Consider the following 566,132-nt stretch of genomic DNA (forward strand, 5'->3'; position numbering starts at 1 on the left):
TGAGACCTCACCTCCAATCCTGCCTCCAGTTCTGGTGTCCCCAGCAGAAGAAGGACACAGAGCTGCTGGAGTGAGGCCAGAGGAGGCCACAATGATCCATGGGCTGGAGCAGCTCTGCTGTGAGGATAGGCTGAGGGAGCTGGGGGTGTTCAGCCTGGGGAAGAAAAGAATCCGGGGGGACCTTAGAGCTGCCTTCCAATACCTGAAGAGATCCTCCAGGAAGGCTGCAGAGGGACTTCTCATGAGAGTGATTAGAAAAAGGACAAGAGGGAATGGTTTGAAGCTGAGGGAGAGTAGGGTTAGACTGGAGCTTAGGAAGAAGTACTTCAGTCTGAGGGTGCTGAAACTCTGGAATAGGTTGCCCGGAGAGGTTGTGAATAACCCCACACTCTGCTCCCTGGAGATGTTCAAGGCCAGGCTGGATGAGCCCTTGAGCAACCAAGTCTAATTGAGAGGTGTCCTTGCCCATTGCAGGGAGGTTGGAGCAGAGAACCTCTGAGGTCCCTTCCAACCTAAATTATTCCCTGCTCTATGATAAGATTCTGACATCATTAAGAACTGCTGCTTTATATAAGATTTTAAATAATATAAGTGAAAGGAGCTTTTTTCTTTGATGAAGTCCAGGGTTCTACATTTTGTGAATGAGCTTGAAGAAAGCTAATTCTACATTTCTATCCTGGCAATCCATTTCTTATACTTTTCTTTCAATCTGATAGTCATTCCTGTCCTCATTCCTCCATCAACATCCCATACAATCACTCCAGGCATAACCAGTACAGCTGACTGCAGGACTGCAGGGTTACCTCAGTGAGTTCTCTTCATTTGGAATAAATGCCAATCAACCTAAGGCAAGATGATGGATAAATGAGATAATAAATGGAGAATAAATCTTATGGAGAGTGACTGAAGGAGCTGGGGATGGTTAGCTTGAAAAAGAGGAGACTGAGCGGAGACCTCCTGGCTGTCTACAACTACCTGACAGGAGGTTGTGGAGAGGTTGGTGCTGGTCTCTTCTCCCAGGTAATTAGTGACAGAACAAGAGGGAATGTCCTCAAGCTGTCACTGGGGAGGTTTAGACTGGACAGTAGGAAAAAATTTTCCCAGCCAGAGTGGTCAGGCATTGGAATGTGCTGCCCAGGGAGGTGGTGGAGTCCCCAACCCTGGACATGTTTAAAGGTGGTTTGGATGTGGTGCTTGGGGCTATGGTTTAGGGGTGAACTTTGTAGAGCAGGGTTATGGGTTGGATTTGGTGATCCCAAGGGTCTTTTCCAACCTGAATGTTTCTGTGATTCTGTGAACTCCATCTGACTAATCTTCATGAAAGAATAATTCTCGTGCGACATCTTTCTCTTTTTAATCAGGGAATTTCCTCTTTGCAGATCTTTAAATATAGAACTTTTCTGACTTACTGCTCTGCAAGAATGCATCCACATGAAAGTTGATGCTTTTTATGTAAATCACATTAACCAAAGCCTTCTCCCCCCTTTCTGTCTGAAGCCTTGCTGCCCAGTTGCCAGGCTGTATGAAGTGCCCTTCCTTCACAGGCTGTACAGATTAACAGTGCTCTACAAGCTCTATTTTATAGCTGCACTTTCAGTAAATACCTTACAGATGTTTTCAGCCAGAGACTCTCCTCTGTCTCTCTGAGTCTGCATCATTCCTTGGGTTTATTTCTCAGTGTCTGCAGGACTCAAAGTTCACATCAGACAAACAGATATTGGCTCCTTCACAGCTCTCTGGGTGTTCAGCCCAGACTGAGCCAGGGGCTGAGCTGCCCTCCAGAGCTCCCTCTTTTCATGGATACCTACTTCTGGGTTTATCAAGAAAGGCAGAGCATTGCAGACAGATCTTCAAATCTCGAGCCTCATATCAACTCCCAGAGTTGGACTCTTTGCTTTTAGCAAGCATCATGCAGCCAGGGCTGAGGCACAGGTACCCAGGTCAGGTTCTCACCATCCCTGGCTGTACAACCTCAAGTAACTTGCATTTATTTCCTTACCCAGACATTAAGAAAAGTCTCTCCCTGTTGTTCCTCAACTGGGAGGAGTTTTTTTGACCAATGTCACATCATCCATTCCTAAGGATATGTTAAGCTTTATTTTGGGGGTCTCTGGTTACTGTCCCCTAGTAAGGAGTACTTGGGTTAACTTTACTGAGCCCAGACTGAAACTACTCCTATCAGCCAAGAAGTTCCTCACTTCAATGATTCCTTTGCATGTTAAAAAGCTCAGCATAATATTTATTTTGAAGTCATGCACGAAGCTTTAGGCATGGGGTAGAAAATCTGCACCAAACACTGGAGTCTGCTTCAGAAAGACATTTCCCTCAAAAGCTGGAGTCTCGCTCAAGCCTCCAGCCAGAACGCCACAAACCAGAACTAAGTAAAGGATACCAGGCTAAGCCCACAGTGCCAGCTCAGTCCTTGCAAATTCAGGTTTGCAGAGGGATTGTGTTAGGAACAAGTTGGTTTCAGTGGTACTATTTCAGCCACCAAGATAACTGATTGAACACGCACGCAACGGAAAGGGGAAAACAAATCAACTCCTTGCTGCGCCAAACTCCGTACAACCTCCTTCCTCTGCTCTGCTTGTAACGTTTTTCCTCACTTGGTAATCTCTCAAGGAGTATCAAATGTCTCTCCTTGGTCAGAATACTTAAATGGTAGAGCTCAGCTTTCATGTTCAAGTGCTTAAAGACTAATTCCTTTTCGTTTTTAGGGTCAAACAAGAGAAAAAAAACAAGAAGGGATAAAAAAAAGTGTCAGAAGTTAAGGAACTGCAGTTCCACCATCAGTAGTCCCAGTTCAGTTTATTGAAAACTGCAATATGGCCAATCTTTGCTACATCTGCACTGTTCAGGCATCTCCTGTAGCTCACCACTCTGGGCAGAGCAAGACTTACAGAGGCAAGTGTGTCTGAGACAGCAGCTCTCGATTCTTGGGGAACAGAAACACACACACAAATGCAGCTCATGGGGAGAGATGGGAGGGAACAGAGATATTAAGCTTGTCCCCTAGGAGAGGCTGATAACAAAGCAGTGATGTCCTGTTTGTGGTCCCTGGCTGCTCTGGGAAGAGATCAGGAATCACTGAAGGGCATATTAGGAAACCTTTGTGAGTCTTGGCAAGGCACAGTGGCAGCCTTTGGGGTGGTAATGCTGTTGCTAGATGTGATGAGAAGATCTCTGCAATGTTCAGCATTTCCTGCCAATTGTCCTTCACAAAATAACTGCCCAGGCAGGACTGTGCTCATCCCATGAGCACCATCCTGCTTGGTGATGGCTGAGCACTGTGGTGGCACTAACAACCCGCCCCGCTCTGGGCTATGTTGCCAGGATGGCTTCCAGGCTGCCTCTCTCCCCCTCCCTCCTTTTTGTTGAAGTTTCTTCTTAGGCCACTTCATGAAATCAGTACCAGCCATTGTCCAGTTATGGAAATGTAGGAGACCAGGAGAGATAAAGCTTTGACATGTAGGAGGCTGGGAGAGCTCAGTACATTCTGATCTTGGAGCTGAGCTAGCTGGGCAGCCCCCTCCCCTACTGTATTCATTACTCCTGAATCTCCTGGAATGGTATCCACAGAACACCATAGTTCCCTCTCAAAGAAGAGCCAAACTCACCTGATGAGATTAATAGCCACAGTGGGACAATAGTGGTATTAACCAGTTCCCTCAGCTGCTCCTCACCAGCTCTGTTCTCCAGACCCTTCAGCAGCTGCTTTGCCTTTCCCTGGACCTGCTCCAGCACCCCAGTGTCTTTCTTGTAGAGAGGGACCCAAAGCTGCTGCTATACCTTTAAAATGCTGCTGCTTCAAGTTCATGTAAGTGCTGCTATCCCTTAAAACCTGCTACTACTTGAAGTTCACATAAAACACTTAAATCCCAATATCCAAATCCTCTAAGACATAAAGAGGTCCAAGGTCTGGGACTAAGAGAAGATCTAACCTTAATCTTTGAAGAAGTTCAGAGGGCAAGAGGGTCTATTCTGAACCTCATGACCAAACAGGAGGGCACTTCTTTTTCTCATTGAGCATTCCCTATCCCATTCCCTCTAAGTCATAAACAGGTGATCATGGCTAAGATTTGATCTAGCTGCACCTTGACTCTTCCATGAGTTCAGAAAACCAGTGGGTCCATCCTGAAACCTGGTATCTAAATGCGAGAACCATCCTTGCTCCTCCTTTCTCTTTAGTTGCAATGGGGGAGGTTTAGGTTGGATATCAGGAGAAGTTTCTTCACCAGAAGAATTATCAGGTGCTGCAACAGGCTCCCCAGGGAAGTGGTGGAGTCACCATCCCTGGAGGTGTTTGAAGGACATTTGGATGAGGTGCTTAGGGATGTGGTCTAACAGTTGTGTACAGGGAGAAGTTAGATTATGGTTGGAATCTTAAGGTTTTTTTCTGACCAGGCAATTCCATGATTAAAAAAGGAGCTTTACCATAGCTGAAACCCTTTCCCCTGACCAGATGAACCACCCTGGTTTGGTTTGGAAGAGACCTTAAAGATCATCCAGTTCCAACCCCCCTGCCATGGGCAGGGACTCCTTCCACTAGCCCAGGTTGCTCAAGGCCTCACCCAACCTGGCCTTGAACACCACCAGGGAGGGGACATCCACAACCTCCCTGGGCAACCTGTTCCAGTGTCTCACCACCTTCACTGGAATGAATTTCTTTCTAATATCCAATCTCAATCTCCCTTCCTCAAGCTTCAATCCATTGCCCCTCCAAACGCTAAGGCAAATGTCAGCCCAAGCAGACAGCAGATGGCTGAGTTATAAACAATGGGGAACTAAGCCTTGTAGTAGAAACTAGCAGGAAACCTCAGTAAGAGGCCCTGCTAATGTGGCTGCTCAGAAAACTTCACTGTTCCATGCCATGAAAACTTAGCATGCAGTTATCTACTTTCCTAACTTCATGGTTCTCATCACCTATATCAAGACCTCTGAGATAATCCATGCAATGTTTTCACATGCTATGAGCTTGTGAAAATAATGATAGAATCTCCTGCTGTAAATCATCTGCAAAGGAAAGGAAGCTGAGGGTTTTTTTAATAGAAAAGACTTTATAGACTGTGCACACTCATTTGGGTTATTTAAGTATATATAAATGTTTACCTTGGCCTTTAGTATTAAAATGTTTGAGTGAGGCCACATCTGGAACACTGCATCCAGTTCTGGGCTCCTCAGCTCAAGAAGGATGAGGAATTACTGGAGAGAGTCCAGCAGAAAGCCACTAAGATGCTGAGGGGACTGAAACATCTGCCCTAGGAGGAGAGGCTGAGAGAGCTGGGACTGTTTAGCCTGGAGAAGAGCAGACTGAGAGGGGATCTCATCAATGCTGATCAATAGCTAAAGGGCAAGTGTCAGGAGGATGAAGCCAGACTCTTCTCAGTGGTGTCCAGTGGCAGAACAAGGGGCAACAGACACAAACTGGAACACAGGAGGTTCCATGTACACACAGGGGGAAAAAATCTTCCCTTTGAGGGTGCTAGAGCACTGGACTGGGCTGCCCAGACTGTGGATTCTCCTCCAGAGGTATTCAAAACCCTCTTGGACATGTTCCTGTGTGATTTATTGTGGCTGATCCTGCTCTAGCAGGGGAGTTGGACTAGATGATCCTCAGAGGTCCCATCCAACCCCTACCCTTCTGTGTTCTGCAACTCTGTAATTACTTAAAATGTGAAAGTACATTGATGGGGGGAATTCAAGAGAGCATCTTTCAAGGAAGCACTGCCAAGGGCACACTCTGGCTGTGGGGGACAGGAAGTGAAGGCTACCATCCCAAGCAGAGAAATTCTGTGTGCACAGTGTAACTCCACAACCAGCTGTGGGCTAAAGCTGCCCTTCCAGCACAGCCACTTTCTTGCCTTGAAAGCACTATAAAAGTCACCTTCTGTCTGTCATGGATGTGAGGCATCATTTTTGATCCTGTAGCACCCAGGGCAGATCAACAGGTCTCAGGATCCTCATGGTACGGACAATCACGCGTCCAAGCTGGACGTAACCTGGGGTATTACAATATCACAGTATCACCAAGGTTGGAAGAGACCTTGAGGCTCATCGAGTCCAACCTGTCTCCACAGGCCTCATGACTACACCATGGCACCAAGTGCCACATCCAATCCCCTCTTGAACACCTCCAGGGATGGTGACTCCACCACCTCCCTGGGCAGCACATTCCAATGACAAATTACTCGCTCGGTGAAGAACTTTCTCCTCACCTTGAGTCCAAACCTCCCCTGGAGCAGCTTGAGGCTGTGTCCTCTTGTTCTGGAGCTGGTTGCCTGGGAGAAGAGACCAACCCCTACCTGGCTACGACCTCCCCTCAGGTAGTTGTAGAGGGCAATTAGGTCACCCCTGAACCTCCTCTTCTCCAGGCTAAACAATCCCAGCTCCCTCAGCCTCTCCTCACAGGGCTGTGCTCAAGGCCTCTCCCCAGCCTCGTGCTGCAGTCTCCCCCAGCTCCAAGGTGAGGCTCAACAAAGCTCTGTGCCACCTGATCTATGGAGGATGCTCCTTCTTACTGCAGAGGGGGTTGGACTAGATGACCTTTGGCGGTCCCTTCCAACCCAAACCATTCTATGATTCTATGATAGGCAAGGACAGTTCCCCTGTTAGTAACAAGGAGAGCATTTCTGACAAGCATTTGAGATCCTACCAGGCAAACAGCAATGGCCTGAGGGGGAGAAGCTTCCAAAGCTCTGAAACATGATTTTCTGAAAAAGATGGGGGTTTTGTTTAACATTTCTGAACTGTGGCTTGTTGCCCAGCACACAAAATGTTAACAAGATAAACTTGTAATTTAAATTACTAGTACTTCCAGGATACTTAGAAATGTATATTCTTTTCATCTAGCCTGATGATTAAAAATGCCTTTGGGATCATGCCTAGAATAATGTTTTACAGTATGAGGGCCAATAAAAGAGTCTTTTGCTACAAACTTGGATCAGGTACACTGTTACTGTTCCCACCTCTTAATCAATTAAAAATATATATCTCAACAGCATATACCTTGTAAGAAAGAAAACACAGAGGTTATTCTCCTCTCTGAGAACACACATAGCTGCTACTCAGTTTAATGGGACATCTATGTGTGCACCAAGTGAAAAATACCTTCCAGAACGTGAAGGATTTGGATGTATCTGTAAATTATTACATGGTTAGGTGCAGCCTGGCCTTCTGCCATGCTAGTCTCAATGCACCCAGTTTTGCCTAGGCTTAGAAGCTGAACAGTTCCAGGCCTGGCCAGCATTTCAAGAAAGCTGGGGAGGGAGTTTTTAGGGTGTCAGGGAGTGATAGAACTAGGGGGGATGGAACAAAAATAGAAATGGGGAGATTCAGTTTGGATGTTAGGAAGAAGTTCTTCACCATTAGGGTAGTAAGACACTGGAAGAGGTTGCCCAGGGAGGTGGTAGAAGCCTCATCCCTAGAGGTTTTTAAGGCCAAGCTGGAGGTGGCTGTGAGCAGCCTGATGTAGTGTGACGTGTCCCTGCCCATGGCAGGGGGGTTGGGACTGGCTGATCCTTGAGGTCCCTTCCAACCCTAACAATTCTATGATTGTATGATTCAATGCAGAGACCATCTGGGAATTTGCTGTGCCATGGGCACAAGCCAAGGAGTCACAGGGTGGTAGGCATTGGGCCATAGAAACTGAATGAGTGGAAAGATTTCATTCAGCTCCATCAGCACTGCTGATCCAGTGAGTAGGAATCTCCCTATTGCTCTCTTGCCTTGCTCTCCTTTTCCCCACTGAGGAAACATTCAGATTGATTTTGTTGGCAAGGATGCTGGAAGCACCCAAAGTGAAGGATAGGGTGCAAAAAAGTCCAGAATCATAGAATTATTTTGGTTGGAAAAGACCCTCTGAGATCATCGAGTCCAGCTGTCAACCCACCACCACCACAGCCATTTAGCCATGTCCCAAAGGACCATGCCCACACCTTTCATGAACACCTCCAGGGATGGGGCCTCCACCACTTCCCTGAGCATCCTATTCCAATGTCTGACCAAAGTTAGCAGAGTGTAACACAGAATTAGAAAGACAATGAAGAAAAACTCAACAATGTAAGTGGGGTTTGAACACTCAAGAGTCAAGGGGATGAAACCCACAGAGATCTGCGTCATTATTATTATGTCCAGTTCTGGGCTCCTCAGTTTAGGAAGGAGGTTGACTTGCTGGAGCATGTCCAGAGAAGGGCAACAAAGTTGGTGAGGGGCTTGGAACACAAGCCCTATGAGGAGAGGCTGAGGGAGCTGGGGTTGCTTAGCCTGGAGAGGAGGAGACTCAGGGGTGACCTTATTGCTGTCTACAACTACCTGAAGGGAGGCTGTAGCCAGGTGGGGGTTGGTCGCTTCTCCCAGGCAACCAGTACCAGAACAAGAGGACACAGTCTCAGGCTGCACCAGGGGAGGTTTAGGCTGGAGGTTAGGAGGAAGTTTTACACAGAGAGAGTGATTGCCCATTGGAATGGGCTGCCTGGGGAGGTGGTGGAGTCACCATCACTGGAGGTGTTCAGGAGGAGACTTGATAGGGTGCTTGGTGCCATGGTCTAGTTGGTTGGGTGGTGTTGGATGATAGGTTGGACTCGATGATCTTGAAGGTCTCTTCCAACCTGGTCTTTTCTATTCTATTCTATTCTATTCTATTCTATTCTATTCTTTTTAACTGAGTCACCTGAGGCTGGTGGGAGATCTTTTCTTGAACACAGAGAGCTATTTTTGTGAGCAAAGCCAACAGCCCTGTGGCTGTGCACATCAAAGCTGCAGGTCTTATACGCACTGTGACTGGTACCAAACCAAATGGAAAGATACTTTTGATTTGCAAGGATGTATGCATCTGTGTCAGACCTCACAGCCATATTACAAATGACAGGGATGCTTCTGACAGACAAAACATTTAACATCATGCTCTGCTTCTAATTGAAAGATCTAACTAATGCCCAAGGCTACTGCACAAAGCGCTGCAGAGATCTCAAAAGCATTTTGAGTTTTTGCAGAAGACAGGAGGAGGGAAATCCAGCAAGTCCATTTCCTTGTCTGAGATCTGAGCACCCCAAATAAGACCTCCTGCAGACATCAGGAACATAGAATAGAATAGAATAGAATAGAATAGAATAGAATAGAATAGAATAGAATAGAATAGAATAGAATAGAATAGAATAGACCAGGTTGGAAGAGACCTTCAAGATCATCGTGTCCAACCTATCAACTAATCCAACACCACCTAAACAACTAACCCACGGCACCAAGCACCCTATCAAGTCTCCTCCTGAACACCTCCAGTGATGGTGACTCCACCACCTCCCCGGGCAGCCCATTCCAATGGGCAATCACCCTCCCTGGGTAGAACTTCCTCCTAACCTCCAGCCTAAACCTCCCCTGGTGCAGCCTGAGACTGTGTCCTCTTGTTCGGATGCTGGCTGCCTGGGAGAAGAGACCAACCTCTGCCTGTCTACAACCTCCCTTCAGGTAGTTGTAGAGAGCAATAAGGTCACCCCTGAGCCTCCTCTTCTCCAGGCTAAGCAACCCCAGCTCCCTCAGCCTCTCCTCATAGGGCTGTGCTCCAAACCCCTCCCCAGCTTTGTTGCCCTTCTCTGGACATGCTCCAGCAAGTCAACCTCCTTCCTAAATTGAGGGGCCCAGAACTGGACACAGGACTCGAGGTGTGGCCTAACCAGTGCAGTGTACAGGGGCAGAATGACCTCCCTGCTCCTGCTGGCCACACTGTTCCTGATGCAGACCAGGATGCCATTGGCCTTCTTGACCACCTGTGCACACTGCTGGCTCATGTTCAGCCTACCATCGACCAGCACCCCCAGGTCTCTCTCTGCCTGGCTGCTCTCCAGCCACTCTGACCCCAGCCTGTAGCACTGCCTGGGGTTGCTGTGGCCAATGTGCAGAACCTGGCACTTGGATGTGTTCAATCTCCTGCCCTTGGACTCTGCCCATCTGTCCAGCCTGTCGAGGTCCCTCTGCAGAGCCTCTCTACCCTCCAGCAGATCAACTCCTGCCCCCAGCTTGGTGTTGCCTGCAGATTTACTGATGATGGACTCAATGCCCTCGTCCAGATCATCAACAAAGATGTTAAAGAGGATAGGGCCCAGCACTGATCCCTGGGGCACACCACTGGTGCCTGGCTGCCAGCTGGCTGTGGCACCATTCACCACCACTCTCTGGGCTCAGCCTCCAGCCAGTTCCTAACCCAGCGCAGTGTGCTCCCATCCAAGCCATGGGCTGACAGCTTGGCCAGGAGTTTGCTGTGGGGGACAGTGTCAAAGGCCTTGCTGAAGTCTGGGTAGACTGCACCCACAGGCCTCTCCACATCCACCAGCTGAGACATGGTGTTGGGAAATCAGATCTTTGGGCCCTCGAGTTTCTTTTTTGCTTTGCTGTCTCTTCATTCCACCAGGAACCGCAGAATATTTTACCCACAAGCACTGAAATAAGATTAAATGGCCAGAAACTGTGCCAGGGGAGGTTTAGGTTGGAGATAAGGAAAAAATTCTTTGTGGAAAGAGTGGTCAGGGATTGGAAGAGGCTGCCCAAGGAGGTGGTGGAGTCACCATTCCTGGAGGTGTTCAAGAAACCTGTGCCCATGGCACTTTGGGATATGGTTTAATGGCCATGGTGGTGTTGGGCTGAGAGTTGGACTCGATCTTGGAGGTCTTTTCCAACTGAAATGGTTCTACAATTCTATCAAAGAAAGGCTATTGGCACTTCTGAAGAAACCTTTTGATAGCTTAATGATTCTCAGAGATTCTTTTACATGCACTTGAGCAACTTTCAAGTCCTTCTTTCTTCTAAGGAAAAACAAAAAAGGAAAGGGACTTTCTCAGTGTCACAGGCGTAAGCACGGGGGGAAAGGGAAAGGAGGCCTTATGAGGAACAGATGTTTTGTAAATAAAACAAGCCATTGATGGCAAATTACTAGTCATCATCATGCTAATTATTCTTTCCTGGGCTGCCAGCATCTATAAAAATATTCCAATATACATCTAGCCAGAACTGGAAGGGGGAAAGGCACCTGAACCACTGACACGGCAACAGCGCTGGAACCAGGGGTCCCAGCTCTCCTCCCCACACTTCTCCTCCCCACGTCGTACCATGCCCACTCAGTTACAGCTATGCAAAACAATCCTGTGGGTTGCTCAACCAGAGCAGAAGCATTTGACAACGATTTGCAGGGGTTTAAAATGTCTGTGATGTGTTCTAGGCAACAAAGAATCACAGGAACTCAAATCTGTTATCTGAACCTTCGCTATCTGCAGTCGCAGGCAGATAGGAGCAAATCCTTCACTGCAAACAGCATCAAGCTTGCTGTCATTAATCACTACAAGGAGGCTATTGAAGACAGGCTCTGGGATGGGTTTCAGTGGCAGCCTGCAACTTTATTAGCTTAACAGATACAAGGATTTAAGTGGATCCAGTGTAGGAGTTACAGGACTCCTGCCATACAACTTATGATTCATGGTTGACTGTCCTCAGCCTATCTACAGAAACCAGTTTCAGACATCTGGTATCTTCTCACCTTAAAGAGAGGAGCACAGAGAGGGGGTCTCAACTTGCAGAGGCTTTGGGTCTCCTTTTTCAGTAGTCTACCAGCTAAAGCCCAGCTCATCATTTCTGGGAGATCATACTTCAGCTTCCTGTCCATGCTGGATACCAGCTTCAGGTTTCAAAGTGATTATTCCACTAGATATTACAAAGGTATAAAATGTACTTCACATTTATACCCATGTCCTGTGCCAGATTTATTGCCATGGTGACAGGTAGGTGGGAAAACAGACAAACAAGGCATAAAAATGCCTGTCCTTCCCCAGTTTCATCCTAATAGTAAAAAGTGTTGATCTGATATCAAAACCTATTAAACCTGCAACCTCCTGAAAACATGGTTCCTCAATGTCAAGAATGCAGATACAGCTTAAATGAATTGGAGTTCCTGATTCCACATTACATAACCTCAGGAAGTACCATCAGGCCTCCAAACCAATGTCCTTCTGACAGCAGGAAACCTTCTTCTAATTTCTACCCAAGAATTTACTCATTGACAGACCATGCCCCACTTGCCTCAACATTGCCTGCTGGCTTAAGTAGCTCTTCTTTCCTGACATTTGGCTCCAACCAGTTCATGGATCTTCCCAGAAAGGGTTCTCAATTACTGGCACAGGCTGCCCAGGGAGGTGGTTGAATCCCCCTTCCTGGAGGTGTTTCAGAGAGGCAGAGATGTAGTGCTGAGGGACATGGTTTAGCCCCAGAGTAGAGTTAGAAAATGGCTGGGCATGAAGATCTTACAGAGCTTTTCCAACCATAACAATTCTGTGATTCTATGACTCTGTGGATGTTATCCATGATAATGAAAGAGGGAGAGCAAGCTCCTTTGCCATCTCCTGGGCCAGAAAAAGGAAAGGAAACCCTTTTTCTGTCCTGTCTTGAACTCACCGCTCTCAGAATCACAGAATCACCCAGGGTGGAAGAGACCTCAAAGATCATCAAATCCAGCCTTTCACCACAGACCTCATGACTAGACCATGGCACCAAGTGTCACATCCAATCCTTTCTTGAACACCTCCAGGGATGGGATGCCCACCTCCCTGGGCAGCACATTCCAATGGCTAACAACTCTCTCTGTGAGGACCTTTCTCCTCCCCTCCAGCCTAAACTTCCCCTGGTGCATCTTGAGACTGTGTGCTCTTGTTCTGCTGCTGATTGCCTGGGAGAAGAGACCAACCCCCACCTGGCTACAACCTCCCTTCAGAGAGTTGGAGAGAGCAAGAAGGTCTCCCCTGAGCCTCCTCTTCTCCAGGCTAAGCAACCCCAGCTCCCTCAGCCTCTCCTCACAGGGCTGTGCTCAAGGCCTCTCCCCAGCCTCGTTGCCCTTCTCTGGACACCTTCAAGAGTCTCAATGTCCTTCTTAAACTGAGGGGCCCAGAGCTGGACACAGGACTCAAGGTGTGGCCTAACCAGTGCTGAGTACAGGGGCACAATGACTTCCCTGCTCCTGCTGGCCACACTATTCTTGATGCAGGCCAGGATGCCATTGACCTTCTTGGCCACTTCTCTCTCTCTCTCCTTGCTCTCTCCCTGCTCCTTCTGCAAGCTGTTCACCACCCAGCAGCTAACCAAGGCTCTGTTGACATTTGTCATTTCTTCACTGGGCAAAACCCCAGAAGAACATGGTTACTGGGCATGAAACAAGGGGGTGGAAAAAAAACACCCTCTAGGAGTTAACAGGATTTGATAGTCAATAAAACCTGCTGAATAGACCTGAAGTGATAGTTAAGATAAAGAGTTTTGGAAAGCTGAAGTAAAATGGGGAAAGGGAAGAAGGGAATTTTGAGAGCCCTGAGCTGTGAGGAAAATATTGGTATGATTTTGTGGCTCTGGATGAGGACAAATCTTCCTCTTCCCTGCTATCAGCAGGTGGGGTTTGTGCCTTTCAACACGGTGATGTGACCTGGAGAAGCACAGGCTCTCAAATCAGCCATGCTCCCATCACATCCAGGAGGGTCAGCCACGGGCGGAGTGGCGGGAAGTCATTATCCCCTGGTGCAGAGGCTGCAATTTCTTCTCACCCAGGAAACACAGTAAAAGTAGTCTCTGAAACACAAGGAGAAAGAGGAGTCACCCAAAATGGAAAAGAAATGCAAAGATGTTTTGAACTGCTGGCTGAAAATTGTGTCTGCAGGCACAGACACCTTCTTCAGAGCCAGGAGAGCTGGAAACACAAGAGAGGGCCAGAAACTCACTGAAGGTTTGACCTGGCATTTGTCTCTACAGATTCACAGATGCAACGAATGCTCTGCCTAAAATATCCACCCAGCTGGTTTTTGTCAGCTTCAGACCATTTAGCACCCAGCAGTGTCCCTCAGAGGTGACAAAGAGGGGCTGGTCCCTGCCGGGTGACAAAGAATGACGCATTAGCAGCAACAAGTAGGACCCCTAGGTGGCATCAAGAGGCAGAGAGGGGCTAGAAGGAGGTAGGTTGGCCTCCAGGGTCGAGGAGGTGAACCGAAGGGTCTACATCGCCCCCAGCAGAGGAGGAGAGGGAGGCAGTGTGCTGAGCAGGTCACAGCCAGCTCAGAGCTCACCAAAGGGAGGTGACAACTCAGCCTGTCCTCTGGCAACAAGGGGCCCAGCTCAGCTGAGCAAGGATCCAGCTGCAACAAGAGGCTACTAGAAAGGAGCAGAGCTGACTGGAGCAGCCAGGAGAAGAGCCCAGCTCTGGGCTGGCTGCTCTGCCAATGCCTCCCAGCCAAGGAGGGGGAGCAACAGGGCTGCTGCCAAGGGATGCCACCCTGCTCTGGGCTGTGCCAGCCTGATTGCCCTCAGCAGCAACCATCCTGGCCTGCCTGCCTCTTGGCACAAGCAAAGCCAGACCATTCTGCAAGTCTCCAGCAGTTTAGTACCCCCAGCAACTGGATGCAGCACAGGTCCTGGGCCAGGTTACTGCTGGAGAGTTAGAGTTGTAAAAATAGAAGTGCAGTTTCTTCAGGGATGTTGGCTGTTCATTCTCTGCCAGAGGAGGGCTCCTTCCTCAAACCTTTATGCACTTGAAGAAATAGTGGCTAGTGGAACAAGTACCCCATCAGAGAGGGCAATGGGCCAGAAACTCAGCCTGCAAGAAACTTTTGCCCCATTTGATACCAGCCCAGGTGATGCCCACAGGCCCACACTAGGCAGGCAACAGCACAGAGCACGGGCTATCCAGAGGGAACCCATATGCAAGGGAATAAAGCTGCTGGCAGGTACGAGCCACTGCCACCAGCTGCTGATAGGATCCATGAAAAGAGCTGCATGAGCACCTTTGGACTTGAGGACATCAGTAGCCAGAACACCAGAGTGGTGGCCCAGAGATCTGAAATCCATGGGACAGCAATGTGCCCCTGTGGCCAAGAGGGACAATGGGATCCTGGGGGGCATTCAGAGGAGTGTGTCCAGCAGAGCCAGGGAGGTTCTCCTCCCCCTCTACTCTGCCCTGCTGAGACCTCACCTGGAATACTGCATCCAGTTCTGGGCTCCCCAGTTCAGAAGGGACAGGGATCTGCTGGAGGGAGTCCAATGGAGGGCTATGAGAATGCTGAAGGGAATGGAGCACTGCCTGGTGAGGAGAGGCTGAGAGCCCTGGGGCTGTTTATTCTGCAGAAGAGAAGACTGGGAGAGGATTTAATAAATGTTCATAAATATCTGAGGGCTGGGGGTCAAGAGGGAGGGGACAGGCTCTGCTCAGTTGCACCCTGGGATAGGAAAAAGGGCAATGGATATAATCTACAGCAGAGGAGGTTCCACCTCAACATGAGGAGGAACTTCTTTACTGTGAGGGTGACAGAGCACTGGAACAGGCTGCCCAGGGAGGTTGTGGAGTCTCCTTCTCTGGAGACTTTCAAGACCCATCTGGATGTGTTCCTGTGCTGGATTCCATGGTCCTGCTCTGGCAGGGGAGTTGGACTCAATGATCTCCAGAGGTCACCCCTAATATCCTGTGATCTGTGATCCTGTGTGAAATCACTCCTGTGATCTCTGATCCTGTGTGAAATCACTCCAGACCTTGGACAGCCCAATGTGCTGGAAGGAAAGCAAGTGTGGCCCACAGCAATTAAAATATTGTCTATGGCTGAGCACATACTGCAGGCAGAAGTGGAAATGAGCCTGACAAGATCCATGTTCTTATGCAGGAGTAAGATTGCTGCTCACCAGGAAAGTGTTACAGGCTGAACCCAGGGATGAGCTGTGCATGGGACACATCACTAACGCTGAGCACAAGGTGCAGTGAGTGATAAATCAAGCTGGGGAGACAAGCATGTCAAAGCCCTTGACAGCAGCAGAGGTGAAAAGTGGTGGGGCAGCCTGGCAGGGACAAGGTAGGGATTGACTTAACAGAAGCCCTGGTGGAAGGCAGTGAAAGGAAGCAATTAGCACAGCTGCAGCAGTGCATCCTCCAGGAATAAAGGGGAGTTTGTCAAGATGTGAGCAAGTGCAACATCAGATGGTACTGAAACTAAGGAGTGTTCCCAGCAGGCAGTTTCCAGCTTGAGTTCCCTGAATATCAGGCAATGTTGCAGAGAAGTGATCTTCTGGAGGTTAGCCTGCCTAGACAAGGTGCCTAACCCTGGACATCACCACCTGCACACCCTCAAAAGCCCAAAGGAAACATAAAACCATGCCTGGGCTGGGTGAGACAGAATGCACAGGCAGGTCAAAGACAGGGATTAAACTCCAGGAGCAAGACATTGCAGCAGTTTAGATTTGGATCATCCCAAGTAACGATGGGAGCAAAGGATCAAGCAAATAAACTGCAGACTTAAGATTGCTTCAGCCCTTCAGGGTGCCTTCAAACCTGGAACAAATCAGGTACAATTTAGAAGACTCTGAAGGACCCATGGAGCTTTTTTAAACTAAACTAAATAAATAAACACACAAAGAGGTATTTTAGTGTGGGTTCAAAATGTTGTTTCTGAGAGCAGAAGAAGCCTGCACATATTTCATAAGACACATTAAGAGTGGCAAGAGGTTTAAAGCTTTCAAAGGCTTAAACCTCAAGAAACAAATAGCAGCCTGTAAGGAGCTGCCTCCTGAGCATATGAGAAGAGGCTGAGAGCTTCAGACCACTACCAGAAACCACACAAAATAAGAAACTGCTGGCAAAATCACAGGCCAGCTGCACAGAAAACACCACACCTACAGAAGTCCTCCATGGGGACAGGGTGCAAGACTTGGAGCTGTTCAGCCTGGAGAAAAGAAGGCTCCATGGAGATCTTATAGTAGCCTTCCAGTACCTGAAGGGGTCTACACGAAATCTAGGGAGGGACTTTCTTACAAGGGCTTGTAGTGATAGGATGAGATGGAATGGACTGAAGCTGGCAAAGGGCAGACTTAAACTGGAGATGAGGAAGAAATTCTTTCCGGTGAGGGTGGTGAGACACTGGAACTGGCTACCCAGGGAAGTTGTGGATGCCACCTCCCTGGAAGGGTTCAAGGCCTTGTCTATTGAATCATAGAGTTGTTTCAATTAGAAGAGACCTCTAAGATCACCCAGTCCAACTGTTGACCTAACACAGGTTCACAGATCTCATGGGGTTGGAAAGGACCCTCAAAGGTCATCTTGTCCATACCCCTGCAGGCAGCAAGGACACCTCCAGCTAGATCAGGCTGCCCAGGGCCACAGCAAGTCTGACCTTGAATGTCTCCAGGGACAGAGCCTCTACCACATCCCTGGGCAGCCTGTTCTTGTATTTTACTGGAACCACCATGGCCATTAAGCCATGTCCCCAGGGGCCATGTCCACACATCTCTTGAACACCTCCAGGGATGGTGACTCCAGCACCTCCCTGGGCAGCCTGTTCCAGTGCCTGACCACTCACGAAAGAAATTTTTTTGTAATATCCAAACTAAACCTCCTCTGGGGCAACATAATGCAATTTCCTCTCATTTTATCACTTGTTACTGAGGAGAAGAAACCAATCCCCACCTGGCTCCAACCTCCTTTCAGGCAGTTGTAGAGAGTGAAAAGGCCAAGGAGAGTAATCACCTGGGGTTCATACAGCTTGATTTCAAGGACTGAAAAATGCCAGTTGGAAGTGGGAGCTTTCTGGTTGTGTATGACACGTCTTGGAGCATGGAACAGCAGAGCTGCTGAAGCATGAAAAGGAGCTTGAGACTGTTAGAGGCACTGTGAAGCACCCATAATGCTGTGGTTCAGCCTGTGGGGTGATAGAGAGGAGGGACCTGAAGTGCTCGTGCCAAAAGCTTGAGGCCATCTTATCACCACATCCTACACAGCATAATGGAAGCATGTTAGAAGGTGATTTGTGCAAGGAATCCTGCTGCTGGCTTCACCTTCACATTTCTCATCCAAGAACAACAGGACCACAGCTGGCAGATTGCCTGTGGTTATTCATCATGCATGGGAAGCTGGGAAGATACCTTCAGCCAGTTACAGTGAATGAGTCAGGGCTCAGCTATCTCTCTGTCTCCCAGTGGAACTATTCTTACCTGCACACACCCCAGACGTGGTGGCTTCTTGTCTCCCTACAGGTGTGTGGGTGGAAAGGGACCTGTGTCAGTGACTGCAGGGCATCATAGTGCCAGGAGGTGGAAGAGAGATGGCTCAAGAGTGGAGAGGAGTGGTGAGAGCAGGCATAGGTGCCCATCCTGCTGTGGGGCTAAGCAGCAGGAGAATCCCTGGAGGAGAAAATCTCAGGTGCACATTTCTTCAAAGGGAACTTTACCATCTGGGGAGCTGAGAATCTGTGCCTGCTGGTACAAAATGCCAGTGCCACTTGTCCTGCCCCTGGGGGGATAACCCCCTGCACCAGGACAGGTTGGCCTGCTGCTGGGACCAGGCTCTGGAATGGAGCTCAGGCAACCTTGATGGGGTTCACTGGAAAGTGCCTCTTGTCCCCTGTGGTCACACCACAGCTTCCAAAACCTTCTGTGGGAGCCTCACTTCTGGACCAGCACCCATAGGGAAGGGGTTCTCCATGGAGAAGGGTTTTTCCAGGGAGAAGGAGGTGACCATGGGGAAGGGTGACCATGGAATGGAGGAGATCCATGAAATCCCCGGAGGCATTCGAGGTCAGCCTTGATGGCTCTCGGAACAACCTGATCTAGTTGGGGATGTCCCTGCTGACTGCGAGAGTCTTGAGTTAGATGACCTCTGGAGCTCCCTTCCAACCCAATACCATTCCATAATCCCTGATTCCTTGGTGCCATTTCTGAGATGAGCTGTTATTCCATGGTTCCATGATTCTATGTTGCACCCCAGCTTCCAGAGGCCACCATGCCCAGCACCTGGAACCATCAATTCTGCGGCATCAGCCCTGGAGCCACAGACACCATGACACTGCTGCAGAGAGGGGACACGTGTGAGACCCTGAGGCCATATCTCAGGGAGGTTGGTCTCCATCTGTGGGGCTGGGGATGGTGGAGACACTTGGTGTCCAGAGGGTTGAGGGTTGGTGCACAAGAAGTGTGACCTGTTACTCATTCACTTCATAGAGAGAATAGCTGTCCAGGAGGAGGGGGCCAGATGCATCCACCAACAGCTTCTGCTGCACAAGGTAGATGATGATGATGATGATGATGATGATGATGATGATGATGATGATGATGAAGACATCATCCTCCTTTTCTTCTTCTTATTCTTCCTCAGCAGCAGCAGGTTCTTTGTCATCATCATTGCCATCTATTATTCTTCTATTGCATTGTTTTGTTGCTGTTCTTTTCTTCTTCTTTCTTCTTCCTTCTTTTACTTTCTCTTTCTTCTTCTTTCTTCTTTTTCTTTCTTCTTCTTTATTATTATTATTATTATTTCTTCTTCTTCTTCTTCTTCTTCTTTCTTCTTTTTCCTCTTCTTCCTCTTCTTTTTCATCTTCTTCTTTCTTCATCTATCTCCTCCTCTTCTTTTTCTTTTTCATCTTCATCTCCTACTTAACTTCCATTTCTTCTATGGCATTCTTTTCACTATCCTCTTCTGCATCACCCTCTTCTATGTCATCTTTTTTCTGCACCATCATCTTTCTTCCACATCATTGTTTTCTGCATCCTCCTTTCCCTCTGCATTGTCCTCTTCTTCTGTTAGGTTGAAGGCTGGACTTGTTAATCTTGGAACTCTTTTCCAACCCAAACAATTACATGATTCTATGATTTGATTAAACTTCAGGGAGGGGAGCATAAAACATTTAGTTTCTCTACAAAGGCTTAGATTTTAGATTTAGAACCCCATCTTCTAAGGTGTGTAGCTGACCTCTGGGTTTGTATCTGTTACATCCCCAAAAGCTCTCTGTTCTCTATGGACAGTTGTAAAAATGTGTTGCTTAAATGCTAGAAGCCAAGTGTCAGAAGTGAGCCAGTATCAGAGAATCACAGAATCATATGGTAGAGGTTGGAAAGGACCTCTGAAGGTCATCAAATCCAACTCCCCTGCCAAAGAAGAGGCACCTAAATCCAGTTGCACAGGAACATGTCCAGGTGGGTTTTGAAAGTCTCCAGAGAAGGAGATTCCACAACCTCTCTAGGCAGCCTGCTCCAGGGCTCTGTCATGCTTAGAGTACAGAACTGAGGTGGAACTTTCTGGGTTCCACTTGGTATCCGTTGCCCCTCGTCCTGTCACAAGACACCACTGAAAGGAGTTGGGCCCTTCTTCTTGACACTCAACCCTCAGATATTTATAAACATTAATAAGATCTCCTCTCAATCTTCTCCAGGCTAAACAGCCCCAGGTGTCTCAGCCTTTCCTCATCAGACACATGTTCCAGTCCCTTCATCATCCTCATAGCCTCTGTTGGACTCTCTCCAGCATATCCCTGTCCCTCTTGAACTGGGGAGCCCAGAACTGGACACAATAGTCCAGCTGTAGCCTCACCAGGGGTAGGAGAACCTCCCTTGACAGTATGGAAGTAGGAACTTCAGCACTGCTGTTATATCTTCCTTACTGAGACTTCTTTGTTTCTGGAAGCAGGTACATCTTGTACCCAACACAATCAGGGTCTGCTCTGCTTTGCTATGCTTCATTTATGTATGTGCAGGCAATAATGGAGCAGGAATGCACCGAATGCCTGGTTTTAATTTGAGACAAAACCTGCCAAGGATGTACAATAGGAAGATCTGGGGAGTCATTTGTCTCTGTAACCTCATTTGTGCAAGCTTCAGGCAAGGACGTTTATCGCTTTGCTTTCCACCTCCTCCAGGAAACAGGCAGGGGAAGGCAGAGCAGCCAGTAACGCCTTGCAGAGCACGCCGTCGGTTGGGCAGGAAGAGGCATCCTTCCTTCCTTCCTCTTTGGGGCAACCTGGACCGCTCTGATTCAGCCAGCACTGGTTTGTTCGGCTGAATACTGATCTCCTGGCTGCAACGTTAAGGACCCAGAACGGTCACAAACGACATGACAGCAACCAACAAAAGGAAAGGAGGGGAGACGACAGCTCTGATAGATCCAATTCACCTACGATGTCAAGCTCCCTAAGGGTCCCCAGGATGTTCACTTTCAACAGCATCAACAATTGATGAAAAAACACACTTTGCACAAGAAAAAGAAAGAAACATCCATTTTTACTTTGCAATGGGCACAGGCATCAAGCTGTTGCTGCTAATGAATTTTAAAGCAAATACTTCACTATGACAAGAAAAGAAAGACCTTTGAGGAGCAAGCTGTGAAAACAGTTTGAGCACTCAGCAGTTGCATCATAACGGCCACACCGTAGGGGCACTAAGAGGGAAGGCGGCACAGGAAACATCACTCTGGCATTTCCTGCTCCCTGAGCACTTGACTGCAGAACCTCTGCTTATTTTTGTACATCATTTCCTAATGGAAGTTTCCTTCATGGAAAGAATGGAGAGGCAGCACCCCACAGCCCCCCTCCCCACGGCACACCTGGCCCAAAAGCATGGGATGCTCTGGGGTGCTGCCCTGGCCCCTCCGGTGAGATCAGCCCCACTGCAGCCTCCTGCCGACTGGGAGAAACAAAGGCTTCAGTGGGGTCGAATTCTTGGGGCATTCAAACACAAAAGCCCAGATGTGCTCAAACTGCAACTGCCATGAGGGTCATGGCTCAACCAAAAGCCCACATTTTCCCAGGAGCAGCTAGAAGAGCCATAGAATCACAGAATGTTCAGGGCTGGAAGGGACTTAGGAAGATCGAGTCCAATCCCCCCTGCCAAAGCAGAATCACCTAGATCAAGTCACACAGGAACACAGCCAGACAGGTCTTAAAAGTCTCCAGAGAAGGAGACTCCACAAACTCTCTGGGCAGCCTGCTCCAGGGCTTTGTCATGCTTACAGTACAGAAGTTTTCCCTCATGTTGAGGTGGAACTTCCTGGGTTCCAGTTTGTATCCATCGCCCCTGGTCCTATCACAGGACACCACTGAAAAGAGCCTGGCATGTTCTTCTGGACACCCACCCTTCAGGTATTTATAAACATTCATAAGCTCCCCTCTCAGCCTTCTCTTCTCCAGGCTAAACAGGCCCAGGTGTCAGCCTCTCCTCACCAGACAGCTGTTCCAGTGCCTTCATCACTCTCATAGCCTCTGTTGGACACTCCCAGTATATCCCTGTCCCTCTTGAACTGGAGAGCCCAGAACTGGACACAATACTCCAGCTGTGGTCTCACCAGGGCACAGTAAATGGGGAGGAGAACCTCCCTTGCCTTTCCAAAGACTGTTGTTCCCCTAAACACTGGACGGTGATTACAGTACAGAAACCACTTGGTAAGGCTGGGGATTTTTTTCATTATGGTTATTTTGTTAACATGAGCCAAAGAAAGTTTTTAGAGGAAATCTGAAGTCTTTTAGCTGTTGGTTGTTTTTTTTCCATTGCAAGCTCTGCCTCAGGCTCAGTGTTTCTTTGGAAAGTTTCGGTCCCAGTCCCAGTGAAGTTTGGCTGAGCAACAAGGCTGGTGAGAGGCCTTGAGCACAAGCCCTATGAGGAGAGGCTGAGGGAGCTGGGATTGTGTAGCCTGGAGAAGAGAAGGATCAGGGGTGACCTAATTGCCCTCTACAACTACCTGAAAGGTGGTTGTAGACAGGAAGGGGTTGGTCTCTTCTCCCAGGCAACCAGCACCAGAACAAGGGGACACAGTCTCAAGCTGTGCCAGGGGAGGTTTGGATTCAAGGTGAGGAAAAAGTTCTTCACTGAGCAAGTCATTAGTCATTGGGATGTGCTGCCCAGGGAGGTGGTGGAGTCGCCGTCCCTGGAGGTGTTCAAGGGGAGATTGGACGTGGCACTTGGTGCCATGGTCTAGTTGTGAGGTCTGTTGGGACAGGTTGGACTTGATGATCCTTGGGGTCTCTTCCAACCTTAGTTATACTGTGAGACTGTGATACTGTGATAAGCAAGGCCACAGAATGGAAAGGGCCAGAAGGCTTTAGTTATGGCAAGGTAACAATCCCAACCACCATTAACACATGCAAACACTCATGGATCCAGTGGGCTTCCTCAAATTATGGGAAGATACACAGCTAATGACTGGATTGAGGATGTTAGAGCAGGTCCAGAGGAGGGCACAAAAATGATCAGAAGGTTGGAGCACCTCTGCTACAAAGAAAGGCTTAGAGGCCTGGAGAAGTGAAGGCTCTAGGGAGACCTTAAAGCAGCCTTCCAGTACCTGCAGGATAGCTGGGAAGGGGCTGTTTACAAAGACATGGAGTGACAGGATGAGAGGTAATGAGAGGTGTTCAGGAGGAGACTTGATGGGGTGCTTGGTGCCATGGGTTAGTTGTTTAGGTAGGTTGGATTGGTTGATGGGTTGGACGCGATGATCTTGAAGGTCTCTTCCAACCTGGTTTATTCTATGTATTCTATGTAATTGCTTCAAACTGGAACAAGTTGGATTTAGGTTAGACCTTAGGAGGAAATTCTTCCCCATGAGGGTAGTTTTCCAGAGAATTTATGGAAGTGTTGAAAGCCATGTTGGATGGGGGCTTGAGCAACTTGATCTACTGGGAGGTATCCCTGCCCATGGCAGGGGGTTTAGAACCAAATGATTTCTGAGGTCCCTCCCAACCCAAACCGTTCCATGATTCCATGAACTTCCAGATATAACACATGATGTCCCAGGCTTATGAGAGTAGCTTCTTTATGGTTACCTATGTCCATGCAGACCAGTATATCTAAAGCCTAATTCTAAGTGGGGGAAAAGGGTTCTGCCTACTTACCTGATGAATACAGCTGACAGATGAGAGTGCAGGGAGGTAGCAGAACATCACAGCACACTGTCATCTCATCCTGCAAGAGCAGAGGTTTTTTCTCACACTGCCACTTTTCTGCACCTATAAATACCACCAGGCATGGAATAACAAGGTATAAATGAAGGCATGAGCTGCTGTCGGCTCTAGCTCTGTTAGCAATGCCAGAACTACACCAGCAATAAGCCATGGACTCACACAGCTCCCCCACAATGGGCAGAAGCTGAACCTCCAGCTCGTGCTGGCTGCACCCATAAGCTTTTCAGTGACAGCCTGAGCCCCACTGGAAACCAGCATTTTTTCCTCCCAACACTGAGGCCTTTTGGTTTAGTTTTTTGCTCTTACTCTGCTCAAAAGGAAACCTCTGTTGGCACTTCCACTGCATTCCCCCACAAACCTTCATCCTCCTCCCTCAGCCAGGACAATCCCTGATCAATATGGCAGGCAGAGCCAGGACAAGTGCAACAAGAGGACATACCCAGGTGGATAGATGATGGCAGAGCAGTGGATGTGGTTCATCTTGATCTCAGGAAAGTATTTGACACAGTCTCCCACAGCATCTTTGCAGCTAAACTGAGGAAGCATGGTCTGGACGATCAGGTAGCAAGGCGGATCTGAACTGGTTGAAGGAAAGAAGTCAGAGGGTTGTGGTCAATGGGACAGAGTCTAGGTGCAGGCCTGTATCCCTCAGGGGTTGGTACTGGGACCAGTATTACTCAATATATTCATCAATGCCCTGAAGGAGGGAACAGAGGGCACTGTCAGTAAGTCTGCTGATGACAGCAAACTGGGAACAGCAGCTCACACACCTGAAGGCTGTGCTGCCGTTCAGCAAGACCTAGACAGGCTGGAGAGCTGAGGGAGGAGAAATGGAATGAAATTCAAGAAGGATAAGTGTAGAGTCCTGCATCTGGGAAAAAACCAAACCTATGGACCTGTGTAGGTTGGGGACTGACCTGTTGGAGAGCAGGTCTAGGGAAAAAGACCTGTCCTGGCTGACAACACGATGACCATGAGCCAGCAATATGCTCTTGTGGACAAGAAGGCCAATGGCATCCTGGAGCAGATTAGAGGAGGTGTGGCTAGGAGGAGGAGGAGAGGTTCTCCTGCCCCGCTACCCCACCCTGGTGAGGCCACATGTGGAATATTGTGTCCACTTCTGGGCCTCTCAGTTCAAGAAGGACCTCAGAGAACTGCTTGAAAGAGTCCAGTGCAGAGCCACAAAGATGCTGAAGCAAAAAGAACATCTCCCTCTGAGGACAGGCTGAAGGAGCTGGGGCTCTTTAGAGGAAACTGACCTCATTCACGTTTATAAAGGCAGTGTGGGGAGGATGGAGCCAGGCTCTGCTCAGTGATGACCTGCTCTAGGTGATCCTGCTCTGGCAGTGGGGTTGGACTCAGAGATTTCCTGAGGTCTCTTCCAACTCCCAATACTCTGTGATTCTGTGAAAGACAATTTACCACAGTGGAGTGCAACCTCTGGGATGAAGTGATGTGGCTTTGGATGCAGCTCCACCTCCACTGAAATCAGTTTTTTCTGCTGTGCTGGTGGGGAAACAGCCCCACTGTAAAACAGCACTATTCCAGCTGTATCTGCTTGTCATTCTTGTTGTTCTCAAATTGACCTAGACAGGTCAGCATTACAGCTCAACTTGTAGATGGATTTTCCTGCAGATCCCACTGTGATCAAGTATAGTCAGCTTGATTTCCAACAACCCTGTCAGATGGAAACTTACAGCTTGCCTCAAAACAAAGCTGAATGAGATGATCTTTGATGTTACAAGCCCAGTAGGGGGGGAAGCAGATAACAGGTGTTTATGAGCCCTCTTCTCCTGTTAAAATAATGAACAATGCAAAGTCAAAACCAGCAGCGCAGTTGCAGCAAAATCAGCAGTGGCCTGCAGCAATATGACAGGAATAAGCAGACCTCTTGCAAAGAGAGCAAAGGAGCAGCCTTCCCCTTGTACTACTCTGAAGAAAAATGTCCATCTGGTGGTAGACTTTCCTGGGTAAACACAGACAACAGCGACAAAATCATCTCTTTGGCATGACAGAGGCATCAAAGAGCTTAAAACGAGGGTGGAGCTCAGCAGTAGTGAACACCTTGGAATCTACACAGCTGAACTGAAATATTGGCAAAGTAAGCAGTTCAGATGTGCTGCAAAACACCTCCCTTTCCAAAACCCTTTGGGAACATATTAGGGAATTTATAACACCCTCAACTTGCTTTTGAAAGCTCTTTGAACTTTAGCAAGAGGAAGGACCCCGCACCAGAAAAGAGCCTCTTCCCTGTCCCATGGCTTTATGTTACAGTTTGGCCAAGATGTCAACCTACCAACGTTCTTTTCAGTCTCATTCCCAACAGAAACAGTGGTGACACCAAAAAAAATAACTGAGCAGCTAATTTCAACTGCAGGTCAGGCCCAGGTAGGACTGTGGGAGCTGCTGTAGCATGGGAGGCTGAAGGCAAGCGGTGAGAATGACAGCAAGGAGCAGAGTGGTACACAGCCCACTGCCTGCTCCTGGTGTCACTCCAGGAACCCACCCTCCTCACCCAAAATAACCCAAAATAACCATCCTAGATGGGACCAGTGCAGTTAATCCTGTAACCCAAGCTGTGGTGCTCATCTGGAGGCTCAGGTTTCAGATCCTGCTAACAAGGAATGCTGCTGGGAATTCCACACTGGGGAGGTGGAGAGATTGTTTTCACCTTTAGAAGAGCCAGCCAACAAAGAAAGGTACCAAAGAGTTAGGATGCTGGCATATAGCTGCTTGGGTGGGTTTAATTTAGTCCCTCCTGTGCATCTTTAACTACACAATCCTGTATTATTAGGATTTGATGGTTTATTGTTTGGTTTCATTTGGGTTGGTTTTTTTCCAGAAGGCTTGAATCAGTGGTCAACAAACAGCTACAGATACAAAGCATGCATCAGGTTTCTGTAATGAATTAGGTTATTTGTAGGGAAATAATTAGCTCCTTGAAACTCAGTGTTAAACACATTTCACTGTCTGTAACTCTGAAGGAGAATCTGGCTGCAGATAGGTAACTCTGAGTGGTTTATCAGCCTTAGTTCCAAAACAAAACTACTTTTATTCCTGAGGAATACTGAAACATAGGCATTCCTGATTTGTGTGCTCCACTCCGGAGAGGGAGAGGGAGAGGGAGAGGGAGAGGGAGAGGGAGAGGGAGAGGGAGAGGGAGAGGGAGAGGGAGAGGGAGAGGGAGAGGGAGAGGGAGAGGGAGAGGGAGAGGGAGAGGGAGAGGGAGAGGGAGAGGGAGAGGGAGAGGGAGAGGGAGAGGGAGAGGGAGAGGGAGAGGGAGAGGGAGAGGGAGAGGGCACACCCTCGGGAGGTTTGACCCACATCAGCTCCTGCAGGAAAGCCCAACTGAGCCCAAGCTGCCATTTAGGAAACGCTGGCTGCTCAGGGACAGACGGGGGATGGGGCGGAAAGCCTCGGCTTGTGTATTTTTAAGTCCGTGGGTCAAACCGACGGCGTGCCCCCACTCCCTCCCCGGAGCAAAAGATACTCCCGGGACGCCGCAGCCTCCCCGGCCTTTGAACCCTGCGGTTGAGCTTCGAGCCCTGTTTTCCGCAGGAAACGAGACAAGCTCACCCGCTGCTGCCCGTCCCTGCCCGCGGCTGCCCGCCCCCTCCGGTAAAACGGTGCCAGCCACCGCACGGGCGCGAAGGTCCCGCAGGAGCCGGGCGACAGCTGGAGCCGGGCTGCCCTGGGGTAGGGGGAGCGGTGCCCCCATCCCGAGGCTGAGCAGGGACTGGAGGGAGGCAGGGATGCCGCAGGACAGGCTGGGAGGGAGCTGGAGAGAGAAAATGTGTTGAGTGGGGAGCGGGGGGCCTAATGGGACAACTTGCGGTCCCCAAGAACAGATACCAGACAGTATCCCTGCCTGCTCTGTGTCAGCCTACCCCGGAGAGGTATTCCCCCGGAGCATCGCCCTGGAGCGCCGGGCTCTCTCGCAGCCCGCCGAGATCCCCGCCCGCCCGGGAAGCTCCCAAATCTCTTGCAGGCCCTTCCCTTAGGGCACGGTTCTTGCCATCCGAAGTGACACCGAGCAAAGCTTTTCCCCTTGCCCAAACAGCCGGCACAGGTCGCGGCTTGCCCTGCGCACCCCTCGCCCCTTTCTCCAAACCTCCCCCCGCCGCAGAACGGTCTGGGGGAAGGCGAGGCACCGCGGCTTAACCCTTCCCTACCTCCTCTACCTCACTCGAAACTGAGTTCTGTTGCCGAAGGAGGGGGGTAAATCGTCCACCCTTTGGGGAAGGATCTTCTGCACAGACGGCAAATTTCGTGCTGTGAGTTCGTGCTTATTTGTAACACACCTTCTTCATACCTGAAAGGCCACATAACAGGGCTCACACCTTGCATGCTTCTGAACACTCTTATTTACAGGATCCCCGTTTTCCCAGGACTTCTTAATTTTTGTCCTGGGAACCAAGGGGGGCGGAAAAAAAAAAATCAGGGAAAGCAACCTCAGTGAAAAACCAAAGAATAATTGGGTAAGTTCATAGATCTCCCCCCTCGTGGCAGCTAATAGGGTTAGACCTTTGTGTAAACAGCTGGGAATCCAACTGGGGGGGGGGGGGGAATGTTTTCACAGGGGAAAAAAATAATAATAAAAGGATCTCAAGAAGGTAGCAAATGCAAAGCAGGAGAGGAGCACTTCCCCCTGTAATGCTCATTCATAGCCCTGCCTGGTTTGTTTTGTTTAGAAAAGAAAAGGACAATGTCCATTGCTCTGAGCCCAAGCCATGAGCAGTGAGCTCTAGGGTAGCATTTTTAAACCAGAAGAGATATTTTTTTTTAAGACTGACAAATTGGGGTTTTTTTACATTTATCATTGCTACCTGGGAAAACATTGCCTAGATCTAGTGAATGGCTTCTAAGTGCTGTACGAGTGGTACGACCCAGTTTCATTTCACCACACCTGTAATGTAAAACACCTCTGCATACACAGAATCACAGAATCAACCAAGTTGGCAAAGACCTCAGAGATCATCAAGTTCAATCTATTACCTAATACCTAACACCTCCTGACAACTAAACCACGGCTCCAAGTGCCACATCCAATCCTCTCTTGAACACTTCCAGGGACGGTGACTCCACCACCTCCCTGGGCAGCACATTGCAATGGCCAATTACTCCTTCGGTGAAGAACTTTCTCCTCACCTCCAGCCTAATGCTCCAAACAGAACCGTTTCCAGAGTGGGGGTGGGGTGGGGTGGGGGGGATGTTCCCATGGTTAATTTTGTCCAGAAGGCAACAAGTTATTGTGCTTTTGTTTTCTTTCACTGAGAAAGTATTAATGAGACTGGGACTACTCCTCCCCCAGGGAAGTGGTGGAGTCACCATCCCTGGAGGGATTTCAAAGATGTGTAGATGTACTGCTGAGGGAAGTGGCTCAGTGGTGACTTGGCAGTGCTGTGTGCATGGTTGGACTTGATGATCTTAAAGGTCTCTTCCAACCAAAACAATTCTGATTGTATGGTCAAAATCCCTGTATCTGTCTAGCACCAGTACTCAAATTTCACAAGGTTATTTTCATTTCATTTCATTCCATTTCAGTGCAAAGTGCACCAATGTCTTTCCCTCTCTGTAAACCCCCTGCTTTGTATCCCTTGGCAGAGCACTTTCTAAAGTCTAATTAGTATTTAGATTTTTTCTTTCCCAAGCGCTGTCAGGAGCTGTTTTCATTTACATTTTTTGTTTGACTAGGCTGAAAAAGGGTTAAAAGTAACTAGAGTTTCACAGCCAACAGCAAGCTATTGAAATGTATGATGATCCCTGCAGCAAAGGGAAGAGGATAGCAATACAACAGCAGCCTCTCTTGGGGTAAAGGCAGGATTTAATAACCTGGGACCGCAGCAATTGTTCCAATCAAGCAAAAGGCACTGCAAAATATTTTCAAGTCCAATCTATTTCCTCGTGTTTATTTTGATCGAGATGCCCTCAGATAAATAGCCCTTTTCCACAGAAGGCAATAGAAATGTCACCACTGACTCCAGGGAGATCAGGATTGATGCCCGGACATCATGTGGGAACATTAATTTAATATTCCACCAAACAGAGCGGTCAGAGAGTCAACATTCCCTGTCCATCCTATCCCTGCTTTGTCACATGTTTTCTCCTTTTCCTTTTTTCAGTTGTTTTGTTTGTTTGTTATTATTATTCAATCAAATCATTGTCCTAGAATTCCAAGACAGAAAAGATCTAGTGGATCGAGCCATCCCTCTCCCTTTGAAAGCAACGTTTCTCGGGGTTGGTTTTTTTCCACTGATGCCTCACAGAGGGCAGTTTTTAAGTGTCCCAGGTGATAAAGACTCCTCAAAGAGCCTTGCTGCACGCTGTAATGGATCCCTGGCCATGATCAAATCCTGCTGTTTCTTGCTATGCAGGAAGTCTTTCCAAATTAGTCTAACACCAGGACAGAGCACTGTGACTAATAGGCATAACTGCACTGCTCAGGCTCTCTGCAAGCAGGTTCTGCAGGGAAAAAATCAGCACCGACTGTGCTTGGTGTTCCATGGAGCAAGGGGCAACATCTCAGAGGGGAAAAAAAATAGAATAGTATGGATCTGAGTGTTCAGTGGTATGGATTTGAGAGTTTCAACCTGAAGAATACTGAATTACACAGAGACGCTTCGCTCTGGAAGTACTTTGCCCATAACATCTCCAGAGAAGCTGAAAGAAAACGAAAATCTACCAGAGAGAAGCCTCAGGAGAAGCACTTCAGGATCTTCACATAATTTCCACCAATCCCACTGAGTTTGGGCTAAGCAGAGTTTGGACAAAGTTTGGCCCTGGGTGTTAAATTCTATGAATCTGCAAACAAAACAACAAAACAAAACAGCCCAGAGGAGCAGAGACATTTTGTTCAACATTGACCATTCAGTCTTACCCACTTCACCCAGGGCTGCATCCAGTAACTTGTGTCTGACATAAAGCATCATTTTCAGGAAGCCTTAAAAGCAGCAGTGAATTAGCCACTTGCTTGGCATTATCCTACAGATCAGTGCTTTCCCTCACATGTGAATTTGTCTGGCTCTACTTCCCAGCTCCTCATGCATGCTGTTCCTTTCCCCACTAGGTTAAGAAGACCTCCTACACCTACCTCACATTTCCATATCTTGAGGGTATTTCATGTTGTAATCCAGATCCCTAAGAAAGGATACATTCCCGGAGCACCTTATAGGATGCTTTTACGTTTCAAAACATAATGGTGGGAGGAGAGGGACTCTTCCCTGTGCTCTTCAGAATGTCAAGATCCCTTCAAAAGAAACCAGACAGCAGGACAGGACATCATTAGCCTGCCTGGATATGAAGAGGGAATGGCTTGTAAAGGGAAGAATGGAAGTAAAAGTATAAACTGAGTAGTTGTGGGAGAGAAAGATCCAAGAAGCTGCATTTTGGTGTGAGTTGCATTTGGTGTTAGGTGCTCACACAGAAATTCCTGTTACTTAAGTGATTAAATATGTCTGTGAAGCTTTCCCTTTTTCTTCCTAATATTAGCTGTTTGCCTTCAAGAGCAGAGAAAGAAAGGGAAGAAGGAAAAGGAAAGAAAGGAAAGAAAGGAAAGAAAGGAAAGAAAGGAAAGAAAGAAAGAAAGAAAGAAAGAAAGAAAGAAAGAAAGAAAGAAAGAAAGAAAGAGAGAAAGAAAGAAAGAAAGAAAGAAAAAGAAAGAAAGAAAGAAAGAAAGAAAGAAAGAAAGAAAGAAAGAAAGAGAGAAAGAAAGAAAGAAAGAAAGAAAGAAAAAGAAAGAAAGAAAGAAAGAAAGAAAGAAAGAAAGAAAGAAAGAAAGAAAGAAAGAAAGAAAGAAAGAAAGGAAAGAAAAGAAAAGAAAGAAAGAAAGAAAGAAAGAAAGAAAGAAAGAAAGAAAGAAAGAAAGAAAGAAAGAAAAAGAAAGAAAGAAAGAAAAAGAAAGAAAGAAAGAAAGAAAGAAAGAAAGAAAGAAAGAAAGAAAGAAAGAAAGAAAGAAAGAAAGAAAGAAAGAAAGAAAGAAAGAAAGGAAAGAAAAGAAAAGAAAGAAAGAAAGAAAGAAAGAAAGAAAGAAAGAAAGAAAGAGAAAGAAAAAGAAAGAAAGGAAATAAAATGTTTTAAAGGAACATAGAAAACATCTGAAATTCCTCTGCAATAAAAAGTCAGGATTGTCCTATCCTTTAGTGAAACCCAAAGGAAACTTCTTGTGGTCCCTTCTCCGTGATGCCTTGTGGAGAGCTGTACCCTGTAGATCAGCCTGCCTGAGGACCCATGGCCAAAGTTGTGTTCAGGGAAGTTCCAAGGGCCACCAGAGAGGTTCCCAGGGCTGGAGGGGCCCTGGAGGTCCTGGTGACAGGCCCTGTGGGTTACCCGAGTTCCAGGTGACTGCAGCTACATATCCTTGGAATATCAGATCCTTGGAAATGAAACCTCCTTCCCAGTTTAAAACACACACCGGTTGCCAGCTTAGGGTTCTGACTCAGATTTCACTGTTGGGAAACTTAATCGCTACAGTCAAGTTCATTACTGTGAACTTGTTTGAGTCCTGGACAAAGAATGTGTTTGGTGTTGTCAGAGCCACACAGCATCGGTCGCGGCAGGGACCGGCTTCTGCCGCAGCCAAATTCCCTGCCAGTGGCCCTGCAGTCACCTGCGATGTGTCTGCTTTGGGGAGGAAAATGTGTCCCGTCCTGGCAAGGGGAAGAGAATGCTTGGGATGTTGAGGGAGCCTTTGTCAAGGGGAGAGAGAATATTCAAATGCTTTGGCTAAAAAGGGAAGATGAGGCGCCTGATCCTCTGCTGCTGCTGCTATCACGATCATCCTGGCGTATCATGACACGCTCCGCTGGACTCTCTGGGATTGCTGCTTTCTCATGGCACAGCTCGCCTCCTCGGGATTTTCCAGCCTTTCCCTCAAACGTCAGATTAACCAATACATCTCCATGCGCTGGTTTAATTCTCTTCGGCAAGAACCCAGGGTGAGACATAGCCTCCCTCCCCCTGCCCTCCGCGTTTGTGTCTCAGGGGTAAATGCACAGGAGGCAAACTTTTGTCTGCGTTCATAAGCACCCAGACGGATCGCCCACGGAACCCTGTCGGGGAAGGTTTCCACATCTCGGGATCTTTTCCAGCCGGGACAGGCCCAGCTCTAATTTCTTGGTACTTCGCGGAAACTTCCAGCGGAAAACAAAAGCTCAGGCGACAGTACGCGGATGTGATCCGTTCTTGCTTCAGAGCTGCGCTGGGCCGTTTCACTTAACACAACCGGCGGAGACGGTCGGGGACTGCTCCGCGCAGAGCCGCGAAGCGCCGCGCAGAACCGTTCAGAGTCGCGCAGAACCACGCAGAGCCGCGGACCCGCGCCATCCGTCATCACTCAGCTCTGCGGAGCTGCGCGGAGCTGCGCGGAAGGGCTGCCTGGTAGCTAACACCATAGGCGGGAGCCCACAAATCACAGTTTAAAAAACACGAGGGGAGAAGCTGGTCGTGCTTAATGGCCTGTGTGGAGCAGCAGCTCTGCCGCAGATTTGTCTTCATTAGCTCCCACCCGCCCCCCAACCCCGTACCCCCGGCTAGAGACGAGCGAAACTCGGCATTTTCAGAACAACCGCGTCTTTGCGCAGTCCAGAGGCACTCCTAGCTGCCTTCTAGGTTCCAGTTCGGAGGATGAAAGCGGGGAGGACGTGAGTGTCCCGGTGGGATTTGCTGGTGCCCATCGTCCCATCGCACCGGCAGCCCCCTGACAGACACTCCGTGCTGTCATCGCACCTAAACCAACACACAGAGTTTTAAAACCTTACATTTATAAAATGAAACCTCATGGAGGTGAGGCCGACGGAGGCGGCGGACACCGCGGAGGAGCGCGCACGGCGGCGCATCCCACACCCTGCTGGGGCGGGGAGGGTGGAAGGGGCAGCACCGACTTTCTCCAAAACCTGTCTTTCCGCCCTCGTATTTTTTTGGTCTTAACTAATTATTTTGGTTTGATCCAGGGCCAACAGGAGCAGAGCAGGGGAGAATACTCCGCACCCATAGCGTCTCTGGGAACATCCCATTCCGCAGCCACGGAGGCTTGGCCCGCAGACTCGACATCCCGCGGAGCTCCCGGGCTGACGCCTCCCGAAACGGAGTTGTCACCGTGCCTGTGTGCGCGGGAGGGAGACGGAGACGTGGGAGAGCAACTGCCCGAGCTGCCGGCCCGGACCCCGCGTTTAAACTGCCCGGGACTTTGCGCGGTGCCGGCTCCGCTCGGGGGTGCTCTCTGCTCTTCCCGTTTTTCTTTTTCCTTTTTTCACCCTCCACCCAGAGCCAACGCCCCTAGCAGGGCGAGGGGACCCTGTACGGCGGACAGTCCGGGGGGCACTGGGTGGGTGGAAGGGGCTGCCGGTATCTCGGGGACGAGCGGAGTGGTCCCCACCATGAGGTGACCGAGTCCTGTGACCGAGGGTCGGACCCCGTTAGCAGCACGGCGGTCATGGGAGGGGCAGGCTCGGCCCGGGCAGTCCCACTGACTGGCCCCTCGGTGAATGCCGCGCCACACGGCGCGGCCGTGGTTGTCCCGCCACCTCTGCCCCGACCGATTCACCCGGCGCTGTGTAGGCCCCGGATCCCGCGTGGGAATTCACGCTGAGAGGAGCACTCCGCGATTCTCTGACATGCACTGCAAAGCCAGCAATGCCTTCACGGGAAGGAGGGACCCACGGAGGGAGACGGCAGCAGCACCGACGGTGTTTCGGGAGGGGATCCGCGGGAGGGGATCCGCGGCAGTGCCGCGGCCGCCGCTCACCTCCCGTTCCACCTTAAGAGATCCTGCTCCTTTAAGGGGTGGTGCCGCCGCCGAGCCGCTGCCGAGCTGCCGCCGCCCTGCAGGGGGCGCTGCCGGCCCGCATTTGGCGCCGCCAGCGGCGAGTGGGGGCCGCAGCCACGGATAGAGCCCTGGGCGGGCGGCTCATCGAGCTCTCCCCAGCGGCTTCTCCCGACCAGGCGGTTTCCCCTAGCCCCAGCGGCTTCTCCCGGCACAGCATCCGCCGCTGCGGACGAGCAAGCTCCCCCCTAACCGCTGCCTTTGTTTCCCCGGTGGCCGAGAGCACTGTCCTCCCCTGGGAAGTCCCAGCGGGGGCCACTCGCAGGTGCGGGGCTAGGGCCCGCCACCGCCTCCCGGTGTAGCGGAGTGTTCCCCTGCTGCTCCCCCTGTTTCCTTCACGTTCCCGGGAGTGACGAGCTGTCTCTGCTGCCGTGCTCGGGGCTGGGCAGGCGGGCGGGAGCGCCGCAGATTTAACTTCGGCAGCTCGAGTCCGGCTGCCGACTGGTCACCGGCAATGTGCGGAGCTCCGCCGCGGCCCGGGCTGCGGGGCCGGCGGGCGACGGGTGCGGGGTCGCCTGAGCACATCGTTTGCGCATCCCCCGGGACGGCACCCAAAACGAACGCGGGGAGCAATGGTGCCGCTCCCACCCTGCCCCGAGCTCGGCAGCACACGTTACCGGGTGCCCTGCCTTTGTTTCAACTCCCCGGCGAGTTAAATCGTCTCTCCCTCCTAAATCGAAACATAATCAGACTGATTTTTGCTTAAGAGCCTAGATAAATTAAAACAATCTTAATTTTGATGTGACGTGACCCTTATTTTTCTTGAGAATAGCGAGAATAAAGCAATCATTAATTAAAACCAAGATGTCTCCGTATAAGGATGGTATCGAGATGTGCGGAGGCCGTATTAGTAAATGTGTAATTGAACATTTAGATAATCATCGGGTTGGTTTGTGGGCCTGTCTTTTAACCTGAAAGCACTGCATTTCTTTGGCAGCATTGCCAGGTTCCTAATTATTTGTATTTCTAGTCGCCGTATAAATGAACCCGTCCTTGTTTCTATTGTGCGAGGCAATGACTCTTGAGCAGTCCCCAGCCCTGATAACTGATCGAAAATTTTATAACAGGGCACCCTTCTCTCCCAGCCACACTCCCTGCTTAAGCGCTTCGTCCTGCACCAGGAACCTCGGGAGTGTTTCTGTCCCCAAAGAGAGGAAGGATCGAACACAACTACATCTCTAACACGCCGGCCCTGCGCTGGTTCCTGGGAGCTGCGCTTTCGTCTTCAGCATCCGGAGGTAGTTTTGAAGATGAGCAAATGATGAGGGGGAAGGGGGCTCAGCGCCTCTCAGGGATCTAGCCCTTCCCTGAAACACACCCTTATCTTCCTTCTTTGTTGGTGGTGTTTTTTTCCTTCCAAATTCGTCAGAAACAGACTTTATTCAGAGACAGCCGGTGTCCCAAATGGAATCCCATGGCAGCCTTCGTGATCGCCTCTCCTGATTTTCCAGGCTGTTTTGGTCACTTTTTTCCTCACCCCTTTATTTTCCTCTCATGATTTTTTGTTTTCCTCTTGTGATTACTTATTTTTTTGGGGGGGGGGAGGGGTTAGTGTTTTCTTCCTTTCATTTCTTTTCTTCCTTTTTTTTTTTTTTCCTGAGGATTTGTGATATAAAATGTGTAGCAAAGGAAAATTGAATCATATCTAATTAGTTATTGATATCAATCCGTCAAATAGGCTGCTTATGAAGTTATTCCTCCACTGTGCTCCTATTCCCATTTCAGCCCGGAGCAAGACCTGCAGCTCCCAGAAGTATGTTTTACCTTGTGTTCAGCGCTCTGTCGGCGGCAAGATTTTGAGTTTATAAAGTTAATTTCCTCTTTTTAAACGCTGCCTGAAATCTTCACGCTATTTCTTGCTCTATTTGGGGGTTTTGAGCAATTAAAGGAGTATAAAGGAATAATTTCTTCCCTCTTTTTTTTTTTTTCCCCTTTCCTTCCTCCCCTCTTTTCTCAGAATTGGTATTTTCCCACTATCATTTAGAATGAAATAGGATTTTTAAAAGATCCAGAGTTCTAATCTCGGTTGATGTTTTGGTGTATTCACGGTAATGAGTCCTATTCCCTCGGGTCATGAAGCCCCCAAATGTCAATCAAGCAAACTGATTCAGAAATGCCATTGTTCGACTCCCACGTCACTCGCCTTCCTCTCATTTTACTTAACAATACCGGAGTTCTCTGATCACTCACTCGGAATATGGGCATTATCTGTGGAAAATGCACAAAGTGTCTTGATCTTTGGCTGGCAGCTCCTGTTGGAGGCTTTCCGCCGAGCAGACGCTCTGTGTTTATGCTTCTGCGCCCTGCACTTTATTACAGCTCGGAGGAGCCAATGAATATCTTGAAAGCAAACCGTGCCATAAATCCGTCAAAAATTAATTTGTCTGCAGAGATGTTACATTTCTATTTCCGCGGCACGGGCTGCGGCCCCGCTCCGCGCAGACCCAACCGGGAAGGGGTGGGGGGGGTCCGTCCCACCGCCGCGGGGCCGGTGCATGGACACGCGTGGGAGATGCCCCCCCACACACACCACCATCCGCGCAGCACACAACTCATGGGCATCGGGATGGGGAGTCCCGGGGGAAGCGAACGGCACCCGGGTCTCAAAGAAGGGTGGAACAACCTTCCCGGAGCGGGTGGTGGAAATGCCATTTGGGATGCTTCTGCGGGGCAGTGCCTAGGGACACCCACCTCCCGCCAGTCTCGGGGGGCGGGGGGAGTCCCCCAAGTCACTTCTTTGTCCTCGCCGGGTCAGAGTTGGGGGGGCAGCTCAGTCGCGGCTCCCTAGGTGCTGGATCCCCACGGTGCGTCCCTGGAGGGGGCGGGGGGCGGCCAGCCCTGCCCAGGGGCTTGCTGCGAGCCCGGGGAGGGGAATTAGTGCTATCCTCCCGGCCGGAGCACGGGCTCTCCTCTGGCTGCCAGGCATGAACGTCGTCTTCATTTAAAATTAGTGGCATAAGCTCCCCAGCCCCCAGCCTCAGCATTTAAAGTGCCTTTTGTCTCTTCATTTCACTTAAGCAAGGTTTTTGTCGCCGGTTGCCAAGTTCTATTAATGCAGAATTTAATCGGGAAGCGCTGTGCCCTGGTCCCAGCAAGACGGGAGCAGCAGATTCTGAGGCCTGAGACGGCAGAAAACAGATCCCTCGGTGGTTGTGGCTAATAACCTACCATTTAATGTCGCCTTCAGTTTAAAAAAACAAACAAACAAACAACAACAACCAAAAAAAAAACAACCTTACGTGGCAGCAACTTTTTTTTTCTTTTCTTCCTTTTTTCCCCCCCCTTTTCTCTCGAGAACGCAGCAATCACGCCCGACTCTGGAATACGAAACCGAAAAGGTTTTCTCTAAAGAGAAGGGCCTTAATTACTGGATTCCGTGTACAAGTAATCCAAAGGCACACTTAAAAGGAAATTTAATAGCGCCAGTTTCTATTTCATCCTGACTCGCATGTGTCCTCTGACTGGATGCTCCCAGCCGCCTCTCCCAGCAGAGCCCGAGCACTTCCCGCTCCATTTTGTTCGGGATCTGTTGGCAATATCCCCTTCTCCCTGCAGTGGGAATAAATGGAAAGGCTTCCCCGGGATTAAAACCTTAGATTTTCCCCTTTGCTAACCAGTAAAGAGGGAAAGAGGGACGAGAGGAAATGAAATTGTTATGGAGATTACAGTGTGTGTCACCGCGCTTTGGCCAGTCCGCGGGTTTTGTCGCGGAACGGTTAAGTGCAAACTTGTATTTCCCTTCACAAGAATGGACAATTTTTCTCGCTTGTTTGCAGTTTTCCAAAGTTCTACACACAAATCAGTGAACCTTAAGAGACCCTTTCACTCTTTTATTGTGAATATTTGTCAGTGCTCGGGGCCAGTGATTGCAGTGACAGGTGAATCCAGGGGCCCAGCGATGGCATCCCAACTTCATAGGTTTGGGAATGCAAAAGACTACCGGCCTTTTCACTCGGGATGTGGCAGTCAACAGGTTCACATTTTCTGGGCTGTAATTCCTTCTGCCCTGCAGCCGAGCGCTAGCAGAGTAAACCCCAGCCAGGGAGGAGGAGGGAGATGGCCTGCAGGGTTTGGGGAGCCCAACTTCAGCCCCATCCCCAGCGCCCAGGAGGGCTCCCGGAGAAACGCCTCTCTCCTCCTCTCCCCCCTCTTTAATTGTCATCCCGTCCTTTAATTATTAATTAAAGCCGAGAAGTAGAGTAGGTTTGAGGGGGTGGGTGCAGATAAGGAAGAGAAGAGAGGGCTTGCGGCAGTGGGGGGAACGCAGGGAGGGCTGGGGCGCAGAGCTTTGTTTGCCGCTTTAATTGGCCTGGATACAAAGGGGCTACAGGGGTGGGGGTGGCCCGGTGCCGCTCCCTTCCAGATGCAGTGCAGGGACGCGCTCCAGCCGCCGGCGGCCCGGAGACCGAGGCAAGACCGGCCCCGTCACCCTGCCCGGGATCCCGGCTGCGGGAAAGCCGCGTTGCTCTCCGGCCCGGCGTGCTGCCCTGCCCCGGCTGGTGGCTGCTCCGCTGCTGGGGGGGCTGCCCCTGTCCCGAGCACCGGAGACGGGATGGATATTTAATCCGTCTCTCGCTGGACAAAGACCCATCTTTTTTTTTTACCGCGGAGAAACTCCATTGAAATGCGGCTAACCTTTAGGGTTATACCCTAAACCAGAACCCGAGTGCTTGAAAGATGCTTGCCCGGCCCTCTCCTAACCTGAATAAAAAGGATCCGGGGCGGGGGGGAGGAGGGTGGGAAATATAACTTTTTTTTTTCCCCCTTATTTTTCTTTTTCCTCCTCTCAACAAATAATTCCAAATCATTTCATCTTGGGGGTGAATTTTTATTCCCGTGTCCACTCAGGGTATTGAAATCGATCGCTGCAATATTTAATATATTAGTGTCTTGGAGTCTTCTGTCTGTAAAGACGGGGTTATTTCTCGTCTGGTTACGTCCCTTCCTCTAACAGCTCATTCTGTACGTTTGTCTGCTGTATCAAATTATTATAGTCTGCATTAAAAACACAGTCATTAAAGGCTGCAGTCGGTTTTCTATGTGTGAAAAAAATCCAACGCCGGTCAAATAAAAGTCTGTTAAGAGCACAGACTCCCAAATAAATTCACAGATAGCCGATCAACAAAATCGACAGATATCTGAGGGCATAACTACAACATTGAAACTATTTTTTTCATTACGTGAGGTTTATATAATGCACCCTTCATTTTTTGTTTAACTTTCCTATAGTGACCTGTCCCATAACCTTGTAATCCACTGTGGGATATATCTTTCTGGCCTCTTTCCTTTTGTTATGCCCCTACAGGTTTCCAGCTTAGATGCCCTTCTTTCTTTCTTTCTTTTTCTTTCTTTCTTTCCTTTCTTTCTTTTCTTTCTTTCTTTCTTTCTCTTTCTTTCTTTCTTTCTTTCTTTCTTTCTTTCTTTCTTTCTTTCTTTCTTTCTTTCTTTCTTTCTTTCTTTCTTTCTTTCTTTCTTTCTTTCTTTCTTTCTTTCTTTCTTTCTTTCTTTCTTTCTTTCTTTCTTTCTCTTTCTTTCTTTCTTTCTTTCTTTCTTTCTTTCTTTCTTTCTTTCTTTCTTTCTTTCTTTCTTTCTTTCTTTCCTTTCTTTCTTTCTTTTCTTTCTTTCTTTCTTTCTTTCTTTCTTTCTTTCTTTCTTTCTTTCTTTCTTTCTTTCTTTCTTTCTTTTCTTTCTTTCTCTTTCTTGCTTTCTTGCTTGCTTGCTTGCTTGCTTTCTTTCTTTCTTTCTTTCTTTTTTCCCCTTCTCTTTCTTGGTAAATCCATGTTTAAAAATATTTGACCTATTTGACTTAGAGACGTTGGGTTAGGCTTAGACTTCCTACGTGATTTCATGATCTTCCTAACGCAGCACCTGAAAATTAAAAATAATCGCCCTTCAATGTTGGGGGAAATTGCTGCATTAGCAGCGTTTGCAAATGTCGGTGACTCCTGCATGTGAGGGGGGTTTTCATATACACAAATAGATGTTTTGGCGATCTCTTTGAGGGCACACGCTCAATTCTAGAAAATGTCCCGACACAACCGAGTTTTTGCCACCTCCTCTCGCTGGACATCCCTTGGGAAAAGCAGTGAGTAGGCTAAAGGATCTGCAGCACCTCGGTGGAAAGCGTGAGGTAGGCAGCAGGCTAGGTAGCTTCGCATTTTCCACCTCCCCGGGAGCTAGGGAGGCTCTTGGAAAACGCTGTCATCCCAGCCGGAGTCAGGGGAACCAGGTTCAGCTTTGAACCACAGCCCAGCTCTTCTCGCGGGCAGAAGGTTGTGGTTGCAGGTACTACTGAGCAAAGGCGCTGCGAAATAAAAATGAAAAGGCAGCAAAGGTGCTTCTGCTTCTTTAGCATTTACAGAGCGGGTCCTGCTCGACTCGGCGGTGCCTATGAGGAGTCTCTTGAGCACCTCTGCGGGCAGAGCCAGCTAATCTGCACAGGAACCCCCCTTTTCTTTCATCAGTTATCTTCAGGAACCTTGGGCCGGTGTAGATGCAGAAATGTTAATCGCTATCATGTCTATGCAAAGCTATTAAGGCTATTGATTCTTAACTTTCTCAGCGAAGACAAATTTGCCATATGTCGATGTGTAAACACTTCGGAATAAAATTAAAACCAGCTCTGTGCAATTGTCACTGCGCTTGATTCTAACACAAGCTATCAGATGTTTGTGCAGCTCGTCATTCCAAATGATCAGACGTTGCTAAACCCAAATACGAGCAGTACATTTTCTCTGTAAGGCAGCTTGAGTCTGCAGGTTTGGGGAAGCCAGAGCAGCTCGCACTAAGCCGCAGCGAAAAAAAGATCTTGCAGTTTGTGCCAGCTGGGAGCCGCCGAGCTCCCCGATGAACTCCCGGAGGTTTTCCCAAACTGATGTCACCCAAATCCTGCGCACAACGGGAAGAAGAAAGGCAGCAGCACAGCAGCCGCCGGTGGAGGAGCTGGGCTCCGGGCTGGGATTTTCCCGGGATATATTCACTCGAGGCATCCGTGCACTGGTGTTTGCAGTCAGGGAGGCAGAGAGGCCTCAGGAAAGGCAGGAGCCTCATTGCAGTCGCTATGAGGAATTGCTGCCGGCTGTCCTCCTTTTTGCCCCACGAGCAATGCAAACACGTATAAAGGTTCCCAACTTTCAGGTGTGTTTTCCAAAGTTCACCTCCTTTCAAGGCTTGGGCTTTTCCGGGGACGGAACAAATACCACCAAGTGCTCTGCGTGGAGGACGAGAGATATCAGCGATTATCTGGAGAGCCTTTCTATTTATCGCAGTTAGATAGGGCAATACAAACCTTCGTGGACTTGATGAATGGCAGGGCTTGTGTAGAATTAATACATTTTACAGGCCCCTTTATGGGAGAAGGATACAGAAATCATAATGGAATTAATTGGATTTTACTAGCAAAATTTGTAAACCCCAGGTAACCATTTATAAACTTCCCTTAAACTGTAAGAGAGACTGCGAGATCACAGTCAGGGAGAGCTGACATTATTTTATAGCGTGTATTAAACGCCATTCCCTCTTTTCTTCTCCCACAGCATTTAGCATGAACATCTTTTTCCCTCCGGCGAACTTAGCAAGATTTTGAGGAGGGCGATTATGTCATAGCGGGAAACAACCTGAAAATCTTTCTCCTGCTTATAATGTGCTACTTCAAACCTCCACAGCAGACACAGGCAAGGGGTTTTTTTCAAAAGGTCTGGAAAACTGCAGGCGGAATAGCACGTTATCGCGATTTACCCTCATGCAGATTGCCGTGTCCACCCAAACAGAAATGATCACTTCCAAAAGCGAACAACCTTTCTATTTCTCCCTCCCCCCCGCCCCGTACTAGATGATATTTCTGGGGTTGCTATTGTCTCGTGCAGTTTACTCCTGAATCCCGGAACACAAAAGCATGGCGGGTAAATATAAAACATCTGTTGGCACAGGTTATGTGGCGGTTTTAACACTCGCAGCCCCCTTCACACGCATCTCCACAAAGGCACAAAGCCCCTGGAACCCCCAGCAAATGCGCTGCGCCGGGAGGTGCTCGGGGAGAGCGGGGGGGTGGGGGGGAGGCCGCTCCGGGAGCAGCACCGAGCTGAACCGAGAGAGGCCGGGGCCGGTGTTCGCTGAGCTTCGCCATCAGCAAGGGCTTTTCCAAGGCTCTGTTTGTTTGTTAGTTTGTTTATTTTTGCTCGGGAAGGCAGAGAAAGGGGAATGACAGGATGAAATATAATACAAAGATGTGAAGTGACCCGAGTGGCAGCTGAAGGCGAGGGTTTAGCCAGGACGTGTTTCCCAGCTAAAGTCTCCTCTGCTCTTCGGGGAAAACCAAATGCAGGTTGATGGAAACATCCTGTTTTGAGGGAAATGGACTGTACAGCCCCTATCTAGCTGTTCCGACACCACTAATCAGCCTGGAAAAGCACTGCGGGCACAAGTCCCGGGGAAGAGGGAGCTGTGCATCCGACACGTTTGCAATTCAATCCCGATCCTGGAAAGGCTGTTTGGAAAACCGCTGGGCTCCGAAGGGCAGGGCTGGGTCTGCGGCGGGCTCTCCGCGGCTCGGCCCCTCCGGGAGAGCCACGACGTCCGCTGCCTCCGTGAAGGGGCGAGGGGAAGTCAACAGATGTGGGCTGTATAGAAATCCGTGGAACAAGTGCTTTAAACCCAAGGGGATTTCTCCTAATAGCGAAATCAGAGGGAGAGAGATTTCGGGAAAGAGAATAGCCCGATATAAGTTTCTGGAGTGGAATTCACATTTCATCGCGATTTGTATTTTATAAATACGCAGCCACGTGCGTTCCGGTGGAACCGCGTTTCTGCTCCCGTAGCAGGGGAGTGAGTCCCCGCAATCCGGCAGCTGGACTCCCCCAGCATAGGGGACCTCGGTGAGGCCTCCGGGCCATGGGGAGAAGAGAACCAAGGTGCTGGCTGCTGTTTATTTGTCTAAGGGGAATGGCGGCAAGGGATGCCGAGGGCCGCATTGGAGCAGCGTGATGCCGGGCACCCTACACCCGCCTCGCCGGGTACCTGTGTTCCTCGGGGTGGGGGAACGGGCACCCCGAATGCCAGCTGAGCGGCAGGCGGGCAGCGCGGCCGCTAACAAAGGCGGGAAGCGGCCCCTCCACGTGCATATTGCCACGGCAGGACTGGCAGGGTCAGCCCTGCGCCGGGAGAACCGGCTGGGCCCACCACGGGGCCGTTCCGCGCCGCTGCTTCCCGTGCGGCTGGGACGGGAGAAGGGGAGTCAGCCCCGTGTCGAGATCCTGGCGCTTCCCCGCTCCGAGGGAGTGAAGCTGCAGCCATGCCCGGCGGCGGGGCTGCTGCGGGGCGCGCCAGTGCCTGCGTGGTCGCAGCCAATGGGCCATCCCGCTCGGTCCCGGCCCGACCGCGTACCCACGGCCCGGCCACTCCGCGTATCCTGTCCCCGCCGCCCAAAGGTCACTGTGGCTGGTGCCGTCCTCTCGCTACAGGCCACATTAGGGGAGCGGCCATTTACTGCCCCTGGATTGCACCGGAGACCGGGTTAGCCCATAAAGCCATTCACACTCAACAATGGGGATTTTCTCAACAATTAACAAGAAACAACATAATAAAGCCATTTACAAAGCCCTCGCTATTTACTATAAATTAGCCGCTCTTTAAGAGACCAGTGCGTAATTTCACACGCTTTACAGCCCCGACTGCATTTTCGACGCAAGAGCAAATAGCCCTGTTGCACTTTCCGCGCTGACCTCTCTCCCAGTCCCCTCCCCAGGCCGGCTCCGCGGAGGCGGAGGGCACACAGCCTCCCCGGCCCCTCCAAGCCTCCTCCGAAGACCCCAAGGCTCCCTCGGCGTCGGGCCGTGCCGGCAGCTCCCTGGCCGCAGCCGGGGGCCGCCTGGGCCAGCCCCTCGCTCGGCATCAGCCCCGAGGACCCCGCGGAACCACTGCGGGCTTCCCCCGTGGCTTTTCACCGGCCGCAGCCCCTCGCGCACGGAGAGGGGTAGGGCAGGAGACGGCGGAGCCGGGGCCGCGCCACAGGAGAGCCCGGGAAGATGGACGCCCCAGTGGAGGACCCGGAGGGGGGAGCCTGGTGGGTTCCGTGGCCCCGCCGAGAAACCGCTTTGAAGTGCGGGAGCCCCCGGGGGCACAGCAGGCAACCGCGCCGCCGCCCCGTTTGGCCGCGGGGAGCCGCTCCGGGAGCAGCGGAGCCGGGCCACACTGCCAGGGAGAAGCTTGTGGCGCCGGGCAAGATGGCGGCCCGAGGCGCGCTGTCCCCCGGGCCCGCCGCGCAGGGGCCGCCCCGCCGCCGAGCAGGCCCGAGGGCCGACTCGCCTCCCGCGCCCCGGCCCTGCGCCCTATTTTTTTTTTTTTTTTCCCCCAAATGCCCCTTTTCACCCTTTTCTCTCGCATTTTTTCCCCTTTTTTTTCTTTTTTTTTTTTTGGTTTAATCTCTCGCTCTTCTCCTCCCCCCCCCATTTGTAGTCTCCAGACGGTGGCTGTTGAGGCAGCAGAGCGGCGACCAGCGCAGGCAGCGCGCTGCGCGGAGCAGGGCCGGCGGCACTTCTGCCGGCCTCCCCCCTGTTTACAAACACAGCTGTTGCCGTATATTTGCAATGCTAAGGATAAAGCCACCAGCAGCGAGGAGCAAACGAGAGATGGTGCGGGAGAGGGGTCCTCGGCATCTGGAAAGGACAGGGCGCCTTGTTTTTAAAACTGTCAATTCTCTCAACCCCTATTGTGAGCGCTTCATGCAAAACATCTCGGGCCTTTTAAAGCGGGGGCTTGTGAGGCCGCCTCGGAGTGAAAGGAAGAGGGGGGGAGAGAGGGGCCTAGGGCACGGCAAATAATTATATCAGCGCAGTGAAAAAATGCAACGTGGAAGGCCGAAGGCCGGCTAGCTGTCCCTTCTCCAAGGGTTTCCGAGCAGGCCGCAGCACTCGCCGCCCAGCTCCAGCCTCCCCGGCAGCCTCAAGCCCGTGCTCAGCCCAGGCTGGTGAACCCTGCTTTCTTCGTCCGTGGTTGCAGGGCTAAATATCGGGGAAATGGGCAACGTCTGCAAGCATGACTGTAGCGACGTAGATCCCCATGGCTCCCTCCTTATTTTGCTAGCCAGGGCTCTCCAGGCGCTTGCCCGCCTTTTGTACCTCCAAGCTGACCAAATGGATCCCAGGATGAGCCATTACATATTTTTTCCAGCAAGCCTCTTAACCATAAAAACCACAATTAACGACGTTATCCATGTTTTGTGATTCGTAACATACTGCATACATAGAATATTTTCCTGCGGATCACCATGGCCTGTCGAAAATGCCAGTTTTTTCACCCCTCTCTGTTTCAACCACTCGCATGTGCAAACAGTGACAAACAGAAACGTGATAGCATCGAGCTCATTTCTGCAGAAACTTTAATTTATTGGCAACTAAATTCTGTTAGAGGAAAAAGGATCAGAGACCATGTGGGTAAAAAAAAAAAAAATCACCGAGTGAATGGATTGAACAGCAAACTTCATACAACAGCTACCACTATTTTGCATTATTGCTAGTAGTGGTGTTTTAAATAAACAACCAGTAACCAGATTATCTCACTGTAGTCAGGTCACCGTAGATTATAGAACAATCACTTCTTAAACTGCTGTAAACGGCAAGTTACATCTTTTAAGGCAATATACCTCGTCGCTGAAGGCATTACACGTGTTCCCTTTTTAATGCTCTAGAGAATTAAACAGAGTCCAAAACTTTCTTTTGTCTTCCATCTGGCAGCAGAAATCTTCCCAATAAATTTACCATTGAACTCTCCTTGTGGCAAATACCTATGGGGTGCAGTCTATAAAGCACACGCGCTTCCCCCGATTGCTGTTTCCCCTGGAAAACGCTGTGGATTTGCGTGGACACCAGGAATTGGAAAACGGTGGTGAGTCATTACCAACACATTTTACATTTTAATCTCCTGTAAACACTCCAACAAAATGGTAACCTGGCTCCTTTGAAAAACCTGTTTTTCCTCGTTATTACAACTTACCTTTATGTGAGAAAATGGATTGGTTTTGTGTAACTCAATGATACGACTTTATCTTATCATGCTATTACCTTCAATTATTATGATGTGACTTTATATTATTAAGGCTGCAATTATAATGAATTCTGCTCACAATAATAATAATTACAATGCCATCACAAACAGTTACCAAACTACCAGAACTGGAAAGAATGCCCCCTTTTTTTTTTTTTTTCTTCCTTTCTTTCTTTCTTTTTTTTTCCCCCCAGTGAGTTATTGTACCTGGCAAATTTCTCCAGCGGTAGTAAAAACATGAATGTCCTTGTTAGTGGCTTGCACTAAACTGAGGTGTACACGTGTGAAAATTATTTGGCTGTTTAACTTCTTGCCTTTTGATGTGGCCTGCACGGTGGGGACCCAGTGGAGCGGCCTGCTGGTGGGTGCTGGACCTGGGGAGCTCCCCACACTGCTCCCAGGCCTGGAGCTCCGGGCCACTGACGGGGCTGGGCGCCATATTTCACGTCCTCAACTCTGCAGAGCCTATTTGGTATAAATTTATGCTTATTCCTCCCCCCTCCCCATCCCCTCCCCGGATTATTTCAGGAACCTGAAGAGGCACCTCAGTCATTTACAATTCCTGGCCGAATCAGCATATCTCTAATTGGAAGTAAACAGGGTCAGGGGAGGGAGTTACTTTGAAAGTGATATGTTGTATAATTGACAAGGTGAAATTTTAGGTTTAAAGTTTGTATATTGCACCTTTGTAGCTTTTGGGTTTTGGCTTTTTTTTTTCTTTTCCCCTCTCTCTTTCCCCCCCCCCCCCCCCCCCCCCCCTTTGTTTTTGGTCAAGAGAAGACCTTTGTCAAGCAGACAGAGCAAGTGGGGAGGAGGGGCGGGCTTTCCTGAGCAGTACTTTTAATACATATTTACAGTTTTCTGGAAATAAGGCTGTAATCTGTGCGGCTCTAAGCATACGAATGTAAACATTCATCTCAGAACAACTTCAGTAAGCAGATTTTTCACGACCATCGTAATTTCAGCAGAGCGGTTCAGTATGCAATGCACCTTTTGCAACTGGCAGTTTAAAGGGATGTGTGTGTGTGTGTGTGTGTCTGTGCGCGCAGGGGGAAGGGTAACTCCACTGAAAGGCAGTTGTTTACTCTTTCTAAATATATTTGGCTGCAGGTATTCTCAGACTAGGCCTTTTACAATGAGAGGAAAAGGACACTGTGGATGCAGTAAAGGGAGCTGAAATCACTTAAGTGACTGCTTGGAATATTTAGAGACACGAAGGTTGGGGAGGGGGGCATCACAAAAGGCAGGAGTTAAAAAAAAAATTGAAACCCAGTCAGCGGATTGCCAGCAGAAATGTTGACTTTGAGTCACACAGTAAACACTACATTGTTGCTTTGTTTTCCTTTTTTTTTTTTTTCTTCTTTCTTTTTTTTTTTTTTGGGGGGGGTGTGATTTACAATAAATTATTCTCTTGGGATTGATCGATGAGTGGAATCCTTAAAATTTAATTTGGGAATGATCTAGTATAAATAAAATGCTAATCCAAAGAAAGAAACCAGCAATTATTCATCCCAAACTCTGCTGATTCAGCAACTCAATTAGAACTGCCTTTCTCAAGCTGCAAACTTTTCAGGCCGTTTTCAGAGTTGCTCTACCCGTCCTCCCCCTACAAGTGAGACCTTCCCTCGGCCTCAGCTTGGCCTCCACCTCGGCTTCCAGCCTTTCTCCTTTTTTTTTTCCCCCTCTTCCCTTTCTTTTCGAGGGGCTGGGGGGGCGGGGAGGGAGTGGAGGGAAGGAGGGAGGGAAACGGTTAACCTCTTGAAGCGTATTTCCTCCAAATAAAAACAGTGGACTTACAAATGGAGAGGAAACAACGGGTAACTGCAATAATTCAAAGTGGATGGAATCAGGATTATATTTTTTTTAACAGTGTTTTTAATTGAAAATAAAGCTAAAGCATGCTTTTCAACAGTGCAAATTTCCATAATTTTGATTTACTGCTTCCATCATCACAATATATTATACCAGCATGTGTCACCGAGGGACAGACTCTAGAAGTCTGCCTGTTCGACTATTTTGATATTAAGTGCAAATATAGATCATTGCCTCTGATTGTCATGTGCAGTAGAAATGTTCCTGCTACAGAGAGAGGATGGCACAGCAAAAAATAAACCAAACCCCACCACAACAGATTTCAAGAGCTGAGGATCAGAACTGGGGAGGGTAACAAGGTCGAAACGCCTGAGTTTTGGTGCCAAAAAGCTACGAATAACGTGGTCTTCTCGTTTTGTGTATTCTTCCCACTCACGGCCTGTCGTTTCACTTTCTGTGTTGTATTTACTGCTTCGCTATTTCCTCCAGCCAGCGTGAGGGGCTGGGCCATAAATTGTACGGCTGGCCGGGCAAATATTTTAGTTGCTTTGCAAGTTTTTAAGGGGCATGTTCAGACCACAACTTAAGTATGACATTAGTGGGTAACAGTAACCTTATTTAAGACCTCTGGGTGAAACAAAACAACAACAAAAAGGCTTCCCAATTGCAAAGAGTGGCTGTACAAGTAAAAAGACACCCTTTTACCAAAAATAGAATTCCACATTTATTTACTGGTTTCAGATGAGGCAGCTTTTCCCAGCACTGGGGTCGCTGGTGAACCCCAGCTTTTCCAAACCAGAGAAAAAAGGAGTAAGTGCAACTGCTCTTGGAAAAAGACACCCCTGCACCCGAAAACAAAGCTCCCGAAAAGCAGGCTGCTGCCACATTGAATTATAGTGAACCCTTACTGTGCAGCCATGTAACTTAACAAACTTTAACTGAATTAACAGTTAGACTTCCATTTTCGAAATCTAGTGCATAAATTTAATGGCTCATTCTAATATTTATTATTCAACCTTTTGACATTTATTTGCAGCAGTTGAATTGAGGTACTGGTGCATTATTAGCATTTAAACAGTAAAGTGTTCCAGCTCTACCATAATAACTGAGTTTAAGTTGAGTCTTTAGCCTGAAGTACTCTGTGGAATGTAATATTAAAAAAAAAAAAATATTAAAAATTAAAAACAACAACCCAAATGCAACAGAAAAAAAGGCAAAAAAAAAAAAAAAGGCAAACAAACAGACCAAAAAAAAAAACCAAACCCGCACTGTTGTAATGGTAAAGAAAATAGTAATCCAGTTTCTGTCTTCACAATGTGATAAAGCAGGATCCCAAAAGTGAGCATGGCATTAATGGGCTTGTACAAACCATCCTGCAGAGGTTAAAAAACGTTCAGAAAGTTAAAAGGTGGTTTGAGAAAATATTTTCCAAACTATTTTATTAATTAAATTTCCTGAATTTGTGGCTAGGTGGAAGAGGTATTGCAGAACCGCCCAGCTGCCATTTCCATACAGGATGGGCCTTGTGAGGTGGTTGGGAATCCTTAGTGGTGTTTAAGGAATAAGCTGGCAACAAATCCCCATCATTGCCAATAATTAGTGATGGTGGACAGGGAAAATTTGCCATGAAATTAAATGGCCTTTTCACTGCTGATGCTACATTGCTGGCTACCCTTTTGCGTCTATTGTTAACTGTAAAATCATCCAGTGTTCCTTCATGTGTCTCGGTTTTACCTGTAGGACGTGGGCTTCGAGCTGATTTCAAATTTGGTTTGACTGGAGGAGTCTGCAGTACAGGTCGCTTTCCCAAAACCAGTGTCCTGTAATTTTTTCTCACCCTTGCTCCAAATTTATACTCCCCATCCTCAGGTTTTGGGGTACCTAAAGTGCATGAGAGGACCTGACTCTGAGTCAGCGGGTTTAAGGAAGTGGTTTCTTTCTCAGTGCATGCAGAATCTTCCTTGGCTGTTAATAAAGCGTCCTGGTGATTACTCTCAGTCACACCGTAAAACTCATCCTTAGTATCATTGCACTCACACTTTAGCTTATGTGTTGTAAGGTCGGGCTCATACTCGTCGTTGGCACTGCTGTCCTCTGTTTTGATGTGAACGCTGTGCAGGAATGGCAGAGCCTCGCTGCCTGGATCAGTGCACTGGAGCTCAGCTGCTGCTGCTGCGCCTGCAGAAGCAGCATCCTCTTCAGGAGCAGTTTGTAAAGAGGGCAAATCCGTGGCAAATTCAATACAATGAGGGATTTTGGAATCTTTCTCTGAATTTGCTGCCGCTGATGAAGAATCATTATTTAAGAACCTAGCAGCTATTGTATTATTATCTGCACGGTGTGTAGCAGTTGCTTGAAGGCATTTCCTTGCCTCTCTGAGTATTCTTTGTTGTGGAAATGCATTGTTTGTCTTTGGGCTAGGTGAAGAGGCCCCCTTTGCAACACAGTTAATTGTTAGGTCAGTACTCTTGGCATTACTGGAAAATTCAGAGTGTGGGAATGTGATCTCGGACCCCCTATCATCTCTGATCTCCGCGAAGCAGCTCCCCAGGCCGCCGGAGCAGCGCAGCGCCGGGGCGGCGGGAGCCCAGCCGGGCCGGCCCCACTCCTCCGGCAGCTCCGGCTTGACTCCGCTGGCAGCGCCACGGAGCGCGGGCAGCCCACCGGGCTCCGCCGGGGCTGGGGCTGGGGCCGGGGCCGGGGGCCGGGGGGCGGCAGCGGCGGCTGCGGCTGCCAGATGGTACAAGAAGTTGGCGTGGACCACGCCGGGCGGGCTGCAGAAGCTGGTGCGCCTGAAGCGGATGCTCTGCACCGAGACCTGGCTGGAGACCGAGCTGGAGTCAGAGTCCGAGGTGCTGTCCTCCTCCTCCTCTTCCTCCTCTTCTTCCTCCTCCTCCTCCTCCTCCGAGCTGCCCTCGCTGGAGTCTGAGGCGCCGCTGCCCTCCTCGTCCTCGTCCTCCTCTTCCTCGTCCTCCTCTTCCGAGCTGCCCTCGCTGGAGCTGGAGAGGCTGGAGCCGCAGTCCGAGTCGTGGGCGGCGCGGCCCGAGCAGCAGCTGGACTCCGAGTCGCTGCTCCCGCTCTCGGGGAAGGCGGGCGACGGCGGCCCGAAGCCGCGGGGCAGCGGCAGCCGGGAGGCGCCGCGGGGCCGGCAGGGCCTTGGCGCAGGCAGGGGCCGGCGGGCGCCGCCGTGGGGGCCCAGCGCGGCGGCGGCGGCCCCGTGTCGTCGTCGTCGGCAGCGGGCGGGCAGGGGCGGGGGGGCAGCGGGCAGGAGCCGCGGCCGCGGCGCGGCGACGGGCGGGGGGCGGGCGGCGGGCGGGCGGCGGAGGCGGAGGGGAGCGCGGCCGTGCGCCGCCGGCGCTGTTTCATAGTTGGCGGGGGGCTTGCAGGGGGCCCGAGCGATCTCCGGGAAGCTGTGGCCAGTGTATTTACTAAAAATGTGAGGTAGATGTGCGGCCGGCAGCAGGGCGGCGGCCCCCGGGCGCAGGGCTCTCCTCCGGATGGGCAGCAGCGGCCGGGGGGAACCGTTCAGCCCCAGCCAAAGTTTGTTCTCCTTCCAGAAGCCGGAGAAGGGGTCGGCGGGTGCGAGCTCCGGGCGGAGGTCGGTGGCTGACAGCACCCGGCTCACTTTCCTCCGCTTCGTCCTAAGCACCCGTTCGGTTTTGCAGGAGGTGTAAAGGGCTTCCACGTCCTCTCTGGAGATAAGGGTGCATTTGGCGGCGTGGAAGGCGATGGAGTTGATGGCTTTGAGTTTCCTCAGCTCCTCCAGGTCGCAGTGATGCTTTTTTACTTTTAAATGATCCATTCGCTTGTGCACGGTAGTTCGCGGGATGTTTTTGAGCAGGTCTGTAAAAACCTGGGAGAGTGCAAACATTTGCTTTCCTTTAATGATGAGGTAGCCGAGCCTCACGCCATCCACCTCTTCAAAACCCGACTTCAGGTCTCCCATTTCGTGAATTAAATTATTCCCAGCATTTGCAGAGAGAGAGAGAGAGAGATGGAGGAAAAAAAAAAAAAAAAAAAAAAAAAAGGAAAAAGCCACACACACACAATCCTCAGCCAGATGCTGTATTTGTCTCAAGGCATCCTGCTAATAAAATATAACAAAGGCTGTTATTCCCGGTGAATGAAGTGCCAAACTTTAGACACAATTGAAAAAAAAAATAATATATATACCGTGAGGCTTACAATCAAATATATAATCTTAAAAAAATCAGGTTTGCCAAAGTGTTTCTCTAAGTTGCTGCTGAAGATCAGTACCTGTTCCCTTTCATTCCCTGCTTTTCCATTGGAAACTATGATAATGGAATGTGAAGGGAGGAAGAGAAAAGAAATGCAGCTGCTATTCCCGCCGCTGCTTTAGCTACAAATAAAATGACAGAGTGAAGTGAGCTCGTCCGGAGACACCTTCATCAATTAATTCCCCTAAAGCCAACGCTGATTGGACACTCCTGACAGGTGATGCAATAAAAATTGATATTCCACCCCTTCCCCCCAAAAATCTCCCACTAATTAGCATACCCTTATACTGCCACCTCCCCTCCCAAAGTAAATAATACAGTTAGTATATAAATCTTTCTATTAAACAATCCGAGCTCAAACACGCTCAGACCTCTCAGACTTCCTCGCCGCTAGCTTCCGAGGAAGGATTTGTATGCATTTCCCCCCCCCCTTCCCCCGACGTTTCGTATATTTTTAGCCGGTTTTTTTGACAAACGTCGCTCTTTTGTGCATGCCGTGAGTTTAAAGGACATAAGTCCGGTCGTAGCGGTGGAAAATCCTTGGGTAACGTGGCCGCTTTAAACTAGCATTTTATCCTGCATTGTGTGGAAATGCAGCTGAGCGAGGACGTGCGGATCCGCCTGCTTTTTCCCTTCCTCAGGCTCCGAAGTTAAATGCTCGGTCGTTAGCGAGAGGGAATACTTACATGTTCGAGTTGCTCTTGATTTTCCTCTTCTGCTTAATTAGCTTTTTACAGCCGGGGACTAAGGTTATTTTGCTGAATATCACGGGTTCCCGCACCGCGGTACTGTAACACTTTTAGCTGAAATTCTGCCTGTAATACTGCGGGAGGTGGGGAGGAGGACGTGGGCTCACGTCAGACCCATAACAAAGCATAGATAAGCCAGAAATGTATACACTTTTCACCATTAACCGTGCTGGATCACGAGATGGAATGTCCTATAGTCCCAGAGCCCACGTCAGGATTCCTACGTGCTGATTGCTTCCAGCAGAGAAAATAGAATGTAAAATATCCAAGGTGTTTCCAAGAGCCTTTACGTAATAACACAAAAAAGTGCTGGCACACACAATGTAGGGTATTGCAGCGGGCTAGGATGCTTCTGGCTCCCAGTTTGCATATTCTGTTCAGACTGGCCCCACCGCAGCTTTTTGATGTTCCATTGATAGCAGCCCCTTCAAATCAATTGGAAGAAGCGGCGTGAAGCTTTAACATCTTCCCGGGAAGGTGAAATGGTGCGGGTGTCAGGAGCGAGGGTTCCGCACACGTTGCGCTAGCTGCATGCCTCTCCCTTGTCACGTTCAGAGTGATGCTGCTAGCGCTGAGCGCCGCAAAAAAAATAAATCACGAGTCTCAGCCGTGCATCCAGTGCTCGGCTGGGTCCAGACCCCAGCACTTCCCCGTGTCCCTGCGCAGTCAGGGCTACAGAGAACCGCCAGCTTCGGGGGACATCGCATATTTCTGGGACTTAGCAAAAAAAAAAAAAAAACGACGGAGGGGGGAGGGGAAAGAAAATAAATTTTAAAAAATCTTCAGTCCCAAAGGTCAATATCCGCTCCGGGTATTGGCAAGATGGTGCTTGGGGGTCCTGTTACCCCGTCAGGTACGGCCAGCAAAAAACGCCGAAATGGCTGGAGAAAGGCAGCCCTGGGTGCCAGGGAGGAATGCAGGCGAGCCTCCGGGTTCGCAGGAATTCTAGAAAGAAATGGGAATTTGGAGGAGCGCATCCGGGAATGGAGGAAGTCTGTTGAAGGGAGCCTGCAAGTCGGCGGGCTGAGATTTGAAAAGTCAACCCTGGACCTACTGTTGCTCTCGGCGCAGATGCGATCGCCGCTCCTCAACTTCATCCATGTGTGCGGCGCCTGCTGCTGCCCCCGGGAACCCGCCGAGAGCCTTCCCCTCCGAGAGAGCAGAGCTGCAGCAAATTACATTTTGTCCCTCGAATTAGAAAAGGCTCATCGAGTGGCTCTCGTGATATTTCAGCCTTTAAACGCAACCGAGAGGCAGCGGCGAACAATGCCTGGGCGAAGCGCAGACCATCCGCCGAGTTCGGCTTCCCCGGGTCCCCCCGCTTTGCCTTCCTCCTCTTCGCCCCTGCGAGAGGCACCCCCGCTATCTGCTGGGGCTGCAAGCAAAGTTGCGAGAGAAAACAGCTGCTGACGCTAAAAAAGAAATCATCGGACTCTTTCTAGAGCTAGAGACAATAAGGTCGTTTAAAAATTCCTCCTGATGTACTTATATGCTGCCAACACCCCCACCCCCTCCCCACTGCTCTCCTCCCCCTGCTTTAAGGTTAAGGCTATGGAGTCAACACTGAAGGAACAGTAAACTCTCGAGAAAGCTGCTCAGGAGACGTTACCAGCACACATACACACACACTCCACCATGGGCGGCAAGGTCCTTTATTTGCCAGGTAGTTCAGCTGTGGGGGTGGGTGATGGTGTTTCCCGTGGACATCCACGCAGGGAGCAGGTGACAGCCTGGCAGCGGCAGCCCTGCACAAAATGCATCGCTTCTGTTCACATCATTCCACCACTGCCAAACACTGTAAACCAGTGGTGGCTCTTCAGCAAACCTCCATGGCCCCAAGAAGTGCGAGGCAGAGCCAAATGTGTCAGGGAGAAGCCCCCCACAAGTCTGGGAACACGTCAGGCGCCCAACATACACATGCCCAGTGCCTCCTCGCACACCTCTCGGTTGCACCTCACGCCGAGAGCTCTGCTCTTCCACCTCTCCACCCTGTGTGTGCTCTCCCCTGGCCAGCAGTACACGTTGTGTATCCGGGATCGTCTTCAGGCAGGCTGGGGGCAGATCCTGACATCGAGCCTCCGGAGGCCCCTTGCACACACACATTAAAGGCAGGGGACTTGAAAGTGGGTTTGCACGCACACAGGGGATTGCGATCAATAGCCACCAACATTTAAGGCTTGGATTGTTCATGTGAAAGCTGGCCAAAAGGATGAAAATTAAAAATTAAAGGTGTCTTTTGTCAATTCCATGAAAAAGTTGGGCAATAATTCATTCACTGTGTGTGCCTGCATGTTTGTGTGTACTCATGCAGGTCGTGCATGCATGTGCAGACCCAGATTTGTATGTAGCCCTGTCTCAAAAGCCAGGGAGTTTCTTTGTTAATTTTGTGAACTGTGTCACCCTTGCTGGTGATCAAAGATGAACATGATTAAAGGCATGGATGTTTGTCTCACATTTCTTAAGATAAGGGCGCCCAGAGATGCCCGGTTTTGCCAGATACACACACATGCAGCTAGAGAGTTGTGTGCATAGGGCGCACACACACACGGACTATCAATCAAACCTGCTCCTTTTCACGTTGAGTAGCATGCAATCTGCTACTCACACTCCATAGTCAGTGGTGTTTCAGTCTTGAAGCTGCCTGGCCAAAGGATAAACCTCATTAGACAAGAAAGAGCAAAATAATATTGATAATGCCTTGCTGCAGACCTATTCCCACTGATTGCAAACAGTGTGCTTTCATTTTTGCAAACTCCTGTTAAAATATATATGCTGGCGGGGAAGTGCCTAACCGCCTTGTTGCAGCGAGCAAATGTGTGTAACGTTTAAAATACTCTTTTTACGTGGTGTTTTGGTTTATTTTCATAGTGTGATTATGTTTAAATACTAGTGCAATTCAGCCTGACCTCTTCCTTCTGCAGTGAAGTAACGCACACACCGTTTACAGTCTCTTAAACGTTGCGCTGGGAAATGCGGCAGTGATGTCCAGCAGTGGTTGTACCAACGGGGGCAATCCTTCTGGAAATCTTGGGGAAAAAACAGGAGATCGTCTGCATTTCCACACCAGGATTGCCACGCTATTGGTGTATTACTATTTATTAGTATTTGTTACGTGCTGGACCCTGTCTTCAGGTACTCACAAGCACTAAATAAAGGTTTTGCTTTTGTGACGCTGGGCAGAAACGCGTATTTCAAGTGAGAACTTGTTTTCTGTCCCTCTCCTCTGCTTTTAGATATTGCTGGGCGTATTTTGCTCAAGGAGGACACAGAGAGAAAGCAGCCAGAGGCTATCACAAAGAGTCCAGTAACATAAATATAATAGGGTCGAAGAACAGTATAATAGGATCCTTCTGCTATTTTAAAGTCAGCCAAATGTAACTGTAGTACCTAAAAATTGCCATAAATTCCAGTGTGACAACAAATGAGAGCACACAACTAAAACTCCTAAATGTGCAGGACAAAAAAAATGCCAGCCATCAGGCTGAAAAATAAAAGAACCCTAACCTAGCTCACACTCCCATGCCTAGCAGTTTCAGGATTGCTTTTTTTCCCCCCTTATTTTTCTCCCCCCCTTTTTTTTTTTTGTTTAATTCATTTTAATAAACAAATCAGCAATGCAGAGTTCTACTGAGTGCTTCTCAAAATATATGAGGTTTTTATTTCTCTTTTCTGTAAGGGCTGGGGTGTCACTCTCACACCAGAACGCTGTGCAATTTCTAATCAGCACGGGTTAAGACTATTTCTTGAATTTGATGCTCGTGGTAGTTTTAAAATACTTTTTAGCAGGAGTTTCTGGACACATACTACATGCCATGTTGTTTACTGACCCATAATCAAAATGCAGTGACCTTCTACCCTTTTTTTGCCCCTTGACCCATGCTGAATTCAATGCAGCCTTTATAAATTTGCAAATCCTTGGACGTAAAGGGGATTTGGGGAGGCTTTGTTCTGAAAGGATCCTAAAAGTTTGCATTTTTAATTAGACAAAGGTAAAGCAACAAACACTGGGAAATAAGATCCTTTCCCGCACGTAGGTTATTGCTCTGAATTTCCACGCTGGGGAACAACATCTTCACAAACCTACCCTGCAAACCGGAGAGCAGTTGGAAGCGCGGGAGATCAGGGGGTTATGAATCGCACCAAATTAGCAATGTGGTACAAATCACTTTCGTGACGTAAGGGATGGCCAGGCCACAATTTTCTGGCGCTCCTCATCTCCAAGGACTGTGTGGATCCTGGTGACCCGGGGAGAGGGGAGAGACAGCGATTTGATCTGGAGCTACAGGCGCATTCCCTTATCTTCTTCACTATCAGTCAGTTTAAAGGACACTGTAATTATGATGGCAATAAAACAATGCCAGCTTATGTGTACTGAATAAATAAAGAATGTTTACAGCCCCAGAATGTTTCAATTCCAATTAAAGGCTATCAAAGAAAAGTCCCTCTCCCTCCTTCCCTCCCTCCATTTACCCCATTTACCTTGCTGGTTGCAATGAAATAAACCGGCCTTCCAATTTGCTTTTAAGGCCACATCTGGGGGGGAGGGAGAGGAGGAGGGGGGTGAGACAACACACACTCGCAATCCCACCATCACTTGGGTTGCTTGCATCTCTCCTTTTTTTTTTTTTTTGCCCCCTAATTGCATTTTATTTGTTTATTTGTCACTCAGCGAAGGCATGATGCTGCAGAGGGCAAAGGCACCTCAGGACCCTGCTGCAGCCACCGCCTGGGACAGTTGAGCTGAATGAATCTGGTGCCTTTGGGCGTTGAAGGAGGGGGATGACTCTCCCCCCCCCCCCCCCCAGGGGAGCCCGGTCTTCCCACAGCTCCTTCTTCCCTCTGTGATGGGAAGCCTTGGAAATGGGAGCCTGAAAATGCATCCCACTCGCTAAGACACAAGGATCATTTCAAATATTCATTGTATTGGCAAATCTCATCGTAATCAGATTAAAGCAAGGTTTGGGGGGAATTGCCGGGTGCCAAACACCGACCTGACTACAAAGGAAGCAGAAAACGGGTTCCTGTCCCCTGCCTAGGTCACGCGGGGGGGGTGCGATGGGGATGAAAAGCCGTATTTTTTTTTGCAAGAAAGAGACACTTAGAAAAGCTGTGCTTCTCCAGTCCTCCCCCCCCTACCCCGGGCAGCACGTTCCCCTCAGAGGTTGTTCCCTTTTAAACTTTCACGTTTAATATTTCTAGATGATGCTCGTATTTATTTGTTTGTTTCAAACTCCAGACACAAACGGTTCTCAATGCAGAATCTGCCGAGGTAGATCTTGTTCCCTTCGATTTGCTTTGAGCTCAGGGCACAGTTTTTCTACATTTGCGCTTTAAAATGTGTATTTCCTCGAGTAGTCTGGGGTGAAATGTTTATATCCATTCTGTGGCAGTGAGGGAGGAACTGAGAGCGGTTTGGGGGCTGCTGGATAGACGCAGGCCCTGCTCCTTTTCAAAGTTTAGACCTCCAATACCTTCAGTTCTACTGGCAGAATTAGGATGGACTTGGAGGGTCCTAAACGTGACCACTCACCAAGGCGGGGGGCTACAGCTTGCAGCAACGTGCTCGGCAACTTAATCTTACGGCAAAAAGAGCAGAGAGCGAAAAAAATCGGAATACCAACTCTCCTGACATTTGCAGTCGCTTCCAGGGCGGACGGTGCACGTTGGAGCTGATGGGAAGGTGTGTGTTTGGGAGCAGAAAGGCGAGAAGGTGAGTGTTTGTCCTTGTCTGCGCCAGCTCGGGTAGAAACAATGAAGGAACAAAGGGAACCACTGCTCCCTGTGAACATTTCACATTTTCCTCTTCGGTCCGAGGCTCGCTGCGAAGGGCTGGCGGGGGGGGATTCGCTTCAAACTTTGCTTTCCGAGGCCGGTGCGGCGCCGACGGGGTTGCGAGTGCCGGTGAGAAAGTTGCGGCGCGATTTAAACAAAACCCCGGTTACCGCCCGCCGCAGCAACGGTGCCCGCTGCGAGCAGAAGTTGCTGATTTCATGGCTCTGAACTCACCGGAGAGTCCCTGCGACGGCGAGCAGCGGGAGAGGGGCCGCGGCCGTCCCGGGAGCCCTCACCGAACCCGAGCCGAGACCTTGGTGCGCAGGGGTCTTCCCCCGAACCGCGGCGGGAGCCGTGACCCGCGCTGCCGGGAAGGACGGATTTCCCTGGTAACTGCCGAGGTGGCGAGAACGGAAACCGGAGGTTAGGAGGCGGAGGGGGCTCGGGGCTGTAGAATCAGCAATTATTTGCAAATCAAATAAATCGCATCAAAGAGCGGGTGGGGTTGTGTGCCAACAAACATCACTCGGGGCGCGCAGCCTCGCCGCGAACCGTTACAAAAGGGCGACGAACAGGACCGGGGCCTCGTCCCGTCGGTCTCCCGGGAGAACCGGGCCGAGCCGGGACACGCACGCTTCGGTGTTTACAGCCGGGTCCAGCAGCCGCCTCACCTCACTGAGAGGGAAACGAGGGGCACTATCGGGCCGGGCCGGGCCGGGCCTTGCGAAGGGACTACAGAGCCCGCCTGCCCGTAAAACACCGCCCGCCATTGGCGCGGGGGCTCTCGGCCGCTGACCTTTCACCCCCGGCCCCCGCCCGCCGCTTCCTCCGCCGCCCGGCCGCTCATACCCACAATTCCCCGCGCCGGCCGTGCTTCCCTCTTCTTTCCCTCCCCCCCACCTCCCATCCGTCATCCCGGGAGCGGCGGCGCCACGAGGAGTGTCCGGGGGGGTGTGGTGGGAGTTTGGGTGACCCTCTGTCGGTAGCAGTAATGGCTGGGGGGGGTGGGGGTGGAGGGAGAGGAGAAGAGAGGGAGAGTTCGAGGTTGAGGTGGGCCCCGCTGCATTTGAACCCGCGCGTTGGAACGCTGGCTGAACCCCAGGCGGGATGGCGGGGTGCCAGGAGGAGGGAGCCTGCGGGGAATTCCCTGAGGGAGTCACCTGCAGGGAGGGCACACCGAGACCCGCAGTACGCGAGTGGGAACGGGGAAGGGCCTTTGCGGAGCCACCGTGCCGGGGGGACTGGCGGAGGGTTGTGGGTGTGGGGGAGCCCTTTCCAGGTGGGGAGCGTGAGGTCCCTACCTGCCTCGAATCGGGGGGAAGGGGGGGGGACACAGGGCGCCGGGAAGAGGATTTGCCTGTTGAATATTACTGTTAGACGTTAATCTCGTGTTTTAAACCACCTTGTCGGTGGCTTTAGGGAAATCAAACGTGACATTAATCAAATCACACAAATGTAAACATTTATAAGTTAAATCCTAATATTATGCAATTATTTAAATCAAGATGTGGTTCTCCCCCATAGTTGTAACTCCCGTGCTCGTCCTCACGTGCGCCGAGTTGTCTGCTGGATCCCGGTGTTCGGTTTTCCGCTCTCTGCTGCTTTTAACGTGGCCAGACCCACGTCTTGCCGCTGACTTCGGGTGGCAGGCGGCAGCGCTGTAGTTTAAACACTGCTCGGTCTGCGAACCGAGCCCCTCAGGATTCAAAACCGGTACGCTGTGCGTAAATTTGAGGGAAAAAAAAAACCTCAAACAATACCTTGCGTCGGTCGGTATTTTGTTTTGTTTTGTTTGTTTGTTTTCCCTGTGGGTGTGTGAAGTGTGTGAACCCGTGTGGAAACCCGAGAAGGAGGCTCTGGTGCCCGAAACACGGAGCGGTGCCTTTGCAGCCCCGCGGGGTTTTCAGGAGGGGTGACACGTACAAGAAACGCTAACTACGAGCAGGGGACGAGGGAGAGAAGGCAGGCGGGAGCGCTGTGCCTGGAGCTGCGGCTCGGTGGGATGGAGGGCCCCGGGCGTCCTCGGCGAGGTTCTCTGGCCGCAGGTCGAGGGAGCTCAGGCAGATGGCGGGGAGGGAGCGGGGCTCACACATACGGCCGGCTGCCGCAGCAAGGTAGGCTGCAGCCACGCTACGATTTCAAGTGGAGGGAGAGGAGGTGCAGGCGAGAGACCCTGCGAAGCGACAGTCGGCCTCTCCCCTTCTTCGGCCTTCCTCCCGGCCCTTCCCCGCTGCCGGCGGCTTCTGCGGTGGCGAGGAAGGGGATTTGGGGGTCAGGGGGGAGAACAATGCTGAGGCGGCTTTTGTGTGCAGCACCGTCCCCTGAAGGGAAGAGGCGCGCATTGCAGCCCCGCCGGGGCGCGTCTGTAGTGCTGTCTGCTCTCCGGCGGGTAGTGCTCACGGCATGCAAGGGGCCGGTGGCGGGAGGTCGGGGGCATCCGGCGGAGGGGTGAGGGCTCCCATAGGCCGACCTGCCCGCTCCGCCGACCCCGGGATAGGCTCGGGAGCCGGGCTGGCGGCGGGCCAGGCGGGCAGCCCCACTTGCCCTCCAACACGCTTGGCGCCGTGGGCGGGAGAGTTTGGGGGTGAGCGGCTGAGCGAGTAAAGCCGAGGGTGCCGTCGGCAGCGCGGCGCTGAAGCGGCGGGCTCGCCAAGGGTGAGCGAGGGTCTCCCGTCAACGGGGCGGGCTGCCGTAGGTAACATGGAAGGGGACGCTTCGGCCCGGCAGTGAGTGGGGCGGGAGCTCCCCGGCAGAACGGCGAGCGAGGCCGCAGGAAGCGGCGGGAGCGGGGCCGGCGGCAGAGTAGCCGGGGCTCCTTGTGCTCCAGGCGCTCCCCATTGTTCCCCAGCCGTCGCTTTTCGCGCCGCTTTCCGACGGCGGGGCTCGCCAGGCCGCAGCGGGGGAAGGAGAGAAGAGCCCCCGCCGAGCGGCTGTGCTCGCCCCGCTGCCCCCCCAGCACGCACACCGTGCTGGCGGGCAGCAGCTCGGGGGGCCCGGCAAGAAACGGGGTAAATAAGTAGAGAGGAGTCTTTAGAAGTGCCATCCTCTGAGGGAGCTCCTGTGAGGCTGTAGCTCACGTGTTACTTGAAAGGTAAAAAAACCCAACCCCACTACTACAGTGGGTTTGTGCATAAAGTAACATCTGTTTGGGGGTGGATTTTAGAACAGGTCTTTTGAAGGAAATCGGGAGAAACTACTCCAAACCACTGGATTTTGGAATAATAAACGTAGCCAAAGAGAATTTTGGAAGGAACTCGTCTTAATGGTCTGTTGATAAAAATGAAGATTAATCTTACCCTGTTTTTCATATAAGCACCATGATGTCTGGATTTTTTTTCCCCACCAAGTGATCATTCTATGTTGGTTTGAGATTACGATTTGTTTTATAGGAAAAATGTTTTATTTATTTACTTATCACAACCCCCCACGCCCCTCCCCCTTCCCCCGAAAATAACTAGAAATGAAATTGTTTTGATAGGCTATTTCAGACCTGAACTTTCTCTTGTATCTGCACAGAGAAAGAATTTACTAACTCGATGTTCAAAGGAAATTTCTAACTTGATGTTGAGGAGATTTCCAACAAGTGCCCTTGATCATCGGAGGGGGGGGAGGGGGGGAAATACGATTTTGCTCGTTGTTTTCTGGAAGATTCAATTAAATCGGGTAGGGGCTCATATTTGTGACGAAAGAATTTCTAGAGAAGTAGTTATTTTAAGAAAATCCTTCCTGGGAGAACTGTGATTATTTTTAGCAAGTTATCTCTCGAGAGCATGAGAATTTCTTTTAAAAGACTGGAATCGATGTCTAAATTTATTTCTATTTTTTAAAAATTAAATATATCGCCAAGAAATGAACGTTTTGGATTGATGGTGAGCAGCGAGTAAAAGAAGTTAAACCGTGATGTCTGTGGTTATCACCTAACTGAAAATAATTATGAAGTGACTTTCCTCCCCCACGCACACTTGGGAAGTTGCATGCTTGCAGGCATTGTTTCAGATAATGCAGTTTGGGACTTCTCTTTCACTCTTTGTAAACTCGCTGGCTTTTGTGAGTCTGCTCCAAAAGAAAAGCTCAGTTCAGTTTAGATGGTAAAAAGCATGAAAATGCAAGTAATAGTTTATAAGGAAACACCACCCTGGTAATATGTGAAGTCGTTAGCTTTAAGATGGAGGAGAGAAAGATTTTTGTTTTGTTTTACTTCACTGTTCCAGAGATAAATTTGCTCTTGATTGCTGCTTGGCAAATGTCGAGAGGTAACTACAAATTCAGAAAGCATCTTGCAGAAGGAGATTTGGTGTTCTTATATTTGCTAAAACAATATGTCGCTGTTTGAAAAATACCTAATTGAAAGGGAAGATAAAAAGAACAGAAATTAGTCAGGGAGAGACTGTTTGTTGCCATTTTTGGCTGCTCTTTATTTTGTATTTGTGCAGAATGTGTTGACATATTTCATATTTTATCCCACTCCTCCCTCTCCCCACCCCCTCCCCCCCCCCCAAAGGAGCATTGTTGTTACTTTTAATTGGGAAGTACCACGATATAAAAATTGCCCACATTCCCTACTCCGAAGTACCACAGTGAGATTGACAAAAAGTGATCCGAGGCTTGCGCGCTTAATTCGCCAGGAATGTTAAGCTTCCCAGATACACCCTATGTGGTCAAGTTAGACTTTCTTTCTTCGACAGCTTTTAATGGTTAAAGTCGTACTCAGAGGAAATGTATCTCTGTCTATATATGTGGAATTGAAATTAGATGGTAGCTAGCAGTGGGAACGGACCTCGCTGATCGAAAGACTTTTTTTTTTTCCCCTTTCTTTTTTCTTTCTTCCTTTTTTTTTTTTTTTTTTATTGCATTTGGCAACCTCTTTCTTTCAGAGACACAATACAATTAATTAACATATTCTGGGGCGTGTTTTTTTGAGATTGGGAAGTGGTGGCCCCTTGTTGAGAAGAAAACACTTTAAATAAAAAAGTAACATTGCTTTGTCCAAACGGTACTGGGAAAAGCAGAGTAGTCTTGCTTATCCAGCCCACGGATGCGGTTGATTTACTCCAATTTGCTTTAGCATATAACAAACCAGCTTTTCTTTTCCCGTGCCCGTAGCAGATATATGTGTTTTGTTTATACAAATCCATCTGAAATAAGTCTGTATTTCAGATATTTGATGGGAAACTCAGCGTGATGTTTCTTGTGTTTAATCTGCAGTCCAGATTTCATTCCTGTATTGAAATCAAATCGATGTGACCTGTGACACAACGCAGTATCACACTGCTGATCGTAACATAACAAACAGGAAAAGCAGCCATTAATTTAGAAGAAATGTTAATTTAGCAAATCCTAGGCAGAGGTATTCCTAGAGAGGAAAAGTAACCTGGGCTTTGGAAAAATAAGCTGGGGTTTGGAGTGATGCTATGCCTGTGTGTTTAATAAAAATCCAATGAATTAATACCTACCTCGTAAAAATCCCAACTTTGAAATGAAGTATTCTTCTTGGAGGAAAAACCCTGAGTTACATTTAAGTCACATATACATTCCAGAGTTTGTTAACCCTGCTTTTCAGTGCTTAATCCAGCACTTATATCCAATTTGGTTTGCTAGAAGTTTATTTCAGGTTCTTTTGTATCATACTGTAATTATCATTACTTTGATTTGACTCATATAAAACTGTGGTTAACATTTAAATGTCTTTTTAAGATAGAGAATTATAAATTAATTGTCACATTTAAATCTTTTGACTTCTATCACTTAGGGAATATTAAATCTTTAAAAGGAAATAATCACTGTGCTTAAAAATGTCCTGTGCTAGGATTCTTGTATTTGGAATTTTGAGATTGTTCATTCAAAGAAAATCCCTTGGTTTATGTTTACTGTAAACCTCAGTCTGAAATTAACATCTAAATGCCAACATTAGTAACAGAAGCAGTACTTGAAAACCACCAATTTTATCCACTGCTGCTAGTTAAGTGGAATTTACCAAAGTCTCCAAAGGTGATAATTCAATTAAAAGCAATAAAATGAATACAATAGTTGGTGGAATTACTTCCCCCTTTCTTTGCGGTCTAAAGAATTACAAAATTTGTAATTACACTGGCACAAAAGCGAAGAGCACAACATCTGAAGAGGCATGGTGTCCAGGAGATGCACTGGCATGACCTTTAATGCCGCTACCTGCACTTGCAGAACATGTAAATACGTAACGTGCAAAGTCTCCATCAAGAAGTGACTGCATGTGAGATGTTGCCGCTTGTTAATTATTCAGTACCTTGCCTTTGGAGAGGTGTTAAATACAGATTTGAGCAGTATATCGAAGGTCTGGAGGAAAGAAAACTTTCCCAGCACAATTTAAGAGTGAGCATGTGGGGAGACCTCAGCATTTTTAATATGGGTTCCGTAGATGTGCTGCATGCTTTATAACTGAGCAAGGCTAGAAGTAATTTGCTGTATCTAAGGCAGGCTGCCATTTAAAGCACGCTGCCTGCAAAGGTCAGCACGCGAGAGTTGCGTTTTATTTTGTGTTAAGTGACCATTTTGCTGCTGCCTTCCCAGAAATGAAGCCCACGATTAGGATGTGTTTCAGTGAAGCAAATACCCCCGGTCAGAATGCGTTTCAGTCAAGACTTGTTAATGCTTAAAAAACACATAAAGCAAAGGCAGACGAGCTTCAATGTATCTCAGATGGGTAATGAGGAGATGTGTTACTCTGCTTGTCGAGTAGCACACAGTTCCTGTGATTTTCCTGTTTTCTGTTGCATCTGTTCAGCTGCAGCATGTATCCTTTTGCATCTAGGTGAAGCTCCAAGCTCGCTCAACAAAGGCCCAGCCTGAAAACAGTAAAAATTGTTGTGAAACATTTGCTTTCTGGGAAGAAATGATTTCCCCTCTGTACTGTTTCAAGTCCCAGTATCAATCCATATTTTCTCATACCTTGTGCATTTTAGATATCTATAAAGTCTATCATTTTATTTATTTTTTTTTTCTGTTATTCCTGGAGGACTCTTCTGGTGATTATATTCAACTGGTAATGTGGTTTTGTGAATGAAAGACTTTCTTGTTCAGTGCTTTGTTTTGTTCACTAAACAATATGATTTTGCATGTTTTAGGGGAAAAAGGAAGAGGGGGGGGGAAAAAAAAAAAAGAAGAAAAATAAAAAAAAGAAAGGGTGAGGTTTAAAGCAGGCACTCCAAAATCTTGGTGTTGGAACTGATTAATTTGCAGTACAAATTTAAGGTGAACACCTCCTTATTTGCTGCTGAAGCTAGCTAAAGCAAAGCACTGATGTATGCTAGCATTTTCCTGAGGAATTCCCTCAACTCCTAAAAGCCATTTGCGTTTGGAGAGTGCAGTTTTCTTCCGCTCGCGCCTTCACTCGATTTGCAAAAGTAGCTGAAATCTAAAACAACCATGATCCCATATAATCTTCTTGTATGCTCCTTAGAATCTAACTTGTTCAGCTCCTAGGTTTTGTAGGCTTCTTTTTAAGAGAATTGGATTTCCCCCTTGCATTTAGATCAACAATGAAATTATTCATTCTTGGGCGCTGAATTATATTCCTCTCTAATTATTTTAATCTCTTGTACATCACTGTAAGAAGGACAGGCTTTTTTTTTTTTTTAAGAAAGAAAATTGGCCTTCTGTGTCATGTCAGTGCTTATTAAATACTACAATCATAAGAACATATATGCTACAAGATTTTCTGTTCTGATTCCATAGCTGTTCCGGGCTTAGTGTTTGCAGTATTTATTTAGTGGCAGTGCGTTTCTTTTCCTATTTTGCATTTCAAAGGTCTTTTCTAAATGATTGCTTTACAGAACTATCAGGAGGTTATCGAAATTTTCCCATCAAATATTGCACAATACCATAAGGTGGTAGGCAGGGAGTTCCTTTCAGGCCATGTACATTCTAGCTACAGAAAGAATCAAGCAGGAATCCAGAGAAAGACAAATGTTTCATTAAATAATTGAATGGATTAGGCTTGACTGAATTTTGGCCAGAGCAAAATTTCAGGCTGTTCAGTCCTGGGCTGGTGTGAGATTAAAACGCTTTCTATTTGAAAACTATACAGAAGGTTTGTCAAAAAATAACACTCGTGTTACCACAGTGCATCTTTAATCAAGTTGTTGCAAAGTGATTAAATGTTTTTCTTTCCTTTGATGATGCTTATTTCTAAAACAGAAGTCGACCCTTCAAATAGCTCACATTGGGGGGGGGGGGGGGAGGGAAAAAAAAGAAGAGTGGGGAGTTGTACTAGTTGCTTTTCAAAGAAGAAATTACAGGAAGAGCTTCTCAAAAAGGGAAAATAATAATAATAATAATAATAAAAAAAAGCTATGGCAAAAATTGACAGTAGTTTGTTACAAGTTTTACTAAAGGTCTCGATTCATCCAACAAATTAAAATGCATTTAATACCTTTTTGGTTTAAAAAGATATTTAATTTTCCTGTCAGGGAAATAAGGGACTGATTTGCTGTTGTACCAGGATTTCTCCCCTCCCCCCATCCCCCTATCCCCCATCCTCCTCCCCTCCTTTTTTTTTTCTCCCCCCCCCTTTTTTTTTTTCTGGTCAGGGTTAAGAGAATAATTGAGAATGCTTTTTAAATTAGATGTCATTTTCTTGACAAGAATGAGGAAGGGCTGAGACACTGGATCTACCAGCTTCAAATTATTTGTGTGTTTTGTTTTTACACCCCCCCCCCCCAAAAAACACCGGGATATATCCATTGCTTTATTTCCTTACAAAGTAATTGCTGGCACCTGCAATTTTCAGGGTATTTTTACAAGCTGTAAAAGCAATAAAAATAGCATTGTAAGTGTGTTTTAGAATGTAAATAGTTTTATGTTCGGGTTTGTATTTTTTTGGGGGTGGAGAATAGGGCATTTGGGTGTGGGGGGTGTGTGGGTTTTTGGATTTCTTTTTTTTGGATTTCTTTTTTTTGTATACTCAATCTCTGTGTCATTTTACACAAAACTGAAATGTACAACATCCCAGTCCTCCCCACCTCCATTTTTTACATCTGTCTTAAAAATGTCTAAACTTTCCAAGGATATTGGAACATACATGTACAGAGAAATGTTTAGAATGTCTCTTGACTGCTGTGTTAATTGTGTGTTTGGCTGGGCCTTCCTTTTTCTAGGAAGCTACCTTCACCGTGCCTTTTTTTTTGGTCCCTGCTCTTCCTTCACCCTCAGTCTAAATAATTTCACTCCAAACTTTCAAGGAGAGAAATGAGCTTAAGATATCCTGCACACAAACTACAAACTGGGATGTCTCTACAGGGTAAGGAGTTGTGCACATCCCACCTCTCCCTTCCACGAAGCAGTTCCTCATCCTCCTGTACACAAGTGCAGATGTTTTATTAGTTAACAATGTATGAAATACAACCTGCATATATATAGAGAGAGGTCTAGGTAGTGACATGTCCAGGAATGTACATAATTCAGTAGTGATTTGTGCAGATACCAGATCAACACAGCTGGCCTTGCAAAATCGTCATGAAAAATATAGTCCACGAACAAATTCTGCTTCCCCGCCTTTTAGCATGATAATGAAGATAAATCAGTTGTATCTTCCTTGCCCAACGCTAAATAAATAAATAAATACATACATAAATGAGTGCTGGCCCTGGGGCGAGCGAGTGAGCAGAATTTTGCAAGGCTGCATTTAATTTCTCTGAGCTCCTAGCAATCGCCACAATTAGTTCCTTCTGCTACAGGCATACCTGCTTACAATGGAGAATTGAATAGCCTGAGATTTCTCTTTCTGCTGACCACCTCAGCTCCCTCTCCCCCCACTTTTAAAAATGTTTACCCTCCCTTCCCTCTAATTACAAGAGATAGCAGAATTGTTTTACTAAGAACCCCTAAACGCCTAGCTCCTAGAAAGGCGTATCCACCTTCCAGCAAAGGTAGGGAAAGCGGTGCTGAGAAGCACGCTGGGTTTTGTCTGCCTGTGGCCTCCCAGGGCTCTCCATTTGTCAGCTCTCCCCTCAGCATCCCTCCGGCAGCGGTGGCCGCGTTGTGCCGCGTCCCCACCGAGAGTTTTGGGAAGCGGGGCGGGGGGTGGGGGATGGAGGGAGGGAAAGGAGAAAGAGCGGGATTAATAATGCATTAGTTTTGCAGCCCCCATTGAAGGGAAAATAAACAAAATAGTAAAAGTTGAGGTGAGGGCAGGGAAGCGGCGTAATGGCGAGAATGCATTAGTGCTGCAGGCACGCCGAGGGGATATAAACAGGATCATAAAAGTTGGGCGCGGGAATGCATTAGTCCTGCGGCCACATCAGGGGGAAAATAAACAAGATAGTAAAAATGATTTCTGCGGGGAGGGAGCAGGGCGGGAACGGGCGAGCCCAGCAGCCTTCCTGAAGGGGGCACGAGCAGAGTGACAGCGCGGGCGGGAGCGGGGCGCATGTCCGCCGCCTCCCCCCGCTGCCCGAGGGGAGGGGGGGCAGCAACCAGCCCGGCCACAGCTCTCCGGTGCTGGGGTGGGGAGGCGATTTCACACGGGCTGTGCTCCTCGACACGGAGCGCCTTGGGGTTAGGCCGGCCGAGGGCCCTCTGTGTGTGGGGGGCAGGCGGGGGGGTGTGTGTGACATGTCTCGCCCAGGGGCCGGAGAGCAGCAACAGCTCGAGGTGGGTGCCCGAGCGGGGGCTGGGGCGCGGCTGGGGCGCGCCATCAGGTGCCCGGCAGCTCTTCCGGGCCGCGCGGGGGCGAGGCGAGGGGGGCTGGCGGGGGCCGCGCGCTCGCGCACGCTCTCTGGGCGCGGCCATTGGGGCCGTTGGGAGAAGGAGGAGGAGGAGGGGAGAGGGTAGCGGCGCGCGCGCTTAGCCGGCGCGCGCGTTCCGTGGGGCGGCTCTTGAAGCATCGCGAGGAGGCCCAGGCCCGGGCCTGCCCCGCGGGGGCGCGCACTGCGCCTGCGCGCCGGCCCCACTCCCCTCGCCTGTCTGCCTCTGCTTGCGGGGTGTCTTCCTCAGTGTGCTGCCGCCGGGCCGCCCCTGCCTGCTTGCCTGCTTTGCGTGACTTGAAACGGCCTGGCCGGTTGGTCGGGCGGGGGCGAGCAGAGGCTTTCAGCCAGCGGTCATGGGCCCTAAATCATTGCCGTGGCGGCAGTGGCGGCGGCGGCGGCTGAGTGACTGAGGGGAGACACCGCCGGGGGAGGGGGGCAGGCAGGGGGTAGAGCGTGCGGTGTGCGTGGGTGGTGTTGACGACGGTGTTTTTAACCCTTAGATGGTCTCTAGCGAGCCGTTGCTGCTGCCTGTGTCACTGGAGGGCGAGTTCTCCAATAGCATGAAGGAGATGATCGGCGGCTGCTGCGTGTGCTCCGACGAGAGGGGCTGGGCCGAGAACCCGCTTGTCTACTGCGACGGGCATGGCTGCAATGTCGCAGTGCATCAAGGTGAGTAGGCAGGCGAGTGCCAGCTCACCTGCTCAAGTCCCTCACATCGCTACTTCCTTCTTAGCGTTCCCTATCCTCCTCTCTTGGGCCTTCCCCCCTCCTCCCTGGCCTTCTTGGCTATTCCACCCCCCTTCTCTGGCTTCCCGCGTCCAACTCCTTGTCACCCATGAAGCCTGTTTCCCTGTTTCTAGGGCCACGTGCTTTCTGGTCTGCCCTGTCCTGCCCTGTCATCCCATCCTCTAGCCTATTAATCTGTCTTTTCCTCCATTTGAGACTTGCTGTGTTATGACTTACAATATAATGGCTACGAGAAAGAGGAAAAAAAAAACCTTCTGTTTTTTATTTTCCCCTTCTCTTTTCCTGCTTTTTCTGTGTCTGTGCTTCCCAGTCTGCCATTGTACACTGTTAACAGCCTCAACGGCAGCAGCCCAAAGACTAATAAAACCCCTTTTCCTTATTTGCTGAACTTCTTGTTAATCTCTGTTGTGGCAGTTGTTGCTGCATTTTTTTCTTCCTCTACTCGATCCATATTGTCCATGCCTTTCCCAAGTTAGAATTTGAGGGGTAGCCGGTGGGCCAGGGGAGTTTAGGATTGCAAGAGAGCAGTGTGTAGGAAAGACTTAGTTGTCATGTGATTTCTCCTTCTGCCTGCCTTTCCTTGAATGTCATTTGGTTTACGTTTCCTGGTAGATGAAGAGACTTCCTGTTGTGGTTCTGCAGGGGGAGGGTGTTAGGTCGGGATGGCTGATGCTGGATTTGTTAGGATTAGTGGAGGATGGTTGGTTGGTTTCCAGCTCAGCTCAGGAGCTGTCGTATTCCCTCTCCGTGTGACTGTTTTGTTTCTGTCAGTGCGTTGACTATTGTGAAGAGCAGAGGGAGAGACTGGATTCTGCTGCTTACACTGTAAGAAAGGAAGTTGTGATGACTCTTGCTTTATGGTGGCAGCAATAAGGAATAGGATGGTAGCTTTTCTGTTCCAACTCCTGAGCAGCCGTATGAACTCCGTGGCTGGCTCATTGACTCATTCTAGATGGTGAGGAGACCAAAAATCCTAAATCCAGTTCATCAGTCTGAATGCTTAATGCATGTGAAAATACTACTAGTGTGTGTCTGAGACACACTTGCTCTTAAATTGTCTAGAAGATGATAGAGGAACTGTGTTTCAGGTATATACTCCTTTGTAAGCTAACAAGAAGTCATGAGAAGTAATATTAGTTTAAGGAGATCTGAGAAAGAATTCAGTTATTGTTGGATTGAATGCAGAAGAGAGATGACAAGATCTGTGAAATTAGTCTGGTTTTGAGTAATTTTCATGTTGTCTTAAGAGCTGAGTGATGTTAACCAGCAAGTTAACTCTGCTTTTGTGGAATCATAGGATCATGGGAAAGAACACTAAAATGTGATTACTTTTAGAAGTAGTACCTGAAGCAGCTATTACTTTTGCATTGTCTTGGGCATTTCCCTTTTCATCTAGAGCTATGCTAGTATTTCAGTGAGAGAATTTAACCATAGCAGCAGCTGGAGCTGAAATAATGGACCAAAGTCTGGCTTAGGAAGTATTCCTGATACAGAGATAGACTTCAGTACATTGGATACAAGAATATTGAACCTTTTTTTTAAGGTCAAGTCTGGCAGGAAGTGTTCAGATGCTAAATCCAGATGCTGTGTGGATGTCCTGAGAAGAGAGGAACTGTATGTTTTGACTTACTGTCACTAATGCTTGATGTTTTCCATTTTATTCTTCTTATGCTTGAAGGTGGTAGAGGAAGCACGTGTACTCTTTTTGTAGGCTTTCTGTAGTAAAAGTCGCAGTCTTTATGGTTAAAGTCACTAGTTTGAAGTTCAGACAGTGGTATTTCTTGTGAGACACTATTAACTGCATTTTTTTTGTTGTTATTATAATGATTTTTACTTCAGAGGAAAGCTCTTTTTAAGAGTTTAGTCATTGCCAAGTTGTGGAGGACGGAATCTCCATGTGTTTAAAGCAGCTTTGCATAGTAGTGGAAATATAAAGCAAAGGAAGTCGTGGAACTGAAAAAATATCCCAGTGTGTCAGAGCACAGAGCTGTGGTGGATTCTTAGGGTCTAGTTGTACTCTGCTATGTTTCCAAAGACGAAAGTTCTCTTTGGTCTTTACCCAACTTCTGTTGCCTTCGGATCTCATTGCCAGCCCTGCCCCTGAGTTGCATTCTGCAATTAGTTCCTTAGTCTGCCCTAGCTCTTGCTAATCTGAAGGTGTGATTGCACATTTAAATTTCCCTTCTTAATTGCTAAAGAGGCAGTCCAAGTCCCCATTATCTGTGGTTAATGGAAACAAGATGCTTTTTCATGGAATCATAGAATGGCTTAGGTTGGAAGGGACCTTAAAGATCATCTAGTTCCACCCCCCTTCTTTAGGCAGGGAGACCACCTGCAAGACCAGGTTGCACAAGGCCAATCCAGCCTGGCTTTGAACACTTCCATGCCTGGAGCCTCCACAACTTCTCTGGGCGATAGCATCTTTCTCATGTTAAGAAACTATTGTACAGCAGAAAGGGCTTTGGTCTGTCAGTACTTGTCAGCATGTAGTCTTAGTATGACTACTTGTATGTGTATAATAGAAAATGATTTCATTGACTTTCCTTCACAGAGGAAAGGTGTATTAGCCAGATGTTTGTTATAATACTGTTGCATTACTGTATTTATTTATTTCAAGCTAACACAAACTCACTCCTTTCTGTATATATACTATTTATAGTTCCCTTTATTTTTGGTTACACACTAACCCCAGATTTTCCTATTTAAATAATGTGTGTTTGTTGGAAGTTGAGACACTAAGATAGGATGTCAAATTCAAGATTATATCCCAGTATCACATTGGACCTTTTGACTGTTACTAGTTGTTAAACCCATACTGATACTAGGATGTACTCCCAGCACTTATGTTCTTGTATTTGTCTTCCCTCAGCAGTTCTTAGTTTCCATACCTGTGCATTTCAAACAGGAAAAAATAATGACAAATAAGTAAACTCTTTTTCTGGGGAGTTTCTTACCACACTCTTGTTCAATATATATGAAAAAAATACAGATGAGAGCCTTACAGAGAAATCTGCATGTCTCAAAACCTTTTTCCTCAGATAGCTGCAGCTAACCTAGCCCTGATCTTCAGTTAGCATTTACAGCTCCAGATGAATTTTCAGGGGGGCCAAAGCAAAAGGGCCAAAGTAAACTTTGATAGCTTTATTCATTTTGTTTGCTACTTAAGACCATGAAGAGAACTTGGTACTAGCTAAGTGTATGAATGTTTTGTGACCAACTCAAATTTGTTGGTTGCTTCCATTTTTCTCTTAAGAAAGGCTTTACTGCAAATGGTGAGTGTGTGTTGTTATGAAGTTGTACCTGTTTCACTGGTAAAGAAACAGCAAAATGGATCAACTATGAATCATTCCTGCTTCTAAGTGGTTATATTACTTCCTAATAAGTATTTATTTATCAGATTTTACATAAATTCTGAAGTGGAAGCTGCTTGTACTTAATTTCTATTGCCATTGCAATAGGACTTGATGTGCAATGTAGAGATGTCCATTTGACTTACTAAAATGATATTTGATTAACTAATACTAAGCTTTTTTTGGTATTGTATTGTAATAGTCATATTGGTAGTACTGTAGTGCTGCTTATGTTTGCTGAAATGTTTTGTCTTGTTCCAAACAGCTTGCTATGGAATTGTTCAAGTACCCACTGGACCTTGGTTTTGCAGGAAGTGTGAATCTCAGGAAAGAGCAGCCAGAGTGGTATGTGCTTTGTTTATTAAGTAATGACAGTTACAGTGCTTGTGTGGGTAATGTTTACTCAGGTATTTCAGTAATAGGAGAAAATAGCTTGCCTTTTTGTCCTAATTCCATCTAAATGCCATTTAGAGAGAATATGGTTCATCTTTTTTAAGTGGAAATATGTCACTGTCTCTGAGTATTCTGGTAATTTCTGCAGGGTGTGTGTTGGAATAATTTTTTAGTTCCCCTCCCAGCTGTTTCAAAGATTATTTTGTTTTACCTGTGACACAGGTTTTGTGTAACTTTGTCAGTTTAACACTTGCATACTTAGGTAGGGGGAGAAAATAAAATCTGGGTCAAATTAGCAGCAACTTTAGATTGTCAGTTGAAAGCTTCAGTCTAGGAACACTTCACACTTCACCAATAAGTACTGTTCTTAATTTCAGAATCACAATATTTTTTCTCTTTTAATTTTTTTTTATGTTAGGGGATTCAGATAATCATTCAGAACAACAACAGGAAACTCCAGTGCTTTTTTTTTTCACCCCCCTTTCTTGAATCTGTGACGTTATTTTTGGTCAGACTTGTATGTTACTAGATCAGGCTGCGTGATAGCAGGCATTTTTAGGAAAAGAGAACTGTGACTCTCACTACTTGGCACTTTTCAGTTTGTCTTCCAGGAAAAGATGAAGTGAGAGTATTTAGACAAAACTGTTCCTTTGCCTCTGAAAACATTTTTCATATGAGAGTTGGAGGAGAAGGTGGTGCAGCATCGTAGGGCAGTGATGAAATTGTTACTAGCAACAAGTGGAAAAGCCTCAGGCCAAATTTTCAGTTACTATCAGTGAGTGGCAGAGTGTTTACATGAGCTGTTTGCTGCACCTATTTCCTTTCCTAATACAAAGTACTAGAGAAATGGTAGGTGTGAATTTTGGCACAGGGCTGAAGAATCGTGTTCCTCTACTTTGTCCCAACTTGCCGCTAACGTTTTCATTTGTAACTCTGACTTTGTTACTCCTCCCAAAGCAGACTTGCTGGTGGGAGGGAGAAGAAATTGATTTCCCTGTGCTCTCCAAGTACTTGACAACAGAACAACAAACCCACCACACTTTCTAGAGAAAGGCTGGGTTCTTTCTGTGCTGGGAAGACCGTCAGCGATAGCAAGTTTTGAGAGCAGCGAGTTTTAATGTTGCTGAGTTTGAGATACACAGTTTGACAGCAAAGTTCAAAATACAGAGGGATGTGAAAAGAGATGGTGGCTAGGAGGTGGGTTCTTCTGGTGTGTGATAGGCAGTTCTCATCAGGATTTAAGATATAGTTATTCCTGAGCTAATACAAGATGTCTTGCTGCCTTCTAATAGCTTCTTGAGTTTACCAGAGGGAATAGCTTCGATAGGTGTTATAGTGCTTTTCTGTGCTGTTTGAAGAAGAAATAGTGATGAACTGTATGTTCTGTTGATGTTTACACCTCACAGAGTCTGTTTATGGTACAGTTCAACAAGCTGCTAAGTGGTCTTGTTTTGAAAATGAAAATCTTTCCTGTGTGTAATGCAGTGTAGCTTTAAGTGGTTCTTGAGTCTAACTGCACGTGAGAGAGAACAGGTTGCTGACAGTTGAAGTTTAGTGAGTTAGAAACACAGTGACTGTCTCTCAGGTGTCTTGAGGCAGCCCTGAAGATTCAGAACCTAAAATGAAGCTCTGGCTTCAGTGTGAGAACTGGTTTACCAGACAGAAGTTTTAATGCACGTATTTGCAAAAGCAAACCTCTTTATCATCACTGTAGGAGACCAAAGCTTAGGTTTTGTGTTAGACTTTAGGAAAAAACCATCAGAATTAAATAACCATATTACATGTTTCTACTGACTTATTTTTGCTCTTTAAAAATGCCTGAGTCTTGCACTCAAGGTGTATTTTTCCCTGCTGCTGCTGTCTGCATTGTGTGGGTTTTGTTGGTTTGTGTTTTCTTTTTTTAAGCTGCAGTTACTGGACAAATCAACCCATTCTGATAAGAGACAAGGGTTAATTGCTTGCCCTAACGTTAGTCTTGCTTTCACAACTGAAAGAAATAGAGCATGGAGCTCATAACCCAGGAGCAATAACTCAACAGTGTGTAACTCATGTAGTTGGGTGAGCAGAGAACTTTGCTTCACAGCAGGTTAGAGCAGTTGCTTCGAACTGCTGCACCCTAACATTTGCTGTGCTGCTTGCCAGTGAAAGCAGTGGCTGATGTTTTGCAGCCACACAAACCTCCTGACTGGTTGACATTGTTGATAGGGAGGTGGGAGCCAGTAGCTTGGATTTTGAATGGTCAACTTCTAGTTGGAAAGCACTGTCCTGTGCCTGACAAATCATGAGTCTTGACTCTAGCAGGGTCATGGTTTTGTGTGTGTGAGCAAAACTGTGATTTAATTTGTTTTTAACCTGGAGTGTGAATAGTGGACATATTGAGGTGTCTGATGGTAATTGGACTTTTTACTATCAGTGTGTATGTTTTTAGCTAGCGCTTGAAAAGCCTTAGCTTGCCCTAAATTGCCTAATTTGTTTTAGCTGACTTGTGGTGAGCTTGCAAAGTGAAGCTCTTCTAGGTGGGTAGCAACAGCTCCCAGTTTTTCCTCTGTCAGTACCAGCTGCTATTCCCCTGCCCTTTTGATGTCTTCAGGTGTACCTGAACTTCTCTGTCAGAAAGCAGAGCAGATATATGTTGATGTAAGAAGAAGTAATACTTGAGTCTGTGTGAGGATGTACACATGGAATAGTGTGTAAGGGACTTTGGGTCCTATATTGGGAAGTTAGATGGTGTATTTTGGACTAGTAGTGCTGGTATCCAAAGAGAGACCAGAGATGCTAAGTTTAGGAATTGTAGCACAACTGTTGCTCCAAAAACCTTTTCTTCCCCCTCATCCCATTATGTGCCAAACATCTTTCTTGATGATCTTATTTTAAGAATGGTTTAATTATGTATGTAGCAGGGTATAAATAGACAATGTGCTTATGGTTTACTGCAAGCTTTTAGTATTCAAGTTTATCATGAAGGAGCTGGCTTAATCCATGTGATGGAGATAGCAGGCAGCTCAGAGGCATACAGGATTTCCACAAACAGCTTGATCACACTTAAAGACTGGTCCTAGTGAATTCAACTCAGTTCAGAGGGACCAGGAGATCTCAGTACTGAATGTCAGTGTTGCAAATCCTAGGAATTTTTACTGCCTGAAGCACACCTCAGCTTGTACATGTGAAGTTAGATGGCTTACATTGCAAGGGTAACATGCTGTTGATCTGCTTCATTGGAGTATGGCTATTACCAGCTTGTCATTGCTTCTGGAAGATTCAGTCTGGTCTTAGTGCAGATTCCTCTAACCTCATAAGGCTGGTAGGTTTTCCCCTTGGCATTTTTTATGTTTGTTTTTGACAGGGTGGCTTAGGAAGTTGTATGGAGCACTGGCCCAGGAATGAGCTGGCACATTCATGCAACACTGTGGCTTGTCTAGTAAAGACACTTGGATTTTAGTCCCAGGGAATGTCTTGAGGGAGCTGTGACTCTATGTGGGGTCAGCCACATAAGATTAGCGATAGCATTCACCAGGATCTCAGCTGAATCTAGTGTAAGTGGCGTCTCTGAACATGTGTGTGTGTGTTTCATAGAATGGTTTGGGCTGGAAGGGACCTTAAAGATCATCTAGTTCCAACCCCTACCATGGGCAGGGACACCTCCTGCTAGACCAGGTATTTCAAAGCCTCATCCAGCCTGGTTTTGAACATTTACAGGGTTTGGAGCCTTCACGACCTCACTGAGCAATTTGTTCCAGTGTCTCACCACTCTTATAGGGAAGAACTTCTTCCTTATGTTTAATCTAAATCAAGCTTCTTCCAGTTTGAAGCCATTACCCCTTGTCCTGTCACTACCAACCTTTGTAAAAAGTGCCTCTCCAGTTGTCCTGTAGTCCCTTTCAAATACTGGAAGGCTGTTCTGAGGTCTTCGTGGAAGTCCTCTCTTCTCCAGACTGAACAACCCCAACTCTCTCAGCCTGTCTTCATAGCAGAGATGCTCCAGCACTGTGGTTATCATCGTGGCCCTCCATAGCCTTCTCATAGTCTTCTAATGCTTTTCGTTAACGATTGTGTGTGCTGATAACTTGGAACTCTGCAACATCTAGCAGGGCTTGCTAGTCCTAAATATACAGTGGGAGATTTGTGGCTTTGAATTTGTGAAGCTGGAGTGGCTGGGGTTTGACACCTGCTGTGTGTCATCACGATGTTGCATTGTGCACTCTGCCTTCTCTCTCTAGTTGCCGTGCATGTACTGAGTAAAAGTATGACTAAATGTCACCTGTAGTACTTACTGGATGGCCTTGGAAGAATGCTGATTTGCACGTTGAGTGCCTCTAATCTTCTTGTCATAGTCTGTAAATTTATTATCTGTAGTAGATTTTTTTGACAGAGCTAACTGAATCTGCATATATTTTCATCTGATGCCTTGATAAGGAGAACTAGGTCGAATGTCTTTAATTTATCCAGGTATAAAACCCAAAATGCTTCAGGTAGTCAGTCTGTTTTTCTTTTACTTGTCAACTGTCTGCTTTAAAAAAACTTTTCTCCTTCTCCTGGGACAGCTGACTGAATAGAGATGGGGCAGGGATTTGGCAAATTTGTCAGCATCAAGAAATGATTATTTGAAGATGGAGATGACTTAATTCCTTAAGTTGTCAAGTTGCAGAACATAGCACTTTCCGAGAGAAGTACTGACAGCCTGCGTTCGTTTGCTCTATTAGTGGTGTCAGCCAGTTGGGGATTCTGGAAAGTGGCAGAAGATCTCATAAATACTGGAGTCTGGTGCAAATCTGAGTTTGAAAACACTGGAACTTTAGTTTGCCTCTCTTCAGATACCTTGGTTGAAAAATGGTGTACTTAGCTAATCACTGACTTCTTCAAATACTTGCATGGTTGCAGGCTATCTTGGAAGGCATTGAGGGGCTGGAGCAGGTCCAGAGAATGGCAACAAAGCTGGTGAAGGGTTTGGAGAGCAGGTGTGGTGAACAGCAGCTGAGAGAACTGGGGTTGTTTAGTGCTGAGAAGAGGTGGCTGAGGGGAAACATCATTGCTCTCTACAACTCCCTGAAAACAGGAGGTTTGAACCAGGTGGGGTTGGTCTCTTCTCCCCAGTGACAGGTGATAGGATGAGAGGAAATGGCTTCAGGCTGCACCAGGGAAGATTTTAGGTTGGAGATTAGAGGAAACTTTTTGACTGAAAGGGTTCTCAGCCACTGGCACAGGCTGCCCAGGGAGGTGGTTGAATCCCCATCCCTGGAGCTGTTTTAAAGAGGCAGAGATGTGGTACTGAGGGACATGCCTTAGCCCCAGCCTTGGAAGAGTTAGAGAATGGTTGGACCTGGTGATCTTACTGGTCTTTTCCAACTGAAATGATTCTGTGATTCTAAGATGGTTTGAAAGGGTGAATGGAAAGATGAGATGTCACTGGCTACTGGGGGCTGGACTAAGTTATTGCCACCAGATGTAGACACGGTCAGTCTGGTACGCATCCTGTTGCTGGGCTACTTTCTGTGCTAACAGCCTCTGAGTTCTTGTCTACTGTTAGAGTTGATGCCAAAATCTATATTTCCAGTGTGCTGATTTGCTCCACTCTGCAAATATATTTGGGTTTTTCTCTTTCTGGTGGTTTGGTCTTGAAAAACTTGCCTTGTAGGCTCCAAGGCATTTGTTTGTCCTTCTGTAGATGCTCACTAGGTGAATTTGAGTTAGATTTTCTGTTAAATGTCATCTAATTGTCTGTGGTGTAAGTAATGTTTTTTCTGTAAGTGTCTTTGTAGTATCGTGCTATGTTTACACAGATTGTTTGGGATCATATTTATCTGGATCTGACCCAAATTGACCCCTAAAATGACCTTATTTTTTCCCCAGGTTCAGTAAAGGGAAAGCAGAGTTTTTCTTATTTTCAGTAGTATCATTCCAGTGTTTATGTGATGGGCTTTTAAGAGCACTTTTTTCCCCCACCCCTCAAAAAAAGAGGCCAAAATACCGGGGGAAAGTGGGCCATGGAAAGAAAAGTATAAAAGGAAGATGAGAAAATGTAAGACTTCTCTCTGGAGGAGATGGAATACTAATTTGACACCCGTTGGAGGAGAAGGAAGATAAATGGTGTAGGGGTAGTGTTAGTTTGATGGTTGGACTTAGTGATCTTAGAGGTCTTTTCCAACTGCAATAATTCTGTCGTTCTATGAAATAGCAAAAAGTCTTTTGAGCTTAGGAAGAGAGTGTTTTCATCCAAAAGTGAGTCAAGAACCTCGACTAGATAGGTGTAGTGAGGATGATGCATGTGCAGCATTGGTGTGACTGAAACTCCAGACATGATTTGTGATGAGCTTTGTATCCAGGCCCCTTTTCTAGATAGCCTTTTTTCCCCCTTTTCCTCCCCATTATTATTATTTTTTGACAGCAATGGATGTGTGCCTGACAGCATTAAATTATTTGACATGAAATAACTACTCATGTGGATGTCTTTACCCTTCTAAACCATTTTTAACCCAGTAATCTGAAGTAGTAGGATATAAGACTTTCTAGCAGGTTCAGAGTCTACAGGATGGGGAAGTACATCTATTTGGAAGGAAATTCAGAAGTAAAGCAATGACATGACTTCTGCTTGGCAATTCTCTCCTCCTAGGTTAATTTTAAAGTAACAGGGATTTGATGGAGTGTGTGCAGGGTTTATTTTTGCTCAAATGTGAACAAAAACTCGCAACAAACCCAGACAGATTTAACCACTTTGCTGTTGGGTTAATGGTTAACAGAAGCAGCAGAATAAAACGTTTTGTCTGTCAGGTTTAAACTCCTGTTGATGAAAGGATTGAAGGCGCTGGAGTGTCAGGTTTCAAGAAGCGTGATGCTCATTTTGTGTAACTTGCTGGTTTGTTATTTGTAACTTCCAGGGCCGTGTATTGCAGTCTCTTAAAGTTATGCCCTTTCAGTTAAATGCTGCTGTGTGTTTTGGTTTTGTTGTTTTCTTTTTTTTTCCCCCCCTCTCTTGTCAAGCAATATGAAACAAATTCTGTCATCAGAGTGTACTTTGGATAAAACATTACCCCTGCTCTGGAAGCGTAGATGTCGTGCTGGAGTATAGTACAGCTTGGGAGGGAAGAGCAACTTGTGAACTAAACAGTTTGTGTGTGTGACTGATGCTGGTTAAAAAATACGTTGTCTAGAGGAATGTCAGCTGGCCTAACGTGCTTGACTCTGGGCCCAAGAAGAATGTCTCATTTACTGCTGAGTTGCACGTAGCTTCTTTCAGGCGTGGGGTGTGGTTTGTTTTGGTTTGCTTTGGTTTGCTTTTTTTTTCTGGTGTGTGGGAGCGTGTGGGGGTTAGTTGTGTGTTGGGTATTTATTGTTTTGTTAGGCCCTTGGTTGTAATTCCATCCTCAGTCGTAGGCAGCAGAGCTGCTGCCACCTCCTGAGCAGAGTGGTTGTATCCTTGCCTTACTCCCTGTCTGTGCTCCCGTGAGGTTTTTTTCATCTGGCACTGTTGTTTCTACAGTCTTCTGAAAGATGGCATTAAGAAGCAATTCTGGCTGAGAAGAAAGTGTTTAATTTGTAGTTTGATTAGGATTTCTATGGGGTCACATGAATGCCCTTTCCAGAGCAAGGGCAGCAGTAGAAAGTACACAGCAGGGGATGGCCAGTGACGATTTTCTGGCAGCAGTGCGCACTTATGTTAGCGTAAAGTGAGCCTGAAGGCAGGTCAGCTGGAACTGCAGCCTGGCTTCTCAGCTAACTTGGGGGAACTGTGGTCTATTTAATCTGCTGTGGATCTTGTGGTAGTTAGATTAACAGGTCATACTGAGTTGCAGAGTTTATTGCCTCATTGCAATGCTGGGAATTCAGTCCTGCAGGACTTCACTTGGCTGACAGTTGTTATTCAGGTGAATGGTTTTGCTGGCCCAGCTTGGAGCAGAATTGGGTAAATCACTTGCACAAGAGCTCTTTGACCTTTGTTTGCTTTACAAGAGATAGCATATAATGTATGTCTGCAGATGATGCAGTATGAAACTTGCTCCAAATTCATGGAACCCTGAGGGAAAAACAGTGCTATATTCCAACTGCTATCTTTTTTTACTCCTTTTTGACTTGTATAGTCTTGTTCTTGTTTATCTTCCCTACCTACTACATGTCTTGTGCTCATTCTCTTCATTTCAACATGAGTAAGGTAGTCTGTTGGATTAAATCAGCTTCTTTATGCCTTTCCCAGAATAACAGAGTGGTGGGGGTTGGAAGGGACCTCTGGAGATGATGTAGTCCAGCTCCCCTGCTAAAACAGGGTCACCTCTCCAGAGAAGGAGACTTCATGACCTCTATGGGCAGCCTGCTCCAGGGCTTTGGCACTCTCAAGGTAAAGAAATTTCTCCTTAAGTTCAAGGAACCTCTTGGCTCCACTGTTTAGATAATGATCAGCATTGAGAAGATCCCCTCTAAGACTGCTCTTATGCAGGCTAAACAGCCCCAGGTCTCAGCCTCTTAGGAGAACCTAAGAGAGATGCAGCAGTCCTGTTATTTTTTTGTAGCCTCTGCAGGACTCCAGTAGTTCCATGTCTCTTTTGAACTGGGGAGCCCAGAACTAAACCCAGTACTCCAGATGTGGCCTCAGCAGGGCAGAGCTGAGGGGTAGGAGGACCTGCTGAATGACAGCACAGCCTTCTGGTGTGTCAGCCACTCCTCCCATTTTTGTATCATCAGTAAACTTGCTGGGGATACGTTTTGTCCCTCCTTACCCATAAGCTCTCCAGTTGTTCTTCATCTCCCCTAGGCAGAGCTCAAGATGCTGTCTTACGTAAGGGACAACTCCACCACCTTGCCTTGCTGTCCTGTCTTTCCTAAGCAGTCTGTAGCCACCCATGACAGCATTGCAGTCACACAAGCATCCCACCATGTGTCTGTAACTGCAGTGAGATCATGGCCCTGTGCCCACACACAGATCTCCAGTTTATCCCCCATGCTGCCTGCACTGGTGTTGCAGGCATTTCAGAGAGGCAGTTGAGCTTGCAGGTCTCCTGGGGAGGTGCGAGAGCATCCATCCACCACAACCATCCACACCTTTGAGGTGGTCTGACTTTCATCTGGGAAAGCAGCTGAGGAACATTTATCCCTGGCCTTTCCTTTACTTCCAGTTGAAAAATTGTTAGAGTTAGGTTAAGCAAAAAGACTGGGGGAATTAGATTTGTCTGATGTTACCTTCTGCTAGTTAAGGTCGCTCTTAGTCCTGGCTGAAAGAGGCATTTAGTTAAACTGAGGGAGAAAACTTGGTGCCACAATGCAATAGAGCCAAACTGGACTGTGACTAATTCCATGTAGGAAGGTGGATTTACTTACTTCCTACTTTACTTTCCTTATTTTGGTCTTCTGCTCTTGGAACTTCTTTCTGTTGGATATCTGTAGTGGACACTTCCACTCTTTTTTAATCTCCATCTTGCTGTTCTTTATTTCTGTTTAGTTATTTCTACTCTCTTTATTAATGACAGAAAACAGTGTTTCATTCTCCTTCTGCATGGGCCTCTCCTGCTTTTTGACCACTTCCAGTCTCTGCTGGGTGACCATCAGAGGAGTAATGAGGGAGGACCTAATGGACCTGAGTCCTAATAGACATGCAAGGCAAAACAAAATGAGTTGAAACTGAGCTCTTCTAACCGAAGTGTGCTTAACTGTACTGCGTAAAGGGCTGGGTCAGCTCCTTGCAGCTTAGTCTCCTGTCATCATTTGCATTTTTTTCAGTTTCATGGTACATTTGCTGAAGAAGTTTGCTGGTTCTTTGCTTGTTAGGCTGCAGTGCTGTGCCTCGATGCCTTTGGTGCCTCTAATGCAGCTGATTCTGGGATTATGCTGAAATTGCATTAGTGATACGACAGGAATAAAAAACATCAGGGAGAAAAAGTTGATTTCACTCCACTGATTGGTTTAAGGGTCAGCCTTACAGATAGCTGGATCAGCAGCTGAGGGAGTGGTGGAAGGAGAAGTTGGTAAGGGAGGGGTGAAGGGAAGAAGAGAACCTCCTAAACTGGTTTTGTGACTAGTGAAAATGTATGCCAAACTTTCACAGGCTTGGGGAAGGTGGGGCAAGGTAGGCTTGTGTTAACAGCCTGCCTTGTCTCAGTGGTAGGTATGTCATCTCTGCTGCCAGTTTGTAGCTCTGGGGTGGGGATAAACTTTATTGTACTGTCATCATCAATATACAGCAGGCTTCTCACTTGAGAATCTGGTTCAGTGCATGGAGATTTTACTGCAATGAGCCTGCTGCTGGCTGCCTCCCAGCACCTAGTGTTCAGTGCTTAGATGCAGCTCACATACATGCTGCATGTACAGGGTTTGTTTAAAATGATCAGTTCAGTGGTGAGGAAGTCCTTATAATCCTGACTTTAAAAAAGTGGTGTAATGCTCCCCATCTGCAGGCAGATTGCAGGGTGGTTCAGAAGCTTCTCACAACTTTTCTCTCTTAATTTCACCTTAGACTTAATGATATCTTACAGTAAATTGCTGCTTGTTTCAGTGAGTGAAGGTGAGGAAGGGATGAGTGAAGCAAAAGACAAAAAGCAGCAGTCCTAAAAGTGGTTCTTCCTGTGTGCAACTGTCTGCTATACACTGAGCAGAAATAATTGATGACCTTTTCTGCCCTTTATGAAAGCCTGATTTCTGCTAATACAAAGTATCTTAGAATAGAATCATGGAGTGGTTTGAGCTGGAAGGGACCTTAAAGATCATCTAATTACAACCCTTCTGCCATGAGCCAGGGACATCTCCTGCTAGACTGGATTGCCCAAGGCCCCCTCCAACCTGGTATTGAATGTTTCCATGTTTGGAGCCTCTGCAGTTGCTCTGGCCAACCTATTCCAGTGTCTCACTCTCCTTGGGAAAAATATCTTCCTGGTGTCTAATAGATAGTCCTTCAACCATATGAATTTCAGGAATAGAATTTCTTATTCCTCAAATAAGTTTGGGCATCCTGTTTCTGAGCTACTGCAAGCATCATAGGCTCCTTTATCTAGTGACTTACCAGCTGGTAACAGAGCACAGTACTGTTCAGGTAACACAGAGCCGATCTGTACTGATGCTGGACGTCCCTCTCCATTTGAAGGAGGTGGTGTTAAGATTGCATTTGATGATCAGACTGTTGGTCAGTTTCTTAAAAGGCTTGTTAGATTGGTGTGCTCTGAGCTGTCCTTGATCTGTGAGCACATAGAGGTTTTAATAAGGTGATACTTAGGTACAGGACCTCCTGTAATGGTGTTCCTTTGCATGTCATTTGGAGCAATTAAAGTGGAATGTATGTCAAACCTGTTCCATTTCTGTCATGTCTGAACTGGTATGGCATTGGTCCACACTGCTCTAGGACACTTAGAGATAAATTTGCCATTAGGAACTTGATAAAGGCAGTGATAGCAGAAAGAAGGTACTGATGTGATCCTGGCCTATGTCAGAAGAATGTGATGTCAAACTGCACCTTTCCAGACTTGCAGTCTTGGGGAATTTCAAGGATGTGTCACCTTCTGACCTCTTTTTTCCAGGACAGAAAATGAGATTGGTTTTTTGGGCCGAGAGTCAGCAGAGACTGTGAAGTCAGCCATGGTGTGTGCAGTCTGATGGGGATATCTCTGGCACATCTTTGTGGCTGACCACCTTGGTGAATGCAGAGATCCTAGGCCAAGGGGACAAAGCAGGGAGTCTTTGGACTGCACCCACATTCCTTTCCAAGCTAGTCTATGCCATGCTGTAGCTTTTGCAGGCTTGTCTTCAGAATTCCAGGGTCTGAAATTGTAGAATCATAGAATGGCTTAAGTTGGAAGGGACCTTAGAGATCATCTGCTCCAACCTTGGTGCCTCTCAACTAGGCTTGATTACTCAAATCCTCATCCAACCTGGCCTTGAACACCTCCGGGGGGGGCATTCACAACCTCTCTGGGCAACCTGTTCCAGTGTTTCACCACCCTCCTACTGAAGAACTTCCTAAAATCCAGTCTAATCCTACCCTCCCTCAGCTTAAAACCATTCCCCCTTGTCCTGTTGCTAGACATCCTTATGAAAAGTCCCTCTCCAGCCCTTCTGTCGATGCCTTTCAGTTACTGGACTTAGAGGCAGAACTGCAAGTAGCTTAAACATTTGTATCTCATAGCTTCAAGACCTTTGGGAGGAAACCCCATGCCAAGCTACAGGCTGGGGTTGGAGTGGCTGGAGAGCTGCCAAACAGAGAGGGACCTGGGGGTGCTGGTTGACAGCCACCTAAACATGAGCCAGCAGTGTGCCCAGGTGGCCAGGAAGGCCAATGGCATCCTGGCCTGCATCAGGAATAGTGTGGCCAGCAGAAGCAGGGAAGTCATTGTGCCCCTATACTCTGCATTGGTTAGGCCACACCTTGAGTCCTGTGTCCAGTTCTGGGCCCCTCAGTTTAGGAAGGACATTGAGACACTTGAAGGTGTCCAGAGAAGGGCAACAAGGCTGTGGAGAGGCCTTGAGCACAGCCCTATGAGGAGAGGCTGATGGAGCTGGGATTCTTTAGCCTGCAGAAGAGGAGGCTCAGGGGAGACCTCATTGCTCTCTACAACTCCCTGAAGGGTGGTTGTAGCCAGGTGGGGGTTGGTCTCTCAGGCAACCAGCATCAGAACAAGGGGACACAGTCTCAAGCTGCGCCAGGGGAAGTTTAGGCTGGAGGTGAGAGAAAGTTCTTCCCAGAGAGAGTCCTTGGTCATTGGAATGTGCTGCCCAGGGAGGTGGTGGAGTCACCATCCCTGGAGGTGTTCAGGAGGGGACTGGACATGGCACTTGGTGCCATGGTCTAGTCATGAGGTCTGTGGTGACAGGTTGGCCTCAATGATCCTTGGGGTCTCTTCCAACCTTGGTGATACTGTGACACTGTGAAACTTGGTGGCAAACTCCCATTAATGTTCCAGTAAAGGTTAAGGGAGGACACACTCATTAGCTTCTATAGAATGGTTGCTCCTTAATGTCAGCTAACAGTTTTGATGTGTGTGGTTTCTTTCTCAATGCTCATGTGATCATTCCATTTTTTTTATTTTATTTTTGCCTTTTTTTTTTCCCTAGAGATGTGAATTATGCCCTCATAAGGATGGTGCTTTAAAGAGAACAGATAATGGGGGTAAGTTTTATTCTTACTTTGTTTTTTTTGGTTTTTTATTTTTCCCCAATTTTTTTTTTCCTTTTGGTGTGACCTCTCTTATTTTTCTGTAGGGGAAATAAGTCTCTGAAGGAAAAAAAAAATATTTATAGGGACCTTACAGGTAAATGATAAAGAGTGGCTGATCTGGATAGGGAGAGCTGTTTAGCAGTTGCAGTAACTTTAATTTGTCTAGTTCTAGTTTGGGAACAGAAGTCATTATTCCTTAATTTTATTTTTGAGGGGGAAAAGAAAGTGGCAGTGAAGGAGTAAATCTTTTAAGACAAGATTTTTAATGACCAAAAAGGATAAGTTTAGTGGGAGGTGGAAATTTGCAAGTTTATAGAAAACTGTTGAAAGTGCCCCTTTCAAGGAGAAAAGTGGAATTTTGCTGCCTGTGGCCCTGACTGAATGCACCAGTGCACGTTCAGAGGGCAGCTCTTTCCTGCCTTATTTGCTAATAGCTTCTGTAACAAAGAAGTTGAAGCCTAAAAGTTGCTGTAGTGATTACCTGTCCTTTGCATCTTTCTGATTTCATCATTTCAAGTTCTCATCACTCCTGCTCAGCAGAACTGCTCTAGAAAGTCTCCATTAAATCTCCTGTCCTGATTATGTTTATACTAATAGCTGGGTGATAGGAGGGGAAAATTCCAATTAACTTCTCAATCACTTCTGGAATTCCTTCTCTCTTTACTAGGTACTTTGAAATTCCTGTCCATCATCTACCTGTAAATAGCCTGGTCATTTTGATACTGAGCCCTTTCTCTTGTGAGAGGAGAAAGTATGATCAGGATTCTGGATTTCATTTGGACAGTCTATGTCAGTTGTATTCTGGAGGTTTTATTCTGTGTGGGTGATACTCGAACTCATTTCTGTCTTGGCTTAGTATTGATTCAGCTTTGCTATTTCTCTTGCAGTTGAGGTGTGGGAGCACAGAGCCTTCTTGTGTCTGAGCTGAGCTACCTTTCCCTTGTCTGCACTTGGACTGCAGTGTCCACCCTTCCAGTGTCTGCTATCTCAAACCTGCTAGTGAATCTAGTGTCCCCTGGGAGTGTTGTTTTACCCCCTGAGCTTTTTCTGTAGGGTTCCACAGTTCTGCTAACCTGCATTAAAGCACTGTTACTGCAGGGAAAATCCTTGCTATACATTGCTTACTCTTCCTATGTGATGCTGCTAGCATTTAAAACTCATATTTTCTGCTATGGGTTCATTTTCAGCCGAATGAAATCAGTTCCCTGCCCCAGCTGAGGATGCTGATGGTGATTCTGTTCCTTTAGCAGCAGCCTGTGTATCAGCTGTCTTAGGTCAGTTGCACAGCTGTGACTGAGAGCAACCTGATCTTCCAGCTCTTCTGTGATGGTGTTTTCTTGCCTTTAAGAGTTCTGGGGCACTATGAGGCATATTTGACAAGCTAGTCTGGGAATCAAACTTGTGTTGTTTTGAAGTGTGGCTAACTAGAAAATCACAGAACTTGGGAGGCTTGGGAGGGACCTCTAGAGATTGAGACTGACCCTGCACCAGGGCAGGTTCAGCCAGTGCACAGAATGGCATGACTCCAGAGAGGGAGACTCCACCACCTCTCTGAGCAGAGCAGTGATGGTGCTGTATGGTGTGATTGTGTTGATGTGTTGTGTCCTTTTTTCAATCCCTCCCCTGCTACCCCCAAGCGATGTCAAGCTCTTTTGTGTGCAGTCTTTCTCCTCCCTTTCCTTTTCCTGCTCTGCTCCTGTTTATCTGGCTTTCTGGAGATCAGCACTTCCTTAGATTTGTTTTTAGGTTTTGTATTTCTGCTTGGAGACATCTCAGTACCTTAGCCCTGCTTTGTCAGTACACTTGCTGTGCCTTGACGCTGGGTTCTTCAGTAGCAGCTGTGGCAAATATGGAAGTGGAGTTTTCAGTGATACCATGAACACAGTATCCTTGGAGCAGTACTGTCGTGGCTCTTAGAACTTGAAAGTGCCAGCCAGATGTAGTAAGAGGAGAGGAGCATATCATGGAGGCCAAACAGCATTTGGCCTGCTCTCTTTATCAGTACCAACTAGATTCTTGGGAAGATTCTTCTGTGCCTTCTCAGAATACTTTGCTGGTCTACAAGTATTTATGCTTTGGGATTTCTTGAGCCAGGGATGATGGTATTTCTGTGTTCAACAGAGGAAGAGTCCACCACACCATGAATGACTCCACTTCTGTGTCAAGGTCTAGTGCCCATAGTGTTGTGTGGCAAGGCATTTTGTAGACAAGATGATGCTGGTTTGTTTTGGACCTGTTAACTCGTGGTTTTGTTTGCTGCCACGTGGCACTTGCTGAGCGACAGGAAGTGACAAACAGTAGTAGTTACTCTGTGTTCACCTTTCAGTACCTCTTCTGGCTTTGTAGGCCTCTGTCATATTCTTTTGTCTCGTTTTGGAATGAGGGAGCCCAGACTGATGGGGCATTCCTTCTACAGGGAAACAATTGTTGCTTTTCCCCTTCTCTGTGTCTCTTCCAAATAATACTTAATCCAGAGCTGAATGGGACATTTTAGACAAGGCAAATCTACTGGATGGGTTTCCATGGACTCTCCAGACTGCAGAATGCTTACAGTGTGTTTTTGTGTTCCCCATCACTGACTACAGGTGTAATGATGGGTCACCTTTTTTTTTGGTACAGCGTTTTGTCACTCAACACAGAATATTTTCACTAGCCTGAACAATCAAACTGAACAAAACTAGGATCTTGAAACTGGAGCAAACATACTGATGTTAGCAAGGCCTTTGCATGAAGAATGTTCTGTAAATTGAATCCACTGTTTGCTACCTTTCCTTTGAGAATAGAAGAGAATCATGAAATCACAGAATTGTTTTGGTTAGAAAGGACCTTTAAAATGATCAAGTCCAGCTACTACTGAACTTTACAAGAGGCTGGTGCTAAACCATGTCCCCCAGCACCACATCTCTGCCTCATTTCAACACCTTCAGGGATGGGAATTCAACCACCTTCCTGGGGAGCCCATTCTAGTGGCTGAGAACTCTTACAGTGAATAATTTTCTTCTACTCTCCAATCTAAGCCTGCTTTTGGGCAACTTGTGACTATTTTTGCTTGTCCTATCACTTGTTACTAGGAAGAAGGGACCAACCCCCACCTGGCTCTAATCTCCTTTTTTCAGGGAGTTGTAGAAAGCAATGAGGTCTCCCCCCAGCCTCCTCTTCTCAGCACTAAACAACCCTAGTTCCCTTAGCTGTTCCTCACCAGACCTGCTCTCCAAACCCTTCACCAGCTTTGTTTCCATTCTCTGGACCTACTGCAGCTCCTCAATGTCTTTCTTGGAGTAAGGGACCCAATACTGAACCCAGGACTCAAGGTGTGGCCTCGCCAGTGCTGAGTACAGGGGAACAATCACTTTCCTACTTGTGCTGGTCACACTAGTCTCGATCCCAGCCAGGATGCTGGTGGCCTTGTTGGCTGCCTGAACACAAAGTGGCTCATCTTCAGCTGACTCTGGACAGGGGTAATTCACATTTTTGAGGCATTAACTATTTTTACAGCTGTAGGTGAATCATGAGTATTTGGGTTGTTGGAATTGGAGTGTGATAGGGGAAGTTCAGTTAATCTGGATAATAGTGACTTTGTTAGCAAAGTGTTTCCTAGACAATGTTGTGGTAACATTCCACTTAGTGTTGGAAACTCATGCAGATGATTCTACACCAAATTGCTAGTGTGTCTGGATCTGGATGGACTAAAGAGTTCATGTGAAGGGCCAAGTGGAAATGTAATTTTTCTGTTATTCATGGCTTTTTTTTTGGTACTTGGAGAGTACACAGTGCCTGGTTTTGGCTTGGTGATGGCTGCTGTTACAATTAGAACCTGCAGTGAGCCCAATGAGAGAATTTTGTCTGGATTTGAGCAGAATGCATCCTAGTGTGCTTCAGTGTCCCTCCTGTGCTTTCCCTTGTCAGAGACTGGTGCAGTTTAGCTGTCAGAGGGGTATCTGTGCTAAGGATTATGAAAAGTTGACTGTATTTAGCTGCACATTTGATTAACTAATTTGAGTGGTGAGACATTGCTTAGTAATGGTCAGAATGATAGAAATTTTAGGAATGTGCTTTGAATGTATTTTGGTGCACAGATAGCTGCAAGATGCAGCTATGGTTAAGGACCAAAAATAGTCTTCCCTATATGTGGACTTTGTGGAATTAATTTGTACAGAAACCTTAGGACTTGTTCAGTGTTCAGAGACAGCAGCTCTAGAAATTCTGTTGGATTATTTACTGCTTAGGTTCTTCTTTCCCCTTTTCCCCTTTTTTCCCCTTTATTTTCCTTTTTCCTTATCTTTTTTGTCTGCTTTTTCCTTCCCCCCCCCTCCATCTTTTTTCCCCCCCTTCCTTTTTTCTCTCCTTCCTTTTTTCTTTGTCCCCATTTTTTCTGCCCCCCCTTTTCTCCCTTCTACCCCTTTTCCATTCCTCCTCTCTTTTCTTTTCTCCTTTTTTTTTCTTTAGGTTTTTGTTCCATGTTTTTCCTTTTCTTATTGATGCTAGAAGTAGAAGAGTAGGCCTAAGCTGAAAAAAGAACTTGTCTCTCTTGAGTATATTTATTGACAATTCCTTGCTCAGTTTGGTATATGTGTTCATTTAGGGGCACCACTGTGGTGCTAAACACAGGACTGAGTCTAAAATGAGAACCCCCTGATCTATGTACAAGACTTGCTTATTGATTTGGATTGTTGGCACTCAGTGAGGAGGAAACAAAACCCTGAGCATGCAAACTGGTTTTTTGAATCCCACTTCTCACCATGTGGAGGATGCAGTCTGTTTGGTAAGCAGATTGATCAGCTGTATCCAACATTGTGCATCTCCCATTCAAATAGTTTTCTTGCAGTAACTTTTGTCCACAATTTTCCTAGGCCTAACAGGCTCATTTCTGCTGCACAAGTTGGCACTTTGAAATCTGACTCCAGCGGATGATGATCAGGAATGCTGTCTGACAGCATTCTTTGTGTGACTTCCCAAGAAGACTTCTTTCATGCAGCTGCTTGGGAAGAGGCCAGCTAACAATGCAGTGGTTTTATGTCCTCTGGTCCAGGCCCTCTTCTCAGCCCTGGGGTAGTGTCAGGATCTCCCAAGTCTATAAAAACACTGTGCTGGGATTTCCTATTGCTGTTGTTACTGGAGTCAGCAGCTCTCACCCTCAGATTTACTGTTCTGGTGAGTTTTCTTGGTATTAACATCTGAGAATGTGGATGGTGTGATCTCATATGGGACATGGCTTAGCATCAGCCTTGGGAGAGTTAGATAATGGTTGGACACAATGATCTTAAAGATCTTTTCCAACCAAAACAATTCTATGATTCTGTGATTCTGAGATGGTGATGATATTCCCAGAGCTCTCCTGTGGGAGCAGACTGGCACTGTGATTTGATCTTGGTGTGACTTGGTGCAGTTTGCTACTGCTTTGCAGCACAGCGTCAAAACTGATTCTGTGACACAGAGGTGAGGTAGTTCCTGTTACTTCAAACTGTAATCATGGAATTACAGAACTGTTGAGGTTGGAAGAGACCTTTGATGTCAAGTCTAACCACTTGCTTAGAGCTCACAATCGTACCACTGCTGCGAAGCCACTTCTGCTACATGGAGTCTGAGAAAGTATGGTAGATTTTAAAATAAATGATGTTTTCTTGCAAGATAAGCAGCATTTCCCAAAGTTCTTGGACTGGAATGTGCACTTTAAGTAGGTATTTTTCATACTAATTGGGCACTCACCAGGAGGTTGTTTCTGATAAGTAATTATGGCATCGTGGAATATCTTTGGTTGGAAAATCCCTTTAAGATCATTGAGTCCAACTGTTCTCTAACTCTGCCAAGGTTAAGCCATGCCCCTCACCACATCTTTGCCTCTTTGAAACACCTCCAGGGATGGGGATTCAACCACCTCCCTGGGCAGCCTGTGCCAGCAATTGAGAACTCCTTCACGGAAGAAGTTTCTTCTATATCCAATCTCTCCAATAACCAAGTCACACTATCACAAAGGTTGGAAGAGACCTCAAAGATCATCAAGTCCAACCTGTCACCACAGACCTCATGACTAGACCATGGCACCAAGTGCCACGTCCAGTCCCCTCCTAAACACCTCCAGGGATAGTGACTCCACCACCTCCCTGGGCAGCATGTTCCAGTGGTGAACGACTCTCAGTGAAGAACTTTCTCCTCACTTCCAGCCTAAACTTCCCCTGGTGCAGCTTGAGACTGTGTCCTCTTGTTCTGGTGCTGCTTGCCTGGGAGAAGAGACCAACTCCCTCCTGGCTACAATCCCCCTTCAGGGAGTTGTAGAGAGCAATGAGGTCTCCCCTGAGCCTCCTCTTCTCCAGGCTAAACAACCCCAGCTCCCTCAGCCTCTCCTCATAGGGGTCTCAATGTCCTTCTTAAATTGAGGGGCCCAGAGCTGGACACAGGACTCAAGGTGTGGCCTGACCAGTGCAGAGTACAGGGGCACAATGACTTCCCTGCTCCTGCTGGCCACTCTATTCTTGATACAGGCCAGGATGCCATTGGCTTTCCTGGCCACCTGGGCACACTACTGGCTCATGTTTAGGCAGCTGTCAATCAGCACCCCCAGGTCCCTTTGTGTTTGGCAGCTCCAGACTTCGAATAACCAAAACCTGATGATATTTTACAGTTTCTGTATGGGAGGCATTGATTGTTGTTGCATATTGTATTGTTTACAGCAGAAGAGGTGTTCAGTGTGCTGATTCATGGTGGCCTCCAGGCTGGACAAGGCCTTGTCCAGCCTGGTCTAGTGGAAGATGTCCCTGCCCATGGCAGGGGCTTGGAATTAGATGAGCTTAAAAAAATCCTTAAAGTACCTTTAGGCAACCAGTCCTTAGAAGAAACATCTTTATTCTTTCTTCACAGAGGGTTGCTGAGCCTCTGCCTCTCTGGGCTCATCCTGGTGAGCTGAGTCTTGCTCTCTGTATTCTGTTTCTGCATTGGTGAAACTTTGGACTAAAGAACATTCAAGCAGTTGTGTGTGGAGGTCTGAGCCCTAGTGGGAGCTGGTGCTGGAGTTAGGCTTCTTCTAGGATGTAAGAATTTGGCAGGGGCAATAGAAGTGTGCTGTATATTTTTGTGTATTACATAATAATTTTTCATTATAAATGAGCATAGCTCAGACTTAATTACACCTGAAGTAAAAGCCTTTGGTACCTCTTTATGTGTAACTAACTGAAGAGGGCTTGTTTGCAAAATGTCAATGTCACTTTTCTACTGCTTTAATGATTTTATTAGCTGAGTGGTGTTCCTATGGGAGTTAAGTTTTGAGAGGAGTGTGGAAGAGAAATACTCACCATCAACCCATCTTAACATTTAGTTATCTGTCTTTAGGAGGGTGACTCTGGTTTAGGGCAACTTGCAAGTCTTAGAAAAGCCTTAAAAGCACTTACTCCTTGAAGATATTTTGAGTAGAGGAGAGAATAAAAAAAGCCTGTGGTTTTCATAGTATTTTTCTTTCCAATCTGTTAATGATAGCTTTAAAATGGTCTGTTGGAGCTATTTTTAAAAGGAGCTCAAGCTGGCAGATTCCTCTTTCTTTTCCCTACTCTTTTATTAGTCTCAAACTTTTTCTGTGTGGAATAATTCTCCAAACTCTTTGTGAAGAAAGTGCTGAAGCAGCACAGAATACTGTATTTAGCTGCAGAGGAAGTACTAAAATGACAGTCTTATGCTGATTCTGTGTGTGCTTTTTCTTTGTCTACACAATTTGTAACTACTCATTTAGTAAGTGGGGAGGGGACACAACCAAGGGGTTGGAAGCAGCCAGAAAAGATTTGTGCTTTAACAAAAGAATAAAAAGTCCAGAGACTAAATATCATTCCAGAGTCTTAGTAGTAGTGGAAGTAAATTACACTTACTGTAAGTAAGCACAACTTTATTTTAGCTTAAGAGTCAAAGTATAATTGGATGAAGAAATTACTGAATCTGAAGGATCTTGGAGTCATTAAACAGGGAAAATCCTAGAGGAAAAAAACAAACTGAAAAAGGCCTTCAGCATGGTGGGTGTTGTGGGGGGTGGTGGTTGTTATTCATTATAGGATGCATTTGCACAGATACAATTTATTTACCTAATCTAATAATCTGCCAGAGTATCTAATTGTGCACGTCTGTAATATTTGTTGTCCTTAATATTTGTGTACAAGTAAGCCTGGGTAGGAGGAAAGCACAGTTATTTTCAAGGTGCTCTGAAGGTCTTGTGACAAAGGACTTCAGTTTTTCCTCCTGGGGAAGAACAGAGGTCATGCTGAATGGTCAGCAAACCAAATTCACTTTCAAATGAGGTAGCTCTGTACTATGTGATAGTCCTCTGGTAATCCTGTTACTGGTGTCACTATATTAATGTGTTGGGTTAGGTCTGCAGCAGCTTCTGCTGAGTGTACAGCTATGGAAAACTGAACTGAGACAAACCAACAGCTCTCAGTTTCTTACTATTGAAAACAGCCTAAAAGGAGTAGATCTCTTTCTGAACTGGCTTTTCCCCCCACCCCCTTCCAACATAATGCCAGCCAGTTAGGAATGTTTATTCCTTGAAATGTTGTTAAAGCACCATGTGGTAACTAACTAAGCTATTATTGATACCCCCAGGATAATGAGTTAAGACTGGGTATGGGAGTTGACATTCCTATGAGAGAATGAGTTTGCCACACCTTTCAAGAAGGAAAAGGAGAGGCTTGACAGAGAGGATGTGTGTGTGTGTGTACATGTGTGTGTTGGAATTTCTTTCTCAAGAAAGCAAACAGGAGTCTAGTCAAATTAGAATGACTTTGTTAAAATTGCAGACAGAGGTCTTACTGATGGTAACGCTTGCATGAGTACTGGTTTGTTCAGATAATGTTTCTCTCCTTCAGGAGTTTTCATAGCTTCGACATGATGACTGTGTTAATCCAAGGAATGCAAAGAAAGAACCTGGTTTTGTGCTTCTGTGTCGCTGTATAAATCATTTGAGCATTGCTCATATAAATTATCCACTGAATGAGGTTAAAAATGTGTTACAGCTCCTCCAGACTTGGGACAATAGGAAGTGAAGTACGAACATGGCTGAAGTCACTTCTGTCTGTAATACTCTAAACAAAATAGCCTGGGGAGGAAAGCATTGTGGAAGAGTCTTGGTGCTAGAACTGAAATGTCCTTTGAGCTTTTAGCAAACATCCCAATTAAATCCAGTTATAACTTTCTTTGTAGGGTGGGCTCACGTGGTTTGTGCTCTGTACATTCCCGAGGTGCAGTTCGCAAACGTTGCTACGATGGAGCCTATCGTGTTGCAGTCTGTTCCTCACGATCGTTACAACAAGGTAGAGTTATCTGTCCTCTCATCTGTGTCTGGTGTGTTTGCTTTACAACTCCTGGGCTTCCATAATCTAAGCCTACACTTCTTGGCATGCTCTTTGGTTCACACATGTATGCAGTAACGCTGTGTGTTTTCTGCTGTGACTTTCTGATAAACCCAAAGGTTAAGAAAGCTGGAGCATGAAGTGAAGCTGTAAGGTTATCTGCCTTGACTCATTATTCTCTTACAGATTTGGGACTGTTTTGTTAATTAAAAATATGGTGGTCTTGGCATAAGAGTTTATTTTGAAAGCAATGTGAAATATTTCCCATAGGTTAAAATATTACTGCAGCTTATTTGCAATGTTGCTATTAATTACCACTAAGCCCTCCTGGTTTAAGTATTGATATGAACATAAATGCATTCATAAACATCTCTTTTGGGAAGAAAAGCTGTGCTAATACATTAGCTTGTAGACTTTTGCCTTTGTAAACAGTATGCACTTCAGTGGGATTTGCATCTGGAAGAGCTGTCTCTAAATGAGGGCCAGGGAGATGGAATGTTTTGTAGAGTGTGGTGAGACTTCATTTAAAACAGCCAAGAATATAGTAGCAATTTATGAATATTCTGCATTGATAATGACATTAGCCTCCTTGTTTCACTTGTGCTACCTCTTCTCACCAGACCTGACTGCATCCTCCTTTGGATTTTCCCTTCTGTAGGCAGCAAACTGTTAGAATTTTTATTACTGTTACTACATATTTTTCTTGTGGGGTTGGGGTGTGGGGTTGTTTTTTAACCTCTGGTTTATTTCTTTTATGTGACTTGATGATGGCTTGTGGCTACTGGGTTGAAAGAGGAATACACTGTTGTGAGGGGAAAGTAGAAGGGGGGAAAAAGTGTATGTCATCTCTTCTGTTCTTCATGTCTCTGTGACCTCTCATTTTTGTTTTATTTTCCCCCCAGTTTACATCTCTGATTTTCATGGTTTACCCACCAATCCCTCTCCCCTCTCCCCTCTCCCCTCTCCCCTCTCCCCTCTCCCCTCTCCCCTCTCCCCTCTCCCCTCTCCCCTCTCCCCTCTCCCCTCTCCCCTCTCCCCTCTCCCCTCTCCCCTCTCCCCTCTCCCCTCTCCCCTCTCCCCTCTCCCCTCTCCCCTCTCCCCTCTCCCCTCTCCCCTCTCCCCTCTCCCCTCTCCCCTCTCCCCTCTCCCCTCTCCCCTCTCCCCTCTCCCCTCTCCCCTCTCCCCTCTCCCCTCTCCCCTCTCCCCTCTCCCCTCTCCCCTCTCCCCTCTCCCCTCTCCCCTCTCCCCTCTCCCCTCTCCCCTCTCCCCTCTCCCCTCTCCCCTCTCCCCTCTCCCCTCTCCCCTCTCCCCTCTCCCCTCTCCCCGTTTTGGTCTTTTCCTTGTCTGTTTCAGATTCTCACAGTTGCTGTCAGTATGTTTTCCCTGTCTTACTCACCAGTGTATCTGCAAAAGCCAGAAGTTCACCTCTCAGTCCTTCTCATGCTTTCTCATTACGTGCTACCTGAGCATCTATATTGGCTCCTCACTGTTGGCTTCCTTTTGCCTTGGCAAGAACATGCAACAATTGGATTAAGTGCAGAACTAATAAAATCTTTGTGCTTGGACACAAAGCAGCACAGATTTGCTGCAGCAGATGAGTTTATTTTCTCTCCTCAACTTTGGGCCAACAGCACATCTGTTTTCTCAGTTTTCTTCAAGCAGTAGTCATGGTGGTGTTTTTTTATTGGTAGTGGTTCTTTCCTTAGACACTTTAAAAGTGTCATAGAACACTTTGGATTGTGGTTTATCTTGCACCACTTCCACTGATGGTGATTGATACTGGATGAGTAAATCCCTCAGAAAGAGCTTCTTGTGTCTTTTAACATTACTTGTTCACAAAGGCCCTTGTTGGTCTCTGTCTTTAGTCTTTAATTATGCTTTGTTACAGCTGAAGTGACTTCTGTCTTGAACTGTTTGTGTTCCAAGTACATGATCTACAGTGTTTTTTACTGTTACAATTCCAATTTGCCTTGTGTTGGTCTGTAGTTACCATGATTTGTGTTTTTTTCCTGCTTGCTAGATAATCACTGGTGCCATACAGATCATGTAAACAGAGTTCCTGATGTTGGCTAGCTCATAGTTTTCTATGGTTTTAGCTCTGATTCGAGCTTATTTTCCATCTTAACAGGCTAAAACTACGTTCCTAGAGCCCATTACAGTGTATTGTAGAATATAATGAGACATTTTGTTTCCTCCTACAGAGCTTCTCTCTTGCTGTCTTTATTTGGTCTGGTTGGTTCAGGGAGATGGCACTCGTGAATTTCAGGGGAACCAAAGAAATGCCTATAGTGCAGTTGCTGCAGCAAACCTGAGGCCAATGTCACTTGGCTGCCAAAAGCAGCTAGTAACAGAGAATTTAAGAGGCAATCACTGACAGGGGACTCTGCAAATGTTCTTGATCAATCTGTACCCAGTGCTAAGTTTGGTTCTGTTGTGGCTAAACTGCCACCAGTTCCAGAATAAGCTACTTCTGAGCAGTACCCCTAAACCAGTACAACTGTTAATGCCCTTTTTTAGGTAGACTGCAACAATTTAATACATTCACAGATTCACAGAATGGTTTGGGTTGGAAGGGACCTTAAAGATCTCATCCAGTTCCAACCCCCTGCCATAGGCAGGGACACCTTCCACTACACCAGGTGTTCAAGGCCTCATCCAGCCTGGCCTTGAACACCCTGGAGGGAGCATGCACAGCTTCTGCCTGGGCAGCCTGTTCCAGTGTCTCACCACCATCACTGGAAAGAATTTCATTGTAATCTCCAGCCTAAATCAGCCCTCTTCAAGCTTCAATCTATTCCCCCTTGTCTTTAAGAAGTCCCTCCCCAGCTGTCTTGTAAGCTCCTTTCAGATACTGGAAGGTTGCTGTAAGGTGTCCCCCTCCCCCACCTGCTTTTCTATTCAATATAAATCATGTTTACTGAGATGATCCATCTTTTCAATGAGAAACTTCCTAAAGTGTTTGACTTCATCAGTTTGAGAGGCAATGGGAAGAAAAGCTGGCTTTTTGAGAAGCAGATGTGACAAACATGCCTAAAAACATTTGTTTATGTGTTGTGAACAAATGTAACCATGTAATTGGGAAAAATGGAGTCAGGTCATCTTTTTAGAGAGGCTCAGTGCTGATTTCATTCTGTCTGTCATCTTGGCCTAGAATTGGGATGACTTTAAGAAAGATTTTATTTTTTGATTTCCTATGAAGTCCTAAATAAATAATTCTGTGTGACTGGATGCATGTAGTATGAATTGTGGGGGAAAATATAGGGCAAGGAGAATGACCATCAAGCAGAGTTTATGCAAACATCAGTAGTTTCCTGTCTAAAGAGAAGGTAGAAGTATAAGAAGCTCAGCTTAAGAGAGAATTTTCTGTCTGTGTTGGAACAGGAGGGTGAACCTTCTTTGGTGCTGTTTCATGTGGAAGAGAAGGAATCAGGTTTAATACTTCTCACTACTATTGCAGGAGGGATAGAAGCTCACTGAGCTTGTGAAAGTGGGTAGGCAGTCCACCGTGTTGTGCTTCAACTTGTTCCTAATATAGCTGGTCATTTGCTATTTACAGTTATTTTAGTGTCAATTGGTTTAAAGGGCCCTGAAACACAGCCCCTAAGTGCAGTATGTGGTGTTGAAAACCAGGGCCCACAACCTTACTAAAGGGAACTGTAGAATGGGTTGGAAGGGACCTCAGAGATCGTTTATTCCAATCTCCTTGCCTTGGGCAGGGACATCTCTCAGCTAGACTTGGTTGAGCAAGGCCACATCTAGCCTGGCCTTGAACACCTCCAGGGAGGGGGCATCCACAACCTCTCTAGGCAACCTGTTCCAGAGTCTTACCACCCTCATATGGAAGGACTTCTTCCTCAGATCCAGTCTAACCCTGCTCTCCCTCAGCTTAAAACCATTCCTCCTTGTCCCATCACTAGACACCCTTATGAAAAGTCCCTCTCCAGCTTTTCTGTAGGATCCCTTCAGGTATTGGAAGGCAGCTCTTGGGTTCCCCCAGAGTCTTCTCTGGGTTAACCCCAGCTCTCTCAGCCTATCCTCATTTTCCTGAGCTTCAGTGAGGAAAACTCTGAAAAACAGTGCAGCAACTGGAGCTTGAGATTCATGGGGTCTGTTGCGCTCTTCATAGAGGTACCTTACATATGTAGTTAACCTACCCTTGATGTAGTTACTCAGTTGAGGTTGGGAGGTCATGACCTTGTTTGTTTCTAAAACCTAAATGTGTCAAATCATGGTATGGAAAGCTAAAGAGCAGCCAGTGTCAGGCCCTGTCAAACAACTGAATTATCTGTATGCACTGCCTTGATGTACAAAGGGAGCAAGGGAAGGAATTAAGTAGGATTATCCCCTCTCTGATCCTTCAAATGTTAGGATATAGGGTATGATTTTAGGATCTATTAGTTATTGGGTTTAGTGCTTTTTAAATGTCTCATGGAAACTGTACAAGAGTGACTCACCTGCCCTGGAGTCTCATGTGTTAAGTGCTTTGGTTAGCTGATGTCTTAAATGTTGTTCTGAACGCCCCTGTAAAAGGCTGCTCTGATCTCAGGCTTTCTAAGTAATGCTGAGCTTGCATTACATCCTTTCAATTTTTATTTCAGTAGTGTTTTGGTCCATTTTTCTTATACTACTTTCTACTACCCATGGTTGATGTTCTTTATTATTCTACTCATTCTCTGCCTCACTGCAGGGAGGTTGTGATACAGTTGCAGTCAGTCAGTTACAGTTTAAATCTAGACTTTTTTTGTTTTTTGGAGGGGAATAATAAGTTTCTCCTTTCTCATCTAAAGTCTTACAATGAGATTTTTACAGAGGTAGAAGTGTGCTTGATGTTTGTTACCTCACCAAGATCCCCTCTCCTTTGAGAATCATAAAATCATAGCATTGTTTTGGTTGGGAAAGACCCCTGAGATCAGAGAGTCCAGTCATCAGCCAAACACTGCCATGGCCATTAAACCATGTCCCAAAGTGCCATGGCCACACATTTCTTGAACATCTCCAGAAACAGTGACTCCACCACCTCCCTGGACAGCCTGTTCCAATGCCTGACAACTCCTCTCAGCAAAGAAATTTTCCCTCATCTCCAACATAAACCTCCCTTGGCACAATTTCAGGCTACTTTCTCTTTCTATTGCCTGATACGAGAGAGAAGAGACCAACCCCCACCTGGCTCCAGCCTACTTTCAGGGAATTGTAGAGAGCAATGAGGTCTCCCCTCAGCCTCCTTTTCTCCAGGCTAAACATCCCCAGTTTTCTCAGCTGCTCCTCACCAGCCCTGTTCTCCAGACTTTGTTGTCCTTCTCTGGGCATGCTTCAGCAACTCAATGTCCTTCTTGTAGTGATGGAGTATACCTTCATTAAGAATCTATTGTTAAAGAAATCTGATATGATAGAATCTCTCTACACAGCATTACAGTGATTAGGGCCTGAAAAAAAAAGCAGGTAGTGATTTAGTTTTGCTTGCTGTTTCTTCCCTGAAGTGCTGGTGAGAGATCGTAGTGATGTCTAGTGTAACAGTGAGCTTTCATGCTACAGAGACCTGCTGGACAGAATCCAACGCAGAGCCACGAGGATGATTAGGGGACTTGAGCATCTCCCCTGCAAAGAGAGACTGAGAGCCCTGGGGCTGGTCAGTGTTGAGAAGACTGAGAGGGGATCTCATTAATGTGTATAAATATGTGAGGGGTGGGTGTCACGTGGAGGGGGCCAATCCTGTTTAGTGTGCACTGATAGTGGTGTGCACTGAAAAGACAAGAAACAGCAGGTTCAAGCTTGAACATAGAAGATTTCACCTCAACATGAGGAGAAGCTTCTTTACAGCGAGGGTGATGGAGCACTTGAACAGGCTGCCCAGAGAGACTGTGGAGTCTCCTCTGGAGACTTTCAAAACCCACCTGGATGCATTCCTGTGCAGACTACCCTAAGTGATGCTGCCTTGGCAGGGGGGTTGGACTCAATGATTTCTTGAGGTCCCTTCCAACCTCTAATGTACTGTGATACTGTGATGTTGGCTTGTTGGCCACAGGCTTGAAAAAAAAACAACCAACAAACAACTATTGCCTAATGAGAGAGGTTTTGATTTCTTTGTCATAATTTCTTTTCTCCCCCTTCTACTTCACTGAGACTGTTTTACTGGGATATTGTGGCAATTTGGATTATTTCCAAATGCAGAGACATTAGCAGAAGTGCTGTGAAGAGATTTTTGAGGGACTAGACAAGTTGTTTTGATTCTAGCTTGTTTTGGAGGTTGAAATGGGTCTAATTGAAGCTTTGTTTACAAAAGATTCTTGCTTGATTGGTTTCTAAGATGTTTATTGGCCTGTCCAAGGCATGCTGAAATTCAAACAGAGTTCTGTTTATAAACACCGTATTTAATTAAAGGTGACTGAGCAGCATAGGAGTATTGAAGCATTCTAGGAGCCTTCTGATAATTCTTTACACCAAATGTACAATTAACACTCTTAAGTTTGCAGTGTTCCTCTGTGTCATTTGTAGTTGCAAGCACATTGTGCCATTGGGCACTCAATGTGAGTTGGTGTTTGAGTGCCCCCAGTACAGGTAATGTGAAATGAATGTGACAGTGACAGACACCTGAAAGGACATCGACACAAACTTGAAAGCAGGGAAAAGGTGGAAGCCTAATGCTGTTACCTTTTGACTGTTTAACTGTTTGGCTAGTTGGACAGCTGTATACAATTTAGCATCTGTGCTGCTTTAAGCTTGGTGGGGTGTCAGACAGGTGGCAGGAGTCTGCCAGGTGATCTGCGTTTGCAAACAAACATCATTAGACTTTTGTAAAGAAGTTGTAGAAGCTTAGCTGCAAAATCCTGTAGTTCTCACCCTCGAGTCTCCTGTGAGTAACAGAGAGTTTGTTTGTATGCTCTTTATCATGTTAAGTATTTTCTCTTTGCTAGACGTGCTATATTTGTGATGAGCAAGGCAGAGAGAGTAAAGCAGCCACTGGCGCTTGTATGACATGTAATAAACACGGATGTCGACAAGCTTTCCATGTAACATGGTAAGTACCTCTTCTTATTTAACAGGGCTGGTGGTGCAGAAAGAATTGATGCACACAATGTAATGAATAAACTCTTTATTAAGTATATTTCTGAGTAAAGAAATGCAGCAAAGTGGTTTCTGTAGACCTATCTCACTTGATTGCAGTGGAGTTTCCTAATGCTTATGGCAGTGGCAGCAGAGCTGCAAAAGCTATCTGATAATAATCCCTTGGGTTGTGTTAAATATTGTGTTCCTGTGAATAGGGTTTAGTGTTTTCTTTTTGTCTTGTATTATTTTTCTTAGATTTTTATATTGTAGAATATTGTTTATTTACCTGCTAAGGGATTTGAAGTTTACTTCTGGTAAATCGAGGGGAAAAATTACTGAGCTCCAGACTCACCCCTTCTGGTACAGATTTCCAAGTGTTTGGAGGTAATTCACCTCACTGGTTTTATCTGAATGATGCACATCTATTCTGAGCTGTTCATTTGAGTTTCATGTATAGCTCTTGGAGGAAAACCAGCTGTGTCCGCCACCTAATTCATTCCACTTTAAGATATTTAGCTTTGCTTGCACTCAGGAGTGGACATTATGGACTTGAAAAGAGGCTGGATAATAAAATTGTCCCACATGTCAACAGGTAAAAGGAGGCAAAAGGAGTTCTACCCCCAAATTTACAGGCATTATTTGTTCTTTTCCAAGAGCTAGCTGAAGCTAGTTAACAATAGATAGATTTACACAGACTGTCTAGCTGCATAACCTCTGTTTTGTGAGTGCCCCAGTGTGCTGCTTCCTGACCAGCTCAGTCAGTGAAATGGTATTTGCAGATCTAATTAAAAAACTTAAATGTATTTTCTTCAGTTAATTAAGTGATACTTTGTCTTGTGCAGATCTTAAAGGATATAATTCAGTAGCTTAGGTGCTGATTTTTGGTAACTCTCTTTTTAATTCCTTGACTATCTGGCAGCTTTTACTCTTTGATAAGCATCTAATTTTTCATGTGATTAATGTCAAGGTTCTTTTATGGTGAAAAAGGGATTGTGTTCCTCAAAGCATGCATAGCAAGTTAAAGGGGTCACTTCAGACTGTGGAAAAATTGCCATCCAAGTGTTTGGATGAAGAGGGCTCTTTTTCTTTCTTGGATGCTTTCAAGAGTCCTTTTTATCTTTTTTAATTTCTTCCCAAATCCCACTTTCAGTCAATGCCATAAAGAACATTGGAGTTAGGCTCAAAATTAAGTTATTTATCTTGCCAAGTTTCACAATTTAATTCTAAAGCCCCCAGGTATGTACTATAAAACAGCACTTAGAGAGTACTGTAACTGGGAATATTGAGAGGCTTATGTAATACTTGAAAAATGGGAAGACAATGGAAGGCAGAGGTCCAAGATGAGTTGTATCAGGTTGGGGTTAACACATCTAGTGTCTGAGAATGAGCTTGGGTCCATCTCTTTTTGTATGGCAAGTTAAGAATAACGAAGCTCTGCTTGTGGAAAGCCTCTTGAATGTTTTGTGGAGTTGGCAGCTGCTGTAGGTGTGCCTGTGTTTAGGCAGCAGCAGTTCTGGGTTGCTCAAGAACATAAGGGGTAAATGAAGGGAAATTGATTTTAAAGAAGCAATGAACATCAGCAGCCCTCTAGATTCATTTAAATAATCCCGTGCATCACTTTGACTGTAACATTGCCTTATTATGCTAATGAAAACGATATGGAAAATGAAACTGAACATTTGGTTTTTTCAATGTCTAAGTTGGTTTTGATAAGGAAAATGAATCAATGTTAGAAATGGTGAAAAGCAAATTTGATTTGGAAAAAAATGTAGCAGAATAAGGTAATAATTAGCCTAGGTGAGGAAACTTGTTCTTTGTAAGAGAAATTAACCTGCCACAGTCTTTTAAGCCAATAAATATGGTTTGATTTATTGTGTCATTGAAGTTCTATTAAAAAAAAAAAAAAAAAGAAGTAATTTTCCTGGCAAAGCAGAGAAGGATGTATGCAACCTCAGAAAAATGTCTGCTTTGGATCTGCACTATGGCTTTGTTAAAGGCTGTGCTTTCCATAGATGATTTTTTGGCTTGAATTTGAGCTAAGGATGAGTGTAAATTGCTTGCTTCATTTATTTGTGGGAGTGGCTGCCTAATAAATGTAACTTTTTCAAGCTCTGAGCTTGTGTGAGTGGTTTCAAGACTGTGAAAAAGGCATGAGACCAAAGTATAAGCTGTGCCACATGTCCATTAACTGGTCTCCAAAGGTCGGTTATGTGCTTGCATGCCATCAGAAGTCCCTTTGTGTGGAAATGTATTGAATGCAGATATTAGTATCCATGCATTCTCAGCTGTGATGTTGTGGTACAAGCTGATGTAAAATCACTTCGCTTCAATGTTGTTTGGTTTGTTTTCAGTGCACAGTTTGCAGGACTTCTGTGTGAGGAAGAAGGCAATGGAGCAGATAACGTCCAGTACTGCGGCTACTGCAAATACCATTTTAGCAAACTGGTGAGTATTTGTTAAATTCTATAAAGAAATATCACTGGCTTCCCCCCCCCCACTCTGAGTTGCTATTAACACCAGAAATAATATTTTCACTTAGCTCAGAAAGCAGATTAAGCTTCATTGAAACAATGTTAATCATAGTTAGAGAAGTACTAGCTGAAAATATTATTCGAAGTGGTTTCTTTCTGGACGTGTGGGTTTGGCCCCTCTGCCAGAAGTAGCATGCACCTTTTGTGTGATTTTCATTAAGTTCCTGTGCTGTTTTCTTTTGCTATTTGATTAGTTGGCTTCTAGGAATTTAGTCCATTTTGGAATAATCTAGAAAAGATGATTTCTTACCCTGCATACTAGAGGATAAAGCACCCCCCCCCAATTTCTTCTGTTTCTAGTATGCTTTTTTTGAAGACATTTTCCTTTTTGTCTGTCTCTCACCATGTAGCCAGTGGATATTCCCTGCCTGTACATTCTCTGAAACACAACCTTAAGGTTTGAAAAAATAAACAAGCAAGAAAACCCCACTTTGCTATTTCTCAGTTATTTCAATAGGTTTTGGATCAGACCTCTGGGGTCTTTCCTACCACTTCTTACCAGTTACCTGTTTCTGGGTATGTGTCTGTCTGGAGTTGAAGGGCTTACTGATGTTTAAAAATGTTGTTTATGAATATTGAATTGTGAAAATACATAGGCTTAAGCTCAGATATTGCTGTGAATATAGGTGAATTTGCTGATTACTTGTTTTCACTGCTGCAAAAGGTGACTGCCTGCTTGTGTGACATTTGGGTAGGTTGGAATGGGGGGAAAAACCCAGGGTCTATGAACCATTTTAGCTTTCTAGAAGATAAGCTTGGTGAGGTTAAATCTGTGCTCCTGTGAATATTGATGAGCTTGTTTCCTAGTGAAGTCAGGGCTTTCAAGGCCCTCACTAAGCTAAGATTATTTTTGAAATTAGTGTCTTGAGCTAAGCATGCAAAAAGAGCAAAACCGATCTGTTACATAATGGTTAAGGCAAGCTCTTACAACTGGCCTGAACTGATTACATTGATTTGAATATTCCAGTGCTGCAATACTTGAACATGCATGTTTATTAAAAAAAAACAAGTTTAATGAGAAAGACACAACTCTAACCTGTAATTAGTTGGTTTCCCTTTCTGAAACTGTAGCAGTAAGAGCAGTTAAGACTTTGAAGATGATTTAAGGTCTTAGTGTTTCTTTAGGATTATTTTGACTGATGATACCTGGTAAATACAGGGGTTTAGTATTTGCTACTGCAGGTGGTGGGTGGCCTGTATCTCCTGTACCACTGATGAAGTTTGGTTGGCAAAGCACTGACCTGAAGTGTGTTTGTTAAGCCACCTCGATGACAATGAACGTTTTGAACTCTGGCACACCATAAAGTATTTGCAGTCCTGAATTGAGCACTCAAACATTACAGAAACACAGGCAGCTATGTCTGCTGCCTTCAAATGCACACATGACAATAGCATTGCACTGTAATGAAAATATCATAGAGGTGAAGCCATAAAGAAGCCACCTTCCAGTGCATTTCAGGTGTGTGGCGGTGCTCGCTCCGTGGCTTCGTGCGAAACTCCTTTGAGCAGCATCTTTTCTGGTGGGTGTTATGAACAGTTGAAAATGTCTGGCATCTTTTAACCTTTACAAAGTGTCATGTCATTTCATTTGTGGAAATTTATGGAAGGTGTAAAGTCAGTATAAGGATAGGCCTTTTTTTTTTCTGCTACAGGTTGACTAGTCTTGTTATTTTTATTAGTGTTAGCAATTGGTCAGATTTTCAGTAACTGAAGGGTGTGGGTTTTTTTTTTTTCTTCAAGCAGTAAGGTATCTTATCCATTGAAATGTTTTATACTTTTTATTTATTCCAGTGATTCCTTTCCTCTCTCCATAAATATATTTTCTCTTTTTAGAAAAAGAGCAAACGGGGATCTAATAGGTCATATGATCAAAGTTTAAGTGATTCTTCCTCTCACTCTCAGGATAAACATCATGAGAAGGAGAAAAAAGTAAGTGGATTTGTCCTTGCTAATTATGTGGCACATCTGCTTAATAGTAGCACTTGCTGATAAACTTAATTTTTGCTGAAAAACATGAAGGAAACTGGTTCTAAAGCACTGAAAAATGGACACAGGTGGTAAACTAGAGGTACTAGAGTGCAACGAGGCAACACCTTCAGGTGCATTTCTACGTGCATCTTCCTATTCTTGTTTATCACCAGGTTTGGGATACACACTGAAACATCCTTTGGGAATGCCGTTTCCATGCTGCTTCCTTTGCTTTAGTTTTCCATTGGAGATTTCTTTGTGTGGGCTTTGTGACTGGGCAGGAAAGAAAACTGAGCAGGCATTTTAGTGGGTGTGCTGCTAAACAGGTGCAGCTAGTTTCTGTGGTTCAACCTGTGCTTTCTCTCCTGGTCAAAGAACTGACCTCTCTTGTTACATTTTACTGGTGGTGGTGGTCAGGCCATTGTGATGGCAGAATACCTTGTCACTCACCTGGAAATCTTTCTGTGAGGGCAAAAAGAACATAACTACTGATGACTGATTTCTATCATTGGCATAGTCTGGTAACAATTTAACTTCACATGCTTTTAAAAAAAGAATTTAAAGTCTACAATGATGATTACTTTCTGTCTTTGTTACTGCTAGATTAATAGCTGTCTGTGGAAGAGTTGTCATCTAAATTCAAAACACAGGGTGCTAACAAACACTGGCACAATGATGCAAATCTGCTTTGGCTTTTTGCAAGGCTGCGTGCGGAGGTGCTCAGCTGCACGTGTTCTGCACAGCTATCACGACAGATTTTGTGCAGGTGTGGGTATGCTTAGCTTTGCACTGCTCAGAATCATTGCATGAAAATGGAAATCAAAGAATGTATTGATCAGATGTGTGTTAGATGAAGGAGCTGTGTTTACAGAGACAGGAAATGAAATAATAACTATTAGTCTTCAGACCCTTCGTCTCTTTAATATTTGATTTGATTTTGAAGCTCATTTCCACTTTGGATGGATGTTGATCTCCATTGTTCTTGGGTAATCTAAAAAGCATCTTTAGGTCTGGTTAATGTGAATAGTTAAAGTGAATGGTTCTTCCCCCATCTGGCAATGCAGAAGAGTGTGTCCATTGTGATGCAGTTGTACCTCAAAATCTAACTATGGCTAAAACAATAAAGTATGGGAGGTGGCAGATCTTTCTTTTTCCTCAGTAACACATTGAAAGGAAAAACCCAAGTTTGAGTTACAGATTACAGAACTGCCTGCAGGCTAGAAATTAACAATATTTGCTACTTTTTTTTTTTTTTTTAATTTGCTTGGGTTTTTTTACCACTACCATGTTTCAGATCCTGAAGGATGGCCAAGGGCTCGGGTCCAGCCAACACGGATTTAGGAAGGGCAGGTCCTGCCTCTCCAACCTGATCTCCTTCTATGATCAGGTGACCCGTCTGGTGGATGTGAGGGGGGGCCTGTGGATGTGGTCTACCTGGACTTCAGCAAGGCCTTTGACACCGTCCCCCACAGCAAACTGCTGTCAGCTCGTGGCTTGGACAGCAACACTTTGTGCTGGGTTAGGAACTGGCTGGAGGGCCGAGCCCAGAGAGTGGTGGTGAATGGTGCCACATCCAGCTGGCAGCCAGGCACCAGTGGTGTCCCCCAGGGATCAGTGCTGGGCCCCATCCTCTTTAACATCTTCACTGATGATCTGGATGAGGGGATTGAGTCAGTCATCAGCAAATTTGCAGATGACACCAAGTTGGGAGCAGATGTTGGTCAGTTAGAGGGTAGAAAGGCTCTTGCAGAAGGACCTCGACCGACTGGAGAGCTGGGCAGAGTCCAATGGCATGGCATTTAACAAGTCCAAGTGCCAGGTGCTGCACTTTGGCCGCAACAACCCCATGCAGAGCTGCAGGCTGGGGTCAGAGTGGCTGAGAGCTGCCAAACAGAGGGACCTGGGGGTGCTGACTGACAGCTGCCTAAACATGAGCCAGCAGTGTGCCCAGGTGGCTAAGAAGGCAAATGGCATCCTGGCTTGCATTAGGAATAGTGTGGCCAGCAGGAGCAGGGAAGTCATTGTGCCCCTGTACTCTGCATTGGTTAGGCCACACCTTGAGTCCTGTGTCCAGCTCTGGGCCCCTCAGTTTAAGAAGGACATTGAGAGACTTGAAGGTGTCCAGAGAATGGCAACGAGGCTGTGGAGAGGCCTTGAGCACAGCCCTGTGAGGAGAGGCTGAGGGAGCTGGGGTTATTTAGCCTGGAGAAGAGGAGGCTTAGGGGTGACCTCATTGCCCTCTACAACTCCCTGAAGGGAGGTTGTAGCCAGGAAGGGGTTGGTCTCTTCTCCCAGGCAACCAGCTCCAGAGAAGGGGACACAGTCTCAAGCTGTGCCAGGGGAAGTTTAGACTCGAGGTGAGGAGAAAGTTCTTCACCGAGAGAGTCATTTGCCATTGGAATGTGCTGCCCAGGGAGGTGGTGGAGTCCCCATCCCTGAAGGTGTTCAGGAGGGGATTGGATGTGGCACTTGGTGCCATGGTCTAGTCATGAGGTCTGTGGAGACAGGTGGGACTCGATGATCCTCGAGGTCTCTTCCAACCTTGGTGGTGATACCGTGATACCAGTACTGTTTTGGCAAAAGGCATGAGTGGATTTGGTTTTGGTGGTGGTTTTCTTGGTTGTTGTTGGTTTTGTTTTTGTTTTTTACTCACAGTGCTAAAACTTTGAAGCTGAATTCGAAGAAACTTTTTGAGGTGTAAGCATGAGGCACAGTTTCAGTGTTGTATGTTTGGGTAGTTAAACCCTGTTGCTGTTGTGTTTCTGTGGTGCCTATTCCCCTCCCCCCCCCCCAAGTTTCTATTTTAAAAGTGTCTTTTACTGGAACTACTCTGCTTCTTCAGGTAAAATACTTGCAAAATCTCCAGAGAGACTTGGAGGGAATTTCTGATGTTCAGCCAATTGTTCAACATGTTTTAATGTTCAGCATTGTTCAGCCAATGTATCAGCTGGGGTTTTTTTCTGCTAGCTGCTCAGCTACTCCTGCTCTGCAAGTGTTTTGATGTGGATCTCCTAGACATGGCTAATGCTGTGGCTTGCCTCTGCAAGTCCTGCCCTTTCTTCTGTGACTTGAAGTTTGCTAGAAATATGATATTAAAATTTCTTCTGCCTTTGGTAATCCAGAAGACCTCATAATCTGCAGCAGCAAGTGAAGCAATGAAATTTGAAGCACTAACTTCTTCTTTGACATTCAGTGGTTCTCCTGGCATGTTGCAGCACGTTCACCCACCAAGTTTAATTTGCTTTGCATGTTGTGTTATAACACTGTTCTAGTTTAAACCAAAAGGAAAGTTGTCATTTCCTAGAGCTATTTGTCACCTAATCTTTTGTGGCTACAGGGTTTTTTTTGGTTTAAGTTTGCATGTTCTGTAGTTAAGAGGTGACCTGTGCTTTGCAAACCCCTAATCTTCCATCTGTCAGCTGTATGTGGTGTGAAGCTCATTCTCTTGATAAATTTGATTACCTTCTGCATGTGATGTCTTATTAAATAAAGTATATCAAATGTACATGGTGTATTGGGAGGAGTAAAGTAATTTTTTTTTTAGGGTGACTCTCCTTATTTCTGTCTTCTGTAAATCTCTTTGGAATCTAGATTGCTGTCATATTACAGTAAATATGTAGCTCTTCCCAGATGTGGTTGTATCTCCCCTCCCATTCCTTCCCAGCAAAGGCACTCTAGTTTCTATTTAATATTTCATCTTTGGAAATTTGGATAATCTGATCCTGAGGCATCCTTAAAGCTTTAATTTTGCAAAGCAGAAGCCATGTAAGTTGAGGATTGGAACTGTGGCACTTAAAATACTATTCTGCAATAAGAAGTTAGTCTGAAAATGGTGATCATAGAATGACAGGGGTTGGAAGCGACCCCCGGAGATCACTGAGTTCAAACCCCCCCCTGCTAAAGCAGGATCACTTAGGGCAGGCCACACAGGAACACATCCAGGTGGGTTTTAGAAGTCTCCAGAGAAAGAGACTCCACAGCCTTTCTGGGCAGCCTCCTACAGGGCTCCAGCACCCTCACAGAGGTTTCTCTTCATGTTGAGGTGGAACCTCCTGTGTTCCCACTTAGACCTGTTTTCCTTTGTCCTTTCACTGGGCAGCATTGAAAAGAGCCTGGCACTTTCATCTTGACACCCACCCCTTGGGTATTTACAGACATTGGTAAGATCCCTTCTGGGCCTTCTATTCTCCAGGCTGAAGGACCCCAGGTCTCTCAGCCTTTCTTGGTAGGAGAGGTGTTCTAGTCCCTTTGTCATCCTTGTGATATGGGTAGCTGTTTTAGTCACGAGACACCAAGTTGAAAATGTTTTCATTCATAGTTTGTATTTAGTCTCATCTGAGCACTGTGCTTACAGAGCTCATAGCAAATGCATAACCAGAAACATACCAAACCTTTGGTATGATGCAACTCTAATGGGGAATTTGAAGCTACATAATAAATAGTTCAGTTTTATTCTGATTGCTGCCACATTAAGTATTGTTAGCTTCTGTGGCAGAGATGTTAGAAAGGATCAGAGGTGAGCCTGTGTGCCTCAGGAGATGAGTTTGTGTCTTGTTGCTTGACATCCCATTACAATACCTCTTTTGTCAGGGCTCAGGTGTTTGCCTCAAACTGTTGGGGGAAAAACTTAGGCCACCATGAGGCTGTGGAAGAATACCTTGCCTGGCTGATCTTAGTGGCAGCCTTCTCTTTGGAAGGGACTTAAGAGGGACTAATCTGTATCTGTGACTGACCTTTGTGTAACAGAAGTGCCTTAATCATGTGAGTGAAAAGTTTCGTAACATGATGTTCACAACTTCTGAAAACTGTGAATTTATTACATAATAACTACTATACAGTTGTAAGGTACAAGGAATTGCAGAAATTCCCTCTCTAGAAGTTCTTTATTCTGAGCTGGGTCTGAGTTGAAGGAGCTCCTCCCAGCTGGCAGGAAGTCATCACATGGCCTCCTGTCGCTGCTGCCCCTGCTCCGGTGGAGTGGGGAGGAGAATATATGACAAAAGGCTTGAGGGTCAGGACAGAGGACAGGTCATGGGCAGAAGACAGACTAGAATTGGGAAACAAGACCAATTTGATTTCAGTAACAAACGCACCACCAATTCCCCAATTGACTCAAGAGTAGGACAGTGAGAAATACAACTGGACCTTAACAAGGTGCCTTCCTCACAGCCCTCCCCTCTTCCCAACCCAGCTCTGCTCCTGCTACTCCAGTTCCTCCCCACCAGCAGCCCAGGGAACGGGGGTTGTGGTCAGCTCATCACAACATGCCTCTGCCACTTCTTCCTTCTTATACAGTCCTCCCTTGCTGCAAGGTGATGTCCTGCTCATGGGAGAGAGCCTTCTGTAAACTTCTCCTACCAGTTGGGATCCCTTGTCCCTTCTGCAGGCTGCATGGAGTGCTCCAGCACAAGCTTCCCTCACTTAGGGGCTCCTTGAGGTGCATTCACATCTTGGATGTTCCATGGACCTGAAGTGGGAGGTCTGCTCCACCATTTATCTCCGTGGTCAGTAGGGGCACAGCCTGCTGTCTCACCACAGCAGGCTCCCTCCCTCCCCTTTCACCTTTGTCTCCACACCATTGTCTGTCTCACATCCCCACTCCTCTCCCAAACAAAAGAACCCCTAAACCAAAAGAACCTGTCGAACAGGTTTTCCCCCTCTTAAATACCTTGTAGTAGAGGCACTTCCACTGTCACTGATTAGCTTGGCCTTGGCCAGAGGTGGGTCTGACTTGGAGCTGTGGGAGCTTCTCAAAGCTCTTTACAGGATCCATGCAGCAGCCTCTCCTCTGTTGAGACACAAACCCAGTGCCGCAGGAAGGGGAGATTTCATACTCTTTGCTGCTGTGGCTCATAGGATACAAGTTAAACAAAAATGGGCTTGTGAGTGAAGTCTGCTGTGCTAGTTTTGGCTGGGAGACAGTTTATTTTCCTCACAGAAGTCAGTATGGGGCTGTGTTTTGGGTTTGTGCTGAAAACAGCCTCCATGAGGCAGGGTGTTTGCCTTACTGCTGAGTAGAGCTTGCAGAGAGTCAAAGCCTTCTCTGCTCCTTGCCCCATCCCACCAGCAGTCAGGCTGGGAGTGCACAAGAAGCTGGGAAGGGGACAGGGCTGGGACAGCTGACCCCAACTGGCCAAAGGGATGTTTCATGCCATATGATGCCATGCTCAGCATGGGAAGAGGGAAGTTGGGGAGATTGGGAGTGCTGGCGTTTGTCTTCCCAAGTAACTGGTACATGTGATGGAGCCCTGCTCTCCTGAGGGTGGCTCCACATCTGCTTGCCATGGGAAGTGGGCAACCAATTCCTTGATTTCTTTGCTTTTGCTTTGCCTGCTAAACTGCCTTTACCTCAACCTGCAGGCTTTCTCACTTTTGAGATTCTCCTTCTGATTCTCTGCCCCATCCCAGTGGGGTGGGGAGTGGGTGAGCTTTGTGGTGCTTAGTTGCCAGCTGGGGTTAAACCACAGCAACTGTGAACGTGTGAAAAATGGTGATTGAAGAGGCAGAACAAAATAGTGAGGAGGAGCCCAAGGGCACTGTTGCAGAAGCTGAAAGGTGTCAGAGGAGAACCTAAAATGCAGGGGCTGTGACAGGTGTTCTGACCACTGAGCCAAAGGGGATTCCTTAGGAGCATTTTGCTGCTTCTCCTGTTCTTAAAGAAATATTACACCTTCTCTGATTTTTGAGGAGAGAACCTTGAACGTGTAAGAAGTGTTTGAGGCAGTTCATGACATCCAGTGTGTTCTGCTGCAGCTGTGAGTTTGGTTGTTAGGCCCATGGGAAGGGAGAATTTCAAACACACTCATACCCAGCGGAAGCTTCAGTAGCCTGGCTGGCTGTTGGCTTGTGAAGTGCACCCTGAAGTGGCCAGACTGCCCTGGTGTTGTTAAGGAGCCTACATTCACGTGTCAGGGCTGTGAATTTCATTTGGTAGGAAGGCCACTTGATGCTTTTGTAATGCATTTCAATGTTCTGTGTGAGCTGGTACAAATCCAGTCCTAAATGTTCATTATGGATTCCTCACTGCCTGAATGCTGACTGTGAGAAGGTAAAATTGACCTGCTAGGCAAAAAGAGGCTGAAGTTCTTTGGATTAGCACTCAGCTGCATAAGCAAGGGTTTGTTTTGTCTCTCTTAAACAAACAAACAAAAAGTAATCCTAAATTCCGCTATAATCTGGAAGAACCAATTTATAATGTTGTATAAAGCAGAGGGTTGCAAAGGCAATCCTGGCATCCCTTGGTTAATTTCATAATCTTAACATTACTGAAACACTGGGGGGGTTGTGTAGCCTTTTAAAGAAGAAAGCTGCAGGCTCATCTCAGCAGTGCAGTACCCCACTGCATTGTTGGGCAGTTGGTAAAATCTTGGTTAGTTCCATAGATTTGACTGTTTAATCCTCTTAGCTGTTCTTGACTGGCAGAATTGTTGAATGAGGAGCATAACCAGGACAAAAATGTTTTGCAACCACTTTGAAATTACTTTGACTTTCATTACTGTAGTAGAATTGTAGAATGGTTTGGCTTAGAAGGGACCTCCAAAAGTCACCTACTCAAACCCCCCTGCAGTGAGCAGGGACATCCTCCACTAGAGCTGGTTGCCCAGAACCCTGTCAAGCTTGACTTTGAATATCTCCAGGGATGAGGCCTCAACTACCTCCCTGGGCAACCTGTTCCAGTGTTCCAGCAGCTTCACTGTAAAGAACTTGTTCCTAAATTTGCCCTTGTCTACTTTCAAACCATTGTCCCTTGTCCTATCACTGCAGGTCTTTGGAAACAGTCCCTCTGCAGCCTCCTTGCAGTTCCCCCTTCACGTACTGGAAGGCTGCTATTAGGTCTCCCTGAGTTTCTCTTCTCCAAGCTCCTTCTCTTCTCCAGTGCTAAATAAACATTACTCAGATGAGAATCGTGTGGTGTGGATGGTAATGGTGATGCTTATTCATGTTGACTTCCTCCAAATGTGAGATCAGAGGGAAAGAAGACTGCTTCTGCAGTCTAACACCTCTGAAAACTTGCCAATGAGTATGCATCAGCCTGGTGTAAAGATGGTGTTTAATATCCATCTGTGAGCTACAGAACCTGTTTCCCAAGAGTGAGTTTCTGTGTGGTTTCCCTGGCATGAGGGATGAATTGGTGCTGCAATAAGATCTCAGGGGAGGCCTTACTGCTCTCTATAGCTCCCTGAAAGGAGGTTGTAGCCAGGTGGGGGTTGGTCTCTTCTCCCAGGCACCCAGCACCAAAACAAGAGGACACAGTCTCAAGCTGCAGCAGGGGAAGTTTGGGCTGGATGTTAAGGAGAAATTCTTCACAGCAAGAGAGATTGGCCATTGGAATGTGCTGCCTGGGGAGATGGTGGAGTCGCTGTTCCTGGAAGTGTTTAAAAAGGGATTGGATGAGGCACTTAGTGCCAGGGTTTAGTTGATTAGATGGTGTTAAGTGATAGGTTGGACTTGATGATCTTGAAGGTCTTTTGCAACCTGTTTGATTCTGTGACTCTGCAGTCAGTTACTGAGCTGCTGCTGAACGGTGGTTATGTTTCTGGGCACCTTTTCCTTGCTGACTTTGTAGTAATGCAGTTTTTGGGACGTTTCTCAGGGTTTCTCTCCATGTCAAACTGAATTGCAGGTCTGGTTATTTAGGAAGGCTGACAGTGTGACTGTGTAAATAGAATTTTATTAGGAGCTTCCTCTGTCTGAGGATATTCAGTAATATTTATCTTTGAAGTCTGCAGGATGAAGAGCAAAGGTGGCATCTTGTTATTTGTTCTGTTGCCTGCTAAAGTTGTATTAGGTTGTGGTGTGTTCTGTGTCAGCCTGACAGTCAACTGCATGTAATCTACTGGAACTGGCACCAGTTGGTACAAACCACACAGCAAAACGACTTCTTGTGGAGGTCAGGAAGACCTATAGGAGCAGATAAGGTTGTTTTTGTTTCAGTGCTCTTCTGTTTTAGTAAGAGGGAAAGTAGGAACTTCTCTTTGGATGGTCATCTTTATCATGGAAGTGCTGATGTGGCTCCCTGATGTTTTTCTAACCTTACAGTAACACATCATAACAATGGTGGGAGTAAGAGGAATGGCACAACACCTCGGGACAGTTGTTTTGGGGTTTGTGGCTCCTGCCATTTCGATACTGGGGGAGGGGCTGCTGCTGTAGCTCCAGTGAGAAGCTTTGAGAAGCTCCCCCAGCTCCAGGTCAGACCCACCTCTGGCCAAGGCTGAGCCAATCAGTGCCTCTGTGATAACATATTGAAGAGGGGAAAAACCTGTTTGGCAGGTTCCTTTGTTTTAGGGGTTCTTTTGTTTGGGAGAGGAGGGGGATGTGAGACAGACAACGGTGTGGACACCAAGGTGAGTGAGACAGGAGGGAGGCATGCTGGAGTAAACATTCCCTTCCAGTATCTGAAAGGAACCTAGGTGAAGGCTGGAGAGGGGCTCTTTGTAAGGGTGTGTAGTGATAGGACAAGGGGGGGTTGGTTTGGAGCTGAGGGGGAATGGGTTCATACTGGATCTTAGGAGAAAGGCTGTCAGTGTGAAGGTGGTAAGACTCTGGAATAGGTTGCCTAGGGAGGTTGTAGAGGCCCCCTTCCTGGAGGTGTTCAAGGCCAGGTTGGATGAGGCCTTGAGCAACACAGTTTAGTTCAGAAGTGTCCCTGCAGGTGGCAGGGGGGTTGGATTAGATGATCTCCTAGTTCCCTTCCAACCTAAGCCATTCTGTGGTGACTCAGCAGCCTGTGCCCCTGCAGACCATGGAGGTTAAAGACTCCCACTTGTGGCCCATGGAACATCCAAGATGAATGCACCCAAAGAAGGCCCTAAGTCAGGAAAGCTTGTGCTGGAGCAGTCCATGCAGCCTGCAGAAAGGACCCAAAGCTAGTAGGAGAAGTTTACAGAAGGCTGTCCTCTATGGAAGGGTCATGACCATGCAGCAAGGGAGGATGATGAGGAGTTTTCCCCCTGAAGAGGAGGGAGTGGCAGAGGCATGTTGTGATGAGCTGACCACAACCCCCCTTCCCTGCTCCCTGTGCTGCTGGTGGGGAGGAACTAGAGTAGGAGGAGCAGAGCTAGGTTGGGAGGAAGGGAGGGCTGTGAGGAAGACACCTTGTTAAGGTCCAGTTGTATTTCTCACTGCCCTACTCTTGGTTCAGTTGGGGAATTGATGGTGCTTTTGTTATTGAAATCAAATCTGTTTTGTTTCCCAAGTCAAGTCTGTCTTCTGCCCATGATCCACCCATAATTGGTGAGTGTGTCCTCCCTGTCCTCTCTCATGACCCTCCAGCCTTTTGTTGCATTTTGTTGTCCCCCTCCCATCAGAGCATGGCAGAGGAGTGAGGAGTGGCTTTGTGGTGCTTTCCTGCCAGCTGGGTGGGTTTAAACCATGACAGTACTGGGCCTGGCACATGGGATTAGTTAATTTCTGTAAAATCAAAATTACAAACACAGTATCTCATGAAGATTTCAAAACTGCCCTGTAAGATGTAGAATTCTGTGAGGCTGCATAGTTGCAGCTGTTGGTTTCCCCATGAAGTACACAGCAGAGCCCTTGCATGGAATAATGATTAGTAACAGTGCTAACTGTAGGCTGTAGACCTGGAATTCCACAGGGGATGAATTCCTCAAACATTTATCTGAAGAAATTCAGGTTCTTTCTTTCTTTTGTGGAGCTACTACTTCACTGTGGTTTTTAGAGGTGTCTGTAGAGGAATGCTGGGGGAATCCAAATGTGGAGTAGTTCTCTGCTGTGAAAAGTTCTTACTGTGTTCATCAAACAAAGTTGGGGTGTGTTTTTAAAGGCAGATCACACTGCTAGCCTGGATGTCCTCCTTGGGCTGCAGGGATCAACCCAAAGGCTTCCTCTTTGGCTGAAAAATTGTCAGGATATACTTGGGGCATTGTTAGGTGTGCCTTTTTATGCTGTCATTGCTTCAGTGTCATCAATGTCTTCACAGAATTTTAGGGTGAGACTTTGACTACCGTTTTGATCTTTCTACCAGCTCAGTGTGTTTGTGGCATCATTTGCTGAGCTCCTCATTGTTTTCACTCTGCTGCTTTCTAAGAGTCACTTTTGACCAACTGGGATAAAAGATAAGCTGAACTTCACAGAAAAGGAAACAGTTCTTGCTTGAGGGAATGAGGCATAGGCTTAGCGGAGACCTTGTTGCTGTCTGCAACTACCTGAAGGGAAGTTGTAGCCAGGTGGGGGTTAGTCTCTTCTCCCAGGCACCCAGCACCAAAACAAGAGGACACAGTCTCAAGCTGTGCCAGGGGAAGTTTGGGCTGGATGTTAGGGAGAAATTCTTCACAGCAAGAGAGATTGGCCATTGGAATGTGCTGCCTGGGGAGGTGGTGGAGTCACTGTTCCTGAAAGTGTTTAAAAAGAGGCTGGATGAGGCACTTAGTGCCAGGGTTTAGTTGATTAGATGGTGTTAAGTGATAGGTTGGATTTGATGATCTTGAAGGTCTTTTGCACCCTGTTTGATTCTGTGATTCTGCAGTCAGTTACTGAGCTGCTGCTTAATAGGTTGGACTCGATGATCTCAAAGGTCTCTTCCAACCTGGTTAATTCTGTTCTATTCAATGCTGCTGTTTGTCTTAATGTGAAAACTAGATGATACCTGGACATTAAAAATTGGTCATTAGAGTTACTACTTGGTTTTTGTTCCTGTTTGAGCAATGGATCTTCCTACACTTCAATTCTGTAGCTACAAGTGTAAGAGATGTGGTAGCAAACGCTGCTTTCAGGTAGCCTTTTTGCTTTTGATCCTTAATACCAGATGATCGGTGCCTTATGTCAACTTTGTAACAATTTCTAGAAGGATGAGCTTGATATTGTTTAATAAAGTAGTACTTATGTGCTGGGAGACCATGTGCAGTGAAAGGAGATCTGCGATGTGAAGCAGACTGGGCCAGGAAAATAAAATCATAGAACTGCAGAATGGTTTGGATTGGGAGAGACCTTGAAGCTCATCTAGTTCCAATAACCCTGCCATGGGCAGGGACACCTCCTACTTCACCAGGTTGCTCAAGGCCCCATCCAGCCTCCACAGTTCCAGGCTTGAAGCCTCCACTTCTCTGGGCAACCTGTTCCAGTGTCTCACCACCCTAATGGGGAAGAGTATCTTCCTAATGTCTAATCTACTTCTGCCCTCTTCAAGTCTGAAGCTATTACCACTAGTCCAGTCACTCCATGTCTTTGTCAACAGTCTCTTTCCAGCTGTCCTGTAGCCCCCTTCAGGTACTGGAAGGCTTCTCTAAGGTGTCCCCTGAGCCTTGTCTTCTCCAGGCTGAACAGCCCCAACTCTTGCAGCCTATCTTCACAGGGAGGTGCTTCAGCTCTCTGATCATCTTTGTGGTCTCCTGTGTACCAGCTCTAACAGTTCCATGTCCTGCTTGTGTTGAGGGCTGGAGAGCTGGACACAGGACCCCAAGTTGGGTCTCACCAGAGTGGAGCAGATGAGGAGAGTCCCTTCCCTTAACCCATACTGCTTTTGATACAGGACAGAGCTGATTCCTGGGCTGCAAGTGCACATTGCTGGCTCATGATGAGCTTCTCCTCAGCAATGCTGTCCAGCCATTCCCTGCCCAGCCTGGATTTGTGCTTGGGATTGTGCTTGCCTTCCTTTGCTTGCCGTTGTAGTCATGGATTTCTTGAGACATATTTGATAGGCATCTTTAACTCGCCTTGCAGACAGTAGAGCGTTTCACAGTGTGCAACACCATAGATGTTTTTTGAAGTATTAAATATGTGCAGTTTTTACAGGAATAGAGGAAGGGGAGCATGGACAATAAACAATTGAGTTAATCTTGCACCATTTTTGAGGTTCTGAAGTGCTACTCAAGTGTTTAGGACTCAGTCACTAACCATTAGTTTTCCACTCTGTACAGAATAGCAGCAGTGTGTTTTAATGTGAAATATCAAAAGAAGAACAGCTTAGTCTGAGTAAGAGTTGATAGTACTGGGTGGTCTCTTACCTAAGAGAAGTTTTGTCTGGCATTTTTATCCTGAGTCTTCTTACCACTGACAGTTGCAATTCTGACCATAGCACCTGTACTGAAGTGAGGTTTTTGAGTCTCTTAAGTAATTGTGTCAAGGGCTGGTGCTTAAGAACAAGTTTGGTGCTTAGAGCTGTAAATGTGTGCTTTTGAATATGCTGGCAGTGGTGTTCCACCTCTCCTAGAAACCATCCCCTGCCTGAAGCCTTTGATTGCTGTGACTGCAGTAGTGCTGCCACTGCATTTAATTTTCATGCTATGTTTTATGCCACATAAAATGATAGATAGATGAATGCCTGAGCTAGGGCTGTTCCTGTCAAAACAAGATAAATTAGGATTTGAATTTGAAACTTGTGGACTGTAAGCATCTTTCATCCTGGAATTGTTATGGTTATTACTAATAGCTACTAGGCACAAATAAGAGGCCAGGCAGGTCTTGTGTTGGAGATTAGCAAGAACTGTGTGTAGCTTTCTATTAAAGACATTAGTTGTGACGGTGACAGCTCTGAATTTACAAGCTTCAGCCTGGGAAGATAGCGCAGGAAACCCACACGTGACAAAAGCACCAACCTGAGTGCTAATGGAATGTTCTGATACCTTGCAATTGTTTAAGGGAATTGAAAAAAGCAGCTGGAAAATGAGTGATTTAGCCACTCAGATGATTTTTGCCTCCAAAAAGTCATTAAGGCAAATAGATTTGAAACGGTTTTTAAGCTTTGAAAACTCGGGGCAACCGAAGGGGGTGGAGGGTTAGGGTTTGTGTAATAGAGAAGGGGATAAAAGTGCAATAGACTTGTCTTGCAAACCAGAAGTTAGTTGCTTGTTCCCTGGGCAGGTGATCTCTTGCTCCTCTCTTTTTTTGTCTAGCTCTTGTCCGTGTTGCTGTCCGTCTGTCGTGCTTTTTCACGGAAGGAACCTAGCTCACTGAAACAGCAGCTAACTACCCACTTCCTTTTTGTTGTGGCTGTTGTAGCAATTTGAAATGGTATGCAGAAGAGCTGACAAGCTAAGCAGTGTGGGAAAGGTGAGAGAGAGGTCAGGAAACTCCCCTCCTCCTCCTTTGTCAGGAGGAATTGTTAAATGGTAAACTTCAGAAGGAAGTTTAATGAAATGAAGCGCTCTGGAAGCCTCTTTGGGGAAGTTTCTGTGTTTCTGAGAGGAAAAATGAATTGCAAATAAGTGTAAATACCTTCAGCAAGTTAAACGATACTTCCACACAGAAGTGTTATGAATTAATAATGCCATTAAGATAAGCTGAACTCATCCATTCCATCTGGACTTGAAAAATTAGCATCCACTTGCATTATTCAGTCTTCTCAGACATGAAGGTCCAAACTCTTGAGAGCTTTGGTAGCATTCATTCTGTTGGTAACAGAGCTAAGATAAAATGATACAGCTTTCCTTGATCTGGTGTTTTGATCAGATGTCTTAACTCAGTGTTTTCTCTGCAAAGTGCATTGAAACAAATGAGCAAGTGCTGATCTTCATAGAGTGATCTAGGTGTAAACAAGTTAAAAACTCAAGGAGTTGGAGCTAAACTGTGAAATTCGATTATGTAGGAGTTGTGTGTATTGAATCCTTTGGGAAGAAATAGAAGCGATCAGTTCTTCTCCCCTTCTCCACCCCTCTGCCCCACAAGAGGGTAATGTGCAGGAGGTGTTATGAGATCCTACACCATATCTGTTTTCTTAGCTTTGTAGCATGCAGCTGTTAGAAGTTACTACATCATTTTTTAGCTAAGAAACAAAACCCCAAAATGAGATCCCTGGTGATGGATAAACCTTTCTGATTGAACATAGAATATTTGAGTTTGGAAAAGACCTTTAAGATCATTGAGCCCAACCGTAACTGGAACTGGATGCCAGGAGAGGTTGTGGAGGCTCCAAGCCCTGGAAGTGTTCAAAGCCAGGTTGGATGGGGCCTTGAGCAACCTGATGAAGTAGGAGGTGTCCCTGCCTATGGCTGGGGAGTTGGAACTAGATGATCTTTGAGGTCCAGTTCAACCTGAACCATTCTGTGATTCTCTACTTCTACCAAGGCTGGTGCTAAACTGTGTCCCTCAGCACCACATCTCTGCCTCTTCGAAACACCTCCAGGGATGGGGATTCAACCACTTCCATGGGCAGCCTGTGCCAGCAGTTGAGAACATTGGACACTTCTTGACATGTCATATGACATAGGAACTCTAGGTGTTTTGTGTTGTATTTTAGCTACATTATGAATCAGGGCTCTTCCAGTTGTAGGGTGAGTAATGGTACAGTTGTGTACTCAGTGGCTGTTAGGCCATCACCCTTTGCTTTTCTTACAGTAAGGAAGGTTTCAGAAGCTGTCTGACTGGTTTGTTGAGCTGCCTTACTTGTGAACCAAGGCTTAAGTCTGAAGTTTCCTGTGTCAGTTTTGCAGCTGGCCCTGTGTATTCTTCCTTGGAATGTTTCTTCTGCTGAACCCTGTTTTTCCAGAACATTAACATTGTTTTTAATCAGCTCTGCAGCTATCCTAAAATAGAGGGGTTTGGGACATTGGAGCTCATGCCTGTGGGAAAACCTGAGTATGAAAAGTGGTACATGGGTTCTGCTTACCCTCAGGCCTCCCTTAGGCCTCCATTACTAGCAATATTCTTTGCAGTCCTTGCTAAAAATTAATTTCTGCCCTTTTAATTTCTCCTTCCAGCACAGCTTGCAAAAGGGCAGACATTTGATACCGTTGACTTTGCCAGAATGGTGGCTTTCCCTGTGGCTTTCTGCATGGGTGTTTATCTTAGGGAGCTGCTGCTATGTAATTTTTGGTTGGGTTTTTTTTTTTTTGAGTTGTGGCTGATCAGAGGAGGGCATGCAGTGAGCTGTCTGTGAAGGGCCAACTGCTTGTCCTTTTTCTGGCAGTAGGATGGCTGATTTGTTTGTCCTTTGAGACAGACTGAATTGAAAGCTGGCATATTTGTTAAATATTGTGGGAATTTGTGTCCCTCTGCTACTCCCTTTTCAGGATCCAAAAGAGGCTATTTCAGAACTCTCTATTGTGCTTTGTATGCATCTTTATGGTGAGAAGAGGGTGCAACTGCAATGAGTCATTTTGTGGGAGCTAAGTCTCTTCATCTCAGCAGGCCGTCACTAAGATTTTTATTCTTATCAATATAAAACCTGAGCATTCCTTTCAAAGGTTTTTCTGCAGTGAAGTGTTCTCCAATGCTTTGATGTTATTTGCATCTAGAGTCAATTCACATTCAGAAGTAGGACTTCTGAACTTTCCTTAGGAAGAAAATAGAGAATGGGGGAAAAAAAAAAAGGAGAGATTGTTAGAAGAGTTGTAACCTAAAAGGAGGAGGGAATGTAGAGGTAAGGACAGCAGATCTGCTGCTGCTGAGATCTTTGGGTGGGGGCTGGAGTGTGAGCTGTCCTGGCAAACTGTGTGGTGATGGTTTGGATTTGGGAGAGGAATTTGATGTGGTTGCTGACACATCACTTTACAGAATTTGAAGCATATTCTTTCCAGGCTCTTAGTCTTTTATGCTCCCTCCCTTCCTCCTCTTCTTGTTCCCCTTCTTTCCTTTTTGACACATCCTTCTCTGCTGAGACTGCTGTCACAGTGCTTGCAGTATGTTACAGAGTGTCACAGTCTGAAATCTCACCAGCCAACAGTAATGTAGGAAGTAAAAAAACCCTGGGAAGTCAACAGAAAAAGAGACTAAAACATGGTTGTTGAAATGTTTCCTGTTGTTTGCTGAGACTGCTGTGAGGTTTCAGCTTCAAACACATTAAAGATGCTGCCTCTTGGCTCCCAAGATTAGAGATGAAGACAATTCTTTAGGGTGATTCAGATCTCCTAGTAAAAATGATGAAGGATAAAGAAACTTGGGCAGTGGCTGAAGTTTCCATGTCATAGCTTCCTTCTTGAGGCTTGTTGAGACTTCAGTGAAGTTGTGACTCAGGTTTATCTAAACCTGTTCACTGATGGTACAGTGAGCTGGGTAGAGAGCACTGATGAAGGGCTTTGAGATCATCAGGTTTCATGGGTAACACTGGCAGCCTTGCTGTTGGTGCTTTGGTTGTCTTTTGATCTCTGCTTGTTTTCTAGCAAAAAGAGTAGTAACACTTTGGGGATTGCTATATTTAAGAAATCTGAGCAGTGCAGTGCATTTGAATATCTCCTTTTTGTTTTCCTTTCAAGTGTGTGTTTTCCAGATCTAAACTGACCCAAAGAAATAATTCCTTCTCTAAAAAAACCAACCTCAACCAACCAAACCAAAACCACCAAAAAGAGACCAAAAACACACACACACACACAAAACCAAACCAAAAAACCCCACAAGACAGCAAAAGCATCCTCCCTGATCTAAAACTCCCTCAACAAGCCTGCATTAGGTTTTAAACAACTGAAATCCTACCTTATGGTCTACATTACTTAGTTACATAGTTGTGACATCTGCACACTTTATGAAAGGGAAAACTCCCTATTTCTATTTAAGCAGCATGCTGGGAAGAAAAACCTGTTGAAGAATTATGGTTTGATTGAATTAGCCAGCAGGTCAAGGGAGGTTCCCCTTACCCCTCTGGTGAGACCACATCTGGAGTATTGTGTCCAATTCTGGGATCCCCAGTTCAAGAGGGACAGGGATATACTACAGAGTGTCCAATGGAGGCTGTGAGGATGATGAAGGGCCTGGAACATCTGTCTGATGATGTAAGGCTGAGACACCCTGGGGGTGTTTAGTCTGGAGAAGAGCAGACTGAGAGGGGATCTTATTAATGTTCCTAAATATCTGAAGGATGGGTGTCAAGAAGAAGAGGCCAGTCTCTCCTCAGTGGTGCCCTGTGATAGGACAAGAGGTAATGGATGCAAACTGAGACACAGGATGTTCCTCCTCAACATGAGGAAAAACTTTACTGTGAGGGTGCTGGAGCCCTGGAGCAGGCTGCCCAGAGAGGTTGTGGAGTCTCCTCCTCTGGAGACTTTAAAGACCCATCTGGATGTGTTCCTGTGTGGCCTGCCCTAGGTGATCCTGCTTTGGCAAGAAGGCTGGATTTGATGATCTCTGGAGGTGTCTTCCAACCCCTGGCATTCTGTGATTCTATGATCAGTACCAAACCCAGTGTATGAAAAAGCAAGCCTACGAATCCCCATGGACTTCTTAAAGAATCCTCTTGGACCTTCCTTTGAGTTTAGGAAACGTACAGGAATGAAAAGGACACTCTAGCAAGTACATTCTTGCATGATATTTTGGTACAGATAGCTTTGGTACTTTATTTATGAACTTTCTTGTCTAAGCTGTATTTCCTTCCTGGCAAAACTGGGTTGTAACTTTAGTTAAATGAATTTGGGGCTGATCAGAGATAGGGTGCTGTAAGTCAGCTGGTGTTTAGAGTTTGTAGAGGTAGAGATAAATGTTTTGCTTGTAGCTTTCACAGAATTGCAGAATGCCAGGCTGGAAGGGACCCCAAGGATCATCTGCTCCAACCTTTCTTAGGTGACAGCAGAGTTGAAATGAGCTGGCCCAGCACCCTGTCAAAGTGAGTCCAATGGAAGGGAGTCCACCACTTCCCTTGTGAGCTGATTCCAAGACTGTTCCCATGGGGAGACATTTACTTCTGGAATTCAATGGGAATCTCCCCAGTAATTTGTTCCCATCAACCCTTGCCTTTTCCATGGGACTCCTGGTAAAAAGGGAGTCTCCATCCTCCTGGCAGTCGCCCATTGGAATGTGCTGCCTAGGGAGGTGGTGGAGTCACTGTTCCTGGAAGTGGTTAAAAGGAGACTGGCTGAGGCACTTGGTGCCATGGTTTAGTTGATTAGATGGTGTTGGGGGATAGGTTGGACTTGATAATCTTGAAGGTCTTCTGCACCCTGTTTGATTCTGTGATTCTGCAGTCAGTTACTGAGCTGCTGCTGAATAGGTTGGAGTCAATGATCTCAAAGGCCTCTTCCAACTTGGTTAATTCTATTCTATTCTATTCTTTATGTACTGTTCCATGGTAACAAGGTCTCCCCTCAGCCTTCTCTTCTCCAGGCTGAACAACTCCAACTCAGGGCTGCCAGGCCTCTGATCATTCTTGTGGCCCTTTTGAGGACACTTTGTGTCTCAATTCTCAATTAACTGATTCTACTTTATTGGACAATTTGAAGACCCATAGTTTTATTCACTGTTTGATTCCATGGAACAAAGTTTCTGATATTTCTTCTATTGTGACTGAAACAGAGAGCTGATACTTGCTGATACCTTGGAGTATACATGTAAATACATCTCATCCTGGCGCCTGGTGAGAGTGGTTGTGTGGGCACTGTTGAGCAAGCTGTGTTTTCTTGTGAGGTTCTGGATAGAGTCATTTTCATAGAGGAAGATCAGCATGGCTCATTGTTAGGATTCAAAGCAGCTGCTGAATTGTCCTGTGGTTGTTCAGGCTTGCACATTTTAAGTTGTCTTCCTCATCTGTTCAAGGTGCTCAGTGGGAACTGTAAGCTCCATGTTGCCTTCCATATGTATGCATTTTTGGTAGCTTTTTATTGAGCTGATAGCCAGAGATTTGGCTGTTCCCCTGAGTTTTGTGTGAGTACACAAAATTTTCACAAATGAGTTAAAGAAGCAAGGGCAACAAGGCTGGTAAGAGGCCTTGAGCACAAGCCCTATGAGGAGAGGCTGAGGGAGCTGGGGTTGCTTAGCCTGGAGAAGAGGAGGCTCAGGGGTGACCTCATTGCCCTCTACAACTACCTGAAAGGTGGTTGTAGCCTGGAAGGGGTTGGTCTATTCTCCCAGGCAACCAGCACCAGAACAAGAGGACACAGTCTCAAGCTGCACCAGGGGAAGTTTAGGCTGGAGGTGAGGGGAAAGTTCTTCCCAGAGGGAGTCGTTCGTCATTGGAATGTGCTGCCCAGGGAGGTGGTGGAGTCCCCATCCCTGGAGGTGTTCAAGAGGGGATTGGATGTGGCACTTGGTGCCATGGTCTAGTCATGATGTCTGTGGTGACAGGTTGGACTTGATGGTCTTCGAGGTCTCTTCCATCTTGGTGATACTGTGATGCTGTGATTTCATTCACACTGCCAACAGTTCATGTGTTTATAAAACCAACAAAACAGAGCTAACAAAATTCTCAGCCTCTTGATTTCTAAAGCTGTTGATATGTTGTTCAGTTTAATATGGAAGGTACTTACCTAGTAAATAAACTGTATGCACCCTTGGGGGAGTGAAATTGAAATAAAATTTCACTTTGAGGTATTGGTAAGAGAGCCACAGCTCAAACCTTGCATTGATTTACAGTGGTATCCCAACAAAAAAGTACTGTGCAGAAGTGTAGGGAGGTAGAACTCTTTGGTGAGAAATGCAGGACACCTCTGAAGCAAAACCCATGTTTCTGTTTTTAATCCAGTTTCCTTTGCTGATGGGAGGATGGATAATATTGATTAAAAATGGATTCATAAATGATGGCTGTGCTTGAAGGTTGTCACTGTGCATTTTGAAAGCAAATGCAACTACTTGAGTTGCTTTTATGAAATTGTAGTCTGAAAACTGCAGCACAGAACATGATTACCTTCTCTCTTCTCTTTTGACAACACTTGATGCAATGTAAAATGGGGTGTGTTAAAGATGAAGCTGAACTTAGGTTCTGTTCTCTTTTGTGACTTCTAGAAGTATAAAGAGAAAGATAAACACAAGCAAAAATATAAGAAGCAGTCGGAGTCCTCACCATCCCTGGTTCCATCTCTTACTGTAACTACAGAGAAAGTAAGTCAAAGTGTTTCCTCTGCTCTGCCACTTCAACTACTTCTGTCAAACTTCATGATGCAATCATTCCACTGTATCTGCAAGAGCTTTGTAATGGCAGAGGTTCTGTGATTCTCAAGCATGCTTGGTATTTATTCCTGTAATATAAAATCATTAAATGGTTTGGGTTGGTGCTGGGACCAGGGCTGTTTAACATCTTTGTCAGTGACATGGACTGTGGGATTGAGTGCAGCCTCAGCAAGTCCGAGGTGACACCAAGCTGTGTGGTCTGGTTGACACTCTGGAGGGAAGGGATGCTGTCCAGAGGGTCTTGGACAGGCTGCAGAGGTGGGCACAAGCCAACCTCATGAAGTTCAGCAAGGCCAAGTACAAGGTCCTGCACCTGGGCTGGGGCAATCCAATGCACAAATATAAGCTGGGTGAGCAGTCTCAAAAAGGGCTTGGGGGTGTCAGCTGATGAAAAAAATCAGCATGAGCCAGCAATGGCTGCTGGCAGCCCAGCAGGCAGCTGTGTGCTGGGCTGCATCAAAGCAGTGAGAACAGCATGGTGAGGGAGGTGATTCTGCCCCTCTGCTTTAGTGAGACCACACCTGCAGCGCTCTGTTCAGTTCTGGTGCCCCTGGCATAAGAAGGACATGGAATTGCTGGAGCAGGTCCAGAGGAGGCCATGAAGATGATCAGAGGGCTGGAGAGCCTCTGCTATGTGGACAGGCTGAGAGAGTTGGAGCTGCTCAGCCTGAAAAGGGCACTGGGAAGACCTTACAGAGGCCAGGAAGGGAATTTTTACAAGGGCTTGTGACAGGACAAGGGCCAATGGCTTTGAGCTTGAGGAGGGCAGATGTATCCTGGATATAAGGAAGAAATTCTTCAGAGTGAGGGTGGTGAGACACTGGAATAGGTTGTTGAGGGAGGTTGTGGATACCCCTCCCTGGAGGTGTTCAGGGCTAGGCTGGCTGAGGCCTTGAGCAGCCTGGGCTAGTGGAAGGTGTCCCTGCCCATGGCAGGGGGTTGTAACTGGATGATTTTTAATGTCCCTTCCAGCCCAAGCCATTCTCTGAACCTATGAATTAATGTTACTTCTCTCTGTGCTTTTACATAGAGTTGTCAGAAGTGATTTGGACCTGATGCCTTTTGCACAGCAGCCTTGTTGCGGTGATGAATGCATTATTTTATCCTGATATATAATCACTTCCACTACCACATTCTTCCACTGGGGGAAATTGGGATTTGGAATGAATTTTGGCTTTCCTTTTTGAAAAAGTTAACTCCTTTGTGATACAGTGCTAGCAACCACCTGTGCAGGTGATGTCTTGACAGCAGGTTTTTATCTGGATGAACGGCTTCCTATGGCAGCTTCCTGAAAGGCTGCAGAATAAGCAGTGGATTTACATGATGGGAATTAGTTTATTTGGCTTGCTTGTTTCTTCTGCAAAACTGAACTCCCAAGAAGTTGGCAGTGAGGTTTTTCCAGTCCAAATGCTGTGTTGAGATATGAGTATGCTATGTGAGAGGCCCCTTTGTGATGTCTCAGCAAGGTGGTGGAACACTGGAACAGGTTGCCCAGGAAGGTAGTTGCGGCTCCATCCCCAGAGATACTCAAGGTCAGGCTTGACAGGGCTCTGGGCAGCCTGATCTAGTTGAGGATGTCCCTGCTGAGTGCAGCAGGGGCTTGACTAGATGACCTTTGGAGGTCCCTTCCCATCTAGACCATTCTATGATTCTATCTAACAAACTTAACAAACCTCATTCTGAAGTCTCTAACAAATATAAGCTTTGGCACTTAAGTTTAAAATAAGAAATTCTTGCTGAGTCCTTCATTAATGTACTGAAAAGATTTTGGCTTTTAGTGCAGATGCAGAATGTTTTAAGAAGGACACAGAGTAACCTAGGAATTTGAATTCTTTCTGCCTTTTCTTCTGGTCTTCCTCTGAGTTGGAAAGGACTGTCAGCCATGTGTTTAGTCCTGATAAGAGCTTTTGTCTTGGTTTTTGAGCTTTGGCTTTTATCAGGACTTTTCAAAGGTGTGTGGTTTAACAGATCCACAAAACCACAGGTGTCCTGGTTTGGTGGTGGGTGTGGGGGTTTGGTTTGGTTTGGTTTTTGGTGTGTGTTTGGTTTTGGGTTTTTTTGTTTGGGGGGTGTGGAGAGGGGAGAAGGGCACAGGGGATGTTAGTAACTAAAACAAGACTTCAAAATGATGTACACAAAGATGCACAGGGCAGCGTGTCTGTGTTCACACTGTACTCAGTACCTAAAGAAAAGATACACTAAACAAGGTACAGCTGCCTGACTTCAATTGCAGAGGTGACAACGATGACCCCCTGATTCTGAAGGGAGGTGCTCAGATCCTACTGCAGTGGGGCTCAGAGGAGAGTGGAAAAGCTTTCCTTTATGTGACTGACCATCACTGTGCTGTAGCAGCCTGCTGTTCGTGGGCTGTGGATTATGTGTGTGTGTTGAATGTTTTTGGTCATTCATGTTTTGCTCGGACCATGCTCTTGCCCTCTAGCACTTTGGTGCCAATTAGATCTCAAGTGTCCTCCTGAGCATGCTTATGGAACTGGCTGGATGGGGTAGTTAGGTGGCAGGGAATCCTAGTGTGATGGTGGGAAGGGAAGACATAAGGGGAAGCTGGGCTTGGTGGAGACGGTTTTGATTCAACGTTGAGGCCATAAAGTCTTACAATGCAAGTTCTTGGGCTCTGAAGCCTTCATCACTTCTGCTGGTGGAACAAGATTTCCAGTTTGACAAAGCAAACTGCATAAACACTGTATTTCAGAAAAGCAGTAGTCTCATTTTTTCCTTTGTATTTTTTAATGTGACTAGTAAAATGACACTAGAATACAAAGACTGTGTAAGGTTCCAGGTGAATCCATCGATCTCAGTGCAGTAAAACTTCAGCCAAAGTTAACATTGTAGTGCATCCTTTTCCCCACCAAACTAAGTTTTATGAGCTTCAGGTGTTTGACAGTCTTAAGAATTCAGTTGTCAGCTACCTTAGTGTTAGAGCACTTCTTACTTTATTTAGAAGAATGGGTTCTCTGAAGCACTTTTAAAGCAGATTTTTTGGTGTGACCTAACTGTTGCTCTTCTTTCTTCTGCCTTCCCCGAACGCCAGTCGTACACAAGCACTAGCAACAACTCCATGTCGGGCTCCTTGAAGCGGCTGGAAGATACCACAGCCCGATTCACAAATGCAAACTTCCAGGAAGTCTCTACACATGTTTCGAGTGGAAAAGATTCTTCAGAGGCCAGAGGGTCAGAGAGCAAAGGGAAGAAATCTGCAGGTCACAGCTCAGGTCAGAGGGGAAGAAAGCCTGGTGCTGGAAGAAACCCAGGAACAACTGTGAGCACAGCGAGCCCTTTTCAGCAAGGTATTAATTGTTAGGCTGTAAGGCAGCTTCTGCTTTGGCATGAGTTAGAAATCTTACATATGGAAACCTTAAAAAGCACTTCATCCTTTATCCTCAGTAATACTTTGGGGCAAAAATAACTTTTTTCAGTGAAAAGGTGTTAATTGTCATAGCATGAAAAAACCACCATTGTGCATCTTCAAAGGGCAAACCTGATGCTTTTGCTTAGACTGTTGAGGTATTCTCTTTAACTGCTAAACCCAGAAGTTTATGTGCTGAAAAGTTAGTCTGGGGGAAAATCCACCAGATGAATTTGAGCCTAGGGGGTCTTTTTGACCTCCTTAAGGGAATAATGCTAATATTTTTCTTTTAGTTAGTGCATATTAGAATGAAACTGCACTACCTAAGGTACAGGATGCAGTGTGGCCCCTATGTAATGTTTCAAGATGCAGACATTTAAAATACAGCATTTTCTTCAAAGGTAAAGGCCCATTTATTTCCCCCCCCTTTAAAGTCCATAAACAGAGCATGATTATGTGACAAGTATAAGCAGTTTATTTACTTTGTGTAATGCAAAAAGGTTGATGTTGGGTTTAGTGGGTTTGATCAGCATGCTGAAACTCATTAAAGGCGCTGCTGAGACTGGGATTCAAAGCCTTCACAGATGAAGGTTTGGTAAGATCTGGGGTGGAAAAGTGGAGAAAAAAAGTACGGATGCAAAAATTGCTCTGCTACAATGACAAATTAGGTCATTTTGTTTGAAGCCTTTGATCATCATTTTCAGTTGTGCCCAGGATGGGAAAACGAGCAACAGGCACAGCCTGGAACCCAGGAGGTTCCACCTTAGCAGGAGGAGGAACTTCAGAACACAAGGGATGCCAGAGTTGCCAAAGCTGCAAAGTTGTTCTCCTTCTATTCATTTTCACCTTGTTCGTGCCCCAAATTCAAATGTGAATGTTGGACAGCAATCTAAGAATCAGGTGCAGTAGAGTGAAGCTCAGCAGGAGCAGCAGTGACTTACCTTACAAATAAATTCTCTAGCCCTTGGTAACACTTTCTATAAAATCCTTGCCCATGAAAATGATGTATTTTAAGACAGGAATATTGCCCATCGGTTTTCATCAACTACAGGGAGAAACAAAACAATCAACCAACCACTTCTCTCTTCTATTTCTTAGGAAGCTTTTTGGGCACTCCTGGGAGCATAAAGTCATCTTCTGGAAGTTCAGTCCAGTCTCCCCAGGATTTCTTGAGTTTTACAGACACAGATCTGCGAAGTGACAGCTTCACCCATTCTCAACAGGCTTCCTCAACCAAAGATGTACATAAAGGAGAGGCCGGGAGTCAAGAGGGGAGTGTCAGCTGTTTCACTTCTTTAATTGGTCTCCCTTCATCATCATCTGTTTCCCAGTCTAAAAACTTTGACAGTTCACCTGGAGACATAGGTAATTCAAGCCTTACTTCTACAGCATACAAACGAGCTCAAACTTCTGGAATAGAAGAAGAAACTGTAACAGAGAAGAAACGGAAAGGAAATAAGCAAAGTAAACATGGGCCTGGTAGACCCAAAGGAAATAAAAGTCAAGAAAGCATTTCCCATCTTTCAGTTTCTTCTGCTTCCCCAACTTCGTCTGTGGCATCTGCTGCAGGAAGTGTGACAAGCTCTGGCCTTCAAAAATCGCCAACTTTGCTCAGGAATGGAAGTTTACAAAGTCTTAGTGTTGGCTCATCTCCAGTGGGTTCAGGTAGGCATTTGCTGGATTTGTTTTCCTGCCTCAAACTGTCTTTATTATTTTACCTGTAATTCTGAGTATGCTTGTCAAGAACAGTGCCACTTAGAGTATTTTTTTTAAGTCACTCTGGGGGGAAAAAAAAGGTAATGATTAGAATATGACTGTTGGCAGAGTAAGTTTTGTTCCATGTGTAGGTGCCGTGGTGCTTACGGTGACCTGTGCATTGATCTATATGCTACGGAAATGCAGGTTTGGAGGCTCCAGGGGGAAAAATAAGTTTCAGGGACAAAGGGAGGTTTTTTGAGATAACAGATTTAGCTGCAATAAGTGCTAGTTCACACAGGCTATATTGTCTGTGTGTTCTGTCACATAAACCAATCCGTACTCTGGCATCTCAAGCGGTCCTGAGCTTGTCCCTCAATTATTTTGTGCCAGTTTAGCTTTAATAAAAATCAGAATGGCTGCATGGAGAATTGATGCTTCCAAAAGGATATTCTGAATCCAGACCCTTGTGCAGCTGGATGGCATTTTCATACTCTGGTGTGCTTTTTTGAGCAACTGGAACTGGCTGGTTTGTTCTTCCTCTGTTCTAAGTGTTACCTGCATCTGGGGCTGTGAGAGGCTTTTGGTTCCCAGTAAACCTGTGTGTGGAATGACACTGCAGAACACCCTCCCTGCCAAAGGCTTTCTTGCTTTGAAGTTTCTTTGGAGGCCTTTTTGTTTGGATTGAAGGGGAAAAAAAAAGGCAAACTACCTGATAAATCCTTTTTCAAACCTTGAAATTTTGTCTTTTTTATTGTTGTTGTTGTTCTGGTTGATTGTTTGCCTTTGTTTTTTTTTTGAGAGGAAAAAGAAATGGAACTTGATTATTTACTTGTGGGCAGGGTTTTCTGCTTTCATAGTGTATGTGTCTCACTGTATGAGAAAGAGATGCTCTTTGAAACATGCATGCTTCAGGAAGCAAAAAAAACCTTATTTCAGGACAAGGCAGGTACTTCAAAACTGGATTTCAAACACAGATTGGTTTAAATCTTCATTAGACAGGCAAATGATGTTTTCTGTTATGGGTAATAATGGCAGTGGCAGCTATTAAAAATAGGATTGCTGCATTGAAATCCATAGGAAGAAGCAGCATGGGGCAGAACTTCCTAGTTCACTGCCCATCTTTTTGATCAGAATGCAAATTGAAGAACAGCTTAACTTTGTGCCTGTTAAAGACAGAGGTCATCCAACAGGTTAAGATCAGTGTTCTGGTTATTTTAGTAGGAACTTTCTTAATTCTTTATGATCTCTCGGAGGTGGATTGCGTATTGGTGTAGTCAGGGTGACAGAAGTACAAGATCTTGGTTTGAAGTGAATGACCTGTGTTCCCCCCCACCCCCCTTAGATTTGTCCTAGAATATTCCACTCTTGTCAGCTCCTTCCTTGTTTTGTCCTCTATTACATCTCATTCTTCCATCTATAAAAGTCCAGTGATAGTGTTAATAAACTGCCTTTGCAAAAATCTCTGTGCTACATGGAAATGCAGGGTAGGTTTTATTATCTTCAGCATGACATTGGGCCCAGAATTTCACCTCTCTTAAGCATACTTAGATTCTCACTGGCTGCTGTTAGACCTGGCTTCTAAAGCAGTGGTATTTTCTGAAGGTGCCAAGGAGTATGAAGGAAAGACAAACAAAATCCAGAAACAAAATCACCCCAAGACGACTCAGAAACCTCAGAGGAACAAAACCAGATGGGATGGCTTTGCCATAGGACACGGGCTCTAAATTTATCCAGGAACTTCTCTGGGGGTCTGAGGGATCTGTTTTAATGTGGTCTCCTCTCTGATTGCCTCTTTTTCTTGTGGTTGTGGTGCTGCTTTCCTCACTTCATCATGAGTGTTTTCTGGGCTTAGCAATCCATTTACAACTTTGTTACAACAGGGAAGGGCATGTGAGCGCTAGCAGCATCACCAGAAACACACGTTTCTCTTTGAAATGTCTCTGCATCGGCCTGTGACAACATCTGATAAGTGAATCTAATTGATTTGACACAAAACACCCAATCAGAGTTTGTGCATGCAAATGTAGTGAGAGAAAACGCAGAGGAAGGCCAGCCAACAAGTTTTTGCTGGCTCTCACTTGGAGTTGCCCTGTTACTTCAAAGCAGCAGAATCAGGAATGAGTTAAACCACGCTGAGCAAAGCTTTTGAGGCACTTCCTCAAGAATCTCCTTCTCACCTTAACTGCAGCTATCACAAGCTGACATTCTTCTTCCATTTTCTTAAAAGTGCTTGTTGAGATCTATAAAAATTAGGAAAGCCAGTACTTCACAGATGTCTGATCATCCTGTTCACAGCTAATGTTCAAATTAGACGAACTGTGAAGGAAAGCTTGTTTTAAAAGGTGATGCAGATCCATCATGTGCTATTTATAAGTCATTAAATACCTTCCATAAAACCTGTATTCAGAACAAGCACATTCAGCTCATTCTGTGAAATTATTTGTCCTCTCCAAACTATACTGTGAAATTGTAGGAGACTGGTGGGTAGTTAATGCTGTGCAATTAGAACATGACTGGTACAAGAAAGATGTTGGGGTGTGGAGTGTGATGATGATCGCTGGTGATTATTGTAGGGTATGGGAAATCAGTTATTTGACTTCAGTTTTCTGTTGGTATTCATTTAATGCAAGATGCCCACATTTCAACTGACAGAATGTGGTATTTTAAACCAAGACCTGGAGTGACAGGAAATGGGCAAACTTTCTCATTCAACGTAGTTAATGGATAACAATTTAATCAGAGAATGATTAAATCAAGGTGTTTACTTTTGTGCTATTTCCTTCTGCATCAGTTATCAACCTTCTGCTATTGATTGGAAAGTTCTGCAGTTTCTGAAAACATGTGGGTGTGAGGACAGGGCAAAATAGGTCCTGGAAAGGTTGGACTTAGCACCTAAAAGGTTGGATCCTTGGGGTCCCTTCCAGCTTGGCATTCTGCGATTGCTCTCGGTAAGCAATACAAACTAAGAATTGTGTTGGTAGAGCTAAAGTAAAAGGTTATAGCTAAGAAAGATGGATGTGTATTTGAAGGATGAGGATGGCCTTCTGTGGAAGGGCTGAACAGAAGGGTGAAGGTTAATAATCAGCTCTGTCTGAGCTTCCAGCATCAACAGCCAACTATTGAGAAAAGTGGCTTTGTGTTCAGCAGAGTGCATCTGGGCTTCAAATACTGTGTCTACCTCTACCTCTGCTCTTTGCTTTGTGTAAAGAAGGGCCGTGAGAAGGATTCCAGGATTGGAAAAAGCTTAGGGAGCGAACTCATTTGGCTGTGAACATCATATGGGGAACTGAAAACTGATGCTATAATGATCCTTTGCCTAGCAAAGAAGTTAAAACATGATCAAGTGAGAGGATGTAATAGTTGAATGGTGCTGAAGATTAGAGGTCTTCTGAAGATAGAATTGAGTGGAGCATATTTATTGTATCTGCAGGTACTCTAGAGCTAGGAATCAAATAATGTGAGATTTTTGTTTGGCTCTGATCTATGAACCTCAATCTGTGCTGCATTATCCCTTTGATCTCCAAAAGGAAAACTAGCATGCTGCAGCACTTTGGCACATGAAATACCATAACTGGGTAAATAATGCATTTCAAAGTATGGTAGTTAGGAGGGAATTGTTAGGCAATATGGCTCTGCAGAAACTCGTTCCCAATGTGATGTATTCCATGCTTGTATCAAAGATTGGGGGGAAAAATATCCTTGCTGTGAGGTTACATGGTGCTTTCTTAACAGTCACAAAATGGTTTGGGTTGGAAGGGACTTTTAAGATCAGCCAGTTCCAACCCCCCTGCCATGGGCAGGGACACCTTACACTAGCCCAGGTTGCTCAGGACCTCATCCAACCTGGCCTTGAACATCTTTTCTCTTACCTTTGGTTTGTTACTTCTGTGAAGAACATCCAGAAGCTGCTGGTGAAATCCCTGCAGCTGAGACAGCCCAATGCTGGGTACTAGATCTCATAAGTGAATAGCACAGCTTGCAGGAGACCTTTAGAGATCATCTACTCCAACCTCTCTGCCATGAGCAGGGACACTTCTCAACTAGTTTCGGTGAAGGAAAGTTTTCAAAGATGCCTATGAGCTTTTTGTAAACTCTTTGCTTTTAGATTCTATTTGATGGGTAACCCTACAAAGTGTATGTACTTGGTGCTAGGCCTGAATTCCCAATAAAAACCTCAGTTATTTTAGGTCTGGGTAATCAACACTGCACGGCCGAGATGTAGCTGACAGCTTTGCCTGCACAGTGAACAAAATAAATGGCCTGCTTTATCAGGGGTTGATTATCTTTGCAGATACATGGCATTATCATAATTAGATTTTAAAACAAATACGTACCAAATAGAAAGAGAAAAAATGTGCCCAAACTTCCAGTTTTCTGCTCAGATTAGGTTAGTTCTTCAGCTCTTTTTATAAAACTAAGAATTCGATTTTAAACTAGAGCAGGGGAATTGGAGACACCCTGAAGCAGTCAAGATTTCTGTCCCATCAGATGTCTTGGTTGCAAAACTCTATATATGCTTTAGAGGTGTATCCCCTTTCTGAAGATCAAGGAAGTATTCCTTCAGTGAAATTTTCTCGTTGAAAATGAAGTGAGGTGCAGGTGCTGTTTACTTACTTGCAGTTGTTTAGTTCTCAGGATCTCTTTTAAAAATCAGTCTTGAAAAAGACCCCCTGTATTTGGTGTCATTTTATATATAAAGATATTTTAAATCTACATCTTTCTGAGTGTGAGCATCTTTCAGCATCTGGAGTCAATTACTAGAGTAAGGCATTCTTTGTAAGTCAAATGGGAGATAGCAATCAGTCCTTTAACTCCATAAAATCTGTTAAAGGTGACAAGGGAACGTTAAAAAAGGGGGGTTGGGGATGGGAAGCAAAGAAGCAGCTTGATTATAAAAGGAGCCAGTAAGGTTTGTATCCCTCCTTTTTCAGACCTTACCAACTTTCAAGCCTTTCAGAAATCAAATACAGGGAAGAAAGAGGTGATTTGTGTTGGTAGTATTTGCAACACTGTAGTCCCTCTGAAGGCTGTCCAGTTCACATGGTAAGATTCTTCTCTTGCTGTCAGGCAGAGGGGGTAGCACTAGAGGCAGGATTTTAAAATCAGAAGGAAGTGCAGTTTGCATTTAAATTTTCTGTTCATGTGATGTGAAGATTCAGCTGCAACACCAGAAGGTCACCTGGAACACTGTATCCTGTTCTGGGCTCCCCAATTCAAGAGAGACAAATCTGTTGGAGTCCAACAGAGAGCTATGAAGATGATGAGGGGACTGGAACATCTCTCCTGTGAAGAAAGACTGAGATCATAGTATCAGTCAGGGTTGGAAGGGACCACAAGGAGCATCTAGTTCCAACACCACTGCCATGGGCAGGGACACCCCACACTAGATCAGTCTGGCCACAGCCTCATTCAGCCTGGTCTTAAACATCTCCAGGGACAGGGCCTGAACCACCTCCCTGGACAACCCATTCCAGGGCTTCACCACTCTCCTGGTGAAGAACTTCCTCCTCCCCTCCAGCCTGAATCTCCCCACCTCCAGCTTCATTCCATTCCCCCTAGTCCTGTCACTCCCTGAGATCCTGAGAAGTCCCTGGGGCTGTTTAGTCTGGAGAAGTGGAGGCTGAGAGGGGATATTACTAATGTCTATAAATATCTGGGGGGTGGTTTTCAAAAAGAAGGTGCCAGTCTCTTTGGTGGTGCCCAGTGATAGGACAAGGAACAACAGGTATCAGCTGGTATAGGAATAGTTCTCCTGTTCTGCACTGAGGCTTGGGAGAGTCTAGAATTAGTTCTGTCAGTTACGAGGAGGCTTGGTCTAGTGTTGGCCCTTTATCATGTACATCTCTTCTGTGAACTGGTCTCTTCTGTGAATTGATGTAATTGCTTTTGAAACCATTTAGGCTGTTAGTGTCTGAACTGAGTTGCGAGTTTGATGTCTTGATGCATTATAAAAGGATGTACTTTGTTTGCAGCTGTTGCTGATCATGTTTTGAAACCACTCCTCTAAAAACAGTGACTAGTCATTAACAATATTGAGCAACTGTACAAGATTCATAATTGATGAATTTCTCTCATCTCTCCCCTCCTTACCTTGTTTAGACCTAGAGATCTTAATACTGGGGCTTCAAAAAAAGGAGGCTTCCAAAGCAAGAATCAAAGATGTGAATCCTTTCCTCACTTATTTATTTCTTTGTGGCAACCTTCATTCAGATAAGCACATCAGCAGACTCTTAAAGTGTAATTTGTGTGTCCTGGCATTGGCACTGCTCTCTTCAGGATTGTTTACTATGAATGTTAGAAAGACTTTCCCCCCACATTTAGTAGCTGCAGTTGAAAGGGGTTCTGTTGCAGTTTGTTTCTGCCATCCTGTTTCCACGTGTGCTCCTGAGTTGCCATACAACTGCTTGATTTAACTCCCTGTAGCTGACAAGGTCTGTGGAATTGTTCTGTCAGCTCTTTACCTGCATCTCTTCCTCATCTGTCTACAAAGTGTGTATTTTAGAATCATAGAATAACAGAACACTAGGGGTTGGAAGGGACCTCTAGAGATAAAGTCCAACCCCCCTGCTAGAGCAAGATCACCTAGGGCAGCCCACACAGGAACACATCCAGGGAGGTTTGGAAATTCTCCAGAGGAGGAGACTCCACAACCTCTCTGGGAAGTCTGCTTCAGGGCTCCAGAAGCCTCACAGCAAAGTTTCTCCTCATGTTGAGGTGAAACCTCCGGTGTTCCAGCTTGTACCTGTTGTTCAATCACTGGGCACCCCCAAACAGAGCCTGGCACCTTCATCTTTACACCCACCACTCAGTTCTGTATAGACATTGATAAGATCTTCTCTCAGACTTTCCCAGACTGAGGAGCCCCAGGTCTCTCAGTCTTTCTTCATAGGAGAGACCTTCCAATCCCTTCATCATCCTTGTAGCTCTCTGTTGGACTCTGTCTCCGGTAGATCCCTATCTTGCAGAAGACTTAACTGGGGTATATCTAGTGTATTCTGTTGGAAAACTTCCTGAAAGCTCAGAGTGCTGCTCGGCAATGCAATAATACATGGGGGTGGTTTGGGTTAATGGTACCTCCAGCGTGGGGCATTTTTAAGGAAACAAAAGCAAAAGTTGTAGCCTCAGGCACTCTCACTCTGAGCTTGTATATAAACCAGAGAAACATCCCCATCCAAAGTCCCTGCAAAACACCTACCTAACTGTTCCTTAGCTATGAAAGGGACTGCCCTTAGTGTGGAAGCAGTGGGGGATGAAAACGGCTGCCATTTCTTGTGCACAAACCCACAACTGGTACAAACTGGTACCATCAGTTTGCTGTGGAGAGTAGATGTGGAAAGCTGCCCAGCAGAGAAAGACCATGGCAGCCTGCTGAAGATGAGCCAGTGTGTGCCCAGGTGGCCAAGAAGGCCACCAGCATCCTGGCCTGGATCAGGAGCAGGGTGACCAGCAGGACCACAGCAGTGACTGTCCCTCTGTACTGGCACTGATGAGGCCACACCCTGAGTCCTGGGTTACGTTTGGGGGCCCTCACTCCACGAAAGACATTGAGGGACTGGAGTGTGTCCAGAGGACAATAAAGCTGGGGAAGGGTCTGGAGAACAGGGCTGGGGAGGAGCAGCTGAGGGAACTGGGGCTGGTTAGTCTAGAGAAGGAGCTTGGGGCACGGAGATTATCTGGCTTTCTACAATTGCCTGAAAAAAGGTGGGAATGAGGTGGGGGTTGGTGTGTTCTCCCTAGTAACAAGTGATAGAAGAGGAGGAAATGGCTCGAAGTTGCCCCGGGGGAGGTTTAGCTTGGAGATAGAAGAAACTTCTTCCCTGAAAGGTTTCTCAACTGCTGGCACAGGCTGTCCAGGGAGGTGGTTGAATCCCCATGCCTGGTGGTGTTTCCAAGAGGCAGAGATGTGGTGCTGAGGGCCATGGTTTAGCCCCAGCTTTAGAAGAGTTAAAGAATGGTTGGATGATCTTAAAGGTCTTTTCCAACTGCAACATTTCTGTGACTGTGTGACATGGTTCTGCTCTGAGGGGTGGCAGACAGCCTCGGCACCTGGGGCCGAGTTTGTCCCAGTGTAGATGATCCCAGCCACATTCACTCTCTGCATTTCAGCAACTTCTAATATCTTTTAATCTGATTTTTGCAGTTTAAAGGAGTGTTTTTGCTCAGGAGTGTGGTTTTATACATTGTTGTTAGCTCTCTGAAAGAATGAAAATTACAACTTGAATCAGATGAATCCACTTTTGTCAAGCAGCATCCAGGATTTTGTGTATTAAGTTATTGGTTCTTCCCCCCTCCCCAAATAAATAAAAAGTACTAACTTCCCCTCCCCAGTACAGATATGGTTTATAATTAAAGTATTTTATCAAACTATTAGTTAATATTACTATTAAATTTCAATATTAATCTTTACTAAACTGGCATGTGTTTTGAAAAAGAAATTGTGGTTCATTTTGGAAGTTGATTGTCAAGGAAGTAACTTTAGCTGGTTGTGCAAATTTAGGCATTAGTATCACTAAGGTTGGAAGAGACCTCAAAGATCATTGAGTCCAACCTGTCACTACAGACCTCATGACTAGACCATGGCACCAAGTGCCACGTCCAATCCCCTCTTGAACACCTCCAGGGATGGGGACTCCACCAACTCCCTGGGCAGCACATTCCAATGGCGAACGACTCTCTCAGTGAAGAACTTTCCCCTCATCTCCAGCCTAAACTTCCCCTGGTGCAGCTTGTGACTGTGTTCCCTTGCTCTGGTGCTGGCTGCCTGGGAGAAGAGACCAACCCCTTCCTGGCTACAACCTCCTTTCAGGTAGTTGTAGAGAGCTATGAGGTCTCCCCTGAGCCTCCTCTTTTCCAGGCTAAACAATCCCAGCTCCCTCAGCCTCTCCTCACAGGGCTGTGCTCAAGGCCTCTCCCCAGCCTCATTGCCCTTCTCTGGACACATTCAAGTCTCTCAATGTCCTTCCTAAACTGAGGGGCCCAGAACTGGACACAGGACTCAGGGTGTGGCCTAACCAGTGCAGAGTACAGGGGCACAATGACTTCCCTGCTCCTGCTGGCCACACTATTCTTGATACAGGCCAGGATGCCATTGGCCTTCTTGGCCACCTGGGCACACTGCTGGCTCATGTTTAGGCAGCTGTCAATCAGCACCCCCAGGTCCGTCTCTGTTTGGCAGCTCTCAGCCACTCTGCCCCCAGCCTGTAGCTCTGCATGGGGTTGCTGTGGCCAAAGTGCAGCCCCTGGCACTTGGACTTGTTGAATGCCATCCTGTTGGCCTCTGCCCATCTGTCCAGTCGGTCGAGGTCCCTCTGCAGCGCCCTTCTGCCCTCTTAACTGACCAACATCTGCTCCCAACTTGGTGTCATCTGCACATTTGCTGATGACTGTCTCAGTGCCCTCATCCAGATCATCAGTGAAGATACTAAAGAGGATGGGGCCCAGCAGTGATCCCTGGGGGACGCCACTGGTGCCTGGCCGCCAGCTGGATGTGGCACCATTCCCTAGCTTAAAGGGAAGAATTAAAAAGTTGTTTGTTTGTTTTTTCCCTTAATGATCTAAACTGGTTTTGTACTATTTTGGCAGCAGTGACAAGATATTAAACAGACTTTGCTGTTAATGATTTTTTTTGGGGGGGAATCCTGATGTTTGAAATTGCCTGGCACTTAAAAATGGCTTATGGCAGCAGGCTTTAGTAGTTGCCAGTTGTGGGGAGAGTAAAGAAGAGAAAAATAAAGCATGAAAGACAATGACCCAGTTGGAACAGGAGGAGTTACTGCAGTCAGAGCTCTGAGGCTGCTGCAGGTGGAAAATCCATCCGTGGATGTCTGTCTGACACAGAGGGGTCCACCATCCATTTGAGCAGCTTGTCAGACCAGACCTGTAAGCTGAGGCCTTTGTTCATCAGTAATGTGAAAGAGTGAACTAATAAATTGAAACTAAAATAGCTGTCATGAGGTCATGATACTAAGTATGAATAAATTGGTGGTGTAAGTGGAAGAGGTGATCAGCTGCATAGAATATACATAGAACAAGTCCGAGCATAATACATAGAATACATAGAATAAACCAGGTTGGAAGAGACCTTCAAGATCATCGCGTCCAACCCATCAACCAATCCAACTCCGCCCAAGCAACTAACCCACAGCACCAAGTACCCCGTCAAGTCTTCTCCTAAAAACCTCCAGTGATGGTGACTCCACCACCTCCCCAGGCAGCCCATTCCAATGTGCAATCACTCTTTCTGTATAGAACTTTTTTCTAACATCCAGCCTGTATCTCCCCTGGCGCAGCCTGAGACTGTGTCCTCTTGTTCTGGTACTGCTTGCCTGGGAGAAGAGACCAACATCCGTCTGTCTACAACCTCCCTTCAGGTAGTTGTAGAGAGTAATAAGGTCACCCCTCAGTCTCCTCTTCTCCAGGCTAAGCAACCCCAGCTCCCTCAGCCTCTCCTCGTAGGGCTTATGTTCCAAACCCCTCACCAACTTTGTTGCTCTTCTCTGGACTCGTTCCAGCAAGTCAACATCCTTCCTAAACTGAGGGGCCCAGTACTGTGACTGCCACCACTCTGCAACTGGGCATTCAAGTGTTGTGGTGGTGTGGAGGCTCTACACAGCAGAGGATGTCAGTGAATTCTGGCACTTCATGGTCAGAGATCAAGATTCTCTAGAAACCCTTACTCTTGAAGAAAAGGGAGCTGATGTAAGCATCTCCTTTGGTGCACCACTACTTGGATGTTCGTTCTTTGTACACATTTGAGTTCTTCAGCTGAGCTCCCTCAAGTCCAGGAGACTGGGCTGTTGTCTGCTAGACATCTTATTGCTTGAATTAGTCTCAATCAGTGACACACAAAAACAGCCCTGGGATTAAAATGAGCAAGTGGCTTCGGTTTAGGTTTCTTCATTTGTTTTAGGCAATGAAATGCAAATCAATCTTTTGTTGAGCCTGTTGATTGTTGCTGCAAAGTGTTGGAATTTGTAACAGTCGCTTTGGAATGCAGTTTAAGTGGCCTGTGCTGGAATATTCTTCTCCTACTTGACATTCAAAAGCTAACAAACACTGATAAAAGAAATGTAAGTAAAAATTTATAGCAGGTAGGAATAAATCCATTCTACAATTTGAGCTGCTGTAAATGATCAGAGCTCCAACAAGAAAGCTGTATTCAGCTATATTATTGTTCCCTGAAATTCCTATCTATACATATATTCTTTTGTGTCTGTTAAACATGATCTTAACATGAAGCCCTTTTTCTCCTAACTCAAAAGCCTTCTCCAAGTTGATGAATACCATACATAATGGTAAGTTATATTAGAATCTTTTTTCAGAGGTTCATTTATCACAAAGGGTAGCCTTTTGTGGAGAAGCCTGATTGAAGGTCTGCATATTCTATGGATTGGGTGAAATACAGGTCTGCAGTGAGTCAATTGTTCAGTACTTGAGTGAAAACTTTGTAGATTGTCTGCAGGAGCCTGATAGGTCAATAGTGCTCAGTTCTCTTTTTATGATCTTTTTGTATGTGCGCAGTAAAACGATAACAGTTTTATTCCAGTTCTGAGATTCCTTTCTTTAATTTTGTGAATAGTGTTTCTAGTTGTTCTTCTGTGCTCCATTCATAGGTGTGTCATAGTGGTGTCTACCTCAGGCATTCTCCCACTTGCCTTCCTGAGTACTTAAATTACTACAAGCAATGCATGTGAAGGTAGCCTTGTTTTGTCCAGTCTTTGTGTCGCTGATAACAGCGCTATCGGTTTCAGAGGGAGCAATATTGAATCCTTAATGTGTCTAATTGCCGTTTCTCTTCAGTATTCGGCCTTGGCTTTGTACCCCTAGCTCTGTCTTCACTCACAGGCAGTGGAAATGAAACATGTCTTATTAAATTAGAACTTGATTTACTTTTTCAAGGCTTTTGTTCGTTCGTAGGGAACAATCATAGCTGTGTTCACAACTTACTGAAAGATTTAGGGGGGAATATTTACGGCTAAAGCCCTCTCACGAGGCTGGTTTTGGAGATGCTCAAGTTTATTTCTCAATGTGGTATTTCACTGGTGTCAGGTGATCTGTTAACAAAACGTGGAGTTATTTTTACCCATCGATGTCAGCCAAACAAATGGTTTTCTTATTGCTCTGTATGTATGTTGGGAGAGCAGCGCTGTGTGCGTTGCAAATTGTGTAGGCTTGGAATTCAGCATATGCAAGAGAGTTTAAACTTTGCATGATGAAGTCCTTGGCACTTTAAGCTAGCACTCATTAAGTTCTATAGGACTTCTGCTTTTCCAGTGTCAGAGCCACAAGCTACATCTGTTAGGCAGATGTTTATAGTAATGCAATGACAACAACAAAAAGGTGACATTACATTTCTGTTTCCTAGTTTACATGTGGTGAGAAACACTGAAATTCCTCTGGGTTTGCTTTGCTTTAGTAAAATAGGTTTAGCTTTTTTCCTTTTGATATAGGGTTTCCCTCTCACTCTCCCAGGTATACAGTGCTCTGAAGCAGCTTTGAGATGAAGGAAAGCAAGCTCACCATTTTTCTGAACAAAAGTAAAACACCTGAAGGGTCTCTGACCAAGTGTGCTGAATTTGGACTTGGTGAGTTTCTGCTGTTTTCTAAGCAGAGCTTTTTTGCTGTTTCATGTTGAAGAGGCATAGGTTCACAAACGAGTGCAGAGCAGAGCCTAATGGCAAGCCATTTGTCATGACCTCTTTCCACACTGGCATTTCTTTTTGCTTTTTAAACTGATTGCATATTCCCAGCTCCAGCACAGAAGTTGGAAGGGCATAGAGGAAAGTGGTTTCTTAATGTGTGCTTTCTTGTCAAGCAATAACAGTGCTTTGGACGGCTCCTGGTTGTGGGGCAGCATCATGTTACCTGCATGTTTGATGTTTGGTTTGGAACAGTGTTTGGACAGGATTTATCATCTAATCCACCTTCCCTGCCTCTCCCCCCCCCCCCCCCCCCCCCCCCCCCCCCCCCCCCCCTTCTTCTTGGATGGGTGTGTATTTTATCTGCTTTCCTGTGTTTCTCTAAGATTTTAAAGTTGGTTACTTGCCCCTCCCCAGTCTTGCAGCGTTTGTGTTTTGAGTACTTTTGTTTTGACAGGATGTGTGTAGGTGAAATCAATGAGAGTAGGTAGAAATGTTGATGAACAGCAAGGAAGCGTCTTGCCATGTGTGTTTAGGATGAAAAGAAAGCAGTCAAACTTGAGATAAATATTTAACTATGAGAAGACTGTTGACTCCCACAGCATATTCAGATGATGAGTCAGATAATGGTGAGGATTGCAAGAGCCCTTGTCTGTGAGTTTTGAGGGAGATTTCTATCAGGAGCTTGTTTTTTTTTTTCATTGCCCTGAGGTTAAAGTTGGCTGCACATTGGCAAGAAAGTACCAAAAAGAAACAAAATCTGGGAGTTTTGGTTTGAGTGGAGGCAAGTACAAGTTGGGAGGTGTAAGGCTGGTGGAAAGGTGTGGTCAGAGCCTGTCAGTTGAATGATGTGCTGGCAGTGTAGAGGAGGAAAGATGGTAGCTGAAGTCTTTAACACATTTGAAAAGTTCAGTTAAAAAGGAGGAGGAGAACAATGGAGTCATTCAAGAGAAGGCTCTGGGGAGACCTTAAAGTGGCCTTCCAGGCCTTGAAGAGGCCTACAAGAAAGCCAGGAAGGGACTTGTTACAAGGGTTTGTAGTGACAGGACAAGGGGCAATGGCTTTGAGCTGGAAGAGGGGAGATTTAGATTGGAAATTAGGAAGAAATTCTTTCCAGTGAGGGTGGTGAGACACTGAAACAGGTTGCCCAGGCAAGTTGTGGATGTCCCCTCCCTGCATGTGTTCAAGGCCAGGCTGGACAGGACCTTGAGCAACTGGTTTAGTGGAAGGTGTCCCTGCCTATGGCAAGGGCTTGGAACTAGATGATCTTTAAGGTCCCTTCAACCCAAAGCATTCTGTGATTGTATGGTGGTGGTTGGTGGTGTGTGGATTGTTGGGGGGTGTGGGTTTTTGGTGGGTTTGGGTTTTTTTCTTTTCTTTTTTTTTCCATGATAACATAAACTGGACAGAATCTGTACTGAGTGTGAAAGAGTTAATTTTTTTGTATCTAGCCCAACTTGGGCAGTATGGCTGAAAAGCCATCTGCCTGTAGTGAGGCCTGGGGACAGTAGTGCTTGGGTAAACCATATAAATTTAAAAAAATGAAGAGAAGGGCAAGTTACAAATGGATGTTCCAGAATATCGAGTAATAGAATGCTCTTGTTCACTTGTCAAACATTGCAACTTTAACTACCTGTCCATGAGTTTCCAGAACACAGCTCTAAAGCCTTAGCTCTTCCTGAGGACAGCTGTGTGTGGTCTTTCAGCAGTTCAGGCAACAGCTGTTCCCCACCACCAGGCCTAACTAATCACAAGGGAATTGCCATTGTTACTGGCCAGCCTCTCTTAATGGCCCACTTTTGGGTAATTCTGCCTCAAATCAAGCAGCTTGCAGCATGCATTCTAAGACACCAGCTTCAGATCGCTGCAATCCAAAGGAGAGGGAGCTTTGGAAATAGAAACTACCATAGAAGACTTTTATATTAAGAGTGGAGAGAAATCTATGCTGCCAGTGACTCACTGAGTGCTGAGAGAGACTGCGGCCAGAATGGTTTGAAGCTGTGGTACATTGGTCGAGCTCTGAAGCAAATGCATTTAGTTCTCCCTGGAGATCATCAGGAAATGTGGCTCACAAGTGTCATGCTCCTATCCAGGGGTACATGTTTAGTGAGCCTGAAATGGCTTTGGTTTGAGTGTATCACACTGAAGTAATTTAGGCTTGTCTTGGCTCACCAAGACAAAAGTCATCAGCTCAATAAAAGTTGAGATTGTTGTATAGGACAGGGGCTGATGGCTTCAAACTGGTAGAAGCTAGGTTTAGATTAGACACTAGGAAGAAATTCTTCCCAATGAGGGCATCAAGGCACTGGAACAGGTTGCCCAGAGAAGCCTGGAATTGTTGAAAGCTAGGTTGGATGGAGCATCGAGCAACCTGGTTTAGTAGGAGATGTCTCTGCCCATGGCAGGTATTAGAATTAGATGATCTTTAAGGTCCCTTTGAACCCAAACCATTCTGTGATGCATCAGTTATTCTTCCATATCTGTCTAAAATGTTCTTCTTGCATAGATCTTTCTGTGTTGTGATACACTTGAGCTGTAGGCTTTTCCTGTAGTTCTGAGCATGTCTCAGATATGGTCATGGAGCTCTTTATCTTAGTGCTCTTAGTCTAGAAAAGTACTTCAAAACTTCTGGAATAGGGCTAGAATAAGTTCTTCACGTGTCTTATTTTGTAAGTCTGAATTAAGGTGAACCTTAAACAGGCAGTTACAAAGCAGATCAAAAATTTCTTGTGGGAAATCAGAACCACCAGAGGAACCAAATGAAAGGAAGTTTGTCCCCCTGTTGTCCCTGCCCTTTGCTCCCACTCCTCAAAAAAAATCCCCCAAACCCAAACCCACACATTTTAACTGAGGTACAACTTTGCTGTGGGACATGATATGAAATGTTATAATTGCTCAGAAAGGAGTGGAAAAACTCATTTTGGTGAGGTTGGGAGCAAAGTTAAGGCTGATAATTACGAAGACTGTTCCTCAGACTCAAAATCTGTATGTTACAGGCTTCTGGAGGCTGGGAAAGTATTTCAGGAAAGTATCACTTCATGTTTGCCCTTTCGCTGGGCTTTTCCTCTAACAGTTGGTCACAGTTAGAGGTGGATGTACTGGGCCAGGAACACGACCCCGTTCTCCCTGTCTTCCTAGCCCAGCCCGTCCTTCATCTGTCTCCTTGTGTCATGTTCAGATCTCTCCTTTCAGAGAGCAAATCCACCTGGGCTGGGCTTCTGCATGGAGGGCTGTAGTGTAAGACCTGTGGCAGCCTGGATGAATTGAGATGAGGAGCAGACACACTGCAGCAGGGAGCTGTAACCTTGCTGATAGTGGCTTGGGCGGTTCTGAAATCTTGTAGTTCAAAGACTACCTGTGGTAATCTGAGTGGAATAGAGGAGTGTAGGCTGACTGAGCTGGTTTAGTCAACTCACCTGTGGTTCCATGTCAGTTAGCTGCTCTGTGTGTTTCTCACTGTTAGAGGTTACTGAAGAGTGAGGTCTGTAAGGCTGCTGATGTGTGCTGTTAATGAAGGTGGCATAAGTACAAAGTAACTTTCACTGCAGCAGGTGGGACTGGCTGAAGAGTAGAATACTTCCGTACTTACATAGATCAGTTCTTGTTCTTCACCCTCATCCCATTGCTGACTACATTTCTGAATGACTGTAGATAGCAGTACAGTCAGGATCATGAACAGGGAAGGGGAAGTAGGCAGAAGAGTGACTCAACATCTTCTGCTAGCTGAGCTGTCAAGGATTTGGGGTTAATTTTACTGGAAGTGGATCACAGACATAGGTCTTTGCTGTATAGGAAGATGGTATGACCTTGTTCTTAGATCATTTATTCATCATTGCCATGCTGAATTGTCTTCCTTGGTTGTCTGAAGATTCTTGTTGAGTATTTAGGTCTTTGACTATCAGTCCTCTCTAAAGAACATTTTCCTGCAGTCTGCCTTCTGTCAGGAGGTGTGAAACCAGAGTAGCTGTTCCATTATGACAGTGTGTGCATCTGTATTTGGAGTCTTCCCTCTACCCTCAGCAGTTTGTGTTCTTTGGGCACTTGAAGTCTGGAGGCTTTTCCTTCTCCCTCATCATGGAGAGGACACAGAATGGGCGTTGACAATTGACCTGTGACAGAAGCTGCTGGGCTCCATCAAAACAGGACCCCCCCAGTTACTGAGAGGGAGGGAAATACTGGCTTGTTACCAGCTGCAGAACAACACCTGTCATTTCCATGCACTTCTGGAACTGGTACTTCAGATCTTGCCTGTCTGAAAGGGAACTCTACCACTTTGTTCAGCAGCAACAGCAGAACAGCCTGCTTGATTCTTTGGTTTCAGATTACTTCCTTAGCATCCAAGCTATGGCTTCATTTTCTCAGATGAATTCAAAGGGAATATTGTTGCTAGCTCAGCAGTTTCAAGCACAACTTTCTTCTCTTTGTAGACAACTGTATCACAGTAACCTGGTTTTATTTTCTTGTGTTTATCATTAGATTCACTTTAGCTGGTGTCCATAGAGCAAAATAACACAGTGGGATATTTCTTCCACTATGAATATTCTGCTGGAACAGAAGAGGCTCTTTTTTATGTCATTGAACTTAAATTCCTCTGCATGTTTAGCTTTCTACATGCTTCATTCAAAGGCACTTTTTCACTTTGCTCTGTGTGGGAAGTTGTGGTGGTTTTAGGGGAGACTTTCTGAGATGAGCATAGGAAGTGAAGCTGTACAGCTTCAGGGTTTGTAAAGAACTTCTTGGTCTTATAGCTCAATCTCTTGATTTCTGTGAGTCCCTTTGAGGTTTTTGTTCCCACCTCCCTCTCCTGTGTCTGTTGGTCCTGCTCTGAGCGGGAAAGTTCAGCAGTTCTGCACTACTTGTGTGGGGGTCACAAGTTTACATCTTAAAAAAAAGCAAAAGTAGTCATTCTTTGCCCATATTCTCCTTGTTCCTTAAGTTTCACCAAAATGCTAGGATCAGCAACCTGTGACTGACAGCTCCAAGAACTTCCTCTTTTCACAACTGTTGCAAGTTTCAAGTGAGAGACTTTAAAACTAAAATACTTCTCAATGGTGGGGGAACATTTTCCTGGCTTCTTAAGGAAGCAGCTTGCATGTTTTCTCTCTTGATTTTGGTCCACAGTTAGCTTTGAGCCTGTTGTCCGATTTCAAATCAGCTGGATAAAGGAGTCTAAAATCTGTAGGATGCTGCAGTAGGGAAGGGCAGAGTATGGCTATGGTACTGCTACAGGAGCAACTGCTGCCTGGTTTTGTCTGTGGCTGAACTAGGCAAGCACCAGCAGGGGAGGGGAAAGTGAGTGAGCTGAGTCATATAGTACTAGAAAATAAATAGAACTGAAGATTTCCTGGCTAGATACAGAAATCACGTTTGGAAATTGTAGCGTGTCGATGTCCTCTGAGAGGTGCAACACTCCTGAAGGCCAGAATTTAATCTGCTTTGTTAACTCTTCTGCTCATGGAACTGCTTATTTTTCAGCTTTTGAGTAAAATCACTAGATTTGTTGATTATGCTGCTGCAGGGTTATCTCTGACTTGAGGCTGTTGTGGGGTTTTTTTGTGTGTGTGTGGTTTTTTTTCTGTTCTTGAAACTCTCATTTCCTTTTATTTTGTCATTGTGTCAGCAAAAAGAATGCATTTTCCCCCTCTGCATACTCTTACGTGTCCCCTGCTCTGCAGTACTGCCCTTCTATGCTAACCAGGCAGCTGTTTGTTCTCCAGAGATGCCTTTATTTTTTTCCCCCTGTGCTTCCCTTTTTTGTTAAGCCTTTCAGTCCAGCAAGACAGGCTGTACATGCATTGTAGCTGCCAGAGCCTGAAGCCATGTTTTGCAGGGCTTAGTGGTGTTAAGCGCAGTCAGACTTCACCCAGCGGTGTTAGGCATCCGTTTCCACCTGCAGCTGAACAACTTTCACCACCCTCACTGTAGACACTGGAAAAGGTTGTTGAGAGAGGTTGTGGATGCCCTCTCCCTGAAGGTGTTCAAGGTCAGGTTGGATGAGGCTTTGAGCAACCTGGGCTAGTGGAGGGTGTCCCTACCTATGGGCTGGAACTGGATGATGTTTAAGATCCCTTCTAACCCAAACCGTTCTATGAATGGTGTTGCGGTTTAAAATGCTGAAGGTTGTATTTAACCCTGCTGTTTATGCCTCTGGCAAGTGACACCATGCCATTCATCACAAGCTGTAGCTATTTGGCTTTTCAGCATATGGGAAGGACCTCAAGGTGATTTGTTTGTTTTAAACATTCATGTGGTTTATAGCGATTTGTTCAGGCTTTCATTATTCTTCCTTCCTGCTCCACAAAATGATTTATCTCTTCCCAAACTCCAACAGGACAGCATGATGTGTTTTGAGACATTATAAGCATGTGCTTTCTTGACTTTCTAATGTGATGTGCACATAGGTTTTTTTATCCAGACATGTTTGAGACAGTGTGAAAATCAAGGATTTATTTGTGTGCTCAGCGTACACTTCAGATGCTTGCATGGGGCAATCTCTCGGCTGCACGACTAACTCCTGAAGGTGCATGTACTTTATATGCTGAGTAAGGTATTGCTAAATGGAAACACTTCACCCCAACAGAGTGTGCACATAAGTCATGTGTGTCCTGCAATTTGCAGCAACAAAGAGTGTTTTTAATACTACTACTACTACAGCTGCTAGTGCTAGCAACAAACAACAGCTTAGCCCATTCCACTGAAAAACTACTTTACTGCTTGTCTTTCTTTTGAAATCAGTTTTATGCCTGTGATTTGGTCTCTGCTTGTATTCCAGAGTTTTGTTTTTAAGAGGAAGAATAAACCTTAGCATTCAAATCAAGTCAGCAGAAACTCTCCAGTTACTCAATATGTCAGATTTTGAAAAATTAAGGGGAAAAGAGTTTCTGTTTCTGGCAAAGCCTCTTTCTTTTATACTAACTGGACTCTTACCAAAATGTTTGGCTTCTCCACTCATTGTCATTGATGCATTATGACAGTGACAGCATTCCTGATGGTCAGCTCTTAAGATTTAATCCTCAGTGTTGTGATGTTTCATTATTTTTACCCTCAAAATGAACAGTTCCTGAAGCCAGATGAGGGCATGAGAATCTCAGCTTTTCCATGAATGTGTGTACATTTAGTTGTTTTAATACCTTGAAGATACAAATGGTCAAAAAATGTCATTTTGAAATCTCTGATTGAAATCAGGTTTTAAAAAAAATAAATGCTTTGAGGGCCTGGGGTATATTTCAGGGTTTGTGGTTGTAATTATATCACACTTAAGAGAAGACTCAGTAGCAGGGGTCTAGTGGTTAATCATGTTTGGTTTGGTGCTGTGTAGGATCTACACCGTAGACTTCATTGTCCAGTTAGGTGAGGCAGATCTAACTGGGGAAAGGTGATAACAAAGTGAACACATTAAGAAACTTTTAGCTGTTAGTCATGCCATCACTGTTGACTTGGGGGTTGGTGACCAAAAACCAAACCAAACTGGAAGGGGAAGATGACCCCAGAAGGTGCTAAATGGAAAAAGATACAGAGGTCAGTAGAAGAGTGGAGCAGGTATGGAACTGTGCTGTGACCAAGAGGTTGGGGACAAGATGAGATGACAAGAAGTCACTAACCTAGGCAAGAAGAAAAACCTGTTGTCAGAATGTGTCTTCAGCTGTTTGTTCATATTTCCTTTCTCTTCTGGGTCTGGCTGGTTTTCTCTCAGGTTTTGCTGGGCAGTTAGCAGAGGCAGGGAATTGAAGATGCATCGGTGTTTGCTTATTCTGTGTGGGTTTGTATGATGGTCTCCCTTGACTGCCTGTGCTCAGAGGGACTGCTGGGTGGCGAGTGGTGTTTGAACATTGCCTATCTTCTTACTGTCACTGCCCTCTCCAGATCATTATTTGTATGAGTGACAAACTAGCTCCACCCTTTGCCTTCTAACTGGCATTTCAGTTCTGTTGCTTTTTTTGATCTAACCATGTTCATTCTACTTCTGTTTACTCCCTGTGGCACTCTTCCTCTAACTGCAGTTCAGTGCTGCCATGCTTGATATTCCCTGGCCAGCTGACAGCTCACTTATCTAATGCACGTGGAGCCTAACAGTTTCATAGACAGGTACTACTTCTTGTCCTGGGCTTCTGGTCAGTAGGGTTTTTTATCCCCAACCTATATACTGAACTTTACCCTGCATGTAGATGAACAGAAGTAATGGCTTCACAGAGGGGTATGAACTCTTCCTGTTTAAATTGCTACCATACAAGTGTGACTAATGCTAACTTGTGTAGTCCCTTTCCTTGTTGGCTGCTCTAGCAGAAATGTGCCAGGCATTCCTAGATCACGGATGGAGTTTTAGTTTGCGAATCAATGAAATCCCACCCGGTTCTACCAGCAAATCTGAGAACTCTGTCCTCAGGCTTGCTGTCAGTATCTTTCTGAAAACACACAGGCAATCCTTAGCTGCCAAAATTAACACTTTTGGACCAACCTATGCTGTTTAGAAACGCTGTGCTTTAAAGTTAAAAAGTACTTCCCCCCCACCCCTTTCTCTCGTGTCTACGATTACACAGCCCCAGTACTTCATTCCGCAGCATTTCACTGAAAGAACAAACTCTGGTAGCAGACTCAGCTGAAGGCAGGCATTTTAGCCAAAAATTCTGCTACTGTTAAATACTTGAGCAGTTTGCAATGCACGTGGTTTACAAAAACCTCAAACTGAATCAATCTGTGATCCCTGAACCGTAGGATGTCAGGTGACGAGAACGCTTTGAACCGTCAGCATGGTTAGAATGTCCACACAGGAGCTTTTCTGCATTATGTATTAAGTGATCTTGTTTGTCTTGATTAATTTTCTACTGCATATTTACATGGCTACTAAAAAAAAAATATAAAAACAACAGAGGGGAGGGGGAGAGAGAGAGATGCATGTAATTGTTTTTGTAATTTTTTTCAGGTATTTTTAGCAGCAATGATGTAGCAGTATCATTTCCAAATGCAGTATCTGGCTCAGGATCTAGCACTCCCGTTTCCAGCTCTCATTTACCTCAGCAGGCTTCAGGCCACTTGCAGCAAGTGGGAGCTCTGTCACCTTCAACTGCGCCTTCTATAACTACTGTTGTTGCTGCAACTCAGGTAAACTATCACAAGAGTTTAAGATAGCAAACAGTCTTCTTGCCCTGCTTATTCTCGATGTTAAACGGTGATGTGTTTGGAAAACAGGCTAAGAAATGCTGTGTTTGTGATGCAAATGGTAGAGTGGCTGCAAGTTCCTCCTGGTATTGCACAGTCCCGCATCCAAAATGATCCGTGAAAGTGTGTGGTAATAATGACTCTGTTATGACTGCTAGCATAAATGCTGGCTACAGTTCCTCAGTGCTCTAGGCAATGTCTGTTATCAACCATGTTTTAAGAAAGGGTTTAAAGGAGGAAAACAGAGAGCTTTGCACATTTCTTGCAAAAAATGCTGGTAGCAGTTGTAAAGCCGGGGGGTTTATCTGGGAGGCTTGACAAATGGATGACTAAGACTAACCCTGGCAAAGAGGTGGCCAAGGCTGACATCTTGCTAGCAAATGAAAGCTGATTTATATGCCATAGTTTTGTGTTGGAAAGAGCATGCAAATTCAGCCCTTTCTTGAAAGGGGCCTACCAGGAGGCCGGGAAGGGACTTTTCACAAGAGCTTGTAGTGATAGGATGAGGGGAAATGGGTCAGAGCTGGAAGAGGGGGATTTTAGATAGGATATTGGGAAGAAATTCATTACAGTGAGGGTGGGGAGACACTGGAACAGGTTGCCCAGGGAGGCTGTGGATGCCCCATCCCTGGAGGTGTTCAAGGCCAGGTTGGATGAAGTACTTGAGCAACCTGGGCTGGTGGAAGGTGTCCCTGCCCATGGCAGGCGTGTTGGAACTAGGTGAACTTTAAGGTCCCTTCTAACTCTAACCATTCTATGAACTTGTAGTTTGTGTTTGGTGATGAAGGGATAAGGGAGGCACTGGAGCAGTGCAGAAGGGTGACAGTTGAATTAATGAACCAGAAAAATACAGTGAACTCTTATATTAACCTGAGTCGGGTAAGGCTGCATTTATCAAGGCAACAAAGTGCCAAGTTACAGGTGTGGAGAGCCACAATGATCAGAGTGTAACCATGAAGGAATGCTCTACTGGTGATGGTGGGTTTATACTTTGTGTTTCTTGTGGTTTTCATTTTCTGATGGGAATCTTTAGTATGTGCATATAAGCTATCAACTTCTAATTTATAGAGGGTATAATGATTAAAGACAGTGGATATAAACCTGAAGAATCAAAATCATAGAATGTTTGTTAGGTGTTGGAAGGGACCTCAGAAGATCTAGTCCAACCTCCCTGCCTAGACCAGGGCCACCCAGGGCAGGTCACACAGGAACACATCCATATGGGTCTTGAAAGTCTCCAGGGAAGGAGACTCCACAACCTCTCTGAGCAGCCTGTTCTGGGGCTCCAGCACCCTCACAGCAAAGAAGTTTCTCCTCATGTTGAGGTGGAACCTCCTGTGTTCCAGCTCATACTTCTTGTTCCTGTTGTATCAGTGGACACAGCCAAAAAGAGACTGGTACATTTACCTTCAGATATTTACAGACGATGATCAGATCCCCTCTCAGCCTTCTCCAGATTAAACAACCCCAGGAGAGATGTTCAAGTCCCTTCACCATCCTCATAGCTCTCAGTTAGACTACCTCCAGTAGATCCATGTCTCTCTTGAACTGGGGAGTGCAAAACTGGACACAGTATTGCAGGGGTGGTCTCAGCAGGGCAGAGCAGAGGGGGAGAGGAACCTCCCTAGCCCTGCTGGCCACACTTTTCTTGCTGCACCCCAGGACACCGTTGGAGCTCCATGGAGCTGCTTCCAGCAGAATGATGCCCAGTCTGTACTGGTGCCTGGTGTTGTTCCTCCCCAAGTGCAGGATTCTACACTTACTGAGGTTCCTGAAGTTGAAATCAAGCTTAGTACGTACACACTTCTGTGTGTACAGTACAGATAGAGCAGCAATGCCATGTGCAGGCCAACACAATACATTTCAGTATCAAATAACACTCTGATGTTACAGGTAGCAACCTACTGGGCAATTTCACCTCAAATTGGATGAATAAGTAATTAACCCCATGATGCTTTGGCAAAGAGCCAGTATAGCTTTTGTGAAGGGAAAACACCACCCCTTGGAGTTCGTTATTTTAGTTAATTCCCAAGGAGTGTTGCACACCATAACTCACTGAAGACACTTAAATTGAGTGGGCTGGAGATAAGGGGAGAGGTTGTGTCATAGTTCAGTAGCAGATTGTAAGATTTCAGATATCCCAGACAAGGAGATGTTCAGTTTTCACAGGTTTACCATCAGAGACTTGGAAAGATCAGCCTTGTACAGCTCAACCCATTCCTAAATGATCTGGGAAGAGGAGGAAGAACAGAAGCCAAGTTTACTGATGATGCTGGGTTATGCAATGAGCTGTTATCATAGACTGCTCTGGGTTGGAAGGGACCTCCAAAGGTCTAGTCCAACCCTCAGTGAGCATCAGCTATCACTGCTGAAAGACCTCACCAGCCTGTGTTGACAAGGTGGTCAGAGGACACATGAAATTAGTGTTAAAAGGAGAAGTCAGTTTCTATTCCAAACAGATACATGAGATGTCAAAAGAGGTGCAAGAAGAGCCATGGTAGTGAACAGTGGCAAGGAACAGCATCTTTATATGGAATGAGTAAACAGTGGCCTGAAAAGGACACTGAGATTGGATGAGACACAAATGATGTGGGAAAGTTAAATGAGTGAGACTTGTGCAGCATCACTTCTGTTTGTCAGACCCTGTCAGAAGATAAACATGGGGCTTGTTTGGTTTCAAGAGAAATGCACAGTATGGGCCTTGTGATCACCTTGTGAGTCTCCTGTCACTCAGTTTTTCTTCCAATCTAATAAATCCAGAAAAGATTATTAGCTTGTGTTGCATGCTGTGCCATAACTGAATTTAGATGCTGGTGTTCCTCATGAGGTGGTAATCAGTTGTCTAGTAAAATGCTACTTGCTGGACATAGAGATTTGGGTTTTCTCCATCCTGTTCCTCCTTTGTTTTCCTGTGTCTGGGTATGGCCTTAGGTTACACTGCTTAGTTCAGTGAGGCTTCATTAGTGCAGATGACTCTTGCAAGATTCTAGGGGGAGAAAAGGGATACAGGAGGGAAGGTACAGCCCACACAAATCCCTGCTCCTGATTTGCTGTGACTGATCCTCTTGACATGTTTGTTGGTACTTTTGTTTTTGCATGTAACAGCAAATTACTCTTTCCCAAACATATCTTTTCACTCAGAAGCATGTCTTTAACTTCTGTGTGAGCATTGGTGTGCTCTTGTTGAGAAGTCATTTTGGTTATGGTGTTAATTTTGTCCCTATTTCCCAATTTGCACCACGCTGAGGTCTTATGCTCAGTTTATCTCAAAGACTTCCTGTAATGACAGCTAAAACTTGGTCAGCCTTTCATGTTGTTCTGTACCAGTTTGCTGTATTGCTCTTTCTGAGAAATTATCCTTAGTGATTCATTAAAGAAAGGTGGTGATCTGTGTGTCTTTTGGTGTCATACAGCAGGATTTGTACTCTGCTCATCAGGAAATGGTGGTTGTTTTTTAAAAGCATGGTTTCAATAGCTTCAGTGTTTCATAATGAAATGTTTGATGCTTTGGTCAAGACAGATTGAAACTGGCTGAGCTGTCTGTTCTTTTTGATGACTTCAATGAGTGCCTAGTACCCTCCCCAGGGCTCTGTGGCTGTTTGGTTCTCCATGTTGGAAATACAGGCTCAGACTGCAGAAGTGGAAGTGAAGATTTGGACTGGATTTTCTTCCAGTCATTGATTAAAGCCATGTCCCAGGCTGTGTTACTTTTATGAAAAAACCCTGCATTCAAGGCTTGTGTCACCTCATTAAAGTATCTTGTCACCTGGAGTACTGTGTCCAGTTCTGGTGCCACCAGGACAAGGACATTGAACTGCTGGAGAGAGTCTAGAGGAGGCCATGAAGATGATCAGAGGGCTGGAGACTGAGAGAGCTGGGGCTGTTCAGCCTGGAGAAGAGAAGACTCTGGGAACATCTTATAGTGGCCTTCCAGTACCTAAGGGGGGCTACAAGAAAGCTGGGAAGGAACATTTTGCAAGGGGCATTGGATTGAAACTTGAAGAAGTGGAGATGTAGGCTGGGGATTAGAAAGAAATTCTAGTGAGGGTGGCAAAGCACTGGAACAGGTTGCCCTAGGGAGGTTGTGGATGCCCCTTCCAGAGGTGTTGAAGGCCAGGCTGCACTGGAACAGGTTGCCCTAGGGAGGTTGTGGATGCCCCTTCCAGAGGTGTTGAAGGCCAGGCTGGAAGATTGAAGGCCTTGAGCAACCTGGTCTAGTGGGAGGTCTTCCTGCCCATGGCAGGGGGTTGGAACTGGATGATATCTAAGGTCCCTTCCAACCCAAACCATTCTATGGATCTCTGAGTCTCATTTCAATAGTGTTGTAGTGGCTGTGGGAATGGCAGGCAGGGCTGTCTTGAACAGGCGCAGCCATTTCTTTTAAACATTTGTGGCTCATTGACTCCTTGGTGTGTGATTCAGTACTCTATGAGCTTCACATTTCTGAATAAACAGAGATTAATGTTCAGGTTTTAGTCTTACTCTAGAAATGTAATGGGATCACATCGTGACTTTGTGGGTGGGGGTTTTTCCCCCGGTTTTTTTTCTTCTCCTTTGTGCTGGTATCTGTGCTTAGCGACTGCAATAGGCACATCAGTGAGGCAATCTCAAGCAATGGTGCCTGTATTTGTCGCTAACATGGTCCCACCTCTTACTGCACTTCTTTTTGCCACACAAGCAGCTCATAAAGAGAAAGAAAAGGCCAAGAAGTATCTTTGACTGCCGTCCTTGTGGCTGGCCCGGAGATAGGGGAAGGGAATAGTTGTTAGTTACCTTGTAGTCCAGGAGGCATTTGTGATGGCTGATAGGACCTCATCAACATAGTGTAATGATCTGCTGCCTCCATGGTGGAGATGTGCTAATTGGGAAAGTTGGTGCTGCTACTCAGTTGCAATTCTAAGTGAAAGAAGTTTGCTTTAATCACTTCATTATCCCTTCTGAAGTTTGCTTGGCTTTACTCCCTTTAGGAGCAGTGGGAAACCAGCAGGGTTTTCTTTGGCATTCCTGCAGTGCTAGTTATCCTCCTTTGTCTGATCCAGCTTTTAGAGGGAGATAAGGCTTATTTATTTCCCTCCCCCCCCCCAATTCATTTGGAGTTATTTGTTGACAATAGAGGAATGTGAAAGCTCAGATCTTTTCAGATTCTGAATGTAGGGCACCTGATGTTTCAGAAGCTTCTATCCTATGGTTTTCATTTTCTCACTTTCTGAATTAGCCTAGCCACTAATTTTGGGTTTCTGTAGTGCCCTGCTCTTTCTCCACATCACTAGTTTACACTGGTTTGGGTTTCCTGTTGTAGTGCTTTTCTTCTTGTCTTAATTTAACTTTGCTCATCGTCTTGCATGCTATCAAGAGAATTTTCTCCTCCTTTTTCTACTCTGACACTCATGGAAAAATAAGTGAAAACACAGGAAGAAAGGAACTTTGTTCCTAAGTCTTCTCCCCATCAACAGATTGGTTAGGAGTAGTTTTGGGGGTAGTTTTGTACCTTCCAAAACAGTGATGGAATTATGAGGGGATTGAAGAGCACATCTTCCAGAAGCAGTCTTTGCTGAAAATTTGAGAGGTTGTTTTTCCAAGTCTTCAGAAGGGAAAACTGAGCATTTTCCTGGGACAGTAACATGCACATACCTGATAGAGAGTGCTCTCCAGTTTGTAGCTGTAGCCTTAAATTATGGATATCATAGTCTCAAACTGAGTATGGCTAAGGAAGGTACTCTTCCATCCACTTCTGTTCCCGAGTCTTGCTCAAAGAAACATACCTTGTTTCTGGCTTGCTTATTTATTTAATTGAAATAATTAAATATGTAGCTCAAAGTAAACCTGAGGAAGGGGGGAAAGTTTCAAGTAAGCATCTGAAGTTTGCTAGAGCTGGGCAGGAGAAAATCCAAGTCAGTTTAAGGGAAATTTCTGGGCTGTCCTCTCTGTGGGCTCTAGCAACTGGCAGGTCTATTAGCTGTCAGTGTTTAAGGAACTTTTCTCTGGGGACTGGAATGATTACATGTTCAAAACCCAAACTGCCCTCAGTCCTAGGACATTGGGATGTAACAGATGTGACCATCTCAGACTTCACTGGGTGGTTGACTGCCTAAGTGAGCTTTCTGCTTTGTGTACCCAGAGGTACACATCACAACCACGTGTAATGGCCAAGTGAAGAATTTAGGGTAACACTCTTGCAGACACCTTTGAATCAGAACAACTTAAAGCTAGTGACTTCAAAACAGTCTCAATAAACTTAAGCAGTAATCATTTCTTGCAACGCAAAGGATCTAATTAGGGTAAATTACATTAGACATGTAACCAGAGATGATTTTCATAACTTAGGAAGACCCTTGCATTTGCTACATTTTTGGGGCCACTTCCTGAAGTCTGTATTTTAGTGCAGAAGTCATTGACTTGTTGAATGCCAGAACAGCTTTCCTGAAGTCCAGTGTGCAGAACGCAGAGATACCTACTGCTTATCTCCAGAGCCAGTAATAGGTGTCTTGTGGTAGAACCTTACAGATATTTCTGTAAAGCATAGATGGTTGTTTTGACAATATGTATTGCTGAAATTCTCCAAAATATGCTGTTTCTGGTGATCATGACACTGGTCATACCAGTCTTTCCCTGTCACTGCTGCTGATTCATTTGGTGTAATTAAACACAAGAGACACGTAACTGCAGAAGCAGGCCCAGAGGAGGGCCACAGAGATGATCAGAGGGCTGGAGCACCTCTCCTATGAAGACAGGCTGAAAGAATTTAGTGTGTTCAGCCTGGAAAAGAGAAGGCTCTGGGGAGACCTTAGAGCTTTACAGATACTGCATTACAGTATCTGAAGGGCACCTAAAGAAGGGGTGGGGAGGGACTCTACAGAAGGGCCTGTGGGGATAGGACAAAGGGCAGTGTTTTGAAACTGGAGCGGGATAGATTTAGGATGGACCATCAGGAAGAAGTTCTTCACAATGAAGATGGTGAAATACTGGAACAGGCTCCCCAGGGATGTGGTTGAGGCCCCTTCCCTGGAGATATTCAAGATCAGATTCAATGTAGCCCTGGGCAGCCTGATCTAGTTGGAGATTTCCCTGCTGACCTCAGGGGTGTTGTGCAAGATGACCTTTGAGGATCCCTTCCAACCCCATGCAATCTCCGAGTCTGTAATCTAGAGTTACGGGATCTTTCCTGCAGATGAGCAGGGTGTTTCATAAGTTCTCTTAGTTACTTAAGTTCAGTGTGTACATTGCCATACAATGTGTGGTGGTTCTGTTATTGTTTGCTGCTTTTTTTGTGTGCTTTTAAGTACCAAAATGAAAGTAGCAGGTTTTACAAATTTGTGGTGGCCTTGGTTGTATTCCCCTCATCTACCTAAAGAGGATTTATATCACCATTAATATGAGTGCTAATTAAAATAAACAAGAAGGCATCTGGAGATGATGACAGTGCATGGGTTAAGCAGCTTGCTTAACCCATATCATGTCCCTACTGTGGCACTAGAATTCTTTAATCTGTGGAAACAGTGGACACCTGAAAACAAATTAACACATTTTATGTAACTATGTTGGACTTGATGATCCTTGAGGTCTCTTCCAACCTTGGTGATACTGTATCAAAACAGCTCTTGGTGATAAAATCTCTCCAAAGAGGTTCCTACCCACTGGGTCAAAGGTAAAATCTTAACTATGGATCACAGACTGCTTGGGTGCTGAAATTACTCTGTTCTGTTCATCTCATCGTTTAATAGAATAGAATAGACCAGGTTGGAATACATAGAATACATAGAATAAACCAGGTTGGAAGAGACCTTCAAGCTCATTGAGTCCAGTCTATCATCCAACACCACCTAATCAACTAACCCATGGCACCAAGCACCCTATCAAGTCTCCTCCTGAACACCTCCAGTGATGGTGACTCCACCACCTCCAATGGGCAATCACTCTCTCTGTATAGAACTTCCTCCTAACCTCCAGCCTAAACCTCCCCTGGCACAGCTTGAGACTGTGTCCCCTTGTTCTGGTGCTGGTTGCCTGGGAGAAGAGACCAACCCCCACCTGGCTACAAGGCTACAACCTCCTTTCAGGTAGTTGTAGAGAGCAATAAGGTCTCCCCTGAGCCTCCTCTTCTCCAGGCTAAGCAACCCCAGCTCCCTCAGCCTCTCCTCACAGGGCTGTGTTCCAAACCCCTCACCAACTTTGTTGCCCTTCTCTGGACACGTTCCAGCAAGTCAACCTCCTTCCTAAACTGAGGGGCCCAGAACTGGACACAGGACTCGAGGTGTAGCCTAACCAGTGCAGTGTACAGGGGCAGAATGACCTCCCTGCTCCTGCTGGCCACACTGTGCCTGATGCAGGCCAGGATGCCATTGGCCCTCCTGGCCGCCTGGGCACACTGCAGGCTCATGTTCAGCCTACCATCGACCAGCACCCCCAGGTCCCTCTCTGCCTGAGAAAAAGATATGAAAGGAAAAGTCAGCACATCCAGAGCTAAAAGAAATAAATTATTGTGAAAGAAATGTGTTGCTCATCTTTGGGACTCGTTGCCACCGGTAGACGTAGGAGGTGTGCTAAATACACCCCTCGGTGTGCTGCAGGCGGAGTGGAGGTCACTGCGGCGTGTGTCAGACGGCAGTGCACAACAGGGACTTGCCTTCCAAAACCACTGCGCTCTGCTTGTGTCACAGCCACTTAAATTCATGAGTCTTGCAAAATTAAAACTGTGAAAGAATCATGCTACTAAAGGTTTTCCCCAGCTAAATTTTCTTGTTTGGCACTTAAAAGCCGTTTTAATTCCTTGTTACTCCTAGGCAAAATGGCTAAAAATCCAATTTTCTTCTCATTCAATCTGAGGCTTTTTGGGGTGGGGGTGGAGGAGAGTGGCAAGGAGGAAGAATTTACAGCCAGAGGGAAAATTCCTTCTTAACATGTGACTCAACTGGAAGAACAAAGGAATCATAGTTGCAAGTAATCTAGTCTTTAGCCCAATTAAAAATCTTTTACTTTTTCTATTTTCCTCTTGCTTCAGTGAGAATGTCTGTGGCTGGCCTTACACCATGCTCAGGTAGTCAGAAAGGCAGTTGCAGGGTTTTGTGCAGTGCTGCATGCTGAGACAACTGCATCGATGTTTCGCTCTAGCAATAAATGTTTTCTGCCTTCAAGCTGAAGCTTATTTAGCTTGGCTTATCTGGTGCTGCTGTAGCAACCATCAGTCTCCAGGCAACTGAGGCACATTGACCTCTTCGTTGAACTGAGTGTAGCACTACTTCAATTTAGCTGCCTGAGACAATAGTAATGGTGTTGGGTGTGAGAAGTGTGAAATTTTTCTACTCTGTATGCAGTGTGAAGAATAAATACAAATATTTAGGTGAAGCTGAATGTTTAGGTTTGGCTTGAAAACGATTTCAGATTTACCTGGTGTGTGCTTTGTTAGGAGCTGCCAAGTTCCTTGCTGAGGCAGGGCCCTGTGTCAGATGTTGAGGGTCTTGCAGGCATTGGCAATGCTGCTGCTTTAGGTGGGTTTGTCCCTCAAGTAGCAAAGACTGTTGAGGTTTAATGGAAGGTTAAAGTGTCAGTGATTGTGAACAAATTTATTATCACTGTTTTGAAGTTATAGGTTATCTAGAAAGTAGTTCCTTTGCTCTTCAATCCACGATTTGCCATGCCACAAGTGTCTGGCTTCCTTTGGAATGCTCCCATGAAGCAAACAGATTACAATATGGGTATACTGGGTTTATTTCCTAATCAAGTCATTCTTCCTGCTAGGCAATAGGAGAGTGGAATTGTGATTCCTGATTTACAGGTAAATGGTCTTGAGGCAAACAGATTCTTGGGTGCAGTACTGCTCCCATTGTCTGTGGAGAGCACGTGCAGGTTAAGTGCTAAGAAGCCAGAGGTAGATAGAAAGAATGGAGGAACGAACTTGAGGTAAAAGAGGTTTGTGTTGATGTGGTAGCTGTGTTTTCAGATTGATCTGTGGGGGAGGTGGAGGAATCCCAGGCTCTGGTGTCTGTAAAGCCTCCTTTTTAAACAGACACACACAACAACCAGCAGCTAGACAAAAACAGCTCTTAATGAGGTAGCATTTTAGCAAGGTTTTGTACAACTATCTTTGTGTGTGCATCTAGTTTGTGACTAAATAGATTTGAATTGGTTAAAATGTTACCTGATTTCCAGGTTAGTTAATGTGGAAGGGATGAGTAAACTGGTAGTACAGTTGGGGGTATAGCTTTTTTTTCCACATTATTGGAAGATAGACCATCTACCCATGTGGTTTTTAATGACTTGGTGTGCCCTTGTTGTACACTGGGCAGAGGTATAAATTAGTTTCTGTAGGTGTGCCATTAATTTTTCATTCTGCCTTTCAAATCCCACTGTGCTTCCCAGTTGCATTCATTCATGCTCCTCTTGGAAAATACTTGAGTGCTGCTGTTTGAAGGTTAGATATTTTGGTCTAATTGAAGGGATTTATTTGTACATTTGATCAAACCAACTGATTCTCAAAGACAGTGTTTATCTACTTGTTCATGAGCAAGAGTCTTCATTACAGCTAGAGGCTGAAAGTGATATTTTGGTTAGTACCATAAAAAGTACTAATGATGTGAATAATGTATCCATAGGCTGATTTTTGTGTGTGTCATGGATACAGATTTTAATTACAATAATTTGTATGTTTGTAATTAATGCTCTTTTTGATGGAGAAGTTGCCTTTTTTGTTTTTCCTCTAACACATCACAAACACTTTTTCTGATTTAAACTTTTCCAGCCTCCTAATTAAACTTTTAAATGAATGCTTTTATTTCAGCCAGGTAGTGAAAACATTTATTGTAAAATTGCACCTTGGTTATCTGTGTTAAGAAAAAACCCCAAACTTTAAGGACTTGATTGACAGCCAGCTGAAGATGAGCCGACAGTGTGCTCAGGTGGGCAAGAAAGTCAACAGTGTCTTGGCCCGTATCAGGAGTAGTGTGACCCCCAGGTCCAGGGCAGTGGTTGTACTCGGCACTGGTGAGGCCACACTTTGAGTCCTGGGTTCAATTTGGGTCCCTCCCTCCAAGAAAGACATTGAGGTGTTGGAGCAGGTCCAGAGAAGGACAACAAAGCTGAGGAAGGGCCTGGAGAACAGGTTTGGTGAGGAGCAGCTGAGGGAACTGGGGGTGTTTAGCCTGGAGAAAAACATGCAGAGGAGAAACCTTCTGGCTCTCTACAACTCCCTGAAAAAAGGTTGGAGCCAGATGGGGGTAGGGCTCTTCTCCCTATCATCAATTTGTAGGCCAAGAGGAAATGGTCTCAAGTTGCCCTGGGGGAGGTTTAGGTTGGAGATTAGAAGCAACTTCTAATTGCCCAGGGTTTTCAGCCACTGAAACAGGCAGGTGGTTGATTCATCATCCCTGGAGGTGTTTCCAAGAGGCATAGATGTGGTGCTGAGGGACATTGTTTAGCCTCAGCATTGGTAGAACTAAAGAATGGTTGGACACAATGATCTTAAAGATCTTTTTTAATCAAAAGGATTCTGTGACTTCCAAGTGCTTGGATAGTTCTGGTGTCAGTATGGGTTGGGTTATGTTGTATTGTTTCTGTAGGATGAACAAGTGAAAGACTACAGTGGGTATTAGAGGTTGGTTCACCTTGGTGATGAATGTGTGCTAGCAGGTGAGTTGAGGTTAGCTGTAAAAAGCAGACTTTCCACATGCAGTCATCAATAGTGCTGCAGGCTGATTCAGTCAAGAAGTCAATACATTTGCTTGGAAATTAATTGTGTTTAGCTTACAACTACAGAAGAGAAAGCATAAAATTAAAAATAAGTAACTAGAAGTATCTGGTTAGTTAAAACATAGAGGGGTGTTTACCCTGCTGCATTTTAATGTCACTTTGGATTGTGCTAGTTGACTTGAGAAGCGACATGAAGAAATGTGGAAACAGCATTTTATTCAGGATTTTCTGTGGTGTCCTCAATTCCACCTGCATTTTTGGGCACCTGGAAAAATGAACAGGAAGTTAGATTTTTGGTGTTGCTGTTCAATTTGTCTAATTGGAAACTTTTAAAAGTGGAAATTCCAAGCACATTTCCTATTTGTGGTGAAAGCATTCAAGAGTTGTGTTGAAGCAAGTGCTGCATGAAGAGCTCTCGATTGGACAGAACATCCTTTTTGGCTTCCTAGAAATTCGGTTGTATTGCTGCAGTTAGCTGCAGCCTGCCCAGCTGTGCTGCCATCCCTGATCAACAGCCAACAGAATTCAGAGGAGAGTGGCTCCCCCATACAAAGTTAAAGGTGGTAACAAAAGTTGTGCTGTTGAATAGAATAGAACAGAATAGGTTGCTCCCTTTTATTCTTGCACTTTCTTCCTGTTGCACTGGATACCCAAGAAAAGCCAACTGTTACCTCTCCCTGTAGTGTAACCGGCCTTAAAAATTCCAGGGGTAAAAGCTAAGCTAGGAAGCATAAGGCCAGGTTTCTTTTACTGCTGTCACTTGATAGGCAGCTTGTTCCACCTCTCAAGAAAAGCAATGAATTTATATAGCTGTGTGTTATCCATCTTTGCCATTATGCAGATAGCATTGGGATGGGGTGGATGGCATTAATGCCTTTGACTATTTAATCTCACTTAATTGTAATGGAGATTTCCATTTCAACACCATTTTCAGTAGTACTTTGTTCAGAGATATGTTACTTGCCAGTGACCAAAACCCATCAGCTTGAGAAGACTTCTAGATGAAGTAAGGTGATGTTAATATTTGGTTTAGTGCTTGAATTCTCTTCTGTATTCATGACGCTGGACAAATGCATGGAAAGCATTAGTGACATCTCAAAAGTGTAGTAGAAAGCTCAAACAAAATTGAGCTTTCAACTTCATCTGCATTGGTTTGGGTGGTGTTTTTAAATACTATTTACAGTAGTAGCTGGCCATAAGTGATAGTTACTGGAAATAGTTACTGGTAATATCTAGTGCTCTTGATTTCGTTACTTAGTGTTAAGGAGCAGTTTTGTGTTTCTATCACAGTATTGTGCTGTGATGAATAACCTAGGAGGACTGGTAAATGGGATGACCCCAACCATATCAATCTGGCACTCATACTTCAAGGATATAGACAGTGCAGTGGTGTGTTTGTATTTTAAACAAGAAGTAAAGATCACTTTTAAAATTACTATTGACAAATAGGTCTTGGCTCAAGTAGGTAATTAGGTGATCTGTCACTAACTGTAAAGCAGAATCAAAATATAAGGCACAGCTACAACACAGCAGTGACTGTTTTTGAAGCAGAGGGGAAAAGGGTTGGTGATTGGATAAAAACTGATGAAGAAGCTGTCTTGGTATTGGCTGTCCTAGCCATCCCTGTTGTCCTATCCTGAAAGGAGGAGAGTTCAGTAATGGTTTAACTACTATTAAAATCCCTCCCCTTTCTTTATGGAAACTCAACTGCAGGCATTTCAGCATTAGCCTAAACAATAGGTTTGAATATGTTAAGCCCCTAACAATTAGGGAGCAGTTTGGGGCATTGAATAATGTGGAATGATGCAATTGAACCTGACAGCTTCAACAGTCAGCCTACTCATGGGACCCAAAAGTTGTTCACACTTGGTTTCATCTCTCATCACACACCCAGTACTAAAACCTTACTGGTGTGAAGCTGAGGCAGAAATGAGGCCTGTTATCAGAAAATATTTCATAGCTTAAAACCTGCCTGGAGCAGTGGAATAGCCACTCTCAAAGGCTTTTGAGACCTAGTCCAATTGCATACAGCTAAGTATGGTCTTATTTTTCTCCATTTAGTTTTTATTTCCTTAAAGAACCTGTAACTTCTGAAATGAAGAAACTGTTTTCCCTAGAAACTTAAGTGGACTTCCAGTTATGAACGGAAACAAGTGTCAGCTTGGGAATCTTTGTAGTCATCCTGTCCAGTAAAGTACCAGACAGAAAACTGTTCTCAGTATTTCAGAGGTCATTTATATGTACAAGCTAAGTTTAGTTAACTTGCAAGTCTTGCTCTTTATTTAGAGGAATATATTTGCCCTGTCTTTCATGCTGTAGAGGAAATGTTTTTAAGCATCAATCAAATATCAATCATTTATTCTTATTACACTGGGGCATCCCATGAATTACAGGGTATCGTCCTTCTGTGCTGCTCTGCTGCTTATTGCTTTACTGATTTATTGAACATGCCATAAATGAAAGCAGTGTATTCCAGTCCTCTACGTGGGCTTAAACCCTTGTGCTCAAATCGTTTCAGGAACATTTGCTGCCTTTTCAAAACAAATACTTAGCAGTCTCTTTATTTTACGAGTTCCTGCGTTTTGATGATGTATTGTGGCGACCATTTAGACGGAATCAGCTGAAATAAAGAGTCCTACAGCTTTAAAAGTTCTGCATTTTGGAACATGACCTTAATCTGTATTGACAGGATGATTGTGCATTTTTAATACATGCTTGCTACAGCTTGTTTCGCCTGGGAGTGAAACACGAAGCTCCCGTTTCACCTTTAAATAAATGCAGTACCCCCTCCACCTCTTCTTCCCTGTCAGGTGAAGCTGTCACCTGCATAAGGAAGCTTCACAAATTGTTACTCTTGTCATTGTGCATTGCCATTTAAAAATGGGAATTTGGGGAAGCTTTTTGCTCACCTCCAGCTTACTTGAGCAGCTTTATTAAGGTGACTTCTCCCAGTGAGAGTCGCATAGGATAAGCGATGGCACTGGAGCTCTTGTAGTTCGAACTTGTTGGAGGACACCTTTACCATGATTCTAAATGGTTTAAGTCTAGGGTGAAAAAAGTTCTTAGATATTGTTTAAGTCATGCTAAGTCTTTTGATCTGTGATACCAAGCCACTTAGCAAACTTGGTTTAATTCCTTTGATGTCTGTTATTTCGTGTTGTGATGGTTACTCAGCAGACTCTAGCAACTCCTTTCAAGACACTTGGATACTTTCAGAAAGTTCTTAAAACTCAGTCAAATAAACACGCGTTCTCCTTGCTGACTGTAGCTGCCCTGTCATCACAAAGTGGTAGCTGGTTGCTATTGCACAGTTTCAAGCAGCCTTGCAGTGAATTCCTTGAAGTGTAGCAGTTTATAACATAAGCAGTGCGCTTCCTTTAATTAAGAGAAGTCTTCTCCAGAAAGAGGACCTGGTGCTTGTTGTTGGCTGTGGTTTTGTTTCTTTTAAAGCCCAAACTGTGTTAATGCTTAACCTCAGTTTATTTAAATGGAGTGGATATGTATTTTCACATTGCTGGTCTCACCTCTTAGACGTGAAGGCAAATAAAGGATAAGGAATATTTCATTCTGTAAGGTTTCTTCAGCTAATACATCTGACAACAAACTATCTTGGTTTGTTGAAGTTTGGTTTGTTTTCTGAGAGGAGAACAGCAGAAGGTTGCTGGTGAATGGTGTAGCTGAATGGGAATCGTGCTGCAGAAGTTCACGAAGGGAGAAAGCAGAAGCTGCGCACTATTGCTGCCTTCATTGGTGTCACAGCACTCACAGCCCGTATGAGCTGTTACGCCTGGGTAGCTGGACGTGCCTGCATCGTTTTTAAGACTTACAAATAGTTCAGATTAATTCTATTAAACAAGTACAATGCTTTAGAGGAAAGAGAGAGAAAAAAAGGCCTAACAGCCAGACGAGATGTGAAAGTGTGGTTCTGTGTCTCGCAGTCCTACACAGGCCTGCAGAAAAAGTGAGAGGATCGATCATTGTAAGTCGTCACTTGTGGCTTTTCCTAACTTTGTGACAGTAGAGAAAAGTTGAGTTTCAAGCACAATTTCTCATCAGTGTGTAGTAAATAAAGCATCATTGAAAACAGTTGTGTGAATTCATAAAAGTCCATTCATCAAGTTTAATATGTTGGCGGAAAGCCAGAACTTAATGGTAGTGTGTGATTCTTTCCAGAGACATAGTTTATACTCTGTAATATTTTGCTGTAATAACCAGCATGTTTTCCCCCGTCTCCTGTGTGCAGTTACACATGTCAAAATGTCCCACAAATTGAGTTCCTCGCTCTTCACCTTTTTTCCCCCCACCCCTTCCTTTTCATTTTTTTTTCAGAAGTTTCCTCTGTTTAGATTTTCCTAAAAGATGCATTTTTAAACCCCTGATCACCCAAGTTGTGTATCTTGAGTTTCCCCCTCCCCCCTCCCACACTGCAGCCTTTTCTTTGCATCAGGTAGGAGGATGCCTTTTTCAATAAGCAGCCATACTTGGTTTGTTTTGCTTTTGGTTTTTTTGCTCTCGTGGCCTGTCTCTGCGACTCACCATTTTGCACAACTCTTTTCTTCGAAAGAGGAAAGAGCATAAGCAGCCAAGGAAGAAGGTATTTTTATTGCCTTGGATTATGCAAGATTTTGGCCAGTCTCCTTAGCTTCATCTGTTTAAGGGTTCATTTTCGCTTGTTTGGCACAAGTCCCAGCAGAGACCTTCAGAATTGTGGTTAGCAACATGAATGAACACAAACTTTGGGAGCTCTTCAATAAGTAGAGCTGGCCAACTGCCAAAAATACAGTTCCTTATATGGGGGTCAGGGCAAAGCTGTGATTCGGTGAGCCCCCTATTGTATAGAAAACATACTTGTAATGGCTGTTTGCCTTCTTTAAAATAAAAACAAAACAAAACAAAAAACCACCAGGCTCCCAAGTCTATCAAAATAGGAAGTAACAAAATAGTGTGCAGGTTTTACTAATGACGGAGCAGAGCAAAGGAAATATGGCTCTGTGTAGTTAAACTGTAGAGCTGAAAGTTGGACCTTTTGACCTCCACAGCCGGCTTGTGATGTAAGGAACCCCAAGCATTTGTGAGACATCTGTTGTCTACCTGCCCTTATTTTGTAAATGGTTTAATAAGATTAAATAATTAGGAGGATAACCACATGGTCGCCGTGCTCCGAAGTCCCAGCACTGAGCGCATACTTCAGGGCTGCAAGGGAGCTCTGCCCATCCTGCTCTGCTGTGCTGCTTTTGAAATGCAGCTTAGGTATTTTTAATATTTGCTACAGTCCTATCATTTTTTTTTTTTTTAAGTAGAAGATTTTTTTACTATTATTAAGAGCTCTTGCTGACAACAAGTAAAACACGCTTTAAAGCCTGGTGTATTTTCCAAGAGCTGCAGTTCTGTTTCTGTACTCAAATGGAAGATCCATTCCCTCCCCCCCCCCCTTTTTAAATACATAAAGTCTTAAACCATCAGTCAACTTAAAAAGAAGTTTGTGCACTGGGAAGGCTTCTTTAAAAATGTATTTAGCGTTTCTCCCCCTTATTAAAAAAGGATTCAAGTTGTAACTGATTTCTTGCAGGCAAACACCCTCCCTGGATCTTCGCTCAGTCTGCCTCCATCCCACATGTACGGCAATAGGCTGAATCCCAGTTCAGCGATGGCAGCACTTATAGCTCAGTCTGAGAACAGCCAAGCAGGTAAGCTCCCCCTGCTGCTCACAGCCAACAGGCGACTTGAAACGCCCCAAGCTTTTTGAAACGATTGCTAAATTTCGGGTTTGAACTCCGCCCGGCATTTGGTTATTAAACATCCACGAGAAGTTGGTGCGTTGGAAGCAGCTTCTGGGCTGTGCCGCCGAAGGGCGCGGGGTGTTCTGCCTTTTTCTCTTCTTCTTCTTCTTTCCTTTTTTTTTTTTTTCCCCCAGTGTCTGAAATGTAAATGTTTAAGCAGAGCCATCAGCAGGCAGGAATGCAACAATGTCTCCTGTGACTTCTGTGATTGATGTGTTCAGTTCCCAGCTCTTTTGCAAGGAGAGTGAGGCAGCTCTGGGTTCTGCCGTGGATAGTTTAAACCTCGATTTGCATAATTCATGAAATTGCGTTGCATAGGAGCGCGTGTGAAAGAGATCCTGCCAGGGAACTTGGGCACGTTTCATAATCCTGTGAATATTTACCGCTTGGCAGTTTGTACCCTGGCTCTCCTCGGCGGCCTTAATGAGCCTCTGGCTTTGCTTTGTTTCATTCCCTCCGTAAGGATTTGTTGACATGTCGTAGTAGTCATGCCTGTTTGGGGGAAGGGAATGAGTTTAGCAGTTTACCAAGAATGGATCAGTCATGTCTTTGCCCTCCAAGAGGTCGGAGGTCGCTTGACTCAGAATAGGGGGAGGGCAACCTTGAAGGGGGCAGATAGGGTTATTTTATTGAGAGGCCATAGGGAAAATAACCCTTTTGAGTCCTTCCAAGCAAAACGTTTTCGTATATTTAATGAGGCCTTTTTTTGTTTGTTTTACTACCTTTTTAGCGAGGGACTTTCCTCTGCTTCTGCTTATAAATAGGAATTAGTGAATTACACGCCTTCATAAAGTTTTCAGTGAATCTGCAGAATAATGTGGGCTTGTTAGGCTGCAGCGGCAAGTTTAATGCCTTCTGCGTTTTATGAGCGGGCTTGGGATGCAAAGCGTTAAAAAAACACAGAGCATCAGGATTTGCTGTGATAAGCATACAGATTAGCTGTCCACAGCTGTGATTCATTACTTTCACCGTACAAATTAAAAGTGGCTGAGGGGAGGGCACTGCAAATGCAAACCACGCTTCTGTGCTGTAAAACTGAAAGGAATGAAAGAAGTGAACATAATCCATGGCCTGGTACAGCCTCAGAAATGTGTAAGGACAACACCTTACACGCTACAGTTCAGCAATCTTAAACGAGTTGCGCATTCAGACCTCGGCGGTAACCTGCAGATGGGAGTTGAGATTTGAAGGCATTTTCCAAATATCTGCATCAGCTTTAAAACTGTTACCTAAGAAGAGTCGATTTATCAGCTGTGAAATATTTACACTGCAGATCAAGATCTCGGAGATAACAGCCGAAGCCTTGCTGGCAGAGGAGGCTCACCCAGAGGAAGTCTCTCGCCACGGTAAGCGTTATTTACATTGGAGAGGGCAGGCAGAGGAAATGTTTTAAGATCTGGAAACTTCACTGTCTTTTGTTCTAGCAATACATAAGTGCTTTAAAAGCATAGCTACATGTGTGTGTGTATGCACACGTTGATTTTTATAGAGATCTATCAGTCTGAAAACCCCCAAACTTCCTATGTCCAGAGAGCTAAAAATGTGCTGAAATTTACCTTTGTATTAACTGAAATCAGGTTTACAAATGAAGGACTTTGCTTGAGACACGGAGAGTTGCTTTAGAGGGATTTATCTGTCACTGAATATCTATCATTTAATCCTGTCCTCTCACATGTATGACCATTGTCATATTTTTATTCCTATCTGCAAAAAAATTCCCCAATTCCAAAGACTTAAGCTCCGGTGATTCCAGGGACAGGATGGTCTGACGTTAAATATCAGTAAAAACGTCAAACAAATAATTTTTCTTCCCTTTCCTTCACAACTTCAAAATGTGCAACAAACCTGCTCTTTTTTTTTTTTTTTTCCCCCTTTTGTCCTGCTGCAATTCACCTCTGCTACAGAAGGGTGACATAAAAATTCTGCTGGAATGGTATCACATGGTTTTATTTTCAAATGCATGCTGCTAAAATTTCAACCTCGTGTTTAAAATCCTTACAGGAATATTTCCTGTGTTTGTAAAGTGACCCCCAGTTTTTAAAGGGCTTTATTTTTCCTACTGGATCCCACATGAATTACATTATTTTTTCCTAGTGTTAGGACTTGATTTTGTTGTTGTTGTTTAATTTGGGGTCTAACCATGGGGATTTTATATTGTGAAGGATTTTAGGGTAGCTGACAATGCAGTAGTTACACAGAGCGTTGTAACAATGGATTTGATTGTTGTAGCGTGTGTGTGCCACAGTAATTTATAACAAGTATTGCCAAACTAGATAATTCAATGTACGTGCCTGGTGGTGTTGATCTTGTATTATGTTCCTTAATTAATCAGAAGACTTCTTGTTGAATGGGCTGAGATTATCCATTATAATTGTTAGGTATTATTACCTAGTCATGAGCTGGCTTTTTAGCTGTCCAATACGTGTTGTTACTGAAGCAATAAATCTACAAATGGGTTTAGACTGTGTTCACAGTATCCCTGGATGTACATTAGCATCCCACTCTCTATATAAATAAGGGACATGTCTATATACATACAGACAAGTAAGGGAAGAGAATTTTGGAAAAGAAAATGCTCAACAATTAGGAAGTGACAGTTTCATTGTATATTAAGTAGGCTTCTTATGCATGCACTTTATGGCAATTTTGTTATTGCCACCTAGGTTAATAAGCGAAGGCCTGGTCTGTGCTGGCTTTGCCAGTAGGCCTGGTCTGTGCTGGCTTTGCAGTGGGCCTGGTCTGTGCTGGCTTTGCCAGTAGGCCTGGTCTGTGCTGGGTTTGCAGTGGGCCTGGTCTGTGCTGGCTTTGCCAGTAGGCCTGGTCTGTGCTGGCTTTGCAGTGGGCCTGGTTCGTGCTGGATTGCAGCAGGCCTGGGCTGGTTTAGACTTAGAATACTTGAGAAGCTGAGCTTCTAAAGTGTGGTGCTTCTGTGGAGTGTATGTTCAGGGTATGTACAGTTCAGTATTTATAACCTGGCCAAAATGAATCTGGTTTTGATGGGAGTGGCAAAGGAGAGCTGTGTGATACAAAGGCCACCTCAGTCCACAATTGCAGAGCTTGCTTCAGTGTGTGGAAGTTGTAGCACTGTGCAGAGAGTAGATGGCTTCTGCACGGCAGAAAGGTTGTTCAAAAAGAAGTCAGCAAAAGGAGGGGGAGAAATCACTGCTGCAGTTCCAGCACTGAAAGAAGGAAAAAATTAGTCTGAAATACCTGGGATGTTAAAAACAAAATAATTCAGAAAGCTTACCCATTCAGCTAAGTTCAGCAGTCTGGTTTGTGTGATGGGGAAGATCACACATATGTTGACATGCATGTGGTGACTGCCCACATTGCCCAGTTCAATAAGTAACTTGGGATAGTTAAAGTGCAGATTCTAGTGAAGAAAAAGCTCACTTTAAAAACCTGCTGTCGGAAAACTTTGTGACTCTGAATGTTACCTGCTTTATCTGTTGCTATTGCAGGTCCTGACTATTCCCTTTGAAGCTTATGAGATATATAAATAACACACTTCTCTGAAAGAGCCATATACCTCTCCAAGAGCTGCTTAAAATAAAAACACTTGCAGAAACCATTGTTGGCTGTGCATGCTGCAGTCTCTTCAGAGAAGGACATATGTGACTCATGAGCTGCAGGGTCATTTCTAATTCAGACTGTTACATCTTTGTACCCCTATATAGCCATAGTGTTTGATGTTTAAAGCTGTCATCTTAAAAATGTTCATATATACGAGAAACACAAACATACCTGGTGACGTGAGCTGGTTCTGTTTTGCAAAGGAATTGCTGCTTTTCCCAAGGTAGCACTTAAACTTCTTTTACCCCTCCATGCTTCACCTTAGATTTAAAACTGTGTTATGTAATACCTGAACTGAAAGTGACATGTGTGCTTATATCTATGTGTGCAGTATTGCTTGCAATTAATACTCTTAAGAATGTGAATAACTCCACCCCAAATTTAAACAAAAAACGTCTGCGAAAGTAAGCAAGGTATGAAACACGAGACAAGGGATTCCCACTTCAGTGACAGCATCAGACTTGTGCATTCAGCACACTTACAATCCTGTTGGAAACTCTGATCGGCTACTATTTGGAACAGGGATTCAGTCTTGGTATGCAGGCACTGTGTCACGTCTAATGGCTGAGGTGGGCGTTCAGCTGGAAGAGGATGAGAGGACGGGTTGACTAATACTGCGAGACAGGAAAATCTAGATGATGGTTTTCTTTCCCCTCCTTCTGTTTGGGTTTCCAGTGCGGGATTGCAGAGGTTACACACTGGTGTGTTGCTTTGTTTCTGCCTTCACGAAACGGATAGGACACAGTCCTAAGCCCAGCGAGAGTTTTCTCGGCGCAAGCTGTTAAAAATCGCATTAGGCACCCTCCAGAAGCACGCAGGGGAGGGAGGCTGTGGGGGGTTTCTCTGTTTGTTTTCTGGTTTGGGTTTGGGGGGGATTTTTTATGTTTTTTTTTTTTTTAAATTTAATTTTTTCTTTTTTAAAGTGTATGGTTTTGTGGCATGTAGTACATCTGTTCAGAATGTTTCTGCATAAGCCTCTTCCTTATCACTTTAGCACATCATATAAACAACTAGTTTTAAGGCTGGTTTTGCCATGCCTGCGCTGAGCTGTTCAAGGCTGCCGAGTTGTCATCTCTTGTCAAAAAACACTACCTTGGTTACCCATTCACCAGGGCTTTTTGTTTTAACAAGTGGTTTTCTCCTTTCATCCTGTATGCAAAGGAGGAATTATTTATAAATACTTACACAGCTCTTAAGTCACCTACTTAAAACCTTTCCTCATAAAAGTCGCTTTGCTCTGGTGCCTGCAAAATGCTTGACAGTCATTAGGTAGCTAATGTGCTGTGACCACTGCTTATTACACTAATCATAATTAACACACTGATTTCCTGAGCTCTTTATGTTGTCCAGTACTGGGACCATGGTGGTCTTGCTGGTAAGTTTACACTACGTGTAGAACAGTACAGCTGTGATCCTATGATGGCACCATTAGTACCAATACATAAGAACCTGAGTCTCAGCTTACTGGAGTCGATTTAAAACCCCCAAACAACAGCAAAGCAAAGTCACCAACCAGCCTTTAATGGGCTTTGGTCCTGTGTGAGGAATGGGACCGTGCATACATGAGGCCAGAGTCGTCAGACAGAAATACACCAAACATCTGGTTTTGCTCACAGGTTAGATTTTGCCCCATCCAAATGCAGAACCTGAAGGTTTAATTTGCTCCTGAATGAGCAAAGATGTGGCAGAGGGATTACTCGTTGAACTACCTGTGATCCTGACTGAGAAAGGAAGCATGACAGAGGATAGCTTCACCTTTCCTTGCATCCCTTGTAAAATACTTTCAGAGTCCCACAAAAACCTACTCTTGCATGATTCTTTGTGGAAGTTGGGCAGTGGAATTACATTTGGCCTTTTTACATGGGAGTCTCATTGCTAAGCTCACTTTTGGAGATTGTTTTTATCTTCCTGGTTGTCTCTGGACAAGCTTTGAAGTCTTTATTTATTTATTGTTATGAAGCCAGGTGCTGTAAGTATCCATGCACACTGGTTTCCTGCTGTATAATGGAATGGAGTGCTGTTTGTCAGTCAGGTATGATGCTAGGTTGTGTGCAAGGAAAGGTTATTGTGTGCCTTCTCAGTGTAAATTCTCATGCTGTGAAATATTACATCTTTATTAAAGCCTTGGCAGTGGCAACCAGGAGATCTTAGTGATTTTGATGAATTAACTTTGTCTTGGAAGTGTGAGGTATGTAGGTGCTAAGGGCTGATAAAAGGTAAGAAACTGCAACAGCCTTGTGCTAAGACATTTCCTTCCCTCCTTTTCTTTAACCAATAAACTGCAATGTTTTCCACAGATCCCCTGTAAGCAGCTTGCAGATTCGCTATGATCAATCAGGGAACAGTTGCGGGGAGAACTTGCCCCCGGTAGCAGCCAGCATCGAACAGCTTCTGGAGAGGCAATGGAGTGAAGGACAACAGTTTTTATTAGAGCAAGGCACCCCTAGTGACAGTAAGTACTCACACTCTCTTTATTACTGCTTTTGTTAACTCTTTTATTCAGAACTGCTGTTCAGTGCTTGCCCAAGAATTCAAAAAGAATGTGTGTGCCGCTGGTAACAGAGCGGGGACTGCAGTGCTCACTTGTGACATAGCTTTCAATGCAGCACGTGGCTTCAGGAGGCTGCCAGAGAGTCCTCTACAATCTTCTGCATTTTTATGGATGGGGGCAGATTGTGCCATGCAAGAGGAGGTCCCTTGCAGATCCAGCTGGTCGGTGGCACAGTTTGGAAACGAGTGCTGGGCTCTCAGATCCACTGCTGTAAACAGCAAAGCACAGCCCCTCAGACTGCTGTGGATGGTGGGACACAAATGGGCAGGACAATTGTTTGTCATTCTGTTTTACCTTTTTTCTTTTCTTCCCCTCCCCCCCCCAATCTAAACTGCCTACTTCAGTTGCTGTTTGTAAGAAAACATTCACAAACGTAAGGCAGGTGTCCTGCTGGGCTTTCCCATCTTGATTTTGTTCTGTGTTGCTCCAAGTTGTGTTTAATAGAGTGGAATAGTCCGAAAATGAGTATGTTAAAAGCAGAAGGGCTGAGTAGAACACTTGGCTCTCCATATTCAACAATATAGCAGTATCAAAGACAGAGACTGAATAAATTAAAACAAGTCAGTGTGGTGTGTTTTGGGGTTGTTTTTAATACCAGGCTGGGGTTTGTGTTCCATTTTATTGAGCACACAGCTCTTGTTGGTAGTGTAAAGTGGTATCTCGTTGGTATTTTTATGAATGGTATCCTGACAAAAATGCTAATTGTGAGGAAATTCATGCAGGGATAATCCTTTAAACATGATAGCTGGAGGACAGGTTTAGCTAAGTCTTATTGCATCTCATTTGGGCTCACTGAGGGTTCCTTTGTATGTTCTTGAAGAGGAGGGATAAAAGCTAAATCCTTGGGAAATGACCAGATGTGCCTATACCAGTAGACTTATGTCTGTAGTAGGCCCAGAGGTCATGTTAAACAAATACAATTTAGAATTAAAAAAAAAAGAAAGAGGCTATCCCTGTGGCTTTACAGTTGCACTCTGCTACTAGCTGGGAAATAACGAGTTCTGAAATCAACCCGGAGTTTGGGAAGCCCCTGCGTGGTAAAAGCCAGGTTTGTGTGGGAGATGCTGCCCCCTTCTTCTGCAGAAAGAGGGGTGGCAACTGCAGTGCTCGCACAGTGCTCCCTGCTGGGGGATCTGCAGATCGCTGCCCGGAGCAGAGGAGGGCTGCTGCTCTTACCAGCCCTGTCCGGGGAGCTTCAGCTGGGAGATGTGCCGTCCGGGTGCCTGCAAGTTCGTCTGCTGTACAAGGCAGTAAAGCACAAGCGGGTGGCTCTTGCGCAAACGTTGTCGGCTCTGTTGTTAGTTGAATTCGTATTTGCCAACCTTCCTCTGTTCTGGTAGTGCTAAAAGCTGGCTCAGAGTGCAGCTGCAGAGTTGGGAAAAATCTATTTCAATTAACCTGTGCTACTAAAACAATACTGGGTTTGTGTTCTGGCATGGGGCTAAGTCATCCCGTGCTGCTCTTTGCTTAAAATGAATGTCAGCCCTGATGGGACTTCATTCAAGCCAGGGTGTAGATACATTGCAAAATTACTGTCACATGCTGCATACTTTCCCCCTGCACTTTAAATTACACAAAATTGATCCCAAACCTTTCCACTTGCAGTCAGATTCCTTTTTGCTCTATCTTTCAGTAATGATTTTATTTCTATTTTCACATATGACTTAGTGCTAGTTTTAAATTGCAGTACAGGAATGGAAACCCCCCCAAAGATGGTACTGGTTCCTGGAATGTGGCTGTGAAATATAACCCAGGTGTTTCTACCTCAGTTCTAGGAATGCTGAAATCCTTACACCAGCTTCAGGTTGAGAACAGGAGGTTAGAGGAGCAGATCAAGAATCTGACTGCTAAGAAGGAGCGGCTTCAGCTGCTCAATGCACAGCTTTCAGTGCCCTTTCCAACAATCACTTCAAACCCCAGCCCTTCCCATCAAGTGCACCCCTTTCCAGTGCAAGCAGGTAAGGAGAGTATCAAAGTATCAGAGACATTTGAGCATGTATTGATACGAAATGCCTGTTCCATCCACCTGTGCCGCCGATGGGAGATGCATTTGCCTGTAGGATGAACACAAACTTTGTATTCGTGGATGTGTTTAAACCCCAGCTGGAACCATTATGACTTGGTTCAGTGCAGTTTCTCTTTCACTTCTGCCTGGAGCACATCTGTTTGAATCCCCAGTTAGCTAAAATGTTAACTCTTCAGCAGTTGCTTGAAGGTTGACTTTACATTTTCTGTGTTGAACTTCGGCATGATTTTGAAATAATTATTCTGAGTCTTTTCACATGTTACAGGAGTTTAACCACTGTGTTGTTGTTGTTTTAAACACTCACTCTAGCACCTAGCACTGATTCCTTGAACAGCAGTAAAAGCCCTCATCTGGGAAACAGTTTTTTACCGGACAATTCTCTCCCTGTATTAAATCAGGTAATTTTGATTCCTTTCTTCTACACTTCAACTTGTTAGGAGTTAACTCATCATAGGCCTTGCCTTGTGCTGTTAGGTGAAATTTTATGCAGCTGAGGGGGTTTTGTTGTTTGTTTTTACACCAGGAGATAACCTCCAGCGGACAAAGCACCAGCAGTTCATCAGCTCTTTCCACTCCACCACCTGCTGGGCAGAGTCCAGCTCAGCAAGGCTCAGGAGTCACGGGAGTTCAACAGGTCAATGGTGTGACAGTGGGGGCACTAGCTAGTGGTATGCAGACTGTAACCTCCACCATTCCTGCAGTGCCTGGTGTGGGTGGAATAATTGGAGCGCTGCCAGCCAGCCAGCTGGCAATCAATGGGATTGTAGGAGCTTTAAATGGGGTCATTCAGACCCCAGCAACAATATCGCAGAACCCTTCTCCTCTGGCTCACGCAGCGGTGCCACCCAACGCAGCGCATCCCCTGCCAACCACCTTAAATAACAGGTAAGGCTTTGCTGATGGAATGGTGTTCCTGGCAGTGCCTGCTGCTCTTCAGCTCAGCTCTTATTTTTTCACCCCTCTTACTCAGAAGGTGCTGGGTTTCCTTCCTTAGCCTGTAACTCTCCAAATAGCTTCTGCTCCTCATCTGGGAATGAAAAGAAGAAAGCATTTAATGGAAGCACAAACAGTCAAGTTTAAAGGAAAGAGGTTTTGTCTTTAGCTTTGGGGAATCCTGGTGTCCATTTATTCATGGTTTTTCATCAGGTCACATTCCCAAACAAATGGAATTATGTAAATGTGCTTCAGCTCGTGTTGCAGCTCGAAAACAATATTCTCTGTCCTGCCAATTGTTCTTCCAGGATTAAAGGAGCCTTGGCAAAGCTACCATTTGTTGCAGTAAGAAGGGGGAGGGGGAGAAGAACAATATATGGTCATGGAATTAAAGGTGTAATAGGCATAACTAACCAGGGTGGTAATACACTGGCATGGTGTCTGCTGTTTCTGCCTTTGACTCCAAAGAAATGAGTTTGTCAAGTGGTGTTCCTAAGGAAGTTTTACAGGGATAAAAAGATCCATGCTTGAGGATTGCTAACAGCCCTTCCCCAAACCCAGGTATCCTCAGCAGCATAAACTGCTGCTGCTGGAGCTGCAAGGCAAATGGGTAACAAAAGGAGACAGCTGCTTCCCGGGAAGGGGAGTGGGCTGCTTGGGCTGGAAGGGTGCTGGGACAAGAGCGGAGCCTGGGCTAACTCATGCTCCTGGCTCCCCTTCCCCCCACCCCTTGTACTGCCCTTCCCTTAGGAAGGAGAGCTGGGGTTCTGTGCAGAAACAAGTACCTGCAAATAGGGGGAGTGGATTCTTGCCTTTGAAGTCGAGTTTATTTGTGGAGGTGATGGTGGATCGCCCATGGCAAAAGGCCGATGTGGTTGGAGTGATGCAGGGGATCCCTGGTTTTGTAGGTTGTCTTTCTAGTGTCTTGCCTTGCAGTTGCTTTGGTAGCTCCCGAATGGTTGGGTCCCTGTTGTGTGGCATTGCTCCAACAGGCTCACCCAAGCTGCTGCTTTCAGGCATGTCCTCTTGGTTTGATGTGCTGCTGTGTTTTAACTCGGGAGGTGATGTTTTTCCTAGTTTATAAGCTAGGTGATCCTACCACTTCATTGGTCATGTTTCATGTTTTAATGAGAAGTTATCTCCTTTAGCAGAGGTCCTTCTCCTGAAAACACAAGAATTTTGTGTTGCTCTCCCCAAAAGTGTGAGGAGGAATGAGACACACCAGACACAGTCAATTACATTGGCCTGGTGTGTGATGCTTTCCCCTTGGAAGTGAAGCCAGAATCCCCTGGTCGTGCTGCTGCTTTCTCAGATGATTTTGTTAAGATTATTTATTCCTGACTCTCTATACTGCAGAAGGTAACCCTGGAGTGTGTATCCTAGAAGTAGACTACTCCAGTTCACACAGGATACTGCAGCTAGTACCCTGTTCAGTAGGCTCTCATCCTGACTTCTAGCACAGGCTGGAGTATTCAAGTGATTCACAGCGTTCTGCTGCAACAAGCTTACGATGTACAACTCCACCAGCATTCCCACTCCTCTCTCTGTTCTTGTGTGATCTGTTTGTATTCAATTTAAGAGAGTACAATTCTCTGCTTTCCTGAGCAAACCCAGAGGATTTGCTGGGCCTCCTTCCATTTGAGTTGTTTCACAATCGTCCTCACTTTGTGTGGTTTCAGTATTTCAGTTGTGTATTTAGAGGGAACACGTGCAGGCAGAGAAAGCTCTAATGCTAGTTGGTGCCAAGATGATGTTAATGATGACTTGGACATTCCTCATCCCTGTTCCTTCCATTACAAACGCCTCAGTGAAAACCAGGAAAAAGCTTTTCTGTTCCTGGAACTGAGTTGTGAGGAGGCTCTGGGATGACTGAAGAGGGGGAAAAGCAGTATGTTCTGCTAGTTGAGATTGTTGGTTCTGGAACTCCATGGAACACCATTTGTCTATGTCACTCTTGAGTTCAGTGGCAACTAGGTGACTCTTTAATGTCACCTGGCCTGGGTCTCACTGCTCTGTGGGAAAGTTTCATGGTAGCAAGCAGAGGCAGGCACAGGGCTTTGCAGCCAGCTTTGCTCTCCAGGGCTTGTGGGACTGCCTGGTGCTGATCGACTGTGGTGATGGTTACAATCAGTGTTGGCAAGGTGATGGAAAGCCCTGAGTGCTCAGCCCTGCTTGCTACCTCTTGTGTGTTGTTCTGGCAGTAAAAGACTTACCAGATGTTCCTGCAAGTTGCTACTTAGAGCAAGCTTCAGAAGCTGCTCATTTTCATGTGAAAACCAGCCAGGTTCTATACCAAACCATGAAGTCATCTTTGTGCAGATTGACCTTATTTATGTGAGCTCTTCAGCACAGGGAGGTGAGAAAACACCGATTTGTGCTTTGCTGTTTGGGAGAGTTTCAGGTTGTAGGTAAAAGAGAGACTCCATTGATCTGGCAGAGAAAAACACTCAGCCCTGCTCTGGGAAAAAGGTGGCTTAGTACAGATGGCTGGTGATTGGAGGAGAAGGACAGGATTGTTTCTTTACACCCTGGCAACCAGAGAAGACTGTAGGCTGGAGAGTTTCATATACCTTTTAATGAGGAGCTAAAAAGGATTAGATTTACATTCCAAGCTGATCTGGTTTAGAGAAAGCTCTACGGTGAAATCCAGTCAGCTGCCTCTTCTGGGCAGCTTGGGAGCTGCAGCCTTTGCTCTTCTGCAGTTAGGTTTTGTTTCAGATCTCAGCTGCTGGCTGAGGAGATTTTTCTTTCTTTCAAGGGCCAGTGCAGAGCAAGGCAGAAATGCAGAGAAAGGATAAAGAGAAGGGACAACAAGAGCAGAAAAAAAGTGGAAGTGCAAAGATAAAACATGATCCAGGAAAAGAGGAAGTGGGATAAAAGAATAAGAAAGCAGTGGAGAAAAGTGATTTGAGTATAGAAGAATACAGCAAAAGTGAGGTGAAAAGAGGTGGAAATAATGTTAATATGAGTAAAAGTGATGGCTCCTGTTGCAGTGGTTACAAATATGTCTGATGTAACTGGATTTGAAGCTGTTTGGATTTCAGAATTTGTTAAATGTAAGACTGCTGAGTGTCATTGAGAGTCAAACAGATGCACACAGTTCCAGCCTGTGTTAAACCCCAGTACTGCCCTCTCAAACCCTACAGTGCCTCGGGACTCGGACTGCTTCCTGACCAGCAGAGACAGCTTCTGCTCCATCAGCAGCACCAGCAATTCCAGCAGTTACTGAGCACCCAGCAGCTCACATCAGTAAGTGTGCTGTGAATCTCTCCTCTCTCGTGTTCTGAGGCATGGATGAACTGCTATCAGTCCTAGGAATGGGTTTTGTCAGTTGCTTCAGCTTTTTTGGCGGGCCGTGCTGATTCACTGCAGAGCATTCCTGGGCTGGGTGCGTTGCTAAGAATCCTTCAGTCCCAGCCTCTCCCCTGTGAACATGGAGGCTTGTCTCTCTCGGCATCAGCTGTGGACACCATACCTTGGGACCATGTGTGGACTCTAACCATGTCCCAAGCTGTTCTCAGACTCCACCAGAGCTCTAACAAGAGATTTTGGGGTATCATCATCAGCTGTCTTTGCCCTGCCTGGCAGTTGTCACACAGCCCATTAGTAACTGGGGTAACTAGTTGTGGTGCATTGACAAACAGGGGTTGGTGTTCTTCTGAGAGAGGCCTGAGAGTCAGCAGGCTTTGCTGAACTTCTGCTGAGCTGCTGATCTCATTCTCTTCCCCTTCCCACAGCCTCATGGAACTTCAAGTCCATGGGACTCGATGGGATACACCCACGGGTGCTGAGGGAGCTGGGGAGGAGGTAGCTGAACTCCTCTGCCACATATTCCACAAGTGCTGGCAGCCCAGGGAGGTCCCCACGGACTGGAAAAGGGGAAACAAAACTCCCATTTTCAAGAAGGGATGACCCAGGGAACTATAGGCCAGGCACTCTCACCTCTGTGCCTAGTAAGATCATGGAGCAGATCCTCCTGGAGGCACTGCTGAGGCAAAAGAATAACAAAGAGGTGATTTGGAGCAGTCAGCAGGGCTTCACCAAGGAGCAAATCCTGCCTGAAAGACCTGGTGGCCTTCTATGACAAGGTCACAGCATTAATAGATGAAGGCCAAGCAACTGATGTCATTTACCTGGACCTGAGCAAAGCCTTTGACACTGTCCTGCATCACGTCCTGGTCTCTAAGCTATGGATGGACCATTCAGTGGATACAGAACTGGCTCGAGGGCTGCACCCAGAGTGGCTGTCAACGGGCCCATGTCCAAGTGGAGGCCCTCAGGGATCAGCACTGGGACCAGGCTTGTTTAACATCTTTGTTGGTGCCATGGACAGTGGCATTGAGTGCAGCCTCAGCAGGGTTGCTGATGACACCAAGCTGTGTGGTGCAGCAGACAGCTGGAGGGAAGGGATCCATCCAGAGGGACCTGGACAGGCTGTCCTGGGCCCAGCTCTGCAACCTCATAATGTTCAACAAGACCAAATGCAAGGTCCTGCATGTGGGTTGGGGCAGTCCCAGGCACTGATACAGGCTGGGCAGGGACTGGCTTGAGAGCAGCCCTGAAGAAAAGGATTTGGGGGTGCTGGTGGATGAGAAGCTCAACAGGAGCCAGCAGGGAGCACTTGCAGCCCAAAGAGCCAAGCAGAGCCTGGGCTGCAGCAAGAGAAGCAGAGCCAGCAGGGCCAGGGAGGTGAGTCTCCCCCTCTACTCCACTCTGGTGAGACCCCACCTGGAGCACTGTGTCCAGTTCTGGAGCCTCTATTACAGGAAGGATCTGGAGGTGCTGGAAGGTGTCCAGAGAAGGGCCACAAGAATGATTAGAGGGCTGACTGTTCTCCTGTGAGGATAGACTGAGGGAGCTGGGGTGGTTAAGTCTGGAGAAGAGAAGGCTCTGAGGAGAACCTAATTGTGGCCTTCCAGTATCTGAAGGGGGCTACAAGAAAGCTGGGGAGGGACTTTTGAGGGTGTCAGGGAGTGATAGGACTGGGGGAATGGAACAAAACTAGAAGTGGGTAGATTCAGATTGGATGTTAGGGAGAAGTTCTTCCCTGTGAGGGTGGTGAGAGCCTGGCACAGGTTGCCCAGGGAGGTGGTGGAAGCCTCCTGCCTGGAGGTGTTTGCAGCCAGGCTGGATGTGGCTGTGAGCAACCTGCTGTAGTGTGAGGTGTCCCTGGCCATGGCAGGGGGGTTGGAACTGGCTGAGCCTTGGGGTCCTTCCAACCCTAACAATTGTGTAATTCCATGAACTTCATGAGTGTAACCTAAGTTAGCTGGGGTTAGGTCCAGAATTGCACTGACTGAGGACAGGGATGAGCAAGAAGCCAGGGAGGAGCTATTTTTGAGTAACTAATTCTTGACTCATTTTGATTTCCTCATTACTCAAGGAACAACATCAGGCCCTTTTGTATCAGTTAGTACAGCAGCAGCATCACCACCACCAGCACCACCAGTCTGAAGTACAGCAGTTGCAGATTACTGGAGGAGCACAGATACCCATGAACAATTTGCTGTCAGGCACCCAGGCCTCACCACTCAATGCAGCTACCACCAACCCGTTCCTTACACTCCACGGGGATAATGCAGCTCAGAAGGTGACAGTAAGTATACTTCTCACCTCGTTTTCAGTGCAGTACCTCCATCAGGTAGCTAAAAGATAGAGTAAGAAAGCCTTTCCTAGGCAGGTAAGGAAACAAGACACATTGTTTTCTGGCAAGGATGATCCACTGTGTTCAGCACTGGCCTGTGGCCTCCATCCCCAAGGCAGGAATTCCTTCTGGAAGGAGTTAGGGAACAGACTGCATTCTCTCAGGCCATGAAATTAAGAGAGAATGAAGTGAGGTAGCTTGTAGAACTTGTCAAAACAAAGGAAGACAAAGTTCCTGTGCTCCTTGGAGAAGACACAGTAGTGAGAGGAGGGAAGCTCATCCACAAGAGCAGGCAGGACTTTGGAGCTAGGTGTTGGTCCCCTCTCCACTGCCCACTCCCAAAGCCGCTGGTTAATTTGGGGGCACAGTGTTGGGGAAGGATTCAGGCAGCTGGGCTCTTATGGTACTTCCCAAACAAAAGGGGAGACACCAAACATAAGCAATGACATTTCAAGCTGCTTTTCCTGGGAACAGCTCCCCTCTCTCCAAACCCAGGAGTGGTTATTTGCCTTCAGCTTCGTGCAGGGTCGATGTCACTTTCCAGGTGGCTCTGTTGCGGTGTTGGAATTGCCCAGTGCAGGACTGGGTGAGACAATGTTCCTCTGGCCACCGTCAGGGCAGGGGGGGCCTGTCACAGGGCTTTGCTCAGGGCCTTGCCTTTGGTTAGAAATCTTCCCCATTTGTTCAAGCTCTGTCTGTAACCCCTCACTGCCTATGACCAGGAGTGAATGGAATGGAGACCCTGTGCCTGATTTGCATCAGAACAAACCCTTCCACATGCCACCTCCTTCTGACTTTAAGGTCTGCACAGTGAGACCTGGCAGCACTGGGGAGTGACAAACACCATTTGACACTTCCAGGTTTTGTACCTAACAGGGAGCTGTAAACCATTCCAGGAGTCTCAGACCATCTTTGGAACAAACCCCTTAGAAACCATTTTATTTTGAAATGGCTTTCTTCTTAATTTTAACTAAAGGTTAGAGCCAAGCCAGCCTGCAGTGGGCTGCTGAACTGCTGCACTCCACAAGGACTTCAAACCAAATCCTCTGCTGCCAGAAGCTGGGATGTTTTAATCTCATTTCCAGTTGGCACTGAATGCCCAGCAGATGAGCTGAGGCTTTTGCTGAGCCCTGTTCAGTACTTGCAGGAAGTGTTTTTGCAGCAGTTTATGGCCGAAAGCTGATGGTGGCAGAGGCAAAACAGAAACCAGGTTTCCATTCTGAGGGAGCAGGGTAGAGTTCAGCCCTCACCAGCAGGTGAAATGCAGCAGAGGTCACCAGCAGGTACTTGTCTTGACCATCATGAGGTTCTAAGGAGAGGGCAACAGCAAGTCTTGGTGGAATGAAAGCAGAGGCACCATTGGTGTGTTCTGATGTGGTGACCTTAGTATGAGCTGCTCCCATACAGAGTTACTCCTTCAGCGGTTCCTTCCCACTTGTTTACCACACTGGTGGTTTGCACTGCAGAAGCTAGGCTGTAGAAGCCCCAGTAAATGCACCTCACCTGCTCTGTCACTTGCATGAATTTGACTTAACTCTGTCTTTTATAATCTGATTTTTAGAAGTATTTTCTCTTGCACAGAGGCTCAACGATAAAACTGGACCAGTTGCGTCAGAGAAGAGCTGACCTTTGAAGGAGGCTTGAGACCTGCAGGGCCTGCTGCTCTAAGCACTTCCTCTGACTGCAGGCTGCAGCTTTCCTCTCTGCAGGCTGAAGAAATGCAACAAGGAACTTACTGCACAGCGAAGGGTTAATCTGAGGAGCTCGTTGGTAGGCTTTCATTTGCTCTCTTGTTGCACTAAACTGGATGTACTTAATGTCTCTGACTGTGAAGCAGATCAGCCTCTGCAAGCCCTGATTGTTTTGTCACTAGGATGGTACCAAGTACAAATTCCACCCCAGGAGAACACAGCCTTGACTCTTCAGTCTAGTCCTGTATGTGCCAGGCTGTGAAGCTGCCTGCAGTCAGGCTTTGCTTTGGTTTCAGAGCAGCAGTTGAAGAACAGAGCAGCCCCAGCCCTTCTGCTGCAGCTGCAATGTCATCTCAGACCCAGCTGGGAGCAGGGCTTGCTCTCTGCTGGTTCCTTTTCACACAACTATTTTGAAACCCAACATGTAAGGGAATCCACTCCTGAACTTTTTATTCCTTTCAGCTTCCTGTTGTTATATAGTGGGAGTTTCTCCAGAGTAAGAATTGCAGTATGGAATCCAAAGTTTATTACTTCTGGTGTAGGTTTTAGAGCCCTGAGGTTATTTTAGAGGAGCCAGTGTGGTTCCAGTGACAGTTTCCTTACCAGCTGAGCAGGCCAGCCTGGCAGAAGCAGGTATAGTGTCTGGCCTAACCCAAGTGCCTGTTGCTACCTCCATTTGTGAAATGGCTGCAAGCAGCTGACCATGCACTAGCCCTGTCCTTGTTAGCAGCGGGAGTAGTCTGTGTTGCACCAGCAGCCACCTTGTTCTGCCTTTCCTAGAGGTGTCTGTACCACTGTAGAGAGCTCAGGCAGAGTGGTACCTGGGTCCCTTTTCACTGATCAATTACCAAAAACGTGAGCATTTCTTTCCCACTGACCCTTCTCGGTGGTTGAAACGGGTGAAGGCGAGTTAGTGACAGCACTTCCCCCAGTGGCTGAGCCCCTGGCTGCTGAGCCTGGGGCGGCGTGGAGAAGGGGGCCGGGAGGGGCAGCAACCACTGATCAGCACTGAGGTGGGAATTGGTAGGCAAAAGCCCCAGCTGTAGTTAGACCTCCACTGTGTACTGACCTGGAAGAACACGTGAATTGATCCTGCAATATGTTTCTGAGTTGAACATTGCACAGTTCTTACCTCATTGCTGTAAATAAGGTTTTGTGAAGCTGTTTTTTTGTATTGTGAAGAATTCCTAAGAAAACATGGCTATTTTGGTTTGTAAGATTTCTAAGTAGTAGATTTAATTGAAAAAGTAAAGGGGGAGGGGGGGAGAAAATAATTTATTTTTCTATGTTCTGGGGGAAAAGGTTTTTTTAAAAGGAAAAAAAAAACAAACAAACAGAAAACTCACAAATGACTTTTGTAGATCCTTTCCAAAAGGACACCACCAGTGGCTTATTTTCCTGCTCAGCCCCCACTGGTGGAGACTCTGTATCAATTTGTACAAAAGGGCAGAGGGAAACGTGCTGTTATTTTGCCTAGGTGTAAAATTCCCGGTGTCTGAAGAGGTGTACAAAGCTTTTGTTAATAAACTTTTAATGATGCTTTGAGTGGTGTGCTGCTTTGTCTGCCTGGAGGGGGACGGAGCAGGGAGGATGGCAACGGCACCTGCCCACCAGCATCGCTCCTGGGAATGTTTGCTGCAGCTGCAGTGCTCTCCGGGGACATTTGCACTTGCTGGGCAGCCCTGTCCAGTTGCAGCCTGTGCCACAGCCTCGGTGGTTTGCTTACAGCCTTCCAGGAGGAGGGGCAGGGAGCTGGCAGGAGCAGTAGCCCAGTAGGCAGCTGTTGCTGTACCAGCCTCAGGGAGAGTGCTGCCATGGTTGGGGTTGGTTCTTTGCTCACCCAGTGCTTGTGCTGAGGTGACTGAGGCCTGTGGCTGGGCTTTCTGTGCTGTTTTCTGTCAGAGCAGCTCCTGCAGGAACTTTGCCTGTTGTCCATGGAGGGTTGGTGAACACACAGCTGAATCCTGGGCTGTAACTTGCCAGGCAGCAAGGAGGAAGTCAAGCTGTTACCTGCTGTCACCTGAGGATATGATGTGAGGCAGGGCAGTACAGATTTGGGCAGACAAGGGCTGTGTTGGGGCTTCCTCGCTACTGTAGCCTCAGGAGCAAGTAGCAGGATGACCACCTTGCCCTAGCATAGACCATGAGGATATTGTCCCAGCTGCTCCAGTCCTGAGGACTATATTATCTCTTGCCAAATGGTGACAATTTTTCAGTCCAGAGGGAGAGAAAGAGGCAAGCTCAGAAGTAACACCAGGGAACTGTGGGGCATCACAGCTGGGGGCATCACTAACCCTCACCAATCCATCCCGGTCAACAGCTTCTTGGCCATTAGGGCTAGAAAGAATTCCCTGCATGCTGGAGGTAACTGACAAATGTTTTGTGCTACCCAAAGAGGCTCAGAGGACTGAGCATGTGTCTGCTGGCTAAACCCAGGCACCTTTAGGACAAGCTCTAGAGCTGCTGCCAGCTCAGCAGGGTGGCTCTGCTGAGCATTGACTGTCAGTCAGGGTGAAGAAGGAAGTGTCCACAGCACCTGTGCTGGGCACCCAGCCATACACCTCAAACTGCTAAACATGAGAGGTGAGAAAAACCCAGTCTGCCACCATTAGTCCTGCGTGTCCCTTCAGCTGGAGTCCTGGGCTGGGGGGCTGCAGGACTGCTGCTTTACTTGTGGACCTAAGCTAAAGGCACAAAGTGCCTGGTGCACAGCACATAGCAGGAAGTCTCCTCCTTCCAACCTGAGCAGTAGCACAGCAACCAGCAACAGTGGAAGGGCTCATGGCTGGGCAGTTCTTTATCTGAGAGGGGCTGAACACTGGTGTCCAGCTCCTGGTAAGATGGAGAGAAGCAAAGTTGGAAATGTTAGTGAGACTGTCAAATTCAGGGCATGCTTAAAATCCTGACTTGTTAGGGATTGGTGCCAGAAACCCAGGACAGCAGCGGCCCTGATGGAGCAACAGTCAGCAGCAGGGCAATAATGAGGAGGGCAGTTCTGACACCCAGACACAAAGCCAACTCACCAGCCCTTTGCAGACCACATCAAAGCAAGTTCACATGAGGGGCAGATGCAGTCAAACCCAACCTTGCTGCAGTGCCTGTGCAGATCCTGACATCAAAGACGATGCTCTGTGGCCCATCTGGCACCGCTCCAGCAGAAGCTGGCGCTGCTGTCCCTGGGGAATGCCTCTGATGCCAAACCATCCACACAGGGCCCTGGCAGCTAAGTCCCTGGCTGCTGTGCTGCCCTCAGCTGTGTCTGGGCACAGTGTCACCAGAGCAGCACAGCACAGCCACGCTGCACTTTCAGTCACAGGCCTTTGAACTTTCTGCTCCTTTTGTCACCAGAGTCCAGCTATAGTGACAGCAGTGACAACACAGCTCGTGGCTTACAGGAGCCAGCTGATTCTGGGTAGCCTGTGACACTTCCAGTCCTGCTTCATCAGCCTCAGCCCTTCAGGCTGTGCTAGCAGGAGCTGCTCTTTCAGCAGCATCCCTGGGTGACATTTAACTGACAGGTTCTCTGGTGCCTGTTTTTCATAAGCTGCACTAAGATCTCACTGTTGGACCTACCTGAGGAGAGCTCTTTTAGAGTCAGACACTCAATGTTTCCATTGTTCTCAGACCCTCTCATCTCACAACGAGGTCACATTACAAAATCTCCCCTGAAACTTTAATGAATTCATACACTGACAGCTGTGAAGTTGAGAATCACAGAGAGCTCCAGGACCTTACAGCACCTGTTTGCCTTTCATCTAGCCCTAACCTCACCTATATCAGAGCACCACCGACCTTTGTAGGATCTCAGTCACATTCTCCTCACTTGTGCCTGCCTGTCAGGCTCCAGTTTTACCAAATCCTTGGCACTTTGGGCTGTGCCCTCAGCATGGTCCAGCAACGCTGCCCTCTCTGGTCAGGCTGCCACAAGTGCCCCTTCCCATAGTGTTCTGCCTGTCCCATCAACACGGACATGCAAAGAGGCTCCAAACAGACTCAGATCTGACTGAGGTAGGTGCAAGTCATGGGAGAGAAGCTCCAGCACAGACCCTCTGGGACTGAAAGCTTTTCATGCACAAAGTCATAACAAAAAGGCACTGGGAACTACAGCTCACAACTGCCCAGGGAAGGAGAAAAAGAACAATCCTTTGCTGGCAGACAAACATTAACATCACTTAAAGGCAGTCTGCATTCTGTGCTCAAATGGAAGGTGGGGGAAGTTTAAATGCCAAGCCTGGAGTGACCACAACACTTCCATGGCCACAAAGTTTCATAGCAAACAGTTCTGGTGGTGGACACCAGCACCACAAGAAAACAAAGCTGGGTCATGGTTTACCACTTCTCCAGTGAGCATCAGCTCTGACCTCAGCACAGACTCGATCCACTGCTAAAGGGGCCAGCTGTCTCATCACAGAGAAAACTCCTTGCAACCCCAGGAGAGGACCCTGGGAGGCCCTGGAGGTCTTGACTCTTGCTCATACCACCTTCAGACCACAGCCAAACACAAAAGCTGAAGCTTTGGCTGGGCAAATTCCTTTGGCCCTTGAGGAACCAAACATGAAACACCACTGAATGGGGCCTGGCTGAAGCTTTCAGTACTTCACTACAAGAAGGATTCCTCCTAGACAGGGATCTCTGAGCATCTGGTGGCAGAAATTAGATCCACTGATGCTGGACACTGACTCACATTCCTCATCCCCTCACACCAGCAGCCTACTCATTGTGAACCACCCTTCCAGTTCCAAACCACCAACTAATACATTTCCAAGCCTTTCCATGAGGAACGAGAAGGCAATAGGGAGAGAATCCATCACTTCACTTCCATCCAGGCCTGAGCAGCACCTGTGATTAGGCACTGACAGCCAGCACTGCAGGTACTCAACCTGAGCAGTGTGCCAGGATGGCCACAGGCAGTCTGCCCAGCCTTTAGGATTGCCCTTCAGATAAAGTGTTTGTCAGAGCACTAAGGCTCTAAGCCTCTCAGTGTGAAAGTTCTTAAAAACACACAAAAATTTCTTACCTGGTGCTCATCCTTCTGCCTTAGGCCCCATCTGAAGTCTGGGACAGAGAAAAGCTGAAGCAGCTGGGCAGGCAGAGTGTAATTCCTGCCACGCACAGTGGTGGTAGAGCAGCTCTTACACATCAGGTGTTAAAGATTTCCTGTGCTGAAGGTCTCAGAGTTCTCCCAAGTCCTTTTCACATTTGCCACTGGATTTCCCCCACCAATAACTAAACTGCTTCTCACTCCAACAGGGCCTGTTGTTATTCACAGCCCCAAGCAGACTGTAGCAGCTCTGCACTCACTGCCTTGGGGAGACACAGATCACCCAAGTGCAAAGCTCCCTTCTTACATGCTTGAAGATTTCTCTCTCTAGGGTATAGCAAATACCAACAACTCCTTCTGCCCTTCCCAGCAAATCAGGCTTTGCAGACTCTGGATCATTCCTTTGTTCTCTTCTGGATGGTCTGCATCTTCCCAGACTGATCTACTGAACTGGGCACAGCATTCCAGGTGAAGCCTTCCAAACCCTGAGTGCAAATGAAAGGTGACTTTTATCCTCACAGGCTCCACTCCCTTTGGAAGAGCAGAGAGAGTCCTGCTGCCAGGCATATTTTAAGGAACAACATGTCTCCATTTGCTCGTGGTCCTCTACCCCAGTCCTATCTGCTCCACCACCGAGTCAGCATTCACCCAACCATGGCAGCAGCTTCTCACTGCAGCCATTTCAATCACCTTGCTTTACGGTTCCCTCACCTCTCTCTGAGGGCTCTTACAGCTCTCTGAAGTTAAGATTTCCTGGCATCTCTTGCAAACACCTCATTTGATCTCACTCAAGACTCCTTCCTAGGTGCATCAGTGGCACAGAACCAGAGTCATGGATCCATTAGCACACAGAGATCCAGAGCACAGCTTCTGAACAGGTTTAGTTTCCAGCGCAGTTAACCGGAGAAGCTCTGGAACAGAATTGAGATTGGTTATTTTGTGTCTAGCACACCCCATGCTGCCATTGCTGTTACCAACTACCATCTAGGTGCAACCAGAACCAGCATCAAAGTGTTCCCGTGGGCAAAGGGGCACACATGGAACTCTGACCTTCCCTGGATTTTGATGGGAACGGGATGAAGTGTTGTGAAAGGCTGATCGGTCGAAACCAAGACAATTGGCCAACAGTTCCTGGGGGCTTCCACAGGAAGTTAGCAGATCTTCAGCCACCAGCCTCTGATTTTTCATTTTAACTTTGAGTTAAAGCTCAAAACCTTACTAGAATCCTGGCATTCACTCTGAACTGGAGTGGTAGATAATACTGTCAAGACGCCCTTCATGTTTCTGGCAAAAGACACCACTCACTGAGCAGATTTATTGCCCTCCCTTACAGCCCCACCCCCCACCTTCCTTCCAGCATTTTAAGTTTTGCAAGGATTTTCCCCCAACTATGAGAAGCAGAGGAACAAGTAAGGATTATTCACTTTTCTTCAGATACAAAAATCAAACTGTATTTAGTGCAAGGTATACAAAAAGCCCTAAATAGAACTCTTGGCCCAATAAAGGCAGCTTTTAAGCCTTATTCTGTACTTAAAACTTGCTCATGAAGTCTATGCCTTCTATATCTTAATGCCTTTAGTGTTCTTACCTATTTTGACTTTGGCAAAGTCACTGCACTATCAGTATCCCTGTGGGGCTGGTAAGGAGCCTGCAGGGCTGGTAACAAAGGTCTGGTACTGCAGGGCACACAACCTTAGGTGGAAGTTAAGGTCAGAATTACTGCTGCTCTCTAACTACAGCCACAGCGACATTCCCAGTAGCAGCAGATGTGCTCAGATGGGTATGGTCTTGGAGTTAGAGCTGCAAGAAAGCAAAACTGGAGTGCAGAGCTCCATTAATCTCATGCTGAAACAGTTTCTGATCAGTTCTCTTTTCCAGAACAAACTCCTCACATTCTGTGCATTCATTGTATCCAGCGTGGGTTTTCCTGGAGGTCCACCCGTGTTTAAATACCTTGCTGCCACTGTCAGACCTCGGCTGGGGCAACTCTCCAGCACACAAACACTCCTCCATCCTTCAACACACAAAATCAGCATGACAGTAGAAGATTTATTAACACTTTCTTTTCCTAAGGCACATGATGTATAGAAATACTGAGGTACAAAAATGCAGCGGCCTGCACGTGAGCTTGAAACCCCAATCTGGCAAAGGAGGGCTCCAGGTCTTCTGCTCAGCACATTCAGCTTCTAGCCATTTTTCTCTTCTGTACCAGTTCAACAAGCAGCTTGTATCTCGCTATGCAGTCCTCCTGAAAGGGAAAACAAAAGTGTTCCTTCAAGGCTGGCATTTTAGTGCTGCTTTAACTCTACATGTGCTGCCTCGCTCCAGCAGAGGAGTTGGGTGCCAGGGGTTGGGGGTGTTTGGGATGTCTTTCTGGCTCAGGGGTTTGCTTTATTTGGTGGGGTCCTTTTGTTGCTGCTTTGGGGGTTTGTGATTTTGTTTGTGGAGATTGGCTTGGGTTTGGTTTGTTAAGTTGTGACTGAATTTCAGGAGGAGAATCTAAGTGAGGAGCAGATTAGAAAAATGAACTTGGCAAATTCTGTTTCTTAATGGGTAATTAGAGTGCAGAACCCCCAGCAAGCAGCTGTTTCTTGCCAATGCCTGTGAAAGCAGTGGTTGAACAGCTGTGCTGCAACATCCATTTCAGAACAGTTACTCTGGTGTGAGCCATGCTGCAGATGGGTTCAGAGAAACCTTTATGGTGACCAACACAGCCCCTAACTGACACCAGAGACTGCTGAACGGCTTCAGAGAAACACTCCAAGCCCCCAGCCACATTTCCTGCTCCCTCAACACTGTCTGGCACAAACAAAACAAGGGTTTTTCTGAGCTACAAGGACGAGGAAGCACAACTAAGCTATCACAACTCTAAGGAGATCTAGCACAGGACCTACTCTAGCAGTGCCAACACTACTGAAATAGATGATACTTACAAAAAGAGCATGGGACAGAGTACTGAGCATGTAAGACTTGCAGGTGGGTTACTCATTTTGTTTGTTCATTGAGATGGGTTGAGAAAGGTATTGCAAAAGTGCAAGCAAAGCGGCTCACCAACATTTGGTTACTAACTTTGAATCAAAATTTGGCTTAGGATCTAATTTGTCCTGCAACTGAAGATCTGAAAGGCAGAGGAGAGGTAGGTGTTTTAAATGAGACAGGAGGTAGTTCAGCAACTTCTGCAACAGACAAACTAATGAAATGAAAATGTATTTCAGATGAACCCAACAAACATGACAGTAACACTCCCTAGGCTGCTGATGCCTGGGCTGGGAGGCTAAGTGAAGACCTCACCTTCCTGCACAGCCCTCATTTCTAAAGGTAAATCAGACACTGGCAGCAGATGCATTTCCCCTCTCTTCATGCCTCAGCTCACAGAGGGAAGCATACCTTACTTTTTCCAGGAACACATTTGGCTATCTTATCCCAGCGATCTACCGTGCCCTTTGGGTACTGCTGCAAGGCCATTTCCAGAAGTTTCTGCTGATTCTGAGTCCACAGTTCTTCTGGGGCACGGCTCTTCTCCCTTTTCCTGCTCTCACCATCACTCTCTTCCTCCTGCTCCGTGTTATCAAAATCCCTCTGGCGTCTTCCCCTGCCCTTCTCTTCCGGCGCCTCTTTCGTTGTCGGCAGACCCATTTCAGGCGCTCTGGCAGCCTTCCGTTTCCGATGTCTGCTTTCGCTTGCGGTGGTCTCCTTGTGCTCTGTCTGGACATTCATCTGCTCTGAGATATGATCATAGCTCTCCATCTCCTCCTCTTCCTCCCTTTCTCGCTGGGTGATGATGTGGTCTGGCAAACTCACATTGGCTTTGATGTTCTTGGAATTCTGGGCCAGCGTTTTAAGCTCGGAGAGCCTGATGACACCTGTGGGAAGCGTTGTTGTTACACCTGGGAAAAAGGACAACCACAGACAGGCAGGGGACTGCCTGCAAACAAGGGGCAAAGAGGAGAAAAGGCTCTTCTGGATTAAGAGCTGAAGGGGAAGGTTCATTAAGAAATCACAGAATGGCAAAGGTTGGAAGGAACCTCTGGAGATCTAGTCTCACTCCCTGCTATAAAGCAGGTTCACCTAGAGCAGGTTGCACAGGAACGTGTCCAGGTGGGTTCCGAGTCTCCAGAGGAGGAGACTCCACCACCTCTCTGGGCAGCCTGCTCCAGGGCTCCAGCACCCATGGCATTTTCATGAAGCAATGAACTTTGCCAACTAGGAGCTTTCCTGGCCTCAGTACCAGTAAATTACCACACCAATAAAACACCGTAAGAGCCTGAACAAGTGAACGAAGCCACAGTAAAGCCATAGTAAAGGCTTGAGTAGAGAAGCCTGTGAGGGTGTAGCTAACTGGAAGCAGTCCCTCAGGACAGCCAGCAGTCCTCTCTTTGCTCAAAATGAGGCAAGGCCGCAGAAGTCTCTCTGCAAAGCCTGCCTTAAACATGCCCAGTGCACTGTGTTTGGGTGGCTGCAATCCAACCACTGCTTTGTGTAAGCGTCAGTGAGGATCTAGAGGCACCCACCTGGAGAACACGTCACAGAATCCTTCAGTTGCTTGGCTTTCATGGTAACCTGCATGGAAACAACAACAACTCTTAAAGGACTGTTAAAAATGACATTGTTTGGGCTACTGAAGGATCCAGTAGCAGCTTGCTGCGAAACACTGAACACAGATTAAACACAACGAGGCTGATGTTCTCTTGCTGTGATACTGGTTGTATCACTATAACCAGAATACATCACAGGTGATACTCAAGTTTCATTTTCTTGCACCCTGATTCCATAAGCTAAAATAAATAAATAAATATCACAGAATCATAGAACCTTTCCAGCTGGAAAAGACTTCTAAGCTCATCAAGTTCAACTGTTGCTGCACACAAGGAGAGGGAAAAGAAGGCACCACATTCTCTATGAGAGTTTCTCAGTTCTGAGCAAAAGAACAATGTAACCCAGGCAGGTCATTCAGTCCCCAAATCAAACAGAACAGTCTGACTGCCAAAGATCTCCCCAAACCCCCCTTCTCCCCCTTCCTCCTTTTTTCCTGAAAAGGGTTAGAGAGAAAAGCAATTATTAAGGGAAATTCTGTTAGTGCAAAACATATGTTAAGGGAAGAAAAGAATTCGTTTCTTATCTCATTAGCAGTCAGTCTCAGTGACCCAAAGCAAACTTCAAATGTGAACACAAGCCAGTACTACCTGCCCCCAACACAGGAACATCATGGAACTGTTGGAGTGGGTCCAGAGGAGGCCATGAAGATGATTAGTGGGCTGGACAACCTCTGCTATGGGGACAGGCTGAGAGAGTTGAGGCTGGTCAGCCTGGAGAAGAGAAAGGTCTAGGGAGACCTTTTAGAGCAGCCTTCTAGTACCTGAAGGAAAACTGGGGAGAGACTTTTGACAAGAGCTTGTAATGATAGGACAGGAGGTTATGGATTGAAGCTGGAAGAGGGCAGATTTAGACTGGAAATTAAGAAGAAATTCTTTCCAGTGAAGGTGGTGAGACACTGGAACAGGTTTTTGAGGGAGGTTGTGTTTACCTGCTCCCTGGAATTGTTCAAGGCCAGGCTGGATGAGACCTTCAGCAACCTGGGCTAGTGGAAGGTGTCCCTGCCCATGGCAGTGGGGTGTAACTGGATGAGCTTCCATGTCCCTTGCAACCCAAACCATTGTATGATTCTATACCTGGGATGCATAACCTTTGATTGCTGCCATTTGAGGTGTTAAGCCTTGTTCAGTGTGAGGCACTTGGGAGTGTGCTGCCCATAAGAAAAACAAGTCAGATCCCATGTGGGATCATGCTTACCCACAATATGAATAATTGAAGCCCTTAGAGCCACAGATTAGACCTCTGCTGTTTTAGCCAGCTAGTGCTAACAGCAAGTTATCCTTCACTCAGAGCAGCACAAGAGAGCAAAGCTGCCAGGGGGTTCTGTGGCTGTTTGCTGGAAAAAGAAGAAAACAAAGATCCAGGAGTTTTGTTCTACAACAAGATTCAATAGTTAAAACACTTGGGTACCATCTGCTGCTCGTCTGGGTGGCTCCTCCCCCCCACCTTTCTGCCCATGAAATTGCAGGGTTTGGCTTTCAAGAGAGGCAAGTGCTGGATCTCTTTAAGGAAATGACAGCAAGACTTACAGTGAAGTGGTTTGTTTCTCCTACAAAGTAAACCTCATTTTTTGGGATGATCAAGTTGACATGAAAACTCCATGAACAAAAAACCTCCCAGCTCCAATGAAATCCTTTATCCAAAGCTGGACATCTGGCCTAGAAAACTCCCATTGCTACAACTGCAGCATGATAAAGTTTGAAACCTTCAAAAGACATCTCAGAACACTGATTGTGAAGAGAAGGTTTTACATGGCACTAACGCTCCTGTGATCCTGATTTGGAACTAACAGGATGGATTCTCCTTCAAACAGGAGAAATTGCCTTCCTTGAGAAGTTTATACTCTAAACCAATCCAAATGAAGAATGCTTGTGCACCATTTTCACCAATAAGCAGACTGTCTCAGTAGGGCAAACACTTGAGAAGGCTGAGTGCAGAGGAATCTGTTCTTGACTGCTGGACACAATGGATTCTTAGAGCTGCCTCGCCAAAATCTTTCAGATAAAACTTGAGTTGCAGAAACTGGATTTTGAAAAGAGATTAGTTTTAGAAGAGTGAGAAGAACCTGGTGAGACACTGGCACAGGTTGCCCAGGGAGGTGGTAGAAGCCTCATCCCTGGTGGTTTTTAAGGCCAGGCTGGATGTGGCTCTAGGCAACCCGATCTACTGTGAGGTGTCCCTGCCTGTGGCAGGGGGGTTTGAACTAGATGATCCTTGAGGTCCCTTCCAACACTAACAATTCTATGATTCTATGATTCTATAACCTGGCAAGCAAGCAAGCAGGTGATGCAATGGTGCAGCAGGAGACTCCCTGCAAATACATTAGTTGTGGTCATATAATCCAGAAAACTGCTTCTAAACCATTTTGCACTTTTTCAAGTGCTGCTTTAAAAGGTTCACAGCCTACTTGTAAAGCCAAGAAGGCAGGAAAGGAAGAGAAGAAAGGGGTGGCTGAACAAACTAGAGCAGAGTAAATGGCAGGCATAGACAAAGACAGGTACACTGAGTTGCTATCTCTCCCCCAGAACAAGACAAGGTTTTCACAGAGTATCTTTGGTTGGAAGAGACTTTCAAGATCATCCAGTCCAACCTTCAGCCCAGCACTGCAAGCCCACCACTAAACCATGTCCCTAAGCACCAAGTCCACACACCCTGTTAACACCTCTCCAGGGATGGTGACTGCCAATACCCTGGTTTATTCTAGACCCTAATGACATTGCATATTTCCTCCCACATGCAAAAAGCTTAGAATAGAATAAACCAGGTTGGAAGAGACCTTCAAGATCATCATGTCCAACCTATCATCCAACCCCACCTAATAAACTAAACCATGGCACCAAGCACCCCATCAAGTCTCCTCCTGAACACCTCCAGTGATGGTGACTCCACCACCTCCCCAGACAGCCCATTCCAATGGGCAATCACTCTCTCTGTATAAAACTTCCTCCCAACCTCCAGTCTAAACCTCCCCTGGTGCAGCCTGAGACTGTGTCCTCTTGTTCTGGTGCTGGTTACCTGGGAGAAGAGACCAACCTCTGCCTGTCTACAACTTCCCTTCAGGTAGTTGTAGAGAGCAATAAGGTCACCCCTGAGTCTCCTCCTCTCCAGGCTAAGCAACCCCAGCTCCCTCAGCCTCTCCTCACAGGGCTGTGTTCCAAGCCCCTCACCAACTTTGTTACCCTTCTCTGCACACGTTCCAGCAAGTCAACATCAGCAACAGTCCTGCCATGAGTTCTCTTACTGGATAACTTCAGCCATAGTAACTTGGTGAACCCAGGTATCACATGCACTGTTTCCAAGACATCCTCTTTTGGAGGCATCCTGATACCTGCACACAGTCTGATGGACTTTCAATTGGAACATTCACCAGGCAAGCTGGAAATAAAGCTGTGTGCATGCTTCAGAGCCTGGAAATCTACACTTTCAAAGACTGAACAAGCACCTTCCCTTGATGTACCTTTGACAACTCATCAAGCTTCTTACTCACTACTTTACTATCACCACTCACAGCTTACATCAGGAGGTTATTTGTCTGGTATTCATTGTCTTTTTTCTTTCAGGTCAGCTTTCTTCTTCACAGGGAAGATTCTGCAGGTCCTTGTGCAGGTGCTATGCACAGTTCCTGTTTACTCCAGCTCTTTTCACTCAGAGTTCAGGTATCACTTACTCAGACTTATTTGACCACTTGCTTCAGCTGTCACTGCCATTGACAGAGGGCAAGACTCACCACATGTCAGCAATAAACTACTGAGGATTATTAGAAATCCAACCTATGGAACACGTGAAACTGTATTTCAGTTTGATCTGTTTGAGTTTAATCATTGCTCTTGCCACTGAGAGAGCTGGGGCTGTTCAGTCTGGAGAAGAGAAGGCTCTGAGGAGACCTTCTTGTGGCCTTCCAGTATCTGAAGGGGACTACAAGAAAGCTGGGGAGGGACTTTTTAGGGTGTCAGGGAGTGACAGGACTGGGGGGAACACAGCAAAACTAGAAGTGGGTAGATTCAGATTGGATTTTAGGAAGAAGTTGTTCCCCATGAGGGTGGTGAGAGCCTGGCACAGGTTGCCCAAGGAGGTGGTAAAAGCCTCAGCCCTGGAGGTTTTTAAGGCCAGTCTGGATGTGGCTGTGAGGCATCCCTGCCCATGGCAGGGGGTTTGGAACTGGATCATCCTTGAGATCCCTTCCAACCCTAACAATTCTATGATTGTACTCAGATTTGCAGACTCCTCTGCTGCCAGTTCCTCCATACTTTCTGACACCCTTGATACCCATTTAAATTCCCACTGTGAGCAGTGTTATCTCCTAGCTAGTTCTTATCAGTGATTTTTAAAAAGAAATCACTAAGTTATGCAACATTGCTCCTTCTACTCCATTTCTTATCATAACTTGCTCATATTATTACTTTTCCATTAGCTAACAGGTGCCATGCTTGGAAATACTGTTATTCAAAGCATGAAGCAGTTGTAGAATCGCTCTTCTAGTCATTATTGCTGCCTGTTCTGGCATAATACTTTCAAATTACAGTTTTCATGTCCATTAAATTATGAGTTTTATCATGGCTGTGAAGAGTTATGCTAGAAGCCTGCTGTTACTGGCAACAGCTTTCACCAGAGCATTAGCCAGCCCTTAAGAAATCCTGGGGATGGAGATACCTCAAATAATAGGGATCAAGAGTGTGAAATTGATTTAAAATAGAGAAGGGTAGATCTCCTATTCCTGCAAGTATCAGTACTGCTGAACAGACACACTGCATTATGTATAGGAATCCACTTCAGATGTTGCTGTTTCTATGGCCAAATCACCTAAGCATGCCTGTAGCCCACCAGGGGTAACAGGAGCCGCACACACAGCCAGGTAAGCACATGAATGGTGAAACAGGTTCTCTCAGATGACCAAAAGGAAGATGCTGGATGCAAGCAGTGAAACCAGCTTACTGTGGGACCTGCAGAAAGAAGCCACAGGAACAGTTGACTTCTGAGAACTCCTTTCTGAATTCAGTTTCAATAGCTCTTTAGCTACAAAAAAAGACTTCATTGAAAGCAAGTGGGATTAGTGGGCTGATTTGATTCAATGAAAGCCAGACAGAGCAGGTCTCCTCATGTACTGCTGACAATTAGTCCAGATCACAAGGCTAGCTTGCTACTCAGAAAGACACCTAGCACTAAAAACATTCCTCATTGTGACCATCCAGATGTTAAATCTCTTGTTACCCTGGACACCTGCCATCTCTTTCAGATGGGACAATCAATGCTTCAGAGATATACATGAGGGGGGGAAAAGAAATTATTCAGAGTCAGCTGAAAAGACTCTCAGTAGCACAGGCAAAAGTAAATTTTGCTGTCAGAGGAATGAGAGGCTACCTTTCACCCTGCAGGGAAGGCAGGCATGAAGAACACAGAATTGTGACAGATCTAGAGGGAAACCCCTGTAAAGTCAGGTACAGTGAGCTTCCTGATGCCATCAGCCCATCACTTCAGCTGACCCCTCCAGCCCAGCTCTACAGGATAATACCAACAGGGCTTTGAAGCCTTTGCCATTTGGCTGTCTCCTATCAATCTTCTCTGAGCAACAATCCACTCTCTTTCCCAGAATAGGACAGTACTTTGATTAGGATTGCAGCAGATAATGGAGAAGAGGTGGCTACCTCAACAGAAACCTTTCAATTTGTGAGTTTAATTAGGGGGCAGTTTAAGATGTAGCCTGCCAAAAAAAGGGCAAACTTGGGCTAAATCACCAGCTGAAGAACACTCTCCAGGTTAAAGCAGCAGCAGAATTGCTCCTGTTTTCAGGAGAGAGGGAGAAGATGATCTTGGCAACTAGAGCTCTCATGAAGTTGGGGACTTCATACTATGGTGGGGTTTTTTGTTGTTTTGTCAGTTAAAATCCATGTTTGAGAGTCTTTAGCTCAATACTACAGGCACTCATGTAACAGAGGAGCTTGGCTCCAACATTGAAACAACTGCTTGGACGTTGTTTCTTGAACTGCTGATGCAAAATCCATTACCCTTCCTGGGAGTAAGAAGATTAATTCTGCAATGGCATTCTAACCCATCTCACCAGGATGTATATGGGACATGACACGAATCCAAGTCACTCTAAAAAGTTGCAGTAGCACTGCTTGACCACCCTACAAGCAACCTATTTGGAATTAGTTGTTCCACTGTCCTCTGTAAAACCTTGCTTTACCTGAGATGCATTGTTCTGCAAAAACTGTAGGACTGCACAAAGGGAAAGTGTACAAGGAGGGAACTGCAAAATAATTTTCTCCTCCTCTCCAAGTATCAACAGAGGCATTCTGGTGTGCCTGTGGGATTTGACACATGTTTTGAAGACTTCACTCTTAGATTGAGGGATCTACATGACCTGCACATGATCTAAACCCCATCCTGGATATTCATAACCTCTTTTAGGCCTTGATCCAGAGCTATATTTTATACTTCAATAAGCAACTGAACAGCTACTGATTACATAAATATATGCAAGCTGCTAAGGGTGACTGTTTCAGAACATCCACAGTATAACTGAGTTAATTCAGACAGAGAACACAAAATGAAATGTCAAACAGACTTAAGGAAACAATCTCCAGAAGCAAAAACCCCTAATAAATTAACAAACTTCTACACATTGATCACTTCTCACATAGATGTTTTCTTGCTGGCAAGGTAACAAGCTTGCATGTCTCAAAAATAAGAAACCTGTGACAGAATGGCACATAAAGTACAAGTGCCAACTCCCAGAGTCAAGAATTAAAGACTCAAAATGTTGCTTGGCCACACAAGAGATACTGCAAAAAGACAGCTTGGAAAGCTGCCTGGCAGAAAGGGACTTGGGGCTTCTAATGGACAAGCAGCTGAAAATGAGCCAGCAGTGCCCAGGTGGCCAAGAAAGGAAATGGCATCCTGGCTGGGATTAGAAATGCTGTGTCCAGCGGGAGTAGGGAGGTGATTGTCCCCTGGGACTCGGCTGTGGTGAGGCCACACCTTGAGTACTATGTTCAGTTTTGGGCACCTCAATACAGGAGAGATGTGGAGGTGCTGGAGCCAGTGCAGAGGAGGGCAAGGAAGCTGGGAAGGGCCTGAAGAATAAATTGATGAAGAGCAACTGAAGGAGCTGGGGCTTAATTTGAAACAGAGGAGGCTGAGGGGAGACCTCATGGTTCTCTGCAATGACCTGAAAATGGTGGTGGAGAGGTTGGTGCTGGTCTCTTCTCCCAGGTAATTAGTGATAGAAGAAGAGGGAAAAGCCTCAAGCTGTCACTGGGCAGGTTTAGACTGGACATTAGGAACAATTTTTTCACTGCAGGAACGGTCTGGCATTGGAATGTGGTGCCCAGAAAGGTGGTGGAGTCACCAACCCTGGATGTGCTTTTAAAGGTGTTTTGGATGTGGTACTTGGGGATATGGTTTAGGGGTGACCCTTGCAGAGTAGGGCTATCAGTTGGACTTGGTGATCCCGAGGGTCTTTTCCAATGCGAACGTTTCTCTGTGTGCGATTCTGTGTGAAATAAGCACTGCTCCTCCCCCAGCCTTGTGCCCTTGGGGTTTGGAATAATTCAGACTGTGTGTTCAGGTGCAGCCACCTGCCTATTGTCCTGCTGCCTGCCTTACTGGTTTTCTGTACAGGAAGCAAATCCCCATCAGCCCACTTCTGCAGCACCGGCGCAGGAGATCAGCAACTGCAGCAGCAGACAGCAATCAGTTTAAAGCCTGTAAGACAAGTGACTCTAATATTACTTCACAAGTATGAAATCTGAGCTCTCTTTGCCTTTAATTTAAAAAACCTGTACCTAATAATCACATTAAAGTCTGTTTGGCATGCCAGACAGATTTTACTTCCTCTGTTGTTTTTTACAATTTGAACATCCTTTGTAGTTACTGAAATTCATTTCTGCCTCTCAGCAAATATTGGTTTTCAACTTATCTATAGAAGGTAGCTATTGTCAAGTACAATCTATTTCTAGGATTTCACATCTAAGTGCTTTTTCTCTCTCTTTTTTTCAATTCAGTAAAAGCTGACAATCATTAGTATAAAGCTTCATAAGGCTTAGCATTTGTCAAATCAATATAATCCCCCCCCCCGAAATAGTAGTTTTGAAGCATTAATTATTTGTGCTATGTGATAGGGTGTTCACAGCACTGAGGATATTCAAACATGACTTTTTGGTTTCACAATGTCAATTATTTCCTTAAGTACTGGAGGACAGGAATGAAGAACTAACCCTGGAGCAACAAATTCAGCAAGGAAAATGGGTCAGAGAACAGATGTTCAGAGGATGACAGAGCAGTGGCACAGGTAACCAGGTCAGCAGGCAGGAATCCTGATCAGAGTTAACTGAACTCTGTTTCCCTTTTAGGATCAAAATACATGACAATCTAATTTATAACACCAAGCAACTGCAATTAAAAAAAATCACTTTAGAAACTGTGGAAGCAGTCAGTTGTGAGAGCAGTAAAAAAAGTATTCTACTAAAGCAGCTGGAAACCATTTTTAGGGGAAAAGACTGCTGAAGTCACAACACACATGTATTAAAATGACAATAAGCCATTTAGATAATTAAACATACTGATCAGATGAGCACAACTAACCTTATCTATTTCATGCTGATTATCCATTGGCTGTTAAAAGATGCTTTCCTGAAGGAGAGGCCAGATAAACTTGCCCTAGATTTAACATGACAAAAGTTAAGGCAATAAGCCCTCTTGCAGCACTTCTGCACTAGGCTGCAAAGCACAGGGGGGAGCTTGCAAAGACCTTTCTGCTGGTATCACATGAGGCAGCATAAACAAACAGCAGAACAGAATGAGCTCAGGACCCTGCAGCATGGGCATAGCTGGTTATAGTTGGACTATTGGCTGGCACTTCCCCAGGGGCCTCTGTCACGTTGTGTGGACATGCCTGGTGGGATGGCGAATCCGGTGGGCACACCCACATGGTAATCCTTACTTGTGTGGCATTTGGGGAACTGCAAACTCAAACTTCTACAACACTCTTAATTTGAGTAGCAGGGAAAGGAAAAAGAAAATCTGAAAGAAGACTTTGTTAGGAATTACTAGATTTAAGATCAGTCAAGCTAAGGTACATGCAGGGATTACTGGCCAGCTACGGGGACTGTCTGGCTTTAATTTTCCAGTTTTAAAACCGAGTTCACACATGCTTCCAATTGCAAGGAAGGGTTGGTTTCCTTCCCCTTTCCTCCTAGATAGCTTGTACTTGCTAGTCTAATCACAGACCATATGAAAAGAAGGACCTAACCTCAGGCAGAATCACTACATTAATGTTGTTTCTCCCAGATGTTTGTGCAACCTGTTCTTAAAGGCTCGTAAGTAGGGAGACTCCACAGCAGCTTATGCCACTGCCTCACCATCTCCTCTGCATTCTTTGCCCCTCGATGTCTGACTCTGCATCCTGTGATAAACTCTGGAGTAATTACTTTTTGGCTATAAAGCTAACAGTGCACAAGCCACTTCTTTACAGTTCTCTTTTTATGTAGTGGAATACTTTCCATCATCAGTTCATAGCTTGTCTCAGTTCAACAACAGGAAGTCCTTCAATCTTTCCTTGCAGGTCCCACTTCAGAGACCCATTCTCTTCATTCTCACCTGGACTCTCTGCACTGAATCACGTGTTTAAGGGCAATACTGAAAACTAGACACAAACTAAGGGTGCAGATGCAGGGTCACCATCCTTCTGTGTGTATATTCCCAGTAAGACGCTTCTTCACAAGGGCTTGCTAATTGTCAATGTGTGCCTAGCTCATTACCTCTAATACCCAAGGTTCCTCCTGCTTTTCAAGAGCCACCCCTGGCCAGTTTGAGAGAGGTTCTCCTCCCCCTCTACTCTGCCCTGGTGAGACCTCACCTGGAATACTGCATCCAGTTCTGGGCTCCCCAGTCCAAGAGGGACAGGGATCTGCTGGAGAGAGTCCAGCGGAGGGCTACCAGGATGATTAAGGGACTGAAGCACTGCCTGATGAGGAGAGGCTGAGAGACCTGGGGCTGTTTACTCTGGAGAAGAGAAGACTGAGGGGGGATTTGATAACTGTCTATAAATATCTCAGGGCTGGGGGGTCAAGAGGGAGGGTACAGGCTCTGCTCAATTGCACCCTGGGACAGGACAAGGGCCAGTGGATAGAAACCACAGCACAGGAGGTGCGCCAGCCTGAGGAGGAACTTCTTCACTGTGAGGGTCACAGAGCACTGGAACAGGTTGCCCAGGGAGGCTGTGGAGTCTCCTTCTCTGGAGACTTTCAAGACCCATCTGGATGTGTTCCTGTGTGACCTGCACTGGATTCTATGGTCCTGCTCTGGCAGTGGGGTTGGACTTGAGGACCTTTGGAGGTCCCTTCCAACTCCTAACATCTTGTGATCTTTTATTGGTGAACATGGACTTGATGATCTTTGAGGTCTCTTCCAACCTTATTGATTCTATGATCATCCTGCTGTGTGTCCTTGCCTATATTCCTATGTTAACTTTACCCTAATTTTGACATCTTATTTTTCCAGTTTCAGGGAATTTGGCCTTTTTGAGTTCTACTGAGTTGCCAAAAAATTTTGAGCTCCTCTTTGCTTTGTAAGATTTACGTGAGCTCACCAGATTCTGGGGTATCAACGTCTCATTCTAGAAAAAACAAGGAAGAATTTTCCAAGCTGAACAAATCTCTCTGGAAATGAGCTAGACACAAACTTTGGGGGCTTTCTTTGTACGTGAAAAAGCAGTGCTAAAGCTCCAAGCATTAGAAACTTCACTTCGTGCTGCTCCAAAACTTATTAACGTAACGGCAGGAGGAAAACTCGGAAATGTAGTTTTAAAACCTCCAAACCAACCCAACCCCCAGAACCAAGTTAAAATAACCCCAGAAAGCTGAAAAGTTCACAGAAGCCAAAACCCCCATTCTTCTCAATCACTTCATCCTGCTAAAAAGTGGCCAGTGGAAACGAAGGTAGTTTGATGTAGGAATTTGGTTTTTTTAAAGGGTAGGAGTTAAGACAATTTCAAATGGAATCTCCTTGGAGTGGTTAGGAGTAAAGGTGACCAGTGCCTTTCTGGCATGTAGGAATGGTTTCAGCTTATTCTTTAAAAAGTATTGAACCATTTTCTAATACTGGTATGTTTTTTCCTAACTTTTTTTATTTCTGCTGAGGAGGAAAGCTTTGAGACAGGAGCAACGAGAGAAAGATCAATGTGGACCGGATTTACTTTGAGCTGCTTTTCTGTTAACACCTATTTAGCTAATCTACTGTTGAAAAGGGTTTCAAGACTTAAAAGTCACATGGAAACAACCAGTCTACCTTCTCAGTCTTTTGCACTGTAATTCTCTAATTGTGAAAGGAAAGGGAAGCCCAAGCCTTCCTGCCCTTGATACTTCATAGGAGGAGAAACAAGCAGACAGCGGTCTCACATAGGTGGTGTTGGATGATAGGTTGGACACGATGATCTTGAAGGTCTCTTCCAACCTGGTCTAGTCTATTCTACTCCTACTCTATTCCTGTGCCACACAAAATGTTGGAAAAGCAAATTCAAATCTGTCCTTGAACTTTCCTCTTAAGACCCAGTGCATTTGCCAGATAATACACACTTCAAACTCCCTCTGACCTGTTAAGTTAGCTGTAAGCAAGGGATTCCTAAACTCCACCAGACAAGCTGTGTCAAAACAGGACCTCATACACCCAAACTCCCTGCACCTCTCCCAGTGGAGGCAGGGAACAGTTGTTTGGGCCACCCTGCCTGTGCACACAAACACCTCTTTTTCTGTGCACAAAGTTTAGCAAACCCACAAGTTTCCCCTGCAGGTTTAGCATAACATTTCTTATTCAGTCCTGCTGATGTCCAAGCAAAGTAAGAATCTTTGCTGTAAACTTAGATGTTATTCTATGTCACCTTCAACAAATCTAAAGGCTAAGCTCTACATTCTGTGTAGAACAGGCTGCCCAGAGAGGTTGTGGAGTCTCCTTCTCTGGAAACTTTCCAAACCCACCTGAATGCTTTCCTGTGTGGGCTACCCTAAGTGATCCTGCTTCTGGCAGGGTGTTGGACTCAATCTCTGTTAGAGGTTGAAAGGGACCTCCATTCTGTAATTCTGTGATCTTGTTCAATAGAGGAGTGGATCATAGAATTGTTAGGGTTGGAAGGGACCTCAAGGATCAGCCAGTTCCAACCCCCCTGCCATGGCCAGGGATGCCTCACACTACAGCAGATTGCTCACAGCCACATTCAGCCTGGCTGCAAAAACCTTCAGGCATGAGGCTTCCACCACCTCCCTGGGCAACCTGTGCCAGTCTCTCACCACCCTCATGGGGAACAACTTCTTCCTAACATCCAATCCAAATCTCCCCACTTCTAGTTTTGCTCCATTTCCCCCAGTCCTATCACTTCCTTACACCCTCGAAAGTCCCTCCCCAGCTTTCTTGTAGCCCCCTTCACATACTGGAAGGCCACAATTAGGTCTCCTCAGAGCCTTCTCTTCTCCAGACTGAACAGCCCCAACTCTCTCAGTCTGTCTCCGTAGCAGAGGAGCTCCAGCCCTCTGCTCATCCTCGTGGCCCTTCTCTGGACACTTTCCAGCACATCCAAAGAAGGATATGCATCTGAAGCAGTTCTACTTTCAACAGTTCTGATACTGATGAAATAACAGTTTGACACCCAGAGAAGTTTCCAGGAAGCTTTTAAGTGTTTCTTAAAACCCAATAGCTGCAGCTCTATGCAACAGGATGATAAAGGCAGCAGAAACTCCAATAAGCAGTCTGTGTCAGGAAAGCTGAGCTAGAACTACCAGCAGCTGCAAATTTAGAGAAATAAAAACTTGTGGAGAGTGCTTACATTTATCATATGGTTGGAGGCCACTGGAAGTAAAAAGGATTATACTCAGAGGTAAGTTCTCCATACCTTAAAATCCCTGAGAATTCCTTTTTTTATACAAGCAAAATCCCTTTAGAACACACACCTTGCTTCCATTTATCTTTTCAATTCACTAAAAAGAAGAGCACACTGCTCAAGACTTCTCACTTAATGGAGGACACAAGCAGCTTTGTTTTGTCTTTGCTGTACTGGATGGGTGCAGGTATGGTGGCCAAAATGGAACAGATTCTGGTTAAAGAATGTTTTGACACCAGCCTTGAGGAACAAAGCAGACAATGGGTGCAAAAGCCAATCTCAACACAATGCGAGTTCAGTGATGCTTCCAGAACCATTCTGTACTATCATGTCTGTACTATCACTATGGAGCAAATGGATCATTTTTTTCCCCAAAGCAACCTCCAAAGGTCTTCCTCATGCACACCACATGCTACCAGGCCACGTGAAAGAGTTTTGCTGCTAGTATCTGGTCTGTAAAATGCAGCATCTTTTTGAGAAAGTCACTGCACCTTAGGGTTCAGGTGCTTCAAGGAGCATGATAAGCAACACTAAACAGAATAATTTCATCATGGTTAGTAGCTGCTTGCTTTCATCCACTTATTTGCAAATATGTGTAGTTCTGAAACAACAAGAGCACAAATGGCTTGTTTTCTAGCATGGGTGAATAACAGAACTGTACAGATGCATTAAGTCCTTAAAAATAACTTCTAAACCCATCTTTTTGTGGTTATATAAAGGGAGGGGGGGGGGGGGGGGAGGGAAATCCACTTAAGTAATATGTAAATTGTCCAGAAGGCTCTAATGGGTCACATTTTACTCTAGCCATTATTTAAGATAACTCCTGAAATATAATGAAGAACATCTCATCTCAAAATGTACAGCAACAGATTTAAACATTATTCTCATTAACCCCTCCAGAGCCTATAAAATAGAGTCAGCTGAAAGGGCTTTCAAATGGTCCTCAGCAGACACTACATCATGTCCTGGTGATCTATTGCTTGCAAAGGGAAAGTCTTTTACAGGCTGCCCCCTAAGGGTTTTAAGATCGTAACACTTCAAATCCGCCAGTATAAGCTTTCTTTGATACCTGCTACAATACCATAAAATATGAATTAACAGGGTATTAATCATTTTACACCATATCATTATTACCCCTGCTACAATCCAGAAAAGGGACTGAAATAGTATCCAGTGTAGCTGGTTTTAAAGTTTGCAGAGATATCCCAGTTTAATTAATGGAAACCACCTGTCCAAACACTTTGGGCTCATCTCCTAAGGACAGCCCTGACACAGAGATGTAATCTTTAATCAAGTCACAAACACTGGCCTGCAGGGAAAGGAGGCTGCTACAGTCCCCAAAGCTCCTTGTTTTGCTGTTGTTGGGTTACAGTAGCTCAAGTTGTAAGCACCAGAATCCCCCATCCAGCTGATCAGTTACAGCTGTTAATTGTGGAGGGAGAAACTGGCTGACATCTGCTTCTTGCGTGGTTAGTTAATGGTTCACTTCCAGGTCCTAAAAGGATTGTAGCCTCTCTCAGCAGACAATGTCTGCCCCATGCACGTCTGCCTTCCACACTGCCTGTCTTGTTCTGGTTTGTCACTCTCTACACAATGCAAATCCGAGTGAACTCACATCTGCCACTGATCGACCCAATTCGTGAGCAATCTTTTCCCATCGACCTGGGGTCCCCCCTGGGAACTTAACCATACTTCTTGTCAGCTGGCTGAGGTCCTCCTCTGTCCATTCAGGTGCCTGTAAAACATTTGTAAAACATTCATTACACAGGGATATTGGACACATTTTTGTGAGGTAATACACTTAAAAAATCCCTTTCAAACCAATTAATCAAATCATGTAAAAAAAATAACCCTTTCAGTTAACTGTGTAGGACCTCCCTGTGCTACTGCCAAACCCACAGCGAACCAGCAGACCAAGAGTAAGATATTAAAATCCTTTACACCCCCCAAAAATGCATTTTGTACATCGTACACACTGAGACATTTAATTTCTATCACCATTTATACAGTAGAGATAACAGTACAGGCAAAAAGCAACAGTAGTTCAATTGAAGATTAAATCACGGTCTGAGATGCAACATTTTAGGTGTCTGTTGCATGGCACATGTAAGACTACTCAAAGACAAAGGAAATGTGCTCAATTATTCCATTTTAAAAGAAGCCTCTACACAGAACAGTCATTGCAGCTGTTGGTCACTCTAATCATCCCCCATTTTAACATTCTGGGATGACTCAGGAATGAAATCTGTTGATTCTAATATTCCATTAAGACTACTAAGCGACACCCCACGGCCGTCCAGACATGGCTGTGCCACAACACCAAACCAGAAGCTTCCACTGCCCAGTGCCCAAGAGCTACAGGAATGTTTTGCTCGAGCACCTAAGACGGTCTGTTAAAGAAAAGAAGCTGTCTCCATCAAGGCCAAATAAAAGTGAACAAGCAAGGAACAGACACTTACAGCAGTTTAAGGCATGAAATCCAGCTTGCCTCAGAAGGCAAGATGCAGTAACCACCTCTGACATTTGCAGCATCTCTGGCAAGGAGCGTGCAGGCGAATCTTTGTCCCCATCAGCACTTTGCCGGTTTATTCCTTTTTAAGGAAGGCTTTATGACATACCTCTCCTAATCAGCATTTCCGATAATGAACAGGCACATATCAAGCAGTTTGCATTACAGAGCCATCAGCACAGAACAACAGTCAGAGGTGAGTGACCCCAGGGACCATCTCCACAACTACAGCAAAGCTTCTCCCTGACACTAATCCTGCCTGTCATTCTCCCACTGTGCTCTAACCACGCTGACATCCGCCTGCCGCACTGCAAGCTTAACGGGGCCCTTCCTGACTTTTTACTGTCTCCCCCAATCAATGGTTCAAGCGTGCTCTTTTCACCATGTCCAAATGGCAGCTTCACTCATAATCAAAGTGCATTGCTCCTGTTAAAGGGCTTCCCGAAAGGCTCCACCATTTGCATTCATTTGCAAAGCAAACTACTTTTATTCACTTTGTTCTGCTATCAAGAGTGTTCCCTGAAGCAGATAAATTGGCATAAATACAACCTGCCACTTAAAAGACAGTAAATAATAGCCAATAGTAGCAAGGATTTCATCAATCGTCCTAGTTTGGATCCATGTAGTCCTTTATTCACCGCTGAAAGCCTCGGACATTCATATTCGGATCGTTTCTAATACAAGGATAAAATGAATTATCTATGATGGGATGCTTAAGTAACCTGGGTGTGGGAGAGATCTCACACATACATTACAGGCATTATCATACAATCATACTCTGGCCTACAGAAGTAGTGATAAATACACAGAAGAATCTCTACATTAACACAATAAAAGTAATAAAGTCCAAACAAGCTAATAGAATCCACAGACTTATTCATTACACTTTACACCACGGGTGTATTTCATGCTAGAATATTCCTCAGGAGATTCTAGAAGGGAAGATTTGGGGTAATGTTCTTACAAAAGTTTTCAGCACTGCCATTTAAACAATTCCTTCTTCCCAGATCTTTGGTTAAAGGCCATTCTGTTCAAAATAAATCAGTCAAAATTCATGCCTCAAAATTGGCCTTAATATGCTGCGAGCTGTTAATGTTCTATTTAATTGCTATCAAAAACTTTGTAAGGGGGGGTTGTTTTGGTTTGGTTTTGTTGTTGAGGTTTTGTTTGTTTGTGGCTTGTTTGTTTGTTTTCTTTTAAAGTAAATTCAGAGCTATTCTCTTACCATACCCCAAGGCATACCTAAGCAATTACACATGGAAATCAAGATGATCTTTTCAGCTGGAAGTTTTCCACTAAGTTTTATTTTCAGGCTTTTTCAGTAAGCTTTGAGTTTTTCCTGTGTGCTCACAACTTTCCAAACTATTTGTAAATACTGCAGAACTCAGGTGGTTATCTTCATAGAGTCAATAATTCTCTTCCTAACAGCCAAAAGTCCAGTCAGCCCTGTAGATCTAATTACACAGCTAATTCACAGCACAAGAATTCATCAGCTACGTTAAACTATCAACTTGTTCAGTTCATTTCAGGATGCCTGATTTTAGGATGTGAAGATCTAAAATATGTCTGCATTTGGGGGAAAAAAAAATAATCTTTGCAAAAGCCTTCAGGAAACCCACTCTCAAGGGCTAAAGCTGTAAAAGAGCTTTTGTGAATTTGCAGCTCCTCAGCAACAGTTAATTGTGTCTTTAGATGCAACAGCGCCTACTGTGATCCAACTACTACAAGCAGCTATGAGGGTGGTCATGGTGTGAATGTATTCTCCCCGTTCTAATCTGTAGCCAACTGTAACTGTGAGAGTCAAATGAATGCATAAACATACTGCTTTGTCACCTAAAACCATGTGTGTCCAATATTACTGAAACACTGGGCCAAAATTCATCTCTACAGTAAAGCAATGGAAGATACCACATGGTGAGGGGACAGCTGTTGTTACTGCACAAGCATTCAGATTTTGCATCAAAAAAGCCCCATTCTGGGATTAACTCCTCATACTGAATGCAAAATTAAAAGTACAGAGTTATGGTTCTCCAGCCTTTAAAATAAAAAGGAGCCACAAGTGCAGATACAAAAAAAATTCATGGCATTCCCATAAATAATAATCCTTTACCATGGTTTAGCAACCAGAGCTGGCAGCACTGAAGGATTAGCTCACGCAAACCACTAGGCACCTTCCAGAGAAAAGAAACAGGAATGTGGTTTATTGTTTAGCATCACCCTCACACGTGCATCTGCACTTAGCACTTCCACACTCCCTCCTGCACAACAGAGTTGGACACTGTTAAGATTTTTTTGGGGTAAATCTCAGTCCTGTTTTCAGTAAGATCCAAAGGAAATGTGCAGACAGCAAAGCACTTCTTGCCAAGGAAAGAGATCGACTCGTTCAGAGCTCTTAACATTCATAAGCATAAAACTTTAGCCCCTTTTATTGATAAAATTAGAAAGTGGCTAGTATGTTTCACAGTTTACACAGAAACTTTCAGTATGTATAGTTTATATGTAAGCTATACAGCTTATAAAGAAACTTTTACAGTCATTTATATTGACTTGCCAACGTGAGCTAATTGGATTTTTTGAGAGTGATTTAAGCTAGATCATTTCTTGCTGCAGATTCCATTAAAATCACTGCTGTATGGAAATTTGGATAATGTTTTCATTCTGGCTAGGACTTTGTGCTAGGCTTCATCTAATTTTGGTGATTCACTGATTTGAGCATGCCTGGGCCATGACCTTGCAAATAGGCAGCATCTATTTAAAAATACCTGTGCATGCATTTGTAGAACAAGGGTCCCAGTAAAATCCCAGAGGTCAGGGAACATTTAACCTACAAGGTGGTGGTGTTTGCATCCAGTTACTCTGAGCAGAATGTGAAGGTTTTCCTCATTAAATTTCTTGCCCATAAGGTCCTATTTTTCTTCTAATATACTTCTATATTCTCACAATTTCTTGCTTTACCTGCAAGAAGTCTGAAGTCAGTCTCACCACCTCTAGCACACACCTGGCACCACAATCTAGCTGAACACTGGGGATCAGCTACAGCTCAATAGATCTCTTGCGAAGCTCTAAAGATCTGCTACAAGGTATTAATGACCTGAACTCACAGTATCACAATGGTTGGAAGAGACTTCAAAGATCAAGTCCAACCTGTCACCACAGAACTCATGACTAGACCATGGCACCGAGTGCCACGTCCAATCCCCTCTTGAACACCTCCAGGGATGGGGACTCCACCACCTCCCTGGGCAGCACATTCCAATGGCTAACAACTCTCTCTGGGAAGAACTTTCTCCTCGCCTTGAGCCTAACCTTCCCCTGGCACAGCTTGAGACTGTGTCCTCTTGTTCTGGTGCTGGTTGCTTGGGAGAAGAGACCAACCCCCTCCTGGCTACAACCACCCTTCAGGTAGTTGTAGAGAGCAATGAGGTCTCCCCTGAGCCTCCTCTTCTCCAGGCTAAGCAACCCCAGCTCCCTCAGCCTCTCCTCACAGGGCTGTGCTCAAGGCCTCTCCCCAGCCTCCTTGCCCTTCTCTGGACACCTTCAAGTGTCTCAAAGTCCTTCTTAAACTGAGGGGCCCAGAACTGGACACAGTATATTCAAAGCCACACACACACAGAGCCCTTTGCTCCTACAAAGCTCTAACTCAAATCTGGGTTCCACCAGCATGGTTTGTATTAAGGAAGCCAACAAAAACAAAGGCAGCTCTAACTGTTTCAGGGCAATGGTCATGGTAGGCCAGGAAGCTCATAGTTTGTGCTCAATGTGTGCAGCTGCAGAAACTTTACAACATTGTGATAACAAAGAAAAATATTAATTTTATTGTTCACCCTTTCCAGTCCCACTCTGCTCTGGAAAAACAGGGACCATATAATAGGCTCCAGCAGTAAGAGGATGGCAAGCATATAGTTTTCTCATGCTTCTTCTCAGACTCCAATTATTTTCAGCTCAAGGAATTCCTCTAGGCTGATGTATTTTACTTAGTAACTCTCAACTAATCTTTTCAGTATTTTGTTTCCAGTCTCCCCTGATACTATGCAAACTTTCTGGATTTGCAAGACCAATTTATGAGTTGCACACATCTGCTACCCCATTACACAAGGAACCATCTAATTTTGCCTTGTTTGAACATGGCTCCTGCTAGCTTTGATGGCACATTGCCCTTTGCTTTGAGTGAACCAGCAAATAAGACCACACCTACTGACTTCATGTTTTTGAACAAGGTTTTGTTTCCCCCCCCCAAACTGTCTCTTCCTGGCTAAAGAGTCCTAACTGGCTCAGCTGGCTCCTCATGTAAAAGCCATTTTATGCATAATACAGCCCAGGAAGCCTTTTTCTAACCCACCTGCCATTCCCTACCAACCAGCCTCTTTGAAATGAGGCACCAAACTGCATGCAGCAGGAGCAAGCACAAGTTTACACAGTGGAATAAGGATTCTCCTGCTTTGCTCTCTATTCCTTTCTTAACTGCCAGCATTTGCATCAGTTTTTGGAATGAGCCTAAGATGATGTTTTCTACTAAGCCAGCACTGGTAACTCCTAAGATCTGACTCCTCAAGGGTCATGGCTAGTTCTGAGCTCATCTTGTGCATGGTTAGGAGAATCACTCACTATATCAGCATTTGCATCACTGTATATTTACATGCTGGGGAATTTTTCTGCCATTTATTGCCCAAGCAGTCTAACTCACAGGATGACTCTGCAGTTCTCATCTTTGCTGTTCCAAATACTGCTGTCATTGATAAGCTCATTCAACTCAAGGCTCAGCTTTTAACCTTATTATCATGCTTGCTATACTATATGAATACACTCAGCAGCATAATTGCTAGCAGAAACTCAGCTGAACTCCACCGCTAACCTTGCTCTACTCAAAGAGGTATTTATTTCTACCCTCCATTTCCCATCTTTTATCTAATTACTCATCTGGGAAAATACCCTTCCTCTTATCCCAGGACTGCTTTCTTTCCTTAAAAGCCTACAGGCCTTGTTAAACTCTTCTGGGAGAATCAGGAAGAGTTTCCAGATCAACTTCTCCCTGAGCATTTGTTAATCCTTCTATGAAGCCCAGAGGACTTAAGGCAGGACTTCTCTTTATAGGAGCAATATTCAGGCCTCAAAGCAGGTCTCATTAGCCTGGTGTTCACCAATTCTGTTCCTTATTTCAGTTTTTGATAGTTTTTCCTAAATAGATGTCAAATGTACAGGCCTGTCAACGTTCCTGAATTCCACTGACAACAAACAGAATGATATATTTGCTATCTCAATCCTGAGACACCCAAGAAAATCAGCAATTAATTTAGTTAGTAAATCCTTATTTTTTTTTCCCCTTTGAACACTTGATTGCATATCCTCTGCTCCCAGTAACTTAAACAATTTAAACAATGTATCACATAGGTCTAAAGGACCATTAGAGATTAATTTTAGACTTTTCCAAAGCAACTACATGTAAATATGAAGATAAACCCAATTATCTTCAGTTATATCATAAGCTTGTCAAGATAACAACCTAACCATAATGACTGGGGCTCATACTGATCCTCACACAGGAAGCCTTCAGCCTTAAAATCTTAAGCAATATACATAATGCAAAGAGATAAAAGCTTTGAGAGAAGAGTGAGAACCTAAGAAGAGCAGCATGAAGTTTCAGCTGCCTCAGTATCAGGTCTTCTGCTATGTGCAGCAGCAAATGTTTTAGGATGGAGATTCTTTCCCTCAGCTCCTCAGACCAGATTAGGGATTTTCTAAGCACAAAGTTCAACCAGTTCCTGTTACAAAGCCAGTGATGATGATGTCTGCTCTCCTCATCCCATTTTTGCTCAACACTGTAAGTGGCTTTCTACACACATTCAGTCTGCTCACCACTCCTGCTGCCCTGTCATCTCTCTGGTCAATGTATTTCTGTGCTGCTTTACAGCTCTACACATAACACAGGAGGGAGAAAGCAAGAACAAAACAGAACACTTCCAGTAATCAGTGCTGTTTTCATTTCTGAACACACACTTGAAGACAATTTTGCTGCAGTAGGAGAATCTATAGGAAGAGACAGGACTCATGAGGAAAGATTTTTCTAGACCTTGCCTGTTTTACAGATGCTCTGATTAGTGCTGCCCTGCAAGTCATAGAATCAGAATAGGTTGGGTTTGAAAGGACCTCAAAGATCATCTAGTTACAATCTCCCTGCAGCTCCTACTAGACCAGGTGTTTCATCCCACCTGCCTTTGAACAGTTCCAGGGCTGAAGCCTCTACAACTTCTCCAGACAGCCTGTTGCAATGCCTCATCACCACCATGGGGAGGAACTTCTTCCTAATATCTCATATAAATCCAGCTTCTTACAGTTTGAGGCCACCACCTCTCATCCTGTCACTCCATGCCTTTGTCAGAAGTTCCTTCCCAGCTCTCCTGTAGTCTCTTCAGGTACTGGAAGGCCACTCTCAGGTCTCCCTGGAGCTGTCTCGTCTCCAGGCTGGACAAACCCAACTCTCTCAGCCTGCCTTCCATAGAAGAGGAGCTCCAGCTCTCTGATAAACTTTGTGGCCTCCCTGGACTTGCTCTAACAGTTCCATGTCCTTCTTGTGTTCAGGGCTGCAATGTTGGACACAGCACTCCAGGTGGGGTCTCACCAGAGTGGAGTAGAGAGGGAAAAATCACCTCTCAACCCGTTGGCCACCAGCAGAGAGGGTCACCACGCTATAGACCATTTCAGTACTGAACACATCTTTGGGGATGTCCAGGAAACTCCTCCAGGAACACTTTGCAATCATGTTTTTATTTCCTGTTCTTTAACTAAGCATTGAAGATCTTCCTTTTCATCATACCATTACTCTGTCTCTACAAGAAGTCTTGCTGACAGAACCTGTGAAAAGCTCTACAAAATTGAAGCAGACTGTAAAGCTCTAATAATGGAACACAAACTTTTCTGCTAATTCACAGTGGCTTTCTACTATTATTTTTAAATTGGCCCATCTAATAGTATCACTTGCTTCATAATTTAAACAAAAAATAAATTACCCACTATGGGCTTCATGCTAACCAGGCTGTTGTGCCCAGAATCCCCAATGAGGCTCAGAAACTGGTGTCCTATTTCCAGCTCTCATTTCAGGGCTCATTTAAGTAATTGCTACAATATTAACAGCAGTATTAAATAGATTTAATATTAAGAGTTCTTTTTAGGTCAACTAATGGTGAAGACAATTGTTCCAAGCAGTTTCTTGTTCATCAGCTTCAGGTGAATGCTTCAGTTGGAAGTGCTCCCTCCCCATTTGCCTTCAATATGTGACATCGGCCTCTTCTCCGAACTCCACTGTAGCAAGCATGAGGGAAAAGGATTTTTAGCCCCAGCATCTTCTTGAAACTGCTTTATACTATCTCTCTCATCCACTACTTCAACAAAATCCTAGGTAATGTTCCTTCACCTATTTTCCTTTCAAAAAAAAAGGTAGAAGTGTTTGTTCCTGGGTTTACCTGCTTTTGGATTTGCTTTTGACTTGCAAATCTTACCCTCTGTTAAGCCTTTCCCTTTCTGAAGCTCTGCCCCCCCCATAATTAAGCAGCTATCTTCACTTCTTGGTCTGAAACAAGAGTAGCTTAATTCCATTGAAATGGGTGTACCTGAGATTCTTCTATTGGCTGCCCCAGTGATTATTCACAAATTTGACAGCATGTTTTTAAACCCTCAAGCAGTCTGTTAACCCATCTGACCTGCATGCTAACAGATTATTTTTAAACACTGAAAAAACCCAACAAACCTAAGTTCCCTTTGAGACCTTAAGTAGATTACAAACCAAAATGCAAGTGTGTCCCCACATTTCCTTGAAAACAAAGCCAGTTGCCATCTACTCAGAAACATCAACTACAATCTTTATTTACATGCCACAGCTAATGCAAGTCAAAAAGGAATTATTATTGAGCTTTCTCATCCCTAAGCTGTGCATCTCTATGTACCTACATATATATATATTGCTTCCTTCACCTCAACAGGAAGCCTGAGTGAGCAATAGATTGTCCCCCCATCACCTTCAGCAGTATCACAATGTGCTGCCAGGTTACTAATAGATTTCTAATAAGCTACACCTTAACACTGAAAGATTTGTGTCCTGAGAGAGAGACAAGAAGCAGGGGAGGGGGATGAAAAGTAAATACAAATATAAAATAGAAATATAAATGAGACCCAGCTATGTGAAACAGTAAGGCAATTCTTTTTTTAGTTATGTATGTTCAGGAAGTTGCAGCTACTTAAAAACCATTGGTAATCAGTCATCTGGCAGAAAAAGTGGCAAACAGTGAAGCACTGGATGAGCTATGTGCTCACAAAATGATTGCTATCATACTTGATTCATGCCAGCATCTCTGGCTTTCACTTCCAACCACAGGTCCTTCTGTGTCTTTCCCCAAGACTCAACTGAGCAGACAAACTCAACAGCAAGTATTTTTCTCCCATGAAGGCATCTGCTAAGCTAAAAGGTCCTTCCAAGTGTCAGTAAATACCATTTCCAATGCTTGGATAAGCTCCACAGATATCCTTTTTGCAAGTAAGTCCCAGAGAGCTCTTACAAGAAGAGGCTGTGGGAACTGGGGTTGTTTAGGCTGGAGAAAAGGAAGCTGAGGGAAGACCTTCTCCCTCTCTACAACTCCCTGAAAGGAGGCTGGAGTTACATGGGGGTTGGTCTCTTCTCCCTAGTAACAAGTCATAGGATGAGAGAAAACAGGCTCAGATTGCCTCAGGGGAGGCTTAGGGTGGAGATTAGAAGAAACTTCTTCCCTGAAAGGGTTCAGAACCAGTGGAACAGGTTGCCCAGGGAGGTGGTTGAATCCCCATCCCTGGAGGTGTTCAAGGACAGGCTGGACAGAGCCTTGAGCAACCTGTTTTAGTGGAGGGTGTCCTTGCCCATGGCAGGGGAGGCTGGAACTAGATGATCTTTAAGGTCCCTTCCAACCCTTTGGGGAAGAATTCTCTGGACATCTTCCCTCAAAACTACTGGAGTATAAGCTTACCAGCATCTATGATTGCACAAATCCCAGATTTCAAGTAAAACTAGCAATTACAGTAACTGTAAATCTACCTCCACAAGAATTTTTAGAAGTTACCTATTGGGTACAACAAAAAATTGGTTCAATTTACAACACTAATCATAGAATTGTCAGGGTTAGAAGGGACCTCAAGGATCATCTAGCTCCAACCCCCCTGCCATGGGTAGGGACACCTCACTCTAATCAGGTTGCTCAGAGCCACATCCAGCCTGGCCTTACAAACCTCCAGGGATGGGGCTTTTTCCACTTCCCTGGGCAACCTGTTAAGCAAAAGTTATTGAGTTCTACTCAGAGCTTACTCCCTCAATGATTTCTGAAAAAACTGTTCTTTCCTATGGTATAAAAGATGACAGACATGTTCCAGATTCACACACACACAAGAGGAACATGAGCACCCAGGTATTAATTTACTTTAAGTTTAGGCTGGATGACCTGGAGGGAACATGAGTGAAGAAAGAGAAACTCCTAATAAGGAGCTTCATACATAGCAAGGTCCCTCTAGTAATAATATAAAAATAGGCTAACCAGTTTTTTGAGTGCCTCAAACACCATTTTCTTCCACAAAAAGGAGCTAAAAGCAGTAAAGCAAGTTCTCTAGCAATATACACCTGAAACAGGTTGCCGCTCTGCAATTAGCTTTCACAGTCCAGGTTCTCCCAGGCTTTGATTCTGGATGTAATAGCAAGCCTTCTTTAACCGATAGCCTTTCATATGCAGGAAAGTTTCAAATGCCCACCTCTACCACCATAAAGCCATCTGAATAGTCATCCTGTGAAGTAGATTTTGCTCAAGAATGTGGAAAGCAACTCAAATTACACTGTGTTTTATGGCTTCTGAAACTAAACTGTGCTGCCATATTTACACAAACCCAGCTAATTTAGTCTTTTTCTGTTTGTCATTACAGGGAGGTAAAAAAGGTTCGTTCTTCTTGCTGCATTCTCAAAACCAAACCTACTTTTCTATCAGACAAGCCAGAGGAAAAATGTCCCAATTAAATGGTTCATAAATATAATACCAAAATTAGTATTTAAGTCAGTGTAATTGAAGGGAAATTAAAATGTACTTTTTAATTGCATGTTACAACTCCAATGGCAGCACTCAGCAGAAAGTGTTAACTCATTTATTTTTTTTAATTGTGAGCTGCTTCATGGCAATTGTTTTAACACAGGGGGGAAAAAAAAAGTGAGCAGCTCTTCAGTAAATTTGATTGTAGGACACTCAGGCATGCAGATCAAATAAACTATAGGTTGAATAGGTAATGAGCTTTGGCCTGTGATACATGAACGTGAAGACAAAAAAATCCCAGAGAAAGGGACTGCATGGATTTTGGTTAAATCCCTCTTGCATTTTTAAGTGCAGTTTGAAAAGCATTTCCATTTTGCTAGAGAACTTAATGAAGTCTTCAGGAAAATTATTTTGTTGTTTTCATAAACTTCACTAAGGAAGTTCTTAGCCCCTAAGAGTGCAGGTGGCAACTTTTTGTTTCCTAATTACTTCATACATTAAATATCTGTGGCCATGCTGTTACATTCACTGGAGAAGATGAGCCCAAAGGCATGCAGACACATTAATGTGTATGATTAGTCTTTATTAGTAAGGAGTGTTTTTCCTTGCAAGGTTATTATTTGTCTCCTGAAACACTAAGCAGGCTTAGCAAGCGTCAAATATTTAACAGCACCAGGTTGTGTGCTCTGCTTTAATCCACCCCGGTGCAACACAGCCTGTTAGGGGTGTTTTGAAACCATTACCATGTGGTATTAAACCCAATCAATACTCTAAATCATCCCCAACTTCCCAGACTGCGTCATGACGAAGGAGATATTACTGCACAGCTAATCCTGCCAACCACCTGCTCCGCAGTGCTGGCCTCTTCTCTCTCCCCTGTCTTTTGTCCAGCTTTTCTGTTCTGCTCCCTGGCACATTAGCAGGTGGAGACCTTAGCTCAATAACTTCTGGATTTTTACCTTTTTTTTTTTCATTGCTGGCAATCTGTTTCTCCTACTTCCACTCAGCTTAAACAACTTATCCAAAATTGGGGTGGAGAGGAGGGGGAAGGTGTTGTCCCCCTACCTTCCTCAGTCTAGTTTCAACTGTCTCCATCAGAAGCACTTCAATACCACAGCTGATGTCTACATAATATTCTTCCTTCCACATCAAATGCAACTAAACTCCTTCACTGGCAGTGCCATCCTGCACTGCTAGTAATCAGTTACTGCCTACAACACTGGAAATAAATCACCTTTCAGGTCCCTTCCAACCCAAACCATTCTCTGACTTGATACCCAGTCAAGACCATTACAGTTAATAGAAACAACAGCAACCACCAAACACACACTAGAAGTTACTCAGTACCTACATTCTCTATTACTTACTTTCCAAAGCTCTTGCAATCCATATTTCCAATGTGAATTACAACTACCACCTAGTAAATTGTAAAAATTGAAGCATTTGTATCTACATTTAGTCAGTAGCACTTGCTCTATCACCCAGTGACTCCTTCCCAGATGAGAAGGGAGGCTCAGGAAAAGAAGACCCACAGGCTGAAATGAAAATGGAATTAAATAGACAAACTAACACAAATGCACATAAAAAGTATGCAAAGTTAGACTCAGCTTACCAAAAGTGCAGGAGTCAGAACATCCAAGCAGTTAATCTTCAGAAGCAGAAGGAAAAGGAGCAGGCTCATGAGGAGTCTGAGCAGGAATAGGGACCTGAGCAGAAGGCTCCCTTCTCATCAACAAACTTCTCCACACTGAGTGTGATCCTGATGGGACACACCTGGAGCCAAATCAGCTCAGCTGTCCTGGCTAACTCAGAGCTGCTGATGGCCTGCAGTCCCTGACATTCTGTCCCAGCAAGGTCATTGTGTTCATGTGTATGTGTTTAAACAAATTAATGAACCCAGATGCACCCTTTAACTCATGATTAAAAAGAGAACACCAGTAAGAGAACTTTGGATGGTCAGAATGTTGATGGTCCCTCAAGAGGGCTGTGTGAAAACTCTGGTGCTGTACAACACATTAAATCTGATGCTTTTCTAAGAATAGAATAGAAATTAACCAGGTTGGAAAAGACCTTTAAGATCATGGAGTCTAACCTATCACCCAACATCATCTAATCAACTAAACCATGGCACCAAGCACCCCATCCAGTCTCCTCTTAAACACCTCCGGTGATGGTGACTCCACCACCTCCCTGGGCAGCACATTCCAATGACCAATCTCTCTTTCTGTGAAGAACAACTTCCTAACATCCACCCTAAACCTCCCCTGGTGCAGCTTGAGACTGTGTCCTCTTGTTCTGGTGCTGGTTGCCTGGGAGAAGAGACCAACCCCCACCTGGCTACAAACTCCTTTCAGGTAGTTGTAGAGAGCAATAAGGTCTCCTCTGAGCCTCCTCTTCTCCAGGCTAAGCAACCCCAGCTCCCTCAGCCTCTCCTCACAGGGCTGTGCTCCAAACCCCTCCCCAGCTTTGTTGCCCTTTTCTAGACACCTTCCAGCAACTCAGCATCTTTCCTAAACTGAGGGGCTCAGAACTGGACAGAGGATTCAAGGTGTGGCCTAACCAGTGCTGAGTACAGGGCACAATGACTTCCCTGCTCCTGCTGGCCCCGCTGTTCCTGATACAGGCCAGGATGCCATTGGCCTTCTTGGCCACCTGGGCACACTGCTGGCTCATGTTCAGCCTACTATCAACCAGTACCCCAGGTCCCTTTCCACCTGGCCGCTGTGCAGCCACTCTGATCCCATGCTCACCTTGTGAAAGCCCAAGGGCAGCAGCAAGCCCCAGAATTTCCTTTCACAGTACTCAGCTGGAAACCATGGGAGAACCTCCCCTCCTTCACAATTTACATCCCAAGGACAGACACTGTATTTAAGAAATTCTGCCTTAACAGAAGTTCCAGAGCTGCATCTGAAAAACTCTCGTGTGTCTGTCCATAGAGAGGACAACTTTGTACCACTGACTTCAGCTATTGGGTAGTTTTCAACTGAGGACTACAAATGGAAAACACACATTGCAAAACCAGTCAGGCTGAATTATGGCAGCAAGTCACATCAATCACTTCTTCTGGGATATAGATTCAGTTGAAAAACTACTGAAAGCTAGAATTTGACACCACAGCATCTATAGCATGGTGTTGAAATCTGTAGGTTATTATTCTTGTCTGTACAAGACACGAACCAATGCTACTATATTTAATTAGACAGGAAGTTTAAAAACTCAATCACAATCAGGAAACATCAAGCAAATGTCAACTGTATGGCCTTAATCCAACACATATGCAGGGCTGATTGGGTTTGTAACTAGTGTGTAAGTGTTTATACAACATATTGTTACTATCTTTAGGAAATGTCCGTAGGGAAATATGTATTTGGCTGTTTGTTTCCTCTGCAAGCTAGACTAAATTTTGGTTGTGCTGTGAAACACATTGTTTCCAAAAAAACTTTTTCCCTAGCTGTCACATCAAATAATTTCTCCAGATCATTTAGATGCTTTTTAATAGGCTCACAGTATAACTCTCCTGCTTGGACAGATTACAACAGCTCTCCACCCAAACTAGTTCTAGCCAGCCTGAGCATGGTACATTTGAAAGCAGAATGTTATTGAAGTGTTACTATTCTATAAACACTGTTTTACTTTCTATAAATACAAGAATAAAGAAATAAAGCTTCCCATGCTTTGTTCATGCTGGTGAGAGGCCTTGAGCACAGCCCTATGAGGAGAAGCTGAGGGAGCTGGGATTGTTTAGCCTGGAGAAGAGGAGGCTCAGGGGAGACCTTAATGCTCTCTACAACTACCTAAAAGGAGGTTGTAGCCAGGTGGGGGTTGGTCTCTTCTCTCTAGCAACCAGCACCAGAACAAGAGGACACAGTCTCAAGCTGTGCCAGGGAAAGTTTAGGCTGGAGGTGAAGAGAAAGTTTGTCACTGAGAGAATTGTTAGCCATTGGAATGTGCTGCCCAGGGAGGTGGTGGAGTCACCATCCCTGGAGGTTTTAAAAAAGGGATTGGACATGGCACTTGGTACCATGGTTTACTCATGAGGTCTGTGGTAACAGGTTGGACTTGATGATCTTTGAGGTCTCTTCCAACCTTGGTGATACTGTGATACTGTTCACCTATACAAACTAATAGGCTGAAGAGAGAAAGGCAGACAAGGAAAGACAGATTCCACACACTTACCATAGCAGCTGCCCAGTTAGCTTTTATTCACCATCTTTATATATTCCTGAACTATTTTAGGTAAAAGTCCCTAACTCTTGCTCAACTCTTACTACTTATCCCAGTCATGACAACTTTCTCCTACCAATCCACAGCTAGAAGAATTTATTTTCTTCATTTTGTGTTTACAAATACATCTTTTTCTTTGATGCATATCTGCCATAAAACTGGGGAAAAACCACTTGAGATGGTAGTTGTAGAACAGATCATCATACTCCTAGAACTTTACTCTTCCTTAAGAAAAGCTGAGGATTAAATCCAACAAGTTTCTTTAATATTGCAGATGGAATCAGATTTCTGAACTACTGATGTGATATCCACAGCTCAAAAGCAGAGGGGTTTTATTCTAGATTTAAAGATGTGGAAAGGAGGAGCCAAGGGAAATTCAATTAAAAAACCCCAACCAAACGCATTTATTCTCTCCTCAAAAATTATTCAAGTCCACAATAAAGTTCACAGTAGCTAACATATTTAAAGATAGAAGAACAAAACCAAGGGTATCATCTGCATTTAAGGAGATACAATTCAAAAGGTCATAAATGCATTCCTTCTAAACAAAACATATACCAACTGGCTAGAAATACAGTAAATACACTGATTTGCTCCTCTGCTCTGGTTCAACAGTCACATAAAGAAACAAAAAGAAGCTATAAACCCAACAAGCCTTTGGCTGTTAAGTGTGACACTTGGAAAAAACCTAAAGATTTTCTATTTTTCTTTTGTTCATTAGACTGACTTGGTGGCTAGGAGAGAGGAAGAGCAAAAGGAATAGAATCACTACTACACATTTTAGAATAAGCAAGGTGTCCATCTGCTTTTTGCTAAATCAAGTCCTGTTCATTGTCACCTCACAAAGACAGGACAAAAGAATCACAGAAAACATTGGGTTGGAAGAGTCATAGTATCAAAGTATCAGTCAGGGTTGGAAGGGACCACAAGGATCATCTAGTTCCAACCCCCCTGCCATGGGCAGGGACACCCCACACTAGATCAGGCTGGACACAGCCTCATCCAGCCTGGGCTTAAACACCTCCAGGGATGGTGCCCTAACCACCTCCCTGGACAAGCCATTCCAGGGCTCCACCACTCTCATGGGGAAGAACTTCCTCCTCACCTCCAGCCTGAATCTCCCCACCTCCAGCTTCATTCCATTCCCCCTAGTCCTATCACTACCTGAGATCCTGAGAAGTCCCTCCCCAGCCTCTTGTAGGCCCCCTTCAGATACTGGAAGGCCACAATTAGGTCACCTTGGAGCCTTCTCTTCTCCAGACTGAACAGCCCCAACTCCTTCAGTCTGTCTTCAGAGGAGAGGTGCTCCAGCCCTCTGATCATCCTTGTGGCCCTTCTCTGGACATACTCCAGCACCTCCTCAGTGATCATCCAAGTCCAACCCTCAACCCAGCACTGAAGGGTCAACATTACACCATGCTCCTAAGCACCAGGTCCACACACTGCTTAAACACCTCCAGCAATGGTGGCTCTACCACTACCTTGGGCAGACCATTCCAGTGTTTGACAACCCTTTCAGTGAAGAAATATTTCCTAACATCCAGCCTGATTCTCCCCTGGCACAGCTTGAGTACTTTCTCTACACTGTTCCAGCTGTGAACATCACCATTTTATCAAGATCATCCTGCTGCACAAAAGAAACCTGCATACACTGCTCAGTACTTGTTCACCAACCTCAGTCAGGAACCGGAGTGTATTATACAGCTAGATTTAAACATCTGTTTTTAAAGGTGTGTGCAAGGCAAAAGCTTTTTCATTAACACTAAAAATTCTTAAGTATGATAGCTGCAGGAGTTACCTCTAGGATAAGAATTGTAGAGTCATTTCAAAATTCCATTCCATTACTCTACTCAGGCTGATTACAAAATGGTTGCAATGACATAAAGCCTAATAAACCACAGGAAAGCCTGGAGTCTTCTGACTTCACCCTTTCAGTACCACTCCAATGCAGATTTTGGGGTGGTTTCCTTTTTTTTTTAAATGAAGTATCTTTTCAGGGACACTACATTGCTGAACAGTTTTGTAATGGCATTCTGAGATTTTCACCTCGGGGTTACTGAATTCAATATGGCCCAGATCAATAGCGACTCAAAGTCATCACCATTTGATGAGAGTGTGGAGCTTAGGTTAAAATGTATTATGAGCTTAGATTAGCTCCTAGTGAATAGCTTCATAACTGACACTAACAGGTATGGCTGCTGGCAGTCTCAATATAGAGCCTTCAATTCAACGGGCACACAGTGATTTGCTTTCTCCACCTACAGCAAGCCTAGGGTGAGACACCAGCAGGACACCATGAGGAACCTCAGACTGCTAGCTTGTACCTGTCCCAGGAATAAGAGAGATTGGGAACACAGACACACTTTTCAGATATCCTACTTGTTTCACTGCTTTGAGAAAGAAAATCATTTCAGAAGTAGATGACCCCAAGCAGCACACTTAAACCAAAATGCCCCTCCCCCCTCGAAGCCCAATTCATTAAACCAGCTGGTTTACACAGCACCTTAATCCTGCTACCATACAAACTGCTTGCTTCAGGAATTAACATTTTTTAAAAGCCTAGAAACTGTACTCAGGTAATCTGTCATATGATGTCTGATTAGAACAAGCACCATGTTATTTGCTACTAAAGAAAAAGCATACTCAGATTTCACAGCAGCACAGATGTGGGAAGATTCAAGGCAGAAGAGAGCAGGTGGCAGGCTAGCTGGCAATTACGAAACATGCAAGATTATAAGATGACTAAAATTTAATTGTCAAAGCTATACTTTTTAAACTATCAAAATAACAATAATTTAGCATTTCTGTGGCATTTTGCAGAGAGACCTCCTTTGTACAATTCAAGTTAAGTTCCACTGCTAGCTATGAAACAAAACCTTGAGGATTAAAAAGCTCACTCAGGTATCAATATCCCAGTTATGAAACACAGAGCTTTGATGGCCCAGGCTGGGAAAAATAAAAACACAAACTGCATTTTAACCAGAGAAGAGCTCAGTATAAGATGACCACAGCCTACAGTTCAACAACTGGAAAACAGCGGCAACTGCTCTGTTTCTGCACCTACCAATGAGCTCTGTAAAAACAACGCTTATGGGTACTTTTGCTTCAGGGTACTTTTAATAATCCTAATTTAAGGATAAAAGTAAAGGGTAGCAAATGGAACAGATCCACATTCTCTCAGCTTCTTGAGCTCTGTGCACAAAAATAGTTTTTACTATTGCTGCTTTAGTAAAATCAAGCCAGGTGCTCCTGCAACATCAGAAACACCCAAATGCCAAGATGTGCTGTAGGGTAACATGAAAAACAAAAATAATGAGAAACATCATTTTCTATCCATACATCTGGTCCACCTGGATGGGATCAGGCACTGCCTTTTCTCTGCCTTTGTCTCCCCTGTACAGAGCAAGTAAATATCAAAAGGTCATTAGTATCCACCCCTCATCGAGCCAGAACTTGGAACTCTATCTTCAGAGATGAGCGAGTCAAATAACGATACGGAATGAAGAGGAGATTCCGGTGGGAGAAGATGAAGAATCTGTAAACCAAAAGGAATGATAATCCTGGTCCCACTGAAGACAGCGATAAATCTCCCATTGATTTCTCAAGGGCCAGGATTTTCATGCAACAACAACAACATTATTCACACAAACAATGAACTCTCGTGAAATCAACCTGTGTTACAAATCATGCAAAATCCAACCACAACAAAGAACGTTGAGATAAATCCTACCGGGAGAGAAATTACTTGGCCATGATTCATCAACAGAATGATTCCAGAAATACATCTAGTCTTGCATGAATAGTTGCAGATACGACAGAACAAGATCAGATGGAACAAAAAAATGCCTTCTAAGAAGTTGCTCTTTTCCCTTCCAGCTCTACCCAATAGGTTGCCCAACAGCAAAGCGAAAGGTTAGATGGTTAGAGAGTAATGCAAGGGTGGCTTAACACCATATGTAGGCCACAAAATGATGCAGCTGAGAAGGAAGCCCCTGGTAACACTCCCTCTAAATGTCCCTTAATTCCTAACTGCACAGAACACTTTTTCCAGTCAATTTCTGGTGACAGATAAAGGAAAAAAATAAATAAATCAGAAGCTCAAGCTAAGTAAATTAAGATTCTTATCTCCTCCTAGCAACCCAGAGGATCTAATCTGGGAGTACAGACCCTCAGTGACAAAACAAAAACAATTTCAGAAATAAACTTTTCCAGTACTTGCTTTGAAGAGCTTTGTTATCAGCATGAGAATGAGCTTTTAGTAATTGCTCTGCATTCTGTAGTCAGACACAGTTGGCATGAACACAATGCTATATGAATATGCAGTTTAATGCTGGGTAAGGATGACTTCCTACCTAGAAGAGGCCCTCAAGTGTCTCATTGCTTCACTTCCACGCTCTCAAATACAGCTGAGTCTGCTCACGTTGTTTTCAGCAGATGGAGTTAAAAGAACATGTTCACAGAGAAGTTTCCTAACTGCTGTAGGTAATGTGTCCGCTGAGGCCAATTGTATGAGATTCAGCAAGGCCAAGAGCCAGGTCCTGCACTTGGGTCACAACAGCCTGATGAATGCTGCAAAATGGTCCAGTGGAAAATGATCTGGGGGTGGGTGCTGGTTGACAGCCAGATGAAGATGAGAGGCTGAGGGAGCTGGGATTGTTTAGCCTGGAGAAGAGGAGGCTCAGGGGAGACCTCATTGCTCTCTACAACTACCTGAAGGGAGGTTGTAGCCAGGAGGGGGTTGGTCTCTTCTCCGAGGCAACCAGCACCAGAACAAGAGGTCACAGCCAGGGGAAGTTTAGGCTAGTGGTGAGGAGAAAGTTCTTTACTGAGAGAGCTGTTAGCCATTGGAATGTGCTGCCCAGGGAGGTGGTGGAGTCACTATCCCTGGAGATGTTCAAATAGGGACTGGATGTGGCACTTGAAGCCATGGTTTAGTAGTCATGAGGTCTGTGGTGACAGGTTGGATTTGATGATCTTTGAGGTCTTTTCCAACCTTATTGATTCTATAAGGCAACAAGCCCACCAGCATCCTGGCCTAGATCAGGAGTAGTGTGAGCAGCAGGATGAGGGAAGTGATTATCCCCCTGTACTCAGCAGCAGTGAGGCCACACTTTGAGTATAGGGTTCAGTTTTGCGGGCCTCACTACAAGACAGACATTGAGGTGCTGGAGTGGGTCCCGAGAAGGCCACAAAAATGATGCAAGAGCTGGAACCCCTCTGCTGTGAGGCTGAGAGAGATGGGGGTGTTCAGCCTGGAGAAGAGAAGGCTTCCAGTGCTTAAAGGGGGCTTACAAGAAAAATGGAGACAGACCTTTAGAATCATAGAATCACAGAACTGTTGAGGTTGGAAGAAACCTTTGGAATTCAAGTCCAACCATTTGTCTAGAGCTCACAATCCCACCACTACTGCTAAACTACCATCACTAAACCACATCCCTAAGCATCACATCTATGCATCTTTCACTATTTTGACACAGAAGTCCAAGTGTTGCCCTAACTCCACCCCAAACACACCACTCTTCTCATCTCAGTCTTACAAACGAGGTACATTTGCAAGTCAGGAGATTAATCTGTAACACTTCTGTTACCTGTGTATGTCAGTTCTAGGATGAAAATTATACATTTTCAAGCCAACATGTTAATAAAAGTTCCCAGCATATAATTAGGCTAACTGCCACTACAAACCCTTCTCTCTGGAAAGAGCCTTAACAGTAGGCATAAGTCATATTGTTAGGACTTTGCCTTCTGTCAGATGAAACACATGACGTATATAAGCCATAATCAAGAGATAACTGCACCTGGGTATTAAGAAGTGAAGGTTTCTTCTTCCTTTTTTTTAAATAGAGAAGGATCTATTCTTGCAAGCAAAATAGTATTAACTGCAATTAAGAGAACGAACCAAGCCTCATAAAACTTGAGAGCATTAGGTTCTACTCATTCCTAGCGAACAAGAATAGCCTTTATAGTAGAAATCATGGAGAGCCTTCATATATTCTAATCAATCACATCCTATTATAACCAGATTTCTGGTGTCATTGCACAAATTACATTGAACATCAGTATCACCTTTTCCATGATGTCTCTGCCTGACAATTAATACTTCTCTAGACTGCAAGGTGGTGGTACACACACAATATTCCACTTAAGAGGTGAGCAGGAGAACCAACATCGCAAATGTGTAACAACATGAAATATTTTGAACTTACCTTCTTTTTTTGTGTCTTGTTCCTGCCTCCCAACCAGTCATCCATCTGTTCCTCAATCTCTTCAATTGAAGCTCCATGATCATATGATGGGGTATATGAATTTAATTCCAGAGCTGTGTATGCAGGGAACTCTGATTTGGGTTTCCTGACTTTAGGTTTCTTCTCCTCTACACAAAAATGGAAAAGAAGTAGGAAAAGTGATGCTACTAATACTGCAGAGCAGAATAATTCAGAAGCAGACCATGCTCCTCACCTCTTAATGCTTTGTTAATATTTCCATTGAGGAAGTGGCTTCAATTTCTTTGTTAAAAATCTAGTTCAGAGCGCTACACAGTAATTCCATTTTAATAAAAAATAAATAGCAGCACCCATTAGCCTCTTTTCTATCTGAACCATGCCTTAGAGAGCCAAATGAGACCCTCAACATCACCGTTCGCTCTCGTCACTGCTGCACCATCTGGCAATTGTAATTAGTACAGGCAAAAGCATAGGGAGCTGTTAGATGATGTCAGAAGTCCAGCTGACTTCAAAGAAAGTGCCAAAGGTAGAAAGGTTGAGTTTTAGACAATTTTGTATTGGTCAGCTGTGCTGAGGAAAAGCTTCTGAGCCAGGAGATAGCTTTTGTGTTCTTAGATCCCTGTAACTACAAATAGTTCTGTTCTAGCACTTACACATTTAGGAAGACTCAATGTTGGATCTCATTTCTCAACCTGATCACTGTTCCCCGCTCTCTGTCCTTCAAATGGTAACAAATGGAAGCAGCAAACAAGAAGGTAGTAGAACAACCACCACCACTACCTAAACCTCAGCAACTGAAAACATATGCCCTATATAAGACAGTCTCAAAAGATAGCTTTAAGAGTGATTGAACTTTAGGAAAGACAAGAGGATGAGGATCAGAAACAGCACCTTGAGCATTCTTCTTGAATTCCTGAGCTGCAGAAAGCAGCCATAAACCTCAGGTATGCCAAATGGGATGCCTGTTTTTTCCTCACTGTCTTAAAAACATGCTGTACTCACAAGAACTGGATGTCCCTAATGATGTTACTGAAACCAAAAAAGGCTTATCTAATGGCTGGCTGCAGCTAAAAGAAAGTGCTGCCATTTTTCCAATCTCCACTGTGTCCTTATCTGCTCTTCACTCTTCTGTTTGTGCTCTGAAAGGCATAGAATCACAGACTGGACAGGAACTTAACCAACCACTTAGCAAACCAATTCACTAACCTAGTAGAAAATGACTCTTTTACACTTGAAAGGAAAAAAATAAAATAATCCAAGTCACTTAAAGGTGGTGGGCAAGGAAAAGGAGAATCACGCTTTTCAGCAGCAGTGAGCAGAACAGCTTTGAGGCATCCTTTGCAACCATGCTCGAAGAGTGTTCTGAGCATCACAGGAAAATGCCTGTTTTCCATTGAAACCTTCTGGAAGAAATATCCTGAAGAGGACAGAGGGGCTGTTCCCTACAGACTCTGATGCAGAATTCTTTTTCCTAACAGTCTGTGTGCAGGAACAGCAGAGTGAAACAACTCCATGGACTTGACACACTCCAAGGAACTGAATATTTGTAACAACAATAGATGGGGATCTGATCAATGACCATAAATATCTGAGGGGTGGGTGTCAAGATGAAGATGCCAGACTCTTTTTGGTGGTGCCCAGTGACAGGACAAGGAACAACAGGTACGAGCTGGAACACAGGAGATTACACTTCCACACATGGAGACACTTCTTTGCTGTGAGGGTGACAGAGCCCTGGAGCAGGCTGCCCAGAGAGGTTGCAGAGCATCCTTCTCTGGACACTTTCAAAACCCACCTGGATGCATTCCTGTGTGACCCACCCTAAATGATCTGGCTCTTGCAAGGGGGTTGGATTCAATGTTCTCTGCGAGGTTCCTTCCCACACCTAACATTCTGAGATTCTGTGAAAAGTTTCATGGCACCTTTCAGAAGTCCAAAAGGAAAAGGAAGTTCATACAGATCTTTAAAGCTAAGAGAATGACTATGGATATTGTCACCTTTTAAATGTACATTGTTCAGAGACCTGGTTTAGCAGGGGGAAAAAAAACACCCTTTAACTTTGCTTGCAATTTTTAATATTTCATTTATTAAGAGTAACTTAAGTAGCAATTTGTGTCTGGATCTTTTTGGTAACCTTCTATAGGCATGCATAGCCAATATAATGGAATGGCATCTGCTCCCCCCCAAAAAACAAAACTAAAAGAAAGCCCCAAAACCTTAACCAGAATTTCTCTCATTGTTCAGATGTTATTGAAGACAATATTGGTGCAAATTTAATTTGGTTTCAAAAGGTATTTTTTAAAAATAATCAATTCACATATATTAAAATTACCTCATTTGCCCCCTAAATTGCCACATGCAATAACTTCTGGAAACAGAGTTAAGATTTGCAAGGATAAGTAGCAATGGTTCACCTGCTAGTTACTGCCAAATGCATACTCTGGCTAAAAAATTCTAGGAGGTGACCTTCAATGACATTTACCACTTGTGGCACTGTGTGTGTTCACCTGGAATTAGTGAGCAGTGGAGACACACCAAGACAGTTGGATGTTCCTGTATCTTGCACCTCATCAGCTACTGTCTGCTACCTGTCCCTCAAAATATGCAAATAGTTTCAGCCTGAATGCCTCTAAAATTTCAAAATGAAGACTGCAAATCACCTAGGTTCCTTCTGTAGCCATTCACAAGTAATTCTGTAGCAGTATTTCCAGAAGACACTGCACCTTACTTTAACATGAGGTATCAAAAGTAGTATCTAGGCTTTCTTCAGGCATTTAGGTGAGAGAGGAAGATATAGGTAAGACACCTACTGTTCGCTGACCATCGAAAGAATGACAAATCCCACCTGGAGAAGACAGCTGTACAATGTGAAGCAAGAACTCAACCACAATTACGACTTGTCCCTACCATGTCCCACACATATACAAAAAAGATGGAGTTCAGCATAACCTTACTGGGAGAGTAAATTAAGTAGAAGAAATAAAATCAACAGAATTGAAGTCTCAGCACATTGGACACAGGGCTCCCAATACCCCACTGAGAACTGTTTCACCTCAGAATTTTCAAAAGCCACTTTTCAGAATAGGAAAGCACATAAAAGGGGGTGCAAAGGTAACATTAGAAAGGATTTGAGATAGAGGAAGTTCAGGAGTTATGTTCAGGGCTTCTACTGTACAAGATGAAGTCTCAGCTTAAGGCAGCCAAGCAGTGTTGCGCTTTCAGGTGAAGATGGACAAAGTACAGCTAGCTCAATAAGACAGAGAACAGAACAGAACAGAATAAACCAGGTTGGAAGAGACCCTCAAGATCATTGTGTCCAACCTATCATCCAACACCACCTAATCAACTAAACCATGCAACCAAGTACCCTATCAAGTCTCCTCCTGAACACCTCCAGTGACAGAGGAATAGCTTACTCTCAAAACCATTTTCTGGGAACATTATCTATTTTAATTGCCAAATGACAGTGTAGCCACTGAGTTTATGAAAATAAGTAATAATTAAAACAAATTAAAAAGAAAAAAAAGGCAAAAAACCCTACCAACACCCCATAAACCAAACCCCACAAAAAACCCCAACCAAACAAGACCAGCCAAAGTGCAAGTCAAAGTACAGAGAACTTTTACTTGCTAGCTGATGTAAATGTAAAGCATTCAGATAACTTTTCAGAGGAAAACAAAAAAAGACTTCATATAGAAAGAAGAAAGAAAATAAGCCAAAAGCCAAGTGCCAAACTTCTGCAAAGAAAGTATGACACATCAAGCTGGAGCTCCCTTTCTCTGCAAAGCTTCTAAGCTGTAGGCAGCAACAAGAATTCACAGAATTCATAGAAAATATGGTCCAAAAAGATAGTGATGTCTTGAAAAGAATCACAAAAAGAAAAGGGACAGACTGACTGGCATCTCAGGTTTGATACACAAGAAGTATGACCACACACAGGGGTAGACAGCAGCCAGCAAGACACTGCGTGGAGATCTCCTTTTCTTTCATCATTGTTCATTCATCGATGTGACTCCACCTATGTAACTATGGAGGGCAACTAAAACATTTGCAAGCTAAAATTTGGTGACAATATGAGAGAGAAAAATAAATGAATCACGTGCATGTGGAGCAACACAGTCAGAATGTAATAGACCCAAAGAGTCAGGGAAAAAATGATACTAAGGTTTTGACAGCCTATTGAAAAAAAATGGAGCAAACTATATTCACTATTACTGCAAATATGGGACAAAACCCTTATATATTTTAAAGATACAAGTTTCTATACTCAAAACCAAAGGAATTATACACAGAATCAAAAGGATTATATGAATCACAGAATTGCAGAATGTTAGGGTTTGGAAAGGACCTCGAAAGCTCATCCAGTCCAACCTCCCTGCCAGAGCAGGAGCACCTAGAACAGATCACACATCCAAGCAGGTTTTGAATATCTCCAGAGAGGGAGACTCCACAACCCCGCTGGGCAGCCTCTTCCAGTGTTCTGTCACCCTCACAGGGAAAACATTTTTCCTCCTGTTTCCACAGAACTTCCTCTGCCTCAGCTTCCACCACTGCCCCTTGTGCTGTCTTTGGGCATCACCCAGCAGAGCCTGGCTCCAGCCTCCTGGCACTCACCCTGCACATCTTGATCAACATGAATGAGGTCACCCCTCAGGCTCCTCCTCTCCAAACTGAAGAGGCCCAGCTCCCTCAGTTTCTCCTTGTAGGAAAGATGTGAATGCATCACAAGTTAGAGACAGATGTATACATCTGCTGTACTGAAACCTGTAGGCTAGTTTATTCCGGAGCAAATAACTAAAAATGTGCTGTGACAAATCCAATCTGAACTACAAAAAACACCCAACCCAACCTCTCACAAGCTGCAGGGCTTTGATGATGTTCACCTTTTTCTGAGTAGCTACCCTTCCCAAAACCCCCTGTTCCCCCCCAACACCCCACCATGATCATATGAAAGGGTTAGAACTAAAGCCTCTTTCAAAGGAGCCCCATAATGCTGGATGCTAGTGGAATGCTTGCCATAAAATCTGGAGGAAGGTTTGCGGAGTCAGGCCTCATGCAGCCTAGCTGAAACAATTGGAAACAGCACACAAGCTGGCAAGCAAGTTCCGAATCCTTCCAGCCGAAACAATCAGTGAAAAGGATGATACTTAGTTTCCATAATTAGGCTTCAGAGGTAACAATTAAGTGATCAGAACATTTGCACCCAGGCCAACCACAACAACAGTGCATTCCATCAATTAATTTCCCCTGAACCTGCCTGTCAGCAGAGCATTACTGAGCAGGCACCCAAAGGGTGCATTTTGGCAAGGATTAATCCTAAACACAATTACCCAAGGTATTTCTCAATTGGTTGGAAGTAAATGTAAAGCCATCTTCAGTACAGTGCCAGATGGCAGAAATTTGCTCCAAGTGGTTCACAGTGAAGAGGGAAGCACAGGAAGAAGTAGGACTACGGACTGGCTGGTAGTCTGGAACCCATCAAATCAAAAGTATATTTGAAAATTACACACTTAAGGACCTTATGCCACATCTGCACTTATGAGGGACTGTGTGCAAAGAACCTTTGATGTAACAGCTTGCAGTTATGGTGGACAAGTGATCTGAAAGGAGGTATCAGAGCAATGGGACCTGAGGTAATCTGTGATTCTGTGAGCAGAAGTAACAGAAGAAATATGGCTTTATAATCTAAAGATGACAAATAAGAATGGATGGCAATCCTAGGTCAAATATTTCCCACTACACAGGAAAATGAACTAGACAGAAAATCCACAGAAACTAAGGGCTAAAGAAATGCTTTACATCAAGAAAACCTGCAGATAAATAAAACTTCTTCTTTAACCACAGAAAAAAAAATGCTTAATAATGAAGAACTGTAAGCTAAAGCTAGAGAAATCCATAATGAAATTAAGATGTAACTATATAACAGAAGTAATTATCTGAACAAACCATGAAGGACTGAAGACATCTCAAGGTTTTCTGATCAGTACTGTAACTTGCATAATAAGATGCTAAAAGCTGAAGTGCCTCCCTGGTACACATCAAACAGGATGAATCATGGGAATCAGTAGTTTTAGCTGATTTTTTGCCTGTAAGAGTCTGAAACAAACACATTATACTAGATGCTCTAGCGGTGTCTTCTATTCCTAAGTTTCATGAAACAATGTAAAAAGCTAGCCAAGCAACAAGCTATACCCCAGACTGGAAAAAGGGAAGCTATACCCCAGGCTGTGTGGAAAGGGGGAAGCACCAAAGCCTTAATTCACTCCAATGTACTAAAGTCTGGATTTTTCACAGCAGGCACTCAGGTATGGCATGTCCTACTACATAGCCCTGTACAAAGATATAAACACCACTAGAGAGGCACCATCATAATACAGAAAGAACAGCAGTCATGCAGCCACAGGGCTAATAATTTTGTACTTCAGTTAAAGCTTGAATGAGGGGGGTGAGGGGAAAAAAAAACCCAACCGAACCACCCCCCCCCCCCCCCCAAAAAGGAAATCTAACTAAGGACTTTCAAGATAGTTTATAACAAAACAGTTTCTTGCCATAAATTGTTCCTGGTGCTTTGTATATCAGGGCAAGGATTCTGGATTTACAAAGCAAATGTTTGGTAACTAGGATGTCAGTGGAGCTCACCTGCAGTACCCAGCAGGTCCTTTAAAGATAGGCTCTAAAGAAGCATATCTTAAAAACAGATTTATGTCTTTGTGCTGAAGGCTAGGGAAAGCAAATATAACAAGAACAGAAAGCAAGGACACTATCAAGGCTAAGGATAAAGAAAGATAAATGTGTTTTCCCCCCAAACAGACGTGGCTGAAAAAAAGTACTATGGAGAGCAAGAGAGGAGCAGTAGAGCTGCTAGAATTTGCCTTGCTAACTACTGAAACTTGCCAATTCCAGTTTAAAAGCTGGTAATCATCTGCCTCCACTGACACTGTGTGCCTAAGTCTTCTCAGCTTAATGACTCCTCAGTTCAGTTAATACATGCTCTATTCTACACCCTATAACTTAGAAGAACAGGGCTATTTATTGCTACGGAAGCATTCCCTGATACACGATCATACACATGTGACACTACAGGAGAGGAAGAAGCTAAAAGGAAGTTTATTAATGAAAGCACTTCCATTTTAAAGTAAATTTTGTGTTTGGGTACCTAAACATGAAAAAGGCATGAGAAAATATAAGGCAACCCATTTCTATTTCTCTACATGTTATCTACCCAGTTATCTGTAATTCTATACAAACCTTCATGGTGCTTAGCAACTTACAATGCAAGCTTCATGAGTCTCTTTTTTTTTTTAAGGTTTATAGCTTTTTCCTAAGGTTTGGGGCTAAGGGAACTGGGGTTGTTTAGCCCTGAGAAAAGAGGCTGAGTGAAGACCTTCTGGCTCTCTACAAGTCCCTGAAAGGAGGTTGGAGTCAGGTGGGGGTTGGTTTCTTCTCCCTAGTAGGGAAAGGGTGAGAGGGTGAGAGGAAATAGCCTCAAGTTGCACCAGAGGAGGTTTAGGTTGGGGATTAGAAAAAATTTGTTTCCTGAAAGGGTTCTCAACCACTAGAACAGGCTGCCCATGGAGGTGGCTGAATCTCCATCCCTGTAGGTGTTTGCAAGAGGCAGAGATTCAGTGCTGAGGGACATGATTTAGCTCCAGCCTTGGCAGAATTAGAGAATGGTTGAGCTTCATCTTAAAGGTCTTTTCCAACCAATATGAGTCTGTGATTCCATACTTCTAAGGTACTAAAGACAATTTTGAACAGACTGAGAAGTGATCAAAACCACTGCCTAAGTTCCAGAAAAATACATTAAAATTGTGCATAATACTGCCTTACCAAGAAGTTACTTTTTCACATGCCTTATAAAGAGCATTTCAATGACCCCTCAAATACTGTGCATCCTTTCTAACATTGCAAATTGTGTTTTCTTCCTCCAGTACCCTTCTCTGGTTTTAGTTCAAGCTGCCTACAGAGTTTCAGCAGGAAAGCTGAAACTGGCAATTAGGTCATGAAAAAACAAGCAATGCATAACAGCCATTGCTAATCTGCAGAGATACATTTACTCAATTAGATAGATGGAAACGTTATTATGAACTCACATTCCATGGTCTCTAAAACCAAGAAGAATGGGGGCAAATAAAATGTATGCTTGCTGCCTTATAAACTTTCTATGCTAATTGTGAAGTGACAATGCAGACCAACACTGAAATAAGCAAATTTGACAGATGCTTTGCATGCAGCCTTCGGGAAGAAAATTATTATCCCTCCCCCCAGTAACATAGATGCAGCTCTTGTTCTTCTCTTGGGACTCTTATTTCCTTGTTAGAAATGTAACTGTCAACTGATTCTGCTGCCCAGAAACAGCATTGCTACAGCTGACCAAATGACCAAATTAATTCCATGTTAATTTTCAAACCCTGCTAATTACAGGTGGTGACTCTCAATCCTTCCCCTTGCTCCTTGCCAGCAAGCCTACCAAGGGAGGACAGAGTGCCAGCCAGTGAGACCGGTGACGACTGGCCCCTGCTCACATGAGTGACACTGGGTCACCTGGCAGACATGAAGGTCACATGCCATGTCACCATATCACATCCAGCAGCATGACAGGGGACAGGGTGGTGCTTCTGTGAGAGGTCAGGGGTGAGCTGGAGGGGGATGTGTGCTAAACCTGCACCTCATGTGTGGGTACTGCTGCTGGAAGTACCAAAAAAGCCAGTGACTCTTACGTGACACCTGGCAGAGGAGAGATACAGAAAAGTCCACATGTGGTCTTCCAGTGAAACACAGGAATGTCCACATTACAATTTTCATGACTTTGTACTTTCATTTGCACTTCTATTTTCAAATCCCAGTCCTTCTGGAACAGCACTTCCCGAGGAAGAACACATGCCAGCTATTCTGAACAATGGCAGTATGTTACTAGCTGACAATTTAACAAGTTTTTAATAACCCGAGTCAAGACCCTTTTCAAGGGCCCATTTTGTGGCAGGTATCTCAAACATAATAGCAGGCCTCCCTTACAAGCATTAAATGCAGTATTTTGCTAGATTTGGCCTGGGTCCATGATGTTCACTGATGTGCTGAATGTTACCCATTTTCTCAAAAGAGATTTAGCCATGGGTAAGTTGGGAATTATCACTGGAACTGGATCACTGCTGATTTACAGAATTAATGGATTTTAAGTGCTTAAGACTTATGCATACCCCAAACTAGCAAATTATTGCAGCACACTCAGTGCAGAATAAAGCAACTTAAAAGCATGCAATTTAGTACAGCAAATAAAGCAAGAACACATACACAGACAGACAAAAAAACACAAACAACTTGTTAAATTGTCTTCAGAAGAGGGTAGGGTTAATCATTGTCAGAAGTAAATAACTGGAAAGAAAAATCACCTATAATTATTCTGAATATTAAGGGAAATGCTAATATTCTTCTCTGGTCTTTTATAGGAGTGTAAAGACTTTTAGGCATTTATTTCAACAGCAGCAGGAATCCATCTCCCAAGTCTCCATCCGTGCTTTTGGAAATTCAAATGGTGTTCAATTTCTACCACAGAAATCAACTCAATACAGATGAAGGAAGCATTAAACAGAGTGTTTTAAAGAAATATTTAGGGATCTAGAGAATACCAGGATGCTCAAAAAGCAAGAGGTCACTTCTGAAAGCACATACTCTGATCTAGACAGCTGAGATTTCCCTCTAGTGCAAAGCAGCATTTCCAGCAAAGCATGCCTGTGGTGCCACAGTATCACTATCACATGAGCTTTATGCTTCTATAGGAACAAACCAGCTGCCTACTGCAAAAACTAGTCACAAAATTAAAAGCTCACATTAACAGCAGTAGAGAAATTACTATAAAGCATGTATTTTAGAAGAGGATACAAATGTTTATTCATACACATCTGGTGTAGTAGGTATATCACAGTAAAGCTTTGTTTATGAAGACAGTGGTAAAAAACTCACTCTGAAGTGTTTCAAGTTCAGCCTTAGCCAGGGCATCTTCTTTCGCCTTCATTTTTGTTTCTTTATATTCTATATATAATTGTCTGGCATCCTTTAAGAGAATGTTGCAATGGCATTAGCATCCTTATACAAACAAGTTAGTGCAATGGCTCTCTTTAAACTTCTCAACCTTACCACAAAAAATATTCAGATACATTAATTTCCTTGAGTTACAGCAATTTGCAGTATAGAAAGCATTTGTTCAGAGTACAGAATTCTTGTGTAAGAAAGGTTCAAATGTAATTGTGTTGCTATTATCGACTATGATGCTCAACAACCTGCAAAGTAAAATCATTAGGACCACATTTCTGATCACTACCTACAGCTCTCTGTACGAGGCCACACTCTCACTTTGCTCACATCAGCAATCTGGAAGTTCAAGAAAGAAAGAAAAGTTTTTAATTAGAGTTGTGTGTGCAAGGACAAACAAGAGGCAATTGCTAGGCAGCAGTCAACTTGGTGTGCACAGATGATGGTGCAGCTGCATGCTCCCAAATCCAACTCGTTCCCTTTTGTTTTCCTTTTCTTTCCTTTTTGTTTGGTTGGTTGTTTTTTGGTTTGGCTGTGGGTTTTTTTTGGCTGATTGCTTGGGTTGGGGTTTGTGTTGTTTATTTTAACCAACTTCTACACTGCTATTCAAGTGCTGAAGATATATATTAAAGGGTTTGTTTTTTTCTCCAAGGATTAGACTCTAACCTGAAATCTACTTGGCAAATGTACAAATAAAACTAGAAGCCCCATCACAAATCTCCCAATAAGGTACACATTTCCAAACTCTGATGAATTAATAAGCACAGATTTGGTCTGAAAGCTTTCCAACGTGAACAAATAGATTGCTGAGGTTTGAGCTGTGAAGAGTTTTCTTTCTCCTACTTGGCAGTTTAAGAGAGTTCTGTACTCATTCAAAAAAAAAAAATGAAATACTGAAATGGACCAATTATCAGTCATCATTTCCAAGCATGCAGAACATCTCTTGTAGGAAGTAAAAATTATACTATTAGACAAACCTACTTTCAGTTCCTTATAGCCCAAAATAATTTTATTCTTGTTGTTACATTAACAGTTCCATTTCTTATGTATAAAAGTGTAATTTCAACTTTCATGCAGGAAGTATTGTAAAGCACCAGTAAATAGTTTTATAATTTCAACTGCAATCCCACACATTGGAACAAAATTTGGTCTCATTAAAAACTAAAATAAGGCATCTTAATAAATTCTGAAAAGAAAAACCGAGTCAAGCAGCCATTGCTGCCTCTAACGGCAAAAGTCATCCAAAAAACACTGGCTCCTCCAAAGACACCACAAGGGTACTCCTTTACCTTAGACTGGCACCTACCCCTTCAAAGATACTTGAGGAAGGTGGAAAAATAGGACAGAATCATGATGCAGCTCTGAGCAGAGCTTGTGTATTTTGGAGGCATCTCACCAACACAAGCCAGCACACCTGAAGGCTAACCCTGACAAATTCCCACAAAAGATCAGTAAGGTTTCACCTCCTTCCAAAATATCTCTTCTTACTCTCCAGTTGTCTCTGTATTTGGATACAGGACAAGGAAAGCTGCATTTCTCTGCCACATTTGTGTTGGAGATCACCACGCACAGAAGAAATGTTAAGGAGCTTACATAACTTTATGGTGCTGGAATGTAACAGATGAGAGCAGTTCACGTGCTTACAGCTTTGGTTTTGGGGATGGGAAAGAGGTTGGGGGCCGGGGGGGTTGGTAGTTTTACTAGAATTGGATCTAAAAAAAAGAAAAACCAAATGTGTGTGGGAGGCCTACCATTAACAGCAGCTGTGAAGGCTCTGAGGAAACATTCAGTTTCTATGTTAGAACATTGAATTACAAAACCAGGCCCGGTGCTGGTTCTCCTTTCAGCTTATCTGAAACGTGAATTCCCTGCCACATATGGAAACTTTCCTTCTCCTCTCCAGATTTGGATTATTTGCATCATTAAGAAACAGAAAGAGCCCTAAAATGTAATGGTTAACTTCTGCTGCAAGTTGGAGACATTTGGGTTGTGTGGCATACTCAGGACTCAGACACTAATACCCAAAAAATGCTTTTGTTTAAGGCTATGATTTCAAAATGGCTACAATTAACTGGCATTTAAATTTAACCCATTTGACACTGAAAGCCAATATTTGATGCTAAATTCTGGTGTAAAATCCATTATTGCTTGTGGGATCTCCAGACAGCAGGCACTAGGGGGTAACTGTCAATCTCTCCAGCACGTCAATCACGGAACAATTGGAAATGTGGCTTAGATGAAAATGAGACACAAAAGCTGAACAACAAAGAAAACTAGTCAGAAGCACACAGATGAAATTTAGTGGTACTGTTGCTTTATAGATAGAAAATGGATTATCACTGCAGACCGAGTCATATGCAGGTAACAAAGGCAACATTAGCCTTTTATCTTATTAATCAGAGTTTATTATGGCTGATACCACACAAAAAAGGAGCCTGCATATTTTGAGGCACACAAGAATGTGTACATACAAAGCCAAGCAAAAAAAATTAAATATCAAAATGGATTTGGGGAGATTTGAAAATCAAATCCTTCCCACAAAAGCCTAAGAAGCATCTCTCTACAGATTGTGAAGAAGAATTAAAAGACATACCTGAGTAAAGGTTTAAGCCACAGACAGACTGTATGGCTATCAGACCTTAAGTCAAAATTAATAAAAAACACCAGAGAAGAGTTTAAAACAGGAAGTTCTTTGAAGACAACTTCTGCCTTACCATAAATCAGCACACTTCAATGTATTCCTCATTAGTTTCCCATAATATCTGTCTAAAGAGGAATATTAGTTTTCAAGCGTATTTGGGTCTGGTAGAAAGAGAATTCCAAAACAGATTTCTCTTCAGATTTTTCACTTTTCCAAAGCAATATATTTAAGCAGTCATTTTGCCTCAATATAAACATTTTAGGGTCCTAAACACAATGGCAATACGGATACATCCCCTTCCAAGCTAAGGTTCCTTCGTCAAGATTCAGTAATGATTCTTCTAGAGGATCTTTCCCCAAACAGCTCAAAACACAACATCAAAATGATACCTGGTGTATGACAGATAATAAACATAAGAAAATCCACCATTTTATCCTTCTGGGAGTGGACAGAGGAAGGGGAGACACAAATACAAAGCTTGGAATTGTTCTAACCAAAAAAGCTCCAGCTTACCTAATCAGAAATATTTTGTTCTCAATTGCTGGAGTATCAGAAAACAAACAAACAAAACCCATCAAGACTAACAGAGTATTTTTCTTTCTTCCCCATCAAAGCAGTAACATGCATGGACTTAGGGAAAAATAATAAATGAAGAGGGCTAATAAACAGCAGTTTATTAGACTAGGATTTCAATTATGTTTTCCAAAAGAAATAGAACAACAACAAAAATGAACATATTAGAAACACAAAAATGCTACAGTTAGAATGTCTATATCATATTTCAACTGCCATGCAAAGGAAAGTCCTATAATTACCCTCATATTTAACCAAAACCATTCAGAAGCCTGGAGGAAAACTAAAACTGATAGACAAACACTGAATGTGTTTTTCAGTTGTAGCCAGAAATAAGAATAAAGAACACTGAAAGACTGTTGTTCCTTCTTAGATCAGTATCATCTTGTGTCAATAAATCTGAGACTGCCAAGAAAAAGCTGCACTTGAGTCACAGAGAAACACAGAAATTCCTGCTACTGGATTTTTAAGGGCTTTTAGTTTGTTGGTTGGTTTCATTGTTGTTGTTTTGTGGGTGGTTTTGGTTTGTTTGCTTGGTGGTTGTTTTATTTGCTTTGCTTTGCTTGCTTGTTTGTTGTTTTAAAAATCCCCAGACACAGGATTTAGCCAAACTGTACTAATTATGAACCTAAAAACTTCAGAGTAAGACTCAGTCACTCTCACTGACTGCTGGGGAGGGCAATGGGGTTTTGTTGGTTTGTTTGCTTTGTGGTTTTTTTTCCCCCCCCTGCCAGTTAATCTTCCTGGCTTTATGGTCTACTTCAGAAAGACTACAGGTTAGGAGAAATAAGGCAAACATTGCAAACAACTCACTGTAGTGGCCACATGTAAAGCTTCATTACAGAATTTGTGACAGAAGCAGCTTTACATTTTAGTTCTCTAGGTGAGGGACTGATTCAGAGTTCACAGTTAACTGGTAACTTTGCCACAAACATACTTAAAATCAGTATATTGAAATAATTTTAGTTACATTAACTTTTATTAAACCAATGTATAGGCTTAATGAGAAATAAAAGGTCCTGATTAATTTGCCTGAGTACAGTGTTCTTGTACAATTTGTACCAAAAAAAAAAGGGAGAGAAAATGGAGTCAAATTAAAGCTACTGCAACATCCAACCTTCAATTTGCTATTTCTAGGCAATAAAAATGCCTGCCATTATACCAGAGCAAAAACCACTCTTTTGATGGGTTTATAAACTAGTAATTTCAATGTGTTATGGCAAGAAAGAATGTTTTTAAAAACCCTTAAACATTATGATTTGTAATTCTCCTTGGCACTTTTCACATGTTTACTCAAAGGCAAGCTAGTAAATAAATAGGAATTGCATTACTTCTTCCTTTAGAAGCAGAAAATCTTGCTTTCATTAGAAGGATACCTGGTGTGACCAAGCTTTTCAGCTGTCTGCAGCCTGTGGGCAGTTAAGTGTGGTTCCCAAGCCTCAGATACACTGGGAGAGCAGCAGCAGGCTGGGCCACTACACTGTCTGCTGGGTATTCCACATCTCCAGAGGGGGACACTGAGGCCAGGCAAGGCCTCCTTGGGACCCGCACTCATCCTGTGAGGCCTCACACAACATTAATTGGGAGGCAGTACAGAATCATAGAAATGTTTGGGTTGGAAGGGACCTCAAGGATCATCTAGTTCCAACCCACGCTGCCACAGGCAGAGACAGCTCACACTCCATCAGGTTGCTCAGAGCCACATCCAGCCTGGCCTTAAAAACCTCCAGGGATGAGGCTTCAACCACCTTCCTGGGCAACCTGTTCGAGTGTGTCACCACCCCCATGGTGAAGAATTTCTTCCTAACATCCAATCTGAATCTACCCATTTCTATTTTTCTTCCATAAATATCTTTGTGTGTCTCCTCTTGGAACTGTTCTAACGTGTATGCTGGGATAGCAGACACACAGTCAGTGCTCTGAAGGAGCTGAACAAAATTTGCTGCCACAGAACAGCAGGCAGCTGAAGGGAAATTTCTTTAGTGAATTATATTTACTTAAAAACTTCTACTATGCAGCAAAGCACATTTTGTCTCCAGAGCCTCAGACTCTACCCTGTTAGACACAAGTTATTTTTGCTCACTTGCATACACCCAGAATACTTGTTTTACCATCCACTCTCCTCTGACCTGCTTCTAAGCTTCCAATTGACCTCAGGGTCAAGAGCTTCATCCCTACTTTGGTTCTCCCAACAGCTGCGAAATAGCAAGAAACAGAGCAAATTGGCAATCACTCGTGCCACACATCCTGCAATTGCTTGCTCCCCACAACTTCTATCAGCATTTGTGCTGTACAGTAAGTTGGAACACCTCAAAACCCTGTAAAGCTGGAATTAAGGAGCTTTTAACCTCACTGACTTGAATAAATCCCTTCCAAAAATATTTCATTTTTTTAAAGGCAAAAGTTATTAAATGCAATAAATTTTATTTTAATCTCAGATGATGATTTTTATGTAGTCATATGTGAAGAGAAAAACAACCCACATAAAGGTTTGCTGACTTCATGAAACCTTGCTTAAAAGCTACCTTTGCCAAAGGAGATGCCCTGCTGGCAAAGCCTCTTGAGTTTAATGACACATTGCCAATCCGTTTAAGGCCCAAGCTGAACCATCTCTAAACAGGTGTTGAAATGTAATCATGGATTAAGAGAAAATCTGAGGACAAAATGCCAAGAAATTAAACACCTCTGGGTCACCAGTTTGAATCTGTTCCAGGCTACTAAATCAGCTACAGTAATTATTGTCTGGTAGTCTACAGCAAAATAAATTGCTGGCCTTTTTGTTTTAATTCACTCTGCGTTACACATAGGTCTTTTATAAACAAAAGCTGAAGGTTTCGTGGATAATCTTACTAGGGTCTACCCAGTGCAGCAAAGGCTTGAGCTTGAACTGCTTCCTCGCTACTGGTGAACCACCAGAGAGGCTTTTCCAACAGTTCCCTGCTAGGGTGTATGCACTACAACTAGTAGTACTACTACAACTGCATAGAGAATAAAGAATAAAGAATTAACCAGGTTGGAAAAGACCTTCGAGATCATCAGGTCCAACCTATCGCCCAACACCATCTAATCAACTAAACCATGGCACCAAGTGCCTCAGCCAGTCTTATTCTAAGCACTTCCAGAGATAAGAGGAAAATTTTCTTAACGAGAACCCACTCTTGTCTGAAGCAAACAAAAGTACTTTGTGCTTCACATGAACATAAGGAAACACTTTTTCACTGTGAGGGTGACAGAGCCCTGGAGAAGAGTCTCCCTTCTCTGGAGACATTCAAAACGCACCCAAGGTGCTCCTGTGTGACCTGTGCCCCAGGTGATCCTGCTCTGGCAGAGTTGGACTTGATGATCTCCAGAAGTGCCTTCCCACCCCTAACATTCTGCAATTCACTACACCAGGGACAACAGCAGGCTCATCATTTAACTAATAAAGAAAAATATTTCCTAGTGCTGACTAGCATTGATGAAGTTGCTGCAGAAAATAAAGGCATCCACTGACAAGCTCAACGTGAAGGAAAAGTAGTTGAGAGGAACACTAACAATTACTCTTCACAAATACTTCCTGCAGTGTTGAACATTTTAAAAATAGGCCACTTCTCTTAAGTTGTAGGTCTGTGTCTCCAAAGTTGAAACTCTAGTTAGCTTTTGGGGAAGAAACTGCCGAGAAGCTGGACGAGAAGCTCAACAGGAGCTCTCAGTGAGCACTTCCAGCCCAGAAAGCCAATCAGATCCTGGGCTGCATCAGGAGAAGTGTGGCCAGCAGGTCAAAGGAGGCAATTCTCCCCCTCTGCTCAGCTCTGCTGAGACCCCACCTGGAGTACTGCCTCCAGTTCTGGAGCCCCTAGTACAAGAGGCATCTGGAGGTGCTGGAAGGTGTCCAGAGAAGGGCCACAAGGATGAGCAGAGGGCTGGAGCACCTCTCCTATGAGGACAGACTGAAGGAGTTGGGGCTGTTCAGTCTGGAGAAGAGAAGGCTCCGAGGTGACCTAATTGTGGCCTTCCAGTATCTGAAGGGGGCCTACAAGAAGGCTGGGGAGGGACTTCTCAGGATCACAGGGAGTGATAGGACTAGGGGGAATGGAATGAAGCTGGAGGTGGGGAGATTGAGGCTGGAGGGGAGGAGGAAGTTCTTCCCCATGAGAGTGGTGAAGCCCTGGAATGGGTTGTCCAGGGAGGTGGTTGAGGCCCCATCCCTGGAGGTGTTTAAGGCCAGGCTGGATGAGGCTCTGGCCAGGCTGATCTAGTGTGGGGTGTCCCTGCCCATGGCAGGGGGGTTGGAACTAGATGATCCTTGTGGTCCCTTCCAACCCTGACCGATACTATGATACTATGATTTACATGACTGTTCTCCCACAAAAGCAAAGTAAGCTTGACCCAACTCTCCACCCTGCACTAGTCCCTATCTGACCTGAAACTCTTGCACACTATCTTTAGCTGGTTTATTTCCTTGTGATGACAATTTTCAGTTCCAATAAGCATTTTAATTTTTTCCTCTATCTTATTACTTTTTTGTATTTCCCTTTCTTCTTTTAATTTTATTTTAATATATAGCCTTCCTCCAGGTCATTCTTACAAAAAAGCAAACTATAAATGATCTTAGAAACAACTTACATTATCTTCTGTCTTTTACCTGAGCCAACATGAGATGAATTAAGCTTGGTTAAAGTCAATGTAATTTACACTCCACTCAGTGTTTCTTTCAAACACCACAGATATTTGGAGGTATGGTACACTGTATGTATTTCCTTCCCTTTGCTTCTTCAAATGAGCATAATGATGCTGTTTTCACCCCCGGGTTCAACTGAACTCACTGTGTAGATATAAAGACCTATGTATTCTCTCTCAAAATACAATTGTCAATAGTTTGGGGGTTTTAAATAAATTATAAAAAAATTAAACCATCATTTTTTACTTTCTCTCATCCTCCTCTCAACCATTTTTCTTCCAGTTTCTTGACATAAAATGCAGACTATGACAAAATGGCACAGGCCATCAGAAGGACATGCAAACAAAGCATTTTCCTTCAGTAAAGGCCCACCTTAATTATTTTAAGTGCCTCCTCCTGAAATCTGACATTTTGAAGGAGGAGGGCAAGTAGGAGAAAGGATAAATGAGAGCCAGGAATGGGCAGAAGCTCAGCAACCTGAATCCTCAGACAGAGCTGTTGTAAGCAGACATTCACATTAATTAATGGGGAAGAGATGGAGGCTAAGTAAAAAGGAATCAAATACAAGAACTCGCAAGAAGTTTAAACTGACCTCTCCTCCTGGTTTTTGTTTTGGCATTTTTGTTTCTTGGTGGTGGTGGTATGATTTTGTGTTGTTGGGGTTTTGTTATTCAGGGCTTTCTAATGAAGTTTCCTTAGAGGGAGAACTTGCAACTGGCCTGCTTTGGTGAATTTGAGGAAGCAGTTCAGCTGTTTCACTAAGAAGGCTTTGAAAAACACAGTGGCAGAAGCAACATTTAATTAAAAGTATTGCTAACTCTTACCTTATTCTATCCCAAATGGGGCTAATTTAAATATGGATGTGTTTTTACTCTACAATGGCATTAATTGCAGATGAATGACAGCCAACTTTGAAAATAATTTGCTGGCTCTTAAATGACTGAAGAAATCATTCAGATTAACTCAATAAACAACTAAAATCTGTGGCAGACATTCTTATGTCAACCACTGTAACACCTTGTTAAATAATTTGCATGTGTAACTAGCACATATAACACTCCTTAGTATCTGTAGGAGTCTTATCTAGAAGATAAGCTGCCCTAGTGATTCTATTTACATTAAAAGCCTGAAAGACTCTGAAATCCCAAGCCTATGTTAGTGCATTACTGAAGAGAAAACCACTTCTACTCAAAACAGGATCTCTGTACGCCAGGGTATAACTGTACAAGTACAGCTGCTTTTTAAGCCATTTGTTGGTAATTGCAAACAAGGTAGAAGGTGATAAATCTTAGATACAACTCCAAAAGAGCCCAGAGGTCTCTCTGTCCAAGTAACCAAGATATTTTGGAACTATTATTTCAGAAAACATTTCCAACATGAGGTCACTGCTGCTGTTATGCAGCAATACTTCTTTAAGTATCGTTAACTAGTAAGCTGCAGTAATTTGAGTTATCTGAGGTCCTGAATATTCTTAATAGTGAAGGCTACTTATATTTGATTGCATTTTAACCTACATAATTAGCAGGTCACCTTAAACAACAACAAAACAAACTGCAGATAAGTGGCAGTGTAATTTACATGTGGGGCAATTCACTCTGGAATCCCATCTCCTCCCTTCCTCCTTGCTCCAAAGCCTTCCAGCTCTGCATTCCTCTACATCATGCTTCCCTTGGCACCAAATCCCTGCTTGCTGGTCTCCAATTTTCCAAGAGGTATCAGATAGCTTCTTTTCCGCTACCATTATAGATTTTAAATCCTCAGCAAGGAGTATTGGCTAGGTGTTTACAAAGTGTGAAATACCACTCCAGTTGCATTCATCTTCTCTGCCTATTCTGGCAGCCACAGGAGCTACATTTTGAACAAGAAATCTGCAACCTGGCATACTGGCTTCTTAGCAGCCTATCTTAAAATCATAAAAATGAGAAAATTACAGCTTAGAGAGAGTATACCAACTCTTAATAGAAAATTCTTAATCAACTTTGCTATATTCCACCACATTTTTAATATTTTCCAACTGAGGCAAAAGCCAAAGTACTACAATTATGAAGAAAGTCTCAGAAATGCAGCAAAAGTACTTGCTGAACTTAATTCCTTTCCATCTGACTCGCCTCAATGACACATGACACAACAGTTGATTTAATTAAGCATCAGCATTTTTGCTCTAAAAACTTGCAAAAGGAGAAGATTCTTTAATGAACTCACCACGCAGTTCTAATGAAACTTTTAAGAAAGGAAGAGATATTCACTTTTGGATCTCTTTGTGGGGAAACTTAAGGGCTATAAAAATGGATGCTGGCAGACTACACTTTATTGCATTTAGAACTTTTACAAGCCTTTTGCTAACAGATTAGGAATTGGGAATTGTTCTTTTTTCCAACTTGAACACAGAAATTGAACACTGATGCCATTTACGATACTTATACTTCAGAATTAATACTCACTATTTCCATAAACCAAAGTAAAATCCACCTTGTATTCCCTGATCCATATTCATTAGCAGTGACAAGGGTATTAAAAACAAATGGTTGTATTCAAGGGAAAAGAAAAGAAAGAGCATGTGATATTAAAAGTTATTGTGCTAACTGATCTGACAATACTTACACTGCCTGAATATCAGCTACATTTTACAGTTTATAGCACTAGATTTAAGAAAAACCAACAACCCAACTGTGGGCAAGTCTGCCGCGCTTATGTTCATAAATCACAACCATACCTTTCTTACTTCACCTTAGTCATTTCAGAGATCAATTTATATCATTATCCAGTCACTTTAAACAAAAAAAGCTCACTCAGTCAGAAAAAGTAATTTCACTTTCCCTTCAAATTTGAATGACATTAATATTTGCTATGAAAACATAGCATTTGCCTATTGGAGATAAAAACACGTTTGTTAACAGATCGCTTAGAAGCCACTGCTATTCCCAATTAGATGTGTGCCTGTATCGCCCCTCTCCCATCATTTATTCTAATAGTTTTGCCTAACAGGAACTGCTGCTGAATTCCCTATCATATTCAGCTTAATACCCATTTAAAATACATTCACATTGTGATGAATTTATGATATTCAATTTGCCTCCAAAGAGCGTACGCGCTCGAGCCAAAAACATCGGTGAGAACAAGTGCTACACATCCGATTATACATAATAACACCATCACGAAAAATAAGACTAATAGAACTTAAAATGATTACTATTACCTGGAACAGCTGAGGTAAAGCTTTCACAGTGAGACAGAACCATATTCCCAGCTTGCATGGAAGTAAGTCATGCCACTGTGGTTTGTCCAGTACTCTGCAGGCAAATAAAATCGGACGGTTTTCATCACTGCCCACAATCTCCAAGCCAAGCCAGAACTTTCCCCATTATAGAACAGAACAGAACAGAATTAACCAGGTTGGAAAAGACCTTCAAGATCATTGATCCTTTAAGATGATTAGCACTTGTCAAGTCCTCCAAAACTGTGCAGCTACATAACATTAAAGATATGGTTTGAATATTCAAGACATGTACCAGCTAACTTCTAATCCTTGTGGTATTTTAGTCTCTTAGAAGGGGCTTTCCTTCAAGAAAATGAATTCGTCAGCCACGTAATCACTTCAGTTTAAACTCCCCCAAACCCGAAAACCCCCCAAGCCTTAACCAAGTGCTCACAAGTGCTGACAAGCAGATATGAAGACTGTAGCGTAAACAAAACAATGCATAAAAATTAATGTCATTTGCAGTTCACTGGAGCATTACTCACTGATGTCACCAGGAAAGACGACAGGCAGAATGGTCTCTGATCTCCATCCTGCATTGATCCAGTTCATGCCCCTGCTGTGTGAACTATTTAAACCCTTTATTTCTTTCTATGAATCGATAGAAGAAATGGTGGTATCTTTTGGAGTGTCCTATAAAGTCACCATTTCCCCATGTTTTTCTTAACAAACAATGGTGCTAGGAGCCTTTACCAACAGGCTTGTTTTTAAGTTAATCAGATAGCATTAAATCAGACAGGCATTAAAACCCCCCAGAAACTCGTTGATTGGTAGGGTAATAAGCTACAGCTTAAATAAGATGAAGTTTTTTTAATTGCAATCCAAGGCAAAAATCTTTAAGGGAAAGTTGTAAAAATCTCCTAAAATCAACCTGTAGAAACACTGCCTTTCTGTAAGGCAGATACCATTAATTCAGCCTTATCTTTCAATCATGGCTGAGCTGCTGAATAAACAGCACACGTTTATTTACAAACCAAACCCTGGAAACACATCTACAGGGGCACCCTTGATGTCAGCAATGGCTGTTGCTAAAAATACACTTCTTCTCAGAAAATATTTCAAAGATGCAAGCAGAAAATGACAGGACTAAACTAGTAGCTGATAAAACATTTTACAACAGAGAAAACAAGAGAGTTCCTTCCCACCTTTCGTTTTTGTCTAGAGCAGCAAGTTTGGCTTCATCTGTAGTCCTGCTGCCTGTTTTTTTCTTCTTCTCCCTCTTTTTTCTGCTAAGTAGTTCATCCTTGATGTAGAAAGAACTACGGTTACAGGTTATCATTAACATGTAAACCACAAATGTTACTGGGACTCTTCTGTGAAGGGTAAACAGTAGAGTAGCATTTATGCAAATGCATCTAGGGGTCCTACATGATTAAGTAAAATGATCTATCTTAACAATAACTGTTGCCATGGCATCCAGTCTTTAAACACACATGAAGTCCAGTTCTGTCACTCATGTGTATCTCCATAGCAATCAAAGTTTTCTAAGGGGAGAAAGCATTCAACTTGCCTCCTTTCTCATTCATCAACTTCAATAATGCAGTGGAAAATAAAAAAAAAAAAGTAAATAGATGCTAATGTATGAATATTTTTCAAGTTATGCTTAGGTTTTATTCTAGTCCACTAAGTGCAAGAGATTTTTATATGGCACAAAACAAAACAATAATAAAATAAATAAACCAGTGTAGTTTATAATCCTGAGCAGCGTCTGTCCTCTTAACAAAACCCCAACCAAACCAATAAAGACGAAGCAAGCATGACTTTCAAAAGAGTAAAAACTGATTATTTTTAACCAGGGTTTAGGAAAGCTCCAAACTCCAGCAGCATGTGATTCTGCATCAAGGGGGGGACACAAGAGGTTTTTATTCCTCTTCTTTCCTCCAGTTAGAAAAAAAAACAAAGCAGCATCTCTTGATCTTTTATGAGTAAGTTTAGAAAAATTAAGTAGTTTATATTCCTATTCCTGACATGCTGAATACCTCATTCTAGAATTGTCACTGCTTTAAATATATTAATTTTAAAATAAAACAACAAAAAAATACCCCCAGCAATCCACGTGCAAGACAGGGGAAGCGGTAAAGATCCCTCTACTGCACGAACTTCTGTAGGAAATTCAATACTAATAATTGAAGCAAGTTTGATTTATTACCAATACTTACCAGCTGTTTTTCCAGGTAGATGGACCAAACCACAGCATAATGACCCACTGTGAGTATAATGAACAAGAGTAATGCCAGCTCAGCATTGCTCATTTTTCTCACCCGCCTGTAGTAGAATACAGGCTGTCGCCAATCTGGTAGTCCATTGATCAGAATATCATCATACCTACAGTAGCAAACACAACAGGCTTTCATGGAAGGATAAAAATGGAAAGAAGCCACAGCATCCAATTATAAAACAAAACAGATGATAATCCACAGACTGCTTGAATAATACACACACACAAATGATCATTTGGGTTTGGGGGTTGTTTTTTTTAATAGAGCAGTGCCTTGTTTTGTCAGCTGCTAGGATCGCATCTGGAAACAAACAGAATCCAGAACCAAATGCTGGGGAGATGTATCTAGTCCCTTGCAAAAGAAAAAATGGTCATTTCATTGCTCCTGCAACATCCTCCCTCACCCCCCCTTGCTCAGTTCATTCACTCCTGAAATAACAGGCTTGGAGACGCATAGATGTGTTCTATCTGGCTGGTAATCAGTGGGCAGTTCTCCGTGACAGAACTAAACAAACCCCAAACTACTAAATAGGTAGCAAAGAGCAAAAGTCTCTAACACTAGAAATATAGATACACTTTCTCGAAATTTTACAGCTTAAAAAGGAAAAGTGTTGGGGGGAAGGGAAGAAGTATCTTGGCTTTTGTTTTGTCCTTTAAGAGCATGACATCCATTAAGTAAAAATGCTGCCAGACCTAACATCAATTTCATGTCAGAGAGGAATTTAAGTTAAAGGCTTGACTTTTATGTTAGAAAACAAAGTTTGCCACTGCTGGACAATTTTGATTTTCTATCTGAAAAAGCTGCCTCCAAATCCAGTTTTAAAACTGGTTAATTTTGCTAACACTGCTGTGCCTGCACAGAAACCAGTTCATGACAAACGCCTCAGGTTTGCTTCCCACAAACGCCTCGAAATCTCTTCGCGCGTGAGGGATCTTTTATTTACAGCCCGATGTTATCGACGCAAGAATTACCCACAGGCACACACAACGAATATTTCTATTTGGTAGCTTTCCAGGGGAGAGTTTCACACCGCAATCTCTCGAGCAGGCTCAAAAAAACCTGCATGTTCACGACGCCACAACCTGTTAATCTGAAATTGAACGCCACTCATTACATATTCTAATCACAGCGTTTCCAGAATTAAATCTGCACTGAAAGGCCTAATTTGGTGCAACACATTGACCAAAATATTTTAATTAAAAATATTCTGAGTTAGTCGCAGGCCTAATTACAGGAATAGAAATAGGGCCTATATTGTCATGCAGGTCAGTAGAACTCAGTAGTAGGTTTTTCTCAAGTAAATTGACCGATCCAGGAATAATAGCGCAGCTGCTAAACTGCCAGTCTTGACATGTAAATCAATTTAAATGCAACAACTGCACTAGCTACTTTGATAGTTATTAAATTGATACCTTGGAGATGGACTTGGGGTGGGGGGGGAATAATAAATTCAACAAGCAAATTAATTTCTTTTTTTTTTTTTTTTTAAAGCAGAAAAAGAGGCAATCCTTTTCAATTAAAAAAATTATACTTTAATCCGGTGCAAATCGAAAAGCTGACTTCTGATAAAATAACTCTTTCGAGCTGGCACCGTTATTTCCACGCACAAGATTGAACACCCCAGGATTCTGCGACGTTCTGAATGCTACCAGGAGTAAATTCATCTTACACAATTTGATCTCCCATGACAATTAGGAGAACACCAAGATGAATATCCGTTATTGGGAAATTTGAAGTGCTAACTTTCTTCCTCCCCCCTTAAGTCAGAACAAAGTAACTACTGATGCCTCGATACAAGTTCTGCTCAGAAAAATTCCTTAGGCTATTATTTCTAAACTAAAACCTCTACTTTACTTCTTGTTTAAGAATTAAGTAGAAGTTTTAGCATTTGAAACAACAGCGCATTTGCTAAACGTTTCAGCGTTAGAATCAAGAAAGAAAACCATTTCTGAAACAAATTAGGTGGAAAACAACATTCCATAAAAGGTGCTCTTCACTGAAATCTTCAAGGAAACATGCAGAATCAGGAAATCAGTTTTTGCAATACTACTATGAGATGATTAAGCATTTGCCTTTCTTATGCACTAAAGCTTGTTAACTGACGTACTGAAAATGTGGCTACTGACTAAATAAGGTCCATAGATGCTGCTGGTAACAATATAGTGATGTGTAAAAAGAGACTGCAAACGAACATTTGGCAACCAGGTTCCTTTAGAAATTGTCTGGTAAGAAAAAATAAATTAAGACAGCAGAGACTCTTGCATTAAACACTTTAAACAGCACTCTGTATTTACTAGGCTATGTCCACTGTTCTGAACAACAGTCTCCAAGGATTAAGTCTCAGAATCAATGCTCTATTGATTTTACTATCAATGAGCATTATGGTTCACACGACTGGCCATTTTAAGGGAAGATAGCTTCTATTATAACCCACTTTTTAGAATATATACTGTTAAAAGATAAATCACTGCTTTCAATAGTAATTAAGCTCTGTATTTGAGAAATAAAGATATCAATGATTTTTAGGTTTTCAACCGGAAAATGATCCTGCAGTAAACGCAGAAGCTTCTCATCATTTTTACATCTTGACTTCCAAATTTAGGATGTGGTTTAATTAAAAGCAAGTTTCTCATTTAAGAATTTCTCTATAGAAACCTCTATTAACTGTGAAAGGTAGGTAGTTAATCCGTGTGCATCGAGAACTACATTCAAAATGCAACTACAAAGCATTCTTCTTTTGGTAGCCCATATTAACTGTTATTCTGTGTAAGCGAGAGAAACAAAAACCAAGCTGAAAAGGAAAACCACATCTGCAGTACTTTCTCCTCAGACGGATGTACACAGAACGCAGCAGATCTCATGCAAAGGAGCATGCCTGCCAGTTATCTCTGAAACGTAGCAGTCAGCAAGCTAAAAAGCCCCAAAGCACCACTAGAGAAACAAAAAGACAATACAATTCCCATTTATAACTTCAGTTGAATCTCATTTTTTAAACCCGGGATCCTAGACGAGGTTTGTTAGCCTTACACCAACGAGAAGCCAGCTGCAAGATTATTAACATTTCATTCTTCTGTAAAGTTTCATGAAAGAGTTTTTAGAGCACTTTGGAGAACCAACTACAATTGTAAGAAAAATAAATAATCCATTAGCTGTAGTATCTAATTACAGTATCATCTATTTTAATGTAATTAGATTTTATTTTTCCCTTTAAGGGGGCCACTGCATTTCATATTTGAAATCATTTCAGAGATCTTATATAGTTTATATACTATAAACGAGAATTAATGAGATTTGCTCTGAACTACAGCAAGGCTGCATTGATGTTTTCAATACTGGGAGCCCTTTTTCCTCAAGCTGTCAAAGACCATCTATTGCAACATCAGCCACAACAATTTATACCTCTGAATGCAGATATTTAATTATAATGAGAGCTAAGATAAACACCTTTCTTACTCTAAACAAGTCTATCTTGATTCCTTTGCAAATGCTTCCTGTAATCAAGCCCACATTGTTACAGAGGACAGGCTGGAAGGTTAAAAAAGAAGCAGCTCTTCAAAATGGAAACAGTGAAATTAAAATACAGTTTTTTTGCCTAATTACAATTAATATTAGTGTGGAAAACTATCCACTTTTTTCATAAATTAAAAGTATTCAAAGGCTAATAAAATTTATCATTGTCAGGCTGATTTACCAATAAATGCCCTAAATTAAAGTGCATTTCAGGAAGTGCACCTACGTCTCCATACCCTAAAGATCTCTGCAGAATTTCATACACTCCACAGTGTGTATACAGAAGATGAAATACTATGTTCTGCTGCTGGTATGTTTAATTTAATGTTAAACACTGCTACATTAAACAATGTTGCATGTGTGTTTAATGTTAGAATATTAGAATGTTTTGATTATAGATCAAAGTGTGTAAGAGAACAGTACTAACAGTAATATTACTGTATTCCACTACTATTAGTATACCTCACAAGCAACTGCACAGCTTTGCAAAGAAGCAAACCACATTTTAATTACAAAGCCCGGTGTTAGAATTGTCAGCAGAGCAACTGTAACATTAAGGAAGGCTTCTGCCATCAGATGAAGTAAAAATTTGCTAACAAATATGAAAATACAAAGTCTTTAGGAAAATAATGACACTTAGCTGGCCAGCAGATCTGCCCTTTCAGAACACTGCACACAAACACTTAGTACCTCTGCCGTTCACCAAGATGTGGAAAAAGCATGTTGTTAGAATCAGTTTTATTGTTTCAAAATAAGTTAACCATCACTCCTACAGTGCAGGGCCTTATTGCTGCCTTTGCTGGTTCCAGTTCATGAGTGCACACCAGGACCAGTGCTGGATTACATCACTTTGAGATAACACTAAGAGGCAGGTACAGCTGACTTCACTGCACAGCAGCAGAAGCTGCTGCTCACCCTGTGAGGTGGTATAATCCTGTGCTCCAAACCATCTGGGTGGCCAGTTGTGAAGGGATTCCCAGCTAAACTGTCAGAATTCCTCACCAGCTAATTTGTAAGAAATGGAACTAATTTTCCTCTCATCTCATCAGGTTTTTTAACTACTTCAGAAATAAAAACTACCATGCTGCCAAGGGAAGCAAAACAACAGCCACAAAAGAAAACCAAAACAAAAGCAACAAACAAACCCCCAAACCCAACCAAACAAATAAAGCCACAAAACCACACAAACACACAAAATATACCATCCAAACAAAACACCACAAAACCAACCAACCAACAAACCCTAATAACCTGGCAGAAAGCTTTGCTACAGCAAATGAGTCTCTGGAATCAGGATCTAAGCCCTGAGAGACAAAGTAGTCTCTCCTCAGGGCATGGGGTAAACCTTGAGCCTCTTCCACTAGGTCAATCACCTCACACAATGCACAGCCAAATATCAACATCTAAAGATCCCCAAAAGCCACAATCCTTCCCTTTTTGCAAGAAACCTGACAGCATATAACACTACTACAGGGGAAATAGCTCCCAGAATGCTTAAGACTCCTTTTAAAGACCTGCTACAACACCACCTTGCAAGACACAGGACGGTCCACCCTCCATTTGCAAGCTCAGCTGCAAGCCTATCATGAGGTTCCTCAAAGCAACATGACCACCATACAGCTCTGCTACTGTTCATGTTGCTTCTAAAATCTGCATTTAATTTCCAGAAAATTCTTGGAAGGTAAACAGCACTCACTCTACTACATTCATATTTAATCAGCTAAAGAAGTAATATCAACCACACATCCACGCTGCACGAGAACAACACAACTTTGTCTATGTACAAATTAACTTATTGACAGTGAAATCAATCTAAGTTAGAACAATCTACTGCTGCTTTAACTTCTCATTTGTAATCACTGTGATGCAGTAATTAACAAGATTCTCACAAGCAAGTTGGTCAAGTTGGTCACATTTATAATGTGGACAAAGGCTTCGAAGCAGAATTCATATAAGCTAGTGCTTCACGCTTTCATGCAAGGAAATTCCTGCAAGTTCCAAGGAAATTCCTGTAATCTCTGGAATTCAGTTCCAGAGAACCAGTATCACAAAGCATATGTCAACAAGAAGATGGGAAAATCTGGGGGCTAACTCACTTCTCAAGTTGTCAGAAACTTTTCTTGAGTAGAACTTCACAATGCAATTCTCTTGTGAGAGGTGACCACAACCCACTAAATTTCCAGGAGTTCAAGAGTAGGACTATCAAGAAAAAACTGGACTCCTGCCAAGACATCCACAAAGCCAAAAACCTTTTGAGAAAGGCCTTGTGAAGCCCTGTTTAGACTTGCAAGCCAAAAGATGACTTACTAAAACTCCAACCCAAGAGCAAAACTCTTTCACTGTCTCAATTTTCTTGATAACCATTGGTTTAAATCATCCATTTAAAATGGGGGAAAAGATAATTCAAAGTAGGCTTCCAGAAAGCAGATCAGTTCTTAATCATATCCCCTTCAGATACTGCTAGACCTGCTCCTGAAGCAGCAAGGACAGCTGTCATCTATTAAAAAAAACCCATGATGCTATGTGCATTAAAGTTTGCAGTACTGTAGATAATACATCTAGAAGAGAAAATAAACTAAGCAACAGAAAACAATGTCGAAGATGACATACACTGGAAATAATCCCTAAATATGATGCAACAAACCTTCTACTGCTACAGTGAGACACACCTGAGAGTTGAGTCTGTGGCCTGTATTTTCAAGCACAGCTTGGATAGAACAAGCAATGGTAACTGACACACCTCAGCAAGAGGTGATAGAATTGCTAGGTGTCAATAAAAATTGCTCCAGACAACAGCTAGCTTTTAAAGTTCTTTCAAATACTGTTTTTAAAGGAGAATAACCAGTGCATCACACAAAAACACAAAGCACCTTCCCCTTTTAAGCCACACACAATCTGTACTTAAACAGCTACATATGAGTTACAAACTCAAACTGTGCAAAGAGTTACAATTAAGTCAAATGGGACTTCAATACATCAGTGGCCTGAATGCTTTAAGAAGCTGTGCAAATCAACTCACCTCTGCCTCCTTTCTTCATCCTTCAAAACCTCATAGATGGCCACCAACTAAACCAAAAACAGAGAAAGAAAAAAAGCCACAAAAGAGTTTACTTTAGGATTGAGTTTATAACATTTGATTAGTAGTATCATATTTTACATTTGCCAACCAAAGACCTTCAACTAAGTTTTCACTTTTCCCTTCAGCATTAAGAAGCAAACTCAGTGACATATTTAAACTACCAGATGCTAAACCAAGCAGCTAAAGCATTTTTTTCCTCTCCTCACATCTGCTATACCGAGTCTTGTCTCAGTTCCAAATTAAAAGGTATCATTTCTTTCCTCCTAAAGGGTCTTAACTGAAATTAAGTAGCCTCTATTTAGTCATCAGAAATGTGTTTTTAAAGGCAGAGCTAATTACAAGCCTTGTGGTTTCACTCAAAAGGCAAAAATTCAAAGACTCATATTAATTATTTTCATGAACTTATGCCTACACATGACTTGCATTGAGAACTGAGCAGAAATTTTCCCTGCTTTTGAAGACTAGTTGTAAGCACTCTTACTAAAGCACAAAACATATTTTGCTCCTAAAAGTCTTAAGTATTATGTTCTAATTGTTTTTAATATACAGGGAAACACTGAGTTATCCAACAAATTAATTCCACAGAAAGTGTGCTTGTTTTTAATTTACCTATTTCAGGAAAAATGTAATTCAGTGTTTCACAGATTCATAGAATGGTTTGGGCTGGAAAGGTCCTTGATGATCATCAAGTTCCAACTCTCCTGCCATGGGCAGGGACACCTTCCACTAGATCAGGCTGCTCAAGGCCTCAACATCTAACTAAGCCATTTCAAAGGTGTACCATGGGTCTTATTAAAGAGACAAGGTCTTAAAAAAAATTCTGATTCTGCTTTCCCAAAAATTTGTCTGGCCCCAATTGCACTTACTTGCCTAAACTGTGTTTCTGCATTTTCATCTTTATTCTTGTCTGGGTGTAAAGTCAGTGAAAGCTTTCGATACGCTTTTCGAATGTCTGCAGATGAAGCATCCTGAAAAAGGAAAACAAAGCAAACTGTCAGAAACCAACACCCAGGATTTAATTAAGACAGTCAGCCAAGGGCAGGAACTATGGCAACATAGTCTGAGATGTCCAACAACCAATCCATGCAACAAGCCCAGCTTCAATGACTGTATGAGCATTCAGCCCAATTAATCTCTCATCCTGACACCCTCCATTATCAGGCATCCACTACAATGGTACCTGGCAACATTTTCAAACACTTCCTTGCTTAAAAGCTAACCCAGGTGCCTCCTGCACCATTCAAAAGTTCACATCAAACCTGAAAATTACTGTGTTTGCATGTATTCAAGCAAATTAATTTGCTCAATTTCTCAAACTCAGGACTTGCTGTGAACTTTCCCCTTATTTTTACATCTAAGTCATCACATCAATAACAGTTCCATTCAACTTCACCACATCCAAAGAACTGTATTTTTCTCAAGCAGCTTTAAACTGGCAGTCTTGAAGCTATAATCTAGCACTGACATCAATCTACACCTTAATTGATCTAAGAATTGCAGATTTGGGGAGAGAGAAATAAAACTCAAAATGTAGAATACATGATCATGGAACCATAGAATTGCTTCTGTTGGAAAAGACCTTTAAGATCATCAAATCCAATCATTCTCCGACTCTACCAAGGCTGGTGCTAAATCATGTCCCTCAGCACCACATCTTGACCTCTTTGAAATACCTCCAGGGATGGGGATTCAACCACCTCCCTGGGCAGCCTGTGCCAGTGGTTGAGAGCTCTCTCAGGGAAGCAGTTTCTTCTAATCTCCAAACTAAACTTCCCCTGGAGCAACTTGAGGCCATTTCCTCTCACCCTATCACTGGTTACTAGGGAGAAGAAGCCAACACACACCTGTCTCCAACCTCCTTTTTTCAGGGAGTTGTAGAGAGCAATGAGATCTTTCCTCAGCCCCCTTTTCTACAGACTAACCAACCCCAGTTCCCTCAAGCTGCTGCTCACAAGACCTGCTCTCCAGACCCCTCACCAGCTGGACATGCTCCAGCACCTCAGTGTTTTTCTTGGAGTGAGGGCCCCAAAACTGAACCCAGGACTCGAGGTATAGCCTCACCAGTGCCAAGTACCAACTTAGCTGCACAATGAACCAGTTTCTGAATGAGCTGCTCTGGCACTACACAAAGGCATCCAGAAATGGAAGATTTAAAGAGTTGCATTATGTAGTATACAAGTATTACACTCACCAGAAGAACCACAGAGCAACACATTGAAAAGAAGCACTTGCATTCTACTACTAACATGTCCAAGGCAATACCTTAAGAAATTAACTGGTTTAATTGTCAATTTTTAATGTGTTGATTTCCTGTATTTTATACTCCCCAGTGTATTCTCTCTCTCCAAACTAGAGATTAGAAAACACCAAAATCCAGATTGGAATTAGCTGCGAGAGGAACAGAGCTGAAATAAGATAATAATTACTGCAATACTATAATTAGTCTGTCAGGCTTTTTACTACAAATCATTATTTTCACTTTCACGTTCTCAGGTTTACAACACAAGGCTGTAATACTGCTGTACATAAGTTTGGACCAGGGATGACTACTAGAGAAAGCCTGGAGGAGAGGAAAGAGGAAAAGGATTAAGCCAGAGAAAACGTAGAATTTGGCAAAATTGATCTTTGAAACTGTATTTTAAGGAAGCTATTATCCCCTAAGACAAGGCCAAGTTTCCGTGGATCTGAGCTCCAAGTTTCCAAAGTCTCTTCTCTGTCAAGGGAAGGTGCTTTTATTACTCACAGGGAATATTTCCTCTGAAAAGACTGCATTTGCGTTCTTCCATTTTTCCACTTCCCAACAGCTCCCAAGACATACGCACAGCCAAGCAGAATTCCTCAGGTTAAGCACCAGCTTGCTTCCAGCATGATTACTGCCAGCAAGTTGTTTCACATTGTCATTGTTTTATAGGTTTATTTTTCAATCTTGGTTAGGGGGAAGGAAGAGAGAGTGACTAAATATCTATTTTAAGCACAAAGAACCATTAAATTCTTGAGGTGTAGAATCAATGGGATTATATAAAATAATGTGAGAATGCAAAGTAAGTAAATCTTTTAAACACCAGGGATTTACACCATGATAATTTCAAGAAACTAGTACCTCCAGACCACATATTTGGGCTAAAACACAGCTTATTCCTTCTCTACCACACCTCTAGATGGGTCTGGTATTATTTTTGGAACACTCCCAATGAACACTTGAAAACCTGATAAAAGTGCATTAAAGAGCTGTCCCACAGGATTCTTGCCATTTCTTCAAACAAGAATTTACACCTCAGTTTTATTTAGGAGCAGTGTGATTATTTGTGGGAAAGATCAGGACAAAAGCTAGTTTGTCTTTTTCGTGCTTAAGCAAAGTAAGAGATCCCAACTCAACTCGGAAAGAGCAAAGCTTCTTAAATGTAAACGAAGCTTCACCTTGAGAAGTTGTTCAACCTTCAGCAGTTGAAACAAAGATGTATAGATTTACACCACCAGACTGTTCATCTTAGTTGCTAAAAATTAAGTAGAGATCATTTTGTTTTCCCTCATCTATCAACCCAGTCAGCCACTTTCCCCATGCAGGGCTACAGGCTGGGGTCAGAGTGGCCAGAGAGCGGCCAGGTGAAAAGGGACCTGGGGGTACTGGTTGGCAGCAGCTGAACATAAGCCAGCAGTGGGCCCAGGTGGCCAAGACGGCCAATGGCATCCTGACCTGGATCGGGAACAGTGCGGCCAGCAGGAGCAGGGAGGTCATTCTGCCCCTGTACTCAGCACTGGTTAGGCCACACCTTGAGTCCTGTGTCCAGTTCTGGGCCCCTCAGTTCAAAAAAAGATGCTGAGTTGCTGGAAGGTGTCCAGAGAAGGGCAACAAAGCTGGGGAGGGGTTTGGAGCACAGCCCTGTGAGGAGAGGCCGAGGGAGCTGGGGTTGCTTACCCTGGAGAAGAGAAGGCTCAGGGGAGACCTTATTGCTCTCTACAACTACCTGAAGGGAGGTTGTAGCCAGGAAGGAGTTGGTCTCTTCTGTCAGGCAACCAGCACCAGAACAAGAGGACACAGTCTCAAGATGCACTGGGGAGGTTTAGGCTGGAGGTTAGGAGGAAGTTCTACACAGAGAGAGTGATTGCCCATTGGAATATGCTACCCAGGGAAGTGGTGGAATCACCATCACTGGAAGTGTTTTAGAACAGACTGGATGAGGCACTTGGTGCCATGGTTTAGTTGATTAGATGGTGTTGGGTAATGGGTTGGACTTGATGATCTCAAAGGTCTTTTCCAACCTGGTTAATTCTGTATTCTGTAAACAATATGGGCTTGTCTTTAAAACAAAATGTAATATTTCAATGCTATTGTATCAAACAAAAAGGATTATATTATTCTAAAAGGTTGGAAAAGGGGACAATAATACCAATAAGCAATTAAATATGGGATACTGCTATAAGTCATTTAATTACCACTGCTCCATGAAAACCACAGAATCATGGAATGACTTGGTTTGAGAGGGACCTTAAAGATCATCCAGTTCCAAGCCCACTGCCATGGGCAGGGACACCTTTCACTAGGCCAAGCTGCTCAAGGCCTTACCCAACCTGGCCTTGAACACAACCTCCCTGGGCAACCTGTTCCAGTGTCTCACCACCCTCACTGGAAAGAATTTCTTCCTGATCTCCAGTCTGAGTCTCCCCTCCTCAAGCTTCAGTCCATTCCCTCTCATCCTGTCACTACAAGCACTTGTATAAAGTCCCTCCCCAACTTTTTGTAGCCCCCTTCAGGTAGTGGAAGGCCACTATATAAGCTCTCCCTGGAGCCTTCTCCTCTCCAGACTGAATACTCCTGACTATCTCAGCCTGTTCCCACAGGAAAGGTGCTCCAGCCCTCTGATCATCTTTGTGGCCTCCTCTGGACCTGCTCCATCAGTTCAATGTCCTTCGTGTGTTGCCTGGCCCAGACTGGGATGCAGTACTCCAAAGTAACAAGCCTGCCTGCTGCCCAATTCCTCACAATGCTGTCTGGCTCCACATGGGAAAACCTTACCTGTTCCACACACTTCGCTAAGCAATGCATAGGTTATGGGTAGTGGTGGGCACCTTCAAGCAAGATTCCAGATCCTCTAGGAGCTGTCCTGAGCAAACTGGCTGGTGTTTGAGGAAAGCCTCTCATCACTACAGAACCTCACAGCAGTATATGACCCTAAATAAGCTACAAAAAAAGTTTTCAGACTAAGACAGACACATCCTACTGAAGTTACTGGTTCTAAGAGTCTCATTTATAGCTGACTGATTGTTGGCCACCTTCAGTAACACTTCCATACAGGCTGAGGAAGGGACAGCCTCTTCTCACTTGTGCTTTGTGATAGGACAAGAGGCAATGAATGTAAACTACAGCACAACATGAGGAGGAACTTGTTTATTGTAAGGGTCACAGAGCACTGGCATAGGTTCCCCAGAGAGGTTCTGGACTCTCCTCTGGAGACTTTCAAGACCGATGTATATGCATTCCTGTGTGACCTGTGCCAATTCTAGGGTCCTGCTCTGGCAGAAGGGTTGGGCCCAAAGATCTCCAGAGGTCCCTTCCAACCCCTAACATCCTGTGATCCTGGGAGTTAAGAGTCAGTGTTTTCTACAGACTAAGACATATTACTACATTTTTAGGGCAAGACTCCAAAGATTAGAGAGAGAAAGCCATGACCACACTAAGGTTTGGCTTGTTTTCAAGAAAAAGCTCACAAGACATGTTGGATGGTTTCATTTAAATACAGAAATCTTGATCAGAGTTCCTCCTAAGGAGGTAACAATGAAATCTGTACAGGCATATAGGTTACTAGAAGAAGGGACTGGTGATGTCACAGACAGCTAGTGCTTTCAGTGGCATCTCCAACACTGTGCTTCCAGTTGGCAAGTTTTGACACAAATTAAGGCTAATGAGTCTGTCACGCTATCTCCCTCATGTGGATACAAACACCAAGAGCACTGCCCTACTTCCACAGCTATCTTTTCAAAGTGATATTGTTCCACCACACTTCCAAGGCTGAACATCTCTTCCCACATCCATTCCCTGGTAACAGATCTTGCATGTCGAGGACTCACTGCAGCAACAGCACACACTTTGACATGCAGCATCTCCATCCACTATCACACAAGTCACTGCTGCTCAGGAGGACACAGGCAACATGTGTATTTTGAAAATCAAAGCACAAAACAAAGCACTTCAATAAAAGGAAAAGTAATATTCTAAGCCAAAATCAAACCCATGAAGCTGTCAGCTGCACATGCACTTGCAAAGAGGGCACAGAGCAGACGAGTCAACGGAGGCAAATGTGTTTTGTGCTAGACTCAGCTCTCAGAAGCACCAATCCGCAAGTCTGTGTTTGGGTTGTTCACCATTTGGCCTCCTATGTGTGCAAATATTCACATCTTCACGTGGGAATTTTTTCATTCCTAACATTTCATGAACAAGCAGAGTGCCCAGGGGCATAACTACATGACCTTTTTCAATCTTTTTGCAGTTCTTCACATAACCCCTTACGCTACAAACAAGTATTTTAGCACACAAACAATACTACCACTTGAAGGACTCAATGGGAAGTCCAAAACTAAATAAGTTTCTTAAGGTACTCTGTTGGAAGTTTTAATTTTTGCCTAAAATCAGATTCCCCTGGGTGAGGGGAAGGGGGGGAGAGGAAACATTTTTCTCACTGTTTATGCCATTTACCTTTGGCAGTTTGTTCAGTTCAGACAATGAAAAACACATTATTGAATTATACTTACTCAGCATCATTTTCATATGCTCTGGTATGACCAGGAAAAGTTTTATCATAAGGTTACAACATGTAAGAAACAAAGAATTTCTCTTGCTGGACAACAGGTCTGGTGAGGAGCAGCTGAGGGAAGTGGGGTTGGTTAGTCTGGAGAAAAGGAGGCTGAAAAGAGACCTTCTCCTGCTCTACAACCAACCATGGAGGTTGGAGCCAGGTGGGGGTTGGTCTCTTATCTCTAGTAACAAGTGATAGGGTGAGAGGAAATGGTCTCAAATTGTCCCAAGGGAGGTTCAGGTTGGAGATTAGAAGCAACTTCTTCCCTGAAAGGGGCCTTAGCCACTGGAACAGGCTCCCCAGGCAGGTGGTTGAATCCCTATCCCTGGAGGTGCTTCAGAGGCGCCAAGATGTGGTGATGCAGGACATGGTTTAGCACCACCCTTGGTAGAGTTAGCAGATGGATTCAATATCTTTAAAGCTCTTTTCCAACCAAAGTGGTTCTATGATTTCTTCAGAGAGCATTGCAAACTAAATCTAAATAGGCATCTGCCTTCCTTTTAAAAACAAAATTGAATTCTTTCTGTAAACTCAGATGTGCTCTCCTCTGTCTGTACAGCTTCAGATTCCCACCTACCCAGTTCACTTCCACCTTTACAGCAAGCAGAAAACCTGGTGTAGAACAGTACTCCATTGCCTTCTATTCCTAATGTAACTATGATTACTAATGAAGCTAAAAAAATCCAGCCTCACTGTGGTCCCAAGACAATTCTTGGTGAACACATAACATATCAGATATTGCCATAGGCAAACAGTGATTAGGTCAAGGGGAAAAAAAAAAAATAATCAATGTCTACATAGTTTTCCCTTCCCAACATATACAATTCAAAACCTAAATTGTTCCCTCGAGTGCAATGCAGTTATACAACAAGACTTAGTTACTTACAATTTAGCAACTGCTGCTAACACAGTAAATGTGCTCAATTCATCTTGGGGTTTAAAGATGCCTGCTGATGTCTTCAAATAGGTGGCATTATCTTTATTAGCAATGGGAAGGCACATGGTCTAGAGGACCAAATATGCAGATAGAAATTGTGTTTCTATTGAGCTGCAGTGTGCCCCATCACTGTTAAAGGTAACACTGATGTCATTCTCTTTTCACCTTATTTCATTGCAGTGTTGCTGAGTAATGGTGTAGAATTTTCCGCAGCGCCTGTTGCTGAAGCTAGGCAGCAACAAAAAGTGACAACTGCACGGAGCACCAGCTGACTGTACTTCAAGTGTGAACCTTCAGGAGGCCTTTTTCAGCCTGCTCAAACAACAAATCAAACTTGAATAAACCTCTGACAACACAGAAGTTATCCAAGAGCAATTAAAAGGTATACAGAGCCACAAAGATGCTGAAGGGAGTGGAACATCTCTCTTACGAGGAAAGGCTGAGGGAGCTGGGGCTCTTGAGCTTGGAGGAGACTGAGGGGTGACCTCGTTCATGTTTTAAAGATGTGAAGGGTGAGTTTCAGGAGGATGGAGCCAGGCTCTGCTCAGTCATGTCCAGTGATAGGACAAAGCACAATGGGTACAAGATGGATCAGAGGAGGTTCCACATGAATGTAAGGAAGACTGAAGCAGGCTGCCCAGAGAGGTTGTAGAGTCTCCTTCCCTGGAGACATTCAAAACCTGCCTGGATGTGTTCCTGTGTCATCTGATCTAGATGATCCTGCTCTGGCAGGGTGTTTGGACTCTATGATATTTTGAGGTCCCTTCAAATCCCTGTGATTCTTCAAAAAGCAGGGATAGAAGTCATTTGGGTAACCATCAAGTATATAAGTTGAAGCAAAAGGGTACAGGAAAAGAAACTAAAAGCAAGCTTTGTAAACCAAAATCACAGTTTTCTCCCAGGATGCACAGGCTGTCCCACATTCACCCAACAAGCAGCAGCAGAGAAGTGGACAGAATCCACAGCTGCCTAACAAACACTGTGTCAACATTGCTGCTTTCTACCAGACTGTTGTCCTGTGAAGTCCACAGAAAGCCAATATCCATACAGATCAGAGACCTAACAAGCATGCCAGTAGGCCAACAACTAAATATCCAAAGCCCCCAAACCTCAAGCAACAGCAAGGAAGACAGTGTCTTAAATGTCTCATTCTCCTATAGGGACAGAACAGCAACCACTGTTGCTTCACAACCCTTCTCCAGGTAATTCTTAGGACAGAACACAAAGCTGTGACACTTCTTCCAACCCAATTCACAGCTGACACTTCTTCAATCTGCTTGAAGGCCATTCTGACTCTGGAAGCTTAGCATCAAATGTGCATCATACACTAGCTTGTGTTTGCTCTAGACTTTGTGCCTTTTCTTGGACAGAGAGAGGGACATCAAACAGACCAACCCACCAAAACTATAAAAAAAAAATAAATCAATCAGATTTTCTTAGAAATAAAAAGCATCTGCCATCAGCACCAATAGCTTTCAATGTCACAACATATAGCTTCTGTGCACAAGCACAAACACCTCTGTTTCATAGTATCATAGTATAGTATCAGTCAGGGTTGGAAGGGACCACAAGGATCATCTAGTTCCAAACCCCCTGCCACGAGCAGGGACACCCCACACTAGATCAGGCTGGACACAGCCTCATCCAGCCTGGCCTTAAACACCTCCAGGGACAGGGCCCCAACCACCTCCCTGGACAACCCATTCCAGGGCTTCACCACTCTCATGGGGAAGAACTTCCTCCTCCCCTCCAGCCTGAATCTCCCCACCTCCAGCTTCATTCCATTCCCCCTAGTCCTATCACTACCTGAGATCCTGAGCAGTCCCTCCCCAGCCTTCTTGGAGCCCCCTTCAGATACTGGAAGGCCACAATGAGGTCACCTCAGAGCCTTCTCTTCTCCAGACTGAACAGCCCCAACTCCTTCAGTCTGTCCTCGTAGCAGAGCAGCTCCAGCCCTCTGCTCATCCTCATGGCCCTTCTCTGGACACCTTCCAGCACCTCCAGATCCCTCTTGTAATAGGGGCTCCAGAACTGGAGGCAGTACTCCAAGTGGGGTCTCACCAGAGCTGGGCAGAGGGGGAGAATCACCTCCCTTGACCTGCTGGCCACACTTCTCCTGATGCAGCCCAGGCTCTGGTTGGCTTTCTGGGCTGCAAGTGCTCACTGAGAGCTCCTGTTGAGCTTCTCGTCCCCCAGCATCCCCAAGTCCCTCTCCTCAGGGCTGCTTTCCAGCCAGTCCCTGCCCAGCCTGGATTTGTGCCTGGGGTTGCCTTGACCCAGATACAGGACCCTGCACTAGGTTTTGTTGAACCTCATGAGGTTGGCTTGTGCCCACCTCTCCAGCCTGTCAAGGTCCCTCTGGATGGATCCCTTCCCTCCAGCTGTCTGCTGCACCACACAGCTTGGTATCATCAGCAAACCTGCCGAGGGTGCACTCAGTGCCACTGTCCATGGCACCAACAAGGTCCTCAACACCTTTTCAGAATGCAATTTCCTTTTAAAAAATATTAATCATAATAATCATGATTTGAAAGCCATACCTGCATGATGTCGCCACACACACAAATTGCTCAGCAGCACAAGAGGAAAAGCACCAGCTGCATTGAGCAGGCATACCCATACCTAACGTGGTTGCTCCTCTAAGAGCAGCCAACAGCACAGGACTAGGAAACAAATGAATCTTCACCCATATAAAGTTGATTCAAACACCATTCCCATACTTGCCTCACATGCATCAACTGCAACCTGCTCCTAATTTCAGCTCTCATGACCAGATCAGTTCCAAGAAGTACACCTGAGTTTGCCAAGTTTGCACTTGGAAAAACAGCTATGAGAGAAAGAGTTTTGCAGCAAATTCCAGAGGTGGGAAGGACCTGCTGGCAATCCTGAAGAACATAACTCTAGGAAAGCAAAGCAAGTGTCTCCCAGAAGGCCAAGCACTATCTGTGAACGTTTATAGTTAACAGATGCCAGCCGAGTCTTGGCTTCAACTTCTTGCTCCGTAACCTTTGCTCAATTCACCCTTTATTTTTATTGAACTTCTTCCTAAGGCGCTCAGCTTTTCCAAGGATGTAAAAAGAGCTAAACTCCAAATCTGCTACCTCTCTGCAGATGAATGCTCCAACCACAGCCAGGCAGGAGGAGAGATCTGCTCTGCTGCAAAGCGAGCCATGTGTCTCACGACATTCCGCTGATTTAAGCCAAATAACGGCACAGCAGGGAAATACAGAGGAACTAAAAATAATGCTAAAAAGGTGCTTTAATGCTTTTTAATGTTGCTAAGTTTTAAAGCAATTCATGAAATGAAAATGAATACAAACCAGCACAATGTATTCCTGTGAGCTTCCGATAACTGGCGCAATCCCTTCACTGGCATGTTTGTTTCCAGGGGAGTGTGTCAAATGAAAGGAGGCTGTTTTCAGCCTAGCATGCCAAATGAATGAAAATTCTGCTGCCTCATGCTTGAGAAACCAAAAAGTGTTCTCCTCAGCACATGTGCACAATTACACCAGCTTAGGTTTTCCTGACCAGTTTGAACAACAGTATTTGTATTTTATTCTTCCCCCCCCCCCCCCCCCCCCCCCTTTCTCTTTCTTTCACTTAGATTTTCAGAAATTAATTAGACAGGAAAGATGGGATTGCCCAAGAGAGTGCTGGTAGATAGAAAGCTAACTTCTGATTTAACTTCAGCTTTGTCTTTGACACACAGAGAAACCTCAGAAACTCTCAACATTTTTAGGACCACTCTTCAGATTCAAAATGGAGAAAAGCTCTCAAACAACAACTGAGGATATTGTTCAAGGCAATACTGACTAATTTGAGGTCTTACCTACTGTTACAGTTTATTCCATGTAGATTTTGATCCTGGTAGTTGAAAAGGCAGGAAGAAGTAGGTCCCCTTGATTTATTTTACATTTTCCCAGGAACACTATTACATATTTGATTTCATTCCATTGTATATATATTAGATTTATCATTTACATATTTATCTAACATTTGCTATGTCTATTTTTACAATATAGTTCTCTATTTACACCACCTGCATGTATTCCCTTATAGGATAAAGTTGTTTCTAGAGAGTTCTCCTGGAAAAGCTGCCTATTGCATCAGAGATTTCCAGTCTACAGCTCTCAGTTAAAAATACTGCCTACAATATTCCTGATCCTGCAACACATTCACAGGAGCTACCTTGCTACAAAGACAGACCACTGCTTTTACATCCACAAAAGCAAAATGTCTCCTGCAGTGCATTTCTTGCTTGATGCCCTTCTCCCTAGCTAGCATAATCCCCTGATTTACAGGAGAGGCGACACTGCTATAGCCAAGGAGAGCTGAATGCAGCTCACACTCACCACTTTGCAGCATCAGTGCAAGGCAGCAAAGACCTTGGCATGTTGGATCTGACAAGTTCCAACCTTTCTTGCACCATAACGCCCAAAATGAGATACTTGATTGTTTGTATCATTTTCTTGCTACATTTCAGCAACAGGCCTTCCTCTTGCTTAAACTCCTTCCACCCGAAACTGCCATCGCTGACCCATATGCTCCTGCACACCTAGTCTGTCTTTTCAAAGAGCTGCCTCACAGATTTTGAAGGGAGATTACTTATGACCACAAGACCAAAAAAAAAGCCTCCCAAAAAATTGCTTGGGCTACTTAGTACTGAAGTCCTGGGTCACCTGAACTGCTGCTGGCATTTCTGTGACACCTTCAATTGATTTCCTGGGTTTGCAAGGTGTTTATGATTCTCCCTTCTGAGACCCAAAGATGAATAAAGGGCATATGAGACACAGTATCTAGGATGCATGGCTGTAAAGAAAATGTTACACAGCCATACATGAAGCCAAGAGAGAACAACTCTCTCCAACACAGAAGTTTCCCAAAATCTACCTATTATCTTGGGCATCAACCTGACATTTACATGGTGAATAATCCCCATAGGCAGCAACTTGCAGATAAACAGTAATTATTTCTTAGCCACTCCCTCAGCCCTATCAGCAGTGAAGGACTCCAATTTCTATGCCCATACACCCACACACATCCATCATAGAAATTTTCATACACACACACAGAGGCCAATAGAAAAACACAGAGAAACAAGGGCACCTCCTCAGCAGTGCTGAATGCTTAGGCAGTGCTCTCATTTTTGTAATTAATGCAGTTAATTGCTGCTGAACCTCACAAAGTATGTTAAGAGCACAGGTAAATAAAAGCTGTTAAATAAATGATCATTTTCCTATCTTAAGTAATGGTTTTAATGCACAACATTTTTCAAACAAAAAATGTGAGTATCATAAAGCTTCTCCTGCAGGTGCAAAAGAAACTTGGAAGATAAATGAGCCTGCAGTGTGCCCAGGCAGCCAGGAGGGCCAGTGGCATCCTGGCCTGCATCAGGAACAGTGTGGCCAGCAGGAGCAGGGAGATCATTCTGCTCCTGTACACTGCACTGGTTAGGCCACACCTTGAGTACTGTGTCCAGTTCTGGGCCCCTCAGTTTAGGAAGGAGGTTGACTTGCTGAAGCCTGTCCAGAAAAGGGCAACAAAGTTGGTGAGGTGTTTGGAACACAAGCCCTGTGAGGAGAGACTGAGGGAGCTGGGGTTGCTTAGCCTGGAGAAGAGGAGACTCAGGGGCGACCTTATTGCTCTCTACAACTACCTGAAGGGAGGTTGTAGCCAGGCGGAGGTTGGTCTCTTCTCCCAGGCAACAAGCACCAGAACAAGAGGACACAGTCTCAAGCTGTGCCAGGGGAGGTTTAGGCTGGAGGTTAGGAGGAAGTTCTACACAGAGAGAGTGATTGCCCATTGGAATAGACTGCCTGAGGAGGTGGTAGAGTCACCATCCCTGGAGGTGTTCAGGAGGAGACTTGATAGGGTGCTTGGTGCCATGGTTTAGTTGATTAGGTGGTATTGGATGCTAGGTTGGACTTGATGATCTTGAAGGTCTCTTCCAACCTGGTCTATTCTATTCTAATAAACCATACTCTGAATAAAGGATTTTGCTGTCCAAAATGCAAAGATGTATCAAACAGATTTTATGAGGTTTGTCCCAGGTCCATTGATACTCAATATTTTAACAGGTAAGATGGATTGTAGAATTGCTGTGAAACTGGCAGTTAGCACTAATCTGGAAAAACCTACAAAGAGAATTAGAACTTTATAAGATCCAAATTTCTCAAAACAAAACCAACCAACCAACCAGAACATTATTTTCTAAGTGAAACACTCACGTTCTACATCTGGACAGAATTAATCACCTCCATAAACACACAACAGCAAAAGCAAGCAGTTAGCCCGAAAGGATCAGTGAATCACAGGCTGAGCATGCATCAGGAGCATGATGTGGGCTCTGAGCAGCACAGCCCATGGTGGCACAAGCGGTACGGCACCGAGCAGCCATGTGCCACTTCACCCAGCAACTGTAAGACCTCAGCAGATTAGAATCATAGAATTGTTAGGGGTGGAAGGGACCTCAAGGATCAGCCAGTTCCAACCCCCACCTGCCATGGCCAGGGACACTTCACACTACATCAGGTTGCTCACAGTCACATCCAGCCCGGCCTTAAAAAACTCCAGGGATGCAGCTTCCACCACCTCCCTGGGCAACCTGTGCCAGTCTCTCACCACCCTCATGGGAAACAACTTCTTCCTAACATTCAATCTGAATCTACCCATTTCTAGGTTTTTTTTCCCCATTCCCCCCAGTCCTATCACTCCCTGACACCCTCAAAAGTCCTTCCCCAGCTTTCTTGTAGCCCCCTTCAGATACTGGAAGGCCACAAGAAGGTCACCTCAGAGCCTTCTCTTCTCCAGACTGAACAGCCCCAACTCCCTCAGTTTGTCCTCATAAGAGAGGAGCTCCAGCCCTCTGCTCATCCTCATGGCCCTTCTCTGGACACCTTCCAGCACATCCAGCTCCTTCCTGTAATAGGGGCTCCAGAACTGGATGCAGTACTCCAGGGAGGGCTCTCACCAGAGCAGAGTAGATTGCTGTGCCCAGTGCAAACAATGCAGTTAAAGAAAGCTATGAGCCTGTCAGGAAAACAAGCACCCCCCACCCCCACAAAAATATAATCACAATAGTAGGAGAGAAAAAACCAAACACACAAAAAACCCACCCCACGCCAAAAAAACACAAGCCACCTTGCACAGAGAAACTGAAAGGACAAGAGTGACTTAAGCCTGAAGAAAAGGAAATTAACATCTTCAAATAGGCAAAAAGTAGCTTTAAAGAAAAACACCATAAATATACAACTGCTGGAGGAAATCCAGAGGAGGGCCACGAAGGTGATCCAAGGGCTAGAGCACCTCTGCTACAATGACAGGGGGGACATTACAGCAGCCTTTCAATACCTGAAAGGAGCCTACAGGAATGCTGGAGTGGGACTTTTCATAAGGGTGTCTAATGACAGGATAAGGGGGAATGGGTTGAAGCTGAGGCAGAGACGCTTGAGTATGAATCTTAAGATGATGTTCTTCAGTATGAGGGTGTTGAGATTCTGGAATAGATTGCCCAGAGAGGTTGTGGATGCCCCCTCCCTGGAGGTGTTCAGGCCCAGGACAGATGAGGCCTTGAACGACCAAGTCCAGTTGAGAGGCATCCCTGCCCATGGCAGGGAGGTTGGAGTAGATGATCTCTAAGGTCCCTTCCAACCTAAGCCATTCTATGATTATGTAAATTACTTTGTCTGATTTATCAGGGCTAAGCAGTGACAGTCAGATAGCAGCAGAGGAAGATCCAAGTTAGGTAGCAGGAACACTCCCTAGAATCATCATCACTAGCATCACCAGAACAAGAGGACACAGCCTCAAGCTGTGCCAGGGGAGGTTTAGGCTGGATGTTAGGAAGAAATTCTTCACAAAAAGAGAGATTGGCCATTGGAATGTGCTGCCCAGGGAGGTGGTGGAGTCACCATCCCTGGAGGTGTTTAAGAGGAGACTGGGTGCAGTGCTTGGTGCCATGGTCTAGTTGGTTAGATGGTGTTGGGTGATAGGTTGGACTTGATCTCAAAGGTCTCTTCCAACCTGGTTAATTCTATTCTGTTCTATCACTGGAACAGACTGCTCAAGGCTCCTTTACAAGCAGGTACTGCATACATTTCTCAGGCATGACTCAGATTTAACTGGTTCTGTCAGAGCAGGGTAAAGCAGGTCACTAACAGTCCTGTACTTTAGAATTTAAATCTCCCTTTGATGATCAATTTCATAATTATTTCTGAAAATATTCCAACTGGATTTACTGCATCTGTTCATGTAGTTTACAAGGTCCTGGCTGAAAGGCAGTATTCTTGTCACACTGCAGATGACAGATGCTCATGCTGGAAGAGAAAGAGTTAGTGAGATTTTTCACAACTTCTAAAAGGGTTTTGAAAGGAGTGGCAAGTAGCAAGAGGCGAGAGGAAACACTTTTCTGCTCTGAATTTGAAGTCCCAAGGGGCTCTGGCTGCATGCCTTGGACCACTAGGCATTAGGCTTCTTTCTCCTGTTCTGCAGCAGTTACTCTGAACTACTAAGTCATTCTGCAGTGGAAAACAACTTACAAGAGATCCACAAAATTTCAGCTTAGAATACTTTCTCCACTCATTATCAGCATTGGACTGAAAAGATAATCCAGAACAGCTATAGAACAAGGCTGCTTGAGAATATCAGACAAAAATAAAGGCAAAGCAAGCAGGCATTTCTACAAAAATGACTAAAACCTTTTCTTTTACATCAAGCTACTGCTTCAAAAATGGTCTGGATTTCACACTTTATTCCTGCAACAAAAACACCTAAATAAGGATATGGTAGAACCACTGCTCTAAAGCATGTCCAGGCACAGTAGTTAGAATTTCTTCTTTTAAGACAGGCACACAAGCATCTCTCTCAAAATCATACATGTAGTCATATGTTTACAATAGAATTGTATATATATATATAATAGCTTTCTTTTAATTATTGCTTCCACCCTCCTTTCCCTATTATTTACCTCGCTTCTGTACCACACTAGTATTTCTGACGGACTCATTTTGCTGAAGCAGTGATGTATTTCTTAGCACTTAGGACACTTAAAAATAGCCCTGTCACTGAACTTGAGCTTTGAGCTCTTAGGTGTACCTGAGGTTGCAGTCTTTCATTTGTCCTTCTCTGGTCTGGAAGAAGGCATGAAGCATTTCCTGAGATCAAGAAGTTTTTTACCTCACTGCTACACAATTCATTGTTCAGTTTAGGGAAATCCTTAATACCTTTCTCCAGAAAATAACCACAGTTAAATGAAAGGCATAAAATAAAAGCTCTCCTGGAGGTGCTTATGTTTTATGTATTATGTATATTATAGGAACTTTGCTCTCCTCCTCCCTCAAGGAAAAATTGTTCCACCATTTCTTTCTGGAATATAGAATAGAGAGTGTCTACGAATCTTGAGAGCTTCAACAAATTAGGGTAAATGCCAGGGGGGTGGGGAGGAAATGGTTGGGGTTTCTTAACTTCCAATCCAACTGATCAGAAGTGACAAAACACTGTGTATTTTTACCCAAAGTCACTACAGACTATTCTAAGGCAACCTTGGGATTATATAGGATACTCATATCTCTGAAAGCCCTGAAATACATTTATAGATCCATATGAATCAATTCAAAATGCATTTCTATTAGTTTTCTCGAATGCATTGCTTTAAACATCTAGAACTACAAGCAGCATCTATCAAATTCCTTCTTGCTTTATTTAGAATACTTTCTACTGAACTAGTTAGGATTTAGCCCTACCCATCGTGTAGGAGAGCCGCATAATGATCCCTTTATACTCATTAACTACCATTTTAATGAGCTATTACTACCTCGGGACTCAGAAGACCTCGGGGAGGTTGTAACATGCCACTACCTATATAGTAATTCACTGCTGAGTTAGTACATTGCCTCCTTGAAAGAATACAGGAATGCCCTCCACCACTGCTGCACGGATGCCAGCATCAGCAAAATTTCTGTGTGAGAGACACATCCTAAAACTTCAGCTTATTGGAGTTTAACTGAGATGTTAACAGCTTGCCTACTGCTCTGGCCCATCACTTTGCTAAAAGCTCGATTCTACTCCCAACAAAGTGAGCCGAAAGCATGAGCATCCCCCGACCATTGCAACTCAGGTTTGATGGCATAAAGCGTGGCCAATCTGATGAAGGGCCCAGGCAGAAGGCAAGAGACACCAACAGACTAAAAGACACTAAAAGACTATTCAGAAAGACTGCCATGACTTAGCCACATTCTGAGGCACCTGGATAAAGAAATTAAGTTTAGCATTAGGAACCTTCAATTACAAAACCCAAACCAACCAACAAAAAACCCCCACAGAAAATTAACTGATAAGCAACTGGAAGTTGAATAAAATTGAAGTTAAAAAATTGTGCCTGTATTAAAGTTACAGATATGCACTGAACCTGATGTGAAGACAATTCCTTCCCCTTCCCTTTCACTAGCAGTTAGATGGAAAATTGGTATTATGGTCACTACAAATGCTTATCTGACGTTATTTCCAGTGAGAAGGAGCCAAATAATCCTTAGGGAAGATAATTACCTCTCAAGCTTTATGGCAGCTGCAGGCACATACCATCACACACAGTGCCACACTGTTCTCTGAACCACCCTCTATGTTTTTCAAACCAAACCCTTTGAACTGAGCCACAGAGGTCCACGTGAGAGGCAGAAAGATCATTTCCCTGCTTCTCATAAAGCCTTTCCCTGCAAGCGGTTACTGCTCTTCTAGTACTGCCTTGGAGGCATTATTTGCATCAGGGAAGGAGGAGAGTAATTCATAGTGATCCATAAACCTCTCTCTTGGCTTGCAGGAGCCAGAAGAGCAGAAGACAAAGCCTGCCCAGTTTGGGAGACCCTCACACAACAGAGCATTCCCCTACAGAAACAGCCCAAAGAACAGCTGACAGGGGCAGTGTGTGCAGGGCTTCTGCTCTCACAGCAACATCCAGAGCAAAGCAGCAGTCAAACCCTAGGCTTTGAAAACTCAAACAAGTCTACAGGAGACACAGGGCAGGTCTGCACAAGGAGAAAAAGCTAAGATGAGCGTGAAGTAAAGACTTCTCCCCATCACTGCAAGCATTCCTCAGGTGAGTGCACGCCTCCTTGCTACAAAAGGCAGTGGGGTATAAACACATGTGTGTGCCTGCTTCTCTCTTTATACACATCTAAAAATGATTCAGCAAAGTCAAGCCTTTTCTGCCTATTGCTACCATCAGAGGACCGAGAGAAGCAAAAGAATAGCTCTTACCCAGTATTGCCTCTGAGCTCACAAGTGACACAGACTGGGAAATGCTCCCTGCTCCTGTGGGAAAACTAAGGGGTAAATATAAAATCAGTTCTTCAGCCACTGATACTGAAAACAGCAGTTATACAGGGCATATTTGCCTCCTGTCATCTCTCATCCATCTGCAGAGACACACCAGGTCACAACAGTTGGAACTGGGCAGCGAGAAAGAAGAGATCTCCTGCTTCCTCCACTCTAGTTTCATTTCCCCATCACAAGCAGAACTAACAGACAAAAGGAATTTTCTACTGCCACCTGTATTTTAAGGATACCTCCTCAGTCGGTAAGCAACAGTACAGAGCAGGACAGAGAGCAACAGCCAACTGCAGGAACTGCAAAGTTGAGTGAGTAGCAAGGCAAACACTGCCAAGGCAGAAAAGCCCAAAATAAAAGAGAAAAGTATGACTCTTTCTATGCCTGCGAAAAAGAAGAATCAGCAGTTGAGTGAGCAGCAATAAAAACTTGGCACAGGCTGCATCCCATTAACTATGCTACCAGAAATCTGCTGCAGCCAACTGACCGCAGAAGATAGTGGCTATTACCAATTCATTTAGTTGCCTCTCAACATGGGATTACAGGATTATCAGCATCAAAGATAACAGTGAAAGCTGGAAAATAAAACTGTGCTCCTACTGCCTGAAGTAGAAACGTCGACAAAAGCAGAATATTTCAGATGCCAAAGCTACAGGAAAAGTTCTGTGATCACAGTTAAGTGAAGCAAAGACAAATCCTAATGTGGGTTCTCCTCCCAAGTTTTCCAGTTTTGAAGTCAAGACCAGAAGAAAGATCAACAGACAAGCAAGTATGTATTTAGTAGGTAACTTTTGACGCAAGTGGAGAGGACTGAAACTGCAAGCCTAGAAACAAGCATTGTTACTGATAACCCTACAAATATCAGTACCAGACCAAAGCCACATTTCCCTTCATTTCAGAACCTCAGCCACAGGATCAAATCTAAGAAATGAAAAAGGAAGGATTCCATCAGATGCAATTTTCTCCTCTCATAATTTGCCTTTTTTTGAAGGGAAAAAAAAAACCAAACCAAAACAAAACCACCGCAACACAAAACAGCTCTGGCAGAAATACTGCCAACCCCCTCTGAACAGATCAGTCACAGCAAGCACCACTGGACAAACTAAAAGAAATGTTTGCTGCAGGGTGAAGAAACTGAGGAAGCAAGACAAAAAGAAGGGGACTAAAATTAGTCTGTTTCCTCATCTAGCTCCCCTCTTCCAATTAGTCCCACACAAACCCTGAGCCAACTTCAGGCAGATGCCAGCAATGGAAGCTGTATACCCTGTGGCGATGTTGACAAAGAAAACACTGTTGGCAAAGAGACCAAAAGGATAAAAATTTTTGGTCAAGTTCTATTCTTGTTCTTTGAATCAAGAGAGAGGGCAGTATCCTTTTTTTTTTTTTTAAACCTTCCTCTCCCCCCTCCCCTTTTAAGTAGCAAGAGAAGCTATTGCTAAAAAACCCCCCAACAACACCGTTAAAAGGTGAGGATAATTAAACCTAAAAATATCAACTTACAGTTCCAAAATTAAGGGATAAGAGCAATCTGATAAAAGATAGAGACAAGAACGAGTATTGTGAACAGGTAAAGGAGACTGGGGACGAGCTCAGCGGTCCCCTGCAAAGCAACAACAAGCTGGCGCTGCTACTCCTGCGGCACGCAGACGACTGCTTACCCAGAGAGCAGCCAGCCAGGATTTCTCCCCGCACGTTTGTTCACGTGTGGCCTCATCTGCTCTTCGCCGCACGCTGGTCAAACCCGTTTGGAAGCCGTGGTTATTTGTTCTGAAGCCCATCACGGTGGCATCACAGTTCATCGACAATACTATTCACCACTGTAACAGTTGAAGTGTGCACTACTTCCCTTCTTTTAATATCAATTGCAAAATTAAGGTAAAATTTCCAGCAATTTCAGGTGCTAATTTTATCTCAGACATGATTTCCACCCCCCTCCCAAGTGCTCAACATTCCATAGACTCAGGACACAGACTTTAATCGACTGCAGGTGCAGCTGCAAACCCTCAGCATTTCTGCATATATGCCCCTAGTACCTCAAATTATGCAACCAGAATTGCAGAGCACTCAAATCAATTAGTCACCACTTGGGAAAAGTTTCGTTTAAACGACTTGCCTAGCATCACATAGGAATTCTGTGGCAGAGAGAGGAACAGAATCCAATCCTCAAGGGCACTTTTCGTCTGACTAGCTTACCCATGAAACCATTTTTCCCCCCCCTGCAATCTTCTCCCCCACTCTCTACATACCCTCAACATCTACAGGTTAAACAGTTTTTACAGACAACAGGCTCTTTCAATACATAAGCCTGAAGCAGCATTGGGGCCAGATCTCTCCCTGAGCCTGAATAAGTAAAGACCCTGTAGAATATAATGTAGTGAATTAAAAATCATCACAATGAACAAGCACAAAGAAACCAAATTAAGATTTGAGACCTTCTGAAAACTGACATTCCCCAATTTTACAATATGCAGTCCTGGAAATCTGTTACTGCTCCTCAGCAGTGGTGTTAGGTACATAGCTGTTTTAAAAGAAGACACAGAAACAGGCAGATTCCAAAAGGAAAAAAAAAATACATTTGCATAAGCAATGCAGACCTGGTTTATAATACTAACTTACAGGCTGGGCTTTACTCCCCCTTTAAATAAACCCCAGCCCTCTGAAGAATCATTTTTATTCTAGCAGGCTCCACTAAACTGCAGAACAATCTGGCCAGTGATCAGCTTGCCTACTTCGAATTACAAATCTTAATCTGAACATAGCATAAAATGGATTATTCCTTCAAACAAGCAGTGCAGCAGTGCCGAGTTGGGCGGTAGCAGACTGCTATCTGTGCACAACTCAAGCCCAGCAGATGCTGTGTCGTTCTCGCAGTGCTGGGAGAAATCAGCAAACTGAGTGCATCAATTAGGCAGGGGAAGGAGACTCTGCGTAACAAGCAGATGAGGCCAGGTGTAGACAGACAGTTCTGAAACACACAGTGTCCAGGCAACTGATGATTCTCTTACAGGCAAGAGTACCTTTTGTCTCAAAAGACCCAGAAATATTTACCAAGCACTTTCTGCAAGGCATATGTATTTTTATCATCCAAGACAAAGCAGCACAAGACCCAGCACCTTGCAAAATCTCTGGAGTATAATGAAAGTAATGAGATTCTAAAAATAATGGCAGCCACATGAGGAAATGGCTAGGGGTTTTAATTACCAATTCTGTTAGGGTACAACAAAGTTCTGCCTTAATAATTCAGTAGAACTTCTCTACACATGAGAGTACTCCGGAAGCACAAATGGAGATGTCTACTTTCAGACCACAAATGACTGCAATCATTCTTCATCCAAATTACTGGGAATCTTGTGGAAATAGAATTTGTGAGGCACATTTGCAGAAGCTGTAAATAACACAGAACTGTTTTGCTTATGTCAAGTGGCACTGTTAGTGTTTAGCAGTACAAGACACCCTTGCAATACTTTTGTATTGCCTCTGTCTCATCTCATCATCACATTGAACAGAAAACATCTAAGAATTTGAAATCCTCATATGCCCTGGAAGACAAATTCCATCAACTGAATAAACATGAATAATCCCAAGTCTTTTTGGGAAAAGGGAGAGAAAAAAAAAGGAGGGGGGAAAGGGAGGGGAAAAAAAAGGAGGGGGGAAAGGGAGGAAAAAATGGAGGGGGGAAAGGGAGGAAAAAATGGAGGGGGGAAAGGGAGGAAAAAAAAAAAGGAGGGGGGAAAAGGAGAAAAAAAAAGAAAGAAAAAAGGGAAAGGGGGAGAAAATAATACCCCTCCCCCCAAAAAAAACCACTAAGAAACACGAGCAAGCAAACAGATAAAACCAAACAACCAACACAAGAACCAAGAATCTAAGCATATTTTTGAAGCACTGTTTTATATTGGAAGTAATTTTCCTGCACTATGCAAGAAGAAAAGAGTAACTCAAAATATAAAACTATACCATTCCCACACGGAGCAATCAAAATTTGCATGCAATTAAAACAACATTGTTTTACAGATTAAAATTCCAGCTCTGCAGGTTTCCAGGAATCCAGGGACTCATGCATGTATTAGATGGGAGTCAAACACGACTGCTGCCTAAACACTGCTAGAATTATGCTCCCAAATAAACTGACAGGCCCGCTAAGCTTTTATTCAATAATATTTATAGATCTAGAAGCAGACTTAAATATCCATGAACTGAAAAATTACAGGCACCTTTACAAGCCAGACAACTTTACACCCAGAGAACAGTTTATCTTACCCAAGAAAACCTTTCTGTTTGTATTGATCTAGAGCTGCATGAAAGGGTCTTGTTTAGAAAGGATTCTTGGCATAGCAAGCGTTCCTTGTATGAAATGAAGAAAATTCCCATAATCATCTTAATTTGGACAGGCTTTATGCACAGCACATAGGTTCTAAACCATACACATAAATTCTTTATATGTTCTTCACCTGAAAGACTTTAACAAAGGGTTGTTGTTTTTTTTTAAAGTCTTCACTACCAGCTGCCTCTTTTCAACTAATAATGTTAGATAAAACCAGGCAGGGATCAAAGGGAGAAAAGCAACTCTCAGAAATGAGGGAACAATGAAAGGAAGTGAAATAAGGTTCCCCCAGTATACAACTATTAGTTTCTATATTACTATATCAATATTTGTACCCAAAAAAACTGAACTGAAAAATATTTTTTAAAGGCAGGCCAAGGATATGTGCTCAGTTAATCATTATTAATAGGAGGTGCAAAGGAAGGAGAAGTAAAGAAGCTCTAGTGATAAAACAACCCCAAAAAAGGAATTTTCTTTCTTTTTGCTTTCTTTGCTGACCAAGTCTCCAGCAATATTTAACTGGGTCTGAAATTTAGGTGCATATCAAGTAAGGACACAAACCTTACAAACTTGCTGCTCACTGCATTAATGAGTTGCAATACAATGAAATTCAAATTCTGAAAGGTTCTCTTCTGACCAAATAAAACAAACACATTGAAAGTTAATTCCATGAGCAATTTGAAGTTCTTCATACTAGTTCATCCTTACAACAAAAGAAGCCAATTGCTTCAGTTTTATCTTTAGCACCTTTTTTCCCCCCCTATAATTCTATGATTGTAGTTAATTAGAATAAGATTGTTCAGTTCTCTCCACAGAAAGGAAATTTCTGATTATTTTCACTAATTCAGCAGCACTAATTAGTGAATCTCTTTTATCACTAGTAACATGTAAACCAAGGTGAAAACGAACCTCACAATACCATCAAGTCTTCAGTTCTGGTAGGGCATTTTCTCTTCTAAATGACAAAGTATTGCCTTTTGATACAGAGTTAATCCTTTGTTCAAAATACACATCAGTAGAAAATCCAAGAATTTTCAAGGAAATTTACTCCATCTCTTGCTTGCTATTTTGTAAAGCTTTATGCCTTTCCCAGGAATTCACTTGTTCCTTCAATCCAAAGAAGAATGAGTTTGAGATTTGCTTTGCAGCCAAGGATAAATAAAAACACCGTTGACATGGGTTTTTTTTAATGCCATCAAAAACCTCTACATTTTAATGATAAATACAAAGGTACAACTAAGAGACAGGGCAAAAATCACTCCAAGTGGTAGCACAGTAAAAGCAGCAAGCCAAAGGATTTTTAGAAGATCAATATGAATTTGCTGACTTTCACCTAAAATTGAGACCCTTATTATGATCTAAAACTCTTAACCAAATATGAAGAACTCAAAGTATCATCTTGCTTCTGAAGGAATTGCTCCTGCTGCACTGATTAATATAGGAACTATTTAGTACAAACTGGTTATCCTCCAGGAAGTGTGAGAGTTGAATTACAGGCACAGCCCCTTTTTGTGACCCACTCCCCCTTTTATAAAAAGTGAATTCTTGAACACAAGATTTAACAACTGTAGGCAGCCCTACAACATAAGTCCCTGGAGGAATAAATTGCCCATCAGAAAGATAAGTTTATGATTTTGATGAACAAAAAACCCCAAAACCTACAAAGGATTGTTTTTTCCCCTTTTAAGTAGCACTTGCTAAAATTCTTGACAATTAACTAGAACAACACTTACTTTGCACAAATATATGTATTTTTACATATCTGATTTGGGGCAATTATACTGTTCAACCTGTGAAGCAAACAGAGCAAGATTAACTCTTGCTTCCTAAACCAAATTGATTTCATGTTCCAAATACACTTAATCATTTTCTTCGTACCTTTCAAATTTCCCCTAAATCAATCAGCAGCTGGAAAAGTTTGCACCACCAAATTGCATTGCACCACGACAGCTAAGATTTTGCACTGCAGCTGAAACAAATGCACTCACCCCACATCACATAACGGGGTGAAATCTCATTGTTTTCTAACAAGTCTTCCTCAAAACAGCACCAACCAGAAACTCACCTCAGTGCCATTTTATGCCACACAAGAAACTAATGCCACAGATGAAGAAATGCTACAGTCCCACAAGGGCATGTCCAGCAAATGAGTCTCAACTGGTTGAAACAACCGTTCTAAGTATTGCACTGTCTTCAACCCTATCTTCAAACCCTTTCTTTCTACCCTTATATAGAACATGCATTTGATACTCATTTTATCTGCTAAACTTGAATCTTGCCCCCGCTAAGTGTGCTCTGGCTGCCATTATATTCAACCAGCAAGAGCAAGCTGTCCACTAGGCTAACAGATGCCAGCTAATAGCAATGAGCTTAAATGCTTTTGAAAATTAAGAGTGCTTTTTAAACATAAGAGTGGCATCTGAAACCAAAGTTACTGACAACTCCACTAAATTTTCTGCTTATTTTCAACTGCAAGTTTGGGTAGTGCTGCCTAACACAGAACTAGAATAAGGCTGCTGTTGACCAAAATATTTAATAACCATGCAAACTGTTAATTTGCTCAAGAGTTACCAAAATTAGTAACAGGCTGTACATTCACAAATAATTTTTTTTTTTGCTTTTTTAATTATTTTTTTTTAAAGCATTCAGCCAAAACCCAGAACTGCGAAACATTATCTGCGTGCTTCAGCAAATAAGCTCAATCAAGTTGGCTGCTATCATCTGCGTGGATGGCTTTGATACTCCTTCAAAAATCACCTACATGTCAAAGACGCTGCATGAAACTGAAACCTCCACTAATGCCAAGGTTTGACCCAAGATCCAAAATAAATCTGCATGCACAGACCCTTGTACCTATACAAAGCGCCAATTACTTCAAATAAGGTTTTGTCGGTGCGCTAGAGTCCACCCATGTGGAGCCAATTACTATAGCAGGACCATTATATGGTTCATTTCCCCATACCAGCTTGGCAAGAGGTGTACATGGGTGTAGGGAGTGCAAAAGAACCTTCACTAATAAAGTGCCTCAAACACACATCTGTGCATTGTAATATAAAATATTACAACAAGCACTTCGCTGGGACTAGACCGTGCTAAGCAGCAAATAATTCAGGGTAGTTTCCCACTGGAACAGTGCTTTTCAAGTTTCTCTTTTTGATGCACCAGTAAAATCGAATTCTCTCTTTCTTTTTAAGGAAAAAAATGTTAATATTCTTTAAAAAAGGATAAAAAAGAGGGGGGGAAAAAGGGGGAAAAAAAGGGAAAAAAAGGGGGGGAAAAAAAAGGGGAAAAAAAAGCTTAATATTGCTGATCCTTAATCTCCATCTCACCTTTCTAACAAAACCTGAGAATTCCTACAAACACTGAGAGGCTGCAGGCTTTGAACAGAGGGGGTAGAAAAAAAAATTGCCAGAATTGCAGGCTCTTCAAGAAGTGCAGTGTGTTTGTAACAGCAGAGGCACCGATATTACTTATTGATTATATCTGCTATCATTCCCTTCCTAAATGGGAAAGCTGCAATTATTATAAATAGGAGCAAACCACTTGAGGATAGAAATCTCTCCCCCATTGGAAGTACTGAAGCTCCATCTAGAGGCTTTTCTTCCTCCACTGTCATTTGGGGGATATGTAATATCACCTAGAAATGTGAACAATATTAAATGTCAGAGGCTTCCTTTGTACCTCCTCTTTTGTTATTCATAATGGGTTCTTGCCCTGAACCTTTGCCTGGTAACATTAGCTCCTTCACTGCCATCAAGTGGTAAGAAACCAAAACTGAACTTAAAAACTTCAAATCTCAATAATCACATTAAATAATTTGTATAGGAGAGAGACAACTACCACCACTGAACATCGCCATGGTCCTTTTCATTGAAGTTCTGGTGTGCCTACTCTAGAGCACTAGGAAGCTTCACACAATAAAATTCAGCAATGGTTTCCAACCTCTTTTTGGAAAGTTCATTTTCACTTCAAATTTAACAAGACAACAATCTACATCTATATTCCCCAACAGTCTATTTAGAACAAAAAGATGTCACAAAGTCATTTTTAAGCAACAGTATCTGTAATGCTTAAGACTCCAAAGACACTGGATTTGGCAGCTGGGAGGAATCCCGTAACATACTTTGAAGGAACAGTGCAAACATTTCCTCAGGCTTAGCACTGCCTATTGGCAGCATCTCAAAAGCAAGGAGGAAGAAGCAGCAGCCCAGCTCTTCAGCAGTCTCTAATACAGTAAATATGCAGCTATGTCAGCCTCTCCCTTTGTGCTCCACAGCTGTAATCAACTGTGGACATTTGCTATGTTAGGAGCAGCGCCACAAGCAAAAGGGACCTACAGGGAAGCAAGCACGCAACATAACAAAAAACTGGGAGGGTTTGTCTACCTCAAATAATGGGGAAAAGAACTAATAAAGTAACAGCAGAATGAAGCCAGGCTGCAAGACCTTGATTACTTCAACACAGTGATTGACTTCCCTTAGAACTGCTCCCACAGTCATCCATCACTCCCACATACAATGCTTCGAATTGCAGAAATCCCACAAGGTCTTCACCACAATCAGGAATAGCTCTAAACCAGCCCTCCTAGCACACAGACAGCAGAACTGCATTCACTGCTTCTGCCTGCTCTTCCACGCACACAATCTTACATCGTTGTACTTCCTCTTCAGCAGTCACTCCGATTGCCATCACAGAAGATGAAGTGCAAAGACTTCTCGATGTTCTCCAGGAAAGAGCTATTGAACTATTCCATTCAAACCCCGTGTCTGCCAGTCCCCGGATTAGATCTGCACCAGGTAAGTACTGGTGGCCGCTCACCTCCTCTCATCCCAGCAGAGCCAGCTCTCTGCTGAAAAGCAGGCTCACACAAAGCAGTCTGCTAAAGCCTTCACCGTGGGGAAAGCAACCCCCAGGCAGCCAAAATTCCTAGCTGGAAAAGGTCTCTCTGAAAGCACTGACTTCTGTGTTTGCATGGCCCCGCAACCCGGCCTGCTCCTCTAAAGATGCCTCATTTCTAGCCCAGTGATTTTCAAATACAGTTGTGAAAAATTTTCCTTCAAAATAAACATTGGTGTAACACCTCCACATTGAAATTCAGACATCAAATATTTGTTTGAGAATGACTGGAGAAAGCCATAAACAATAAAAACTTAGGACAATTATTACTTCTGCAGCACTGGGAAAGCAAGAGTTGGAGCGATACCGACGTGCAGAGGTACCAAATGGATCATCAGAAATGGCATAAATAAGAACCACCCAAAACCTTAAGAGAAAGGGCCAAGAAATCAGTGAAGAAGCAAAGACAGAAAACAAACAAAAAAAGCAACAACTGAAGTATGTAAGGATGTAAAAAAAAGAGGCAAGAATAAGAAATAGGAATATACAGAGGGCCTAAAACGTGCAGCCTGAAGCTACACACAGCTTTAAGCCCAAGGCAACACCAACAGCCTGTTTCTTGGCAATTCAGTCTTGAGGCCAAATTGAAAAGCCCTAACCAATTTTAGACAGTCACAGAAAGTGCAGGGGTTAGACAAAGAGGTTGTTCCTGAAGTAACTGAAATGTAAGCTAAACAGGGCACTGGTTCCTGAGCTGAAAGGACAGACTGGATTTATGATGAACAGTGAAAGCCACAGTAAAATTTGATGGCAGCAGGAAAACATTTAGAAAAAAACAAAACAAACCAACAACCAGCCACACAATAAAGAGAAAAGATGACCTCCAAGATTAAGAGTGACAAGCAGAAGATGACATTGGAGATTTTAAAAACCAAACCAAACCAAACCCAACCACTCCAGTTTTACTTCCCAAACATGCTTACATGCAGATCAAGCTGACTGCAGATCTCTAAACAGATGTATTAAATAACTGATAAGAAAAAGCAACCAGAGAAAGAGTGTTTTAAAAGTAACAGATAACCCTGCAGAGAAACTCTTGATTAAAATCTACAGTTCTTCTGGTAGGGATGAAAAAAGGGAAAAGAGGAACCAGAAGATAAAGTACAAGTACATCTTTGAGCAGGACAAAGGGGACTGTCAGACTCTTCACTCCTTCAGCCTCCAAAAACTAGAACGGCAACAAAACCTAGCACAAAAAACCATGGAAAGTATCATCAAACAGATGAAAACGATTAGCTTCAGGAGCTGCATGGACTATCACCACAGACTGAAGAACACAAGGTTCCTAAGATGTATTTACAAGCCCTAAGAATACTCAAACATCAGTCAGCTCCGCAATTCCTAGCTGTGGCCAGCAGAGACCCCATGCACTGCCTGCCCTCAGTAAAGAGCAGTCCCAGCAACGACGTTGTCTTCTGAAAAAATAAGGCTTTAGGCTTAGCAAACACGGCATTTATTAACTCTCTGATTCTCCATCGTTATCCTGGGATTGACAGTTTGAATACAGGGATCTTATCTGGGGGGAATAAGGCAAAAAAAGAGTCTCCATGATGCCGAGTGAACTAATGGCTACTGAAAACTGGGAATCTGTTGCCAAAGAGTAATCTAGACTATGAAGCCCTGGTAGGCAGGTCTAAACAGATCTGCTATGAAGTCTTAAGAGGAATTAAAAGATTAAAGAAGAATCAGCCCAGGTCATTCCTTTTGAGGATTTGTTTGCATCTTTTCATGGTAAAGGAAATAATGAAGAGTAACTACAAATATGCAGAGAGCCTATGGCAAGCATCTGCTTCCTTTTTGGGGGCCACAGGTATTTATTTATGGTAGTAGCAGCTGAAGGAAACCTGCCTTTGCCCTTCCTTGTCAAGAGAAGAATATCAACAGGACTCTAGAAGGAAGGTGTGGTCTAGAAATGAATGATCAACTCACCTGAAAGTCTGGAGCCAGCTTTGTCAGAAAATGGGGGAGGCTTTCATACTTTACCCAAACAAAACTACCAAGGTCCAACTTAAACAGAAACCACAGGACAGCCTGTGACTCCATGAGCAACCCTTGTGCAAGTTGAGGGATGGGGGTTTTATACTGATAGCAAGTTGTGCTCTTGCAGCTGGAATGGGAAATACCTTGTGTATTTGTCTTAGCAGGACTGCAAAATATTGAATACCTGATCAAGATACAATTCTATCCTGACTGAGAAATCAATTTCAGAAACCAGCCTAGTCCAGTACTGTCCTTCCTGGCCATAGCATCAATCTGATCACGTCTAAGCAGCTGTCATGTAAGGCTCTCATATCTCATGACAGCAGACAGGATAACCAATACCCTGATAATAATGGGATTCCATTAATTCAATGACAGTGTCTTTGAGTTAATCTGTTAGAAGAGAGCACAGAAGCTCTGGAAATGCATCTTACATATTCCAGAAATGAAGACACTTATATTTTACAGGCTTCTGCTTTCTTTAGGTCAGGAATTTAAGAACCCATGCCCCTGTTAACAGCCCTCTGAATATCAAACAACCTTCCTTAAATGAATTACACAAGAAAACAAAAAATTGTTGCTTAAAAAGCTGAACTTTTAGGAAGGCAAACACACAGAAAACAAAGTAGATTGCATCTTAGGAATATGTCTATCTACATTCAGTGGTGTTTACATTCACAAATAGGTTTACAACAGAAATTGACACCCTGCAACACAAAATGGCAATCTCTGCAGGAGCACTTTTGCAACAAAACTAGCATCCCAATTTCCCAGCCTTCAAACACAACAACATGAAGGCAAACAAATGTTTTGTACTCAGAAGTTGAAAACATTGTGGTTTCGAACAGGAACTGTAATACCAAGATTAAAGTTGTCTATTGTTAGCATGCAATAGGATTACCTAAGCAGTTTGGATTTACATAGTCTACTCAAACTTACATATTCAGAGACTGATAGAATTAAATATTATACTTTTAACCTGGGGTGGGGGAGAACTGAACTTTCTCTCAAAAGCAAGCTAAAGGCAAGACAATTGTGATAACTATCAACTGCAACACTAAATCAGGTTTAATTGCACCTATACAAGTGCAATTCATTGTTGCACTAGGACAATCTGGAGCCTACACAGGACAATCACAGAATGATCCAGGCTGGAAGGCACCTCCAAAGGTCATCTAGTCCAACCTCCCCACAGTCCACAAGGACATCCCCAACTAGACCAGGCTGCCCAGGGCCTTGTCAAGCCTCACCTTGAATATCTCCAGGGAAGGGGCCTCAACCACCTCCCTGGGGAACCTGTTCCAGTGTTCCACTACCCTCATAGTAAAGAACTTGTTCCTGGCCCCAGCTGTTGAGTTATCCCAAAATAGGAGCTACTCATTGCCAACATCTCTCCTATGAAACTGTCCATCTGAACTCTGCACCCAATACATTCTCCCTACAAAACTGACTTCCCAGAAACTGCAGTGTGATTTCATCTGTCATTACTCCACTTTTCTAGTTCTCTGATTTGATTTCTTAGTGCTTCACTCCAGATACTAGATGTTAGCAAAGAGCCACATCTACCCTAAATTCACATCCCCTAACACCAGTCAAGGCACATGCACAGCATGGAAACTATAGGGGGATTACAGGGTTTAATTACTGTTGAAAATACCTAGCAGTATGAGTTCATCAGGTCCCTGAACAATAAAAAGATTGACTCTACTTGGCAGAAAATTGATTGTACATTAAAACTATACTAAACCCTTGAAATTCAGTACATTTTAGTCAATACAAATTCTAGCTTTAATATGTTCCCTTAAAGTTCCTGCATTTCAAACAAGTTCCTCGCTGCAAAATTTATTCTGGTGAGATTCTACCTTCTAAAAACTTCCAGAAGTGAGGGCATTTCATACACCCTCTTCATGTCTTTCTCCTCAACAACGTTAGCAGTTGATTGAAAAGAGGAAAACTGACTTTGTCACTGTGGTTTTTCTAACTCAAACAAAGCAACAGCAAAATCCTGCTTAACCCAACAGGAATGAGAACAGATACTGCAAGTAAGTAGTACCATCAACATTAGGATAACTAGAGTAAAATAATCTCACTGATTCCAGAATGATACACTCAAATACATCACAGCAAGAAGCTTGCTGGGGAATTAATAAACCCACAGAATTACTATGGTATGAAGAAGCATTAATCAAAAGTGTGAGGTGGGGAACCCCACAAATCAACGCTGTTTAACTCAAGCAGTAACACAAACCACACTCTCCCTTTTACCTTTGGAAAAGAGAACAATTGTCCAAGACAGAGCTGTTAGGGAGTTAATGCTACTTACTGCAGCAAAGCAATCAGAAGCAGGTAGCACATTCCACTGCTCCTTCTGGATATCTCAGTTCAAGACCTGAAGCAATGTGCTTAATCACATGGGTAGCAACGGGTCAAACAGGGAAACTCTAACAGAAGCCATTCCCCCTTCTGCAGACCAGGACCTGTAACTGCAAGGTGGGGGATTTTATGCCAGTAGAATTCATGGAACATACAGATGAAAAACTGTGTTGACCACTTTGCTAACTTCTTCATACAGACTCATGTATGTGTTCAAGCAAACTTAGAATGGCAATTTGTTTGAGTTTCCAAATCTTTTTTATCTAAAACAGGATGCCAGCTACAGACCATGAAAAGTTTCATTCAAGAATAAAGCTACAGCCATACTGCTGGCAGCCAGTCACTAGTGGTGTCCCCCAGGGATCAGCACTGGGCCCCATGCTCTTTAACATCTTCACTGATGATCTGGAGGAGGGGATTCAGACAGTCATCAGCAAATTTGCAGATGACACCAAGTTGGGAGCAGATGTTGATCTGTTAAGAGGGCAGAAGGGCTCTGCAGAGCGACCTCAACCAACTGGACAGATGGGCAGAGTCCAACAGGATGGCATTCAACAAGTCCAAGAGCCAGGTGCTGCACTTTGGCCACAACAACCCCATGCAGACCTACAGGCTGGGGTCAGGGTGGCTGGAGAGCTGCCACACATGCCTGGGGATGCTGGTTGACAGCTGCCTAAACATGAGCCAGCAGTGTGCCCAGGTGGCCAAGAAGGCCAATGGCATCCTGGCCTGCATCAAGAATAGTGTGGCCAGCAGGAGCAGGGAAGTCATTGTGCCCCTGTACTCAGCACTGGTTAGGCCACACCTTGAGTCCTGTGTCCAGCTCTGGGCCCCTCAGTTTAAGAAGGACATTGAGACACTTGAAGGTGTCCAGAGAAGGGCAACAAGGCTGGGGAGAGGCCTTGAGCACAGCCCTGTGAGGAGAGGCTGAGGGAGCTGGGGTTGTTTAGCCTGGAGAAGAGGAGGCTCAAGGGAGACCTCATTGCTGTCTACAACTACCTGAAGGGTGGTTGTAGCCAGGAAGGAGTTGGTTTCTCTCAGGCAACCAGCACCAGAACAAGAGCACATAGTCTCAAGCTGTGCCAGGGGAAGTTTAGGCTGGAGGTGAGGAAGTAGTTCTTCACTAAGAGAGTTGTTAGCTGTTGGAATGTGCTGCCCAGGGAGGTGGTGGAGTCACCATTCCTGGATGTGTTCAAGAGGGGATTGGATGTGGCACTCGGTCATGAGGTGTTGGGTGACAGGTTGGACTTGATGATCTTTGAGGTCTCTTCCAACCTTGGTGATACTGTGAATTGAATAATGTATTTAATGAGTCTTTCTGGTTGGAGATGTTCATGAGATTCCCACATCAACATATTCTTTGCAGTAAACAGGTCAAGAGGAGCTTGAAATAAATACACAGACATATGACTCCAAACAGACAAATTAAATGCTAAGAAGTCACCAGGACCAGGGCTTTCACCTAAGATTGCTGAAAACTTCTACATACAAAGCTGCAGACCTGCAGGTGAGGAAGGTACCCCAGTGCTGCAAATAAACCTGGCAGGCTGCCAATGGGATTCCCATATACACATAAAAAAAACCCCAAAACAATCCACCAGAAGAGATCCTGAGCATTGCTAACCAGAAATTCTGGGATCCATCCTTATTGAAGGCAGTAGGGGCTATAAAAATGAAGTCACTGCAGTCAAGGATAAAGGTGTTTTGTTGGAAAAGATGTTGCACAGCTGCTGCAAAGAGAAACCCTGCCCCACCAAGCCACCTAAGTCCTTGGGAGTGCACCAGTAAGGGCAGAGAGAGGAGGGCCAGCAGGCACAGTACAGCCCAGTTTTGAAAAACTTTTGACAAGGTTCCACACCAAAGGTTCTCAAAGAAACAATCCTGCAACAGGGTGGGAGGAAAGCGTCTTACAAACAGAAAATTCATGAATTGGATACAAAAAGCAAGGTTTAATGGCCAGTTTTCAGGGTAGAGAACAAGCAGCTGAAAGGTCTCCTGCTGGGGGATTGGTGCTGGGACTGGCTTTATTCAATGACAGGGTGAGGAGCAGAGCATGCAGTGACAGCTCACAGGTGACACTATGTTTGGGGTAGATACCAGACAGCAGCAAGGGAATGCCAAAACAAGTGATTTGGGGGGAAAAAAAGAGCTAAGGTTCAGCATAGGTAAAATTGTCACTTCAACTAAACTAAGCCTACACAGAGCAGTTTGGAGCTAGCAACTACAAATCCTTTAACAATCCAAGACATTGCTGACAGTTCTCCAAACCATCAGCTGACTGAAAGGCACCATCACAAAGGCACTTTTTAACATTACTGATCCAGAACTGTGGAATTGGAGAGGTACAGGGGACAAATGGACTGCAGAACATGGCTAGGTTCACATGCTTTGCCCAAGTAATACTATCTAGTGCCACTGGTTCCTTTAAGAAACAAGCACAGGGGTTATACAGAACAGCATAAATAATGAGAAACCAGGGTGGAAACCAGCCAGGACACACTGACAGCATCCAGCACTCTTTGAGGGCATGCAAGGAGCTTGTGGATGACAGTGGTGCCCTAATGAGACCAAGAAGGCTAGGGAATGGATACAGGCCCCACAGGCACCATGATCCAATGCTTAGGACACAACCCTAGACTGTAACATTTGTGAACAAGACAAGGCAAGACAAGGCAAGGGTGTTCAGCATTCTCCAGTGCAAAGAACACTTTTTTATCTTAACTGATACATGTTCATACAGAAAATATATCCTGTTCAGAAGCCTTCTTAGCCACATGGGCTCACACTGGCTCATCTTCAGCTGCTGTTGATCAATACCTCCAGGTCTTTCTCTGATGAGCAGTTTTCAGCCACTCTGCCCCAAGCTTTCAGCATTCAGGGGATTGCTGTGACCCAAGTGCAGGACCTGGCCCTTGGTCTTGTTGAACCTGATAGCACTGGCCTCAGCCTGTCCAGGTCCATCTGTAGTGCCTTCCCCCCCTCAAGCAGATCAACACTGCCACCCAGATTAGCACCATCTTCACCAAGGACTTAGAACAGCACAATCAATACCTCCAAATAGCTCCCTTAAAGCTCTTCTCCAGACTAGAAAAACATCTTAATTGTAAAATGACTTTGAAATGGATCATAAAAGGTTTATCAGTCAACGGAATGAAATTAAGACTGCCTTCAAAAGTCTCTTTACACAACTTCACAAACATGATGACCACAATCCACAGCAGCCAAGTAGTAAAAAGCCCACTCAGAAGTGATTTACAAAATTGCATGCCAGACTAATTACATAGCTGGTTTAGACACCAACACAGGCAATACACAAGAACTTCAGCAAAAGTGATGAATTTGAAACAGGCATAAAACATACGGCCTTGGGCATGCACCAGAGGCCACCAGCACAGGCCACCATTCCTCACCAGGAAGTTGGTCACTCCCTTCAATGAATTACAGACCAAACACAGAACTTCTAGGAAGGGAAAAAAAAGAGTCCACTCTTTATTGCTGCAATTTGAAGATCAAGCTATTATGGATACATTGGATACATCCTTAAAGGATTAGTGAGGTGGGAAATATAGCAAGGGAGAGCTGAGACATTATTGTTGCTGCAGACAGAACAAAAACTCAAGATTGCTTGTTTTATCCTTTTCACAGCATTTTGCATACTCTTAGTTCCCCTGGGCTCCCAAACATAGTCATTTCCTGATGCTATATGTTCTTCTACACAGCAAGAAAGAAGAAAAATATAATCTGAAAGAAATCAGGCAAGTATTATATGAATGAATTGTCAGGGAAAGTCAACAGTAAATGTCTTTGAAACTACTTAGAATGGCAGATTCTGAAACGCTTTTGTGTCTTTGAGAAAGGAGCCAACAATGAGAGGGGGAAAAAAAAACCACCCTGGATTTCCTTGGACAACATCCAAGCAGAAATTTAGCAGGAAACAATAGAGAAAAGCCATTTTTATGGAAAATACAAGTTTTACAAGTCTAGATGTCTCGGTCATTTTTAAATGCATCAACTGTGAACAGAAAGATCAGGGAGTGCTGCGCCGACATGAGCTGTCATGGCACTTACAGAATGGATTACATTAAGTGTCAGCAATTTACCCAAAAGTTCAGCATTGTTAAAAAAAAAGATAATGCAAAACTAAGCCCCACACACAACCCCACACACATCCTGCATCCTCCTCAGTTACAAATCTGAGCAGCTATGAGAAGGGCTTCTTTATGGTGACTCTCGTGAGCAATTAAACTAATCTGGAGTTTGGAGCAACTCTGTTCTGTAGGATCTGAGCGAATGATCTCAATGACAACTTCACCAGTTTAATCATTTGCATTTTTTATGACAAGCAGTTTCCAGAACTGCTGGAAATCTCACTTTCATGATTCAAATAGGAAATGTAAACCCACAGAGGGATGCAGAATTATGCTTGGGTAACATACTGAGAAAGAACACACAATTTATTTTATGGAATGAACAGAGATTACAGCTAAAGCCACTAGAAGCAAATCTTCCCTTTTTAATGCTATGGAGCTCATTACTGCCTCAGTGCTGACAGTATATCTGAGGGCTTTTTTTTGGCTGTAACTGTCACAATAGTAGCAAATTCTTCCAAGTAAAACAAACACCTCAATACAAGAGAGATGGGGAAGAGCTGGAGCAAGTGCAGAGGGCAGCAAAGCTGGTGAAGGGCCTGGAGAATAAATCTGACAAAGAGCAACTGAAGGAGCTGGGCATGGTTAGCTGGAAAAAGAGGGGAGCCCTCATTGCTGTCTACAACTACCTGAATGGAGGTTGTGGAGAGGCTGCCGCTGGTCTCTTCTCACAGGTAATTAGTGCTACAAGAGGGAATGGCCTCAAGCTGCGACTGAGTAGGTTTAGACTAGACATAAGGAAAACTTGGAATGGTCTGCCCAGGGAGGTGGTGGAGTCACCAACCCCGGATGTGTTTAAAGGTGGTTTGGATGTGGTGCTTGGGGATATGGTTTAGGGGTGAACCTTGTAGAGTAGGGTTACCGGTTGGACTTGGTAATCCTGAGGGTCTTTTCCAACCAGAATGTTTCTGTGAAAACCAACACTTCAGAGCCTCTCCCTCATCCACCACTTCAAATAAATGTATAGTTTCAGGAATGACTAAGATCCCTCACTGTTCAAATAAAGGCCTGCTGCCATTACCACCTGGTTGGGTATCATAGAAGTTAATTATTTTTGGCAGTTTGGAGCAAGAAAGTGGAAACATTTCCTCCTTCCAACAGAGAACTGTGATATCACAATTGACAGTGCATTAAAATCTAATGCCTTCCAAAACCACTAGGCCTGCTTAGTATATATATTTAAGAAGTAAAAAACAATCTTGAAACAGGTTTAGACCATTATAGATTATGTTTAATTGCTAGCCAAACAACTTTGATGCCTCAAAGATGAGTAACTGCGGTATCAAGTTGCTCCATGTCATTTCAAGGCACAAGACTTTCAGCAAACATCCTCTTTATCTTGCAAAGACAAAATAATCTTCAAAAATGAAGCCAGAAAAGCCTGCAGCTCATAGTTTTTACCCCATCACCTGAAAAACGATGCTGTAACTGCAGACATGTGAAGCTCTGTCTCACTAGATGATGCACTTGCAAAGCCTGGAATATGTTGGTAATACTGAAGCAGCATTTCCAACATATATTTCCTCCCAACATTTGCAGATGATACACACTCCATGACTTCAGTAACACTGCACCCATGTATGCTAATCTCAAAAAGCAGCAGGGATGGGATCAGCTTTAAGCATTAAACAGCAACCAAAATATAAGCCTTTGGAGCCCAGTTCAGCCTGTCACTGGGAAAAATAAGCAAACTGCTGACTTTCTGGGGTATTCCTCATTACTTCCCCTTCCTTTCCATGGTCACGTGCACCTTGCCTGTTGTGACCGTTTGAGGCTGTGCCTTTAAGAACAAACAGTGCTGGGACACACTGGCTAAATGTTTTCGGTACTAGAACCAAAACATTCTGATATTCTAAACGAATTTCACTGGTGCATGGATAAAATGCAACTTTAGATTGTGGAGCAGTTGGAATTTTTTTTTTCCCTCACTCTCAGTTCAGTTTGGTCTGGGAGTTGGGGGAGTGTGGGTTTCAGCCTGTTCTCCCTGCCTGCTTCTTCTCAAACTGCTGGAGTTGGCCTTCAGATAAGCAAAAACTAATCCTGCATGGGCTTTTGAAGCTTACTAACAACTCTTTCCCTTAATAACTTGCCTTTCTTTCTCTCTAACCCCTTTTTGGGAAAAAAAGGGAGGTAGGGGGGGAGAGAGGGGGTTACAGGGAGGGGATCCCTCCTGGGGGAGGGATTTTTGTTGTGTTATTTCTCTTTGCTGTATATTTCTGTGTATATATTGTAAATACCTGTATATATTGTGTTATATATAACCTGCTTTCCATATATGCTTCTAAATATATAGCTTTGCTCTTCGACTGGGTTAGCTGTGGTTTCTTACTCTGTGGAGGAGGGAGAGCTAAGCCCTCTCTCAACCTACCACACCTGTGAAGGAAAACAGAAGACATGTATGGGTACATGTCTTGGTACAAGGCTGCTCTTGCTAATGACTTGAGAGCATGCTTTGAACAGATACAGCTCTCCCTTTCACGCCTCTTCCCACTTGAAGGGACCACTGTGCACTCAAAGTTCCCAGAAAGCTCTACAACACAACCACTTTTCCCTAGATTTATTTTTTTTCCTGGATGGTGAACCATAAGGCAGTGCCAGACAACACAACACTGCAAGGCTCGGAGACTGCCATTCTCCCTAAGAAACAGACTATGAAAAACTTATTACTGACAAATTGCTTCAGCCTCCCACAAAAGTCATGCAGATGTGGTGCTAAGGGGCACGGTTTAACACCAGACTTGGGGGAGTTAGGAGAATGGTTGGACTCAATGGTCTTATGGGTCTTTTCCAACCAGAAGAGTTCTATGACTCTCTGATAATGTCTCCACAGTTTGTCATGGGGTTCATTCCTGATAATGCTCTTGCAGAGCAATGCCAGGAGGTAAAATTCAGCATCAGTCACTTAAACTACAATCTTAAAGGTGCATCTGCCTCAATTGTTTAGTGCAGTTCAGAAGTGCAGATGTAAAGCAAACCTCCTTATTACACCCACCAACCTTGTACCACAAAACAGTCCTGGAATAGATGAACTGGGTTCCTTTTGGGTGGAACTGAACTGTAACATGTCAAACCAGCAGCACAAACAGCACCCTTCAGCACAAAGGGGCATTGAGGCCATGCAGCCACCCTGGAGTCAGTTCAACAACAACAAAAAAAATCCCTGAAATGAAAACAGTACAGCCACCAACTCCTCAGCACCAAACACTGCCTTCTCCAGACACAACCCTGGCAGACTCTGCCGCCTGCCAAGGTGCACACAGCTCCTCTGCCCCAGTCCTCTTGAAAGGAGCCTATTATAGCCCAATACATCCAGCTCACCCAGAGGGGTTGTGGTTTCCACAATTCCTGGTTCTCATGCCTAGCAGCTGCAAGAATGTGCCAACACACCAGTGTCTTGTAGGCTACAGGACCAAAATCACATTCTGTGTGTGCAGTCTGACCATGTGATGCAACACCATCCAGCAAACCCACCATCCAGCAATGACGTGGATAGGATGCTCTTAGTTCTCTGCAGTAAAGCCACACGAATGGACTAGAGTATGGTTTAAAAAACAAACAAATGCCACAAGGAAGGCCAATACTGAAGAAAGCACCTCTCAACATTTTGGAGTCAGGGGACTATATGTTTATCTACAGTGTTGGCCAGCAAGTCTCACCCATGTGTTAACTCTTCCTCAGAAACCTGAGCTCCCAGGGCCTCTTCTGCTACCTCAGAGGGCACTTACAGAAGCTGTGTTTGCTTTCATACACAGGCCAAGCAGAACGTTGAATACAAGCCTGTTCCCTTATCTGATTACCAGTAGAAGCCAAAGCCTTATTCAGAAATGTCTTGGTTCTAACTGGTACCTAACATATGCTCTTTGCAGGCCAAATCTAGCAACACAACTCCTGCATCTTAACACACCTTCACATCTCCTAAACATTTCTTGATCAGATCCCTCACATCCAAGAACCAAAGCATAAAGCTTCAAAAGACACCAAGAAGCCTTCCTTATTGCACACCTAAAAGAGCAGAGAAGGTAAATAATTCCCTTGGAGCCATGCAAACAGTTATAATCAAAAGTATATTTTAGCAAGAAGATCCAGATTCAGCTGATGCCAAGTTGGTTTATCCACAGCCTATTATATTTCTGCAGGTATCAGCTACTGAAATCTGTTAAGAGACAATAAAATGAACCTGCACCAGTTGCTTTGTTCACCATACAAGCTTGTAGCTCCCCAGATCTTTCTGGCATTTCCTCAAAAAGTTGACATCGCATTTTGCATGTTCTCATTCTCAGGTAAGAAGTCTGCATAGCCTCCAGTTTAATTCTGCTGTTTCATCTGAGTTTTTAGATTAACACTGGCTATATCGAAGTGATTACTGAAGTTATCAGTCCCTCTGATCTGGCAAAAGTTTATGACTCTATTTTCTTCAGCAGCCACTTGGGGGACATGGAAATGTAATCTTTTCTCAAGCCAAAGGTTATCTTCTCTCACCATGCTGCTGGGTCAAACCTCCAGAGAACAGCAATGTTTTAAATGAGCAACCACAATCATCCATTTAAGAACTACCAAAGAAACAGGAAGGTAGAGCAATTCCCAAATTGTTTAGAACAGCAATAGTAGCAACACAAAACTTCTTTTATATGCTGTGTTACCGTTAGCTCTAATGGGTTAACAAATAGATTGATGTATCTGTGTATAAAAATCAGATCTTTCTTAATCTAGGCACTCAACCCTAACACTCAGGGGTTGGACAAGAGGACCTCCAGAGGTCCCTTCCAATCTCAACCACTCTAACATTTCTCACCCAGAACCTCCTTGAAGTCAAGCACCAAGGACAGTTATTTTAACAGCCAAGCCACTCATAATCTAAGTCTTCCTCTGGCATTCCACACTCAACAAAAACTGCTTCCAGTAGCTCATCTTCTGTCTCTGGCACCATTCGTGGAAAACACTACAGCAACTTCAAACCTAACACTATGACAGTGCTTGATGACAGTTACCTGACAATGCTAGGAGGCTTCTACAAGGCCCTCAAAAAGACAATATGCAAACCCATTACTCCCACATACAGAGACCAGCAACAAAACAAACAAATAAAAATAGTTTCTCTCCAATGCCAAGGAGTAACCCAGAGGCTTCACCAAGGTTTGCCAGAGAGCAACTGGTCTTCCCATAATGACTTCTGCACCCTGAGGCAAATATCAGCTTCTGACATTGTGTATGAGATTCTACAAGCAGCCAGTACCACAATTCTCCCATCAAAACCCAAGCTGCTTTAATGCCCTATAGAAGCATTGGAGTCATTCCCTCTACTTTTTCAAAGTACAAGATGACAAGTTCAGCAAAAATCTGGCAGCTCTGATACACTACCAGTACCAAATATATTTGAGCATCTGTACCTTAGAATGGAAGTTACATCCTGCATGAGGGAGAAGCACACAAAGGAAGAAGGGGCTATCAGAATCCAGTACAATGCAACAGACACTAAGGGGAGTGTGGAAGGGCAGAGGAGGGGAAGGCAAGCTTTGATGAGTTGAAAAATAAGAAATACCCCAAAGACATGGCCACAAAGGCAACAGCTGATCCTCTTGTGCTAAAACCGGAGTAAAGGGAATAAAACCACTGACACCAGAACTGCACAGCACTCTAGTCAAAGGCATGCCAAGTAAAACCATGGTGACACAAAATAACCAGTAAGCTGCATTAAACCATAGCTTTAAATAGCAGAGAAGCTGAGGAAACATGAAAACAGTACATATAGATGTTATGGTAAAGACAGCTTTGTGTTAAGACATCCAAAGTCAGCTACAGCAGATCTGTACACAAATCTCAGATTTGTGCACTTCCCTTACCCCCATTGCAAGACCAGTTACCCTTCCTACAGGGTAACTTCAGTGGCTACAGCTGCGTAGTCACTGCAAATCAGAACCCCACTTCAGTATCTTGTTTGAGGCTTCAAGCTTAGATCAGAGATGCAGACGCAAGCAGCAGAACGAGAGAGAGTGTGGAAAAACCTATAAACCTGTGCAGCACCCTCCAGCGCTTACAGATTTCCATCAAAGCTCAGTTCCAACACTGTACACTGGTTCTGTACTCACAGGTATATTCTGCTGCATGTGCAAGGCTTCTAATTCTATTTAGACAGGTTCAGCCCCAGGAAAAAAGGATTGTGGAAGATATTGAAGAGTTGCTTGATGATCTGAACATCGCTAATTGAAACCAACAAAATTTTGCACCCCTACATTTTCTAACACTAAAATTGCCTTTGAGGAAATAAACCCTAGATTTTTAGGCTCATGGAAGCGAAACTTAGGCAGCAGCATTTGCTGTGTTGTACCTATGGTGGTATTCCATAGTATTTAACATCAGGATCTCAAGAAGGAGTAAAAGAAAGAGACGAAACTGACTTGGAATCCCTCATCTGTCACTAACAACCACAGCTGGTGGTTTCCAAAACAGAACCCTTACCTATTGCAGACATTTTCCCTTTCTTTATAGGCATGGCCTAGTGAAATGTAACTGAAAACACCTCTATTATCTCAAAAGCTAGCAGAATTACATCAGAAGAAACTTTAAGGGTGTCAGGGAAGCCATGTGAATAGAGGAGCTAGAAGACAAACAAATAACAAAGCATGCTTTGAGGACTGTGTGTAAAGTAACAGATTGTCAAGAACTGGATATTCAATTTTTGTGGAGAATTGATGAGAGATCAAGCAAGATCACACACAGAGCAGAGCACCTGGAGGTAAGCAAGGCCATCAAGTGTGAGCCAGGACAAGTGATACAAGTTGAAGATGCCAAGTGGCAGCAACACCACCAACCACATCCAAAACACACACAAGAAACATAGGATAAAACTGTTGGGAACAGGAGTTCCTGTTTTGACTACACCTGCATGAAAATTACCCAAGGTGCACAATAAATGCTTTAAGATAATCTTAAGTGTTGCCTAGCAAACAGAGGTGAAAACCACCCACAATAACCAAGATGCACAGAGAGTAAACAAACACAACAATCTAGAATCCATCACCATAGCAAAGGGTCACAGACTGCCACATGGCACGCGTGAGAGAAAACAGGAGACACAACACATGGCCATGCACAACCTTAAGCAGACAAGGAACCAGCAGCTATACAAAAATAGGAAAAGATGAGAAACAGCCATATCCAAGGTATGTGTACAAAGCAGGAGAAGCCCACAAGCTACTTTTGTCTAGCTGTAGATGCATCTGAGGAGATACTCGGAAGAGCAACAGGCAGCAGAAACACACAAAAGTGCAGTGGGAGAGCGAGGGGTGATTTATGGTGGGGGCAAAAGGATGAAAAACTGAACAGTACTTCAAGCAGAGCTTCTGCAGAGGGCACGGAGAGGCTGAGGAGGGCACAGGAGGCTTGCTCCGAGCCTCGGGAGCCGGGACACGGGCTCGGGGCCTGAGCGCAGCAGAAGAGCGGGGCAGCCGCAAGCGCGTCCGGGCAGGAGCAGAATGACAGCGCCAGGCGAAAAGGGAAGGGGTCGGCGGCATACCCAGAGCCCGTGTGCCGCGGGGAGCAGCCGGGCGGCGTCGGCGGAGGGGGGAGGGGGGAGCCAGCCAGCCATGTTCGGCGGAGGCAGGGACGGCGGTGACAGGCGAGGCCCGAGCCCCTGTGAAGGGTCCCGAGCAGGGGGGCGGCAGGGAAGACGCGCCGAGAGGTCGGGTGACGGGCTAGGGAGAGCCCGGTCCCTTACTCACCTGCTGCACCCCCAGGAAGTCGTAGAAGTTCCGCGGCACCTCCTCCACCAGGTCGAAAAGCTCCAGGTCGCCGCTGTCCCAGGCGCGGGAGCGGGGCACCAGCAGGGCCACCAGCACCAGCAGCGGCAGCAGCCGGAGGCGCGGCGCGGATCGCGGGCGGCCCATGACCGCTTCCTCCGCGGCAGCAGCAGCAGTGGCGAGGACGTGGCCGCCGAGGAGACACCGCTGCAGCGCCGCACGCCCCGGCAGCAGCTCCGCACTGAGAGGGAAACAGACAGCCCTGGCCCCGCGGCGGCCTGCCCCGCGCTCGGGGACAGCCCTGCCCGGCGCGGCCAATCGCCGCCGCCGCGCGCTGTGACGTCAGACACCCAGGCAACGGCTGGCGCTCGCGCAGTCGACGGGTGGCTGGGGGAAGGGCGGGGCGTTGGCACGAGCTGTGTCCGCGCGGCCGGCCGGGGTTCGCGCGCCCGCCCCGCCCCGCCCCGCCCCGCCCGCGTCGCCTACCGGCCCTTCCACCGCTCCTGCTCTTCGCGCTGCCTTCCGCCTCCGCCCTCCGGGCAGCCGGAGTCCCCTCCTCGCCCCCTTCTCACCCGGGGTAACCCCGCCCGAGGGGAAGCCCCCCCCAGACCTCCCGCTTCCTGAGAAGCAGGCCCTGTGCCCCCGCCCCGAGCAGCCCTCCCTCCGTCCCGAGGAGACCCTGAGACGCTGTCACCAGGCGTGGCCTCGCGGTCAGCAGCGCTAACCGGGGGAGGTTTGGCGGTACCGGCCGGTGCCTGCTGGAATGAAAAAGCGGCACCTGGGGAGGGGTGCCTCTGTGTGTGGCCACGGGACTGCGGTGCCACTGCTTCCCCTGGTGCCCCTCCCCCGCACTAGATTGTCCCGGGCAGCGCGTTGGATTTATTAAGTCCTGAAGGGTGCATCTGATCGTTGCAATAAAATCACTCCAGCATTTTGTCAGTATCAACTAACAAAGCTGTTCTCGTGGACCTTTCGTTCGTTCTTTCCTTGCTTGAATTAAAGATGAATGCTAGATGAGAAAGTAGGTGGAGACTGCGTGGCTTAAAAATACAAATTATCGATGTTAACTCACCTTTCTCCAGCATGGTCAAGATTCTGTGGACACCCTGTCTGTTTCATTGCTCTTGAAGCTAGGCCTGCTTCATAACTCACTGTCAAATCTTCTCTTTAAGAATTAAAGTCATTTGCACTCCTCCAGAAAATATCCATAAAATTAATCAAGGGGTTTTTTTTCTCATTTAAAAATAGTTTCTCTCATTTTACAAAATCCCAAATGCCAATCCTGCAGGCCTCTGAACTCACATCAGAGGAGGTAGGCATCGTTTACAAAATCACTGCACGGCGGAGCTCTGCCCTGGATGCTCCATGGGAATACCAAGAAGTGGCTTTAAAAACACCCTGCTTAATTCAGAGTGAGGATTTGAACTAACACAACCATTATCAATTTTCCAACCCATAAAGTATAATGCAATCTTAGGTATTCTCTTCTACTGAAACCATTCCCTTTTGTGTAAACTATTTAAATATTAATTAGATTAATATTTAAACTCATGTTTCCACATCCCATATGCATGCCCACTGGGCTGCTAGGATCATGATTCTGCCTCTGGCTCTGTTTTCTGAAAAGACACCTAAACCCATTTGCTGGGAAATGATAATTTAACCAACAGTGTTTGACACAGGCTTTCTAATTCACCCTTCTGTAAAGGAGCACTTAACTGTTCATTCTGATCATCTTGAAAATGCTGCTTCTTGATCACAGAAGCCAAAAAAAAAAAACACCACAAAAAACCCAACACTCTAGAGAGTGACAAAGTCAAGTCATGAGCTAGGTAGTTTATCAACTGCTTTGTTTTACTGCAATAACCAACGCTGGTATAGATCGTCTTCTTCCCTCGCCCGTATTTTCTTAATCTGTTCTGTTTCGCGCACCAGTATTCACAGCATAAATTCCCTTTGTTGCCTGCTGTGTCTACATTCTCCTTGCTTTCAAGCCCCAAGCTTTACTGATGAAAATACCAGCTTTAGATTCAAAATGTTGCCTACTCATAAGGTTGTAGAACATAGTTTAAAGATGCAAAGTACCCTCAGAAACAAGGGCCAAATGAAAAGCTCAGTAAGGCAGTTACTTTTAAACTAGATGAAAGATTTAGTTTTTTAATGTGAGATTCACAATACTCCATTAGCCTTAATAGAGGCTCTCCAAATTTTCCTTCCCTCCTGACTCGTTCCATACTTTCCACACCCGTTTCATCTTGACTCATTAGCTTCTAAGCCTCCCTAGTAAAACTGATTGAGTGTGATGATCAGCCTCCAAGAGAAGCACTTGTTATTTTGGTCTTATTTTTCATCATGCAGAATTTGTTATGAAGAATTCACAGAATCACACAATCACCAAGGTTGGAAGAGACCTCAAAGATCATCAAGTCCAACCTGTCACCACAGACCTCATGACTAAACCATGGCACCAAGTGCCATGTCCAATCCCCTCTTGAACACCTCCAGGGATGGGGACTCCACCACCTCCCTGGGCAGCACATTCCAATGGCTAACAGCTCTCTCTGTGAAGAACTTTCTCCTCACCTCCAGCCTAAACCTCCCCTCGCACAGCTTGAGACTGTGTCCTCTTGTTCTGGTGCTGTTTGCCTGGGAGAAGAGACCAACCCCTTCCTAGCTACAACCTCCCTTCAGGTAGTTGTAGACAGCAAGAAGGTCTCCCCTGGCTGCTCTTGCTGAAACTGTTATAACAACCTTCAGAAAAAGACCCTGACAAACCCAGGTGATCTGCTCTAGGCAAAACTGTCCTGACACTGACCACCACTTGCAGGTAGATTGTCGCTTCTTTTTTTTTTCCCCAGAACAACAGCAGATGAGAGCTATTTTAAAAGACACACCTCAGAGTTCTTCAGGGAAAATATGGTTTATTTCAGTCAACAGGAATATTAACTTAGAAAGAATAGTGGGGGGAGGAATAGGCTGGAGGTGAGGAGAAAGTTCTTCCCAGAAAGAGTAATTTGCCACTGGAATGTGCTGCCCAGGGAGGTGGTGGAGTCACCATCCCTGGGGTGTTCAAAAAAGGATTGGACGTGGCACTTGGAGCCATGGTTTAGTTGCCAGGAGGTGCTTGGTGATAGGTTGGACTTGATGATCTCTGAGGTCTTTTCCAACCTTGTTCATTCTGTGATTCTGTGAAATACACTAGTGACAGTGGGATTATGATTATTTAAAATCCACACTTAAGAGCTATCTGACATTAAGGTCAGGATGCTTAATTTATTCCAATAGGTTCAAACAGTGTGAGAAATTTGAATATTTCTTTTTATTCTGCTCCTTAAACCATTAGAAGAGAAGGCCTGACACCATGTAACATTTCTCAAAAGGATTATATTTTTTTTTTCTAGACTATGAGATTAGTTTAAATATTTCCATTGAAATCATTCTGTACTCCAAGAATAAAAAATGAAATCTTGGGAAGAAAATGCTAAAACTGTTCATAAAATGCTTTAAGCACCACCATAATGATGACCAAAATAGTTCTCATTTTCACAACAAGGCTGGGGAGGCACTGAAACAGGTGCCCAGAGAAGCTGTGGAAGCTCCAGCTTGTTCAAAGCCAAGGTGGACGTGGCCTTGAGCAGCTTGGTCAAGAAGGAGGTGTCTGTGCCCATGGTGGGGGGATTTGAACTAGATAATCTTTAAGGTCTCTTCCAATACAAACAATTCTATAGGGCACAGTCTCAAGCTGCACCAGGGGAGGTTTAGGCTGGATGTTAGGAAGAAATTCTTCACAGAAAGAGAGATTTGCCATTGGAATGTGCTGCCCAGGGAGGTCGTGGAATCACCATCACTGGAGGTGTTTAGGAGGAGACTTGATAGGGTGCTTGGTGCCATGGTTTAGTTGATTAGATGGTGTTGGATGATAGGTTGGACACAATGATCTTGAAGGTCTCTTCCAGCCTGGTTTATTCTATTCTATGCTCTTCTCTTTCTTCTGTTTTCCTCTTTAAAGTCATGAGTTCTTTTTTTTGTTGTTTTTTTTTGATGAGCCATTAGACTCCTTCCCCTTTCTCCAACACTTCAATTAATCCAAGTCATGCTAGGTTTCCACAGTGTAAAATAAATCCATTAAATTAGAAGTCTGTTCTGTCCCTTGGCTTCAGAGAAAGCCTTAAAATCCAGCACAAACATAATCAAACTCAGCATTGCTTGCCTTTGCTATAAGCCTGCAGCTGTACCTGTGAGAGGTTCCCAGGGACACATGCACTGGCTGGTGAGCTGGGTGACCAGTGACAAAGAGTTCAGTCTTAGTATTGTAAACTCTGACACAAAGGTAGAGGAGAAGGCAGAGGATACTACATGGCTTTTTTTATTAAGGTCTGAAACTACTCATGTTGAGAGGCTTTAGTATCTTTTCCTGTGACTCAGACTTGACATTTAAATGGCTAGAGGATCAGAGAAGGGTTTGTAGTTCTGTCTGTAGTGTCCACTGGTGGGCAGCTGCTTTACTTTAAGAATATAGAGAGCTCCGAAGGCAAGGCTGACATTTCCTGTCTCTGCCCCGAGTTTGCCTGCACACGCAGGCATGTACCACCACAACAGGTACGCTCAGTCACAAAGCCCTCAGTCACAAACCGAAAGGGAAAGCAGCATATACAGAAATAATTTGTTTAAATAAGTCTCTGTTCTGATGCTAATTGACAGTAGCACCTGAGGCCTGAGGCATGAACCAGTTATTATTAGCATTTTTAACAGCACTGAAAGACCAACATGCTTCATAAGCCCAGTAGGATTCACACGCTCGCCTCTGAATAGCTAAACAGCCTCCGATTTTGATGTCTTCAATGAATAGCAGACGTCCAGGGGAAAGTGCTTATTAAGGAAAGGACCACCCCTTTTCCTCCTAATGAGAAAAGCCTTATCTCCAGCCATTCCAGAGCTTGCCTGCTCTGCAGTCTGCTCCACTCTTCCGCCCGAGCTGTTGAGCTGAGGTGCACTGCATAGTTTTGCACAGTAGCGGTAGTTTTCTCTGCTAACAAAGCTGGATGAAGGGTTCCCCGTGCCCTCCCCCCAGCCGTGGCTTGTCCCCACCTCTGTGCCCATTTGCTGTGCTAAATCATCTCAGTGTGGGCCACGGCAGGAATCGAATGAGCAGAAGGCTCCAGGTGTTTTTTGCAAGAGGCAGCTCTCACGCATCCAGGTCTGCACACACGTATTTATCCATGGGTTCCTGTGATCTGGTTTACAACACAGCCCACGAACAGCTGCGATGTAGGAGCAGAACAAGAGGGCAGAGCACGCAGAGGACTGCCTGGCTTAAACTGGCTGTCCCCGTGGAAAGAACCCCTTTGTATAACCACATCCAGACAGCCGAGAGCAAGCTGCCCCCTGAGCCCTGGGAGGAATTCTGTTCCACAGCTGGCAGGACTGCTGGAGCACTTGCACCAGGAGAGGGGTCTCCTGCAAAAGCCAGATTGCAGTAACCTTGCTCTAAGGGGTTGTGTACTGCTCCATCCTGATGGGCAATCAATCCTCTGTCCATTGCTTTTTTAAGGGATTCTTTTAAAAGCCAGATCATTTTGCAAATGCAGTTTCAAGTCTAGCTGCACAAACAGATGAATGGAGCGGAGACCAAGGGAGGGTAACACCCAGCATGGCAGTGGGAAGAGAAGAGGGGGACAGGATCACCTTAGAACCACCCTGCCCACTGAGAAGTTTGTAAGGAACATGCCAGTTGTGTGGAGCAGCTGCTGCCTTAGGGAAGCAAAAGCAACAGAGCTAAATCCAGAAAGCTCTTACAGTCCATCAGACATGAAAGAATGTTCTTCAGGAAATAGCTAATTTATGCCTGGTCTAGGCAGCTCAGTGATCTCTTTTGCTCTTTTTTTTCAGCTACATTACAGTGTTTGGGGTTTTTTCTCTCCTTTTTCAGTGCCAAAACCCAAACAGTCCCTGCCCACTGAGCATGCCATGCCCTGTGATGCTAGTTTCCAAACAGAAAAACTACCTGAAACCACATTAGCAGCATACAAGATGACTTGCAGGGTGAGGGTTCCTATTCAGAGTATCAGCCATACCTTAGTAGCACAAACCCAACACATCAAAGCCTTGATCATTGCAAATGGCCTTTTGCCAAGCATGAGTGCATAACATTTTGCTGTGTGGCCTGACAATTGTCTGTCATTCTGGTTTAACATATATTTTCCAGAAGAAAAACATCAACATAGGGAAGCACCATCTTAGGCAGATGCTTAGGAGGCACAAGAAGTAAGACAAAACAAAAGCAGTGATTCGAAGACTCATGCCTTCATTTTCAGCAGTGGATTCTTGACACCTCTCAACATAATTTGTGGCTTAAACCATAAGTGAATGACTTCCAATGCCAGTTTTGTTACTGCTGTTCCAAGAACATCCTGGTACTACATGTGGAGATGCTCAGCACATGCAAGCTGAAAACCAGTGGACAACTGGAGAAGAGGAGGCTCAGGGGAGACCTTACTGCTGTCTACAACTACCTGAAGGGTGGTTGTGGCCAGGAGGGGGCTGGTCTCTTCTCCCAGGCAACCAGCACCAGAACAAGAGGACACCGTCTCAAGCTGTGCCAGGGGAAGTTTAGGCTCGAGGTGAAGAGAGTTGTTAGCCATTGGAATGTGCTGCCCAGCGAGGTGGTGCGAGTCACCATCCCTGGAGGTGTTTGAGAGGGGATTGGACACGGCACTTGGTGCCATGGTTTAGTCATGAGGTCTGTGGTGACAGGTTGGACTTGATGATCTTTGAGGGCTCTTCCAACCTTGGTGATTTGGTGATTCTGTGATAGAAATACGTACGGCCCTTTCAAAGTGGCAATCCAGGGAATGTCATTCTAGCTTGCCAGGAGAGCTCTCACTGTATGGACAACATGACTTATCTCCAGAGAAGAGCATATCTAAAGATGCTGTGCAGCTGAATTCCCACAGTCCATAACGTAAGAACAACTGGAAATCAGGGGGTCCCAAGACTATGCTATGTTCTTAAGACATCTCTGTTAATCTTCCCCAGTAAAAAAAACCCCACAACCAAAAAAACCCAAAAGCCACCATCATTTTGAAATCTTGAAGGTCTCATACAGCTTTCAAACATCAATGCTGATTCCTTTTGTTCTATTCTGCAGTGATTATCAAAGATTGATGGAACTTGTTCATAACAGGATTATTCTTAATTATATGTGACACATTAAGTATTGCTTAGCAGGTTTTTTCCTTGCATTCAGTGAAGCAATTAGTATCTCTTTTTTTTTTTTTCTTTTTCTTTTCTACTTTTTTTCTCTCTTTTTATTTCAGGTAAATGTTCCTAAAAGTGTTTTGGTTTGTTTTGTTAATTTTTTTTCCCCCCCCAAAATTAATTCACCACCAGGGGGCAAAGAACTATTTCTCCAGAGAGAAGATTTCGTATCAGTTTCAGACATGCATGACCCTTCCCAAGGTCCTTTTCTACTTCACAGTAATTGCAGCAATGATTTTTAAATAAATAAATAAAGTGTGCAGACCTAAATATACACCAGAGGCAAATTTTTACCTTCTTTTTTTTCAGCTCTGGCTGCTCCAATGTCAAGAAAATAGCTGGGAGAGCAAATGAGGAACACAAAGAGGCAGTAGAAGATGGCTGCTGTGTGAGAGCTGCTTTGGTCCTCTTTGTGCACATGGTTTTACCGTGCCTCCATCAGGCCCCACATTGTGCTGTGTCTTGTACCAGCTAGGCACTAAATAAGGTACCAACAGCAATTCAGTACTGCAACCAGCATCCTAGCACTCAGCATAGAATCACAGAATCATTCTATTTCTGTTGACTGCAATTCCCTGCTTTCAGTGCTGGTTTGTTCCTGCTTGGGCCCTCCATGTATTTATTGCTTTGCCACAAAGGACCTGATGTTAGGAAGAATTTGATCAGCAAATGAAAAGAAGTTGTTTAAATATCATCAGAGAATTTGCTCATTGTTATGCAGATGATACAATTCCCTTTCTCAGTGCATCCCCCATTTATTAGCATGGTAGGTATGTATGTTTGTGATGTTTGCTAAGGTAGCCTTCCGAAAAAGGAAGGTAACAGCACCACAGAACATGTTGGAGAAGAAAAAAGAGACAGGCAAATCCAACCCCCAAAATACATCACTACAGCCTAAATTAGTACACAGAACTGTGACCATGCACAGAGAGCACAACACACCATCAGTACAATGGAAGAGCTTGTTACAGCAGATATATGTAGGAATTAATCCTGGCCAGCATTTGGTCTGTGGGATATCATTTCAATAAAAGGATTGAGTCCATTCAGAGAGTGAATTGAAAGCTACGAGAGATGAACATAAACTGCAGTATTTACTCCAGACTGATGTGTTTGTGCCATAGATTTTGTTTGTTGCGAGATAAATTGCTGTCTGCTTCCGAACTGAGGATAATGCTTTGATATTCCCTCACCATGTTCAGAATATTTCTTCATAAAACAAAGTTAAATTTTAGGTTACATCTTTTTGATGTTTAAGGCTGTCAGACTGTGGTTATGCAGTGCAAAAACAGTGGAACTGACTAAACACATGAAGACCATCAGCATGATGTATGTCTTCATTTGTCTTTCCAAGAGAGATCCTGTAAAAACTCGTCAAATTCCATACTAAATAAAACAGTGCACTTAATTGTGATTGGAGAAATAAATCCATTAACACCAGAGGAATCCCAGTCTACACAGATACCAAAAAGAAATTCCTAGGAAAGCCAGTCTGGACTGGATAATCACAGTTACAGACGCAGCAGCAAAAGCACATAGCTAGGAACCAGTATAAGGAAATAAGGCTGGATTATTCCATGATTATATTTACCCAAAGGACACCTTTGAAATCCTACCCACAGCTCCACATGCAAACATGTATCTGCTAAAATAAGCACTATTCTGTCTGATGAAGTTTTCTTACATTAATGTGATGTCAAGTAGAGATATATTTGCTTCCCACAGTCACTTGCTTTTATAAAATCTAATGTTCAGTGTTAAACATATCACAGCATCTTCCTGCTGTATATTGTATATTATACATTATTCATTCTTCTCTTCTCTTCTCTTCTCTTCTCTTCTCTTCTCTTCTCTTCTCTTCTCTTCTCTTCTCTTCTCTATTCTATTTCTATTCCTATTCTCTTCTATTCTCTATTTCTATTCTCTATTTCTATTTCTATTCTATATGCAGCAAGAGAAGCATAGCCAGCAGGTCCAGGGAGGCGATTCTCCCCCTCTACTCCAATCTGGTGAGACCCCCACCTGGAGTACCGTGTCCAGTTCTGGAGCCCCTATTACAGGAAGGATCTGGATGTGCTGGAAGGTGTCCAGTGAAGGGCCACAAGGATGAGCAGAGGGCTGGAGCTGCTCTGCTATGAAGACAGACTGAGAGAGTTGGGGTTGTTCAGTCTGGAGAAGAGAAGGCTCTGAGGAGACCTTCTTGTGGCCTTCCAGTATCTGAAGGGGACTACAAGAAAGCTGGGGAGGGACTTTTTAGGGTGTCAGGTAGTGATAGAACTAGGGGGAATGGAACAAAACTAGAAGTGGGGAGATTCAGATTGGATGTTAGGAAGATCATCTTCACCACGAGGGTGGTGAGACACTGGAAGAGGTTGCCCAGGGGGGTGGTGGAAGCCTCATCCCTGGAGGTTTTTAAGGCTAGGCTGGGTGTGGCTGTGAACAACCTGATTGAGTGTGAGGTGTCCCTGCCCATGGCAGGGGGGGTTGGAACTAGATGATCCTTGAGGTCCCTTCCAGCCCTGACAATTCTGTGACTCTTATGTTATGTTATATATATTTATTTATATTTAAGTTTCCTTCAAATCATAACATAAACAGCCCAAATCCTTCCTTTCCTTGTATGGTTGTGACTTCCATTTGCTCTCAAAGAAAAAAAAAAAATCATTACAAATAAATAACTAAATAACAATAGAGCAGGACACATTACTTTCATTACTAGTGCAAAATGTTATTTTCAGAAAAACAAATTGCTGTCCAAAGCACTTTGCCAAAATTCTGCAATATAATTTCTCATAAAATCCCATTAGCCACTGTAATTTCTCCATAATTAACCTCTCCAGTAAGTAGTCTTTAACAGAGCTTTAACAGCTCTCAGCCATGGGGGGAGGGAGGCATGTTGATGCTATTATTTGGAATGCCTTTCACTCACTGCTAAACCAACAGAAAAGTCAAAATAAAGATTTCTGATGCTAAGAACCTGTCACTGAAGATGAAAGCTGCTCTAAACACAAAGAACCCAACAGGTCCAGATCTTAGAGCAGTGGATTCCCTCTGGAATGCTCCTAAAGCAATGTACTTTTAGGCAAAGCCTGTCTACTGTGAACAGCCATTTCCAGTCCTCCTTAAATATGATTTGTCACTGAAAATATTTAACTGTTAAATTCTAAGATCCAAATGCCTGAGCTTGTCTTGCTGCTTACTTCTTTCAGAATCACTGTAGTCATGTAGAAATATTTCATGTTCTCTCTATGCCCTTTAATCACATTTTCTTCTTGTATTTGCATTCCCTCTCACCTCCCCTGTGTCTACTGTGTTGTGCTACCAAATAAATATTAAATATGCTGCACTCATTTAGTTCTTCTTAACCAGGCATTCAATTCACATAACAAATACTTCTCCTGTGGGCAAATATTAGACAAGGAACATGTAATACAGAGTGTTATTTAGCAAAATATATTTAATGAATTCTATCAAGTGTGAGGTATAAATATTGACTTCCCCATGTGGCACGTACAGGTAGAAATCACTTAGTGGAAGCTCCTGATACATGCTCTCTGTCACTGGAGGCTCGCAGAGCAGGAACTTACACAGTGGCATTACCTGGATCCGCTTTTACACTTCCAGCACAAAGCATCCAAGAGTTACAAGACAAAAAAACCCCTCTGTACTGAATGGCTTGTCAATAGCATGGCAGTCCTCCCCACACCCAAACTATCTGTGACAAACAACCACCTTTAATAGCTGTGCTAATGGATGTGGTGGTCAAATTACAGATCCACTTAATTTCTTTCACTTGTGTTGCAGAGGCCAAACAAATATTCTTCTATTTTTTGACCCATAATGCAAACCCCAAAACTCACACCCTGCAAATATTAAGGAATTTGATGTCAAAGTCCCTTGCATGCCTTCAGGATATCCTTGAATACAAATATTAATGCTAAAGAACAGCCCTCTTCTCCTTATTCCATTTATCTCAGATTTGCTTTTATAGCCAAATTCGATTTTTCAATTACGTTTTTGTTGTAAAATACTTATTTTAAAGCAGTAAACAAACCTCAGACTAACAGAGTTCTAATCAGTGCTGGATCAAAGTGCTGTTATCTCTCTCTACAGGTCAGCGAAGGACTCCATTATATCACTTAAGCACCATTTAGAGCTGAGTAGGTGATTTATTCTTGCAGCACGTTAGAGGAAAGGGCAGAAGGAATTCTCTTTGCAGGACCTCCTGCTGGGTCCAGGCTGCCCTCCCACAACTCGCATGTCAGTGACAGATAATTTACGTGCCACCAGCCATCGGTGATTGCAGCCCTATTAGACATCAGGCTGGTGATCGCACACAGAAAGCCAGGACAGTGCCAGGTAACACACTTCTGTGTGTGCCCAGCGAATCCTGCACATGGCAATGAAGCAGACCAACTGGGCATGCCCAAATGAGCTGCAGTTGTGACCTACTTGCTACCACCTTACAGGAGAGTTCATGTCCTGCATGACAATCACACAAGACACAGAACTTCCATGCCGGATGCTGTGTGTTACAAGGGATGTCTGTCAGTCCTAGCATGGTCACTGCTCATCCCCCTGCTGCTGGTGTGAGGTTTGCCCCCGGGGAACTCCTGACAGCACAAGAACTGCCATCCTGCCTGTCCTTCAGCTTTAGAGACCACCAGCAGCTCCCTGCCACCGTGCTCACCCCTCCTGGCACTTCCCCCCCTTGCTTTGCACAGCCTCTTTCACCTCCCTCTCTCCATCTGCCCGAGCCCCTCCACATTCCCCCATCTCAGCCTGGGACCAGTGCCAGCCTCAGCTGTGGAGAAAGGACCTGGTCATATTTGACCTCCGTTGGCACATCCACACGCAGGGCAGCACCCAGATCTGGGGCCCTCTCCTCTTGCTCTCTCCTAATGTGGGCCCAAGAGCCACTCCTGCTGCCTTTTCTGGGAGAAAAAGAACAGATTTAGAACTGGCAGATTGGGACCAAGCATTTGGTAACCTTCCAAAGGCTACTGATAAATGGACAAATTCTAGCTGAAAGTCCTACACTGTCACTGACTTCCCTTTAAGGTAGCTTTTTCTTTCAAAGAACTGGACTTTGGGGCAAACCCACCATGTTCTGTCAGCAGCTCCCGCTCTGAACATGAGAAACAAGCCAAAGCATGTCAGTGGAGCAGGAGATGTCTCCATGACCAGCTGCCCTCTAGCCAGCTGACAGAGATGAGGAATCCTTCAGATGCTGTAGCTAGTGTAGGAACAATCCTGACCTAGCACCTTGCTGAAGTTTTAGGCTGAGGAATGCAGGATGTTCAAACACAAAGGGTTAAAAATAATGAGGTTTTCCACTTAAAAGATTAACTGTGCCTTTTCGGTCTCTGTTTTGATGTGGAATGATTTTCCCTTGTCCCTTGGGTACCTCTGTGACTGTTAGCCTTGCCTGGTTTCCCAGAAGGATTGAAAACATGACCTAGGCCTTTCTGCAATTCAAACCAAGATAACTTGCCCCAGCTGTGCCCCATACCCAGTCCCAGCAGCAGACTCTGCTCCCACTCTCCAGACTGCTTTTCCTGTTCCCACTGGGAGCAGAATTCAGCAAAATGGTGACACTTCCACAACTACAGCACTTCCCATCTGTGCTGTATCACATCCCCTCTGTGGTCTTTTTGGAGTATAGGAATACTGAAACCAAAACTGCTCTGGAAAGAGGCACGGGTGCAGCAATGGGTCCCTCCTGCGATGGAATTTCTCCATGTCCTCATAGGAAATGTTAAATGCTGTTGTAGTCAGCTTTATAAACTTTCACTCCATGGCTCACTGCTGAAGATAATAATCTGTTAAATTATTTTTTAAAAATATGTATTTGCCTCATGGTAAAGAACATTCAGCAAATACTTTGCAATACGGTGTACAGGGCAACTAGACACACCTTCTCCTCCCTATTAAGAGCAGTGGCAGTCATAGAATTGTAGAATCATAGAATGGTCTGGGATGGAAGGGACCTCCAAAGGTCATCCAGTCCAAACCCCCAGCAGTCAGCAGGGACATCCTCACCTAGATCAGGTTGCCCAGAGCCCTGCTGAGCCTCACCTTGAGTATCGTCAGGGATGGGGCCTCAACCACCTCCCTGGGCCACCTGTTCCAGTGTTCCACCACTGTCATAGTAAAACACCTGTTCCCAACATCCAATCTAAATCTGCCCTTCTCTAGTTTGAAGCCATTGCCCATTGACCTAGCACCACAGGCCTTTGCAAACAGTCTCTCTCCATCCTTCTTGAAGGGCTCCCTTCAAGTACTGAAAGGTTGCTATTAGGTCTCCCGAGAGCCTCCTCTACTCAAGGTAAACTGGGAATCGTGGTCCCAGTACTCTCCTGGCTATAATTTAAATGCACTTTGGTTGTATAGAATCTTAGAACTGTTTTGGTTGGAAAAGACCTCCAAGACCATTGAGTCCAACCATCAATCTAAGACCACCATTGTTGAGGAATGGCTTGTAAAGACATGGTTCTATGGAATTATGGTTTGAACAAGAGCATGTAGGCCGCACTCCATCTTGTTATTTACTGCTCACAGTAAGCTAGTGTGTTGATGCAGCCAGGCCACCATGGCCTTGTAGCTGTGCTTGCAGCTGCCTGCAAAGGATAACAGGATACCAAAGCAAGGTCACTACGCCCTTACAGGAGATAACAAGTAAGGAAGAATGTAAAACAGAATTCTTGTGATTATCTCATCAGGATGGGAAAGCAGGATGTTTAACCGCAGAAGGTGGGATCGGCAGCTAGGCTACTGTATATAAGAAGTGTCTGATGCTCAATAAAGTTGGATTTCGTGGATCATATTGATCGTTGCCGACCCCTTCTTGCGACAAGTGGCGCCTGGAACAGGGACCCCACAGAGAGGGTTCGACCGGGACCCCACAGAGAGGGTCCGACCCCACAGAGAGGGTCATAGACTCACAGAGAAGTCTGAAGGTTCCTTGAGGGTTCGACCCCACAGAGAGGGTCATAGACTCACAGAGAAGTCTGAAGGTTCCTCGAGGGTTAAGTGTACGGTCGTGAGCGCGGAGGCAAGAAGTACCGGCCCGGGATAGCAGTACCGGAGGCTGTTCGTTGACCCACGGAGAGGCAGAGAGTTCGTTGACCCACAGAGAGGCAGCGAGACGACAGCCTGGGAGCCGAAGACGTTGTAACCTGGAACTGCTTGGGAACTGTGCGCACAGGTACTAATGTATGATGGATAGGCAGGCAACGTGTGATTTACTTAAGTGCTTTTTAGAAAAGCGGGGCTCTAAGTTAGATGTTAAAAAGGAATTGGAGCCTTTGTTGGAATGTGCTGAGAAGTTGTGGTATTTCGGGGATCCCAACGATGTTTTTGATAGACTACGGTGGAAGGAATTAGGACAAGATTTATGGATGAAAAGTATAGACGATGATAAGGCTGCTAAGAAGAACAGTAAGCCATGGAGAGTGGTTATGGTAACACTCGATCAGCATGCTGCAGAACAAAAAGCTGCTATTCAGGCATGGCAAAAATTATCAGCGGGCCTGAGGAAAGGAGCAGCGGACACTGACGGGTAACAGCTCGCGGCAGTGAAGTTCGCGGCCGTCGGTGAATATGGAAGGAGAGGCAGCGCTCTCCTTATTTCAATGCTTTTTAGAAAAGCGTAAGGCGCAGATATCGCCCGAAGTAATTCCTGGGTTTTTGGCCCATGGATCCGCTTTTAGGGTATTTCCCGAGCGGAGATAGTTGTTTTGATGACACTTGTTTGGACTATGGAAACAGACTGTGGGACTGGGTCACTATCAAGCTGCAAAAGCCGTGGCGAGAATGCATAAACTGTATTAAAAAACGAGATGCAGCCCTAGGTCTATCTGAGTTGCAGCCGGACGATGTGTTTCAAAGTATCGGCCGATCGACCGGGGCCGCCCCCGATACATCTTCGGCGGCCACATCGCGTTTTGCCAGCTGCCACCACATCGCGTTTGCACCCAGCGGGGAGGGAGCCGAGAGGGGGCAGCTCGGTGCGTTCGATCTCGTTCATCAACACCTTCCTCTGATATCGCCAGCGAGGGCTCGGATTCGGAGACAACAACACCGCCAGCGAGGAGTTCAAGCAGCGTCGACTTTGTTTTACGGCCCCTCTGAGAAACAGCGGAGCGCTTGGGGGCTCGCGGTGACGGCGTTCTTACCACCGCACCCCGCCCGCGATGGCTCCGACCAAGGCAGTACCGACTGACGTACCACTGATACCGGCACTGACAGCAGCGGCAGCCCAGTGGCGGCCGCTTGCCCGGCCCCCACCTTTTCCGCCGCAGAGGCTCGCACCAGCGACCCCCCCTTCCCAGCGGCTTCAGCCGCGACTCTGCTCTGATTTAAAGCGACAGTGCTTAATTTTCTCATTCCTGGTTGTAATGTCTTTCAGAGATTTGCTATTTAGAGTTTTGCTAAGCTTTTGTAATAGGAATGGTGAACGGTACGCATTTGGTACTTGTGGGTGGTTAATACATAGCGATTGTGCTAAGGTATGAAGATTTGTTATTTAGAGTTTTGCTAAGTTTTGTAATAAGAATAATGAATAGTAAGCATTTGGTATTCACAGGTACTTAGTACATAGTAATTGTAGCAAGGTATACCTACTTAGTAATGAGTTCAAATTATAAGATTTCTTTTCGGTTCGAACCTTCTTAGTTGTGTGCCTAGGCATTTCAAAGGAGCTCCATGTAATATTGTAATAATGTTAAGGTTTGTAGTGAATAGGTATTCATTTTCTAAGGTATTCTTTAGCTAATGTAAGGTTTTTAGATTTCTTTCTTAGACATAGACTACAAAAAAAAAAAAAAAAAAAAAAAAAAAAAAAAAAAAGGGTAACAAGTGCAAAGAACAAAAAATTTTAAAATGGTAAACAAAAAGGTGACAAGTGCAAAGAAAAAGTTTAAACACACGAAAAAAAAAAGGTACAAAAACTCTGGATACAAAAAATAGAGTACTAAATAACAGAATAAAGTACTGAATACCAGAATAATAAACAAGAAGAGCAACAATAAAAATAAAAATATTAAAAACAAAATATGACAAGCTAAAAAATCATAAGGATTACTGACAAAAATAGCTGTTAACAAAAATGTAAGAATTGCTAGTAATAAATAAAAGATAAGGATTATCAAGACTACTAGGTTAAAACAAAAACTCTGTAAAAAGAAGACGTCAAGAAAGTTAAAATGCACAATAATAATAAAAGGAATTAATAGAAAAGTAGGTTACAAAATATAATAAAAAAGGCAAAGATACAAAATAAAAATAGAAAATAGATTAAATGAACTAAACATGCAAAAAAAAAAATTGAAGAATATAAGATCAAACAAAATAAAGGATTAAATACTGGATTAGAAAAAAAAAAAAAAAAGGGGTTAAAAATAAAAGGTGATTAGAATAACAAATTAAAATACAGATTAAAAACTGCAGCAAAATACAAATAATAATTAGGAAAGTAAACAAGAAATAAATTTTAAAAACAGATGACAAGTAGGTCGCCTCAAGCTTTCTTTCCTGCTACCTGCGATCATCGCAATAAACAACAGCAGAGGAATCAAGACCGTGAGGACACAGCACTGCCCATGAAGCTGAACGTCGATCATCTGGGATCACAAACGCCATTCAGAAGAATGTACCATGGCACCATGTGAATTAGGACTGAATACTATGGTTGTCTGATAACTTTGTCTTCTCTCTTGTTAACTAGGGATAAAGTTTCATCTTTACATTTTGCCAAAACAAAAAAAGGGGGGGAATAGAGAGAATCCCCCCATAGCAGAAAAAAAATTAGCTCATGGTAACCCTAGAGATGCTGTAACCCTAGAAACATCAACCCTAGAAGTGCTGTAACCCTCTCACCACAAGACACACAGCACAACTGTCATGAAAATGACAGTCAGCAAACCTGCCTAGCACTGACCTCGACTGTCACGATGATCCAAGATGTCAACAGAAAGCATCTAACTTCTAACCGAGTGTCGTGACTGCTTAACTGCTGTGTAAATGTTAAGAGATCAGAATTACTAGGATGAGCAAAACACGTTATTTTGTATAATTTTATATTGGGCAAGCAATGAAGCTCTTTTTGCTCTTGCTGTTTGCAAGTTTTCTGTCTGTGAAGCTAGAGCCTGGCCAGATCTACCTTCACAGATTAAAGAAATCTTGCTGCCATTAAGCAGTTGATGATTTTTGACCATCCTAGAGAAAATAAAAATGCAACATACCCCTAAAGCAGATTGTAAAGGATAGTGCTAAGGATTGCATTTGTGTCTTAATCAGTGTGCAATGTGTTCAGGCATAATCAAATCTTCTCTGTCTATAAGTGAAATGTAAAGATTGGAACTATTAAGATCTAAGTTCTTCTTTACAATGTCTGTTATCTTTGACCATGTGTTATGCCAACGCTGTTAGAACATTCTAACCAGTTCAACTTAAGCACCATGCCTTGTATGGGTGACATGGGCCAACATGACAGGCAGTAATAAATTTTGTTTGAGCTTATAGACAGTGGGTTATACAATTGATAGAAAAAGTTTTAAGGTTTTTAGGTATCATTGTATTAATTTTGATTATTGATAAGCCTGAATGTATTATGTAGAGTTATATAAGGCCTTATTTCTATTAAAGAAAACGGGGGAATTGTTGAGGAATGGCTTGTAAAGACATGGTTCTATGGAATTATGGTTTGAACAAGAGCATGTAGGCCGCACTCCATCTTGTTATTTACTGCTCACAGTAAGCTAGTGTGTTGATGCAGCCAGGCCACCATGGCCTTGTAGCTGTGCTTGCAGCTGCCTGCAAAGGATAACAGGATACCAAAGCAAGGTCACTACGCCCTTACAGGAGATAACAAGTAAGGAAGAATGTAAAACAGAATTCTTGTGATTATCTCATCAGGATGGGAAAGCAGGATGTTTAACCGCAGAAGGTGGGATCGGCAGCTAGGCTACTGTATATAAGAAGTGTCTGATGCTCAATAAAGTTGGATTTCGTGGATCATATTGATCGTTGCCGACCCCTTCTTGCGACACACCATGGCCATTAAACCATGTCCCCTAGTGCTGTGTTCATACATTTCTTGAACACCTCCAGGGATGGTGACTCCACCACCTCCCTGGGCAGCCTGTTCCAATGCTTCACTCTCAGGTTCCTCCCTGGGAAACCTATTCCAATGCCTTATCATAAGTTTAATTCTGGCACTCTTTTACTCAGGCTGTCTCCTGAAACCACACCTCACTCCAGAATATCTCGAGTACACCACCACCATTTTTGCCTGTTAATAGAGTGATCTTTACCTAAAAGGAGAGAAATGAAACTGGTCAGTTTAAATGTCTAAATTGCCTTTAGCCATCAGTCCTCTCAGCCAGAGAGCTGAAATTACCATGAGATACCCGGGGAGGCACTTACCATTGTTGATTTCTTTTGTTGTTTTCTTCTTTTTTCTGTCTTATATTGGGAGTTACAACAGATTATACTACAGTTACTGCAAAGCAGTATTTCCCAAGTGAAAAGCCTTCACAAACTATTGTCTTTTGTCCTGTTTGCATGCATTTTTGCCAGCAAGCCACCAAAACATTCATTAGACAGTGTGAGAAGCAGCATAAAGATTTCTCTCCTGAAAGCAGCTTTTGCAGCTGAGGAATGGGCACATTGCATCTTATTGTTTTCTGGCTACATTTTGTTTCTTTGTTGTTGTTGTTGTTGTTTTTTCCTGAATGATGACTCAAACAAAATGGTGGTTTCTCAGCCACAAGGGTTTTAGAAGCACAGTATTTAATTCAGTCTCTTTTTCTTAATAACAAAGTATTGTACCTGTAGTCTTTGTGCTTGTTGTAGCCTAGAAGCTTTGCCAAGTTTCACTCAATTAGAAGAAGATCAGTCATTCCAGAACTGAAAGCAGTTTTCTGGAATGCCTCCATAAAAAACAACATTGAATAACTTAACTGAGTGCAAGGACTTCTAAGTTGTAAAGCATTACAAGCCAATTTTTAACCTTGGGCTTTTAAATGTGATGCATAAATATACCATTTCGTTCCTTCCTCATTTAACTTCAGAGACAGTTTTACATACATAACACCTATGAACATTAAATAACACTCATGGCAAAAGGCACTTTAAGCAGGATTCTGGTTTGAAGCAGTTCTTGCTACACCCAGTCTTGCCCACCTGATGGAGTGGAACACGTGGATCTTTCCCCACCATTAGTTTTTCTTGAGCTGTGATAATGATTTATTGTACTTTTAAATCCTGATCTGGAATCGTTTCACTGCCAGCTCAGAAGACAAGGTAGTACCAGCAGCAGAATAGATACACAAGTAGAAGAAAAGATAGCAAGTAAAGGATATCTTGGAGAAAACAGGAATTACACCACATCTATAACTCTTCAGAAATAAACCAGAAAAAGGAAGCAAAACAGGGCCAGAATTTGTTCTGTTCTTGAGAAGACGAAAATAGCCTACAAAATACTGCTAGTCAGGTGTACCAGATTAGATGAGTAGCTTATGTGCAGGTGAGAAAAGAACAAGACAGCTGTTACACATCACTAAAGAAAGACAGATTGAGAGAGTTGGGGCCATTCAGTCTGGAGAAGAGAAGGCTCTGAGGAGAACTTATTGTGGCCTTCCAGTATCTGAAGGGTGCCTACAAGAAAGCTGGGGAGGGACTTTTTAAGGTGTCAGGGAGTGATAGGACTAGGGGGAATGGAGGAAAAATAGAAATGGATAGATTCAGAATGGATGTTAGGAAGAAATTCTTCACCAGAGGGGTGGTAAGACACTGGAATAGATTGCCCAGGGAGGTGGTGGAAGCCTCATCCCTGGAGGTTTTGAAGGCCAGGCTGGATGTGGCTGTGAGCAACCTGATCTAGCATGAGGTGTCCCTGCCCATGGCAGGGGGGTTGGAACTAGATGATCCTTGGGGTCCTTTCCAACCCTAACAATTCTATGATTCTATGACTCTATGAAATGAAGAGTATTCATCAGTGACAGGAAGGCAATGCTGAAGAGGCATCAGTTTTCTATGACAAATCAAAAAGGAGATGTGTGATGCTTTATAAGGGTTAAATGTTAAGCTCATGAAGATATGCAATTGCAAAAACAAATGGAAGACTCTATAAAGTCCACAAAATGCAGAGTGTGTTTTGCAAGAAGTCACAAAATATTGCACAAAGAGATAAAATATAGACCTGCAAAGCAGCCTCTGTAAGAAGAAAACCAATTCAGCAGAGGCCTGCGAACAAAAGCTGAAGAGCAGCAAGGAAGAGCTAGAAAGTATAAATCATCGCAGAAATTTTGCAAGAGACTGCTACGTGCAAAGACTGGAGTATCACTTTGAGCTTGAAAAGACTACATACTGCCCACAGGTGGATACCACACACAAGGAATACTGTGTTTGAACATACAGCAAGGCTGGAAATTAAAATCTGCCTGTGTTCAATGCAAACAGGAAAAGCTCACCTGGTTGGAGTTCTGAATCTGGACTGCAAGACAAGGCACAACAAAATTCAGGACAGCTAACGTTTGCAGCTTTTTCAGAGATGAAGCACTGTATCTGTTGGAGGAATGGAAATGTCAGATGCTAGATGATGAAGCAAAAACTGAAGGAAAACACAAGTCCAGAAAACAAAAATAGAAAGGAAAAGCAGAACATAATGAAATGCATAATGGAATAGAGAAGTACCACAGGAAAGGCAGTTCATCTGCAACTCTTTTTCATTGAGAGATGTAGCTGAATGCCACTCATGCTGTCAGTGTAATGATGTCCAAACACTCTAGAATGCATCTGGAGGGAAGGAAAAGAGGACCATTGTGGATCTCAGCAATGTGAGAGGCATAGCCGTTCCGGAGAGACTCGTGCTGTTCCAAACCAGGTCTTGGAAGACATGGTGTCAGCTAAAGGTGAAGAGCCAACCTTTGTAGACCTACGTCTGACCAAACCACATCCTTGGAGTCAGCAGACTCTTTGTCAAAAGCTGACACTGCCTGAGAACTGTTGAAACACACATTCTTCTTGCAGGGGCGAAGGCATACGGGTGGCTGAGTCTTTGAAAGTGGTCAGCATCCTGCCTCCAAACAACCCCTGTTAGGGCCACTAATCATTAGCTGCCTGACAGAATGGGGGTCTTTCTGTCTGTCCTGCACGTTTCTCCAACCTTTATGTGCTACTTTAATTTTCACTTGCCACAAGAACTCAATTCCCCTCTCTTTCACTAGCACATGAGAACATGGATTAAGTTGCAAAATTTAATACACCCAAAAGATGAAAATGTTCATGCTCACTTTCATATTTCTTTGTTCTTAGCTGTAAAATGGGGATAGTAAATTTAACAATACAGCTCACATGACTCATTAGGCTTCATTAAGATTTCCACAGATTGTATTTTTCAGCTACCAAGTGTTATTATTTTTATCTCTCTCCCTCTGATGAAGGGATTTGGAATGGCTTTCAACATATTTCTTATCACATTTGCCTTTTTTTTTTTTTTTTTTATTTTAAACTTGGGCATTCAGTATCATAACTAGAATTAGAATTAGAATTAACCAGGTTGGAAAAGACCTTTGAGATCATTGAGTCCAACCTATCATCCACGCTATCTAAGCAACTAAACCATGGCACCAAGCACCCCATCCAGTCTCTTCTTAAACACCTCCAGTGATGGCAACTCCACCACCTCCCTGGGCAGCACATCCCAATGGCCAATCTCTCTTGCTGGGAAGAACTTCTTCCTAACATCCAGCCTAAACCTCCCCTGGTGCAGCTTGAGACTGTTTCCTCTTGTTCTGGTGCTGGGTGCCTGGGAGAAGAGACCAACCCCCACCTGGCTACAACCTCCCTTCAGGGAGTTGTAGAGAGCAAGAAGGTCTCCCCTGAGCCTCCTCTTCTCCAGGGTAAGCAACCCCAGCTCCCTCAGTCTCTCCTTACAGGGCTTGTGTTCCAAACCCCTTCCCAGCTTTGTTGCCCTTCTCTGGACACGCTCCAGCAAGTCAACATCTTTCTTAAACTGAGGGGCCCAGAACTGGACACAGTACTCAAGGTGTGACCTAACCAGTGCAGTGTACAGGGGCAGAATAATGAATGAATAATTCACCACACACACCCCCCAGTGCCTTAATGCCACAACAAGCCTCCCTACACAAGCCTATTCTCAAGTAATTGAGTTGATTATTTTGATGCCCAAATGAAAAGGTTCTATGCAATCTATGCAGTGCACTTTTCTTTTGTGCACAATAATATTCTACACTATGCTGACAATTTTAGGGCTTTAAATCACCAGAAGAACAACTAACAACTCTTTATGATACCACAAAATGGCTGTATTGTATTCTGAACCGTAAAAGGCTGATGCGAAAATTATAGCTGAGGCTTTACCTCTGGGGTGGGTTGGTTGTTGGTTTTTTTTCATTTCATTTGTCTGTTTTCAGGCTACTTACAGATGGATTTTCACCACCACATAACAAGCAGTAGCAGCAGCTGAACAGAACCTTTCTTTACAATGAAAGTTAATATCCTCTCAGCTTTGGCTGGTTTCAAACCCAAGGAGGGTCCTTGGCAAAATGAAAAGCATGAAGATGCTTATTAAAGCTAGTAAATGTTAAATAAATATATAAACAAACATATTAATCAATATTTTAACCTCATTCCTCCTGCTAGCACTGCTTTCTTTGCAAATTTTGATCTAGTAAAAGCTTTCATGAAGGAAGCCCTAGCAGGCTACAGGGATAAAATATTTCTCCTGCTTACTGGGTTCCCATTCAGCACTATTAGTCACAACTTCTCTTCCTTCTCTCTCTTTCTTTTTTATTAATCCTAAAATTCTCCCATTACAGAGCACCTAGTGATGTTCTGTGAACCATCCACATTCCCAGTTAAACTCTGCTTCACATACTTTAGTGGGTCTTAAATGGTGTACAGCTGTAAGTGTGACCCTTTGCCCATTATGCAAGTGTGGGAGGATGGACTGTTAAAAAAAACCACAAGGCCCCACAGTGCAGAGAACCCTGCCTCACCCTTCCTCCCCAGCCTTGCTCAGGAGGGCCCTGAGCAAGCTCCTTGTATACTGCCTTGGCATCCTACCAAAGGCATCAGGAATGGGAAAGTAAAGATTTATCTACTGGCTGTAAAAACATGACCTAAGATGAATCGTAGAACAGCAGGTTGGAAGGGACCTCAAGGATCATCTTGTTCAACCTTTCTTGTCAAAAGCACAGTCTAGCAAGGATGGACAGCACCTTGTCTCTCAGAATCTTAAAAGTGTCCAGTACTGCAGCACTTTCCTGGGAGATTGTTCCAATGGCTGAGTGTCCTTGTTGTGAAAATTTCCCCTCTTGTCCAACAGGAATGTCCCCAGCAGTAGTTTGTCCCCATTGCCCCTCTTCTTTTCCATGTGATTCCTTCTAAAAAGGGAATCTCCATCTTCTCTGTAGCCACCCTTTAAATACTGAAGCATGGTGATACGGCCTCCCTTCTTTTCTCAAGGCTGAACAAATCAAATTCTCTCAGTCTTACCCCATATGGCAGCTTCCCAGTCCTTGGATCATCTTTATGGCCCTTCTTTACACCCTCTCCAGCCTGCCCATGTCTTTTTTATACAGCAGGGACCAAATGATGATCTCGAAGGTCTTTTCCAACCTGGTTAATTCTATTCTATTCTATTCTATTCTATTCTATTCTATTCTATTCTATTCTATTCTATTCTATTCTATTCTATTCTATTCTATTCTATTCTATTCCATTCCATTCCATTCCATTCCATTCCATTCCGTTCTATTCTAAAACTGAATACAGGACTCCAGGGTGGGAAAATGATTTCTTTATCTCTGCTGGTGATGCCTTTGTAGATACAGCCCAGCATCCTGTTGAATTTCCAAGCACACTGCTTGCTCACACTGAGACTGTTGTCCACCAGGACTCCCAGGTCCCTTTCCACAGCTCTACTGCCAGGTAGATCCCAGCCTGTGCTGCACTCCTGAACTGTGTTTTTCCAGGTTCCAAAACTTTCCACATGTCCCTGTTGAACTGCATAAGGTTCATGCTAGTCCACTCTTCCATCTTATCCAGGTCTTCCTGCAGGATGGCTCTCCCTCCAAAGCATCCACTTCCCCTCTCAGTTTGGTACCATCATCAAACTTCACCAGGGTCATCCAGATCACTTAGGAAGAGACTAAACAGCATTGGGCCCAATATTGATCCCTGGGGGACTCTGCCAGTTTGAAAAGGAGCAGCCTGTCAGCCAGTTTCCACCCACTGCACAGACCACTCGTGGAGACTGCGATGCAAAGATGAACCTTGGAAGCTAAGATTCAAATCCATGTAATCCATGTGCCTTTTTCTTTTCTTTTTTTCCCTACCTTTCTTTTTTTTCCCTGTGGGGGATTGCCCATATCTGGAGTGCTGTGTTAAAGCACCTTTTTGGCAATCCTGAATTCAGATAAGATTTCTTTTTCTGTTTGTTTTTCCAAATGCTGATTTCCATCTCTGACTCTATGGGACAAGCTAGCTGCTCCATTGAGATGAGCAGCTTTTGTGGTTGAGTGACAACACGGGTTCATATGGATTTTTATTATGCAGATTAAATACTCTCTAATTACACATAGTGGAATACTTCCTAACAGTCTGCTGTGTTATGTCAATAATCCATTACGATATGAATAGATGCTTGGTAAAACTTCTGCTGAAAGCAAATGAGCCCTTATCAGCTTGCTGGAAAAAGCTCAACGGGATTGTAGAGCCACAGTCTCATGAACGGCTCTGGCAATCCAGAGAAAGGTCCTGAGGTGCTAAAGAATCATAAATACTAATGAAAACACAGAACTTCAGAACTAGACTTCACTTTTTTTTCCCACATGCATTCCTCATGGCAGCAGGAGCAGCTCCACTAAACCCCCACAGTGCTTTGTTTTCTTCCCACAAACAAGTGTAGACCTAATGTTCAGTCTTCCACACATTCAGTCACACAGTGATGGCCTGTGAGTGTCCTCCAGTGCAGACCTAGAACAAGGGTGGTTTGAGTTGAGAACTGATTCTGGAAGAGATCAGAGGGTATCAAAAGAGAACCCAGGTTGTCTTCCACTATTTGCTGTCTCCAGTGCCTGCTGTGGCCACCACTTTGGCACCGAGTCAAGCAGGCAGGGACACCAGTTAAGAGACAGGAAGACTGAAAGCAGAAAGGATGGGGGATGTCCAAAGACCACGATAAGCAGAAATAGACATTTTAGAACATTGCCCTAACCTGAATCCTAAGCACACACAAAGCAAACATAAATAAAAGACAATAATATCTAAATACTGGCTGACTCCAGATCAGCAAAAGGCATTAGCTCCAAACCAGTCAAACTCATAAAAATATCTGAGGGGTGGGTGTCAAGTGGAGGGGGGCAAACTCCTTCCGGTGGTGCACAGTAATAAGACAAGGAGCAATGGATACAAACTTGAACATCGAAGGTTTCACCTCAACATGAGGAGAAACTTCTTTACAGTGAGGGTGACAGAGCCCTGGAACAGGCTGCCCAAAGAGATTGTGGAGTCTCCTGCTCTGGAGACTTTCAAAACCTGCCTGGATGCATTCCTGTGCAGACTACCCTGGGTGATCCTGCTTTTGGCAGGGGGATTGGACTCGATGATCTGTGGAGGTCCCTTCCAGCCTCTAACATTCTAGGGTTCATCAACTGCTAATATAACCACCCTGTAATCATGGAGCTATGGCAAATACATCACCATCCCTGGAGGCAGATCAAGGACGTGTGGATGTGGTGTTCAGGGAAATGATTTAGTGGTAGTGATTTGGCAGTAGCCATGGGATCAGTGAGCTCTAGGTGAGAGGCTGGACACGATGATCTCAAAGGTCTCTTCAAACCTCTGCAGTTCTGTGATACTATATGGAGGTGAAGTTGTCCTTGCCCAGCATGAACAGTTCTGAACAGGCAGCAAACAAAAGCAGCACACTATTTCTGTGTCCACAGTAACTTGTGTTGCTTTCATCACACAAGGAGGAAGAGGGAGGAGTCATTTGACTCCCCAGTGACTGGAGAAACTGGGACTAAGCAGACAAGAAACCTGAGAGCAGAGAGTTATGACAAAATGGGGAGTGGGAGGCAGGAAGGTCTGGGTTTAGAGACTGGTTGGCTTTAGCTCAGGAGGAACACACTGGAATGTGATAAAGAGCTATGTGAAGAGGACCTGCATGTGGTTATGGTTGTAAGAACATAATGTATCACTGTGTCAGAAACCCTTGTGAGGTGAGCTTTGCAGTGACAGGCAGTTATCTTCTATGAAATCAAATTATATTGGTTGCAGAAAAACGTTTGGGACAGAGAAACACTTCTTTAAGTCTCACATTAGGTACAAGTGCTAAGATTGGGGTGGAACATCTTCCTTATGAGGACAGCCTGAGGGAGCTGGGGCTCTTGAGCTTGGAGAAGAGGAGACTGAGGCATGACCTCACTCATGTTGATAAAGATGTGCAGGGTGAGTGCCAAGAGGATGGAGCCAGGCTCTGCTTGGTGATGCCAAATGACAGCACAAGGAGTAATGGGGGAAGCTGAGGCATAGGAAGTTCCATGTGAACATGAAGAAGAATTTTTTTCCCTATGAGAGTGACAGAACCCTGGAGCAGGCTGCCCAGGGGGCTTGTGGAGTCTCCCTCTCTGGAGGTATTCAAAACCTGCCTGGATGTGTTCCTGGGTGATCTGCTCTAAGTGATCCTGCTCTGTCAGGGGGACTGGACTGGATGATTTCTAGAGGTCCCTTCCAGCCCCTGACATTTTGCAATTCTGTGATCCTGTGATTTACTAGCCCTGCTAGTCCCAACTTAGCTCCAAGCCCATAAAGACTGGAGTTACACAAGACCTCAGCCGTGGCCCTTCTGAATTTTGAGGTGCCCGATCCTGCAACCTCAGCAATGTTGTCAGGATTTCCATCTGTGTTACACACCTGCATGGTCTCCAGAGCTGATGGGAGTGATGCTGAAAGGATGCCTCACAGTTTCAAAGGAGTACATTTGTGGCAATTCTTGGCAGCCCCCTTCTTGCTCTTTGCTAAAGTCACTATGAAGATATGATGAAAAAAATAAAGACCAGAGGAAAGAAAGACAAATCATTTGTCTGTTGATCCAGCATTTCTTGGGCTCCTACAGCTGGTGGTGCATGTCAATCATAGTTTATTAGCTGGAAACACAGAGCAGTTGTCTGGATCTTTTCTCTGGCATTAAGGTAGATCACAGTTTTTGCTCTTACCTCATTAAACTTTATTGCTACTGCTTTGGTTTACCAAGACCGAGTTTGTCACTCTGCAGCCCTGTGTTGAATGAAATCAAATGCTTTGCAGGTTGACTCATTCCACTGTGCTCCCCTCTTTAGCTCGGTATTGCAGACTGTTACTCATTCTGAATAAAGCAGTCTTCAGATGAAACAAATAAAGCTTATTTACAATCTAACAGCAATAAAAGTCGACGTGAACAAAAATTTACAGGTTGCTTTATTTGCCTTTTGATTTCTAAGCCTTTAGAGCATACATGAACATGGCTGCTAGCGTTGTTCCGCAGGCAGGGACTGACTCCTAGTTAATTAAAGTTGGAATTCCTGCTGTAATCATGTGAATTTAAGAGCTGGGGCTTTGAAAACAAATACTAAATATTTTCTGACTCTCAGCTGAATCATGAGCTATCAACACTCAGCTGCAGAGCTGCGTGATTCACTGTGAAACTGATTTTATCACATGGTTCCACCATGCATCCTATGGGGTTTTTCTCAGGTTTTTCCATGCATTTTTAATACCTCACCTGCTCTCTGGCTACAAATCCTTTTCCCTTCAGCCAATTCTAACTTTCTAAACACCTGGACAGTTTCAAACACCTGATACTTAACTTCTATCAGCCTTCTGGGAAAGTTGTTGGGGTTTTTTTCTCTTAAATGTGTGTATTTTCCTCCTGCAATTATATACTTCTGAGGTACACTATTCAGTCTCAGAAGATGAATAGTTGAAGGGCTAAATGTTAGAGGTCTATCACCATAAAAAGGTAATAGATACAGCTTCCCTATAGGGCTCAATGCTTGCTTCTGTCACTGGTAGCAGGAATCCAGCACTTAAATGATTGCACTTGCATTGCAAGTGGCTGGAGAGCTGCCAAACAGAAAGGGACCTGGGGGTGCTGATTGACAGCTGCCTAAACATGAGCCAGCAGTGTGCCCAGGTGGCCAAGAGGGCCAATGCCATCCTGGCCTGCATTAGGAATAGTGTGGCCAGCAGGAGCAGGGAAGTCATTGTGCCCTGTACTCTGCATTGGTTAGGCCACACCTTGAGTACTGTGTCCAGTTCTGGGCCCCTCAGTTTAGGAAGGACATCAAGACTCTTGAATGTGTCCAGAGAAGGGAAACGAGGCTGGGGAGAGGCCTTGAGCACAAGCCCTGTGAGGAGAGGCTGAGGGAGCTGGGATTGTTTAGCCTGGAGAAGAAGAGGCTCAGGGGACACCTCATTGCTCTCTACAGCTACCTGAAAGGTGGTTGTAGCCAGGAAGGGGTTGGTCTCTTCCCTCTAGCAGCCAGCACCAGAACAAGAGGACACAGTCTCAAGCTGGAGGTGTTCAAGAGGGGATTGGATGTGGCACTTGGTGCTATGGTCTGTGGTGACAGGTTGGACTTGATGATCTTTGAGGTCTCTTCCAACCTTAGTGATACTGTGATATTGTGATGGAGATAGAGATAGAGATAGAGAGATAGAGATCACAGTATAGATAGAGACACACAGAGAGAGAAAGATATTGGGGGGGGGGGAGGGGGAAGGAGAGAGAGAGAGAGATGGTAGAGATAGTGATAGAGATAGAAGAGGAGATGGAGTTTGAGATAGAGATGGAGTTTGAGATAGAGATGGAGATAGAGGTAGAGGTAGAGACAGCTAGAGGTAGAGGTAGAGAGAGGCAGAGATAGAGACAGAGACAGAGATACACACACAAGACTAGCTGAGTTTTATAGAGCTGTTTCTCCTGTCCAAACACACAGTTCCCAAAATACAACCTTTTTTTTCCCACTAAGCAGAAGAACCACACTCCCTAGTTACTTGGATAATTGGCTAAATGCCATAATTCAGCTTCAGATTTTTAAAAACGAGAGGTCTCTATTAAATAATTTGAGATAAATCACAGGGGGCTTGAAGGACTGTAAACAATTAATAGTGATAAATAGGCTGCAATTTGTTGAAATAGATGCAAAGAGGTATCTAGGGAGATGCTGAAGAAGTCAGTGTTGAAGCAAATTTACTGCCATCATAAATGTTCTAAAGGGGCAGTTCATTAAATGAATATATGGTATTTTTAACATTTCAACCTAAGCAAAGATGGGGGGGGGAAGGGAAACAGTGGCAATCAAAGTGGCAACCAAAAGAAAGTGGCAACGTGAGATAACTTCAACTGAAATATAAGATAATCATTTGTGAAAGAGTAACAACCATCATTATCTTTCCTTCACACAATTCTCTTCATATTTAGTTATGGTTTAAAATACATTCAAGAATTGAAGACACTGTTGGCATCAGAAGCCAACAGGCTGTTAAAATGGAAGGGAGCCTTTCCCTTCATGCCAGCAACTTTGGCTCCAGCCTTACAAGAATCCCTGGATTTGGGATGGAGTTCATGTAGACAGTAATACAAACCAACATATGCTAAGGATTACAGAATAAGGATCAGGTAATCAAAAAAATGGCAATTTTTCTCTGTATTGACACAATAATGGTATCATTATAATGAAGTCACATCAGTATTTCTGGACTCAGGGTAGGGTAAAATGCTTTAAATAACTTCTTCATATTGCTTAGTCTTTTTTCTTCCATCAGAGCATGAGAATGCACAGAGCAGGGACAGTTCTGGGATTGTTACTTATCCTGCATACTTCAGAAAACAAAGTCATTTGTTTTCTATGGATTTTCATAGATTCATAGAATGGTTTGGCTTGGAAGGGACCTTAAAGATCACCTAGTTCTAACCCCTCTGCCATGGGCAGGGACACCTTCCACTAGCCCAGGCTGCTCAAGGCCTTATCCAACCTGGCCTTGAACACCTCCAGGGCGAGGGCATTCACGGCCTCCCCCAAGCAACCTGTCCAAGTGTCTCACCACCCTCACTGGAAAGAATTTCTTCCTAATGTTGGAGGACATGGCTATAGGAAGTCAAAGAGCTGAGGAGAGGTGTATGTTAAACTAGGAACATCTGAAATCTAGGAAGGAGGAAGCAATCTAGAAGGAAGAAGGAAGGAGGAATCATAGGAAGCCAAAGAGCTGAGGAGAGATCTGTGTTGAACTAGGAATGTCTGAAATCTAATTTTCACATAATGCAATCTTCCTGAGTGTGATGTGCTAAGTATAATAAATGAACAAGCACACAGTGCTTTATGCATAAGCAAAAATAAATCAGTGCAAAGACCCTGTAATTCATCTGGTCAAGAAGACTTATTAGACAAGGTCAAATTACATGAAAATCAATCTTCATAGCCCAAATCTGATTTGCATTAGTAGATAAATGTTTACCATAATTCCAAATCAAAACCAAGCCCATACTGTAATTCCTTCATCTGTGCTCGGGTTCCTGGCACCCAGGGACAGACTGTAACTTACAGAGGCTGTGCTTGAGCTGGGCTCAGCCAGGGGACCTGTGCAGAAATGCTGCTCTAAGCAGAGAGACATAAATAATCTCTGCCTGGCTCTGGAAAAAAAAAAAGTCCTGATCCACCCTGAAGCTATTTTTTAATCAATTAAAACTAAGTCCAATAAAATGTATTGTTTTCCTCTGTCCTTTCTTCTGTCTCCAGCAGGGAGAAGAGCTGCCCTCCAGTCCTTATCCCCACTTGACCAGATGGGAAATTCAACCTGCTCTCCCATTTCACAGAGCTGTCCTAGACATCAGCTTGCAAGCAGTTTGCCACCTTGCAATAGATCTCCTCTTCCTCAGTTATGTGAGCTACACTGAGGAGTGGCTATGGGCTTTGTCTGAAAAAGCTTTAGGAAATTATTTGGGGCATACCAAATTGATCTATTTAGATTTTAATGGTTTGGGCAATTGGGTTTTTTGGGTTTGTTTTTTTCCCCCCTTTTTTTTTCTTTTCTTTTTTTAATCTGGAACTATTTCAGCTCATGCTTGCAAATAACTTTGGCTGTCCTCAGATTTCTTTTGGTGAAGGAATAAACCTCTGAAAACTCTGAGTCTCAGTCTGATTGCACATGACATCAGACCTCTCTGAGAATGATGCTCTGCCAGCAGCTGTAGTCACAGGCAGGCACCTGCCTTCAGGAGCAGCTAGTTTAATCTGTGTTATAACATTAGCACTAGGAGATGCTGCACTCTTGCTCTCAAGGAAGCCCAGAGGGGCTGGAGGGTGCTCATCAAAAGATGAAGGTTGCTATAAGCACACATGTGCTGGACATCCACTTTCCAAACCCTGCCCAGATTCAGTGGTAAAAGCTACACTGAAATTTCTGTCCTAACCTTTTACTAATGCAAAAGCTTTAAAATGTGAACTGTGCCTCCCTATTTCTCAACTGAATTCAAATAACAGAGTTTTGTCCCACTTGGGCCAAACCCTAACTCAAGTTGTGTGGCTGGGACACAAAGAGTGGACCCATGCCAGTGGACAGCACTGTGCATCCTGCTGTAGTCTGAAAGGTTCTTCTTGGGAGGCTGGGAAAGCCTGGAACACCTTAGTCTCATCTTCCCTTGCTTACTCTTTCCAGAGGTTTTATAACAGCACCACTACTTTCTGCTCTATCCAAAACATGATATATAATTAGAACTTGCATTAAAAATTAACCCAAAGATGTAACATAATTTTAGAGACACTGACAAACTGGTGCTGGAAAGCCCAGCCCACTGCAAGAGCACACATGTCATAGAATCATGGAATTGCTTCAGCTGCACTTTGGCCACAGCAACCCCATGCAGAGCTACAGGCTGGGGTCAGGGTGGCTGGAGAGCTGCCAAACAGAGAAGGACCTGGGGGTGCTGATTGACAGCTGCCTAAACATGTGCCAGCAGTGTGCCCAGGTGGCCAAGAAGGCCAATGGCATCCTGGCCTGCATCAAGAATAGTGTGGCCAGCAGGAACAGGGAGATCATTGTGCCCCTGTACTCTGCATTGGTTAGGCCACACCTTGAGTCCTGTGTCCAGTTCTGGGCCCCTCAGTTTAGGAAGGACATTGAGACGAAGGTGTCCAGAGAAGGGCAACAAGGCTGGGGAGGAGTCTGGAGCACAGCCCTGTGAGGAGAGGCTGAGGGAGCTGGGGTTGCTTAGCCTGGAGAAGAGGAGGCTCAGGGGTGACCTCATTGCTCTCTACAACTACCTGAAAGGTGGTTGTAGCCAGGAAGGGGTTGGTCTCTTCCCTCTAGCAACTAGCACCAGAACAAGAGGACACAGTCTCAAGCTGTGCCAGGGGAAGTTTAGGCTGGAGGTGAGGAGAAAGTTCTTCCCAGAGAGAGTTGTTCACCATTGGAATGTGCTGCCCAGGGAGGTGGTGGAGTCACCGTCCCTGGAGGTGTTCAAGAGGGGATTGGATGTGGCACTTGGTGCCATGGTCTAGTCATAAGGTCTGTGGTGACAGGTTGGACTTGATGATCTTTGAGGTCTCTTCTAACCTTGGTGATACTGTGACACTGTGATACTGTGATCGTTGAGTTCAACCTTCAACTTAAGACCACCACGGTCACTAACCCGTGTCCCCAGCTGCTGTGTCCACACCTTTTTTCAACACCTCCAGGTATGGTGACTCCACCACCTCCCTAGGCAGGTGTTGGTTTTGATCCTCAGTTCCTTCACAAAACACTGAGATAAAGAAGTATTGCGAGGCTCTGATACCTTACAGAGCGTGGCCTTAAATTTAAATCCTCAGGCAGTTCCTTAACTACTCCACCCAGGCAGAAGCAGATCAGAACTCCCAACACTGCCCGTGCCCACCTCTGTCCTCCCCCCACCCTCCTCAACTGCTTTCCAGTTAATTTATGTGGGAGGAAAGACCCTTGGGAACCAGCCTTTAATACCACAGCTGTAATCTGCTCTGAGGCAAGCAGAGACTCCTGCTAAGGATTTGATGTCTGCAAAGCTGTGGTTAGGTCTGGGTTTATATTGCCCCTCTATTTTTTGGACATTGTTTTCTATTGACTTCAATTTTTTTTAAAGGCTGTTATTTTTCCAAAAAGGAATAAAATTTACAACTGTTTGCCTCAATAAAAGCTCAGTACAGATTAATAGATTCCATTTCTGACACATATGAGAAAACAAAGGGGAGGATGATTCATATTCTTTAAGCTGGAGGACAGGAAAGCTAAAATTAAGAATTAGAATTGATGTCTTCCTCTAGTTCCTAAGGTAGCAGAGCACTGGATGAAATCATAGGATTTTTCCCAGACTTCAAACACTTGAGAGCCTGCAGTTGCATTGCTGAGACATTTGCTACTCAGCCCCACTGCTTCTGCTCTGTAAGACAAAGAACCCTAAGTGTTTAAGTCAGAAATCTTTCTTTTTCCTTTTTCTTATTCCCTTTCTTTCTTTCTTTCTTTTTCTTTCTTTCTTTTCTTTCCCTCTTTCTTTTTCTTTCTTTCTTTCTTTCCTTCTTTTTTTTCTTTCTTTCTTTCTTTCTTTTTCTTTCTTTCTTTCTTTCTTTCTTTCTTTCTTTCTTTCTTTCTTTCTTTTTCTTTCTTTCTTTCTTTTCTTTCTTTCTTTCTTTTCTTTCTTTCTTTTTCTTTTCTTTCTCTTTCTTTCTTTTTCTTTCTTTCTTTCTTTCTTTCTTTCTTTCTTTCTCTTTCTTTCTTTCTTTTTCTTTTTCTTTCTTTCTTTCTTTCTTTCTTTCTTTCTTTCTTTCTTTCTTTCTTTATTTCTTTCTTTATTTATTTATTTCTTTCTTTTCCTTCCTTCCTCCCTTCCTCCCTTCCTTCCTTCCTTCCTTCCTTCCTTCCTTCCTTCTCAAGATCATTCTGGCTGAAACCCCACATACCTCTCTAACAGTAAAAAAGTTCTGTTCAGATGCCTTGAGCTTCAGCCATCTCCTCCAGATTTTCTGCATGGCTCAAGTGGTGGGCTGCATATTCAAACCATGTACAACAATATTTGTTGCAGATGTCAAACATATGCAGTAGGAAAATGAACCGCATGGCAAGCTCAGTGACTGTGCAAAAGTGACTTGGGAATTCCCCTTTCACAGGGAAGAGAAAGGGCTAGGGAAGGACTTGGAGCTCCAGAAAGAAGCTCCTTGCTGTCACACTTCTGCTGTGTGCGGGGATCAGAACTGGCTGTGCACAGGCTTTGCAAATAACCAGAACAGCATCAAAAACCAGCATGATTCCATCAACCATTTCTTATTAAAACAAAATACTCCTATGAGGCTGGGGGTTGGTTAACCACTCAGGTCAAGTGCATGAGTAACTCTTCTTTTTGGTCTTACTAGATGCCAAAATGTGTCACCCAGACTAGAAGGAGTTGACTGGGGAGGCAAGGCATGTTTTTACCTTTTTGACAGCTGCAAAGTTCATGGCCTCATGTCCTTCTTCAGACATGGGAGCAGTGACCTTGGCCAGGTTCTCTCCTGGAGTCTCATTCTTGCTGAAACAACCTGGCAGGGAGGTCAGACCAGAAGACCTTTGGAGGTCCCTTCCAGCCTGGACCATTCTTTGATTCTATTGATTTCCAAAAAAACCGAAAGGACAACAGGCAACTTACAGGCTTTTAGGAGTGACTGCAGCACCTTTGAACCCAAACTCATGGCTTAGGAGGTAAAGCAGAGCAGAGCAAACTCATGATGTGTTTCCATGAATTGATAAAGGTACTGCTGATGTGTGTTCCGTAAACTTTGAGTGAAGGTAACTCAGCCTTTCTGTCTTTGATCCTTGTGTGTGGTCCATCTTTTGCTGGCTATCCAGGCTAAGGCTCAGTTTTCCACACCTTGTTATGAACTACCTGTCTCCCCTTTATAAGGGTCTCTTCTTCTTGCTCTGATTTTGGCCCTTTATCACTTTGTAACTAAAAAAGGGTCTGCATTCGGTCTTACAGTTTACCGCTACATTTGCATCCAAACTACACACAACTTGCACACTACACAACCCAATTTCCTTGCAAATTCCTTGCCCATTAATGCTTTTGCAATCATCAACTGAAAGACAAACAGACACATGATTTTTACAACTCATACATGTATTACCTGACCCTATTGCATGCCTTTTGTGTGCCGACATGAAGACTGTGGCTCAGCCTTATTCTCAGCCAAGAGCAAACGAACAACTGAGTGCTGCATATTTGCTCATTTCTCTAATCAGTGGTTGCCTGCAGTACATAACTGACACCTATTTCATTCATACTGACTTGTAATTGATATCCCACTGAAAGCTTGTCTGCTGAAGGTTAGTTATAGAAGATTCCACCTGAAAATGTGATGTTTACCCTGACAGCGCGGGCAGAAGGCAGTGCTGCTGGCATCCACGCTTCTGCCCCCAGTGAAATCCTCTTTCAGCCCAGGAACAGAAACAAAACCTTAAGCACAAGACCCTGCATGATCACACCTAATCAAGATGACACAACTCCCAAGCACGGATTATGGGATACTTAGCAAGAACTCTGGAGTCACCTCATGGTGATTACACAAGTTACACAAATACAGGGCAAAGACAGAAATTTATCAACATGTTTGAGGGAAGTGGATCAGCTCTCGTGAGTGCAATGAAAAGGCCAGATCAAAGCAGCAGCTCAGGAGTCAGAGCTGGCTGCCAGGACTGTGTCAGATGGCATATTACCTCCCTGAGCACCTCCACATGCCCAAACACTTACTCTGTAAACTGTCAGCCCACCTGTGTTGGGGGAGAACCTCCTTTTGATGGAGCTCCAGAGATCGTCTCAGAGAGGTGCCCCAGAGCTGATGTTTAGCTCACAGTACTCACAGCAGGAAGCCAGCCGAGGCTGGGTTGTTACAAATGCCTGGCTTACTTTCTGCACCTCTTTGTCACCTCCAAAGCAAGAATTACTATAACCTTTTAAAATTATTTATTATTAGTGCAACCAGAACTCCTCCTTAGAGACCAAGGCCACCTGGCACTAACACAGAACACAGAGTCTCAACTCCAAAAGTTTTCAAGCTGAGCATGTTCCCTGGGAAGACTTCCAATAGAGTGAATATCACACCAAGCTGCCTTGCCTCTCCTCATGCAAATCATAGAGTCATAGAATGGTCTGGGTTGGAAGGGATCTCCAAAGGTCATCCAGTCCAACCTCCCTGCAGTCAGCAGGGACATCCCCAACTAGATCAGGTTGCCCAGAGCCCTGTTGAGCCTCACCTTGAATATCTCCAGGGATGGGGCCCCAACCACCTCCCTGGGCAACCTGTTCCACTGTTCCACCACCCTCACAGTAATAAACCTGTTCCTAACATCCAATCTAAATCCATTCTTCTCCAGTTTGAAGCCATTGCCCCTCATCCTATCACTTCAGGCCTTTGTAAACAGTCTCTCTCCATCCTTCTTATAGCCTCCTTCAGGTACTGGAAGGCTGCCATTAGGTCTCCACAGAGCATTCTCTTCTCCAGGCTGAGTAACTCCAGCTCTCTCAGTCTGTCCTCGTAGCAGAGGTGCTCCAAACCCCTGATCATTTTCGTGTCCCTCCTCTGGACCTGCTCCATCAGGTCTGTGTCCTTCCTATATTGAGAGCTGCAGACCTGGATGCAGTACTCCAGAGGAGGTCTCACCAGAGCAAAGTGGCAGAATCACCTCTCTGGATCTCTGGCAATACTGCTTTGGATGCAGCTCAGGCTGCTGTTGGCCTTCTGGGCTGCAAGCTCACACTGCCTGCTCCTGTCCAGCTTCTCATCCACCAACACCCCCAAGTCCTTTTCCACAGAGCTGTTTCTATCACTCTTCCCCCAGCCTGTATTGATAGTGAGGATTGTTCTAGCCCAGGTGGACTCCCAAAAGAAAAAACGGGACTGACAATGATTTGTATTTGGCTGTCTGTCAGTGGTGGAATTCAGCAACCAATGCATCTGACAGCAGTCAGATTTGCTCCAGGAGTGTTGTACTTGTGGAAGAAAGAGGAAATGTTAAAAATGCATAACCTGGCCAACATTCTTTTTGCGTATTTACACTCTTAGGATGTTTATTTATCTGAGGTGGCAAAGGACATAGGGGGAATCGACATCAAATTTACCTCTTTATGTGCAAAGCATTCATTGTTTATTTCCTTTTGCCAGGTTAGTTGGAGCAGCATGTTTTTCACAGTCACAGCCAACAGCAAGAGAGTAACTTTGGCCTGATGCTTGTAAATCTGTCAGAATCTCACTAACAGTTCTATATTTTACCCCAGCATTCAAATAATGGTTAAATATTTTATCCTTCCCAGTCTCTCCTCCTCTCTCCACTGACCTCACCCCCACCCTACTAGCCACTGCAGTCTGCAATGAGATGCTCTTTCTTCTCCTCCTTCTCTACTTAGTGCTGACATCCTCTTCTACCATAGAATCATAGAATCAATAAGGTTGGAAGAGACCTCAAAGATCATCAAGTCCAACCTGTCACCCAACACCTCATGACTACTAAAGCATGGCACCAAGTGCCACATCCAATCCCCTCTTGAGCACCTCCAAGGACGGTGACTCCACCACCTCCCTGGGCAGCACATTCTAATAGCTAACAACTCTCCATGAAGAAATTTCTCCTCACCTCCAGCCTAAACTTCCCCTGGTTCAGCTCGAGACTGTGCCCTCTTGTTCTGCCACTGGTTGCCTGGGAGTAGAGACCAACCCTTTCCTGGCTACAACCTCCCTTCAGGTAGTTGTAGACAGCAATGAGGTCTCCCCTGAACCTCCTCTTCTCCAGGCTAAACAATCCCAGCTCCCTCAGCCTCTCTTCATAGGGCTTATGTTCAAGGCCTCTCTCCAGCCTTGTTGCCCTTCTCTGGACATGCTCAAGAGTCTCAACGTCCTTCTTAAATTGAGGGGCCCAGAACTGGACACAGGACTCAAGGTGTGGCCCAACCAGTGCTGAGTCCAGGGCACAATGACTTCCCTGCTCCTGCTGGCCACACTATTCTTGATGCAGGCCAGGATGCCATTGGCCTTCTTGGCCACCTGGGCACACTGCTGGCACATGTACCAAGTGTTCTTTCTCAGTGTCTCTCTCTTGTGGGGTGCCCTTCTCAATCTCCCTAAAAGTGTGAGAGTTCTTCTGCAACTAAGTTGATAGAGCTGCTTTCATAACTTTCTATCATTATTAAATGGACCATTGCTTTCTGGATTCTGGGGAGATATAGGTAAATAAAGTGTTTGCATTGTTTTATTTCAAGGCTCAGGCTCTTCTGAAGCCTTCATTTCCTAACAACTGTTCTTCCAGTATGCTACAAGCAGAAAGCTACTACTTTATCTGTGCACCAGTAGACTACAGGACTCCAGTACCAGAAACTGGAGACTGTGGTAGTGCTAAGTCAAAACAAGCTGCAAATAAGACTTGGCTTTCAAGTATATGTTTGATTTTACAGATTTGTCCTGTTGTCCCATGGTTGACAGCACTAAAAACAACCCAGAGAAATATTCCAAGCAATTGTATAAAATCATTTCCATCCTAACACCTCCTACTGCAAACACTTCACGTTCTACTTCCCCCCAGAAATAATGCTCAGGCTTACATAAGGGTCTTCAATTTGATTGTAGACAAAGTCATAAAGCAAGGTAGTTCTTCAAATGGAAAAACAATCTTCACTTGGCAGAGAGTTATTTCTGTTTCTAAATAATGTCTTAAGTGTCTGTGTTTTACCTGAAATTCAGCTGCATCTCAAGTTGTAAAGGTGCAAAATTGTTCCTTCAGACAAATGAACCTTCAGTTCTTTTGTGGCCAGCAGGAGTACAGAAATGATTGTTCTCCTGTATTTGGCACTCATGAGGCTGCACCTCAAATAATAGGTTCTGTTTGGGGCCCCTCACTGCAAGAAGGACATTGAGGTGCTGGAGCATGTCCAGAGAAGGACAATAAAGCTGGTGAATGGTCTGGAGAACAGGGCTGATGAATAGCGGCTGAGGGAACTGGAATTGTTTAGCCTGCAGAAGAGGAGAATGGGGGAAGACTTCACTGCTCTCTACAACCCCCTGAAAGGAGGTTGCAGTGAGGTGGGGGTTGGGTTGGCCTCTTCTCCTTAGTGTCAGGTGATAGGATGAGAGGAAATGGCCTGAAATTGTTCCAGGGGAGGTTTAGGTTGGACATTAGGAAAGATTTCTTTGCTGCAAGAGTGGTCAGGAATTGGAACAGGCTGCCCAGGGAGGAGGTGGAGTTATCATCCCAGGGGTGCTCAAGAAAGGTGTGGCCATAGCACTTTGGGATATGATTTAATGGCCATAGTGGTCTTAGGTTGACAGTTGGAGTCAATGATCTTGAAGATCTCCTTTAATTGAGAGAATTCTATGATTCTTTGTATTCTTCACACAGTAGTTCAATGACCACAGTAAGGGAAGGGGCACTGAATGGCTCCTCAGCTGTAGCTCTGGCCATGCAATCCAGTACAGTTCAGATGTGCTCCAGGGGATGCCCTCAGAAAGAGCTGCTACTGACCTAGCATACCTTCTCCACAGTCTAAGCCAAGGGAGCAAGAACTTCTACCATCTTAACCAGCAAAACAACCAATAGAATCAATAGAGGGAAGATCTGCGTCTCCTCAGTGTTAAATTAATCTGTCTTCATTTTCAGTTTCCAACATGCCAATGCAGACTGGCAACTGAAAACAGCATCAGAAGTTAGCAGGGTGGAAACTGGAAGGAACTGGTGGTCATTGTGACAGGGAGAGAATGGCTAAGAAATCACACCTAGTAAAAGCTCATGCTTTCAATACTTTGCTAAGATGCTCAGGTACTGCAACAGTTAATGCAGCTGTCATAATTAAGCTCCAGATTTAAGCATTCTGCTGAGATGAAAGGTCCCTGCTTTCACACCATCTGCAGACTCAGGCAAACACCACAGCAACTCTCTGCTGTCTGCTGGTGTTTTGGTGGTTTCCCTCCCAAGAGCAGGGAGCTCTCAGCATCTGCACCACAGGTGACAACAGCACCTTCACAAAGCTTGGCTGAGATCTGTTGAATGTTCATCAGTTAAAAGCAGCCAGTGAGGGACTGTGACAGGCAGGCAGAGAGAAATACTTAAGAATTTTAAAACCATACCTCAGGTTCCTCTGATGACTGTGCCATTGTTAGCTGTCATGCTGCAGCCAGCAGGGCTCCCTGACTCCCTGAAGCTGTACTAGGAATGGGTGTAGAGCAGGGAGAGAGTGATAACTAAGGGAGCTTCAATTATTTCATGAGACTGAGTCCCTTCTATTATGGTGCTGGAGATGCTTGTCATGCTGTAGTAGGAATGAGTGCTACCTGCTACCATCTCCTTCTCTCCAAGAATCACAAAATCACAGAAACATTCAGGTTGGAAAAGACCCTCAGGATCACCAAGTCCAACCATCCCTGACTCATGTCCCTGTATGGCATGGTGCTCATGACAGGGCTGATGTTTTGCCACTGGGAACCACCAGCAGCAGCCTGTGCCCCAGGGAAGAGAGGGAGAGCATTGCTGTGCTAGGTAGGTTACAGAGTGCACAGACAGAACAGCAGCCAAGGGGAGTACAAGCCACAGGGAACTTTCTTAAGTGAGAGATCAAAAGATGAAGCAAAGTTCTGTAGCAAGACTGGATTCTTCAGTCAGAGTCCCTGAACGCTTAACACAGTCCCCCCCTAAGAACACTCCTGAGTGACAACAAAGACATTGCCCACCTCTGCAGAAAGATTTCTCTGCTGTGTGTGATCCTTCTCTCAGGCAGACACAAACTGCACCATTCCACATGCAGGGAGGTTCCCAGCAGACACCTTCATTTACAGGAGGCAAGTCCCTCTCTCCTGTCAGGCTGTGCACTGGTGACCAGGGCTCAGCCCTTGCCATGCATCTGGCACCTCCTCAAACCCTTCCAATGAGACAGGAGAGGCAGAGCACATCTGTGACATAAAAAAGATGCTGATTTTAGCCCACATCTTCTCAGAGCACCTTGCACTGTAACATCAGCACAGCCATGCTGTGCTCACAACCTCTGATTTAAAGCTTCCTTGGCCAGAATACTCCCTCCAGCCCTAATTTTTCTTTCTCCCCTCCAAGCCCTTTTTTCTCTCCTGGTTCAATTCAAGGACCCATCCCTCAGCGTTTGTCATCAGGCTCCATCCTGCATCCCTCTGTGCCTTCAGGGTGTCTTCTTTTTTCTCTGTTCCAAGAGCTCCAAGGTCATTCACTGCTCCTAAGGGAACCTGGTTTTTCTCTTCAATCCCCAGACATCAGACATCTCTGGACCCCTCTGTCTATTCCTCTGTCTATCTTCCTTCATGGTTCTCTCTTTCGATTTGCAAAACCTTCACTCTATCAAGTTTTAAGCAACAATATTTGAAGGGAATGGACAGGAAATTCCCATGCCCATAATTTAATTTCAGATGTAGGGCTGTGTGTGCCTTAGTGTCCTCACTGACAAATACTTCTCCTAATGAGCCACAGCTAGTACAAATCAAGTGACACAAAACCTGAAACGATTGGAAAGAAAAGAATGTGACTCAAATACGTAGGACCTTTCTTTTAGCACAGAGAGCTTTTCATTGTTAAAAATATGCTTGAATACAGCATTCAAAACCTGAACAAACTGATTAAGCAGGGACCAAGTCAGTAAAGGAGCGGTGGGGCTCCGTGTTATCATGTGAGAGGCCCCGGGTTGGGAGTGACAGAGGCTGATGATAAATGGCTGCATCGTGGCCACGATGCCACAACTCTCTGTGGAACAATACTGGCTCTGCTGCCCTTACTTGACAGCTGCACTCAAATCTCTGCAAACAAGAATTACTCCAGAAGGCCATTTGCTCTTCTCCTGTTGAAGAAGTTCTCTGGGGAATACAGAGGGTCACTGGCTACGTGGATGCGGGGAAAGGGATCTCCAGCGCATAGATTCACTCCGTGTTCTGTCCTTTTCCATTGCACCTAAGGACCTCTCCTCTACCATGGAACGGACACAGAGACATTACTTGCCACTGGAAAATGTGTCTAGCAGGTGATTCAGAAGACAGCCAGTTTTGTTATGCTAGCAAAGGCATCTCCTAAAGCCTCCCCTTAAGAAAAGGAAAGGTCTTGCTGAGTACTTTATTTTTGCTTTTTGATTCTGCCCTCTGAGTTGAATCTGTACAACCTTCGGTGCAAGTGCATTGAAGAACTTTCTGTGATTATTTAAATACCAACAAAATACCAGCAGAAATCCACCAAGGCAAGGACTGCTTAAATACAGCATCAGCTAAATGCAATCAGTTACCAGTTCATTGCTGTATATTAAGACACACCAACAAAGCTACCCGGAAAGCACCACAGGTTTATGGGCAGAAACTTTTCCACTAGTCCGGTAAAGGTTTTTCTTATCCAAGTTCGTAAGGAAAGGACTTCCAAGGTCTCTTTTGAAAGTATGGTGATCTGGTAGTGCTGGGTTAACACTTGCACTTCATGATCTTAAAGGTCTCTCCCAACCAAAATGATTCTGTGAGTCTGTAGTGATGACCAGCTACAGTGTTGGAAGTGAAAGGGGCAAAATATTATCCAGAGCAATGAAGTTTTCCTTCCTATATTCCCTTAAGTAATATTTTGTGTTTGAATTCTTTGTGGGCAGAGAGAATAGGAGACAGAGTAAGAGCTTGAAGTCCACATGCCAGACTATCTGAAGCTCCAGCCTAGGGATCTGGCCAGAAACAATGCATTGCTAAAAAAAACAAAACAAAAAAACAACCAAATAATCACATTACGAAAATCTGTTTTCAAGTTTAAAGAAGTTTTGTCTTCCCCCCTCCCCCCTTGCTTTAATAAAATTAATTTATAAAAGAAACAGCATTTTAAACAATTCCTGAACCCTTCCATGTCTCAGCAGAGGGGTGCTGTGGAACCAAGCACTGGCTTTGCTCCCTTTAGAGGTTAACGTGCCTGCAGCCTTGACTGCACCTTAGTAAGAACACATTTTCACAGCATCACAGTATCACCAAGGTTGGAAGAGACCTCACAGATCATCAAGTCCAACCCATCACCACAGACCTCATGACTAGACCATGGCACCAAGTGCCACATCCAATCCCCTCTTGAACCCCTCCAGGGATGGTGACTCCACCACCTCCCTGGGCAGCACATTCCAAAGGCTAACAACTCTCTCAGTGAAGAACTTTCTCCTCACCTCCAGCCTAAACTTCCCCTGGTGCAGCTTGAGACTGTGTCCTCTTGTTCTGGTGCTGGGTGCCTGGGATAAGAGATCAACTCCCTCCTGGCTACAATCCCCCTTCAGGTAGTTGTAGACAGCAATGAGGTCTCCCCTGAGCCTCCTCTTCTCCAGGCTAAGCAACCCCAGCTCCCTCAGCCTCTCCTCACAGGGCTGTGCTCAAGGCCTCTCCCCAGCCTCGTTTCCCTTCTCTGGACACATTCAAGTGCCTCGATGTCCTTCTTAAACTGAGGGGCCCAGAACTGGACACAGTACTCAAGGTGTGGCCTAACCAATGCAGAGTACAGGGGCACAATGACTTCCCTGCTCCTGCTGGCCACACTATTCTTGATACAAGCCTTCTTGGCCACCTGGGCACACTGCTGGCTCATGTTTAGGCAGCTGTCAATCAGCACTCTTTTAAGTTCTTTCAAGCTGCACCTTGAGAAGTACATGGCACCCTATAAAAGGATTAAATTGGGGGGTTTAGACACAGCCAGTGGTTAAGGTGGGTTTTCATCACCTTACTGGCAGGAGCCAATCTGTGGGACAGGAAACTGCAACACTAGCCCTCCAAACAAAGCAAGGTCCCTTGCTGTAAACTAAACCCCACTCTGCTCTTGTGTTATTCAAGGAGCCCCATCAAATTGTTACCATTATTTATACCCTAATAAAATGTGGAGGTCTCTTTCAGGTTCCATGGTGCCTGATTCCCTACACACAAGCAATGAAACTCTGCTCTAAAGCTGCTGGTAAAATGAAAACAGTTGGGAGACTTGAACAGAATTGGTAAAGAGTTCTTTCCAGGCACATGCATGGTTTAAATGTTTTCTCATAGCTGATGGTATGGCAGAAAAAAAAGAAAAGAAGAAAAGAGAAAAAGACATGAAACCAACCAGGAATTTCATTGTCTGTAAGGGAACAACATGGCACAAATCCAACGCTGATAATCCTGGATTATGGCGATGGTGGTAGCGCTGGTCCCTTCCCAGGCTGCCTCTCCCAGTCCCAAGGTGGGGACAAGATGCTTCCTTCCTCCAAGAAAAGAGGATGGAGGATGGATGTTCCAGCCACAGGACTGGCCCTGTGCACCTGGAGGCTTCACACATGTGGCAACAATTTGTACAGGTGCTTGTGAACATGATACAATTTATTAGTGTTTCTCCTTTCCCAGTGAAACAGAATCAGAACTCCCATTTTCAGACACAGTTCCTTTTTTTCCTCTAACAGCTGCAACACTTACAAATTTAACTGTAAGGTGTTTTGGTTTTTTCCTTCTGATTTCCAGAACTGAAATGATTCCCCCAAAGAAAAAACAACACATTTGTTCCTGTTTCCATACACTCATCTTCATGTAAATATGTGAGGATCTACACCTGCTTTTGCTCAAGAATGGACCAGGGATCTCCTGTGTGCTTTCTCCTAACAAAGAGGCAAAGACTTCTCCCAAAAATCTGAGAGACATTGGAGTTCTGTATTAGAATCACAGAACCATTTAGGTTGGGAAAAAATCTTAGGTTGGGGAAAAAAACACCCTAGGTTGGAAAAGATCATCAAGCCCAAGTGTTAACCCAGTCACCACTAAACCATGTCCCTCAGCACCACATTTAGAATAGAATAGAATAGAATAGAATAGAATAGAATAGAATAGAATAGAATAGAATAGAATAGAATAGAACAGAACAGAACAGAACAGAATAGAACAGAACAGAATAGGTTGGAAGAGTGGAAGAGACCTTCAAGATCATCATGTCAAACCCATCATCCAACCCATCTACACAGCTTTTCAATCCCTCTAAGAGTGGGGACTCCCTGGGCAGCCCAATCCAGGCATTGACAAACCTTTTGGGTAAGATATTGTACCTCATTCCAACCTAAACTACCCTTGGTGCAACCTGAAGCCACTTGCTTTCATCCTGACGCTTGTTACTAGGGGGAAGAGGCCAACACCACCTGGCTCCAACTTCCTTTTAGGGAGTTTTAGCCTCTTTTTCTCCAGATAAACAAACCCAGGTCCCTCAGCTGCTCTTCACCAGACCTGTTCTGCAGACCCCTCATCAGCTTCCTTGCCTTCCTCTGCACATGCACCAGCACCTCAATGTCCTTCTTGGAGTGAGGGCCCCAAAACTGAACACAATATTAGAGGTGTGGCCACACCAGTACATGAGGACAATCGCTACCTTGTTCCTGTTGGTCATACTACTCCTGATCCAGGCCAGGATGCTGGTGGTCATCTTGGCCACCTGGGTACACACTAGATTATCTTCAGCCAGTTGCTCATCAATGCTCCCAAGTCTTTATCTGCTGGGCAGTTTCCAGTCATTCTGTCCCGAGCTTGGAGCATTCATGGGGTTATTGTGACCCAAGTGCAGGACCTGGCCCTTGGCCTTGTCAAACATCACAGCACTGGCCCATTGATTCAGCCTGTCCAGGTTCTTCTGCAGAGCCTTCTGACCCTCAAGCAGATCAACACTCCCTCCCAACTTGGTGTTGTCTGCAAATTTACACTTGATCCCCTCATCCAGAGCACTGATAAAGATATTAAAGAGAACTGGCCCCAATACTGAGCCCTGGGGAACACCACTGGTGACCAGCCACCAAGTGGATTTAACTCCATTCCCCAACACTCTTTGGGCCTGGCCATCCAGCCAGTTTTCAATCCAGCAAAGCATCCACTCATCCAAGCCACGAGCATCCAGTTTCTTCAGGAGGATGCCATGTGAGACAGTGTCAAAGGCTTTACTAGAGCCCAGACAGACACATCTACAGCCTTTTTCCCTCATCCACTAAGTAGGTCACTCATTATAAAACACTGATCATTAAACAACACCATTTTACAATGTTTACAATCTTGATGAAAAATAAGTGAGGAGATAAAGCCTTATTAATAACCCCAAATATCATGCACACAGTTAATGTTTTTTTCAAGTATCATGGGAAAAATCCAATCCTCACTTATTTTTTTCCTTTTCCCTGTTATTTTAAGTTATTAATGTTAAATATTTACCTGCAATTTATGCTGACTTAATCAGCAGGTTACAACATTATATGCAGATGGAGAGGAGTGATTCTGCCACTGCATCCAGGCCTGGAGCCCTCAATACAGGAAGGACATGGACCTGATAGAGCAGGTCCAGAGGAGGGGCATGAAAATGCTCAGGGGGTTGGAGCACCTCTGCTACAAGGACAGGCTGAGGGAGCTGGGGGTGTTCAGCCTGGAGAAGATGTCCCTGCCTGTGTCAGGGGGGTCAGAAGTAGGTGACCTTTAAGATCTCTTCCAGCCCAAACCAGATGACTCTATGACTCTATTTTACTGCCCTCTCAGGAATAAAAACAAGCAATATGCTCTGCAGGTGCCTGAGCTGCTGTGCCAGCAGATATAACTTGGGTTGATGGAGCTGCAGAGGAGTGCAACAGAGGAGCTGAAGCTTTCTGGGCTTGAAGAAGAACGCTGCTTCCACACTTGCAGGCTTTTCTGTACTCTGCCTGTCCCAGGACATAATGCAGTTCCTCAGGCAACTCTTCAGACCCTAAATTTCCAGCACAGGGCTCTTGCTGTCCTAAGCTTATGAAGAGAATTTAGTTTCTCAAGAATATCCCTGGGAACCAGCTAAACAAAACAAACAAAGCCATCACACATTGCTGCCTGAAAATGCCCTACAGCTAATGCTTGCACAGGAAAATTCCTCCAGACAGCAAATATTTTAGGACCTTCTGGTTACCTCCACTTGCTGGAGCATCCTAGTATCACCTCACACTGCTTTTGGAATATTACTGGCAGGGGCAGCTTGCACTCAAGTTTTATTCCCTTTCTCTGGGCCGGTCCTTTCATCTTTCTTTTTCTCTTCCTTCCCTCTGAAGGTTATTTATGCAAGTGTGACATGTAGTTACAGTAAAGTTCCTTGCAATGAATGGAGTGCAGGGCAGTGGTAAATTCCATTCCAAAATCATTTTGAATTCTAAAGGCTCCATTTAAGGGATAATGATGGGAGCAAAGGGCATTTCTCCAGGATTAATCACTGGCTGGGTGAGATGATAGCCCAAGGCAAAGCCACGGGCCATTAACCCCTGCAGGTCACCTTATCCCTACAGGAAATGCACTGGGTCAAGTTCACTGTTGCTATTATAAACTCTTATAGGAGAAAGGGGTTACACTTCTATGTTTATAGATGTCTTCTATTCCCATGTTTGTAATGATAGTGGATAGCTTTTGGCAATGCCTCTATATTGTACCATGGAGAGATGTAAAAACAAGTTCTATTGTTACATTTGATGCCAAAGACACGAGTGGATTTTTAATGTTTACAGGGAGACATTTAAGATTCTTTGCAAAAGAATGAAAAATGAAATGACAGAAAAATATCACATAAAAAAGACTCAAGGAAATGGCACTAGAAAGAGGGACCCCCTCTGTAGCTGGTGTAAGTCATCTCTTCTCTGAAGTCAAAGGAACTACACAAATCCACATCAGCTGAAGAACTCAGCCAGAAGCTGAGGCAAAAGCACACTGAAGTATGAATTTTAGGTCTGCATCACATACCATCACATAAAGTAGCAGCTTGTCCAAAACACTGCTAAATGGGATTTATGTGCTCATGGGAACTGCATTTTTAAAGTGGTGTCCAAATCAGCTATGATTTAAATAGCTCACAGTCCCACAAGCCTCAGACAGGTCCAACAGTTTCCAGCCAGGACACCAGGCAAAGGTCTTTGAGAAGCCCATTGCAAGGGAAAAAGCTCCCAGTGTAACTGTGTGGGGTGGAGCAGCAGCAACTTTTGCTCACTGTTTTCCTTGTGCTGACGTAAACAGCAGCTCCCCCAGAGTTCAAATTTGGATCCAGAATGAGACCATGCAAAGGTTTTGGGATAGAAAAATCTGAAGATCCTCCTGAACAAAAAGAGAGCAGTGAGGGTCGAACCAGGGCTGGGTTTGTATGCTTTGTGCCTGCCCTCTGAGCTTCTCTTGAGACATGAGAAAGAATTTCAGCTCACTGAAAAGCAAACAGTCCTTAACTCTCTGCTAGAGACCACTGCAGCCACGAGCAAGTTCTCCAGTCTCACTGCTTGTGGTGGCTGCTCACTTCCCTTGGGGATGCAGTGGGTACCTGTATCCATTTGGGATGCACAGCCTGAAACTCTCTACCTCCAGCCTCCCTTTCCAGAGGTGGAGTTGGGATCACTGGTTTTATGATGCCCCTGCAGTTAGCAGCAGTAATCCCTTCTATAAAATTGTTTCCTGATTGAGGCCTAACACAGGATTTTGGCTACTTCTCCATAGACTGAGGGGAGTTCAAATGCTCTTAGCTCCCATCTACAAGGCAAATCAGTTTTGGACCATTTAACTCCTTCATTTTGAAGGTGTGCTGTGGTTCAGCAAACAAACTAAGATCCACAGAGCCACAGAAGCTTCTTCCTAATCCCCAGTCTAAATCTCCCCTCTTCCAGTTTATAGCTGCTGCCCCTTGTCCTAGCACTAGAAACCCTTGTAAAATGTCTCTTCCCAGCTCTCCTTCAGGTACTGGAAGGCTGCTGTATGGTCCCCCGAGATCCTTCTTTTCCCCAGGCTGAACAGCCCCAACTCTCTCAGTCTGTCCCCATAGGAGAGGTTCTCCCGCACTCTGATCATCATGGTGGCCTCCTCTGGGCCCACTCCAGCAGCTCCATGTCCTTATGCTGGGAGCCCCAGAACTGGACACAGGGCTCCAGGTGTGGTCTCACTAGAGCTGAGCAAAGGAGCAGAATTACCTCCCCTGCCCTGATGCTCACACTGCTTTGATGCAGCCCAGCACACAGCTGCCTGCTGAGCTGCCAGCAGCCGTTGCTGGCTCATGTTGAATTTTTCATAAATCAACAGTCCCACTTCCTTCTCCTTAAGACTGCTCTCAAGCCATTTTCTGCCCAGCCCAGATTTGTGCTTGGGATTGCCCTGATCCAGGTGCAGGACCTTGCACTTGGCCTTATTGAACTTCATGAGGTTGGCATAGGATAGACGAGCATGGCTGCTTGTGCAGGCTGCAGGTCCCACACACACACAAGGAAGTTCCTGTTGACCACAGTCAGGTGCTTCACTGGTGGAGAGAGCTCGAATTTCAATTGGAGCTGTCCCTCCTGCTCTCAATTTGTGAGAGTATGTAGCTCCCAGACCCTCACATGGGTTTGCTTATACCCCATTTGGAGGTGTGCCTGCCTCTCCTCACACTGCATACAGCATCCAGACAGCTGACACAAGAGTTCTGATTTCCCCAAAGAACGTTAAAGCTGCAGAGGAAAACGTACTTCCACCATCTCCTCATTTCAGAATGCTACACTTTGCAGGTTTAATGCTCTTTGAATGAAATTTGTAGGTGCAATACAAACATCCAAACACTTTAAGCATCCAATAATAAACTGCAAAGTATATATAACCACAGCAGCTCTCACCAAATCAAAAGCTTTTTATTTTGCTGTTAATTGACTAAAAAGATTTACTAATGCTGAAAAGAAAATCTGGCATTGATATTAAAGAAAATACAGCCAAAAGATAGTAATCTTATGGGATTAAGTAGCTGGGATTCAGATCATTTGATATGTGATCAGCCATACAATTGCTAATTAAAAGCTAAACCAACATTAAAATAACATAAAAGGTCTGGGTCAGACCACAAAGAAAAGCTGTTACCTCTATTCACTTTCCTTGCATGTTCTTGTGAGGAAAGACTCATTATGTGAGTGGAAACCAACTCTTCCTCGTGGCCCTGACCCCTGTGAAGATGGAGACCAGCATAAGGCAGATCTCAAAAGGAAAATCCCAGCAGTATCCTCAGCAGGGCCATCAGCACAGGGCTATCTGCTACCTACCAAAACAGGACGAGCAGCAGTGGGCACCGAGTTTTCCACCGCTCGTCCTCCCATGGGGAGTGAGTGGTCATTTCATGGCACCAACCCCTCCAAATCAGGGAGAAATTATGTAACTGAGGTGCCAGACTTGATCTCTCTGAGCTGGGTGTCTGCATCTCACAAAAGCAGTGAGAAGGGTGACAGCTCCCAAAAGGACATGGTGATTCACCTCTTCACTGCTGTGCAGGCAATGTGAAGGAGAAGGGCTAAGGAAGGGCAGCACTGAGCCAGAGACTTGCTGCTCTTTTCCACAGTTCACCTCCAGCTTAGAATACATAGAATACATAGAATAAACCAGGTTGGAAGAGACCTTCAAGATCACCGCGTCCAACCCATCAACCAATCTCTCCTCCTTCTCTTACTTTCTCACTTGCTTAGCAAGTCCCAAGGGAAAGTTCCTGCAGAATGTGAACAGAAAATGGCCAACATGTCTGAGCCTGGGCCACCTCCAGCACATGCTCCAGTGGAGAAGTGAAAGCAGGGAGAGAACTGGGCAGGTCTCTTGCTTCCAGCAGCGCTTGCAGGTTGCACAGCTAGCATCAGGCTCCAGGGGTTTTTAAATGCTGCCTCGCCACGTGTCTGTTCACCTCCCCACTTCCCCACAATCCCACTGAGGATTGCCAAGCAGTGGTCACCTCTCTCCATGCAGAGTTGCATATACAGTAAGTGGTGCCACTGCAACGCCCTCCCTCCTCTGTTGTGCCCATCTGTCCCCTTTCCTATATCCCTGCCTTCGCCAGCTTTCTGGAAGAGATTGTCTCTGTTACATGGAAACAGTAGCTCTTGACTGCCAGTAATTAATGCCTCAGTGCTGCTGCAGTACACAACAATCATTTTAGTAACAGAAACCAGCATGCTCAGGAGATGAGAAAGGAGCTGAGACAAAAATATTTTAATCCCAGGCTCACAGGATGCTAGGGGTTGGAAGGGACCTCTGAAGACCATTGAGTCCAACCCTGCTGACAGAGCAGGACCTTAGAACCCAGCACAGGTCACAGAGGAACACATCCAGACAGGGCTGGAAAGTCTCCACAGAAGACTCCACAACCTCTCTGGGCAGCCTGTTCCAGTGGTCTGTGATCCTCACAGTGAAGAACTTCCTCCTTATGCTGAGCTGGGACCTCCTGTGCTGTAGTTTATATCCACTGCCCCTTGTCCTACTACAGGGTGCAACTGAGCAGAGCCTGTCCCCTCCCTCTTGACCCCTAGCCCTCAGATATTTATAAAGGTTTATTAAATACCATGTAAGTTAATTAAAGAAATGAGAGAAGTAGAACACAATTTGTTGCATATTTGAATGCTCACTCCAGTTACCTCCTGCAGTTTTCAACCTATATATTGATGTTTGGAGGGGTTATATTTATATTGCTAGCCATTTTTCATCTGACTGTGAAAAAAACCTGTAATGATCACATTTTGAATACAAACATCCACTGGTAAGAAAATCTGGTAGGCAATTTTCTTTCACATCTGTGATGAAAGATGGATGATGTATTTGAAGTCTGAGCCAGGGTTTTTTCTTTTTCTTTTCTTTTTTTTTTTTGTTAGCTCAGAAGAGCCAGCAAGTAAGAACCATTCATTGTACTGCTCTGTGTTTTGAAAGAGAATGAACTGGGTTGGGCCACCATGAAAAGCTGAATAATTCAATCTTTCTGTGCTTTGGCTAAGTATTGCTACAGCAAGGGGAATTTGGATCTCCCCAGGAGCAGTGCTCTAATGGCAGGGTACCACAGCCTAACCCCCGTGGTAAGGGAGCTGGACCTGGGCCTGCACTCACTTTGTGTTTAATCCAGGCTATAATTCTCTCATGAATAAGATTATAAACTGTGCAAGTCCGAATCTTTGCCCTATCACATCAGCTTTATGGCAGTTTAACTGTGTTACACCTAAATACATTGCATCACACACCAGGGGTGGGTGGGGATCAGGATCAGCACTGGGGGTTTGTTGCCTCCATTTGATGCTGTGTTTGTTTAGCCTCCAAGTCCAGGCCATCTTCAGAAGGCCAGTTCATACTAGCCATCATATTTCCAGTTTGACTGATCAAGTATTGTAATTTAAAAGAAATTATTAGATCAATAGCTATCATTAAAATATCAATATATTACAAAGTTAATGATGATATAGTAATATTAAATTACAATTATGCTGTTTGGATTTATTACTATAAAAATACCATCTATATATTCAAGCACCAAGGGAAGGACTTTGGGAAGAGTCACCAGTAGTTGTAGCACATAATGGCATAGAATTGTTTTGGTTGGAAGAGATCTTCAGGATCACTGAGTCCAACTGTCAACCTAACACCACCATAGCCATTAAACCATGTCCCCAGGTGCCATGGTGACACATTTCTTGAACGCCTCCAGGCATGGTAACTCCACCACCTCCCTGGGCAGCTTGTTCCAATCCCTGACCACTCTTACAGGAAAGAAATTTTTCCTAATCTCCAATCTACACCTCCCCTGGTGCAATTTCAGGCCATTTCCTCTCATTCTGTCACCTGATAGTAGGGAGAAGAAACCAACACCTACCTGGTTCTGACCTCCTTTCAGGGAGTTGTACAGCGAGAAGGTCTCCCCTCAGCCTCCACACAAAACAACCCCAGTTCTCTCACTGCTCCTCACCAGACCTGCTCTCCAGACCCTTCACTATCTTCACTGCCCTTCTCTGGACACACTCCAACACCTCAATGTCTTTCTTGTAGTGAGAGGCCCAAAACTGAAGCCAGTATTAGAGTTGTGACCTCACCAGTGCTGAGTACAGAGGCACAATCACTTCCCTGGTCTCGCAGACCACACTGTTCCTGATACAGGCCAGGATGCTGTTGTCAATACATACAATAGCTGTGGCCACTTGAACCAGAAGAGGTTCTTCCTCTCTATTCCAGAATCTCCACAGGCTTTGCTAAAGCATTTAGGTCCTATCCTCCACTCATCTACATAAGTAAAAGCTTATGAAGGTCAGCAGAAGTCAAGCAAATTTACATGAGTCTAGAATATAGAAAAGAGGAATGGTTTCCTTCTATACCACGAACGTTAGGTTAGGCAATAAACTGTAGATGAAATGCTAGTTTTAAACAAAATCCTCTTATGTGGAATGCATGTTCTGTTGTTCATCCCATTACTTCAGTTGTCAGATGACATCAAGCTAAAATAGCTCCAAATATATTTGCTAGATGAGTATTTTCTGCCTTTTTATGACATCTTGCATATCAGAAGAAAACTTCTTCCCTGAAAGTTATTAAATACTGGAGTAGGTTGCCCAGGGAGGTGGTGGAATCCTCCTCCCTGGAAGTGTTTCAAAGAGGCAGAGATGTGGTGCTGAGGGACAGGGTTTAGCCCCAGCCTTGGTAGAGCCAGAGAATGGTTGGACTCAGTGATCTCAAAGAGCTTTTCCAGCCAGAACAATTCTATGATTTTAGGATCTTATTCTCAAACAGTCAACGTGCTAGTTTTACTCAGATAAGTAGTGGGATAGATCTGACCCACGAGAATACCACAGCACATGGCAAAGGAATTCTGCTCCTCCTCAGTGGCACGTTTAGGTGCTACTGATGTAGCTCTGTCTTTAAACTGTGCGAGAAAAAAAAGCCAACAGTACTTGTGTTTATATTCCTATTCACAAACAAGGACTTTGTGTCTTAAAACAGTAACACACTTTATAATGTGAACCAGATACATTCTTTACCTCAAAACTACTGCACACAAACACTGTAGATCATCCAACAATATGAGCAAAATGTCACCATGTTCATTTAAAATAGCTACTTGTGAAACGTGTGCTACTGGATTTTGCTTGGGGCGATGGATTTCCATGCTTTATGAAATTATTAATTCTCATTAAATTCTAATGATCCTGCCTGAAAAGAGCAGAACTAATTAACTGCTCTATTAAGGTTATTACTTACTCCTGATGAGGCCTGTAAATGTTTCAACTTTGTTAGGGCAGACAAAGTTTTCTGACCTGCCGCTCCCAGCCTTACAAGGAAGTTTCACAGAACTGTTCTGGTTGGAAAAGCCCTTTAAGATCACCAGATCCAGCTATAATCTAACTCTACCAAGGCTGTGCTAAACCATGTCCCTCAGCACCACAGCTGAAACACAGTATCACAGTACCACCAAGGTTGGAAGAGACCTCAAAGATCAGCAAGTCCAACCTGTCACCACAGACCTCATGACTAAACCATGGCACCAAGTGCCACATCCAATCCCCTCTTGAACACCTCCAGGGATGGGGATTCAACCACCTCGCTGGGCAACCTACTCCAGTATTTAACAACTCTTTCAGGGAAGAATGTTCTTCTGATAGCCAAGATGTCACAACAATATTCATCTAGCAAATATATTTGATAAGAAGTCTATTTTTGGGAAGAAGTTTCTTCTAATATCCAGTCTCTCCAACAACCAAGTCTTCTAGTACCAGATAAAGCAAATCTTCTAACAAAAAGGCAGGTCATGCTGGTGGGAAGGATCTGGGGAACCTGCAACAGACCAATTATAGAATCATAGAATCATTGCTTCAAGTGCCATGTCCAGTCCTTTTTTGAACACCTCCAGGGATGGTGACTTCACCACCTCCCCGGGCAGCACATTCCAATGGCCAGTTACTCTTTCTGGGAAGAACTTTCTCCTCACCTCCAGCCTAAACTTCCCCTGGTGCAGCTTGAGACTGTGTCCTCTTGTTCTGTGTAACTGGGGATGCCACTGGGCAAGCAGCAACCTTTGTGACCTTTCTTGCCAAGAGCAGCTTAGCTGCTGGTTCCCTCCAGGTCAGCAGGGAAAGTTTGTACTGTCCCATCAGAACGCTGTCCATGTGCCTGTGTGATCTTTTAAGCTGGCAACCCATACTGGGGCTGGACCAGTGTTTTGGCAGCCTGGAAGACCAGGATCCAAGTTCCTATCTATATAGGCCTGCCTGGGAACTAGTTACTGAAATTATCTTCTACTTACCTTCTGTTTGAAGATTTGGACTGCAGTGACTCTGTACTTCTGCTGTCACTTGTAAAATTGAGATGACTTTGCTACCTCACCAGAAGGCTGTGAAACACAAGGATGAAGGTGAGGCGTTCACTTGTTGTGCCTGTTGGGGTCTGACCCCTGTACCTCAAGGAGAGATGGCAAAGCAGGGCAGTGTCCTCCCCACAGCATTTGCACATTGGGCTCAAGGGTTCAGGAGAAATGGACAGTTTTAAAGGGTTACATGGTCACCTCCACAATCAGAAGTGGTATCTGCTTGAAGATCACACTGCTGCAAGAAGTGAGTCCCGCAGCACAGACCAATAACAGGTAAAGTAGCTTTAGCAGCAACCAGTTCCAGGAGGGTCAAGATCCCTGTGACTCCACAAGATATCAACTTATCCCCAGAGACAAAAAATGAGAAGTGTTAATCAGACCTGGGGAGGAAAGCAAAATGCCACAGCTGCCTTCCCACCTGAGCAGGGCTACAGGCATGCAGTGCTACAGGCTGGGGTCAGAGTGGCTGGAGAGCAGCCAGGCAGAGAGGGACCTGGGGGTGCTGGCTGATGGTAGGCTGAAGGTAGGCTGAACATGAGCCTGCAATGTGCCCAGGCAGACAAGAGGGACAATGGCATCCAGGCCTGCATCAGGAACAGTGTGGCCAGCAGGAGCAGGGAGGTCACTCTGCCCCTGTACTCTGCACTGGTTAGGCTGCACCTCAAGTACTGTGTCCAGTTCTGGGCCCCTCAGTTTAGGAAGGAGGTTGACTTGCTGGAACGAGTCCAGAGAAGGGCAACAAAGTTGGTGAGGGTTTTGGAACACAGCCCTGTAAGGAGAGGCTGAGGGAGCTGGGGTTGCTTAGCCTGGAGAAGAGGAGACTCAGGGAAGACCTCATTGCTCTCTACAGCTACCTGAAGGGAGGATGTAGCCAGGTGGAGGTTGGTCTCTTCTCCCAGGCAACCAGCACCAGAACAAGAGGACACAGTCTCAGGCTGCACCAGGTGAGGTTTAGGCTGGAGGTTAGGAAGAAGTTCTATACAGAGAGAGTGATTGCCCATTGGAATGGGCTGCCTGGGGCAGTGGTGGAGTCACCATCATTGGAGGTGTTCAGGAGGAGACTTGATGGGGTGCTTGGTGCCATGGTTTTAATTGATTAGGTGGTGTTGGATTGGTTGATGGGTTGGACGCGATGATCTTGAAGGTCTCTTCCAACCTGGTCTATTCTATTCTATTCTATTCTATTCTATTCTATTCTATTCTATTCTATTCTATTCTATTCTATTCTATTCTATTCTATTCTATTCTACTCTATTCTACTCTATTCTATTTCTATTCTAAATCAGGTACAAACATTCCTGTGTGGGAGGGACTCTAAACCTACCCTCCCATGCCATGGCCCTGTGCTCACCTGGCCAAGAACAGGAACAGAGCTTGTTATTGCTCCCCCAGCTCTGACCAAGAGCTGCTCCAGACAAGTATCAGATGCTTTAATCCATGGGATAATAATTCAAATGGGAAAGTATTAAAGAAACTGAAAAATTTATTACTTTTGTGAGCAGAGATCACAGTTATTACATTATTTACATGCACTGAATTATTTAGTTTTAAAATTATTTGCTCAGTTCCATTATTAAAACATTCTTCAAAGTCTAAGTGGGTTGGGTTTTTTGGGTGGCTTTTGGTTGTTCCTTTCTGCGTGGGTTTTGTGGGGTATTTTTCTTTGGGTTTTTTGTTGCTTGGTTTGGTTTGGTTTTGGGTTGGTGGTTTAGGGTTTTTTTGGAGGGGGGGGTTGTTTGGGGAGGTTTTGGTTGGGGTTGGTTGTTTGGGGGTTTTTCATTGTTTGGGGAGGGTTTTTTTGGTTGGTTAGTTTGGGATTATTTTTTTCCCCCCCAGGGTGTTGGGGGTTTGCTTTGGGGTTTTTTTAGTTGGTTCATTCATTTGGTTTTGTTGGTGTGAGTGTGTTTGGGGTTTTTTTGTCTACTTGTTTAAGTTCTTCTGGCTTTGTTTGTTTGTGGGGGTTTGGGGGTTTATTTTGTTTGGTTTATTTTTGTGTGTGTGGTTTTGTTTCTTTGCTTGTTTGAGGGCTTGTGTGTGTGTGTGTGTGTGTGTTTGGGGGTGTGTGTTTGTTTAGAGGTTTTGGCTTTGATTGTTTACTTTTAACTTTCTGTGTGTGGTTTTGCTTTGGGGTTTGGGGATTTTTAGTCTGCAGAGAAGAAGACTGAGAGGGGATCTAATAAATGTATATAAATATCTGAGGGCTGGGTGTCAGGAAGGAGGGACAGGGACAGCCTCTGCTCACTTGCACCCTTTGATCGGACAAGGGGCAATGGATGGAAACTACAGCACAGGAAGTTCCACCTCAACATGAGGAAGAGCTTCGCCACTGTAAGGGTCCCAGAGCACTGGAACAGGCTGCCCAGAGAGGTTGTGGAGTCTCCTTCTCTGGAGACTTTCAAGCCCTGTCTTGATGTGTTCCTGTGTGGCCTGTGCTGGGTTCTATGGTCCTGCTCTGGACTCGAAGATCTCCAGAGGTCCTTTCCAACCCCTGACATCCTGTGAGCCTGTCTGTTTGTTTGGGGGTTTTTTTAGGGTTTGCTTCTCTTCCTATTCAAGGGAAGAATCTTTTGAGAGAAATCAAATACTTAATAACACTCCCCAAAGAGCAAACAACATTTTGTAAACATTTAGGTCCTGTTACTCATAGAGTCACAGAACCACCTGGGCTGGAAGGGACTTCTAAAGGTCATCTAGTCCAACCCCCCTGCAGTAAGCAGGGACATCCCCAACTAGCTGAGGTAACCCAGAGCCTTATCAAGCCTCAACTTTAGCATCTCCAGGGATGGGGCCTCAAGCACGTCTCTGGGTGGTTTCAGTGCTCAACATCCCTCGTTGTACTTCCCAGGGAACACCTCAGTTTGCACAGGCTTCTGTCACCCAAACCAAAACAAACCACCCAACCAAAACAAAACACAATAGCCTTTTCTAAATTGACCACTGATATGATGCAAAGGACCAGAAATTAAATTTGCAGCCTACACTGGCCAATATACACCACACTTCTACTCACTGTATGCCAGTCTCAGCCATTTAAGGACTGAGAATTTTGGATGCTTCTCTGCCATAACCTCCTATCACCTGAAACACTGACAGCTCTGGGACCTCCAACACTTTCTCCTTTCCTGTCTCTCCCTTCTCAGGCACAGCTAATACTTGGAGATCAGTTCTCAAAAATCTTGGAAAATATTTTGCCAAATGTCTGCAGTGGCAACATTTGACAGCAAGGGCTCTCCTTACATACCCCACCCTTCTCCACTTTCTTCTGGTTTCCACTTTCTTCTGGTCTCCACACATACTGGGCACCCCTAGGTTAATAGTGACCCATCTGGATAAGACAGCAGGTGACCCATTGGGATGAGACAGCACCCCCTAGGTTAATAGTCAAATGCACTTTGTTCAATGATGTGCAGGAGGCATGATCCACACAAAGTCAGCAAGATTGTTTTGAGCCCCAAGACAGCTGCACAAGGAAGTGTCTCCAAGGGAGGAAACCAAGTGATGTTAACTTTCTCAGCAGCAGAAGCAGCAACAGGAGCTAAAACACATCTGAGACCATAAAGCAGCACCCTCCATGCAAGCACCAGTCACTGTCCTGGGTTCTGCTGCTTCTTTGTAGGGACATCATTTTTCCTGGGCAAGCAAGTTGAGGCTTGATAAGGCTCTGGGTGACCTGGCTCCACCACCCATGTCAGTGTGGTGCTTCCACCACCCACATACTCCCCAGAGGGCTATGACACTTGCAGAGGGCTTCCAAAATAGCAGCTTCCCAACCCATAACATTAAAAGCTTTTGAAAACATTTGCAACCAATTTTATAGTTAATTAAACCCAGATTCAGTCTATTCACTCATTTGTTCTATAATTTTTACATTTTTTTGGTTTAAAGTTTAGAGGTTTTGTCCAAGTCATGCATAAGCTTTAACTGTAAATAGGTTATCTGCAGCTCTGATCTCCTTCCAGCATCTGCCAGGAAAGACAATTCTCAAACTCTGAGACGCACCATGGATTGCAACACCTCAAGGTGGGACCAGTCCCATGCCAGCAGAGAACCCCATGCCAACTCATGCAGCTAATAAATAACATGGTCCTCCAAAATTTCCATAGCAAGAGTTTTGGGAGGAGCTCCAAGGACCCCATCAGTAAACCTCACCGAGTGAGGTTTACAGCTGCCAAATATTCCAAACGGCCTTTCTCTCACATGTGGTTACGCTCTACAACTCCAGAAGTAACACAAACTAGACACACCACGAAGTTTGAAGCTCTCCCCAGCTCAGGATAAATACAGAGAAATTATAAGGACACAAAAATCACTCCTTTTTTGTCTCCTCAGCAAGACAAGAAACCATTATTAACGCTTTTCTTTACAAATCAGTGTTTCTCCCATGAAAGAGAAGTAAGTTGTCATATGAAACAAACCCTGTCTAGCCTGAGTTTCAAGCAAGTCTTTTCATTTTGAAGCCCAGTATTCTCAGCAATATCCATTTCTCTGGCTCCAAAGCAGCAGCAGCAGCAGCAGCAGCTCCAGCTCTTATGGCTTTTACCTTGGGCATGCAAACAAGGAAATCTCAGTTAAAATTAAGCTCCTGCCCACCAGGGACCAATTATTGATTTTCTTCCCTCCTTTACTCTATGAATAGAGCAGATGGGATTTAGAAAACATTCGGGGGGGAAAAAAATTAACCTATTAAAACCCAGCTGCAGTGAGCTGTAAATATCAACACCAAAAGGACATCCACGTCTGGCCTTCATTTCTGGTGACTACTATATAACTTTGTTGAGAGATGAATGGTCTGCATTCCCCCAATAAGGTCACAGAAACACCACCACACCTTGAAGAACAACTGAGATCACAGATGTCCTTGGCAGCTGCAGGCACCTACACTCAGCACTAGCCCTGGATGAATGAATCCCCCACAAAACCAGAGGTAACCGACGGCTGGTATGGCCCAGGGGCTGGCAGCAGCTGCTACAAGAGCTGTGGGCTGTCCTTTGCTGAAAAGAATGGCCACTTTATCCAAAAATTAGAGTTTGGAACCCCCTCAAATCAACCTGTGAGAAGTGAATTTATGTCCACTACAATGAAACCCCACCACATGAACTGCCTGGGCTTGAAAGCAAGCAGTGACTCATTTGTTGTGAGGTTTACTGATGGGGTCCTTGGATCTCCTCCTAAAACTCTTGCTATGGAAATTTTGGAGGACCATATTATTTATTAGCTGCATGAGTTGGCATGGGGTTCTCTGCTGGCATGGGACTGGACCCACCTTGAGGTGTTGTGATCCATGGTAGGTCTCAGACTTTGAGAATTGTCTTTCCTGGCAGATGCTGGAAGGAGATCAGAGCTGCAGATAACCTATTTACAGTTAAAGCTTATGCATGACTTGGACAAAACCTCTAAACTTTAAACCAAAACAATGTAAAAATCATAGAACAACTACAGCAGATACCAGCAGGCCCCATGTGTGCATCAGAGTTATTTCAGTGCCTTACACTGACTGCCTATGGATAGCTCCCATCTGAGGCCAAACCACAGCAATTGCTCCATCACCCAGTGACGCCTTCCCAGCAGAGAAAGGAGATCAGGAAAAGGAAAGAAGAGCCACAGGTTGAAATGGATTTCATGGATTAGCCAAATAAATACCAACATAAGATATGTAAAGTTATATCCTCAAGACCTGGTCTCCAGACCTCCACCAGCTTTATTGCCCTTCTCTGGACATGCTCCAGCACCTCAATGTCTGTCTTGTAGTGAGGGGCTCAAAACTGAACCCACTACTCAAGCTGTGGCCTCACCAGTGCTAGGGACAGTACATGGGGACAATCACTGCCCTGGTCCTGCTGGTCATACTGATACAGACCAAGATGCTGGTGGCCTTCTTGGGCACCTTGGCATACACTGTCTGTCAATCAATGCCCTCCAGGGCTCTCTCTGCTGGGCAGTTTCCAGCCCAAGCCTGAAGTGTTCATGGGGTCATTGTGACCCAGGTGAAGGACACAGCACTTGGCCTTGTTGAACCTCATTCCGCTGAGCTCAGCCCATCAATCCAGCCTGTCCAAGTCCCTCTGTAGAGCCTTCCTACTCTCAAGTCGATCAGCAACATATAAATGTGGAGGATATACACAATCCACAGCATTCAAAAAACACCACCACAATCTTAACATAAACCAAACCCCAGGACTCAGTGCCACATATGCATAACTCTCCATCTTACCTAAATTTGAGTCCTATACAGATATGAGAGTTGCAAATTCCTCTTTTTCCTTCTGTTTGAAGATGTGTGCAGGGCTTGGCATGAGAGTCATGAGCTGGGATGTTTAACCTTAGTTGGGGGAGGGGAGGGGCGGGGGGGGAGGGAGGGGAAGAAGGAAACCTGCAGATCCTTTATCCAGAATAAATACATGATCCCATTCTCATAAACATTCACTTCTTGAATCTGTTCCAAAATCCACCAGAACTCATACTGGGCTTCTCTTGAGTTGAGGCACTGTGTTTAAAGGCTTGTAGAATAGTTATCCCATAAAATTTAGTAAAATCACACACACACCCCCCTTTTTTTTTTGAGGTTAGATTTGATCAGTCACTGGAACCTGACTGTCACCATTTAGCCTAGCATTAAAAGTCAAAAGAAAAGCTAGTGGGCCTTTAACATCTGTTCTTTTTCTCCTTCCCAGTGGTTTAATTCCTGTTTAATGACTAAGGATTCTACCATTTTTTCAAGCACAGTTTCTAAGTCTTTCTCCTGTGTTATTTTGGATTCTATTTTTAAGCAATGAAGTAATTTTCTTTTTCTTTTTCTTTTTAATTACTAGCAGTCTGAATGGGGCATGCAGCATCAAGTCCTGTTTCCTGTTTATCCAGGCCAATTTTTTTTCCACTCTTTTCAAAATATGAACCATTTCTATTAATCTGAGACATGCAGGACTCAAGTCACTGAGCTGCTTTTAAGTATTTGACCTTAAAAAGATGCAATTTACCTTTCAATTCATCTGATCATAGAATCAAAGACTTGTTTTGGTTGGAAAAGATCTCCAAAATCATTGAGACCAACCATCAACCCATGGCCATTAAACTATGTCCCAAAGTGCCATCTCCACACATTTCTTCAACAGCTTCAGAGACAGTGACTCCACCAGGGCCCTAGGCAACCTGTTCCAATGCCTGACCTCGAAATAATCTGTCAGGAAAACATGATGAAAGAAGATTTTTCTGCAAAGTATCTTCAGGAATCTTTCTGCCTCTCTTGGGTGCATTTTTAATGTTAGTAAGTGTGAGGTATTACGGCCTGCTCTCAATGTAACCATGCAAAAGCACAAGCCCTGTGAGGAGAGGCTGAGGGAGCTGGGATTGTTTAGCCTGGAGAGGAGGCGGCTCAGGGGAGACCTTATTGCTGTCTACAACTACCTGAAGGGAGGTTGTAGCCAAGAGGAGGTTGGTCTCTTCTCCCAGGCAACCAGCACCAGAACAAGAAGACACAGTCTCAAGCTGTGCCAGGGGAAGTTTAGGCTGGAGGTGAGGAGAAAGTTCTTCACTGAGAGAGTCGTTCACCACTGGAATGTGCTGCCCACGGAGGTGGTGGAGTCACCATCCCTGGAGGTGTTCAAGAGGGGATTGGATGTGGCTCTTGGTGCCATGGTCTAGTCATGAGATCTGTGGTGACAGGTTGGACTTGCTGATCTTTGAGGTCTCTTCCAACCTTAGTGATACTGTGATACTGTGAAAAAACTTGCTAAAATTAACATAGAGAGTTCTTATCAAAACCTCAACATTCATTTCTTCTGTAAGCACTGCATTTTTACATTTAAAAGCACAAGAAATCCAAACTGTAGCCAGCATGCAACCCCATGCCTGCAAATGGATGAATATGTTATTACTAATGAGAACAGGCAATGCCATCCTGTGACTGTATTTTGAGGCTACCTTCTAGCAAATGTTCCTGTCCTTAAGACCAAAATGTGTTTCTCATAGGATCATGGAAGCACAAAATTGTAGAATCCATCAAAAATTAAGACATTTTACGGTCATAGAATCATAGAATGGTTTTGGCTGGAAAAGACCTTTAAGATAATTGAGTCAAATCAGTATCTAACTCTACCAAGTCTGGTGCTGAGCCCTAATTTCACAGAATCACAAAATGTTAGGGGCTGGAAGGGACCTTGAAAGCTCATCCAGTCCAACCCCCCTGCCAGAGCAGGATCAGCTAAAGCAGATCACACAGGAACTCATCCAGGCAGGTCCTCCAGGGGGGGACACTCCACAACCTCCTTGGGCAGCCTGTTCCAGGGCTCTGTCACCCTCACAGGGAAAAAAATTTTGTTATGTTTCCAAAGAACATCCTCTGCCTCAGCTTCCACCACTGCCCCTTGTGCTGGCACTGGGCAGCACCCAGCAGAACCAGGTTCCTTCCTCTTGGCACTCACATTTACATCTTTATCAACATGAACGAGGTCACCCCTCAGGTTCCTCCTCTCCAAGCTGCAGAGCCCTCAGCTCCCTCAGGCTCTCCTCATAAGGAAGATGTTCCACTCCCTTAATCATTTTTGTGCCTCTGCACTGGATTCTCTCAAGCAGTTTCCTGAGGTCCTTCTTGACTTGAAGGGCCCAGAACTGGACACAATATTCCAGAGGCAGCCTCACCAGGGCAGTACAGAGAGGGAGGAGAACCTCTCTTGACCGACTAACCATACCCCTGCTAGTACACCCTAGATATATGTTCACTAATCACTAATTTATGTTCCAGATTGTAATGAAAACATTTTCACAAAAATGTTAGTATCTGTCATATGGTCAGGCACAAACCTGAACATCTAAACATGAGGAGGAACTTTTTTACTTTAACTGTGATGGAGCACTGAACAGGCTGCCCAGAGAGGTGGTGGAGTCTCCATCTCTGAAGACATTCAAAACTTGTCTGGACCTGCTCCTGTGTGACCTTCTTTAGGTGAACCTGCCTTGGAAAGGGAGTTGGACTCAATGATCTTCAGAGGTCTCTTCCAACTCCTACCATACTGTGATTCTGTCTCTAATACCAAGATGAGTAACAAAATCTAGGGCAAATAGCTGCTGCTTCTTTTGCTCTTCAGTGTGTTTAATGCTCACAGATCTGAATGCTGTCATACAGCTTGACATACAGGAGCTATGAAACGCACTTACAATTTATTGCCTCTAATTAATGACACTCACAAACATTTACAAGGGAAAAAAAATGGTACCCATAAACTGCAGACCTTTTAAAAAGAACTGCATATTACTTGGAAATTACAGGCTCCTCAAGCAGCTTCAGTGCTGCACGTGGGGTAAAGAGCTTCTTGTTCAGCTGGTGAATTCTCCTCCTGGGCCCAGCTCTGAGAGCTCTGGCTGCATTCCTCAGCACTGCAGTGTTAGCGACACCAGGATTTGGTTGTGAGTTTTGGTACAGCTGTGGCCTTGTGATGTTTTTTCTCTAAAGCTTCAGAGCTCAGAATGATCAGGGTTATGTGAAATACTCAGCTTCCTTTTAACACAGCTTCACTGGAGGAAAGGTTGAGAAGTTACATCTGCAACATCTTTGGGATTCAAAAGGTAAATATACCCAATGTTTTTTACTTTCTAGGCTGCTCTGTTGGGTTTGTGTCCTGTTTCCTGGTTTTAATGCTCTACACTGATGATGTTAATGGTGGAGTTTTATGTCTAATGTTAGAAGAGCAGGCAATCACCCAGCAGAACCAGCAGAGCCTTTACAGGTTAGTAGAGCAGAGTCCCTCCTGCGTCCCTCTGAACAACCTACTGCACGAGCCATTGCTTATATAAATCACTGTGATTAGCTATAGTAAGGACTTAGCTTTGGTGGGCTTGTTCAGCTAAAGAAAAGTGATAGTAAACCTCAAACCCACTTATTGAAGAGTGAATTGGGCCAATGGAAGCCCTCCAAAGCAGGAAATGCATTTCATGGAGTCATCACCACAGAATAACTTGAGATGAAGGAGACCTTAAAGATCATCTAGTCACCACCCACCTGCCATGGGCAGGGACACCTTCCACCAGAGCAGGTTGCTCAAAGTCTCAACCAGCCTGGCCTTGAATGCTTCCAGAGACGAGGCATCCACAACTTCTCTGGGCAACCTGTTCCAGTCTCACCACCCTCATAGTAAAGAACTTCTTCTTAATACCCAATTTAAATCTACCCTGCTCTAGTTTAATACCATTGCCCCTCATCTTACTGCTTCCTATCACTACAAGCCCTTGTAAAAAGTCCCTCCCCAGCTCTCCTGTAGCCCCCTTCAGGTACTTAAAAGTTGCTGTAAGGTGTCTCTGGAGCCTTCTCTTCCGGGCTCAACAGCCTCAACTCCCTCAGCCTGTCCCCATACGGGAGTTGCTCCAGCCTTCTGATTATCTTCATGGCTTCCACTGGACCCTTTCCATCAGTTCTGTGTCCTCCTTATGTTGGGGGCTCCAGGGCTGGAGCAGTACTCCAGGTGTGGTCCCACAAGAGCAGAATAGAGGAGCAAAAGCTATTTCCCAAGGGCTTTTTCTCTCTCTTTTTTCCCCCCCTTTCTTTTTCTTTGTTTCAATCTAAAGTTATAATTTACTTTAAAATGTGGTTCCTGACTTCCCCAGTGCAAACCCTGGGCAATGTCAAGCCCTCACCGCTGTCCTCTGCAGTCTGTAAACAGCCAGAATTAAACAATAGCATTGCTAAGTGCGAACTTTCCCCATTCATCTTAATGGACTGTTAATTATGACCACTTAAATGCCCACAGGGTTAACCCTCTCCCCGCTGGCTGCATCTCACCCAACAGAGCAGTTTACAGATGTCGATTTATCTCCAGGTAGGAAATGTAAAACTTACAATCGATATGTGGTTAAGTGGACTAAATGATTAATAAAGTTGTGATTATAGATTATGCAGCCACCTGAAAAAATCTAATAATCCTCTCCTGGAGTTCATTCTTTTCAAGGGTTGAAGCAAAATGCTGCTTTCGGTGTCAGCACAGCAGCACTGATGTTGGGAGGGTTGTAGAGGTTCAAAGAGCATGCTGTTGGGTTTGTAGAACATTCTCAGGGAGCAGAAGGGCTGGGAGAGTGGTGGGCTTTGCACAGGGCTCTCAAGCACTGGAACAGGTTACCCAGGGAGGTGGTGGAATCCTCATCCCTGGAGGTGTTTCAAAGAGGCAGAGATGCGGTGCTGAGGAATATGGTTTAGCCCCAGCCTTGGCAGAGTTAGAGAACGGTTGGCCCAGATGATTTTAAAGGGCTTTTCCAACCAAAAGGATTCTGAGATTCTATGATTCTATGGTTCTCTAATGCTGTTCTATCCTACGTGACGTGGGAATATGTAATGTCAGGGTATAATAAAGCTAGTTGGCTTTTCTTTCCCTTAAGTTCAGAAATGTCTACAAAGCCACATGAGAAACCAAAGATAACTTCTTTCAAAAATGAGGTAAATCCTGTAAAAATGTCTCAAAGATCTTAATGATTCCTGCTAATAAGCTGAGGCTAATAATGCAATTAACAGATACTACAAACTGAACCACCTTTTTTTGAGGGGGGAGTGTGTGTGTGGGGGAATCCAACTAAAACTCCCACTGGTTTTGAAGAATTTAACAAACCAGTATCTGAAGTATAGCCCTGAGAGGAGTTATATTTTTAGTACTGTATGTACCATGTAGTAATTACCACAAGTCGTTGAACCAAATTAATTTTGCACTCCTAATCTAAACTCTTCAAAAGTTCTAGGGCTACTTTCTTCTCTCTCAAGCAAATGCATCTGCTACAACTTAGGCAGTCTTAAAATTTCATTAAGACTCCCTGGTTCCCCACATTCCCACTGGCACCACTGGTTCTTCAAGCCTTCCAGCATGGAGTGATCCTGTCCATTTCTCCTGCCCCCAGAGAGGTTTTTCAGTGATTCATTCCATCAGATCCTGTGGTTGCTTCATGCTTGCACAAATCCCAAATGTGGCCAAGTAGAGATATTACCAAGACAACACTTGGCTACAATTTTGGTTTTAATACCTGGATGTGGCTCTGAGCAACCTGATCTAGTGTGAGGTGCCCCTGCCCATGGCAGGGGGATTGGAACTGGCTGATCCTTGAGGTCCCTTCCAACCCTAATGATTCTATGATTCTATTACAGCAGCCACCTGGGGGAATGCAGTAAGCTTTCTAGGGCAGGGAAAAGCAAGAGTTCACAGCATTTACACCATTCAAATCTCTCTTATGTACCTTCCCTGTGCTGGTGGTTACAACCACCACCACACTGCCACTGTGGATGCTGAGTTTTGCAGTGTGTTTCCAGAGCACATGGGACCAGTCAACACCACCACTCCACAACAGCGAGAAAACAGCAACAGACTTGCCAAGGAAAGCAGCTTTGAACACAGCAACCCTTTCCCCAAACTCTGAGAAGCCAACAGCTCTTTGTGCTCAAGCACATGGTCACTTTTCCCCTTTCCAGCACTTTATTGGTATTTTGTGAAAGGAGTTGTAAAGGAGCAGCCAGGCCCATGTGGTCAGCACAGAACGCTGTGCGTGGGACAGTGCCTTGGGTCTACCACCACTCTTGAGACCCCCCTGATAGTTACCATAGAGATAGCAGGAGCCACAAAGAGCTTCGATCACATTACTGGCAGGGAGGGGGGCAATTTGTATGCGGAAGCCCTGCTGGGATTGAAAGAATGCAGAGGAGGACAGGAAAGATAATGGAGAAAAATAAGTGGAGAACACAAAAAAAATGAGAAAAACGGAAGGAAACAGGCGGGGGGGGAGAGAGAGAGCTGGGAGGAGGCTAACCAAAGGGAGTGAGGGACCACAGAAGCAAAAAATCCAGCAGACACCAAGGGGAAATGGAGAGGAGAGAGAAAGCAGGTGAGGAAAAATCATCTTGTGCGGACAACACTCGTGTCACTGCCCACCAGGAACTGCTGCTCCTGAGGAGCTCAGCCAGCAGCTGAGGGACTGGTTGGTGGATGGGTGGATGGATGGATATCTGGATGGATGCAGCACTGAGCTATGCCAAAAGCACTGCTCCAAACACACAGTGGAGGAAGGAGACAGGGTCACAGAAGAGAGAAGAGGGGTTTGCTTTCATACGCCCATGGGTGAATAGCCTGAATGTGGCTCTGGCTGAGCCAGCACCACAAAAGCAAACATTGGACTCCTTACCCTAGGGCCACTGACAGCTTGAGGCAGAATTTTTTCCTATGAGAGCAGTGATTGCCTGGGGCTGGTGGGGCTGGAGCTTTGGCAGCTGCTTGGGGGTCTCCATGAGAGCCCAGGCAGCCTACACAGCCACAGCTCTACCTACCCTGCCATATTGCTGTGTATGCCTCCAAAGACACTAGAAGACACCTAGGTCCAAACTCTAGAAAGGCTGAGGAGAATATTTTGAATGCCTAACTAAATCAGCTGAGTATCCAAAATAAGAAACCTGGGAAATAATCCCTTAGGGGTGTCTAAGTGACTTCTATATTGCTGCAGACATCTGTAGTTCCTCTGCAGGTGAGCAATGGCATGGCCAAAACCTGCTTGTCTGTTAAGAGGAATCCTAGCAAAGCCAGAGAGAGAGAGAAAGGTAATAAATGGGATGCAACACATAGCTAGTAATAGCTAAAGGGGAAAACAAGTCTATGTGGAGGCCCTGTACCTCCCAAAAGGGAAGGGTAACAAAGGATGTCCTGCTTCAGTGGTGTCATCAATGGCACTGCATTGCTCTGGGGCACAGCAGCTCCCTTCCAGGTATTCCCAGGACACCCACAGCTTCACAGCCTTGTGCTGGTGCTCAGCTTCAGCCCTGGGATTTCAGGGGTCATCAGAAGAACGTCTCAAATGCCAGCGGAGCAGTAGACTGCTGTACCGTACCAGAGCCTCTTGGCTGAGTGACAGAAAAAAACTTTCCTGGGGACCATGACCATCTGCTGAGTTGCTCTAAAATGCACCTGGATTTTCCTAGTGGGAGCACCTCGGTACTGCCTCACCTCCGGAGCCAGCCCGTTCAACCCCATGAGTCTGAGACAAAATTCCCTACATTTTCACTAAGAGAAACAGGTTGAAATAGATGCAGTGAAAAATTAGCATGGATAATCAGAGATCATCCCCGGCTGCCAACAGCACCCACTGGCCGGAGCAGTATCGTGTGCTCAGTCCATCACAGAGACCAGCTGAGAACTGATTCTGAAGGTGAAGATTTTCTAATGAATCATAGAGTGGTTTGGGTTGGAAGGGACCATAAAGATTGTCTAGTTACAACCCCCCTGCCATGGGCAGGGACACCTTCCACTAGCCCAGGTTGCTCAAGGCCTCATCCAACCTGGCCTTGAACACCTCCAGGGAGGAGGCATGCACAGCCTCCCTGGGCAACCTGTTCCAGTGTCTTACCACCCTCACTGGAAAGAATTTCTTCCCAATCTCCCGTCTAAATCTCCCCTCTTCCAGCTCAAAGCCATTCCCTCTTGTCCTATTACAACAAGCCCTTGTAAAAAGTAATGAGTTCATATTATTTTGGTATCATTCCACTTTTCAAGCCAACTGTCAAAGTGACCATAAACTAAATTTCTCCCTTGCATATTACCACCAAAGTCAAGCTAACCCTGAGATCAGCAGCATTGCCTTTGAGTTAAAAGCACACAGATGTCTGAGCAACAGTAAAATTACTGAAGTATGTAAAAGCCTCTAGAAATGCTGTAAAGCAGCTTCTCCATACACAGCAATGTCACCATTTTAAGTCAAATACAACGTGATTCTAGCTTAAAAAGCCCTCCAAAGCAACACAAACTAAATTGAAAACACTTTTGGTTCAGAGGAATATATTCTTTACATAAAGCTGTAAACTACAGCATGAAATTGGCAAATCAAAAACTGTGAAGGGCCTTTGTAGGAAAACCCAAAGAGTTTCATGCATAAGCTCCCAAACTGTCCTCTGCATTAAAATTACTCCCTTTTGGTGGTTTTTTTTCCCCATGTAATTTATAATACTGAATCATTTCTCAAAGAGATGGATGGTGTCACCCTAGCCACAGATACACTCCAAGATTGCTCCCAGCCCTTCCCTTATCATCGCCACACGTGTAAGGAGTGGATCCTCCAGTGAGCCAGTCCAGTAGTTTCCATCCAAGCCCAGCCCAGCCCCAACAGCCTCAGGCTGCTGAAGTCATTAAGATTTTTATGTGCATCCACCAGCCAGATGAGTCCTCATTTCCAAATCCCCTACAATTTTTTTCCACTACAAGAAAACTTTCCAAAAGCTGGGTAATAGGCCCCAAACGGTTCTTTTGGCACCAGTGTGAACTGGAAACCAAGGAAGCATCCAGCAGGTAATTTGTACAAGTCTCTTAAATCTTTAAAATTAGGCTATTCATTTTCTAATAATAAATCTTTACTGCAGCTAATCTTATCTTCCTTCCACAATAAACTCCTAATTATTACCTCTCCAGCCAGCATATCTGTGATTTTAAAGGTGTGTGACAGCAGTAAAAGCAAGTCCTGGACCTTAGGACTGAGAAAGGGAAACACTTAGGTCAGGCATACAGAAGATCCTTGGGGTTTTTTTAAGCTCTGAACAACATGATATAACGGAACAAGTGACGAGCTGTGGGCAAACTATTCATGCTAGAGGAGTCAAGGACAGTCACCACTGCTCCTGATGGCTCTGAGGAGGTTTGATGAGACCTGCACTGCCCAACGGAAAACAAAAGAGAAATCTTCATTTTATTTTTCCCCTTTCCTTTTCTTTTCTATTAAATTTTTACTTGTCCCTTTCCTTTTCCCTTCCCTTTCCCTTGTTTTCCCTTTCTCCTTCCCTTCCCTTTTCCTTTTTTATTGTTTATTTTCCTTTTTTTTTTTCTTCCCTTCCCTCTCTTTCTTCATTTTAACCTAGACCTGGACAAACCTAGAATCCATTACTAAACACTGAAGGCAAATGAATAAAACATTTTTGCAAATATTTGTCTAAACTGAGAACTTCACACATCATTAATTACAAGTTTTATCTCTCATTTCTCCTGAAGTACCTCAGGGCTGGCAACCCCGTGAGGCCCAACAGTACCACGCACAGTGTGTCTGTGTGTGTCTGTGTCTGTGTCTGTGTGTGTGTGTGTGTGTTTGTGTGCACAGACCTTTTCTGTACCATTTCCCCTCTGCTGAGGCCAAGCAAATTATGGAGAGTATCTGTGGAGCTAATTTTTGAGTTTCAGAATATTCATATCACTCAGGAACAAAACAATGTCAGATAAAGCATGTCCCCAGATAAAAGGGAAGATACAAATTCTGAATAGCAGCTACTCGTCTCTGCCTATTCTCCATCAGGATATAGTGGAAGAAATATTTACAGAAGTGATCTCAACAGTACATCTCTCTGAGAACAACAGAAATGTTTGCAGAGAATCTGTAAAAACAAGAGACTCACTCCAGTTCTTCTGCCATTTAATTGCACTGCTTCACAACCATCTTTTAAGCAGGACAACAGATTTAACTGCACTGATTTTTAAATAGATCTATTTAAAAGCAGCACTCAGCTTGTTGAACCAATTATTCCTTACCAATATATGCACTACTCTGATAAGCACTTAATAGTTGTTTGCTGAGCCTGTTGTGGCAACGACCCAACAAGAAAACAAAATAATCAGAACACTCTGTCCACACACCATGTGAAAAATAAAATCCCCAGTCCTTTTGGTTATTTGGAAGGTGCCAGATATTCCTTGCCCTTCTGGAAGGTGTGGATAGAAATATTCCCACACCTTTCCCTGCTTCTTTACCTATTCAGTTGCAATCTACCTCTCAGGTTTTGTCACCAAAATGATGATAAAGCAATATCTTCAGAGAAAAAAAGTCTATCTCCTGTAACAATGCTTTAGGTCTATTAGGGTAAATCAACTTTATGAATAAAGGCTTTATTCTTTACAGGAAAAGAATTATACTGTTGTTTTCTTCCTTGTGATTACATTTCTTTCAGGCAAAAATATATCTTCTGAGTCATCATTAAAAAGGTATTTTTTAATTGATCTGCTTGGGCAAGCAGTTAAATTCATTCATTTCTTCTCTTTATTTATAAACTTAACAAATTAGTATTTTATTTTTTTATAACCCTTCACATTTGATAGACAAAATGCAGAGGGATATCTCCTTAATCCTCTTTGCACTGTTTCCTCCCTGGAACCCTACATACTTTTCCCACATAAATCGCAGTTTCGTGACATTTAAATGCAGTTCCTTAAGCTTGCAACAAATCTGACACAGCTTTCCTCTCTGGGCCCTCCAGCAGCCCCCAAATTCACAGCATTATCCAATCTAGTTGGCATCTTCCTCTTTCTTAGGTAACACCAATTTGAGAGGAGGGTTGCTTTCATTTTCAGAAGAGCCGCCCATTAAGAAGCCAGCTCCTGCTTTTCCAGGTTATTGTTTCTAGTCCACGCATTTCTTTTTTCCCTGACAAACACAAGTTTGTAATTTCAGCCTCTGGTGGAGCTTGTCATTTGCATTTCAGTAATTCTGCTCACTCTGCTTTTCACAAATACTATTCTGTTGAGATTCCTACGTGCTCCAGTTGCAAAAACTGTCTAGGAAACTCCTTGCCTTCACAGTGCCTTTTGATGCAAGCAGTCTTAAGCAATGCTGTACAAACATCAGGATACCTATGAAACAGTTGCTAAATATATTTTAATGTATCAATCCACGGGGGAAAGTACAGCACTGAGAAATTAAAGCAAGAATGTTTGGATTCAGAAAGGAAAAGCTGTAGCAAGGTACTGAAACAATCAGGAACTGCATATGCAGAACCTCGACATTTTCTTGAGCAGTAAGAACGACACAGATCTCAATAGGAACCTTATCCTGAGCAATTAGGATTGGAAATCAATTAATTGACATTAAAAAAGATAAATCAGTATATTAATAAATTCAAGCAGTTCTGCCATGCAGTCATATCCTTTACTCTTCAGACAATGCTCTCAAGCCATCCCTGCATTATTTTTATTAGCTGTCTTTGGCTTTTTAAAGTGTGTTGTCCCTGCTGAGCTTATCCATGAGGGAGTAGGTCCAAAATAAGCAAAGAGCAACGTGGAAATAAATAAATAAGTAGTGCCGTGGAAGGAGCCTTTCGGAGCCTGTGTAGCTGAATCACTGACTTATTGTCTCTGCTCTCACCACACAACCCCCATCGGCTGGTTGTTCCCTTGGTGGCTTTTTTTTCCCCCCTTTTTTTTTTTCCCTCCCCCCCCCCCTTTTTTTTTAAGATTTTTTTTTTTCCACATTTGGGAAGGCCTAACTAGCAGCCTTAGAATTCTTAGTAGAATAGGGAAAGCTATTTTGCTGTTATGTGAAAATAAAGAAGTATCTGAAATCAGCATGCTGTATTTGTTTTCACCATCATTTGGGGGGTGGGGGGAGGTAAATTAAAAATAAAGACAGCTGTTAATCCATTTTACTAAAGGGGGGTGGGAGGGCTGGGAATAATCTTGGGGACCTTCTAAGCCTAATTTCAGCCTACAGTTATTTTTATGTCTAAACAATGAATCCTGAGAATAAGTCATTCATAACATCAACACACAACAAACTCTGAAGCCAGGGCCTGATCCCATTTCCAGGATAATCGCTGGGAAAAACTCCTTTCACTTCGGTGACATCAACAACCCCACAATCCGATTAAACCCACAAAAATCTTTACAAATGCGTTCTGGGTGAATACAGCCCAATTGTTTGTTTATGTTGCATGGGCTCGAAAAGTCTTTTTTCTTTCTTTTTTTTTTAATTCTTTTTTTCCCCGGCATTACATGTGACTTACATCGATGCAAACAAATCAATAGGGAGCGTGGGGAAAAAAAGCAGCATCACTTGGAGAGGTACTAAATTTCCAGCCCCCAGCATTCAGCTGATGATTATTTATTGCCATTGTAGGGAGAGGAAATACTGTGGCGTCCCTTCCAGTTTCCCTGCTCCGTGCCAACCGAATTCTGCGAGGGCTGCTGTTGGAAATGGAAGGCTACAGTCATCTTAACTATGCTGTTTCCCTCCAACATCCATTTTGTTCCAAAGAAACACTTGCCAGAGATTAAAATATTCAAGATGGCTGTTTTCTGCACCCTTTCTGCCAGCTCTACAGTTTTTCGTCTTTCAAACATTCCGGCTCCTCGTCTCTATTTAGACTAAGGAATATTTAATTTTTTCGCTGCCCGCCTCCGGAGCCATTAAACCCTGGCCAAACTTCAAAGGAGGAGGTTACTTAAAATCTGCTCCGCTCCCAGCCCGGGCGCAGCGCTCCGGACGCCGTTTCGGCTGAATACTCCCCCACTCCCCCGCCGCCGCGCCGGGCCGCAGCTCGCCGGGCGAGGATACCCCGGCGGGGACACCCCCGGCTGCCCTCCGCCACCCGCTCAGTCCTGCCGCCAGGGGAGGCCGGGCCCGGGCGGGGGGGCTGGCAGCGGCCGCACCTGGACTTCCGCGCTGGCCCCCGCCGTCCCCTCCCGGGCTGCAGCCGAGCAGCTGTGGGGCGGAGCGGGAACCAAGGTTCTTCTGCTGCTGCTGGAGGGGCGGTGGGGATAGTCCTAGCTCCGTGCGGCCCCGGGAGCGACGCAGCCGCCCCGCCCGCTGGCAGGAGGCAGCGGGAAGCCTCGGGGGGGGGGGGGGGGGGGGGGGAACGGGACACACGCGTGCCGCCGGCTCCTATGCACAGTTCGCCTCTCCTCTGGGGTTTCCCGTGGCGGAGGGCAGAGCATTCTTTTGTTCCTGTGTGTGCCCCCCCTCAGAATAAAGGCAGGGGTCGGTCCAGCCGTGCCTCCCACCCTCCGCCATAACTCCTCTGGACGCGGTGGGGAGGGGACCCCGCACACCGCCGGGCTCCCACCAGCCGAGCACCGGACGGAGGCGAGCGAGCGTCTTTACCCACCCCCCAGTCCGTAGTGCGGGGAACGAACTGTGCCCTCCGTCTCGGCTTCACCGGCGGCTGCTCGGCCCCAGCCACCGGGCACCCGCGTCCCCGTCCGAGCGACGCCCGAACAAAGAGCGGCGGTGGGCGCTGAGGCTTCTCTAGGCGGTGGGGCAACGATGCCGGGTTGTCCGCGGATGGGGTACGCAGGCTCGGACATCCCGGCGGCGGCTCTTCCCCAGCTGCGTTAGAAATTGGTTAGCATAGGAGTTAGAAATGCTAACGCTTAACTCGGTGTTTGTTGAGAGGTCACGCTGAATATGGCTTTAAGTATCAGACGATATAGTCGTTTATTATGTTTAAAACAGCATTTTTCCTAAACTGCCAATAGATAAATGCCATAGTAAGCACCGGATGGTTTATTTGGGTACGTTACACAGCCATGCAAAGCTTTTCAAATTTTCTTCCATGGCCGAGAACCAAAAGCTTCGCTGACCTCTTAAAAAAAAAAAAAATCATACAAAGCTTCGATTCCCTCTCTTCGCCCCAAAATGAATGAGCTTTCCCGTTTTCCACAACCTTAATTGGAATTAGTCAGTGAGCAGATGGGATGAGGCACTTTCCATGCACCAGCTTTCCACTTGCACAAAATGAGTTTATCAAGCGCTGCCTGAACGTCGCTCTGCATTACTGAGCCCATGATGTGCATCTGAAAGAGCCTCCTGCAGCCGTACCTCGGGAATCTGGGGATGCTCATGCACCGCATCTATTTTAACAGCTTTGCTGGTGGTCACTGGCACATCAACGTGCCACAACTGGAAAGTGCGTTACAAACCTCGAGGTCAGCAATAACCGCCTCTATAAACTGCATCTGTGGCTTACTAAGGAGAGGAGGACTTGTTTCATGGAGCAGAACCTCCTACCTCCTGAAGCACCAGTTCTCTGAATTTTAGCTCCCAAACTGTCATTGCCGCTGCTGCTTTACACTGACAGGATCGATTTGGTGGTGATTCTTCTGAGCTCTTGGTGCCTGCCCGGTAGCGAGGCAGTTCAAGCACAGGGAAATGCAGGTTTGAAAGTGGCTGTGCCTTGGGAGGCATTGCTGGATGCAGCGAATTCGGTGCCACCCGGCTGGAGTCATCCTTCGGCTGCAGACAACGTGGCAAGAGCAAGAAGGGGATTTATCAAAATGCCTAATTAAAATAGAAATTCTACCGAAAATAGAAAATAGGGTATGAGTTGTGTGGCTAACGAGAATAGGTGGGTCCTGCAGCCAGCTGCACCTTCCCTGCTGATAAGCACGCTGTGGCCAGTCTTCCCAGGATATTTTCCCAAAAAGATTCTGGTGATAGGGAAAAGGGGAAAAAAAAGAAAGGAGTAAAAAAAAACAAACAAAAAAACCCCAGCGAGCTGCTGCATCAACGATTTTGGGCTTGTTACTTTGCGATGATCCGTCGGTGTTTCTAAAACGCATCTCTCTTCTCCCGCATCTCAGCCGGTGAGGGCCATCTCGTCATCAATGGCAGATCAGCGGTACAGTCTGACCTTTGCGAGGGCTCTATCCTTTATTCAAAGGATTATGTGAAATACCGCTGGGCTGGGGAGGAAAGGGGCATTTTTAACTCGAGCTGTGCCCAGCTCCTGGCAGAGTTGCTGTGGGAGGCAGCCCTGCTTCGCACGCTGCTTGAGACCTGCTGGCGGGCTCGCAGGCGGTCAAGGTGCCAGCTTCTAATTGACACGTTTAAGGCGAAGCTTCCGACGTAATTGCTTTTAACATTCACTTATGCAAAGCGGCTTGGTGCGGGCAGGGCGAGCCCGGAGCGGCAGCGCTGCTTGCCAGCGGGCAACGGGCCTGCAAATACCTACCCTCCGTTCGAGAAAGGGGCCGGGGCGGGCCGCGCTCCCGCCGCTAGGCCCGGCAGAGCAGGGTAGACCCGGGGCCGGCTGTCTGCGGTGGGGCTACTCCGCGGCGCCGTTCCGTGCCTTCCCGTTTGTGAAGGCTGGGAAATCACACTGACCGCCGGGGAGCGGCAAATTGCCGAGGGTGCGTTCTCTTCTGCGCCGCTGAGAGCTGGCATCGACGGCAGCGGCTGTCAGAACCCTCCCGCGAACGGCGTTTCCCCCCGCGCCTCGGCTCCAGTGCTGTAGTGCCGTACGCAGAGCCTCCTGAAGCAAACCCTCATGGCTCAGCACCGTCATTAGCGATCATTACGCAGCTCAAATGAGATATTTGCCTTTGCACCTCCCAGCGCGGGGTGTGAAGAAACTCCCAGAGCCCCTTGTCCCCGCTAGCCCAGAGCCGGCTGCTGCAGCACGGCCGGCAGCAGCGCACAGAAGGCGGGGAACAGGAGAGCGGAGCCAATCTGGGGCGCTCCGGGAACCCGGGGGTGTGGGGGCAGCAGACTGGTCTCACCGGGGAAAAAGGGACGCGACACCTTCGGGAGGGCGGCACAGGCTGGGAGACACCGCGCCCCGCAGCGAGCTCGCTCCCTGCCAAGGGCGCAGCTGGGGCTGCCGTCGCGCCGCTCCCCCGGCGGGGGCCCCCCTGCCCCGAAACAGGCGGCGCCGGCACGGCCGCCAGCGCTAATCTCACATCCGCCCACAGCGCACACGCACAAAACATCGGGCGGCTGCAAAGTAAAGCGGCCGAGCCAAAAAACGGGAAGGCGTCCCTGGGTGGGCTCGAACCACCAACCTTTCGGTTAACAGCCGAACGCGCTAACCGATTGCGCCACAGAGACTCCCGATGTGCTTCGACGTTGGGACACAGCTGATAGGTGTGTTGTCCCTGCCCTGGTTATCCGTCGGCCTCCATGCATCGACCTTCATGTGCATAGCTCGGCGCCTAACTGCAACTCCCGCGAAACTCTCGGGGAAAACGGTGGCTTCTCTTCCCCCAGCCAACACAATAATCTAATCCCCCAAATCATTGTTCACAACGGCGTTGTTTTTCTGAGGAATAAACTCTGGAATCAGAGTTAAACCAGCTGCTAACTCGGCTGTTACACATGCAAGCTAAAATGTAATTCCCAGCTATCATTGCGAAGCTACCTGATTAATCTGTTTAAAAGGCAATCTTTACCTTTCCACACGCTTGAGCACAGCAGAGACGTTCCTCTTCGTCTCTTCGAACTCTGCTTCCCACTTCACCTCAATGTGCCAAGGACAGAGTTTTCGCGTTGCTCACACACCTGAGCCAGCGTTTGCCCCTTTTCTTTCACAGACTGCATGCATCTCTTGGAAGTCTTATAACAGTAGCTGCTTCATGTTGTCCCTGTGGCTCCATGCCTGATGGCTATTCGGAGTCGAGCAGGCCCATGACACCCACTACCCGAGAAAGGGTGATGAATTCTTTCCAGCAGATGCTGGTTATCTCCTAGTCTCTGCCCACCCAAGAAGTCACAGTTCCCAATCCTGAAGCCACAGTCTTCAGCAGGAAGAGTAAGAGCAAGTTTCTTCGCTCTTGTATTTTGTGCAATACCTTGTTCTTCAAGGCTGTGAGACTTTGTTCCTCATCCCAGTAACTTTAACCTGACCATTTCTTCTTGTTGTGCCTTGGCAGATTTCCCTGTACTCTGAAAAGAGCTACGTAATTATTAGTGCCATTACAGTACTGCTTGGTTTTTGTTTTGTGTGTGGTTGGTACATTACTGATCCTCATCTTTTAAAACACAGAGGAGAAACAAGGGTTTTTACACAAGCCCTTTTAAAGATAGTTTTTTGGGGTGTCATGTTCACTGTGGCATGTTCTTCTACCCAGATCTCTGCTGTGCTCGGTGTCAGAAGAATCAGTTCATGGGCTGGACCACTTCTTTTTTCTCTGTGTAGAACAGGTAAATGGTCCTGTGATTAGCTGTCTGTCCTTAGGAGAAGGTTTCTGTCTGTATCATCCCTAGAAAACAAGAGGCCATGTGCTGTTTAAGGCATTCAAAAAACAGGGCTGCTGCTTCAGGTCATCTGTCCTCCCTAACTGTTTTTTTCCCTATTTCTGGACAGCTCTTTTGCTTCATACATGCTTTTTTTTTTGTGAATCATATCTGGAGTTGCTTATCGCCCCCTCAACCCCCCCAGTATCTAATGTAGGTAATTTACATCCCACCATGTGATTCATTAATTATAGATTATATTTTGTTTTATATTTTTTATCAAAATGTAAAATTATCAAAATTATCAGGCTATTACTACATGAAAAAATTGCCCTATGTGATAAAAAACTACTTTTGTATTTTATTATAAATACTTTATAACATTGTTTTATTGTTATTTTTGGGATCCATGAACATAGCTTGTTCATTGCTATGACATCTGTGACCTTCAGATACCCGCTTTGGTTCCTGAATGTCAGAGGAAGTAAAGGACAGAGGGTGAAACTGGGTGTTGTTTATGAATTTTATAAACATACCAAGCATTCATCCTCTGTACAAAAAAAGTAAGTGTAGTTAGTCACCCATTCCTAAAATCAATTTAGTAGGATATAACAGAAAGAAAAGAATCTTCTCACTGATTTAATTATTCATTAACTACCATATTTCTACCATTTCTCACAGCAAAGGACCATTTACTTCCCAACAGCCACAAGTGCCTATACTATTTACATTGCATGTGTCAGGTTTGGTCAGTTATTTGTCAGCTCTTGAGCTACAACTTGGCCCAAACTACAAAAATTCATAGTCACAAAGAACTTTGGAACAGCTAGTCAATTTCTGCATAAACATATTTCGGACTTCTTGTTTTGTAACAGAAGTCTGTAAGTGCACAGCTCACCATCCAAAGATTTCTCGTGTTTTACCTCTGAAACATGTGTTTCTGGTCCCTACCAGAGCAAGAACATTAAAATAAATGGACAACTAATATAATTCCACATTGCAACTAAAATGATTAAAAGCAGAGAATAAGATTTCCATGACAAAAGCTTTTTTCTTTATGGAGCTGCAAGCATCAAACCATAGAGAGCATTAACGCTGAAGAAAGATCCAAGAAGTTGGAAGAAGCAGGTACTACAGGCAGTGTGGTTTGATCAGTTGCAAGATTTCTGCTATTTTAATTCTTCACATAAAATGCATTTGGAGGGTTTTAAATCAGTTGTTTGTGTACAGATTCTCTGCATTTCAGCTATGAAAGAGGATTCCCGTGGGTTTTTATGGTTTTATTAAATAAGTGCTTCTATTCTTGGGTCTGTTAGTAAAGTCAGAAAAGTGTTAGAACTGACAGAACATCCCTGTAAGTAGGATCAACATACCTTAAAAGCAAAGAAGACAACTGAACAATGGTATTTTACTGGCCTCTCCAGCTCTCTTAGCTCTGGCTTCTCTTATGATGTAAGTCACACAAAAAACAGGGCTAAATGAGGAAATCCAGAAATCTTGGGGTATTGCTGATTGCAGACTCTTAGGTAACCAACAAAATCAGCTGTTCTCCCGACATCCATACCCATGTTTACCAAAAGGAACTGGCAGAGGCTGCCTGGTTCTAGATAATGAAACGTGTAGTTGCACTTAACCTCATGCTCAGGAGAGACAAAAAGTTGTTTCAGAATGACTTGTGACCAAATTATAGAACAGCCATTGCTGTTGTCAGTGATGTGGCATAAAGTCTGCGGCTCTGAATAAAATAAAAACCAAACCAAACAGAGAGGGCTGCATTCAGAATTGATTTTCAGATCTCATCTGACACGTTTTAAGGGGAATTTTGCATTGCAGTTCCTTGCAATCTATCTGTTCTGACTGCTGAAAAGAGTACAATCACTATGGCAGTCAGTGTAATAGTTCACACACACAGAAGATACTGCTTCAAAAAAGTGAAAAGAAGACAAATTTACTGGCATTAGAAGTGAGCACAATACTGAGAAAAGAAATAATGATATTTCTCATAGAGCACTTACTTCTCTCAAGCAATTCTTACTACTATCATGGTAAGAAAGGGAGAAATTTGTTGTCCTTGCAGGTTTTTTGAACTGCACCTACTATGAGTTCTTTAAGTAATGGTGAACATCATGCAAATAAGAACAGGTCTTTTGCAAATGAACTTTAATGTTGTTTCTACAGACCACACAGGAAGCAGAGGAATTGCCAGCCTGTGTTTTCAGGAGCACCAACCTATCATAGCATTTTCCAAAGCATGGGATTCAGATTTAAGTTCTAAATACAGGCCCCAGCTCAGGAAAGTAACTGTGTGCAGAGCAACACAAAAGCACATGCTAGCTTCAAATGCAATCAGATTACTAGCATAGAATCATAGAATTGTCAGGGTTGGAGAAGCCCTCAAGGATCATCTAGTTCCAACCTCCCTGACCTGGGCAGGGACACCTTACACTAGATCAGGTAGTAGCATGGTACAAAAGTATTTTCTTTCACAGATTATATATAAGGGGGGGGGGGGGGAGAAGGGAAGTAAAGGGCAAATTTTAGAGCAGATTTAAAGCTACTGTTTGCTAAAAATGGATGACACCACAAATTCTGTATCCTTGTAATAATTAGGAAAACACAAATCCCTGAGATATGCTCACCACAAACCTTCTGCCTCAGTTCTAAAAGTTATTTTGCAGGTGATCATGCTAGAGAGCATGACATCTGTCCAAGTGCTGTACATATTTCAGTCAGAACACCAATGTCTGAAGGAAGGGCAGTGAGAAAGGAAAACACAGGTAAACTTTGTGGAGCTACTCCAGATATTTCCAAAAAGGAACCTGATGTGTTTGGCCAGGTGCAATGTTAAGAAACCTGTGCTGAGAGATTGTATGGGCAACATCACTTTTGGAGGCCTTAATCAGTTTCAAAGAGATCAGGCATCAAATTCAGGGATCATTGCTATTCTGGGGATGCATTCACAGGTTTAGAATGTTCTTGCAGTGCCTTCAAGAAGAGCTCTGTATGAAAAATGACACAGGGGTCTAAAGAGCATGGAGAAGCCATTATATTTTAGTTCCTCCAGCTACTCTTACTGCCAGCTATCAAAAGATTCACAGAGGTTTCTAATCCTAGAACTCTGTTGCCAGAATGGAAGGAGATTATGATATCCCACCATGAAAACAAACTTGAATTCCCATGGTTATGGTTAGCTCCAGCAGAATTCTAACCCTCTTAACCACCTCTGGTGAAAGGAAGCTTCTTTTGCTGTTCCCTGGCTGTCACTTGCAATGTGAGCAGCATCCTGCAGAGCCCCAGGATGCTAAATACGTTGGTGGCCTGAACCTGCAATAAACCTCTCTTTCTTGGAGTTATAACAGGAAGGGTATATGAGAGATTCATTGTGTTGCTTATAGGGATTATGCAAGAGATATTCAGACTGTTCTTGGTCATACACAGCAGAGAGAAACTAGAAGCTACATCTGTCTTTCTCTATTATAACCAATCCTTTCTCTTCATATGGTCTCAAACATGGACAGATGCTACAGTAATGAGGCCTAGATCAAAATCTCCCAGCAAAACTAAAACTAGTTCTCACTTTCCTGCAACTCAGTGGAAGAGAGAGAAATCGAGGAGGTTGCTTGGTTGAAATAAGGGACAATATATTTCCACTGTTCTATGAAATTTTGTGATCACTTAACATGGACAGAAATTCCTGTGGGTGCTGGAATATTTAACAAAACAAACAAAAACAAAAAAAAAAAAAAAGGAGGAACCTTTAAATGCTCAAATTAAATATACCCATCCTAGTGCCGAGCCTAAAAAAGTATGAGGTAGAGGAAGATAAGAGTATGGAGAGTAAAGAAATGAGAGATAGCTTTGGAAGGAAAAAAAATATATAATTAAGGACAAAGAAGAGTGGGAGGGGGGAAAATAATAATTTAAAAAACCCAAACACAACCACAAACAGAAAAGTGAAAGGAAGTCTGAATTAGCTCATTTCTCAGAGAGGCCATATTCCTGCTGCTTTTCAAGATCTTACAGTGGAAAGGAACCAACATATTTTTGCAGTTTCAACAGCTTGTGCTGAGACTGAAGGCAAAAGGAGAACACAGAGGGAACTGACCTCTCTCCAGTTGCTCCTGTCCTAATGGATGGTATAATCTCCACCACAGCAAAGGAACAGAGAAGGCACTTAGTGAGTTACTCACAACTCCCTGTCCCCTCCTCCTCCTCTTGGCCCCCAGCTTCTCAGATCTTTCTATTAAACTTTTAATAGTGGGGACCCCCTCACTCAGGGCAGCACTGCAGTCATTCATTAGTGTCCACCTAGGGAACAAATAACTCTTTAGCTGCACTGTAGGTGTCCAGCTTGCTTTGTGCCTGGAGGGGGATTTGTAATCGAAACAGGGAAGTGCAGGAGCAAAGAGGGAAAATGGGCAATAATAACCCGTGAACTCGCCTTTCATTCAGGTAACACACAAGACACATGTTAATGATTTCAGCTTAAGTACCAGGCAGAGAACTAACTGTACACTAACCAGGCAGAAACCACATGCATGTGCCAATGCAGCCAAGCAGGGACTTCTTGGGGAGGGGACAATGAGAGGCAGTTTGCTGAATTTGCAGGGAATTGGTTTGGGTTTACTTTATTGTTCTTCATTTGCAGCCTTCACCCGACTGGACTGACAAGCTAAGATTTTTGCCAGGTCTTGTATTTTAGCCTGGCTGCACAGACTATTCCTGTAACTGGATTAGGGGAACCCATGAATATTGAGACAGAATGTGCAGGGATTTCAGCAGCTCTGTTGCCTAATGGGACTAGAATAGCAGCTAGTTACGTGCTCTCATGGCCTAGATTGCCTGGATCATTAAGATGATTTTAAAATACAAATTAATTAAAGCAGAGACAAATAGGAAATGGGGTTTGCTTCCTATAATTTCTGTCAAAATGCCTGTCTGAAGAACCAATCAAGCAATCTTTTTATGCAGACACTCTGCTTCATTTGCCTCTTTCAGATCTTTGGTGAGGCAGCCATTTGCTCATCTTGCCAGTATCCTCAGATGAACACATCAGGCTGCAGCATGTAATAGGTAGAAGACAGCCAGAGAAATACCAGGGAAGAAAGATCTCTTTAACAGGGAAGGGAGGGCTGCAGACACCTTCAACGATAATGTTTCCTTTTTCATCCCTAAATATTTGCAATCAATATAGCTTCATTATTGTGCAAGCTGATCAATAATGCAGTGACAGTGAAAGAGATGTGAGGGTCTTTTTAGTGGCTACAAACTGGCAACGAAGCTTTGATGGCTCCTACCAAGGATTTATCGTTTGTTGGATAATCTCCTGCAGAACGCTGTGGCGCCTGAGAGTTTAATACACAGTGTGGCTATAGGAAGGAAACTGGACAGGTGTCTGCACTTTATTTTGAGTCCCTATAGCATCATGTGCCAAGGGGACCAAAGGTGAAATAAAAGCATATATGAATACGGTGTACAAAGCCTGTTGTTTGGGCATTTAGTATAGCTGAACTGGTCCCTAAAAGGTAGGACAGGTGGAGGGTGTTATGAGGAGCCACAATCCTGTTTTGCCGTTGTCCTTGCCATGAGGGACTTCAGAGGGACTTTATTATTAACTATCATTACCAGACTGTATTAGAATTTATTTCAGAGACATACACAAGCTAAAACTCTCTCCCTTTCCACATGCAGTTCACTAACCGTGAACAAACTGAAAACCAACTTGCCCCTAAATAAAGAATATTTAATAAATAGAAACAGAAGAGGTCACATCTCTTGACTTTAATATTTTTTTCAGCAAAATGCCCCTGGCTCAAGTGACCAGAACCTTTACTGAGAAGTGCCAGCCCTGGGGGAAGGGATCTTCCATTCAGTCATCTCTGCTGCTATGCAGGACACTGCCACTCACTCAGAGCATAATCCTCCCAGAAAAAGGAAATGCAGGTTGTGCACAGCAGCATATCCTGACAATACCAAAGTCCTCCTCCTTCTCTTTGAGGCAGTGATGTAAAGCCCTAATCGGAGGGTTTAGGAGACTTCAGAAGAAGTAAAACCTCATAACTTCACCTACACAGGAACCCTCTATGCCTGAAAGAACTAAAACTGCTCATTTTCCTTTTTTCCCTTCTCCTTTCTCACTTTTCTGCCATTACACAAAAGCCTTTCTAGGTTTCCTCAAGTTAGTGTGACGATCATTCCTCCAAATCATTATTATACATGCATGAAATTCTACTCTAAGAAAAACTGGTATGTTAATAAATACACACTGCAACACATCCAAATGGCTACTGGAGAGGCTCCTAACCATCCTGCATTACCACACCTCACAACTATGTGTTTGTCAGAGCCCCTCAATCCAGCATTTTCAGATTTTCATACAGCCAAGCAGTAACTGTGATAACTTTTCATATTGTTTTCTTTACCCTCACACTTTCATGTTAAAGTACTGTACAGCTGCTCGATTTCAACAAGTAGTTACCAAGGTGTAAACCAAAATATGAGAAGCATATGATCATGTGCAGCTCTTTTTGTCTTACAGCCCTCGTCATTACCGCAGTAACTAGCTTTAGAATGTTCTACTGCCACTCAGAGCACTTTAACAATCTTATGCCTTCCTCTGCAATTGGTATTTCCATATTCTCAGAGGTTTAACCTTTTTCTTCTTTGCATTAAAAAAAAAAAAGGATAAAAAAAAAAAAGGGAACAAAACAAACAATACCCAAAGCCACACAAAAGAAGTGTGCATGAGTCTGTCAAAGCACCTAGAAATTGTCAATATTTTTTTTTTGTTTAAATTGAGATAACCAACACAATCTACTGTTAAAATCAGTGAATTCTCAATGAAATTGTCGAGCAGCCTTAAAACACTGGGTTTAGCTGAGGGCTTTTTAGAGCTTGTTAAAATGTGATGTCAAAAGCATCAAGCTAAAACGCATCAAAATGAATTAAGACATTAAGAACAAAAATGACATTTGTGCTTTTTTACGACTCACAATATCCAGCTCAGTGGCACACAAGCAGACCTGTAACAAAATCAGTCTCACAAGACCACAGAACCCTGGAAAAACGGTGTTTCTGCCGTCCTCAACAGGCTTTTGCAGCTTGGTAGGTACAGATAACTTCTATTCCCTACAGCCAATGGTCGTTAAGGACTCTCCCATATTTCTCTTAAATTGCATAAATTGGAAAATTGTTCATTTCCTCTTCCTCCAGCTCTGTTCTCATGTATGATGAATTTAGGGATGTTTTGCTGAAAATGGGTATGAGGTTATGCTACATACAGATATGCCTGCTGAAAACAATTCAGGGGATTAAAAATAACCACGGACTGCAAGTGACCTTTGGTAGAAACCACGTCTCTCTATTTTTCACATGCCGCAATGACCGTTAGAGTTTGGCAACTGGAAGCGACTCAAGAGTACAACACAGAATCAGAGAATTGTTTGGGTTACAAAACACCTCTAAGATCATCGAGTCCAGCCATCAACCTGAGACCACCATGACCGCTAAACCATGTCCCAAAGCGTCATGTCTGCACATGTTTTGCATGCCTCCAGGGACAGCACCTCCACCACATCCCTGGGCAGCCTGTTCCAATGCCTGACCACTCTTGCAGCAAAGAAACTGCTACTCATTTCCAGTCTAATCCTCTCTTGTCAGAACACCATTTTCTCTCTTTCTGTCACTTGATACTAGGGAGAAGAGACCAACACCCACTTGGCTCTAACCTCCTTTCAGGGAGGTGTAGAGAATTGAGAAGGTCTCCCCGTCAGCCTCCTTTTCTCCAGACTAAACACCCCCAGTTCCTTCAGCTGCTTTTCATAAGATTTGTTCTCCAGACTCTTCACCAGCATGTAGCATTCAGTTTGTATTATTTACAGTGTCAGTGCTCTGTTTACCAAGGTTTATGATCCCCATTCTGGAAATCTTACTCATATGAATAATCCAGTCTCAGGTAAGCCTGCTGAATGAGAGATGCAGGACTGACTCTTTCATTCTGATACAAACACAAGAGAAATGGGAAGACAAACTACATATATAGTGGATGCCTCCTTAGTGGAGCCAATATGTCTGCTATCTGAACAGAGTTTATAGGCAGATGAGCACAGCAGTGTCCAATCCAAAATCCTGACAAGCTCCAAGAGCTCTGCAGTACCTCTGATGGAAGCATATTACAATTAGCTCTGCATGGCAGGTACCTGCTCCTCCCCCAAGACAAAAAGTTCACTGTTTCCAGCATCACTGTGTGACTAAGCACATTTTACAATCTTTTGGTTCAGATGGTAGTTCTAGCCAGCATAAAAATCACAGCCCAGGATGTATTAAGCATGGGTTTACCCCTGTGAGAAAAAGGAATATACATAACATCAATTCCATTTTAAAACTAATTTTTTTAAAGCTAAAATTAACATGGAAATGGTTTTTAAACTAAAATTATCCTTTTTTTATTTTTAATGAAAATTATCATGGGAATTTTGGGGTTTAAAGCTAAAATCACCATGGAAATGAAGGTTTTGATCATTTTTAAATCAAATAAGTGGGGAATCACAACTGCAAAAACCACTTCTGTGGCTAGTCACATTCTGAGTTTTGAAAATTACATTTGTAAGTATATATCAAGAGATTATCACAGTATATTAGAGGTTGGAAGGGTCAAGAGATCATCAGGTCACATCCCCCTACCAAAGCAGGATCACTTAGGGTGGTCCACACAGAAATGCATCCAGGTGGGTTTTGAAAGTCTCCAGGGAAGGAGACTCTACAACCTCCCTGGGCATCCTGCTCCAGTGCTCCATAACCCTCACCATGAAGAAGTTTTCTCCTCATGTTGAGGTGAAATCTTCTGTGTTCAAGCTTGAACTTGCTGTTTCTTGTCTTATTGCTGTTATTCATAAAGATTTTAAAGTAATAAATCTGAACCACACATGGAATAGGTACACCTATAAAAATGTGTTAGAAATTATACACATCTCTAGTTCAGAGCAGATGCAACTATTGCCAGCACCTTCCTCACTGATACTTTTCCAGCTCTAAGGTTTACATACAAGGTTTGTGCACATGAATTTCCTGGCATTTTCAAGGTGTGGCCTTACAAATGCTCAAGTAACTTTCTCAGGGGCTATAGGGCCCCTCTGCTCCAAAGCTTCTCATCTTAGTAAAGCTGCTTACACATTTGCAGAATTAAGCCCTCGGTGTAGATGCAGATACATGTGGCTAAATGAGATTTGGCTCCCGATTTCACAATGTGGCGTGCTGTATTGGATGAAGCAACAAAGCAAAGGTGACTTGGCCGGTGGGAGCTGTAAATATCAAGCATCACAACGCTTAATAGGTTCGCTTTATGGACAGCATATATTTGAAGTCTTCAATGCAAGTTGCTTTTGAATGATGAAAGGCTGGTAAATTCTTAAAAGATAATAATAATCAGCAGTGCAGCAGTTCTCTGATGGTCTGTAATTACCCAACTGTCCACTATTTGAGTGACAGCAGCAAACCACCGCTCACCGTTAGTTTATTTTTATTTATAACTTGTGCTTCAAGTAAGAATCTGTGAATTACAAGCAAAACAAATTGCTTACTCAAAACACTTCCCGCAGAGGCTTGGTTTTTCACATGCATTAATCTCGTTGAGATATACATGACATTTTAAGTGGAGGTTAAACTGATGTAAATAAATGCAATTATGTGAAAGCAAACAGGATTCAGTCACATTTATTCCTGCATGGCATTATCACACTTCCCCCCCCCCCCAACGTGTATCATGAACAAACACAACCACAGGAATTCCAGAAGGCTGTGGGTTTTAAAACTTCCTACCCATGTGAAATTTGATGATATGGCACTGCACTCTTTATTTTTTTATCGTTTGCCTGAGGTAACACCTTGTGGAATTGTTTTAAAAATAATTACCTGGAGAACTGCTCCGGCTAGAGGGATGGGAAAAGGTTTGAATTTCACAGACTTTTTTTGCTTTGCTCATAAACCCCCCACACACCTGAGCCCCACACATAGGAGGGCTGCTGATCCCGACGTGGCAACAGGACCCATCTGGGAGTGTACCCTGATGGCCACCATCACAAGCTTTCTGTGGGGGAAACCTCACCTGGACAGTTTGCAGTGCCCACCAGCACTCAACCCACCAAGGCCTACTCCCTTTCCAGTGAACCCTGCCCTCAGCCAGCCCAGGGAGCCTGCCATGGCCCTCAGCTGCCTCAGTGCCCACCACAGCAGCAGTGCTCCTTCCACAGGCACCATGTGCTGCTGCCCATCCCAGCACAGCCCTTCTGTGCCTCACACCCACTCCTGCCTCAGGGCCAACTTCTCTCAAGCCCCACTAGCTGTCTTCCCCCATTTCTTACCTCAAAGTACCCCCTCCACCTGAGGACAACCACCTTGGCCTCCACCCTGATGCCTCACAGCACTATGTGGCAGTAGCTCCTCCATCTTGAGACCCTACCAGGAGAGGTAATGGTAGACAGCCCCTTGCTCACCCACCTCTTCTTGACCAGCCCCTCCTGCCAAGCAGCAGCCTTGAACAGCAGCCCTCTTCCACCACCACAGCCCCCATCAGGTGGGTGAGCCTCAGGCTGCCATGGTGGTGGCTGCCTGGAGACTCCAATAGGTGCAGTGAGTCCTGCTGCCGCAGGCCCAAACCCACTGGCTCGTGACTTGAAAGCAAGTGCTGTGTGCACACATGTGTGCATATAGACATGCCTGTGCACATACACACATACACCTCTACAGTACCTGTTGCTTTGTATCATTCTCACAGAAATCTCTCCATTGATGTGTAAGCAAAACCTGGCTGTCACCAAGCAAGGCAAAATGAAGTTACCCTGATCTAAGGCCAGAGCCACTTCAAAAGCAGTTATTAAAAACCAGAAAGACATGCCAAAATCACCAGCTGTAATCTCACAAACTTTTATAAGGGATTTAAACTTCAAAAGTGAATTTGTAAAGTTTTTTTGTATGCTTTTCTCAGACTCAGCACTGCTTTAGTTTTACTACCGTGGAGCAGCCCTTGATGCAGCAGTTCGAAACAGGAGCAAAAAATCATTGTGCACCCCCAGTAATACTGAGCAACCATCAAATTTCTATGTTTCAGCCACTGGGTAGTTCAATCCTGCCTCTGCCAAAGACAAAAATACCCCAGGCTTTTGCCATTGGTGTCACTGGCTGCAAGATCAAGCTGCCCACAGCAGCAAGGTTTCACAAACTGGTTAAGTGCTATGCTAAAGACTCTGGGACACAGTGATTTTATTATACTCAGCAGGGACAAAAAGTTCCACTCAATTTAATGCACAAAATCATTTCAGCAACCGGGGTCCCCTTTTGCTGTCACATGGATCTTCTGGAAATTATTTAAAATAATATAGAAATACAAAATAGAGAATGTTAGCTTGACATCCTGTCATTTCAGTTTTAGGAACTAAAAGGAACATCATAAAATCTAACCAATAATATCAAAATCCACAGGCAAGTAACTACCCTTCTATGTGCTGACCAGTCGTCTTGCTGATGGTTGTTTGAAACACAAGTTAGGAGTAATTGCAAAAGGAACAATCTTTCCAAAAGGAACAATCTTTCCATAATCAAACCAATGTGTAGGGACACTGTTGGCTTACAGCGCCAGAGTGAAGGCATTTACCATCTTTTGTATTTGTATTGATGTGGAGGCATAAGCATGACCTTGTCTTTTTTTTATTTCCCCTCCACTGGAGAGGTTATCCAGAGGGTAGAGGGGTGCTGGGCTCCCACAAGCAGTTTCCTACAAGACAGGAGATCTCCCATGCTTTTGCAGCAGTGTTACTGTGTAAGGGATAGTCGCAGTCACAGTCTGGCCCATCTAATCCATTAACCCAACCAGAGATCAATTCCTCAGAGAAGTCTATCCCATTTTTTAAGGATGACTTTGTTACTAGCGTTGTAAATCTAGCAGTAAACTGTTGAGAAACTCTATCCTCTCTCAAATTTAAAAGAGCTTTGCAGAAAGCAGATCTTGGGGGATAGGGAGACACAGAGAAATCTGTCTCCAAATATTTCAAAGAAGAGTTTTTCTACCTGGAACTAAGAACACATTTTTGTATTTTTTGATATTCATGTAAGTGGCACAGTTTTAGAATGTTGTTTTTACCATTATTTTGATAAACCATAGCTTTGTGTGGTCACTTTCAAAAAAACACAGGCAGGAATATCTTTGTCGTGGTTGCATCTTCAGACATACATATTTATAACTCTCCATTCCCTTGAATGCTCCACATAAATAGCTGCTCAGTGCTTGTCATGTTATGTGTCTTGCAGATCATAAGAACAAAACAAAACCAACAAAGAAACAATGCCACAAATAATATTTAAAAATCCAAGCTGCAAACATAAAAGATAAATGTCCAGGCATTCACTGGGAGCAACCACAAATTTGAAAGCACTGAGACTGAGCTATGCTTTGCTTTCCTCGTGTGTAAGGGATCCAATATAACAGATGTCATGCCACTGGGGAGAAAATTACTTAAAACTTGTAGTTTTCTTTGTGTAAGTGTATTTTATAGTGGGAGGCTAATTAAAAACAAAACAAAACAAAACCCAAATCATCTTTACCTCTGTAATAAAGTTCTAGCTTGCAAAAGCTTCAGTAAGGGACTAACCTTAATTTCTTCTCTCCAGTCACACAAACCTGGTCATAGTCACAGTTATATACACCCTGTCACAGGGCCCAAGGGTCAGTATCTACTAATTCCAGTGGCTACTGTTACAATATTCAACCAACAAAAGTTTCAGATCAGAAGCTGAAAGTTTGAGACATTTATGAGTGAGAACAGAGGCTCCTAATTTAAAACGTGTGTGACCTTACTATAGCATTTGGGGGTTCAGAATGTTCTTATGTACTCTGCCTAATGCTGCAGTTTTACAAGACTCCCTCACTTCCAGTTGTAAAACTGTGGATTGATTTACATTAAATGTCAATTATGAAGAATAGATCTCTGAGAAAAGCAGATTTCCATGACTGTTTGAACAAGTAACAGGCAAAATAGTTTCTCCTTAGTGCAAAAGCAGAATAAAAACTGTGGCTAAGCCTTAATTCCAGCTGTTAGCTACCATTTTTCACAGCTGTGTGTATTTCTTTTTCAGAAGCTGTAAATCAGAACGATTCTGTACTTGTCAGTGATTACTCTCTTTAGGTAAAATAATCTTATCACAGGATTATATTCTTATACATAAGAATTATGTCTCTTAATCAAAGATAGATTTATACCCACATGGGCCTGTTATTCAGAGAGTAACAAAACATATTCAAATGTAGCTCTGGGCAGCCGGATCTAGTTGAGGATGTCGCTGCTTACTGCAGAAGCGGGTTGGACTAGATGACCTTCGGGGGTCCCTTCCAACCCAGACCATTCTATGAAGAGGCTGAGGGAGCTGGGATTGTTTAGCCTGGAGAAGAGGAGGCTCAGGGGTGACCTCATTGCTGTCTACAACTACCTGAAAGGTGGTTGTAGCCAGGAAGGGGTTGGTCTCTTCTCCCAGGCAACCAGCACCAAAACAAGGGGACATAGTCTCAAGCTGTGCCAGGGGAGGTTTAGGCTCGAGGTGAGGAGAAAGTTCTTTACCAAGAGAGTCATTAGTCATTGGAATGGGCTGCCCAGGGAGGTGGTGGAGTCACCATCCCTGGAGGTGTTCAAGAGGAGATTGGCCATGGCACTTGGTGCCATGGTCTAGTCATGGGGTTTGTGGTGTCAGGTTGGACTCGATGATCTTTGAGGTCTCTTCCAACCTTGGCAGTACTGTGATACTGTGATGATTCTATGATCTAAAATCACTGGAAGTCTTGCATGCATAATTGCTTTCTTCATGCATGATATAATAACAAAAAAATATCACCTATTCCTGCTCCCACTGAAATCAGGGGCACATTCCCATTTACATCGCTCACAACTGGATTAGAGCTGAAAATTAGTGTTTGAGCTTTTGAAAACTCCTTAAAAACAGCTATCATATGTATTTTAGTAACCCAAGTCATTCCACAACTTATTGGAGATACCTTTTTTTTTAACTTTCCTTCATAATTAGCCCAAAGAACTAAAACAAAACTCAGAAAAGTGTGGACATACAGAACATTTCCCATAATTTCTATTTAGCCGTAAGTTCTGTCCATAATTACAGCTCAGAGTATAAAAATCCAACTCAGAAACCTGGTGCATCTAACCATTTTCATTAGGAGATTACTTAATAAATGACAGAATGAAATCGAAATGAAAGGCCTGCACGCTGGGATATATCTCATTTTCTCTGATGGGAATTAGTGTCTTACTGATGAGCAAAATCTTTCTTTATTTAATCATGTGCACCTACAGTAATATAACCATAAAATCTGTGTGAGCAATTATGATCAAACCTTCAGCCCTTATGCAGCCAAAACAGCCACAGTGATGTTGCCTGAGGTTCTCACTCGAAATGTTCCAGCAGCTTTGCTGATAGAAGCAATATTAATAAATGAACTGACAACAAAATCATTACAGCAACACAGCAACGTATTTTTAATAGCATGCAAAAGTTTAATGCAGTTACCTAGCCATGTTTGTGCATCAATGGCCATGCAAATCTCAGAACAGGAAGGTAAAGAGCAACCTGAATTCTATACATGGATTCTGCTTCAGATAAAACCAGTCCCATTTTATTCAAAGTATTAAAAGCCCATGAAGTTTTAGTGAGAAAGAACAGTGCAATAACTCAAGAAAATGAATGCCACAAGCAGCTTTTCCTCTCTTTTTGACTACAATGGTCCCTTCCCTTCCCTTCCCTTCCCTTCCCTTCCCTTCCCTTCCCTTCCCTTCCCTTCCCTTCCCTTCCCTTCCCTTCCCTTCCCTTCCCTTCCCTTCCCTTCCCTTCCCTTCCCTTCCCTTCCCTTCCCTTCCCTTCCCTTCCCTTCCCTTCCCTTCCCTTCCCTTCCCTTCCCTTCCCTTCCCTTCCCTTCCCTTCCCTTCCCTTCCTCAAGATGAAAAATGCACTGGCTTGGAATGTTTATTTGAACCAGCTGTATGGTATTACTATAGAGAGTCAGGAAGTTAATATATTCTTTGGAAGTCCAGTATCATAATAAGTTATTCTAGCAGCCATGGTGAATGAACAGGGGACATGCAATGTGATTTGGCAGCTCCAGCACACACACTGCACACGCACCTAAATTCAAGCTCCACCGCAGCTGGAAGTTACCAGCACTGGGCCTTGCTTGTAATGAGAAAAGGGACTGACAGAAATAGAGCAGAATCAGAACCAATATCAACACTTCCTAGCACACATAATGGGACTGAGCCTCTCTGAAATTAACAGAATGAAATCTGACTGAGATTCATACATTCATAGAATGGTTTGGGTTGGATGGGACCTTAAAGTTCATCTATTTCCAACCCTCTGCCATGGGCAGGGACACCTCCCACCAAGCCAGGTTGCTCAAGGCCTCATCCAACCTGGCCTTGAACAGCTCCAGAGAGGGGGCATCCACAACCTCCCTGGACAACCTGTTTCAGTGTCTCACCATCCTCACTGGAAAGAATCTCTTCCTAATATCTAAACCTGCCCTCCTCAAGCTTCAATCCATTCTCTCTCATCCTATCACTACAAGCCCTTGTAAAAAGTCCCTCCCCAGCTTTCTTGTAGACCCCTTCAGTTACGGGAAGGCTTCTGTAAGGAGCCTTCTTTTCTCCAGGCTGAAGAGCCCCACCTCTGAGATCTGTCACATAACAGGCTCAGTCTCACCATGTGGGACACCTCTTTTAATTCATGATAGTATTTTCATCTGGTCTTTTGTCTCTTATGATTTCTGCGTCCTGATTGCTATAGCGCTGGCAATGCCATGATGTGAAGCAAGGGAATATCGGAGAAATCTCTGTGTTTTCAGAAATTCCCCTGGCAGGCTGCTGCGCAGGGTGGGTTGTAGGGAAGGAAGGTTGTATAGCCAGATACTCAACTGGTTAAGAATAGCCACTAAATCTGTTTATATTCTGAATCTCTTCTCTCTCATAAAACTATTAATGGTGAAATCTTTCATACCACTGCAATCAATCTCTCTGTAATTATTTAATAGCTATGCTGAGGCAAATCAAATTATTCTCATAATCAGGGATAATATACAACACATTTTGCAATCTATCAAATAGAAGATCACTTACTTGTACTATTAGTGTCTAAAGATTGTGGTGGGTTGACCCTGGCTGGACGCCAGGTGCCCACCAAAGCCACTCTATCACTCCTATCCTCAACTAGACAGGGGACAGAAAACATAAGGAAAGGCTTACGGGTCAAGATAAGGACAGAGAGATCACTCACCAATTACCATCATGAGCACAACAGACCTGACTTGAGAGTGGGGAAAAATTATCTTATTGCCAATCAAATTAGGATAATGAGAAGTAAACCCAAATCTTAAAACAGCTTTCCCCCACCACTCCCTTCTTCCCAGGCTTAATTTTACACCTGATTCTCAACCTTCTCCCTGCCAGCAGCACAGGGGGACACAGAGTGGGGGTTGTGGTCAGTTCACCATATGTTGTTTCTGCTGCTCCTTCCTCCTCAGGGGGAGGACTCTTCACACCCTCTCCTGGTCCAGTTTGGGGTCACTCCCACAGGAGACAGTCCACTGCAAACTTCTCCAGTGTGAGTCCTTCACATTGTTGGTGGTTCTTCATGAACTGCTCTGGTGTGGGTCCTATCCACAAGCGTGTAGTCCTTCAGGAACAGACTGCTCCAGTGTGGGACCCCTACAGAGTTACAAGTCCTCCCAGTAAACCAGCTCCAGCATGGGCTCCTCTCGCCATGTGTCCACAGGTCCTTCCAGGAGTCCACTCCACAGCAGGTTTCCCATGTGGTCACAACCTCCTTTGGGTGCATCCATCTGCTTGGCATTGGGTCCTTCATGATACCTGCTCCACTGTTAACCTCCGTGGGCTGCAGGGGGACAGCCTGCCTCACCATGATCTTCACCGCTGGCTGCGGGGGAATCTCACCCCTTCCTCCTTCTTCACTGACCTAGGTGCCTGCAGAGCTGTTTCTTTTGCATTCTCTCCAGCTGCAGTTGCTGTTGTGCAGGGAGTTTTCCCCCTTTCCTAAATATGTTACCACAGAGGTACTACCACAGTCACTGATGGCTCAGCCTTGGCCAGTGGCAGGTGCACCTTGGAGCCAGTTGGCATTGGCTCAATCTGACACAGGGGCATGTGCTCAAAGAAGCCACCCTTGTAGCCCCACCACCAAAACCTTTCTTGTCAAACATAATCCAACGATGAACTGCTGTGCTTCAGCATTATTAGTTTTATGACAGTAAGTGTGAAGTAACTACTTAAAGTTAGGTGCTAAATTTTGAGGCTAGATGGTTATTTTGATGGCAAGACCATGCAGGAACATAAGTTATGACACTGCAACATCAGGAATAAGAGGGTAAATTAAAGTTATCACAGCAGATGTTTTGATTTTAACTCCACATTCTCTTGCTAATGTCACAATCTTCTGGTTGCCTAAATATGGATTACTGCTGTTATCAGCCACATCCCATCATTCTTAGGCAACTTTCCCAAAAGGGGAAAGGGGAATTTTCTTTGAGTGACAGATGCAGAGTAGTGACAGATGCAGGATTCACTATTTTTTATCCTCTGTCCACCGTGTAAAATATCATGCTGTTCAGGAACACTTCTTAGCAGACAAGGACAAAAACCTCTTCTGAAAATACCACTTTTACCAAACTTCCCCCCCCTTCACAGAGCAATATAGACCTTAAAAATTAACTGAATGTGCAAAAAACTCGTCTGAAATCCTTCATGCTTAAAAGCTTTAAACTTTGTGCTTTAAGCCGCTGTATCTTTGCTTTCCTTACATGGCATAAACAATGTATTTTCCAAAATAGGACCAGAGGTGTATCATGGTTTAGTTAATTGAAGTAGCCTAGCCATTAAATGCAGAAAAATACAGATCTGTTACTCACTGGTGTAGTTGGCACAGATATGTAGATACCAGCTTGTGCTGCAAGATATCCTGGACCGAAATATTAACATGATCCATTGTCCTGTAAATAATAGATTAAGCAAACACATACTCTGGTGTGTGCTTACTTTTCATAACAGATACTGTGTCCCTGATAGAACAATTCTTAAGTTTACCAGGTATTTTACTATACTCACAGAGTATTTAAAAACTGGACTAGATAATACTCTTTTGCATCTAGTATAGGATATTCTACATTCTGACTACTTTTTTTTCCCCCAGAGGATTGTAATGTAGCCATAAAATATCAGTTTAAATAATGAAATTAGATTACTGCCATAGAATGCATGCTTCGTTCCATTTCTATATGCAAAATCCTTATGGCATTTTTCCATATGGAAAACAGGCATGGTGGGCCCAGTGATGTGGGTAGGTGGATGGCGGGAAGCACAAAGCAGGACTCTACCTCCAAGCCTGAGCATCATGACTTGCTCATCCTGATCAGCTCTGTAACTGCATGGTGTGTACAGCCTTCAGGTTTGGGAAGTTCCAACACTAGTGAAAATAACAGGTGATTCAACTCCAGCATTCTTACTTTCTCCTCCCACTGCTGTTCTTCATAGGCACATTCAAGAAATGTTGCACTGTCTCCCAAATAACGGTCTCCAGTTTTGCTCTGCCTCATGAGAAGCTGGGGAAATCAGACCAATCCTAATGTTAACTGTGTGGAGTTTTTTTGCACTTGGAGTAAGGCCAGTGGCTGGGAAATGAAGGCCATGGGGAAACAGGGGAGAGGGGAAAGGTTTCTGACGGTTTTCCCTGACACTGGGAGAACTCCACAGATGAATGCACACTTCTCAGTCTCATCATACAGCATGAGAGAAAAATCCTACCACAGAACCTCCTGGGGTTTCCAGCCTCTCCAAAGGGCTTTGCCTTAGAGAGGACGCCTTAACGTGAACAGATGTGATAACAAATGACCTTTAGAATTGTACCCTGAGAGGTGTTGACCATTTCCTGGGAGCTGTTCATCCTCCTGTGTTCCTGACTTTAGACTGGAAACCTTGAGATCCCGCCTTACAAATACAAAAGGTCAACAAACAAGACAAAGGAAAACAGAGCATAAGACTTAGAACTAAAATAAAGCAGGGGCAAACCCAGAGTACATGTATGTTTTAAGAGCCCTCCTTTGCTTTTAGAAAGAAAAATCAAGATGCAAAGCCAAAACTCAGTAGTATCTTCATCCCCAAATCAAGGGGGAAAAAAAATCTGTGAGGGGCAGAAGTCTGTCAAATGCTAATACAATGAAAACTGGGCTCAAAGATACTAAGTTTTTATTCCAATCCAAATTGCACCAAATGCATATTCCTGTGAGTGTGCCCAGATATGCTGGGCAGCGTGAAACCCCATCTTTCCCAATGCCTGCTTCTAGGGTAAGTGGTGCACACAGAAAGCAGAACACCTAGGGAAATCCAGAGGAGAGGCTGTGGATGCAGTCCTGCTTCCACAAGCGTGAGAGGGGAAGATGGGAGATTGTTTATTTGTTCCTCTTGGAATTCACCAGCTACAGTGACAACTTTCTCAGCACTGATTTCTTGTAAAGCTCCTTGAAATCAAGACTATGACCATATCCCATGACTAGCATGAAGCTAAAGCCACATTTCACCCATATGCTCTCTTAGGTTTATGTTGATGAGTTCAGGCTGTCTCAAATAAGTCTCCTTGGGGGGAAAAAAGGATAAAAGAATAACAATATACTCACTGGCATTCCATTTTTAAGGCAAGTTTGGGAAAAAAGTGCTACTACAATGACAGGCTGCATCTCATTCATTGCCTGTGAGAGGCAGAGAAGACAAAAAGGGGAGGGGGAAGCAGGAGACGGAATGAGACAGAAAGCAGAAGCAGAAACAAAGATGCAGTATCTGGAGACAAAACGAAAGGAGGGATGTGCAAGAGATGCCTCTTCCTACATTTGTTAAAAATAAACATGCACTCAGACCGTAAAGCTGACATGAAAAGCACAGGCAGGCTTATTTGGTTTTATCCCTTCAAGCAGTGAAATGATTTTCTTTATGATTTTTTCCCTGTCAGTTCCTGTCCTTTCCTCGCAATGCCTTCTCCCTTCTCGATCGTCTTTTCTCCTTTCTCTATTCAGTGACATCTTGCTTTGTTCCTTTTCCTTTGCTTCTGTCTGCTTCTTTCTTCCTCTTCCTTTCTTCTCTCGCTGTCCCTTGTCTTTTTTGTCTTGCTCTTTCTCTCCCATGTGTTCCCCGAGCACATGAAAATCATGATCACAAACAGTGGAAAAACATTTTTTTTTTGTCCTGGCGCTTCTCTTCTATCCTCATGTGGTTTTGTGTGCTGTAGCTCTGTTAGGGTTTAAATCCACATGGGGAAGCCACTTGTACTCTCATGTGTTTTAGAACTATCTACAGTAGCACGCGGCAGGAAAAACATGTGGGAAGGGAATGTGTTGGAAAAGTGGCTTGTACTCCCTCCAACACATGGGCCACATTTAACAAGGTCAAGGGACAAGTGTGGCTCACAGGCATTAGTTTGACCGCTGCTAATAAAAGGATCATGCATTCTTCTTCCTTTTACCTGCACACACTCTGCAGCTAATCACTCACCCGAATGCATCTTGCGGAGTTTCGGTTGTCTAGCTTTATTTTTAGGCTAGACAATCAGCTTAGAGTATTTTAGGAACAGATTAGCATATCTTTTTTCCTGAATTGACAATTCCAAGATAATGAAGGGTGTAAATGTAACAAGAGAGGAAACCCTTCCCCCCCCTTTTGTCTTCCCTCCTGCACGAAAGCATCACGCACACTGTGACTGAGCAGACGAGCATGCCTGTTAAGCTGGCTGGCTGTTCCTAAGGCAGATACTTTCTGCTGAGGGTTCCTTCTGAACTTTTCCTGCTACAAGACCAAATTCACACAAAGTGTCTGTGAACTGTTGGTTCACGTTATGCACATTTTGACACCTTTCAGCTGGCTTTCACAGATTTTCCAAGCACCTGTTCCAGTACAACCTGTCTTTTTGGCAGCAACCAGTACCAGTAAGCCCCTGATTTTCTTTCCTCCTTCACTCAGCTGTTTCTAACAATGTACATGTCAAAAAATATAACGAAGTGAAAGGAGGCAAATGCTGTCCAGCTCTTCTAGATATCAGACCACACTTCCTGCAGGGGAAAAAAAAAATGTTCACATTGTTACACAGACTTACTAAGCCGTTCTTGCCTGTCAGTCATTTCTTGGGGGAAAGGTCCAGCTCACTTGCAAGCAGGCTGTTTGCCATGTGAACAGATGGGCACGAGCTTCGACAGCCAAGAAATAATGGATCAAACTTCGAAATTTGTTGCTCACTCTCCACTCCAATAGTTTCTAATTGGCCTCAATGGAACTTTATGGCTGTAAAAATGGTGTAATGGCAACAACATTTGACTGAACAAATACACACCCCGTGTAGGTGCCGTGATCGTGCTTCCGGGCTGACACAATCACGACAATGTTGTCACTGAATGTCTGGTGCAAGCTGACGTAGCTTTCTGAGGTTAACATGTTCCTATGTGATGAAAGAGAGCATCTAATAGCATTAGATTTTGAATGGCAGTCTAAGATAAAGTCTTTTGTCTGAAAAGATCTTTTTAAATAAATATAAATATAACCATTTAAACAAAGAATGGGTTCATTACTGCCTTACAATAAGCATAAGGCGAGAGGAGGTAATGACACACTGTTTATAATACATTGTCTAAAATTGTTATCACCTCTGTGACAAATATTACTAAAGATTTAACAGAGCAATTTGACCAAAATTAAATTATATTTGATTGTCACTAACAGATCAAGAAAATAAACTTTCTTTTAGAAGAACGATCTCCCAGCTTTCGAAGTGCTGCTATGGCAGTATACATTCACCCTAAATTCCTGTGTACCGAGTGAAAATACAGGATCTGAAACAATGCAGATTAACCTTTGCGTCTCATTGATACACTCCTGTAGTTCTGGGTTTGTATCATCAGCAGTTTGAATTGTGACTGAAGAAATGCTCACTTCACCTGTGACTTCTTACTCTTCATATTGGTTGTACATAGCTTTGCAGTTTTAACTCTGTCTTTCTGTTACCGTTTTGACTGTGTCAACATCTTATTGTGTTAACTAATACCAGTAGTCACAAACCAGAATCTTAACATTTAGTTTATGCTGTAATAAGAATTTCTTGCTTTGTGCCTCTTCCTTGTATCCATTTTAACAGGTTCCTGATGCATTTGCAAAAACAGTTGAAAGGCTCTGTGAGGTGCACCTCAGAGCAATGTGAAGCAATGATGATCAGAATTGGTGTTACCTTTAGGAAGGCATTGTAAGTTTAATAAAATCACACATATAGTAAATATAGATACAATATTTTTATAAGCATCTACACAACCCATCTCATTAATTATCTTGGGGCGGGGGGGGGGGGGGGGGGGGGAAAGGCAAAGCAATTTCCCAAGATCTCTTCCAATTTTTCTCCACCACCTCAGGCCCAGTGCTATTTGGTATGGGCAGATTAGGGTAGCTGATGATTCCTATTGATTTAAATGTTGTGCTAGGAAGCCTAAATCCCCAAGAGCAATAGAATCTCCCCTATCACTATCCTACTGCTTATTGACCTAATTCACTAACCAACCATCAGGGGTTTCTCTCACAACAAATAAATCTTGCATGAAACAGACAGTACATGGAAACTTGTAGTTTTCGGTGGTGTTGCCAAGATAATAAACTTAGGGTCACTGAAGCTTTCCTCTTTGTTTTCTCAGACTGACCGTTATGTCATTTACCATTTAAAAATGGGCAGAAAAGACAACTGTATTTTTAACATCAAAACTATTTCTACAGTCTGAAATAAAGTCATATAAATGATGCAAACAATCAAGCAGGTGTAAAATGCTCTGTATTTCCATGCTCTGATTAGCCTCTGAGTTATTGCTGGAACTGGTGCTAATGGTCTAATGGTTGCATCATTATAACCACGAACTCAGACCTAGTGTTTACTGCTCTAAAAGTCTGTTAGTTAGCAAACTTCCTCTTTAATTAATTGAGCCAAACAAGTCAAGAATGATACAGGGTTTGCTATGCTGTTCTGAGTCTCAAAGGGCAGTCTTTTAAACTAAAACTTTTAACCTGGGCTCAGCAGATGCCTGCAAATGAACTTCACTATAGGTGATTTTACTGGGTTGAATACCTCACTTGTTTAGATGTAAAAGCCAGGAGTCTAAACTCTGTGTCTCTGTAAAATGTGGTTGTCACTAGATATGAAACATGTTCACCAAAAGAGAACACAAAAAAAAGACTATATAACAAAAACCCCTTCGTGCTACTTTGATAGGCAGGTCTGCTTCAGAGAAGAGGCCTAATTCTGCTCCCAGTGAAGTTAATTAGAGTAACAGCAAACTCCTAAATTCCTGTTCCTCTCATCAATATAAAGTTAAGCTTTTATCAATGTAATTTGAAGCAGTATTATAAGCAATAGATGCTAATTTATAATTGTTGATATTATCAAAGCAAGATCATTTGCAACCATAGGTAACTGTGCCAGATTTTTATCACATTATAAAGGTTAACATAAGTGTTACAAGAGACATCAATGCGCTGCGCACACTACGTTTGCTTCTGGTTAGATAAGTATGCTTTGTAGTAGTTGATATTCCCTCTAGATAATGGATATGGGCCAGATTCCTTGCTGACATAAAGCAGTATGTGTAACTTGAAGGCAGATACGCTGATTTACACTAGCTGCAGATCTAGCCCTAGTATCTTTAGATACAATAAACCACCTTAAATAAATCCATTTCCTAACTATTACTCAGCTATTCCTCACTATTGCCAAAAGGGAACCGCGAATGCCAAGGGCTGCAGGATTTTATTTATCAAAGCTTCTTTTAAGGCATCTATCATTTTGGCATGCAAGCCTTGCTTCATGATGAGAATCAAACGTTTTCATGAGACAGCAGGATTAATTCTAAAACAAACAAAAAAAAAGAAGAGGAAAATAAAGCAAGCAAAGCCACATAGTGCTTGTTCATGCTGTAATATCTGTTCCAGCTGATTTTTTTTTAACAAAAACTGCACATTATGTTAGCAGATTCAGATACTTTAGCTGCTTTGGTACTGCTGAACTGTATAAAGAGAATTAGAAATGTTAGACCGTGCATCTCTTTATATACTGGATTCCTGAGAGCTCACTGTTTGTATTTCAGTATTTATCTACCTTGATAAGAAGCTAACTAAGTGCAGAGCTGGGAAGATCACATTGCTGTTGGTTATATAAATACAATTTTTTTTTTGCCAATTAGGTGCTATGCTAAACAACATTTTGGAGTTCTGACATTAAATATCTGGCAACAAACAGTACCTAAAACACACAGCCTAATCTCCCTTTGAGGTTTATCTACTTTTACTTACATTTGCTGGATGTCAGCTTATTATAATTACTTTCCTAGACACATCTCTAGCACTAATGTGACAGACTGTGAATGCTTGCTGACAATAGAGCACAATATCCTCTTTGCAGGTTTCCTCTAGCAAGGCTACAATCTTGCCATCGAGTGTATAGACATGTAAAATGGCTTACCTAAAACACAGACAAATTTTGTATGCATTTGGTTTACTGTTTGAAAGCATGCAGGAATTATACATTTCTCTATAAACCAAAAAAAAATCAGGCTAGATGTAAAGTACTTTGGGTACTATGTGTGACATCTGTATCTGAGGGCTGCCCAAGTAGCAAGGGCACTAGGTGCAACTTTCAGGGGGCTGTAAATGATAGCAGGTCATTTGAAAAGCAGCAAAAATAGTCACTGAAAAGCTACCATCAAAAAATGTTGATTACGAAGAAAGAACACCAATATAATCACTGAGAAGCATTTCCTAGCGTTGGTATGTATATGACAAACTAGGTTCATCTGTGACACAGGACTAGACACGGAATTACAGTAGTAGTTCCACTAAAGCAGCAGGAATCTTTGTATTTCTCCATCAGGCATTAAAGGCAGCATCTTTTGTGTAGGCCTCATTTATAAAACCCCATGAATTTAGTCAAAGACACTTGAGTTTTATCTGAAGAAAGAGCAAATGCATTATGAACTCCATAGCTTTATTTCTCTGTGAGAGAAAGAGAATGACTGAAAACTCAGTAAATAGAGAGCTTCCACTTCATCAGAAGGACTTTAAAATTTGTTGAAACACACAAGAAGACAAAGCTGCTATCCTGGAGGGTGTACTGTACAGTACTTCACATGCCTGAATCCTTACCTCCTTTTTTTACTCAGGTTTTTGTGTCATCTTAGGCATAAAATGTACAAACTGCCCGTGTTTTTTATGATTACTAATTCCTGAGAAATAATGACATACAACTGCAAATAATTTTTAAAATAGTTTTGAGCTGATATATGTTTTAATAAAATAAGGGCAAAAAGGAACTAGAACATTATGTAAGATTTTTCTCAAACCGTAAGAAAGCAGAAGAGCAAGGACGTTTTAAACAAGCAGGACTTCTTTGGCTGCCTCTAATCCTGAATACCCAAATAAGGACTGAAATATTAATAGCTTAAAAGTGTGTAATTTTAATGTGAAAGGTCTAAAGTTTTTGTCGGGGTTGTTTTGGGGGTTTTTTTTGGTTGGTTGGTTGAGGGTTTTTCACAGCCTAATATGTTGCTCCTTTCATATATGAGGGGAAAATCAGAAGATTTGAAGTCTTGACAAATAGAAGCTAAAGTCAAGTCAGAATAAAGGCAATCTAAAGGTAAATAGATAAACCCTGCTTATTTTAAAATAAATTAATGCCACTTAATTAAAAAAAAAATACTATCTAATATAAAAAATGTTTTCCAGGTTAAACTTGGAAGAAAAATTATTAAATGCCTAATAAAAATTTATTCAGCTAGTACAGGGTTTACCTTCTGAAATAAATCAAGAGCTTCCACATATTTAATTAAAAAGCTAATTTCCTTTGCTCATAATCAGAACTATTTGTGAGCAAACAGAGTATGCTTTATTGAATAGTCCTTGTCTGTAGCCAGACAATGCATTTATTTAAATTAAGACATACCCAAAAAATTCTGGAAGTACAAAAGTACTATTTGTTTTTTATATAGCATTTGTGATAAGTATTGCACTTTCACCAGAGGTGAGGGCTGTCCACAGCAATTGTATCAAATAAATAATCCATGCAATGCCTTGGTTTGAGGCAGTATTTTATTTACTATATTGCAATTTTGTGCCTGTGACATGAGAAAAAAAATTTCCTGGGCCTTTTGGGATATGCAGACTCCTTTTTTCTTTGGTGATATGATCATGTCAGTGATTGATATGAGTATCACTGTGTGGGGGTTTTTTTTCCTTCAAATATGAATCCTGTAAGAAATAAAATTTGCAGAAAATAATTGCTTGTATTTTAATGCTCTTTTCTGCTTCAAATATTGCATTCAGTTAAATGTATCTTATAACAAAGAAGACTCAATAATAACTTAAAAGGAAAGCTCTAGGGGCATTCTGCTAATGTGTGGGTAAAACTCCTGGAAGTCAATAATAATTTTGCAGATAACTGACACTAGAATATCATCTTAAATCAATGTCCTTTACCTCTGTGAAGAGCAATGCACAGAAGAAAAATAATGGCTAACCTGAGGCTTTTCAGAAATACTTATTCCTGCTCTTAAATCTTAGAAATTAGTCCTCTGGACATGCAAAGTGATTATTCCCTTCATTTTGAACACTCGCATTGTTTTGTTTTGATTAACAAAGTACAAACTGTAAAACACAGCATCTTGCATGGACTGAGGTAGTTTGTTTCCCTGATTAATTAATATCTAAGGATTAATACATTTCCTTCATAATTTCTTTATTCTATATACAGTTTAGCTTCCTCTTAGAAACTGTCATGAATGTGTTGGTTTTTTAATGCCTATACGCTATGCATAAGTGGTAAAAGATGATAGCAATCTGACAGTCTGACTCCATCTCAGGTCCTTTTTGGAGGGGAAAAGGGAAAGAAAAATAGTCAGGCTGAGAGGGTGGGTAAAGAAATCGAGAATATAAATTTTGTGATAAAACCCAGTTAAACTTACACATGCTACAAATTTTTGCAATGAATCTCTAGCAGTTGTTTTGTCTTTAAAGCTAGATTTTAATTTATAGATTTCAGTATGCTCTAAACAATAAGGGGGTGTTGAAGAATACATTTCTGTAATGTGTGAGCATGCCATATGTGTACATTCCTAACATTCTGGGGGTGACTATATTTTTTTTATAGCCTTGGTCTCTTTACCTTTGTAACTCCATATCTCCGAGCTTTGTCCTCTCCTCCATTTTATGGTTTTTTTCTTCTCCTCCATTTTATGTTGTATTTCCTCAGGTATCCTGTCTCTATTTGATAACCATAGAAAAAGATTAAGAAAGCCTTATTTTGCCAACCCACCTTCCTGTTGCCATGTCTTTCTTTTTCTTCTGGCAAAATAAAAATTGCCAGGACTTCTGTCGTCCAAAACCCCGAATTTCAGAGCTCATCAATTCAGTTGTATTATTTTTTTTTGTGCCAAAGAATCAGTGATATTACTTCAAATCACACCCCGAAACTCTTAAGCATTCGTTCTTCACAGTATCATGAGGCCTAATACTGTATCTACACAATGTGTTAACATTAAGGGCCTGATCCTGCAGCCAGCATGATTTTTGCTTATGATCCTGGGCATAACAGAGACCTCGGTATGCAAACACATGGGGTTTAGAACACAGTGACCACACAACCCATGGTGCCAGGAGACTGAGACAGCAGAATTACCCAATTGCCTGCATCCTGAATCTGTACTGAAGGAGACACGCACGCTGACAAGCACATGTCAAGAACTGTATTAATATCACAAAAGGTAATAAACAAACAACCCCAGCAATGGTCTCAAGCACAGTGTGATTCAAATACACATAAAATGTGATGAAGTCTAATCTTATTGTTCTTGCCACAACAAAACTTGAACTGGCCTCCAAAGCCGGACTAAGCTCTTAGATGGCTGATTGCAATTAGTGAGAGCTATGGATCCAGACACAAAATCCTAACAGCTTTTTGATTAAATGAGCTACCAGTCAATTACTGTGAATAGTTCAGATGAAATGAAATGTGTTCCTTCAAAGCTTTTTCCTAGTGAGAAGTCCAGTCCTCTGACAGCAATGTCAGCCTATAAATGGATCGCGGCACTGCTTGGCAGATGATAGAAAGAGCAGACTCTGCTGGCTATTTAAATGACGTTGCTCTGGAATTTTGTACTTTATGTGTCCTGCTAGCTGACCTGCTCGCATTAGCAATGTTATTTAAGATCGGGAACATGAAACATTTAAGGGAAATAGTTGGCTCTACTTTTCAAATGTTATCAATTTGGCAAGAATTTGCAAAGTCAGTTGGTTTTGCACTGTGTTGTCTGATCTGTATCTCCATTGGGAACAAAAGGACTGTCTTCTGGACATTATATAGGCATTATTTTACAACCGTGAATCCGGTAGAGGCCTTTAGCTTGTACTTCAAATTTTTTTTTTTTTTTTTAGGCTGAGCAGCTTTCTATATTGAATTTCCTTATAAGAAATATTCAGCAGGGCTGTTTGTTCAATGAAGACGGTCAGATTATGCAGTCACGTTCCTCTCTATTCGGAACAGTCACACATGAAGAAAAAGTCAGTATCTAAAAGATTTTGAGCATGTCAGCTCCAGAGGTTGTAGACATCGTAATTTATGTGACATAGTAAGGCTTTACTAATGTTTGATTAGCTCAATCCTAGCTGAGGTATAAACATTGTTCCATTGTTTGCTTGTAAAACGTTTTTGGAGGACTGTGGTAGCATTTCAATATTTGAAAAAAAAGGGGAAAAAGGTAATACAACAGGTTAATGCTTCACATGAGGGGTTTATTAGTAGCTTAAGATGGAGATGGTTTTAGAGAGCATTTGTGTGTCTCTGCTGTGCCACCAGTGAAGGCTGCATGATCTCTCACCATTTTATTCATGTCAAAATGTGCAAGTTGCTTTATCAATTGTTTCAGTTGGAAAAGACCTTTAAGATGATTGAGTCCATTCTCTGACTCTGCCGAGGCTGGTGCTAAACCACGTCCCTCAGCACGTCTCTGTGTCATTGAAACACCACCAGCGATGGGAATTCAACCACCTCCCTGGGAAGCCTATCCCATAACCATCGAAGTGGTTTGATATGCAGATCTATAACTACAAGACTTGAGGGGTAAGGGGGAAGATGTATATAATTTAGGCGGGTATTTCAGAAACAGAATGTGCTCTGGGGAAGGGTATAAAGCGCTGTTCCCCCAAGCTTTAAGCCTTGCAGAAATGTATATAGCTTGGATGTGCGGACTGTAAAGCTTCACACCGAGATTTCCTGAGGCAGAACTGCTGATAAACCCCCGCTTCAATCCCCAAGGCCCGTGTGTGTGTGTGTGTACATTCCACCACCGGGGGCGGGAGGAGACGCCGGTCGCTGAGGGCTCCGCGAGTGCGGAGCCCTCAGCGACCGGCGTCTCCTCCCGCCCCCTTCCCGCCTTTTTCCCCGCCCGGCTCCGCCTCGTCACGGCGATCAGCTGCGCGCGCGTGTCACGTGGGCGCGTGTCGAAGGTCACGGCGCCCACAATGGAGCTGTCGCCTTACGCTCAGGGTGGGTGGCGGCTGTTGGCCGACCCCAGCCGCTTCACCCGCCGGCCTTACGCTGCTCTCCTCCGTGCCGCCTTCCGCAGCCTCCTCGATCACTCGCATGACGGGTTGGGTAAGGCCGTGGAGGAGGTGGGGGGGGGGGGGGGGGGGGGGGGCTGGTGTATGTGTATAGGGGGAAGCGGTGAGGGCCGCGGAACGCGCAAGCAGGCGCCGTTCTCCTGCATGTCCCACCGCCGGCGTGTGTCCGCGTGTCTACGCAGGTGTCCACACCCCTGCCCGCGCACCCAGGGGGAAGATCCCACCCGGAGCGTCGCCCGTGGACGGCTCCAGGGTGCCGCTGCGCGGGGTGTCATCGCTAATGCGCGTTTGCTTCATTAAAGCTTCAACACGCCGAAAAGAGAAGGGAAGGGAAGGGGGAGGCTGGGTTCGGGACCCCTGCGCGCTGCTTTCGGCGTGGCGAGGCAGGAAGGTGGGCTACCTACGGCCGCGTTTTTTATTCGCGCGGGGACGCTTCTTAACGGCGAAGCCCGGCGTGATGGTGTGCGGCCGTGCCGTTAATTTGGGGTGTTAATGACCCCGCCGCGCACGGTGCGGGGCAGGGGCGGGTGGGCAGCCTCTCTCCCCTGCCTGGCCGGTGGCGCCAGCTCAGCTCCTCGCCTTTGGCAACAGGCTGCTGAGAACCGCGGTCGGGGCTCGGAGAGGAAATTGAGGACTTTCTTTTTTTTTTCCCCTTTCTCTCTTTTTTTTTTTTTTCTGTATATTTTTAATGGGAAGGAGATGTAGAGACGGCGGGTGGGCAGCGCTAGACCGCCCCGCCTGGTACAGTTTGCCCCAGCTAGAGCTTGAGTCCCTCTCCTGCTGCCTCCTCCTCACACCTTGCCTGCTGGTACCATCCTGTCGGTTTAAAACACCAAACGTGTTTCATTTTGAAGCTTTTCTGGGAAAGATACCCTTCAAAGGGGAGCAGCAGCTCATGGCACTGTCCCATTAGGATTTGGCAAATAACGTGTGTCATCAGTAATTCATTTATTTTAGATGATCCAGACCTGAAAGATATTGACCCTACAGTATTAAAACATTGCCATGCTGCAGCTGCAACGTGTATTCTGGAGGCAGGGAAGCATAAAGCTGACATATCTGCTATAAGGTACTCACACTTGGAAGCTACCCTATTGCTCTGGCAGTTATTTAACTGTGCTACTGAGTTAATGTTAACAGAAAACTAATAAAGTCTTTTTTCCCTGTAGCACATGTCTCGAGGACTGTAAACTGGACAAAGAGAGAATAGAACAATTTTGCACCGAATATCAGGTTTTTAAAAGAAAAAATTTAACCTATTTGTTTTCTTTCTCTCATAGGAATTTATTGAATATAGCTGCTTTTTTCTTTTTCTTTTCTTTTTTTCAAATTTTTCCAGAAAAACAAGGATGCCTTGGAAATCCTCTTGGGAAGGTAGGTCAGTCAGCACAGATATACAGTTTTAATTGCAGCTGCTTTAAAACTGTCCTGGAAAACCCCTTTGCATGCTTTAGGTGATAAAGCAAGAAATGTTGTTGGACTTGGGGGGGGGGGGGTTGGAAATAAATAAATTTTGCCTTTTTAACAAACTTCAGTTGTTCTCCTTTTGGGATTCTGCTCTTAAGAAACTTTTGGAACTTTTCAAGAAGCACTACAGGGAGCATGTAAAAGTTCTGTACTGATGGATAGCTTGAGTAAGTGGTGTTTTCTTTTAGCACAGGGAACTTGTAACTATTGTGTCTTTCAGCATAGGCAGATCTCCTCTGTATGTAACTGATGTGTCCTGGCGCTTGGAGTATCAAATCAAGGTAATTTTAATGCATCAGGTTGGTTTTTTCGGTCCATTTCAGTGCTGAGACCTGACTTTTCCTGTGCTGTTTGTTTTTAATTCAGAACAACCAACTTCATAAAACTTACCAGCCTTCCTACTTGGTGACCTTAAACGTAGAGGTACTGTACTCCCAGCACCCTCAGGGGCAAACCCACAATTTCAGAGTTTTGTTTGGTTGGTTTTTTAATAAAAGTCATTGTTGTGTTGTTTCATTTTGTCTTCAGAACGGTGATTCAGGATCACACCCAGATGTTAGTTTTAGTTGCACGATGGAACAATTACAGGTACTTCCTTCATTGTTGTTTCAGTGCTCAGCTCCGGTTGTGGCTGTATATGTTTTTAATAACTTGCCAATCAAAATGAAATCCTGGATGCTATTATTAAAAAATAGTAATAATCACAGGCTGGGAGGGCAGGGGAGAATCTTCTATTAAAATTATTCAAGTGTAGTTTTCCTGTCAAGTAAAGCTGCAAAGTAACTGATTTTAGTTGCATGGGGAGTGTTTTACCTACATGCATAAATATTTTGTCTGTTTTCATAACTGTTAAATATGTATATGGGGGGAAATAAATAATTTTCTGGAACTCTTGACTTCCCATGCTTTAGAGAAATGATGAAAGAAGCTGGTTCAGTAATTTAAATGTGTCATGATTTTAATAGAAAAACAAGGGAAGGCTCTTCAGTGGTGTTAATGACATGTAAGAAGCGTACTGAAACAAACCTTGATCTTTGTTTAGTGCTTTAAATGTGTAATTGAACAATAGAAGCATTGTAATGCTTGGAAATGCCCAGACTGGAGGATTGGGAAGAGGGCTTGGAGAGAGGGGAAAAGCAAGATATTAAAACTTGGGGGTTACTCCTCTGCTCTTTCCATGTGTGTCTTCAGAGTCCACCTTCTCTTACTAACGAGTAACTTTGATCACTTTGCCTACTTAGTTAAATCTGATGTGCTGTGGCTGGAGAATGGTCCTAGTACCAAATTGCACTCCAGATATTTCCAGTGTTTTAGAAATGTTTATAGGACTTCAAAGCCTAGAGCAGATGTCAGCATTTAGCCATCTTAGCCTATGTGCTAAGAGTAGTGATCTCTTTTGGTAGATGATAGATGTTAAAACCTGTTTTCCTTGACTTTCCTTGCACTGTTGTAAAAATAAGGGGCTATTTAATTACTTGCTGGCATTGCCCATCAGCTGCAACATTTCTTTGTGGTATAAGGTGCTGGTTTCCAGGGCCTCTCTTAAAAAAAATTTACTCTGTTCCTCTAGCTACCCTTGCAAAAAAAACATGTTTATTCTAAGGCTGTATTTCATCTCTTAGGATTTAGTTGGAAAATTAAAAGATGCTGCAAAAAGTCTAGAAAGAGCAACTCAGATGTGATGGAGGGAAAGTGTCAGCCTGCCGAGCTGGACTAGTCTCTTTCCTCAGAACGTCTTCTAAATTACAACTGCCTTTCATCTCATGATGAAAACTTGTGTTGTTCGGGGTGGTTTTGTTTTAGTTTGGCTTCTTTTGGGTTTTTTTTTCGGTTTTGGTTGCCTTTTTTTTTTAAGTCTCTGCACTTGATGGTCCTTTCTTGTGCCTTTTTTTTTTAAACTTTTGTTAAATACCTGCTTAACTGTCGTCTTTTCAAAGCATCCTTTCTCTTTTATTTTTGCTTTTTTAGAATTCTCGTATATTTTTTTTTCCCTGCCAATCTAATAAAGTTTATTTGCTCCTGTTCTGAAATTTCTATGGCTGAAGTCGCGGTACCTAAAGGGAAGATGCTGTGTGCTCATCTCCATGAGGCAAAAATCCCTTCTCCTCCCGTGCCGTTTGCTAAATTGCCCCCCGCGCTTTGTTATTCTCTCCAGACGAGCTAACATTTCTTCTAAGTTGAGGCCACAGGGACTCCCAATTTAATTTGAGGGCGGCGGTGCCCCTCACGGAAACCCTGGGCTCCGCGGTCGAGCAAAGGCGGGCGCGACTCGGGATCGACGGCGTTTCCCTTATCGCTGTGCCGCTCGGTGCCCGGCGATGGGGCCGCTGTCTCCCGTTGCCGCTCATCCTGCGCCGTCCCCCGCTCCGGTGGCCGCCGCGGAGCCGCTCGTTGCCGGCCGAACCCCGCAGACAGCTCGCACCTGCCAGCGAGGGGAGAGTGGCCCCGCGGAGGAAGCGCGGAGCGGACGGGCCCTCGTCGCCGCGGCGCCGGGCTCTTCCCTTCCCGCTCTTTCGCGCCCAGGCTGCGGGCGGCGGCTTGTCCTCGGCGGTGGTGAGCGGCTGCGAGTGTTTCCCCGCTTCCCTCCCTCCCGCTTCGGTGGTTGTAGCGCCCGGCGCTACCCGCTCCCTCCGCGGGGCGGGGGCCGCCGCGGATCGCCGCGACACCCGCTACCGCCGCGACACCCGCTACCGCCGCCGCTCGAGGGGCGCCAGGGCGGGTTGGGGCCGGCACGGCTGCTCTGGGCGGGAAGGCGGCGGCGCAGCCCGCCGAGGGGACGTCTCGCCCCGACGCTGTCGGCCCCGCGCAGCCCCGACGGGGCGGGCAGCGGGAGGGCAACGCGCACGAGGCGCCGGGAGCGCGAGGCCGCGGCGCAGTGTATGCCCCCCTTCCACCACCCCCAACCCCCGCCAGTCCGGCTACCCCCGCAGGGATTCGAGACGGGACGGGGCGCCCGCGGGTGTTGGTGTCCGCGCAACAAGTGCGCGGAGACTGGGGGTAAGAGTGAGTGGGCGGTGTGTGGGGCCGGCTCCGGGGGGGGCTGCGGCGAGGGGAGGACGGAGAGGGCAGCGCCAGGGACGCACCTCGGCGGGTTCGGGGGGGGGTAGAGGGAGGCGACTTCGAAGAGGTGAAGGGGCGGGGGGGGGGGGGGGGGGGGGGAGTTGTGAGGCGCGGAGGGCGTAGAACGGGCGGAGGCAGCGCGGGGGGGAAGGAAGCATCGGGCTGCTGCGGGCGGGGGGTGGGCGGGAGCCGCGGAGCAGGAGCGGGGCCGGGGGTCGGGGGCGGGCGGCGGGGAAAAGGAGGCATCGGCGGCGCGCGGGCGGGCGCGTGCAGGGCCGGGGGGAGGGGAGGGAGGAGGCAAGGGGGGAGGGAGGGGAGGGGGCGGTGGAGGGAGGCGGGAGGGAGGGGTGGGGGGGAGGGGGTGCAGAGAGGCGGGGGCGGGGGGGAGGCGGAGGCGGCCGGGTTGCGGGATTGGGTCACGGGGAGGCTGCCGGGCCCCGGCGGCAGCGCCGCTAATTCCCAGGCCGCCCTTAAGGAATGAGGCGCCCCACGTGACGCTGGCGGGGCGGGCGAACTCCGAGCCATTTTGGGGACGGTGTCAGTTTCCACTGTGTGTGCCTTCAGCGTTGCATTCTTCCCTCCTCCGCCCTCCTCCCTCCCTCCCTCCCTCCCTCCCTCCCTCCTCCCTCCCTCCCGCCCGCCAGCCAGCCCGCCCTCCTTCCCTTCCCCGGGTCCCCGCCACCAACTATGAAATAACAACAACAATAATACTCCATCAGCAGCAGCAGCATAATAATCATAATCATAATAAAAAAAAAAAGGAACGCGAGCGAGGCCGCGAGGCGGAGCAGGGGGGCAAGAGGGAGAGACAATGGGCTGGTGGAGAGAGGACCCATCCGGACCAGGGAGACTTTGCGCTCCCAGCGCCTGAGCCGCTGGGGCGGCGAACTCGGAGGGAGAGCGAGGGAGCGAGGACGGCCCGGTGGCCGAGAGGAGCAACCCCGGGTGTTTTGTAACTAAAATGAGCGGAGCGCAGCGGCGGCGGCGGCGGCAATAAGCTTATTGCAATTGACAGCGTCTGCAGTTCATTTCAAGATGGCCGCTTGGCTCACATTCATTTTCTGCTGAACGACTTTTAACTTTCATTGTCTTTTTTGGCCGCTCCGATCGTCACCCACCGGCTCCGTTTTCCGGGTACGTATGAAGGGAGGTGTCGCCTTTCCAAGGGCGGGGGGCTCAAGGGGCTCGGCGGCGGTTTTCGGCCGGTTTGGGGGCTGCAAAGGGGAGCCTAGGTGTCCCCCGAGCTCTCCGTATGGGAAAAGCGCTGACAGGCTGCTCCAGCCACACACACACATATAGACACGCAGCAGCAGCCTGTGCACTCGCTCGCGTTACGCGCCCACATTTGCAAATTTTAGTTCCTTTCTTTCTCCAGACCCCCCCTAAAACCTTTCTGTGCACATGGCCCCCGAGGAGAATATTTATATTTCCAGACCCTGCTGCCAGCCCGGCCTGAGCGCTCTTTGTTTAAAGGCAGATTTTGATTAAACAGGGACGTTCGTGAATTCTGGAGCTGCCTGGGTCAAGTGATTTCAGTCCTCCCCGAAAGAAATGTCTCTGGGGGAGGTTAAAATGTCAGATAACGTACCCATTTTATAGGGATAGAGCCAGCGGGGGGTAGCGATCCTCCTGGAGGGGTTGTTAGGCGTCGGGGCACCCAGGAGAAAATGTTATTAACTTAAGTTGGACAAGTACTTGTGTGAAATTGGATGGGTTGTAAGATGGCGGTTCCCAGTTGTTTCCAATGTCTCCTCTTACATTTATGCTCGAAATGCTGAAGTTTGGGGGTTTGTGTCTGCTGGGAAAGGAAAGGGGTGGCCAACACCGAGAAGTAACTTTTCGGGGGGAGGTTAAGGATGGCAGTTTGGCTGCGATCTTGGGGAGCTGGGGCGTGCGGTTTGCTGGAGCCTTTGGAGCAAAGGTGATGTGTCTGTGGGACGCAGGGTGCTGGGGGGGGTTGCATTTCTTTTCTCTGGGTTTTTGTTTGTGGTTGTGGTTTTTTGTGTGGTGGTGTTGTTTGTGTGTGGTTTTTTTTTTAAACTCCTGAGCCCGGGAAGGGCAAATTTACATGAAATCCTTTGTCATGTCTTAAAGATGTCATGAGTGGGCTCCTCGTGTTGCTTATGGGCAGCTCTGGAAAGTTGCTGGTGTTATGTTTTTTTGGTGACTGTATGGCCTTGGCAATATGTAGCGCGGGTTGTTTCCCTGTGTTTATTGTAAATATTTGAAAATCAGAGAAAAATCACCAGGAAAATCACTTTCCTGTGGAAGTGACCCAATCGCTTTTCAGCCTCTAGAAACTTTGTTTCACTCTTGCACTCTCCAGCAAAGTCGAGGAAAACCTGGGTGTGGGTGCCCATTTGCAAGCTTGGTGTTAAATGGATTTTTTTTTCCTAATCTGTAGTGGTCAGAGCAACTTATTTTATGGGACTGTCCCAAAGACCTGGGAAATTCGGGAAATACAGTTCAGTAAAGCTACTTTTAGTGTCTCTCTGCAGTGCGTCCTGGAAACTGAGACAGACCTTGTGCTACAGTTTGCCAAAAGACACGGAGGCTTGACCTACCTGATCGCTTAGATGGTGCAAAATTAACATTTTTGTGTATTTTTCCAGTAGACAGATCTTGTCCTTCGCCTAGTTCTAGGGAGGCGATTTAAGCGATTGGGGTCCTTTTGCACTCCCAGTATCCAGGTCTTTCCCGGTTGGAGATGGTGGGGCAGAGCTCTCTGAGCTGCTTGTGCCCTCCTCTAAAACATATGTAGCCATTCTTAGGCGAAAGGGGAATAACAGTCTCGCTAGTAAAAATGGCTCTGACTGATAATGGGTGAAGATGTAGAATGAGGGCTTCTTTATTCCCAACGAGAGAGTTTTCCGAGAGGAAGGAGATGGGTGCAAAGTACACAAACCTACTCGAGCGATGCTTCTGGGTTTTATCTATGCATTTTCTGTTAGAGACCTGTCGAGCAAGGTTTGATGGCTTATTGCCTTTATGGATTTTTTATAACGTAGCTGATTCTTAGCAGGAGAATGCACTTCTGTTTTTCTTCATTTTGACACAACCCGTTTCAGGCCTCTAAATAATCAGCTGGCTGGCAGTGTTTGCTTCGAGCAAGTATTATCTCCGTGTATTTTACATTTAGTTGTTCCGTGTGTCAGTGTGTAAATATATATATTGTTCAGGCTGAGGGGCTCTTTTGTGCTAGCCATGTGAAGTGTTGGTATTCGCTCTGCTATCAGCACAAGCAATGGGGGGAAGAAAATAATTCAGTCTGAAAAGGTTTTTCTCTCGTACCAAAATGTTAAGCTCAGACTGCTGTAGTAGAGCCTTCTGCGTTAGTGTCACATACCCGCAGGCACAGACACTGGTGTACTTGTGCCTGTGCGGGTGGCTTTTTGGGGAGAAAAGTTAGGCGCCTGGTTCAGCTCGCTGGAGAAAAATCACTGATTCCAAAGCCGGCTCAAAGCACGTTGAAAATGTGCTAACTTTAGGCAATAAATAATCCACGTTTAGATGTTGCTTCGACAAAACAGGTTTCACGGTTGAATTTAATCCCCCCTTCCTTCATTTTAGGAAAGGGCTACTCCTGTGTAGAATAAAAGTGTTTAAGTCTGAGAGGGTTTGTCCTGGTCTGGGAGGGCTTGGGAAGGAAATCTCGATCAGCCCAACTTGTGTGACCTCGGGCACTGCTGGTTTAAAAACATTTTGTCTTTGATATCAAAGATTTTTATAGATTATAAGGTGGTGAGTTGAACAAATAAAACACAGACCCGAGAAAGCAGCTTGTCCATGATTAAGGACCTAAAGGCACCTCAGAGTCCCCGGCTTCAGGGCTCTCCAGAGGAGCTCAGAAGCTCGGGCTCTGCCTTTTCTGGGAAAAGCAGACCCTCGGCATCGGTTTAGAATTAAAAAATGGAGGGTCAGGGACCCTGGAAGCGACATTTAAACCCCAGTTACAGTGCAGCGGACGTCTTGCTCTCCCGCACGGGGCTCGGAACAGCTTTGGGGACCTGGTCTGGCTTGGTGCTTCATGCAATTTGCTTTTCTGTGTGCTGGCCGGCTGTGGTTTGGTGCTGGGCAGTTTTATCTGCTGCTCACGCGAGGGTTCTCCTGCAGCAGCAAGAGAAGTTTGCTGGCTGGGGTCGCTCGTTGGCGCTGTGCACACTTCTGGAGGAATATTGTACCCCTGTCCTGGGCGATTTGGCCGAAATTCAAAGCTTCTGGAAAGCTTAGTGTGTTGTCTCTCTCTCACACTTTTTTTTTTTTTTTTCCCCTGCTGCCTAACAGCGAAAGTTTGCGAGTGGCTGGGAAGATCCAGCATCTTGAGTCTTCGGCTCGCACGGTGCTGCCGTGAGAGGTGGCTCGCAAGCTCTGCCTTGGGAAGAGTGGGGACCAAGGATGAAAACTGGTGTGCTGGGGGCACTGACAGGGGGAAATGAATGGCTTGCACCGGAGCAACCTTGTTACCTTGCATTTTTCAGGATCTGGCTGACAGAAAATAATTTACTCTGCGATTGGCGTGGCTGGCGGGTTTTTTTCCCTCGGTGTACTTTCCCTTTTACGTCTCCTTCCCTCTCATTTCAAATGGCATGTGTGCATCTTAACGCTGGTGCAAGTGCATCCGATGGGGGTTTATGGATTTCAGACTGTGAAAATGACATTTGTTTTTCACTCTTGCCGCTGCATTGTGTTGACAAGGTGTTGATTTAGCTTCAGGAATGATCTGGTCACATGGTCCTTCGCATGTTGTCACTAATGTACCGTTTAAAGTCGGTGTGGGCTTTTTGTCTCCCCCCCACCTCTTCGGTGTGCTTTATTCCTGAAAAGGGGGTCTCTTTAAGGACCCGGAGACTCGTTTTCTCCTGCCCAAACACCTTACCCTGGTGCTGCAAATCTCTTTCCACCTCTTGCAAAACTTTGCACTGCGCTCGCTTCGTCCGCGGGAGGCTTTTGAAAGGGGAGGCAAAAGAGGGGGGGAAGGAAAGAAAAAAGAGAGCTAGAAGAGGGGGAGGGGGAAAAGGAAGGAAGGAGAGAAAGGAGGGAAGGGGAGAAGGGGATGCTGGTGGCGCGGAGCTGGGCTCGGCATCCCGCGGCGGTGCGGGGGGCTCGGTCCCGGCAATGCGGCTCGGCTCGGCGGAGGGAGGGAGCGTAGGGGGAGAGGAGCGATCTCAGACCAGCTCCTCGCACCGAGTCGACGTGGAGAGAGGCCCCTGAGAGGATCCGAAATGGCCGAGGCTCGGGAGGAGCCTATGCTGCTCGCCTCCGCCGGGCTGAGACCCCAAAGCGCGGCTCAGACCCACGCCTGGAGCCGGCCCCCGGCGGCTCGGGCCGGCCCCGCTCTTCTCCCCAGGCACCCTCGGGGCAGCAGCACCCCGGCCGTGCCTGGGCCACCCCCCAATCCCCCTCTCCCCTCGCCCTCCCCCTTTCCTCGCAACCCGGCTCCCAGACCCCCGCGGGCTCCTCGCCTCCTCCACCCCCTCCGCCAGCCCCCGGGCCCCGCGTCCCACCCCCTGGCCCGGCTCGGCTCGGCCCGGCCCGCCCCCCGGCCGCCCCCCCGCCTGGCTCTCGTGTGTTCCCAGCGGTGGCAGGATGCCAAGTGTAAGTGTAAGTTGCTATAGCAACCCCCTCGGAGAGCGGAGCAGATCCGGATCGGCACCGAGCGGCCGCGGCAGCCGCCCGGACACCCTTGGCGGGCCGGCCCCGCTGCCCCGGTGCCCGGCCCCGCTCCGAGGTGCGTGTGTCCCCCCCCCTGCCGGTCCCTCCCCCCCCGCCGCCCCTCCCCGCTCTCCGGAAATGCCAGGGCAGCCGCACCGGGAGGCGCTGGTTCCCCTTTGTGCTGCTCGCCGGCAGCCCCAGTGCCCGGCCGGCCCCCTCGTCCCCTCCCCGGAGATCGTCGCCGCATCGCCGCCCGGGCGAGCCAGAGCCGGCCGGTGCCGCGCCGGGCCGCGGGGAGAGCCGGTACCCGCTGGGGAGCGGCGCGGTGGGTGCCGCCGAGCGATCGCGGCTTCGCGGGGCTGCGCCCAGGCCGGCCCGGGGTGGTGCGGGGACATCCCGCCGGCCCCGGGACCGGCCTCCGCCCGCCGCCGTCTCTGCCGCCTTCCGCGCTTTCTCTTCCCGTGCGCCGGGGATGCGACTGCTCGGGGGGGACCGGACGCGCCGGATGCCGGCACCTGGGACCGCCGCGCTCGTCCCCGCTGACCGGTGCTCTCTGTGTGTGTCTTGCAGAGCCCCCTCTCGCCACGCCAAAATGCATCGCACCACCAGAATCAAAATAACCGAGCTAAATCCCCATCTCATGTGCGTGCTCTGCGGCGGCTACTTCATTGATGCTACAACCATCATTGAGTGCCTCCACTCCTGTAAGTACAACCGGCCGCTCCGCGCTCTTCTTCCGACGCTTCCCACCTATCTCGGCATGCCGGGAATAAAAAAAAACAACCCAAACCCCAGCCCTCAACCCAAGCCCCAGCCCCCCGAGGTGCCCAGGACCGCCGCCCCTCCGCCTCCCCGACGGGCTGGGAAATAGGTGGCCTGGCCGCGGTGCAGATTTTTTCTGATGACGGCCCTACGGTCTTTGTTAAAGTAATAATATATGTGCTCTAAGCGTCTCCTTTTCATGGTAATTGCAGCTTATTTGGGTATTTGTTTAGCTTAAGCAGCGCGCTGCTGACAATGGACGATTTGCTCTCGCTTGCATAGTTTAGAAAATCGCACCTATAGCTCTGCATATCTGAGCGTCACCTCCGAGCAGTACTAAAAGGCTTTCGTGTTTGACTTGCAGTCTGTAAGACCTGTATCGTGCGTTACTTGGAGACCAGCAAGTATTGTCCCATCTGTGATGTCCAAGTTCACAAAACTCGACCACTTTTGAATATAAGGTAGGAGGAAGATGCAACCCACACCTCCTATTTTCCTTCTGATGGGGAGACCAGCAGCAGTTGTGTTGATGTTATCTCTTGGTCAGTGATTTAAATGTGAAAGGACTTGTCAATTTACAAGCTAACTCCTCTGTGTGCTCTCTCTTTGGAGTTTTGTCATTGGTTGAAATTATTTCTCTGGATGAGAAATAGAAAATTTTTGTTAGTCTTTTTCTTTTCCATGTGGACAACCATTGATGCACTGCCTCTTCCCTCTACTCCACGCTCATGGGCACCACCCCGACAGCTTCTACCCCCGCTTTCTATATTCCACTTCACTCCAGCCTTTGCTGCTAGTTAGAAAAACTACTGCTGAAACTTTCCAAGCTAGGAGGCAAAAGGCTTTAAATCATGATTTTCCTTTCAGAAACATGTTTCTTTTCAGTGTTACTCTTTTCTTTCCTCTGCTTTCTAGGGAGGACATGTAGCTGTTTTTCAGGCCTTCCTTCAGTCCACAAGAATTATTTTGTATCTGTGGTGGCAGAGATGAGTTTTGGTTTATAGGGGTGCTTAGAGCAATGTTAATTTGACTTCAAGGTCTTGTCAGTGAACTTTTTATGACTAGCCTCCTACTTGGTAGAAGATGTCTCACTGTTGTGAAAGATTAGAAACAAGGAGCTTCTGCTTGGATTAAAACCTCTCTTCATATGCCTAATTTTACCTTTTGGGGTTGTTCCTTTTTCAGGTCAGATAAAACCCTCCAGGATATCGTATATAAGCTAGTACCAGGCCTTTTCAAAAGTAAGTAGTTAAACTGTTGTTTGGTTGCTTGGGTTTTTTTCTGGAGCAGAAAACCAGACCCAGAGCTGTTCTCCTATGTCAATACTGGTAGCTACAGCATATGTACTAAAAGAAGAATATGTGCTTTTCCATCTAGATGAAATGAAAAGAAGAAGGGATTTTTATGCTGCTCATCCGTCAGCTGATGGTAAAATCTTCTCATTCACAACTTTCATAAATGTATCACTGACTTGGATGCTTCACTGTTTCCTTTTAAACTTACAAATCCTGTAGTTACCATGACAGAATTTTAAGAACTAAAGTCAGTGGAAATCAAAGTTTATTGTTTTAACAGTCAGGTAGCTTTAATTCATAATCTCACTATGGAGATTTATCTTGGGTTTGGTTTTTGGGTTTGTTTTGCTTTTGTTTTTTTTCTTGTTGTTGAGAATTGTCATCCTTCCTGATTTGAATTTCAAAATGTAAATTATTGTGGAAATTTCTGCGCAGCTGCCAATGGCTCTAATGAAGACAGGGGAGAAGTGGCTGATGAAGACAAAAGAATTATAACAGACGACGAGATAATAAGCTTATCCATTGAGTTCTTTGACCAGAATAGGCAAGTTCCAGAATGGCAATATTTTATGTTTACCTGACTGATAGCTGCTGTCTTTCTTATTTGTTGTAATTGTTCCCTTTCTTCTCACAGACTGGAACGAAAAGGAAATAAGGAGAAAGAAAAATCAAAGGAAGAGGTAAATAAGTTTTCCTTGCTTTAGGGGAGACAAAACACACACAAATATCTTGGGGGCAGGTTTGCAGCTGAAAAAAAAGCCACCACATGGCTATATGTATCTAGAACTTATTATGGTGCTAGGTGTGGAAGAGGTCAAGTGTCTCCATACAGTTGTAGGTGTAAACAACTGTGTAAAACATCCCCAGTGTGACTTTTAAACTGGAATTAGATTTTTCTGGGTTGGATTCTGTGACAAGTTATTTATTAATTTGTTTTTCAAATTGCTAGGTACTAGGTGTATCTTCTAAAAAAGAGATTTGCTGTGAGATAAATAGCTTTATGTATAAAATCAGCTGCCTTTTTTAACTGCTCTTATTCTGGAAATGTAATTTACCACTTATTTCTGTGGTTCCTCATGAGGCAGCAGAAGCTGTTGTATTATAATTCAGTGTTTTATAATGTGTAAAAAAGAAAAAAAGAAAGAGGAAAAAGTTAGAGTACAACTTTGGTTGTACATCAGTGGATTGATGTTCTTTCCTGTGCCCTCAGGTGAATGACAAAAGATATTTGCGCTGCCCAGCAGCAATGACAGTGATGCATCTAAGAAAGTTCCTGAGGAGTAAAATGGATATACCAAACACTTTCCAGGTACCTCTGGGGAAAGAAGGGGGGTAATTTTTTAAGTCAGTCTTGCTATTCTAAGCCTAGTAATGCTGTTAGCACTCCTCATGACAGCCAGCTCCAGCAAGTGCTAACTACAAGTATTTCTGGTTTGTACAAGACATTGATGGGATTAAGAACATTATTTTTAAGATATCTGCAGAATTTGGTCACACTAATTTTTTTTTTAACACTTTGAATATTGAGGTATCAAGAAGTTGTTTGTTAATGTGTTCAAAATACATCAAATAGATTAAAAAAGTCCCTGTTCCCTGCTGGTTTGGTATAGTATTTTATGAATTTTCTGATGTATATGGCAGCAGGGTTGCTTCAACCTCTAGGGGTGAATGCCTGGATGCACCTTAATGCAAGGATTCATATCTTGAACAGATTGATGTGATGTATGAAGAGGAGCCTCTGAAGGACTACTACACCCTAATGGATATTGCCTACATCTATACCTGGAGGCGGGTGAGTGACCAGCTTGTTTTTCCCAGGGGGAAAGGGGGGTGAGTCGTGGCCCTGAGAGGGCACTTACCAGGCTCTCCCTTTTGCCTTGCAGAATGGGCCTCTCCCGCTGAAGTACCGTGTCCGACCTACTTGCAAGAGGATGAAGATCAGTCACCAGAGGGAAGGCTTGAATAACAGCGGGGAGCTGGAAAGTGACTCTGGGAGCGACAAGGCGAGCAGCCCAGCAGGAGGCATCCCCTCCACCTCCTCCTGTTTGCCCAGCCCCAGCACGCCGGTCCAGTCGCCTCATCCCCAGTTCCCCCACATCTCCAGCACCATGAACGGCACCAGCAGCAGCCCCAGCAGTAACCACCAGTCCTCCTTTACCAACAGAGCACGGAAAACATCGATAAATGGCTCCTCGGCCACTTCGTCTGGTTGATGGGCCAACCAGGCTGCCGCCCCCACCTCCTGCCCCTCCTTTATATAGATCTCTCCATGCCATTACAGCTTTATAGATGCTAATCCATGTGACTATCGTCCAAATTGCTTTCTTTTGTAGTGACACTGAACTTGGCTATAAAAGGTGGACTAGGTGACATTCAGGATGGACTTTAATGGAAACGCAAGATTGAAATGTAAATTGTTTTCAGAGGACTGGGAAGCAAACACAAAGTTACACCTTCACCTGTTCAGAGTGATGCGGTGTTGTTTCCATCCTCATCATCTGGACTTTTGGGGGGTGGGGGGGGCGCGGGGGGAGTCTCCAGAAGCCGACTCACATCCCGGGAAGTAGTTTGTTAATCCAGACTAACTCCTCCTCCTCCTCCTTCTCCTCCTCCATTGCGTTCTCTTCGATTGTTATTGTTCTTATGCTGTTTTGTGAACCTGTAGAAAAGCAAGTGCTTTTTTCATCTTGGAAATCCAACAGAACGGAAAGAATATGCATAGAATAATGCATATATGTAGCCATGTCACTGTGAATAACAATTGATTTTTAATTTTTTTTGGGTTGGTTTTTTGGTTGGTTTGGTTTTTTTTTTGCGTATTAGCCATTTTGATTCTTATGTTGCATCTTTTTACTCCTCTGTTGCCGCGCAGAACCGATCAAAAGTAAACTTCAGTTTTTACAATCTGTATGCCTAAAAGCGGGTATTTACCGTTTTATTTACTGACTCGTTTTGAAGATGATTCGCTTTTGTAAGAATCAGATGGCATTATGCTTATTGTACAATGCCATATTGGTATATGACATAACAGGAAACAGTATTGTATGATATATTTATAAATACTATAAAGAAAATATTGTGTTTCATGCACTCATGAGATGGTTGTTAAATCCCTGAACTGGTTCGACCCTTGCAGATGCCACCTGGTTGAGCTCTGCTCATGCTGCAAGAAACCCTCTGCGCGTGAGAGCTACAGTATTGGGAAAGCACATCCAAGTCTCTGCTAACCTGGAGGCAATTGGCAATCTTAAAAGGATTTTATTGGCTTTATCTTTCTTTTTTCCTTTTTGGTTTTTTTTTCTTTCTTTTTCCAAGTGATATATTTTTTACTTTACGAAACGTTGAAGTGATGCAGTGAAGAGAAAAACAACAACAACAAAAACTTAGGGGATGTGGAAGTCTTTGAGACCTGTTTGATTACCATTTTTTTTTTTGTTGTTTGGTGTGGTGGGACTGTGTTTTTTAAAGCACATGGAATCATTCAAGAAGCCATAAAACCATTCGGTATAAATTTTAAGGAGCCAGCAAGTGGCTGGATGAAGGCATTTTATCTAAATTTGTTTTAATATATATGTATATGGTACAGTACTAACTTCGTGAAGAGTTAACAGGTACTTCAATATTTCCAACAAATTGTGGAGAATGCCTCCTCTTTAATGGCCTGCAAATAGGTGCATTTTATTAGAGGCTTCTGAGGGTATTATCTTATGTTTTTTTTTCAGTAGAAGGAACTTTTCCACCCTGAACTGCAAACAGCCCAGAACACTGTTCAATTTGTGCTTTGCTTTGGTCGAACTTCGTGTGTGTTCATCACCCATGAGTTACACATTTGTGAGGGTGTTTATTCTATATGGATATTGTTTCATGTTTGTACGGGAAAAATTGTAGTTAAAACATTTCATTGTCTCCAGTCTGCAAAAGAAGCACAATTCTTATTGCTTTGTCTTGCTTATAGTCATTAAATCATTACTTTTGCATATAAATTGCTGTTACTTGTCCTGCTTGTTTTTATAGACCAGTTGATTGCAAATCCTCCACAAGGTTATTGCTTATTGATGTATAATGTCTTGTTAAACAAGAGTTGATATTTTTTTTTCCTGTAGTAAACATGTACAGTTCAATTTCAACAGTAAGAACTTCAGTTTTATATACACAAATAACTTTCATTTATAGCTGATCAAAGAAATAAATAAAAGGGATAATTCATTGAAAAAAAAAATATAGCAAATGACCTCTGTTGCTAGTGTGGTGTCAATGGACAAGCATCTTGTTCCCACTGGAAGTCCTTCTGGGTGCACAAAAGGTTTGAGTGAACAGAACACAAGAGCATTAAAATAACCAAAAGAAAATTAAAAAGGGGGGAAAAAAAGTCAAAGAAAGGGGGAACAAAAGAAAGAAAAAAAAAAAAAGAAGTTGCCATTATTTATTTTGGTTGCCTGCCTTGAAAACATTTGCTGTTCTTTATTTGACCCTGAATTATTCTTGAAAATAAGCAAATGGTGTATTCTTACATCCCAGTCGGGCACAGGTTCTACCTCCTGTCTGCTCCAGCTTAGCCTAGGTTGAGGTCCGGTGGCTGGGGAGGGAGAAACAGACTTTTGGGGGTGATGAGCACCAGGTTCCTCCTGTGCTGCTCTGGATTTCTTCTTAGAGCCTCAGTAGAACTAAATACGTTTTAATGTAAAGATACCTCCCCGTGAGGCCAAGTGTCTATCCTGGCACGCTTCCCTCAACTGTACGAGTTAATCACACTGTGTTGCTTGACTTAATTCACCCAAAGAACATCAGCAGAGGCTTGTGTCTCAGCACACCCATCAAACCGCGCCTATTGACCCCGCGAGCAGCCAATAATGACAACCTGTAGCACCAAAACGGTGTTAAACTTGGTCTTTGTTGAGTGTCCGTGACAGAAAGCAATGAAACAGGAGTCGGGGAATTCCCTTCCAGGTTTATTCAACTCTTACAGCACCTTGCGACTTCTCCCAATTTGACATCTCCCGTCCGAACAGGAGCAAACGTTTCCAGCAGCTCTCTTGCCCAGCTGCAGGAGCCGCCGAGGATGTTTGTGTTGCCATTTCAAACTTTTGTTCTGCTGTTGGTCCTGAGCAGATGGCAGTGCCATGCGTGTGTGTCGCTGAGCACAGCCGGCAGGACGGACAGAGATAGCATCTCGACGTTCTGCTTGCGAAGCTGCTGTGTCAACCTCCTCGCTTTAACGTTTTTCTTCGCAGCTACACAGCGAACGGGTTTCCTTCCTGACAAAACTAGGTAACCCCCCCGCTTCTTTGGAAAGAAATCTCAGCTCGGTGTACGCCAGAAGAATTTTTTCATTATCCGACGCTGCGCTTGTGCAGATAGAGGGATAAAGCCGAAATCTTTTGAGCTTGTTCAACAAGACATCCGATCAAAGGGAGGCAGAGGCGGCTGTGCCCGATGGAAATTTACGTTTTTCTCTCTTCGTCCGACTGAATTTTTCCGCCCTCATTCAGCTGCCTGCAGCTCCAAGCAGCACTTTTGTCCCCGGCCGGAACGGGGAACAGTCGGTAGCAATCCAGCTCCGGGGACAGCGAGGTGGAAGGGGCAGAAAGAGCTTCACTGGCTCCTGGAGAAGACAGGCAGAGGCATGGCGAAGGAATGCAGGAACGGGCAGAAGGGGAAAGAGCGGGAGCGCTGGGAGATTGCTCACCGAATGGTGTGTCCCCCAGCACCGAGTGCTGCTCGCAACCCCCCGGGCCGCTACCGCTCGGGTCAATGCCGGCGGGAGGGCACAGCCGCGCAGCTCCCGGGAAGCGGCCGCGTCCTGCCGGCGGCAGAGGAGAGCACGGGGCGGGTGCCGCCAAGGAAGCCATGGCAAACTCGGCTCCGAGGCGGCGTTCTCGGGCTCTTGGCAAAGAGGGGGGCGCTGAGTCCTGGAGGCGGAGGCGAAGCCAGCGGCGGGGGTCCTTCCAGTGAGGTGATGGTGCCCCTTCCCTCGCGGTGCCGAGGACGTTCCGCTTGTCACCTTCTCCGCCGGGCAGGAGTCACTCGTTTCGCTGGGCGTTTTCAGAAAATAGCCAAAAAGAGTCACGCCGAAGCCGGTACCTTCTACCTCGGCCACCACCTTTTCTTCGCCGCCGCAGCCCCGGTCCACCCGTCACGTTCGACCCGCTGGCGAGGAGCTGTGCCCCTGCTTTCCGAACATCGCTTCTGAACGGTTAATTTCAACAACGCAGAAGCTCCTGCAGTTCCGATCTTTGCCACCACACCGATTCGGGAGGATTGGGCTGTCTTGCCCTGCCTGGCTCCGGTTTCCAGCCCCGGCGCAGGGCAGGCAGCGGTAGCGGCCCCCGCAGCCAGGTACCGCAGAGGTGGTGCGGCCCCGGCCAGCACCTTGCCCCTTCCCGCTTTTAATACGGTAAAATTCGGAGACAGTGTTTACTCAGATAAGTGTTTCCTGTTTCCGCTGTTAATTTTTAACGTTCTTGCCTCTACTCTAGGTACTTAAAACGGATTTCCTTTATTTCACTAAGAACGGTTTCTTTTTCACCTCCCCTGCCTGTCTGCCGCCCGCAGGACGCTCCGGGAAGGACCCGCTCCTCACTCCTCAGCGCTGCGGGTGCCCGCTTCCCGCACTTCAAAGTCGTTGCCCCGCTCGGAGAGCACCGAGCCGCGGGCGCTTTGTGTTTTCTTAATTCGAGCATTGATAAGATTCCGTCAGCAAGGATTGTTATTATTATTTTCCCCCATTTCCCACTCCTTCATTCCCTTGTCGTCCCACAACTGATGGGCAGTCCCATCCGGATAACAGAAGTCTGCTGAAGCCCGGTCGGGACCTTTTGATCCCGCCGTCCGTGAGGAAGGGATGTAGTATTTACTGAACAGAGATGATGTAGGCTGGAAAGAAAAATAATTCGGCAATGGGTAAAGCACGAAGAACTCGTAATTCCCACGACAAATGGAGGTTTTCCCTCCCGGGGGTGGGTGGAAGGAGGCACTTCCAGCCGCGGTCGCTGCCGCGGAGCCGCGGACGTGTCGGAAGGGACAGCTGCAGCCGCGGAAAGGCCGTGCAAAATCCGCGAGCCGGTGCCGGAGGAAGCGGGCAATGCCTCAGGAGTGCCAGCATCCCGTGGGCCTTCTTGCGGCGGGGCGGCCTCCCCGGGGCCACGGAAAGCGGGCGGAGAGCAGCGGTACGACCGCGCTTCGCTCCGCGCCCGCGGGGACGCGGATTCCTCTGTTGGCGCGCAAATGCGCCCTTCGGTCCCGCCGGTGCCCCGGCGGAGGCCTATGTCACGCCGACTGCGTCCCCTCAGCCCCGCTGCCCCTGCATGGGCCGGGCCGGCTCCGCGCCCCCCACCGCCCGGGCAGAGGCCATTTTGCGCCTGCGCAGCGCTGGCCCCGCGGAACTTCCCTGCGCGCCGCCAGATTCGAACGGGGTGCGGCGCGCTGGGCCCCCCCCCTGCCGCGTGCTCCGCGCAGCCCAGCGCCCATGTAGAGCGCTTCCCCGCTCAGCTTCCGCCGGTCGCGGCAGGCCGCTGTGAGACGCTGTTCCCCTTGCTTCGCCGCCGAACCGAGTCGGGCCGGGCCAGGCAGGGGGCACGGCCAGCAGCAGCACACCGGCCTCTGCAGCCCTCCGCTGAGGCGCAACGATGCAGCCACGGCTCTGCGCCTCCGCGCATCCCGCTTGCCATTCTATCCCTCACGCCATTCTATCCCGCGCGATCTCGCCCTTAGGGGTGCTCCAAGGAGTCTGGGTATTTGGGGATGCGCTTGCTGGGACATGGGCACCGCGACGGGGCTGCCCGACATCCGCCAGCCAGCTGCGGGGCGCCACGGTCCCGTTCGCCCTGTTGCAACGACCCTGCCTCCCTTCAGAGGCCCGCTGGCACCAGCCCTCCCCAGGGAACGGCAAAGGCCCCGGGGCGTTCCGACTTCCCCCAGAGTGGTGAGAGGGCCGCGGTAGCCATTTGGCGCCTGTATTTTGATGGCACGCAGTTGAATATCGCACCTCGTCTAGAGAGACAAAGGGCTGGATGCTCCTCATTGCCAGGGACAGGCAGATGCTCTCCCCGCTCTTCAGCGCTGTGGCGCGGGGCGCTCCCCAGGGAGAGGCCGGGCGAGCACTCCCCGGTGGCAGAGGGCATTTTTGCAAGGGCAGAGGAGCCCGCAGCCCTTCTCCCACCGCACCAGCCGCCGAGGTCCGCACGCCGCAGCCCCGCTGAAGAAACCCGAGGCCAGGAGGCACCGCCCCGTATCCCGGAGCCTCTGCTGAGCGCGGAGCTGCCGGGCACCGCCGCTAGCCCCGGTAATTCTCACTCCTCCCTCTGCATGTGCTGGGGATGCTCGAGAGGTGCCTCCTCGACGAGGCACTTTCTGATCTGTGAGACAACATCATGTCACGTATTCTGCGACTGTTGGAGGGCTCCGAAGTGGGATGGTCTTTAAAAAAATAAAACAAATAAAGAAAAAGAAAACACACCCTACTTCAAAGCGTTCCCTCGTACACAACACACACACACAAAATAAAAATCTAGGAAATGTGGGGGAAAAAAACACCAACCAACCAACAACAATAAAAAAGCCCCAAAGAAAACAAACCAAAACCCCAAACCAAACAAAAACCACAACCAAAAGTAAGGCGAAAACGATGCTGCAAGGGAAGGTGTTAGTATAGGCAAGGTGCAGGGTCGCTGTTTGAGTGATTCTGCCGCGCCGCGGCTGCCATTGCATGGGGTGTGGAGCCTACGCACACCCTCCGCGGGTCGCCGGCTAGCCCGTGAACGGGTGCTGGTGTAGCTAACCCAGACATGTCCCACCAGGAGGGACGAGAATTCGATTTCCCAGGCTGTTGGCGAGGTGGTTGTGGGGTACTAAGGGCTATGGCTGGAGCCCCGGGGGCCCGAGCTGCCGTTGCTCGAGCAGGGGTCGTGTCCCCAAGCAGGAGGGCACGCAAGGAGAGACCCCGGACACCGAGGAGCTGGCAACTGCGGAGACGGGCGGAGGTGAAATAGGCTCTCAAAGCCGAGAGAGATGCCTACAAGCCACGGGCTGCCATTTTGTCTCTTTTAAGTGGGTTGCCTTTCCTCTCTCCTGGAGCGCAGTGCGCGGTGGTGGCAGCGGTGTCTCCCTTTGCCCTGCCCCTCCTCGCCGCCCTCCGGGCAGGTAGCCCGGGGAGGTCCTCTTGGGAAAGCATCAAATCAACCCCAACCTCCCCAGCCCTGGCGTTTTCCTTGCCACCTCCGCCCTAGGTGCTCGGGGTTTGCAGGCTGTTCAGCTGATTTGTTGCTAATAGCAACCACACGACAGCGATTTGCAGCCTTTTCTGCTGCTGGTGCCTCTCGTTACACCTTCTTCTGCAGACCGGGATATCGTCGTCTGGCTGCTGTCTGTCCCCACCCCTCTAACCACGGTAGCCGGGGACAATGATGGGACAGGAGAACGGGGCGCCGCGGGGCGTGAGGAGGGTTCTACCGTGCGTCGCACAGATTCGGTTCTTCTAGATCAACAGCTAAATACTATCAGGCCCCTTACACCGCAGCCGCGTAGGCTCCGCTTATTTCGCATTGTTTGGGAGCATTGTTGCGAGCTGACAGCGCCCGCAATCCTACCGGCACCGGGGGCGGGGGGAGCGCCGGGTTTACATATGTAGATGCAGGCAGCGCTCGGCGCCGATCCGGCACACACCCTCCCCCGGAGCAACAGACACAAAGGAAGACCTCGTTCCTTTCAAGTACACAGAATATATTAAGCTCCGTCTTTCAGTTTTGGAACGTCCCAAAATATTTTTTTTTTTTTTTTTTCAATGGCACTGCACAATCGCTGCCGGTTCCGCAGGAAACCAGAGGTGTGACCATACGCACGTGGTGAAGAGGGCTCAGCCCTAGCAGCTAATATTTCCTGGTTCCATCCTGCAAGCCAGACTGAAATGTTATTGCCTTTCCCGTTTTCTTAAGTCCTCATCATTTTTGTTCTGCGCTTGCCTAGCGCAATGGAGAAGCACCTACGTTCTCTGTCACATCCCCACCGCTGGCGTGTTGACGGTCACCAGTGTCAGCTCAAGCGCCAGCGTCATCCTCTTAGGTGAAGAAAAAGGAGAAGTCCTCTTTCTGAGCGCGTTTGAAACGCCTCGACGTTTCTGTCTACGCCTTGTAGAACTAATTTACACCACAGGAAAGCCTCACGAACTAAACTCACCACTGAAAGTTTGGAGGGGACCCCAGAAGAGCATAAATCGCTAGAGATCGGAGACAAAGCTCAAGGAATAAGAGACGGGACTTTCTACTGCCACGGTCCCTCTGACAGAGTTTTTGCAATTAGGTAGTGGCAAAGACCGACTTAAATTTGACAGTTACATTAGTGAAGGATTCACATCTTGCATTTTAGTATTTTTCTCCGTTTCTGCACGGAGCTAAAGATCCTTCACTTAGCACACTCTCTTGGAAAGACTCAGTTCCCTACATCCAATTCACTCCCACTACCCTTTCCACGCTCAACCTCCACACTTTTCTAAAGACCAGAGCTTCCAACTCCGATCCGCGGGAGCGAGTGGCAGTTTGTGCGTTGCTGTTGCAACCAAACACTCTCAGCCGCGTAAGCAAGGGGTCAAAAAAAAAAAGAATTCTTCACCTTGTAAATATCTGCTCAGTGCCCTGAACAATTTGCCAGGCGTGTGGCTAGCGGAGGAGAGCTTCCAGAAGCGTCTCTGGTGACGCGGGGAGAGGGCAGGAGGTGGTCCCGGCTGCAGCTCGGCTGTCCCGCATCCCGGAGGGCAACCCGTAGCCGGTGCGGTAGCCTCCGCACCAAGACCTCCGCTTTTTATCAGCGTCGCGCAGCTCTAAGCTGTAGAGGAACGGCCACGGTTTAGCCAGTCTTGGTACCGCGGGACAGGAGCCCCGTCGGGGGGCAATGTGCCTGGCTCTGGACCCGCCACCCTGCTGCGGCTGGGACACTGCGGAGGACACGGCTGCTGCCGTGCGGGGGCTGAGCCACCTGTTGGTTTCCCCAAGCGGGGAAAGCCCGCGAGAAGCTCCCGCAGCACTCCTCACACTCAAAAAAAAACCCCTCCAGGAGCAACCTTGCCCTTCACAGTCTTTGGGAAAATGCTTTTTTCCCGCCTCGTCACGGGCGCATTGCCGAGTGAATCAAAGGCTGAGATTAAAGAGGTCCCACCAGAAAGGAAACCCACGTTATTAATTTGGGTAATTGTTACCTTTTCCCCGTGTCCCCGGTTTACTTTTTTAAGGTGGCGTGTTCAGTAATGCAGTCGTTACTAACAACACCCGCTGAAGGATACAGGTTTCCTACTAATGAGCACCCCAGCAGCAGGCAGCGAAGCCTCACAACTACGTCATTTCCATAAATGATTTTCCGTCTTCAGCTCTTTTGCGAGAGCGGTGACATTTCCGTAGACCGCATTTGCATGGCGTTTATTCCTCCTCATTATTATTATTAACCGCGCGAAGAGACCCTCAGCATCAGGCAACGAAGTCTAGCAGCATGTTTTGGAGGTTCTCAGGGTGCGTTTGGTTGTTTAACTTTATCCGCACATCAAACTTAATTAGACAGATAAATCAATTCACCTGTAATAGACACATCTGCTTTAAAAAAAAAACCCCGAACCTCTGGAAGTAATTCATCACCGCTTGTTTATTTATTTATTTTAAAATTTTTGTTTAACTGAAGAAGAGAAATAAGTATAAAGAAATGTGTTTAACAGCTGTTCCCCTCCCAAAGTACACATGGCGATAATTTCACAAAATATTTTCCTGTGGCAAACGACCTTCTCACCAATCTGATTTAATTTGCCTCATTTATTTGGAAAGCGCAGCACATCGTCTGTTTTGTTTGTTTGCTCAAAGAGGTACTTTATTATTATTTTATTATATATATTTTAATATATATTCTGCATTAAATGCTCCTGGAAGCACATGGCTCGGTCTGAAGGATGATTCTGCATATGTTACTCCAGCTCTTCTCAACTGAGCAAACCCAGAGGTGACTTACTGAAATGTGACTGTCTTCCTTACACTTGTCAAACTTTAAAACCGCATCTGAAGTAGCTTCAGTCTTTCAGCTCTAAGGTAGGACGCAAAACTTTATCCTACCTGTCTAACAGAAGTTTGTCGCTCATCTGATTTGGTACATTTAGGGCTGTGCATAACAAAATAGCAGCCTCGGGAATCCGGAAGGCACTGTGCTTTAGAGTGGGGGACATTTATTAAGGAGTAGTAACTCTTCTTCTCTGCTGTGAGTCACGGTTTCACTGGGAGCAGCCCGATCGATAGCAGAGCTAAACCAGTAACTTCGTTCACAAACACCTTATGTGTTGGGAACCCCTCTCAGAGGTTCCTTGAAGGAGATACAGAGTCTGTTTCCATCTGGATCCTGAGAACTCGGATTTCTTTTTGCAGTCCCACTATTTGCATTAGTTGCTACACAGACCTCCAAGGGTATGTTTTCTCATAGATGCAACCGTGCCTTGGCCGGCCGGTCATGAAAACAATTGTTCGTAAAGAGCCCTCGCAGCCAGGAGCACCAAGATGAGCGCAGTGGAAGACGGTGTCTGGCTTATCTACCGCAGTGATACGCTGTGGGAAAAAATAATTTAAAAATAGTGGTATGGTGCACAGGAATAGCTAGTATCTCTGCTGGGCAAAGTCAGAGGGCTGTTGCCGGACCGACTTTTCCTGCGCCCCTTCCTGTGTTGCTTCCTCCGGCACGAAGTCCCCCCCCATTCTACAGCCTCCCGCCCCTGCGCGGTGGTGCAGCTCCGACACCGCGCGGGTGACTGCTCTCGGGCGAATCCTTGACTTTCCGCGGGTGTAAGGAGCAAGCAGGGACTTCCCCCCATCCTCCACGGTACAACCCAGCAGAGGCGGTGGCTGGAGCTCCGGTGTTCAGCAGTACTCCGCGGCTGTGGGCGGGCGGCGGCTTCTGGCTCCGTACGAAGCGAGTTTATTTCTCGGGCGGCGTCAGCAAAAAAAAAACCGGTGTGGGCCGGGGCGAGTGTTGAGGCAATAGAGGAGATCCCCGAGGAAGAATCGCAGTGGCAAGAAAGATTAGGGAAAAAAAAAAAAAAAAGAAATAAAGAGAGAAAGAGAGAAAGAAAGAGAGAGAGAAAGAAAGAGAGAGAGAAAGAGAGAGAGAGAGAAAGAGAGAGAGAGAGAAAGAGAGAGAAAGAGAGAAAGAGAGAGAGAAAGAGAGAAAGAAAGAGAGAGAGAGAAAGAGAGAAAGAGATAAAAAAAGAAAGAGAGAAAAAAAGAAAGAGAGAAAGAAAGAAAGAAAGAAAGAGAAAAAGAAAGAAAGAAAGAAAGAGAAAGATTAAAACCAAAGGACTCCCCGTGGAGCGGAGGCTCGGCGGGGTATGGTGGGGGCAGCCCCGGGATGGGGGCAGCCTGCCCTCATTCCTTATTTTATTTTTTTCTCGCTTTTAATTTCTCCCTGATCCGAGGAGCCGGGGTGGGGAGCAAGAGCCAGGAACGGAGACCCCCTGACACAGTTGGGGCGGCGAGTCTTCCCCCTCCTAGTCCGCCCGGCCCGCGGCAGGCTGCGCAGCAGCGGAGTGGGACGAGGCAGCTCTTTGGGAGGGACGGCCGGCGCGCGGCCCGCGGAACTCCGAGGCTCCACCCGCGCAGTGCCGAGGCTCGAAGGTCTGGGGAGGAACAGCCCCTATGGGGGCATCACAGGGGACACCCCGTGGATCCACCTCCCTCACGTCCGTCCCCGCCGACGCGCACCGGCGGGGCGGCCCTAGCATCGCTCCCAAATGTCAGGGGGCGCGGACAGGCCTCGGAACACCTTCGGCAGCACTAGCGCAGCGCGGCGGGACAGCAGCGGTTGCCCGAGCAAGTTCCGAGGCGCCGTCCTTTCCCTCTGCTACCGTAAACAACAGCAGCTTCCTGCGCAGGGCTGAGCGCATAGAGCTGCTTTATACGTCCTGCTATAACTTCGCGTCCATCTATACCCAATAACGCGTCTCACGCTGCTGGGTATGTGCCGGTGGTACAGACGCGGTATAGAGGCATGAATTCCTCTTTCCATAGACCCCCGAACGTCCCGGCGAATTCTCGTCGGAGCCTACACCCTCACCTATACACTTAATACGCGTGGGCCACTCGCCGCCCCACGCGCACAGCCGCCTGACATCCAGCGCCCGTAACCGCGGAGCAGCGCGGGGGTCGGGCGGGCGCGGTGTCGTCACGGGTGGTGTCGGCGCTGCCCCGCCTCCTGCTGCGCGGCTTCCGCTTGGTTGCCAGGGCGATGGGTACACAGGGCGACGAGTACACCGTGCGGTCCTGCGCGGCCGCGCAGCCCGCCGCGCCGCCGCCATGTCCCAGAAGAAGATCATGCAAGGTAGGGGGCCGGTGCCGAGGGCCGGTGCCGGTACTGGGGCTGGCGCTGTCGGCGTCGCCGTTAACCGCTGCCCCTTCTCTCGTCCCGCAGGGGCCGGTGCCGGTACTGGTACTGGGGCTGGCGGCGCGGCCGTTAACTGCTGCCCCTTCGCTCGTCCCGCAGGGGCCGGTGCTGGTACTGGGGCTGGCGCTGGCGCTGGAGGCGCGGCCGTTAACCGCTGCCCCTTCGCTCGTCCCGCAGGGGCCGGGGTCGGGGCCGGGGCAGGTACTGGTACCGGTACTGGTACTGGGGCTGGCGCTGGAGGCGCGGCCGTTAACCGCTTCCCCTTCGCTCGTCCCGCAGGGGCCGGGGTCGGGGCCGGGGCAGGTACTGGTACCGGTACTGGTACTGGGGCTGGCGCTGGAGGCGCGGCCGTTAACCGCTGCCCCTTCGCTCGTCCCGCAGCGTTCGAGCTGTTCCGCCGCGCGAGGATGCAGTTCGTGCAGGAGGTGGCCGAGCTTGCCGACCGGCCGCAGAATATCGAGGGCCTCCAAAAAGCAGGTGCGTGCCCTCCTGCCACCCTCCCGCTACCGCACCGCCGGTAAAGACCGGGCGGTGCGCGGCGGCCACAGGGACTTCCGTGACGCCGCTCCTGACACCGGCCGGCAGTGCGGGGCTACCAAGAGCGTTGCCCTGATTCTCTTGCTGCCTCTTCATGCTGGCCGCTTAGTTTCTAAAGATTTTCTTTTCCTTGTGGGATTTGTCCCAGCACCCCTATCCCTACCTGAGCGGCTGCGGCGCGGTGGTGAGGGGAAGTTGATGGGCTCGCCGGCTGCTGGTCGTTTCAGTGCTTGATTTGAGGTCGGTCTCTCTGGTTGCCATCTCCTAACTACTTTTCGTTTCAGGTGAAATTTCCTCTATATAACCAACTTCCTTTGCTTCCCTGTGTCGCCGGTCGAGCTCTATGCAAAGCACAGAACACGGAATTCCCGGCGCAGCCAAGGAAAGCTGCTTTCAGAAGTCGCAATTTTTATACTAGCTTTACGAGTTGCTCCTGAATTCTTCAGTGTGTGTTTGGTGTTTCCCCCGCCCCCGGCAGGTTTGCTCTGTTTAGGAGGGCTTGGCTTGTGTTATATCGCTGTCATGGGATGTCGTGAGCCAAAGTGAGCATTTTTAGAAAGAGAGCTGCGGGAGCACTTCCACCAGCTGCTGTACTGCTGGCATCTGGCAGAGCCACCCTGCTTGGCCACAGCTCCTGAGCCCAAAAGAGATAAAAAAAAGCAGCACTCAGTAATGGATTACCTGAAAGACGTTTTGAACAAGAGCTATAAATCGGTAGTTGGTTTACCATATGGTATCAACAAATTGATTATGTTTGGGTTTCTCTTGATTTTGTTTTTAATACCTGTTTTCCAAATCTAGCAAAGCTGTCAGTCTTATCTGAGAGACAGTGGGATCAAACAAACAAACAAAGCCAGAAAACAAGTCATGTGAATACTTTCCACTTTATCTTCTTGTTTGTAGAATTGTTTATTAAAATGATTTGATTGCAAATCTCCCAGTTAAATTCGTCTTAAAGAAGCATTGGCTTTGATTATAGGAGTGACATGGTGACACCAGGCCCTTTGTATTACCTTCCTGTGCCTCCTGATTTATTTTACTTTCCATCTCTCAGTGAGTTAGTGCCACTGCTTTAGTTGATATAAATGATCTGTTTACCAAAGGGACATCTTGGCCATAGGAATAATTTATGTCTTGTTTGTAAAAAGGAGCCCCTCTGTGTTCATTTACTGGTTTTAGCTGCTGGCAGAGAGAGATCCCACTTAGGCAGGCTTCTTACAGCTCAGTGTTTTTAAATATGCAGACAGTTTCTGCTTCAAGGAAACAAGCAAAATGCCAAGCTGATTTTTAGTTGCATTCTATTTCTTCTTCAAATAATTATTTGATGTAATACAGTTGGTAGTTTTACCTCAGGACTGATCCGTTGCTTGTACAGAAGTAACCACGTCAGGGGCCAGAAACTTTCTTTTACTCCCAGCTTGTGTTGGTCTGAAGGTTAGTTTTACAAGGGTCAGACTCTGGGGTAGCAATGTGGAGATGTGCATTTTTCTTAGCTTATCAACCCCCTTGGTTCATTCTGGCACTGAGCTGCTTTTCTGTAGGCTTCATTTCTTTTTTTTCCCAGATGCTGGGAAAAAAAGGGAAATATCTGCAAATACAGTGCTTCCTATTACAATTTGTTTGAGTGGCTGAGGCCCACAAATATTTGACCATCTTCCTAAACCTGTGCTTTGAAACTAATGTGTAGTTATAGAATCAAAATGATAGCTACTAATTTTGACCTTTTAAAATGTGCCCAGGACAGCTTTTTAAACCTCCTAAATGAACTGTGGTTAAGTGTTTTTGTTTGCTTTAAAACAAACAAGCAAGCAAACACACATACCCACCTCCCAAACCAAAATCTTCCACCAAATAAAATGTGATTTGCTGCTTCTTTTTTTATTAATTCTTTTAGAGCACTTAATGACTTTGAGGCATAGCTATCTAGCAGATAAGTGGTCTTGATTTGGTGAGCTCTGGAGTGATGATTTGAGAAAGAAAAATGTCTGCTTGTACACCTATCTCTGTACAAATCCATACATAAAAGGGGCTGGGGGCTTGTTTCTTATTCTGGTGAAGAAAATTAGCTCTCCCTTAGGGAGATCACTGTTTTAAGATGTGGAAAGTCTTTGCCTGCTGTCATTTCCCATTAACTTCGTGAGTCAGGGCACCTTGTAGAGTTCATCTTTTGGATCTCAAACGTTGCCAGGGTTTAGCCTTTTTCTGACTGAAACAGGAAGAAGGATAATTGTGGCTTGAATTTGATTAACACTGAGCCCTGAAAATGTACTTTAGTGTAGTCTTGTATTATTTTCTTCTCTTTATAATCCTGAAATATCAAAAAACTCCAGACTGGCAGAAGTGGAAGGTCCCACTGAGCAGAAATCTCAAAAGTAGTTGTAACCAGGGAACTGGAATCTGGCCCTCGACTTTGATACACTTAAATGGCAGTAGCTCTCTCCTGGTCAGGAATGTCCTGGTGGGTTAGTGCTCGGGAGCTCAACAGCTTTCTGGTGGCAGGGAGGTGCAAGGAATTACCGGAGGAATTCCTTTGTCAGAACTCATTCCTGTTTTCCAACTCTGTGGTTAGCTTTGATAAGGTTGTTCCTTACGGTTAAATGCTGCCATGAATAATAATTGTAGGATTTGCTGTTTGAATGTTTGATTAATGGATGTTTGGAAGAAAAACCAAACCAAACCCCACCCAAACCCTTCCTTTAAAACCCCAATTTCCCCCCCCTGTTTATTAAATAGACACTTGGAACAATGTCAGATTATTAATTCATCAAATCTTGTTCCTGGAGGGCTGCTGAGTTATGGGAGAAGCTCCTTTGCTAGCGACAGTCCTTTTAAAATAAATCTATTAAGCTGGCAGCTACAGCTCATGGAGTTTGGTACTAGAATACATTATTGAGCTCCACACCCCCTCATCCTACCAAAATTTGAAATCCTAGAAACAGAGCTCTCTTTCTTTCACTGAAATTTAGGGAGTTTTCAGTCTTTTAGCGAATGTAGGAGATAATCTGAACTGATTCCAGTATGTTTCCAAGAGTGGCAGTCACTGAGTGTTTACTTCTTTCTTCATCTGCCTTGTGAAGTACAGCCTTCTGTAAAGGAATAATCCTTTTGAAGTAGTGGTTTGTCTTGATTTTTTTGTTGTTTTTTTTTTTAGAGGCACTTATAATTCAACATTAATAAATGCAGCAGAATAAACACGAATTACTTCTGGGGATTCATTTTTGTATTATCTCACAGTACAAATTGAACTTTTATTTGTTTACTTTGCATTAGAGCTTGTGGTGATGGGATCATTGCTTTTATTTTATTATTTTATTGGGATTAAAGAGTTTAGTGGTGCAAGCTTAGCCTTTGACTTTAAAGACAGGACAAGATTAGCTCTTTAACCCTTTTTCTTGGGGCAGACAATCTTCTGTGGAAGCCTTGGAGAACACGCAAAAAGAAATTGAAAGCTGTGTGGTCTATCAGCCCGTGTGTTGCCATGGGACTCTGTGAGCTGGGGTACTTTTATCATCCCAGGCAGATAACTTCAACTTCTGTTCCTCTGCCTCACCTGCTTGCTGACCTGTCTGCAGGATTCCGGGAGAGTTCCATAATATCAGTGTAAAGGAAGACCCTTTCCCGGTGAATGTTTTCCAGCTCCCACTTCATCAGATCTCCATCCCATTCTGCCTGCTATCAAGCTGCTTCCAAGGCCTTAGAATTACACTCCAACACTACAATCTATTGTACTCCAGGACTCTGTGCTCTCCTTTTACCTCTGGGCATCTTCTGTTCCTCACAATCCATGTTGGCAAGAAGCAATAGCTTGGGGGCACAGCTTCTCTGCCTCAGACTACAAAACCCTTGTGATGACATGGCAGATTTTCCCATTTCATGATCTGGTTTTATGCAAGTAAAGGATGAGATGATGTCATGAGCAGCATTAGTTCTCTTCCAGTTCCAGAGCTACCCCACTAGCAGCAAGTTTCAAAAGCTGCATTTCCACATCTTTGGAGTGGTTTTAGGAGTCTTTGTTTTGAGAAAAGGCTGCTCAGATTTATTACCCAGATCCATTTATGTTGAGTATTTCTGTCCATGCTTTTCTCAGTTCTCTTTCTGTATTTTAAAATGTATTTTAAATGTGCCTATTTGTAACAGTTGGACCCTTGACCCTGTGTATGACTCTGGGAAGGGATTTCAGCATGTAGGTTCATACTTTAAATAATACTAAAGAATGTGCTCTGATAGCACAGTGCTTTGTAGAAGGGCAGCTGTGAGCACAGGGTGTGTAGGAAGGATGGTTGTCGAGTCAGCTGTGCAGAAAAAGAGCTGCTCCCCCAAAGCATCCAATTCTTGTCCTCTCTGAGCCTTGGAAATAGATATGCATGGACAGAATTCAGTGTTCCCATACTGCCAGTTTCAACATCTGGATTTGTGTACCCTTCTTTTGTGAAGGATGCACTCATTTTTCTTCTTAATATCTCTATTAATTTTAAGTTAAAATCTCTGCGAGAGCAGAAAGGCAAAAGCTTGTCTTTGGAGTTGTAGCAGTGAGGAGAAAGGCTTTCCCCAAGGAAATGATGTAGATATGCCTGATGAAGGGAGGAATGAGGCTGTGCATTAAGGAAAGTACCAGAGAGATGACAGAAGGAAGAAAGTAAATGCAGCTGAAGCTGAGGAATGAGGCTGGGCGTTAAGGAAAGTACCATAGAGATGCCAGAGAAGAAGGAAGTGAATACAGCTGAAGCTGAAGGACTGGATTTTTCTAGAGAACAGAATAGAATAGAATAGAATAGAATAGAATAGAATAGAATAGAATAGAATAGAATAGAATAGAATAGAATAGAATAGAATAGAATTAACCAGGTTGGAAGAGACCTTTGAGATCATTGAGTTCAACCTATCATCCAACACTATCTAATCGACTAAACCATGACACCAAGTGCCCCATGCAGTCTCTTCCCAAACACCTCCAGTGGTGGTGACTCCACCACCTCCCTGGGCAGCACATTCCAATGGCCAATCCCTCTTTCTATGAGGAACTTCTTAAAGTTCAATTGCTCCAGGATTCCTCCTTTTCTCAGCCTCCTGGCCTGTTTGGAGAGGATTTGCAAATAAAACTTCAGAGCCAGAATTTGTTAGGAAATGCACTCTCACCTTAAAAAGTGGCCATTAAAAAGAAACAGCCCCTTGTGACCACCTTGATTTTGGTGTGCCTGTGAAGCATTGTGTGGTGGCCACTAACTAGCTCCGTGAGGGGCATTTTCAAAACTCAGTCCTCTTGGAACAGGATTAGTTCTGCTGCATTATTGCAGAAACAGGGTCTGGGAAATGATCAGCCAGATCAGCTTTTAAGGAGGAGAAACTTACTGCTCCTCAATCCTTCTGAAATCTCCAGTCCTGCTGTCAGGCTGACTCTGCATTATGTCCCACACCATCTGGTAATTGCTGTACGAATTACTGTATTACCCGGAGTCTGTGTTGCTAAACTGCATTCATGTTCTCTTTGATATTTGAAGGATTGTAGTTGTGTTGTGCATGGTACTCTCCCAGCGAGGAGCCCTTTCTTGGCATGAATCACCCTTGAGCAGCCTGTACTTGAGACGTGAGAGGCTGTCAGGATGAGGGAATGTGAAAGTTCTCTCACTGTGCTGGGAAATTTGTTTTAAGTCTCTTACTTAAAACTTGCTGCTGGGAAGGCTTGCTGCTAGGAAAGAGAAGTTGAAGATTGGGAGTTAGGGTGAGGCAGAAGTAATTTTCCATTTTATTTCCTTGTTAAGTCAGCTGAATATTATATCATAAGCCTAGAAAAATCAAGGTGATCTGATGAATATTTGAGTGCTGATGTTAGTTCAGTGAATGAGCTCTGGCAACCTGATCTTGTTGAGGATCCCCCTGCCTACTGCAGAGGGGGTTGGACTAGATGACTTCGGGAGGCCTCTCCCAACCCAGACCATTCTATGATTCTAAAGTCCTTAGTGTAACAGGCAGCACCCAAAAATGAGAAGACAACAATTTGGTCTGAATCATAAGTTACAAAGACAGCATCTTCAGGATAAGAGTGTGTCCAGAGACAACACTAGCATAGAATGATGGATTTTTTTTTTCACACTTTTATTTTAAAATGCAAATAAATCTTGTTTTTAAGGAAGGAGAATAGGGTAGGAGTGGTCAGCTTCAGGTGAAGTAACGGGCTGCAACTGCAGAATGGTATTTCTCTGACTTGTGACTATTCAACAAGGGTTTGGTGGGAGTGGGAGGTGAGTAGATGGCTTCTGCATGAATTCCAGGTGGTTTTCCCCAGGAAGTCAAAATGACCATTGTTATTTCCAGAACAGTGACTGACTGGCTACAGAACCTTGGGATGAAAAAAAACTTGGAAGCTGCTGCAGCCCTGAGTGGTTTTTTTTTGCCCCTTCTTTCTGGCTAGGCAGCAGCCAGCATTTGCTTGCTAAAAGAAAGTGTCAGGCCTGTGTGCAACAGCTCCACTTGGGAAGTGTGTGCTAAGGGTGATCCAGCTTCTAAAGTGTGTCATTCTTTGAAACAAATCTGAGTGGGAAACTGAGGATAGAAAGAGAGGGATCGTTCCTTGCCCAGTGTCAGTCAAGGCTCTGTGATGCAGGAGAGAATATTTGGCAGTAGTTCTCTGTTACCCAGTTTCTGAGTTGCTAGTGGGAACTCTTCCAAAACAAATCTAGTCCAATGGTCTAAATGCCTTATTTTGTAAGTTTGTTTTCTGTATTGCTGCCTTTGAGTGAGAGTTAATGAATTTCCTACTTCTGTCACAACAGACTTATTTAGAAGAAGACCAAAGGATTTGCCTAAAGTATTCGGCAGCAAGAAGCTGCTTCTCCCTGCTCTGTATGGCCCTGTTCACTTGAGTGAATGGTGAGGGTAAAAGGAAGTGGTTGGAAGGTTCTTGCCTATTTCTCTTGCTCTAAGATAATGTTAAATAAATTTCAGTTTAATTAAAAATGCTGTCAGGAGAAGGTGGGTAGATTGCTGTAGGCAGGATGGTCAAAAGAAAGCAAAAGATTAAACAGAGGAGCTCACCAAATACAGCTGTCTTTGTGAGAAGGAGCTGGGTTGGGCCCTGGACATGGAAGTCTCTTCCTGTGTCAGACACATCTGTCCTTTCCAGCACTGTCTTCAAAAGTTAGAGAAGGAAAGGCTGATGTCTTGGTTTTCTTATGGAGACCATATACATATATATAAGAGGAGGCTCAGGGGTGACCTCATTGCCCTCTACAACTACCTGAAAGGTGGTTGTAGCCAGGAAGGGATTGGTCTCTTCTCCCAGGCAACCAGCACCAGAAAAAGGGGACACAGTCTCAAGCTGTGCCAGGGGAGGTTTGGACTCGAGGTGCCATGGTCTAGTCATGAGGTCTGTGGTGACAGGTTGCACTCAATGATCCTTGAGGTCTCTTCCAACCTTAGTGATACTGTGATACTGTGTGATACCCTCTATGGAGCTATTTTCATACTCTCAGAATTGTAGAATCATAGAATCATGAAGACTGGAGTCCAACCATCAACCCAACACCACCATGCCCACTAAATTATGTCCCAAAGTGCCATGTTTTGTGAACATCTCCAGGATTGGTGACTCTACTGCCTCCCTGGGCAGCCTGTTCCGATGCCTGACCACTCCTTCAGTAAAGAATTTTTTCCTAATATCCAACCCAAATCTGCCCTGGTGCAACTTGAGGCCATTTCCTCTTATTCTGTCACCTCATACTAGGGAGAAGAGCCTGACCCCCAGCTCTTTCCAACCTCCTTTCGGGGGGGCTGTAGAGAGCATTAATTAATTGGTTACTTTTTTCCTAAGACATAGTTGTTTTGCTGGAGATGTAAAAATCATGACAATGGTTAAAACTTCTCAAGAAGGTGGTCCTGCAGAGTAGTCAGAAATGATGCAGAGAAGAAGCTGGTTTTAAGGAAGGGAAGAAGAAGAGGTAGAAGCTTTTGTTTTCAATGCACAGGCATAATCTAGGCCTAAGCACCTCTCTCAGCTCTCAATCACTTTGGTGTCAGTAGTTGTTTTGTACAGCATCATGAATTGATTTTTCTCCTTATTGTTCCTCAGAAGTTGTTATCATGGTAATTATTTGTTCCCTGTCTTTGCTCACACTCAGCTGTCACATTGGGAAATTACAGTTTCCTCAAGAATCAGCAGTGTTGTTTTTTTTTCCTAAACCTTTTCCATCCATTCACTTTTTTTTTCCCCCCAACTCTGTTTTAGCATCTTGTCTCTACAAACAGTAGCTCCTATTTCACTTTTCATCTCTTTCCTCACCTTCGGCTTCATCAGCTTAAAATAATTAGCAGTAGGTTTTGTGCTGAGACCTAAATGTCATCACCAAGCTTTACTTGGTTTGTACTACCATGAAATGAATGGCCATGGGGTTCAGGCATGCTGCTTGGAAGCATTTTCAGGCTCAAGGCTTTCCATCAATTACTCTTGAGAACGCAAATTTTGTGAATCTCCTCTTTGGGACAACTCAAAGCATGTGAATCTCTAAACTTTCTTAAATGTGGTTTTATGTCTTGTAGTGTCCAGGTATGTCATGCAGGCCAGAAACACATCACATGGTCTGGATCCAGCTTGTGTAAAGTTTAAATTTCACAAGATTTTCAGACCAGCACTGGAACTGAACTGTCTGCCCCATCCTGGTTGAATATCCCACCCATCAAGCTCTTGTCTTTTCTAAGGCCAGGATGCTCTACACTGAGGTGTTCCTTTCCCTCTCCCATGAATATGTCTAACAGTCTCTATTGTATCAATAAAACTAATTTTTTGGGTCCATTTCCCCTCCTTTTTTTTTTCCCCTCGAAAAAATAATTTCTTAAATAACCTTGGCTTTGTATTATCTCAAGTTAAGGGCTCAAATGTGATATCTGTACACTAAATACAAGTGTACCACAATCCTAAAGGTCTTTTCCAACCAAAATGGTTCCATGTTTCTTCCTAACTGTTCCTGCTTTACACCCTCTGTATAAATAGAGTCAGTATAACATGATGTCCCCTTACCAGTTCCTGCAGCTGTTTGGCCATTCAGCTGATGGTCAGATTGGGAAGGACAAGAAAATGCCCTCCCTTAGAGGATGCTCCCTATAGACATAGCTCCCTATAGCTGGTTGGCCCCAACTTACATATTTGTTTTCACTTTTAATTTGTCATATAAAATACTTTGTACATTTTGATAGGAAACATAACTTGCTAAAGAGACTCTGCCTGCTGTTTGGGAGAATCTGTGTGAAGGTGTCAGGATGGTGACCGCGTTCTGAAACAGTGATTTCTGAAAAGTGCTGAATGCATTCACACTGATCTTGCAGTACTGGAGGATCTGCTGGTACACAGGAGGCCTCTTACAGCTCCCAGTGGCTTTGGCAGAAGTGAGAGTGGGCTCCAGTTATACTTCAGCCCTATTTCCATGGATTCTGCTTGTGCATGGTCAATTAGTGCATGTGACAGAGACATTTTTTGTGCTATTGGACATCACCATTTCATTTCCCTCTTCTCCTTCTCCTGTATGCTGCCCTGAGATCTGTGTTATTTTGACTTGTGAACATCCTGGGAGGCCGTACTACAGCAGTGCAGCTTCTGTCTGCAGCACTGACCTTTCCAGAACCTATTCATTAGTGGTTAGCATGGTTAGTTTTAGCACCCCCTCCACTCTTTCAGAGCTGTGTATAGATTATTAGGTGATTTTCTTCTTGCTGGGAGCAGTTTGGGTTTAATTTAAAGTTCTCTGTGGAAATTACACAGCTCCTCAACCTCCTGTTTTTCCTTTTCAGAGTTCCCTTCTGCACAGAAGTATGCTAGAGGTGTAACTTGCTCTATCCTGCATCCCTTTGAAGCTCCCTCCCTTGGCTGCTCTAAGGCCTATCCAATACTTGGGTGTCATCTGCCATCACGCAGTGATCTGATTGTTGCACCCAAAGACCTTTGTCCAGTGCTTATAACCACACGAGTCCTTAAGAAGGGAAGTCTTGCTGTCTTCCACAGTCACCCAGCTAAATCTTTGGCAGACAAAAAAAGAAGCAGTGGAAAGCTGTGAAACAGCTGATGTGGAGATTTCTCACTGTAGCTCTGAGTGTTTGGTGTTTGGTTGTAGCACTTCTGCATCTCCAGGAAGCAAGGAAGCATTGGTATAAAGCTCAGAAGAAAAATTCATGCACCTGGCTGGTGCAAAGAATGGCAGTACAAATAATTTTCCCTTCTTGGACCTTTAAAATATTTATTTATTTATTAAAATATAACTATGTGGCTCTCATTTACATCTATTGAAGAGTCTTAGTTTAACTGCAGGAAGAGCTTCCACGTACAGAGCGGTCATCTTTGGTCATCCTTGCTTCCCTTCACTGAACCTTTTCCAGTTCCACTCTAGGGGAGGCTGTTAAATGTTGAATAGATTGATACAGTAGCATTGTGATGCCCTCTCTTTTCCAAATAATCTTGAGTGCTCTGGATACTTCTGGATGTAAAGTTTCTTCTCTGCTACTGAGCAATGAGCTGCTATCTCCATGGAACTGTCTAACTGTTCTACCAGTTGTGATCTTTTTGGCATCCATCACTGCATAGGCACGGTTGGGATTGACTTCCCCATATGTCTACCCCTTCACTTGCTAATTTTTTTATTCATTTCCTACTTCTGTGTAGTTTCCCTTGCTGGTACTACCTTGAAAAACTTTGAGTCATTTGCACTTCACTGTTTGTGTTGTTTCAGATCATAGATGAATACAGAATGGCAAATGTCCCAGCACAAAAGCCTGCAGAACTGCACTGTGACCTCTTCCCTCCTGTGGCAAGAATGGAAAGTTTACTCCTCCCACTTCCTATTTTTAACCAGATGTTTATCCATCTAAAGACTTTCTTAGGCCACAGCTGCCAATGGTTCATGTCACAGCTGCTTACTTCTGTAATTTCAAGTGTATATTTTAAGACCACCTTAGAGAATGAATGGACTTTCCTGTTCTTTCATGTTTACCTGATACACTGTGGACTCATCAGTGAAAACACATCATAAATAACAACACGATAATAAGACTTTTGACTCTTCTATCTGGAGTGCAATACATTGTAGATATTGGTCCCCAAATTAACCATTTGTAATGACAGATGAAATGCAGTGTGGTGTAACTCAACACAGAGGTTCTGCTGGCATGCTGAATGAAGGATATGCCAATGTCAGCTCACCAGGACCTCCAGATCACAGAATCACAGAATTGTTAGGGTTGGAAGGGACCTCAAGTTCCACCCCCCCTGCCATGGGCAGGGACACCTCACACTCCATCAGGTTGCTCACAGCCACTTCCAGCCTGGCCTTAAAAACTGCCGGGGATGAAGCTTTCACCACCTCCCTGGGCAACCTGTGCCAGTGTTTCACCACTCTCATGGGGAAGAACGTCTTCCTAACATCCAATCTGAATCTACCCATTTCTAGTTTTGTTTCATTCCCCCTACTCCTATCACTCCCTGACACCCTAAGAAGTCCCTCCCCAGCTTTCTTGTAGCCCCCTTCAGGTGCTGGAAGGCCACAGTAAGGTCTCCTCAGAGCCTTCTCTTCTCCAGACTAAATAGCCCCAACTCTCTCAGTCTGTCGATGGAGTTTCCTGTATGCATTTTATATATGTTTGAGCATACTTTGTTTTTTTGTGTATACTTTAAGACCTGTGTTTTATAGCTGTTTGAATATAGCTAATTTCCACATGTGACTTTTTTTTTTCTCTTTATGTTTCAGAAGTGGTTTGTACCTATTAAAAAAGGGCAGAAACAGTGCCGTGCATAAGCAGTACTTCCCAATTCCTGACTTCATTTCAGTGGAGCACCTGGATTTCCTATAAATTCTTGTTTCCTGCAAGAGTAATTTCATAGGTTTCTATGAAAAAAAAACCCACAAAAAAGGGCAAACATTTAGAGAAAATTATGCTTATCAAACGGGCTTTTCTCTTCCTGGTGTGACTCAGGTGTGATGTCTTCGCTGAAACCTCTTTTGATGGATGACGTCCCAGCTATTCAACAGACCGCTGCTTTGGCTCTTGGGAGGCTTGCCAATTACAACCACGACCTGGCAGAGGCAGTCGTGAAGGGAAACATTCTTCCACAGCTCCTGTGTTCATTGTCTGACCAGAATGTAAGGCACCATTGTTTTCTTAAGGAATCATTTGTTGTTAACTGTTGCCCGAGCTTTCTGTATCAACTGCCTCCTGTTATTCTAATATAGCAATAAAGGTACCGACAGCATTTCAGTTGGAGCTCCTGAGAGAGCGATGTGTGCTGTGTGCCTAACTCTGACTTCAGACAAGCTTGGCTTTAAAATATTGTCTTACCTTTTAGCACACCGTAGGAAGTGTAGTCATGGCACTTTTCTGTCTTTTTGAGATGTTGAATGATGCTTTATCAAAGGACCCTCTTGAAAAATGAGACAATTTGAGAGCTGTGCTGATAACTGACTAGGATTTATTTGTAATACCCAGTGCTTGTAAAATGCACATAAACCCCTGAACTTTGGTAATGCAATATTTAACCTCTCCAAACACAGCCAAAAAACCTGAACTTTGGTAATGCAATATTTAACCTCTCCAAACACAGCCAAAAAACCTGAACTTTGGTAATGCAATATTTAATCTCCCCAAACGCAGCCTGTTGGAAACCTGTGGCATGAAAAAATATCAAACCACTGACACAGGAAAGTACACTGAAAGGTTTTAATCTTCATATTTGTTAGAGAGAAACAAACAAACAAAAAGGGTAGTGACAATTGCAGTGGAAATATATCTGGTGGCCTCTTCTCTCCCTTCCCCCCCCCCCCCCTCCCCCCCCCCTTCTTGCTATTTTTCTTCAGGTTGTGTATGTATTTCAGCTTTCATATTTCAGTGATCCTGACCTTCTTGAACTTCCAAATAAGCTTCCTAAGAACTGGAAGAAGAAGAACAACAAAAAGGATACAGCTGAGAGTTAATTTTATTAATAGCACAGCCATACTTGGGTTGTGGTTTTGATTTATTAAATTTAGGATGAGAAGGATTAAAATGGAAGTGTAATTTGGAAAGCCATACACTTTTATTTTGCATCCATAATTGTAAGCATTTTTTTCCCTTAATTAATCTTCAATTAAAAAAAAATAGGCTAAAGAAAAACCTTTGGTTTCAAGGTACTGGTGTGGTACAGAAAGGAAGTTAAGGTTTTTGTTAGAGGAGTTTCTAATTGCAGGCTTTTATTTCTATCTTTAGGGGAAGAATAGGAACAAAACTCTTCATCCTCTATTTTGCTTTGCTTTGGAAACTACCCCCGGTGCTACAACTCAAAGCTCTCACTAAATTAGCCTGAGTATCCTGATTTATCTCTTCCATGCTAAGGCAGCGCTGTCTTTACATGGAGATGGCTGTAATTCAGAATCACTTGGGGCAGCAGCAAGATTAGTGTGAGGTCAGGGAAAGCCTTGGTGACTGAGGGCAAGTGAAGGAAACTCATTATCCAGTTCATGCAGAGTTTAGCAATGCACACAGTTTGTTACTTCCCATAGGCAAAAAATCCCAAACCCCAATATGTTTTCATTCCACTCACTCTTTGTGTAGCAGCATCTATATTTGAGGAGCAGATTCTGTGAGCTCACAGTAAGTACTGATTCTAGTGATTTATGGAGAACAGCTACAGGGTCACATTCCAGATTAATGTTTTGTCAATTAAAGTAAGCAAAGTACAATTTTATAGTGTGTTCTGACTGTGCCTGTGAGTACAGTTGTTTGTAAACAAGTGTGTTTTGAATAGTAAATCCAGGGAAGGGTTTTCTTTGCCAGGACCATAATAGCTTAACAGGAATAACATAAAGTAACATATCTACAGAGGCACAGGCAGATGTAAACAACTATAGCTCAACTGAGTTCAGCAGAACACGTAATAATTTACATTAGCTAGGGCACTGGCAATTTATCTGCACTGTTTCCCTTAGCTCCTGCCTCTCCCAAATGATCTTCAGTGCTTTGCTTGTAAATTATGGAATCACGGAATAGTTTTGGTTGGAAAAGCCCTTTAAGATCATGGAGCCAAACCATTCTCTAACTCTACCAAGGCTGGGGCTAAACCATTTTCCTCAGCACCACATCTCTGCCTCTTTGAAACTCCTCCAGGGATGGGCATCATCTCCCCGGGCAGCCTGTACCAGTGGTTGAGAACCCTTTCAGGGAAGAAGTTTCTTTGAATATCCAACCTAAACCACCCCTGGTGCAACTTGAGCCATTTCCTCTCATTGTGAAATATGTTTAATGCACTTGCTTGTAGGCTTTCACTTAGAAAGACTGGATTTTTGGCATTAAGGACTTTTCCTCGTGGTGGTTAAATGAAGGAGGGTCAGGGAATGCCTGTGAGCACTGGAAGATAACTGCTCTTCCATCATTACCATGCCAGTGCCAACCACTGGACTACTTGGCAATGCCTGGATGCTGTTTAGTGAGTAGCACAAAGTGAGGATGGTTTCCAGCAGTATAGCTGAGACCATTGTGCTTTGAGCAAAGAGGAGTTTAGGTGGATGGATGTGGTATGCTGTGTCACTTTCTCTCAGGGCCAGGGAGTGGGCTTGGGTCTTCCTGTGGAGCCATTGCAGATACTCCCCTGTTGCCTTAGTGCTTCAGATCAGACTTTTGAAGGTGTTTGGCACCTTGAGGGATGTACAAAAGCACTCATGTGGTTCTTTGTTTCTCTGGACTCAGTCTTTGTTTTGTGTACCTTCAGAGTAGGACAGTAGCACTGTAAAGTGCTGAGGAGGGGAACATCAGGCATCTTGGAATGAGATTAAAGCATCTGGCACGTAGAGATAGGGCCCTCAAGAGCTTATCCATAGGGGTGATCTGTCAGCTGCCAGGCTGCAGAGCATGCTCCAGGCCCAGGGGTCTAGCAGTAGATCACTTGTGTCCCAATGCATCTTGGATCATTGCTGCAGAATGGCTTCATGAGGAAGGGGAGCTGGCTTTCTCATGACACAGTTGTTTCTGGCCAGAGGACTTTAACTGGGATCTGGATATTGAAAGCAGGAGAAGAAATTTAATCTTCAGCTTCTGCATTCCAGGGATAGGAAATTGCAGGAGAAGATTGAAATGTGACTTTTTGTGGGAAGCCTTTAACTGTGCTTTTAGAAGAAACTACCACCACTGCTGCAGTTCACGTGGATCACCACGATCTGCGCAGCATCATACGTTCAAAATGTGTTTGGTCCAGCACTGAGGGAGATCAGTTGAACCAAGACAAGTTCTTGGATTTACTTGAACTAAAGAGAAAGGTGCTAAGGTGCTTAGTCCTGTTGAAAGTGAGCTGGTTCTGGACACCTGCAGGAGTAAAATTGCAGGCTGCCTGGTCAAAACCAAGGGTCAGCCAGTGCTGGCTGTTTGGTAGGATGGGTTTTCAGGATCTTAGATGTGGGCTTAGGAGATGTTTAGGCATTTAAGGATCCACACTCTCTGTGTCTCAGTCTCCAGTTTGGAAATGCCAGCAATGTTTTCTCATAGAGATGTTTTGAGGGTAGAGCATTAGAAATTGTGAAGTCTTGCAGTTGTCACAGATGGGTAGAATTATTTTAGGAGCTTGCCCTGCATAACCTGTGTGATCTGGTTAAATATGGTAAGAGCTATTGTTTTTGCAGCTCTTATCATCCACTACTCACTTAAGCAAACAGGCTTATCTAGACTATTATCTTTCCCCCATATCCTCTTAGCCCTCTCATTTTTTCTGTTTGTTTGTGCACTTAACTGCAAATTTTAGATCATGAACTGTCTCAAAGCAGGACTGTAGGTTCATTGTTTGTGTGATGTCTGGTGGTCCTGATTTGAATCTGTATGAGATATTGCTGCTACTAAGGAAAAAATAAAGAAGGAGTCTAATTTATGCATGTCTGTGCTGTGTTCTGCTTTGAACTACTTGATGTCAGTAAAAGCTTTTTCTTTTTCTCCCCCCTGCTTTGTACAGCGTTCCTACAAGAAAACAGCTGCATTTGTGCTAAGAGCAGTTGGTAAACATTCTCCACAGCTAGCTCAGGAACTAGTTCGGTGTGGAGCACTGGAAATGCTTGTGATTTGCTTAGAAGATTTTGACCCTGGAGTCAGAGAAGCTGCATGTTGGACACTTGGGTGTATTGCCCAACACAATTCAGGTAACAGGTTTCACGTGTGTTAACTTTCACAGAATCACAGAATTGTCAGGGCTGGAAGGCACCTCAAGGATCAGCCAGATCCAAGCCCCTTGCCATGGGCAGGGACACCTCACACCACAGCAGGTTGCTCACAGCCACATCCAGCCTGGCTGCAAAAACCGCCAGGCAGGAGACTTCCACCACCTCCTGGCCAACCTGTACCAGTGTCTCACCACCCTCATGGGGAGGAACTTCTTCCTAACATCCAATCTGGATCTACCCACTTCTGGTTTTACTCCTTTCCCCCCAGTCCTGTCACTACCTGACACCCTAAATAGTCCCTCCCCAGCTTTCTTGTAGGCACCCTTCAGATACTGGAAGGCCACAATAAGGTCTCCTCAGAGCCTTCTCCTCTCCAGACTGAAAAGCCCCAACTGTCTCATTCTGTCTCCGTAGCAGAGCAGTTCCAGGCCTCTTCTCATCCTTGTGGCCCTTCTCTGGACATGTTCCAGCACCTCCAGATCTTTCTTTTAGTAGAGGCTCCAGAACTGGACATGGTGCTCCAGGTGTGGTCTCAGCAGAGTGGAGATTCACCTCCCTGGTCCTGCCGGCCACACTTCTCTTGATGCAACCCAGGCTCTGGTTGGCTTTCTGGGCTGCAAGTGCTCACTGCTGGCTCCTGTTGAGCTTCTCCTCCACCGACACCTCCAAGTCCTTTTCTTCAGGGCTGCTCTCAAGCCAGTCCCTGCCCAGCCTATATTGATGCTTGGGATTGCCCCAATCCAGCTGCAGGACCTTGCACTTGGTCTTGTTGAACCTCATGTGGTTGGCTTGTGCCCACCTCTCCAGCCTGTCAAGGTCCCTCTGGATGGCATCCCTTCCCTCCAGCCTGTCTACTGCACCACACAGCTTGGTGTCATTGGTGAACTTGCTGAGGGTGCCTCAATGCCACTGTCCATGGCACCTCAATGCCACATGAGAGTTATAATAAAATGCATTATTAGAACCATGTAATCTTGGAATCATTCAGGTTGGAAAAGTCCTTGAATATCATTGAGTTCAACTGTTAACCCAACACTGTGTTCATAAATAGAGTAAGAGACTTCTTCTCTACTGTTATAAAATTCTAGATTTGGAATAAACCTTCACTGCAGGTACCTTTTGTGGGAGAGTGGTGTACCTGACATCAGCAACGTTATGAGAGGAGCTCTGAGAGGACCTGCACTGGGCTTGTGGCCATGAAACAGCACTCCACTTTTTTCTCCTCCAAGCAGAAATTTCAGAACCTTTATATATTGTGTAGCTGTTAATGGGGAGCAAAGTTTCTTTTTCTCAACATTAGTCCTTATTTAATGTACACAGTCAAATGGAGGAGATTAAGTAGTACCAAGTTTCATTCAGTTTGCAGCACTGCATGCAGGTTGAATGTTCCAAAGCCTTTGCTATAACTGATCCTAGCAGACCACACTCTTCTCTGAGAGTCAGGAATAGATCCTAGGAATTCGATATTGAGCAGTCCCATAAGCAGTTGTATAACTCACTGGCACTGTCATGTTCCTATTTAAAAGCTGATCCATGTGCTTGATTATTCTTTTACCAGCTATTTATACAGTTCCAGTAGAAGTTTAGAGCTGTGAATCAAAGATCTGAGGGAAGAAACTCCTGGCTGGAGAGGATGGGAGAAATGGCTCGTGTTCTTAGAGTTTAAAGACCAATTTATTCCAGCATCATAATATTAACTCAGGCATTTGTGTTTGGTTTTGGCTCTGAAATGTACATGGACTGAATTTGGAAGTGATTTTCTGCTATCCTTTTTTAGTCAGTATGGAGTGTTGGGCTGTGGAAGGCATGTGGGATTTCATTTCCCACTTAGAGACTTAACTTACTGGGACAGACTCCAGCATTTCCAGCACCTTTCTTGGACAAGAAAGCCAGTGGCATTCTGACTTGTGTCAGAAATGCTGTGTCCAGCAGGAGTAGGGAGGTGATTGTCCACTTGTGCTTAGCTCTGGGGAGGCCACCCCTCAAGTGGTCTGTCCAGTTTTGAGCACCTCAATACAGGAGAGATGTGGAGGTGCTAGAGACAGTGCAGAGGAGAGCAAGGAAGATGTGAAGGGCCTGGAGAATAAATCTGATAAGGAACAACTGACAGAGCTGGGGCTGCTTAGTTCAGGGAAGAGGAGGCTGAGAGGAGACCTCGTTGCTCTCTACAACTACCTGAAAGGATGTTGTGGAGAGGCTGCTGCTGGTCTCTTCTCACAGGTAATTAGTGACAGAGCAAGAGGGAATGGTCTCAAGCTACAACTGGGTAAGTTTAGACTGGACATTAGGAAGAAGTTTTTCACAGCAAGAGTGGTCAGGCATTGGAATGAGCAGCCCAGGGAGGTGGTGGAGTCACCAATCCTGGATGTGTTTCAAAAAGTTTTGGATATGGTGCTTGGGGATATGGTTTAGGGGTGAACCTTGTAGAGTAGGGCTCTCGGTTGGACTTGGTGATCCTTTCCCAACACGAATGTTTCTGTGATTCTTAGCAGGCTGGTGTGTTTTTTTTTTTCCTCTGGGGAACAGATTTGTTCTTGGAGCACCTCTGTGGTAACCCCCTTTTGCTCACTAGTGTGAATCCCAGCCTTGGTGGAAAATAATGGTTGCTTCTGTCTGAAAGACATTTGTGTAAGCGTCAGTTAAAAATGTTCCTGTGTGTAAATGTGTGTAGTGTAAGGAGAGTGCCTGTGTTACTCTCAACATAATTATTTCTGTAGTTTGGTTCTGTCAGTAAATCAATACTGTCTCACTTCCATTGCCCTTCATGCTATTCACTGCATGAATGCTGGGGGATCTTTAGGCTGATCCAGTTCATCCTGCGATGGCATTGTCTGCAGAGATGGAGGTGATGTTGGAGGTATTGAAGACAGCAAACTCCTCATACAAATTTTTGTTCCATGAGTGTGAAATATTTACTGAGAGGGAGTGGGTGCATGTCTCATGTCAATTTATGCCAGCACTAAGAACAGCATTTTCAGTGCTACCAAGCTGCAAGCATCAGGACGTGGACAAATCACTAGATGTAATCAGTTAAAAACTCCCCCAACAACAAAACAACCCTCTTAAAAACACATGAAAAAAATGTTTCCTCTGCCAGCTAGGACTAATTTGGGGGATTTACCTTCCTCTGCAGCAGAGTAACAGGAAGTTTCTAAAATGATTACTGAAAGTAGAGGAGTTACACTGAAGAAAGCTCACTCTGTGTAGGCTGTGTTTCTTACACTCCTACTCCTGCCTTTGCTACAGGATATTGTCGGAGATGGGATACAAAGATAGATGGACCTGTTCACATCAACATCTGCTGGTTACTGTTCAAGGAACCCTGGATTAGAGTCACATGCTCGTGTTGACAAAATTTGGCAGATCTGATTTTCTGCCATTGACTCTCTGTGGACACATAGTGCAGCTTAGACTAAAAATAGAGCGGAGCGTGAAATGGTTTTCCCCACCCACAAAAGGCTTTTCTCAGTTTCAAAAAGAGTTTCAGTTCCAAATTGGGACAATATGAAGAATTATTATTATCATTTGTCTCTTCTGAAAAAAGAAAAAAAAAGAAGTAGGGAGTAGGGAAGCTTATTTGCCCTAGCAAAAAAAAAGTTCCTTAATTAGGGCACATGGCTGTGAGGTATGTGGGAGACAGATTAAAGCCTTGGTCTGTCTCAGGCAGGATATGGTAAGATGTTGAGCTGAGTTGCTGGAAGGTGTCCAGAGAAGGGCAACAAAGTTGGTGAGGGGTTTGGAGCACAGCCCTATGAGGAGAGGCTGAGGGAGCTGGGGTTGCTTAGCCTGGAGAGGAGGAGGCTCAGGGGAGACCTTATTGCTGTCTACAACTACCTGAAGGGAGGCTGTAGACAGGCAGAGGCTAGTCTCTGCTCTCCGGCAACCAGCACCAGAACAAGAGGACACAGTCTCAAGCTGCACCAGGGGAGGTTTAGGGGGGAGGTTAGGAAGAAATTCTTCATAGAGAGAGTGATTTGCCATTGGAATGGGCTGCCTGGGGAAGTGGTGGAGTCATCATCATTGGAGGTGTTTAGGAGGAGACTTGATAGGGTGCTTGGTGCCATGGTTTAGTTGATTAGATGGTGTTGGATGATAGGTTGGACATGATGATCTTGAAGGTCTCTTCCAACATGGTCTAGTCTAGTCTAGTCTAGTCTAGTCTAGTCTACTCTGCTCTATTCTGTTCTATTCTAAACAAAATGAACCTCTGTCTCCCTGAATGCAAGCAAAGGCTCCCAGCATTTGGTGATAACTGTTTGCAATGGGAGGGTCTCTCTGCTTTTAATCAGAAATTCCATCCATGGCCTGGCAAAGCTGCTCTCTAGGAACTGCAGTGTGTGTTCTCATGAAAAGACTTCCCTCTTTTTTTTTTCTTTTTCCTGATGAAAACATTCTCTGGTCAGCAATGAATCATAGAACAGCCTAGACTGGAAGGAACCTTAGAGATCACTTACTCCAACCTTCCTGCCACAGGCAGGGATGCTCTCCACTAATTTGCTTGCTGAAGGTCTCATACAGCCTGGCCTTAAACTCTTCCAGGGAGGGGGCATCCACCGCTTCCCTCGGCAACCTGTTTCAGTGTTTCACCACCCTTCTACTGAAGAACTTTTTCCTATGATCCAATCTAACCCTACTCTCTCAGCTTCAAACCGTTCCCCCTTGTCCTATCTCTAGACACCCTTGTGGAAAGTCCCTCTGCAGCCTTCTTGTAGGATCCCTTCAAGTATTGGAAGGCAGCTCAGCTCTACAGTCTCCACAGAGTCTTCTCTTCTCCAGGCTGAACACCCCCAGCTCCCTTAACCTATCCTCACAGCAGAGGTGCTCCAGGCCTTGGATCATCTTTGTGGCTTTCCTCTGGACTCACTCCAACAGCTCCTTCTTATGTTGGGACACCAGAACTGGGGGCAGGATTGGAGGACATTTCATATTTTGTATGCAGAATGCTCCCTATTGTCTTCATACAACATCTTAAAATGTAGTCCATGTGTGGACAGATGTCTCCAGAAGGCCTGTGATATTTTAGGTCAATAGACATCTCATGGGATTTCAAAACACTAGAAATCTTGCCAGGTCAGGTTCCAAAATTCAGGAATAGTTCTTGCAGTGCTTCTCTTTCTTTAAGATCCATTTGAGCTGAACTGCAGAGGCTGATCTTACTCCAAAGGATCCAGGTCAGTGTGCTGTAGTTTTTGCAATTTATTACTTCCAGAATATGTGTTTGAACAGAAGTGTGAAGTGTTTCAAATACCATCAAAATACCATTTGGTCTGTGACAAGTATTTGATATATTTTAACTTAGGCCATGCATAGTTATCTAAAATGCAAATTTCTTACACTTAAGATATGCAGATAACTTAGCTTTCCATTTGCTTTGCCTCCATCAAAATTGTGATTTATGAATCATCTTGTACCTGCTTCAGCATACTGTGAACTGGTAGGAAAACAAAACTAACCAGCACTGTTTATACTCCAGCATATTGCTGAGAGTGGAGTTAATGCTTACTTTTTGTCATGTGGTGGTACTCTTAGGATCATAGGATAGCTCACCTTAGAAGGCACCTCAGGAGGTCTCTAGTCCAGCTTCCTCCTCCTGCTCTGCTCTGCCCTTGTGAGGCTTCATCTGGAATATTGTGCCTAGTTCCAGGTCCCTCAGTTCAAGAAGGGCATCAGGGAACTGCCATAAAGCACAAAGCCATAAAGATGATTAGAGGAGTGGAGCATCTCCGTGCTGAGGAAAGGCTGATGATGCTCTCAATGCCCTCACCCAAATCATTAATGAAGATGTTAAACAGAACTGGCACCAATACCAAGCTCTGGGGACACCACCAGGGACTGGCTACCAGCTGGACTTTGTTTATCACAACCCTTTGGGCCTGGCCTCCAGCCAGCTTTTAACCCAGCGAAGAATCCATCCCTGTGCCACGGGCCATGAGTTTCTCGAGGAGAATGCTGTGGGAGATGGCATCATAAAGTTTTAACAGGAGCAGGGAAGTCATTCTGCCCTGTACTCAGCACTGGTTAGGCCATACCTTGAGTCCTGTGTCCAGTTCTGGGCCCCTCAGCTTAGGAAAGATGTTGAGATGCTGGAAGGTGTCCAGAGAAGGGCAACAAAGCTGGGGAGGGGTTTGGAGCACAGCCCTGTGAGGAGAGGCTGAGGGAGCTGGGGTTGCTTAGCCTGGAGAAGAGGAGGCTCAGGGGAGACCTTCTTGCTGTCTACAACTCCCTGAAGGGAGGTTGTAGCCAGGTGGGGGTTGGTCTCTTCTCCCAGGCAAGCAGCACCAGAACAAGAGGACACAGTCTCAAGCTGTGCCAGGGGAGGTTTAGGCTGGATGATAAGAAGAAGTTCTTCCCAGAAAGAGAGATTGGTGATGGGAATGTGCTGCCCAGGGAGGTGGTGGAGTCACCATCACTGGAGGTGTTTAGGAAGAGACTTGATAGGGTGCTTGGTTGCATGGTTTAGTTGATTAGATGGTGTTGGGTGATAGGTTGGACTGGATCTCAAAGGTCTTTTCCAACCTGGTTGATGCTATTCTATTCTATTCTATTCTATTCTATTCTATTCTATTCTATTCTATTCTATTCTATTCTATTTACCGAAGTCCAGGTAGACAACGTCCATGGCTTTTCCCTTACCCACTAGGTGGGTCACCTGCTCATAGAAGGAGATGAGGTTGGTCAAGCAGGCCTGATCCCACCATTGTCCTGCACTTGCCATGTGAGTGCACCCGAGATGAATCACTCCACAATCTTCCCCAGTACCAAGGCCAGGCTGTCAGGCCTGGAGTTACCTGGATCCTCCTTTGGCTGTAACATTGGCAAGCCTCCAATTGTCTGGCACCTCCCCTGTTAACCAGGACTGCTGAGAGACGATGGAGAAGTGGCTTAGGCAAGCTCCTCCAGTTCCCTCAATTAATTGACCATGGCCAACTGTAGCCATCAGTATTTAAATGACATCAGATTTCTAACAGCAAGAGCTGATCTAAATTGAATCAGATTTAGTTTGCTCTTTTAAAGTAACTTTGATGGTTAGTTTTGCATGCCTGGGCTTAGCTATGCCCTTAAAGTATTGCTCTTTCTCTCCCTGCCTGAATTGAATGATTTCAGCTCTTAAGGCATCAAAGAAATCTATTCTAGTATTATCCTGCCCCTTTTGGCATGATTTTCTGATATTAGTATCTCCTAGCAGACTGAAAGCAACTGAGTTGGTCGCTCTGAAGTTGATTGAGAGGCCACTGTGGGATGGAATCATCTGGAGTGTTGGCCAGTAGTTCATGATACATTCTACTTGGTCAGTGAAACACAATGTGAAGAAACCAAGTGTGGCTTTTTCCATGGAAAGTTGAATGTAGCTTATACCACTCATATTGATGAGCTAGTTCTCAGGTTTGTTTTCAGATACATTTACTTTCACAGAATGCTAGGGGCTGGAAGGGACCTCCAGAGGGCATGGGGTCCAACCAGCTAGGGCAGCCCACATGGGAACACATCCAGGTTGGCTTTGAAAGCTTCCAGAGAAGGAGACTCTCTGGACAGAGTGCTCCAGGGCTCACAGTAAAGAAGTTTCTCATGTTGAGGTGGAACTTCCCATGTTCTAGTTTATATCCATCTTGCATGCTGCCACTAAAAAGAGCCTATCCTCTTCCTCTCAACACCCACCCCTCACATATTTATAAACACTAATAAGGTCCTCCCTCAGCCTTCACTTCTCCAGACTAAACAATGTGTAAACCAAGCTATAACATTTGGGTTTTGTTGGAATCTGACTGTCTGTCTTTGGAGGATGCCCCTCAGTTATTTGAAAAGCAAAGCCTGAAGGGTTGATTTTTGTATCAGTTTAAGAATGGCTGCATTATTTATTATAGTTTTGTGAGGTGGCATTGAGGCTTTAAAATATTATCTTAGGGAAGAACACACAGTGTAAATATTTGACTTGTCATGTGTTGGAGTGTGTGGCTATAACACACTAATTGAAAACAAATCTGGCCGGGAACATTATTTGGATATTAGCAGCATAATGATGACATGACTTAGAGATTTCATGAGAAAGTATATTGGTCTATTTATATTTAATGAAGGACATGAGATTTTTCTTAGTATGAAAATCTCTTTATGGATGGACTATAAATCAAAAGCTAAGTTAGGGGCTTGAAACACAACAGCCGTATGTTGCCATGGTACTGTAAGTTAAGATAAATGCTAAAGATAATAATGGATATGCATAATAAGGTGTAGCAAAACTGAACTAAGAACCTAATAGATTATTGAATCCCCCATGATTTTTGCCACTATTTTAAACCAGCACAGCTTGCTTGTGGTATAAATTTTGCTTCTGATAGCCAGCAATATTTATTTTAGGGCTGTGATTAATGCTGCATGCAGGGAGGGAGCTAATGAATGTCTAATAGTGTAATTTTTGTCCTTGTCAGCTAATCATATGCTCTGGTTTATTTATTTATTTATCTATTTATCTATTTTCATTTTTTCCCCTCCCCTTTAAGGTGTTAGTTAAGGATATTGTGCTAATCTCAGACACACAATGTCCCACTGATGATATTTCTCATTCGTCTAATTGTGTCTGATAGCATTTTCACGTCATTACAAACTCTCTCTTGTCCCATGTGTGGAGGCAAAGCCTAGTTTTGATCAGCAAGTTCCATTTTCTCCCCAGTCTTTTATGTCAGATGTTATGGCTGGTTTTATTTTTATTTTACTTTTATACACATATATACTTCTGTTTCTGGCATTTGATCAACGCTAATATCTGCTTATCATTTAAAGAGGGCAAAATGCTCTCTAATTAGGTGGTTGGTAAAATTTTGGTACTTTGGCTTTCTGTGTTGTTGTTAGCCATGCATAAAATGCTTTCCTATTGATCAGTGCAGAATAGCCAGGGTTTAAACAGCTGACATCTGCTTACTTTAAAAAAAAGAAAAAGAAAACAGAATAACAAACCATTTCAGCCTAATCTACCTCAAATGTGTGCATGTAAATGGGGGTCCATCTATTGACCTGCATTCTTTTCAGTTGTGGATTGGTCCACACGGTTTATGAAACCAGGAGGGCTGATTTGAAATGCAGATGTCAAGACAGTGAACTACACCCTCCCCTTTTTCCTTTGCTGTATCTGTCAGGGTGAAAAATGGCTTGCACAAGGGTCAGTCACCCATACTCACTTAATTACTTTCCTTGGACCTACAGAACTGTCACAAGCTGTGGTGGATGCAGGCACTATTCCTCTTTTAGTGCTCTGTATCCAGGAGCCAGGAATTGCTTTGAAAAGGATTGCTGCTTCAACTCTCAGTGAGATTTCAAAGCATTCTACATCTTTAGCACAGGCAGTAGTGGATGCAGGAGCTCTCACTCACTTAGCTCAGATGATCGTCCACCCTGATGCTAAACTGAAGGTACATTTAAAAATTATTATTAATCTTCCCCCCCCCCCCCCCCCCTTTTTTTTTTCCTTTTTTTCCCCACCTCCAAGTCCTTACTTGATATCGAATCAAAGGCACTGATATGCATATTTGTTTAGGAAGAGCTTGGTTTGGGTGTTAGGAAAAGGTAACTACGGAGTGACAAAGAGTTCTGGACGTGTTCACAGATTTCGCTAGTGGGTAAAAACTGCTGCTCTGTGAGGAACAGCTAAACTAACCTTCAAAGTGGATAATATGATTTATGTATATATATTTTTTAGAGTTATATAGTATGTGAAGATTGCAACAGATGTTTTTTAGTAGCTACAATTTGCACAGTTCAGTTACAAACCAGAGTTTGCATGTTTAGGGTTGTGCTTTAGATCAGTTCATGTTAAATGTATTTGTGTCTTTTAGAACGGGCTGAGGTGAACAGCTGTTGCCAAAGGTTTGGTCACTGGAGTTTAATTGGCAAAATATTTGTTCCTTCACCTAATTTTCCTCTCATTTTGCTCTAGGAAGAGCAGAGGATGACATTTAAAAAAAAAAAAAAGCTACCTCAAACAACTACAAATTCTCAGATGTTGAGGTCTGACAGACCACACTCGTGCAAATAAAGCTACTTTCTGTAGGCTTCACTAGATTTAAAACTACAGATCGAAATGGTGCACATACATATTAAATGGCAGTCCTGAATTGTGCATATATATGTATCATACAGACATATCATTTTTTAATACATAGGCAGCGTGAGTGGGATATAACAAAGCCCAAACTTTTATTCAGGAACCAGCAAATGTTCTGTGCCATTCTCTTCGTGCCTGAATTGACTCAGTGAATTGTGAAATAGCTGTAATTGTTTTCCCTGCCCTGCTTTGTTTTCCTCGGTGCAATAGGTTTTGGTGCGCGGGAGGAGTGTGCGTTGTGGGGGTGTTTGGTGTTTGTGTACGACTGATTCTTGCAACCATTTTTTGTTTACTAGTGCCAGGTGCTGTCAGCTCTGTGCCAAATAGGAAAACATTCATTGGATCTCGCTTTGTTGGTGGCTGAAGAAAGGATTTTCCCATTCGTGTTCACGTTCCTGAAGGACTCGGATAACCACGTCAAGAAAAATGGCGCAACTTTAATTAAAGAGATAGCAAAGCATTCGCCTGAGGTAAAACCTTGACAGATGCACGTGCAAGGTCGGAGCAGTAGATTTTTACACTTTAAATAAAACTCAGGATTGTTCTGGCATTTGCTTTTGGAAAGGGAGGGCAACTAGCTGCTTGGCGTGTTCCCGGGGAAAAGATGGAAATGCGTGCTGCTATGAGATGTGTATTGAATAAGAATTGGGGTAGGAAAGTGGGAATGGTGTCGTGTCTACCTAGCTGCTTCATTCCATAAGATAGCTCTGCAGAGAGGCAGTTTGAGGCTGACAGGGATTGTCAGTCCTGGGTATTAAAAGAAGCACGAGAAAAGCCTCGCAGAAGTCACAGTACCAGTTAATAACAACAACAGCAACTATATACATATAACCATATATAGTTATAGACACAGCTATTAGCATAAAATAATAACAACAACAACAACAAGGTTTAGGCTGGATGTTAGAAAGAAGTTCTTCACAGAAAGAGAGATTGGCCATTGGAATGTGCTGCCCAGGGAGGTGGTGGAGTCACCATCCCTGGAAATGTTTAAGAAGAGACTGGATGAGGCGCTTGGTGCCATGGTTTAGTTGATTAGGTGGTGTTGGTTGACAGGTTGGACTTGATGATCTTGAAGGTCTTTTCCAACCTGGTCTATTCTATTCTTCTCTTCTCTTCTCTTCTCTTCTCTTCTCTTCTCTTCTCTTCTCTTCTCTTCTCTTCTCTTCTCTTCTCTTCTCTTCTCTTCTCTTCTCTTCTCTTCTCTTCTCTTCTCTTCTCTTCTCTTCTCTTCTCTTCTCTTCTCTTCTCTTCTCTTCTCTTCTCTTCTCTTCTCTTCTCTTCTCTTCTCTTCTCTTCTCTTTAAATTCATGTAACTATATATAGTTATATATATAGCTATTATTATAAAGTAACAACAACAACAACGATATATGTGTAACTATATATAGTTATATATAATAATAATAACAGTAATAATAATCATAATTGTTATCATTATATGGTGTGTGTCTTTTTAAAAGATCTGCTGGGCTGCTGGGATCACATTTTAATCTTTTTTTCCCCCCAGTGGCAATGAAGGTAAAAAACTATTTATGATTAAACTGATCACAATTTCTTCTATTAGATGAAATTCGTCACAGAAAGAGAGATTGGCCATTGTGATGTGTTGCCCAGGGAGGTGGTGGAGTCACCATCACTGGAAGTGTTTAAAGAGAGACTGGGTGAGGCACTTAGTGCCATGGTTTAGTTGATTAGATGGTGTTGGGTGATAGGTTGGACTCGATGATCTTGAAGGTCTTTTCCAACCTGGTTAATTCTGTATTCTGTATTTGAGTCTTAGTGTTGGCAGTGCTTTTGCCCATAGTTGATACAGGAAGGTGGGGATTTTTGGCAAAGTCAACACCAGACAAACAGGAAAACCAAATAATTATAACTATGTTAATCTGCCAGGCCAGAGGGATAACTAAAAAGCTCTGAATGTGACTCTGGAATGAAACACAAGCAACTTATTTGTGGAACACACTAGTGGTGAGTGCAGCCATAGCAGTGTAACAACTGAGAAGCGTTTACACATGAATATTGGGCTGTTTCTTCAGCTTCTTTAAGCTGCTGGTGCTTAAAGGCTGCAGTCTGGTCACATTTCCTGCTTCCCCTCTGCACCTCATGCACAATGCAACTTCAGTGTCTCAAAGAAAAGGGATGAAATTCTCTAAGGCAGGCACTAGAGTCATAAGAGTCATAAGGATCCTCTGTGCAAGGAGAATTGACCATCAGCTCTCTAAAGGAGCTGTAGGAAGTGTATTGGTGACTCCAGGTTTGATTTCAGAGCGACCGCAACCTCTGCCCCTCTCTGAGTTCACTCTGTTCAAGCAGAGACAATGTTGCAGCAGAGACAGCTTGGCAAATGATGCTTCTGCAGGAGCTGGCTCTGCCAGTTCTGAGAGCATTGTGGCTTTAGAAGCTCAGCTCTCTATCTGCTTATGCAGTGAAATTCAACATGAAGGCCAGGAGCTGGGTGACTTGCAACAAGGGTCACAGCACTGGGTGGTGTGTAGGGCCTCTGTGCATCCAATGGCAGTGCTCAGATGTAGGACAAAAAAGATGCAGACAGACTGGAAAGTGCCCAACAAATGATCAGAGTGAAAGCCCTGCTAGGTGAAGGGAGGCTGAGGGAGCTGGGGTTGTTCAGCCTCGAGATGAGAAGGCTCAGGGGAGACCTCCTTACCATGACCAGTACATAAAGGGTGGCTGCCAGGAGGATGGAGTCTCTCTTTTCACAAGGAGTCCCATGGAAGAGACAAGGGCTGATGGAGGCAAGTTACTGCTGGGGAGATTCCCGTTGGACTCCAGAAGAAAATGTTTCCTCATGAGAACAGAGAGACATTAGAACCATCTCCCAAGGGAAGCGGTGGATTCCCATACACCGAACAGTTGTAAGACTCGGCTTGCCAGGGTGCTGGGCCAGCTCATTTCAACTCCACCATCACCTAGAAGGGTTGGAGCAGATGATCCTTGTGGTCCTTTACAACCTGGCGTTCTGTGATTCTGTGACTTGGTTGTCACTGGCTGCAGCTCACAACTGTGTGAACACTGTCCTGAGCAATAGCTCTAAATTTCATCTAGCTGCTTCCTGACTAAACCAAACCCCTTTGAAAGGCTCTAAAACAAAGATGGATTTCATGATTATAGAAACCAAGCAGGCTGGAAATCTACATGCCTCAATTTTGTTCCTTTAATTTTGACTTTTAAGAACATGGGGCTGTTGCTTTGGAATCTTGAGGGGAATTGTAGATACCTAACAAGACAGAAGAAAATAATCATAACAGGAAACTCTGTTCATTTGTTTATGTTGTTGGTATCATGCATCCTTTATGGCTGTTCCTCAAGTGATGTGGGAAGTTATACCTTTTGGAAAGAAATGTGGTGCATAGCTTGAATATAATGTATAGAATCATAGAATTGTCAGGGTTGGAAGGATCATCTAGTTCCAACTCCTCTGCCATGGGCAGGGACACCTCACACTAGATCAGGCTGCTCAGAGCCACATCCAGCCTGGCTTTAAACACCTCCAGGGATGAGGTTGCTACCACCTCTTTCAGCAAGGCAAGGCTATATAATTTGTCATTCTGGGACAAACTCCATTGCCCATCAAGTGTGTTCTCTGGACAGCACCCTCAGAGTACCCCAACAGGGCAGAATGGTGTAGTCCAAGTCGGTTTTGCACACCTATAGCAGTTGGTTTTGGTTTCATGCCTCAGTGTGGGGAATCCACAAAAGCTTTTATGCCACAGAGGTCATCTAGAATTCAGGTGAGAGGAGGAGTGGGCCCTTCACTCTGTTCTTGCACAGAACATATCATTGTTGGCTTGGGAATAAGTGGGCACTAATATGAAAGAGTATCTGTCTCAGCAGGTGTGCCTGGTTCAAGGGCATTCATGAATTAGGCTCTCATTTGGATGCTGCTTTGGTGTATACTAATGGAGTTCACAATATGTCATTCCATGCTGAAAGACATTGACAATTCAGAGTCAGAGTGCTGATTTCCTTGCAGCAAGTCAATCAAAACCAGAGGTGCAAAGCAGCTTTGTTCCTGAGGACTTGATGCTGCACTTGGTGGCCAACAGTCTGCAGGATACATCACTCTTATTCCAGTTTGACTTTGTAAATGGGGAGTGATAAGGAGTTTTCTAATGTGGTGCTTGATGCCTGTTGATACTTCACAGTATCTAATCTCTTCATTTGTCTTTTCAGCTTTCACATCTCATAGTCAGTGCAGGTGGAGTTGCTGCTATGATTGATTACATTGGCAGCTGCAGAGGTAGTATCAGGCTGCCTGGCATCATGATGCTCGGTGTTGTAGCAGCTCATTCAGAGAACCTGGCCATGGCGGTGATTGTCTCCAAGGTTAGCTATCACTTTTGTCCTCTTCCTATACTTATTCAGTGGTATTCTGGGGAAGGAGATGCAAAATGACGTAGGCAGAGGATGTATTCTGTGACAGAATGATGTACTTGCCATTGACGAATGCTCTTTTCCACGCCTGGAATGCTGTGTCCAGTTTTGAGTTCCCCAGTTCAGGAGGGACAGGGATCTCCCGAGAGTCCAATGGAGAGCTCTGAGAGTGATGAAGAGACTGAAACATCTTTCCTCTGAAGAAAGACTGAGAGACCTGAGGCTGTTCAGGTTTGAGAAGAGAAGCATGAGGAGGGGATCTTATCAATGTCTATAAATATCTGAGGGGTGGGTGTCAAGAAGAAGGGGCCAGGCTCTGTTTGGTGGTGCCCAGTGAAAGGACAAGGAACAACAGGTACAAGCTGGAACACAGGAAGTTCCACCTCAAGACAAGGAGAAACTCCTTTACTGTGAGGGTGCTGGAGCCCTGGAGCAGGCTGCCCAGAGAGGTTGTGGAGCCTTCTTCTCTGGAGACTTTCCAAACCCACCTGGGTATGTTTCTGTGTGACCTGCCTTAGGTGATCCTTCTTTGGCCAGAGGGGTTGGACTCCATCTCTAGATGTCCCTTCCAACCCTTGCCATTTTATGATTCTATGAGTCTCCAAATATTGTTGCCTGCACAGCTGAAGTTGTAGCCATTGGATTAATGTGGATTAAAGTGTGACTTTATGAAGCTTCTCTGAAATGTCCTTGACTAGTTTGTGAGCCTCCATTTGTATTGCAGCGCAGTGTGATGCAATTGTGTGGATACAGTAAATAAAGTCAGTGAATTCAGGTACTCTGTTTCCTCTTAAAATAGACATTTGTGGCCTCATCAACCCCCTTTGTGAAACAATGATATTTAATGGCATGCTCTTCAGCACGCTAACATGACCCTGCCAGTACTGCTAGAGTAGTCTTGCAACAGAAATCTTCAGGCTTGCAAAGCCCTCAGTTTCTAATGCAGTGTGGTTTGATTCAGCTCTGCAGGTGATGTTTCAAATGAGGTAAGATATGCATGTGAGGTTTAAATGAAATCTGCTGGGCAATCACAGAATCACAGAATGTTAAGGGTCAGAAGGGACCTCTAGAGATCATCCAGTCCAACCCCCCTGCCAAAGCAGGACCATGATACAGAAGGGAGAGAATTTGCAATGGGTGAAATTAGTGCCTGACATAATATTCTGCTGTGCATAGTGCTAACTGATGACAGGAGGAAGGTGGGAATTTCACTCAGCATTGTTGGCCCATTTTCATGCCATGGCAGTCATTTAAAATACACTGCATGAGTGGAAAGTACAGAACAATAAAAAAAGGAGGAACAGAAACATCTCTTTAGCAGGAATGCAAGATAGAAATGGAAATTGCTGCAATGTAACATCAGGAATTCTGTAGGGAATGTAGGACTGATAAAAAAAATGCCTTTCTGCATTTGGAAACTAGAGAAATAAGACTTTTTTCCTTGCCCTCTCTGGAGGTCCTTCCTCTCTGGATGTGTCTGTGTCTGTGTCTCTCCACTTCCAGGGATGCCTGGAGCAAATATGCTCCTGCTGTTGAGTGTTTGACATGAGGTGGGATGAATCCAGGATTGAGTTAACGAGAAAACACCTAAATGCCAAGTTTCCTAAGAGTAATAATTGTTGCTGCCATAACTGATGGGAGTGCAGTGAGAGATTTTGTAGGGACCTGTGCAAACTCTTCATGAAATTGAATATTTGTATGAATAAGGCACAAAAGAAACCCAAATAAAGCCACAAGCAATTAAGAAAAAATGGTTAAGGGGAAACAAAGCTTGTGGAGTGCTGAGGACAGGGCTTGGTGAACTGAAACCATTTGAAACAAGTGGAGTGAGGCATAACCAGGTGCAGTTGCACATCTGTGGTGCTGTGATGTGAAGTGCTAGCTGCTTTCCATGGTATTGTGTCCTGGAAAGGATGAACTTTGGAAAATGATGTTGGGAATCATACTGGACAAACTTAATTATGGTCTTCTAGTGCAGTGCAGTGGCAAAATCCCCTCAGCAATTCTGTCCCTGGTGTTGTTAAGGAGTAGAAGATGAAGCATAATTGGAATAGAGAAGTTAATCTATCTCTAGGATTTATGCAGTTAGGGTTGTTGTCTGTATTTGAAAAGGATCTGGGAAAAAACATGCAGAGTGTGCAGAAAAGACTGAAAAATGATCCAGGGGATGGAAAAAAAGGTTTTCTAGTTAGAGGTTTAGTAGCCTTGCCTTACCTGAAGTGGCAGGATTCCTGTTGAAGTCTCCTGGCATAACATACCAGCTAGTAAGCAGCTCTGTAATCCTGTGGAGGAAGGATAAAACCTGTGAGCCTGAACTAGAACAACCTCAGTAATGGCTGGATCTGAGGGAGGTATTCTTCATCTCTTCATGTCTTCAGATCAAGAGTTGAAACTTGTCTGGAAGTGACTGAGTGAGTCAAACAGAGACTACTGGAAGTGGCTGATAAATTGAAATGTATCTCTGTGGAGCAAAACTAGAAATGGGTAGATTCAGATTGGATGTTAGGAAGAAATTCTTCACCATGAGGGTGGTGAGACACTGGCACAGGTTGCCCAGAGAGGGGGTAAAAGCCTCATCTCAGGAGGTTTTTAAAGCCAGGCTGGATGTGGCTGTGAGCAACCTGATCTGGGGTGAGGTGTCCCTGCCCATGGCAGGGGGGTTGGAACTGGCTGATCCTTGAGGTCCCTTCCAACCCTGACAATCCTAGGATTCTATGATTCTGTAAAAAAACAACAACAGCAACAACAAAAAGCTTCAGTGATTGAGCCCTTCTGGTCTTAATCTGCTTCCATAGACTCATAAACACTCAAACTCTTTTATTTTCAGTCTGACAAGACTGAAGCCTTTACTTTTAATACTGCCTGAATTGTGTCATATATTCCTTTTATCCCTTAAACTTGTGTTAGCTTAAACTGCCTTCTGTCTCAGAGCACTGAATCTGTTTCTTTCTTTAACCACATTTATTAAGATTTATTCAAAGTTCTTGCTAGTCATGATGTTGTGAAAATATGCCAGCAGTAGCATGCCTTCTCTTATAGCTTATTTTAGAAGAGTGTAAGCTGAGAAAGAGAATTTTCTAACAATCTGTATCAGTTTCAAGTTGTCCTTCTCTGGTGCAGTTCTGTAAAGGTTGTGCTTGTGATTGCTGCTACAGGGAGTACCATCACTCTGTGCCTGCCTTCTAGAAGAATCAGAAGATCATATTAAAGCAGCAACTGTTTGGGCCTTGGGACAGGTTGGAAAACACACTCCTGAGCATGCACGTGCTGTGGCGACGGCAAATGTGCTCCCCAAACTGCTCAAGATGCACATGGACTATTCCTGCTCAACAGATCTTCAGATGAAAGCAAGTATCTTTGTAGTATTTGCAGGATGAGATACTTGTTGTGATCAACAGGCTTAAGGGCTTAAATGTGCTGCATGAGATGTGCCTTTCTTGGTGTTCCAGGCACAGATTTCCTGGGGTAGGGTGCCCAAAGGCTGTGTGTCATTTCTGGGGACTGGCTGGTGTGTGTATTCATACATTCATAGAATGGTTTGGGGTGGAAGGGACCTTAAAGATCATCTAGTTACAGCCCTCTTGCCATGGGCAGGGACACCTTCCACTAGATTAGGTTGCTCAAAGTCTCATCCAACCTGACATGGAACATCTCCAAGGAGGAGACATCCTCAACCTCCCTGGGCAACCTGTTCCAGTGTCTCACCACCCTCACTGGAAAGAATTTCTTCCTAATCCCCAGTCTAAATCTCCCCTCCTCAAGCTTCAATCCATTGCCCCTTCCCCTGTCACTACAAACCCTTGTGAAAAGTCCCTCCCTAGCTTTCTTGTAGGCTCCTTTCAGGTACTGAAAGTACGCAGAGCCACCTTTTCTCCAGGCTTCACAGCCCTGATTTGGTGCATTCCAAATCACATGGTACAGCCACATCAACCTAGTCCCTCATTTTCTTTCCAGTCTAGAATAGAGTTTTGTACACCCACAAATGCTATCATTTCTTGTGAGCCACTCATTTCTGATTATCTACTTCTATTCTTTAAAATATCAGCTCTCATACAAAGTATTGTAGTCCTTGGAGTAGATGTTGCTTATTTACTTTTGTTATAATAAGACTGTAACAAGTGCCCAAAGCTCTGCTATTGAGAACAAGGAGCTGTGCACATTTAGGTCCTTCCTTCTGTAACACCTAGCAGAGCTGGGCTTTAGTGAAGTGCATTGCTGAGTGACAGAAAGTGAACCAACTGAGGAGTAAAATGTGACAAGTTTTGGTCTTCTGTGTTGTACTTTGCTTCTATGTATTCCACTGGAGCATAGAGGCTGCCCAGAGAGGTGGTGGGATCCCTATCCCTGGAGGCGTTTAAAAGAGGCAGGGATGCCATTCTGTATGGACATTAGGAAGGAGTTCTTTCCTATGAGGGTGGTGGAACACTGGAACAGGTTGCTCAGGGGTTGGGGGAGGCCCCACCCCTGGAGACATTCAAGGTCAGGCTGGATGTGACTCTGAGCAACCTGATCTAGTTGGGCATGTCCCTGCTTACTGCAGGAGGGTTGGACTAGATGACCTTTAAAGGTCCCTTCCAACCCAAACCATTCTATAGTGACTTCATTGCACACAACTCAAGAAGTTGTGGTGGCTCCAAGCCTGGAATTGTTCAGAGCCTGTCTGGATTGGGGCCTTTGAGCAACCAGGTCTAGTAGGAGGTGTCCCTGCAGTGTGGCAAGGGGTTGGAACCAAGTGACCTCTATGGTCCCTTCCAGCCCAAACCATTTTATGATTCTTTGTGGGGCTGAGGGACATGGTTTGGCATCAGACTTTAGGTCGACTTGGATGGGTTGACTCAGTGCTCTTACAGGTCTTTCCCAACTACAACAATTGTGTAACTTTCCCAATCTGTAAAGTAACTTTTGTAAAGTCATTTTGAGTGGTCACTAAAATGCCAAGGCTGAGTTAGCTGTACCCAAGAGGGTCGTTACTGCTTGGGTCAGTGATCGTTGAGTCTGTTTGCAGATACTAAGCGCTGATGTACAGCTCTCCCACTCTCTCTCGCCCTCCCTGCCTGGACAACAGTGCACTTTGCTATCCCAGGGCAGCAGCCTGTCCTAGTAAAGCCAATTCTACAACACACAATCTTTTAAAATGTGTTTTGATTTAGTGTTCTTATTTTATTACAGTGCTTCAATTTACTTAAAGGATCCTCTCCTGCTCCCATTGTAGTCAAAGGAAAATTGCATGACTGCGAAGATAACATCATAAAACAAATCTGATGCACTGTAGGTTTTGAGGTTTAATAAAGCTAAGTAGAAAATTGATTCTTCATTAAGTGACCAGATAGATACCATAGTTTTTATTCAGGAAATGCTCTTTGAGAACTCTGATCAATTTGCCTTTTTCTTTTGTTTTGTTTTGTTTGGATCAGACTTCAGTGACACAGAACCTGAATTCCTCTTGTTTTCATTGATTTCTTACTGGGGAAATTTTATTTTGCATTTCCATAGGCTAGAAAAGCCTTAAAGGACATCCTTAAGAAATGCACTGATCTCTCAGCACTGCAGCCACTGCTGCATGATGCCCCTCCCAGCATTCTGAAATACATTATTGAGCAGTTTAGTAAGGTAAGAAAAGGCTCTGCTTGATGAGTAATGTATTAATTGTTCTCCATTTAGCAGTGGGAAACGTAGCTCTCATTTCAAAGATGAAGTCTCTCTGAAGGTCTTGGTTGTTTTCTAAGGATCCTCAAACATCCCCTGCAGCAGCAGTTTGGAGCATCCCATTCTTTTGTCTGATAAAGTTGGAGAATGTTTCGTCTGGATCCTGCCATAATTCATCCTCAGACTGGAAAACCAGTTGCTTATAGCAAGGTGTTTTGTAATTCCTTGCCTCCTGAGAATAAGTGGGATATTAACTCATGTGCAAATATTTTCACTGAGCCCATGTGTCACATCAGTCCCAGCCACATCTGGTTTAGATAAAGGCCAAGCTGTATGTACAGGAATGCCTTAAGTCAGGCATCTGGGTTGGGGCAATCCCAAGCACCGATATAGGCTGGGCTTGAGAGCAGCCCTGAAGAAAGCCAATCACATCCTGGGCTGCATCAAGAGAAGCATAGCCAGCAGGTCAAGGGAGGTGATTCTCCCCCTCTACTCTGCTCTGCTGAGACCCTACCTGGAGCACTGCATCCAGTTCTGGAGCCTCTATTACAGGAAGGATCTGGAGGTGCTGGAATGTGTCCAGAGAAGGGCCACGAGGATGATCAGAGGGCTGGAGCTGCTCTGCTATGAGGACAGACTGAGGGAGTTTGGGTTGTTTAGTCTGAAAAGGAGAAGGCTCCAAGGAGACCTTATCATAGCCTTCCAGTATCTTAAGTGGGCTACAAGAAAGCTGGGGAGGGACTTTTAAAGGTGCCAGATAGTGAGGACTGGGGGGAATGAAGCTAAACTAGAAGTAGGTAGATTCAGATTGGATGTTAGGAAAAGTTCTTCCTCATGAGGGTGGTGAGACACTGGCACAGGTTGCCCAGGGAGGTGGTAGAAGCCTCATCCCTGGAGGTTTTTAAGGCCAGGCTGGATGTGGCTGTGTTGCAGTGTGATGTAGTGTGAGGTGTCCCTGCCCATGGCAGGGGTTTGGAACTGGCTGATCCTCGAGGTCCCTTCCAACCCTAACAATTCTATGTTGCAATCTAGAGTATGAAGGCTTCATCACTTTCATCCTCAGTAATTTTCCAAGTCTCAGTCAAGTAATTGTAAAACTCCCAAATCTTTTCTCATCTCTCTCCAGATCTGAAGCGGTTTGTTGCTAATTGCATGGCTGGTTTGAGAGCTGCTTGCGAAGAGTGATACAATGTAATCAAAATATTTCAAACTGATTAAGTAATCGCTAGCTAACCAGCAGATGCCCAGCCTCTGCAACTGGAAATCCTGCTACAGCAAATCCTGCTATAGACTCCTCTGCAGTGCAGTCTGCTAGCAGGGGTTGCCAGGCTCTCTGGCAACAGCCACGTGAAACACCCTTGGCAATCAGCTGTGATTATCGGGGCTCTGGAAGCAGCGCTGGTTGCAGTGCAGGTTCCTGATTACATTGTCACACTTGGGTCTCTCCTGCCTTCTTGCTAAGTCTGCACAAAGGCTGCAGATTTGCACAGTATCCCCTGCTTCTTCCTTCTGTGTGCTGACTGGAGCTATTGATGAGCTGAGTGCATTGTAATTGATTACCCAGCATATGGGTTGGAGCATTGTTTGCTGCTAAAGTGGTTTTGTACCTTTCATGGCAGCTGATTTTTTGTTTGTTTGCTTTGGTTTTTTTCTCTTCTGTTGTGTAAAACTAACTACACTTTTCTGGTATTTGCTTCTCTGGAAGTATCCATTGAAAATTAAGTTCTCTGCAGTAAAAGCAATTTTCTCTCCTGGTCCATAGCTTGGGAGTTTCCTGTTCTTGGAGCTGTGGTGTGGTCCTTCTGTGAGCTTATTTATAGTCCAGTAAAAGGCTTATTTCCCAGCTGTGCTCAGAGAGGGATGCTCTCTGTACTTGATGCTGGACTGTGTTGTGTTAGCATCATCATTTTTAGGGGTTGTGCAGTTCTGTGTTGTCTCAGTCTGGGCTGGGGGAAGGGACTGTGTCTCAGAGGTGCTGTCTATCTTCAGGGCTTCTTCCAAGCGAGTTTTCTGCCGTCTTACCCAGCCTAGGAGTCATAGTGTGGAGGAGGAAGGCAGGGAAAAGGAGCCATATCCTGTCTCCTTGCTAGTTCCTCCTTGGAAGTTCTTGTGAGACATACATGCAAACAGCTATCTTCTCAGTTCCCTCAACCAAACCATCACACTTGGTCCTGACATATTTGTGGAGCATGTAACAGGGAGAAGTCTCTCTGCTCCCCTGTTTTTCCTTTACCTGTCTGTTCATTTTGTACAGCCTGAAGGGACCAGAGAAACAAAGGCTGTTTGCCTGTATGCATAGCAGAAATCTCATCCTTCTTTTCTTCCACCCTTTTAGGCAATCCCTTCCTCCTCTGAGGCTCTTGGTTTGCCCTGAGAGGCAGACAAATTTGTGGCTTGATATGTCTGGCCTCTGTGACGCTTACAAAATGGTTTTGCTCCCATAGTATGTAGCTCTCAGGGCTGGGTTTAAACCTCTCTGATTTTGTTGTAGGTGCAGCTGACATCTTGCATTATCTGTCTTGGTTGTTTTGTTGTTTATCTTTTGTTTTGTGGTTTCTTTCCTTAAAAAAAAAAAAATTCTTTTTTTTCCCCCCTTTTTGATTATTTTTCCTACTTTTAAAAATTTATTAAAAAAAAATTAATATTATTGCAGCTCTGTGGGTCTGTGAACTACAGGCTGTCGTTCTCCTTTGCCCAGCCCCCACTTCCCTCCCTTCCTCCCTCCCTCCCTCCCTCCCTCCCTCCCTTCCTCCCCATCCTCTGGACAGAGCTGCATATTGGCATCACTCAGGGAGCACAGAATGCATTGTCTGATCATTTCTGCTTCTCATCCCCTTTGGCTGCAGAAACTTCACATTTTTTTTTTGCTTTCTCTCTGTGTGTGTGTGTGTGTGTGTGTTTGTGAAAGGCTTCCATGGCTACACAGTGTGCTGTAGGATTTTAATATCTAGGAATTTAATAGCAGCGTGCAACGCTTCCAGGCTGCATTGTTCACTTGCAACCATTCTCAGCATTGTTTTCCCGTGCACTAATCTATACCCTATCGTTATAATGATATAAAAGTCTGCTCCACAATTAAACTGTGGGAATTGACATAAAAGACCCCAATAACTTGGTGTAAGTGGAACAGATGCTGCTGTTATGCCACACTAGCGTTCTGCTTTTATTATCCATTTAATCTCCACAATCTTATTGTCTCCACAGGAGCAGCGCGAGAAATATTATTTATGTAAATATAAATATTCAATTCATTACTTTTATCTGTGTCACCTATTAAAGTGCAGGTCCAATTATGTTGTTCTAACCATAAAGGGCTGGGTTGTGATCTCTCTCCCCGCCTCCCTCCCCTTCCACCTGGTACAACTGGGTGTTAAAATACAGTAGTCATTACAGATGTTGGTGTTCTGCTCTTCCATTTTATCCGTCCTCTGAATTCAAGCCAGATAAGCAATATTTGAGCCTGGTAGTGTAGAGATTCCTTAAAAATAATATCTATCTCTCTATCTTTTTTTTTTTAATCTATTTTTTTCCCCCTGTGTGTAGGTGCTACCACACGACAGAAAAGCACGCCGGCTCTTTGTGACCAGCGGCGCGCTTAAAAAGGTGCAAGAAATAAAAGCAGAGTCTGGGTCGCCTCTCCAGGAATATATCAATGCTGTTAACAATTGCTTCCCAGAGGACATAGTAAGGTAGGGGGGGAAAAAAAAACCCCAACAAATCAAAATTTAGATATTAATTCTTCAGTGGTTTTACTTTTTTTTCTCCCCACAGAAAGAAAAGGGAAAAAAAAGGCACAAAGCAAGGATTTAAAGCATTAATTTCACTTCTGCGTTAAAGCTGGCTTTAATAAAACAGCCTAACGTTGGGCTAGCTGCCCCACTGGTGACACAACTGCTAGACACTGACTTTTGAACACTTTCTCGATTGTTTTGGAATCAATTTTCTTTGTCTGTAAACAAAGAGCAAATCATCAGGCTCTTGTGGGAAGCTGGGATGAAGAGTCAGTCCTGCACTGCCCAGCCGGGCTCTGAGGCTTCAGCACAACCACCCTCACATGCATGGATGTCTGTGGGAAGCTTGGTTTATCTTGGTGACTTATTTATGGATTCCTCAGGCTCCAGAATACTGATGGTGGTGCATCTTTGGTTGCATCCTTGACTTCCCTAGAGCCTGTCTTCTGAACTAGCGTGTTCAGAGGCTCCTTTGAAACTTCCTCTGATGTATGGAGGGTCCAGAGTCTCTCCTACACAGTTGCTCTGCCCACAGCTGCCCTTCCTCCCCCAGCCTCATCATGAGGTTTAAGTGTTATATAAAAGGACCATACACCAGCTGTCTGCACTAAGTTGAACTTTGCCCTTAATGAATACAGAAACACTATTAAATAGCTTACAGTCAAAATGTCACCATCCTAAATTGTAATAATGAGAGAAATGCCCTCCTAGATTCTAGATACCCATTTACCAGTCCTTCACTCCATCAACACATCAAAAGGATGCTGTACTCATGCACTCCCTCTGCAGGCTCTGCAAATCTGCATCATCAATTTTAATTACAGCCACCAAGTTGCTGCTAATAGCAGCTAGGAACTAAGTCAGGCAAAACGAAGCCCTGTTTGCCCCCATAAGGAAAAGCGGTGGCTGTCACACGGCTAAGGGCAAAATCATGAAGAAACTTCATTCTGCAGCTAATGCTTCAGAGGGAAAGAGGATGTTTGCTTATGCTTTTCTGGGGACAATGTTGGTTTTGTTTAAGGCAATTTATTTCTCCCCCCCCCGCCCTGTAAATGAAACTGGGTTACTGGTGTAGGCTGGGATGTAATAAAGAAAAGGGCCCCTTCGAGCATCTCCTGCTTGCCTCTTTGTGCTACTGCCCCATGTTGGTTGTGCTGCCTGAGGCACTGCTGTTATAATAGACTCCAGCTCTGGGTTTGTCCTGGAGACCTGTTATTTTAGGCTGTTTCCAGGCTGAATATAATAACGCAGGGAGAAATTAGCTTTACAATCAGAGAACTAATATGAGCTTTAAAAAGAATCACATTATGCAGAAATCATCCAGAAAATGACAATGAACAAGGTAAAGGGATCTTCCTTGAGTGTGAAACGATGGGGATTTCTACTTGAATACATTTTTAGGCAAGCCTTACATGGAAGTCTGTTCCCCTTTCTTTACGATCAAAGCTCCCAGGACTCAGAGGTGCAAAGCCAGAGGTGTACTGAGGATGTGTCTTTTTAGAATGGCACAGTAATAAATTTCAGATACTTGCAGCCTGGAAAAGAACCAAATGCAGCTCTGGTGATGCTTGTGTATTGGAAGCCTGTAGCTGGTCCATTGTGGAAACCCAACTGAATGACAGCAGGACAATAATGGCAACAGAGAGCCTCACTCTAATGCAAACCTATTGGATAATCTCTGTCCTTGAGTTGGCAGTAGGGAGAGGAGGTCATTGTGATATTTTTTTGTTGTTTGTTTGTCCAGAATCAATGTCTCCTGCATTGATGTAGACTTCACATTAGCTTTGGGTGCGTGCTTGTGTTTGACCAGCAGTGGGCTATTGTTGTCTGGCAGCCTATGGCTTTGTGTAAACTCATGCTATTTTAAAATATATTTTTTTTGGTATTAGAGGCCATGATTTCCAAAGAAGTTAATACCTACACCTCCCAGGAAAGACCTGGGGCTGCTGGACCTTTCTCAAACCCAGCCACTTAGCTACACGGCTTCCAAGAAGCTAAAGATAGTTCTGAAAGCCTGCCTCCCAAGTGTCAGCTGCAGACATCTTCAAACATTGTAGAGGAATGACTGTAGAATTCCTTGCCCGGTGCTTCACACCAGGCTTTGCCCCTGATCAATAGAAATCTGAATGGTGCTAGCATAGAACACACCTTGTAGTCTAATGCACAACCAAAATGTTTCCTTTTTTCCCCCCTCCCCAGGTATTATTCCCCTGGATATCCTGAGACAGTTCTGGAAAGAGTGGAGAATTACCAACCAGCTTCAGAGACTTAGTTTTTTGCTGGTTTGTTTTTCTTTTTTTCTTTCCTTTTTTCTTTTTTATTGTCTTTTTTTTTTTAACATTTCTTTTTTACTTTTCTTTTTTTTTAATACTTTTTTTGTTCTTTTTTGTTGTTGTTGTTCTAAAAATTTTGTTGGAGCTGTATCTCACCTTTCTATCTTTATGACTGCGACACAAACACAGCCCCTGACGCTCTGAAATCTCCTCCTACCTCTATTCAAACTACGGAACGAGCTCAGCAATTCCAGCAAGCTGCACTTTCCTCTTTATAAACTTGCTCATGGCAAAGCTTTTGCTCCTTTTGGGTTGTTTGTAGCATGGCTACCAGCTCTTGCAGCGTATATGAATGGAATTTCATGCAGGAGGGGATGATTTATCACAGAAGCTTTTTCAGAGGCAGTCATTTCCTCTTCCTTCCACAATAAAGGTTTGTTATGATCTCATTCAAATTTTAGCCTTCTCAGTTCTGTGACCATTTTCCCCTTTTTGCCTTTGCATATTGTTTAGAGCTTCCCAAGCCTCGTGAGGAGGGGAAAAATGGCCCCTCTGCTTTTTTCTAATTATGGAATCAATTCTGTACTGGGCTGTCTCCTACTGCTAGCTTTCAGAAATTAAAGTGATGTGATTTCACATCTCCCACCACATTAATAGCTGCTATATAATGAAATAATCAGACCTGATGGTGATAAAAGGGCTGAATTTGGCATGATATGATAGTGCAGTGGTCCTGGCATGGTAGATAATGCATCTGCAAAAGGCCTCCTAATCGAGGCAGGATTCGCTGTGGAGGGAGGGAGCTATTTGGTATATGCATCGCTGCTCCTCTGGGAAAGGATGGAGAGAACTCAGAACTTCCATGAGCACAAGAAGGACCCTGGGAAGTTCAGTTTCTGCTGCTCAGGAGAGAGGAGAATTGCTTGGCTGCAGGGACACTTAGCAAAGTTCTGAGCACATTCAGAGGAAGCTGGAGGGTGCTTGAGTCCTGCTGATTTGAGTGGTGGGGCTAAGGCTGCTCACTGCTTAGTCTTCAGGAGCTAAAACTGCTGCAAAACTGAGCTGCTTAGTCTTGAAGTTGCAGATCACATCAGAGTGGAAGTTACTGGAGGTATGAGTTCTTGCTTGTCTGGAGAACCTCCTGGCAATATTTTTGCCTTCTTATGTGGAATGAAAAGGCTTTTACATTCAGCTGTACTGTAGCAGGAGGTAGAGGCATACAACCCTTTAGGGTTCCCTAATACCTAACTGTCATTTATCATTTTTTGTTCTTTTAACCATTTTTCTACCCCTCATATGCAGCAGGTATGGGGGTGGGGAGGGGGTGGAGGTGGGGAGGTGGTTGGTTGGGCTTTTGTTGGTTTTATTTGTTTGTTTGTTGCTTCTTATTATTCTCCCTCCCAGCCCTCGAGTAATAAACAGCGTTTCTGGAACGGGTTGTTGAAATCCTGGCAGCCACCAGGAAAGACAATATTTGAAAACCTCTGCAGGAGACAAACTTGTCTGCATTCTTAAACATATTAACTGAATGAGTTTATAAAACAGGGATGGTCTCCCCTATTACTTGTAAAACAGGAGCAAAGACTGAGTGCAGTTGGAAATGATTTGCAGTGGCTTTTCTCTGCCAAATGCCAAATCACTATTTTGTTTTATTCTTGTCAGCATATTTTTTTCAGCAGTTCACAGCAGCCCTGATCAGCTATCTCATGTTAAGGTCTCATTCTACAGAGGGCTGTGCTCCTGCTGGGAGGTCCTTGGCACTCTCAGACTCTTCAGGAGGAGCAGGGGGTGCACAGTACCTTGCTGTATGGAGCCTGACTGAGATGGGAGCTGTCGGTGTCGTGAATGCTGGTATGGAAACCACACCAGCTGGGTTCTTTTCCCTTGCCCACATCAGAGTGAAAAGCCTTGGAACTGACTGGCTTCTACCAAGTGCCTTTTAGTTTTTTGATGTTTATATTCTGACATTATTAATGCTAGGACACAAAAATGTGAGGTCTGTGTAAAATATTGTTGTAATAATGATTTTTCTTCCATGCATTATGGATGTTTTCAAACCAAACCTTGTACAGCCTCTAAAAGAAAATGGAATCAAAAGGCTCCCTGGCAGTCTTGAAGGATCTCTCTTCCCTGCTGGAACAGAACTGGTGCAGAGGGCTGAATGCAGTTGCAGTGCAGATGGGAGGCAGGGTGTGCACGGCGCTGCGTACCCGGAGCTGCATCATGTGCTTGGGAGCACACCCACCCCACACAATGCTCCTGTCGATGTTTTGTGCCGCCAGAGCACAGAGGCTTCAGTCCCCTGACAAATGTGCTCCTGCTGTGTCGCACTGTGCTACACTGTAAGGATTCCACAGGGTTAAATTTCAATGCCTAAACAATTTGTTCACAGCCTTTTCACAGTCTTTTTCTGATTCCTGACAAAGGAAATGATTGCACGAGGCAAACCTTCAAAGCGATCTGATTGTGTGCAGCACAATCTAAATCAGACCTGCAGAAATACATCTTTACAGCAGCCAGGCACTTCTCTCCTGCCTGTGGCAGGGAGTCACAGAATGGCTTCTTGTAGCAGGGCTCTCCTGAATGATGCCACATCCTGTGAGACTGGCAGTGCAAAGTCCTCTCCTTCGTGCTTTGAGGCTCCTCAGCTCTCCTTTGCTGGCAGGCTGCTTCCCTGCACTGTCCACGCACCTTGTGGCTGGAGGTGCCCTGCCAGCAGGCATCTGCACAAGGCAGGTGTAGCCCTTCACAGCAGAATGATCCCTAAGCTGTGTCTGAGCCTTAATGTTATTAGGGCAAGAGTTGCTTTCCTCCTGGAGTGCTTCACAAGCTCTAATGTACAGCGTTTCTGTTCTTTCATTTGGCTCAAGTCCTCATCTGAAACCATATTAATGTTTGCAATTGCTGCTCTGCCAAGCTTCAAGTGCATGCTATTTGTCTAAATTTCATTGAACAAAACATAGATTGGCTTTTTAATTCCTTGTGCAAGTGCTGTTTTGTCCTAGTTTGTGGCTGTGATGCTGGACAAGATGAAGAACAAGGCTCATTTTGCAGCTTGAGCCTGACACCAGCTCTGGCTGTTTGTCTCAGCACTACCTACTTGTGAGCGCAGGACATACAAGCATTTCAAGTCCCTCTCACAGAGGTGGCTTATTAAGGCACACAAAGAAAACTAAGCCAGTGCTTTGGCAGAAATAACTGTAAGTGGAGACAGCCTTTAAATCATTTTGCCAGTTCCTTTGACTGCAGCATTGGGACTTTTCAACCCAAGTCTTTAAAGATCTTCTCTGGGGGCCCGAGCCATGATTTTTGTCTACGTCACTACAGCTTTTATTACATCTGCAGATGTAAACCAGGCCCTTGAAAGTCCATTTGGATGTGTAAAACTTGACCATATTTCGTTCAGTGGATGGATTAACTGGCCTACAAAAGCTCCATTCTTTATCTGAATGACTGGAAACCAAGAGGAGCTGAAAAGGGGAAATTCAAGGAGTTCAACCCTTGTGCATATAATACGTTCTGCATTTCCAGAGGGATTTACCAAGGGATTGCTTTGTCTCTTCTGAAGTGATCAATCTGCTGGAGATCTGCATCTTAACAAACAAACCAGCAAAATGTAGAAGGAGCTGAATGGAACCGATGAAGGAAGAAATTAATCTCATTTGGCGAAGTAAAGCATAAAGTTACTGTAATTAGGATGTGGCTGGAGTGTTCCTGGTTTGGTCCAGGGGGTTGTGAGTTTAGCTTGACCAAAAGGAAATTTTAGGCATGGAGGCTGCTATGGGATAGCCTTCAGCTTCTGGTGTAAGTTTGAGTCCTCTGATTTACAAGAACCCATGGGGGGGATGGCTTTCAGATGGAAGAGGGGAGATTTAGACTGGAGATTAGGAATAAATTCTTTCCAGTGAGGGTGGTGAGATACTGGAACAGGTTGCCCAGAGAGGTTGGGAATGTCCCCTCCCTGGAGGCATTCAAGGCCAGGCTGGATGAGGCCTTGAGCAATGTGGTTTAGTGGAAGGTGTCCCTGCCCGTGGCAGGGGAGTTGGAACTGGATCATGTTTAAGGTTCCTTCCAACCCAATCCACTCTGTAATTCATTGATTTCTGAGCATGTGAAGGTAGCTGACTATTGTCCCTTCAGGTGAGGAATCTGTGCAAGCATGTGTGTCTCAATATTTTCCTCAATGGCTGCTTGGTGTCCTGTAGCTTGGTTGTAACAGGTTTAGACCTTGTTTTGTGACCAGGGTAGAAAGGAAATATGGAGTAGCACTAGACTCTGTCATTCCACTTCTTGCATTGAAGTCTGTTCACACTCCTTTGTTAACTTGCAGAGGTCCATGCAGCAGAACTTAAGTTCTTTACAACTGATTCACAAAGAAATATTGTTCACAAACCTGTCAGCATTCAGCTGAGAGACCTCTGGGATGTGGGGGTTTGGAATTTAGGTTGAAGTAAAAAGCTGGACAAAAGGCTGCCCATGAGCCAGCAATGTGCCCTGGTAGCCAGGAAGGCCAATGGCATCCTGGGGTGCATTAAGAGTGTGGCCAGAAGCTTGAGGGGGGTTTCTCCTCCTCTGCTCTGCCCTGGTGAGGACATGTCTGGAAGCCCAGTGTTGGGCTCCTCAGTTCAAGTAGGACAGGGATTTGCTTGACAGGGTACAGAAAAGGGCTACAAAGATGATTAAGGAACTGGAACACCTCTCTTATGAGGAAAGACAGAGAATTGGGGCTGTTTAGTCTGGAGAGAAGACGTGTGTGTGTGTGTGTGTGTGTGTGTGTGTGTGTGTGTGTTGGAATCTCATCAATGCTGACCAATACTTAAAGGGTGTACTTAAAGGTGTCAGGAGGATGGGACCAGTCCTGTTTTAGTGGTGCCCAGTGACAGGACAAGAGGTAAGAGGCACACATTTGAACACAAGAAGTTCCATCTTCTTTTATTTAAGTGTGACAGAGCACTGGAGCAGGGCTGCCCAGAGAGGTGAGGGAGTCTCCATCTCTGGAGTCATTCAAGATGCCTGGATGTGTTCCTGTGTGACCTTCTGCAGGTGAACCTGCCTTGGCCTGTGGTTGAACTCAGTGATCTCCAGAGGTCCCTTGCAACCCCTACCATTCCGTGATGCTGTGATTTGTGAGTTTCCTCCTCTGACAGAATTTGCAGGGATCTTAGAGAAGGAGGAAATTACCCTGTCTGCCATGACTATGCTAAAACTATTGATGTCACTTTTTGTATAACACTGAGCTGCTAATATTGATGCTGCTGTGCTGTATTCTGCACTCAGCTCTATAATTTAGCTACTGAAAATGCTAATTACGTTATTACCGCTGTGCTGTGTCTCGAGATCCTGCACAAAAGATTGAATTAGAAAATACAGATAAGCAATAGCAAAGCATATTGCCATGATGAGAATGCCTCTGACACCAGGAAATGCCAGTGTGCTGCCTTTCACAAGAAGTTCCTCTGACCTGGGTTACAGAATACAGAATTAACCAGGTTGGAAAAGACCTTCGAGATCATCGAGTCCAACCTATCACTCAACACCATCTGATCAACTAAACCATGGCACCAAGCACCCCATCCAGTCTCTTCCTGAACACCTCCAGTGATGGTGACTCCACCACCTCCCTGGGCAGCCCATTCCAATGGCCAATCTCTCTTTCTGTGAAGAACTTCTTCCTAACATGCAGCCTAAACCCCCCCTGGTGCAGCTTGAGACTGGGTCCTCTTGTTCTGGTGCTGGTTGCCAACCCCCACCTGGCTACAACCTCCCTTCAGGTAGTTGTAGATGGCAATGAGGTCTCCTCCTCCTCTTCTCCAGGCAACCCCAGATCCCTCAGCTTGTATTCCAAACCCCTCCCCAGCTTTGTTGCCCTTCTCTGGACACCTTCCATCAACTCAACATCTTTCCTAAATTGAGGGGCCCAGAACTGGACACAGGACTCAAGGTGTGGCCTAAGCAGTGCTGAGTACAGGACAGAATGACCTCCCTGCTCCTGCTGGCCACACTATTCCTGATGCAGGCCAGGATGCCATTTGCCTTCTTGGCCACCTGGGTACACTGCTGGCTCATGTTCAGCCTACTATCCTCCAGTACCCCCAGGTCCCTTTCTGCCTGGCTGCTCTCCAGCCACTCTGACCCCAGCCTGTAGCTCTGCATGGGGTTGTTGTGGCCAATGTGTAGAATCTGGCTCTTGGATGTGTTCAATCTCATGCCCTTGGACTCTGCCCATTTGTGCAGCCTGTCTGGGTCCTACCCACCTGCTGTGGGTTAAACCCATTTCATTGCTGCTCTGTGTTCCCTCCAAGCCAAGAGGCCCAGTCATGAGACTTGCTGAGCACTCAGTGCAGTGCTGAGGACCATGACTGAGTGTTTGCAGAGAAGCTGGTTGTGTTTGCAACCATGCATCAGCAAATTATGGAGAGGAACAATGCTGAGCGTGCTAATGGCATCTTCATTTCCACAGAGATTTTGAAGGCTTGCTTTTGCTTTGTCAAAAGCTGCCCGTTCCTCCTTGTTATTACTTGCAAACCAACTTAAAGTAGAGGTACCCAGATTAACTTTAGCTAGTCTGTGTTTCATTCCTTTTATAACAAAAAATACATTTTGAGAGGGAGGAAAGCATGGCCAGCAGGTGGAGAGAGGTGATTCTGCCACTCTGTTCTGCTCTGGTGAGACCTCACCTGGAGTACTGTGCCCAGCTGTGGGACTCCCAACAGAAGAGAGATGTGGACCTGGTGGAACAGGTTCAGAGGAGGGCCACAAAGATGATCAGAGGGGTAGAGCACCTCTCCTACTAGGACAGGCTGAGAGAACCGGGGCTGCTCAGCCTGGAGAAGAGAAGGCTCCAGGGAGACCTTAGAGCTACATTTCAGTTTCTGAAGGGGACCTACAGGAAGGCTGGGGAAGGACTGTTCTTAAGGGCCTGTGTGGATAGAACGAGGGTCAATGGTTTGAAACTGGGGCAGGGGAGATTTAAGTTGGACATCAGGAGGAAGTTCATCACAATGAGAGTGGTGAGACACTGGCACAAGTTGCCCAGGGATGTGGCTGATTCCTTGCCCCTCAGACTTGCTGTGGCCCTGGCCAACCCGATCTAGTCGGAGGTGTCCCTTCTGACTGCAGGGGGTTTGGACAAGATGACCTTTGAGGATCCTTTCCAACCCAATGCAATCTGAGAATCAGTGGGAAGTGTCTGAGTGACTTTCCTGAGAACAAAGTGCTTGATTATTTTCTTTTTGTGTCAAAAATCACAAAACTCTTCATAATCTTATCACAAGTTCAGTGCCCTTTGCCCTCAAGGAAAGTTTTGTCTTTGCTGCTACAGAGGAGTATTGTGTGTTATCCCTCTTGTCCTATTTATAATTAGAGCTGATGGCCTCTCCACAAGTTCCCTCTTGAATATTAGGTCGGTGGTTAAAGCCATTATCCACCAAGACTCAGCCTTTGTTGCCCCCACAGTGCCATAAATTATATTACCATCTATTGTTAAAAATTAATAATATGCAACATAGAGGTCTGGTGGAATCCTGTTAATGAGAACACTGAAGCTTCATTGACTTGCAACATCATTATTGCTCCCAGACAGGTTTATAGCCTTGTGCAAAGTCTATTGGTGTTGGTTCAGAGGCGGTATTTATTTGGTCACACCCAGCCAAATGTTTCCTTACTAAATTAAAATAAGTGCTGGTTAGTTCAATGAGCTACAAAGATATATGGAGCAATTTCAGGTGCTCAATCACAGCAAATAAGCCCCAGCAGTGGAAATGGGCAAGAGGGTCAGCAGTGATGCCTATACCAGAGTGAACAGGAACAAAGAGGGAGGGGAGTTTACTGAGCTAGGCAAAGTTAAATTTTATGACTCAAGCAATGTATGAAATTTGGAGAGAACAGCTCCTGCTTGTAGCCTGCTCTGGTCTGTATGGAACCCCTCCCTGTATACACATCCCCACACGCTCGTGAGCGTGGACAGCCACCAGGGAACGGGAATGGTTCCTGTCTTTGCTTGCTGCAAAGCATTTTTAGTGCAGGTCGTTGCTCTCTAACAGAGTTCATGGAACTGCCTTCTATTAAAGTGAGCAGCACCCACCTGAATCACAGAACCACTGAATGCCAGGTCAGAAGGGACCCCAAGGATCATCTGCTCCAACCTTTCTAGGTAATAGCAGAGCTGAAATGAGCTGGCCCAGCACCCTGCCAAAGTGAGTCTTACAGATTTCCAGTGTAAGGAAATCCACCACTTCCCTTGGGAGATGACTCCAGTGTCTCTCTGTTCTCATGGGGAAACATATTCTTCTGGAGTCCAATGGGAATCTCCCCAGCAGTAACTTGCTTCCATCAGCCCTTATCTCTTCCACAGGGCTCCTTGTAAAAAGGGAGGCTCTATCCTCCTGGGAGCCACCCTTTATGTACTGGGCATGGTAATAAGGTCTCACCTAAGCCTTCCCTTCTCCAGGCTGAACAACCCCAGCTCTCTCAGCCTTTCCTCACATGGCAGAGCTTCCAGTCCTCTGATCATTCTTGTGATCCTTCTCAGGACACTTTCCTGCCTGTCTGCATCTCTTTTATTTGTATAGTGGGGACCAAAACTGAAAACAGTAAAGAATCTGGCACTGGCCCAGGCACTGGATCTGTACTCCTGAGCTCCAGCTTGGGCCATCCCCCCATAGTTATGTGTCTTTTTCTATCAGACATGACCTACTAGAAACAATACCTGGTACCATTTGTGCCATTGACTTGAATTATCACCAGGTTGTGAATCATCATTTTAGGTCCAGCCTTTCCCTCTCCAATCATTCTTTAAATCCTGACTTTGTGTTGATGCCAGTGCAATGGGTTGGGTAGAATTGCTGTTTAATTTGCACTAGAAGCATGCTTTAGCAGCTGTTTTATAGCAGTTCATTCTGACTATGCTTAAGAGATCCTGAAGTAGTTGAAAAGGTGAAAAAGTCTGAGACTGTCCTCCCTTTTTTTTAGGAGGGTGAGGAGGCATTGTGTGTTTCTTTTTAAAAAGACCTTTAAGAAAGCTCTATAAACAATTTGAGTTCTTCTGCAGACTTCAGGTGAGAAAGAATGCCACTTTCCTGAGACTTGTGCTCTGAGAAAAAAATGAGTTTTTCATCCTCTTGATTATCTGGAGTTCTAATAAATCGTGCAGTCAGCTGGATTCCTCCTGTGCGAAAGCAGACGGAGCTACATCGTCGCACACCTAAAGGAAGAGCACACGACTATGTGTGGGCAGTGACGGGCTGGAAAGCAGCCCAGAGGAGAGAGACTTGGGGGTGCTGGGGGAGGAGAAGCTCAACAGGAGCTCTCAGTGTGCACTTGCAGCCCAGAAAGCCAATCAGATCCTGGGCTGCAGCAAGAGAAGTGTGGCCAGCAGGGCCAGGGAGGGGATTCTCCCCCTCTGCTCAGCTCTGGTGAGACCCCACCTGGAGTACTGCCTCCAGTTCTGGAGCCCCTATTACAAGAGGGATCTGGAGGTGCTGGAAGGTGTCCAGAGAAGGGCCACGAGGATGAGCAGAGGGCTGGAGCTGCTCTGCTATGAGGACAGACTGAAGGAGTTGGGGTTGTTCAGGCTGGAGAAGAGAAGGCTCAGAGGTGACCTAATTGTGGCCTTCCAGTATCTGAAGGGGGCTCCAAGAAGGCTGGGGAAGGACTGTTCAGGCTATGAGGCAGTGATAGGACTAGGGGGAATGGAATGAAGCTGGAGGTGGGGAGATTCAGGCTGGAGGGGAGGAGGAAGTTCTTCCCCATGACAGTGGTGTAGCCCTGGAATGGGTTGTCCAGGGAGGTGGTTGGGGCACCGTCCCTGGAGGTGTTTAAGACCAGGCTGGACAAGGCTCTGGGCAGCCTGATCTAGTGTGGGGTGTCCCTGCCCATGGCAGGGGGGTTGGAACTAGATGATCCTTGTGGTCCCTTCCAACCCTGACTGGTACTATGATACTATGACTACAAAAGCAATCTGAAATGTGGATTTTTCTCCTGCTCCTCAAAGACCACAAATAATTTTCTGTACTCTTAATGAAAGTTATCTGAGTCCTGTAGGAGGGGTCCACCTCAACCTGAGCAGTACAAAGGAGCAGAGCTCGAGACCCTTTCGTACAGAACTTAGCCACCTGTCAAGGCTGTGGTGTGAACCCCTCCCCCAGCAACAGCTATTGGAGGAATTGGGGGGGGGGAAAACCCCACAAAACTAAAAGGTAATTTGGGAAAATTCACTGGTGAGCTAATAAAGCTTCAGCTGGCTGTTCAATCTGCTGCAGATGAAATAAAATGTGGTGCTGGTAGCGTGCTGGAATCCTGGGGGTGACAGGCACGTGAAGAGCACACAGGAGATGGATGGTCGCTAGCTGGAGCTGCAGCCGGGCCAGCCTGCTTGTCTGCAGAGCTGCTCCTGAAAACCCACAGCCAGGCAAAAGCTTTTGCTGATCTGAGGGTGACTGTGTGCTGAAGGAAGGATCCCCGTGCATATGGCAGTCAGATGATGGTGGTGCAGCTCCTGGGCTGTGCTCTGGGCTGGTGGAATGGTTGGATGACTACAGGAGGACTTCACACGAGCGCTGCTGTAATTTGAAGCCGTTCTGCAAGCAGACTGTAGGCAGCAAGTACCATTGCTAAGCCTGATATACATTCCATCTTGCTCAACTGCCACCAGTTCTGCTGCTGCAGATCAGCAAACCAAGGGAAAGAACAAAATGCAGAGATCTGATCTGCCTTCATAAGGCACCTGAAACAGTCCTCCTCAGAAGAGCATTTTCCAGAGCCCCAAAAGCACAGCTCCGAGGTCTCCACTGGCTTCTGTTGCTGCTTCGCTGTGCCCTGAGCAGGCAGCTGCTCTGTTTGTTCCTTTCCTTTTCTCCTACTGAATGCAACAGTGGTTTAGTCACTTTCTTCTGGGTTTATGATTCCATTATTTGCTTTAAAACAGATTCACTGATGGATGTATCTCCTATATTGTCTGTGGGAGCGATGCAAGAATTTCTCTCCTTTAGCTCCTTCTGATGCTTTTCCAGACCTCTGCTTCTGCCTCTGTTCCTTGATTCCAGGTTGTGATGCACCTAAAAAAAATGAGCCCTGTGTTTTTGTTTGTTTGGCTCATTACTTCTCACATCTCCATCACAGTTCACACTTCCTTTGTGTGACTTTGTTTTTTCCAAGGCTGGTCACTGAATCTTGGCAGAGCAGTTCCAGCATCTCACAAGCAGCTGGTTTTTGCTGTGACAGTGGGCTGATATATGCCTCCAAAGCCAACACAGAGGCCTGCATGGTGAATGCTTACAGTGTTGTGACAAGCACAGCCCATTTTGAGAAATCCTTAAAAAAAAAAGGTGGAGAGGAAAAACAGGAAATAATGGGGGGGGGGGGGGAAATGTGTTCCCAAACTGAGAAGCAGACATATTCGAGAGGAGCCACACAGCATCAGCTGTGAAGAAAAGCTGAAAGAACATCTCTGGCAGTGAAAGATTCAAAGAGGAGAGGAAAACACCCTGCCCCCCATGATGTCCTGCACACAGGCAGTGTAGCGTCTGGGTACCTGCAGCACTTCTGCTGGGCTGCATCCCAGTGAAGGGATCATGGAGCAGAGGGCTCACAGAGCAGCTCTGCTTACCCAGCAAGACAGGGTGTTCTCATTCTAGAGAGTTCATCTATTGTCTGGTTTATCAGACAGCTACATCAGGATGGTTCCAAGCATGCCTTTTAACGACTGCTTTGTTTTAAAGCTGTGTGGAGCATGCTACTGCCTTCACCCCCCTGTCTTCTCCCTGCATCTTTCCTCCACCTTCCTGCAACATTTCCCCATGAAGGCTTGGTGCATGCTCTGAGGAATGTCTGTCGGTGGGTATTACTTTCACCAGCTTTCCTTTGCAGTACTGTGTCTATAAATGGCAGAGAGCATCATTCCTAATTACATGTTGCCCCCAGATGCTCCATGGGTGATGCTGATGGATTGCTGTGTGGGTGGTGTTGAAGGGGCTGGGGGAGGGGGAGCTGGGATGCAGCTCCTCTAAGTGGTAGCAGAGGTCTCTCGTTGGGCTGGGCTCATCAGTCCTCCCTCATTAAAGTCAGCTCAGGAACCTCCAAGGTTGTGCGCCTGGGCATTGGAAAAGAGGATGTAATGCAGGAAAGGCTTTGGGCTACAACTCAAACAAATGGTGACACAGGAGGAGCTGGGGGAGACAGAGAATTTGCCCTTTGCCTGTTAGTACAGAAGCCACCCAGCACGGAGGGCTGCCAGCCTACACAAGCTGCTACATCATGCTGGCTTGATTTCAGTTCCCCCCAGCCCTCAGCCTGAGCCAGGTGGTGTCAGCCTCCCCTCTCAGAGCCTTAAGGCAGTGGGAGGTGGCACTTGCAGCTGCAGTGGCAGTGATACCACTGACAGCCACCTTCCGTGTGGATTAAGATAGCCCTGCTGTGGTTCAAGGCAGACCCTGCTGTGGGACTGACTCAGGCCAGATTTGGCTACCAAAAGCACGGCTGTGGAAGTGGCAGACAGAGACACTTCTACCAGACCCTGCTGGGTCTACAGGCCTGGGAAGGAAATGGGTAGAGGAAAGGCAGGAGAAGCAGCAGCAGCCCCTGCCCTGAAAAGCAGCTCAGGGCTGGACATGCTTGCACAAGCAGGCTGAAGAGGAAGAATGGAAAGCTGAGGGATGCTGGACCTTGAAAGAATGCTCTGCAAACCCCAGAGAAATCCAGGGGAAGGTGAGGAGGTGAAAGCAGGGATTTTCCAGTCAAGTGTTTGTTGGTTTTGCACAGACCTTTACTCTTCAAGGGCTGCTAAGGGAGGAGGAAGTGAGAGAGTGCACGTGTGTGAGAGCACATCTGCAAAGGCTGTTTCCTCCTCTAGCTGTCCCGTGGTCCTTGAAAGGCTTTATATTTAGTGTGCCCAGCAGGTCAGCTGCTGGGAAGACATGGAGGCAGGCAGACAGGACTGGCTTTGGGGACTGTAGCAATGGGACTCCATGGAGCAATGGATCACAGGATGTTAGGGGTTGGAAGGGACCTCCGAAGATGATCATTGATTCCAACCCCCCTGCCAGAGCAGGACCATAGAATCCTGCACAGGTCACATAGGAACACATCCAGAGGGGTCTTGAAAGTCTCCAGAGCAGGAGACTCCACAATCTCTCAGGACAGCCCATTCCAGTGCTCTGTAACCCTCACAGTGAAAAAGTTCCTTCTCATGCTGAGGTGAAACCTCCTGTGCTGTAGTTTATATCCATTGCCCCTTGTCCTATCCCAGGGTGCAACTGAGCAGAGCCTGTCCCCTCCCTCTTGACCCCCAGCCCTCAGATATTTCTAAACATTTATTAAATGCCCTCTCAGTCTTCTCTTCTGCAGGCTCAACACCCTCAGTGCTCTCAGCCTCTCCTCTCGGGGCAGTGCTCCAGTCCCTTCATCATCCTGGTAGCTCTCTGTTGGACTCTTTCCAAGGAACAAAGGGATTCCATGGGTTTTGCATCCCAAGCTTAGCGTTAGGCCAGGGATTTGCCCCATCAGAGAGTGCACTGAAACCATGAAGTGGCTTGGGATGATGTGCAGAGAAACATTTAAGAACAGAAGACTTTAACAGCTGCATCAGGTCCATACCAGCCCTAAGTCTGTCTCCAAAAGTGGCAACAGGCAGTGCTACCTGCCAGATGCAGGAAAGCCTGGTCATATACATAGAATAGAATACATAGAATAAACCAGGTTGGAAGAGACCTTCAAGATCATCGCGTCCAACCCATCAACCAATCCAACTCCGCCCAAGCAACTAACCCACGGCACCAAGCACCCCGTCAAGTCTTCTCCTAAAAACCTCCAGCGATGGCGACTCCACCACCTCCCCAGGCAGCCCATTCCAATGTGCAATCACTCTTTCTGTATAGAACTTTTTTCTAACATCCAGCCTGTATCTCCCCTGGAGCAGCCTGAGACTGTGTCCTCTTGTTCTGGTACTGCTTGCCTGGGAGAAGAGACCAACATCCGTCTGTCTACAACCTCCCTTCAGGTAGTTGTAGAGAGTAATAAGGTCACCCCTGAGTCTCCTCTTCTCCAGGCTAAGCAACCCCAGCTCCCTCAGCCTCTCCTCGTAGGGCTTATGTTCCAAACCCCTCACCAACTTTGTTGCTCTTCTCTGGACTCGTTCCAGCAAGTCAACCTCCTTCCTAAACTGAGGGGCCCAGAACTGGACACAGGACTCGAGGTGCGGCCTAACCAGTGCAGTGTACAGGGGCAGAATGACCTCCCTGCTCCTGCTGGCCACACTGTTCCTGATGCAGGCCAGGATGCCATTGGCCCTCTTAGCTGCCTGGGCACACTGCAGGCTCATGTTCAGTCTACCGTCGACCAGCACCCCCAGGTCCCTCTCAGCCTGACTGCTCTCCAGCCACTCTGACCCCAGCCTGTAGCTCTGCATGGGGTTGCTGTGGCCAATGTGCAGAACCCGGCACTTGGATGTGTTAAATCTCATGCCGTTGGACTCTGCCCATCTGCCCAGCCTGTCGAGGTCCCTCTGCAGAGCCTCTCTACCCTCCAGCAGATCAACTCCTGCCCCCAGCTTGGTGTCATCAGCAAATTTACTGATGATGGACTCGATGCCCTCGTCCAGATCATCAATAAAGATGTTAAAGAGCAAGGGGCCCAGTACTGATCCCTGGGGCACACCACTGGTGACTGGCTGCCAGCTGGATGTGGCACCATTCACTACCTGTGGTCCATCCTCTCTGCACTGCCCCCGCACCCCCAGCTGTTGGATTTGGCTGTTAGAGGTCCATCAATGCCTAACCTTTCTAGCATCTGCTTATGGATGCATTGGCCACTTGCTGAATTTTATAAAGTCCTTCTAGAGTGACTTGACTGAAAGACCTTGGTGTCACATGCAAACCAGAGGACTCCACTGTATGCTCCCCTCTTCAGCTACCCACTGCAAATGGTGATTAAAACCCATCCCACCATCAGTCCCACAGTGCTGATGCCTCTGCTCCACCCTGAGAGGTAACTATTAAACTTCATGTTTTGCTTTGTGTCCTGCCTCCAGTCTTTCCTGTAAACCTTTCCTCCCATCCCATGCTGAATTGGTTTCTCTGATACCCTCTGGTGTGGAGGCTATCAGAAGCTTTTTCAAACCTGGACTGTTCTGTGCCTGCTGAACCCACTCTGTATTTACTGCTGCACTCTGAGGACTGCTGGGTTGGTCTGGTAAGATTTCTCCTTGCAGAAGCCACACTGCCTGGGTCCGAACAGACCACATTCACCCCTGTCTACAGGAACTTGAATTGTTTTAGACCCCTTTTTAGACTGCCATTAGCAAGGATGGGCAGCAACTTCCTGGTCAGCAATTCCCAGGAGCACTTCTAGGGATTCTGGCTGGGGCTGGGAGTTGCAGTGGCAACTGGCCAGCTATCTGTCACTCAGGTGTGGCCCTCCTGGTCCCCAAGGCTGAGGGGTGAGGGTGACCAGTAGTCAGGAACAGAATGGAGCTCCACTCAGGAGTGGAAACCCCCATCCTGAGAAATGCCAGTAACTCATTTTTTCAATGTCAAACCAGATTTGCTGAATTTCTGAAGTGAGCCCTTAGGTTACTCTTTCCCAGTCTTCTCTCCACAGGCACAAGACATTTCACATGGCTTCTCCTACAGTGGTCTGCAGAACACAGAGAAAGATGCACAGACACTAGGTGATGATAAAATATCTCTGGAGACATTCAAAACCCACCTGGATGTGTTCCTGTGTGACCTTCTTTAGGTTCCCCTGCTTTAGCAGGGGGGTTGACTCAATCTCCACCACTCTGTGATTCTGTCTGTCCTAGGTCTCATATCTGCTATTGATAGACAATTGATAGTTAGTGGGGTGTTCCCTGTGGTGTGAAGGGAATATCAGCATTGGCAGTTACTGGAGTAAAGGGGGAGAAAGAGAGACCACAACTCCACATTGAGATCCTATAGACTGGGATCTAACAGAAGAGATGAGGACAGAACTGAAGAACAGAGCTAAATACTGACCCTTTGGGCTAGAAAAACACCACATGAAAAGGTTTGGCCCAACTATTCAACACAGATATTCCTTAAATGACATCTGAAGAGGGACAAATGCTGCTTAAAGAGACTCTGAGAGGAGCCAGCTCAGGAAAGAAGCTGGAAGGCAGCAAAGCCTCTTCTTGTGTCCTCTCACAGGCAATGTGGTTTTGCAGGTAGTGCCCTTCCCTGATTATCACCAAGATAGGGTGAAATGAAGATACAAAAGCAAAAGAGAAACAGTGGGCAGTAAATAAAAACACAGGAGGCTGCAGTAAGAAATGTTAGGATTCTTTTGGGCTCGAAGCAGTGGCTGAGGAGCTTTGTTCTGGGAAGAGAAAGTGCCGCAGCAGGATGGGAATGCTTGGCTTGGGCAGGCTGTCATATCTGTCATCATTATAAGCATGGACAGATGATGATGATGATCTCTCCATTCTGCTTCTGCTTTCTCTCAGTCTCCAGAGATGCTCTTCCAGCTGTTTTCACCACAGAATTTATTCAGCTAATTTGTCCACCTTCCCTTCTCATTTTCTTACAGCGCTTCTTACCTTTCATCAAGCTGGTGGCATCTTCTCTGTGCCCGCTGCTACTTGAAGCTTTCCCCTGTTCCTGGGGATGCTGACCACTTTCCTGTGCCAGTGATGTGTTACTGCCTTCCTCCTGCACTGCTTTTCAGCTCATCTTCCCTGCACAACACAACATTCCAAGCCATGTGAAGCGAGGGGAGAAAAGCAGGCAGCAGCTGGGAGCTCTTGAGTGGGTCATTTCTCATAGCTGCAAGCTCCATCTTCTCCTTATTGTGGCCTTCCAGAATCTTAAGGGGGCCTACAAGAAAGCTGGTGAGAGACTTTCTAGGGTGTCAGGGAGTGATAGGACTAGGGGGAATGGAGCAAAACTAGAAATGGGTAGATTCAGATTGGATGCTAGGAACAAATTCTTTACTATGAGGGTGGTGAGAGACTGGCACAGGTTGCCCAGGGAGGTGGTGGAAGCCTCATCTCTGGAGGTTTTTAAGGCCAGGCTGGATGTGACTGTGAGCAACCTGATGTAGTGTGAGAGGTCCCAGCCCATGGCATGGGGTTGGAACTGGCTGATCCTTGAGGTGCCTTCCAGCCCTGACAATTCTCTCATGGCCATTCCTCAGGGACTGACCCCATGTTTATTTTCTAGCCTGCAGCAGCAGCATGTCTAGAACCAGGCAGCTGACATCACAGCTCCTTCAACTGCTGCTGTAGGATTTTGAAGACAGGGGGTTTTCACAAGGTTGCAGCTGAAGGGAAGTTCTAGAAGCTGGTTCCTCTCCAGAGCTTTTAGAGATCTGTATGAACACTCCTGCTTTCTAGTCTTTTTTAGTGAGTAAGATGAAGAAAGTTACCCAAAGTCCCTCTTTTTTTCAATTGATAACTAGGACATAGCAATTGCATTGGGTTATGTAGCTCTCTGCACCCCAGCCTGTGTCTGAGGAGAAACCATTTTGATGGTTGGACTCAGTCATCATAAAGGTCTTTTCCAACTGAAACGATTCTATGATTCAGTGACTCGATGAGTGAGATTTATGTGTGGGCACTTGGTACAGTGTGAAACAGACTGAAGCTCTGTGTCAGAGTGTTTCATGGCATGCAGAGCCTCCAGACTGTGATAGAACTTCATCTGGGGGTCTGCACTGACAGTGTGCAGCCCTTCTTACCAGAGCTGGTCCTTGGCCTCGATGATCTTTGAGGTCTCTTCCAACCTTGGTGATACTGTGATACCTGCTCACCACAGCCTGCCAAGCAAACAGCCACCCATGCAATCACCACTGTGATGGATGATGTCCAGGTGTGACCCTTCACCTCTCACAGTAGCCAAAAATCTTTGTGGGAAGAGTGCATGATGGAAGGTTATGGGATGATAGGGAAAAGAAAAGAAAAGAAAAGATGATCAATCAGGTGAAGGATTCTGTTGTTAAAGTATTAACTGCTTTAAAAATACACAACCATCTGACAGGCCAGGCCACACCTCAGAGGGCTAATGATAAAGCCACAGCTGGTTGGAATGGCTCAGTCCAAAGGGCAGGCTGGCTTGGAGGTGGATGCAGGGCATACCTTCAGTGAGCTGCTGCAATGGGTGCAAGAAGCTGAGCACACATCCTGGTCTCAAAGACACGGTGGAAACTTGACATTTCAGATGCAGTACACTTGTTTGTCCTCTGGCCTGAGACTAATCTACTCCTGTTCTGTGCTCGACGTTGTGTCATGCACATCAGAGCAAAAGAAGTGGGGAACAAGATGATTTTGGTGTCTGTTCTTGGCACTGCTAATTTTAGTGCCCCTAAGGAGAGGGAATTTTTTTCCTTTAAAAAAACCCCAAAATCTAACAAAGCACAGAAGTCTTAGCAGAAAACAGTGAATCACAGAGTCACAGAATGTTAGGGGCTGGAGGGGACCTCTGAAGACTGCTTCCAACTCCCCTGCCAGGGCAGGATCACCTAAAGCAGATCACACAGGAACACATCCAGACAGACTTTGAAAGTCTTCCGAGTCTCCACCTCTCTGGGCAGTCTGGTCCAGCGCTCTGCCACCCTCCAAGTTCCTTCTCTTGTTTAGGTGGAACTTCCTGTGTTGAAGTTTATGCACATTGGCTCTTGTTCTGTCACCGGGGACCAGTGAGAAGATCATGAAGGGCAACATCGCTGCTGTTTCTCTGATACTGGCACTTTGCTGTACATCCCTTATGTTGCCTGAGATGAAAGCCATCCATCAAACTCTGACCCAGTGGGGTTACAAAATCTTTCCAGCTACTCTGAACCCCCAGTGCAAGCCAGGGTTTGTGTAGCTGATATAAATACAGCCTGGCCAGGAATGAAAGCATCATCACAGAACAAGAGGAAATGGCCTCAAGTTGCACTGGTGGAAGCTTAGGTTGGATATTAGGAAGAATTTCTCCACTGAAAGTGTCCTCAGGCATTAGAACAGGCTGCTCAGGGAGGTGGTGGAGTCCCCATCACTGGAGGTATTTAAAAGTTGTGTAGACTTGGTGCCTAGGGATGTGGTTTAGTCAAGGACTTGTAGGTGTTAGGCTAATGGTTGGCCTCAAGGATCCTAAAGGTGATTTCCAGCCTAGGCAATTTTGTGATTCTGTGACTCATGCTTCATCCCCAGCAGCACAAGAGATTACTTCTATAGTCCAGTTGCTGTGATGTGTGCAAGAGGTCTTGAATCCCAGTTTTGGAATCAGTTACCTGTTTCCCTCTGCTGACCTCCTCCTGCTGCTGTGCTAACTCCTAACATATGGATCTCATGTAGAAGAAAAAGGGTAGAGAAAATGTTGTGCTTGTGATGTTTTTTTGCTTGCAGCTCTACCATCTCTGAAATGCATGCAGACATTTCTTTCCCCTCAGATACAGCTTCTATCATGTGCTTTGCACCTTTAAATGTGTGAAGCATCCTGCCTGCCTGGCAGGACTCTGAGATTCAAGATGGAAGGGACAAGGCTTTGTTTTCTGTCTCATGGAAATTTTGCATTCAGTCCTCCTTTGCATCAGCTTGCAGGGGGGGTCCTAAACAACCTCATCCTGTTTCCCAGTTCCTTTATGTTTTCCGTAGGCAGAGAGCAAAAGGCAGATTCTCCCCCTGCACAGGGAGATGCCAGGAGAGGAAAACCTGCAAACCCTCAGGGTGGGAAGCAGTCTCCTCTCTGCAGAGCCTTCTGGCAGCAGGCAGGCAGGCAGGCAGAATGCTCTCTCGCATCTGAAACTGCAAAACAAAGCAAATAAACTAGCAGGCACGCATTCCTGAGTGCATAAGGACTGCTTCTGCTCCTCACCAACCTGCTCCCAGCCTGCACAACAACGAAGGCATGCTGCTGCCTGGGCAGCCCATAGGTATGGCTGCACTTTGCAGATCAGGCATTTGCCATTGCATTCTCACAGTTTCTCCATGTTCTAGAGTACAAAAAAGGAAGAATATTGAGAAGGTCATTCTTCACCTGGGGTAGGTTACTGGTTAAATTGGTTAAGCAATGATTTTGTAACTTGTTCTGCATGAGCAAGCGAAGCGATTGCAGCCAGCAGGGAGCAAGGCTTGGCTGTGTCTCGTGGGGGTGGCTTTCCTACAGGGTGACCAGTTTGGTGCCCTGAGTTTTCCAAGGATAAGTTTTCTTTTCCTCACTCTCACACGGGCTTCAGAAGCTGTATGGTGGCTGCTTTCTGAGAGGAGGCAAGTCTAAGGCCAGCCAGCCTGAATGAGGCCACACTACTGCTCAGGTTTTGTTTGTATGGTCAGAGACTTACCCACGCTGTCGGTCCTGATGAGTTCAAGAAGTTATGGCAATGTGTGGGGAGGCCTCCAGGCTTTCAAATGAGGTGTGGGCTGACTGCGGTTGGAGCTGTGTTCTTTTTTCCCCCACACGAGTGACCTCCTTGGGAAAAAAACAGAACCAGGACTCATGTCAGAGAGTACTCTGCATTCACTAAGCAGAGATGCAGCTGCTGCATGTGTAGATGTGTGTGTAGATGGAATAGCAGTGCTCATACCAACATCCTCCCTCAAGAATCCTGTTGCAGGAGGACAGTTATAAATAACTCTTTGACCACTATAATTGTTCTGCCAGTACAAGCTGACAGAGAAATACATTGACTCAGCACATGCCTGAACGAGATCCTTTCCCAGGCAGCACCTCCCACCACATAAACGTCCCCACAAAGTCCTGTAGGTGCCTGGTGGGACAGCAGCTCCCATCTGGTTGCTCCCGCAAGCTGGCATAAGCCAGGGCTGAACCAAAATGAATGTTTCTAAAATCTACTGAAGATAAAAAAAAGCACTGCTTAGGTGCTAGGTAATATTTTTTTCCCTAGTACCCACAATTATAATTCACAGAATCACAGAATCACCAAGGTTGGAAGAGACCTCAAAGATCATTGAGTCCAACCTGTCACCACAGACCTCATGACTAGACCATGGCACCAAGTGCCACATCCAATCCCCTCTTGAACACCTCCAGGGATGGGGACTCCACCACCTCCCTGGGCAGCACATTCCAATGGCCAATTACTCTTTCTGTGAAGAACTTTCTCCTCACCTCCAGCCTAAACTTCCCCTGGTGCAGCTTGAGACTGTGTCCTTTTGTTCTGGTGCTGCTTGCCTGGGAGAAGGGACCAACCCCCACCTGGCTACAACCACCTTTCAGGAAGTTGTAGAGAGCAATAAGGTCTCCCCTGAGCCTCTTCTTCTCCAGGCTAAACAACCCCAGCCTCTCCTCATAGGGCTTGTGCTCAAGGCCTCCCATCAGCTTGAACCTTAAATCACCCTGGGATTGATGGTGGTAGAGAGAAATTGTAATTTTGGAATCACAGAATGGTTTGTGTTGTAAGGGACCTTAAACATCATCTAGTTCCAATGCCCCTGCCATGGGCAGGGACACCTTCTACTAGATCAGGTTGCTCAAGGCCTCATCCAACCTAATGTTGAACACCTCCAGGGCGGGGACATCCACAGCCTCCCTGGGCAACCTGTTCCAGTGTCTCCAGTCTGAATCTCCCCTTTTCCAGCTTCAATTCATTGCGTCTTGTCCTATCTCTACAAGCCCTTGTAAAAAGTCCCTCCCCAGCTCTCCTGTACCCCCCTTCAGCTACTGGAATGATGCTCTAAGGTCTCCCTGGAACCTTCTCTTCTCCCAGCTGAACAGCCCCAACTCTCTCAGCCTGTCCCCATAGGTGAGGTTCTTCATGGCCTCCCCTGGACCCACTCCAATAGTTTGATGTCCTCCTTGTGTTGGGAGCACCAAATATTCTAGGATGCTTTCTACTCTTATTAAATCCTACAAGTCATTGTAAAATTCACCTTCAGACCATCACTCTCTATCTTTCCAAGAACCTGAGCAAACATTCACAGCAGGTTATCTTAGCTGTGTGGCTTCATTTAAACCGTTTAAAATGGCTTCATTTAAAATGCTGTGTTAGATATGCAGGGACATGAGTGTGCTGGCCCCGTGTTGCTGTATCTCTTTCCTGCAATGGTGATGGCAGAACATACACTGGTGCATCATGCTTCTATGTGAGTAAAACTGCACATGCAGGAAGTGTTTCACCTATATAACTACTCTATTAAAACAAAATGATACCCTGCCTAATTATAATGAAAGAAAATCAGGGAGTAGACCAAGAGTCACTGGCTCACTCTTTATTACACTCTGTTTCCAGCTGCCATGGAATTTCAATATCACATTTTCCCCTGTGAGTTATTCTCTCTCTCATTTTTTTCCCCTCCTCAGTTTTTTCCCCACAATGTCATAGATTTATTATTTCCAAATGCAATGATGACATCAGTTACAGTGGGGACAGTTTTGTCTTTGCCCTGTGTTCCATAGAGAGATGGGGTTGTTTAGCCTGGAGCAGAGGAAGCTCAGGGGAGACCTTATTGCCATCTACAGCTTCCTGAAGGGATGTTGAGACAGGTGGGAGTTGGTCTCTTCTCCCAGGCAACCAGCACCAGAACAAGAGGACACAGTCTCAAGCTGTGCCAGGGGAGATTTAGGCTGGAGATGAGGAGAAAGTTCTTCCCAGAAAGAGTTCTTCCCATTGGAATGTGCTGCCCAGGGAGGTGGTGGAGTCACCGTCCCTGGAAGTGTTCAAAAAAGGCTTGGATGTGGCACTTGGAGCCATGGTTTAGTTGTCAGGAGGTGTTAGGTATGAGGTAATAGGTTGGACTTGATGATCTCTGAGGTCTTTTCCAACCTTGTTGACTCTGTGATTCTCTGACAAACCTCTAGAAGTCAAACACCAGGCTGACCTCTGAGGCTAAGCAAGGTGTGGCAACCATGATGTCAGCCTCCTGCACCGAGACAATGTCCTTTTCCCAGCCCCTAGCAGCGCTCCTTGTCCTGTAGAGGTTTTGGAGCTGTGTGTTTAGGTATTTTTAGTGCTGTCATCCACTTTGTTTTCAATGGAGATGTTATATTTAGAAGGTTCTCAAAATGTGGAGCATGTGTTACATTTCTTTTGCGTAATCCATCAAGACTAATTTGATTTGAGACCAGTGCCTTTTTTTTTCCCTTCCCCCCCATCTGTTTGGGAAAGTGCAGTTGTAGAGACATCAGTCATGTAACACTTTCTGTGAAACAGCTTTACTGACAGTTGGGAGTTGTCAGTAACCATGTGGATTTCAAGCTCTCAGTCTGGCTACAAAGAGAAAAACCCTCTGACACATAATTTCCACGGAGCCACAGAATTTTAAGGCTGGAAAGACCCAGCACAATCATCTAGCTGACCTCAGGCCTAACTAGCCCAGGAATAAGTCATGTTTCAAGCCTCATAGATGCAAACCCCAGCAGCTTTTGGGACAACCATACACTCAGTTTAATAGCATTCACTTGCCTTTCACCAGTAATTTGTTTAAGGACTATTGTTTAGTTCATATACATGTTAGGTACAGAGCTGGGGCTTGTTTCCTGTGCCAGCTGAGCTACCTTCAATATTCAACCTTTGAAAGCTTTAAGAGCTGATGAGTCTGTCATGCTCCCCAGAGAGCTTGTGGAGTCTCCTTCTCTGGAGACTTTCAAGACCCCACTGCATGCATTCCTGTGTGACTTGTGCTAGGTTCTATGGTCCTGCTCTGGCATGGGGGTTGGACTTAATGATCTTCAGAGGTCCATTCCAACCCCTAACATCCTGTGATCTAGCCCAACACCCCTGCCAAAGCAGGGTCACACAGAGGAAATCACACAGGAACACATCCAAGCTAACAAACCAAGCCCCTGTTGGGTGAAGATAGAACAGGCAAATAACCCAGGCAGCAAATTGTTGGAAGCAGCAAAACAGATCTGATCAGCAAATATTATGTCCCTGCTATTCATGCCCACAGCCCCACTTTGAATTTGCTCCCCCAGTGCTAGGGCAGATGCAAGGGCACAGGCATACAAGGCTGGGCACAGGCTTGCAAGGCTTGGTATTAGCTTGCAAGGCTTGGTATTAGCTTGCAGGGCTTGGTATGGGCTTGCAGGGCTTGGTATTGGCTCGCAGGACTTGGTATTGGCTTGCAGGGCTTGGTATGGGCTTGCAAGGCTTGGTATTGGCTTGCAGGGCTTGGTATGGGCTTGCAGGGCTTGGTATTGGCTTGCAGGGCTTGGTATGGGCTTGCAAGGCTTGGTATGGGCTTGCAGGGCTTGGTATTGGCTCGCAGGACTTGGTATTGGCTTGCAGGACTTGGTATGGGCTTGCAGGACTTGGTATTGGCTTGCAGGTCTTGGTATGGGCTTTCAGGGCTTTGTATGGCTTGCAGGACTTGGTATGGGCTTGCAAGGCTTGGTATTGGCTTGCAAGGCTTGATATGGGCTTGAGAGCCTGCTGTCTATGCCTGTGGGCAGGAAGTGATGGAAAACACGTAGTGTAGAAAGTAAAATGCTCACAAGAACTCTTTTCAGCAAGGAAGCAGCAAAACTCAGCTTTGCCCCTGTGCTGCTGAGAAACGTGGCATGGTCTCTCTTTAAACCAGTGCAGATATTTCTGTCATGATCACCTCTGAAAAGCTCCCACACTGAAATGTTTCAGTCTCTCTCTGTAAGATGTTTTGCACCTTCTAGGACTCTCCCTTCATTTGTATTCTGCTCAGGAGGTGGCCAGTGGAACAGCCCATGAAGGCCAGTGTCAGAGGTGATGTAACCTACTGTGCTGTACTTGGTGTTTCCTCTTACCCGCGCTGGTGAGCACCGGATTCTTTCTGTGTTAACTCCTTGTGTGACAGCAATATGCTCTGCAAATCCAAATTCATTTACTGTGCTCTGCAAGTCTCCTTCCTAACCTCTGCTGATCAGCACAGCATCTCTTCTGCTGTACATATTTCAGCTTTATAAATGCCTGAGCTTGCTTTTGGCTGCCTCAGAAAGCTTCTGGTTTCATGGTGCCCATGCAAGTGATGAAGTTGACTCTTTGCATTATAATCCTTCCTCCTTGTTATTTACTGTTCCTTTGATCCCAGAGGTTTCTAAAATATTACTCAGGAATCACTGCAGAGTTCTTTTTTCCTAGTGCAGGGTAAAGGTGTGAAATGGTGAACATTCAGCTACCTTCTTGCAAGCTGGAAACAAGTCCACTAAATCTTATTTATAATCACCTCTTCTTTTCATCATATTTGGCAATCACATTTGGCAATTGTTACTTCAATTAGTTCACTGTAGAATCAAGGGACCTCCAGAGTTCATCTAGTCCAACAGCTCCTTAAAGATGGGCTCTCACCAATACTGGATGAGTTCCAGTTAAATCTCAAAACAGCTCAAGGAGAAGAAGTTCCACAACTTCTCTAGGCAATGTGCTTCAGGGTTACACTGGCCTCCTGGTGAGCATGTCTTCTCATATCTAGACCTCAGCTTGTGCCTGCTGGCCCTTTTTACAGCCTCTAGCACTACGAAGATAAATTTGGCTCTTGGCTACGTAACTATCCTTCAAAGAGCTGGTCCAGCAGCCCTTGGCTTCCCCTAGATCAAACTAAACAAGCACAGCTCCCACAGCCCCTCACACATCACTTCAGGCCTCTGATCATCTCAGTGACCCTCCACCAGAACCTTTCCAGTTTCTCCTCACCCATCTTGGACTGCTGGACCCCAAAATCAGATGCAAAGTCAAACAGAGGGGAGATAATAACTTCTCTCAGTTTCCCGGCCACTGTCCTCCTAACATAGCCCCAGATGTGACATACCCTGTTCAGCTGACAGTGTGCTGGTGACTCACATTTGGCCTCATGCCCTCTGTAATCCCTAGCTCCATTTCAGCAGGATGACTTCTCAACAAGGTGCTCCCTAGCCTATAACGAATCATGTTTCCTTGTTGGACCTCATGAGGTGTCTGTTGACCTAGTTCTCAAGTTTACAAAGGAGCCTCTGTGCTGAAGCTTTGCCATTTGACAGTCTAGACATCCTAAGTCATCAACAAAGCTGAGTGTGTCACCATTGAGGTTGCTGACAAAGACACTGAATCCTAGGGTGCTCCTCTGGTTGCTTGTGACTTGCCAGATAGGACCTGCCAGTTTTCAGCCTGTCTTTCTAGCCCACACCCTTTGAGCTTCCAAATGATGGTGTTGTGTGAGGTGGTGTCAAATCCTTACTGATCTCAGGGTAGATTACATCCAGTGCTTTCATCTTCTTCAGTGATTTCATCTTAGAAATCAGGTTAATCGGTCAACTTCATCTTGCCACCGGTAAATTCTTACTGTGTCCTTTATGGCTTTGGAATTTGATCCCAAGAAGGACACACTCCCTGATCTTCTAGTGACCGAGATGCTGCTGATCAGCAGATAGTTCCCCAGTTTCCTTTCTCACTTTTTAAAAGATAGATGAAGTGTTAAGACTTTTTCTGGCCATTGGGGACTTCCCAAGTCACCACACCTGTCACAGGCAGCAGACAGCAGTCTCACAATCACATTGGTTCTCTCAGGAAATGGGTGCTGTCTCTCACATCCATCTCTTATATGCTCCCTTTTTGCATCTGTTTTCATCAAGAAAATGCTTCTGTAGCCAATCAGGTCTTCTGCCAAAGTTCCACTTCCCTGCACAGCAAGACTGAAGAAAAAGACTTGGGGGTGCTGGTGGATGAGAAGCTCAACAGGAGCTCTCAGTGTGCACTTGCAGCCTAGAAAGCCAAGCAGAGCCTGGGCTGCAGCAAGAGAAGCATAGCCAGCAGGTCGAGGGAGGTGATTCTCCCCCTCTCTGGTGAGACCCCACCTGGAGTACTGAGTCCAGTTCTGGAGCCTCTATTACAGGAAGGATCTGGAGGTGCTGGAAGGTGTCCAGAGAAGGGCCACAAGGATGATCAGAGGGCTGAAGCACCTCTCCTGTGAGGACAGACTGAGAGAGTTGGGGCTGTTCAGTCTGGAGAAGAGAAACCTCTGAGGAGACATTCTTGTGGCCTTCCAGTATCTGAAGGGGGCTACAAGAAAGCTGGGGAGGGACTTTTGAGGGTGTCAGGGAGTGATAGGACTGGGGGGAATGGAACAAAATTAGAAGTGGGTAGATTCAGACTGGATGTTAGGAAGAAGTTCTTTGCTGCAAGGGTGGTGAGACACTGGAAGAGGTTGCCCAGAGAGGTGGTGGAAGTCTCATCCCTGGAAGTTTTTAAGGCCAGGCTGGATGTGGCTGAGAGCAACCTGATGTAGTGTGGGGTGGGGGGCGGGGAGGAGGTTGGAGCTAGATGATCCTCAAGGTCCCTTCCAACCCTGACAATTCTATGATTTTGTGACTGTTCATTGCTGAGCTCTCAGTAAGATCTCTTCAAAAAACAGTCACATCTTCTGGGTACACTCTCACGTTATGTTTGCATCCCAGGGGATTTTAGTTAGCAAGTCCCTGAGTAAACTGAAGTTTCTTCTTCCAAAATCCAGAATCCTAAATCTGTAGCTTATCTTTCCAGCCTTCTTCTAAATCCTGAATTCAGTTATGGTGATAGAAGATAAGTCCAGACTGATGCTGTGACCATGTTCACCACAAATATCAAAGTCAAGTTGAGTGTAAACCTGTCTGGCCTCTCCAGCATTCATATGATGAAATTATCACTGTGTAAGTGTAAGAAGCTCCTGGAGTGCCTGCTCAATGCTGTGTTGCCCTTCCAGGAGGTACCTGGATGCTTGAAATCTGTAAGAATCAGGGCTGATAAGAAGAACACTTCTGCCAGTTGTCTGTAGAAAGACCTCCTCATCAGATAGGCTGTGAGAAGCTGCCCTGCCTCCAGCAGGCCTGTCCCCTCCTCACCTAGGGACATCCTGGTCTTGGCTTTCCTTGCTGGAGCTTGTGGTGGTCATGGAACTCCTTAACACAGAGCACAGCTCATGCCAGTCATGTTTGATCTGCTCTGATTCACATAATCTTGATTCATTTTGATTCTCTTGATTCATATCATTCTTATTTCCTAATCAAGATGCCACCAAGCTCCAACTGCAGTCAAATGCAGTCCAAGATAAGAAATCTCATTCCTCTTCTTATTATCTGGGCTTGGCATAGAGCTGTAATCATCATCATAATAACATTTTTATGTTTTTAATCAGCAAGCTCTTTGAACCTGACCTGCAGACAGCTTAGTGTTCTCCAAGTCAAGACATTTGCACCTGATGACACCAGAAGATGAAGCTCTATTTGCCATAGAGAATAGAATAGAATAGAATAGAATAGAATAGAATAGAATAGAATAGAATAGAATAAACCAGGTTGGAATAGACCTTCAAGATCATGTCCAACCTATCATCCTACACCACCTAATCAACTAAACCATGCAACCAAGCATCCTGTCAAGCCTTGCCCTGAACACCCCCAGCGACGGCAACCCCACCACCTCCTCGGGCAGCCCATTCCAGTGGGCAATCACTCTCTCTGTGTAAAACTTCCTCCTAACCTCCAGCCTAAACCTCCCCTGGTGCAGCCTGAGACTGTGTCCTCTTGTTCTGGTACTGGTTGCCTGGGAGAAGAGACCAACCTCTGCCTGACTACAACCCCTCTTCAGGTAGCTGTAGAGAGCAATAAGGTCACCCCTGAGTCTCCTCCTCTCCAGGCTAATAGAGCACTGCATGCTGTGGCTGTGAAGGTGGAAGGTGTTCGACGGGGGTGTGAGCAAACCTTTGCACCAATGGAAGCACCACACCAACATTAACATCAGGCTGAACAAGCAGAATTGGGTTTTTTATTTTATTGGGTAATCCTCCAAAGCCCCACACAATCCTGCAAAGAACAGACTCTTTTGAATGAAAGTCACATATTAACTTTATGTTTATATTTTGCTTCCGCTACAGCTGAGTGGATTTTCCACATCCCCCCCCCCCCCCTTCTCCCATTCATTTGTTTGACCACAATTTTGTGTAAAAGAGGAACAGAAATGAGGATTTTATATATATATATATATATATATAAACTTTTTAACACCCCCACCCCCACCCCAAGCAGAAATCTTGATGCAGAAGTTGTGCTGTTCCTGTTACCAGAAGGTGCAGCAGCCTGGCTGCACGGTGACTCATGGCCCTGTGCCACATTGCAAATAATGCTCTTATTAATCTCCCCAGGCTTTGTTCTGCCCCCCTCCCAGCGGTGTCTGATTTCATGGTGTGGTGTAGCCAAAGGTCAGATAAACTACATGATGGCCACAGTTGCTATTGAAGAAGGGAATCGGAAATGCCTCTCCCAGCAGCTTCAGCAATGAGAATGAAGGGGGGGGGGGGGTGGGGGGGGTGGGGAAGGAGTTTCTCTGACTATTAACCTACTTGCTGTGTCACCTTGTGTTGCTGCTTCAGCAGAGGAAGGCTGTGGTACAGCAGTAAGCCAGGGAAGCAGCCAAGCCCAGATCTGTTGCAAACTCACTACATTTTTCAGCAGAAGTGTTCTTTCTTTAGGTGCTTGAACGTTTGCAACAAATGATAGCCCCAAGATGGAAAAGATGTTGAGCTGTGTCTCTAACTGAGCTGGTGTCATTGACTGATTCATTAATTACCCACTTTAGCCCACATTTGATTCAACACACTGTTCACAAAGAGATAACCAGCCACAAATTAGTCAAGCTGAAGTTTGATGTGCTTGGCTACGGGGCCAGATTCTTGTTACCAGTTTCAGATGAGTGATTACTCCTGTGAAACTGCTAAGTGCCTCTTGCCAGTTGTTTCTTTTCCTCCATGGCTGCCCAAAATGTTTTTATTCAAATGAAATGGAGCCTGTTGGCTGGAGAGCTTTGTGAGCAGCTAGCATGGCCAGACCAAAAGTGTATGCTTACTGTAAACGCTGTGTGGTTTTCCTCCTGTCCTTTGAACCAAGCTCTCTGTGGTTTCTGGTGGCTGCTGCCATTATGCTACAGGCTCTGGGTAACGCTGACACATATAGGACTCATGTGGGAAAAGAGAGAGGAGCAGAAGACAACATCACTTCCTGCACACATGATCCTGTCCATGTCTATCAAAGGTTGAGAGGTCTCAACCTCAAAGCTCTTCAGTCAAAGCTCTTCTCAAGAGAAGCTCCCTGGGTTGTATTTGAATGATTTTGAGGGTGAGGGAACTTGTCTTTAGCCAGACAGATGCAGTAAGAGAGAGCAGCAAGATTGTTCTTCTAAAGCTTCATAATTTCTTGGACAGGCATTGCAATTCCAGTCTCATATTATGACCTTCAAGACATGGGCAAGTCTGCAGCATGTGGGGCTGCATTTTTATTCTGCCACACAGAGACACACCAGCCCTGCTCTCCATCACTGTAAGAGGTCTTTCCCTTGCAGCAGGATTCTTCCTGTGCACGTGGGCACCGAGTTGCTGTTGGCTGGATCCACTAGTGGTTTCTTTACACCTTGAGCAAGTGCCATTAATTGCACAGAGCACACAGGAGAGGAGAGGCTGATCCAAGTGGTCTACTCTACACCTGGCCTCTGCACAGATGGAGCAGATTTGGGGCTTGTCAGTCTGCTGACAGCTTTCGAGAAGAATGGTCCCCAGCTCAGCACCGCATTTTCCAGCTTGCCAGCAGCTGAGATCTTGTGGGATCCCCACCCTGAAGCTCACCCAGTTTCTGCACATCAGCTCACTTCCTACTCCTCCATGGGCCATGACAGGGACCAGGGAGCTGACAACCAGGGCCAGCCTGCAGTGTCTCTTCGGTTGCTACCTGTCCCTGATTGGTTTCCTCCTGACCTGGTGGCTGGCTGGTGGTAAATTGTGCAGGAGCCCTGTGCTCTCTGGTGCAGTTACCCAGCAGGCCTGACTTTGCAGAGAGTGGTTACTGCTGGTCTGCTTTTGTTCTTTGCCTTTTTATATGGATTAGCTGTTAATAATAACGTGGAGTGTTTAGCTTTGGCAAACCAGCTGAGCTCTGCACAAGCCCAAGGACAAGGTGGACATGCCAAGTGCTCAGTTTGTTGGCTGGCATGGCCAGCTGCTTGCTACTGAGGTGAGAGGGGAGGTGGGGAGGGCACCCCACCATATAGAATCATAGAATTGTTAGGGCTGGAAGGGACCTCAAGGATCATTCAGTTCCAACCCCCCTGCCATAGGCAGGGACACCTCACACTAGATCAGGTTGCTCAGAGCCACATCCAACCTGGCCTTAAAAACCTCCAGGGATGAAGCTTCTACCATTTCCCTGTGCCAGTGTCTTGCCACCCTCATGGGGAAGAACTTCTTCCTAACATTCAATCTGAATCTATCCCCTTCTAGTTTTCATAGAATCATAGAATCAACAAGGTTGGAAAAGACCTCAAAGATCATCAAGTCCAACCTGTCACCCAAGGCCTCATAACTACTAGACAATGGCACCTAGTGCCACGTCCAATCCCCTCTTGAACACCTCCAGGGACAGACTCCACCACCTCCCTGGGCAGCACATTCCAAAGGCTAACAACTCCCTCTGAAGAACTTTCTCCTCAACTCCAGCCTAAACTTCCCCTGGTGCAGCCTGAGACTGTGTCCTCTTGTTCTGGTGCTGGGTGCCTGGGAGAAGAGACCAACCCCCTCCTGGCTACAACCTCCCTTCAGGTAGTTGTAGACAGCAATAAGGTCTCCCCTGAGCCTCCTCTTCTCCAGGCTAGACAACCCCAGCTCCCTCAGCCTCTCCTCATAGGGCTTGTCCTCGAGACCTCTCCCCAGCCTCATTGCCCTTCTCTGGACACATTTTTTATTCCATTCCTCGCAGCCCTATCACTATCTGACACCCTAAAAAGTCCCTCCCCAGCTTTCTTGTAGCCCCCTTCAGACACTGGAAGGCCACAGTAAGGTCTCCTTGGAGCCTTCTCTTCTCCAGACTGAACAGCCCCAAATCCCTCAGTCTGTCCTCATAGGAGAGGAGCTCCAGCCCTCTAATCATCCTCATGTGCTTGGCACAGGGGTCAGCACTGGTCCAGCTCCTCTTCAGACAGGGCTTCTTGCAGCACTGCCCTTCAAGGCTCCTTCCCACTCTACTCTGCTCCTCATCATGCCTCAGGAAGGTAGCAGGAGGAGCAGAGGGATAAGAGCTGACTTTATTCATAGATGCTGCTGCTGTGGAGGGAGGCACTGGGATGGGAATGCAGACAGACAGGCAGAGGTGATTCATAGCGATACATCTTATTTTAATGGAGTCATGTTTGGCCTCTTGCTTTGCTCAGTCCTCAAATACTTTTATTTTTTTTCTTTTTCTAGTGTTATGGTTTGAATTTGGAGTTAATGTAAAGCATAGTAAGAATCCCTTCGTTGGCAAACACAGGCAAGACTGCAAATTAAAATGCTATGTAAATCTCACAAGATTAGGGCATAAACTGCAGCAGGCAGTGGAATGGCTGAAGCTTGGAAATGCTGGAAAAGCCTCTCTGCACATGATTGCTGATAATACAAAATCAATTTACATTGGATGCATATCCCCCCCCCAACCAACCATCCACCACATGCTATTTGATATTGATAATGAATGAAGAAATTGGCTCTTAATGCATTCCAGGAAAATATTCTGCAGAGGTTTTATTAGCTCTAAAAATACTTTGTGTCATCACAGTACTTTGCCATGAGAATTGCCAGGTTTTGTGAGACAGGTATCATGGAATTGTAATTAAGATGCTGCGGTGCTGTCAGTGGCAACATTTTGGTTTTGAAACTCCCAAGTCCTCTCCGGGGGTTTTTGAATCCCTGTTTATGAGATCCCACCACTGCCCCCCAGCCTTCACCCCTGCTGCAGCAGGCAGCAGCTCACTGCAGGGCAAGACGGTCATGGAGCACAGCTGCAAGGGAGTTGTCAGCCGGGCTTGTGGACAGCAGTGACGGCAAGGTTCTTTCTCAGGGCTGTCTTGTCCTTCTCTGGTGCTCCTGAAGAAAAGGCAACCACGAGCAACTGAAAGAGTTTCTCCCACCCGGGATGCAGACCACATTCAGGGCTGTGGACGCCACCGCGACCCACACGTGGCAGAAGCCATTCAACTCATGCTTTGGGAGGCTGCTGGGGCAGCAGGCGCTGTCGGGGCTGCTTCTCCCTGCGGTCGCAGCAAACCCCCGCGGCGTGAGGGCGTCTAGCATGTGGAGGGGGAGAATTCCCACAGGGTCTGCACCGCAGCACAACCTCGGCTCACCGCCCCTCTGACAACCTGGATGGCTGCTGAGGGTAAAAGGTGCCAGCCCGGACTGCGATGAGGTTGGGGGAAACGCTACAGAGCCCTCTGCTTGTGGGTCACTGCCTGAAATCCGCCTCCGGTTGTGAGGAGGTGGAAGTCCCCGCGCTTTTGACAGTTGCTTGGAGCTCCATCTGCAGCACTGCTGGGGAAAATATCATTTCTCTGCGCCGACGCCAGCCCCGAGCCATTAATTCCTGGCTGCGGGAGAGCGATCGGCACGGTCGGGATCCCACCCGCCGCACAGCGAGGGATCGCTGCCGGCTACGGGCGGCCGGGAGCCGCGGCTGGGGCTGGCAGCCAGGCCGGGCCTAGCCCTGCGCTGCCGAACGCGGCTGCTGGGCGCTGCGGGTGAGAGGCAGCCTGGGCGCAGGGCTGCCCTGGAAGTAGGCCTCTCTGCGCTGTCCTGGGCAGCTGGGCAGCCCCCTCCCCTCCCGTGACTCAGCTTCCTCATCTCGGGAATTAGGATAATAATAATCTGCCCCTGGGAGCTGCAGCGGCTGCAGCCAGCGGCTGGAATTGTCAAACCACGGGGGAGAGAAGCATTGTTGGCTTTCCTACCAGGATTTGTGTGTGTGTGTGTTTTTTTTTGGTGTGGTGTTGTTATTTGACTTTATTTAAAAAAAAAATATTTATTTCATTTTATTTCATTAATTTTTTTTTAATTTTAAAATTTAATTTTAATTTTATTTGTAATTAAAAATTTTCTTTTATTTTCAATTTAATTTTTTCTTTTATTTTCAGATTTTCTTTAATTATTTTATTTTATTTGGTTGGTTTGGGTTGTTCACTTGTTTGTTTCGTGCTTTTTTGTTTGTTTCTTCTTTTTCGTGGTTTTGTGGTGGGGTTTTTTCCTGCGTGTGCCTTCTCCCCCTCCCCCCCTCATTTCTATCAATAAAAACTAAGTGAACTAAAAATGAGACATCTGGATGAATTAAAAAAAAAAAAATAACCAACCAACCCTCAGGAGCTGAATAAAACTCTGTGTGAAGCTTCCCCACTGCCTTTACCTGTTTTGTTGTGCAGGCAACCCCTCTCTGGCCCAGAAGAAAGTGAAGCACCCCCCCCCCCCCCCCCCCCCAAATGAAGGCTATCAGAGGCAAAGTGAAGAGATGGGTTTAATATATATATATATTTTTTTTTTCCTCCCAGTCCTATTCAGCCATGGTTACAGCTCCCATTTATTCTGCCACTGATTAATTTGATCAAACATTGTGAACAAATAATTTGTATTAAAAATCGTGCAAGTTCCTCCCTTCATGTAGTTGGCTCCAGGCAGGTATTTATTGGATAACATAGTCTCAGACTAGTGAATGTTGACATTTAATTAATATGGAAGCTTAGCATTGTGAATATGAAGAATAGAAAAAAGGCCCAAGAAAATCCTGTGATAATGAAAGGAGATGACAACTAGGTTCTGGTAGTCAGACATTTCTGGTGACATTGAAGGGTCAAATGTAGATATCTGGTGGAGGGCTGCAAATAACACACTGCAGGTCAGGGTTTGCATGTACAAATAGCTCTGCACGATGCCTGTCTTATACCTGCTTGAGCTGCTTGCACTTATATTGGCAGTGCTGCGGGGAGATATTTTTGTCCTGCCTATACTAGGAAGATGCTACCAAAATAGGGAGAGTGGTATAACATACCAGTAAAGTGCTACAGCTGTAAATGCAAACCATACAGCTATGGAATTGCTTTCCACAGACTACACTGGTTGAAAGCAAACAAACAAAACCCCAAAAAGCAAAATTAGGCTGGTAAACTTGCCTCTGTATTAGGAGATTAGCCACCATGACATACATACCTATGCCAGCAGAACCCTGTGGTAGCTCAAAAGCACTTGTGTCCTGTCTAACTTGTGATGGGTAACATCCACCCCCCTCGAAAAGCAAACAAACTGCAAAGAACAACTTGATTGTAATAGAAGAAAAGCATCTTATCATAGAAATCTGCTGGAACTGTTTCTCTTGTTGTGCATACATCAGGAGCATGAGATTGCCTGAATTTTCCATTCCATTAACTCTGTAGTTCTTGAGGTGAGATGAAAACAGTTCTGGAGAAAGGAGAGAGCTGCTCTGCGCTGTACCACCGAGGATATCACAAGACATGCCAAATTGCCCAGTCACTTTGTTGGACATAAACCTACCACTAACTTCTGGTTATTCTGTGGTTTACCTTCCAGAAGTAATTGTCTTCAGACTCTAGTTTATTGCACTTTGCAAGAAGGATACTAATTTTCCCCTGACGTTGTTGGGCTTTATAGCTAAATTCCTATGCTTTCATCTACTTCATGCTGAAATCTGACACATACAGAAAGAAAGAAGTGAGTTCCACGTTGAGATTCAACAGAGGAGTTTCTACTGAGTGGAAACAGATATTCCATTAAAAGTCCACTGCTGCTGTATAATTTAAATGCTTTTTCAACACCACAAACTACCTCAAGCCAAACAGCTGGTGTTGACTAAGAACAGTATTTCAGCCTGTTACATGCTGTGATTATTACTTCCCAAACAAGAGTCTATACTTCATTTTCAGTGAAGATTAAATTAATTAGGGTGGCAATGTGATATGGGGATAGGGAGGCAAGTGAAATGAACAGTTTTCACCTACTCTGAGGTTTCTTTAATTAACTATTTCCATTTGGAAGCATTCTTCTGGGACTGTATTTTAGTGGTGATGCTTCTTTTTTGGGGCAAAGATTCCACTTTGTGGGTCCCTCACTAAAAAAAAAAATCCAAGCTTATTGGAAGGAGTTTCTTCCATTTTGACCATGCAGGGCATACTAAAGGGAAAGAAAAAAATAAATTGAATTGGACAGACTTAAAACCTGTCTTTTCATAGCACACATTGAAAACCAGTAATATCCTCCCAATAAGTAGGAAGAATTGCAGTGGGGGAAGAAATTATATTCTGCTCCTTTAATATATTGGAAGAAATCCCTTTCTCATGTTGCAGGAAAATTGTCACACTAGAGCAATCTACTAAGTCCTCTTTTCTCCCTTAAAATGTGGTGAGCGTTTTCTCTCTCCACAGATCAGGGACTATTCCTCCATCATCAATAATAAAGTTTAGTGTTTAAAAGCTTAGCTTTGCATCCGTAATTCATACGAAAAATCTTCACTATTGATACAAAAAAAAAAACCCCCAACCCCAAACAAAACAAAGCCCCCAATCACTCCCCTTACAGTTGTCTCAGTGTTTCATAAGTCATTTAAAACAGAAATAAAAATGAAAAACATCTGCTTTAGAGACCAGCCCTTAAGCATCTGATCTGACAGAAACTGCTGGTTGCCCTCACATGCCCTTAATGACCGCTTATTGGCAGGAACATAACTTAGGGTTTTAATTGATGCTTTAGCCAGGCATTTGACTTCACAGTAGTATTTGTAAAGGTCCTAATTATCATGATATAGTAGAAATTAGAAGGCAATTTGTAAATGTTTAGATCAGCCTGATTAGTACAGTAAAACTAGAGCAGGCTCAACGTGTATATAGCTTTACTGATGGGAGCAGTCCACACTTGAACCAGCTGTCTAAAAATAACTGCAGATTTGGGTCTTGAGAGATAAAACCCCCCTCAGCCTGACCAGGTTTTCATTGCCACAGAGATGTGATATGTGGTACATCTTGTATCCCATCAATCCTGTAAGTATAACTGGCATTCCCTCGATTCTGTGAGCAAAGTTAATTTCTTTTCCTGTTTGAACATGAGCTGTGAATGCACTTGGAGAGACCTGAACATGTTTGTTGTTTTAAAATATAGAAGCAAGTAAATTTCAGCAGACAGTTTCTTCCCAAGACGTTTCTGATGAGCATGGAGACGTCTGAGGTATTTTGACCGGACCCCAAGGAATGTTTCTTTCCCTGAAACATATCCCTGGAAACCTGAGTTTCCACCATGAACTGTGGGAAATCCCAGATTCTCTTTATGTGAGTATTTTCTCACTTTTGGTTAAAAATGGCCGTATCAGCAACGGTCTCACAAAAACTGGACAATATTTTGTCCCTCTGAAGCACATATGAAAACACTGGCTACAAAAGGAATGCAAACAGAGTGAAAACAAATTAATTAAGCAGCAGAACCGTTTTGTAGTATCATTCTAAGGCATTCCCAGCCATCTGCCTTCACACTCAGCATTAAAAAAACCCCAGCGATTTAGAGGCTGCGTTTGGTATTCCAAACAACTTATAAAAGCTTTAATTGTGCATCTCTTCTAGCTGTGCAGTTCCTTAAAAACCAGTCACTTCGCATTTTCTGACCATAACATTTTTGCTCATCTGCCAAACCACGCTCTTTGCAGGCAAAAAGCCAGCCATCGGTGATTAAACAGACCTTGGCCACACAATGGCTCTTAAAATTTAGTTTCCTTTCTTAATTTTGATACAACCTGAGGCACCTAAACTTTCACAGAGGCAAGGGAGGACAGAAGCATTTTGTTTCTGGGCGGCATGGAGTACCTGTTTTGAGTTAGCTTTTGCTTGTCTGACTCCCCTGAATGATTCTATTGATTTCAAGGGGTCCACTTGCATGAGAAAAGTGAGCAGCAGGGACTGGATGCTCGTTTTATTGTTTCATCCAACACGGATTCATTTTCTGGGATCAGTGACGAATGGGAAGTGCAGCTAAAAAAATTGAGCCTAGAAACCTAATGTTAGCAGAGAGCGTATGAAAGTCTGATTGTGAAATATGATCCAGAATGCTTTTACTAACAGACAAAACTGGGGACTCATTTCTCACACAGGCAAGACTGTTAAAGTCAGTAATACTTTGCTTTTCCATTACAGCCAACGGGATTTCTGCTGCACAAAGGCTGAGCCCAGCAAAGGCAGAAAGATCTGGTACATGGGGCAGCGACACTTCCATTTACTGAAACCTTCTGCATGCAGAAGGTAGGATTAATTGAATTGCAAATAAATGTCAAGAAATAAATGAATGAAACAGCACTAAATTTTGCAACCAAAATATGTTGCGGGTAAGATATTCTTTTGTGTCAGTCTTCTTCAGGAGAGGCAGACAAAGGAAAATGGGTAGGGGAAAAAAAAAAAGGCTGCACTGAAAGCACATACAGAAATCAAACACAGGAAAACTGTTGGGGACTTAATAGTGCTAGAGGTAAATTGGCCACTATTCTTTCTATCAGAAAGAGACCAGAGTATTTGATTAAGTTAAACGGGAGCCATTTCTTTGTTCCTGAGAATAGAGAAAGCAGCGTTTCAACCAGACAACTGAGGGAGAGAACCCAGGGAAAAAAAAAATCTATTAAAGAGACAGCAAAAGAGAAAAGCACTGACACTAATTCTGTCAAAACTCACGAAGCATCCCAAGAGGTTTACAAAGGTGATATTCTTCCAAGGCTCATAGAGACTAGGCTATATTTGAGAGAGGTCCAAAGGACTGGTGATTTCTTGGCATTTTTACAAGTGAAAGGCCCAGTAATGCATTGTGAAATAAGCTAAACAGCTAAATTTACAGGGGCCAATAAAACAGCACAGCTGGGTGGATTAAAAATTAAATGTTCTAAAGACAAAAGCCCTCAAACCTCTGTCACACCGCAGTTATTTCAGTTGGTGCTGTAGAAAGGCAGGTCAGTGGGTTTGATGAATGTTTTAGCTGTTTTACCTAGAACAGGCAGCTCTCCCATTCTGAAGAAGGGGCTGGCAATAGCCCTGCTACAAATAAGAGGGCAAAAAGCTGAAATTGGTCACCTCAAATCTTAACCCTTTTATCTCCACCACAATTTAGAATATTTACCAATCAGAGTCTAAGACCAAACAAAACCTTTGCCTGCACCTCTAGGCACTTAAATCACTGTTCACCTTCAAGCAAAAAAACAATTCTAACCATCTGCTGTTATTAATTCTTTAGGTTTTCAGATATGAAGAAATAATCAGTTATCCTTAAAAAAAAGCTATAATCTTCCGTGTCTGATAAATGCACACAGAATGAATTTTACAACCATTTGTTGTAGGCTGATCACATTTGGTACAATTACCTTGGTCTTGCTGGGGCTAATTTAGAGTAGGTACTGATCTGAGAGCAGAATATGGCCCACCAGCTTCCATATTTAGGTTAATGCAAAGATTTATTAGTCCTCTAGGTAAACACTGACCTTGGCTTCACCTTGGTCAATATTTACTTCTCAAGTTAATAAATCTTTATATTAACTGTAATTGAAGCCACTCTCTGCTTAAGAGATAAAGACCAAACAGGACCTCATATGAAGACAGCATTCATGAGATAATCTCTGCAGCTTGATGTATCTTCTTGCCCACTTGGCTTAAAGGAATGGTCATCCACGAAAGGTGTTCCTCTCAGGAGGTGAAGGTTGGTTGGGGTTTTTTTTGCTTGTTTGTTTGGTTGTGGGGTTTTTTTGAACCTATAATTTTGTGCACTTCACTTGCATTTTAAAATACTGGCACAGCTTTTTGTCTCTTGCACTTAGGAACAGTCAGAGTTTTCAGGATATTATTCTAAAGGATGTTGCGTCCTTACGTGGTCTATTTACCTATGGGCAAGCCTGGAGGATCTTTTGCTCATTGAACAGCCCTCTTGGTCACAGAGTCAGCTGCTCTATGGTTTGAGCAAGGGGATGGGTGTGAGCTTTTGGAATTCATAGTTATTTCAGAAAAAAACCCCAAACCAAACACAAAACAAACCAAAAGCTACTTGGGGGGATGATGAGAATGACACTGCAATCAAACACCAATAATATACAAATCAACTTAACATGTGAAGACCTTGGAAAACCAAGAAACACTGAACGTATCCAAAGAGAAGAAACATGACAGACTTGACTTAACTACAAGGAATGAGAATCTCTGTTCCTGTAAAATAAATTAAGCAGCATTTAGGTAAGTGGAAGATGAAGTTACCAGTAGAGATGTCCCTGAAATGAATGTGAAAAAGGAAAACTGGACAAGAACAGATTTATACATTTTCTCTCTCCATGGTTTCAAGCACTGTTTCACTGATTAAAATCTCTGCATGCTGTTTTCTCCACATTTAACTTGTGCTTTTGAAAAGCAAACTAAACCACATATGTTTTGTCCATGGGTCTCTCTGAGTCCGGGCTAAATTGTGCCATATTTCACTTTGAAGAGGATTCTGAACAATATGAAGTCTTGAATGTTGTCCAAAAATTGAGGACTTGGTGAGAGATAACTCCTCAGATCACAGAGAAATTAAAAAGTGAACTTTCTGAGAAACAGAATCAAAGCAGCATTAACCTTAGGAACTAAATGGCAAATCTGTTTCATTTTTTTTAAAGCCGTGTTTGAAACCTCACTTAAATAAACATTGACCACTTCACTCGTGCAGGCATTCCCTCTGAAGTCAATGGGATTAGCCATGGATAAAATTAATCCTAAATTCTGTGTAGAAAGACAGGTACAGAGTCAGTGAATCATTTAAATCCCACAGATTCTCAGCCTTCGTCTTAAAAGCTGCAGAGGTCTCTTGTTAGTCCTTAGGACTTGAAGGTTTTCATCACCTGGAAATCTGGCGTGGGGGCAGGATTTGTCCTCGCTGGAAGACTCTCCACCTACATCCCCCTCTTGCAGCTTCAGCATCCTATTGTTTTTCTCCAGGCAGCACTGCTGGCTTTACAATGATGCTGTGCTGCCTTTCTGCAGGCAGCGCAGGGAAATGTCAGGCAAACTCCATTAATAAATCATCCTGTTGGCATCAACTGTTTGGATGGCACAGCCAGCCCTGCTAGCGAGGCAATTTATTTGCGTGGGGGTTTGTGTGTCTGTGTGTACAGATATATATACATACATATATATGTATATAAATACACTCATCTTTTACCCCCCCCAAACTGATCTGCATCTCTCTCTCTCTTTTTATTTCTTTTTTTCTTCTCCCCCCCCCCCCTTTTTCCCCCATTCTTCATTTATTTAGTAGATGCCACAGTATGTAGAAGGGTACAAGCTATAGTAAAGCCAGGGGCGACTGGTATAATACACCTCCAACTTGCATTGCAAATGATGTGACTCCTCATAGCTGTACTACTCTCTTCACTGTCTTCCTTATTTCTAGATCATGAAAATAAAACACGGGTAGGAAATCAGCAAGGATTTAAGGAGAATTTTTTTTACAGGCTACACATAAATAGCTAAAGATGATTTGCTCAAATTTACTGACATGTGAACTAAGGGTTGAGGGTTTAACTGTTTGAAGGCTACACTGTCGAGTAAATGGAAGTCCTCCGAGAGGGAAAAGCAAACAAATTATAGCTGCTGACTCGCAGTATTTGACTTTCATTGGTAGGGGTTGTCTTAGAGAAAGACAGCATCACAGAATCGTTTCTGTTGGAAAAGACCTTTAAGATCATCGAGCCCAATCACTCTCTAACTCTACCAAGGCTGGTGATGATGGTTTCGTGAATCTTTCTCCGTGGCACCACGATTATGACACAGGGAAATCCTGGGAAATGTAGGTGTGGAATTTTTACGTCGCCGCATCAAACGTTTGTGCTGGGAGAAGGAGCCGGAGCCGGAGCCGGAGCCGGAGCGGGAGCGGGAGCGGGAGCGGGAGCGGGAGCGGGAGCAGGAGCAGGGCTGCCCACGCCGCGGATGCAGAGTTGCTCTCCGCGGCTGTCGCGGCACGGACACGGGGGGAGACACGTTATCCCAGAGCTCACGGCTCGGGCTGCAGGACCACCCCGCGCCACCGCAGCTGTACCGGCAATCAGAGCCGCAATCCCGCCGGGGAAAGATTTCCTGGCACGGGTCCCCATGGTTCCGCCGCTCACAGCCGCTCCGAGCCCACCCGGCCGCTGCCTCCGCCCCGGGGCAGCTCAGCGGGGAGCCGGAGGTGGAGAGGTGGCGGCCGACGCGGCGGAGCTCGGCCTCCCGGTTGCCATGGGACCGGCGCGCCGCCGCCCCCGGGGCCGCCGCTCTGCCGCCGCCGCACAGCTCCGCGCCGGGCTGCGGCCGCCGGGCACCGGCTAGCCCGGGAGGGAGGGCGCTTCCCCGTGCTTCGCCTGCCCTCCCGGAACCGCGGGCCTGCGGGAAGTGGGAAGGAGGTTTTCGGGAGGTGCGCTATGGATGATAAAGCCTCTTTGCTCTTCTCTTCCCGAAACTGAGTGGCCCAAATCGCCGGAGCAGTGCCCCAGACCCCGGTGTTTTGCCTTTGTTGTACCGAGCGGAGGCATCGCTAATGGAGAGGAAATTGTCTTCGAAAAGGGCTGGCAGGTGATGCTCCATCCATGGTCAGATGACGGCAGGAGGTGACCGGCACTGGGACCGAAGGCGGAGCGTTGGGGAGGTTTTAAACTCGTTTCTTCTCCCATCTAATCTATTTGCTATCCTAATGGGACTGATTCTCCGATACACTGCGTGCCGAGGGAACCGGACACGCAGGCTAGTCGAGGGCGCATGTGTGTAATTAATAAAGTAAATTAAAGGGTTTTAAAAATTAATTCTCCTCATTTAGTCCCCAATCTGTTAATGAGGCACAGAAAGCCCCCCGGGATCGATAGTCGGGGAGTAAAAAAACCGAAGAAGGTGAAGGAGGTGCCTGCTGAATGGTAAAAGGCTTATGGAAGAAGCATCCATCTCTCAGGCGATGCAAATATATCCAAAGGGATGGACAGGATCCTCTCCCTGCCTTCCCGGGGTCTGGATTCAATCACTTCTTATGGAGGCAGCCACGCTCTTCCTGCTTTATGGGGCTCCAAACTTTCCCTTCTTCAACCTTTGCTCTGTCGCATCCTCTCAGCATCCTCCCCGCACTCTCCCAGCACCCTCCCAGTCCAAGAAGCCTCTGGCTCCTACCATAAATATTAATACTCTGCGCTGGTACGAGGCATAATTATCTTCCCTTAATTGCAAATTCAACCAAAAATTGAGCCTGCTGTCATTCAGGCACCTCTAAATTATTGTAATTAGGGCTTTTTTTCCTTTTTTTTCCAATGTCAAGTGACTCCGTGCTGCAGAGGCTGGGGCGGGACCGGGAGGGGCGGTACGGCCCCCCGGAGGGGCCATTCCGCCCCTCCCGGTCCCGCCCCAGCCCACTGCCGCCTCCGGGGTTAGCCTTTGTTCTGGGCTGCCCCCCGAGTGATGAACTGGAGCCAGCTTCTAGCACCGGTGCAGCCCAGACTAGGGTCTGTTCCCATCACCGTTTAGGCGATCATAGAATTGTTTTGGTTGGAAAAGACCTCGAAGATCATCGAGTCAAACTAACAATGCTGTGGCTATTAAACCATGTCCCAAAGCACCAGGTGTAAACATGTTTTGAACACTTCCATGAATGGTGAGTCCACCACCTCCCTGGGCAGCCTATTCCAATGCCTGACCACTCTTCCAGTAAAGAATTCCATACACACCCCTCCCCCCCTAATATCCAGCTTAAACCTCCCCTGGTGTAACTTAAGGCCATTTCCTCTCATTCTATCACTTGATACTAGGGAGAAGAGATCTATTCCCACTTCCCTCCAGCCTCTCTTCAGGTAACTGTAGAGAATGAGAAGGTCTCCCCTTTAGCCTCCTCCAAACAAAACAATTCCAGTTTGCTCTCATAAAAATCATAGAATAATTTTTGGTTGGAAAAGACCTTTAAGAACATCAGGTCTCTAACTCTACCAAATCTGGTGCTAAGCCATGTCCCTCAGCACCAGATCCTACATAAACCCCCCTGACTCGCCTGGCACTGTGTAGCTGGGCTATAGATGAGACCAGCAGAAAGATCAGCACAGCACCAGCATGCACAAAAGGAAATGTTTCAGTCATCCCTCTTTCCTCAACATGTCATCTGAGAAGTGGGCAGAGTGTTACTCCCTGTGGCCTGGAGCCCTTGCCAAGGGACCAGCACCTGAGCTCTTGGTCCTTCTCCAGGCTCATTGGATAAGCATTGCCTTTCTCCCCAAGCTGGGGGCAGCTGAGGGCACTGTTCCTGCCGAAGAATGTGTGTCCTCCTGGATGAAGCTGTTGTGCTGAGCAGAAGGGAATACCAGGCTTGTTGAACCAGCACAACAGCAAATCATAAAGGACCCCAAGGTCCATGCTGGGGACCTTCTTGTGGAACACAGGGAGTCTGAGACTGTCCCCTGTGAGATGTACGCCCTTCAGGCAGTGATTCTCATGAAATTCGTAAGCAGCCTTTGTGTCCGGTGTTGGAGCATGTCCCATTGCATGTGGTCTGCTAGTGCTACTGTTTGTGAAGTCTTCAAACAACTGTGCTGCCTTCCAGCCCAAAAGGGTGAGAACTAACATTTTATGTGGAACAGCACTGAGCATTCAGAACCCTGCTTAAAGCACAGGTGAGTAAAACAGTGCTCAGGAGCGATCTGGCACAGCATGAAGCACAAGAGCTGTGCGAGCGTGCCTTGTCCTCCACAGAAAGGAGGTGTTGCTAGCTCTGGTTGTGCTCTCACATTTGGTGGGAGGGCTGGGTGAGAAGCTCTTCCCCTCTTATCTGCAGTTTATTCATTCCTGCCCTTGTGCTGCCTGCTGTGCTCTGCTTGCAGAGCTATCTGTGAGGCTGAGTGACGCAGGCTGAAGAGCTGTTATGGCTGGTTTATACCCCCGCCCCCCACACCTTCCCAAGTCCAGTAACTCTGAATTCCACTGGGAAATTGTGCATGCCCCTTCCCTAGGCACACTCCTACACTCTAGTATCGTTAACTCAAGTCACACAGAACTCATCTGCTGCTTCTGATGTCCCAGACCAGGTGATGGAGTGTGGGACAGACAGAATTATAATTGATTAAAAGCTTATTTTTTTCATGATGCTTAGTGTTCTCTGTGGGAAGTTTTTTCCTGAGTGGGAAATTCACACAAGAACATATAATCAAAAGGATGAGGATATCAAATCAAATTGTTGCTCTGTGCTGGGAACAGTTTGTGAGATCCATCATTTCAGCTTTAAAATTTGCCTTTCGAGGTCTTGCATATACAGCTAAGAGAATAATGCCACCTTGCCTCGCAGTGATGTAGTGCAAATGGTGCAGTGTTGCTAACAAAATGAGCTAGCGAGGTGGGAAGACCAGAGAAAGCCTCACATGGAAATTGCTGGCACAGTGAAGGGCTGGAGAGCACCCTCAGGAACATGGTAATAGCAGATCCCCTCTTAAAGCAACCATATGGGAGTGAGGAACTGGGGGAGCATCTTGCTGTTGCCTTGAGCAGCTAAACTGCTTAAAAGGTCCTTCAAAAGTCACCAAGCATGGTAGTTATTCTTTAAACCTGAAAATGATGTTCCACTCTGCGATATTTCTCCGTGCAAAGCCTGTTACTCCCCTCTCAAAATTATATTTGCTGAAGGGGGATATGGAGGCAGAGGTGACCTTATTCTGGCCCTGTCGAAGCCACTGGGAATTTCCCCCTGACTCTATGAGAATCAGCATTTCACAGGGGGCAAATAAATTTGTACTCCTCTGCCTCCTTCAATTCAGCCAAGGTCAGCGTGGCTTTGGTGAGCCCTGAGTGTTACAGAAAGCTGTTTCCTTGTGCTTGCAGATACTGTCCCTGTTTTAGGCAAACTGAATCGTGTTTCAGATTCCAATTTCAGAAGCAAGCACAGATGTGATAATTGCCACCTATGAGCAGGAAACTAAGATTGTGTAAATGGGCTGCCTGGGCTTGAGCCAGAGAAGTGTTTTGCTTTGTGTTACAGAAGCCACAGTTTGTGTGAAAGAGAAGTTTTAGATTAAACCTTAGGAACAGCCAGCGGAGCTTCTGCTGTCACAAGCTCTCAGTTGTTCTGCAGAGGTCTCCTCTGTCCTGTATTTTATTTGCTTTGTCCCTTATTTGCAATAGTGTTAATAACACTCTTCGCAGTGTTAATATTATGTGATTGCTATGAACTTAACTGTGGCTGTGAAAACGATTTGGGATGGTACTGACCCATCCAGGAATGTGCCAGCTGTGGCTTTGCAGAGCGTGTTTATTATCAGGGTATATTAGAAAGCTCTGCCAGGCAAGTGAAATTGCCCTTGTCCCCAGTCTGAGCTGTGCCCTGGCAGCAGCATCCCACCCTGACCAGTGGGCAGCACAGCAGGAGGGATCCTTGAGAAGCTCTGCTGGCTCTGAAGGATCTGGAGCTGGTCTGACAACATGGAAATCACAGAACTATGGAATTGTTTTGATTGAAGAAGACCTCTAACATCATCAAGTACAAGCATCAAACTAACACCACCCCTGCCAATAGACCATGTCTCAAAGTGCCATGTCTACACATGTTTTGAACACCTCTAGGGATGGTGACTCCACTACCTCCTTGGGAAATCTGTTCCAATGCTTGACTACTCTTTCAGGAAAGAAATATCTCCTTGTATCCAATCTAAACCTCCTGTGGCACAAGGCCATTTGCTTTTGTTCCATCACTTGATACTAGGGAGAAGAGACCAACCCCCACCTCAGTTCAGCCTCCTTCCAGGGATTTTTAGAGAGCAATGAGGTCTCCCCTCAGCCTCCTCCAGATTAAACAACCTCAGTTTCCTCAGCTGCTCCTCACTAGACCTGCTCTCCAGACCCTTCACCAGGGTTTTTTGCCCTTCTCTGGACCCTCTCTAGCATGCAGGTGCTTGTGGCCTAATTAGTAGTGGAGGAAGGATTGAGGGTGAGCTTCCAGAAAGGAGATGACACTTCACCTGAAAATACATTCTGGCACTGACAGAGACTTTCTGCTGAGTGCCTTTAGAGCAGTGACCAGCAGGTAACGAGATGCTGAGCTCCTCTTTGCCCAGGCTTTCATATTGTGCTCCTTTCCAGAACCAGCCCCTGCTGGCTGTGCTTTCTTTGGGCTGAAAACCAGCGCTTTTGGTGAGCAAGCCTTATGCCCGGTAGCTGAGGAGAGAAGGAGAGGACCGTATCCCCTGGAAACTGCAGGGGGCACAGTGTCATTGCTAGAGCACCACCACCGTTAGATGCTCTGAACTTGCCTTCCCTAACAGCAAACTAATGTGGGATGTTCAGTGGCAGAAAAAAAAGCCCTGGCTTTGACTTTTTACCTGTATAAAGCTGCTGTGGTGTGACACTGGGTTGGTGCTCAGCTCAGTGCCAAGTGAGAAGTGATACCTGCTGGAGGCACTTTGGTAGCAGCACTGAGTGGCACAGGGAACTTGGTGGCCCAGGTGATACTTTGGGCTCACAGTGTATAGCCCAATATGGGACAACTGCAGTGGGCCTTGAAGCACAGGACAGCCAGAGCAGACAACTGGCATGGCTCAGTCAGCACAGTGCCAAAGCTGGTGCTCAACTGAGAGGCATCTTTGCTGGCACTGACTCAAAGTGACAGCCAGGCCTGTCAAGAAGCCCCATGGCACACCAGGGACACAGCCCCTGTCCTGTTACACAGCATTTGCTTCTGTCCTGGTCAAAAGGGATGTGATACAGAGGGGTTTGCCCAGCACCCAGCACTGGAGCTTCAAGGAACATCTCTGCTATGAGGACAGGCTGAAGGACCTGGGGTTGTTCAGCCTAGAGAAGAGGAGGGTCCAGGGGGATCTTAGAGCAGCCTTCCAGTACCTGAAGGGGCTACAACAAGGATGGAGAGACACTGTTTGCAGAGGCCTACAGGGACAGGATGAGGGGCAATGGCTTCAGATTAGAGAAGGACAGATTTAGATGGGATATTAGGAACAAGTAGTGGAGGGTAGTGGAGCACTGGAACAGGTTGCCCAGGGAGGTGGAACATAAGCCCTACGAGGAGAGGCTGAGGGAGCTGGGATTGCTTAGCCTGGAGAAGAGGAGACTCAGGGGTGACCTTATTACTCTCTACAACTACCTGAAGGGAGGTTGTAGCCAGGAGGAGGTTGGTCTCTTTTTCCAGGCGGCCAGTACCAGAACAAGAGGACACAGTCTCAGGCTGTGCCAGGGGAGGTTCAGGCTAGATGTTAGGAAAAAGTTCTATACAGAGAGAGTGATTGCCCATTGGAATGGGCTGCCTGGGGAGGTGGTGGAGTCACCATCACTGGAGGTTTTCAGGAGAAGACTTGATGGGGTGCTTGGTGCCGTGGGTTAGTTGTTTGGGTGGTGTTGGATTGGTTGGACACGATGATCTTGAAGGTCTCTTCCAACCTGGTTTATTCTATGTATTCTATGTGGTTGAGGCCCCATCCCTGGAGATGTTCAAGGTGAGGCTTCACAGGGCTCTGGACAGCCTGATGTAGTTGGGGATGTCCTTGCTGACTGCAGGGAGGTTGGACTGGATGACTTTTGGAGGTCCCTTCTGGCCTGGACCATTCTGTGATTCAATGAATAAGTTTGCTTCACTTCTCCAGAATATTAAAAATCACTGAGTATAAAAGAAGCATTGGTGACAGAATTCTTTCTGCTAATCCACAATACTTGGAAATACATTAGTTTGCAAGCTGAATGTGTTCAGTGTTACATTGGGTGCCTTTGCCCTAGCTGTAGGAGGCATTTACTTTCAATGTGAGGAGGTAGATATGGCCACCTGAAAGGTGTCTGGTGGTTTATCCTTGCAGGAATGCCTTGCACAGCTGACATCACCACTTCAGCAGTCTACAGTGCTGAATAATCGTAAACATGCTTGCCCTACTTATTCCCCTGGAAGACTTTTCCACTTAAAATATTTAGAGGAAGATGTACTTGCTGTGACATAGGTCTGGTTTAGAAATACTGCCAGATCATACTCATGCTACAGGTCAGAGCTGTGATTTTCCCAAATCAAAGCCTTTTGCCTGTATAAAAAGAACCTTTACCAGCTGAAAATGTTAAAGTTATTAGTAGGACAGCATCCTCTGATACAAAGTCTATACATGTCCAGCAGACTGAGGGAGGGAGTTTCTCCTTCTCTTTCTACTCTGCCCTAGTGAGACCTCACCTGGAATATTGCATCCAGTTTTGGGATCCCCAGTTCAGGTGGGAGAGGGATCTACTCGAGAGAGTCCAATGGAGGGCTATGAAGATGATTAAGGGACTGGGAGCACTGAGAGCCTGTCAGACCTGGGAGTGTTTATTCTGGAGAAGAGAAGGATGAGAGGGGATTTAATAAATGTTTGTAAATATCTGAGGGCTGGGGGTCAAGAGGGAGGGGACAGGCTCTGCTCATTTGCACCCTGAGATAGGAGAAGGGGCAGTGGATATAAACTCCAGCACAGGAGGTTCCACCTCAGCATGAGGAGGAACTTCTTCACTGTGAGAGTTACAGAGCACTGGAGCAGGCTGCCCAGAGAGGTTGTGGAGTCTCCTTCTCTGGAGACTTTCAAGACTCATCTGGATGCATTCCTGTGTTCCTGTGCTGGATTCTATGGTCCTGCTCTGGCAGGGGAGTTGGACTCGATGATCTCTGGAGGTCCCTTCCAACCCCTAACATCCTGTGATATTTATTATTTATTGGAGTATTTACTAGAGTTTCCATTTAAAAAAAAAATTAAGACAGAGTTAACTTTTTAGTTTTGGTTTTAATGTGATTCTGTGGTTGGCCTCAATGATCTTATTCAAAGTGAGGCTTGACAGGGCTCTGGGCAACCTGATCTAGTTGAGGATGCCTCTGCTGACTGCAGGGGGGGTTGGACTAGATGACCTTTGGAGGTCCCTTCCAACCCAGAGCATGCAATGATGCTATGATCTTAGAGGTCTTCCCTACCCTTAATGATTCTATGATCTTAGAGGTCTTATTCAACCTTTATGATTCTATGATTCTGTAACTTGACAACAACCTCTTGCCCTGTCCTGGTCATCATCTCTGCAAGAGCTCAAGCAGCTATGCTCAGCAGAGCCCTGAGAGGCAGCTTGCTTCTCCTCCTTTCAGTTCTGGCCTGTCAGAACATTTCTGCAGCTTGGGCCAAGCTTTGCTATTTCTGAGGAGAACCAAAACTGTTAATCTGCCTTCATCCCTTCCAGCACTTTCTACAGGTTTGGGTTTTGTGATTGATTCTGAGCCCTGAGTGAAGCTTCTCATGTGGTGTCTCATTTAGTGCCTGTTAATCTTGAGGGATCGTGCTACCACTTTCCCTTGTGCAGGGTGCTTGTAGGTCCCCCTTTTCTACCCCAATTCCTGGTCCTATGGAATTGTGTAGGCATTTTGTAACTCCAAACAGTCTGTACTCCTCTGTCAAATTTGGTTAGAGCTGGATGGAGGATTGGGACTATAGCTGGGTACAGAGATGCATGGTGCCAGTGTGTCTCGGTGTCCTTAGGAAATGAAGTTAAAAATGACATCGGTGTCTTTTCCTAAGAGCAAGAAGCCAAATGATTATGTTTGTGTGCATGGGGAAATCCTTCCTTCATGACTTCTGTACTTAGTGGCAGAAAGCTTAAATGCAAAATTTAAGGAAAGAATAGTAGCAGTCTTCATGGGATGCTTCAAATCTTATGGGCCTGGCCAGTGTCCAACTGGTTAAAACCCAGTTGCAGGGTGAGAAAGGATACTGGCTACCCAGACTAACCTAGCTATGCAGCTTTTCCTTGGCTCACACTCATATGAGTTATTTTCCAATTTGTTAGCACTTTGAGCATAGAGTTGGGTCTAACAATTATCTAACTCTACCTAGTCTGCAAGGAAGATGAGAGATCTGGAGAAGAGAGCATCAGGACTGCACATAGCCATGGTCTCAGGAGTGAATTATGCTGTAGCAAAATCAATTCTTTGCACTCAATACTTCCATTTGCACCTTGTGCCACAGACTTGTGTTCAGGTGCTTATTTGAATGGACTCTTCAGCTTCCCAATGAGAGATTGATTTTCAAAGTAGTCCTCTGTCCTTCCAGCATCACCTGCATTTCTGATTTCCATTTGAGCTTTCTGCAACATCCAGTAGGGCTGTCACCATTTAGCAGAGCTCATAACAATAACATTCCCTTCATTACTTTCTGTGGCCTTTGATTTCAGTGCCATGTGCAAGCTCTACTGACCAAGGTCTTATGACGTTGTGTAGACCATCAGTGAATAGATAAGAAGACTGGCAACCACTCCCAGAAGGTTCACCCAGGAGAGCATCCCATTCAGGTATTTGCTCATTAAACTACATCTGACCAGTGGGCAGCACAGCAGGAGGGATCCTTGAGGAGCTCTGCTGGCTCTGCAGGATCTGGAGCTGGTCTGACAACATGGAAATCACAGAACTATGGAATTGTTTTGATTGGAAAAGACCTCTACTATCATCAAGTACTAGCATCAAACTAACACCACCCCTGCCAATAGACCATGTCTCAAAGTGCCATGTCTACACATGTTTTGAACTCCTCCTGGGATGGTGACTCCACTACCTCCTCGGGAAATCTGTTCCAATGCCTGACCACTCTTTCAGGAAAGAAATATTTCTTAATACCCAATCTAAACATCAACTAGAGGCCATCTGCCTTTAGTTGAACATAGTCCCTTCATTACTTTCTGTGGCCTTTGATTTCAGTGCCATGTGCAAGCTCTACTGACCAAGGACTTATGACATTGTGTAGACCATCGATGAATAGAGAAAAAACAGGCAACCACTCCTAGAAGGTTCACCCAGGAGAGCATCCCTTTCAGGTGTTTGCTCACTGAACTACATATGACATTGATCTTCTTCAGTAAGGTGGCTTTTAATCATGTATGCCAAGGCCATACTGGATGAGGCTTTGAGCAGCCTAATCTCATGGAAGGTGCCCCTGTCCAGTGCAGGGGATTGGAACCAGATGATCTTTCAGGTCCTTTCCAACCCAAACCATTCTATGATTATCTTGTGGCAGAGCAACATGTAATCATGTAATCAGAGATCATACATGACAGTCTGATGAACAGGCATGCATCTGGAAGCAAATCAGCATCCAAAACGTCTTCACTTCTATCGCTTTCCCAAATCCAATATCAGCAATCCCCTAGTGTTAAACATTTCATTCCAGGAAACTGCCTGAAGAGTTTTTTTGCCAGGAAAACACTAGGAAGAACACCAGGAGCTGTTGTGCATGGCCATCTCCTCGTAGTCCCCTCCCTGCCTGTTGCCACATACGTGTCATAAATCCTCCACATTGTTGCTCTCTAAGGAGCTGTGCAACTGGTTCATTGTTCGTGTGGCAGTTTGCATATGCAAATGGCACGGTGCCACACATCGCAGCAGCAGAAAAAGCTGTTTCTATAATCAGGAAAACTAGCAATTAATGAGGTGGGAGTAAGAGCAGATACCACTATAGGCAGGAACAGCAAGCTTTTGTGCAGCTTCTCCATGACTTTCTGCGTTTCTCCTTGGGTTTTAGAAGCGTTCCTTCTGTAGCTGTGATGGCCTCTGCTTGTTGTCTTTCTGCCTAATTCTGTCTTCTAAGGGCTCAGCACTATGTGAACGTGCAACTGAAAACTTACTGACTCTGGAAATGAATTCCAAGGTGAGGAGGCTTGGTTTGAAAAAACCCCCAACAAAACCAAAGAACCAAACAAAAGCCAACCACAAAGTAACTGAATCTCAGGCTTTTAGAAATCTTGTTTCCTCAGCGGATGTGCTGCTCTCCAGGCTGCCCTGCAGCTGAAGGTGGGAAAAGAGGAAATGACAACCGAGAAACTTTCACCAGGGGTGAGCCTGGGTAGGAGCTGGGAGATGTTGCCTGGAGGCGCTATGAGCAGGAGATACTGCCTGGGTGCACTGTGAAGAGGAGATGCTGTCTGGATGGACTGTGAACAGGAGGTGCTGCCTGGGTGGATTATGAGTAAGAGCTGCTGCCTTCTGGGCATTTGCTCTGCTGTACTCTCTGTATATACTTACACATGACCCCTGTATTTATCTACTAGCACTCCATCCTGGTATAAACTAACATCTTTTACAAATGCTTTTGGACCCTAGCATGGTGTTTAAAAGGAAACACAGATGTTCAAGAGCAATTCAGAGAGGAAATGAAAAGAGGAAGAGCATCTGGAGACTGGAGTCTGGGCTGGAGCTCTGGTTGTTGGTTGATTTAGTACTCCTGGGTCTTTGCAATCAGACCTGGCTTTCTGCTTTTGAGTAGGTGCCCCAAAGTATTCCCCAGCATTCCTGGCTCTGCTCCTGGCATGGCACTACTTACCATGTGAGATGGAGGATCTGGAGGAAGGACAGACAGCTGAATTGCTTTGACATCAAATCCTATTGCAACATTCACAGCCAAGAGTTTTAGATTCCTTTCAGATCTTATCAATCTTCAGGTAATGCTGATGTCCAGAAACAGTTGTGAGGAAAAGTTTAGCAAAGGACAATCACCCAAAGAGAAGAGAGGCTGGGGACTGTCTTTTGTGTTTCAGTCAGTGCTCTGAGTTCAGGTGAAGCTGGTGAACTTGCTCCTTTTGTAGATTTACTAGACAGGCTTGTGAGCATCTGCACAGCAAACTGTTGCACCACCTGTGGCAGTGATAAATCTTTCATGCTCTGCAGAACCAGTGTCTTAACAAAGCTCTTGCTTACAGCTAGGTGCCTGTTTCTGTTGAGCTTGTGCCTGCTGAGTTGGTGCAGACTGTATCCCTACAGCTGAACAGACCAGGCAGAAAATTCCTCTCTTATTGAGCTTCCCAGGCTGAGGAATACAGAGGTGGGGAGCAGCTTGATGTTGGGAGTGAAGCAATGAACATAATCCTAATCCTGGATGTGGCTCTGAGCAACCTGATCTAGTGTGAGGTGTCCCTGCCCAAGGCAGGGGGGTTGGAATTGGATGATCCTTGAGGTCCCTTCCAACCCCAACAATTCTGTGACTCTAATTCCCTGCTATTTGTTGTGAGGGGACTTTCCTTAACATCCTCGCAGCCCTGTGCCTGCTTTCCCTCTGTCCTCGGTGAAACATGAGAGCTGCTGAGTGCTGAGGCTTACAGGAATAGGCAGCCTCTCTTCTCAGTTACATTTTAGCATTTAAATGCACTTTAAAAATATTCTGCAGCCTTCCCTTGACTTTGCCAGTGCATAGCCCTGGAAATACTGAGTGAGTTTCTGCTATCAGGGATGTAGATTTTGTCTCCTAATAAAGTAATGCCGGCGTTATCTGTGTTTAATGTAGCAACACCATCCTTTCCTTGAGCTTCGGTGCTGTATATTACACACTGTCTAGAGCTAGTCAAACTTAAAAGCAACAAGAGAAGCCATTTGATGGAGAGGTTTGAGGTTGTTACCTTAAGGTCAGTTCTTTGTTATCTTTGGAGTTGGAGGGAAAGGGTAGGAAAGTCAGACAGGAAGGTGGAGGAATTTTTTTCCTTTGACTTCTTTCTTTTTCCCCCCCCAAATTACATTTGGAGTGATCAAAAAAGCCTTGTTGATGTAGCTTGTGAAGAGAGAAATTATACATGTGTAGATACATAAATATATATATAGTATATGTGCATATACATATATGTGCATATACATATGTGTGTATGTACATATAGATGTGTGTATATAGATGTGTGTGTATATGTGTGTATATACATATATAATAGACACACATCTAAATATATAAATACACATTATAAATAAGGATAAAGATGTATAATATAAGTAATTAAAGAAAATATAACAAGGATAATAAATAAAACTTCAAGAAATGAAATAAACTAAAGAGATAAAAATAGATAATAAAAGATAGAGTGACAATATAATTGTATAATGATATAAAATAGAATATAACAAAGCTATAGAATTGGAGAAAATAGATATTTTCCTCTAATGCTATAATAAAATACAACAAAAATTAAAACAAATTGAAAAGTATCAAGATCTAAAACATACTCCCATGAAAGGATATAAAACATGTCTATATGAAAATGTACAAAAGTATAAATATCAGCTAAAAAGTATAAATATCAGCTAAATATCTATTTTAATGTCTGGATAAATATCCATTTTAATAGCTAAATAAAATCAAGTGGAACATAAAATAGCATCTAAATGAAATCAAATGGAACATAAAATAGCATCTAAATAGGTTTTAAGGTATAAACAAAATCAAATATAGCATAAAAGAAACAAGATAGTACCTAAAGATATTTTAATACATAAATAAAAATCAAGTATGACATAACATCACATCACTAAAATAAACAGCATCCAAAGACATTTTAATCTACAAATAAACATAATTAAATCTAATGTAAAAGAAATAAAGCATATTTTAATATGCAAATATAATTCAACATAAATATTTTTGCATGAAACAAATGAATATTTTACACATAAAAATACACATTTTTATTCCTTCCTTCCCTTTATATTGTCTTTTTGTTAGAGGGACATTTTACCCTTCTCTGGGGTATTGACCACGCTAATCCTCCAAACACACAATTCAAACCTCTCGGAGGGCTCCGCCAATATAGCTCTTTCAGGCTCCTAGGGCAGCAGTGAGAGGAAGGTATGAGAACAGGCAACACTTGTGGAGGCCAAAGGTATTCAAGGGTTCAGGAAGGGGTAGGTCCACTGAGGGCTATTAAAAGTAATGGTCCAGATGCAACTGTGGTGTTAGTGGAGATGTGGACTCTGAATGCAAGCAGTTTGGTTCGATCAGGAGCGTTCTCAGTATCCCGTACTGGAGTTTGGAGATGTTTTCGTTTAGTGTGGGTCTGTTTGCTAGATAAGGAAATCATGGACGAGTGTTGCAAGGGTGTTGGGTTTTATATTTCTCAGAGACAGGAAAGAAAATGTACCCCTTGTGAAGCTTCCCTTAAATAACATAACATAACATACAGGAGGGGAGAACAGCCTCAGGTTGAGGCAAGCTGGACAGTGCTGATTTTTGAGCTGCTTGTTCTGTTATTTCGTTGGTTTTTTTGGGCAATCCAGTGGAGTTTCACCAGCATGAAGAGGATTGAGGCTGAAATGACTGAAAATCAGCAGGGCTAAATACATTCAGATTTGATAGCCTCAAAGTGCACACAGCAGCCCGGGTGAACTGAGGCTCATGAGCAGAATATTTCAAGGAGGGTACATATGGGTTATGAGGAGCTTCAGCACAGGGAGGGAAAAAAACAAAGAAAAGGAAGAAGAAAAGCAAGCTGCTTATGGAAATAATTTCCCAGCTATCCTGGGTCATAAATAATTTGTGCCAAAACATGAAGCACTAAAAATATTTCCCCCTTGCAGGACTGGCTGCTCTAGTATCAGACAAGCAGCTGAGTCTGAACAACTGCTGTGTGCAGAAGTGGCACAAGCTTTTTAAATTGCTATGGTTTTTTTGGTCCTTTCCAGGTGTAATGGAATATCTATCAGCTGGGGGAGAGAGACAAGGTAGCAGCCTCTACCATTTTACAGAGGAAGAGAGAAACTGCATGTATAGAAGAAAAAAAAAAATGCATTCTTAATTTCCTGACAAACCCAAATGACACTGTTGGGGACTCCCTGAGAACAAGAACATGGGGGTGGGGTGGGTGGGCATTATTAGTCTTTGTTTTTAACCCCACATTGATTGCCTTTTAAAGATGATGCAAGTTTTGATGATGCCTTCATGTGCCATCGCCCCCTTCACAACGTGAAAAATGCTTTCATGTTTCTGATAGGGAAATGATAATTTGCAGTCTTGAAGAGACTGTCACATAAAGGAGACTGCATGCATCGAGCTGCATGTGCTGCACAGATGAGGTAATGTCTGTGGTGCACACTTGAGCTTAACCTGGTTGAAGCCCAGAACACCATTGTAATGATGAATTAAAAAACAAAGGAGGGGGTGGGGGAGGTGGGGAGGGTGTGGGGGTGTGAACATATTACCTTGGGCAAGAAAAAAAAAAAGGAGAAATCCTTCTTTAGGAAGGTTAAATGTGAGAGGGAAATGCTAAGCTGCAGAAATGAGCTGGGGAATTAATGCCTTGTCGGAGGGAGCTTGGAGAGAAAGAGTTTCTTCCCAACTTGACATATGACTTAATGAGGGGCTGAAGAAATGTAGCGGAGGTGTAGAGGGGAAATAGATAAAAATAATTCCAGTTTCCCTCTGCCATCAGACTTCCAGGTGTTACGTGTTTTCTTTGTCTCTGGAGCCTAATAAAAGGCTCGTGGGAGTCAATGGAAATATTTTTGTCTCTGCATTCTATTTCCCCCCAATAACAGAGCGAAAAAATGAAACACCGTGGTAGCCCAAAAGGTATTGCTTTAGAGGATGGAGCTTGCAAATGATTTCCTTTCAGGATAAGCAGTGTAGTCCCAGATCACAGCTCTGCTTTTAAACCAGTTTTGATCTGTTTTCACAAAACAGAGGCTTGAAGAAGGGTAATTGCCAGAAGGTTTCACGAGCTGCTTGTTACTGCGTGTGCTAAGCTGTGCTGAAACACACTCTTTGGGAAACGATTTAGATATGGTCAGTTCCAGCACTACCTGAAATCAACTGCTTTGTCTACACAGGAGGAAGAGCTTGTTCCAGAGGTGTCTGCACTGAAGCTTTAGAAATGTGGCACTGTCTTAAGTATCTACAGAATTTCTAGGGACTGCTGAGACTTTGTAGCCTAATGGTTGAGGTTTTCTACATTTTCCCAGATGGTAGGAATTTTCTTCTCTGTTGTGCAAAGGAACTTTTTGCTTTAATTATATATATATACACACATACATTATACACATTATATATATACACACACACATATACATATATATATACACATATACATATACATATATCTATATCTATATCTATATCTATATCTATATCTATATCTATATCTATATCTATCTCTATATCTCTATATATCTATACATCTATATATCTATATCTATATCTATATCTATATCTATATATCTATATCTATCTATCTATCTATCTATATCTATCTATCTATCTATCTATCTATCTATCTATCTATCTATCTATCTAATAACTTAGGTTGGATGTAAAGAAGAGACTTTTTACAATGAGGGCGATGAAACACTGGCTCAGGTTGCCCAGAAAGGTGGTAGATGTCTCATCCCTGGACCCATCCCAGGATAACCTGCTCTAGTTGAAGATGTCCCTGCTTGCTGGAGGGGGATGTGGGGGTTGGGCTAGATACCTTTTGAATGTCCCTTCCAACCCAAACCATTCTATGACAAAAGGAGCCTGAGGGGAGGTCTTCTTGTGCTCTACAGCTCTCTGAAAGGAGTTTGTAGTGAGGCGGGTCTTGGTCTTTCCTCCCTAGGAACAAATGATGGGATAAGAGAAAAAGACCTCAGGCTGTGCCAGGGAAGGTTTAGATTGGAGATTAGGACAAAATTCTTTGCTGCAGGAGTGGTCAGGCATTGGAACAGGCTGCCCAGGGATGTGGTGGTGTCACCATCCCTGGAGGTGTTCAGGCAGTGTGTAAACATTTTGGGACATGGCTTAATGGCCACAGTGGCCTTAGGCTGGCATTTGGACTTGGTGATCTCAGGGGTCTTTTCCAACTGAAACAATTCTGTGATTCTATAATCTCTTTTAAACTATAATCCTAAGCAGCTTCATTTATTAAAACAGTCTTAAGAATGCACCTTCAGAACCAGGTTTTGTGTAGCTGCAGACAATGAAAGGAGAGTGGAGGTGGTTTTATTAATTGAAGGGGATTAATCATGTGTGGTGAACTTGTGCAGATGATCAAGAACCTGAGCACCTCCTCAACTGCCTGCTGATGTTCCATTTCAAATGGTCACAGTGGAATACATTAGATTAACAGGATGAAGGATCATAGTAATAGAAAAGCTCTTAGATAAATGTTGGTGATGATAAATTAGAATTCAAGATAAGCAAGTGGGAGAAGCAGCTATAATTAAACAACTCTATGTAATGTCAACAGTTTTAGACCAGTCGCTGAGAATCCTTTCACCTGGGGACACAGCTGGAGGACCAAGAGGAGCGTGACTGATATCAGCGGCCTCTTACCTCAAGGACTGGTGCTTGAGGTCAAGCTGAACCCACCAGTGAAAAGTGATTTCAGTTAATGCACTTTCCTGCACAGAATCTGGAGAAGTCAGCAGAGGGAGGTATTACAGAATCAAAGAATCATTTAGGCTGGAAAAACCTTCGCAGTTCCTGGGGTTGCTTCATATTACATTCCAGGATCACAGAACCACAGAACGCTGCGGGTTGGGAGGGACCTCTGGAGATCATTGAGTCCAAACCCCCTGGCAGAGCAGGATCTCCTAGGACAGGTTGCCCCTTCAGATCTAAAGATGGTCACTTTTCTGCACGTGTGTATCTATGGTTTTAAACATTGCACCACCACTTACATTCCTAGGAAATATTTGGATCCCATGCATACTCTCAATGGTCACACATTGATAGGAGGAGAGGAAATGGCCTCAGGTTGCATCAGAGGAGGTTTAGGTTGGAGATTAGAAGAAACTTCTTCCCTGAAAGTATTCTCAGCCACTGGAACAGGCTGCTCGGGGAGGTGGTTGGAACCCCATCCCTGGGGGTGTTTCAAAGAGGCAGAGATGTGCTGCTGAGGGACATGGCTTGGCTTTAGCCTTCGTGGAGTTAGAGAATAGTTGGGCTGGATGAGCTTCAAGGTCTTTTCCAACTGAAACAGTTCTGTGATTTCCAGAATCTTATAGTACATGTAGAAATACAGGTATTACATAAAGAGCATCTCCGAGAAGAAGCTAAGGGAAGCTGCCCAGCAGAGGACAGGAGAGGATTTGAGGATTGACTCCTAAGAAAGCACCGAATCGGCAGTGCTCACAAGGTTAAAGCAAGAAGGCAGAAGGAATGTCACCATGTTAGGAAATATGCACTGACAGCCAATGCTGTTGCTGTGGATGGGTGTTTTGGACACAATAGTTGGTGGCTGTCCCAGGACCAGCACAATTGGTGCTTCTGCCCTTGCAAACAGCTGATTGTGGGTGGTGAAATTGTTGCCTTAAAATCAAGTCAGGCCACTGCCATCCTTACTGTTCCTCTCTAGAGTGACTGTGACTTCCAGGGGTGTCTTTACTCGTGTCTCCTTGGCACATGCACCAAAGGTATCTCTAATTTTTTCACTTTGTTTCCAGAACAGCTGCTTATTTCTTTCTGTTTCACCCTGAGGACATGATAACAGGCTGTGAACTCCTGGAGTCCAGAATGTGCCTTAAGAAGTACAAACCCCCACAATCAGTGTCTGAACTTTGGTGTATTGTTCTGATTGTTGTTAATGAGAGGAAAGGGACAGCTGACTTCTGTGACCTCTGCAGTTCCTTCCTGCACCTTCAGTGCTGTTCCTCTCACAGGATGGTAGGAATTGAAAGGGACCTTGAAAAATCATCCAGTCCATCCAGATCCTGCCAGAGCAGGATCACCTAGAGCAGGTCACACAGGAATGCATCCAGGTGAGTTTTGAATGCCTGCAGTGAAGGCAACTCCACATATTGTAGAGGTTTGATGTTTAATGTGTATATATGTGATGAGTAAGTGTTAGTCCTGTGTCAATCAAAAAAAATTAAGGTCTCATCAACTTACAGGATCAGCACAGTTTCCAGGCTTTCCAGAAGGACCAACTTGGCCATAAGGACTGGGAACACCCAGAGCACCAGTGGGACCAGGGTTACCAGGAGCACCAGGCTCACACTGGGAACAGAAGAAGACAAAAGATGAGAGAGTGTGCATGTGTGAATAAAGGGCTGTGCCATGGCTGCAGACATGGGAATTGACACCATTCTGCTCTGGAACAACATCCCTTGATGTGTGTTGTCCCAAGAACATTCACAGCTGCCAGCCTTCATTTCTCCTCTGCTCACCTCCCACATCCTTTGTTCTTCTGGATGATGCACTTTGGTGAGTGAAACAGACTGATGCTCAGAATCATCGAGGCTCTGGTTCCAAGTTCAGTCCACTGATACTCTTCCCATCTTTCACAGAATCACAGAAACATTCAGGTTGGAAAGACCCTTGGGATCACAAAGTCCAACCAGTAACCCTACTCTACAAGGTTCACCCCTAAACCATAGCCCCAAGCACCACATCCTTCTACTCAAAGCCTAAAATGAGTTCTCCTTTTTGGAAGGGACCAGATCACCAAATGTGTTTGTGACTTGAGAAGACTTTCAGCTCTTTCAACCCAAGTGGGTCTGTGAGTTGACTTGTCTAGTTCTTCAGGTCTGGATCACATTAGTTACACAAAACACAGCACTGAACCCTTAGAATGTCCCTCATTGCTTGCTTTTGAGGAAGTCTAATTTCCCACCACAGAAAAGAAGTGAAATTTACAGAGCTGGCACTGAGCAAAACAGGAATCTTTTGTGAAATGTCAGTGTGTGTTTGCTTTGTAGTGAAAATACTCTGCTGGGAAACTGCTCTGCTGCTGTCACAACTCGAGAAAGAAGTTTACTTGGGTTTAAGTTTTGTGCTCTTTTAAGTCAGACTGCTGTCACTGAATCACAGAAACACTGAGGTTGGAAAAGACCCTCAGAATCATCAAGTCCAACTGAGAACCCTACTCTACAAGGTTCACCCCTAAACCATATCCCCAAGCACCACATCCAGATGACCTTTGAACACATCCAGTGATGGTGACTCCACCACCTCCCTGGGCAGCACATTCCGATGCCTGACCATTTTTGCCATGAAAAAATGTTTCCTACTGTCCAGTCTAAACCTACCCAGTCATAGCTTGAGGCCATTCCCTCTTGTTCTGTCACTAATTACCTGTGAGAAGAGACCAGCAGCAGCCTCTCCACAACCTCCTTTCAGGTAGTGGTAGACCGCAATGAGGTCTCCCCTCAGCCTCCTCTTTTCCAAACTAAACAGCTCCAGCTCCTTCAGTTCCTCCTCATAAGATTTATTCTTTACCAGAGCAGGACAGCAGAACAGTCAGCAGAACACCTGGGCAAGTTCTTCCCTGTGTTGCTGCATCAGAACCTGTAGAAGGAGTGCCTTGACATAGGTCTACTATGGGAGCATTAGACAAATGGGGCTGAAGATACTCTCCAGGAGAAGGTCAGCCCAAACATATGTCTTGCTAACTAATTATAGTTAACATAGTTATAGAATAGAATAGAACAGAATAGAATAGAATAGAATAGGATAGAATAGACCAAGCTGGAAGAGACCTTCCAACCTATCATCCGACACCACCTAATCAACTAAACCATGGCACCAAGCACCCCATCAAGTCTCCTCCTAAACACCTCCAATGATGGTGACTCCACCACCTCCCCAGGCAGCACATTCCAATGGCCAATCACTCTCTCTGCATAGAATTTCTTCCTAACCTCTCAGCCTAAACCTCCCCTGGAGCAGCTTGAAACTGTGTTCTCTTGTTCTGGTGCTGGTTGCCTGAGAGGAGACCAACCTCCACCTGTCTACAACCTCCCTTTAGGTAGTTGTAGAGAGCAATAAGGTCTCCTCTGAGCCTCCTCTTCTCCAGGCTGAGCAACCCCAGCTCCCTCAGTCTCTCCTCACAGGGCTGTGTTCCAAACCCCTCACCAACTTTGTTGCCCTTCTCTGGACACCCTCCAGCAACTCAACATCTTTCCTGAGGGGTCCAGAACTGGACACAGGACTCAAGGTGTGGCCTAACCAGTGCTGAGTCCAGGGGCAGAATGACCTCCCTGCTCCTGCTGGCTACACTGTTCCTGATGCAGGCCAGGACGCCATTGGCCCTCTTGGCTGCCTGGGCACACTGCAGGCTCATGTTCAGCCTACCATCAACCAGCACCCCCAGGTCCCTCTCTGCCTGGCTGTTCTCCAGCCACTCTGACCCCAGCCTGTAGCACTGCATGGGGTTGCTGTGGCCAATGTGCAGAACCTGGCACTTGGATGTGTTCAATCTCCTGCCCTTGGCCTCTGCCCATCTGCCCAGCCTGTTGAGGTCCCTCTGCAGAGCCTCTCTACCCTCCAGCAGATCAACTCCTGCCCCCAGCTTGGTGTCGTCAGCAAATTTACTGATGATGGACTCAATGCCCTCATCCAGATCATCAATAAAGATGTTAAAGAGCATGGGGCCCAGCACTGATCCTTGGGGCACACCACTAGTGACTGGCTGCCAGCTGGATTAAACCTTTAAGTGAGAAGTTTGCCTCTCCTTTTACAGCCCCAGTTGTGCTGTAAAGCTTTCAGTACAAGGTAGAGACTCACTTCTCAGATTGGTACAAAGCAGACTGTGCTTCCACAAGCATCCTAAATAAATATTGGGATGTGGGATAATGGCATAAGTGCTTTTATCCTGACATATCCAGATCCATGGTAAGAAATACAGGAAATACAAGTTCATGCTGAAACTGTTCAAACAGCAGCACCTTTCAGTTTCACAGGGATTAATTTGGGTGAGTCAGTGATGATGGAAAGGTTATGCTTGAAGAACCTGGTTCAATAACTGTTGTAGGTAGACGGAGTCTTTCCTGGGCTTTGGCTCAAGTTTGAATTCCTAACTTAAGGCATTTGTAAATGTGAAGATATTTCAAATGTCTCTGGATTTCTTTTGATGTGTGGAATGTGTTCTAAAGTGAGTAACAGCTCAGTGGAATGGTTAGGCCTTGGGTAAGTACAGCTTGCATTCACCACTGTAAATCTTTGCTGTAGGAAAGGCACAGTTGAAGCCACACCTGACTGTGACACTGGGGAGGGCAATGCAAGGGGAGCAGGTAAGACCATTTCCTGCTGTAGACATCAAAAAGCAGAGCTGGGCACTCTGGGCCCTGAGTTAGTTTGGAATAAACAAGAGGGGAATAAAGTGCTCACTGTGAGCAGCTTGCTGCAGCACAAACATGAAGCTGGTCGAGAGGGTTGGTTAAAATCACTTTGTTTAGCAAAAAAAGCAATAGTCAAGATTGGAAACAGTCTGCCTGTTCACATCACAGCCTGATTTCCTGGCTGTGACTTCCTGGCAGTATCTGTATCAGAAGAAAGACCTACAATCAAATATTGGGGGGGTGGGGAGGAAATCTAGGAAATATGGAATCATAAAACCATGGAATGCATTGGGTTGGAAGGGAGCCTTGAAGGTCATCTAGTCCAATCCCCCTGCAGTCAGCAGGGACATTTGTAACTAGACCTGGTTGCTCAGGGCCACATCAAGTTCAACCTTGAATGTTTCCAGGGACAGGGTCCCCACCACATCTCTGGGCAACCTGTTCCAGTGTTTCACTAAACTCATTGTGAGGAACTTCCTCCTGATGTCCAGCCTAAATCTACCCTGCTCCAGTTTCAAACCATTGCCCCCTGTCCTATCACTACAGACCCTTCTAAAACAGTCCTTCCTCAGCCTTCCTGCAGGTGCCCTTCAAATATTGGACTGCCACTGCAAGGTCTCCCTGGAGCCTTCTCTTCTCCAGGCTGAACAACCCCAGTTCTCCAGAAGTATTTTGTCTGTGATCCCTGGCTGGTTTCTTTGAACTATGAACTTTTCCAGCTTTCCTTTTCAGGATGAGCTGTGAAATGTAGCCCTCCAGTTATGGCTGGCTGTGGAACTACATTTTCTAGGAGCTGGCAAGTCCTGCAGATGCACAGACTCCCTCCTCTAGTTCCTCCATGTAATGAGAGAATGTATGTTTGGAAACATCACAACAGGTGAAGCACCTTGGCTTTCCTTCTGACCACTCCCTTCTTGAAGATGTCTTAGATCATGGAATCATAAATATCACAAAATGGTTTGAGTTGGAAGGGACTTTAAAGATCATTTAGTTCCACGCCCCCTGCCTTGGGCATGGACACCTCCCACTAGAGCAGGTTGCTCAAGGCCTCATCCAGCCTGGTCTGGCTGGTGTCCACAACTTCTCTGCACAACCTGTTGCAGTGTTTCACCACCCCCATGGGGAAGAAGTTCTTCCTAATGTCTAATCTAAATTTACACTGCTCTAGTTTAAAACCAGTGTCCCTTGTCCCATCGCCACATGCCCTTACAAAATGCACCTTTTCAGCTCTCCTGTAGCCCCCTTCAAGCACTGGAAGGCTGGAGCCTTCTCCAGGCTGAAGAGCCCCAGCTCTCTCAGACCATCCTCACAGGAGAGGTGCTCTATCCCTCTGATCATCTTGGTGGCCCTCTTTGGACCCTCTCTGACAGATCCATGTCCTTGTGCTGAGGGCCCCAGAGCTGGACATAGTATTCCATAGGGGGGTCTCCTTAGAGCAGAGCAGAGGGGTAGAATTAACTCCGTTGACCTGCTGGCCTCAGCTTCTTTTGATGCAACCCAGGACACAGCTGCAAGATGCTGCTTGTCCTTAGGGTTGTGCTTTACCGCACAGCCCCTGTCTCTGTTTGGGCTGTGGCTGCCTGGCAGGAGCTACATCTGCCCTGGTGCTCATGAGGCTCAGCAAGTGAGTGCTCTCTGAGCAGGATTGCAGCAGGGTTTCTGTTTTACTCACAGCTTGCTTAGAGTGCAGCAGCAACTCATTTACTCCCTGACTTAAGTCGTCATGATCCTATTATGTCCCAGCTGCATTCTTCACATTGGCTGCCTATAAAGCAGGGATTAATTCAAACTGGTAGTTTTGATTTTAAAAGCACTTAATAGCATGAAGCTTGGTTATGTTTGAAGATCACCTTCAGCCTTCACCTTCTGGGCATCTGTGGCTGGCTGTGGCTCACTGCAAAGTGTTCCCCACCCTCTTGGTCTGAGTGGGATGAGCACTCACCTTTCCTGGGGGGCAACCTGCTTCGATTCTCAGCTTTCTGAAAAAGCCTCCTTTTAATGTTTTAAAGATTATTTTTAGAGTGTAATGGAATTTGATTACTAACCACAGCTCTGTACTTTCTTCCCTTCTTTCTCTGAAGGTGTGTTTGACAGGACTCCAGCAAATGCTCTCTTTGTATGCTTGTTAATAAACGTTCAGCTGCTCCGTGGTAACGCAGGGCACGGTGTCAGGGTCTGGAGAATGAGCCCTGCTCACCAGCACAGGAATGTGTGGGACAACAGCTCTTCTCTGGAGGTTCATAATACAGAAACCCATTTGGGGAGAGCATTTTGTGTTTAAAACATTTAGAGCTATAAAATTTTAGGGGTTGGAAAGGACCTCTGGAGCTCATCAAGGCCAAATCCCCTGCTAAAGCAGAATCACGCAGGGCAGGTCACACAGGAATGCATCCAAATAGGTCTCGATAGTCCCTCTGGAGACTCCACCACCTCTCTGGGCAGCCTGTTCCAGGGCTCTGTCACCCTCACAGTAAGAAAGTTTTTCCTCATGTTGAGCTGGAACCTCTTGTGTTCAGCTTGTGTCCACTGCCTCTTGCCCTACCACAGGACACTGCTGAAAAGAGCCTGGCACCTTCTTCTCGACACCCACCCTTCAGATATCTATAAACATTAATAAGATCCCCTCTCAAGTCTTCTCCAGACTGAACAGCCCTTCATCAGAGCCTTTCACATGTGCCAGTCCCTTTATCATCTTTGTGGCCTCCACCTGGGCACTCTCTAATATATCCCTGTCCCTCTTGGAGGGCCTAGAACTGGACAAAATACTCCAGATGTGGTCTCAGCAGAGCAGAGGGAGAGCAGAACCTCTCTTAAACTACTGGCCACACTCTTCTTAATGCTGATCAGATTTGCCTTCTGATCTTCCAGAACAGAGGTTCACAGAATCACAGAATCAACCCTTTTGAAAGATCATGTCTGACCAATCACTCAACCCTATCTAATCAAGTAGACCATGGCACCAAGTGCCTCATCCAGGCTTTTCTTAAATACCTCCAGGGATGCTGACCCCACCACCTCCCTGGGCAGCCCATTCCAATGGCAAATCTCTCTGTCTGTCTGTGAAGAACTTCTTATTAAGATCAAGCCTAGACTTCCCCCTGTGCAGCTTGAGTCTGTGTCCTCTTGTGCTGTTGCTGGGTGACTTGTAGGACATCAGCTGTGATGTGCTCTTCTACTGCCATGGACTGGGCAGACAGCTAATGCAGCTTCCCCAGTAAGACCAGTCAGAGCTCTATTTAACAACCTAAAGGCTGGGCTGCAGGTCTTAACCTAAGCCCCCAGTGCTTGAGACTGAAGAGGCTGCTTCACAGTGGACCTTAAGAGGATGACAGTCTTCTCACCTTAGCTGAAAAACTTGGTTTGTTATGGATTAGCCCTCCCTTCCCCTTGCCCTGCTGTACCTGTGAAAGCAACCCTCTGTTCTAGGCCAGACAGCTTAGTCCTGTGAACAGAGCCAGGAGGTGGGATGGTGGGGAGTGTCTGATGGAGAGGCTGGGCTAAGAGGCAGGGAGATGAGCAGGTTACCGAGGCCATGAGGAAATGTTTCTGGGTCTGACAAGAAGAAAATCCTGTCCAAACAAACAGTGTTTGCTCAGACTGGTCTGGCTCACAGACACTGCATATTTTGATGATGAAAATCTTCCTTGTGGGCATCCTCCTTCTCAGAGTCTTTCCTGTGTTAACACATCAGCAGAGGATACGAGCCCAGCAACTTAACTGGGCTTTGCATGGCTGTCTCCTGGAAGCTTTTATCACATTGCTGTTAAAGATGTTGTGGTTTCTTTAATGGGTGCTATCATGCTGCTCTCTGGGCTGATCAGTCCTCCTCTCTGCTTTGCTCTATTTCTGATCTCAGACCACAGCACCTTTCACCTTACTTCAGGTGAGAAGGGGACTATTATAAAATGCTTTTATGGTTTGGCTTAAGCCTTTCCTTCAGCACTGTAATCTTTGTGGTTTGAGATTTTTTTTCTGCTTCTTAAGAGAAATCCACATGGGACTGTCCTCCCTAGAGCAGCTGCAGTTAATGCCAAACTCAGGGGCAAGAAGCAGACACCCCTTGCTCAGGGACCTTCCAGAGTGTGTTCCAAGTAGCTTCCCTGTATTTTGCTTCCCATTCTCAGCTTTATGCCTCTTTTGGCCTCAGTAGTGTCTCTGCCTTGCTGCTTCAGAAAAGGTTCAGTGTTTGGTTTATGCCCTCCTCTTACCCTAAACCCTGTAACTGCAAATTGTGGTGTGGGTTTCTCCCTAGCGGTAAACAAATCCCTTCTCTCATCAGATGAATCCTGGCTGATTTTCCTTATCAAGGAAGATAGGTGCTCAGCTGCTTAGTATGTGTCTGTCAGGTGCCATCATCTGTGGAGGGCTTGTGCAGTCACAGTGCTGGGCCAGTGTCCATGTGTGTCATGTGCCAGCGCTGCCTGCCTTATGTTTGTCCCTAGATGCCAAATTCTGGGCAGTGTCCATGTGCCCACTCCCACCCAAACTTCCATTGTGCCTTCCCCCCCCACCTCCTCTCTTTATGAATTGAGGCACTGGAGAACTAAACTGGGTGGCTTTGCCCACTCTGCCCTGCAATTTGGTGGCAAACAGGAGAGTTGTAAGTGCAGCTGTTAGCAAAGGGGGCAAGACCTTCAGTGACAACAAGAAGCCAGGTGTGCAATTTCCTAAAGCATGGTTGTGGAGAATGCATCTGCTGAGGAGACTGCTGTGGGAGATCAGCAGGATGCATAATACATGAGGAGCTGTTTAGAAAACATTAGAATAATGGGGGAGAGCATCTATTTCCCTCCACTCCCTCTGGGAGCTGCACTTGCTAGCAGCCCCAGGAGCCTTCTTGGCTTCTAACACACTTTGGCTGCCCAGAGCAAAACAGTCAGGGGGGGAGCAGGAAGCTGTTTCAGTTTTGTCAGGCCACAGTGGCTGACAAGGGAAGTGCCACAAGGAGCAGTGCAGGATTGTGTAAGGACCTCCACAAACACTGTTGAAAAGCTATCTCCAGTTTGAAACTAGAGAAGAGCAGATTTAGATTGGATGTTAGGAACAAGGTCTGCACCACGAGGGTGGTGGAACACTGCAACAGGTTGCCCAGGAAGGTGGTTGGTTCCCATCCTGCAGATATTCAAGGTCAGGCTTGACAAGGCTCTGAGCAACCTGATCTAGTGGAGGATGTTCCTGCTCACTGCAGGGGGGTTGGCCAAGATGAGCTTTGGAGGTCCCCTCCAACACAAGCCATTCTATGACTCTGTGACAACTGCCAGTACTATCTGACATCCTAACAGCCTCCCACCCCAAACACAAAGATTTGGTGCAGCTGATGTACAAATAAACTATCTAAGACTGACTACTGAACTAAGTGGAAACACTTCAGATTAAAAACCCCTCAAGGCAGAAAATATTTTGGTTTTGTGCAGAGGAAAATAGGCCCTGACCCAGAGTTCAGTGTAGCATTGTGCACCTGGTTGAAGCAGGCACTAACTCATCAGATCTGCATGGAATCACAGACTCATGGAGCTGTTTCAGACCTTTAAGATCATCAAGTCCAATCACTATCTTACTCTACCAAACCTGGTGCTAAACCATGCTCCTCAGCACCACATCTCTGCCTCTTTAAAACACCTCCAGGGACATGAACTCAACTCCCTGGGCAGCCTGTGGCAGTGCTTGAGAAGAACTCTTTCAGTCAAGATGTTTCTTCCAATCTCCAACCTAAACCTCCCCTGGTGCAACCTGAGGCAAGAATTCTTACGCATCACTTGAACCCAAGCTGCTGGAATAAGCAGGCACATCTGGGGAGCTTTCTCTTAATCAGGATCACACATGACCCTGCTCTCCTCAGGAGGTGGGAGGCAAAGCAGAATTGTTGCCAGCCCAGTAACCCCAGCTGGCCCTTGTGTCTGCCTTGGTAAGCCAATACATGCTGTTGACATCAGAGCCACATGAGACACTCCTGTAGCAAAATATTTTGATGCATCCATTTAGGCTGGATGTTAGGAAGAAGTTCTTCACAGAAAGAGAGATTGGCCATTGGAATGTGCTGCCCAGGGAGGTGGTGGAGTCACCATCACTGGAGGTGTTTAGGAAGAGACTTGATGGGGTGCTTGGTGCCATGGTTTAGTTGATTAGATGGTGTTGGGTGATAGCTTGGACTTGATGATCTCAAAGGTCTTTTCCAACCTGGTCTGGTCTGGTCTGGTCTGGTCTATTCTATTCTATTCTATTCTATTCTATTCTATTCTATTCTATTCTATTCTATTCCACTTGAAAAAAAAAAAAGCATAAAAGAAATAACAACAGAACAAAAAACCCCAAACCAAACAACCCCCCAAACCAAACAACCAACCCCCCCCTACAAACAAACAACAACTCCCCCCAACCCAACAAACCCCAACCTCCCCCTCCCCCCCCCTAAAATAAGCAGAGTGCTGTGACCTTGGGCTTCCTAGGCAGGGGCAAGGTGAAATAGCAGCCATGGAGACAGGCAGTGAGCTAAATCACCTTCCAGGCTCACATGCAAGTGCCAAACCTCTTCCAAACATGAGGTGCTCAGGGAGGGCGTTTATTCCAACAGGATACACATCACTAAATCAGATGAGTCACTGGGAATGAATCAGGTGGAGTGGGAACAAAGCAGGAGCTCTTAATAGACCCAAAGCATGTTGGGCAAGAGCTGAAATGCCTGCAAAGATTCAAAGCACTAGGTAAGAATGAATTTATACCAGCTCACAAAAAAGGCTCTTTTTTTTTTTGGTAGTTGTGTCTTAACACTTACCACCAATAATTATTTTATGCCACAGGACAGATGGAGATGAGACTAGAAGCTGTGAAAAAAAGAGAATATCATTAGGGAAAGCTTAAGATCATTGTTTGCTCTGGGAGAAGAGAAAAGCAGTTAGTACTTCATTGCAGTTGCAGCAAGGAGCACAGCGACACAGCAGCTGGGTGTTCCTCCTGAAACTGCAACCTGCTCAAACAGCAATTGGTTATTTTGTGTTATCAGCAGGTAAATGGGTGGCCAGCAAATTCTCCAAGTAGCAATCTGTAAATCCATTCCTAGAATGTGGCTGACAATAAGAAGCATCATCATTTGAACAGAGGACTTCCATTTTTTTACACTAGGCGTTACAGAATCACAGAAACATTCAAGCTGGAAAAGTCCAACCAATCACCAAGTCCAACCAATAATCCTCCTCTGCAAGGGTCACCCCTAAACCATACCCCCAAGCACCACATCCAAAACACCTTTAAACACATCCAGGGGTGTTCATTGGAATGTGCTGCCTAGGGAGGTGGTGGAGTCCCCATCCCTGGAGGTGTTCAAGAGGGGATTGGATGTGGCACTTGGTGCCATGGTCTAGTCATGAGGTCTGTGGAGACAGGTTGGACTCGATGATCCTCGAGGTCTCTTCCAACCTTAGTTATACTGTGATACTGTGACTCCACCACCTCCCTGGGCAGACCATTCCAATGCCTGAAAAAATGTTTTCTGATGTCCAGCCTGAACCTACCCAGTTGTGGCTTGAGGCCATTCCCTCTTGTTTTGTCACCTGAGAGAAGAGACCAGCAGCCTCTCCACAACCTCCTTTCAAGGAGCTGTAGACAGCAATGAGGTCTCCCCTCAGCCTCCTCTGTTTCAAACTAACCATCCCCAGCTCCTTCAGTCACTCTTCATCAGATTTCTTCTCCAGGCCCTCCCCAGCTTCCTTGCCCTCCTCTGCACTGGCTCCAGCACTTCCACATCTCTCTTGGATTGATGTGCCCAAAATTGAGCACAACATTTGAGGTGTGGCCTCACCACAGCTGAGTACCAAGGGACAATCCCCTCCCTACTCCTGCTGAACACAGCATTTCTAATCCCAGCCAGGATGCCATTGGCTTTCTTGGCCACCTAGGCACACTGCTGGCTCATATTCAGCTGCCTGTCCGTTAGATCCCCCAGGTCCCTTTCTGCCAGACAGCTTTCCAGACACATTACAAAACATGGAAGGTGCTGCTCCTCCACACCATTTTGATTGTGTTGTTAAATAAGGAAAGGGAATATTCAAACTGAGAAGTGCAAAAGCTAATATTGACATTGTTCAGTGCACAGAGGCAGGATCACATGAAGAGAAACTAAAAAAGGCAGAGAATAAACTATTCTTGGGCTCTGCTGTAGACAGAACAAATATTAATGGGCTTAACGAGTCCTCCCCTTCTGCATGGCAGCCCTCTCTGCACTGAGGATCTCCCCCAAAACCCCTTTACCTGAGATGCTTCTGTCAGAAATGGCTTCCTATGAAACCATTGAACCTACAAATCCTATAAAGCCAGCAGAGCAGATGTGGGTCTGAGTGTTGCTCAGGGAGGCTGAGACCTGGGGTCACCATCAAGGACTAACTCAGCTGAGTGGAACAGGTTGCTCAGGGAGGTGGTGGAAGCCTCATCCCTGGAGGTTTTTAAGGCCAGGCTGGATGTGGCTGTGAGCAACCTGCTGTAGTGTGAGGTGTCCCTGCCCATGGCAGGGGGGTTGGAACTGGATGATCCTTGAGGCCCCCTCCAACCCTGACAATTCTGTGATTCTGTGAGTGGCAAGGTGCTCTCTCTGTGTAAATTGTAGTCAGGTAAAGCAGGAAGGAACAGCATAGGGAAGTCATGGAACTCCCCTCCCTGGAAAAGATTAACCCAGCTTTTGCCAGTGTATAGCTACAGCTGAACTGCTCTGGGACAGGTTAGGACTCTCTCTTTAGGTCCTTTCCAATTCTGCTTTCTAACAGTTTTATATGCAGATGTTGTTAGGGATTTGAATTTGCCACTTAGAATCACAGAATCAACCAGGTTGGAAAAGACCTCAGAGACCATCAAGTCCAATCTATTAATACCTAACACCTCCTGACAACTAAACCATGGATCCAAGTGCCACATCCAATCCTTTTTTGAACCCATCCAGGGACAGTGACTCCACCACCTCCCTGGGCAGCACATTCCAATGGCAAATTACTCTTTCTGGGAAGAACTTTCTCCTCACTTTGAGCCTAAACTTCCCCTGGTGCAGCTTGAGACTGTGTCCTCTTGTTCTGGTGCTGGTTGCCTGGGAGAAGAGACCAACCCCCACCTGGCTACAACCTCCCTTCAGGTAGTTGTAGAGAGCAATAACATCTCCCCTGAACCCCCTCTTCTCCATGCTGTTCTCAAGTTTCTCCTCTCTCACTCGTTCATGCACATGCCCTTGTAGCAGGACAATAGATCTTTGGTCAGTCTCATGCAGGAGTAAAGCAGCATCACTGCCCCTGATTAGATTAAAGCCAGCAGACTGCTTTGTCTGAGCAGCCTCTGCCATGTGTTGTAAAAGAGATGCTGATTTAGGGGAGTGGTGCTTGCTGTCGAGAAGTCAGGATGGAAAGGAGGACACGAAAGAGAATTCTCCTTGAAGTAAAAATAGCAATTAACTTAATTGTTTTATTTTGTTTTAGTCTATTAAAAATTTATTTTTATTTCATAGAATCATAATGAATTTATCACCAAGCCTCCTTTAATCACAGCCAATCATAGAATTGATGATGGTCGATATAAATGGCAATTCTGGAAGCACAGGATGAATCAGAATGGTTTGGGTTGGAAGGGACCTTAAAGATCATCTAAATTCCAACCTCCCTGCCATGGGCAGGGACATCTTCCACTAGCCCAGGTTGCTCAAGGCCTTATCCAGCCTGGCCTTGAACACCTCCAGGGAGGGGGCATCCCCAACCTCCCTGGGCAACCTGTCCCAGTGTCTGCTCTTGTTGGAGCAGATCTGGAGCAGGTTTTGAGATCTGGCACATGGTGCTGGTTTTGTGAGCTAAAGAAGCTTTGATTTTTTTTCTGTTTCAAAGAGGTGGCACCAAGAAATTACTTACCAACAGCCCACGCCCCTCTGTTCTATAAAAGCAGCACCAGAGTCTGCCAGCTTGTTCAGAGGGTGTGGGAGATGCTTTGAGTGGCATGCACAGAGAATCAGCCAGGGAACTTCCTGTCCCCATGGCCAATGTGTCCACATAACCTGAACAACATTCCCTGAGCACCATGCTCATACTGAACCCTAAGCAGCTGTGTGATGTGTAGGCTTAGATCAGTAGCAGAGACATCATTAAGTGAGTAATTAAGAAGCTGAAGCTCTCCCCTCTCTACCACTACCCCTACTTTTAACAGAAGAGCTCCTCAGCCACCTCTCCTAGGGGGGGAATGTCTACTTGCCCATTCATTCTGTCATGTGTATTTTACAGGTTAAAACAGTGCTGAGAATATTATCCAGCTGCATCCATGGGTTAAACTGAATGAACACTGAAAAGTGACAAATGTGGCACAGGCTGTACCATGCTCTCAATGCCCTGACAAAACCATAGAGTTATTTTGGCTGGAAAAGAACTTTTAAGTTAAGATCAAGTAAAATCATTATTTAACTATCAAGTCTGGTTTTAAAACATAGAATAGGAATAGGATAGGAATAGAGTAGAGTAGAGTAGAGTGGAATTTGAATAGGAATAGGAACAGGAATAGGGATAGGAATAGAATTAACCAGGTTGGAAAAGATCAAGTCCAACCTATCACCCAACACCATCTAATCAACTAAACCATAGCACCAAGCACCCCATCCAGTCTCTTCTTTAACACCTCCAGTGATGGTGACTACCACCTCTCTGGGCAGCACATCCAATGGCCAATCTCTCTGTCTGGGAAGAATTTCTTCCTAACATCCAGCCTAAACCTCCCCTGGCACAGCTTGAGACTGTGTCCTGGTGCTGGATGCCTGGGAGAAGAGACCAACCCCCACCTGGCTACAGCCTCCCTTCAGGTAGTTGTAGACAGCAATAAGGTCTCCTCTGAGCCTCCTCTTCTCCAGGCTAAGCAACCCCAGCTCCCTCAGCCTCTCCTCACAGGGATGTGCTTCAAACCCTTCCCCAGCTTTGTTGCCCTTCTCTGGACACCTTCCAGCAACTCAACACCTTTCCTAAACTGAGTGGCCCAGAACTGGACACAGGACTCAAGAGGGAGCTGGGGTTATTTAGCTTGGAGAAGAGGAAGCTCAGGGGAGACCTTATTGCTCTCCTGAAGGGAGGTTGTAGCCAGGTGGGAGTTGGTGTCTTCTCCCAGGCAACCAGCACCAGAACAAGAGGACACAGTCTCAAGCTGTGCCAGGGGAGGTTTAGGCTGCATGTTAGGAAGAAATTCTTCCCAGACAGAGAGATTGGCCATTGGAATGTGCTGCGCAGGGAGGTGGTGGAGTCACCATCCCTGGAGGTGTTTAGGAAGAGACTGGATGAGGCGCTTGGTGCCATGGTTTAGTTGATTAGATGGTGTTGGGGGATAGGTTGGACTTGATCTTTTCCAACCTGGTTAATTCTCTATTCTATTCTATTCTATTCTAAATTATATTCTGCAATAGAATAGAAATACAAATAGAATAGAATAGGATAGAATAGAAATAGGAAGAGAATAGGAACAGAACAGGAATAGAATAGAACAGGTTTAAGTTGGAACAGACCTTGAAGATCACTGAGTCCAACCTTCAACTTAAAGCTGCCATGGCCATGAAACCATGTCCTGAACTGCCACATCTACAGGTTTCTTGAACACCTCCAGGGATGGTGACTCCACCACCTCCCTGGGCAGCCTGCACCGATGCCTGACCACTCTTGCAGGAATTTTCCCAACTCTCCAACCTAAACCTCCCCTGGCACAATTTCAGGCCATTTCCTCTTGTTCTCTCACCTGCTGCTAGGGAGAAGACCAATTCCCACCTCCCTCCAGCCTCCTTTCAGGGAGTTGTAGAGAGTGACAAGGTCTCCCCTCAGCCTCCTCCTCTCCAGACTGAATAACCCCAGATCCCTATGAATGATTTGGGCTTATTCCCAAGTGCTTTTAAACTAACTGGTTTAGAGGATGACCTTACAGGTGTTAGCAAGGTTCTGCAGTCCTTCCATCAGTTAACCATTACAGAATTACAGCATGTTAGGGGTTGGAAGGGACCTCCAGACACCATTGGGTCCAACCCCCCTGCCAAAGCAGGGTCACCTAGGGCAGACCACACAAGAACACATCCAGGTTGGCTATGAAAGACTCCAGAGAGGGAGACTTCACAACCTCCCTGGGCAGCCTGCTCCAGTGCTCTGTCACCTTCACAATAAAGAAGTTTCTCCTCGTGCTGAGGTGGCACTTCCTCTGTTCTAGCTTATATCCATTATTCCTTGTCCTGTTACTGGATGCCACTGAAAAGAGTCTGTCCCCATCCTCTTGACACCCACCCCTCACATATTTATAGACATCGATCAGATCATGTCTCAGCCTTCTCTTCTCCAGACTACACAGTCCCAGGTCTCTCAGTCTTTCTTCATAGGAGAGATGTTCAAATCCCTTAACCATCCTTGTAGCTCTCTGTTGGACTCTCCAGCAGCTCCCTGTCTCTCTTGAACTGGACACAGTATTCCAGGTGTTTTCTCACCAGGACAGAGTAGAGGGGGAGAAGAACCTCCCTAGACCTGCTGGTCACACTTTCACTAATGCACCCCAGGATATTAGGATTTAGTCCATGGAATCATCAGTATTTTCTCCAGAGATCACTGAGTCCAACACCCCCCTGCCAAAGCAGCATCACACAGGGTAGTCTGCACAGGAATGCACCCAGATGGGTTTTGAAAGTCTCCAGAGAAGGAGACTCCACAATCTCTCTGGGCAGCCTGCTCCAGTGCTCTGTCACCCTCACTGTAAAGAAGTTTCTCCTCCTGTTGAGGTGAAACCTTCTATGTTGAAGCTTGATCCTGTTGTTTCTTGTCTTATTAGTGCACACCACTGAAAGTAAGTGTGGAAGAAGCAGGGTGAAATCTAATGGAAAAGTTTTAAAACTCTCCTTCCTTTTTCCCTTAGTGACAGAGGTTACACATTCAGTGTGACATCCAAAACCCTTCTGTAAGCCATCAGAACCCCAGCTGAAACACAAGCACAAAAGATGCACCTAGTGAGTCATCAAAGTGCTTTATTTTATAAAGCCTTGCTCATGTTCGGAGTGTAATCTAAGCACTAACACATACAACAATGTCTTCCTTGCCCTGTCCAAATAAACAGTTTATCAACAAGAATGAGTGACAGAACTGCTACACAGATGAAAAAGAAAGCTTGGCTGGAAAATGGCTAAACCGGCCTGAAAACGTACGCTCGTAGACCGCAATTTCATACGTACTCCAAGGACGTGTACCTCAGGTTTACTTCTGGGTCCCCCTATGGCCTCAGGCTTCGAGAAGCCACAGCACACTTCAGGAGATGGAACTCGGGTGAGAACGTAGACAGCTGGGGTGTACAGGGAGAGGACACACACACACACACACGAAAGGTATCAAGCCACAGTACCAACTTCTTTAAATACAGACAATACAAAAGTATACACAGACAGTACAGTGCTGCGGGCGCCACCCAGGCACTCGTGACAAAGCCACCCTGGGGGCCAGGGGGGCAGGAGGAAACCATCAGTACCCAGCAACAGGGACACGACTGCCTTTGGCCGCTGCAGAGAGGGTAGTGGGCTGCTCTTGTATAGGCTCCTCTGATGTACACCATGGCATGTGTTACACCATAGTACAGGCTTCTCTAATGTACACCATGGCATACCTTACACTATGGTAAAGGCTCCTCTGATGTACAGCACAGTGTAACTTACACCATGGCACAGGCTCCTCTGATGTACAGCACAGTGTACCTTACACCATGGTATAGGCTCCTCTGATGTGTGCCACAGTAAAGGCTCCTCTGATGTACACCATGGTGTACCTTACACCATGGCACAGGCTCCTCCAGTGTACAGCACACTGTAACTTACACCATGGTATAGGCTCCTCTGATGTGTGCCACAGTAAAGGCTCCTCTGATGTACACCACGGTGTACCTTACACCACGGCACAGGCTCCTCCGATGTACAGCACACTGTAACTTACACCATGGTATAGGCTCCTCTGATGTGCACCATGGTAAAGGCTCCTCTGATGTACACCATGGCTTAAGTTACACCACGGCACAGGCTCCTCTGATGTACACCACGGTGTACCTTACACCATGGCACAGGCTCCTCTGACGTAAAGCACTGCACAGGTTACATGCAGGTGCAGGCTGACCATTGCTGACATTAGCTGTGGAGAAGGCATGCTGGCAACTCCTGGCTGGAGTTCCAAATGATGATGGGGAGGGTTTGACTTCTCTCAACTTTGCCTACAAAAAATATCTAAGAACTTGAATGAAGAAATGTGGAAGGCACAGCTTTAGCACAGTGTGTAAGTAGATAAACTTCGAAGCGTTGCAGAAATTCCTCTCTCTCTGGCACGGAGGCTTTCCAGGAGAAAACACACGAAGAGAAGAAACACAAAGTTGTGTTTTTTGTTGTTGTTGTTGTTGAAAAAGCAAGTTAAAGGCGATCAGCACAGTTTTAGGCAACGCACTACACAACCAGGCTTGAGTAAAAGGGCAGGAGAGGTGATTTTGATGCTAAAACACAACCTTGGTGGGGGTGGGGAACCCAACAGAAAAAAAAGAAGTTCCTCTGCAATCTTCTTTCTCATTTTATTGTAAAAGAGTCTATGGTGGAGGTGAGCGAGACATTCACTG

The 566,132-nt window shown here is 45.1% G+C and overlaps 5 protein-coding genes and 1 non-coding gene across 13 annotated transcripts; 3 read left to right on the forward strand and 3 right to left on the reverse strand.

Annotated features, from left to right (window-relative positions):
* Positions 1–49,634: 49,634 nt before the first annotated feature.
* SKIDA1 (SKI/DACH domain containing 1) lies at positions 49,635–52,368 on the reverse strand. The gene has a single exon (XM_054171296.1). The coding sequence runs from the start codon at positions 52,325–52,327 to the stop codon at positions 49,823–49,825; it is 2,505 nt and encodes an 834-aa protein (XP_054027271.1). The 5' UTR covers positions 52,328–52,368; the 3' UTR covers positions 49,635–49,822.
* A 17,551-nt stretch (positions 52,369–69,919) lies between these two features.
* Positions 69,920–191,093, forward strand: MLLT10 (MLLT10 histone lysine methyltransferase DOT1L cofactor). 5 transcript variants are annotated; one of them, XM_009909062.2, is made up of 20 exons: positions 69,920–70,530; positions 74,224–74,303; positions 87,372–87,426; positions 96,649–96,758; positions 103,709–103,812; positions 106,193–106,286; positions 108,206–108,301; positions 128,945–129,040; positions 132,159–132,414; positions 133,572–134,138; positions 155,730–155,908; positions 173,217–173,334; positions 174,701–174,773; positions 179,298–179,452; positions 181,321–181,509; positions 181,887–181,975; positions 182,101–182,462; positions 185,657–185,759; positions 187,894–188,106; positions 189,719–191,093. In XM_009909062.2, exons 1-20 carry the CDS (start codon positions 70,362–70,364, stop codon positions 189,785–189,787), a joined length of 3,177 nt encoding a protein of 1,058 aa, XP_009907364.1. In that variant the 5' UTR covers positions 69,920–70,361; the 3' UTR covers positions 189,788–191,093. The 5 variants fall into 5 exon arrangements, with proteins under 5 accessions (XP_009907364.1, XP_009907365.1, XP_054027157.1 ...); XM_009909063.2 differs by having other exon boundaries at positions 189,736–191,093; XM_054171182.1 differs by lacking the exon at positions 128,945–129,040 and having other exon boundaries at positions 189,736–191,093.
* Positions 191,094–196,930: 5,837 nt separating this feature from the next.
* DNAJC1 (DnaJ heat shock protein family (Hsp40) member C1) lies at positions 196,931–309,965 on the reverse strand. 2 transcript variants are annotated; one of them, XM_054171369.1, is made up of 12 exons: positions 309,783–309,965; positions 266,166–266,267; positions 265,240–265,286; positions 258,651–258,816; positions 257,637–257,734; positions 256,432–256,525; positions 245,293–245,383; positions 235,315–235,481; positions 213,963–214,082; positions 199,398–199,446; positions 198,274–198,749; positions 196,931–197,134 (listed from the first exon to the last, which is right to left on the reverse strand). In XM_054171369.1, the coding sequence occupies exons 1-12, from the start codon at positions 309,945–309,947 to the stop codon at positions 197,066–197,068; spliced, it is 1,644 nt and encodes a 547-aa protein (XP_054027344.1). In that variant the 5' UTR covers positions 309,948–309,965; the 3' UTR covers positions 196,931–197,065. The 2 variants fall into 2 exon arrangements, with proteins under 2 accessions (XP_054027344.1, XP_054027343.1); XM_054171368.1 differs by lacking the exon at positions 196,931–197,134 and adding an exon at positions 197,547–198,004.
* A 77,731-nt stretch (positions 309,966–387,696) lies between these two features.
* On the reverse strand, positions 387,697–387,770 carry TRNAN-GUU (transfer RNA asparagine (anticodon GUU)). The gene has a single exon. It is a non-coding gene; the product is annotated as a tRNA-Asn (tRNA).
* A 30,729-nt stretch (positions 387,771–418,499) lies between these two features.
* On the forward strand, positions 418,500–433,371 carry LOC104307960 (polycomb complex protein BMI-1). Of its 3 annotated transcripts, XM_054171238.1 has the most exons (14): positions 418,500–418,656; positions 419,568–419,696; positions 419,797–419,860; positions 419,967–420,001; positions 420,623–420,696; positions 429,379–429,510; positions 429,933–430,029; positions 430,754–430,809; positions 430,946–430,996; positions 431,299–431,407; positions 431,498–431,543; positions 432,074–432,172; positions 432,575–432,655; positions 432,747–433,371. In XM_054171238.1, exons 1-14 carry the CDS (start codon positions 418,529–418,531, stop codon positions 433,074–433,076), a joined length of 1,431 nt encoding a protein of 476 aa, XP_054027213.1. In that variant the 5' UTR covers positions 418,500–418,528; the 3' UTR covers positions 433,077–433,371. The 3 variants fall into 3 exon arrangements, with proteins under 3 accessions (XP_054027213.1, XP_054027212.1, XP_054027211.1); XM_054171236.1 differs by lacking the exons at positions 418,500–418,656; positions 419,568–419,696; positions 419,797–419,860; positions 419,967–420,001; positions 420,623–420,696 and adding an exon at positions 423,794–424,288 and having other exon boundaries at positions 429,377–429,510; XM_054171237.1 differs by lacking the exons at positions 429,379–429,510; positions 429,933–430,029; positions 430,754–430,809; ... (4 more) ...; positions 432,575–432,655; positions 432,747–433,371 and adding exons at positions 420,315–420,375; positions 420,461–420,517; positions 421,717–421,906 and having other exon boundaries at positions 418,500–418,661; positions 419,585–419,696; positions 420,623–420,682.
* A 21,415-nt stretch (positions 433,372–454,786) lies between these two features.
* On the forward strand, positions 454,787–488,077 carry SPAG6 (sperm associated antigen 6). Its single transcript, XM_054171161.1, has 10 exons — positions 454,787–454,835; positions 457,741–457,907; positions 461,732–461,915; positions 471,135–471,340; positions 472,329–472,502; positions 476,227–476,379; positions 479,583–479,774; positions 481,921–482,037; positions 485,617–485,762; positions 488,004–488,077. The coding sequence occupies exons 1-10, from the start codon at positions 454,787–454,789 to the stop codon at positions 488,074–488,076; spliced, it is 1,461 nt and encodes a 486-aa protein (XP_054027136.1). The 3' UTR covers position 488,077.
* Positions 488,078–566,132: the final 78,055 nt, after the last annotated feature.

This window comes from Dryobates pubescens, chromosome 21 (genome assembly GCF_014839835.1).
Source record: "Dryobates pubescens isolate bDryPub1 chromosome 21, bDryPub1.pri, whole genome shotgun sequence".
Classification (NCBI taxonomy): Eukaryota; Metazoa; Chordata; class Aves; order Piciformes; family Picidae; genus Dryobates; species Dryobates pubescens.

Excerpts from the sequence above, each read along its gene's own strand:
- SKIDA1 (XM_054171296.1), bottom strand. The coding sequence starts at position 52,327 with ATGGGAGACCTGAAGTCGGGTTTTGAAGAGGTGGATGGCGTGAGGCTC.
- MLLT10 (XM_009909062.2), top strand. The coding sequence starts at position 70,362 with ATGGTCTCTAGCGAGCCGTTGCTGCTGCCTGTGTCACTGGAGGGCGAG. Across the intron at positions 132,415-133,571 it reads AGCGAGCCCTTTTCAGCAAG|GAAGCTTTTTGGGCACTCCT; the intron begins GTATTAATTGTT and ends TCTATTTCTTAG. Across the intron at positions 185,760-187,893 it reads GCACCCAGCAGCTCACATCA|GAACAACATCAGGCCCTTTT; the intron begins GTAAGTGTGCTG and ends TCATTACTCAAG.
- SPAG6 (XM_054171161.1), top strand. The coding sequence starts at position 454,787 with ATGATGTCCCCTTACCAGTTCCTGCAGCTGTTTGGCCATTCAGCTGAT. Across the intron at positions 461,916-471,134 it reads TATTGCCCAACACAATTCAG|AACTGTCACAAGCTGTGGTG; the intron begins GTAACAGGTTTC and ends TTGGACCTACAG. Across the intron at positions 472,503-476,226 it reads TAGCAAAGCATTCGCCTGAG|CTTTCACATCTCATAGTCAG; the intron begins GTAAAACCTTGA and ends TTGTCTTTTCAG.
- DNAJC1 (XM_054171369.1), bottom strand. The coding sequence starts at position 309,947 with ATGGGCCGCCCGCGATCCGCGCCGCGCCTCCGGCTGCTGCCGCTGCTG. Across the intron at positions 265,287-266,165 it reads CAGAAACACAGTTTAGGCAA|TTGGTGGCCATCTATGAGGT; the intron begins GTAAGTGCAATT and ends TTTTTGGTTTAG. Across the intron at positions 258,817-265,239 it reads GATGAAGAAAGGAGGCAGAG|GTATGATGATATTCTGATCA; the intron begins GTGAGTTGATTT and ends TTGCTACTGTAG.
- LOC104307960 (XM_054171238.1), top strand. The coding sequence starts at position 418,529 with ATGGAGCTGTCGCCTTACGCTCAGGGTGGGTGGCGGCTGTTGGCCGAC. Across the intron at positions 419,697-419,796 it reads GCTGACATATCTGCTATAAG|CACATGTCTCGAGGACTGTA; the intron begins GTACTCACACTT and ends TTTTCCCTGTAG. Across the intron at positions 430,997-431,298 it reads TGCTCATCCGTCAGCTGATG|CTGCCAATGGCTCTAATGAA; the intron begins GTAAAATCTTCT and ends ATTTCTGCGCAG.